This window comes from Pseudorca crassidens, chromosome 7 (genome assembly GCF_039906515.1).
Source record: "Pseudorca crassidens isolate mPseCra1 chromosome 7, mPseCra1.hap1, whole genome shotgun sequence".
NCBI classification, from domain to species: domain Eukaryota; kingdom Metazoa; phylum Chordata; class Mammalia; order Artiodactyla; family Delphinidae; genus Pseudorca; species Pseudorca crassidens.
In genome coordinates, this window is record NC_090302.1 from 243,358 (window position 1) to 662,902 (window position 419,545).

The 419,545-nt window shown below is 52.3% G+C and overlaps 3 protein-coding genes, 1 long non-coding RNA gene and 1 pseudogene across 31 annotated transcripts; 1 reads left to right on the forward strand and 4 right to left on the reverse strand.

Annotated features, from left to right (window-relative positions):
- Window positions 1-32,577: 32,577 nt before the first annotated feature.
- Window positions 32,578-38,274, reverse strand: LOC137228290 (phosphoethanolamine/phosphocholine phosphatase-like; annotated as a pseudogene).
- Window positions 38,275-41,345: 3,071 nt separating this feature from the next.
- On the reverse strand, window positions 41,346-236,056 carry CACNA1B (calcium voltage-gated channel subunit alpha1 B). Of its 11 annotated transcripts, none has more exons than XM_067742473.1 (47): window positions 235,627-236,056; window positions 234,537-234,642; window positions 231,418-231,557; window positions 195,851-195,942; window positions 193,983-194,135; window positions 191,205-191,395; window positions 178,270-178,373; window positions 175,266-175,381; window positions 174,871-174,927; window positions 173,684-173,773; window positions 164,876-165,085; window positions 160,694-160,806; window positions 155,549-155,661; window positions 153,296-153,427; window positions 153,059-153,131; window positions 143,113-143,230; window positions 141,057-141,124; window positions 138,066-138,172; window positions 134,688-134,750; window positions 130,437-131,261; window positions 129,259-129,476; window positions 105,788-105,914; window positions 102,918-103,047; window positions 102,640-102,699; window positions 99,389-99,495; window positions 94,914-95,010; window positions 93,554-93,714; window positions 91,916-92,053; window positions 90,981-91,182; window positions 90,613-90,777; window positions 90,187-90,297; window positions 89,745-89,828; window positions 79,390-79,506; window positions 78,816-78,881; window positions 70,034-70,125; window positions 67,859-68,003; window positions 62,409-62,536; window positions 56,699-56,795; window positions 53,747-53,855; window positions 49,209-49,316; window positions 48,602-48,714; window positions 47,697-47,824; window positions 45,133-45,268; window positions 44,868-44,984; window positions 43,437-43,644; window positions 42,957-43,198; window positions 41,346-42,568 (listed from the first exon to the last, which is right to left on the reverse strand). In XM_067742473.1, exons 1-47 carry the CDS (start codon window positions 235,908-235,910, stop codon window positions 42,032-42,034), a joined length of 7,098 nt encoding a protein of 2,365 aa, XP_067598574.1. In that variant the 5' UTR covers window positions 235,911-236,056; the 3' UTR covers window positions 41,346-42,031. The 11 variants fall into 11 exon arrangements, with proteins under 11 accessions (XP_067598574.1, XP_067598573.1, XP_067598571.1 ...); XM_067742472.1 differs by having other exon boundaries at window positions 130,437-131,258; window positions 173,684-173,776; XM_067742470.1 differs by having other exon boundaries at window positions 173,684-173,776.
- A 22,294-nt stretch (window positions 236,057-258,350) lies between these two features.
- Window positions 258,351-404,967, reverse strand: EHMT1 (euchromatic histone lysine methyltransferase 1). 9 transcript variants are annotated; one of them, XM_067742488.1, is made up of 28 exons: window positions 404,888-404,912; window positions 336,259-336,395; window positions 335,659-335,725; window positions 331,142-331,698; window positions 323,882-324,062; window positions 320,420-320,577; window positions 320,056-320,244; window positions 312,340-312,417; window positions 311,058-311,178; window positions 308,025-308,156; window positions 305,923-306,068; window positions 299,933-300,076; window positions 298,932-299,158; window positions 297,254-297,427; window positions 296,059-296,141; window positions 294,843-294,949; window positions 289,820-289,942; window positions 284,069-284,170; window positions 282,402-282,506; window positions 276,251-276,405; window positions 275,304-275,471; window positions 275,046-275,190; window positions 274,619-274,696; window positions 273,562-273,677; window positions 272,361-272,447; window positions 271,861-271,939; window positions 261,232-261,407; window positions 258,351-261,105 (listed from the first exon to the last, which is right to left on the reverse strand). In XM_067742488.1, the coding sequence occupies exons 4-28, from the start codon at window positions 331,688-331,690 to the stop codon at window positions 260,931-260,933; spliced, it is 3,798 nt and encodes a 1,265-aa protein (XP_067598589.1). In that variant the 5' UTR covers window positions 331,691-331,698; window positions 335,659-335,725; window positions 336,259-336,395; window positions 404,888-404,912; the 3' UTR covers window positions 258,351-260,930. The 9 variants fall into 9 exon arrangements, with proteins under 9 accessions (XP_067598589.1, XP_067598586.1, XP_067598585.1 ...); XM_067742485.1 differs by lacking the exon at window positions 336,259-336,395 and having other exon boundaries at window positions 320,420-320,553; window positions 404,888-404,967; XM_067742484.1 differs by lacking the exon at window positions 336,259-336,395 and having other exon boundaries at window positions 320,420-320,556; window positions 404,888-404,967.
- Window positions 404,968-405,067: 100 nt separating this feature from the next.
- On the forward strand, window positions 405,068-411,889 carry LOC137227164 (uncharacterized). Of its 5 annotated transcripts, none has more exons than XR_010944727.1 (4): window positions 405,068-405,680; window positions 406,535-406,578; window positions 406,695-406,891; window positions 411,333-411,889. It is a non-coding gene; the product is annotated as an uncharacterized lncRNA (long non-coding RNA). The 5 variants fall into 5 exon arrangements; XR_010944730.1 differs by having other exon boundaries at window positions 406,725-406,891; XR_010944729.1 differs by having other exon boundaries at window positions 406,757-406,891.
- Window positions 407,882-415,028, reverse strand: ARRDC1 (arrestin domain containing 1). Of its 6 annotated transcripts, none has more exons than XM_067742496.1 (8): window positions 414,845-415,026; window positions 410,118-410,228; window positions 409,634-409,684; window positions 409,378-409,532; window positions 409,025-409,207; window positions 408,753-408,929; window positions 408,263-408,680; window positions 407,882-408,189 (listed from the first exon to the last, which is right to left on the reverse strand). In XM_067742496.1, the coding sequence occupies exons 1-8, from the start codon at window positions 414,960-414,962 to the stop codon at window positions 408,125-408,127; spliced, it is 1,278 nt and encodes a 425-aa protein (XP_067598597.1). In that variant the 5' UTR covers window positions 414,963-415,026; the 3' UTR covers window positions 407,882-408,124. The 6 variants fall into 6 exon arrangements, with proteins under 6 accessions (XP_067598597.1, XP_067598595.1, XP_067598596.1 ...); XM_067742494.1 differs by lacking the exon at window positions 414,845-415,026 and adding an exon at window positions 412,845-413,759; XM_067742495.1 differs by having other exon boundaries at window positions 407,882-408,680; window positions 414,845-415,028.
- Between the last annotated feature and the right edge of the window lie 4,517 nt (window positions 415,029-419,545).

The following is a 419,545-nucleotide window of genomic DNA, read 5'->3' on the forward strand; positions in this document are numbered from 1 at the left end:
TGACCCTCACCCGTCCCCTAATCCTAACCCGTATGCTAACACTAACCCGCGCCCTCACACGTACGCTCCCCCTAAAGCGTTGTCGTACCCTCACCTGGACCCTAAACCGTCCCCGTCCCCTAAACCTAACCCTAGCCTGAACCCTAACCCTTCCCCGAAGCCTGACCCTCACCCGTCATCTAATCCTAACAGGTACGCTAACACTAACCCGTGCCCTCACACGTACGCTCCCCCTAAAGCGTTGTCGTACCCTCACCTGGACCCTTAACCGTCCCCGTCCCCTAACCCTAACCCTAGCCCGAACCCTAACCATAACCCTTCCCCGAAGCATGACCCTCACCCGTCCCCTAATCCTAACCCGTACGCTAACACTAACCGGCGCCCTCACACGTACGCTCCCCCTAAAGCGTTGTCGTACCCTCACCTGGACCGTAAACCGTCCCCGTCCCCTAACCCTAACCCTAGCCTGAACCCTAACCCTAACCCTTCCCCGAAGCCTGACCCTCACCCATCCCCTAATCCTAACCAGTAGGCTAACGCTAACCCGTGCCCTCACACGTACGCTCTCCCTAAAGCGTTGTCGTACCCTCACCTGGACCCTAAACCGTCCCCGTCCCCTAACCCTAACCCTAGCCCGAACCCTAACCCTAACCCTTCCCCGAAACCTGACCCTCACCCGTCCCCTAATCCTAACCCGTACGCTGACACTAACCCGCGCCCTCACACGTACGCTCCCCCTAAATCATTGTCGTACCCTCACCTGGACCCTAAACCGTCCCCGTCCCCTAACCCTTACCCTAGCCCGAACCCTAACCCTAACCCTTCCCCGAAGCCTGACACTCACCCGTCCCCTAATCCTAACCCATACACTAACACTAACCCGCGCCCTCACACGTACGCTCCCCCTAAAGCGTTGTCGTACCCTCACCTGGACCCTAAACCGTCCCCGTCCCCTAACCCTAACCCTAGCCCGAACCCTAACCCTAACCCTTCCCCGAAGCCTGTCCCTCACCCGTCCCCTAATCCTAACCCGTACGCTAACGCTAACCCACGCCCTCACACGTACGCTCCACCTAAAGCGTTGTCGTACCCTCACCTGGACCCTATACCGTCCCCGTCCCCTAACCCTAGCCCGAACCCTAACCCTAACCCTTCCCCGAAGCCTGACCCTCAACCGTCCCCTAATCCTAACCCGTACGCTAACACTAACCCGCGCCCTCACACGTACGCTCCCCCTAAAGCGTTGTCTTACCCTCACCTGGACCCTAAACCGTCCCCGTCCCCTAACCCTAACCCTAGCCCGAACCCTAACCCTAACCCTTCCCCGAAGCCTGACCCTCACCGGTGCCCTAATTGTAAGCCGTACGCTAACACTAACCCGCGCCCTCACACGTACGCTCCCCCTAAAGCGTTGTCGTACCCTCACCTGGACCCTAAACCGTCCCCGTCCCGTAACCCTAACCCTAGCCCGAACCCTAACCCTAACCCTACCCCGAAGCCTGACTCTCACCCGTCCCGTAATCCTAACCCGTACGCTAACGCTAACCCGCAACCTCACACGTACGCTCCCCCTAAAGCGTTGTCGTACCCTCACCTGGACCCTAAACCGTCCCCGTCCCCTAACCCAAACCCTACCCCGAAACCTAACCCTAACACTTCCCCGAAGCCTGGCCCTCACCCGTCTCCTAATCCTAACCCGTTCGCTAACACTAACCCGCGCCCTCAAACATACGCTCCCTCTAAAGCGTTGTCGTACCCTCACCTGGACCCTAAACCGTCCCCGTCCCCTAACCCTAACCCTAGCCCGAACCCTAACCCTAACCCTTCCCCGAAGCCTGACCCTCACCCGTCCCCTAATCCTAACCCGTACGCTAACGCTAACCCGCGCCCTCACACTTACACTCCCCCTAATGCGTTGTCGTACCCTCACCTGGACCCTAAACCGTCCCCGTCCCCTAAGCCTAACCCTACCCCGAACCCTAACCCTAACCCTTCCCCGAAGCCTGACCCTCACCCGTCCCATAATCCTAACCCGTACGCTAATGCTAACCCGCGCCCTCACACGTACGCTCCCCCTAAAGCGTTGTCGTACACTCACCTGTACCCTAAACCGTCCCCGTCCCCTAACCCTAACCCTAGCCCGAACCCTAACCCTAACCCTTCCCTGAAGCCTGACCCTCACCCGTCCCATAATCCTAACTGTACGCTAACACTAACCCGCGCCCTCACACGTACGCTCCCCCTAAAGCGTTGTCGTACACTCACCTGGAACCTAAACCGTCCCCGTCCCCTAACCCTAACCCTAGCCCGAACCCTAACCCTAACCCTTCCCCGAAGCCTGACACTCACCCGTCCCCTAATCCTAACCCGTACGCTAACGCTAACCCGCGCCCTCACACGTACGCTCCCCCTAAAGCATTGTCGTACCCACACCTGTACCCTAAACCGTACCCGTCCCCTAACCCTAACCCTAGCCCGAACCCTAAACCTAACCCTTCCCCGAAGCCTGACCCTCACCCGTCACCTAATCCTAACTCGTACGCTAACACTAACCCGCGCCCTCACACGTACGGTCCCCCTAAAGCGTTGTAATACCCTCACCTGGACCCTAAACCGTCAGCGTCCCCTAATCCTAACCCTAGACCGAACCCTAACCCTAACCCCTCCCCGAAGCCTGACCCTCACCGGTCCCCTAATCGTAAGCCGTACGCTAACACTAACCCGCGCCCTCACACGTAAGCTCCCCATAAAGCGTTGTCGTACCCTCACCTGGACCCTAAACCGTCCCCTTCCCGTAACCCTAACCCTAGCCCGAACCCTAACCCTAACCCTTCCCCGAAGCCTGACCCTCACCCGTCCCCTAATCCTAACTCGTACGCTAACGCTAACCCACGCCCTGACACGTACGCTCCCCCTAAAGCGTTGTCGTGCACTCACCTGGACCCTAAACCGTCCCCGTCCCCTAACCCTAACCCTAGCCCGAACCCTAACCCTAACCCTTCCCCGAAGCCTGACCCTCACCCGTCCCCTAATCCTAACCCGTACGCTAACGCTAACCCGCGCCCTCACACGTACGCTCCCCCTAAAGCATTGTCGTACCCTCACCTGGACCCTAAACCGTCCCCGTCCCCTAACCCTAAGCCTAGCCCGAACCCCAACCCTAACCCTTCCCCGAAGCCTGACCCTCACCCGTCCCCTAATCCTAACCCGTACGCTAACACTAACCCGCGCCCTGACACGTACGCTCCCCCTAAAGCGTTGTCGTACCCTCACCTGGACCCTAAACCGTCCCCGTCCCCTAACCCTAACCCTAGCCCGAACCCTAACCCTAACCCTTCCCCGAAGCCTGTCCCTCACCCGTCCCCTAATCCTAACCCGTACGCTAACGCTAACCCACGCCCTCACACGTACGCTCCACCTAAAGCGTTGTCGTACCCTCACCTGGACCCTATACCGTCCCCGTCCCCTAACCCTAGCCCGAACCCTAACCCTAACCCTTCCCCGAAGCCTGACCCTCAACCGTCCCCTAATCCTAACCCGTACGCTAACACTAACCCGCGCCCTCACACGTACGCTCCCCCTAAAGCGTTGTCTTACCCTCACCTGGACCCTAAACCGTCCCCGTCCCCTAACCCTAACCCTAGCCCGAACCCTAACCCTAACCCTTCCCCGAAGCCTGACCCTCACCGGTGCCCTAATTGTAAGCCGTACGCTAACACTAACCCGCGCCCTCACACGTACGCTCCCCCTAAAGCGTTGTCGTACCCTCACCTGGACCCTAAACCGTCCCCGTCCCGTAACCCTAACCCTAGCCCGAACCCTAACCCTAACCCTACCCCGAAGCCTGACTCTCACCCGTCCCGTAATCCTAACCCGTACGCTAACGCTAACCCGCAACCTCACACGTACGCTCCCCCTAAAGCGTTGTCGTACCCTCACCTGGACCCTAAACCGTCCCCGTCCCCTAACCCAAACCCTACCCCGAAACCTAACCCTAACACTTCCCCGAAGCCTGGCCCTCACCCGTCTCCTAATCCTAACCCGTTCGCTAACACTAACCCGCGCCCTCAAACGTACGCTCCCTCTAAAGCGTTGTCGTACCCTCACCTGGACCCTAAACCGTCCCCGTCCCCTAACCCTAACCCTAGCCCGAACCCTAACCCTAACCCTTCCCCGAAGCCTGACCCTCACCCGTCCCCTAATCCTAACCCGTACGCTAACGCTAACCCGCGCCCTCACACTTACACTCCCCCTAATGCGTTGTCGTACCCTCACCTGGACCCTAAACCGTCCCCGTCCCCTAAGCCTAACCCTACCCCGAACCCTAACCCTAACCCTTCCCCGAAGCCTGACCCTCACCCGTCCCATAATCCTAACCCGTACGCTAACGCTAACCCGCGCCCTCACACGTACGCTCCCCCTAAAGCGTTGTCGTACACTCACCTGTACCCTAAACCGTCCCCGTCCCCTAACCCTAACCCTAGCCCGAACCCTAACCCTAACCCTTCCCTGAAGCCTGACCCTCACCCGTCCCATAATCCTAACTGTACGCTAACACTAACCCGCGCCCTCACACGTACGCTCCCCCTAAAGCGTTGTCGTACACTCACCTGGAACCTAAACCGTCCCCGTCCCCTAACCCTAACCCTAGCCCGAACCCTAACCCTAACCCTTCCCCGAAGCCTGACACTCACCCGTCCCCTAATCCTAACCCGTACGCTAACGCTAACCCGCGCCCTCACACGTACGCTCCCCCTAAAGCGTTGTCGTACCCACACCTGTACCCTAAACCGTACCCGTCCCCTAACCCTAACCCTAGCCCGAACCCTAAACCTAACCCTTCCCCGAAGCCTGACCCTCACCCGTCACCTAATCCTAACTCGTACGCTAACACTAACCCGCGCCCTCACACGTACGGTCCCCCTAAAGCGTTGTATTACCCTCACCTGGACCCTAAACCGTCAGCGTCCCCTAATCCTAACCCTAGACCGAACCCTAACCCTAACCCCTCCCCGAAGCCTGACCCTCACCGGTCCCCTAATCGTAAGCCGTACGCTAACACTAACCCGCGCCCTCACACGTAAGCTCCCCATAAAGCGTTGTCGTACCCTCACCTGGACCCTAAACCGTCCCCTTCCCGTAACCCTAACCCTAGCCCGAACCCTAACCCTAACCCTTCCCCGAAGCCTGACCCTCACCCGTCCCCTAATCCTAACTCGTACGCTAACGCTAACCCACGCCCTGACACGTACGCTCCCCCTAAAGCGTTGTCGTGCACTCACCTGGACCCTAAACCGTCCCCGTCCCCTAACCCTAACCCTAGCCCGAACCCTAACCCTAACCCTTCCCCGAAGCCTGACCCTCACCCGTCCCCTAATCCTAACCCGTACGCTAACGCTAACCCGCGCCCTCACACGTACGCTCCCCCTAAAGCATTGTCGTACCCTCACCTGGACCCTAAACCGTCCCCGTCCCCTAACCCTAAGCCTAGCCCGAACCCCAACCCTAACCCTTCCCCGAAGCCTGACCCTCACCCGTCCCCTAATCCTAACCCGTACGCTAACACTAACCCGCGCCCTCACACGTACGCTCCCCCTAAAGCGTTGTCGTACCCTCACCTGGACCCTAAACCGTCCCCGTCCCCTAACCCTAACCCTAGCCAGAACCCTAACCCTAACCCTTCCCCGAAGCCTGACCCTCACCGGTGCCCTAATCATAAGCCATACGCTAACACTAACCGGCGCCCTCACACGTACGCTCCCCCTAAAGCGTTGTCGTACCCTCACCTGGACTCTAAACCGTGCCCGTCCCGTAACCCTAACCCTAGCCCGAACCCTAACCCTAACCCTTCCCCGAAGCCTGACCCTCACCCGTCCCCTAATCCTAACCCGTACGCTAACGCTAACCCGCACCCTCACACGTACGCTACCCCTAAAGCGTTGTCGTACACTCACCTGGACCCTAAACCGTCCCCGTCCCCTAACCCTAACCCTAGCCCGAACCCTAACCCTAACCCTTCCCAGAAGCCTGACCCTCACCCGTCCCCAATCCTAACCCGTACGATAACGCTAACCCGCGCCCTCACATGTACGCTCCCCCTAAAGCGTTGTCGTACCCTCACCTGTACCCTAAACCGTCCCCGTCCCCTAACCCTAACCCTAGCCCGAACCCTTACCCTAACCCTTCCCCGAAGCCTGACCCTCACCCGTCCCCTAATCCTAACCCGTACGCTAACACTAACCCTCGCCCTCACACGTACGCTCCCCCTAAAGCGTTGTCGTACCCTCACCTGGACCCTAAACCGTCCCCGTCCCCTAACCCTAACCCTAGCCCGAACCCTAACCCTAACCCTTCCCCGAAGCCTGACCCTCACCGGTCCCCTAATCGTAAACCGTACGTTAACACTAACCCGCGCCCTCACACGTACGCTCCCCCTAAAGCGTTGTCGTACCCTCACCTGGACCCTAAACCGTCCCCGTCCCCTAACCCTAACCCTAGCCCGAACCCTAACCCTAAACCTTCCCCGAAGCCTGACCCTCACCCGTCCCCTAATCCTAACCCGTACGCTAACGCTAACCCGCGCCCTCACAAGTACGCTCCCCCTAAAGCGTTGTCGTACACTCACCTGGACCCTAAACCGTCCCCGTTCCCTAACCGTAACCCTAGCCCGAACCCTAACCGTAACCCTTCCCCGAAGCATGACCCTCACCCGTCCCCTAATCCTAACCCGTACGCTAACGCTAACCCGCGCCCTCACACGTACGCTCCCCCTAAAGCGTTGTCGTACCCTCACCTGTACCCTAAACCGTCCCCGTCCCCTAACCCTAACCCTAGCCCGAACCCTTACCCTAACCCTTCCCCGAAGCCTGACCCTCACCCGTCCCCTAATATTAACCCGTACGCTAACACTAACCCGCGCCCTCACACGTACACTCCCCCTAAAGCGTTGTCGTACCCTCACCTGGACCCTAAACCGTCCCCGTCCCCTAACCCTAACCCTAGCCCGAACCCTAACCCTAACCCTTCCCCGAAGCCTGACCCTCACCGGTCCCCTAATCGTAAACCGTACGTTAACACTAACCCGCGCCCTCACACGTACGCTCCCCCTAAAGCGTTGTCGTACCCTCACCTGGACCCTAAACCGTCCCCGTCCCCTAACCCTAACCCTAGCCCGAACCCTAACCCTAAACCTTCCCCGAAGCCTGACCCTCACCCGTCCCCTAATCCTAACCCGTACGCTAACGCTAACCCGCGCCCTCACACGTACGCTCCCCCTAAAGCGTTGTCGTACACTCACCTGGACCCTAAACTGTCCCCGTTCCCTAACCGTAACCCTAGCCCGAACCCTAACCCTAACCCTTCCCCGAAGCATGACCCTCACCCGTCCCCTAATCCTAACCCGTACGCTAACACTAACCCGCGCCCTCAGACGTACGCTCCCCCTAAAGCATTGTCGTACCCTCACCTGGCCCCTAAACCTTCCCCGTCCCCTAACCCTAACCCTAGCCCGAACCCTAACCCTAACCCTTCCCTGACGCCTGACCCTCACCCGTCCCCTAATATTAACCCGTACGCTAACGCTAACCCGCGCACTCACACGTACGCTCCCCCTAAAGCGTTGTCGTACCCTCACCTGGACCCTAAACCGTCCCCATCCCCTAACCCTATCCCTAGCCTGAACCCTAACCCTAACCCTTCCCAGAAGCCTGACCCTCACCGGTCCCCTTATCGTAAGCCGTACGCTAACACTAACCCGCGCCATCACACGTACGCTCCCCCTAAAGCGTTGTCGTACCCTCACCTGGACCCTAAACCGTCCCCGTCCCCTAACCCTAACCCTAGCCCGAACCCTAACCCTAACCCTTCCCTGAAGCCTGACCCTCACCCGTCCCCTAATCCTAACCCGTACGCTAACGCTAACCCGTGCCCTCACATGTACGCTCCCCCTAAAGCGTTGTCGTACCCTCACTTGTACCCTAAACCGTCCCCGTCCCCTATCCCTAACCCTAGCCCGAACCCTAACCCTAACACTTCCCCGAAGCCTGACCCTCACCCGTCCCCTAATCCTAACCCGTACGCTAACGCTAACCCGCGCCCTCACACGTACGCTCCCCCTAAAGCGTTGTCGTACCCTCACCTGGACCCTAAACCGTCCCCGTCCCCTAACCCTAACCCTAGCCCGAACCTAACCCTAACCCTTCCACGAAGCCTGACCCTCACCCATCCCCTAATCCTAACTCGTACGCTAACGCTAACCCACGCCCTCACACGTACGCTCCCCCTAAAGCGTTGTCGTACCCTCACCTGGACCCTAAACCGTCCCCGTCCCCTAACCCTAACATTAGCCCGAACCCTAACCCTAACCCTTCCCCGAAGGCTGACCCTCACCCGTCCCCTAATCCTAACCCGTACGCTAACACTAACCCGCGCCCTCACACGTACGCTCCCCCTAAAGCGTTGTCGTACCCTCACCTGGACCCTAAACCGTCCCCGTCCCCTAACCCTAACCCTAGCCCGAACCCTAACCCTAACCCTTCCCCGAAGCCTGACACTCACCCGTCCCCTAATCCTAACCCGTACGCTAACACTAACCGGCGCCCTCACACGTACGCTCCCCCTAAAGCGTTGTCGTACCCTCACCTGGACCCTAAACCTTCCCCATCCCCTAACCCTAACCCTAGCCTGAACCCTAACCCTAACACTTCCCTGAAGCCTGACACTCACCCGTCCCATTATCCTAACCCGTACGCTAACACTAACCCGCGCCCTCACACGTAGGCTCCCCCTAAAGCGTTGTCGTACCCTCACCTGGACCCTAAACCGTCCCTGTCCCCTAACCCTAACCCTAGCCCGAACCCTAACCCTAACCCTTCCCCGAAGCCTGACCCTCACCCGTCCCCTAATCCTAACCCGTACGCTAACACTAACCCGCGCCCTCACACGTACGCTCCCCCTAAATCGTTGTCGTACCCTCACCTGGACCCTAAACCGTCCCCGTCCCCTAACCCTAACCCTAGCCCGAACCCTAACCCTAAACCTTCCCCGAAACCTGACCCTCACCCGTCCCCTAATCCTAACCCATACGCTAACACTAACCCGCGCCCTCACACGTACGCTCCCCCTAAAGCGTTGTCGTACCCTCACCTGGACTCTAAACCGTTCCCGTCCCCTAACCCTAACCCTAGCCCGAACCCTAACCCTAACCCTTCCCCGAAGAATGACCCTCACCCGTCCCCTAATCCTAACCCGTACGCTAACACTAACCCACGCCCTCACACGTACGCTCCCCCTAAAGCGTTGTCGTACCCTCACCTGGACCCTAAACCTTCCCCGTCCCCTAACCCTAACCCTAGCCCGAACCCTAACCCTAACCCTTCCCCGACGCCTGACCCTCAACCGTCCCCTAATATTAACCCGTATGCTAACACTAACCCGCGCCCTCACACGTACGCTCCCCCTAAAGCGTTGTCGTACCCTCACCTGGACCCTAAACCGTCCCCGTCCCCTAACCCTAACCCTATACCGAACCCTAACCCTAAACCTTCCCCGAAGCCTGACACTCACCCGTCCCCTAATCCTAACCCGTACGCTAACACTAACCCGCGCCCTCACACGTACGCTCCCCCTAAAGCGTTGTCGTACCCTCACCTGGACCCTAAACCGTCCGCGTCCCCTAACCCTAACCCTAGCCCGAACCTAACCCTAACCCTTCCACGAAGCCTGACCCTCACCCATCCCCTAATCCTAACTCGTACGCTAACGCTAACCCACGCCCTCACACGTACGCTCCCCCTAAAGCGTTGTCGTACCCTCACCTGGACCCTAAACCGTCCCCGTCCCCTAACCCTAACATTAGCCCGAACCCTAACCCTAACCCTTCCCCGAAGGCTGACCCTCACCCGTCCCCTAATCCTAACCCGTACGCTAACACTAACCCGCGCCCTCACACGTACGCTCCCCCTAAAGCGTTGTCGTACCCTCACCTGGACCCTAAACCGTCCCCGTCACCTAACCCTAACCCTAGCCCGAACCCTGACCCTAACCCTTCCCCGAAGCCTGACCCTCACCGGTCCCCTTATCGTAAGCCGTACGCTAACACTAACCCGCGCCCTCACACGTACGCTCCCCCTAAAGCGTTGTCGTACCCTCATCTGTACCCTAAACCGTCCCCGTCCCCTAACCCTAACATTAGCCCGAACCCTAACCCTAACCCTTCCCCGAAGGCTGACCCTCACCCGTCCCCTAATCCTAACTCGAACGCGAACACTAACCCGCGCCGTCACACGTACGCTCCCCCTAAAGCGTTGTCGTACCCTCACCTGGACCCTAAACCGTCCCCGTCCCCTAACCCTAACCCTAGCCCGAACCCTGACACTAACCCTTCCCCGAAGCCTGACCCTCACTGGTCCCCTTATCGTAAGCCGTACGCTAACACTAACCCGCGCCCTCACACGTACGCTCCCCCTAAAGCGTTGTCGTACCCTCACCTGGACCCTAAACCGTCCCCGTCCCGTAACCCTAACCCTAGCCCGAACCCTAAACCTAACCCTTCCCCGAAGCCTGACCATCACCCGTCCCCTAATCCTAACCCGTACGCTAACGCTAACCCGCACCCTCACACGTACACTCCCCCTAAAGCGTTGTCGTACCCTCACCTGGACCCTAAACCGTCCCCATCCCCTAACCCTAACCCTAGCCCGAGCCCTAACCCTAACCCTTCCCCGAAGCCTGACCCTCACCCGTCCCCTAATCCTAACCCGTACGCTAACGCTAACCCGTGCCCTCACACGTATGCTCCCCCTAAATCGTTGTCGTACCCTCACCTGACCCTAAACCGTCCCCGTTCCCTAACCCTAACCCTAGCCCGAACCCTAACCCTAACCCTTCCCCGAAGCCTGACCCTCACCCGTCCCCTAATCCTAACCCGTATGCTAACACTAACCCGCGCCCTCACACGTACGCTCCCCCTAAAGCGTTGTCGTACCCTCACCTGGACCCTAAACCGTCCCCGTCCCCTAACCCTAACCCTAGCCCGAACCCTAACCCTAACCCTTCCCCGAAGCCTGACACTCACCCGTCCCCTAATCCTAACCCGTACGCTAACACTAACCCGCGCCCTCACACGTACGCTCCCCCTAAAGCGTTGTCGTACCCTCACCTGGACCCTAAATCTTCCCCATCCCCTAACCCTAACCCTAGCCTGAACCCTAACCCTAACCCTTCCCTGAAGCCTGACACTCACCCGTCCCATTATCCTAACCCGTACGCTAACACTAACCCGCGCCCTCACACGTAGGCTCCCCCTAAAGCGTTGTCGTACCCTCACCTGGACCCTAAACCGTCCCTGTCCCCTAACCCTAACCCTAGCCCGAACCCTAACCCTAACCCTTCCCCGAAGCCTGACCCTCACCCGTCCCCTAATCCTAACCCGTACGCTAACACTAACCCGCGCCCTCAAACGTACACTCCCCCTAAATCGTTGTCGTACCCTCACCTGGACCCTAAACCATCCCCGTCCCCTAACCCTAACCCTAGCCCGAACCCTAAACCTAAACCTTCCCCGAAACCTGACCCTCACCCGTCCCCTAATCCTAACCCATACGCTAACACTAACCCGCGCCCTCACACGTACGCTCCCCCTAAAGCGTTGTCGTACCCTCACCTGGACTCTAAACCGTTCCTGTCCCCTAACCCTAACCCTAGCCCGAACCCTAACCCTAACCCTTCCCCGAAGAATGACCCTCACCCGTCCCCTAATCCTAACCCGTACGCTAACACTAACCCACGCCCTCACACGTACGCTCCCCCTAAAGCGTTGTCGTACCCTCACCTGGACCCTAAACCTTCCCCGTCCCCTAACCCTAACCCTAGCCCGAACCCTAACCCTAACCCTTCCCCGACGCCTGACCCTCAACCGTCCCCTAATATTAACCCGTATGCTAACACTAACCCGCGCCCTCACACGTACGCTCCCCCTAAAGCGTTCTCGTACCCTCACCTGGACCCTAAACCGTCCCCGTCCCCTAACCCTAACCCTATCCCGAACCCTAACCCTAAACCTTCCCCGAAGCCTGACACTCACCCGTCCCCTAATCCTAACCCGTACGCTAACACTAACCCGCGCCCTCACACGTACGCTCCCCGTAAAGCGTTGTACCCTCACCTGGACCCTAAACCGTCCCCGTCCCCTAACCCTAACCTTAGCCCGAACCCTAAGCCTAACCCTTCCCCGAAGGCTGACCCTCACCCGTCCCCTAATCCTAACCCGTACGCTAAAACTAACCCGCGCCCTCACACGTACGCTCCCCCTAAAGCGTTGTCGTACCCTCACCTGGACCCTAAACCGTCCCCGTCCCCTAACCCTAACCCTAGCCCGAACCCTAACCCTAACCCTTCCCCGAAGCCTGACCCTCACCCGTCCCCTAATCCTAACCCGTACGCTAACACTAACCCGCGCCCTCACACGTACGCTCCCCCTAAAGCGTTGTCGTACCCTCACCTGGACCCTAAACTGTCCCCGTCCCCTAACCCTAACCCTAGCACGAACCCTAACCCTAACCCTTCCCCGAAGCCTGACCCTCACAGGTCCCTTAATCGTAAGTCGTACGCTAACACTGACCCGCTCCCTCACACGTACGCTCCCCCTAAAGCGTTGTCGTACCCTCACCTGGACCCTAAACCGTCCCCGTCCCCTAACCCTAACCCTAGCCCGAACCCTAAACCTAACCCTTCCCCGAAGCCTGACCCTCACCCGTCCCCTAATCGTAACGCGTACGCTAACACTAACCCGCGCCCTCACATGTACGCTCCCCATAAAGCGTTGTCATACGCTCGCCTGGACCCTAAACAGTCCCCGTCCCCTAACTCTAACCCTAGCCCGAACCCTATCCCTAACCCTTCCCCGAAGCCTGACCCTCACCCGTCCCCTAATCCTAACCCGTACGCTAACACTAACCCGCGCCATCACACGTACGCTCCTCCTAAAGCGTTGTCGTACCCTCACCTGGACCCTAAACTGTCCCCGTCCCCTAACCCTAGCCCTTGCCAGAACACTAACCCTAACCTTTCCCCGAAGCCTGACCCTCAACCGTCCCCTAATCCTAACCCGTACGCTAACACTAACCCACGCCCTCACACGTACGCTCCCCCTAAAGCGTTGTCGTACCCTCACCTGGACCCTAAACCGTCCCCGTCCCCTAACGCTAACCCTAGCCCGAACTCTAACCCTAACCCTTCCCTGAAGCCCGACCCTCACCCGTCCCCAATCCTAACACGTACGCTAACACTAAAGAGCGCCCTCACACGTACGCTCTCCCTTAAGCGTGGTCGTTCCCTCACCTGGACCCTAAACCGTCCCCGTCCCCTAACCCTAACCCTAGCCCGAACCCTAACCGTAAAACTTCCCCAAAGCCTGACCCTCACCCGTCCCCTAATCGTAACCCTTACGCTAACACTAACGCGCGCCCTCACACGTACGCTCCCCCTAAAGCGTTGTCGTACCCTCACCTGGACCCTAAACCGTCCCCGTCCCCTAACCCTAACCCTAGCCCAAACCCTAACCCTAACCCTTCTCCGAAGCCTGACCCTCACCGGTCCCTAAATCATAAGCCGTACGCTAACACTAACCAGCGCCCTCACACGTACGCTCCCCCTAAAGCGTTGTCGTACCCTCACCTGGACCCTAAACCGTCCCCGTCCCCTAACCCTAACCCTAGCCTGAACCCTAAACCTAACACTTCCCCGAAGCCTGACCCTCACCCGTCTCCTTATCCTAACGCGTACGCTAACACTAACCCGCGCCCTCACACGTACGCTCCCTCTAAAGCGTTGTCGTACCCTCAACTGGACCCTAAACCGTCCCCGTCCCGTAACCCTAACCCTAGCCCGAACCCTAACCCTAACCCTTCCCCGAAGCCTGACACTCACCCGTCCCCTAATCCTAACCCGTACGCTAACACTAACCTGCGCCCTCACACGTACCGTCCCCATAAAGCGTTGTCGTACCCTCACCTGGACCCTAAACCGTCCCCGTCCCCTATCCCTAACCCTAGCCCGAACCCTAACCTTAAACCTTCCCCGAAGCCTGACTCTCACCCGTCCCCTAATCCTAACCCGTACGCTAACACTAACCCGTGCCCTCACACGTACGCTCCACCTAAAGCGTTGTCGTACCCTCACCTGGACCCTAAACCGTCCCCGTCCCCTAACCCTAAGCCTAGCCAGAACCCTAACCCTAACCCTTCCCCGAAGCCTGACCCTCACCCGTCCCCTAATCCTAACCCGTACGCTAACGCTAACCCGCACCCTCACACGTACGCTACCCCTAAAGCGTTGTCGTACACTCACCTGGACCCTAAACCTTCCCCGTCCCCTAACCCTAACCCTAGCCCGAACCCTAACCCTAACCCTTCCCAGAAGCCTGACCCTCACCCGTCCCCAATCCTAACCCGTACGATAACGCTAACCCGCGCCCTCACATGTACGCTCCCCCTAAAGCGTTGTCGTACCCTCACCTGTACCCTAAACCGTCCCCGTCCCCTAACCCTAACCCTAGCCCGAACCCTTACCCTAACCCTTCCCCGAAGCCTGACCCTCACCCGTCCCCTAATCCTAACCCGTACGCTAACACTAACCCTCGCCCTCACACGTACGCTCCCCCTAAAGCGTTGTCGTACCCTCACCTGGACCCTAAACCGTCCCCGTCCCCTAACCCTAACCCTAGCCCGAACCCTAACCCTAACCCTTCCCCGAAGCCTGACCCTCACCGGTCCCCTAATCGTAAACCGTACGTTAACACTAACCCGCGCCCTCACACGTACGCTCCCCCTAAAGCGTTGTCGTACCCTCACCTGGACCCTAAACCGTCCCCGTCCCCTAACCCTAACCCTAGCCCGAACCCTAACCCTAAACCTTCCCCGAAGCCTGACCCTCACCCGTCCCCTAATCCTAACCCGTACGCTAACGCTAACCCGCGCCCTCACAAGTACGCTCCCCCTAAAGCGTTGTCGTACACTCACCTGGACCCTAAACCGTCCCCGTTCCCTAACCGTAACCCTAGCCCGAACCCTAACCGTAACCCTTCCCCGAAGCATGACCCTCACCCGTCCCCTAATCCTAACCCGTACGCTAACGCTAACCCGCGCCCTCACACGTACGCTCCCCCTAAAGCGTTGTCGTACCCTCACCTGTACCCTAAACCGTCCCCGTCCCCTAACCCTAACCCTAGCCCGAACCCTTACCCTAACCCTTCCCCGAAGCCTGACCCTCACCCGTCCCCTAATATTAACCCGTACGCTAACACTAACCCGCGCCCTCACACGTACACTCCCCCTAAAGCGTTGTCGTACCCTCACCTGGACCCTAAACCGTCCCCGTCCCCTAACCCTAACCCTAGCCCGAACCCTAACCCTAACCCTTCCCCGAAGCCTGACCCTCACCGGTCCCCTAATCGTAAACCGTACGTTAACACTAACCCGCGCCCTCACACGTACGCTCCCCCTAAAGCGTTGTCGTACCCTCACCTGGACCCTAAACCGTCCCCGTCCCCTAACCCTAACCCTAGCCCGAACCCTAACCCTAAACCTTCCCCGAAGCCTGACCCTCACCCGTCCCCTAATCCTAACCCGTACGCTAACGCTAACCCGCGCCCTCACACGTACGCTCCCCCTAAAGCGTTGTCGTACACTCACCTGGACCCTAAACTGTCCCCGTTCCCTAACCGTAACCCTAGCCCGAACCCTAACCCTAACCCTTCCCCGAAGCATGACCCTCACCCGTCCCCTAATCCTAACCCGTACGCTAACACTAACCCGCGCCCTCAGACGTACGCTCCCCCTAAAGCATTGTCGTACCCTCACCTGGCCCCTAAACCTTCCCCGTCCCCTAACCCTAACCCTAGCCCGAACCCTAACCCTAACCCTTCCCGGACGCCTGACCCTCACCCGTCCCCTAATATTAACCCGTACGCTAACGCTAACCCGCGCACTCACACGTACGCTCCCCCTAAAGCGTTGTCGTACCCTCACCTGGACCCTAAACCGTCCCCATCCCCTAACCCTATCCCTAGCCTGAACCCTAACCCTAACCCTTCCCAGAAGCCTGACCCTCACCGGTCCCCTTATCGTAAGCCGTACGCTAACACTAACCCGCGCCATCACACGTACGCTCCCCCTAAAGCGTTGTCGTACCCTCACCTGGACCCTAAACCGTCCCCGTCCCCTAACCCTAACCCTAGCCCGAACCCTAACCCTAACCCTTCCCTGAAGCCTGACCCTCACCCGTCCCCTAATCCTAACCCGTACGCTAACGCTAACCCGTGCCCTCACATGTACGCTCCCCCTAAAGCGTTGTCGTACCCTCACTTGTACCCTAAACCGTCCCCGTCCCCTATCCCTAACCCTAGCCCGAACCCTAACCCTAACACTTCCCCGAAGCCTGACCCTCACCCGTCCCCTAATCCTAACCCGTACGCTAACGCTAACCCGCGCCCTCACACGTACGCTCCCCCTAAAGCGTTGTCGTACCCTCACCTGGACCCTAAACCGTCCCCGTCCCCTAACCCTAACCCTAGCCCGAACCTAACCCTAACCCTTCCACGAAGCCTGACCCTCACCCATCCCCTAATCCTAACTCGTACGCTAACGCTAACCCACGCCCTCACACGTACGCTCCCCCTAAAGCGTTGTCGTACCCTCACCTGGACCCTAAACCGTCCCCGTCCCCTAACCCTAACATTAGCCCGAACCCTAACCCTAACCCTTCCCCGAAGGCTGACCCTCACCCGTCCCCTAATCCTAACCCGTACGCTAACACTAACCCGCGCCCTCACACGTACGCTCCCCCTAAAGCGTTGTCGTACCCTCACCTGGACCCTAAACCGTCCCCGTCCCCTAACCCTAACCCTAGCCCGAACCCTAACCCTAACCCTTCCCCGAAGCCTGACACTCACCCGTCCCCTAATCCTAACCCGTACGCTAACACTAACCGGCGCCCTCACACGTACGCTCCCCCTAAAGCGTTGTCGTACCCTCACCTGGACCCTAAACCTTCCCCATCCCCTAACCCTAACCCTAGCCTGAACCCTAACCCTAACCCTTCCCTGAAGCCTGACACTCACCCGTCCCATTATCCTAACCCGTACGCTAACACTAACCCGCGCCCTCACACGTAGGCTCCCCCTAAAGCGTTGTCGTACCCTCACCTGGACCCTAAACCGTCCCTGTCCCCTAACCCTAACCCTAGCCCGAACCCTAACCCTAACCCTTCCCCGAAGCCTGACCCTCACCCGTCCCCTAATCCTAACCCGTACGCTAACACTAACCCGCGCCCTCACACGTACGCTCCCCCTAAATCGTTGTCGTACCCTCACCTGGACCCTAAACCGTCCCCGTCCCCTAACCCTAACCCTAGCCCGAACCCTAACCCTAAACCTTCCCCGAAACCTGACCCTCACCCGTCCCCTAATCCTAACCCATACGCTAACACTAACCCGCGCCCTCACACGTACGCTCCGCCTAAAGCGTTGTCGTACCCTCACCTGGACTCTAAACCGTTCCCGTCCCCTAACCCTAACCCTAGCCCGAACCCTAACCCTAACCCTTCCCCGAAGAATGACCCTCACCCGTCCCCTAATCCTAAACCGTACGCTAACACTAACCCACGCCCTCACACGTACGCTCCCCCTAAAGCGTTGTCGTACCCTCACCTGGACCCTAAACCTTCCCCGTCCCCTAACCCTAACCCTAGCCCGAACCCTAACCCTAACCCTTCCCCGACGCCTGACCCTCAACCGTCCCCTAATATTAACCCGTATGCTAACACTAACCCGCGCCCTCACACGTACGCTCCCCCTAAAGCGTTGTCGTACCCTCACCTGGACCCTAAACCGTCCCCGTCCCCTAACCCTAACCCTATACCGAACCCTAACCCTAAACCTTCCCCGAAGCCTGACACTCACCCGTCCCCTAATCCTAACCCGTACGCTAACACTAACCCGCGCCCTCACACGTACGCTCCCCCTAAAGCGTTGTCGTACCCTCACCTGGACCCTAAACCGTCCGCGTCCCCTAACCCTAACCCTAGCCCGAACCTAACCCTAACCCTTCCACGAAGCCTGACCCTCACCCATCCCCTAATCCTAACTCGTACGCTAACGCTAACCCACGCCCTCACACGTACGCTCCCCCTAAAGCGTTGTCGTACCCTCACCTGGACCCTAAACCGTCCCCGTCCCCTAACCCTAACATTAGCCCGAACCCTAACCCTAACCCTTCCCCGAAGGCTGACCCTCACCCGTCCCCTAATCCTAACCCGTACGCTAACACTAACCCGCGCCCTCACACGTACGCTCCCCCTAAAGCGTTGTCGTACCCTCACCTGGACCCTAAACCGTCCCCGTCACCTAACCCTAACCCTAGCCCGAACCCTGACCCTAACCCTTCCCCGAAGCCTGACCCTCACCGGTCCCCTTATCGTAAGCCGTACGCTAACACTAACCCGCGCCCTCACACGTACGCTCCCCCTAAAGCGTTGTCGTACCCTCATCTGTACCCTAAACCGTCCCCGTCCCCTAACCCTAACATTAGCCCGAACCCTAACCCTAACCCTTCCCCGAAGGCTGACCCTCACCCGTCCCCTAATCCTAACTCGAACGCGAACACTAACCCGCGCCGTCACACGTACGCTCCCCCTAAAGCGTTGTCGTACCCTCACCTGGACCCTAAACCGTCCCCGTCCCCTAACCCTAACCCTAGCCCGAACCCTGACACTAACCCTTCCCCGAAGCCTGACCCTCACTGGTCCCCTTATCGTAAGCCGTACGCTAACACTAACCCGCGCCCTCACACGTACGCTCCCCCTAAAGCGTTGTCGTACCCTCACCTGGACCCTAAACCGTCCCCGTCCCGTAACCCTAACCCTAGCCCGAACCCTAAACCTAACCCTTCCCCGAAGCCTGACCATCACCCGTCCCCTAATCCTAACCCGTACGCTAACGCTAACCCGCACCCTCACACGTACACTCCCCCTAAAGCGTTGTCGTACCCTCACCTGGACCCTAAACCGTCCCCATCCCCTAACCCTAACCCTAGCCCGAGCCCTAACCCTAACCCTTCCCCGAAGCCTGACCCTCACCCGTCCCCTAATCCTAACCCGTACGCTAACGCTAACCCGTGCCCTCACACGTATGCTCCCCCTAAATCGTTGTCGTACCCTCACCTGACCCTAAACCGTCCCCGTTCCCTAACCCTAACCCTAGCCCGAACCCTAACCCTAACCCTTCCCCGAAGCCTGACCCTCACCCGTCCCCTAATCCTAACCCGTATGCTAACACTAACCCGCGCCCTCACACGTACGCTCCCCCTAAAGCGTTGTCGTACCCTCACCTGGACCCTAAACCGTCCCCGTCCCCTAACCCTAACCCTAGCCCGAACCCTAACCCTAACCCTTCCCCGAAGCCTGACACTCACCCGTCCCCTAATCCTAACCCGTACGCTAACACTAACCCGCGCCCTCACACGTACGCTCCCCCTAAAGCGTTGTCGTACCCTCACCTGGACCCTAAATCTTCCCCATCCCCTAACCCTAACCCTAGCCTGAACCCTAACCCTAACCCTTCCCTGAAGCCTGACACTCACCCGTCCCATTATCCTAACCCGTACGCTAACACTAACCCGCGCCCTCACACGTAGGCTACCCCTAAAGCGTTGTCGTACCCTCACCTGGACCCTAAACCGTCCCTGTCCCCTAACCCTAACCCTAGCCCGAACCCTAACCCTAACCCTTCCCCGAAGCCTGACCCTCACCCGTCCCCTAATCCTAACCCGTACGCTAACACTAACCCGCGCCCTCAAACGTACACTCCCCCTAAATCGTTGTCGTACCCTCACCTGGACCCTAAACCATCCCCGTCCCCTAACCCTAACCCTAGCCCGAACCCTAAACCTAAACCTTCCCCGAAACCTGACCCTCACCCGTCCCCTAATCCTAACCCATACGCTAACACTAACCCGCGCCCTCACACGTACGCTCCCCCTAAAGCGTTGTCGTACCCTCACCTGGACTCTAAACCGTTCCTGTCCCCTAACCCTAACCCTAGCCCGAACCCTAACCCTAACCCTTCCCCGAAGAATGACCCTCACCCGTCCCCTAATCCTAACCCGTACGCTAACACTAACCCACGCCCTCACACGTACGCTCCCCCTAAAGCGTTGTCGTACCCTCACCTGGACCCTAAACCTTCCCCGTCCCCTAACCCTAACCCTAGCCCGAACCCTAACCCTAACCCTTCCCCGACGCCTGACCCTCAACCGTCCCCTAATATTAACCCGTATGCTAACACTAACCCGCGCCCTCACACGTACGCTCCCCCTAAAGCGTTCTCGTACCCTCACCTGGACCCTAAACCGTCCCCGTCCCCTAACCCTAACCCTATCCCGAACCCTAACCCTAAACCTTCCCCGAAGCCTGACACTCACCCGTCCCCTAATCCTAACCCGTACGCTAACACTAACCCGCGCCCTCACACGTACGCTCCCCGTAAAGCGTTGTACCCTCACCTGGACCCTAAACCGTCCCCGTCCCCTAACCCTAACCTTAGCCCGAACCCTAAGCCTAACCCTTCCCCGAAGGCTGACCCTCACCCGTCCCCTAATCCTAACCCGTACGCTAAAACTAACCCGCGCCCTCACACGTACGCTCCCCCTAAAGCGTTGTCGTACCCTCACCTGGACCCTAAACCGTCCCCGTCCCCTAACCCTAACCCTAGCCCGAACCCTAACCCTAACCCTTCCCCGAAGCCTGACCCTCACCCGTCCCCTAATCCTAACCCGTACGCTAACACTAACCCGCGCCCTCACACGTACGCTCCCCCTAAAGCGTTGTCGTACCCTCACCTGGACCCTAAACTGTCCCCGTCCCCTAACCCTAACCCTAGCACGAACCCTAACCCTAACCCTTCCCCGAAGCCTGACCCTCACAGGTCCCTTAATCGTAAGTCGTACGCTAACACTGACCCGCTCCCTCACACGTACGCTCCCCCTAAAGCGTTGTCGTACCCTCACCTGGACCCTAAACCGTCCCCGTCCCCTAACCCTAACCCTAGCCCGAACCCTAAACCTAACCCTTCCCCGAAGCCTGACCCTCACCCGTCCCCTAATCGTAACGCGTACGCTAACACTAACCCGCGCCCTCACATGTACGCTCCCCATAAAGCGTTGTCATACGCTCGCCTGGACCCTAAACAGTCCCCGTCCCCTAACTCTAACCCTAGCCCGAACCCTATCCCTAACCCTTCCCCGAAGCCTGACCCTCACCCGTCCCCTAATCCTAACCCGTACGCTAACACTAACCCGCGCCATCACACGTACGCTCCTCCTAAAGCGTTGTCGTACCCTCACCTGGACCCTAAACTGTCCCCGTCCCCTAACCCTAGCCCTTGCCAGAACACTAACCCTAACCTTTCCCCGAAGCCTGACCCTCAACCGTCCCCTAATCCTAACCCGTACGCTAACACTAACCCACGCCCTCACACGTACGCTCCCCCTAAAGCGTTGTCGTACCCTCACCTGGACCCTAAACCGTCCCCGTCCCCTAACGCTAACCCTAGCCCGAACTCTAACCCTAACCCTTCCCTGAAGCCCGACCCTCACCCGTCCCCAATCCTAACACGTACGCTAACACTAAAGAGCGCCCTCACACGTACGCTCTCCCTTAAGCGTGGTCGTACCCTCACCTGGACCCTAAACCGTCCCCGTCCCCTAACCCTAACCCTAGCCCGAACCCTAACCGTAAAACTTCCCCAAAGCCTGACCCTCACCCGTCCCCTAATCGTAACCCTTACGCTAACACTAACGCGCGCCCTCACACGTACGCTCCCCCTAAAGCGTTGTCGTACCCTCACCTGGACCCTAAACCGTCCCCGTCCCCTAACCCTAACCCTAGCCCAAACCCTAACCCTAACCCTTCTCCGAAGCCTGACCCTCACCGGTCCCTAAATCATAAGCCGTACGCTAACACTAACCAGCGCCCTCACACGTACGCTCCCCTTAAAGCGTTGTCGTACCCTCACCTGGACCCTAAACCGTCCCCGTCCCCTAACCCTAACCCTAGCCTGAACCCTAAACCTAACACTTCCCCGAAGCCTGACCCTCACCCGTCTCCTTATCCTAACGCGTACGCTAACACTAACCCGCGCCCTCACACGTACGCTCCCTCTAAAGCGTTGTCGTACCCTCAACTGGACCCTAAACCGTCCCCGTCCCGTAACCCTAACCCTAGCCCGAACCCTAACCCTAACCCTTCCCCGAAGCCTGACACTCACCCGTCCCCTAATCCTAACCCGTACGCTAACACTAACCTGCGCCCTCACACGTACCGTCCCCATAAAGCGTTGTCGTACCCTCACCTGGACCCTAAACCGTCCCCGTCCCCTATCCCTAACCCTAGCCCGAACCCTAACCTTAAACCTTCCCCGAAGCCTGACTCTCACCCGTCCCCTAATCCTAACCCGTACGCTAACACTAACCCGTGCCCTCACACGTACGCTCCACCTAAAGCGTTGTCGTACCCTCACCTGGACCCTAAACCGTCCCGGTCCCCTAACCCTAACGCTAGCCCGAACCCTAACCCTAACACTTCCCCGAAGCCTGACCCTCACCCGTCCCCTAATCCTAACTCGTACGCTAACGCTAACCCGCGCCCTCACACGTACGCTCCCCCTAAAGCGTTGTCGTACACTCACCTGGACCCTAAACCGTCCCCGTCCCCTAACACTAACCCTATCCCGAACCCTAACCCTAACCCTTCCCCGAAGCCTGACCCTCACCCGTCCCCTAATCCTAACCCGTACGCTAACACTAACCCGCGCCCTCACACTTACGCTCCCCCTAAATCGTTGTCGTACCCTCACCAGTACCCTAAACCGTCCCCGTCCCCTAACCCTAACCCTAGTCTGAACCCTAACCCTAACCCTTCCCCGAAGCCTGACCCTCACCCGTCCCCTAATCCTAATCCGTACGCTAACACTAACTCGCGCCCTCACACGTATGCTCCCCCTAAAGCGTTGTCGTACCCTCACCTTGACCCTAAACCGTCCCAGTCCCCTAACCGTAACCCTAGCCCGAACCCTACACTTAAAACTTCCCCGAAGCCTGACCCTCACCCGTCCCCTAATCCTAACCCGTACGCTAACACTAAGCCGCGCCCTCACATGTACGCTCCCCCTAGAGCGTAGTCGTACCCTCACCTGGACCCTAAACCGTCCCCGTCCCCTAACCCTAACCCTAGCCCGAAACCCTAACCCTAACCCTTCCCCGAAGCCTGACCCTCACCCGTCCCCTAATCCCAACCCATACGCTAACACTAACCCGCGCCCTCACACGTACACCTCTCCTAAAGCGTTGTCGTACCCTCACTTGGACCCTAAACCGTCCCCGTCCCCTAACCCAAACCTAGCCCGTACCCTAACCCTAACCCTTCCCCGAAGCCTGACCCTCACCCGTCCCCTACTCCTAACCCTTACGCTAACACTAACCCACGCCCTCACACGTACGCTCCCTCTAACGCGTTGTCGTACCCTCACCTAGACCCTAAACCGTCCCCGTCACCTAACCCTAACCCTAGCCCGAACCCTAACCCTAATCCTTCCCCGAAGCTTACCCTCACCCGTCCCCTAATCCTAACCCGTACGCTAACACTAACCCGCGCCCTCACACGTACGCTCCCCCTTAAGCGTTGTCGTACCCTCAACTGGACCCTAAACAGTCCCAGTCCCCTAACCCTAACCCTAGCCCGAACCCTAACCCTAACCCTTCCCCGAAGTCTGACCCTCACCCGTCCCCTAATCCTAACCAGTAGGCTAATGCTAACCTGTGCCCTCACACGTACGCTCCCCCTAAAGCGTTGTCGTACCCTCACCTGGACCCTAAACCGTCCCCGTCCCATAACCCTAACCCTAGCCCGAACCCTAACCCTAACCCTTCCCCGAAGCCTGACCCTCACCCGTCCCCAATCCTAAACCGTACGCTAACACTAACCCGCGCCATCACACGTACGCTCCCCCTAAAGCGTTGTCGTACCCTCACCTGGACCCTAAACTGTCCCAGTCCCCTAACCCTAGCCCTAGCCAGAACCCTAACCCTAACCCTTCCCCGAAGCCTGACCCTCAACCGTCCCCTAATCCTAACCCGTACGCTAACACTAACCCGCGCCCTCACACGTACGCTCCCACTAAAGCGTTGTCATACGCTCACCTGGACCCTAAACAGTCCCCGTCCCCTAACCCTAACCCTAGCCTGAACCCTAACCCTAACACTTCCCCAAAGCCTGACCCTCACCCGTCCCCTAATCCTAACCCGTACGCTAACACTAACCCGCGCCCTCACACGTATGCTCCCCCTAAAGCGTTGTCGTACCCTCACCTTGACCCTAAAACTTCCCCGTCCCCTAACCCTAACCCTAGCCCAAACCCTAACCCTAACCCTTCCCCGAAGCTTGACTCTCACCCGTCCCCTAATCCTAACCCTTACGCTAACACTAACCTGCGCCCTCACACGTACGCTCCCCCTAAAGCGTTGTCGTACCCTCACCTGGACCCTAAACCGTCCCCGTCCCCTAACCCTAACCCTAGCCCGAACCCTAACCCTAACCCTTCCCCGAAGCCTGACCCTCACCAGTCCCATAATCCTAACCCGTACGCTAACACTAACCCGCGCCCTCACACGTACGCTCCCCCTAAAGCGTTGTCGTACCCTCACCTGGACCCTAAACCTTCCCCGTCCCCTAACCCTAACCCTAGCCCGAACCCTAACCCTAACCCTTCCCCGAAGCCTGACCCTCACCCGTCCCATAATCCTAACCCGTACGCTAAAACTAACCCACGCCCTCACACGTACGCTCCCCTTAAAGCGTTGTCGTACCCTCACTTGGACCCTAAACCGTCCCCGTCCCCTAACCCTAACCCTAGCCCGCACCCTAACCCTAACCCTTCCCCGAAGCCTGACCCTCACCGGTCCCTTAATCGTAAGCCGTACGCTAACACTAACCCGCGCCCTCAAACGTACGCTCCCCCTAAAGCGTTGTCGTACCCTCACCTGGACCCTAAACCGTCCCCGTCCCCTAACCCTAACCCTAGCCGAAACCCTAAACTTCAACCTTCCCCGAAGCCTGACCCTCACCCGTCCCCTAATCGTAAGCCGTACGGTAACACTAACCCGCGCCCTCACACGTACGCTCCCCCTAAAGCGTTGTCGTACCCTCACCTGGACCCTAAACCGTCCCCGTCCCCTAACCCTAACCCTATCCCGAACCCTAACCCTAACCCTTCCCCGAAGCCTGACCCTCACCCGTCCCCTAATCCTAACCCTTACGCTAACACTAACCCGCGCCCTCACACGTACGCTCCCCCTAAAGCGTTGTCGTACCCTCAACTGGACCCTAAACCGTCCCAGTCCCCTAACCCTAACCCTAGCCCGAACCCTAACCCTAACCCTTCCCCGAAGTCTGACCCTCAACCGTCCCCTAATCCTAACCAGTAGGCTAACGCTAACCCGTGCCCTCACACGTACGCTCCCCCTAAAGCGTTGTCGTACCCTCACCTGGACCCTAAACCGTCCCCGTCCCCTAACCCTAACCCTAGCCCGAACCCTAACCCTAACCCTTCCCCGAAGCCTGACCCTCACACGTCCCCTAATCCTAAACCGTACGCTAACACTAACCCGCGCCATCACACGTACGCTCCTCCTAAAGCGTTGTCGTACCCTCACCTGGACCCTAAACTGTCCCAGTCCCCTAACCCTAGCCCTTGCCAGAACACTAACCCTAACCTTTCCCCGAAGCCTGACCCTCAACCGTCCCCTAATCCTAACCCGTACGCTAACACTAACCCACGCCCTCACACGTACGCTCCCCCTAAAGCGTTGTCGTACCCTCACCTGGACCCTAAACCGTCCCCGTCCCCTAACGCTAACCCTAGCCCGAACTCTAACCCTAACCCTTCCCTGAAGCCTGACCCTCACCCGTCCCCAATCCTAACACGTACGCTAACACTAAAGAGCGCCCTCACACGTACGCTCTCCCTTAAGCGTGGTCGTACCCTCACCTGGACCCTAAACCGTCCCCGTCCCCTAACCCTAACCCTAGCCCGAACACTAACCGTAAAACTTCCCCAAAGCCTGACCCTCACCCGTCCCCTAATCGTAACCCTTACGCTAACACTAACGCGCGCCCTCACACGTACGCTCCCCCTAAAGCGTTGTCGTACCCTCACCTGGACCCTAAACCGTCCCCGTCCCCTAACCCTAACCCTAGCCCAAACCCTAACCCTAACCCTTCTCCGAAGCCTGACCCTCACCGGTCCCTAAATCATAAGCCGTACGCTAACACTAACCAGCGCCCTCACACGTACGCTCCCCCTAAAGCGTTGTCGTACCCTCACCTGGACCCTAAACCGTCCCCGTCCCCTAACCCTAACCCTAGCCTGAACCCTAAACCTAACACTTCCCCGAAGCCTGACCCTCACCCGTCTCCTTATCCTAACGCGTACGCTAACACTAACCCGCGCCCTCACACGTACGCTCCCTCTAAAGCGTTGTCGTACCCTCAACTGGACCCTAAACCGTCCCCGTCCCGTAACCCTAACCCTAGCCCGAACCCTAACCCTAACCCTTCCCCGAAGCCTGACACTCACCCGTCCCCTAATCCTAACCCGTACGCTAACACTAACCTGCGCCCTCACACGTACCGTCCCCATAAAGCGTTGTCGTACCCTCACCTGGACCCTAAACCGTCCCCGTCCCCTATCCCTAACCCTAGCCCGAACCCTAACCTTAAACCTTCCCCGAAGCCTGACCCTCACCCGTCCCCTAATCCTAACCCGTACGCTAACACTAACCCGTGCCCTCACACGTACGCTCCACCTAAAGCGTTGTCGTACCCTCACCTGGACCCTAAACCGTCCCGGTCCCCTAACCCTAACGCTAGCCCGAACCCTAACCCTAACACTTCCCCGAAGCCTGACCCTCACCCGTCCCCTAATCCTAACTCGTACGCTAACGCTAACCCGCGCCCTCACACGTACGCTCCCCCTAAAGCGTTGTCGTACACTCACCTGGACCCTAAACCGTCCCCGTCCCCTAACACTAACCCTATCCCGAACCCTAACCCTAACCCTTCCCCGAAGCCTGACCCTCACCCGTCCCCTAATCCTAACCCGTACGCTAACACTAACCCGCGCCCTCACACTTACGCTCCCCCTAAATCGTTGTCGTACCCTCACCAGGACCCTAAACCGTCCCCGTCCCCTAACCCTAACCCTAGTCTGAACCCTAACCCTAACCCTTCCCCGAAGCCTGACCCTCACCCGTCCCCTAATCCTAACCCGTACGCTAACACTAACTCGCGCCCTCACACGTATGCTCCCCCTAAAGCGTTGTCGTACCCTCACCTTGACCCTAAACCGTCCCAGTCCCCTAACCGTAACCCTAGCCCGAACCCTACACTTAAAACTTCCCCGAAGCCTGACCCTCACCCGTCCCCTAATCCTAACCCGTACGCTAACACTAAGCCGCGCCCTCACATGTACGCTCCCCCTAGAGCGTAGTCGTACCCTCACCTGGACCCTAAACCGTCCCCGTCCCCTAACCCTAACCCTAGCCCGAAACCCTAACCCTAACCCTTCCCCGAAGCCTGACCCTCACCCGTCCCCTAATCCCAACCCATACGCTAACACTAACCCGCGCCCTCACACGTACGCCTCTCCTAAAGCGTTGTCGTACCCTCACCTGGACCCTAAACCGTCCCCGTCCCCTAACCCAAACCTAGCCCGTACCCTAACCCCAACCCTTCCCCGAAGCCTGACCCTCACCCGTCCCCTAATCCTAACCCTTACGCTAACACTAACCCACGCCCTCACACGTACGCTCCCTCTAACGCGTTGTCGTACCCTCACCTAGACCCTAAACCGTCCCCGTCACCTAACCCTAACCCTAGCCCGAACCCTAACCCTAATCCTTCCCCGAAGCTTACCCTCACCCGTCCCCTAATCCTAACCCGTATGCTAACACTAACCCACGCCCTAACATGTACGCTCCCCCTAAAGCGTTGTCGTACCCTCACCTGGACCCTAAACCGTCCCCGTCCACTAACGCTAACCCTAGCCCGAACTCTAACCCTAACCCTTCCCTGAAGCCTGACCCTCACCCGTCCCCAATCCTAAAACCTACGCTAACACTAAAGAGCGCCCTCACACGTACACTCTCCCTTAAGCGTGGTCGTACCCTCACCTGGACCCTAAACCGTCCCCGTCCCCTAACCCTAACCCTAGCCCGAACCCTAACCGTAAAACTTCCCCAAAGCCTGACCCTCACCCGTCCCCTAATCGTAACCCTTACGCTAACACTAACGCGCGCCCTCACACGTACGCTCCCCCTAAAGCGTTGTCGTACCCTCACCTGGACCCTAAACCGTCCCCGTCCCCTAACCCTAACCCTAGCCCAAACCCTAACCCTAACCCTTCCCCGAAGCCTGACCCTCACCGGTCCCTAAATCATAAGCCGTACGCTAACACTAACCAGCGCCCTCACACGTACGCTCCCCCTAAAGCGTTGTCGTACCCTCACCTGTACCCTAAACTGACCCAGTCCCCTAACCCTAACCCTAGCCTGAACCCTAACGCTAACCCTTCCCCGAAGCCTGACCCTCACCCGTCCCCTAATCCTAACCCGTACGCTAACACTAACCCGCGCCCTCACACGTACGCTCCCCCTAAAGCGTTGTTGTACCCTCACCTGGACCCTAAACCGTCCCCGTCCCCTAACCCGAACCCTAGCCCGTACCCTAACGCTAACCCTTCCCCGAAGCCTGACCCTCACCCGTCCCCTAATCCTAACCCGTACGCTAACACTAACCCGCGCCCTCACACGTACGCTCCCCCTAAAGCGTAGTCGTACCCTCACCTGTACCCTAAACCGTCCCCATCCCCTAACCCTAACCCTAACCCTAACCCCAAAAGCGTACCCTAACCCTAACCCGTACCCTAACCCTAACCCGTACCCTAATACTAACCCGTACCCTAACCCGTACCCTAACTCTAACCTGTAGCCATACCCTGAACTGTACCCGAAACCTAACCCTAACCCATACCCTAATCCGTCCGCTAATCCTCCACCGGACCCTAACACTAACCCGTACCCTAACTCGTACCCTAACCCTAACCCTTTGCCGTACCCTAGCCTGTACCCTAAACCGTACCCGTTGCCTAACCCTAACCCTAATCCTCACGCTAACCTGTATCCTAATCCTAACCTGTACACTAACACTAACCTGTACCCTAAAACGTACCCTAACCCTAACCCGTACCCATACCCTAAACTGTACCCTAACCGTAACCTGTACCCTAATCCTAACCAATACCCTAACCCGTACCATAACCCTAACCCGTACCCTAACCCTAACCCTAAACCGTACCCTAACCCGTACCCTAACCCATACCCTAACCCTAAACCGTAGTCATACCCTAAACTGTACCCTAACCTGTACCCTAACCCTAACCCCTATCCTTACCCATACCCTAACCCTAACACGTAGCCATACCCTAACCTGTACCCTAACCCTTACCCTAACCCTAACCCGTACCATAAACCTAAACATAACCTGTACCCTAATTCTAACTCGTACCCTCGCACTAACCTATACCCTAATCCGTATCCTAAGCCTAACCTGTAGCCGTACCCGAACCAGTACCCTAAACTCTACCCTAACCCTAACCCTAACCCTATCATTAACCCGTACCCTAATCCTAACCTGTGCCTAACACTAACACGTACCCTAACCTTAAACCATAACCATACCCTAAACTATACCCTAACCCTAAACCATACCCTAACCCGTACCCTAACACTAACCCATACCCTAACCCTTACCCGTAGCCGTATCCTAACCTGTACCCTAACCCGTACCCTAACCCTAACCCATACCCTAAACCTAACCCTAACCTGTACCCTAATTCTAACCTGTACCCTAACCCTAACCTGTACCCTAACCCATACCCTAAACCCTTATCCTCACCCCTAACTTAATTTTGATTTTTATATTTTAAAATATATTTTTCTGTTGTTAAAACAACTTAGCAGAACAACAAAATAAATCAGAAAGTAACCTGAGTGTCCCTCAAAAATTAAGTCTGAAATACTTGGTACTTCTGTTCTATGGACTGTTATGTAGCCTATAAAATGTGTGAGAGCTAAATCTATTTTTCTACAGTGAGAAACATGATGTTCCACATGTAAGGAACACCTGGATAAAATGAGAAAGCTACACATTATGTTGGTCGTTTCAGGGAGTTGGAAAGGAGGGCAAGTGGTAAAATATTATCTTTCCCTTTAATCTTTTTAAATTTCACTTGTTACAAAGCATTGAATTATAATTGTACTTTTAAAAAGTAACAATGGAAATTTAAAAGAAAAAATATATATTGTTTTTAATTACATTTCATAGAATTATTATCCCTGAATCATTATTCTGTTAGTACACCAGTATAGAGATTATTTCTTAATATTTAGGTGAGAACCATTTCCTTCCGTTTTTGAGAATAATTCTGTAAACTCATTTCCAGGAATGGCACTCTTCCCCAAATCAAAGGTTTAACAAGGGAGATGCAAGCAGAATAATCATGAACACACAAAGCAATACAACAGGAACAAACAATTTCTAACTTCCAATAACAGTTCAATTTAGAAGAGGGTTTATATCTTCAGAACAAAAGCATTCCTCCTTGACTTTCTAACCAGTCAAAATCTGTGTATTCCACAGAAAACTGTGATGTTATTCCCATAAAACTACCCTTTACTGCTTCTGCCTCCATTAAATTTCCTAGGCACTAGTGTTTTAATGTACAGGTTAAAAACAAAATCCTAGTGTGATTTATTTATAATGCGTGTGTTCTTTGTCTTATCCTAGTGTCTAAAGTCTTCTCCATGGCTGGACCCCAAATAATATTCCTTTACGTGCTAAGTGACATCTGGAGAGTGGGAGAGGTTTAATAAATACCTTAACCCTAAAGCATACCCTAACCCGTACCCTAACCCTAATCCTAACCCGTACCCCAACCCATACCCTATCCGGTACCCTAACCCGTACCCTAAACCCTAACCCTAACCCTAACCCCTAACCCCCAACCCTAACCCTAACGCTAAACTCTAACCCTAACCCTTACCCCCTAACCCCAGCCCCGACCCCCGACCCCCGACCCCTGACCCCTGACCCTGACCCTCACCCTCGCCTGTAAAAACAAGGTCATATGACTATAATTCATTCCAGGAACACAACCATATTGAGGGAGAAAGGAAATAGCTACTCTAAGCTCTGGATGATAGACCAAAAACCATATTTAAAGAAAACTATGTCATTGCTGTTTTCTACTCCAACAGACGGGTATAATGAAGCAAGGAATCCCCCTGGCCCTCCAGGATCTGCCTGGGGACCTAATCTGGGAAATTCTTATACATCAAGAGATGGCTCTGAGCTGAATTTCTGCAAAACAAGACTATCCCGTGCAAAGAACAACCCAGTAGAGCTTTGTATCCCATCAGCTACAGGAAGAGAATGGCTGCAGGCTACTGAAAGCCAGCAGCATTTACAACTTAACTCCCATGGCCTCTGCAGTGGTACGTCTGAGTTTTCTGTTTGCTTCCCTTTTCTGACTCTCTTCTCAATAAATGCACATTTCTTAATATAATGTCATAGTGGAAGCAAAACAGACCTTCAATTTTTAGATCTCAATTTATAAAACACTTAGAGTTTCTAGGGGTTTTGCTTTTAAATTCAAGTACCACATAATTTGAAAATTGTACAAGTTCTAATTATTCAGTTCCAATACACCAAACACTGGAGAGGTCCCTCTCAGCAGGAGCGCCACCGATTCCACAATGAAAGGGTAACAAGGCGCCCTCCTCCCTTCTCTTCTGCCAGAGTGACCACTATGTGTTTAAATCCACGCCCCCTGGCAAGTTTCTAAGGTGAAATTCTGACACCCTTCCCTTTCCCATCCCAGCAGGTGGCCAAGGGCCGGCTGGGGCTGGAGAAGTGCAGTAACCAAGGCTGGGCCAGCTGGCCAGAGTGGGGGTTGGCGGGGCGGGGGGGCGGGGGGTCCCAGCACGTGAAATCACCATGCAGGATAAATCCCTTGGGCTTCCCATGGGCCAAGGGTGAGTCTCTCAAGGCACCGGCCCCTCTCAGGTTCTGCTTGCAGAGACATCGCGGGGGAGGGGCACTTGGCTGCTTAGGAAAACCGCGCACGAGTGAGCTTTACACCTGCAGATGTTCTGTAAAACGGGAGTGAGTAGGCTCGGGCTCGTCCTCAAAGCCTTTACTCCAAAGGCGAGCCCTTCCTGCTGCCGCCAGGTTAGGTAGCTCCGCGACTGTACCAAACAGCTCTGGTGTAATTCGTCGTTCCTTCCTCCACCCACCCCACCGAGCCGCTGTCCCCTTACCTGCGGTCCGCGGCCCTCCGCTCCGCGCTCGGATGCCGCTGGGGTGCCAGGGACCCACGGCACGGGTCGTTCCCAGCCGCCGCGCGCTGGCTCCTTAGACCCCCGCCGGCTCGCGCGGCGCCGACGGCGAGGAGCCCCGAGGACGCCCCGCGCCAGGTGCGCTCTGGCCGGGACGCCCGCTTCCGGGAGAGGCGCGCAGACCGCCGCAGCCAATGCCGAACAAAACCCGCCCCGGCAGCGCCGCGTCCGCGCGGCACAGCACGATCTCGGCGCTCTGGGCACGGGCGCCGCGGGCCGAGCGTCTCCTCTCCTGAGAGGCCGCTACGGAGGCCCCGGCGCGTGGGCCCCTGCGGCGCGGAAGACCGCTCCAGGCCGGACTCACCGGCACCAAAACCGCCAGGAGGAGCGCTTGGCGGGACTCGGCAAACAACCCAATGTTTTAAATGGAAAAAGGACTTGAAAAGACCCTTCTCCAAATAAGACATACAAATAGTCAACAAGCACATGAAGAGACGTTAATCATCATGAGCCGTGATGAAATTCAAGTTAACACCACAGCGCCATACACCCCTCCACACACTAGAAGGCCTACAATCAAGAAAGCTAAAAATAACAGATGTTGGCAAAAATTTAGAGAAACTGATACAGAATTTCCCACAGGGAAAATGAATGAGTTCTGGAGGAGGATGCTGAGAATATTTGTACAACAACGTGAATGTAGTTAATGCCATGGACTGTATGCTCAAAACGATTTAAATGGCAAATGTTATGTTATGGGGGGGGGGTGGGTAACATAATTTAGCCCCTGCTTTATACCAGACCCCAGAGTCAAAGCTTCTCATCCATTTTCTCGCTTTTACTTAACCTCCTAGGATCTTCACACTCCCATTTAACAGACGAAGCTGAGCCTGAGAGGTTAAACTAAGTGACTTGCCCAAGGCTCACTCGGCCAAGTCTACACTGTTCAATGTTACTGTATTTACTGAGCACCTACTAGAGCACCTACTGAGCAATACCTCCAGCACCTGCTAGAGACATTGTGGGAGGACCAGGGTGAACGGGGGCTGAAAGCAGATTACAAAACATGGGTAGATCCTGGGGCCCTGGTCTCAGACACTGAAGTTTCTTGGAGTGGAGGGGATGGCCTGTGTCACACTTGTGGAGCCTTTTATTCCACCCCACCGCACCCCCACAGGAGGGAAGCAGCTGGCCTGATACTGAATATTAGCTCAGCTGGGGAGGAGTCCTGGGGCTCTGGAGAAGGCATCTCCTGCCCCACTCCCCGCATTGCCCCCTAGAGTCCAGTACGTGGGCACAAGCATCCCTGTGGCGGGGCAGAAGGCACATCTCATGGCACCCCTCTCCTCCCGCCCTGCAGTGGTGACACTGAACCCATACACGCGCCAGAAGGACAACGAACTCTCCTTTTCTGAGGGCACCATTATCTGCATCACCCACCGCTACTCCAATGGCTGGTGTGAGGGCATCGGCTCAGAGGGGTCTGGATTCCTCCCCGGGAACTATGTGCAGGCCAGCTGCTGACGCCTGGGATCTCTGGGATGCTGACCCAGGCACCGCCTTCAGTGAGCCTCTTGAGTCCCACTCCAAAGCCTGCTCCAGTCAAGACTGGACCAGTCCTGCACGCCTCCTGGGCTGTGAGCTGTGTCTGTTCCTTCCCCCCAGTGCAGTGGGAAGGGGTCCTGGTAAAGACAGAGGAGGCACCCAGAGGCCTGCTGGAGACAGGAAAGAACTGGAAGCCAGGGAGTTTGGTGCCCTTATCCACAGGGGACCCTTACGCCATGAAGACAGGGTCTCCAGCTGCAAGTGCCGACTTTGAATACAATCCTGACGACCTCCTGATGGTTGTCCTGCAGGGCTAGCGGCCGAGGGACTGAAAGGCAGCCCACTTGCACGGCTCCCGCTAATTGAGCCTCCTCTGCCTGCCCTAAGCAGCAGAATCTCCCATGTCCTCGGTGCTCACGGAGCCTCCACACTAGACCCCTGTGCCCCTCTGCTCTCCCATCTCCTCGGTGCTCACGGCGCCCTCCACACTAGACCCCTGTGCCCCTCCGCTCTCCCATCTCCTCGGTGCTCACGGAGCCTCCACACTAGACCCCTGTGCCCCTCCGCTCTCCCATGTCCTCGGTGCTCACGGAGCCTCCACACTAGACCCCTGTGCCCCTCCGCTCTCCCATGTCCTCGGTGCTCACGGAGCCTCCACACTAGACCCCTGTGCCCCTCCGCTCTCCCATGTCCTCGGTGCTCACGGAGCCTCCACACTAGACCCCTGTGCCCCTCCGCTCTCCCATGTCCTCGGTGCTCACGGAGCCTCCACACTAGACCCCTGTGCCCCTCCGCTCTCCCATGTCCTCGGTGCTCACGGAGCCTCCACACTAGACCCCTGTGCCCCTCTGCGGAGGTGGGCTGCACCCTGCTCTTCTGCCTGCTGCCTGCTTTGTTGTGTATTCAGGCTTGGTTCCCCAAGCTGGGCACTCCTCCAAGAGTGGGGACCAGCTCCCTCACTTAAGTGGGGCTCTCTGAGAGCAGAGATCACCTCGCCCTCGTCCCTCAGACTGCAGCGTGAGAGATCTCGCTCACCTCTGCCCCTTCACCTCCTTTACAGCTCTGAAACACCAAAAGAGAGAGGTGGGCCTTGGGTTTCCACTGGCTCTGCTTTAGAGCATCATGGCTTTCTGTTCCATACGGGAGGAGGGGGACTCAGAGGGCCCCGTCAGTGGGGCGACTTTGGTTAAGTCCCTGGTTTCTTGCTGCATAGACGAGGCTGGGGTGCGAGGAGACACTGTCGGGCTCTGTGAGGTCCCTGGCTGGCCAGACCCGAGCCCCGGGACAGTGTGCTACCTCTTTCCACCAGCAGGAGGGGACCGTTCCCTCCAGCTTTTTTTCCTGTGGGGATGTGACAGAGTGGGGGCGGGGAGGGAGGCAAGGAGTGTAGTGTAGGGTCACAGTAGGTAAAGCGAGATCTAGGCCTGGGACCGTCGGCAGGGAGCGCCACCTCTCTCCGCAGGGAGTCCGGTGCGGGGGAGGTCGCGGGGGGGCATTTCGGGGCCTGGGTCCCCTGGACAGAAGACTGGAGGAGGGAGGCCATGCATCCCAAGGCAACAGTTACCCGCGACGCGGCGGGACATGTTCCTTCTCTACCCTGACAGGGAACCCCGTCCTCCCAGCTGGGAGGACAAGGTTTTTGGAAACACTGCTGCCTGCTCAGATATGCGCGCCACCCTGGTGCGGCCAGACTCCGGAATTCGCTTGCAGTGGAACTGGGGGAGGCAGCCGAGCTGGGTTAACTGCACAGATGGGGACAGCTCCCAGCTCCCTCCTCCAGTCCCCAAATGGACCACCCTGGGATTCCAGGAAATCCCGGAGGGATATACAAAAACGAAAGGGAGAGGGAGTAATAAAACTAGCTTTCTCTTTCCCGACCCCCACCGCCCCCCCCCCCCCCCGGCCCGGGTGCCCTCTGCAGGCCACGTCCTCAGCACCTGTTGCAGGTGTAGGCACACTTCGGTGGAGGTTTCCCAGGGCACCACCCTGGCGCGGAAGGAGCTGGACTCGGCCTTCTGCGCCTCCTGCGTAAGGCGGTGCATGCGTAGCGGTGGCGCAGGAAGGCCACGTCGCCGCCTGCCAGCAGCCCCATGGGGCAGAAGTCGTTGGCGCCGCCGCTCACGTAGAAAAGGCGCTCGAAGTGCACGCCGTCGTGGGCCCGCTCGCGCAGGTAGTCGCTGAGCACCTTGTGCTTGCACATGTTGGCGGGGTAGCGAGCGCAGCTGTGCGCGTGGAAGGGCCGCAGCGCCAGCAGCCCCCAAGGGTCGCGTCCCGACGGGTTGCTGAAGATGCGCCGGAACAGGCCGTGGTGGCCGGCGGCGCGCAGCGCACTCTCCACGCCAAAGGTGTTGGCGTCTGAGATGAGAATAGCCTCAAAGCAGGCGCCCTGCTTGGCCACAAACTGCAGCAGCTCGCCCATGCCGGGCGACGGGGGGATGGCCTCGTAGATGGCGCGCAGGTCCCGCGGCCGCACGCCCTACTCGCCCAGGTACTGGAAGACGCGCTGCATGTACTCGTTGTAGAAGCCCTCGCGCTAGGTGGCACGCAGGCTCTCAGGCAGCCGCTGGCCCGCCGCGGCCCGCGCACGACAGACTCGTCGCTGTTTTCGTCCACGATGGTCTCGTCAAAGTCGAAGGTCAGGAGGAAGCGCGGCACGCCCGGCGCAGCCATCCCGCTGTCCTCTACCAGCTTTGTCCTGAGCGAGCGAATCCTTTTGTGGTCACCAAAAAGAGTCCCTCCGAGGAAAGGGGGACAGGACCTCTGAGCTTCACCTTCAGGGTGGGGAGCGGCGGCTGCAGAGGTCTGTCCTGGCTGAGTTTGGAGTGTAAAGAGTGGGGAGAGCGCCTAGCTGAGGTATTTGGGCGCAGGATGGAGCAAGGGGTGCTTACGGGAATTGGAGGGGACGCTGTGTCTTATCCATCCCCGGATTTCTGGGCTCCGGCTCTCACGAGTCCCTCCAGTCCAGAGGGTCCGTGAATGATGTGCATGTGGGCCATTCCCTCCACTTGCCCCCCATCCCCATGTTATGTATTTTTAACCACAATAAAAAAAATGAATGAAGCACTGATAATACATGTTACAACATGGATAAACATTGAAAACATTCTAAGTCAAAGAAGTCATACTGAAAAGGCCACTCATATCACAATCATCTTGTGTGCTTTAAATCCATAGCAGTTTTGAAAATGAGGGGATGGGACTTCCCTGGTGGTCCAGTGGTTAAGACTCTGCGCTCCCAATGTAGGGGGCACAGGTTCGATCCTTGGTCGGGGAACTAAAATCCCGCTTGCACAGCATGGCCAAAAAATAAAATAAAATAAACGTCATTGGCCTGGTTTTGGGTCATAGCGTCGCCCTTGAACCATCAGAGCACCCATAAGGTGTACCGTGGGATTGGCTAGATGTGGATCATACGCCCATCTTCAAGGTGGGTGGAACGTAGCATCAGCCCTCTGGAACTGTTTGGACTGGAAACAGGTAAGAAGTGCCCAGAGGAAAGCTGAGGTTCTGGACTTTGGCATGAGAACAGATGCTGGCTTGGGGAAAGCGGCAGATTCAATTGCCCAGCAGCATGGTCAGCTCAGTAATTGGCCACAGAGGCCTGACGGGGACCAGACTGGCCTGAGCTGGAGGACCACAGATGCCTGCCTGTGTGGTCAGAGGTCAAGGGCTGTCCTGAGACTTGATGTCTGTTGATGCCCACTCAGATGGGACAAAGGATGCCTGCAGTCCCAGGAGGGCCCCACCAGCCCTCAGGAGGCAGCATCTGGGGGCTGGTAGGTCGCTGCACCAAGTTCTGTATAAATTCATAACATGACCATGGAGTGACCTCAGCCAGGCCTGTGCTGGACCGGGGCTGCCCAGGCCAAGTGGGGCCAGCACTACTCTTTCCAGTTCAGATGGTAGGAGGAAACCCTGTGGACTTCTGAGGCCCTAACAACTGTTGACTGAGGTTGAGTTGGATTTGAAACAGTCAGTGACCGGAGCAGACATTTCATTCTTCTGCTATCAGGTTCCAGGACGGGGGGTAGATAACCAGCGGTCCAGGTGAACCCCACACTCATGAGTGACCCAGGGCAAGTCCTGTCCATCCTAGAGGACTCAGAGGTGTGGGGTTAGGGGGGTCGTGGGCCAGTTATGCTTAACACTAACCCACTAACCCTAATGCCCAAATCTCTACTGTTAACTCCCTAACCCTAACCTCCTAGTCTCTAAACCTAAACCCTAATACTCCTAACCCCTAGCCCCTATATACTCGACCTTGCCCTGTAAACTCCTAACCCTTACCCTGACCCTGACTCAGACAATCTAACCTAACCCTCTAACCCTGACCCTCTAGCCTGCATCCTTTAACTCTAATCCCTCCAAACCTCATCCTCTTTTTTTGTTGTTTTTTTGTTGCACCTGGTCTTTAGTTGCAGCAGGCAGGCTCCTTAGTCGTGGCTCGTGGGCTCCTTAGTTACAGCTTGCCAACTCCCTAGTTGTGGCATGCGGTCTCCCTAGTTGTGGCATGCAAACTCTTAGTTGTGGCATGAATGTGGGATCTAGGGCCCTGACCAGGGATTTGACCCAGGCCCCCTGCACTGGAAGCACGGAGTCCTATCCACTGCGCCACCAGGGAAGCCCTTCATCCTCTTAATGTACCCTCTAATTCTGCCCCTGAGCCTCTAACCCTGACCCTGACCCTACATTCTAACCCTGAGCCTGAATTTCTATCCTTACTCCTGACCCTCTAACTCTGAACCTTACTCTACTCCTAACCCTAACCTCTGAGCCTGACCATGATCCTACACCACCCTTAACCCTAATCCGAATATAGGTCCATATTAGAACAGATTGAAAATTTGAACCCTACTCCAATCCCTTTTCCCTGTGTAATCAGAACCATAATTTTCATTTTTGGCTGAAACCTAAGCCTGTTCAATTACGCCTTTTCTAAATGAACTCTAATATACAGTAAACTGAACAAAACCTTAGTTCTTATACCCACGTAACCCTACACTGTTAGTGGTTATATAGACAAACCCTTTGCCTGTAACCTAACCCTAACCTCTAATTCCTAACCCCAACTCTAACTTACATCCCAACCTCAACCCCAAACCTAACTCTAACCTCTAACCGTTAACCCACCCAACACAGCCACCCCAAACCTCAGCCAATGCCTGCTCAACTCCCAAACTGTATTCCTAACCCTAAAACAACCACATCCCCCATGAGTCCTTATCCTGGCTCCTCCAGCCACAAGCCTACCCTGATCCTCACCATGACGCTGGGCCTAATCCACCCTTGCATCCTATCAGCCCCAGAGCAAGTTGAAGAGGTTCTCACCTTCTTCTGAGCCCTGTGCCCTCCGCCCCCGAGCCCTGTACCCACGGAGGTGGCTCATCCGCCTGGCTCCGCACCCCTTGCATATATCACCCAGCGGCATGGTGGTGTTTTGTTTTTTGCTAAGTTTTATTTTAATCCAAGGACTTTGCTTCATACAAAATGTCATTGTAGAAACAATAGCAGAATCCAAAGTTTGGCTGATAAATATTACTCAGGCAGCAAACTAGTCAATCACAGAATTTTTTTAAAGCAAGTCCCAGTTGTGTTGCATGGTTGGGACTTCTCTTTTTGTTTTGTTTTTTTTAAACACTGTTCTTAAATATAAAGTTTTGCAACAAACCCTTGATTTATATCAAATATAATTAAAAATTAACAAATGAATACATTTTATCAAAAAGTACGAAGATGTACATGTCATGCACATACTTGAATATATGTATATATGTATATATTTTACATGCACACAGAACTTATTCAAACTACAGCCACTGCTTGACTGGTTCCAGATGCAGACAACTGGTTGATGCTCTTCAAATTTGGCAACTCACTATGAGATTTGGGGGGAAACGTGACAGCTGAGAAGAGACAGTACAGAAACAAAACGCAGAGTCGGGAAAACAAGACAGTATATCCCCCGCTCTCTGTAATTTTCACCAATTCCAGTGTCTAGAAGAATCCAGACAAGCCAGCATGGCTGGGTGGGTCCGGAAAAGTGGATTCTCTGCCCAACATGGCCTGGGGAAGCAGCTGTGGTTCTGCACAGAATGAATACACTCAAAATAATGTGGGCAGAGGGACCAGAGACAAAACATCTACCAAAATACACAAGCTTCTGCTCTGCAGCAGGAGCCAGGGATGACATGCACAGCCCGAGATTCCGATTTTAATTATATCTTACTTGAGTAAAATACTCTGCTTTTTTAAAGTTTCAGAGTGTTGTGCCTTCAAGTAAGGAAATTCTATAAAATGGTTTGGTCACAATCATGCTCAAACCCTAGAACAGGTGGCGGTCTTGTGTGTTTTATTTCTAATATTAAACGTGTGTCTTTTGTTGCATAGCCCTATGGGTTAACGGCATCCACTCACGGGGACACACAGACACGCACACACACACATCACACTCCAAGTCTCTTTAGGAGAATCATGGGGTAAAAGCCAATGGGAACACTCAAATGGTCCGGCAAAGAGATCATCTCACATTTCAAACTGCGGAGGACACACCCGAATCTACTCATCTAAATGCTCCTTTTGTTCACAAAACAGAGGCTCTCCAGCGCTTTATGCACCACGTCCCAACAGTGGCCTTTTTTGAATGTGGCCCTGAAGCGGGGCTTCGTTTGGCTGCCTGCTTTCCCACCTCTTGTGCCAGAAAGAGTGTGGGCTCAGACGCCCAGCTCAGCAGCTGCAGCAGCTGCTCCTTCCTCCGAGCTCCGGCCTCATTTCCGTTTGGTTCCCAGCTGCCCTCATCCGCTCAGACGCGGGCACTCCTCCTGCCCCCACCCATCCAACCTCCCCCGCTTCCCCCCAGCCTCTCCCCGATGAGTCTCCTGTGAAAAGAAATTTGCACAACTACAGAGGTTGCGCCCTGCCTGTCAGGCACCCCGTCCCTGAGAATCGGGTGTAGAAAGACTGGCCGGCCCGCGCGGGCCATGCTACACGTGCCCTGCAGCCTCTACTGGTTCGAGGAAAAAGGGCAAACGGCCGCTTCATTCCAACTACGACGGACCTACTGCATGTTTTCTGCACGTTCTCCATTACATCCGCTTTCTACTCAGTTGCTGTTTGCAACAGTTTCCACAAAGCCCACTCGCAGTCCACACAGGCCTCCCGTCCCGCCCCCGGGAGCCCGCGCGAGGGGCTAGGAGGTCAGGCACTTGGTCGAGAGCCGCGGGAGCCGGGGTGGTCTGGTCGGCCGCCTGGACTGGACACAGAGCATGTCCTCCAGCAAGCCGAGAACACACATCCTGAGAGGCTGAGGTCCTCCTATAGGTTTCATGTTTTACAGTCATGTTAACATTCCCTTCCCCATTATTCTGGTTTTTTATTTTTATTTTCTGATCAAGTATATAGAGTCAACAAACGAGTGAAGGGTGTCGTGACTAAAAATCAAAACCAACAGCAAGAACGTTGTCCAGATTTGGTCCCTGTCAGGGCTGACTGTGTCTGGGAGAGGACAGAGCATCGGCGTGTGTTTCTAGTGCCTATTTGCCATTTTAGGTACGAAGGGCGCCACCGGACTGTTGGTGTGCGGGGACTGACGAGACCTGCTCGGTTTACCACCGACTCTGTCCTGAGGTCTCGCCCGCCCCTCTGCACCACACGTTTGCATGAAGGATGATCCGCACAAGATTCAGACCTCCTGCAAAACGTTCCCAGCACACACCTCGGATGCTGGGTCCTCCACCCAGTGCCGCTCAGCACACACAGCCGCGTCCTGTGTAGGCTCTGAGCTGTGAGACCCAGGGAGGCAGCGCGGGAGGGGCAGAGGGGGAGCCACATCCCTCTACAAACCGCTCCACCCAGCGCGAGGGAGGAGACGCAGGGGCGAGGCGGTCCTCCCGGGGCTGCGGCCCCCGCCTCAGCGCCCGAGCGCCCCCGGAGCCCAGCGCGGATGATAAAACTCATCACCTGGGACGCGCCCGCCGGTCGCGGTGCGGCTAGCACCAGTGGTCTTGGTCGGGGTGGTGGTAGCTGCGCCGCCCCCGGCCGGCCCCGCCAGAGCTGAGCCCCAGAGTGCAGTGGTAGCCGTTGGGCACCCGGCGGAGGGGGTGCGACTGGGAGGTCAGGGAGGACACGTAGGAAGTCCGGGACGAGCGGCCCGAGTTGGTGGCCACGGCCTCCTCGAAGGTGAGCGTGTCCTCAGGTTGGGTGCGGGCAGCAGCCTCGCTGTCCAGACGCCGCCCCAGGTACGGGTCGGAGCCGATCCGAGAGCTGGCGGCCAGGGGCTGGCTGAGGGGGTCTCTCTGGAGCAGGGCGTTGTGTTCTGAAAGGCCACGGCTAAGCCGGCCGGGGGAGAAGGCAGGGAGGCTGGTCTGAGCCCCAGCAAAGTGGACGGGCGAGGAGTTGGCCGTCTTATAGGCGATGCTGGGACGGGGGGTCAGCGGGGTCTGGGGCAGCTGCCTCCGCCCGCCGCGGCCAGGGGTGCTAGCACCAGATGTTGGCAGCAGGGGGCTCCCGTTCGCTGAAGCACTGCCCTGCAGGAAACGGGAACACAGCAACCCCCAGTCAAAGGACAGGGCGAACAGAGCACAGCGCAGCGGAGAGCCATGGCGGGGGGGCGGGGGCGGGCAGCTGGGATGGACCCGGGGCGGCCCCAGGAGAGTCGGATGGCAGTCTGGGGATGGTGGTGACAGCAAGGGATAGGCACAGGGCCAGGGACCAGGAGACCACAGCCCAGCCCAGCTCAGTCAGAAGGAAAGCAAAGAAGGGACTGGACAGCGGGAGGGCCAGGGCTCCGCCCGGCAGGATGGACGGGCCCGGGAAGCAAGGAGCGCAGGCTTGGGCCTAGGAACCAGGACGGGAAGGGGCTCCCTCCCGGACCCCAGGGAGCGCGGGCGAGGCGGGGTCCTGAGGCCCACGCACCTGTCTCGGGGGTCCTGGCTCCTGCCCAGCGGTTGGCGACGCGGGGTGACTGCTGAGGGAGGGCTGGGGCTGTGGCGGCTCACGGCCCCCAAAGCGGTCGCAGGAGTAGAAGCGCTGCTTCTCGGAGGAGGCGGAGGGCTGCCTTCGCTCCTGGGACCGGCCCCGCTCCTGCCTGCGCTCCCGCCGGCAGCCTGCTGGCCCGTCCCCCGGGGGCGGCCCTGGCCCCGCGGCGCTGTGGGGTGCTGGCGGGGGGAGGGGAGAAGTCAGCACAGCCAAGCCGGCGGCGAGACAGACCCCACCCCGGCCTGGCCCCCCAGGGCCAGCAGAGGGTCCCAGGGCAGAGCTGGGTGGGGGGCTCCTGCCTGGTCTCAGGCTCAGGGCTGGCTGTGGGGTTGTGAGGTGCAGAAAGGAAGAGGGTTCCCATGTGCTCTTGAACCCCCAACTCGAGCCACCGCCCCTCGAGAGACCCCTCGCACGCACCGCCATCTGTGTCTGCGGACGGGCTGGGCCCCTTCTCCAGGGACCTCGGCTTCCTCTCCCGGCGGCGATGGCAGCGGTGGTGATGGTGGGGGGCGGCCTGGCTGGCCGGAGCGCGGTCCAGGGCGGCGTTGCAGAGACGAGCCACGGGGGGGCGCTGGGGCGCCAGAGTGGAGATGGAGCGCTTCATGGGGCTGGCGTCTGGGGCCGGCTGCGGGCGGGGACACGGGTGGGCGCACGGTCTGAGAGTGGGGTCCAGGGAGGCCCAGGGCGGCGGGGAAGCCGCCATGACACGGGGGCTGGGCAGCCCACAGGACACGTCCCATCGGGAGGAATGGGCCTGGGACTCTATCCCTGAAGTTGGGGCATCTCCTCAGACAAGGGAGGCTGTGCCCCAGGGGGCTGGGGGGGGGGAGGGGGGAGCATGGCGCCACGGAGGGCCAGGCCTGCGGTCTGGCAGGGTCCCTGGGGAGGCCCACTGCGGGGCTGGGGGTCAGGGACCACCAAGCCCCGCCCTCTCCCTGGACTGGTCTTGCCCACCCGAGACCCACCGCTTCTTCAGAAGCGCTCTTTGCACAAAATGCTGTTTGTGTGCCTGTCTGTCTCTCCCAGGCCGGGCGGGGCCCAGGAGCCCTCTTGGCCTCAGCGTCCCTACAGGACAGGGAGGTGCAAGGAAGAGGGAGCCTATTGGCCTGGCTGGAAGGATCCCGGGGGCGGGGCAGGCAGAGCTGCCTCAGCGGCCACGGTGAGACCACTGTGCCAGCCCTTCCGTCCATCCAGCACCGTGAGGCTGCTCCCCCAGGGCTGAAAGCACAACCCACGGAAACGGGCTCACCCAGAGCCACTGCTCGGGCTCAAGCAGCAAGGAGGGAGAAGAGGCGCCAGCTTGGCACCGAAGGGACGTGGCCAGGCCAGGAGGGCACCAGGCGCAGTGGGCAGAGACGGGGGAGTGAGGGCTTGGAAGAGGAATGCTCAACCCAGGGGCTGAGCCCGGGAAACAGTGCTGCAGCCCCCTGGCCAGGGGCTTCCTGCCAGGTGGTCAAGCGAGTCCCAGAGAAAGAACGTCCAGTGTCCAGAGAGGGAGCAGGGTCACCCCCAGGGCTCCGAGAGGACATGAGGGAAAGGGGTGGCTTGAGGAGGCCCTGTGTGTGATCTCGGGGGGAGTGAAGAGCTGGAGTGGGAGCGGCGTGTCCCAGAGACAGGGAAGGGCTGGGTCAGTGGCGGGGCAGTGGGGACTCTTGCTGGCCTGGCCACACCTCTCGAGGCCAGCACCGTGTTCTGAGGGTTCCAGACGGGGCCGGTGGTGTCCAGGCTACAGCGCATTCGGGGAGGCTCCACCCCAGCAAAGCCCGCGTGTGGGACACAAGCTCCTCCACGCCAAGTCTCCTCACCCCCAACCCCCTCCCATGACCCCAACCCTCCCAGGCCACCCACCTGAGTCTCTGCTGCCAGGCGGGGCATGGAGGCCGCTCGGCCCTGGCTCTCCAGCCCGGGCTGGGGCTCCCCGTCAGGGCCTCTCAGGGCCATGCTCTGCATCTGGACATCCACAGCCTGGGGGGACAGAAGCCCCCCAGTCACACCCACCCCCATCACACTCTCACCTTCTCCCCCATGCCAGCCTCCCCCCATCCTGCTCTCGCCCTCACCCTCCCACTCTCACCCCACCCCCAACTCGGCCCCCAGCCCTGGGAGCCCTCACCGGTTTTCCTGTCTGCACTACCGGGATCTCCGCGGAGTGGCCACGCTCCAGGGGCGTCGTCACCTCGCAGGGCACCTCCTGGGTCCTCTGAGTGGCCCAGGAGACCGACTCCTTTATGCCACCCTCTTGGGTATGTCTGTGGAGGAGAGAGGATTGTCCTGTGGGCCTGGAGGTCCATGGGCCACAGAACCTGGCTCCCACCCGCCAGAAACCTCCACCCCGACCCTGTTCTGGGCTAGAAGGAGCCCAGAGGAAGGAGGCCCCTTGAGTGTGGCCACTCTCCAGTGGAGGTACAGCAATGGTCGTGCCCTCTCAGAGTTGATGGGCAGAGAGGGGACCCTAGTCTGGGGACATCTGGCCTAGACAGGGGCTCACATGTGCGGTGGGACAAGGCCACAAACGTGCACACAGGTGAGGCATCCAGCCTGTGCGGCTGCTCCGTCAGCCCTGATGGCCCACGGCTACTCACAACTCCCCTGACCCCAGCCACGGAGGCCTTCCTGCCCTGGGTCTAGGCACAAGTGTCACCTTTGGTGAGACCACTTTTGGAGGCCTTCCCCACCACACACAACCTAACCGCCTGCCCTCTCCTTGTCAGCGTCTGTCTTTCTTATCGTGTCTCCCAAGTGGCACCACAACAGCCCAGCATTTGCCTGGGTTTCTGCTCGTTCTTGTGTACAGTGAGGCATCACATACATTCTCCGCCACCCAGGCTGAGGGGCAACAGTCACACTCTGAGCTCAGAGGTGAAGCCGGATGGCCTAAGCTGGCCACGCCGATGACCAGACGCACCATCACTGGGGTTTCTGAGAACATCCTTCATCTTCTCAAGTTGCAAGCATCTCCCCTGCACGGTGCTGTCTGGAGCTGCTCTAGCCTCAGGCAAGGCTGACCTTGAGAGGAACCACGGCCAGGAGGACGGACGCTGGCCCCAGGGTCTGGTCACCTCTGAGGTTACACCATGCCGAGGCCGGGTGGGCACTTACACCAGCCATCAGAAGGCTCAGTAAATGCCCCCACTGCCTGGCCTTGGTAGATTGGGCCCTCTCTCACGTGCAACAAAAAGGGGTGGTAACTGATTTGTGTAGAAATTATAACCATGGAAATCAGCGACGTTCATTTTCCTGAACCGAAAGCCCAGCTCAGATCAGTCCACAAAGACACCTCCCCACCCCATCCCCTCCGACACACACACGGACACTCAGAACCCACTGTTTAACTTTAAATGCACAAATGGGATCGTAATCAGCATGGAGAAAGGAGAGTGCGGGAACACGGGGCCTCCCAGGGGCCGGGAGGCCAGCCCTCAGGGCCTGCATGCACTCAAGAGTGCGGTTTTCGCACGGGAGCGTTACCAGTTGTGCTTAGGTTCTCCCAGTGTCCCGTGGCCTCTCCACCTCTGGACTTGTGCCACCGCAGTGTCAACCCCTGTCCCATGAGCTCGGGCTAGGGAGGTGACTTGCTGTGGCCAATGGGGCACAAGGAGAGGCCTGAACGCCTGCACCCTAACCCTTCCCCTCGGGCTGTTCTCCGGCCTCCCCACACCGATAAGCCCAGACACAGGAGGTGAGAATATGCTGTCCTGGGCCCGCTGGCCCCACAGGAGCGGGCCCGGGCCCAGAGCACTTAGGCCTGGCTTCCTAAGTACAGCAGTTTGTTACTCAGCAAAAGCCACCTGACCCACAGTCCATGACCCAAAATCAGGCTTCAAAAAGAGTGTCCGGAACAGGCACAGGAGAGGAAGAAACCGGGAGCCCTAGCCATGCTTGCTGCCCGGCCTTGTGGTTCTCCAGAACGGCAAGTGGGCGTGAGGCCCACCCTCAGCCCCTGCCGGTGAGACAGAGCGCACGTTCCTGCTTTGGGCTCAACCAATGAGCTGCTTTGGTCAACGGGATGTTAGCAGATGTGGGACACCCGCTCTGACTGGGGGCGGTGGCTGAGAGGGTCCTGCCCCCCAGTGCGGCTCAGCCTGGCACCAGCTACCACCCCTCACAGTGCCACAGGGATGCCTATTCTGGACCACTTGGTTTTTGGGTCGTTACCAAGAGTTACGTGATAGGGAAAGACCTTGCCAACTTGTCTACAAAACAGACATCAATATCAAAATGGAGATCTGAGAGGGAAAGTGTCTTAAAGGAAGATGAGAACATGAACAGGCCATTAACAAAAAGCGGTGAGAAGCTGAGGTGGAAACAGATACCTTCTTAATGGTCTGCAGGCACCGAAGGCCAGCGAGGAAGCAGAGGGGAGTCCTCACCTGAGAAAGAGGTTCCCGCAGTGGGAGGCATGGGCCGGAATAGCAGACTGTCTAAATCAGGTGACCCCGGTGCCGTCAGAGCACCTGTCTACTGTTACAGGAATTAGCCTCAGACGCACCACAGAACCGGCTCCGGCGGCAGACTGGACCAGCTGGACCCACCGCGAAGCATCTGGGTGGAGGTGGGTGTGGCTGGGTGGAGGTGAGACCCAAGGGCTCCCTGTCCTGGGGCACTGCCCACGGGAGCCCCGGGGGGACCCCTGCCCTCCTCCCGCCAAGGCCCCACGCTCTGCCCGGTGGTACTCACACTGCCCCGCCATTGCTGAGGGAGGCCGAGCTCTTCTGCCGAAGGAAAACCCGGGCTCCGCGGAGCACGGCCGGCTGCGTCTGCTCCAGCGTGGCCTTCAGAGGGTGGAACAGGGACACGGGGCCCATCTGCAGAAGGGGTGCCAGGAGGAGGGTCTCTGAGGCCGGGGACGCCCCATGGACCCCAGGCACCAAGGTGCTCGGCCACCTGTCCGGAACCCCCAGGGCAGGATGGGGATCCCTGGGTCTGCCCTTCGCCCATCAGAAGCCCATTCCCAATCTGGCCTGTAAGTGACTTCAGGACAGTCATTTCATTTCTTGGAGCCTCAGTTTCCCTTCCTACACAATTTGGGGACTGGATCTGATTACAAATGGCAAAAAGATTTCATCTCATCATCAACTTGGATCGACTGGTAGAGGCTGCCAGAGTCCCAGGTTGAGCAGAATTCGGAGGAGATTTCAGGGCTGGGGTGTGGGCACCAGACACTTCGCACCCTGGGGGTGAATGTCCTGAGTGCTGGACACAGGACAACTTCATCGATGAGAGTCTACACACAGTCACCAAAGGTTTTGGCTGTGTGGTGAAGTCGTCATCTTTGAACGATGACCTCTGGAAGGAAGTCCTCCAAACTATCCCAGCCAGAGGCATGAGTGGGACACATCATGACCCTGGGCAGTAGGTTTGAACCTCTTTGGGCCCCGCCTGTGTGCACCTCCCACTAACGGAAGCACAGGATATATGGGGTTTCTGACTCTGTGGGCCAGAGAGGCGGCCGCAAGAACCTCTCATCTTCCTTTTTTTCCCGCTGCACTTTCTTCAAGAAGGGGCTGGGTCCCCTCTGCTGCCAAACAGTGGAAGGTGGCAGAGTCTCGGGGTTACTTCCTGGAACTCCTGGAACCTGGTACCTGGGACAGGCCTCCGGGAGCTTGGTGAATCTGGTCTCTGGTGGTTTTGTTCTGTTTGTAGAAGTCGAATATCATCAGAGCTGCGTACACTTTCCCCACTGTCATCTCATCGGCTGCAGAGCACGGCAGGCAAGGGAGGGAATACGAGAGAAGCGGGACATGCGGGGTGGGCTGGGGTGAGGAGCCAGCAGCCACCACGAGGACTCCTGGACCCGCGGGCGGGACCGTGGGGCTTGGCCCACCTGGAGCTGCACTGACTCTTCCCCAGGCCCCACCGGGCTCCACCCAACACAGCACAGCTCAGCTTAACCCCAGACACCTCATCCTTCCGCCAGCTCCAACTGTAGGCGTCTCCCTACCTTTCCTCTGCATTTTCTGAAGGGAATCCCCCACACTAGGAGTGTGGGTGACTCTGCCCAATGGAATATGGCCCAGACATCTCCTCCCACAGCCCCTGGCACCCACCTTGGAGACGAGTGCTCTGGGCTACCAAGGACGTGAACCCTCCTCTCCAAGGTGACTCAACTGCCCTCACCCAGGACTCCCTGCTCTGCCTCTGGGTGCGACAGAAGAGGGGTGGGCAGGGGGAGTTTCTCACCCTACTTACGTTTATGGGGCGGCACCAGTAAATCCAGGGTCTTCTGGGGCAGATTGGCCCACACAGAGGAAATCTCCTTCCTCAGCTCTGCGTCACACTGATGCTGCTTTGTGCCAGCTGGGGCAGGATAAGGGCGGGAAGGGAGGAGAGATGTTAGGAGCCATCCCACAGCCCCCTTGGGGGAACAGGCGGAGCTGGGGTGGGCGGGGAGAGACCCCGTGCTGGAGGAAAGGTGCAGGGGGGAGAAACACTGCCTTGGAGGCTGGTCAAAGCGCTCCCCGCCAGAACCTGTCTAAAGAGGTGTGGGAGCTGAGCCGCCCAGTGGCGAGGGTGAGAGGGCGTGTAGGCGTGGGTGGCGATGGGATTGGGCAGGGACACCGCAGTGTTCCAGCCATTCATCAATCATTCCATAAAAGTTACTGAGCGCCCACCGAACACCAGGTGTTGTTCTAGGTGAGGGAACAAATCCAAAGGAAGCTGCCCTTGTGGAGGTACATGATTTTAGTCTACGATGAAGTAGCAGTAAGTTAAAAATCCAGTCTGTTGGATACAGGAAAAACCAAGAGGGGAGGGACAGGAACTATCAGGAGGGCTGCAGTTTGGACAGAACGGTCAGGAAAGGGCTCACGGGACCCTGAAGGGGGCCAGGGAGCCAGGAGGGCGAGGCTGGAGCAGAGGGAGAGGACGTGCAGGTGGGGGCCGCTGAGACAGGAAGCAGCAGAGGGTCCAAGCAGAGGAATAAAGTACTCTGATCCATCTTTTTGTAAACATCGTGTTTATTAAAGTGTGATTTACGTACATAAACATTCACCCTGTTAGTTCTCCCACTCTGTGAACTTTGGTAAATGCATATGACCGTGGATCCACCATCACAATCCAGGCAGGAGCTCGGCACCCCTGCCCAGCTCCCTCCGTACCCTTTGTGGCCCACCCCTTCGCCCTCTCCCAGGGCTCTGGCATCAGCGATGTGTTTTCTGTCTCAACTGTTTCATCTTCTCAGAATGTCATACAAATGGCTTCACACAACATGCTGTCGAGTCTGACTTTTCACCCAGCACGATGCATCTGAGCCCCACCCACGCACATCGGTAGCCTGTTTCTCTGTTGCTGAGTGAGAACCGTCTCATCGCACAGACACACCACAGTTTGATTATCCGTCACCATGTGGCTGATGGTTGAGTTGTTTACAGTTTGGCACGATTATGAATAAAGCCACAAACTTTAGCGTATAGGTTTTTGTGTGCGTGTATACTTTCATGTCATCTCCCTTAGGAGTGGGATGCCTGGGCCACACGATCAAGAACGGTGAAGCTGTTTTCCAAAGCGGCGGCACCACTGTATCCACACTAGGAACACGAGAACTCGAGTTTTCTGCGTTCTCATCAGTACTTACCGTTGTCATTCTTTAAACGGCTGAAACACTTTATTCTTTTTGCAAAATTGTTTTTGTTCCTCAAGTTTGTGTGCTTTTCTAGGTATATTTTAGAATCAGTTTATAAATTCCAACCCAGAAAGCCTGTTGGGGTTTTGCCTGGCATAACACTGAGCCTACCGATCCATATGAGAACTGTCAATACTGAGTCTCCCAATGAACACGATGCCGTGCTTGGCTTATTTATTAAAGAAGATTCCTTCGGTCAATATTCTGAAATTTGCAGCATACACTCTAGCATATATATTTTTAGAGTTAGCCAGTTATTTGATGTTTTTGGTGCAATTTTAATGGAACTTTTTCAATTTCAGTTGTTAATTGCTAATCTATAGAAATACATTTGCTTTTCATATACTGACCTTGCTATACTCAGGTATTAGTTTCAGTAACTTCTTCTCACAGCTTTAAACAACAGAAATATATTGTCTCAGTTCTGGAGGCCAGAAGCTCAAAATCAAGGTATCGACAAGGCTGTGATCCCTTGGAAGGCTCTAATGAAGAAGCTTCTTGTCTCTTCCTAGCTTCTGGTGGTTCCCAGCAATCCTTGGTATTCCTAGGCTCGTAGATGCTTTGGTTTTATTAACTTTTTATTTGATTCTTTAAGATTCTCTGTATAGATAATCATGTCAGTCATGAATAGAGACAATTTTATTTATTTCTTTCCAATTGGTACACCTCTTATTTCTTTTTCTTGACTTGTTACAATGGCTAGAGCCTCAAGTATGATATTGAACAAAAATGGCGACAGGAGACATCCTTGCCTTGTTACTGATCTTAGGGGGAAAGGAGCCAGGCTTTCTCTGTTAAGCATGTCATCAGCTGTAGGTTTATCATAGATATCCTTGATCAGATTGAGGAAGTTTGCTTTCATTTCTAGTTTATGTAGAATTTATGTATCATAAATGGATGTTGAATTTTGTCAAAGCTTTTTCTGCATCTATTGAGATAATCATATAGTTTTTCCTCCTTGATATATTAAGTTATATTGATTGATTTTTAAACTTGAACCCACCTTGCATTTTTCATTCCTGGGATAAACCCTACTTTAATCAACATGTTCAGTTTGCTAAAGTTGTGTTGAAAATTTTATTGTTCATATTCATGAGGAATGTTGGTCTGTAATTTTTTTGCTTGTAATGTCTCTGTCAGTTTTGGTATCAGAGTAATGCTGGCCTCGTAAAATAAATTGGGAAATACCTTCTCTTTTTCTACTGTCTACAGGACTTTGTATAGAATTATTTCCTCCTTAAACGTCTGGTTGACTTCATCAATGAAACAAATTGGGCCCATGATTTTCTTTGTTGGAAGATTTTTAACTATGAATTTAATTTATTTAATATATACAGCATTACTAAGGTTACCTATTTCCTTTTATTTTTCCAGGTTATCTATTTTTGAATGAGCCTCATAGTTTGTGTCAAGGAATTTTTCCATTTCATTTAAGTTACTGAAGTTATTGACATAAAGTTGTTTACAAAATTTCCCTGTTATCCATTTAATGTCAGCAGGATCTACAGTGATATTCCCTCTTTCGTTCCTTATATTGGTTATTTTTTATCTCTTTTTCGTGATCAGGCTAGCTAGAGGTTTGATAATTTTACTGGTTTGATTTTTAACATGATCATTCTGGCTGTTGTGTTGAAGGTAGACTGAAAGAGGCAAGGGCAGAAGCAGACCAGTTAGAAGGTTACTGCAACAACCCAGTCAAGAAGAACAAGAGTGACTTGGACCAGGAGGTGGCAGTAGGAAAGGTTGGACAAGTGATCATATTCTAAGTGTATTTTGAAGGTGGAGTCAGAAGATACTATACGGGTTCAGATATGGATCAGAAGTAGGGTAAGAAAAGAAAGTAGGACATAAAAACGACTGCAAAAGTTTTGGCTTGAGCAACTCTAACAGCAGTTTCCACTGATGGAGACAGGGAGGAATCTGGGGAGTATCTGGGACTCGAGGGTCAGCACGTGAACGCTGGATGCTCACTGGGCCTCCAAGTACAGACGGTGAATAATTTATCGGGTATATAAGCCTGGGGTGTAGGAGCAGACCTGGACTAAAAATACAAAATTGGAATTCACAACGTTGGAAGCCATGGGAAAAGGTGAGAATGTATGCCTGAGGCACACAGTGACCTTCAGAGGTTGGGAGAAGACAGAAAAAGAGACACAAAGGGGTTTCACACAGAAGGGAGTCACAACTGCGGAAAGGCTGTGGACAGGTCCGTAAGGCAAGGGCTGAGAAGGGGAGGTCCCTGCGGAGCTTGACAAGAGCAGTTCCAACAAAGCTTTGCACTGAAAGATGGACTGCAGACTAGGAAAGGAGAAATCAGAGACAATGCAGACCTGTGTCTCCTGTGGCTAAGAAGGAGAGAAGAAAAAGAGAGAAGTCGATGGAAGGGGAAGAGAAAACCTTTAAAAATAGGAAAAATAACAGCACATTTACATATTGATAGAAATAATCCAGCAGAGAGAGAAAGTTGACCGGGCAAGAAATAGAATACAGAATTTCTGTCATGACATCCTTGGGTAGATGATGAAAACAGGGCAGAGTGTGCGAGCGGGAGGACTGGCCTCTGCTCATCTGCTACACGAGAGAGGGCGGAGCTCAAGGGCACGGGTGCAGGGAGGAAGGCCATGCGGGGGGAGGGCCCCTCTGGTGACTCATGTTCTCTGCGAAGGGGAAGCTGTCATCACATGCGGTGGGGAGGGGAGGTTCATTTCCTCCTTGGTGTGGCTCAGGCTGTGTCGTTCTACCAGTAACTCCGGAGAGGGCCTGATGGGGGAATTGGGCTCACTATGGGGAAGGGGCAGACTATTCACCCCATGAGGGCTACTGGCTCATGTGACGCTGGCTCCAACACTGCAGAACCCTGGGAAATCTGGAGTCATTCCATTTCACTCCACCTCAGCTTCCTCACGTGAAAATGGGATCACTGCAGCACTAACGTGCAGGATGGTTTTGGGGGACAAGATCGGTCTGACAGAGGTACCAGGGGCAGTCGTCCTCCATCCAGTCCAGACAGGCCCCTCCTCCCGCCCCTGCACAGCTGCCTGGGGCGGCTCCCAGGGGCGCTCGCGCAGCCCTGGCTTTGTGCCTCCCTCAAGGCTGGCTTGCTCACCTGGAGCCAGCTTGATCTCCAGTGCGGTCCGGATGAGGGCCATCAGCGTGGACGTGAAGTGGACGGTCATGTCCTCGTTGGAGATGGGCATGTTCATACGAACGAGGCGCTGGGGACAAGGGGGCAGGTCAGGGCCAGGCCTCCCAGGGTGCCCCCGCCACAGGGCTACACAGTGCTCGAGGGCCCTGGAGGCTGGGCTTGGCCTCCCAGAGGTGGTCCCTGCAGGTGCCCAGGACCAAGAGAGGTTGGATGCATGGGAGTTTTGCCAGCATTTACACTACCCCTGGACCCCCACCCTCATCTGAGCTGAGGGTTCCCTTGGCTGCACAAAAGTAGAAGTCCAGGTACATCTTGTACAACGGGGCCAGGCCATAAGTCTGGATCCCTCTGAAAGAACAGGCATGTCTCAGCCAGAGGGGCCCTTGCCCACTGCCCATGACAGAACAAGTGTGTGGCCTAGGCTGAAGAGGGGTGTGGGCCGGCTGCAGAACCCCTGAGGCAGCCCACAGACAGGAGCACTGGACGACGGGTGGGGCAGCCAAGACCACAGGCTCAGAGGTCAGCTCCCAGTGAGGAGACCCACAGCCCCGGGAAGCCTCTGCCTCTCACCACCCAGCTACGGGGCCAGGAAGAGATGCTTGATGCCGCCAGCCCAAGGCAGCAAGGGAAGCCTTAGAGAGCAGCTCCTTCCAGGGGGAAGGACCCAAACAGATGTGACTGAACAGGGCCTCAGGCTCAGCCAGCTGCCTGGGGACCCAGGGCTATCCCACAGGAACACAAGTGCTCGGACCAGACTGGGAGCCCTGCAAGCTTGCTCCCTGTTTCCCCATCAGGTGAACAGCCCCCTTTCCTCTCTTCCATTTTCCAGGACAGAACAGCTGGAGACAGGTGTGCCCCTGAGGCTCTGAGAACTTATGCGATCTCCAGGAGGAAAAGGGTCTCAGGTGTGTCTGGAACGTCCTGAGCATTGGGGGGCCACCTCGCCTGCCAAGTAGAGCCCTCAGGGCACCGTGAGCCCCCTGTCCTCTCCCATCCAGGATGGGAGCTAGAGGTGGGGGCACAGGGCCCCTCCCTGGGGTCTGCCTGCCCTCTGCCAAGCCTGCACCCTGTGACAGGGCAGCCTCTCTGTCCCTTCTCTGGTTAGGGCCACTCTGCCCCCAGGCCTGCCCCCAGCATCCTGGCACCAAATCCAGTCTTCAGCCTGATGGAGGGCAGGTGGCTAGAGACACGAGCCCAGACTCCTTCCCCTAATGCTGGCAAAGCCCCACTTGGCACCTCCAATCATGGTCCTAGGACCTTGCTGGTCACCTGTGTGACACACACGGCTTCCCAGAGCACGGTGTCCCTGGAGACCAGCACCGATGGCAGTGGGAGAGGCAGAGGGGTTCCACGCCAGGGGAGAGTCAGGGAGTCAGGGGCCAGCGGGAAGGAGGGGCAAGCAGGTGTTTTCCAAGAGAGGAGAGCTCCGTCCGGGGCACCTTTACCAGAGCCCCTTCTGCCTGCCCAGGCCCGGGAGAGCCAGGAATCTCAGGGAGCAGCAAAGGGGCGAGACCAGGGCAAACAGACAGGAGTCTCTGCCTGGGCCTAGACCCTCTTGGACATGGCACTCTGTGCATCTCCTGACCCTCCCCAGCTCACCAAGCCCATCCACTTCCACCCACCACGAGGCCTCACCTGGTCTCTTCACTGCCAGAACGTGGAGTTGGCCAGCACACCCGGGGAGGAACTCCAAAGGCTACCCCGTCACGGCCCTGGCTGCCCACCCTGGCCCCAGGTGTCAGTGTGGACACAGCTCTCCTTCTTGGGGACAAAGCTACAGCCTTTCATGCACGGCCTCCAGGCAGGCTCGACTCACATGCCGGGCAGGGGAGGACCAAGGAAGACACTAGAGGCGTCTGCATATGGCCTGGAGGAGCCACTTAGCTCCCAGAGGCTGTGCTGAGCCAGGGGAGAGATGCAAGCCCAGAATCGAGCACAGAGACAGACAGTGTGGACAGAATCAGAAAGATGAAAGCTCTGGTGGGAAGCCTGCTCAGAGAGGGAGACAGCAGTCAGGCCCCAGACACTTGCTGGCTGAGTCTCCGGAGCACTGAGGCTCTTGAGAGGGCGGAGCGCTGGAGGGATGGGAGGTGCTTACTCACCAAGGGGGTGACGGAGGATGCAGGGGCAGGTGGGAGCAGGCTTGGGGATGGGGCCATGTGGCCTGCTCGCCCACCCGGGAGGGAGGCCTGGCGGTGTCCTCAGTTTACCCCCCTCCTTGCAGCTCAGCCGCTGGGCCCTCAGCAGCAGGGTGGGAGGGACATGGGACCGTCCAGGCCCCAGAGGCTGTTCTCACCCCACAGGGCCCTCTGGAGCGCCAGGAATGAAGGCAGGATGCCTCTCTCCAGCACCCTTCCTTCTTAAGGCTCCGTGAACCCACGAAGCCCTAGAGACAACGCTCCCTCCCCAGCCCGGGAAGTTCTGCACATGCGGGGCTGGGGGCGGGCTCCTCAGGTGCACCCTGCAGAGACCTTGCAGGCCGCTGCTCCCCCAGGGTCGGACCCTCAGGGCTAGACAACTCCACCCACATCAGGGGCTTAGGGGACAGAGGAGCAGAGTGTGGTCCTGAGCTCGGAACAAAAACAGGCTCTGTCAAAAAAGCTGGCCTGTCCCCTCCTTTCTAGGGAAGAGAAGGGAAGGAGAAGAGGCAGCTGGTGGGCTCCAGCTCCATGTTCCCGAGCCTCCCCGGGGGCTCTCAGAGGGGCAGCCCTGGGGGACAAGGGGCCAGTGCAGGGACACCTCGTGGTGTCTGCTTCCCTCTGTTTGGGAAGGAAGCAGAGATGTTCGGGGCAGAGAAGAGAAAGAAACAGTGAGACAGCACAGCAGCAGACAAACAGATGGACAAGCCCCAGAAGAGACACGGGAGCCCGGCCGCAGCACAGACAGCCTGCGGGGTGTGGGCGAGGGGTCTACCTTGTATGCAACTCGAGCAGGGCATTTCTTCCCCAGCCCCAGGGGCGGGGACATGTGTTTCAGCATCTCAAACATATCATTGTAACTGATGCGCCCACTGGAGGCCCGGCCCACAGGACAGAGGCAGAGTGGGGTCCACGGGAGGGGCGCAGCAGGAGGGAAGGGGGAGGAAGCAGACAAGAAAACAGAGCCAGTTAACCAGCGTCGGATTAAATGACAAAACAGGTCAAATGAGGGATCTCTCTGCTGGGCTCGATCCCCTCCTTGCCCCAGCCTCACCTCCGCACCCTGGTCCCACGCAGGGAGCGGGCAGGGGGGCATCTGAGCTAATGAACATGGAGGGAATGACAGGCTGCATCGGGGCGGCTTTGGGTTGTCAACTCTGATTTTACACTTTCAGAAGCCACGGGTAATGCCAAACTGGAAAAGAGCTGTTTCACCATGCCAGGGCAGCTGGCAGAGTTAAGTGACCAGCAAGGCCGGCTGGAGATCCACAGCAGAGACATCAGCTTGCCTGATGAGCCAATTCACGCTCAATTCGCTTCCAAGTTAGCCGAGAGGCTTAAGAAGTGGAGAAAAGTCTGAAGCAGGCCAGAAAACGAGAGCGAGAGCCACGCTGTTCTGCAGGGAGCCCCAAGGCTCTAGAGACGAAGTCCACGGGGCCAAGGCCAGCTCCAGGCCCAGAGACACCCGAGGCCGGCCCGGGGCAGGGCTGCTGCTGGGTCACGGCTGGGTGGGAAATGGGAGACTGCAGAGGGGGCGGGGGGGCAGCTGGGGTGAGATGTGGCTTGGTGCCACTCTTGTACCCTCCTGACAGCACGCCAGGAAGGGCTGGGACCAACATAAGCGATAAGGCTCCAGACTCAGGGAGGTGTCCAGGGGTTGTTGACTGTGTCTCGTCCGAGGCAGATGGGCCACCAGTCCTGAAGCCTCACCTCCACCCCTGGGATGGCTGCCTACGGGACCTGCTTGGGCTCCCAGAGACACAGGCGGGTTCAGGCCACCGAAGAGAGAAGGCGGACAGCCTTCTCCTGGCAGGTGGATCCACCCCAGGGTCTGGCCCTCCTCCCAGGGCTCCTGGGCTCAGCTGAGTGGCCCCATCCAGAGGTGAAGCAGGACCTGTCTTTGGCCCCCACTGCCTCCGCCCTCTCCTCCCCCCAGCAAGCAGAAAGCCCTGGGCTGTTGGCCTCTCCTGGCAGAGGGGCAGCTGCTCCTGGTCTACGTGCGCCCACACCCCCTCCTCGGGGGCCCTTGGCCTCTGGACTGTCTGACCTTCAGTCCACCTTCAAGAGCCCGGAGGCAAATCCGGGTGAGACACCTGCTTCTCTGGCACAGGTGGGACCCGGTCCCCATCCTCACGGCCCAGCCAGAAAGCTCTGTGCGCACCGTCTCGTGAGGCTGCCTGTCCCCAGCCAGCTGGAGGGGTCGGGAGTCAGATGGGGAACCGAAGTGTCCAGGAGGTTGGAGTGCAGGCAGGACAGGGCAGGAGGGGCGAGAGGTGAGGTGTCATCATTCCCAAACCAGGCAGGGAGTGTGTGCTGTGTCTGCATTTCGGGCAGGGAAGGGTATGTCAGTTGGAGTAGCACACCTGGCTGGCCAACCTACGAGGGCAGGTCCTCCCTAAGCCAACGGGCGGCGCAAGACAACGCAACAAACGGTACATATCCTTATAATGAATCCGGCAACTGGAAAGGAAACGTCACAGGTCATGGCAACCGAGGCACGAGGAGCCCGTCCCACCCGTCCAGCCTTGCGCAGTCTGGAGGTGGAGCCGGGGCAGGCTGGACAGGCGGCTCCCGGCTGGAGCCTGGGCCAGAGAGCCCCAGGAGGCGCGGCGGCCCGCAGACAGTTTCCAGAGCCCACTGCAGCCGGGAGACGTTCCTTACAGAACAGCCTCGGGCCCTGTGTGTCCACCTGCACACAGCACCCCTGGGCCTCGTTCACGGCTGTCTGGCCGCCCCTCCCCTCACTCCCTGAGTGCCTGAGCCCCCAGGGCCTTCTCTGCACACCTGGCTCTCCTGACCATCCCTGCCTCTCTGAGCACACCGTGTCCTTCCCTGGGGTCTGCGGGTCTGGCTAAGGGTCCCTCTTGTCCCCGGGTGGGCACCCCAGCCCACGCTGACGCTTGCCTTTCCTGCAAGATGGCCCCCTCAGTCTCACCAACTCCAAACTGTGTTGCGCTCACTTCTGGGAAAGAGGGAGTGAAGAGGAAGCCCCATTCCGGCCTCACGCAAGGTGCTTGCTAACCTTGTGGACCCAAGGGACCAGCACAAAGAGGCTGGAAGCCTGGCGGAGGCACAGCCCCTACCGTCACCCCTGTTCCTCGGCCCATCTTCTCTCTTCTGCCATCAAACCCCTCAGCCGCCACCAGAGGAAAAGGGGGGGCCTGATCCTGTCACGCTGGTTCCAAAGCTGTTCTCTCTGTCTATAAAACGAAGTCAAAGCTAGCTGTTTGGCCACCTTGCAGCCCCTCTGCGATGCGCCCTCCCTGCGAGCCAGGCACCCAGCCCCTTCCCATGCCCCCGCCCCCACCCTCCTCTAGAGCGAGCTCCGTCCACCCCACTCCTTCAGTTCAGCTCAGCTGCCACCTCCGCTCACCCACCAGCCAGAGGTAAGCTCTCCCTCCGCAGACACGCCTGGCCTGCAGCTCCTCTGCCCCACGCCCAGCTGGGCCGAGCAGAGCTGAGAGCACACGCCTGCTCCCCCGTGGGCCCCAGGCCCCAGCACATGGCACAGGCTCAGAGACATTTACTGGACAGATGGGTGACCATGAGGGTGAGCAGACAGATCACTCACGGTAGCGGGTAGTGACCCTCCTGCTGAGTCTCCACACTTCACCACAAAGCGCTGAGGCAACAACAAAAGGGAGGGTGGGGGAAGGCGGCGCCGGAAAGCAACAACTCCACGTCTTCCTCATCCCCCCACAGCATGCATGTGGACACACACATGTGCACGTACACGCCCAAGCACACCTGCATTCACACACACACACACACACACACACGCAAAGATGCACTGCAGTCACATGCACGCAATCACACGTGCTGCTGCACATGCAAAAACACGTGCATACACACATATGTGCCTGCCTGCACGTAAACACACTCACATGCACTCGGGTGTACACAGACCTGTGCACAGACAGCACACACATGCACATGCTTGTGCACACTCACGTAATACACACACATACACACAAAAGCTCAGGAAATTTCATAAAGTTTGTTTTTGTTTCAGCCTCCCCAAGAATGAGGAGACGGCAGATGGTCCCTGGGAAATAAAGATGGTCACGGCCCTGCAGCTGTCACAGAGGCTAGTTGAAGGCTCAGGCACGCTCTGCCCTGCCAGTCGTGGGGTACAGACCCAGCCTGCTCAGCTGCCTCAGCCGAGCCTTCCGCTGCCCCAGCCGCTCGTGGGAGAAGCACGTCTGAGTGTCCGTTGCAGGTCATGCCTGTGCTACTTCCGGACTGGGGGTCTCGTGTTATCCTGCTGGTATCTTGCTCTGGGCTGAGGCTTACATTTTGCTATCTACTCTTCCATAAGCACTTCACCATATTCCTGAATGCCTATGCCTTCCAGAGGCCCCAGTTCTAGAACCCTGGATTTGGGAAACAGTCAGCCGTCTCTGTGCACAATCACAAAGCTGCCGTCTGACCCAAGTCCACTTCTTGTATGTCTTAATTCTGCTCCACCTGGGGCTGATTGGGGAGGTGCTGGGTCTACAGTCCATAGAGATCTGGGAGACATGATCCCCCTCTCGCAGGCCTGCACTGACTTGCCTTTGCCTGTTAGTCCAAGTCATGCTCTATACAACATCTGTGGTTTTCTCCTCTAGAAAAACATATGCCCAGAAGCAGCAGCATCTCTTCAGACCACAGTCAGGATGGCCCTCCTGGAATGAGCCTCAATCCTGCCTCGCTGGACTCCCTCCCGCCCTCTGCCTGACAAGGACCAGGCCTTGGGTGTGGTCAGTCTCCCCTCCGGTCTGACTGGGCCTTCCTGACCAGAGAACCCAGGAATACCCGTGAGCCTGTGGACTCAAGCATGTGCTGTGGGCAAATGTGCTGATGCATCAGAAAAATGCTGGGACTCTCCAAGACCACGAAAAGTCACACACAACACGAGCCATAAATAACAGCCAGGCTTGTTCTACGCTGTGTGAAAACTGTCAATTTCTCACTACACTGGAACACACTCAGAGGTGCTCTGGGCCTGGAAGAGCCCCAGGGCCCTGGTGCTGCCCAGACCGGAAAGGGCCTCACATAACGCCTTCTGGATCTTCACTGTGATGGGATGGGGGCTCCAGGGAGACTGCATAAGAAGTGGGTGCGGGAGCGCAGCCAAGCTCCCAGGATTTGGGGGCCTGGAAAGCTCCAGAGTATTCCCCTTGCTGAACGTGGATTCAGAGTCCCAGGTGCTCTGTGGGTAGCAGGATCCTCCCATGAGGACGCTGACCCTCTCCTAAAGGCCTCTGCCACACAAAGGGTGACCAGACACAGAGCTGCGCCACAGGGACGCGGGCAGGCCAGGGAGCCTGAGGGAGAGGAGGCGGGAAGCGGCGGCACCCCCGTTCCAGGGTCTTCTCGTCCCCCTGGAGCCCCCGCCCTGGGGCACAGTTCACTCCCGGGCTCACCGTGAGTGACGCGCTGAGCAGGCCTGAGTCTTACCGACGGCCAGGTCTCCCGGGCCCTCTGCGTCCTGTGTTTTGCTGCAAAGAGTGCACCCTTAGTAACTCCTCAAGCCACGGATCGAGAGGGTGAATGAATGAATGAGCAAGGGAATGAGTGAGCGATGAAGGAACAGACAAATCGGCAGGTGGTGGATCCGTGCTGCCGTGCTGACCCCGAGGACGAAATGTCACAGGTGTGCAAGCATCTCCCACGAAACACAGTCTCCACCGCCTCCTGACCCCAAGCCACTCCCTTCAGGACACCCCTGCTCCGTCTGGAAGCGAATCGCCCCTCACTTACGCAACAGCAGCGCAGTAACCCTTTTTTACCAAGACCAAAGGGCCTCAATCACACTAGACCCTTCCTGGCAGCTCATCTGATTTCAATAAAACTTTACTGAGAACCCTCTATTCGCGGCCTGGGCTGGTGACACAGAGGTGCACTTGGCTCCTGACGTCAAGGAGATGGCAGGGAGGGAGAGCCCCGAGTCCACAGAGGAGAATGTCCTGAGGCCCCACATTATTTCTGCCCACAGAGGTCTCAGAGCTTCACAAGAACGGTGAGGCCCTGAGAGAAGGTCCTTCTCTGTTTCCACACGCTCTCCACGACCCCAGACGTGAGAAGACGGTGAGCTCCCGTTCAATAGGAACCCTGAGTCTCACAACCCCCTGAAAACCTTCCATGACCCCCAGGTAACCTCCGAAGGGCTGGACGGAGGGTCTGAGAAGAGGATTTCTCAGCCCAGGGAGCTGTATACAAGAACACCAAGAGTGGGAATGAGCGCACCCCCTGGGAGGCGGGCTCAGCAGTACCCCACGGGGAGCAGGATGGACCCTAACTTACCCCAGCCAAAATCCACAGGGGGAACACTCACTTGAAACATGTCTGCAGCCACCAGCCCTGTGCTGAGATCCGTGGGTGGCAGGGACCACCCCTGAGGACCACGCAGCATGGGGCTCACTCACCACGCAGCCCTGTGCTGAGATCCGTGGGTGGCAGGGACCACCCCTGAGGACCACACAGCATGGGGGCTCACTCACCACGCAGCCGGGTCGTACTCAGCCCAGACCCGGATGAACTCGTCCAGGTGGTGAGGCCCTAGGATGGAAGAGTCCCGCGTAAGGTACTCAAAATTGTCCATGATCACCGCCACAAAGAGGTTCAACATCTGCAGGACAGGAAGGAAAAGAGGTGACATCCAGAGACCTCAGCCTGCCCCCTCCCCCACCTCTCCACCTGCAGCCAAAGTCTCCGTGTGAGGCGGACAGGGCAGCAGACGTCACTGACTCAGGCAGAGCCTGCCCAACCTGCTCCCTCCACAGCCTTGCAGAGGGCTTCCCAGGCCCCCTTCACACGGCCACCACCACCAGCAGCATCCTTCCCCGGGTTCTAGGTCCCACAGGCTAACCCCAACCCAGTATTTGTCCTCTGAAGGCTTCTGTTCTCTACTTCTCCCACCCCGTCCTCATTCAGGCCCAGCTTCTCCTGTCCATGATCTGTCCTGCCGTCTAGGTTAATCTTCTCCACTGTGTGGTCCCCACCCTCTCCCCTTCTCAGGTAAACCTTCAAGGAAAGTAGCAACTTTGGACTTAATAGTTTGGGCTCTAGAGAACTACAGCTCAGGTATTTTGTTTTGTTTTGTTTTTTTAACTGAGTTGAAATTCACTTAACATACAGTTAAGTCTACAATTCAGTGGCATTTAGTGTACGCACAGTACTGTGCAACCACCACTTCCCTAGTTTCAAAATTTTTTCATCACTCTTAAAGAATACCTTGCACCCCTAAGTAATCACTCCCTATTCCTCCGTCCTCCCATTCCCTAGAAACCACCAATCTCCTTTCTGTACCTGTAGATTTGTCTATTTTGGATATTTCGAATAAAAAATTCCATACAGGGCTTCCCTGGTGGCACAGTGGTTGAGAGTCCGCCTGCCAATGCAGGGGACGCAGGTTCGTGCCCTGGTCCGGGAGGATCCCACATGCCGCGGAGCGGCTGGGCCCGTGAGCCATGGCTGCTGGGCCTGCGCGTCCGGAGCCTGTGCTCCGCGGTGGGAGAGGCCACAGTGGTGAGAGGCCCGCATACCGCAAAAAAAAAAAAAAACTCCATACAATGTATGACCTTTTGTGTCTGGCTTCTTTCACTTAGTGTGATGTTTTCAAAGTTCATCCATGTTGCAGCATTTGGCAGAAGTTCCTTCCTGTTTATGGCTGAATAATATTCCTTTGTAGGTATGTACTACAATTTGTTTATCCATTCATCCACTGATGGACATTTGGGTTGTTTCCACCTCTGGCTGTTAATGGTTAATGCTGCTATAAATATTCATGGACAAATTTCTGTGTAGACATAAAATTTCATTTCTCTCGTGTACATACCTAGGAATGGGATTTCTGGGTCATATGGTAATATTATGATTAAGTTTTTGAGGAACTTCCAAACTGTTTTCCACAGAAGCTACTGTTTTTTACATTTCCATCAGCAATGCACAAAAGTCCCTATTTCTCCATGTCCTCACCAACACCTGGTATCTTCTGTTTAAAAAAAAAAAAAATTATTCTAGCCATCCTCGTGAGTGCAAAATGGTATCTCATTGTGGTTCTTATTTGCATTTCCTTAATGACCAAGGATGTTGAATGTCTTTATGTGCTTGTTGGCTGGCCAGTTGAATATCTTCTTTGGAAAAATGACTATTCTGATTCTTTGTCCCTTTTTATATGGTTGTTTCTCTTTTTGTTGTTGAGTTGTAGGAGTTCTTTATATATTTTGCATATTAACCCCTTATAAAATATTTTCTCCCATTCCTTCTATTGTATTTTCATATTTTTATAATATCCTTTAATGCACAAAAGTATTGCATTTTGATAGTTCAATTTATCTATTTTTTTTCTTTTCTTGCTTGTGATTATGATGTCAAATCTAAGAATTCTTTGCCAAATCTGAGGTCATGAAGATTGGTTCCCTACGTTTTCTTCTAAAAGTTTTACAGTTTTAGTTCTCACACTTAGGTCTCTGATCAATTTTGCGTTAATATTTTTACATGGAGTGAGGTAAGGGTCCAACTTCATTTTTTTGCATGTGGATAACCAGTTAGCTCCTCCCCATTTGTTAGAGAAACTGTTCTTTCCATATTGAATGGTCTTGGCATCCTTGTCAAAAATCAATTGGCCATAGATGTTTGGGTTTACTTCCAGACTCTCAATCCTATTCCATTGCTCTCTATATTTATCCTTATGCCAGCACCACATTGTCCCCCACCCCCAGGCTTTATTAAGGTGGAATTAACAAAATTGTAAGATTCTTAAGGTGTACATTGTGGTGATTTGATATACATATACGTTGTGAAAGGGTTCCCGCCATCTATTAACTAACACATCTATCACCTCACATGTTTATCTTTTAGTGATAGAACATTTAAGTTCTACTCTCTTAGCAAATTTCACTTATATAATACAGTCTTAAAAACTATACTCACCATGTTTTACATCAGATACTCAGACTTTGTTTATATAGCTGAAAGTTTGTACCCTTTTATCAACCTCTCCTTATTTCCCCAATCCCCAGGCCCTGGCAACAACTTTTCTACTCTGTTTCTATGATTCTGACTTCTTTAAAAAAAGATTCCACACATAAGTGATACTATGCACTATTTGTCTTTCTCTATCTGGCTTATTTCATTTAGCATAATGCCCTCAAGGTCCATCCATGTCGTCACAAATTGCAGGATCTCCTTCTCATGGCTGAATACTATTCAATTGTGTGTGTGCGTGTGCGTGTGTGTCACATCCTCTATATTCATTCATCTGTTGATGGACACTTAGGCTGTTTCCTATCTTTGCTACTGTGAATAATGGCTGCAATGAATATGGGAGTGTGGATATTGCTTCAATATCCTGTCTTCATTTCTTTTGGATATATACTCAGAAGTGGAGTTGCTGGATGAATGGAACCAACAGAATAATGTCATGCCTCGGCTCACCCTTGACATGTCCAGGGAGTGTTGGTCCTGTGGATGGTGTGGCATCATGAATGTGGCTTTCTATGGAACCGTATGTCTGCAGCCAGAGCACAGTGAAGCCAACCTGGTGGGCTCAGCCTTGCGCCCATGGATTGGCTGGCTCTTGCAGCACCAGATGTCTTTGAACTTCATAGAGACCACTGTCCCCCCTACCTACAAGACGGGTGACTCTCCAGAAAGCTTTCCTTCCCCACTGCCCACAGTGGGTCTTCTGATGTATCAGGGAATGACCCCAACATGCAAATCCTCTCCTTGGTTCCTGGCAACTAGTGAAAGACTAGTTTCATAGATTTTTCTGTATTTTTCTATCAATATGCAAGCTCATCGGTCTCAAATGCACACCTTTCCCAACTACCCCAACCTTCTACTGTACCTTCCAAAACTCTCAGTTCACCATCAATAGAAATTCTTTTATCTTCATCTTACCCGAACGTTCTTCATTTCCCATTCCTCTAGGTGAAACAGTGGTGTCCCCCTCCATCCTCTTAAGAAAAAAGCCTGCCGTTTAAGGTTTCTGGTCTACCAACCTCCCCCTGCTTCCTGGGAAATGTGCACCTGACTTGCTGTATTTGTCCCCACATCTACTCTTAATTCTTGTTGCTGTTAATATCCACAGAGATGGGTCAACTATTGCCTGGCCTCTCTGATCCCTGACCTCCCCCCAGCCTCCCGCCATCATCTCAGCCCCTTACTCGTATGACTGCAAAACAACTCATTACCAGTGACTAACAATGAACATTACCATTACCACCTCCAAAGTCTTAACCACAGATGTCTCACTCTCTGCCCACAGTTCCTATCCTTCTGGCTCACTTCATCTAATACTTGTGTCCCATGGGGACCTCTGATCCAGTGGTCCTGCCCCTCCCCTCCCTCCTGTCCCCAGGCCTGATCCCACATCCAGCACTAAGATGATACTTTTACACACATCGTTTTCTCCCTCCTTACACTTGTCTGGTAAATCCCAAATCTGAATAATGCACTTTGCTACCCATGGTGCCAAGTAGAGAATATGGCCCGAGAAAAGCACAAACTGTGCTGGCTGGTCCTGCATGAAAGTTATGACTGTAAATCTGAAGTGTCTGCTCAGCACTGCCCACTGTGGAAAGCAGCTGTCCACTCTTGCTATGCTCTTTGCTTCTTATTATCTCTTGAACCTGCTGCAGTAAGGCTTTGATCTTAACACTCCAAAGAAACTGTTCCTGTGAAGGGCACCCATGGTCTCTACCTTTCCACACCCCATGAGCAATTCTCAGTCATCATTTTACTTTACCTCCCAACAATATTTCACATGGTTGATGATTCCCTCCCAGAAGGGACACCTTCTTCCCTTGGTTTTTAGGGGACTGCCCTCTCCTGGCTCTCTCCTGCCTCACTGCTCCGAATCAACTTCTGGATCCCATGCTCCCTTCTGTCTCCTAAATGCCCCCAGGGCTGAGTCTTCAGCCCTCTTCTCCATAGGTCAGTGCTCCTCGAACTTAGCACACAAGGAATCACCCAGGAAGTTCACTAAAACTGATTCCTGGGTCCCTCTCCCAGAGATCCTGATACAGCAAGTCTTGGAAAGGACCCAGGAATCTGCATTTCTAACCAGTGCTCAGGCAATGTTTAAGCCGTGGGTCTCTGGACCACACAGGGACCTAGAGGGTATCACCAAGCCTGATGGATACACCAAATACTAACGACGACGAATCCACGTCTCCAGCCCAGAGGCCCCCACGTGTCTCTAACCACCCCCTCCTTATCCCCACGCCCATGGCTCCCCAACCTTTCCATCTCGGGGCAAGAACCACTCACTCCATCACCCCAGCAAACCCCAGAAGGCAGCGTTTTTCCCTCCTTTACTCTCATGCTCGTGTTCAATCAATTGTGTCAGCTCTACCTTTACAATGCAGCCCAAGTCCACACAACTTCTTTCACACCCACCCTCTCCAACTGTCACCTCTAATTATCTCCTGCTCACCTACAGCCTCTCCTGACCAGAAGCCAGAAGCCAGAGTGAGGTTTAAAGATGTCAAGCAGAGGATGCCACTGCTCACAGTGTCCCAGAGCCTTCTGCTGACTTGTAATAAAATCCACACCCTGCGACCTGGCCCGCTGACACCTCCAACCTGACCCCATGAGTTTCCATAGCTCATGGGTCACAGGCAGGCTGCCTGGAATTCTGCTGCTTCGTATCTTATCACCACGGTGCAAGTCCTTCTAGAAGCTGAGAACTGAGGGACAATTGCCCTACGGAAACTTAAAACCCCTTCCACAGAAGTAAAGGCAGGCCCACAGGAGCTCATTACCCAGTGGGTCCTTTCAGGATTAACGAGGTCCTCATCTCTGGGGGAACGAGGACCATCGATGTGGAATCAGCTTTCATGTGACATGGATCAAAATCAGGGACCAGCAAGAGACTAGGGGGGCCCAAGGCGGTCTGAGACCAGCAGACACAGGCGACGGGATGGGCACAGCGTCCGGGACTCACCAGAAAGGAGCAGAGGAAGATGAAGGAGACAAAGTAGAAGTAGGCGAAGTCGCTCCCACACTCAGCGGCGTTGGTGAGCGCGTCGCAGGCCCGGCTGCCGAGGCAGGACAGCATGATCTCGTGCCAGGCCTCCCCAGTGGCGCTCCTGAGAAAAGGGCAGAGCATGAGGCCCAGGAAGGAAGGCCCAGGACCGGCCCTGGGAGGGAGCCTGGGAATTCAGGAGAGCTGGGTTCCTCTCCACAGGGATCCTGCACATGTGTGAGGTCTGGTTATCAGACGTTGCTTCTTAAAAAGAAGCCTCTGGCATTAGCTTTTCAAGCTGATCATAACTGGGAAAGCACTAGCTACGGGAAAGAATCCACCGCACCAGAAGTCAGCACCATGGCGAGCTCCCCTCTGTGGGCTCCGATCTCCTCCCCGGCAGCCGCCGCCCAGTCTTCCTGGATTCAGGACACAGGGACTCCACCCTTCCCTCTGCTCAGGCCAAACACGCGGGCGTCACCCTCGCCTCCTCTCTCACCGTGTCCTGATCATCAGCTCATCGGCCTTCAAACCAGCCAGACACGTGCTACCCCCCCCACCAGGCTGCTGCAGCAGCTTCTTAACTGGATGCTCACTCCCCACCAGCAGCCCAGGGATAAGATCAATGACCCCTCAGTGGCCCCCTCACTCCCTGCAGAAGGTAAAATCCACATGACTACCCACAGCCTGCCCTTTCCCTGACCTCACCCCACAGCGGCCACCCCAGCTTCTACTGCTTCTCGGACACATCAAGGATACCCCCACCCCGAGCAGCTACCACAGAGGCCCCTCCTGCGTGGACTTTGCTTCTGTGTGTGAGGCCCGCACCAGGGGCCAGATGTGCACCAGACCTGCAGGTGGGCCAGAGGCCTGGGTCCCCCTGTGCCCCTATGTGGTCAGCCCTGGGCCCACTCCCTATGGACAACAGCTGGTTCAGCCCGTGCCAGGCCTGAATGACGAGGGTGCCCACATGTGACACCAAGATGAGGAAGGAAGAGAGATCTTTGAGATCAAAGGCTTAAAACCAAGGCTCACTTCATATATTTTGTGGCACAAGGCAGGCTATTAATAAACAAAGAAATAAAGTTAATGTAATAGCTAAAGTCCAGAGAAACGACACTATTTGGGGAAAGTGTAAAAAGCCTAAGGATGCTTGTTCATCTGCTGCAAAGAACAAGTCGAAAACTCTGTCCAGGCAGCGCAGTGAAGCAGGCCTGATCTGAGCTCACCCTCCATATAAAGGAGAACTCCCACGGTGCCCAAAACGCATCTGCATAGGGCCAGATGTGCTGGGGGTCCCCAAGGGTGGGCCTGGCAGCAGCCCGCCCGATGCATTTACATAAGTGAACACAGATGGTGAAACCTCAGGAAAGGGCCCAACGCAGGGTGTGCTGTCAGGACCCCTCTACCATAAGTCACTACAAAGAGCTCTTTTCTCCCCTCCTAGGGTCACGGGGAAGGAGGGAGACACGTTCCACTCTCTGGCCTCCGCCCACAAGTGCATTCTCAAGCCAGGCGGGTGGACAGCCCCAGCCCACGGGTGTCCACGCCTGACAGCCATGGCGGGGGAGCCGTCCCACACACATCCGCGCAGGGAGGCCTCTGAGCGGACACCAGCCTGTGCTCCTCCAGGCCCCGCCCTGGTGCTCCCCTTGGCCGCACCCCCGAGCCTCAGGAACTGCAGCTCCCATCAGAACGGCACTGCTGGCCGGCTGGATTCCCTGGGCCACCGAGCGGGTGCAAGCTGCTGACAGCAGCGCTCCACTGCCCTGCTTCTCCTGGTAGCACAGATCCCCGAATCACTAAGGTGAGCACACGGGAAGCCTGGCCTGGCACACCAAGAAAAGCCCTTTGGACACCTTCTGTCCTCCCAGACCTCTCGGGCTGCAGCCCCACTGGAGGCCTTGCAGCTGCCGCCGGGGAGCAGAGACAAGGTGGAGGAGGCGGGCCCGGCCTGGCGCTCTCAGGCGGACCTCCTCAGGGCCTCCCCTTCAGGCTGTCTTGAAGCCCAGGAGCCCTTAGGGAAGAACAAGCAGGGAAAGAAGAGAAACTGGAAAGGTCCGCTGCGGAGAAGCCAGTGTGACCAGGGCTGGGGGGTGGTCCCATCCTGAGTGAAGAAGCCAGTGAGCCTGGACCCACCTCCCCACAACGCACCTGAACAGCAGCATCAAGGCTTGTAGAAACGTCCGAAAGTTGTTGTGCCGGTTGATGCTGGTGTCGTCATCCAGGGCGATGTTTCCAAACACCTGAAGTGGAGAAGAAGGCTGCAGACCACTGCTGCTGGGTCTTCAGGAGCTGCAGCCGGGCAGGAGACGGTGTGTGTGCACGTGTGCACCCACATGGGACAGGACGCTGCCCTGAGCCAGATAACCCCGACAGAAGCCGCCACCACTGCTGCCGGGGCTGGTGGCTTCCAGCTCCAGCAGCGTCTGTGCATTTCCAGGGTAGAGAAAACCTCTGGAGAGGCAAACGTATCCCTGTCCCACGGCCCAGCGTGCGCTGGCTCTGGCTCTGAGCCTGTCCAGGGATCTCCCAGAGTGACTAGTAAAAGCGGGGGACCCAGAGCTAAGTCTTGGTGGGCTCTGCCAGACAGAAGAAGGGAAGCGTTTTAAAATTCACTCTCTCATCAATGACTCCAAACCAGTAATTATACTGATATTACGATAGTCACTTGAACCTTTCTCTTTACAATTCTGTGCAAACATCACAATGGGTTTTCTATCCATTTTAATTTCTTTCTTTCAAGGTTAGAAATGCAAATGAGTCCCTAACTCTAAGCAGCTTAAACTCGAATCCAGATGAAAATGTACGAATCATCATCTATCCATCAAAAATACAGACCAGGCTTTGGGACGAGGGGAAGATGGCAGAAGAGTAAGACGTGGAGATCACCTTCCTCCCCACAGATACACCAGAAATACATCTACACGTGGACCAACTCCTACAGAACACCTACTGAACGCTGGCAGAAGACCTCAGCCCTCCCAAAAGGCAAGAAACCCCCCACGTACCTGGGTAGGGCAAAAGAAAAAAGAATAAACCGAGACAAAAGAATAGGGACGGGACCTGCACCAGTGGGAGGGAGCTGTGAACGAGGAAAGGTTTCCACACACTAGAAGCCCCATCGCGGGTGGAGACTGTGGGTGGCGGAGGGGGAAGCTTCGGCGCCGCGGAGGAGAGCGCAGCAACAGGGGTGCGGAGGGCAAAGCGGGGAGATTCCCGTACAGAGGATCGGTGCCGACCGGCACTCACCAGCCCGAGAGGCTTGTCTGCTCCCCCGCCAGGGCGGGCGGGGCTGGGAGCTGAGGCTCGGGCTTCGGTTGGAGCGCAGGGAGAGGACTGGGGTTGGCGGCGTGAACTCAGCCTGAAGGGGTTAGTGCACCACGGCTGGCCGGGAGGGAGTCCGGGGAAAAGTCTGGACCTGCCGAAGAGGCAAGAGACTTTTTCTTCCCTCTTTGTTTCCTGGTGCGCGAGGAGAGGGGATTAAGAGCGCTGCTTAAAGGAGCTCCAGAGACGGCGCGAGCCGCGGCTAACAGCCCGGACCCCAGACATGGGCATGAGATGCTAAGGCTGCTGCTGCCGCCAACAAGAAGCCTGTGTGCGAGCCCAGGTCACTATCCACACCCCCCTTCCGGGGAGCCTGTGCAGCCCGCCACTGCCAGGGTCCCGGGATCCAAGGACAACTTCCCCGGGAGAACGCACCGCGCACCTCAGGCTGGTGCAACGTCATGCCGGCCTCTGCTGCCGCAGGCCCGCCCCGCACTCCGTGCCCCTCCCTCCCCCCCGGCCTGAGTGAGCCAGAGCCCCCGAATCAGCGGCTCCTTTAACCCCGTCCTGTCTGAGCGAAGAACAGACGCCTTCCTGCGACCTACACGCAGAGGCGGGGCCATATCCAAAGCTGAGCCCCGGGAGCTGTGAGAATAAAGAAGAGAAAGGGAAATCTCTCCCAGCAGCCTCAGGAGCAGCGGATTAAAGCTCCACAATCAACTTGATGTACCTGCATCTGTGGAATACATGAATAGACAACGAGTCATCCCAAATTGAGGAGGTGGACTTGAAGAGCAAGATTTATGATTTTTTCCCCTTTTCCGCTTTTTGTGAGTGTGTATGTGTATGCTTCTGTGTGAGATTTTGTCTGTATAGCTTTGCTTCCACCATTTGTCCTAGGGTTCTATCCGTTTCTTTTCTTAAAAAAAATTTTTTTTTCTTAATATTCTTTATTTTAATAACTTTATTTTATTTTATGTTACTTTATTTTATTTTATCTTCTTTCTTTCTTTCTTTCTTTTTCTTTCTTTCTTTCCTCTTTCTTTCTACTTTGTCTCCCTTTTATTCTGAGCCGTGTGGATGAAAGGCTCTTGGTGCAGGAGTCAGTGCTGTGCCTCTGAGGTGGGAGAGCCAACTTCAGGACACTGGTCCACAAGAGACCTCCCAGCTCCACATAATATCAAACGGCGAAAATCTCCCAGAGATCTCCATCTCAACACCAGCACCCAGCTTCACTCAATGACCAGCAAGCTACACTGCTGGACACTCTATGCCAAACAACTAGCAAGACAGGAACACAACCCCACCCATTAGCAGAGAGGCTGCCTAAAATCATAATAAGTCCACAAACACCCCCAAAACACACCACCAGACGTGGACCTGCCCACCAGAAAGACAAGATCCAGCCTCATCCACCAAAACACAGGCACTAGTCCCCTCCACCAGGAAGCCTACACAACCCACTGAACCAACCTTAGCCACTGGGGACAGACACCAAAAACAACGGGAACTATGAACCTGCAGGCTGCAAAAAGGAGACCCCAAACACAGTAAGATAAGCAAAATGAGAAGACAGAAAAACACACAGCAGATGAAGAAGCAAGATAAAAACCCACCAGACCTAACAAATGAAGAGGAAATAGGCAGTCTACCTGAAAAAGAATTCAGAATAATGCTAGTAAAGATGATCCAAAATCTTGGAAATAGAATAGAGAAAATGCAAGAAACATTTAACAAGGACCTAGAAGAACTAAAGATGAAACAAACAATGAAGAACAACACAATAAATGAAATGAAAAGTACTCTAGATGGGATCAATAGCAGAATAACTGAGGCAGAAGAACGGATAAGTGACCTGGAAGATAAAATAGTGGAAATAACTACTGCAGAGCAGAATAAAGAAAACAGAATGAAAAGAACTGAGGACAGTCTCAGAGACTTCTGGGACAACATTAAACACACCAACATTCGAATTATAGGGGGTCCAGAAGAAGAAGAGAAAAAGAAAGGGACTGAGAAAATATTTGAAGAGATTATAGTTGAAAACTTCCCTAATATGGGAAAGGAAATAGTTAATCAAGTCCAGGAAGCACAGAGAGTCCTATACAGGATAAATCCAAGGAGAAATACGCCAAGACACATATTAATCAAACTGTCAAAAGTTAAATACAAAGAAAACATATTAAAAGCAGCAAGGGAAAAACAACAAGTAACACACAAGGGAATCCCCATAAGGTTAACAGCTGATCTCTCAGCAGAAACTCTGCAAGCCAGAAGGGAGTGGCAGGACATATTCAAAGTGATGAAGGAGAAAAACCTGCAACCAAGATTACTCTACCTAGCAAGAATCTCATTCAGATTTGATTAAAACCTTTACAGACAAGCAAAAGCTGAGAGAGTTCAGCACCACCAAACCAGCTTTACAACAAATGCTAAGGGAACTTCTCTAGGCAAGAAACACAAGAGAAGGAAAAGACCTACAATAACGAACCCCAAACAACTAAGAAAATGTGAATAGGAACATACATATCAATAATTACCTTAAATGTAAATGGACTAAATGCTCCCACCAAAAGACACAGATTGGCTGAATGGATACAAAAACAAGACCCATATATATACTGTCTACAAGAGACCCGCTTCAGACCTAGAGACACATACAGATTGAAAGTAAGGGGATGGAAAAAGATATTCCATGCAAATGGAAACCAAAAGAAAGCTGGCGTAGCAATTCTCATATCAGACAAAATAGACTTTAAAATAAAGACTATTACAAGAGACAAAGAAGGACACTACATAATGATCAAAGGATCGATCCAAGAAGAAGATATAACAATTGTAAATATTTATGCACCCAACATAGGAGCACCTCAATACATAAGGGAAATACTAACAGCCATAAAAGGGGATATCGACAGTAACACATTCATAGTAGGGGACTTTAACGCTCCACTTTCACCAATGGACAGATCATCCAAAATGAAAATAAATAAGGAAACACAAACTTTAAATAATACATTAAACAAGATGGACTTAATTGATATTTATAGGACATTCCATCCAAAAACAACAGAATACACATTTTTCTCAAGTGCTCATGGAACATTCTCCAGGATAGATCATATCTTGGGTCACAAATCAAGCCTTGGTAAATTTAAGAAAACTGAAATTGTATCAAGTATCTTTTCTGACCACAATGCTATGAGACTAGATATCAATTACAGGAAAAGATCTGTAAAAAATACAAACACATGGAGGCTAAACAATACACTACTTAATAACGAAGTGATCACTGAAGAAATCAAAGAGGAAATCAAAAAATACCTAGAAACAAATGACAATGGAGACATGACGACCCAAAACCTATGGGATGCAGCAAAAGCAGTTCTAAGAGGGAAGTTTATAGCAATACAATCCTACCTTAAGAAACAGGAAACATCTCGAACAAACAACCTAACCTTGCACCTAAAGCAATTAGAGAAAGAAGAACAGAAAAACCCCAAAGTTAGCAGAAGGAAAGAAATCATAAAAATCAGGTCAGAAATAAATGAAAAAGAAATGAAGGAAACGATAGCAAAGATCAATAAAACTAAAAGCTGGTTCTTTGAGAAGATAAACACAATTGATAAACCATTAGCCAGACTCACCAAGAAAAAAAGGGAGAAGACTCAAATCAATAGAATTAGAAATGAAAAAGGAGAAGTAGCAACTGACACTGCAGAAATACAAAAGATCATGAGAGATTACTACAAGCAACTCCATGCCAATAAAATGGACAACCTGGAAGAAATGGACAAATTCTTAGAAATGCACAACCTGCCAAGACTGAATCAGGAAGAAATAGAAAATATGAACAGACCAATCACAAGCACTGAAATTGAAACTGTGATTAAATATCTTCCAACAAAGAAAAGCCCAGGACCAGATGGCTTTACAGGCGAATTCTATCAAACATTTAGAGAAGAGCTAACAACTATCCTTCTCAAACTCTTCCAAAATATAGCAGAGGGAGGAACACTCCCAAATTCATTCTATGAGGCCACCCTTGATTCTAAAACCAGACAAGGATGTCACAAAGAAAGAAAACTATAGGCCAATATCACTGATGAACATAGATGCAAAAATCCTCAACAAAATACTAGCAAACAGCATCCAACAGCACACTAAAAGGATCATACACCATGATTAAGTTGGGTTTATTCCAGGAATGCAAGGATTCTTCAATATACACAAATCAATCAACGTGATACACCATATTAACAAATTGAAGGAGAAAAACCATATGATCATCTCAATAGATGCAGAGAAAGCTTTGGACAAAATTCAACGCCCATTTATAATAAAAACCCTGCAGAGGGGCTTCCCTGGTGGCGCAGTGGTTAAGAGTCCGCCTGCCGATGCAGTGGACACGGGTTTGTGCCCCGGTCCGGGAAGATACCACATGTCGTGGAGCGGTTGGGCCCGTGAGCCCTGGCTGCTGAGCCTGTGCGTCCGGAGCCTGTGCTCTGCAACGGGGGAGGCCACAACAGTGAGAGGCATGCGTACCACAAAAACCCTGCAGAAAGTAGCCATAGAGGGAACTTTCCTCAACATAATAAAGGCCATATATGACAGACCCACAGCCAACATCGTCCTCAATGGTGAACAACTGAAAGCATTTCCACTAAGATCAGGAACAAGACAAGGTTGCCCACTCTCACCACTCTTATTCAACATAGTTTTGGAAGTTTTAGCCACAGCAATCAGAGAAGAAAAGGAAATAAAAGGAATCCAAATCGGAAAAGAAGAAGTAAAGCTGTCACTGTTTGCAGATGACATGATACTATACATAGAGAATCCTAAAGATGCTACCAGAAAACTACTAGAGCTAATCAATGAATTTGGTAAAGTAGCAGGATACAAAACTAATGCACAGAAATCTCTGGCATTCCTATACACTAATGATGAAAAATCTGAAAGTGAAATCAAGAGAACACTCCCATTTACCATTGCAACAAAAAGAATAAAATATCTAGGAATAAACCTACCTAAGGAGAGAAAAGACCTGCATGCAGAAAATTATAAGACACTGATGAAAGACATTAAAGATGATACAAATATATGGAGAGATATACCATGTTCTTGGATTGGAAGAATCAACATTGTGAAAATGACTCTACTACCCAAAGCAATCTACAGATTCAATGCAATCCCTATCAAACTACCACTGGCATTTTTCACAGAACTAGAACAAAAAATTTCACAATTTGTATGGAAACACAAAAGACCCCGAATTGCCAAAGCAATCTTGAGAACGAAAAACGGAGCTGGAGGAATCAGGCTCCCTGACTTCAGACTATACTACAAAAATACAGTAATCAAGACAGTATGGTACTGGCACAAAAACAGAAAGATAGATCAATGGAACAGGATAGAAAGCCCAGAGATAAACTCATGCACATATGGTCACCTTATCTTTGATAAAGGAGGCAGGAATGTACAGTGGAGAAAGGACAGCCTCTTCAATAAGTGGTGCTGGGAAAACTGGACAGGTACATGTAAAAGTATGAGATTAGATCACTCCCTAACACCATACACAAAAATAAGCTCAAAATGGATTAAAGACCTAAATGTAAGGCCAGAAACTCTCAAACTCTTAGAGGAAAACATAGGTGGAACACTCTATGACATAAATCCCAGCAAAATCCTTTTTGACCCACCTCCTAGAGAAATGGAAATAAAAACAAAAATAAACAAATGGGACCTAATGAAACTTCAAAGCTTTTGCACAGCAAAGGAAACCATAAACAAGACCAAAAGACAACCCTCAGAATGGGAGAAAATATTTGCAAATGAAGCAACCGACAAAGGATTAATCTCCAAAATTTATAAGCAGCTCAATAACAAAAAACCAAACAACCCAATCCAAAAATGGGCAGAAGACCTAAATAGACATTTCTCCAAAGAAGATACACAGAGTGCCAACACACACATGAAAGAATGCTCAACATCATTAATCATTAGAGAAATGCAAATCAAAACTACAAATCAAAACTACAAAACTCACACTGGTCAGAATGGCCATCATCAAAAAAATCTAGAAACAATAAATGCTGGAGAGGGTGTGGAGAAAAGGGAACACTCTTGCACTGCTGGTGGGAATGGGAATTGGTACAGCCACTATGGAGAACAGTATGGAGGTTCCTTAAAAAACTACCAATAGAACTACCATATGACCCAGCAATCCCACTACTGGGCATATACCCTGAGAAAACCATAATTCAAAAAGAGTCATGTACCAAAATGTTCATTGCAGCTCTATTTACAATAGCCCGGAGATGGAAACAACCTCAGTGTCCATCACTGGATGAATGGATAAAGAAGATGTGGCACATATATACAATGGAATATTACGCAGCCATAAAAAGAAACGAAATTGAGCTATTTGTAATGAGGTAGATAGACCTAGAGTCTGTTATACAGAGTGAAGTAAGTCAGAAAGAGAAAGATAAATACCGTATCCTAACACATATATATGGAATTTAAGAAAAAAAAATGTCATGAAGAACCTAGGGGTAAGACAGGAATAAAGACACAAACCTACTAGAGAATGGACTTGAGGATATGGGGAGGGGGAAGGGTAAGCTGTGACAAAGCGAGAGAGAGGCATGGACATATATACACTACCAAACGTAAGGTAGATAGCTAGTGGGAAGCAGCCGCATAGCACAGGGAGATCAGCTCGGTGCTTTGTGACCGCCTGGAGGGGTGGGATAGGGAGGGTGGGAGGGAGGGAGACGCAGGAGGGAAGAGATATGGGAACATGTGTATATGTATAGCTGATTCACTGTGTTACAAAGCAGAAACTAACACACCATTGCAAAGCAATTATACTCTAATAAAGATGTAAAAAAAAAATAAAAAATAAAATAAAATAAAGATCAGTGACATATGTCTTTGTATGCCCACATACCAAAGCAAGAAAAAATATATGTTTGTTTTAAACAGCATCAGATCTCAGCAAATTTTAAGCAAGACAACTTTTCAACCCCTGGAAATTGAGTTTAAAAATCAGTTTTCAGCTAACCTTTAGACACTGTCTCCTTCCACTACAAATTAACATTTGAGTCCATCTCCCATCCTTACTACTGGAAAGTGGCCAGATGCCAAAAGTATCAACTGGGACACTGCTTTGTGTATTTTAAACATTTTCCCAAATAGCTGACAAAGCGTTCTTTGACAAAATAAAGGTAAGTTACGCAAAAGCTAATTTTGACCAGGACAGTGACCTGGTATGATCCTGTTGACTTTTTCCTTCAACAGCATATAATCTCCAGTACAGGATCAGGACGCTTGTCCTTCAGAAGTGCTGCTGGGCCAAAAGAATGACCAGCTGCTGCGCCGCAGGCCACTCGGCATCCTGCAGATGTGCTCAAACACTCCACCGCCGTGGGTGCCCAGCACCCAAGCAATCGTGCCCACCAGCGCCCTAGCACACCCCAGCAGGATTCCACTAGACCGCAGGGCCGGGCATCTGCCCACAAAGGGTGGCACTGCTTGGCCTCAGCCACAGAAGAGTCTTTCTGAGGATTAAGTTCATAAAGTGCTTAGAACGGCAGCTGGCTCATAGAAACGTTGCCGAAGTGCGAGCGTGCCATCGTTATCGTGCGATGGCCCCGCGCACACCCACCTGCATGCCGACAATGGCGTAGATGAAGAACAGCATGGCGATGAGCAGGCACACGTAGGGCAGCGCCTGTAGAGACACGGGAGGGCAGGTCAGCTCCAGGAGGGAGGACAGGTCAGCTCCAGGAGGGAGGGCAGGTCAGCTCCAGGAGGGAGGCCAGGTCAGCTCCAGGAGGGAGGCCTGCCCCCTGGCCTGAGCCTCATCGGCAGAGCGGATGGTGGCTGGGTCTCTGGGGCCACACTGGCCTCAGTTGACTGCAGACCCACCCCACTGACCACCAAGCTACTGTCAACTCCTTCATCTACAAATCAAGCCATAAAAGCCACCTCAGCCCTTGGTGAGCATAAACAAGATACTCTCCGTAAACCTGAAAGCGTCCTTACAAACCATCACGGGACAACGGGCGCCACGGGAGGTGTGAAAGCGTCCTTTCAAACCATCACGGGACAACGGGCGCCACGGGAGGTGTGGGCCCCGCCCCGGCCTTCCCGAGGAGGGCGCTCGGGCGGTGGCGGCAGAAGCCCCCCAGCCTGCACAAGGGAGGGGTCAGGCCGCGCCTGGCCACGCCCAGCCTCACCTTGAAGGACTGGACGAAGGTCCAGAGCAGGATGCGGATGGTGTAGCCTTGGCGGAGCAGCTTGATGAGTCGGGCGGCGCGGAAGAGGCGGAGGAAGCTGAGGTTGATGAAGTTGTTCTGCAGGGAAGAGAGGTTATGCTCTGACCTTCGGGGACCAGCCTCCCACAGGCGCAGGGCGGCCACGCCCCACCCCACCTCCCCAAGTCACTGTGCCCCAAAGAAAAGCGGGTGAAGAGAGAGAACGGAACAAAAAGTCACCGCTTCACAGTCTAAGCAGCAATCAGCCACCAGGAAACCTTCCAAGAGTGAAGCTTGTCTTTGCAAACCGCTTCCCATGCAGCAAATCAGAGAAACGCCCTCCACAGGGAGGGGCAGAGGAAAGTCCCATGAAGCACCCCCCCCGCTGCCACGTGGAAGGGGAGGATGCCTGAAGCCAGGCCTCCAACACTGACGGCCTCTCACAGGGCACGGCCCAGCCGCCCAGGGGCAGGGCTACCACACGGCCAGCAAAGCCCCGGCCTGCCTGGGGCCCAGCCGAGAGGCAGGCCCTTCCTCCGGGCCTGGGCAGGTGCCCGCACGCAGGTCACCGCAGGAGGCGTAGGTGGTGTCGGTCCTGCTGCCCACGCCAGGGAAGACACCTCTGCAGCCCACTATCCGGTGTCTGCCCCAGAGAGCCCAAGCCATCTCGCACGGCCCCCTCATCCAAAGGGTCGAAGTCAGGCACAAACGAACCCAACCGTCTCTGGACTGCACGGATGACCCGGGAGCGAGGCTTCCACCTTGGCCCAGGGGCGCCTGAATTCCTGGCCATCCCTTTCGGGGGCACGGCCCTGCTCGGCGTCCGTGAGTAGGCAGGGGTGCTCGCGGGCCCGGGCGGCTTCCTGCCCTGTCTGCTTGGAGACCAGGTGCCCACGCGCAGCCTGAGGTCAGCTTCCCCACACTTGGCTGCTTTGAAATATGCAAGCAGCTCAGGCTAGACACATTGTGCTGCCAGATACAGTGGTCAAATACAGAGAAAAGAGAGCACAGGTGCAGCGGCAGAGCTCACGCAGGAGGCGGCGGGGCCTGGGCAGAGCCGCGTCCTCCCTCCAGGGCTGCCCATCTGGTCTTGGCTGGGACGAGGCATTGGTGGAGAGACGGGCCTCACTCCGCCCCTCCACTGCCTGTCTCAGGGGCTGGCTTCTTTGCTTCCCACCAGGGACTCTGGACTGTCTCTGCTGGCGAGGGGCTTAACAGCTACCCTGGGGGACGGCTCCCGGGTTTTGGACAGTGCCACAGGGAGAGGGGGCAGTTGGCAGGCACGAGGAGGGCCGGCTGTGGCCCAGATCAGCACGCAGGCAGAAGTGGACCTTGGGGTGTGACCCTGGAGGGTGTACTCGTTTCCCTGCAGCTCCCTCACCGGCTCGCGCTGGGGCAAGAGGACCTCAGGGTGGATGAGACATAGCCACACTCTCTGAGCCCCGTGGGCCTGAGGACTCTCAGGTGAGCCAGTCGCCTCAGGAGGACGGGCACAGGGATGCAAGGGGGGACTGCCTACGGTGCCAGGGTACCCTTTGTACAAGACAGTAAAGCACAGAAAGGGGGGAGCTGCCACCTCAGGGGTGTCTGCTTTCAAACCACCTGCGCAGGTGGGTCTGGAGGGGCCGAGACCAAAGCAATTTGCTCAGACGGTTGGGACAGACAAGACTTCCTGAAAATACTGGAGGGAAATATAAGCTTCTGGGTAAGAAGGAAGAGACGGAGGCCACAGCGGGCAGCGGAAGGCGCTGTTCGTTCCAGTTACTGGATGCGTGAACGCAGCCCCTTCCTACTTTCTGTTGAGGCCCAGGTCCCAACCCTCCTCCCCAGCTTCTCTCTCGGGGCTCCACGGGCACGTAGGAGAAGGTGCACGTGCCAACAGACAGCCAGCCCTAGAGAGCCGTGAGGGCGGAGGTGACAGCGGCCCCAGATGCCGCAACCACAGTGTGACAGGCTGAGTGCACCATGGCTGCACCCGTGCGCGAGCCGCCAGACACCACCATGCAGACTGCATGCAGGACAGCAGGGGCAGCAAGCACACAGCGGCCTCCCCCTGGCTGCGCACCGTCACCCCTGGCCTCAGCCAACCCCCTGGAGGTGGATGCAACATGCCCCGACCCCCCAAGTCCATGGTTTCTGCTGTACCCACGAGCAACCCCACCTACTTCCAAGCCAGGCCCCTCCTTATGGCCCCTGCCTCTGAGCCAGGAAAGGTCAGCTTTACAGCCCTCAACACGGAGCTGATTTACGCGGAGGGGACACTGGTCCCCAGCTCCACTGAGCGCCAGCTTCCACCTCTACACGATGGAGGTGTTAGGACATCATGCCCGGGGGCGAGGAATCCCTGAGAAAAGGAACTTACGGTGCATTGAGCACTGAAACGCCGCCACAGAGGCAAACGGAGCCCAGGCCGAGGCCCACGTCTCCTACATCCAAGCGCATCACTGCCTCTGGTCAGAGTCACAGCACAATGAGGTGCCCCCCCTCACACTGTGCACGTGTCGGGGACCACACACGTGCCAGGGATGAGGTGCAGCAGAGCGTGGGACAAGCTGCTCTCCTACTCAGCTTCGTTCTCAAGGGGACCGATGATGGGAGAGAGAGAGAAAGGAGAGAAAGCCTGTGGAGAAAGCCCACACACGCACAGTACCCTGGACATTGATTGACATGAAGGCAGAGGAGGGCACAGAGCGGGTGGACAGGAAGGGCTGAGCAGAGTCCTGGTGCCACGAGCAGAGCCTGTGCGAAAGATGTGGCCTGGTATTTCGGCAGCATCAAACAGCCTTTTCTCAAAACTCAAGCTTTTCTGCTCCGATTGTGAAACCTTTATCACAAGCATTCACTTTCTATAGCAGGAATCTCAGAATCTGCTACTTTGCACGAACTTGCAGGCATGGCCTCAGCTCACTCTGCTCCCAGCATCTTCTCTCTCCCCTCACCCGGAAGGAGGCTCCGTCCACACCTCCTGCACGGGCTCCACACAAGCTTGCCGACCAGGGCACACAAGAGTCAGCGACGCTGGATGAGGGCCCAGCCCTCTGCTCCCTCCTGGGGCAGTGCCCCTCTTTCTACTCAGGCCAACCCCCCAGCCTGGTGCCCCCAGCCAGGCCCCCACGGAAGATACGCCCAGGAAGGACCCTACAGGAGACCTTGTCAGAGGCCATTGGGCAGAGCCGAGTCCGCTCGGTCTGCCAGTGGAGACAGAGCAGAAGGGACATGACTGTGCAGCAGAAACCATGGACTTTTCGGGGATCAGGTCCAAACTCACATCCTGCAAAACCTCCCCAATTCTGAGCCAGTCTCATCACTTACCTGCCTCTCACTCAGAAGCCCCTACCTCCTCTCTCAGCCCAAGGCCAGTTCCTGTGATCAGGTGGTCCCTGGGGGGCCCTCATAAGCCCCGGCTGGACCCCAGGAGCCAGGACAGTGCGTGAGAGGCCAGAGGGGCGGGTGCAGCTGGGCTCTGAGCACAGGAGGGCAGCGGCGAGGGGTGACAGGAAGCAGAAGGGAGGAGGACCGGAGCAAGCAAAGCGAGGAGTTTTAAGAACTATTTAAAGTCATGAAACCAACCGTTTCCTATATGTGATGTTTTCATGGATGGATATTTGCGTATTATTTACAAATTGGGATGTTTGAGCGGCAGGCGCACAACATACAGACGGAGACATGGTTTTCGCATTGTATGTTGGTTGGGTGACGTGAGTCAGCAGGTAGGTGAGGGTAAATCACGAACAGAAACAAAACAAAAGAGAAACTGAGTCACCAACACAAGCAAAACTCAAACTCTGAACACTTCACTGGAAATTTTTAGGATTTGGGTAAACTTTGCATATTTTGCTTAAAATGTACCGAATCAAAACACATTTTTGAAATCTGTAGGTTATGCAGACAGGGGCATCATTTGCATTTCTGTTTGTAATGCAAATCCAAAGATGACTCACAGACACTTATTTTTTTATTTCCAGGCAAAGAAATCAATGTCAGTTTTATGCTTGCTTAGAGTGCGTTCTCTACGTGACCCTGGTTAAGACTGTTGCTCTATGGTGATTTTTAAGTCGGGGGTGGGAACTGACACTCACATTTTTGCCTAAGGAAAAAAAAGTGCATCCACAAAGTAACACATGAAGTGACTACAATGGAGAAAGAAAACAAGACACCGAAATCCACAAGACGGCTTCCTTTCACCTTTCCTCCTCCAGGCAGGACAGGGTGAAGACCGCCCTCTGAAACCACTAGTGGCCCGGGCAGCTGAGCTTTCAGACCAAGCAGCTTCTCAGCCCTCCTGCCAGCCCTGCTGGGCGTCCAGGATTGGTGGTGGCTACCCTGGAGGTCTTGCTGGGATTAAGTTCTCGAACATCTGCAAGCCGCCCTCCCTTGAGTTTCCAGCAGCTGAGGGGCCTCTCTGTGGGGAGGTGCCCCTGGGAGACAGCGCCTCTGCGACATCAGCCGGGCACCCCTGCCTGCCCCACCTGTGGATGCCCTCCCAGCCGTCACCCCTCTGCCGAGGGGGCACACACACGCCCAAACCCCCAGGGCTGTGTCCTTGCAGTTGGGAGCCCAGTGTCAGGATGCCTTTGTCTGGGGCATAAAGACTCCTGTGCCCAAGGAGGCGGAGCGCCTAGGCAGAAACCACGCTGGGGAACTACTTCTGGGTGAGAAGAGGTGCACAGCGAAGGGGCAGCGCCCGGGCAATGCTGCAAGGCCAGCAGCCGGGGGAACAAATCACCGTGTTTTGTTGTTAAGATGGCAGCTTTCAGCTTTTTGCCTGGATTATTCAGATCACTGACTTTTCAAAACCATGAAACAACTCACATAAACAAAGGAATACGTGCAAGTCTATGTACACACATGTATTTTAAATAAAGGTGATAAAAGATCCATATATTCGTCATCCAGCCTAAAACACGGAACGTCGCCGTTACTTTGGAAGCCCTGCGTGCCTCTCTTCCCCAGATGTAGTGACTATCCTTAATCCTTGTTAATAATTGCTTTTCTGCACTGTTTGACCTCTAACTCTTAAAACACGTTTATACTTGCCTGTTCTTAACTCTGTGACGGGATCAGACTACACGTGGCCCTCTTGGGCTCAGGCAAACCTGTGCTCTCACTCTGAGCAAACACCGCTTTGGGGAAGCATCCTCTCGATAAGGGTGCCATTCACTGTGTCAATAAACCACTTCTGCCGCTGCTGCTGCTGCGAAAAACGCTGCCATGAACATCCGTGTGAAAACGTCTCCAGGTTCCTCCGCCAGGCACCCTGGGCAGGCACACACGCCCGCCCCTCCAGCGAGGCCGAGCTGACCGACACCCAGCAGCAGTGTCCACATCCTCGCCTACAGCCGGCAGCCTCAGGGTTTCTGTTTGACAAACGCTGGGTGTGGAATGGCATCTCAGTGCCGTTTCACTTTGTACTTCTTTGATTACGAGTAAGGTTGAGTATCTTTCTGTGGCCACTTGTGTTTTCTATTTTGGCAGATGCCCCACCGTACCTTCTGCTCCCAGAAGAGCCTTGCACGTTCTGGACGCTAACCTCCACCGCGAGCCTGGAAGGCCTCCGCCCTCCAGCCTTTTGCTCACTACATGCTGGCCTCACGCTCTTTTCCCCCATGGATCTCATCCCATCTCATCTTACAGGCTCACGATTCCTAGCCGTACGTCACTGGCCTGCGTCTCCTCCGGCTGCCCGCTGGACGACTCCTGGGAGGACAGCAGGACTGAACTCTAACATGGACAAGGTGCAGCCGGACCGTCCTCGGCAAACCTGTTCCTCACAATTCCCTCTCTTTTCAGTGAATGACAACCCACTTCTCCAAGCGCACAGACGACAAAGTATGATGCCATCCTTGCCTCATCTTTCACACCCACGTCCGACCCATCTGCAGCTCTACCTGGAAATTACACCCAGAACTTGACGATGTCTGACCACATCCCAGCTCCCAGCTCCTCTCCTGGCTCACAGCAGTAATGCTCGGCCGCACACACATCCTCCAAGGCCCACTACCCAGTTGTCAGCACTTACATCTTTGTTTCTGAGAGCTTTCCCAGGCCAGGACACAATACCCAGGCCCTAACATTAATGAAGGGTGAACTGCTGAAAAAATAATTCTCTGGCCCCCTCCCCCCAGCAGCCTTCAACCCGCAGCAGACAGCGGCTGCTGGGAGAGCCCTGGGGTAGTAACGGTAGCTGACTTGATAGCGCCTTTCCTGGGCTGCCTGCCTCTCTGCTGGCTTCCAGGTGAACGACATGCACCACATTCTTGTCTCAGGGTCTGTTTCTGGGGGAACCCAGCTAAGACAGCCCTGACTGGTCTCACTGCCTCTGCCTGTGCCCTGCACAATATTCTCAACAAAGCTGCCAGGGCTGTGCTCTTAAATGCCAGGTCGTGTCACTCCTCTCCACAAAACCCTCCAAATCCTCCCATCTCACTCAAAAGAAAAGCCAAGGTTTACCGACTGCAAGGTCTTCACTGTGCAGCCACAGCGTCCACCCTTTCTTCACCCCTGGTGGGGTCTCTGCACTCCCTGCCCCCCAGCTGGCACCTGCTCAGGTTCCTTGCGAGTCCAGACTTCCTGACCTGGGGTCGCCGTCTCAGTGGCACACAATCACGGCTCCCCAGTGTCTCACACCCCCTCTGCTTTGCCTTCTCCCTGGTCACTGTCTGACACCATGTGTCTTTCCCATTAGAATAAGCGGGGATTTTCATCTTTTGTCCCAGCACTTAGAATAGTGCTTAGCACATGACAGGCACTGCATAAACATTTTAACGCGTATACATGAAGGAATGTGATGCAAATATCCTTCCCCTGTTCATGGATTGGCCTTTCTCCTTTTGATACACAGAAATTTTATATTATACAATTTTTTTTCCAGTTATGGCTGGTGCTTTATATATATTTTTTGCTTAACAAATCAGTCCTTATCTCAAGGTCTTAAAAATAATCTCTTGTATTTTCTTCTAAGAGCTTTAAAGTTTCTGTCTCTTATATTTAAGTCTTTTCCTCCATTTGCAGTACTTTTGTGAATGGTGCAAGCCAAGACCCAATTCCTCTTTCTCCTGTACTGATCATTAGCTACGCCCACAGACGGTCACACGCAAGTGGGCCTGAGTCCAGGCTCCTGGGCTACCCCACGCGGTCTAAACTGCTACCGCTCTGCAGGAAGCCGCCGCCCTGGCGCGGCCCCAGGGGCACCTTCTTACTATTAGGCATCTTGGCTACTTGGGAGGCTTTGCTCTTCCTTATAAATTTTAGAAGCAGCTTTTGTCAAATTCCAAAACAAAGAGACAAACAAACAAAAAGAAAAACAAAATCATTGGTGTTTTTATTGAAATTGCATTGAATCTACAGATCAGTTGGGAGGAACTGTCATCTCTATGGCACCGACACTACTTACTAATTAACATCATGTATAACTCCATCTATTCAAGTCTCGTTTAGCATCTTCCAATAAAGCTTAGTAATTTTCCACAAAGAGGTCCTGCACGCGTACCTTGTCAGGTCTATTGTCAGGACTGCTGGCGCCGTAATGAAACGCAGCAAACTTACTTGAGCAATCTCACATTTAATCCATTTTAGATTACTCTGGATCTCATCCACAGACGGCTCGTCTTCATGGGCCATGTGCCACCCGCCCAGCAACAGCCCAGTGCACTGTGGAAGTGCTACATCCGGGGCCACACCTGGGCAAGCCTAGAGGGCACCGTCACACGACGGCTGGCCTGGCCCCCACACCGCTCACCTCTGCGGCACCACTGTCTCTTCCTAAGCTCACCCTCCCCAGCACATCATGGGATGATCATTAAATGTCGAGGAAAGCTCCAACCTGGTTATGGAGGGACTGGCTTAATGCACTGGTGCAGGCCTCACCAGAGCCCCAGGCGGCGTCGGCCTGAAAGACGGTGGTGAGGCAGAGCTCTGGCGATGTGCCCCATCCGCCACAGTATGTGTGTGTGCGTGTGTGTGTGTGTGTGCGTGAAGTTGCTGGTGGTAAGGACCACAGGGTCCTAGGCAAAGGCTACAGCTTGGTCAGGCCTCTGGAGGGAACAAAGCTTGTGGCAGAGGCCACCTCTGGACGTGGGAATGGGCACCATGTGCAGGTCTAGGCATCACATGTTAACGTCCACCCCGGACACCTACAGCCGTAGGGACACGAAAACCCCATGCGCCTTAGGCTGTGTGGACAACAGATGTCAGCAAGCCTCTGTCTTCCCAGCCCCCGCTCACACGGCAGACCCACAAAGGCAGTGACTGTGGCGGCTGGGATAAAGGCTGCGCCTGGCAAGGCTGATCCAGCCACGGCCACGACTGAACACCAGCTCGTAGTGAGCAGAGACCACCTTTAGGCCTCTACAGGGAACCACGTCTGGAGCTGTCACTCAGCCACTTGGTGGTAAGTCGCCTACCTGAGAACCTCCACCCGGAAGCAACAGCGATCTGCCCCAGCGAGGATCACTCATATCCTGGGTGCGGGCCTGCCTCTGCTGATGCCCTAGCGTCAGAGAGTTACCAACAGGGGATGCCACATGCCACCAACTCAGAAGCGGAGGGCGGGCAAAGGAGCAGGAGACCCAGGGCCCGCCGGCGTGTCACACTCCACATCACTCAGGAGGTGTCGCTCTGATAAAATGCTGAGATGGCCTCTTACAGGCACAGAAAAGAGCTGGCCTGATGGGGCACCTCAGGGGGTTCAGGGTGCTGCACTTCAAGATGAACTGACGGCCAACAGACATACTGGGTGCCTGACCTGTAAACCGCATGGATCCAGGAAGCAAGGGGCCAAAGCGGAGGTGGCCCCTGTCACCATGACTCCAGCAGCCCGCTGGGACTTTGTGTCACCATCCCCACAAATTCAGGCTAGGCGCATCTCGGGGTCCTGACTCAAAGGGGCTGGAGACCACTTCCACTGTGGGACACAGGAAGGCCGTGGTGGCTCCTGTCGCTCTGGGTTCCCCAGAGTTTCCACGCTGGCCAGGGTGTGAAGGGCAGAGCTGCCCCTGCACAGGGGCAGGGAGAAGTCTGTCTGGAAATCAGGGGCTCCCGGGGCCTTTCTAGAGGTTCCTGGGACCAGTCTGAACTGTGCCTGGACCATCACAGCAGCCAGAGCCACACAGGGAATGGCAAGCAGGGCCCGGGCCGCACAGCACAGAGGGCTGGGTCACCTGGCGAGACCAGCAACCAGAGCAGCAGAGGGCTGGCCAGAGGTGAGGGGACCCCGGCGATGACACGAGTCCCCAGCACAGCAGCAGGTGCCCTGCTCCTCCTATCAACCCTCTCCTCCCAGAAGTCGTGAGCAGCACCACCCTGAAGACAGCAACGGGACCCGACATGAGGCGTGGGCAGAGCCAGGTTGAGCCAGGGCTGCGAGCAGATGCCCCCACCCTGCACGTGGCCCTTCACCCGCAGCAGCGCAGGCGGCCAGAGCTTGCTTCGCCTGCCCTCGGGGCGCTCGGGTGTCTGGGAATCGACACCCCGGGCACGGCCTTTAGCCGAGGACTGGTGGGCACAGAGGTAAGAACTCTGCAGCTCTGAGGTGTGACCCACCCTGTCTCCAGAGCCCCTGGGGGATGACGCAATTCACCGGCACCTCTGGTCCTTCTCTCCCCATCCACCTCCCCAAACCTCTCTCCACGGGTTCTGCCTCAGAACACGTCCTAAGACATAACTTCTATAAGAACCTTCGCCTTGGTGTCTGTTCCTAGAGAATTCAACCTAAGAAAAATAAATGTGGTTTTTGCCATTTAGTTCTAACTTAACATGTGCTGAAAGAATACCGCTTTATGAGTCAGACTCTTTCAAATTTGTTGAGACAAGTTCATGTTCTAGCCCTCAGTCAGTTTTTAGATATAATCCATGTATTTTAGTAAGAATAAGAATCTCCAGCATGTGTACACACACACACACACACACACACCACGTATATGTAAAACAAACTTAACACTTTAAAATATTCTAAATTCTTACTGGTTTTAGTTTGTATCTTTTTGGCACCAGTTGTTAGATGTGCATGTATTAGATAAACACAAATTTAGGAGATCCTTATCTTCCTGGTCACTTGTTACCATGGAGCTCCCTGGTGATTCTCAGGCCACCAGCCTGGAAGACCTCCTGGGAACCAATTTCTTAGCCAAGAAAAAGCATTTGCCGAGAGGACACCCACCCTCCCCCCCCCCCAAACTCATCCCCACACTCGCCTCTGGAGAGGAGCTTCCGTCTCCAGAGCTCGTGGGGAATTCTGCTCCGAGGAGGCGCTAACGCCACCAGGGCCTGGAGGCTCAGTGAGGGAGCGCCTCTGGAAGGAGACCACTTGGGGCCCTGCAGGGGCAGGAGACGCTACTTACCGCAATCTCTGTTACTAAAACATCAGTAATACTTCCCAACACGGTGACGAAGTCAAAGACGTTCCAGGCGTCTCTGAAATAGTTCTGGAGAGAAGCAAGGGCAGTTAGTGTGGAGCCGGTGAGGGCTCTGCCACACAAGGAGCTGCAGGAGGTGGCCTCTCGTCAAGAAGGCGGCGAGTGGACAGACGCACCGCCTCAGGTGGGAGTGCACGAGGCCACGCATCAGAGGGAAGGAGCCCGGCCCCACCCGCTCCCAGGAGCAGGGCGGGGGCAGAGGTGCGGGCAGCCCCCGGCAGCCCCCTCCCTGGGGCCCCTCCAGGGTCACATGTGTTGTGGGGGTTCAGGGAATCCCCAGCTCCAAACGGCGGGCCCCCGAAGGTCCCCTGAAGAGGGGGAGCCAGCATGCAGACACCTAAAGGCCAGGAGGGGCCAAGGCACGTACCAGCACCCCGAAGGCGATGATCTTGAGCGCGCACTCCATGGAGAACATGGACGTGAACACGATGTTCAGACACTTCAACATCAGCTCGTACTCGTAGGGCGCGTCATAGAACTGCCCGGGGAAGGGGCACCGTTGGCCCCAGGCCTGGCTGCCCTGAGACACCCCACGGGGCTCACGATGACCTCCTGTCACACATGCCTGCTGCACGAGGACCCCCTCCCGGTTCCCCTCGTCTCCCAGAACCTTCTCACGATCTCAGCCCACGGACGACTGGGGGCCCAGGGTTGCGCAGGCACCCTGAGCTGACCAGCACTCGGGGCGACGCCCACTCCTGCACATACCCCAGGAGGAAGCCAACCCTCCGCCAGGCTGGAGTCGGGTTCCCGCCCCACAGGCACCGGGACCCACCACGCAGGCCCCACGCACCTTCATCATCAGCACCACAGTGTTCAGGGCTATCATAGCCATGATGAAATACTCGAAGGGTGGCGAGACCACGAACGTCCACGTCTTGTACTGGAACGACTGCTTGTTCTGGGGCATGTACCGCGTCAGGGGCTTGGCGCTGATGGCGAAGTCGATGCAAGCCCTCTGCACAGGAAGGAAGGGGCGGGGGAGCTGGGGCCCTGCGGAGCCCCTGCACACCCCCCGCCCTCATCCAGAAGGCCTCCTCTGGGCAGCCCCCCCTGCCCTGTGCTGGCCAGGGGCTCCCACGCAGAGGGGAGCCCAGGGGCCCTGCCTACACTGCCCAAGGAGAGCCCGCGAGGAGACCAAGTGGGAGGGGGGTCGCCTACCTCATTCTTCTCCAGGCTGCATTCAGACATGACCTTGTCCCCCTGCTCCTGGAAGGTGATGATGATCAAGGCCACAAAGATGTTGACGAAAAAGAAGGGGAAGACCACGAAGTAGACCACGTAGAAGATGGACAGCTCCATGCGGTACCCAGGGCTCGGGCCCTGCTCCTCATAGGTGGCGTCCACTGAGTGTTTCAGCACCCTGGGCCAAGAACCAGTGCCAAGCATCAGGGGAGCCCAGGAGGATACGACCCCGGCAAAGACGAGACCCGTGTCACAGGTGAGGCTTCTGCGGCTGAGCCCAGAGACGGTGCCATGTGCGGGCCAGGCCTGCTCCTCAGGAGGGCCATGGCTCCCGGCGGGGGCCTGTCTCGCCAGTAGGGTTTATACTCAGGGCTACTGGGGGAACCTCCTAGAGGATGCCTCAGTGTGCCTGAGGTCCTATCCCCTGGAGGAGAGGTGGGAGAGGTCCAGCAGTCCTGTGCTGCCCGGCTCTCTCCCACCTCACACCAGGTAACCTGCTCACACCCAGCTTCACCTGTCGCCAGAAAGCCTTGGGCTGAGCAGGGTCACCTGGAAGAGCATCGATCCTGCCTTCTGAAGGGTGGTCTTCTCAGCCCCAAAGGAAGCCCCTGGAACCCACGCATCCCTTGGACTCCCCTTAACTGCGGCCAGAGGCTAGCACAGGGAGACGCCAAGGGGCCCATCTTCCCTCCGGCCCCCAGCCACTAAACAAGGGTTTTCAGGAGGTCACGGTGCTGTGCTCCTGACTAATCTCCTGCTCCCCAGGCTGCCCACCCTCGAAGGGCAGGACCATGTCTCACCCGGTAAGTACAAGAGCCCGGGGGGTGTTTGCTTAGTGACGGACGCAGAGTCTACGCTCCCCACTCTGGCTGCCCCTCTGCTCTAGCCTGACCAGCCAGGGGGGCACTCACATGGGCCACCCTTCCCCCGTGGACACTGTGAACAGGGTCAGCAGGGCCCAGAGCACGTTGTCGTAGTGGAAGTCGTATTTCTTCCACTGCCGCGGCTGAGCCTCCACCTCCTCCTTCTCATAATCCAAGTACTGGCCCCTGGGAGCGGGAACACAGAGGAAGTCAGAGGTTAGAGACGAAGGGTCCAAACAAACCCCTGTGTCTGCGGTCAACTGAACTTTGAAAAGGGTCATCCATTCAGTGGAGAAAGAACCGTCTTTTCAACAGGTGGTGCTGAAAGCACTGGGTATCTACAGGTAAGAAAATGAATGTGGACCCCGCCTCACTCCATGTATACAAACTAGCTCAAAATGGATCAAAGACCTAAATGTAAGAGCTAATACTATAAGACTCTTAGAAGAAAGCACGGGGGGCTCAGAACAGATAAATTGGACTTCATCAAAACTGAAAGCTTTTTTTGTGCTTCAAAGGACATCATCCACACACAGAATGGGACAAAATATTGAAAATCATCTATCTGACAAGGGACTCGTATCAGGGCTATATTAAGAACAATTACAATCGGTTATAAAAAGGACGGGGCTTCCCTGGTGGCGCAGTGGTTGAGAGTCCGCCTGCCGATGCAGGGGACACGTGCTCGTGCCCCGGTCCGGGAGGATCCCACATGCCGCGGAGCGGCCGGGCCCGTGAGCCATGGCCGCTGAGCCTGCGCGCCCGGAGCCTGTGCTCCGCAACGGGAGAGGCCGCAACAGTGAGAGGACCGCGTACCGCAAAAAAAAAAAAAAAAAAAAAAAAGGGTAAAAGATCTGAATAGACATTTTTGCAAAGAAGACCCACAAATGGTCAATATGCACATGAAAAGAGGCTCCATGTCGTGAATCATCAGGGAAACGCAAATCAAACCACAATGAGATACCACTTTATACCCACTAGCACGGCTATAATTATATTTTTAAAAAGGAAAATAACAAGTATTGGCAAGGACGTGGAGAAATCGCAACTCCCAGACACTGCTGGTGGGAACACAAAATCGTTCAGCCACTTTGGAAAACAGTCTGGCAGTTCCTGAAACTGATAAAGAGAATCATCATGTGACCCAGCAATCTCACTTCTGCGTTCATACTCGAGAGAAATGGAAACACCTATCCACAGAAAAAGCTGTACACGTGTTCAAAGCAGCAGTAATCACAACGGCCAAAATGTCCACCAACAGATAACTGGCTCAGTACAATGAGGTGTAACTTAAGAAGGAATAAACATCTGGCCATTAAAGGGGACGAAGTACTGCACAGGCCACAGCACTAGTGGTAGAAGCTGGACACACAAGACCCCAGATCACAGGATTCCATTACGTGATGTGTTCAGGACGGCATCCACACAGCACCACCCTCCCCCTCGCTCCTCCCGGAAGGCGCCTCTCCTGTCTGCTCTGCTGGGGCCCAAGGCCTCAGGGGGGACGGGGAAGTGGCTCCAACCCCGGGGCGGCCCTCTGACCTCAGGGCCCAGCCTGGATCGCGAGGGCCGACGGGACGCCCGGCAGTGGCCACGCGGAGCTCCCTGAGGTGTGCGGGCAGCAAGGGCCCGTCCTGCCGGGGAGGCGCGGCGCTGGGGACAGAGGAGCCGCCCTGCCCGGTTTACCTGCAGTCCCGCTCCAGCTCCTTGGACTCGTCGGTGCAGTAGAAAAACTTCCCCTTGAAGAGCTGCACCGCGATGACGGCAAATATGAACATGAAGAGCATGTAGACAATCAAGATGTTGAGGACGTTCTTCAGGGAGTTCACCACACAGTCAAACACAGCCTGCGGGAGGGCGGAGCCGTGAGGGGCGGGGCCCAGGCCCGGGACCACCGCAAGGGTCTGGACCGGGACCGGCGGCCTTGTGTGAGAAGCTGCCTGTGCCGTCCTCCTCCAGAAGGGTGATCCTGGACTGGACGGGGTGCGCAGGAGGTGCTAGAAAAGGTGCTGCGGGCAGGGGGGCCAGATGCCGAGGGGAACCTGGGGCTGGGGCTGGGGTCAGGCCTCTCTGCCAGGCCACGGGCTGGCGCGGAGGGAAGGGGCAGGGCCGGGCTGAGGACCATGCCTGGCCCCTGCCTATTGGTGGGAAGTGGGATGGGGGAGTGGTGATGCGGAGGCCAGCTCAGGACAGGGACTTGGGGCATGTCCATGAACCAGAGGAGACTCCTGTCCGTTAGCACTGCCCGGGCCGCCTGTCAGGGGCTCTCACTGTTCTCCAGTGAGCCTTTCCCTGCTGCCCTGGCCCCGGTTCCGGCTGGCTGTGCACAAAGGCAGATCCACGACCATCTCCCGAGACCCCATCTGGCACACTCCAGACACAAGCAGCTGCCTTGGCAGCGCAGACCCTGCCCACCCACCCCCCGGAGCCTCCATCACCCCCAGAGCCACTCCTTCACACGCGGCTCTAAGCAAACTGCCTGCCGTAACGCCCCATCGCTTAGGGCCTCCACGGCCCGCCTGTCCAAGCTGCTCCGAACGCTACTGCACACAGTCTTGGAGGACTAAGTGAGTTTAGATACAAGCTCAGCAACTATTAGATTGTAGCACAATTCTAAAGCCACACCCACGCTTCAGGGAACCCCCGCCCTCCCCGCATCTCCCTGTGAGCCCACCTCCCTCTCTCCGCAGCCCCTCCCCCTGCACTACAGCTGCTGATGAAACCCGCTGTCCCATCGGGCACCCCTGGGTTGAGGAAGAGGAGCCTTACAGGACACTGCGGAGAATGAGCCCCTCGGGGAGGGTCACAGAGCCGAGAGCCCGCCCCACGCACGCGACACAGGGCCTCCCCTCAGCCCTGCTCATCTTCACCCCACGCGGGAAGCTGCAGGGGACCAGGCCAGTTACACATGTGCACCCCACAACGCACACCTACATGTACACGTGTGCACATGCACGCACACACGCACAATCTACATGTGCATGTGTGCCCACACGCACACATGAGCGCACACACACACACCCACGGCCCCGCTCCAGACTCGCACCTTGAGCTTGGGCAGCCGCTTGATGGTCTTGAGCGGCCGCAGCACACGCAGGACCCTCAGGGACTTGATGGTGTTGATGTCTTTCCCTTTGGAGCCTCTAGAAGGAGAAGCCACCCATGTAGACAGGCAGGGTGCACACCTGTGCCCAGAGGACCTGGGGACAGGGCAGCCTCGGCCCTGCAGGCACCACAAGCCAGTGCATCTCCCCCTACGGGCTGCCTGCCAAGGTGTCCTCAGAGTGGACAAGGGCCGGGGCCAGGTCAGCAGCACCTGGTGTCCAGGGAGAGCTGAGCTTCTGGATGGGAAGAGCCCCTCCCCGCCGGGCCATGTTGTTCAGCACTCCCACCCACAGTGGGAACACCAGCTTCCTCCAGACACCATGCTGAGACCCCCAGTGGGAATAAAGTGGGGAGGCCACGCCAGGACTGCAGCCCCAGCCGGGGCTGGGCTTTGATGGAAAAGGCGTCACAGGTCAGATCTGATGGCCGTGTCCTTGGTGTGGTTTCCTGGCTTTGAAGGCTTTTGAGAGTTCAGTCTGAGACTCCCTATGGAAATTTGTAACAAAGCAGCCTTAAGAAGAACTCAAATGATCAGTCACTCTTCTTGCTGCACTTATACAAATAATCAGGCCAAGTTTAATACAAACAAATTAGTTTTACTGTGATTATCTTTGGTAAAAAAGTGGGGGTATTGTAGAGAAAAAAAAATATGTTTATCCCTTTAGAGATATTAGATTCTAATCCTAATAATTATATTTAAGGTTTTGCTATGTACCTGTAAACTGGGCTGGATCCTGAATTCTTCCAGTTTCCTCAAGTATCTGGCTATGACTTACCAAACTAACGTTTCCAATCTTCTCCCACCTCTCTGATTTGAAATCAGTCAGAACAAAGATTGCCCTGAAATCTCCTTGGAAGGGACAGCACCAGGTCCTCCTCACTACCCAGACGGCAGTAAACTTCAGGGACTTGCACCTTGGATAAACATTTCACAGCTGAGGAAGCCCCAGCATTCCCTTCTCTGGTCTGATCCCCTACACTGGTCTCTCAAGCCCTGGAGCAGAGAGGGGCAGCGGGCCACAGAGGGCCCCTGGCAGAGCCTCCTGCAGGCCAAGCCCCCGCTGGTTTCAGCAGGCTCCGTGCTGGACAGCTCCCAGGTCCCCCAGCACCGGGAAGCTGGGGCGGCCTCAGTTCTGCTGCCCTGCCCCGGGCTCCGCACGGCCAGGCTGGCTGAGGCGAGGACCAGCTCCCTCCGTGCTGCCCCCCACTCACCTCACCTCACCTGCCACCCACATGTCACAGAGAAAATCCATTTCCGAGCCTCCCTCAGGGATGAGGCCACCTCCCCGCCTGCCCTTCCCCTCCCCCTCCCTCTGTGGGAACCCAGAGCCTCAGCCATCCTTCAAAACAAAACCAAAACACCCCATCTCATCCTGTACAAACGCTGGCGACCTCCGAATCAAACTGAGAGGAAGAAAAGTAGCCGACATGGACACAGACTGCTTCGGCCCAAGACGACAGATCATGATTTACACTTCAATCGTGAAACTCTCCTTTTCCAATGGGGTTGGCCTTTCAGACTGCTGGATTCGCCACCAAGGATTCCGACCTAGCCCGACTATCTAGCTCAGATTTGTCTCCACTCACTAGGAGGCCCCACCAGCAGCACCCATCTCTGCAAGGCATTTAGGAAGGCTCTTTATTTCAGGGGAGGGGATTCTAGTCCCACATACACTAAAAACCTGACTGACCCCTGGCTTAAATGGGTAAACGCAGCAAACGCTGTGAATGAATCCATCACTCGGTTTCAAGTAAGTGCGCACAAGGGGTTAGGTTAGGAGTAAACATGCACAGGACACAATCAGAAGCCTCCCCGTGACTCCTGAGGACACTGCAGATTCCCCTGCAGAAACCCTTAGACCCTCCGGCCAAAGTTGGTCCTAATCATGGGATAGCCCTTGGCTATCTTTAACTGAGCAAGGTGTCTATGCTGTGGCCAACACCACCTACAGTACCGGGACTGGCACTTCCGGGGAGGCTGAAAATCAGTTACGTGAGATCACTGAGCCAGCTACTAGGCTCAAATGTGTGACTGCTTCATGGGGTTTTTCTTTGATTGGTTTGGGTCTTGGGGACCATGGCTCCAAAGTACACTTCAAACATTAGGAATTATCCTGCTTATAATGCCCTTGATGTGTTTGTGTTTGTCATATTCTTTCAAAAACTTTAAATACACGTTTGTAGCTGATAACCACAAAGTAAACGGTCTCCATTCTGACTGGAATGTCAGAAAAGCAGCAAAGGAAATGACCACCATAAGGGTTATGAACCTGGAACTACGATCTGTGAATGTCACAGGGGTTAAGCAAACACATCATGATCTATGGATCCCACATCAAAGATCAAAGCTGCAAAACATTACACAGCAGGAGCTAAGAGTGGTGCCAATGCCTGTGAATAAAAAATATTGCTGCCACATCAGTAAACAAAGGATGTTGCAGCCATCAAGCCACCACATTACAGCCACGGATGGTGAGCCCTGTGGGAGCTCAGGATGGAGGCAGGATGCCCCCCCATCTAGCTGTCAGCCACCCCCCTCCCCACGGGGCACCTCAGGAGACTCAGGATGAGAAGCCCAGGATACTGGCCCAGGTAGCTGAGGTACATATCAAAGGAATGATTCAATGAGCCCAGACTCTTGCATTTCCCATATAAAGAAAAGCACTAAATCCCTTAACTTGAGATGCCTGGTTTTCTTTAGTTAACAGTAATCTTTTGATATTACGACTACCTGGGCTCTGTTGCAAAAACTCCTGTATATCCTGGCTCCCCCCTGCCTCTTTGGAGCCGTCCCTCAGAGTTGTCTGAGATGCTGTGTCCCGGGCTTAAGTCCTCAGTTTTGTCCGCCAAATAAAATGTAACTCTCAACTTCTAGGTTGTGAATGTTTTTTTAGTCAACACACCTAAAATTTTGATCACATCTCTCAGTTGGGCTGACACTTTGACAAGAAGGGGAGAATTGTTAAAAAAAAAAAAAAAAAAAAGAGGAGGGGGAGAGGGAGGGAGAGGAGAAAGAGGAAAAGGAAGAAAAAGGAGAAGAAGGAAAAATGAAAAGAAACAACAGGCCCAAAGTGGAGCCACTTGTCCCCAGGACAGCGAACCAGGACTGAATTGCAGTTTCAGCCTCTCCCAGGAATGGAATTTCTGGACTTTCCTGGTCAGCACCAGTGAGGTAACCTTGCCTGAAACAATCCTTTCTCTTCTTTTGTTAATAACCTTGTCTGGCTCCCTTTCTATAAAGGCCTTCAATTTTGTACAGCCTCCATCGTGTACAGCCTTTCTACTTACTGGATGGGATAATGCCTGTTTCATGAATCACTGAATAAACCCAATTAGACCTTCAGATTTACTCAGCTGAATTTTGTTTTATAACAATAGAGGGTCGGAGATGCTGGGCATTTCAGGGAGGCGTTGTGGAAAGGAAAGAGCAAGAAAGCCCTGTTTCCAGGGGAGACACGTGGGAAAGTGTCTCAGGATAGCCAACATCCTGGCCGCCAAGGTCACACAGCTCCCACCCCGAGCGGGCACTGCCCTCAGGCCCAGGCGCCTCGCCCCCAGCCCTCAGTCAGGGTTCCCTGCTCACCAAAGGGGGGGCCACGCCCAGCTCCAGCCCCCAACCCGGCCCCCAGAGGTGAGGCGGGGACCTGTGGCCCTGGGGACATGGCTCCGGGCAGCATGCAGCCCAGACGGTGGCGGGAAATGAGCGGAGGTGAGGCATGGTGATGAAGCGGCCCACGAGGGGCCGCAGCGTGCTGTGATGTGCGGCAGTGTGAGGGGACAGAGGGAAGGCATTACCCCATGAAGCTCCTAGCGAGAGTCCAGCAACAGGAGACAAAGAGAAGAGAGTCAGTGAGGAGGCCTCCCTGTGGGCTCAGGGATGAGCCCATCCCTCCGTATCTGTGTCCATCGAGGGTCTTACTTATCTCTGGATCTCCCCCCACCACCTCCGCCAGGTCTCCCCCCTGCTCCACCCGAGCACCCAACGCCTGCCTCACGCCCGCCACTGCGTAGGGTCTGAGGGAGCCAATCCAGGCCCGGCCACAACAGGGCTGAGTGTCGCTCACTAGGGAGCCACAGAAAATGGCGGAGCACCCCGACGGCGGAGACCCCCAGCTGCACCCACCCACTGGCTGACCAAGCAGGGCAGCCGCGTCCGGGCACGGAAAGGTTCCTGAAGGACCCAAGAGGCAGACACCATAAGCAGAGGCCTGCCTACCCAACTTCAGAGCCATGGGGTGCGTCAGGCACAGACGAGCCTTGAGGTCCTCCCAGCCCCACAGCCCAGCCCCAGGCACAGAGGGACTGACTAGAGACGGCCATGGAGGCCAATGGACCCCTTCCTCCTTCACCCCCCACACTCATCACGGCTCTGGGGACTGCAGCCCAGCAAGAGTCAGAGCAGACCTGGGTACTTACGAGAAGGCAAATGCCACCAGGGCCCCACTGACCACAACGAAGTCCAGAATATTCCAGAGGTCCCGGAAGTACGCACCAGGGTGCAGCAGCAGTCCCAAATCGATCATCTTTAGGGGAACAACACACTTTAATGAACAGAATATCTCAGAAAAGAAAGGCAGAGCCAGAGCCCAGAGACGTGGTTAGGGGAAGGGTGCCACTTCATGTCACGTACCATCGGGGAGGGGACACAGCCCTGATTATGCCTATCATGAAAGGGGACCCGGCTATGGTGACATCCTGTCAGGGGAAGGGGTCACGGCTCAGGTCATGCCTGTCAGGGAAGGGGTCACATCTCAGGTCAATTCCTGTCAGGGGAGGGGACACAGCTCAGGTCACATCTTGTCAGGGAAGGGGTCACGGGTCAGGTCAGTTCCTGTCAGGGAAGGGGTCAGAGCTCAGGTCAATTCCTGTCAGGGGAAGGGGACACGGCTCAGGTCACGTCCTGTCAGGGGAAGGGGTCACGGCTCAGGTCACACCTGTCAGGGAAGGGGTTACAGCTCAGGTCAATTCCTGTCAGGGAAGGGGTCACGGCTCAGGTCACGCCTGTCAGGGGAGGGGTCACAGCTCAGGTCAATTCCTGTCAGGGGAGGGGACACGGCTCAGGTCACGCCTGTCAGGAAAAGGGGTCACGGCTCAGGTCACATCCTGTCAGGGGAAGGGGTCATGGCTCAGGTCACGCCTGTCAGGGGAGGGGTCACAGCTCAGGTCAATTCCTGTCAGGGGAGGGGACACGGCTCAGGTCACGTCCTGTCAGGGGAAGGGGTCACGGCTCAGGTCACACCTGTCAGGGAAGGGGTTACAGCTCAGGTCAATTCCTGTCAGGGAAGGGGTCACGGCTCAGGTCACGCCTGTCAGGGGAGGGGTCACAGCTCAGGTCAATTCCTGTCAGGGGAGGGGACACGGCTCAGGTCACGCCTGTCAGGAAAAGGGGTCACGGCTCAGGTCACATCCTGTCAGGGGAAGGGGTCATGGCTCAGGTCACGCCTGTCAGGGGAGGGGTCACAGCTCAGGTCAATTCCTGTCAGGGGAGGGGACACGGCTCAGGTCACATCTTGTCAGGGAAGGGGTCACGGCTCAGGTCACACCTGTCAGGGAAGGGGTTACAGCTCAGGTCAATTCCTGTCAGGGAAGGGGTCACGGCTCAGGTCAATTCCTGTCAGGGGAGGGGGTCACGGTTCAGGTCAATTCCTGTCAGGGAAAGGGTCACAGCTCAGGTCAATTCCTGTCAGGGGAAGGGGTCACGGCTCAGGTCACGCCTGTCAGGGGAGGGGTCACAGCTCAGGTCAATTCCTGTCAGGGGAGGGGACACGGCTCAGGTCACGCCTGTCAGGAAAAGGGGTCACGGCTCAGGTCACATCCTGTCAGGGGAAGGGGTCATGGCTCAGGTCACGCCTGTCAGGGAAGGGGTCACATTTCAGGTCAATTCCTGTCAGGGGAGGGGACACGGCTCAGGTCACATCTTGTCAGGGAAGGGGTCACGGCTCAGGTCAATTCCTGTCAGGGAAGGGGTCAGAGCTCAGGTCAATTCCTGTCAGGGGAAGGGGACACGGCTCAGGTCACGTCCTGTCAGGGGAAGGGGTCACGGCTCAGGTCAGTTCCTGTCAGGGAAGGGGTCAGAGCTCAGGTCAATTCCTGTCAGGGGAGGGGACACGGCTCAGGTCACACCTGTCAGCGAAGGGGTTACAGCTCAGGTCAATTCCTGTCAGGGAAGGGGTCACGGCTCAGGTCAATTCCTGTCAGGGGAGGGGTCACGGCTCAGGTCAATTCCTGTCAGGGAAGGGGTCACGGCTCAGGTCAATTCCTGTCAGGGGAGGGGTCACGGCTCAGGTCAATTCCTGTCAGGGGAGGGGTCACGGTTCAGGTCAATTCCTGTCAGGGAAGGGGTCACGGCTCAGGTCAATTCCTGTCAGGGGAAGGGGACACGGCTCAGGTCACGTCCTGTCAGGGGAAGGGGTCACGGCTCAGGTCACACCTGTCAGGGAAGGGGTCACAGCTCAGGTCAATTCCTGTCAGGGAAGGGGTCACGGCTCAGGTCACGCCTGTCAGGGAAGGGGTTACGGCTCAGGTCAATTCCTGTCAGGGAAGGGGTCACGGTTCAGGTCACGCCTGTCAGGGGAGGGGTCACGGCTCAGGTCTATTCCTGTCAGGGAAGGGGTCACGGCTCAGGTCTATTCCTGTCAGGGAAGGGGTCACGGCTCAGGTCTATTCCTGTCAGGGAAGGGGTCACGGCTCAGGTCTATTCCTGTCAGGGAAGGGGTCACGGCTCAGGTCTATTCCTGTCAGGGGAGGGGTCACAGCTCAGGTAATGGCCTCTTAGAGCCTCAACGGGTGTTTGGATCTCCATGCCTTTTACCCAACGGCCCTGCATGGTCATGACTGGCTGAGATCCTCCCTGGGCCCCCCGCTCCTGTGGAGCCTGAGTCTCTCCTCCGTCGCTGGGCTGCAGGCACATGCCGCCCGGAGCACGCCGCCTGCCAGACCCTCGGAGTGTCAGCCCCAGGCGGCAAGAGGAGGAGCTGCTGGATTCTGCCCCTCCTGCAGCGGCACCTTAACGTCTCTGGTCGTAAAATGAAACGACAACGCCTCCCCCAGGAATTTGGGAGAGCATTGAAGCGAGGGCTCGCGTACACAGAAGCCACCCTGAGTCAGCACGTGGGCACCCCCCGCCCCAGCAGCGGCGCCGCCCGCGCACCTGTGTGGAAAGCACAGGCCACTTGGCAACCCCTAGAGGAGGAACGAGGGTCACAACAACAACACGGCCGTTCTCCACCTAGGATCAAACACTAGGGAGTCCTCTACACCCACCTGCCGCGACCTTAGGGCCTTGAGGCCACCGCCCTGTCCCTGCTCTCCTTCCTCCAGCCGAGGCCCCGGCCTCCCACTCTGCTGAGACTGCCCTGCACAGGCTGGGCTCACACCGCACAGTAAGGGAAGCCTGTCCCCCTCAGCGAGAAGGGTCTCCGTTAGCAGGCAGTGGAGACCACGGCCAGCGCCTGCGGGCTCTCCTAAGGCTGACGTGATGCTGTGGCGAGTCCTTAACAAACGTGGCCCTGTGTCTCCACGAGACACAACCTCTACCTGCGGGCTCATGTGCCCTCATGTCACCACACGTGTGTGCACGCCCAGGGCACACTTGCCACGTGCCTCCATCTCAGTCACGAGGGGGACGAGCAGAGCCCCGCGGTCACCAGGGCAACCACACATCTCACCTTTATCACCATCTCAAAGGTGAAGACGCCTGTGAAGATGTAGTCCATGTACTTCAGCACCTGGAACCAAAAGGAAAGGCTTTTCTCAAAGGCGAGGCCGGAAGCTCGAGCGGGGGCAGGAGCCTGAACGACAACGCATCAGCCTGGGGCCTGTGGGCAAGGGTCTGGGGAGGAGAGGGCAGGCCAGCGACCCCTGAAGCGGCAGCCCTCCCTCCCATGCCGGGCACGCCCCGCTCTTCTGTGTCCCAGCCCCGCCGCGGCCCGACGGCAGCACTCACGTTGTTCCTGGGCGAGTCTGTCTGCACAGGGTCCTCAGCGGCCAGGGCGATGCTGCTCAGGGCAATGACCACGAGGATGCTCATCTCGAAGTACCGCATGGTCACGATGTAATGGCAGAAGCGGCGGAGCCTGGAAGGCAAAGCCCGGGTCACCTAAGGCCCACGGAGGGCTGGGCTGGTCCTCTCCGTAGGGAGAACTGAGCTCTGGGAAGTGTCCCTGTGGTCAGGAGATAGCAGCCAGGTGACTGATGGGGACCAGATTCCTGGGAAGGTAGGTGGCGGGAAGGCTGCAAAACCCTGGGCAGGGCCAGCCCACCACGGCTTGCAAGCCAAGTTGGTCCGTTCGCTACATGAAGTTCCACTGGGGCCCAGCCAGGCCTGCTCGTCTACCTGCTGTGGGGCTGCTGTGCCCTGGACGGGCTTCCAGCTCTGCTGTGGGTGGGGGAAGAGGCCGAGTACCAACAGTCCCGTGGAGAGCAGGTGCCTCTCGAGCCCCAGTGCTGGGTGCGGTGCCCCCGTCGGAGCCGCCAGAGCTGCGTGTGTGCACCTGCCCGCCTCCACTCACCACTATTCTGCTCCGTTCAGGCACATTCTGGGCTGGGACACAGTGGCGAACAAGACACCAGTAAACATAAAGCAACAGGAGATGCTCAGGTGTTGACACACACTACGACTCAGCAGGAGACGGTGACCAGGAGGCCAGCAAAGGCCCAGCAGGGGGAGAGTGAAGCCGATCCTGGGGGACGAGCGCACGAGGCAGACGTCGCTCCTGCCACCCCGAGGCACGTGCTCACGGGGGCCCCCCTCCTGCCTCTGCTGGCTCAACCGCTGCCCACCAGCCCGTCCAACCTGCTCCTCTCGCCAACGCGGAGTGTTCCCAAGGGCACCCACGTCTCTCTGTCCCTGGAAGGGACTGGACTTTATGCCTGTCTCCTCCTCACCCCGACCACCGGTGTCCAGCTCCAGCCCACACACTCCCTGGAGCTGCCCTTCCCAGGCCCCCGAGGGACCTGCTGGCACTCCTCCCTCCTAATTGAGACGCTTTTCCTTCCACTTCCCCGACGCTCCCTCTCGGGCCCTCTTCCATCCCAGCCCCCTTCCTTCTCATCAGCAGCTGCCGCTCCATCTTGTGGCTGAGTTTCCACCCTCGCTCAGATCCCCAAGTCCCCCGGCCATGTGCCACCTGCCAGCTGCCCCGGGCTCCACAGGGTCTGTGCTCACCACCCCCAGCTTGGCCGGGCCCCCAGCCGTCAAGCAGAAACCCTGGCTGCCATCCTTCACATCTCCATCCCCTTCCACATCGAATTTGCCATCAAATCCTGCAGATCCTGCCTCCAAAAGTTCTCCCCAAGCATTTCGCTCCCAAACCTCTCCGCTCCGGCTGCCCTCAGCAAATCACCAGCAACTCTTCCTGAAAACCGCGGCCACCTACTAACCGGTCTCCCTGTCTCGTCTCCAGTCCTCCAACCAAAGGGCTCTGCTGAAGTGCAGTCTAACCAAGTCACCACTCACCCCCAACCGTTTACAACCTCTCAAGCTTACCAGGGCTCTCGGTGTCACCTCTGCTTCTCCACAGAACACACAACAGCGCTGTCTGCCTCTGTGCTTTTCCATGCAACTGTCGTTTGCTGTTCTGAGCCTGATATCTTTCACTTCTGGACCACTCTAAGTTCTCTCCGCCCTCCAAGAATACTGGTTCCTCCCTCTTCATCTTAACTCTTCACCCTTCAGGTTTCACCTGAGATCTCTCACCTCCTCCAGGAAGGCTCCCCTGACTCTCCCCACCTGCTCCAAGACACCAGACCTCCCTGCTTTACCGTCCACATTGTACTTATTTGACGGACACCACCCGGTCGGTGCTGGAGGCCGAGGCCTCATCTGTCTCTACCGCCATCTTACTCCAAGCCCCTAGCAGAGCAAGCTCCCCACAGACGTATGCTGAAAGGAGGAACGTGGGGAGGATGGACGACGGGGGCTGGTGGAAAGACTGCTGGATGCCCAGGGCAGAAGGGCTGGCTGGACACGTGGGTAAAGGACAGAGCACGAGCTCCTCAGACCCTGCTGTGCTGCCCCTCTGGGCGGTGTGGTTCCGCCTTTGCTCTGCCTGCATCTCTGCCTGGTGGGCTCTCACGACCCCCCGCCACGTCTCTGTTCCAATCCCACTTCATGTCAGCAGCCCCCACCGTCTGCATCTCCAGTCCCCGCTTTGTGCTTCCTCTTAGCCCTTCCGTCCATGAACCATCTCATGTCCCCTCCCTAACGTCCTGTCTGCTGTCTGCCTCTCCACTCGCTTGTAAGCTTAAGAACAGATGGGGCCCTTGTCCGTTCTGCTCATGACCGTGTATTCCCAGCACCTAGCACGCTGTCTGGCATGTGAACATTGGCTGAGCTAATGAAGGCAGGTGGACTGATGAGTGGATGAGACTCACGGTGTAAACAGAGGGGAGAAACTGTGCACAGACACGAGTGACTGTGACGCACACCTGCGGGCTCTGCTGGAAGGCGGGCGGAGGGCAGCACATATGCACGATGGATGTAAACTGGGTGCGTGTGTGCAGAGGTAAACTAAGGCTGCAGTGGGGGTTAAGAACAAGGCCCTGGGACCAACTGCCTGGGTTCAAATCCCAGCTCCGCCACCGAGACGGACGGGCTGTGTGTCTGGACACCGGCCTTCCCTGTGGCTTCGTGTCCTCATCTGCAAAGTGAGGTGACAGTAGTGTGTGCTTTGTGGGATGCTGTGGTGATCAATCAGGATATTAATACATGTACAGGTGCAGCTCACGCCTAGCACACACTGGTAGGGTGTACACGTGGATCATGGGCCATGGACAAGAGGACGGCACAGGACACAGGCTGCTGACGAGACTCACAGGTTGGTGGGGCTTAAGCAGAACATGGAGCTGTAAGGGACGATGGGTCGGGGGCCGTTCCTCATCACATCATCAGCTTCCACCTCCTTCTTCCCTTCTGCTTGGCTTTCCAGGTCCACGTTACCACCTGCAAGGACACGAGGCCACCAAGTTAGGGGTGTGGCTCATAAACCCACATCACGCAGGTCTCGCCCCGGGGCGATGGACACTCTCCCAGCTCCAACCTCACAGGTCTTCGTGGACCCACCCCAGGGAAGGGCGTGCAGCTAAGAACACAGCTTCACATAAGACCCCTCCGATCACAGTCAGGCCACCACTGAGGCGAACAAAGGCAGGGCCGTGCCAGCGCTGAGGATCTGGGCCGTCTGCTGCAGAGATCCAGAGACCCTTCCTCACCTCTCCCTTCCCCAGGGTCACTGGGGAAGCAGTACCAAGCCTAGCAGGCGTCCCTGGCTGCGGACTCCTCTGCTTCCCTAGGGGCCATAAATCTAGATGTTCTAAGAACACCAAAGCCGCCTTCAGCCCCAGAGACCAGGGCCAGTAGTTTCCCCCACCCCAGTGCAGGGCTCACCGCTCGAGAGAAGGCATCCCGGGCTGCCTGGTGAGAGCTCCCACTGTCGCTGCAGGGGGTTGGGGCAGGGCCAACAGGGCAGCAAGGAGAGGGGCTGGCCTGGCCTGAGCCGCTCTCCTGAACCTGCTGGTCAGGCCTGACCCGCCGCACAGGGCCCGCAGAGGACTCTGACCCAGGGAGGACGCGGGCACTGCCGTCGCCCACACACCCGCTTGGCCCTTCCTCCTCGCTCTTCATCGCCCCCCTTCCCTAAGGCCCATCCTCTGCGCTATCAGCACCCCCTCCTCCACTTGGCACCCACAAATCAAAGCCTCCAGGGTTATTTTGGCTGTGACCACTGTTTTTACGTAGATTTTGCTGTTCTGCATAGTATGTTTCTCACAACAGTGTTTCATTTTTAACTATCCTAATGTATGTTTCCATTCTTGCGGGTAATAGTTCCTGAGACCCAGGGATGCCAGGGAGGACAGTGCAGTGACTTGGAGCCAATGCCCACCTGTCCACCTCACTTTTACTTCTTGGAAGAAGCATAAAGGCAGAAATGAGGGAGGTTCCCTCCAGCATGTGTGAAGACGAAGGCTCTAAGCTTCTTCCCTGGCTGCTGGCCACTCTGAAGTCCTGCAGAGAACCGCCGGGCCAGAGAAAACAGCCTTGACCCGAACGTGAAACCGCGTGCTGTGGCTTAAGCCACAGCAGCTACGATGCTTCCTAGACTTTCAGCTGCCACCACCCGGCACCATTCAACTCCCGGCTGAAGGCATAAACTATAGCATCTTCTAAGAAAGCAACTGGGCAATACTTATTTAAAGTAAAAAATTCTGTCTATTGATTTAATTTGTACAAAATTATCTCCTAAGGACATCAAGCATGCACACAAACACCTGTACTCACAAAGGTGTTTGCTGTAAGTTCTGTTACAGTAACAACAACAATGAAAAGTACAACCACAGGAGATCGACGAAGTGTGCAGCACTTACAGGAAGCATCATACTATGAATATTAAAAATGCATACAAATAGTTTAAATGACTTATCATTAGCTTTAAAGAAGAAGCTTATGATAAGGTAAGTTAAAAAAAAAGACTGCACACTTGTATATCCCAGATGGGCTCAACTACGAAAAATAACACATACAGGGAGAGAAATAACACCAAAATAACAGTAACTGTGGTGATCTCCGAAAGGCTTTCTGATAATAATCTTAATTCTCTTCACTATACTTTTAACACTAACATTTTTTTTTCTGTGATGAGCATGTGTAACTTTTAAATTAAGAAACATTTATTATTTTAAAACCACAGCTTTTCAGACTCTTCCACAATAACAATTAAGCAAACCCAAGGACAAGTAAACTGGGAAAAAGGAACCAATATACACTGAATGAAGTATTTTTCTGCTCAAAAGAAGTGGAACAAAGATGCCAGAGCCTGGATGAAAATGTTTCTCCTGAAATAGATTTACTACTACAACAACAGCAGAAATCATCGATTAAGTCAAAACAGACCAGGAATAAAGGGAGAGGATCAAAACGAGAACTACCACAGACTGAGGAAATATCCTGTTGGAAGCTGTTTTAAAAAAAAACTAGACAGTAACAAAAATTAATTCATTGAAACAGAAGACAACCAAGCCAGATGGCCAGATATGGGGGAGGGGGGCGGATAAAGAAAGGAACAGAACGTTCACTGAAAACAACATGTGCCGGGCTGGTCCAGGTGCTTTATTCTCACAATGGCACTTACTGGCACGTATTATTACCTCCAGTTTGCAGATTAAGAAACTGAGGCTGAACGGAGGAATTACATTGCGGGGCCATGATCGACCAAAGCTGGGGTGAGGCGGGAAAGCTGAGTGAGGCACCACGCTAAACTGCTCCCTCCAGAGGACCGAAGGGAGACCAGGCGGGTGGTGCGCTGGGCTTCCAGGAAAGCACAGGTAAGTCCTCTCTGACGAGAACATCCCTCATCTGGCCCACAGAATCCCCACCGACCAAGGCAATCATTTCCAACTTGAAGAGAACTTAAGCCTAATGTCCCAAGGCATCCAGCATGTACAAAGAATTTCTCTCCTACAGCTATGTACCATCCGTGGGAGAACTGAAAAAGCAACCAAACAATTCTTTTTCTGTAGGGCTTGATTATCAAACAAAGCCCACTTCAGAAAGGGTGGATTACGGCCAGTCATATATGAACCCCAACAAAAATCATCAGCAAACATACAAGGACCAGAAAACAAACATCACCCCCATACGAGGTGCGCGAAAGACAACAGAAACAGGTAATACATATATAACCCCCAATGGACTTCAGCTGTAAGTACCTTTAGATGAGGACTATGAAAGAACTAAACATAAATATGTAAAGAAATAAAAAAAATGAACAAGCAATAGAAGTCTATAAAATTGACCTATGAGAGAGGCTTAAAAAGGACTCATCCTCCTACTAAAAACAACTATAAAAGCTGAAAAAAATACATAACTGTTTAAAGGCACAGGGAACCAGCTGACACGGACAGAACCTGAGAAGCCACAATCCTTGGGAGAAAGGAGGCACGAGGCGACCCCTGTGCACATGGGGCCATTTTCCCATCTTTAGAAGCAGAAAGCAACATGCCTACCGGGAGGAGGAGGAAAGACTGGAGTTTGAGGATGACAAAGTAGCTGGGAATGAGGGGCGAAATCCCAGAGAGGAGAGAAGGGCAGAGAAGTGAGCCCGTCTGTCGGTCCCAATTAATTCCCCTCCAGTCACTGCTGCACAAGAGCGAGACAAGGCTGGTCCCTGCCAGAAGCAAAGGGCCCCGAGGAGGACGCAGGGCTGAAGACGTGGTGGTGCAAATGCAAATGGAGATTTAACTTCGCTACCATTTCGCACTCAGAGCGCTCTTGTTTTCGTTAGGGCTCTGCTTAAAGAGTTGCATATCTTGAATAATTTGCTCTTAACCTAACTTTTTCTACAAGGCCTATTATTTTCAATGCATGGCATTTTCAGAAATGCACACATAATGTTATAGCAGGAAGGTCTGTACTTCAGGAAGACAGAAAATGGTATTAAAGGAAGCCCTGCAATGTAAGAAATTGGTAAATCTATCAATAAATAAACACAGTCGCTATAAAGTTGTTGGGAAGGAAGAAATTTTCCTCTACGTTCCTACGTTCTTCTGACTGGTCTAAGAATTAAACTGGCGTGAGGTTAACAGGAGAAAATCAAATTTAACTTCGTACATACGGGAACCACACATACGTGAGAGGTTCAGACAGAAGGGTAAAATGAGGTATATACACCACCTTAAGCTAAGGAATGGGATAGGAGCCTGGGGCTTCCAAGGACAGGAGGGTCATTCATTGGACAATATAAAAAAGGGCAGGTTTTTGGTAATTAGACGCTTGCCCTGCCATACAGATGGGGCCACTTAGATAACATTTATCTCTGGTAGTAACTCTTCCCTGGGAAAAGTCCCCAATTTAAATTCTTCTAGGTAGTTAAGGGAGGGGCAGTTGCTTCTCTTGAACCCACAGGGACTCGACTGCCCTTAGCTCAAAATAATCCTCATGCAAAAGTGACACATTCTGGGGAGGGTTCATCCTGAATGCCTACAAAGGCAGAACAATATCTGTTTTGTGGGGAGAAAAGGACTGAAACGCTGGATGCTACCAAGGAAGCTGGGGGAAATGTGATCGCAGCTGCTGTTCTAAGGTCTTACTTAATAAAATAACTATAGATTTTGTTATGCATGCATGATAGAATTATAAGATAACCACTTTAAAAAAACAGAAAAATAATTCATAGTTTATAAACTAATATAGAGGGGAAAATGTGACACGAAAGCAAATAAACAACCAATTATTCAATACTAAAAAGCAAGGAAAGGAGGAAAAAACATAGGAAAAATGGAACAAATGTCACAAGTCCAAGTAAACTAATAATCACAATACATAAAAGCCGAAGGAACCTGGTTACTGACTGACACAGATCACCCAGATGGCATTTTTAAAAATGCAGTTATACGTAGTTTCCAAGAGACAAGCCTAAAATCAAGGCCACATAAAGGCTGGAAGTCAAAAGACGGGAAAAGATACACTTGGCAAACGTTCATTAAAAAAACAAAATAAAACAAAACTCAGGTATATATTCACATCAGAAAAATACAATATACGAAAAAAATCATTATTAGAGTTAAAGTGGGTCAGCAGAAGATGACAAAAAGTTCAGCTCCAGTAAGACACAGCAATTTTAAATATACATAAAGTGGCTTAAAATATAGAAAGCAAACATATATTTTAACATAAGCTTTTTTTTTGAAAAAAGGAATAAATAAAAGAGAAAGCCTAACAAAAGAGATTCAGAAACACATAGTTCTATTTTAGAAACATACACAATAGTACTTGGTCGTCTGTTAGCATGTTTCCTATACTGAACTGCAGGTTTCAAACTATTCAAAATAACTGCATTAAATATAGAAACTTAAACACACACACACACACACACACACACACACAGCAAGAGCTGACAGATCTACAGAAAGAGATTTCAATGCACAATGTCTTAATTATCGATGGGTCCGCGTGGCAAAATATCAGTGAATACATAGAATATTTAGCAACACAACTAACACACTTGATTTAGCAGACAAATATAACAAGCCAAGTGTTCCCCAAATTAGAGGAAACATATTCCTCTTAAGCATACATAAAACATTTACAAAAAAAACCATTTACAAAAGTCGGCCATATGCTAAGCCATAAAGTAGTCGTAAATCTCTCGTCTCAAAGAAGACCCTCATGCAGGTCACGTCCTCTAATTACAGTACAATTAAGTTGCAATTTAAGGCAATAATCAGAAACCAAAAGATTGATTAAGATTTAAATTTTACAATTGGAAATTGAAAAACAGATGTTAAATAGTTCATGGGTCAAAACATTTTATATCACAGGCAGTATAAATGTGTCTACATAGAAAACAGCAGAAAAATTATTTAGAATAAGAGAGTCTGTTTGGCAACTCTGGCTGGACACAAAACTGAAGGACAAAAATTGCTTGCATTTCTACATGCTAGGGGCAAAACATTTTAAAATACAATTTTTTTAAACAATACTTTTAAAAAAACAGAATAAGTAAAAAGACAAAAGAAGGAATTTGGGGCAGTGAAACTACTCTGTATGATACTATAATGACACAGGTCATTATACATTTGCCCAAACCTTTAAAAGGTACAGCACCAAGAGTGAGCCCTACTGTAAACCTTGGACTCTGGGTGAGAACAGTGGCTCATGGAGGCCCACTGACCGTAACAAATGGACCACTGGGTGGGGGAGGCCGACGGTGCAGGCGCAGGGAGTGTACAGCAAGTCTCTGTGCTTTCCATTTAATTTTACTTTGAAACTAAAACTGCTCTAAAAAAAAAAAAAGACAAAAATACAAATGTTTCAGGGTAACAGAAAAGAGATACAAATATAAAACTTAAGTAGTTAGGTAAAAATCCTATAATCTTACATTTGAATTACAAATGCCGAAAGAATACATGGTATATTCTTCTTTTTTAAAAAGAAAAAAAAAGTCCTAAAAAGCCTGAAAGCAGTAAAAATCTAGTAGCAATGACCACATTGGTAAATAATACCGTTTCTCACCAAAGGAACCACAGCCTCTCAGATCAGGCTCTACAGAAGCAGACCATGAGATGAGGGTCCATGTGCAAGTGACTGATTAAGGACGGACTCCCAGAAGGAACTGGAAGGGAGAAAGAAGGCAGACCAGGGCAGCGAAGGAGGCCCAAGCAGGGCGCACCTTCAGATAAAGTCCTGCAACAGCGTCAGCTGCTCCTTCGGGGGACCCTGGGGTCTGAACTAAGCCTCAAAGTTGTCAGACCTGAAGCCAGAGGGTCGGGCTTTCACCTCCCGCACTCCTTTGCCTGGTGAGGGCCACCTGGGGGCGTCAACCCTCAGGGACTTCCACCTTCCATCCCCCACGTGTTGGGGAGCACCTCTAGTGGTCAAGGGCAGCTCTCCAAAGAGGAGCTGAGGTGAGGCCACTGGAGGCAAAAGCACCCTGAAGGAAGCGAAGGGAGATCTGGAAAAACAGCAGGTGTCCAGGACACAGGTCTCCTTGGAGAAATGGCCGATTCTAGGTCTGGGCAGGAAAGGTACACAATGATCCTGGAATGTTTTGTCACAGATGAAAGCAGACAGCTGTCGAAGACAACAGGCTGTGAGAAGGTAAAAAGGCCAACTTTAAGGGGCTCCCACTATCCAGAGACAGGACAATTTGAGCATCAGAGCTAACAGTGAGTCCAAAGGACTGAAACACACCAAACACGTTAAAATCCGAAGATTCATGACAATAATTTTGTTAAAGCTCTCGATGACTGGATTTGGAGTTCCTAGTGTACCAACTCGCTCTTTTGAAAACTCATATGTAAAGGGACGGAATTAAGCATGTATCTTGCTAATACAAATACAAACTGTATTTCAGGGTAACCAAAGAGTTGATGAGGGAAGTTCTTCTGTACAGAAAATGTCAGAATAACTAATGCAGAGAACATGATAGAATTATAAATTCACAACTGTGCAATGCCAAATAAAATCACAGATCTGGGCGACCATCATCGGTGCCTACTAGATCATTAGGGGAAAGGCTGGTGGAGAACCTTCCAGTGGGTGGATCGGGCTCTACCCACCGATCCATCTTAACACTGCCCAAAGGAAAACACTAGATGGTATGTGGCTCCGGATGGAACGTGAGACGAAGCACACAGCCAGCCACCCATGAAGCTTCCCCAAAGAGTTTAACCTGATCACAGTCAAGATCTGCAGTCCACAAACAAGGGCGATTTTGCCTCCTAGGGATACCTGGCAATGCCTGGAGACTTTCTCTTTTTTTGGCTGTCACAAGTACAGGGTACTGCTGGCATCCAGAGGGGAAAGGTCAGGGATGCTGCTAAACATCTTAAAACGCACAAGACAGCCACCACCAACAAAATTTCAATAGTGCCAAGGTTCAGACGGCCTGTTTTAGGATCTAAATATCAGTTAGCAGGAGATACTGAGGACAGAGAAATGTGTTAAATGACACCACGATGCAATCAACCCAATCCAGAATGGTTTACAGTTTCTTCAACAAATAAATGGCAGGCAGAAAACAGTCACAGAGTAAAACAGACATAAACAGATGAAGCTAAGTCAAATGAGCAAACCTTGTTTGGATCCTGATTCAAACAGATCAATCGTAAAGTTATTTTTGAGATAACTGGTAAAACTTGAACTTGTGATAGGTATTAGATAACACTAAGAAATTATTATAAACTTTGCTAGGTGCAATAATGCTATTGTAGTTGTTAAATCCTTAATTGTTAGAGATGCTTACAGACACAGTTATACCTAAAGTGATTAAAAGGAAAAAAAAGTGAAACATGATTGGCAAAATGTGGATAATTGTTTTGAGGGTGAGTGGCAGCAAATAGGGGTTCATTATACTTGTGTCTCTATTTAACACTCTTTCGATTTTCCCTAATAAAAAGGTTTTTATGTAAGCAGCCATAGAGAGAAGAGAGAGCCACACAATGGAAGCATTTGGACTAATGATTAGCTTCTCTACAGAAACAACAGGAGGGAGAAGACAGTGGAATAGTCTCAAAACACAGAGAGGAAATAACTAACCAACTAGAATTCCATACAAATTGAAACTACTTTCACAAACAATGGCAAAAAGATTTTTCAGGCAAATTGAGAGAATTTACCACCATCAAACCTCAGTAAAAGAAATTAGAAAAGACGTTCTTCATGCAGAAGGGAAAAAAAGCCAAATGGATGATCTGAAATACAAGGGGTGATAAAATACAAGAAAAAAAAGTGGAATGAACAGGAAAAAAATTTTTAAACCAATAAAGAAACCTTTGCCATTTGGAAATTCAAAATTGTACTTACGAATGACTAATGGATCAAATTAGAAATCATAATGAAACCTGGAAAAGATTTAGAACTAAAAAATATGACATTTCATAACTTGCAACATAAAACTAAAATAATTCTTAGAGTCAAAGTTAAAGCCTTCAACACCCTAGCAAAGTAGAAAGCCTTGTGTCAGAGCTGAGTATTCAACTAATAAATGGAGAAAGAGATTACAATAAGAAAGCAGAAGAAAAGAAACAATAAATAAGAACATGAGGACTTCCCTGGTGTCACAGTGGTTAAGAATCTGCCTGCTAACGCAGGGGACACGGGTTTGATCCCTGGTCTGGGAAGACCCCATATGCCGTGGAGCAACTAAGCCTGTGCGCCACAACTACTGAGCCTGTACTCTAGAGCCCTTGAGCCACAACTACTGTGCCTGCGTGCCACAACTACTGAAGCCCACCTGCCCTAGAGCCCGCACGCCACAACTACTGAACCCACGTGCTGCAACTACTGAGCCAGTGTGCTGCAACTACTGAAGCCCACGCACCCAGGGCCCGTGCTCCGCAACAAGAGAAGCCACTGCAATGGGAAGCCCACGCACCGCAACAAAGAGTAGCCCGCACTTGCCGCAACTAGAGAAAGCCCGTCTGCAGCATCGAAGACCCAACGCAGCCAAAGAAAAAAAGAACTAATGAAACAGAAAACGATATGATAGAGAAGCTCAAGAAGGCCAAAGTTGAGACTTTAGTAGCCTATTAAAATGGACAGAACTTTAGGGGGAAAAAAAGGGTTTATCAAGGGAAGGAAGAAGGGAGCGAGGGAGGAAGGGAAGGACGGAAAGAAGAAAAGAAGGAAGGAAGGAAATTAAAAATGTAATGTGGCCATAACTACAAATCCAGCAGAAACTAAAAAGATGAGAGGCTGGCTCCCATAGACAACAGCAGTCACCCACACTCAGGTTTCTCCCTACGTGCTCCATAACCCATGCGGTCGATAAGGAGAGGTAACAAAATCAACCACAGTCCATGCCCACAGCATCTGGGAGACAAGAAAACTGCACCCTTGAATTACCATGTAAGTGGGAAAACAAACCTCAGACCTGCAGAATCAGGCAGGGATTGTATGCAGAAGGGAGAGTGAGGAGGGTCCTAGCAGTGCTGGAACACAGACAACATCAACTCATTCATCCACAGGAGAGAAGCTCCCAACCCCCCCGCCATCCCCCGCCAAGCAGGGAAACACTGAGAACAGGTTTGAGGCCTGCTAGGTCAGGGCGTTGCTTCTGGGGGCTTGAAAGCAGAGGCTTGGAAAGTACAAGGCACTGGAGATGGCAACTTGGGGAAGACAGTGAGAGACGCGACTTCAGCGGCTCAGTGATGTAGGGAAGGAAGAAACAAGTGTCTGAGGTCCAGGGTCCTCCAGAGATAGGATTTTATCACAGAATTAGAACTAGACAAACACTCCCCACTAGGGACCACTGAAAAAGAAACTGGGTTTCACTGTACTAAATAAGAGGGTGTTCTTGAACTAGAAACCAAGTAAGCTGCCCAAACCCCTCCCCTACTCTTCACAAAATCACATGTAATTTTTGGTCCAGGAGACTGTAACATACCTCCTCATTATCAGAAAAATGAACCCAACAACCATACAAAGCTTCTACATAAGAACACAGAAAGTAAGGATGAAAACCTTTCAGGTAATAAAAATTCTCCACAAAAAAACAACTGCAAAGGAGGAAAGCTGTCACATAACTTTCCAACATGAATTAAATATAATTAAACAAACAGTTGTTGATAAGGAAAAAACACCACAAAATCAGATTCAAAATAAAAATGTAGGGACAACTAGGCGATGTGAGATGAGAGCTGACCAAACTTAGGAGAGAAATTGAAGAAAAAGACAAAAATATCTGAGAAATAAAGTTAAAGAGAAAAAATCATCTTGGAAATCACAAGACAACAGATAAGTCCAAGGGAAAGTAGATATGACTGAAATTATAGCAAGGGAAAAAGAATTTAGGAGTGAAATGAAGAATGAGTTTTCAGAAGGGTAACAGAGAAATCCATACAGAAGATAGGCAAAGGAGATTTAACACGTGTATAACTGGAATGTCTGAAAAACAAAAATTAAACAATGTAATAGAACTAACATTTAAAACTGTAATCCCAGAAATTTTTCCTGAAATGACATAACACCTATCAATTGATTTTTGACAAAAGAACCGAAGTAATTCCATGGAAAAAGACAGCGTTTTCAACAAACAGTAATGGAACAAATGGACATCAATGGTGGTGGGGGAGTGGATAATGAGAACCTCAACCCTTACCTCATGCCATATATAAAAATTAACTCAAGACTTCAGCTTCTGAAAAGATGGAATAGAGGTACTTTCTTCCATTCATCCTTCTAAGCACAACTAAAAACCCTGGACATCATACATAAGGCCAACCTAAGAAGATTCCGAAAGGTGGAGAAAAGAAGGCAGATTTGCTGGTATCTTGGAAACTGAGGAACAACACAACAACAGGTTTTGTTTCTGGGTTTTTTTTTTTTATGCCTCATATATCCTTGGTGCTGGAGAAGCCAGCAACCCAGAATGCCAACAGGAAAGATTTTTAAAGGCCAGCTCTCCCTAGTGACAGGACCAGGAAAGGTAGAGCCTAACCAGATGGGAAATTTATAGCCAATAACCACTCTACTAACACCTCAGAAAAAAACCACAGCCCTACTTCCACTCATATGAGCAGAGGCCAAGTGCAGAGCCTAGACCTCCACCCTCACCAGTCTGTAATGAGGTACCCAAAGCCCCTGCTGAGGTGGTATCAGAGAGAGCCAAGTGAGTGCAGGAACTTTCATACCCACCCTGTGGTAATAACAAGACTCCCAACCCATACAATATCAGAAAAGATTACATGGGTAGCCTGGACTTCGATTCTTACCCAGAGGTAAGGAGGCATCCCCTTCCCTTTACCTGCTAGAGTGAATCTTAGTGGAAAGTCGGGACTTTTACCACCACCCAGAGGTAATGAGGTCAACCCTTACTGCGTCAATGCAGGCATGTAGGGAACAGTAACAAGGATTCCCCTCTCTCCCAGACAAGACGGTATCAGTGGAGGCCCAGCGGGGAGCTAGAATTCCCAGCTCAGCCCAGCAGGGACAAGGAACCCACTCCCACTGGGTGTCAATGGAGGGCAAGTGAGGAACCTGTATTTCACCCCGATTTGTCAATAATGAGGCAGCTCCCCAACCCTCCTCCTGTTGGTGTGTTGTCACAGCAGACCAGCAAAAACAGAAGACTTAAATAAGACTCAGAGGCTCATAACATAATATCAAAATGTTTAGGTTTCAATCAAAAATCACTTGTCATACCAAGAACCAGGAAAAACTCAATTTGAATGAGAAAAGACACCAAGATAATACAGATGTTAGAATTATCTGACAATGATTTTAAAGTGCCCATCATAAAAATGCTTCAACAGATGATTAAAAACACATTTGAAACAAATGAGAAAAAAATAGCAAAGAAAAAGAAGATATAAAGAACCAAACATAAATTTTAGAACTGAAAAATACAATAACTGAAATTAAAAACTTAATAGATGGGCTCAACAGCAGAATGGAGGGCACAGAGGAAAGAATTAGTGAACTGGAAGACAGAACAATAGAAATTACTCGATCTGAACAACAGAGAGAAAATAGACTGAAAAAAGTAAACAGAGCCTCAGGGACCTTCGGGACTATAACGAAAGATCTACCATTCATGTCAACAGAGTCCTGGAAAGAAAAGAGAAAGAGGGCAGAGCTGAAGACGCAGTCAAAGACATAATGGATGAAAATTTTCCAAAATTGGCAAAAAGACATAAACCTACAAATTCAAGAAGCTGAGTGAACCCCAAACAGGATAAACCTAAAGAAACTCATGCCAAAATACATCATAATCAAACTTCTGAAATATAAAGACAAAGAAAAAATCTTGAAAGCAGCGAGAGAGAAACAACATCTTACCTATAGGAAGAAAACAATTCGAATGACAGTGGATTTCTCATCAGAAACCATGGAGGTCAGAAGGATGAGGCACACGTTTTTTCAAGTGCTGAAAAAAAAAGAACTGTCAACCCAGAATTCTATACCCAGTGAAAATATCCTTCAGGAATGAAAGGAAAATCAAGACATTCTCAGATGAAGGAAAACTAAGAGAATTTGTCACCTTCAGACCTACCCTAAAAGAATGGCTAAGGAAGGTCCTCCAAACAGAAAGTTATGGAAGAAGAAATATTAGAATATCAGGAAGGAAGAAACAAAGAACAATAGAAAGAGTAAAAATACAACACACTTTCCTTCTCCTCTTGAGTTTTCTGAATTACATTTTACAGTTGAAGCAAAAATTATAACACACAATGATGTGCTTCTAAATATATGTAGAGGAAACGTTTAATTATTTTATACATGTGGAGGAAAAAGAGAGGTAAAGTTTCTATACTTTACTCCAACTGGTAAAATGACAACCCTAGTAGACTGAGACAAGTTATATATATGTAATACCTAGAGGAGCCATTAAAAAACCAATACAAAGAGATACACTCAAAAATACTATAGATAAATCAAAGTGGAATTCTAAAATATAAACAAGTAACCCACAGGAATGCAGGAAAAAGAAACCAGAAAAATAAAAAATAGAAAGAATAGGGGGACTTCCCTGGCAGTCCAGTGGTTAAGACTCCACGCTTCCAACGCAGGGGGCGTGGGTCTGATCCCTGGCTGGGGAACTAAGATCCCATATGCTGTGCGGTGCAGCCAAAAAATAAAAAATAGAAAAAACAGACAATAGGAAAAATAAAACAGAATATGTAAGCCATAATATATAATTACATTAAACATAAATTGTCTAAATATGCAAAAAATATGCAAAAAAAAAAAAGAACTGACAGAATGGATGAAAAACATGACCCAAAGATATGCTGTCTACAAGAAACTAGCTTAAAATATACCTATATAGCTAGTTTAAAAGTAAAAAGATATACATCTTATAGGCAAATATTAATTTAAAAAATTAAAAAAACAAGGGTGGGTATATTTATATCAGATAAAGTAAACATCAAAGCAAAGAAATTTATCAGGTATAAGGGACACATTACACAATGATAAAAGGGTCAGTCTCTCGAGAAGACAGAATTCTAAATGTGTATGTTCTCAGCAGCAGAGCTGGAAAGCATGGAAAGCGTGTAAAGCAAAGCCAGATGGAACTGAAAGGAACAGGTCTGGATGGGGGTTTAAGGAGCACATTTATGGTTGGACACTGGAACATCTCTCTCCCGACAACTGAAGATCTAGACAGAAAACCAGCATGCACCCAGAACTCCACAGCGTCCAACAGGATCTAACCTATACTTACAGAATACTCCACCCAGCAACAGCAGTATACACGCTCCTTTCAAGCACACCCAGAACACACACCAAGAAATGCCATCTCCTGGGCTAGTAAACAAACCTTAACAAATTTAAAAGAACTGAAATCATACAGAGTGTGTTCACTGACCACAAAATAATCAAACTAGACACCAAACAGAAAGATGACAGGAAAATCTCCAAACACTTGAAAACTAAATAACACATTTCTAAATAACCCATGAGTCAAAGAGCAAGTCTCAAGGGAAATTTTTAAAACAAAACTGAATGAAAATGATAAGATAACATATCAAAATCTGTGGGACACAGCTAAAGCAGTACTAAGAAGAAAATTTATAGCACTAAATGTTTACCTTAGAAAAGAGGAAAAGACTTAATCTAAGCTCCCATCTCGGGAAACTAAAAAAGAGCAAAATAAACCCGAAGCAAACAGAGAGAAGAAAATAATAAAGAGCAGAAATCAAACGCAATTGGAAACAGAAAAACAATAGAGAAAATCAATGAAACAAGAATGCGTTTCTTTGAAAAGATCAACGAGAGTTAACAAATTTCTAGTAAGACTGACAAAAAAGAGACAAGACACAAAGCACCAATATCAAGAATGAGACAGGGGCAGTCACTACAGATCATGAAGACATCAAAAGATAATAAGGGAATACTACAAACAACTATACACACATAAATTTGACAAAGGAAACAGGCCAATTCCTTCAAAAGCACAAACTAATGCAACTCACCCAGTATGATTACATAACATAGCCCTATTAAGGCTAATTTTTAAATTCCAAAAAAGAAATGTTTCATTGGCAAATTCTGTCCAACATTTAAAGAATTAACACCAATTCTACACAGTCTCCTCCAAAAAACATAATAAGAAACACTATCCAATTCATTTTATGAATTTAGTATTATTCTGATACCAAAACCAGACAAAGAGTACAAAAAAGAAAACCGTAGCGCAATATCCCTCATGAATAGAGAGGCAAAACTCTCTAACAAAATATTATCAAACAGAATTCAGGGCTTCCCTGCTGGCGCAGTGGTTGGGAGTCCGCCTGCCGATGCAGGGGACACGTGCTCGTGCCCCGGTCCGGGAGGATCCCACATGCCGCGGAGCGGCTGGGCCCGTGAGCCATGGCCGCTGAGCCTGCGCGTCCGGAGCCTGTGCTCCGCGACGGGAGAGGCCACGACAGTGAGAGGCCCGCATACCGCAACAAACAAACAAACAAACAACAACAACAAAAAACGACAAAAAAAAAAACAGAATTCAGCAATATATAAAGATAATTATACACAATGACCAGCAGAGTTTGTCCCAGGGATGCAAGGCAGGTCAATATTTGAAAATCACTCAATGTGTAAACTACCATGTTACAGAAGAAAAACCACATAATCATATCAATTGAGGCAGAAAATCTGATAAAATTCAACACTCATTTAATATAAAAACTTAGAAAAAAAAAGTGACAGAGGGGAATTTCCTCAACTTGATAAAGAACATCTTAAAAAAAAAAACCAAACAAACCCCAAAACAGCTAACATCATACTTAATGGTGAAAGACTGAGCGCTCCCTTCTCCCACAAGATGGGAACAAGGGAAGAACGTCAGTTCTCACCGCTGCTATCCGACACTGTACTGGAAGTCACGGCACCACAAGGGAAGAAGGGAAATAGAAGGCATACATATCAGAAAGTAAAAAATAAAACTGTTCACTTGCAGAGTACTTGATTCTCTATATACTAAATCCCAAGGAATCTACAAACACTGAGGGAAAATACAAACCAAAATTGCATAATTCCTTTAAAATCTGGTGAAAATGAAAACACCAAATATCAGAATCTATAGGCTACAATTAAATTAGCAATCAGAGGAAAATTCAGAGCCTTAAATAATCGTATAATAAAGACTAAAATAAACTTAAGTCTCCAACTAAAGAAGCTAGAAAAGGAATGACAAAGTAAAACAAAAAAAGGCAGAAGGAGGTACATAAGGAAAATAAAATTGGAAAAAAAATGATTTTTAAAGAAAACCATAGTAGAACTAACAAAGATGCTGGTTCTTTTTATAAAAATCCACAAATTGTATAAACTTCTAACTAATTTAATCAAGAACATAAGGGGGAAACACAAAATATACAGGATAAAAAATAAGAAGGGGGAAGAAAACAGTGAGCAAATTGTTTTAACAACTTAAGCCACTTCTTTGCATAGCTCTTATGTACATAAATTGGAAAACCTAGATCAAATGGATCATTACAGTTTACCAAACTGATCTTAGGAGATAAGAACGTTTAAACAGACCAATATCCATACAGAAACAGATAAATTATCAAAGAACTATCCTAACAACAACAACAAAAACCAAACCCAGATGATTTATTTCACAACGGAACTGTACCAAATCTTTAAAGACCAAGTAATCCTAATGCTACTTAAACTACCCCAGAAAAGGAAAAGAAGCAAACGTCCTAATTCTTTTTATGGATCAATAATAGGTACACCCTACAGAACATCTCCTCAGGTAAAATTTCTCAACAGAGCACCTCCTAGTTTTATAATAAATACTCAACAGAGCACCTCTTAGTTTTATAATACTCACACTTCAGGAGAATACATGTATCTCTCATTACAACGTTGTTGAGGCTTTCTTGACTGTTGTTTATGCAGGAAAAATGTATACATCCCCAAAACTCAAAACACTGAAAACTGTCAGGCAAGATTCCAAAGTCAGTTGGTTAGCTATCAGAATCATGTGTCGATGTTTTTGAAAAGTGCAAGTTTCACTGAAGGAGGTGTCCAAAGCAATTGCTTGTTAACAGCTATTTTAACTGCGGTGATCAGGAAACAATGTATTAAGTGTTTTCTGTGACTAACTGTGCTTTAGTTCTGTTTTAAGAAATTGGTTGGGGATTTTGAGTACAACTAATTATAATACATTATAATTTGTATAGTACATTACAATTTTTCCCATCTAAAATAATGGGAAATGGGACTCCCACTACAACATGTGATTTTCAGAAACGGATTAATGAAGTTAAGCAAGAGGTAACTATATAACATTAACATCTAAACCTTATGACACTTGAACATAATATAAGAAAGCTACAGAACACATCTCAATGCCCTAAAATACATCGCAATCCAAAAATCCTCCATGAAGCACCAATATTATCAACAGAATCCAGCATCACATTCAAAAATAAATATGATAACCTAGTGGGGTTTATTCTAAGATTGCAAAGATAGTTCAAGATCTGAAAACTTATTAGTATAAATCCCCAGATTTCAGGGGAAAATACATGATCTCTATGGATGCCGAAAAGACCTGCAACAAAATTCAGCATCTATTCCAGATAAAAAAATACTTACTGAAAAAGAAATTAATGAACACTATAACATGATCTTATACACACACAGACACACAGACGTAGACACACACAGACACACACCTCTCAAGCCCAAAACCAGAATCTTACTTAGTGTAGGCAGAAGCAAGGTAAGGGTACCTAGTAACTCCAATGTTAGTATATTAGCTGGTGAAATCAGGCAAAAGAAAGAAAGAAAGGAAGAAAGGACGAAAGAAGGAAGGAAGGAGGGAGGGAAGGAAGGAAGGAAGACCTAATATTTGGAAAGGAATAGTTACAACTGTATTTGCAAAATTTTGCATAATGTACTTGGGAAAAAACAAAGAGAATCAATGCTAAAACTAAAGAACAATCTGAAGATACAGAAAAGTAGTAGGATACAAAATTAACATATAAAAGTCAATAGCCTAGATTTCTGCTCCTAGCAGAAGTCATACCAGGGACCAAATTAACCCTCCCACCAGTAACAATCAAAAACACCAGACATTAAGAAAATGAAAAGACAAGCCACCAACTGGGAGAAAATATTTGCAAATCACATATCTGATAAAAGTCTTTATCAAAATTATACAAAGGACTCTAAAAATTCAACAATTAGAAAACAACAACCCAATTGAAAAGTGGGCAAAATGTCTGTTTTCAGACCACAATGAACTAAACTAAGTAACAGAAAGATAAATCTCAAAATATGTAAAGCTCAAACCACACACTTCTAGATAACATACGGGTCAAAGAAGAAACTTCAAGAGAAATTTTTAAATATTTTTAACTAAATGAAAATGAAAACACAACTTATCCAAGTTTGTTGGATGCAGCAAAAGCAACACTTAGAAGGAAATTTATAGCATTGAATGCATAAATTAGAAAAGAAGACAGACCCAAAATCAATACTCTAAGCTTCCACCTTAGGAAGAGAAAAAAGAGCAACTTAAATCCAAAGTAAGCAGAAGAAAAGAAATCGTGAGAATTAAAGCAGAAATCAATGAAACTGAAAAAGCAAATCAACAGAGAAGATCAATGAAACCAAAAGTTGGTTCCTTGAAAAGATTAGTAAAATTGATAAGCCTCTAGCCAGGCTAACTAAGATAAATGAGGGGAAACACAGATTCCTAATATCAGAAATAAAAAAGGAGACATCACTACTGATCCCATGGACATTAAAAGGATAATAAATTAATACTATGAACAACTCTATGCCCACAAATGTGATAAACTACCTGAAATGGACCAATTCCTTGGAAGCACGCAATCTGCTGATATTCAAGAAGAAACAGATAATCTAAATAGGTTTATATCTATTAAAGAGATTGAATCAATAATCGACTACCTTCTAAAACAGAAAACACCAGGCCCAGATGGGTTCACTGGTGAATGCTACCATATATTTAAGAAAGAAATCATACCCATTCTCTACAATCTCTTTCAGAAGATAGAAGCAAAGGGAATACTTTTACCTTTTACCAAATTCCCTTTTACCAAAGGGAATACCATTACCCTGATACTAAAACCAAACAAGCCATCACAAGAAAACTACAGACCAATATCTCCCATGAATATAGATATAAAAATTCTCAACGAAACATTAGCAAATCGAACCCAAAAAAGTATAAAAGAATTATATACCACAACCAAGTGGGATTAATCCCAGACATGTGAGGCTGGTGCAACATTCAAAAATCAATTAACACAGGGCTTCCCTGGTGGTGCAGTGGTTAATAATCTGTCTGCCAATGCAGGGGACACAGGTTCTATCCCTAATCCAGGAAGATCCCACATGCCGCGGAGCAACGAAGCCCGTGCACCACAACTACTGAGCCCGTGCTCTAGAGCCCGTGCACCATGACTACGGAGCCCACATGCCACAACTACTGAAGCCCATGCCCCTAGAGCCCGTGCTGTGCAACAAGAGAAGCCACCACAATAGGAAGCCCGTGCACCGCAACAAAGAGTAGCCCCCCCGCTCGCTGCAACTAGAGAAAGCTCGTGCGCAGCAATGAAGACCCAACACAGACAAATAAATAAATAAATAAAATTATTTTTAAAAATCAATTAATGTAATCCATAATAACATCAACAAACTAAAAAAAGAAAAATCATATGATCATATGAACAGGTGCAGAAAAAGCATTTGACAAATCCAACACCCATTCACCATAAAAACTCTCAGTAAATTGGAATAGAGGGAATATTTCCTCAACTTTATAAAGAATATGTACCAAAAAAAACCTACAGCTAACATCATACTTAATGGTGAGAAACTCAAAGCTTTCCTACTAAGATCACGTACAAGGAAAAGATGCGCCTCTCACCACTCCTTTTCAATACCATAGTGGAAGTCCTTGCTAATGCAATAAGGCAAACAACAACAACAAAAAAACTATACAGATTGGGAAGTAAGACTAAAAAACTGTATTTGTTTGCAGATGACTTGATCACCTATAGAGAATATCTGATAGAATCAACAAAAAAACTCCCGGAACTAATAACTGATTTTATCAAGGTTGGGTTAACACACAAAAAGTCAACTGTTTTCCTATATACTAACAATGAACAAGTGAAATTTAAAATTAAAACACAACACTATTTACATTAGCACCCCACCAAAATGAAATACTTAAGCATAAATCTAACAAAATATGTACAAGATCCCTATGAGGAAAACTACAAACTCTGATGCATGAAATAAAGGAACTAAATAAATGGAGAGATGTTCCACGTTCACGGATGGGAGGACTCAACATTGTCAGTTCTTCCCAACTTGATCTATAGATTCAATGCAGTCTCAATCAAAATCCCAGCAATTTATTTTATGGATATCAGCAAAATGATTCTAAAGTTTACATGGAGATGTAAAAGACTCAGAATAGCCAAAACTTCAATATTAAAGAAGACCGAAGTTAGAGGATTGGCACCACCCAACTTCAAGACTGACTATATAGCTACGGTAATCAAGACAGTGTGGTACTGGGGAAAGAATGAACAAATAGGTCAACAGAACAGAACAGAGAGTCCAGAAACGGGCCCCCACAAATAACAGTCAACTGATCTTCGACATGAGAGCAAAGGCAATACAGTGGAACAAAGATAGTCTCTTCGACAAATGGTGTTGGAACAACTGGACAACCACATGCCAAAAAAATTAATCTGGAGAGACTTTACACCCTTCACAAAAATTAACCCAAAATGGCTCATAGGCCTAAATGTGAAATGTGAAACTATAACACTCCTAGGAGATAATGAACAACTTTTGCTCTGTGAAAGACATCAAGAGAATGAGAACACAAGCAACAAACCGGGAGAAAATGTTTGCAGAAGACACATCTGATAAAAGACTGTTATCCAAAATATACAAAGAACTCTTAAAACTCAAAAATAAAAGCAACAACCTGATTAAAAAATGGGCAAAAGACCTTAACAGACACCTCACCAAAGAAGACATACGGAGGGTAAATAAGCACATGAAGATGTTTCCCAGCAAACGTCATCAGGGAAACGCAAACTGAAACAACCTGACACCATGACACACCTATTAGAATGGCCAAAATCTGAACAGGGACACCACCAAATGCTGGCAAAGATGTGCAGCAACAGCAATTCTCATTTATTGCTGGTGGGAACATAAGGTGGTACAGCCACCTTGGCGGTTTCTTACAAAACTAAACATATTCTTGCCACATGATCCAGCCATCACTCTCTTTAGGATTCAGCCAAAGGAGTTGAAAACTTACGTCCACACAAAAACGTGCACACAAATGTTTACAGCAGCTTTGTTCATAATTGCCAAAATTTGGAGGCAACCAAGATGTTCTCCAGTAGTTGAATGCGTAAATAAACTAAGGTCCATCCAGACAATGGAATATTATTCAGCACTAAAAAGAAATGAGCTACTAAGCCATGAAAAAACATGGAGGAACCTTAAATGCATATTGGTGAGTGAAAGAAGCCAATTTGAAGAGGCTACACACTGTATGATTCCAACTATATGACATTCTGGAAAAGGCAAAAGAACAAAGACAATGAAAAGATCAGTGGTTGCCAGACGTTGATGGGAGGTGAGGAGGGATGAACAGGCAGAGCACAGAGAATTTTTAGGGCAATGAAAATATTGTGTGTCATGTCACAATGATGGATATATGTCATTACACATTTGTCCAAACCCACAGAATGTACAACATCAAGAGTGAACTCTAATGTACCCCGTGCACTTTGGGTGATTATGACGTGTCAATGTAGTTTTATCCTTGGTTTAAAAAAAAAAGAAAAAAAAGCACCATTCTAATGAGAGATGCTGATAATAGGGAAGGCTATGCATGTGTGCAGGCAGACAGTATATGGAAATCTCTCTACCTCCCTCTCAATTTTGTTTTGAACCTTAAACTGCTCTTTAAAACTTTGTCTCTAATTTTTTTTTCAAATAAAAAAATTTAAAAGTGGGCAAAAGATATGAACAGGCACCTCACCAAAGAAGATATACAGATGCCAAATCAGCGTATGAAAGACGCTCAAGATCATATACCATTAAGGAGTTGCAAATTAAAACAATGAGCTATCAATACACACGCATCAGAATGGCGAAAATCCGAGACACTGACAATACCAAATGTTGGAGAGGATGCGAAGCAACAGGAATTCTCATTTACTGCTGGTGGGAATGTAAAAATGATATAGCCAGTTGGTTAGACCAGTTTCTTACAAAGCTAAATGTAGTTTTACCACACAATCCAAAAACCATGCTCTTAGGTATTTACCCAAATGAGTTGGAAATGTATGTCTACACAAAAACCTGAACATGAATGCTTATAATAGCTTTATTCATAACTGACAAAATTTGCAAGCAACAAACGTGTCTTTCAATAGGTGCATGGATAAATAAAGCGTGGTCCATCCGGACAACGGAATATTATTCAGCACTAAAAAGAAATGAGCTACCAAACCACGAAAAGACACGAAGGAACCTTAAATGCACACGGGTAAGTGAAAGAAGACAGTCTAAAGAGGCTACGTACTAGGTGACTCCAACTATAAGACGTTCTGGAAAAGGCAAACTACAGAGACAGTAAAAAGATCAGTGGTTGCCAGGGTTGGGGAGGAGGGGCCACACCTCGACTCCCGTGGACAAAAACCAGGTGGGGACCCTCAAGCTAGTCCAGAAAGAATGAGACCCGGGGGCTGATTTCGGGAGTCTGGGAAGACAGACACACTACTGCCATGGGAGGTGAAACGACAGAATGGACCAGGGAAAGCCTTCTTCCAAGGAAGCAACGAGGAAGGGGGAGGCTCAGCGGGCAGAGCCAGCCACCCCCACTGTTACACCTGGCGCTGTGCACTATCCATCGGCCCCAGGCGAGAGCCCCTGGGTAAGAGGGAGCGCCCGTTCTGTGCGTGGACACGTCTGCAGACAGGCAAGCATGTGGCAGCACCTGGGCCTGCCTGAGGCTGAATCTTCATCTGGAATTCCAAGTCACCTCTGCCCCTGGGAATGTTTTTTTCTATCCTTGGTGTTCACAAAACGCCCGTGCACCTGCGCATAATGTGAAGGGCCTGTCTTTGTCACCTGCAGGTTGGCATTTTATTTACACTGTGCCCTCAGTGCCCGCACACAAGTCAGTTGTGGAGCGGCTGCTCCGTCATGACCTCACACACAGTATGAGGGAGGGAGGGGAAGAAAAAGGGAAGCTCAGGCAAAGGCCTGGGAGGAACTGCAGAGCCAGGACCATAAGTAGGTGGGTGGAGGAACTGCAGAGCCAGGACCATAAGTAAGTGGGTGGAATACCACCACCCTGAGACCCCCCTCCTCTCGCCCGCTAGCTCCCGACCTCAGTCAGGTCTGTGGCCACAGTCCTTAGCAGCGTTTGTGCGACTGTGAAGAGCCGTGACCGCGCTGTGGTCTGTCTTCCCGACGAGACTCTGAGCCCCGCAAGGGCAGCCAGTCCCACTCCCCCCTGCTGTGCCCCCTGCACTCTAACACCATGCCTGGCACTTACCTGGTAACTTGCAAATACCGTTGGAAGGAAGCAGACTAGAGCTTAAGTGACATGTAATAGCAAGAGGGCTCCTCGGGGGCACTGGAAAGCAAAGGGATAGCAAGGCACAAATGCTGACAGCAAAGACTTTCCAGTTGGGGAACAATTCACAGAGGCAAGCTCCGTCCCCGGGTGGCTGTCACGGAGCAGGAGGGAAGGGGGGAGAGCAAACCGAGCCTGCACAAGGTGGGCCCTGCCCTGATGTTATGGGGAGATACTCACTGGAAACGACCGTGGTCTCCCCAGGAAGGCCAGTCAGCATCACTGGGACGTGCACAGTGGTGCTCAGATCCGAGGGTTGACTGCCCATTCGAGTAACGTTCCGCTGATTATCTGCATCCTCGGGCTGTTCTTCCACCTTCTCTAGACAGGTGCTGGGCAGGGCATGCACAGGGCCCACACCCATTACCCCACTGGCCTCCAGATCACAGTGTGGCTCCCTGCAACCAAGAATGCACATCAGAGTCTGATGGAGAGCCAAACTCCTATTCAGTCTGCAAAACCCAGCTTCTTAAACCCCTATACAGATCAAATAAATCCCTGATCACCTCCTCTGTCATGGTTTTTATCACCCTATACATTTCTGTTTTTAGGTCTGAAAGGTAGGGGCAGGGCTGACTCACCTGTTTGTCCCTGGCACAAGGCCAGGCATGGCTGATATCACGTTATGTGTATATAACAGAACTGTGTGCAGAACGAAGAAGCCTGGAAGAGGATGTTACCCTAAGCCACCCCATCTGGGGCCCCACCAGGGCAAAGGCTCAGCACAGAGCTCTGCACACAAAGACCGTGCCCAGGTCGGGCTGATCCTGAGCTGTGGCCTCTGGCTGCACGAGTTCTGGGTGGTCTGTGACTCATTGGCAAGCATGGAGACTGCTGGCCTCAGCCTAACAGCTCCTGTTACCCCTGGGTTCTCACAAAGTCACCGTCAGATCCTGTCCCAGCCAGGGACCGGGCTGGGCTGGCCTGGGATGGGGGTCCTTTCCGTCATGGCCGCATAGCCCAGCCCCCTCCCATTCCACCATTTAGTCCTGTGGCCTCCTCAGGCTTCCCTCAGGCTCTCCTGACTCGCCTTGCTTCACGGGGTTACACATTTTTCTCTTCTCCCCGGGGTACCTTTTCCAAGTCTCAGTGTCCCAAGCCAGTCCCAACACTTTCACCCATAGCCTCCCTTCCTCCCGGGCGCCTTAGAGCTACGCTCCCCACCACGCCGGCCCAACAAGGCAGGACTGTCACCACTGCAGAAAGGGGCTGAGACAGAGGGCTGGGCCGCCCGGCCAGGTCCGCGCACCCCTGATCCGTGTAACCCTACCAGCCTGCCCCTCACGGGCTGGTTGGCACGTCCGGCCCAGTCACCACTGCCCCCAGCCCCCCCGCCCCCCCCCCCCGCGCTGACTCGCCTAGGCTGGTGGTTGCGGAGCTCCTTGTCTTCGTCCCTGTCCCCCACCTCGCCCTCCTTCTCCGCGGCGGCCTCCTTCTCCGCCTCCTCGTGCGCGGACGGCGCCTTGTGCCGCGTGCGGTGCCTCCGCGCCGGCTCCTCTCCGCTCTCCGCCTCCCGGGGGCCGGCCCGGGGGCCGCCGCGGTGCCGCGCTCGCCGCTCGCCCTTAGCCCCGGGCGCCGCGCCCTCCCTGCCCGGCTCGGGCACGTGCCGGTGCGCTCGGTGGCGCCGGGGCTCCCGCTCTGCCGCCTCCTCCGGGGAGCCGCGCCGGTGGTGGCGCCGGCCGCCGTCGGGTCCCGGGCCGCGGCCACGCTCGCTCCGGGCCTCCCGGGGGCCCGCGGCCTCCTTGCTGCGGCTGCGGCGCGGCCGTGCCCGCTCCTCCCGGGCCCCCGGCTCCCCGCCCTCCGCCTTCGGGGCGTCCGCCGTGTCCTGCTCCCCCGCCGGCGCCGGCGCCGGGGCCGCGACCGCGGCCTTGTCCCTGTCTCTGTCTCGGTGCCGGTGATGCCTGCGCGGCGGGTCCGCGCCCTCGGCAGCCTCCGCGCCCTCGGGCCGGGCCTTGCCCCCCGCGGGCCCCCGCGCGCCGTCCCGGCCCGGCTCCACCACGAGCGGCCGGTCCAGGTGCGTCTTCATGTCGGGCCGCAGGTGGCGGGAGGTGGCGAAGCGCAGCCGCTCCTCGGCGTCCATCTCGCTGTACAGCGCCTCGCAGCTGGCTCGTAGGTTCTGCAGCCGCAGTTGGCTGGCCCGCTGCTCCCACACCGAGCGCGCCTTGGCCGAGTTCTGATGCCTGCTGTGGGGAGACCCGCGTAAGCCGCGCCCCCAAGCCGCCCCCCACCTCTCTGCCTCGCAGGGGAAGCCACGGATGGACACACAGCGATGGAGAGATGGCAGAGGGCGCAGTGTGGGGGGGCGGGGGGGCGGCAGGAGCCCTGGCAACCCCAGCAGAGTCGAGGGGCAGAGTTGGCGGCCGATACCCAGGGAAACAGACCTCATCCCTGCGCCCTCCGGGGGGCGCCCACAGATGGTGAGAGCCTCACCTGGGGGTGGGGGCTCAAGGCCGGGGGGCCAGGGGTGCAGAGCAGTGGGAATGACAGGCACCAGCATGAGGTGGCAGACAGGCTTCCCGGGCAGGTGGGCTGCCCGCCAGGAAGGCCAGAATGGGGCGAGGAGGGGGGCAACGTCCAAATGGAGCAGGACTGAGGAGGCAGGAAGCAGGCTGCCCGAGGAGGGGCTTCTCCATCTCCACCTCCAGGAGGGGAGCCACTGGCCAGAGGAAGACGGGGTGTCTGAGAGGGAACCCGAGAAGAGGCGGGTCGTCAGGAGCGGAAGGGACAGTTACCCAGGGAGCGAGGGGCCCCGGGGGCGGCTGGCCCTCGCGGGAGTCAGGCGGGGACTCTCCCTGCGGTGGTCGGCCCCATCTGGGCAGCTGCCACTCAGCTCAGTGACCATTTGCTGAATGCCCAGGAGCCCAGCAGGCAGGTCTGCGGCTGGACACTACGTCCTGTGTTCAGCAGTGCCCTCCTCTCTCCTGGCTCCACTGGGGCTGAGAGCCTTCCGGCGCCAGGAGTGGCCTGTAGTCCAGGCTCAGCCCTCACTAGACAGGCTTCTAAAGGCCTTGACCGCCCCCCAAGCTCACCCACACGGTCACAGGTGGATTCCACAGCCACAGGGTGCGTGGAAGCCCTTTGCATTCTGGGATATTTGCTGAACAAGACCCCAAAGTTGGCGAGCCGGCACCACCTCCTCAGAGGCCAGTCTCGTCCTGCAGCCCCTGGAGGTCTCGGGACCACTGTGGGGGGGCAGCAGTGGCAGCACGAGGACAAGGGTGGCTGTGACATCTGGGCCAGCGGCCACCTCCTCCAGCCCTCACAACCACCTCAGGGACTGGGTGCTGCTCTTGTCCCCATGTCACACTGAGCACGGAGGACGTGACTCACACAGGGTCCACAGCGAGTCACTGACGGAGCCACGATCGGACGCATGCAAGGGCAAGAGGAAACAAGTGTCTAAAGGAGACGCGAGGCCTCCGCCGGACTCCAGCTGCACTGACCGCACAGCCTAGAGCCACAACCTGGGGGCCTTGGGGGCCCAGGTGGGACAGGTCTCCACCCCCCGGCTCTGAGCCCCAGCCACTGAGCACCACGCTGAGTCCTGCCCCCAGGGTGGGGAGCCATTTCCAGGGAAGCACCTTGAAAGTATGAGAGCAGGAGAGCCTGATGCCTGTCCTTGGGGGCCCAGACGGGGGGCAGGCAGGGCAACGTATGGGGGACAGCGGTCAGCCTCTCTGACCACCTGCTGACTGGTGGGCAGCACACCTTCGGCTGCTGCCCCGTTCCCAAGGTCACCTGGCAACAGACCCACCTTCTCTCCTTGGCTTCAACCCAGAGCCACGGGGGACCTACCCATCCCCAGCTGACACCAAAACGAAGGGCCCAACTCTGAACTATGCCGAACCCTGTGAAGTGGACAGCAGCCACCAGGGGCGCTCCCCAATGGTGCAGGAACCCGTGAGGGCTGACGGCCGGACACTGGTCAGGCTTCCCCATCAGCCCAGCAGGCCGAGATGGGCCTGGACTCGGAGCCATTGGGCGGCAGGTGGTGGCCTGCTCAGACCCAGCCATGAGCCCTGGGGACCCGCCTGTCAGAACAGAAACAGGCAGGCAGTAAAGACGATGGGGACGTGGTAGCTGGTAGCTCAGGAGGAACGGGCTCTGCCCTCAGCCTCACCCTCAGACGCAGCTCTGTCTCACCCAGGAACCAGCTCAAGTCCACGGAGAGGCGGGGTGCCTGCTGGACTAGAGGCTGCGTGGGGCTGGCAGGCTCCCCTCATAACTTCCCAGGGGCGGCTCTACCAGCCCCGCTCCTGCTGGGTGGCTGCCTCTCTGGGCCTCACGCCACCCGAGACTGTCTGCGCCTGCCCAGCACGCGGCGGCGCTGCTGGCTGCCTCTCTGGACGTGTCTCTGCCTCTGTGCCTTGCTGGGGGGCGGCAGCCTGCCCCCACCTGCTTGCTGCTCTGTCCCTGCCCTGCCTGGCATGTGGCGCAGCGTGGCCGGCGCTCGCCTCTCACTCTCTGTGTCTCCACCGAGCTCCAAGAATGTGCGGGGGCGGGTCAGGCTCTGACCCACAGTGCAGTGTGGCAGAGGACTCTGACCCAGGCGAAAGCCTCGTCTAGAAGCACTCCCGAAGGGGGCACAGGGAAGGGCCCCCCCCCGCCCCACCGAGTCCAGCCCGGCTTGCAGGCAGAGCCCGGCTCAGCCGCCCTGACCCAGATGTGCCAACAGGATTCAGAAGGAGCCTCTGTGGTGAGGCCCTGCTTTGAGGTCTCCGTGCTGAGAAAGTCAGTCTTCCCTCAGTCACCCCCAGCTGTGACGATGTGGAGCAGCCCAGGTACAGCAGCGCTGGCACCTACGCCCGCATCTCAGGCCACCCGGGAGTCAGTCGTTCAGGATCCAGCCTTCTTACCCTGTGGACGTCGGGGGCCCAACAGCCAGCAGGTCCGCGTGCTCGTGAGAGCACCGAGCCCAGCTCTGTGCTGGCCAAGTAACAGGGGCCAGGGGTTCAGGGACGGCAGGAGTGCCCGTCACCACCAGGACACGGAGAGGGCACCTGGCCATCTCCAGGGACTTTTCACCTGCAGAAAGAAGGCCCTGGGGCAGACTGGTGTCACCCCCAGCAGGGCCACCCTGGGGTTTCTACGGCTCTACCTCAGGCTTTGGCTGGTCTCCGGAAGCCTCACGAGCAGGCAGAAGCTCTGCTCTCGCGAGAACAAGACTTCCTAAGGGTCCCAGAGACACCCCCTCCCCAGCAAGGCAGGGTGGGGCAGGAGGACCCCACGGATGTCCTGAGCCCCTGAGCAATCCTCTACCTCATGGGAGCCACAAGGAGACAGCCCCAGTGGCACCCAGTGGTGGTCACCTCAGGAGAAGTAGATCTGCTCAAGACACCAGAGTGACAGCACAGGGACAGACAGGCAGGAGGACAGAGACCAGGAGGGAGAGGAGGAGGGGCTGAGCCCAGAGAGCCTGATCCCACGAGCAGGACGTGAGGGCGTCAGGAAGTGTGCCCGCCGTCCCCGGCCAGGCTGCAGGATGTGGGCCTGGAGCTGCCCCCTGAAGCGAATGACTTGAAGTGGGAAGCAGAGTTAGGGGCGGACAGAAGGCGTTGGCGTGTAGTTATCACGAAGCCATAGATGGAAATTGCAGCAGAGAGACTCACGGTGAGGTTACGCTGGAGACAGATGAGCTGCGAGATACAGTACCTCGAGTTTGCTTTACAAAACTGCACATGCAAAAAACAAAACAGAACAAAAGTGAGAACACCAGAGAGTTCTACGAGAGGCTAGAACGGTGTGAGCCGCGCCGGGTCAGGGCACAGGCTGCAGTGTGCATCCAGGCAGGAGGCCGGGGATGCTTCTATCAGAGTGAGGCCGGCCGAGACCTCGGGGTAAAAGAGAAGATGAGAGAGAAGGAGCGCCCACGGAGCAGTGACCCCCACGGCCGAGGGCAAGAGCGCCATCTTGGGCCGTCCAGCGCAGCTCTGTGCACACTGCCCTGGAAGGGCAGGGGGGCTGGAAGGAGCGGGTACCACTCGTCCGCCATTGTGATCAGCCCCCTCGCCCCCGCCGGACCTGGCGCCCCACTCCCCGGGCGCCAGGGAGGGCTCACCCCTGTGGTCCCCTGGCCTTCGAGGCGGAGCAGAGCCGGCTGACACAGGGGCCTACCTGCCTCCGGCCTCACCTGGGCCCTGCTTCCTGAACACCGTGCTCAGCCCCCAAGCCGCCCTGGCCCCTCAGCTCCCCAGGCTCTAAGGCACTGCCACCAGGTCACCACCAGCCTCCCCAGGGGCAAACAGGTTCTACCACCAGCCCACCTTCCCTTGAGTGTCCTTCTGGAAGTGTCTTTCTGGAAGCTTTTCCAAAATCAATAGAGAGAAACCATAGGTCTCTTTACAGTCCTTTCCCTCCCAGGGGAGGACCAGGTGGGTCCCCAGCGCTGCCTTCTCAAGGTTGAGTCGACAAGCATTTCTGAGGAGCTCAAAGCAGTTCCCCTGCCTGGCTGCCCTGCGTGCATACAGGCATGTGTGTACAAGAGAGTGAGCAAAGCGGTGTGCATGGCTGAGTGTGTGAGCTTGTGAATGAGCATGTGAGCTGGTGTGAGTGTGACTGAGACTGTGAACATTAGGAGAACAAGGATCAGAGCAAGCGTGTGTGAGTGTGAACCCGCGTGTGGGAGCGGCCGTGGGCACCGGCACTTGTGAGTCCCAGTGACGTCGAGGCCGACACAGCCGAGAGCCAGAAGGACCGCATCAGCCTGAGTGTCCTTCCCTCCCAGGAGGCTGAGGGGACTGTCCCCTGAGGCCAAGGACACTGGACCCCCAGTGGCTCTAGGGGACTCGGGCGCCCCTCTGAGGAGGGTCCGTCACAGAGCCTCCGTCCGCTCGGGCACGGCCCATGGAGCCGCTCAAACACCACGGACACGAAAGGCGCCCTGAGCATCAGAGGCTCACAGCGCACGTCTCGACCAGGCCCCCGTCTCACAGACCACACAGCACCGCTGCGGGAGCAGGTCAGAGCGGGGTCCCTCGGAGCCTCTCCCACCACCTCAGAGGCTCGGGCAGAGAAGTGAACACGGAGAGGCTGCTGCTGCCAGCAGAGCAGGGAACCGTTGGGGCAGACGGGACAGACAGGCGCTGGAGCACAGCTCCTGCCCGCAGATGCCTCAGCTCGACGGAGGAGAGCAAACAAGCACGCACAGTGGTCCTCACGCCCCCACCCTCCGCACCTGGAGTCACGTCAGACCCACTGTGCATGCAGTGGAGATGGGCCGAGGACAAGCCCAAAGCCGCGTCCCGGGGGAGGCCGCGGGACCCACAGCTGGCCCAAGAGGGGGACGCAAGGGCCAGTGCCTGGACATACCCCAGCTTGGCCGTGACAGGGATGGGCCAGCACCGAGCTCGGGGCCTGCTGTGAGGGAGAGCGCCAAGTGTCCCCCAGGCCCCGGGGATGCAGGCCTACAGCCTGCTTCCTGCACAGCGGCGTCCCAAACGGGGACGGGGGCGGAGGGAGAGGAAGGACATCCAGACTTCCCTCTCGGGTGTCCTGACAAGCTCCCCGTGGCTGTGCTGAGGGCCCCTCCCCGCTTAGGTCCCAGCCCAGGTGGGAGTGGACACCCTGCCGCACATCCCCAAGGAATGGGCAGCCCTGGGCAGCAGCAGGGGACACAGGACACCACGCTCCCCTCCGGGACAGCAGGAAGGCAAAAGTTACACAGAAACTCCACAGGGCCCACGTGAATAAATGGGTCAGTCACCAACCACGTCCTCTACACAGACCACCAGCAGCTTATGCAGCTCAGGAAGTAACCGGGTCACAGCAAGCCCAGGACCAAGCAGACCGAGCAGGTCCATTGGCCAGACAACAGAACTCCAGAACAACTGGGCACTGAGCCCCCAGCAGCTGTGGAATGATGGCGGCTGTGTCCTGCCTGGCTCCTTGCAGGCCCCCTGCACCCCTGCCTGGACTCCCAGGGCCTGGGACCTCTCTTTACTTCTTCTCCCCCAAAGGCCAGCACTTTCTGCTCACCTTAGAGACAGGTCCTCCGCAAACATCCTCCTAGAAAACAGGCCATGGCCCTGTGGCGTCCAGGCGAGAATGGGGCTGCTAAGATGCACCCTCACCCGTGCGTGTACACACTCCCACTCCCACAAACGCATCCACGTGCCAGCGCACTCTCGGCACCAGTGCCTGTGTCACCACAGACGGGCCTGAGGTGCTCCGACCACGCAGCACAGTGTGCACGGGAGAGGGAAGCAGGTGCAGAGCGGGGGCCCGTGGAGCAGCGTGGGGAGTGGGAGCCGTGGCGGGGGCTGGCGAGCGGGGCAGAAGGCAGGGGCAGCAGCTCCAGGGTGGGCTCAGCCTGGCCCCGAGCCCCTCTGTGCTCTCTCACGGCCACCCAGTGACCGGGATTGGGCCGGACTTTCCTGCCTCCTTCCCCGGGGGCCAACGCCCCCCAGCCCACCGTGGCTTCTGGCCCTGCGCTGGGGCGTTCTGTCCCAACTCGGAAATCCATAACGCCCCCAGCAGCACTCTCAGCTGGCTCTGGGTGACCAGAGTCCCCGACGGAAGTCTCAGCCCCGCCTGCACCTCTGCTCATCAGAGAGGCCTCCTCTCGACCCCTGTCCCAACACCAGAACTCGATACTATTGGAAACTGCATTAAGTCTCTTGGGCTGCTGAAGTAACCCCTTGAATCTTCCGGCTCACAAAACACACTTCTGAAAGGCGGTGTGTAAGTCAGACACACCAAGTCCCTGGCGCTGCCCAAGACTGTCCAGAGGGCCGCCTTCCGTGGTCACTCCCACCCACGGCGTTGCCACACCGCGCTCTCCCCCCGGCGGGGAGAAGCGGGGAGGCTTTACTTGGTGGTCTCTTTGCTCAAAAGTCCCCGCAGGGGAGGAGTGCCATTCCCCCGCATCTCAGCTCCTGGGAAGGGGCTGTATCCTAACAGCTCCAGCCAAGGCAAGGGCCCCTGAGGAGGCCCCGGGGGAGCTGGACTCTGCTCCCGCCACCGCCCACAACCCACTCCGAGAGCCTTACGCGGCGATGGAGATGTTGGCGGCAGACATGGGGCTGACTTCAGCCACTTCTTTGGCCTTTTGCAGAGCAAGCTTCTGGTTGGCTGCTTCTTCCATCTCCTCCTCGTCCTGTTTGGACAGACAGGGAGTGTGTCCACTCCGATGCCACCAGCTCTTCCGCCTGGGGCCTCTTGAGTCCTTCCTGCCTCCTGAGCCAGTGGGGCCAGGAAGCCAGCTCCTGCCTTAGCACGACCCACCCACGCTCCAGACCGCCCTGCTACGCCCACCTCTGCAGGCAAGAGTCCCCAGGGTTTCTGTGTCAGCACCCCTTCCCAGGGCGCTCACAGCTGACAGCCCCACTCCAGAGCTCCAGCCCCAGGGACCCATTTCCACGTGTTAGTCTTTATTCCATCAAAATGCAAACCCACCCCTCCTTTATTCCCACCTGCTCCCCCGCCACCCAGAGCACTTGTCACACTGGAACGAAGTCACCTCTTCCCCAGGGTGCTGAGCCAGGGCGAGGGGCAGGCGCCCCACCCTGAGCCTGGGTCCCTGCCCTGCACCACCCACACGAACCATCACCAGCAATGTGCCTAGCAGGGCCACCTTGCAGCCTTTGAGCTTTTCCACCTGCACTCATCGGGTCACATCTGTCTACCTGTGACCATGCCTGGCCCTGTGTTCCCTTCCCCACTGAGTTCCTGGAGAGGAGCCCCACGGCTCTCTGCCACCCGGGATAGCATGTGCTCATGTGTGCGCACCTGCGCAGACACCCCGCCCTGCCTCTGCCCTCTCCATGGGAAGGGAGTGGACATCCAGACAGACCCTCCAGCCCTGGCCCCATGTCACTAGGCAAAACCAACATGATCTGCTCCTCAGATCTAGATAAACAGCTCTAGGCTGAGTCTACCAGCCCTGGGAGGGAAACCAGTCTCTGTGCCGTCCAGCTAGATCACTGGGCCCATGCTTATATCCCCCATTACCCCAATCCCGGGCCCACCTGGCTCCCCTGGGAGCTGGCATTCCCAACATGTCCCCAAATGTCCTTGAATCTGCTTTTAGAGGCAGAGCAATGGCAACTAAGCCCCCTATTAGCTGTCTGAAGATTTCCCACCATAGAGAAGAGACATTCAAACTTCAGGCCTCAGAGGGGAGGCAGAGCTAGACCCACCAGAACACCCTAGAGACGTCGTTCCTCCAGCTATGGGCTCCATCCTGGTTTACGGCCCTCAAATCACTCCAACTGGTGTTCTACAAACAAACTCGATGTGAGTTTATTTCCACTTCAAAATAAATGATGCTACCATATATTTGTGGGACTGTAAAGGAGGGAGTGTTCGCCCTTTGGTCTCTTGGCCAGCCCAGGAATGCCCCATAGCCTGACACAGACAGGCGTCCACCTGCCCCAACTCCCAAAGCAAGGAAATTCCTGAATTAGGGCAGTTTGCCCAAAGGGGCCACCACCTATGGTCTGTGCATGGATACAGGGCCCCAAGGACATGGCCTGTCAGTATGTCCTCACCCACTGACAGCCTTGAAGGGGCAGTGAGAGCTTTGAACTCAAGCTCACCCAGCCCAGGACGATGCTGCTGGGCACCCCTAGCTCACGTGGTCCTGTAAATCCTGACCCCAAGAAGTGCTCTGTGCTTGCACGGGTCCCCCCAGCCAGAGCCTTGGGCCATTCTCCAGCCCCTCCTGAATGGCAAGGTTCAGTCTAGGAACTGGCTAACAACAGAAATGGGCACGCCAGTGGGATTCCCAATCCTCAGAAGCCAGCACCCAGAAGAAGGGAGGAGTCCAGACCCACAGGCACTGCCCCAGCCCAGCTAGGGGGTGGGGGGAGGCACACTGCACGGGCCGCCCCCGTGGAGCACTCCTCGCAGGGAGCCGGGTGGGGCAGCAGGGCACCTGTACAGCACGCGCTGTCAGGACCACTGTGGCACACCTGCATCTCTGTCGCCTGCCTTCCTCAGGGAAGGCCCGAGTCAAGCCCCAGAACGGGGACAGTGTTAAGAGTCTTAGGATGTGCTAGACTGGAGTGGGTGCTACACAAGTGGGAGGCTGTCAGGGACGGCGGGCGCGAGCGCACAGACACCCACACACACAGGTGCGCGCACAGGCATAGGCCCGGCGTACAGAGCAAGTATGCGCGTGCCTGCAAGGAGCAGAGCCTGCTCAGAGCCCCTGACCAGCAGGAGTGCCCTCTGCACCGGGAGCCGGGCTTGTCAAAGCGCCAGCCTGAGGCTGAAACAGCGGGCTGCCTGCACTGCCCAGGGCAGAGAGGGTGACGGTAAGCAGGCAGGGGGTTGTGCCATCTGGAGGGAAACCACAGGGGAGACACGTGTAATCACGTCCCCCACCAGGCTCAAGGATGAGACATGACTGTTAGACGACTCCCACTGGGCACAGCCTGGAAAGAAAGCTGTCCTGCCGGGACACGGGCTTGCTGAGAACAGGCACCGACTGCTCCCCCAGCGCCAGCCTGGCCCGACTCAGGACCGCGCTGCCCAGCGCCAGCCTGAGCTCAGCCAGCCACACCGGGAATGACCACAAGGGTCCCTCAGTGCCCTCTGGGGTCTTCAGACTGGATGGCCCCTAGGCCCACCTCCTGATGCGTCTCGCTCCTGAGAGGACACAGCCCACTCCACACAGAGACCAGGGCAGCCCGGCCCCCATCTTCCAGGCCCCTCTCTGGTCTGCGCCATGTCATCCACCACCAGCTCCCACACCTCCTCCTGCCTCTCCGGTCATCCTTCCCAGGTCTCGGCTTCCCAGGAGCTGCCCTCGTGCCCATCTGCCTTCCCAGCATGCTCTTTCTGCCTACCTCCTCGGTGCCGTTCCCCACAGCCCTGCCTGTCCAGGGCCTGGAGGAAACACCCCTGGACAGCAGTCACATGGCCCTTAACCCAGGTCCTGGCCCTCCTCATGGCTCTGCAGCAGCATCCAGAGCGACACGGATTGACCCCCCCACCCCACCCATAGCTAGGCTGCAGGTGGGTCCCTACCTACACACCTTGGTCAGTTCCTGCGCGTTGGCAAGGTTGTCCACGGCGATGGCCAGGAAGACGTTCAGCAGAGTGTCTGGTCGGCTCCAGCTAAGGAAGGGAAGCCCTCCGACGCACAGCCTCTCCCAGGCTCAGACCACGGCTCCCTCTGACAACACAGGGGCCCATCTCCCCAGGGCCTGAGCAGCCTCGGCCTCCTTCCTTGGTGTCCACACGCCCCCACCCCCGGCCCTCCAGCCCTGTCAGCCCGTCAGCCCCAGACACAGCCCAGCCCAGCCGCTGGGTCCTGTGGGCCCCTGGCCTCCACCCGGCCTCCTTCATGCAATGTCACATTGCCCGGCCTCCTCGAAGGCCCACACCACCCCTTCCCCCCGCCCCCTCTTCAGGGCCGACGCTCCAGGCCGGAAGCTCGCGCTGTGTTGGATTGATCTGCCTTTGCCTCCTAGGAGGGCACAAGGGCTGCCCGCTCTGCCCCCACCTCTCCCAACAAGCACCCAGGCTGCATGTGGGCTCTGGCACCTTTGGGTCCCACGAGCAGAGACCGACGGACCAGCTTCCTGGCAAGGCTCACGGACACATGCCTGGCTTCGTTCCCACCTTCCTTTACCAAAGCCGAGTCCTGGGACCCCTCCCTCGAGGTGCCCCTCCTCCAGAGCAGCAGGGGCAACGTGCGGATGGCAGATGCCACGGGAGTGCCCAGCAGGAGGCCGCTGCCTCCAAAGCGTCCTCCCACTGTGCCCCCTGGGAGCCGCGACAAGGCGCTCCTATGGCCCCCAGTCAGAAATGAGGAAACGAAGGCCACAGAGGGCAGGTAACTCCCCAGGGTCCCAGGGTCAGGGGGCCCAACGGCCCTGCCCCGCCCATCTGAACTCTGCAGGCCCAGGCCCTCGCGCTGCCGCTGACCTGAACCTCCTCAGGTTTCCCGTCAACGGAGCCGCCTCTCCCAGCCTCAGCGCCAGGCAGCACTGTCCTCCCTGCGCTGCCCCCGCCCCTGCCCCAGCCCCAGCCCTCGGTGCCTCACCCCTGTGCCGCCCCCGCAGACCCAGGCCCACCCCTGGCCCCCACGGGTGGGTGCCCTCCCGGTCACCTAGTGCCCTGCACACTGACGATGGGCAGGCAGTCCTTTGCCATGGGGTGTCCGCTGCCCGCTTAATGCCAGCTGCCCCTTCCCCTCAGCTGTGACAGCCGAACCGTCTCAGACCCTTCTGGTCCTGGGACAGACGCCCAGGGACAGCCCTGGGCCCCATGTTATCCCAGCGGCTCTGGGCCAGTGCCACGCTCAAGCAGCCGTCGGCTCTGCGTGACCCCTGTGCGTCAGGCCCCCTGTCTGGCAAGGAGGTGCCCTGGGACTCAGGGGGGACCCACATCCCAGGGCAGTGCCTCATAGACAGGCCTGCTCAGGGCCCCAGCGGGGCCCACGGGACAGGACGCCAAGGTCGGCTGCTGCCTCCTGGCACTGCCCACAGCTGTGGGCACCCGCAGAGGCCTCGCTACGCCGAGAGCAGGACGAAGGCCATGCCCCTTGGGGCCCAGCCACAGGGACACACTCCAACCGGGCGGCGCGGTCAGGGGGCCTGAGGCACAGCCTCCCTGGCTGGGCTTGCCCTGACGCCCCAGAGTCCCACAGCCCAGACCCTGAAACACAAGCCTGAGGAGTATCCTCCGCACAAGACCTTCCTTTGCGCTTCTCTGCAGGTGGGCGTTTCCATGGGCGAAGGTTTGTTCAAAAGCCCAGTGCCACAACTTAATTACTGAATTAAATTAAAGTGAAAACAAAACACATGGCTGCCCTCAGGCTCAAAGCCACGTCTTCCCGCCGCTGACCTCGCTACTTGCCTCGGGACACCCCACGCGCTGCTCACGCTTTCCTCGGCCCCGGGGCCGACCTCAGGCTGCATCTGTAACTCAAGCTGCTCCTGGGCAGGGGTGCATCATGGCCCACCCTCCATGGGAAAGCCGCCCACACGTTCATTCGTGCCGACCACCGGCTCCGTCCTCCTGGGGAGGGAGGGGAGAGCAGGCCCAGGAAGCACCGACCCCCTTGCCCAGACGGCAGAAGGATACAGTTTCCAAACAGCGTCAGGACAATGAAGTAAACCGACGAGAACATGCCTTTGCTGACTCCACCTTGCGATTCGATCCCATGATACATCACCGCGTTCCAGTCCTCCCCAGTCAGGATCTGCAGAGGGCGGGAGAGCAGCCGGGGCATGTCCCCACAGCCACCCGCGTTCACACGCACGCCCACACCCACAAGCCCATGGGCACACGAGTGCGCACACACAGGTCCCTGGATGATGGTTAAGGTGGCCCAGGAGCCTCCAGAGAAACTTCCAGAAGGACATGGCTGCTGGGCTGGGTCAAGATGAATATGCTCTGGGTTTCTGCCAAGAATGGAAAGGGAGCTCCCAGCAGGAGAGAAAGGCGAGCAAAGGCAAGGAGACCATGGCAGAGCTTCCCACGTCCCAGAGCTGCCTGGTCACTGCCGCACCAGTGAGGAAACTGAGGCTCGCAGAGGGGCACAAGCCGCTCACGGCCAGACAACAGCTACAGGGCCTCTGACCCTCCAGGTTCCTGCCTCCCCTGGCCCAGGGGGTCCAGGCCACGAGGGCGGCTAAATGCCGTCCCTGCCCCATCGGGAAACACGTGCCTCTTTTTCACTTGTATTTGGGGCAAAGTACAAGGGAATAAGGTAACAGACACTCGTGTGTCTGCCACTCAGAATGGAAATTGCTAACATTTTGTCATATTCGCATCAGGTCCCACTGCCCACGATCACCCTCGACAGGCAACCCCAACCGTGAACCTGGGGGGCCTCCAGTCTGTGTGGTCCTACACCACACAGCACACACACACGCCTATAAATGAAATACACCACGTGTGTTTTAAACATGCACGGGCAGGTGTCAGACTACATCATCATTCCGTTCATTCACTCTTTTATCTTTGAAGTTTCCCCGGGTGGACACGTATAAACCCACTGTTCGTGGAAGGTGCTGCATAGATCCCTTCCATGTACTCACCCATCTTCCCCAACAGGCACTTCCGAGGTTTTTGCCGGTGTGTCCCACTGTGAACATGAAGTTTGTCTAGAACTGGTTCTGCTGGATCGTAGGTTCTGCACGCCTTTGACTTCACTAGACATTTCCAAAGTGTTTATCCCAAATTACAGTCCCACCAGCAACGCAGGCTCTGTCTTCCTCACACCCTCGTCCCAAACTGAGCGCAGTCACACCCTTTGATAGCTCCCGGCCGGAGCGGTGAACGGAAGAGCCAGGCAGGCGGGACGTCTTCTCTTGTATCCAGTGGCTGCTCAGATCTCCTTTCTGTGGCCTTTTCAACACTTTGGCTTGGATTTCTGGTAACTCACCTTTTCTTACTGACTTCCTTAAGTATTCTTGTATATGCTAGCTCTCTATCTGCAATGTCTACTGGAGAAACCTTCTGCTGGTCTCCTTTCTGCCTCTAACTAATTGTTTGTGTTGTAAAGAGGTTGAATGAAGTCAAATGTGTCCGTCTTTTCCTTCATGGTTTCTGCTTTTTGCCCCTTAAGAAATCTCTCTCCGTCCCAAGGTCATAAATAATTTTCCTCTATTTCTTCAAATCATTTTAAAGTTTGGCTTTTAGGTCTCTAACCCAACTAGGGCTTGTGGTTACTGCTCTGTGCACACCTGAGGATGAAGACCTCCTTTCTTCCACACAGAAGGCTCGTTTTTTGACCATCCCATCCCGCTCCCATTGATTTAAAATGCCATCTTTTTCACATGAGCAACTTCCTACATAGGCTTGGGCATGTTTCTGGGCTCTCTAGTCTGTTCGTTGATACTTTGTCTTTATGCCTCACAATCTTCATTACTGTAGCTTTATAATAAGTCTTGATATCTGGAGGGGCACGTCACTCCTTCTTGGACTGTCCTGGCTATCCTTGGCCATTTACTCTGCCACAGAATCAATATGCTGAATTCCAAGAGCAGTTCTGTTGGGACTTGGATCCCAAATTAAATTAGGGAGAACGGATCCCTTTACCACAGTAAGGCGTCCCATTTATAAACATAGGTATTCAGTTCTTTCGGTCTTTTAATAACAATTTATAATTTCACCTGTAAAAGTCTTGCATACTTTTTGTGGATTTATTTCTGGATAACATAGCTTGTGTTACTACTGTAAATGAAGTCTTTCATTTTAATTGAATATTCTAATTGAATGATACTGTTATATAGAAAAGCTTTATTTTTCCTGTGTTGACCTTGTGTTCAGCAACAATGAATTCTCTTATTATTTCTAATTGATTCTCTTGAGTTTTCTATGTAAATAATCGCACCATTTGTAAATAATAACTATTTTGTCTATTCCTTTCCAGTTCTTCTGCCTCTTTCTTTTTCTTATTACATTGACTTCAACTGCCTGAATACTAGATATCCTTAGTTATGCTTTCAATCTGTATTAGTCTGGGTTCTCCAGCGAAACAGAACCAAGGGGAGATGTCTGGGTATATCTTGTGGTCATGGAGAATAAGTCCCAAGACCCACAGCTGACAAGGAGAGACAATGGTGTAAGTTTCAGCCCAACTCTGAGTCCAAAGACAAGAGAAGACGGATGTCCCAGCTCAAAGATGGTCGGGCAGCGAGAGTGGACTCTCCCTTAACTCAGCCCTTTTATTCTACTCAGGCCTTCGGTGGACTGGGTGAGGCTTCCACATCTGCTTTCTCAGTCCACCAATTCAAATGCTCGTCTCATCCAGAAACACCTTCATAGACACACCCAGAAATAATGCTTAATCTAGACACCCCATGGTCCAGTCAAGTTGACATAAAATTAACCACCAACAATCTTTTATCTGTGATGTTTGCAACGGTCTTTGTAAAATAATAGCTTTACTGAGATATAATTAACATACCATATAATTCAGTCACTTAAAGTGTATAATTCAATGGTTTTTAGTATATTCACAAATATGTGCAACCATTACCACAGTCAATTTTAGAACTGAATTCTAAATTCACAATTTAGAATTCTGAATTTAGAATTTTATTTCCATCTCTTCAGAAAAGAAACCTGGGCTTCCCTGGTGGCACAGTGGTTGAGAGTCTGCCTGCCGATGCAGGGGACACGGGTTCGTGCCCCGGTCCGGGAAGATCCCACGTGCCACGGAGCGGCTGGGCCCAGGAGCCATGGCCGCTGAGCCTGTGCTCCGCAACGGGAGAGGCCACAACAGTGAGAGGCCCGCGTACCGCAAAAAAAAGAAAAAAAAAAAAAAAGAAACCCATCCATATTAGCTATCACCCAACTAGCTGTGGGTTTGTTTTCGGTTTTGTTTTTTTTTTTTGAGTCCTCAGTATTTTAAGTTCTTTGTATAACATGTTTTTCATCATCATATCAATATTCTATCTTTCTAAATCTATTGATATGCTTATTTTTCTCTTTTAAACTGTAGAGATCAGGAAATTACATTGACAAATTATTGTATTACTGAGATAAGCACAGTTTAGCCATGAGGTTCTATTTTATACACAATTGGATTTGATTTTTGAGTATTCTATTTCAGACTATTTGCATCTACCTTCGCTGAGCGAACACTTAGAGTGCCTGCCTGCTGTGCGTCAGGCAGTCTTCAGGCACTTGACATCCTCAGTCGACAAAACAAAGCCCCCGCCTCACAGATCTGTGGAAGGAGAGAGCTCTCTGAAGTGGAGCCAGGAGGCCTGGATGGAATCTGGCCTTTGACCACTTCATGTCCTAATGCAGGCCTCCAGAACATCTGTCAGAAACTCAAGACACTTATCAGACACCTACCCTACAATGCCTGGTGACAGGCGTCCTTGAAGGACACGCAGTTCCCTTCTTGCGTCAGAGCGCAGCCTCGTGGCTTTTGTCTTACAAGCCCCCGACTCTTTCTCTTCCCCAGGACACTCTTTTTATTTTAGCCAAATCTGTGTCTCTTGAACTGCAGTCCTTAAGACCCCAAAACACTTCTTATTTGCAGCCTCCTGCAGTTTTTTTGGTTGACAGAGCTCGCGCTCTGTCTGCATTTTGCTTTCCTTACGCTGTCTTTGCCGGGCTGTGGGGTCAAGGTTGTCCTAGCCCCATGAGATGGTTTCTTCCCTTCTCTGGAAGTGTCTGAGTCCATTATCATCTGTTCCTTAAAGGCGTGGCAAAACTCACCTTATAACTCCCCGAGCCCTGCGCAGGAGGCAGGAAGGCAGGAAGAGAGCTTTGACTAGGGATTCCATTTCTCTAATGGTTATAAAATTATCCAGTTCTTTTTTCTTCTTGAGCTGATTTAAGTAACTGATGTTTTCCTATAGAAGTGCACATTTCATCTAAGTTTTCAAACCTATTGGCATAAAGTTGCCATAATATTCTTTTGGGATTTTAAAAATATCTCCCTTTTCTGTAGTTATACCTCCCTTTTAGGCTATACTTTCAAAAAAAATATTTTTTTATTGAAGCATAGTTGATGTACAATATTATGTAAGTTACAGGTGTACAATACAGTGATTCACAATTTTTAAAGGTTATATGCCATTTATAGTTATTATAAAATATGTCTATATTCCCTATATCGTACAATATATCCTTGTAGCTTATTTTATACGTAATAGTTTGTACCTCTTACCCCTATATTGCCCCTCCCCTCTCCCCTTTCCCCACTGGTAACCACTCTTTTATTCTCTTTATCTGTGAGTCTGCTTCTTTTTCATTATATTCACTAGTTTGTTGCATTGGGCTATACTTTTTATTTGTGCTTTTTTTCTTGATCAGTCTTGCTATAAAGTTATCTACTTTATTAGCCTTATTGAGAACGAGCTTTTTAGGATTTTGTTATCTTGGTATTTTAGTTTTATGTTTCATTAATGTCTGCTCTTAGCATCATTTTTTCCTGCTTTCAATTTCTCTTTGGTTTACTCTATTATTCTTTTTTCTAGATTTTTAAGATGAGCACTTAACTTATTTATTTTTAGTCATTCTCTTATCTTGATAATTGCTTTTAAGACTCTAAGTTTTCCTCTAAGTATTGCTTCAGACTCATCCTATGAGCTTTGCTAATTATTGTTCAGTCCTAAATATTCTGTACTGCCCACTGTGCTGTCTTCTTCAACCCAAACCCTCAGCTTTCAAATATGGGGAAGATCTTAAGTGACTGTTTACTAGTGCTTTCTATTTATTTAAGTAATATCAAGAATGTGCTGGACTTCCCTGGTGGTTCAGTGGTTCGGAATCTGCCTGCCAGTGCAGGGGACACGGGTTCGATCCCTGGTCCCAGAAGATCCCACATGCTGCAGAGCAACTAAGCCCGTGTGCCACAATTACTGAGCCTGTGCTCTAGAGCCTGCGAGCCACAACTACTGAAGCCCACGTGCCTAGAGCCTGTGCTCCGCAATGAGAAGCCTGCGCACCTTAACGAAGAGTAGCCCTGCTCGCTGCAACTAGAGAAAGCCCGCGCAAAGCAACAAAGACCCAACGCAGCCAAAGAAAAATAAACAACATAAATAAATTTAAAAAAAAAAGAATGTGCGCTGTAGGACTGTGATTCTTTAATGCTTGTAGAAATTTCCGGAGCGACTTAACAAGTGATCGGTTTCTGTGAATGCTCCTTGTGCCCCAAATAATGGCTATTTTATTCACTATCAATCGGCAAGTTCTGTGCGCACCAGCCGATTTGTGACTGCTGTGCTCGTGAGTTCTTTTACATCCTGTCTAATCCCTGATCAGCTTCATCCTTCAGTCTGATAGAAGTATAAGTCTCTTAAAAGAGGGTGGACTGCTGATTTCTCCCTGTAATTCTGTCGGGTTTTGCTTGGTATGCTTTTTGAGCCGTGCCGTGAGGCTGCATCTTCCTTTTATTGTTGCGTAATGTACTTCCTGATTTTTACAACAGCTTTTTTCTCACCTTCTTTTTCACTTCTATTTTGGCTGATGTTAACATTACACCAGCTTTCTTTTGGTTAAGGTCTACTGAGTTTATCTTTTTGTACCCATTTAATTTTAAATTATGTACCAGTTCAAACATTCAGAAAGGTACAATGAATAATATTTAAAACTCTGTGTACCCATTACCCAGCTTAAGAAATAAAACTTTAAAATGTAGCTGAAGTTCCCTCAATAGAAATCTCCAGTCTCATTCCTCCTCTCCCCAAGCCCACCTCACCCTGAATTTGGTGTTAAACATTCCCATGCAAGCTTTTACACCTGTACCTCCATATATACCATAAACTTGCTATGCAATGTGTTTTGAAACAAGATGTTTCCATCCTTATTAAATATTTAGTATCATATGCTAAACCATAATGGAAAATAATGGAAAAAGAATGTATATACGTATAACTGAATCACTTTGTTGTACAGCAGAAATTAACACAACATTGTAAATCAACTATACTTCAATTTAAAAAATTAGTTAAATAGTATCATATGCCTTGTATTATTTCAAATCTTGCTTTTCTTTTTTTTTTAGCTTAACATTGCTTGTGATCCATGTTAATATAGTTAATTCTAGGTCATTCACGGTCTTGCTGCGCAGACGGAACACACCCTCCTTATCCACTCTCCTGATGATGAAAATCAAGAGGTTTCCAGCGTTTTGCCATCATACATGATGCTGCTGTGATGGTCTCGCAGGTCTCTCTCTGTGCATTAGGCCAGGGACCTTCCAGAGCACATACCCACAACAGCAACTGCTGTTGTGTGAGTTCCGGTGGGCTAGATACTGTGACATTACTTTCCAAAGTGGTTCTACCAACCCCCCAACAGCACAAAGGAATCCTCATTTCTCCACCTCTTCTCTAAACCTTGAGACTGTTAGATTTCTTAATTTCAGCTAAACTGACAGGTGGCTTTACTGTGCATTTCCTGACTATGCGTAAACAGATGACGGTTTTTACAGGTCTACTCATCAGCCCGATTTCCTGTCCTGAGTTCCTTGCTTGTACACTTTGCCCTTTCCTGCTGCATTATTTGTCTTTCCTTTTTGATTTGTGGAAGTCTTCGATTTATTCTGGTTATTGGTTATTTATTCTGGCTGTTGGTTATTAGCTAATGCTGTGGAAACATCTACTCCCAGCCTATGACTTCTTCGTTTGACCTTTTTATGGTGTCTTTTGATGCACAGAAATTTGTATTTCAATAGCCAAATCTGTCAAAGCTTTCCTTTATGATCTGTGCTTTTCTACATCTTCCTTAAGAAGGCTTTCCCTGCTTTCAGTCAGTAACATTACTCTCCTGTATGTTCTAAAATTTCAGAGTCGCTCTTCACATTTACATCTTAATTCATCTGAACTGATATTCAAATCTGCTACAGGGTAGAAATCCAACTCCACGTTTTTGTCTATGGATAACCAAACTGTCCATCTGCAGTGACAACATGAGTGTTCTGTGTGTATAAGTATTTCATCTGTAAATAATGACATTTTTCTTTCTTCCTTGGCAATCCTGAGAAATGTTATTTCATTTTTTTCTTATTCTACTGCACTAAGACCACTGATACTAGCATAATCTGCTAAGGGTTTTTATTTGCAAGGAGTGTTGGGTTTTATCATGGGATTTTCTTTTAGAAAACAAAATTCACGATGGACAGTTTCAAACACACAAAGTGGAGAGTGTAATATATCCCTACGTACTCATCACCCAGCTTCAACCATCAACACAATTTGTCAGTCTTGTTTCATCTGCCTCTCTCTCTGGTGCTTGGCTGTGCTTTTGCTAGAGTTCAAATGTTTTCTCTGATCATATGTGTTTTTTTTCCTTCTTTAATCTGTTAAGATGAATTACATTAATAGACCTTCTAACGTTAAATCATCTTGCGTTTCTAGGATAAATTCAAGTTGATCATAAAGATGATCTTTAAGTACATCCAGTACTTCCCTCAGGACGTTTTGTCTCTCTGTGTGTGACAGTAATCTATATGTTCGTTCTCTTATATTGCCCTTGTCTAGTGTTTTCATATCAAGGTTATTCCAGTCTCATAAAAAGGGTGGGTGTTTCCTCTTTAACTTCCCTGGAGTCGTCTGTATAAAATTGGAGTAACCTTTCTGAAATATGCAGCAGAATTCACTTGTAAATCTGTCAGCGTGTCTCCAGGGCAGGTAGATTTTTCAATTATTCAATTAGTATTCAGAAATTATTCAGTTTCTGAAATAGCCCAGCTTTTCTGCTTCTCCTTGGGTTAATGCACCTTTTCTCCCCATTTATCCTCTTTCCTAGACATATCCATATCCGTGTCTGCAGCGCTTTCAGCAGTTGGCTGTGACTCTCAGAATCTGTGTCTGGGTGTGTCTTTCTTCCACCTCGAATTGCGGCTCTCTGAGTGGGAATTCCAGGCCAACAGGGACCGTCCTCCAATATTTTAAAGTTGCTTTTCCCAGACCTTCTGGCATCATTGCCACGAGAGGCCTGCCATCAGCCTGGCATTCTTTTGCAGGAGCTCTGTCTTTCTAGAACAGATTTCAAGATTTTCTCTGTATCAGGCTGTGTCCAGGTCTCAGCTCTTTCTGGAACATCGCTGGCGCCCTCTCTCTCCACCTCTGAGCCGCAGCTGGCTCAGGTCCTCCGCGTTCTTGAGAGGATCACGTCAGTGTGCGGTTCAGCCTCCACTTTTTATTTAAGCAGCTGTGTCTTTTACTTCCAGGAATGTTACTTAGTTATCTTTCGCATTAACCGGAGATCCTCAGGTCCGAGGTGGCTTTCTTCCGTAATTTTGTGCTGAGTTCTTCCTTCACCCTCTGAGGGTTAACGGCGCCTGCATTAGTGTGCTGCTTCAGTTTCTTAGGAGCGGCTCACCCTCCACCTGTGGGCGTGGTCAGGCAGCTTCACCAGGAGCAGAGTTCAAGCTGTTCTCCCCCTGGTCACATGCCTCCCTGTGCCCTCTCCAACCCCATTCAGAAGCAGGGGCTCCGGCCTGGGTCTCAGGCCCTCGACCCAGCATCATCCTGTGGGCGTCACAGGCCCGGCTGGGCCAACAGTCTGTCCTGGCCGTCCTCTCAGCCTCCTCCAGCCTCGACCACTCTCTCGGCCTCCTTAAAGGGCTGGACGCTTCCCCAGCTCTGAGTCAGTCAAGCCATTGGCGATGCTTCTGATGGAGAAGGTGCGAAGGGTAGTACGCTGACGGGCAACCCAATCCTTAAAGCTCAGAGGACGGCGAAGCCACAGGACCCGAAAGTGGGGTCGGACAGGAAACAGAACGATGACAGCCCGGGGTCTGGAGTCCTGCCAGGCCGGGAGCAGACGAACCTCTGGGAAAAGAGCTGCTCTGCTCCACCCAGGTCGGGAGGGGGGCTTGCGGGTGACATCACGAGACTGAGTCACTCTGTCAGCAAGCGTCTAGTGTGGTTCAAACGGTCGGCTGGAAAGACGCCTTCCTTTGAGAGAGGAGCCCCAAAGGTCCCCTCTCCATACACTCATTGTGGCTCCAGCGCTGGCTGGGGGGCAGCGCCAGCGGCCCCAGAGGCCAGGAGCCAGGCAGGGCCCTGGCCAGAGCACCTGCAGCCTGTGGGCTTCCCTAAGTGCCATTGTGGGCACCCCCGCCGCCCCCGCCTGTCCTGCTTGGCCTCAGGTGTGGCGGAGGGTGCTCATTGGTGAGGCCAGTTGTGGGGCACCCAGGGGCCACAGCTCTGTGAGGGGGACAGCGCTGAACCGGGAGAGTCCTCAAGAGGGAACCAAGGCTCAGCGTCCCCAGGGGCTGCGGGCGGCATGTTTCCAGACACAAAGGGAAACAGGGGCCGCTGGGGCCAAGCCATTGGAGGGAGAAGCCTGGGGAGTGCTTTCCACTCGACTCTCAATGGACGACGGCTGTGATTGGTTCCAGGTCTCGGGGGCAGAGAGGTAAGTGGCGACCTGAAGCCAGGGCCTCCCAAGGTGTCCACCTGTTCCTCGGGCAGCTCCTTCCGACCTGGTCCCAGCGCGGGGGGCGCACGTCAGAGGCGGGAGGGGCTGACGGGGAAGGCAGGCTGTGTGCCCTGCATACCCGGCAGGGGGGCCCCACACGCCAGAAGTGAGCCAGGAGCGGGAGCCTTACCTGGAAGACCGTGAGGATGGCGGCGGGGAAGGTGTCGAAGTTGGTCGTCGGAGTCTCGTCCTGAAAGTTGAACCTGAGAGGAACAAGGGTCTTGGACAGAGGCAGCCCCATCGGGCTGGACGGGCTGCGTCTGGTGCCAGCGGCCCCCCTCAGGACCCTCAGGGAGGGGAGCGGAGGACGCACCCGGGGCGGCACCATCCCCTCTGAGCGCTGCGTCCGGGGCCCGGCCTCACTTACTGTCCCCCGAAGAGCTGCATGCCCAGCAGGGCGAAGACCACGATGAAGAGGAAGAGCAGGAAGAGCAGGCTGATGATCGACTTCATGGAGTTGAGCAGCGACACCACCAGGTTCCGCAGGGAGCTCCAGTACCTGCGGGGAGAGGCCTGGTCCGAGCGCCTGGACGCCCGGACACGGACGCACGTGCCTGTGGCTTCCGGCGCCTGCTGGCCTGAGGGCCCACGCTCGGTGTGTGGAGAGTACTTTCTCAGGGGTCCAGACCACCCGTCTGGGCCGCGCCCGCCCCCTGCCCACCGGGACAGCAGACGCCAAGGGTCCAGCGCTAGGCTCACGGTCGCCTCCTACACCTGCTCCCCAGTCTCCCCACCCCCACGACCACGCTGCCTTCGCCCCTCAACCCCCTCAGGCCAACTCGCGGGAAGCGAGGGCCACGGCCACACAGGAGAAGGGGCTGCACTGGAGCATCCATCAGCATCGCCACCCTCAGCACGCGGGTCCCCGCGCAAAGAGCCTCCACTGAGCAGGCCGGGCACGGGGTGCAGACGCTGACCCCAGCGGCCCTTCCCAGAGGTCCAGGGCCACACAGTGCGGAGCAGCCCTCCAGCCTCGACTCCCCTCCACCCCACCCCTCCAACGCTCCTGGGGGTCCGAGACTCTGTCCCTCTCATTCAGCTGGCCCCCCCTGGCTCACAGGCCCCCTGAGGTCTGCCCACGGTCTAGCTGCTGCTGGCTCGCTGGGTGATGAGTCCCCTCCAGCTGCGACCCCCAGGAGAGCCCAGGCAGACGTACCACATGCCTCTGTGCCTTTGCACTTGCTGTCCTCTGCCCTGGACTAGGGCATCTGCCTGGGGCATCCCTGGGCCCTTGTCCCCAAGGCTGCTTCACAGAGGCCCACCATCCTCCTCAGGCTCTCTGACTAGGTAGGTGAGAGTTAACGGGAGATGGGCTGGAAGACTCCAAACAGCCTTGTCGTGGGATGGGCGGGGTGTAGGTCAGCCCACGTCAGGACAGGGGCCACCCGCTTTTCAGGAGGAAATGGAGCTGCTAAGATGCCAGGCCCACGACCAAGGAGAGGGCAGCACCGGCCGTCACCTCCTGAAGCCCCTTCTCCCGCAGAAGCAGCAGAGCACGGAGGGCAGGCGGCGCAGGGCACCCAGCAGCCTTTGTGGGCCAAGCCGGCCGAACTCCTGTCAAAGCTCCTCCACGGTTAAACTGTCCTGACCTCGAATGGCCTCAGGTTTGGATTTAAAACAGAATAGAAAGACTGGGAGGCTGTGTCGGTCACTGCAGCGGGGGCCTGGAGCCCAAGCCACCTGCGCAGGCTTGGTCTGGACCGTCCCACAGTCGTCGTGACCCGGGCCACCGGGGACACTGCGCGGAGGCCGGTGCCAGGCACGTGCGGGCCACGCGCTCCAGCCGCTCGCGGGGTGGGAGCCTCAGAGCCTCGGGGTGGCTCGGGTACCACTGTGGAGTCCTACGGCCATGGCCGTTGGGGTGAGGGCAGCTCTGCTGCTGCCGAGACAGCTGTGGACAAGGGCGGCCCCCCTTCCCAGCACTGCTGATCTGGCAGAGAGGGGGGAGGTTTGGCCTGCGTCGCATTCTGGCCTGGGCCTCAGCCTCCTTGTGGGCAAAAAGGAGAGACCTGCTTCCAGGCTGTGAAGAGCCAAGTGGGATGAAACTGAATACACGGTCAGGGCCCCGTCCTGCCACCGAGGACAGGCCAGGCAGCGTCGGCCCCGAGTGGAAAAGGCAGGCCTGGGAGTTCAGGTCAGAAGGTCAGAGTCCCGTCGGGCCAGGACGGGAGCAGGCCTGCAGGGTAGGTGAGCAGACTTAGGGGCGGGACGATGGGAAAACATCCATCTGATAACCTCTGTTTTCTCTATCAACTATGGAGCAGAGTCATCCTTTGAGGTTGAAAGGTGGGCTTGCTGATTTCAAGAGAGGAGACAGGGTGAAACCGTGGGGAACGAGCTAACGAAAGAACCAGAAGTGCTGGGGCAGTGCTGAGGCTGGACATGGCGCTGCAGGTAGACAGGCTCCCAGGGCCGACACGAAGTCCTGTGGGCTGTGGCCCTCGCTCGCGTGGGCTGCTTTGTGACTGTCTTCTGTTTTTAACCAGTTAAAACCCACAGAAAGAGATTCCAGGCCGCTGAGGGCAAGACCCACGCCGCCCGTCCCCAGGAGCGGCACCCGTGTTGGCTTGGCTCCCACACTGCCTGCGCCCCCGCCCCCCAAAGCGCACGGATGACATACTTCGTGACTTTGAAGATTCTCAGCAGCCGGAGTGCCCGCAGCACACTGATCCCAAAGGAGGTTCCTGGCTTGATGGCCGCCCAGACCACTTCGAAGATGCTCCCCACGATGACCTGCAACGGAGATGAGTCAGCCTGGGGCGCGCGTGCGGCTGCTTCTCTCCGTAAACATCTGCCCCACCCACCCTGTCTGCAGCTCAAGCCACAGAAGGCGACAGGAGGCACAGGCCTCACACTGAGCCCCCGCCGCCTCCGGGAGCTGCAGACGGTGTCCGCCCTTCCCCCACCCAGACACACCAGGAGGACACAGAACAGGGGCGAGCGGGGCTGCAGCTTTCCCGGCAGATCCTAAAGCCTCCTCGTCTGATGCCTCCCCTGTGCTCCATCACAGCCCGGTGACCCTCTGGGGCCGGCAAACCGCCTGCGACAGCTTTGACTGTTACGCTGCTCTCACACAGACGAGCAGACTCTGCTTCCTTGTAACATCCCCTTTCTGGTCCTGCCACCTCTGAGATGCTCCAGTTCATAACTGCATCTTGTCTTCTTCCGAACAGCGGGAGCCAGCAAGTACCACCAAGGATAGATGGGCGCAAGCCTGCCCCTTGTTTCACCAACAGTCATCCTGGGCGCCGTCCACGTTGGTGGACCGGGACTTGCGGGCAAGAGGCCTGCCCCTCCTTCCAGCCACTCCTCAGCATCAGTGTCTCATGTGAGGGACTCAGAAAGGACAGAGCAGCAGGGCTGAAGCACAGCGGACCCCTCACCCAACGGCAGCCAAACAGAATTCCCTCCCTGGCCACTGCACCTCACAGGGCACACCCGGGCTTGCGGTCAGCGTGAGCGCTCGTGTGCCCTTCGTGCGTGTGGCTAATTCTCACTCCCTCTAAGCTGGCTTCTGCAGCTGGTGGGGAGAACTCCACTGCCGAACGTCGATCTCTTAAATTCCCTTTCGCTTCGCTGGGCTCACACATCACCCAAGGTTTCAGTCGCTTCCACCCACTTCATACCAGCTGCAAACAGGATCAGCTCGACATCAACACCTCACCAAGCCTGACCAACAGCGACTATGCCAGGGCAGCGGTCCCTGCGGGTTAGCGCTGGTCCACGACCCTGCGTGTCTGGTCTGCTGGCTGCGCCAGCTCCGCATCGCCCCAAATGCACAGCCTTCCGCTGCACGTTTCCCCCCTGGACGCAAGCACACCATTCAGGGGAGATCAGACCTGCTCACAGCTGCCGCACCCGCTACGGCCCTAGCAGGGCAGCGAATGGAGCGAGCTTGCCGCGTCTGTCCTTGGTCCCCCGAAAGTCACCACCGGTTCGTCTCAGCGTCACGCAGCACCCAGATCGTGCCCGGGGCCGAGGCCTGCTGTGTTCGGAATCTGCTTTCTTCTCACTGTCACTCTTCCAACATGTCTCCTATTTCCCAGTAAGCCTCAGAATTTGCTCGCATTGGTTCACAATGTAGGTGGCCTCTCAGGACGGCCCCCATGATCCCCACTGCTTCGGGTTCCCCCCTTGTACACCCCCGTCCCCTGGAGGGTGGGCTGGACCTAGTGACCCACTTCCAGCAAACAGAACACAACAAACGTGACGGGCTGGCACCTCTGAGAACAGTTACAAGAAGCCTGAGGCTTTGGCCTTCGTGCTCTCGGCCCTCTCTTGGGCCACGGCTGCCGTGTTGTGAGGACACTGGGGCAGCCTGTGCAGAGGCCCACGTGACCAGGCCCGAGCCTGCCAGCAGCCGCCAGAGTGAGGCCGGAGGATGACTCTCTGAGGTCTGTCAACAGTCACGAGCACAAGCTTGGAAGGGAGCTCTCCAGCCCAGCGGGGGCTGTGAGGACTGAACCTCAGGAGGGACCCGAGAGTCACAGCCTGACTGCTCCCCCACCAGAATGAGAGGACAACATGTGCTGCCTTAAGCCACTAAGCCCTGGAGTAACTTGTTACCCAGAAGGAAAGACCAATGCCGACTTCGGAAGCAGGAGTGCCGTGCTGCTGAACTAAGGTGCCCAGGCGCGGGGCGGCTCTGGAGTCGGGGGGCGGCCCCAAGCAGCACAGCGGCGACGGCCTGAGGCGCCCTGAACACACTCTTCCGAGGACTCTGGACGCTGAAGGTGCCGCCCGTGAGGCCTGCAGGAGAGTGAGGGGGCACAGGAAACTAAGGAGGGGAGCGGGCAGAGAGCCACGCTGCAGCCGCAGGGGCAGCGGAGACGTGCCTCCTGCGCTGGGGCGCTGGTGGAGGCGCCGTCCAAGCAGAGTGCACGCGGCGCTGCTGCCTGGCGTCTCCTGCTGCTCGCGGCCCAAGGCGGGAGGAGGGCGGGAACGGAGGAAGCGCTGCTAAGTGAAGAGAAGCCACAACTCGCTAGTTTGGGAGATGCTCAGCCTCTCCAGAGACCAAATAAGGCCAACGTTAAGAAATGGCATGGTCAAAAAAAAAAAAGAAATGGCACGGTCTAAAAATGAAGCCAAGGGCACAGTGGGGGCTGGTATGGAAGATCCCAAAAGATCAAAGGCGGGGCCTCCGAGCATATTCAGCTGCTTTCCGGCCCTTCCAGGGATGTAGGGTGAGCCTCGCAAATGGGCCTCTCGAAGCAGTAAGTCCTCCAGGACGTGGGAGGGTGTTGACCTTGGTCATCTCAGCAGCAGCTCAGTCCGAGAAGGGCTCGTCTCTAAGAGAGCTGTGGGCACGGCTTCCGTCCAATGGACTGAACTCTGGGAAGGCTCACAACACACCCACAATGCTCTTAAAAGGCTTACATGCACAAAAATGTCACCAGCTTGGGTTGAAATGCAAAAACCAAAATGAGGCCTTTGGATCCCACAATTCTACTAAGCAGGAAGCAGGCCAAGAAGACCTCAGCTGGAAACGTTCCCTACCTTCCACGGAAAGGGGAGGGGACTCGAACGTTCCCTACCTTCCACGGAAAGGGGAGGGGACTCGAACGTTCCCTACCTTCCACGGAAAGGGGAGGGGACTCGAACGTTCCCTACCTTCCACGGAAAGGGGAGGGGACTCGAACGTTCCCTACCTTCCACGGAACGGAAGGGGACTCGAACGTTCCCTACCTTCCACGGAAAGGGGAGGGGACTCGGGTAGAACCAAGAGCCCAAGGGCCCCCAGGCCCCAGAACGGGTCAGGGCTTTCCCAACACGTGCTGGCTGCAGTCCAGCCGGCCCTCCTGTGCATCCCACTGGCCCACTGGTTTTGAACGGGAAGGTCTAAAGCAGCTACCCCTGCCCGTCCCACTGCTGTATGCTGGGTGTGGGCGTGGATAGCTCGTCTCTCTCAGCTCACGGCTCTAAGATCGAAAGAAACTGTAGGAGCCTCAACCAGACCTGGGTCCGATTTGGATGACGAGATTCGGGGCGCTGAGCCGATGCTGTGATGGGATGTGTCTGGGGAACTGGGAGTGGAGGTGAGTGTATCTTACACTTACACCGTATCTTACACTGGATCAGCAGACTGTGGCAGTCAGCCTCCGGGACGGCCCCCAAGGACCCCTGCCTCCTGGTGTTCGCATCCCTGGGTAGCATTCTCCCCATGAAAAGCGGGCGGGCCCGGCGACTCCTTCCTGACGAATGTTAATACAACAGCAAGGCTGACGGCTGTCTCTCCTGAGACTGGTTTCTGTAGCCTCTGTCAGGTACTCGCATCACGGGCTGCCACACGGTGAGGACACGCAAGCAGCCTGTGGAGAGGCCACGGGACCGGGAAGCGGGGCCAGTCACCAACCACGAGCGAGTCCGATCAACAGCCTGTGAGGAGCCTGAACGCAACCCTCCAGTCCTGATCAAGCCTTGGGATGACTGCGTCCCCGGCCTCAGCTGGGCTGTAAACGTGTGAGAGATCCCGGGCCACAGGCACCCTGTAAAGCCACGCCTGGATTCCTGACCCTTAGAAACTGAGATAATAGATGCTTGTTTTAAGCTGCTACGTTTTGGAAAACTTTGTTGGCTTGTGTGCAAATTATTCCCCTGCCCTGGGGCCTAGCTGGTTCCCACACACCGTCACTCTGAAGTCTCCTCCCCTCTTTGGGTCCCCTCTGCCTATGCGCACCACAGCTTTCTTTGTAACCAAGAAGGCAAAGGAGTAGAAGAGTTGGCTTCCCCACAACCATCTATGAAAATCGCAGGTGCCCACGTGTCCCAGAGAGCACCTGGGCAGCCACCGCCTTCCCCCGCCCAGAGCTCAGGCAGCATGGCGGGTGCACGACGCCCACCCCGGGCTCCAGCACTGACTCCCCTGCACACTAGCTGGGCAGTCCTGGGCCCATCACACAACGTCTCCAGTTATTCATGCATGAAGTGAGTCGTCGTGAAAATCTGACAAAGTCGTAGACACTGTCTGTCAGCTGCACTGCAGCGCAGAGAGGAAAAGGTAACGTTAAACTGCATCCCAAGTCGAAGCTTTCCTTCGACCTAGGTCCAGCCTCCTCCCTGGCTTCTGAGAAGTCTGCAGAGGTGCAAGGCCTCCTCGGGCTGTGGCACGGCCGCTTCTCACTCAGAGCCTCCACCAGGTCAGAACTCAGCCTCTGGACAGATGTCAACAGCACCCCATCCCCAGGCTCTGGGCTCAACACAGGGAGGAGCCCAGGGAGGGGGACTCTTCGCTGCCCGGCCCTGTGCTCATCCACAGTGAGCCTCAGAAACACCTGCCTTCCAGGCCTCCCTCACCTGCAGAGGCTGGTGAAGGGACCCAGGCCCACTGCTCCCCTCCGGCCTCCCCAGGAAGCGCTGCTGCATGTGCCCAGGACCAGACCCACAGGAATGAAGGGGGTCAGGACCGCAGCCCCCTTGAGCCTCCACGGGACAGCAGGCATTCAGAAGATCGCACACCAGGTGCAGAGGAGGCCACAGAGCCTTAAGCTGATCTTGAGGCTCTACAGACAGGGCCAGGGAGGGAAGGAGGCTGCCCATGGCCAGCACCCGCACCAGTCAGGGCCTGACCAGGACAGGCCTCCCCTGCCTGCCAGCAGCCCTTCTGACCCACAGGGGATCACAGTCCCCCAGCCCCCGGGCTCTGCCCCACAGGCCCCAGCTCACACTGGGTACGGCATCGTGGGAGGGGTGTGTGCGCTCTCCGGCCAGGACACCGCGGACCCGTCTGGACCCCCAGCAGGCGTCCCTGACGAGGTGGCTCACTCACCCCAAAATCGAAGCAGTTGAAGGAGGACCGGAAGTAGCTCCTGGGCCCCAGGCCGTACATCTTCAGGGACATCTCTGTGAGGAAGAGACCCAGGAAAACAAACTCTGCAAAGTCTAGGAGAAGCCGGAGAAGAGGGGGATTAGCTCGCGTCTCCTCCCACCTGGCTCCAGCCCAGACAGGAGGACACCAGACCTCTGGGCCGACCCAGGGTGGGGCTTCCAGGCCTGGCCGGTGGCCCCTGAGCTCCAACCTCAGCCCAGGACAGAACAGCCCGCGAACAGACAGGGAGTGTCGCAGAGAGGTGCTCCTTCCAGCTTGAAAGCTGAGTGCCCAGTGCCTTGGGACACAGAGGCAGCCTCCCAGGACTGGGCTCAAGAGTGAGTTCTGGGTCAAGGGCCCAAATCTCCCAGGGGAGGACCCAGGCGTCAGGCAGAGGGCGCCCAACCCCCGTGAGTGAGACTTCTGCCGTCAGTCTCATCCCGCGCTCCGTGCACTGACGGCAGCTGGAATCCCTCAGCCACCCGGCCAGAACCCCCGTCCCTCTGCGAGGTCCTCCTGACCCCCCTGGACGCACAGCAGCACCGTGTTGGGTTTTAACCATGTTTGCAGGCTCGCCCCCCTAAAGGCGAGTGTCCCTACCACCTGACACCCCCAGGCCCCCGCAGTACGAGTCTCCCAGGAGGCACCCATGCTTGCTGGGGGCCTTGGGGAGTCATACAGAGACCCCTGTGGGTGGGGTGCCTTGCGCTTCCCGCAGGCTGGGCCGGGCAGGCAGCAGTGGTGAGCAGGGCCTGCCTCAGCCCAGGGATCCCGCCACGGCAGTGCTGACCCGGCTGGCAGGACTGAAGGGAGGCTGCACTGGACCTGCTGCGAATCCAGCGCACACAGACACTACCCCTAACCCAGCCTGAGCATAAGGCAGGGTCAGAGCAAGAGGAAACAGTCCAAAAGCGGCACGAGGCCACAGACCGCAGGAGACGCAGCCGAGCTCGGCCACTCACGGGCTGCCAAACCAGGAATGCCAGACGTCAGAACAAGGCCACTGGCTTTGACCCTCATCCCAAAGCTGGAATCCAGCTATCATTTCAGACAGTGAGCCTCTGACCCCAGGGCACGGGAGCCAGGGAAGCAGCTCAGCACCAAGGGCAGAGCCCACCATGCAGGGCCAGGGACCGAGGGGTCCAGTCACCAGGCAGTTGCCCACCCAGCCTCCCCAGGGCCTCTGGCATCCAGGCTAGTTGGGAGACTGGACCTCAAGCAGCTCATGCTAAAACAGATGGTAGAAGAGGGGGCCACACACTTGCTGCCCTCCCTGCACACCCCGAAATCTACACTCCCCCACAGCTCTCCACCAAGTGCTGCACAGAGGCAGCGGCCTCACTGGGCAGGTCTGCGGCAGCCGAGGCCCTGAACAAGCAGAGACATCAGTTCCACTGCCCACTGGGCACCATGCCTCACAGACACACACGTGATGGTCCATACGGCCCTGGAAGGCCTCGGGCAGGGGACCGGAGTACGTGGACAACCAGCTCCTGCCTGGCCTCTGAAACCAGTCAAAACCACCACCAGGGCACCCGAGCCGAGCACGGGACGAGTAATGAGACGGCAAAGCAGCCCTCCTGGAGGAACCGCAGGAAAGCCGTGCCCGAGTGCAGTGGGAACACAAGCCCCGGGGCCCCTGCCCCCCAGGGCCCCACGAGAGGAGCTCAGGTCCTGGGAGGAGCGACCACGGAGACGGGCACCCCAGCCACACACACGGCAGACCTTGGAGCTGACACTGCCTGGGTGTCCACCTTGCTCCCGAGAGACCAAAGCGGGAGCCCTGTGCATGAACGAGCACAGGAACCGCCGAAGGGGAGGCTTTCAGAGACAGGGGACACCTGGAGCGGAGCCCCCGGCACCCTGCCTGCTCCTTCTCTCTCCCAAGGAGGAGACCCTCAGCTTCACGAGCTCAGCCTCCCCTCAGAGGCCGAGAAAGGGTGCTCACGCATTCATCCCTAAAGCATTCATTCAACTAGCAGGCCCTGGCGCTACGCTGAGCTGGCCCGGGAGACAGCTGACCCCTCTCCCCAGAAGACTACAGGCTAGGGGAGCGGAGCAGGTAAGTTAAACAGTGTCTGCATTATAACAAGAGGACAGCGTGCTGTGGGGGGACAGAGGGGAGGGTGGTCAGGTCCATTCCGCGAGGCCTGGGGGTTCACGGGATGACAGCACCCACTCCCATCCCTCCTTCACCATCCAAGCCTCAGTCTCGGGGTCCTTGGTGCACTGGGAGCGGTGTGCTTGGTGGGCAGACAGTGAGGTGCACAGTGCCCGCGCTCTGCGGGGCGGCCAGCCTCAGGCCAGAGTCCCATGGCGAGCTCTGATGAAGCTGGTCCAGAAGGGGAGTCCCCACCTCTGCGTCTGCCTCCTGCAAGGCCTGCCCTCCCTTGCTGGGTCAGCCTGTCTCAGCTCCAGCCCAGCTGTCAAGGGCACTGAGCAGAGGTGTCCAGAGGCAGCACAGACCCACCCCTCCCTCCAGCCACTTTCCCTGGGGAATATGCTGATGAGCTCAGGGGTCTCCAGAAAACCACAGAGAAGGCGAGGCAGTGAGGGGGCAGATTCCCCGCCAGGGATACCTACGGCCTGGCCCAGCACCTGGACACTTCCAGCCTCGCGCTCCTGCATGTCAGACAAGCGACCAGGCCATGCGGCTCACCCCCAGCCCGCTCAGCTGGTGAATGCCCAGGAAACAAGGAGAAACCACAAGACTGACTGGGCGCCACCGGCTTCTTCCGAGGGAAGAAAAGGCCTGGTTAGGAGGCCCCAGGGAGCAGGCGCACCATTCGCCGAGGTAGGAGGAAGCCCTGTCTCCCCGGGCCCTACCCAGCCCCCAAGGGCGGGGAGACTGCAGCCTGAGGACTCAAGGCAGACACTGAATTCGGTCCCAAACCACGTCCCAAGCCACCAAACCACGGGTCCAGGACACATGATTCAGGGGCCAGGGCACCAGTTCCACATGCACCCTCTGTGCCGTAACCCGCCCTCTCCCGGGGAGCCAGCCTGGCTGCTAGAAGCTCCCTGGGCTCCTCTTGCTTCCGCTTTCTCTTTGCCCTTTCCCATTATACCAGCAAAGATTTCAATCGAAGTTTGGGAAACAGTAGCCTGGAGTCCTACCCCCAACACAGGCCTCCCCACCCACACTTTCAAGCAGCCCGTGGAGCCGTCTGTCCACCGCCCACAAGAACCCTTCAGCAGCTTCCCAGGCTCCCAGTTGGAGCTGCCCAGGCTCAGTGTGGCTGGCCCGTCAGGGGCCAGAACTGGGAGCCAGGACGGTTCTTCTCTGGAGAATGGCTCTCTTGGCCACCTAGGTGACTGCAGGCGCGCAGGGTTCCGAGCAGAGAGGGAGGCGCTTGTGGGGACCCAGAACAGGCTGTCTCCAGATCAGCCGCAGACACGAGCAGGGTGAAGGTGGCTGACCCGGGGAAGGGGAAGGAGGGAGCACTGACCGCAGGACAGAAGTCCTTCGTGCAGTGTCTTCGGAGCTCTTGTGAGGCAAGACAACAAAGCAAGACCTTCAGTTGCACGTGCCCTGCAGGGCCCTTGGGTGTGAAGGGTCAGCCTGGTCCCTGGGGAGGGACCTCAGCTCTTTGCCTCCTTGGAACTGTAGCCAGGGCCGGACAGGTCATGACCCAGAGCCCCTGGCCTGGCCTGAGGCTCATGGACACAGGCTTGCAAGGCATCCCTGGTCACGGACACACCCAGATTCAACCAACCAAGAAGACAAGCAGAAACAAGCAGAAGAGCCCGGGGAGGCCCCTGGGAGCCAGGACTCTCTCTCCTCAGGGGTCCAGGGCAGATGGCTCCCTCGTTCCCTGGGTCTAAAGCCCTTGTGGCGGAGGACACGTGACCCTGGTGCCCCAGACCCCTCACTACCCCGATGGATGGGGGTCTAACCAGATCAGCCAGGCTCCCTGGAAGCAGGGCCCAGGTTGTTGGAGAGCGCTGGGATGGGGAGCCTAGGCCTGGGGCACAGCCAGGCCCCCAGCAGAGGCCCCTGGAGCACTTCAGTCAGCACAGGGGCCCCCTGCCCAGGGCATCCCAAAGCAACAGGTTGTGGGCCGGAAGCGGTTCAGAAGAGGTTGGCGGGGGCGGGGCGGGGGCGGGGCGGGGGCAGGGGCGGGTCCGGGCCCGGCTACGCACACAGCGCCGTGGTGAGCCGCTGGGGCTGGTTGTAGTGCACCACGGCCACGCACAGCGTGTTCAGGGCCACCACGCACAGCACCGCCCAGTAGAAGCTCTGCGCCTTCACCAGACGCCGGATGAAGAACCGGAACATCTTCTCCTTCCTGCGGAAGTACGACGAGCTCTCCGTCTTCCCGCTCTTGAGGCTGGCTCGGGCAAAGGGGGACCCTGCGGGAACAGGGGCTCGCTGAGGACGTGGGGACAGGTGGGCCCCAGGACACGCTCGCCCTCGCCGCTGTGAGCCCCGCAGAAGCGTCCTCGAGGACGTGCGTCCCCCACCCCACAAGGACGCTTGCCCCCAGCCCTGGCCCGGCTCGAGGCCCCAGTTTTCCACAGGCACCAAGGGTGTCAGACCCGTTACCGACATTGTGCTAATGACCCGTGTCCCCTGCAGTGGGTCCTGACCCCACCCCCGCTTCACAAACGAGGGAACCCAGGGCCGCGGCGGTCTCCATGGCTGCTGGGCTCTGGGTGCGAGACCTGGATTGGAACCGGCCTCTCGTCCCCAGCGCCCCCGGCCACCGTCCAGGAGGGCAGCCCCGATGCTCCCAGGCCATTCCCACTCCTCTGTGCGGCCTGGGGAGCCCAGCTGCTTCTGGCCCTCCCTCCCTCTGTAGCTCAGGGGTCAGCAGCCAGTGACCACCTGCTTTTCAAGGAGTTTTACTGGAACGCAGCCAAGCTCCTTTGCACCTGGCCCAGCTGCAGAGCTAAGTGTGGTCCACAGAGTCCCCAAAGCTCAGCCTCCAGAAAGTTTGCCAAGGAAGCCGCTCCTCTGCCCCGACTCACCAGCCAAACCCACTGCCCCCACCGTCACTTCCACGCCTGCGGCACCTCTGCTCTGCCCCACCGAGAAGCGCTGCGCTCACTGGCTTCTTCTCGGCTCCATGTCCCGGCGTCAATACCGCCCTTCTTTAGGCTCCAGCTAACAGGTCTCCAGCCCCCCAACGATCGCACCCTTATACAGCTGCACTCTGTCGGCTTGTCGGCCTGTTTCGTGCCCAACCCCCAGGCCACACTGAGCTCTGGGGGGACAGGGCCACCCTCTGCACCACCCAACCCCTCGCGCCACTTGACAAACGAGCGAGCAGACTTTGTGGGTGCTTGGAAGGTCTGAGTGCCTCCAAGTGCTCAAACCCAGCTGGCTCTGAACCCCTGGCCTGGCCGTCAGTCCCTGGGGAAGGAGCGTGTGGTGTGTGTTCGGTGGTGGAGGGCGCAGTCGCACAGGTTCGTGTGCGTGTCCACACCCAGACTCAACAGCACAGAGAGCGTTATCAGGCTGCTGTTGTTCTCTTGGATTCACTAAGTGAAGACGGGCCGAGGCCTCTGGAGAGACCTGTCTACAAGCTGAGCAGCTGCGTCGGGCAGGGAGACGCTGTGCCCCAGACACAGGAGGGGCGGCCCCGAGGAGCATCCGCCAGTCCGCCCTGTGGCGGGGTGGGGGGGGCGTGCAGGGCCCTAACGGGGAATTCCTGGCTCTAGACGCCACGCCCCACCCACACCCACGGAAGACACTGCTCCGTCACAGCCTCTGGCTACGCCGGGACACAGCCTCCCAATCCACGGCCAGACGCCAGCCAGTGCCGATCACTCGGGGCTGGCTCATTCAATGAAACCTCTTGGCCAGCCTTGCCCAGGGTTGCAAAATGCCAAGGCCACAGCCAGCTCCCTCCTCAAAGGCAGCCCTGGGGCACAGAAGAAAGACAGGCACCCAGTACAGACAAGACGAGGAGAAGCCTCCACACAGGCAGAGCCGTCACGGACCCACCCTGTGAACCCACAGGCTCAGAAACCCCAGACACAGCCATTTAGACAGAGTCGCACACACGTGCTACACAGCATACCCGGACGCTGACCACGCCCCCAAAGACACTCAGATTCACACAGGCACACACCCGTGAACACACACAGGCCCGCTCTGGGGGGGGAGGTCAAGAGAACACTTGACTCAAGCAAACCACCTCGTGCACACCCATGGCCAGTGAGACAAGAAGCACATTCTCCACAGACACTCCCTGCTGGACAAGCCCCGTGAGGCCAGCCAAGCCCGGCCACGAGAAGGGCCTCAGGGCTGCTGCCCTCGCGTAGCTGCCTGGCCACCTCCGCCAGGGCCTTGGGGCCCCAGGGCGTTCCGGGCCTGGGGCCCAGCAAGCAGCTCGTGTGTGCTCACGTCAGCTCTCTTTTACGGTGCTCAAGGCAGTTCACAGTAAAAGTGAACACATGTCACACCCAGAATCGTAGCTTTGGGGGAACAGGAGGCACCGGGACTCCTTTTGGCTTTGTGCAGTTTTCAGGGTTAACTTAATCGGCATATATTCTTTATGACGAAAAGGCTTATTTCAAGAAAAATACGTATCTTCAAGCTCAAGCTAGGGGGCAATCGGGAATGAAATGGACTGTGGACGACAACAGAATTGAGCCCTGGTTAGGACAACGCGGGTGCCCACAAACACCTGGGTGTCTTCGCGCTGGGCCCAGACGGGGGCTCGTTAGTCAATATAACGCCTACGCCCGTCCTGCTTAGTGCCCACCCTTCAAGAACCGCCCTGAGCGGGGCACAGAAACGCAGGGTGGCCGCGACCTGCCCCTGCCCCCACAACCCTGCCAGGTCACAGGTCAGAGATCACAGGTGACAGGCAGGAAGTGCAAGTCCCCTTCCGGCTTAGTGGCTGCCTCTGCGGGCCTGGGGGGGGAGGTGGGCGGAAGTGACATGGGCTGAACACCAGGCATGTGGACGTGAGCCCCGTCTGCCCACCAGGCACGTGGCTGGTACACCCTCGCGGCTAGAGAGTCCCTACTGGAGACAGGTCCAGGGTCACATGCGCCCCACAGGGTCTCGGGGTTAAAGGAAACCATGCAGGCCAGCCCACTGGGCCCCGACCCGCAGCCAGCAGGGGGCGGGGAGCGGGGGGGCACCCCGGAGGTGCCAGGCCCCACATCCAGACCCGTGGGAACCAGCAGGTGCCAAGCCTGAGGGCCCCCGAGTGCAAGGAGACCCCTGGGCTCTGCCGGGGCCACGGGGGAAAGTCTACAGGGTCCCAGGATATGGCACAGCATGAAACCAACGCAAATAAAACTGAGAGAGAAAATAAAATTCCCTCCCAAAATCATTCAGCAGCTGAAAGGAAAGAAGTTCACTCTTAAAACCCCCAAACTAGTAGCCTCAAAAATGCAGCAAAGCAATCTTAAATAAACACAGGCAATGTAAGGAGAAAGAAATCATGAGGAAAAGGACGAGAGACACAAAGGAGCAAAGTAAGATACACATGAAGTAACAGGGACTCCAGGACTAAAAGGAACAAGGAAAGGGGGCTGAGTAACTGAACAACGGGAGAAAACATCCTTCATGTAGGAAGACCTGAGCCTGCAGCTGAGGCCCACTGCGTTCCTGACCCCAGGCAAAGGGAGTTACAGGCGATACCTTGTCTGTGCCAGGAAACGAGAGGACAGGGCAGTGACACCCACAGAACAAGAGACAATGACCACAGCAGCAAAAGCTCCCTCGTCCTGAGAACCATGGAGGACACCTGAGTATGACCGGAAGCAGCCAGTCCCCCACCTACACACCCGTCTAAGGGGGCAATAAGGAATGACAGAGCAGGCCTGAGACAAAGCAAACCGCTGTGTGGTGCGCAGCGACCGCAAGATGAGAACCTCTACGTGACCGTGCGTGTGATGGAAAGGCTAAGTCAGGATTTCTGCACCCAGGGCAAACACAAGGACTAACAACAGCCGAGAACTAAATCCCCCAAACAACTCAAACCAGGAGTGGGGAGCGAGGAGGGCAAATACTGCAAAGGTCACATCTTATGGGTTGTGGGTAAGGGCAGAGAGATGGGAAATAGGGCGATCTCGTTATGGAAATAATGCATCTTGGTGGTAAAGAGGGTAGAGGAATACACTAAAATAGCAAAGAAAATGTTTCTAATTCTGGGAGCAGGGAAGGGAAGGTAACCATTTGTGGAACAGAAATGGGAGGGATCAGAAATGAGCAAAGGAGGAGAGGGTGATAAACGGCAACCTAATCAAAGCAGCAAAGCTGGGGAAAACAGAGACCACAGTATGAAATATCGACACCAGATGTGAAGGAATGAGGAAGGAGAAAGTCACGGATGTCAACCCTTACACTGAACGGAGACGGACTGGATCCCTCCGTCAGGGACAGAGACCGTAAGACTGGGTTAAAAAAAGAAAAAGCAAACCCCAGCTAAATACTGCATGTAAGAAGAACACTTAAAATTCTTAAAATGATGAAGAAGAATTGAAAATGAAAGGGGAAGCAAAGATACCACGCAATGCAAGCTAAAAACCAAAACCAATGGTAGTAACAGAAAGTATGACATTTGCTGTCAGACAGGGAATTGTCCAGTGGAGGGACTAAACGGACAGAGAAGGTATTGTGTGATGATGAAAAGCATAATTTACAAAGAAGATGTAACCGTCATAAACTCCACATCTACCAAAGCATATAGTGGCTAAATACATAAACAAAAGCCGTGAGAAATACAGGAGGAAGCGTCAAGGAAATGCAGATCAAAACCGTAAGGACTTATCACCTCACACTTGTCGGGATGGCGATTTCCAGAAAAGACAAAAGACAAGTGCTGGCGAGGATGTGGAGCAACTGGAACCCTCGTGCACTGTTGGTGGGAATGCAAACTGGTGTAGCCGCTGTGGAGAACAGTATGGAGGGTCCTCAAAAAAGTTGAAAATAAAACTACCTGATGATCCAGCAATCCTACTACTGGAAAGAGAGAGAGGAAGAGAGAGATCTCCAAAATAATTGCAATCAGAATCTTGATGAGATCTGAGCTCTCCATGTTCGCTGTAGCACTATTCAGAATAGATAAGACGTGGAAGCAACCTAAATGTCCACTGACAGATGAATGGGTAGAGAAAATGTGGTCTATACACACCACAGAATACTACTCAGCCTTAAAAAAGGAGACTCTGCAACATGCACCAGCACGGACGGACCTTGAGGATGTCACGCTAAGTGAAGCAAGCCACCTTCAGAAAGACAAATACTTCATGACTGATGACACGCACATGAGGTATCTAAAATAATGAAATTCATAAAACCAAAGACCGCGACGGTGGTGACCAGGGGCTGCTGGGCGGGGATGGCGAGCTGTGATGAACAGGAACAGAGTTTCAGTGAAGCAGGATGAACAAGCCCCGGAGACCTGCTGCCCAGCAGCACAGCACCTGCGATCAACAGTGATCCATTGCACACTTGGAATTGGAGAGGATGGATCTCATGATGTCATGATGTGTTCCTACCACACACACACAGAATTTTAAGGAAAAACAAATACAAGAGAAATTTATTGATAAAAAAATAAAATGAAGTGGGAACGTTCAAAACACATCTTTCAGAACTGAACAGACCTAGTGACAAAACACAAAGACCTAAAGAACTGGAGAACACAGTCAATAAACTTGACTTTAAGAGATACCCATACAACCAGACAACTCTCCAAAACAGAGCATACACTTTCCGTCAGTGAAACTTTTTAAAATCAGTCGTGAACTCAGAGTTTGAAACTTTCTAAACTTAGAGATTTACTGGCCACATTTCCCAATCAGTATCTGATAAAATTAGATATAATAAAAACATACTTATAAATTAAGAAGCACACTCGCAGATAACCTTTGCCTCAAGAGGAAAGTAAATAAATTGTTATCTGGAAACAGTACAGAGGGGGACTTCACAACAAAGCTTTGTGCAGAGGAAAATATACAGCCGTAAGTGCTTTTGCTGTTAAAGAAGAAAAAAGAACAAGTGACACATTTTCAGAAGTTAGAAAAATAATAATAAAATAAATCAAAATAATGTTAAAAGATAAACCTAATAAAGGTTAAAAATAAAAATAATAAAATTGAAAACAAAAAATAGAAGAAAGGAAATCTACAATCTGGTTATTTTAAATGATCATTAATACAGACTAACCTCATATGATCCTAATTCAGAAAATAGAAAGCAAAGGTCAACATACTAACAACTGGAAAAGAGCAAAACCAAACTCAACACACTGTAGTCAGTCTCAGAGCTTTAAATAGGTTCTGCAGTCTGAATGGCAGAGCCCAACATGTAAAGCGCCCACCTGACACCCCACTGCATCTCCAACATGCGTCTCAAACTCAGCATTTCTGAACCGAATTCCGGACATCGTTCCCCAGAACGCACGTGTCCCAGGTCCCGTCCTCCCAGGGAGGGCTACTCTGTGGACACTTCCTGCAGAGCTGTCCTTGATGTCTCTCTCTTTCTCTCACACCCACGTCCGACCGGTCAGCAAATCCTGTGGGCTTGTCCTCAAAATAGATCTAGAATCCAACCACTTACCACCCCCGTGGCTGCCACCAGCCGCGGGGTCTTCATAGCGGCCTCCGACCTGGTCCTGCTCCTGCCCTCTCTGCACGGCAGTCTGTCCCCAGCGCCCCGCAGGAGCCAGAGGCTGCCTCCCCTCTGAAGACCACCCTGGCACCCAGAGTCCCCTGACCCGGTCATTTCCTCTCCTGCTGCCCCACCCCGCCCAGCCCCCTCCACCTGGCCCCAGCCACACTGGCCTCCTGGACTCTCCTGCCTCAGGGTCCTCTCACCTGTCATGGGGATGCTCCGTCTCCAGCTGAGCTGACTTGTTCACTTCCTTCAGCTTTTTACTCAAAGGCGACCTTTCCCGAGGCCATCTGCGGCCACTCTACTTAAAATTCCAACACGCCCCAGACCCTTCAAGCCCCCTCCTTCTCTACTTTTTTTTCTTTTTCACACCTAGCACTGGAATGGAAACTCCAAAAAATGAAAGGCTTCTGCATCTGGCTTAGTGCCGTAGCCCAATGCCGCAGGCACTTCCCAGCGCATCTGGGCACTTAGTAAATATCTGTTGAGTGAACGGACCAGCAAATGACTGAATACAGAAGAGATGAAAAGAATATAAGAGAACTCTACATGCAGCTCTATAGAAACAAGTTAGAAAAGGCAACAAAATGGAAGATTTCCTAACAAAATATAATTTATAAAACTGGTCCAAGTTCTTTTCCTTTTTTAACTAGACGGGTTCACATTTTTATCTCACCTTTAAAGAACAGAAAATCTAGGTGTTATTTAAATTATTCCAAGCTATAGAAAAAGATTTTTTTAACTCTCCAATTCATTTTACAAAATCAGAAGACAAACTCTAGGTAAAACAGGAACGGAGGGAACTCACATGATAAACTTGAAAAAAATTGAACAAAATTCAGATCCACACATACAAGGGTCTCTTATGAACAAACACAAACAACCCAGTAGAAGATGTGCAGAGTATACGAAGAGTCACCAACAGCTAAATTTTAATGGGAAACAAACATTTAAAAAGAGGTTCAAAATCACCAGTAGTGAGTGAAGTGAGAATTAAAGTCCCCGTGAAATACCACTCTGTAATCATTCAATTACCCTCAGACTGGTAACAGTCAAAGTAGCTGCAACATCCAGGCGGGACGAGGGCCGACGTCTTCCTGCCCTGTTGGTGGGTGTGAATTCACAGCCCTTCTGGAGAGCAGTGTGGCGGCAGCCCTGAAGGTGCCAACACACCCCTCACCTCAGCAGCCCAGCTCCTGGGAACCCATCCCGCGAGGGACAGAAAGCACTGGTGAGGAAGGACAGATGTTTATAGGATTTGGGGGGCGGCTGATTACCTGACAGTGAATCCACACCACGGAACACCACACAGCTACTTACAAGAGCGAACTCAAATCAGACCAACTGCTGGGGAGGGGTTTCCAAGAGGCACTGATGAAAAAAAATTTGTATGGAACTATTTCTGTAACATGAAAAGACCCCAAAACTCTACAACATGTATATGTGCCTGTGTGTGCGCGCACGCGCGCGCACACGCGCATGCGCGCGCACACGTGTGAGTGTTATCGAGAAACAAGGAAGGGTAAACCCCAAGCTATTAACATGGGTTTACTGGGGACAAAGAAGGGGAAAGTGTAAACAAACAGATAAACAAATACACAAATGACTTATTAGAGAGGTCTGTATATAAACATAACAATATGATGGGAAGCAGCTCTTCCAACTCGAGTCCACTCAGGATCGCTGGAGAGCAAGGAGGTCTGTGCATGAAAAGCTGTCATTGCCAAGCACTGGCCCCCCTCCCACACTGCCGAAGGTGGAGACCCAGGGCTGAGCCCCCCTTTGCCGCAGAATGCACAATGACAGGGCATTTAGCGCAAAGAGGCCTAGCACTTCTGGTGCCAGACTTCTGGTACCAAGCTGAGAGGAGGTACTAAAACGATAAAAGATAAAAGAACCAGGTTCCCCTTTTACTGTTTGAGAAGCAGGGGATGAAGCCAAGGCCTCAGAGGCAGCAGACCCAAGGAACATGGGAGAGACACAGGGTTTAGAAGAGAGATGGCAAGACACTTTCCATCCCTACAGAGTCAGTGACACACGCAGCCTCCGGCCTTGGGATGTGCCCAAGGGCTCCACGTCCACACAGGACGGCAGAGCCAAGAGCAGGCAGCAGCCAGCAGTGTGCTGAAACGCATGAGCGTGAGGCCGGAGCAAAAAGGGGCTTCCAGGAGCTGTGCACGCAGCCCACCCCAAGGGCTGGCCCCAGGCGGAAATCCCAGTACCAGGGCGCTGTACTTCCTACTGTCGGGTGGACGCACACGGGGCTGGCTTACTTGGGGGTGTGGGCGGTAGGGAAGGAGGGAAGCCGAGGCGACAGGGAGGGAGGGGGCGCGCATTCCGCACGCAGTCACAGGCCCACCGAGACTCACCCACAGCACAGAGGTCTGCAAAACGGTCCTCCCCCTCCTCCGCGTGGATCAGGTCGTTCCGGCTCTTCTTGGTGGCTGCTCTCTTCAACACTGCTTTAAACAAAGGGTGGGAGGGGGCGGCATGAGTCCGGGCCTCCAGATGACCTGCCTCGGGGCTGGGTGGTGCCCTTGTGGGCGGTGCCAGGAACCGGCAGCCTTTCCAGATCTCTCCTGAAGCTGAGGCTAAGGGAAGGCAGGACGACGATGCCTGGCCCCCATGGGCCCCTCTCGGTCTTCAGAGCAAAAGGGACAAAGGGATTTTGAGGTTGGGTCCTGCCTGTCCTTCTCTCCACGATGATGCCCACAGGGAAGGCCTGGCTACCATGGAGACCAGGAAACCTCCATGTGGGACAGGGACAGGGCTGCAGCCGGCTGCCCCAACGGCCCACACTCCAAGGCCAGGTGAGACCAGAGAGGTCAGGTCAAGGCCGCAGAGGGGCCAGCACAGACTGCTCAAGACCCCAGGTGTGGGCCCAGGTGTGGCCCCAGGTGTGGGCCCAGGTGAGACCGCAACATGCGTGGCCATGCTGTCTGGCCCTGTCCTGAGCAGCAGGTGTGAAGAGAGAGCAGCCTTCCTGCCACCGGGGCTGTGCTGGCCCCCGTCCCTGCCCCCGTGGCCCCAGGCTGTGCTAGGGGTCTTTCTACAGCAATCTGGGGGCATCTCCCTGAGCCCTGCGGACAGATACAGCTTGGATTAAACCAGCACTTTTCAAGCTTGTAGAAGCAGCACTGTCCAACAGAACTTTCTATGATGACTTGAAACGGGCCGAGACTGAGGAGCTGGACTTTCACTTTTGTTTCACTGTAACATACGCACCTGCAAGCTCACACTGTCACGTGTCAGCTGTCAGCGGCCACGCTGGAAAACCCAGCTCTCAGCACAGGCTCCCGTGACCCCCAGGCTGAGCCCACTGCCCGCGATGCCCACTCTGGTCCATGGCACGCAGCCCCCCAGGAGCGGGCAGCTGACCCTCCCAGCGCCTGCCTCCAGAAAGGCCCCGCCCAGGACCATGGTAAGCGACCAACGTGCAGGCACCTGGCTGAGCAGAGGGCATCATGCTTCACATGCAAGCGTGCACACGTGTCACTGCCCGCCCAGCCACCAAAGCCCCGTGGCCAGGCAAGGAGTGCGCACAGCAGTCACCTACCATCGAGAGGGGACTTCTCCTCTGCGTTCTTGTCCTCCTCGGCCAGCATAACTTCCTCTGTGAGTGAGACACAGCCTCAGGCCAGAGCCCTCCTGTCCCCACCCCTGACCAGGGCTCGTCCCCCAGGAACACAGCAGGAAGGAGGTGAGACCCTGCCTTCTCGGCCCTCACGCTTCCCGAAGCCGGCAGGGCCCGTGGCTGAGCTTGTCCCACCGACACACACTCCTTGATGGGGCCCACAGACAGCGCCCTGGGAAGAGGGCCTGGCTTGCTCCACCTCACAAGTCGCCCTCCCGAGGGCAGCCCCCGCCCCAGGTGAGCTCGGTCCTGGGAGGGTCCGGGGAGGAGGAGCCAGCAAAGGCCAGGCCAGGAGCACCACGCAGCCCTGTCCTCACCGGCCTTGAAGATCCACTCCAGGTACCCGTTGAGCTCCCGCTCGATCTGCTGCTGCCGGCGGAGCTTCAGAAAGGCCCGGCGGTTCTCCACCCTCTCGCGCTCCTTGGCGAACTCCCTGTGATGGGCGAGGCCGCAGCAGGAAGCAGAGCAGGTGGGTGTGAGCATGCCCCCAGGCTCCGCGTGTGCGGCCAGAGGCACAGGGACTCAGGAGGAGGCCAGGACGGGGGAAGCAGGCCACGGGCCACCCCTCCGGGTACCTCCATCACCCGGCCTTTCCCCGCCTCCCCAGCACTTAACAGGCCCAGGTGAGCCCTCCCTCCTCAGGCTCCTGCAGCTCGTAGGGACAGCGCCTCCGCGCCCAGAGAGGGGCTCCAGAGGGCAGGGACAATTCCACCTCCCCCTGGCCTAGAGCAGGCCTGGGCATGCACCCTCCGAGTGCCGGGCCCTGTCATCTGGACAGACGCGCTACAGAGAGCTTCTGGACAACAATCCCCCAGAGCAGAGCTTCCACTTTGTTTCTTCTGCTGGTTCAGACCCAGAGCCTTTGCTAGAAGGAGGGACGGGCAGGCACTGGATCGGCTCAGGGCAGCCAGAGATGACAGGGAGACATTCTAGAATCACCCAGGTCCTCAGCAAACCACTGAGGCTCTCCTGCCCTCCTGGGCCCCCAGCACCACAGCCCGTCTCCCAGCCAAGCTTAGAAGTCAGGAGGCTCAAAAGGCCGGAAGGAAGCCATTCACACACACGGGCACAAGAGCGCGTGCCCGCGCACAGACCTTAGCCCAGGTCCCCAGAGGGCAGGCAGGCACACCCTCAGGGCAAAACAGCTATGCCTGTTCTCTGCCGGGCGAGCGAGCGGCTGTCTCTCCCGCAGGAGAAGCAGCTTCTGGGCTTGGCAGAGGGGGCGGGCCCGGCAGGCCTGGCTCCTGTCACGCAGCCACGGTGAGAGGGAGAGCTTGGCTCCGACCAGGATGGACCCCAAGCCTGAGACTGGTGTCCACCAGGGCCTGAGCTGCTGCAACCCTGGCAATGAGAGGAGACGGCTCCCACCTGGACCTCTCACCAAGTCCGGAATCTGCAGGAACGCGGCGCCCCTCGCGGTCTCCCCACCAGGCCAGCGCCATCAACCACACCGGAGGGCAGGAGGGCCTGGGGGTGGCAGTGGGGCGTGACCATACTGCCCGGTTGGCCGAGAGCTGCCAGCAGAAACTCGCTGCAGTGACCAAGGCCTGGCCGCCGGGCAGCCACTGCTCAGGAGGTGGCTGGCTGTGGCCCGCCCTCCCCAGGCTTTGGCCCCACTGGGAGGAAGAGCTGCGAGAGGAACCACCGATTCTGCTTCTCTGGGCACTGGGAGGGTGAGAGCCCGGGGCGTGGCAGGGAGCAAGGCTGAACCAGCTCCAGGCTGGCCGGTCGGCAGCCCTCCTCCAGATGGGCACATGTCGTGTGCTGACCACTGGCCTGAGGGGCCGCGCAGTCTCCAGCCTCCCCAAGGCTGGCAGAGAACCCTGGGGCCCCGCTGCTGGAGCTGGAGGCCAGAGGGAGGGCTCAGCTGAGCTCATTAGGAAAATCAGCCCGTATCGGCTGGTCCCCAGAGGCAAGGATGCCCGCAGCTTGGGGCAGGGCTGGGAAACACAAAGTTCGGGGCCCCTCACCCAGTCTCCGCTGCTACCCCTGCTTCTTTCTCACGTTCTCCGGAGTAAGCTTGAGCAGGGCCCACTCGTGTCCCGCCAGCCTCCCCGCCACACGGCCCAGCACGGGGCCCGCCCTCCTCACGAGTCTGGCCCCCGGCCAAGCTCCCACATCTAGCAGCCCCAGCTCTGAGCATCGCAGACACCACACCCTCTGTGCCTCCGCCCCAACAATTCTCTGCCTGGGAGACGCTCCCCTCTCCTTTGCCAAGCTCATTCCTGGTCCCCTCTGGGCCTCAGCTGAGCTGCCCCTTCCCCAGGAGCCTTCTCTGAGCCCCAGGCCTCCCTTGGCTTCCCCATCCCAGCTCGGACCACAGCTCCCCCCGCCGCCCCGACTAGGAGTTCTCATCGGCCCCCTGTGCCGTGGGCCTGCCTGCTCCCGGCGGAGGTGCTTACAAAGACACACTGCTAACAGTCAGAGTCTCACAGGAGGGGCCGAGGCAGGAACACGTGCCAGAGCCAGGGCACAGAGCCCTTAGGCCCAGCCACTGTCCTCTCTGCGGCTGTTCCTTTCCAGACCAATATGATAGCTGCCCCCTGAGTCACGACCTCAGGAGCCTTGGGCCTGAGCAGGAATCTTCAAGGCGGGTGGAATGGAAACTTTCCCCTCCAGCCCTACAGGGAATCTGATGCTCGGGTGGGGGCAGGGAGGCAGGCCAGCCCAATGCCCTCTCCCTCTGTCTACACAGCTTCCTCGGCCCCAGACAAGGGCAGGAGCCCCAAATACGAGCCCTGGTTGTTCCCTGAAGCCAACAGCACTTCCTTGGTCCTCGGCCCGATGCAGGACAGGAGGGCACTATGGGCCACAGGTGTGCTACACCTCACTACCCATGTAGGTAGGAAGCACCTTTCTCCAGGAGGGACCCCAGCGCTGCATTCTCCCTTGTCTTCTGCTGGAGGTCAGCAGGGACAGGTGACCAGAGAGGCGAGGCAAGCCAGGGGTCAGGGCTGGGCTGGAGACCCAAGGCCGCTCCATTCCTTCTCCAGTGTCACACAGAAGGGCTCTCTTGTCCCCAGGGCTGCTCAGAAACCGCACCACGAACCCAGATAAGAGGCAGCAGCAGCCCCTCCCCTGACTCAGAGGCCGGGGTGAAGGCCAAGAGCTAGGGGTAAGGAGGCCAGGGCCAGGGACCACCAAGGGAGAGGTCAGAATGGCAGCACCAAGGACAGGCTGGCTAGAGCTCAGGACGCTGGGAGTGACCGTCCCGGGCCAGGCCGAGCCTCGCCTCCCCCACCACACAGGCCGTGTCCAGTCCCATCCGCCCCTCCCCGGCCTGCGAACACAGAGGTAGCACACAGCCGCATGGCCTCTTACCCCGAGAGCACGCCCAGCACCAGGTTGAGCATGAAGAAGGAGCCGATGATGATGAGGGGCAGGAAGTAGAGCCAGTTCCAGGTGTTGCCAGCCGCATCGTTGGTCTGGAAGCAAGAGGAGATGTGCAGGACGGTGGGCAGGACAGAGCCCTGGCCACAGAAGCTCCCCGGCCCTTCTCACACACCGGCAGAGTCCGAGTGCAGGCGGGTCCAGACAGGTAATCCAGGCAGGACCCACCATCATGCCTGCCTGCCCTTGCCCCACAGAGCCCCCCTCTGGGGCTGGGGCCCCCAAAGGACCCAGGAGCTTCATGCTCCTGGAAAAGGAGCCCAGGAGTAGCCCCAGGGGGCCAAGGGCTGCCCCAGGTATCCCGCCTGGACACCTCCCCTCTGCTTCCCAGGCTGCTGGACACACCAGGCAGCTCCAAAGACATTCCTCCTTTGTGAAGCCCACGGACTCCAAGGTCCAAGTCTGATCTTCTTTTTGTCTCCTGCAGTTTCCACAGCTCAGAGCAGTAAGCCCTGTGCCGCATTCCCCCGTCAACGGCAAGCCCACAGGTCCCCAGGGAAGAGCCGGGCCTAAGACAGAACCCAGCACCAGGGCCTGGTCTAAATAACCAAATGCAAAAGGTCTTCCCAGACCTTTTGATTTTTAGAGCACAGCCCACAGAAGGGTGAGGCCCTCTGAGTCCAATTCATTTCCACTGCTGTTTTGTTCTCAGGGGCCCCCCGTCGACCCAGCTGAGAGGGATGGAGAGCCTCTTTCTCCCCGCGAGTCTGGCGCTAGAAGTGAACCAAGAGGGGTGGGTGTTGTGGGCAGGTGACCACCCGGCCCCTCTGCTCCTCTCTTCAGAGGCGGCTCACAAGCCAAGGGCCAGGGCCCTGAGCAGGAGAGAGGCAGGAAGACGGCCTGGCACTGCCCTGAGGCTGGGGCTGATCTCCAGTGCTGCTGTCGGAATTCCTGCCCTCCAGCGTCTGCTGGCCTAGGCAGATTTGCGGACTCTACCCCTGCAAGTCCTGAGTCCCCTGGACTGCCTGCCACTTGTGGCTTCTGATTCCCGGACACTGATTCCAGGCTGGCCGCTGAGACCCCCGGGCCTTGACCAGAATAGACACTCAGACCCCCAGCTCTACGTCTGCCAGTGTTCCCAGACCACACCTCTGCCAGCCCCACATGCAACTCCGACCAACGGGCTAAGATGGCCACCAAAGCCGCCCATCTCCCCGAAGGGCACCCTCAAAACCTGCCTCCTTCTGGGAAAAAGGAGAGATGTGCTGCCGCGGCCCCAGCTCCCCTCACCTACTCGAGGACTTGGCTCCTGCAGTCTCCCTCTGATGGACCGTTCCCATCAGTAGCCAAAGCAAAAACAAGACAAAACAAACAAGGACTCGCACTTCTGGGAAGATGGAGTGGACATACTCTTCCCTATTTCTCCCATTGAGTACAACTAACAGCCTGGACATTACATCTAGAGCAAATATATATTTCACAGAAGACTCTGAAAAGTGGAGAAAAGAAAGCAGATGAGCTGGGACCTCTGGACCCATGGTGAGTTCCCTGTGTTTTTGTTTTGTTTTTGCCTCATATATCCCAGACCTGGGGCTTTTAAAGCCTACAACCTGGAAATGCCAAGAGACACAGACAAAAAATACACCAAAAGCCAGCACTCTCTCTCTCTAACCAAAGGGCCAGGAAGGGGGGCAAGGCAGACAATAACTGCACTACTCCAGCCAAACAGGGCGGAAAAAAACTGTGGTGAAACTTCCATCCCTGCCAGCAAAGACCCAGGGAGGGAGCCTAGGCGACCACCCTCCCCAGACTGTAATGAGGTAACCAACCTCCCCACACTCCCAAACCACAGAGACGTCAGAGAACGACAAGCAGGGAGGTGGGACGTCCTCCTCGACAGATGGTTGATGAGGCCCCCATCCCACCCCACCTCTGTGGTATCAGTGGAGACACACGGGGACCCGGGACTTCCACCCCCACGTGACAGTAATAAGACACACCACCCCCTCCCCACTAAGGTGCTGCCAGAAAGTCAGACTTTCACCACCACCCAGTGCCGAGGCCACACCCCCACCCACCCACATAGTGGGCAGAGACCACGTGGAGAGCAGAAACGAGGTACACAAAACCTTCCCAACCAGGTAAGTATCCTAGAGGCAAGTGGGGAGCCAGAACTACCACCCCACTCAGCAGTATGGAGAAGACCCCCACAGTGTGTCAACAGGGGCCAGGTGGGGAAACTTTCCAGCCTTCTACTCCCACCTTGCAGTAGCAAGGAAGCAACCCCTGCTTCCAGTGACAGAATGGTCAGAGGAAGCCAGCTGAAACAGAGGGCTTAAGTCAGACCCAGGGTCCCAGGACACAGTGCCAAAAATGTCCAGCTTTCAACTGACATTCACTTGCCATACCAAGAACCAGGAGGAACACAGACTGAACGAAAACAGACAATTGACAGATGCTGCGATGGTTAATTCTACGTGTCAACTTGACTGGGCCATGCGGTGCCCAGACATCTAGCCAAACGTTATTCTGGGTGGTTCTGCAAGTGTGTTTTTGGATGATAAAGTAAAGCAGATTGCCCTCCATAATGTGGTGGACCACGTACAATCAGTTGAAGGCCTGAACAGAACAACAAACTGACCCTCTTCCAAGTAAGAGAAAATTCTCTATAAGAGAATTCAGACTTCATCTGTACCATTGGCACTATTGGGTCTCCAACTACTGGCTTTCAGACTAAAACTGCACCATAGCATCTCCTGGGTCTTGAGCCTGCCAGCCCAAGTTTACTGCAGATTTGCACTTGCCAGCCTCCATAATCACATGAGCCAATTCCTAATAATAAATCTCTTTTTTTTTTTAATCTCTCTCTGTCTCACACACACACACATCACACACACATGCTATTGGTTTTATTTCTCTGGAGAACCCTGCCTGATATAGATTGCCAACACTAAGATGACAGAGATGATAGAAGTATCTGACAAAGATTTTAAAGCAGCCACCATAAAAATGTTTCAGAGGGTAATTGTATACACACTTGAAACACATGAAAAAATAGAAAGTCTCAACAAAGAAATAGTATCATCAAATAAATAAAAGATACAAAGAAGAACAAAATGGAAAATTTAGAACTGAAAAATACAATAATCAAAATTAAAATCTCAATGGAAGGGCACAACAACAGAATAAAGACAACAAAGGAAAGAATCAGTAAGTGGTAAAAGAGAATAATAGAAATTATCCAATCTAAAAGAGAGAGAGAAAATAGACTTAAAAAACAAAAATCAAACAAGTAAGAAAAAACAGAGCAGAGCCTCAAGAACCTAGGGAACTATGAGAGAATATTTGACATTCCTGTTTCAGAGTAGCAGAGTACAGGAGAAAGAAGAGAAGGCTGAACAGTATTCAAAGAAATGATAGCTGAAAAACTCCCAAATTTGGCAAGAGACATAAACCTACAGATTCAAGAAGCTGAGTGACTACCATACAGAATAAACTCAAAGAAATCCACACGACATTTCATTGTCAAACCACAGGAAACTAAAGATAAATTAAAACTCTTGAAAGTGGCAAGAGAAAAAGGGCACCTTACTTACAAAGGGAAACAATTCAAAAGATTTCTCATCATAAAGTATGGAGGTCAGAATGAAGTGGCACAATACTTTTCAGGTTCTGAGAGAAAAAAATACTGTCAACAGACACCTACACCCATCAAAAATATCCTTCAGGGATGAAGGGAACATCAAGACATTCTCATAATAAAAACAGGGAAACTGGGAGAATCTGTCACCCGCAGATCTACCCTAAGAGAATGACTAACGAAAGTCTCTAAGCAGAAAGGAAATGATTAAAAAAGGAATTGTTAACCATTAGGAAGGAAGAAAGAACAATGAAAAGAGTAAAAATAGGGGTAAATAGATTTTATTTGTCCTTTTGAGTTTCCTAAATCATGTTTGACAGTGGAAGCAAAACTTATAACACGCTATGATGTGGTTATAAACATATGTAGAGGAAATGTTTAAGATAATTGTCTTATAAATGGGGGAGGGTAAAGAGATATAAAGAAGGTAGGGTGTATATACCTCACTTGAGCTGGTACAATTATGACACCAGTAGACTGGAATAAGATATAGAGCAACCACTAAAAGACCAAACAGAGATATACTCAAAAACAACTAGATAAATCAAAATGGAATTTTTTCAAAAGTTCAAGTAATACACAAGAAGGTAGGAAAAAGAAAACAAAGAAACAAAAAACAGAACAAACAGTAAACAAAAAATAAATAAATAAAATGGCAGATGTGAGCTCTAACATATCAATAATTACATCACATGTAAATGGTCTGAATACACCAATTAAAAGACAAAGATTGGCTAGTGACTTTAAAAACATGACCCACCTATGTTTTATCTATAAGAAATTCACTTCAAATATAAGAATTTAGGTAGGTTGAAAGTGAAATATGGAAAAAGAAGTATCATATAAACATAAATCAAATTAAAACTGTAGTGGCTATATTAATATCAGAAAATAAATATCAGACAAAGTAGACATCAGAACAAAAAAAATTTCACTAGAGACACAGAGGAACATATACAGGTTTCCCCCACTATTTGAAAGCAGTGCGTTCCTGTGAAACCTTTCCTAAGCCACAAAGGCATAAAGCGAAGAAACAATCACCATAGGACACATCAGCTAACACATACAGAAAATAAGATAAAACACAGATGCTCACAGATACAACAGAGCTATGGCAATATGATGCTGAGATGATGAGTGTAGCTCCCAGGGAAGGAGCTTGGCAGTGCCACTCTTGCTGCTTGGGGTGCACACTGCCTTTAGAATGGCTCACCGTAAAGGAAATGTTGAACACTATTTTCTCTTTTCACCTTTTTCATAAAAGCATAAATCTTCCACGGATTTCTTTTGGTTAGTGGAAACAGGTATTAATGTAGGTCTTCCATAAAAGTGAAGTGGCATTAAGAGAACTTTTGAAAAGTGGGGGATACATTATAACGATAAAAGGGTAAATTCATCAAGAAGACATAGCAATTCTAAATGTGTACACGCCTAACAAATGAGCTATAACATAAGTGAAGCAAAAACTGAGAGAACTGAAAGGAGAAACAGACAAATGCACAATTATAGCTGGAAACTTCAACACCTCTCTCTCAAAAATTGATAAGACAACTAGACAGAAAATCAGCAAGGATATAAAAGAGCTCACCATCATCCAACAGGGTGTATAATTGACATTTATACACATAATACACAACAACACATTATATACACATTCTTTTCAAGTGTCCACAAGACATATATGAAAACAGACCATATCCTGAGCCGTAAAACAAGTCTCAATAAATTTAAAAGAACTGAATTTTTTTCAAATTTAGTGGATCCTCTAACCATAATAGAATCAAACCAGAGACAAATAACAGAAATACAATAGAAAACTCTCCAAACACAAAGTAAACAAACAATTCTAAATAATCCATGGATCAAAGAGGAAGTCTCAAGGGAAATTTAAAAATACATTGAACTGAATGAAAATGAAAATACAAGATATCAAATTTGAAAGACACAGCTAAAGCAGTTCTAAAAAGGAAATTTATAGCACTAAGTACATACATTACAAAAGAGGGAAAGTCTCAAATCACTAATCTAAACTTCCACCACAAGCAAAGGAAGAGCAAAACAAATCAAGTAGAAGAAAGTAAACAGTAAAGATAAAAGCAGAAATCAACAAAGTTGAAAATGCAAACAATAGAAAAAATCAATTTTTGAAAAAGTTTGTTCTTTGAAAAAAGTTAAATTGACATACCTCTGGCAATACTGACTAAGAAAAAAAGAGAAAAGACACAACTTATCAATATCAATAATGAAACAGGGGATTTCACTACAGGACCAACAAACATCAAAAGGATAATGAAGGAATACTGCAAACAACTCTCTATACATTTGACAACATGGATGAAATGGATCAATTTCTCCAAAAACACAAACTACTACAACTCACCCAATACAAAATAGGTAAATAGTCCAATAACTATTGAGGAAAGTGATGTTGTGATTTTAAAACTTCCCCTACAAAAGGACAGACACATTGGTCAATGAAATAGAATTGATGATCTATAAATACACCCTTACATTTATGATGAGTTGATTTTTTTAACAAGGGTGCCAAGCCAATTCAATGGGGAAAGGATAGTCTTTTCAACAAATGGTGCTGGGACAAGTGGATATCCACAGGCCAAAGAATGAAATTGGATCCCTACCTCACGCCATATACAAAAATTAAATCAAAATGGATCATAGACCTAAATATTACCAGCCAAAATGAGAAAACATAGGAGTAAATTTTCATGACTTTGATTAGGTAATGGACTCTTAGATACTACACCAAAAGTACAAAGTGAAAACAAAAACAGAAAAAAATGGACTTCATCAAAATAAAAATCTTTTTTACTTCAAATGATACCATCAAGAAAGTGAAATGATAACACACATAATGTGAGAAAATATTTGCAAATAATCTGAAATATCTGGTAAGAGTCTAGTGTCCATAATATAAAAAGAAACCTTGTAGGTCAATAATAAAATGACAAATAACCCAATTTTTAAATGGGCAAAGGATATGAATACATATTTCTCCAAAGAAGATATATAAATGGTGCCATAAGCGTATAAAAGATGCTCTACATCATAAGTCATTAGGGAAATGCAAATCAAAGGTAAAATTAAATACCACTTCACTCTATGGTTGGTTGGTTAAAATTAAATTGTAATTTTACTAGGATGATTAAAATTAAAAAGATAGACAACAAGTGTTGGTGAGGATGTGGACAATTTGGAACACTTGTGCATTCCTGGTGGGGATGTAAAGTGTTGCAACCACTTTGGAAACCAGTTTGGCAGTTCTTCAAAAGGTTAAATATGGAGTTACCATATGACCCAGAAATTCCACTCCTAGGTGTACACCTAAGAGAAATGAAAACATATTCCACACAAAAATTTGTACACAAATGTTTATAGCAGGATTATTCATAATGTAAAAAAATGGAAACAACCCAAATGTCCACCAACCAATGAAATACAAACAAAAGATGGTATATCCACACAATGGAATCATCTTTGATAATAAAAGCAATGAAATACTGATACTTGCTACAACATGGATGGACCTTAGAAACACAAATCCCACATACTGTATGAGTCCATTTGTATGAAATGTCTGGAATAGGCAAATATAAAGAGACAGAAATATATTAGTGGTTCCAGAGGCTGGGGATGGAGGAATGGGAAGTGACTACTAATGGGTACAGGGTTTCTTTTTTGGTTGATGAAAATCTTCAAAGATGAGTAATGGTAATGGTTGCACAGTCCTGTGCACATACAAAAAGCACTGAGCCATTCACCACTTTGTGGATTTCATGGTAGGTGAATAAAAAAAGTGTGATATGAAAAAATAAAAATAAAAGAAATCTCTAGGCCCAGATTATAGAATTCTACCAAACATTTAAAAAATAATTAACGCCACTTATGCACAGTCTCTTCTAGAAAGACAGAAGAGGAGTAATTACTTCTCAATTCATTTTATAAAGCTTGTGTTACCCTGAAAACAAAACCAGGCAAAGATAGTAAAAAGAAGGAAAGAAAGAAAGAAGGAAAGAAAGAAAGAAAGAAGGAAGGAAGGAAGGAAAGAAGGAAAGAAAGAAAGAAAGGAGAGAGAGGGAGGGAGGAAGGAAGGGAGGAAGCAGGGAGGGGAAGGGGAGGGAGGGAGGGCGGAGAGAGAGCATATGCACCTCAACCTAAACCTCACACTTTATACAAAAATTAACTCAAGATGGATCACAGACTTACATATAAAATAATAAAACTTTTAGAAAAAAATATAGGAGAAAATATTTAAGATTTAGGACTAGGCAAAGAGTTCTTAGATTTGATGCCAAAAGCCCAATCCACAAAAGGAACAATTGATAAACTGGACTTTATTAACATTAAAAACGCTGGTTCTTTCACAGACCAGGTGAGGAGTATGAAAAGACAAGCTACTGACTAGTAGAAAACATTTGCAAACCACACATCTGACAAAGAACTAGAATGTATCTAGAATATATAAAAACTCTACAGTGAAAGAACAATCCAGACCATGAGCAAAAGATATGAAGAGACATTTCACTGAAGAAGACCCACAGACGGCAAATACGTCTGAAAAGATGCTTAACATCATCAGCCATTAGGATGTGCACTGAGATACGTCTCTACACACTGTCAGGATGGCTGAAGTTAAAAACACCAAATACCAGTGAGGATGCAGAAAAACTAGATTATTCATACACTGCTGGTGGGGATGCAAAAGAATACAGGCCTCTGGAAAAGCATTTATTTCTTAAAGAACTAAACACGCAACTACTATACAACCCAGAAATTGCACCCTTGAGCATTTAACCCAGAGAAAACTTACATCTGCACAAAACCTGCCCACAAATGTGCTGAGCAACTTTATTCCTGATAACCCTGAACAGAGACAACACAGATGTCCGTTAACAGGTGAGTATTAAACACTGCAGTCCACCCACACCTGGAGCACCACTCAGCAACAGAAAGGAAGAAACTGCTGGCACACAGAATAATCCGGATGCAGCTCCAGAGTATTATGCGGAGTGGAAAATAGCCAATACCCGAAGGTCACATAGGGAACGGTTTCATCTGCATAACATTCTCGAAACGGCAAAATTATCAACGCGGCACAAAGATCAGTGGCTACCAGGCGCGAAGGCAGGAGAGAAGTGGGCGTGGCTATAAAAGAGCGGCACAGCATCCCTTGTGATGGAACGTCCTGTGCCTTGACTGTAGCAGTGTCGCTGCCCTGGTTCCGGCAGCTCCTAGTTCTGCAGGTTGTTACCGTTACAGGAAAAGGGCAAAGCATACAAGGGCTCTCTCTGCATTATTTCTTACAACTGCATTTGAACCTACAATTCATTAAAAAAAAAAAAAAAAGCCAATTCCCACATCTCCCTGCACTTACCTCCTCTTGCCCTCCTCCACTTCACAGGGAAACCCCCTGAACGAGATGACTATACTTGCCGTCCTCACTTCCATACCTCCTGCCTTTAACCTATACATTCCAAGGTTTTATCCCCACTGCCGAAACGCTCTTGTCTAGTTTACCAACAGCGCCTGCGACCTCTCAGCAACAGCTGATCTGGTCGGTCACTTTCTGGAAACTCTCTTTGCTCTGCTCCCAAGACGCAGCACACTTGCAGTGCTGTCCCTACTCCCCGCAAGTCCCCGCCTCGCTCTCTTTTGCTGGATCCTTCTTTCCTACTTGATTTCTGAATGTTGGAATTCTCCTGACAGCCAAAGGTTCAGACAAGGCTCCGTCTGTAGCCTTCGTTGCTTCTCCATCCACACATCCACACCCAAGCGATCTCATCCTCTCCCATAATTTTAAGCATCATCCATGACTTCAAACCCTCAGCCCTGCTGTCCCCCCGAACCCCCTCTCATATACCCAACTGTACACTCAGCATCTCCACTTGGATGAAACAGTTGTCCAAGGCTCTCCAGGGCCAAAGCAGGCTTCTCAGTTTCCACCATGACTCTCTGCTAAAACAAAAATCCACAGTTACCTTGCTCCCCATTCTCCCCTCCTCAATACAAGGCGCCACCTCTCCCAACGGCTCCAGTCACGCTATCTTTGGCTCCTCTTTCTCTCACATTAAACATCACGCCACCAATGAGCAGGCTGTGTCTGCACTAACTTCAAGACGGGGCCTTTGCACCTGCGCATCTGAGCGCGCCTTCCTCGGGTCTTTACGAAACTAGTGCCACGAACGGATGCAGAACCACACGTATGTAACCATAAGCCCACATTATTTACCTCCTACGGTTCCTCTTGTCAGCTACAAATTGGCGCTCGCCATTGTCACTTGCCAGCTGCCTCTACAAGGCGTAAATCATGTGCTGCTGCGGCTGCTGCCTTGCAACAGCCCCTGAAACGCTGAACAGAGGCGCTCTGGGCTCTGGGTGACACTGGCAGAACAGGTCTTCCGATAGATGGATATTTTCAGGAGACAATTTTATGAGCCCAGTTCTTGTATCTCCTCGTGTCCAGACAAGCACTCAAATCCTTCACGGCGACGTCTGCTCCTCATGACTGGCAGTGACATGCACGAGACGAGCAGAAACCTTCTACAAAAAATAATGCTTGACTGCATGTACTCCCCCTTCACCCAGACCACATCTATACTGACCTTCCTCCCTGCCTCTGTGGAGCCGTTTCTCAGAGCGATCTGGGATGCTGTCTCCCGGGTTGCAGCCCTCATTTTGCCCCAAATAAAACTTAACGCGCAGCTCTCACGTTGTGCATTTTTTTAAGTCGACACTGAACGTAGACATAGCCCGGGATGGAAACGTGGATCGGTCCTGTGACTGTTCTGACAACTCTGGGTAACAGAAAATTCTACAGCCACCTCAAGTATAAAACACAATTAAGGGTCCCGGCCCCGCTGACGTGCTTCACACTGAGAATATCTTCTCTCCTCAGCCGGCCTGCACAGCTGGCTGTTCTCAAAGGGAGAGGATGGTGTGGCCCCTCTCTGCTCCCGACGCCACACACCCTTCCTCCTTCCTGGGTCACTGACCTCAACGCTATCGAAGCCAGGTGGCACTGCTGTGTGCTCAGACCTCTCAGACCAGGCGGCACTGCTGTGTGTTCTTCCAGGACCCCATCTGACCACACTTTTCAAAACCCAGACAGACCACTTCTCCTCCAGGCTGAGGACCCACCCGCCCACTACCGCCAGTGTTTTACCAGTCGGTCTCTGCGTCTCTCTCGAGACGCCCCCTCATTCCCTCCAGCCGGGACTTAAAAGGGCCCTGGCTTCTCCCCAGACTGCAGATGTGCTCACCTGCCCCACCAGCCCCGCTGCGGCAGGCCTATGGCTCCAGCCCTTGAAGGCACGTCGCTCGGGCTCCGTCAAGGAGCATATGTCTGAGGGGACCACGAACGTCCCTCTCACTGGGCGGGGGGAGTGGCAGGCTCGCCCTCCAAAGAATCCTCTTCCAAAGTCCTGTCTGATCTCCTGCAACCAGCCCTGTTATCCCTCAGTGTGGAGGATGGATCCAACAGTTCTTGGCCAGCGGCTCTGGGCACCAGCCTCACGACCCACGCCCGTCACTGCGTTGCCCGTCACTGCGTCCCGGTGCCCCGCCACCAGACTCTGCGGCACCGTGCCATCGCGTCTGCCCGTCTGGCTCCCAGACCCCACCAGGCCTTGCTTTCCCAGCGCCCCCTGACCTGTCGCCCCTGCCCCTCGTCCGCCTTTGTTTTCTTCACAGCAGCTTGCCATTACCAGGCCCTTATGTACTGAAGGCCTCCTGCCACCACTGTGCCTGCAGCATCTGCACCCAGTGGGTCCCCTGGAAATACGTGTCGGGTGAGCCTCTGTGGCCCCTCCTGACCGGCACCTCCTGCCCCGAGGTCTGGCTCCTGCCCACCCCTCCCCTGGGGGCACAGGCCTACCAGGCTGAGTCACCTGGCCAAGCCCCACGGCACGAAGGGCTGTGGAGACCTGCTCACGCGGCGCCCCGCTCGGGCGCCCTGGCAGGGACGCGGCCCACTCCAGCTGTGCTGAGGGCTCGTCTTTGTGGAGGTTGCTCCTGGATCGGCTGTAGGGAGAGAACAGCCAAGCTCCTCGTCACCGCCCTTGTCTCCATTCCTCTTTTCCTCGATCAAACGAGACCGTCACCAGACGCAACTCCCGCTCCAAGGAGGGCTCTGGCTTAGTGGACCTCAGGCTGGCTCCTCCTGAACTCGCCCTCTGCCATCCGCCTGCTCAGTCAGCACTTACCGAGCGCCTGCTGGATTTCCAGCCCTGAGACCCACAGGGGCGGAGAGCAGAGGGCCCCAGGCTGTCCCTTTCCTCCTGCCCACCTTCAAGCCAGAAGCGTGTGGTTGCTCCGGGGGCTGGTGGCCCAAGCCCCACCCTCAGCGCACAAGTGACAGGTTCAAAGTGAAGTACCTCACACTCTAGGACACCCCCTCCACAGCCCCCGAGCACAACACACCCTCTGGCTACCAAAACACAGCAGTCCACCAGCCAGACCTGCCAAACTTCCTGTTTCAAGTGCACCTTCTTTCTCTACTTCCACTAACTTAATTATTTTCACGCCCACAGCTCACAGGACTCTAGGGGGTAGAAGGTAACTCTGTAGGAGTGAGGGGGTCATCATATAAAAAGAAGAGAGAGAGGTCTGCCCAGGAGTCGATGGCAGGTCCCCCAAGAAGAGCCGCAGGTGGAGGGGAGGCGGGAGTGAGATGGGTCACCAGGAAGCCCCCGAGGGCCTTACACCCAACTTCTGTCACAGGCACCAACCCCCAGACTGCCCTACACTGCTGGGACGGGCTGGCTTCCTAACGACAGGGAACACTGGAGGAAAGAGAACCAGGTAGACTTAGTGGGAAGGAAACAAAGGTACACGACACCCGTTCCCACCACCAGGACCCTGGCGCAGTCAGGGAAGCTTCCCTGCGCTCAGCTCTGCTCCTCCCCTGTTCACCAGGCAAGCCACCTGCTGCCTCGGGCCGAGGGCCAGCTGGCTAGCTTCTCCGAGCCTCTCTCCCATCGTCTACGAGCTCACAGGGACAAAGCTCTTCACGCAGTGGGCCATCGTCAGCAGCGGCGGCAGGAGCACCTTCTCTGGAACTTTCTTTTCTGACCTCCACCACCTGGCCCTCAGCTTTACTCTCATAAGAAAAGCTGTCCCGGAGACTCCAGGACCCGGGTCAGTGGCCCCGAGGCGGAGCTGCCTGAAGGAGCCTGTGTTCCATCCTGTGGGGCGAGGAGGGAGCCTGGGGCTGAACAGAAGCTCCGCGTCAGCGGGGCCCCAGCAGCTTTAGGGCCAAGACAGAACTCACGTTGTAGAGGATGTCGGTCCAGCCCTCCATAGTGATGCACTGGAACACCGTCAGGACGGCGAACAGGATGTTGTCAAAGTTGGTGATGCCGAAGTTGGGTCCCGGCCAGTACTCCCGGCACTCAGTGTCACCCTCGCACAGCCGGGCTGGGGCCTCCTTGCCACAGGGGAAGTCGCCCACCGGCTCTGCGTCTGCGAGGAGAAGAAGGGAGCAAAGCTGAGCTCAGAGGCACCGCGTTCTCCACCCCCTGCTGGGACTGTGGGCCCCAGAGACCTCATCACAGTGGGACAGGAATCAGGCACCGAGGGAAACTCTCCCTGCCGCTCCTGCACCTGCGCCGGCTCTGTCCCCGTGCCTACGGTCTGCCCCCTGCCACCCTCAGACCCACCCTCTCAGAAACTGCTGGTCGACCTCTCCTTCCCCACTAGAACTGCCCATCACTATGTAAACATGCTGAGGACTCATTCATCTTAAAACCAAAAACAACAGACTCCTAGCCTCCGACTCTCCCTACCAGCAACACCCTGATTCTCCCTCACAGCCAGACCTCCACCCAGACTCCCTCGACGGCAGATCTGCCTGTCACGCTGGAGCCAGAGCCAAGCAGGACTCAGCACTGAGGTCTCAGTGCTCATCAGGCAGGTCGACCAACACGGGCCCAGAGCGTGGCCGGGCTTCAGGGCCCAGTCCTCACGGCACTGGCCCCAGCAAAGGGGACAAGCTCCTGCTGGCCTGCAGTCTAGCCGGCAGCCAGGGACCGCACAGAGAGACGTTAAAGAAATCGCAGAAAACCAGGGCTAATCTCTGGGATAAGGGGGCAAGCAGCACATGTTAATCCCTCCACTCCCAAAATCCTGACGAAAGGATAGAAAACACTATTTAAAAAAACAAATGTATGACCACACATGGAAAATCCCTCCTATCAACACAGGAGAAATTTTGAGGAATTGCTAGGATGGAAAGCAAATGCTCCCAGGCTTAGAAGGCAAAACTGAGGATCACACAAGTTTATTCCTTTCCCTCCAAATACCTTAACAAATGCTCATAAAGAAGACCAGGAAGCCATTGTCTGTCTAGGTGTAAATAATCACATTCTCTGTAAATTATGACAGTTTTCTTTCCTCCTTTCACATTCTTGACAGGGTGCTTTTTCTTGCCTCACGTTACTGGCCGCGACCACCAAGGCTACGTGGACCAGAAGTGACCATGTGTGTCTTTATCTTGTTCTTGACCTTAAAGGGAAAGCTCACAAAACTTATGACAAAGTATGATGTTTGCAGGGAATTTTAGGGAGTTTAAGAAAATTCCCCTTTATTTCCACTTTGATAAGAGGTTTTTTTTAATTATGAATGATTTAAACTTCAATAAAAACTTTTTCTGCATTTATTGAGATGATCACACAGGTTTTCTCCTTTAACGTGTTTGTAGCTCAAGACACAAACCTTGGACTTCCCTGGTGGCGCAGTGGTGAAGAATCTGCCTGCCAGTTCAGGGGACATGGGTTCGAGCCCTGGTCCAGGAAGATCCCACATGCCGTGGAGCAACTAAGCCCGTGCGCCACAGCTACTGAGCCTGCGCTCTAGAGCCTGTGAGCCACAACTACGGAGCCTGCATGCTGCAACTAATGAAGCCCGCACGCCTAGAGCCCGTGCTCCACAACAAGAGAAGCCACCTCAATGAGAAGCCCGCGCACCGCAACGAAGCGTAGCCCCTGCTCGCTGCAACTAGAGAAAGCCCACGCGCAGCAACAAAGACCCAATGCGGGCAAAAAAAAAAAAAAAAAAGACACAAACCTTAGTGTCACCCTTAACTCTTCCCTTTCTCTTACTCCACGTACAGTTGCCCAGAAAACCCAGTTGGCTCAGCAGGCCTCAATGCAAAATAGACCCAGAACCTGACCCTTTCTAACTGCCAAACAGCCTGGCCCCAGCCACCATCTCTCCTGGACTCAGAGTCCTAGCACGGCCTGAACCCACTGCTTCACCACAGGTAAAGCTGAGCTGTCCAGAGTTCTCAGCTTACGGGATCTCACTTCCTGATCTTACGTTAACTTCTGAAGGTCAGAAACATCATCGCCAAAAAATGTTAAGGGGTTTGTGAAAAATAATCATTTTATTCAATATTATAGTTGTAGAAATGAAGTATATTTTCTTTAAGGAATAAAAAAAAGAAAATGCCACTTAACGTCGTCGGTGCGTCAGTAACAGGCCAGCAGGAAAACATACTGATAAGCTTGTCTCTGATACCAGGAAAGCATTCTAGTCCAAGCTACGTTTTCACTAGATGTTTCTTTTCTGCTGCTTTTCATCCTATCAGAGGACTGGTACAGCCTTTAAGTCTTCGCCAACAGGAGCAGATTCAGTAGCCGCCAATCTCCTCTCGCCCCCTCTGCACCCAGCGCTCCTCACGCCAGCCTTTCACACTTACTGCTCCTCGTAACTGGACCGTCTGGCAGGCGACCGCACAGGCCCCCCCTCACGGCACTCAGATGGCTGTCCAGTTGTCACCTTGGCAGAGAGGCCTCCCCAGGCCACGCTCTGTGAAGCAGGCCCCCAAATGACTCTACTGCAAGTACCTTTCTTGTTTCCCTCCTAGAAGTTACTACAATCTGACATTATTTTATGTGTTTGTGTTTATCTTGTCTGGGTCCACCTCCTTCGTCTGGCATCTGGAGGGCATCCCCACCCCCCGCCCGCCAGGGCCCAGAACACTGCATCTCTCCAGGATGAATGAGTCTGTGGTCCTCATCTGGGTCTGAGGAGCGCTGCTAGGCCTCACCTGTACTGTTGGGGAAACAGGCCTTGTGGAATTTGCCCATGTAGAACTCGAGGCCAATGATGGCAAACATGAGGATGGCGAAGAAGAGAAGCAGCCCGATCTGTAGGAGCGGAACCATGGCCTTCATGATGGACTTGAGCACCACCTGCAGACCTGGGGCCAGAGCAGGCAAAGCAGGCAGGTCAGAGAGCACAGTGGGCAGAGCAGGCAGTGGGCTGGGGGCGTGGACAGAACAGCAAGAGCCTGGGCGGGCAGGGCTGAGCGTCCTGGGCAAGGTGTTGAGCAGTGAGTATCCACGAGGCCAAAGGACAGAGCTGGGCCCTCAAAGCAGGGGACAGAGCAGGGAGTGGTGGGGAAGCAAGAAGTCTTGAGGGAAGGAGGACAGAGCAGCGAGTGCCTGCGTGGGGCAGAGCTGAGAGTCCTTGGGGAGGGGCACAAAGCACAGGGTCTCGGGGCAGGGGGAGTGGACTGAACACTGTCCCAGTTCAAGGGAGGAGCAGCGTGTGGCGGTGTCAGCATGAAGTTCTGGTGAGATCTTGAGTCTATGCAGGTCTCAGGGTGGAGCAACAGCAGAGAGTCCTGAGAGGAAAGATGAGGGAATCCTCGGAGCTGAGAGCAGGGGATCATGGGAGGGAAAAGCAGGGGATCCTGGGAACTAAGAGCAGGGGATGCTGGGAGGGAAGAGCAGGGGATCCTGACAGAGAAAAGCAAGGGATTCTGGGAGAGAAAAGCAAGAGATCCTGGGAACTAAGAGCGGGGGATCAAGGGAGGGAAGAACAGGGAATGCTGGGAACTAAGCAGGGGATGCTGGGAGAGAAGAACAGGAAATCCTGGGAATTAAGACCAGGAGATCCTGAGAGGGAAGAACAGGGGATCCTGGGAGGGAAAAGCAGGGGATCCTGGGAACTAGGAGCAGGGGATACGGGGAGGGAAGAGCAGGGGATACGGGGAGGGAAGAGCAGGGGATCCTGGGAGGGACAAGCAGGGGATCCTGGGAACTAAGAGCAGGGGATCCTGGGAGGGACAAGCAAGGGATCCTGGGAACTAAGAGCAGGGGTTCCTGACAGACCCACCCCTCAGGGAAAGTAAAGCAGGGGGCCTACTCCTAGGGAGTGTTTTACCACTGACTGTGGGGCATGAGTATGTCCAGACCAGAGGAACTGGGCAGAAGAGGCTGAACCCCACTGTCCCCACTTCCAGCTTCACCCCAGCTCCTGGGTACAGGCCTGAGCCTTTGCCTGGCAGAGTCTTAGGGCAGAACATGGAGCCAGCCAGCGGTCTTCCCTGCAGTGGGCTCGGGCGACACAGCCTCAGGGCCCTGCCACCCCGGCTCTGAGGGAAACCCAAACTTCCACTGGCTTGGAGGAACACGGGCACAGGCGGTGCCCGGCTCTCGAGGTAGCCTGGCCACCCCCTGCCCTCGCGTGGCCTCTTGAGCAGCCCAGTCCCGGAGCATGTCTTAACCAGGTCACAGGTCCCAACAGCCCTGCCCAGCCTGAGCCAAGACAGGTGGTCCTTTGCAGCCTCTGCATGTGTTCTCAGGCATCCTGCCCCACCACCTTGGTCGATCTCTCACCTGCCCTTTAACCACAGAAAAAGCAGCAAAGAGCTGGAAGTACAGCAGAGTGTGTGAGGAGGATCACAGCTTCCACGTAGGGAAGCCAAGTTACCCTCTGGGTTTTCACGGAGTTGGGAGAGACTGGAGAAGGGCCGCTCCTCCCTTCTTCGTGCCTGGTTCCCCGGGGTCAAGGGCAGCGAGCTCAGAGTCACCAAAGGGCCCACTGTTAGGGCCTAACTGGCCATGACAGGGGTTGGGAGAGAGGTCAGTGTCCAGGTAGGCTGGGCCTGATTGCTTTTGCCAGACTCACTTGGAATCCCAGACACCAGCTTCAGGGGCCTCAGCACACGCACAGCCCGCAGGGTTCGCAGGTCAAAGTCAGTGCCAGCTGTGGCGAGGATCCTGGCAGGAACAAAGACAAGGGGGAAGTGAGGGCTTCCGCATGGAGTTGAGAAGAGGGCACGCCCCTCCCACCACCCATGTCCTGTCTTCCAAGAGCAGTGACACCTTCGTGCCTGTGTCCCCCGCTGTCCAAGCACGGGGGTGGGGGTCGGGGGCGGCGTACTAGGCAGGGAAGGCCAGGAACTGAATTCAGACGTCCTCGCCAGCAATGTTAGGAATGGCTTTTACCAGCATAACCATCCCTCCAGGCATCACCCCGAGAGGACACTTGGTCTCTGGTCCCTGGCCAGGCCTTGAATCTGTCCTTGAATTGAGTCCAAGCCTGAACCATGTCCCCAAGCAACCCCAACTGCACTCCAAGCTGCCTCATGACAGGTGGTGATAGCAGGAGCGGGAGTAGAATGGAACTTGAGGGACTTCTGAACAGATGCCACATGACCTATTCCTCACTTTACCACAGGAGAACACAGGAACAAACAGTGGGGAAAGTGAATAGAGGGCTCAGAGGACTCCCTTAGCATAAGAACATACCCCAACGTCTCCCATCTTAAAACAAAACAGAAAATTCCATATCTGCCTCCAACCCCAGCACATTTCTCTGCTCCCTTCACTCCAAAGCTCATTGAAAGTGTCAATCCTTGGTCTCCCCACTGCCTTACCTTTCTGCCTCTCTTTAGCTTTGTCCAACCATGTTCTCACCCGCACCATTCCACTGAAATGTTTTGTCAAGGCTTCTCACCAATTGCAATGGTTAAGTCTCCTTCTATAAATGGTTTCTTCTCTTGCCCATTGGTCAATTCTCTCATTTTCCTCTTAACATCCTGGGAGTCTCTTCTAGGTCTTCTTTGCAAGCTTTGCCTCCTCTACCAGACTGAAAAATTAGATGCCTCAAGGCTCACACCATATAGGATCTGCCCAACAGCTTTGAACACCGCGGTATGCTTATTACTCCCGATTTACACCTTTAACTCAAGTCTGGGACTTTGGGTCATATATCCATCCAACTGCCTTTTTTACCATTTCCACTTGGATAGCAAAAAAAGCATATCAAACATTAATAAAACTAAAGAATTCTTTTTACAACTTTAATGTAAATATTAAAACACGTACTTTTTTAAGTTCAGAGTTGTTACACGATGGTGACTAGAGAACTTTTTATTCTTTCTCTCAATCTTGCTCCTTCCCCAGTATTCCCCCCTCTCTGTGAACAGCACTAGTCAAGTGTTTCATAAGCCAAAACCAAGACTTCATACCTGACTCCTCTCTCTCTTACACTCCACATCCAATTCACTAACAATCCTGTTGGCTCTACCTTTAAAATGCACCCTGGATGCTTGGTGAAAAAGGATTGTGGTCCCCCTACTCTAAATACATAGCAGCAAGGAATAAAATTAGAGATGCAGCTGGGGTAAAAAATAAGATAAAATGGTCAGGGGAGAAGAAAAGAAGGGCAACGAGAAAATCTATACAAACCAAAATTCCATAGCATGTGAGAAAATCCAATACTAAGAGTGATATTCAACCACTAAAATCAACTATTGAAAGATTAATTTTGTTCAGATGAAATCAACAAATTATGAAACAAAAATAGGCAGAAACAGGTAGATATTCTAAAAACTAGCTAGAAGTTTTGGAAATAAACAAATAGTTATTAAAATATTATCAATAATAATAATCATACTCTAGGCTGGAGACATAGTTGGAGTGTATTAATGGTTTAGGAAATAGTACTAAGGAATCACTCACAGACATTGGAAAGACAAAGGAAAAAATGAAAGACAAATTAAGCGATATGGAGGTTAGATCATATATCTAACACACATCAAATGTACGTTCCAGAAAAAGAGAATAGAGGGAACGTGGTGAAGAAGCAACATTTGAAAAGATAACAGATGAGAAATTTCCAGAATTAAAGATTTGCTTTCTCAAATTTAAAGTGCATTACAAGGTACCAATCACGTAAATAAAATACATCCAACTAGAAATGGTGTGAGGAACTGCAGAATATCAAGCATAAAAAGAAAGCATTAAAGGCTACGAAAGAGAAAAGATAAAATATCTAGGGGAAAAAAGAATAATTAAAAGGAGAGAAAACTTCACCTCAGCAAAAAAAAAAAAATATGCTAGAAGATAATTAAGTAATACCTCCAAAAAGCAGCAGGAAAATAATTGACATCTTAGAACTTTATATCCAGCTAAACTGTCAATAAAGAGTGAGGGCAAAATAAACATTTTCAGAGATAAAATAAGTCATCACCCCAGATCTTCAGTAAAACATGGGAACTGAACCTAAAGGGAAAGCACAGTATACAAGAGCAATGGTAGGCACAGAAATTTTTTAAATAGTTAAATTTAATTAATCATTGATTTTTAAAACTATGATGTCCAATTTTTCATTATTTTCTACATGCAAAACTAACAACCTAGGCAATAATAAAAATATTTACAGAAGGGGCTGTTCCATGTGTAGTTGCATCAAATTATGTTATAGAGGCTAAATCACTCTTCGTTGTATTAGGTCAGAGGACGGCAAGCATTTTCTGAAAAGGGCCATTAGTAAATATTTAGGCTTTGTGAGTCATAGAATCTCTGTCACAACCACTCAACTCCATCATTGTAGCATAAAAGCAGATACTATGTCAATGAATGGGCAAGGCTGTGTTCCAGCCTTTATAAGCACAGGTTGCCAGACAGATGAGCTATAATTTTCTGTCCTCTGTGTTAGACAAATGTATAGTTATGAATATATATTTAAAATGTTAAGGATATCCAGTAAACGGATAGAAATACAGTCTATTTCAAAACCATCAGAGGTGGGCTTCCCTGGTGGCGCAGTGGTTGAGAGTCCGCCTGCCGATGCAGGGGACGCAGGTTCATGCCCTGGTCCGGGAAGATCCCACATGCTGCGGAGCGGCTGGGCCCGTGAGCCATGGCCACTGAGCCTGCGCGTCTGGAGCCTGTGCTCCGCAACAGGAGAGGCCACAATAGTGAGAGGCCCGCGTACCGCAAAAAAAAAAAAAAAAAAAAAACCATCAGAGGTGAAAAAGGTATGTAGGGAACAGGTAATATAGAATATTTTGTCACACTACAAAAGTCAGGAAAAGACTCCCCCAAAACAAAGAAATAATATAAAGAGGAAAAAAAAAATAAGATATTAGGCGTAAGTCCAAACACACAAGTAATAATAAGAAATATAAATGAATTTTCATTTCCTATTAAATCATACATGATTAGATTGGAGCTTTTGAAAGTCCAACTTTCAAAAAGTTGCCACCTACAAAAGCCATATCTGAAAAAAAATACAGAAATGTTGAAAATAAACAGATTTTTTAAAAGAATATACTAAGTAAATGCTACAGAAAAGGAAGTTGGTATATAACACTAAAGACAAAATATAATTTAAAGCAAAAAAACAATCCTAAGGCTAAAGAGAGATATAATGCATAATACTGAAAGCAAAATTACACCAAGGAATATGATCATCATTAATTTTTATGCACCCAAACCTCATAAATTCAAAACAGATAAAGAAAAAGAATGAGAACTCCTCCAACATAGTGGAAGGTCCTCACAAAGCTCTCATCAGAACCTGAAAGACTAAACACCAAAATTTAGTAAGGCTGAACAAGATCAAGACAGAGTTAGCACCTTGATCCATCTTATTGTTCTAATCTTCTATATCTTTCATATATTACCTTTATCTACCTACCTATCTATCATCTATCTATCTATCATATATAATCTATTTTCCTAACAAAATGTGTTCCTAACAAATAGAAAATATATACTTTTAGGAGTACATGGGAATAGCTTTGAAAATATCCTACATCACAAAAGAAGCCTCAGCAAATTTCAAAAACTTAGTAACATATATTATCGTACTTCTCCAATTAAATAAGAATACTACTATAAAACCACATTTAAAAAAACTTGCATTATAGAAATCTTCAAGATGCACAACTAAATAACTCATTAATTAAAGACATTACCAAATATTTAGAACTCATCAACAACAAAAATACTACATATTATATGTGTGAGGTTCAGTCCAAGTGATGCCTTAGGGGAAATTTATAAACTTAACTGATTTTATTTTTTTAAAGATTAAAAATAAATAAACCAAGTATTGCTGTGTCCCAAGGATCTTAAAAAAGAATAGCAGGGTAAATTTAGAGAAAGTAGAAAAATGGAAATAATAAAGAGTAGACATGGTGAAAATAGAAAATAGAGAAATAATAGAAAGCTGAATCTTTGAAAGTTTAATCAAATGAACAAGCTTCTGGCAAGAATAATCAAGAAAAAGAGAGTGTACAATGCATACAAAAGATACATATACAAATAAACATAGTATATGCATGCATGCACACATGTACACTTACACATTTGTGTGTGCATACATGTGTACACACATGCACAGGAAAGTATAAAAATACAGGGAACACAACTACAGACAGGAGAGATTTTTAGAATCACAAGAGAATATTATTAACAATTTTATGCCAATAGATGCTAAAACTTTGAGGAAATGGATATATCCTCTTGAAAAGCAAGTTACCAAAAGTGACAGAAGTAGAAAACCTGAATAAGCCATGAACAATTGTATTAGTTCTATTCTGTAAAAACCTACCACAAATGTAGTGACTTGAAATCGCACCCGTTTATTAGCTCACTGTTCTGTGGGCACATCGTGGCTAAATTCTCTGCTGCAGGTCTCAGGAACAGCCAGCTGCATCCTCGTCTGGAAGCTAAACTAGGGAAAGTGATGCTTTCCAGCCCCTTCAGGTTGTCTGCAGAGTTCCCTTCCTTGCAGTAGGAATGGAGTCCCTTTGCCTTGCTGTCAGCCAGGGACTTCTCTTAGCCCCTGGAGGCCACTCTCAGATCCTGGCCCCTCAACAGTCCCTCTCACACTTCTAAACTCTCTGACTATAGGAAGAGCCCAGTCCCTTTAAAGGGATCACCTGATGAGATCAGTCCCACCCAAATAATCTCCCTTTTGGTTAACTCAGAGTCAACTGATTCATAACCTAACCACAGGAGTGATATCTCATCATACCCACAGGATCTGCCTGCACTCAAGGGGATATGGCTGTACAGGTGGGCAGGCAGGGGACCAGAATCTTGGACCATTTACAAGAATTAATTTGGATTCAGTTTCCCTCTGCCAGAAGATCAGATCCAGACAATTTTACAAGTATGTTCTTACAAACATTCAGAGAACAGAAAACTCTGTGTTATACAAACTGTTTTAGAGAATAAAAATACAAGAAAAGCTCCCAACTCATTTTATGATGCTGGTATAATCTTGACATCAAGATTGGAACCATCCAATAAAGATGTTTAAAAAAAAAAAGACTGGAACCATAATTCAAAAAGATACATGCACCCCAGTGTTCATAGCAGCATTATTTACGATAGCCAAGACATGAAGGCAACCATGGACAGACGAGTGGATAAAGAAGATGTGGTATATTTATACAATGGAATATTACTCAGCTACAAAAAAAGAATGAAATAATTCCATTTGCAGCAACATGGATGGACCTAGAGATAATCATACTAAGTGAAGTAAACCAGACAGAGAAATACAAATATCATATGATACTGCTTATATGTGGAATCTAAAAAAATGATACAAATGAACTTACATACAAAACAGAAATAGACCCACAGACATAGAAAACAAACCTATGGTTACCAAAGGGGAAAGGTGGGGGAAGGATAAATTAGAAGTTTGAGATTAACATATACGCACTACTATATATAAAACAGATAGCCAACAAAGACCTACGGTTTAGCACAGGGAACTATACTCAGTATTTTGCAATAACCTATAAGGGAAAAGATTCTGATAAAAATAGATATATATGTATGTATAACTGAATCACTTTGCTGTACACCTGAAACTAACACAACATTGTAAATCAACTATACTTCAATTAAAAAAATTTTTTTAAAGACTGGAAAAGGGGGCTTCCCTGGTGGCGCAGTTGAGAGTCCGCCTGCCGATGCGGGGGACGTGGGTTCGTGCCCCGGTCCGGGAGGATCCCACATGCCGCGGAGCCGCTGGGCCCATGAGCCATGGCCGCTGGGCCTGCGCGTCCGGAGCCTGTGCTCCGCAACGGGAGAGGTCACGGCAGTGAGAGGCCCGCGTACCACAAAAAAAAAAAAAAAGAAAAAGAAAAATTTATACACATCTCAATCATGAACACAAATTTTAAATAAAATATTAGAGTAAATCAAATTCAAAGGTACATATGTTAAGAGTTTATAATGGCCAACTGAGTTGTCATAGGAACATAAGAATAATTCAATAGTAGAATAACTATTAATGTAATCCACCACATGGAAAATCAATATAAAAACCATATAATCATGTTAAAATTTTCAGAAAACTTATTGGTTAACATTTCAGTATCATTCATGATAAAGAGAATTAGGAACAGGAAATTCCTTAAAGTGACAATAGGTATCTACTAAAAACCATTAGGAGCATTTCTCTTTAAATTCAGGGATAACACAAATATACCATTTATATCATATGGAGGCCCTAGCCAAGGCAAAAAGACAAGAAAAAGAAAAAAAAAGTTTAGAAAGGAGGAAACAAACTGTCTTATTCACAGATAATGTGATTTCTACATAGAAAATCCAAAAGCATATACAGTACAGCAAAACTAGTAGAATTAGAAAGTTCAGCAAGGTTATGAAATACCAAACACATATACAAAAATAAATTGTTTTCATTTACTATTAGAAAATGCAAATTTTAAAAGCTCTTATTCTAATGGGTGTGGGACTCCTTCCTGGGGTAATGAAAACGTTCTAAAATTAGTGGTGATGGTTGTACAACTGTATGACTACACTGAAAATCACTGAATTGTACACTTTAAAAGTATGAATTTTATAGTATGTGAATTACATCTCGATAAAGCTGACACAAAATATTGTTTATAATAGCAACAAAATCTATAAAGTATCTAGGAATAAGCTCAATAAAATAAGTGCAATATCTTGATAATAAAAGTCATAAAACGTTCACGAAGAGCAAAGAGATAATAGAGATTAACCGTATTAATAGATGAGACAATTCAACATTTTTATATGTCCCTTTCCCCAAATTAGCCCACAAATTCAATGAAATTCCAATAAAAATCTCAACAGATCTTATATGTAGAAAATCCTAAATTTGTAGAAAATCCACCAAAAATTACCAGAACTAATGAATTCAGTAAAGTTTCAGGATATAAAGTCAACACAAAAAAATAGGTTGTATTCTATATACTTACAATGAACAACCAACAAAGGATATTTTTTAAAAATCCATTTATAATAGCATCAAAAAGAATAAGATACTTAAGAATAAAATTAAGGAGGTGACAGACTTGTACCCTGAAAACTACAAAACACTGGTGAAGGAAATTAAAGAACACTAAACAAACAGGAAGGCATCCCATGTTCATGGATTGGAAAACAATACTGTTAAGACGTCAATACCCAAAGCAATCTACAGATTCAATGCAATACCGACCAAAATTCCGAAGAGATTTTTTGCAGAAATAGCAAAACTCATCCTAGAATTCATACGGACTCTCAAGGGACTCTGGATAGTCAAAACTATCCAGATAGAATAATAACCCAGAAACGAAGTCTTACATACACAGTCAATTGATTTTCAACAAGAACGCCAAGACCATTCAAAGAGGAAAAGACAGTCTTTTCACCAAATTGTGCTGGAAAAACTAGATGTTCACATGCAAAAATATTAAGTTGGACCCGTATCTTATGCAATATACAAAAAGCAACTCAAAATGGATCAACGTTCTAAATGTAAGACCTTATACTATAATACTCAAAAGAAAATACAAGAGAAAATCTTCATGACATTGAATTTGGCAATGATTTCTTGGAAGTGACACCAAAAGCCTGAGCAATAAAAGAAAAAATACAAAAATTGGACTTCATCAAAATTTTACAAAACTTTTGTACATCAAAGGACACTATCAAGAGTGTGCAAAGACAAGCTACAGAATATGGGATAAAGTATTCACAAGCCATATATCTAATAAGGGATTCATATCCAGAATATATTAAGAACTCCTACAACTCAACAACAATAAAAACCCAATTTAAAAACAGGCAAAGGACTTGAATGTATATTTCTTCAAAAAAGATACACAAATGGCCATTAAGCACATGAAAAGGTGCTCAACATCACTAATTATTAGGGAAATGCAAATCAAAACTATAATAGGAGGGCTTCCTTGGTGGCGCAGTGGTTGAGAGTCCGCTTGCCGATGCAGGGGACACGTGCTCGTGCCCCGGTCCGGGAAGATCCCACATGCCGCGGAGCGGCTGGGCCCGTGAGCCATGGCCGCTGAGCCTGTGCGTCCGGAGCCTGTGCTCCGCAATGGGAGAGGCCACAATGGTGAGAGGCCCGCGTGCCGCAAAAACAAAGCAACAACAACAACAAAAAACTATAATAAGATACCAATCACACCCATTAGGATGACTATTATTATAAAAAAAAAGGAAAATAACAGTGTTGGCAAGGATGTGAAGAAAGAAAAACCCTTGTGCATTGTTGATGGGAATGTAAAATGGTGCAGCTGCTGTGGAAAACAGTACAGTGATTCCTCAAAAAGTTGAACATAAAATTACCATATGATCCAGCAATTCCACTCTTGGGTATATATCCAGAAGAAATGAAACAAGGTCTCAAAGAGATTTATTTGTTACACCCAGGATCATAACAGCAGTATTCACAACAGCTAAAACATAGAAGGAACACAAGTGTCCATCAGTGGATGAACGAAGGAGCAAATTATGGTATATACAAACAATGGAATATTATTCAGCCTTAAAAAGGAAGGAAATTCTAATACATAATGCAACTTAGATGAACCCTGAAGACAGTACGCTAAATGAAATAGGCCAGTCACAAAAAAAGGCACATACTGTAGGATTCTACTTTTATGAGATACTTAGAGTAGTCAAAATCGTAGAGACAGAAAGCAGAATGGTGGTTCTCAGGGTCTGAGGGGAGGGAGAGATGGGGGTTGTTGTTTAATGAGGACAGAGTTTCATATGTGAAAGATGAAAAGAGCTGTGGAGATGGACGGAGCTGATAGCTACCCAACATTATGAATGTATTTAATACCGCTGAACTGCACACTTAAAAGTGATTAAGATGCTCAATTTTATGTTATGTGTATTTTGCCACAATTTTTAAAGTTGGAAAATAAAAGTAGGCCTCAGTGCAGAAAGCAAACTTCAAAACTTTGGAAAAACAAAACAAAAAGACATGAGAACAGTTCTATGACTATGAGTTAAGGAAGGGTTTCTGAAGAACACATAAAAATGGCAAACCATAAAGTGGTACACTGATAAATCTGACTACAATAAAATTGAAACTATACTACAAAAGCTATAGAGAAAGTGAAAAGAAAATGACACTTGCCATGCAAAAAGCTGACAGAACTGGTTCCCGGAATACATAAAGAATTCCTATACATTCAGATGAAAAGTACACATAACCTGTATGAAAAATAAGCAAATTACAAAAGAGAAAAGATGTTCAAAACCACCGGCAATCAGGGAAATTCAAATTAAACAAAGAGAGACCATTCCACATCCTGTTTAGCAAACAGTGTTACAGCTGGTGATACCGAACAGCAGCTCTGCTGGTGGAAGAGAAAACTGTAGAATCGTTCCGGAGAGCATTTGACCACCTCTAGGAAATGTTTAAATGAACATATGGACTAGACTGGCCTCCCAAACGTTTGCAGAAATGTACACAGGCATGTTAGTTGTGGCACTGTCTTTAATAGTGAAAGACAGGAATCACCTACTGCTCATCGCACAGAGAGAGAAAACATGAATGTGGTCCATGCATACGATGGAACATCACTGCAGTAAAATATGATGAGCACGTGAAATTAAATAAACTACACGTATTAACATGGAAATGCTTAAAGCAATGTGAAGGGGTAAAAAGGCAAGTTGTGAAACAATTATGTGTCTAGGTTTAAATGCATATACACACTCAAACAATTAAAACCATGCAAACAAGACTGCATATTATTTATCAATAGGGACACATTTAGTACAAGTTGGAAGCCCTCCCCGCAACACACACGCACTGGATAATGAACACAAATCAGGATAGTTGTTGCCACCAAAAGGTGAAAGAGAAGGACAGATAAAGAAAGGAGAATTTGGTTGAGGGATTGTAATCAGAAGACTTCAACTGTATCTCATGTTTTATTTCTCTAAGACAAATCTCCAAAGCTAAGAGCCCATTTACAGGGAGGTGTGAGGGAGGGGAACGCACATGTTAAAACAACACACGGGCATGCTGCCCGCAAAAGACAGAAACAATCCGGACGGTGAAGGGCACTGGAGAAGCTCCACGGCCACTCCCAGGAGGAGACAAATCACACAGAAAGAAAAGCCAGCCCTCCCTCCGCCTATGGCTTCCTGTCTCCCAGGCATCATGACATTCACAGGGTTGTCACAACCCTGACATGTCAGTAAAATGACCTGAGAAGTCACGCCATTGGCAGACACGTGCGATACAGAAACTCGTTTTGCCATGGCATTGTTGTCACGGGCCTGTGGGACAGGAGAACAACTTTTTGTTTTTTAATGAAGAATACAAAAGTTTTCAGACCCAGGCAGGAATGTCTACAGTCGTAAGAACCATAAAAACACAAGATTTACCCAACTGATGAAAGCAGCCCCATGGAGTAAATCACAACCTAACTACAGCCACTGGGGCGAGACCCTGTGTGAGAGGTCCTGCCACAGCCTAACTACAGACATCGGGGCTGGAGACCCTGTGAGTGAGGTCCTGCCACAACCTAACTACAGACATCGGGGCTGGAGACCCTGTGAGTGAGGTCCTGCCACAACCTAACTACAGACATCGGGGCTGGAGACCCTGTGAGTGAGGTCCTGCCACAACCTAACTACAGCCACTGGGGCTGGAGACCCTGTGAGTGAGAGGTCCTGCCACGACACCAGTGCTCAGGGAAGGGGCCGTCCTCATTCTGCCTGGGAAAGCTTTCCGAGGAGGCCACCCGGGAGCCACCAGGGAAGGAAATTCAGTTTCATTTGTTCTAAGATGACAGTTTCCTTAGTGGATCAGCAATATTAAACTCCTAGGAAGAATCAGAATTAAATACAGGAATGTTTATGAAAATCAAACCTTCTGTGTTAACAGTACAGTGTTAGGATTAAAAGAATTTATCAGAACACATTAACACGCTAAACAGGGCTGCGTTTAGCATCACATTAGCCCTGTGATTCTAATTTTTAAATGTAATGGAAGAATTGATTTAGACGTGTGATTTTTTTTTTTTTTTTTTTTTTTTTTTGCGCGGTACGCGGGCCTCTCACTGTTGTGGCCTCTCCCGTTGCGGAGCACAGGCTCAGCAGCCATGGCTCCTGGGCCCAGCCGCTCCGCGGCATGTGGGATCTTCCCGGACCGGGGCATGAACCCGTGTCCCCTGCATCAACCACTGCGCCACCAGGGAAGCCCTAGACGTGTGATTTTAAGTTGAAAACTTCGTAAGTTTGTAAACAGTATTGCAACATTTAAGCAAATGTATGAATCACCATGTTTACACTCTAATTAGCTGGATATACAGAACTTAAGTACTTAGGAAAGTCCAGTTACAATAAATTTATAAATGAAATATTAAATGTTTTACATTAAGCTTATGAAATGGAATAAAAACCCTACTTAGAGTCTCCTTTAAAGTGATTGTTAAAAATTGCAAAATGTATAAATATAATTTTTCATAAGCTGAATCTAAAAACAGTTAATATTTTTTCCAGTTTTATTGAGAAACAACTGACATACGTCACTATAAATGTTTACGGCATACAGCATGGTGGTTTGATTTACATATATTGCGAAATCATTACCGCAACAGGCTTAGTTAACATCCATTATCTCATGTAGATACAATGAAAAAAAAGAAAAACCATCTCCTCCTTGTGATGAGAGCTCTTCGGATCTACTGTCTCCGCAGCTTTCCTGTAGATCATATCCAGTGTGAGCCACGGTCACCACGCCGCGTATCACATCCCCAGGGCTTATGTATCTTGTAAATTGTACGTTTGTACCTTCTGACCATTTTCCTCCAGTTCCCCCTCCCCGACCCTCTATCCCCACTCTGGGAACCACAAATCTGACCTCCTTTCCTATGAGTTTGGTGGGTTGTGTTTCTTTTAGATTCCACATATAAGTACAGTATTTGTCTATCTCTGTCTGACTCATTTCACTTAGCATAATGCCTTCAACATCCATCCATGTTGTCACAAACTGAATCTAAAGTTTCTTTAAAGGAATTACATTTTTGGATTTGTCATGTTAATGAACTGAATGATGATTTTTAGAAATTAAAAATTTTCTATGCACAAAATCCACTCTCAAGAGTACCAACAAACCCACATGTATCATGAAGGATTTCCTTTTAAATCATAAATCTCATTTAATCTTCTATCAAGAGTTCTGGCTAACATAACAGAATATGAATAAGACATAAGGGAAGGAATAGATAAAATAAGTATTTCTGGAAGATAATGATAAAACTCCCAGGAACTTGGTCGAGAGCAGAGTTTCTCAAAGCACCATCCCAGGACCAGCAGCGGGTGTGAACTCTGGGCCCCGCCCACCGGCCCTCGGAGGGTGGGCCCGGCACCAGGACTGAGGGAAGCCCTGCAGGTGATTCTGACACCCACTCAAGTTGTGCGGGCCGCTGGTCAGGAACATCACCCTGAACCCCTTCCTGCAGGTTTGCAAGTCTCACCCTCCCCCCCACCCCCGACTTCCACAGAGGACAGAAAGCAGAGAAAAGTACAGCACAAGAGCAATTATAGAAAAACAACAACCTTTAGATATTGTCATGACAGTGCTGAGAAATCGGGGCTGGAAAAAAAACAAAACTTGGCTGCAAGCTCACCATCAATCAGCAAACAGAGACCAGCGCAAGTCCCCTCAGAGTGGCCTGCAGGGGCCAAGCCCGGGAGCACGACGAGAGCGCAAATTCCCCAAAGCCGAAGTGGGACCAAACGTGGCCAGTCGGAAATCTGATGAAACAAAACTGCTCAACCACAATGGCCTCACACACAAACCACTGAGGAATAACTTTAAAATGTGAGTGACCGGGACTTCCCTGGTGGCTCAGTGGTTAAGAATCCACCTGCCAATGCAGGGGACACGGGTTCGAGCCCTGGTCCAGGAAGATCCCACGTGCCGCGGAGCAACTAAGCCCGTGCGCCACAACTACTGAGCCTGCACTCTAGAGCCCGCGAGCCACAACTACTGAGCCTGCATGCCGCAACTACTGAAGCCCGCACGCCTAGAGCCCGTGCTCTGCAACAAGAGAAGCCACCGCAATGAGAAGCCGAGTAGCCCCCGCCCAAAGCCTGCGAACCGCAACGAAGAGTAGCTCCCGCTCGCCGCGCCTAGAGAAAGCCCACAAGCAGCAACAAAGACCCAACGCAGCCAATAAATAAATAAATAAATAAATAACTAATTTAAAAAAAAAAATGTGAGTGACCTACACCAAAAAAACTACAAGACTTTATTTACCTAGAGGGGAGCGTCGAACACATGTTAAGATACATGCTACTCCTGGATGGGCAGAAAAACATGGATTTTGATTCTCCACAAATTGACTTAGAGATTCTCAATAATTGAAACAACCTCCCAAAAGGAATTCTTTGGACTACAGCAACATGATTTCAGAGTCACCTGGAAAACTAAATAGGCAAAAAAATTAAAGAAATATTCAGAAAAGAAGAACAAAGAGAGAAGGTTTTGTTTCATGAGATACTGAAATGCCACTTTGAGCTCAACAGCTAGACCACAGGCCAGATGGGTTCAAATCAAAGCAGAAGCAGCTTTTGTGTCACACACAAAAGCACTTAAATATGTGATAAAGGAAGCATAAGCAAGTGACAGGAGAGTGAAGAACTTTTTAATATGATTTATTGTCGTCCAACTTCTAGGCATCTCTCCCAAGGAAATAATCAGAGGTGTGACACAGGTGTATGTGTGTATTTTGGTCTTTTCTATAAAAGCAAAATTGGAGATAACTTAAATGCTCAACAGTAAGGAGGTGACTGGGGCCAGTCCACACGGCAGAAGAACCGTGTTTCAGCACATGCTCAGTCGTGGAGGATGCTCAGACACCAGGCCCCTGTGTGCAGGGTGCCCGCTGGGGACCCCTCGCATGGCATCGTGGGCAACCCTGCCCAGCTGACGAGGCAGCCTGCTCCTACGCCCCTGGTGTATGATACCAACTGTGTATTTTAAAAACTTACACATAGAAAAGGCTCAGAAGGAAGTAGCTCAAAATATTAATAGTGGTTATCTCAGGACGGTGGGATTGTGGGTCACTGTTTTTACTCTTTCCAATATGAGCATTTTAAAGTGAGAAAATCAATATATTTTATTTATACAGAAAAGGAAAACGTGTACCCTCCATTGACATTTTAAAAATAATAAAATAACTTGGAGGTACTTTAATTAAAGATGTTATATTAACAACAATAACAAAAGGGTAATTATAGCATACATCCTACTACTTCCTAGAGCCTAAGACTTTGGTGACTACTATTCCCAAAGTCTTAGGCTCTAGGAAATCCTGGAAAGCAAGGCAGGAGGTCAGCCTTGCAGGGAGGGCAGGGCTGGCTTAGGGCTGGGGACCTTCCTTCTCAGTCCACACCCAGCAAGGCTCCTGGTAGGAAGTACGTGCTCAATAAATGTTAGTGAAGAAGCCCTGACGTTTCCAAAACTAAACGGCAAAGAATCCACACATATAACTCATAAAAGTAAACACAATTCAGTAACGTGCAAACACATCCAAACCATCAGTCACCGAAACGAAAGATGAAACAGCAACAATTGTAAGTGGACTTTACACCCGATACATTAGCGAGAGCTTTAGAAACGTAACCCCCAGTGGTGGTGAAGTTGATATTGAACTAATGATTTAAATAGAACTAGTGGGAATGTAAACTAATGCGTCCCACTTGTAACACAACTTGGCAAAATAAAATGCCATGAAACGTCTAAACACTTTCAGTCAGTCTGCTCTAGGAATCTGCCCCATCAAAATAATGAAAAATTCAGAAACCAGGGTTACAAAGATAGACATCACACTATTGAGATCAAAACCCCACGTAGAGGGACTTCCCTGGTGCCGCAGTGGTTAAGAATCCGCCTGCCAATGCAGGGGACATGGGTTCGAGCTCTGGTCCAGGAGGATCCCACATGCCGCGGAGCAACTAAGCCCGCGAGCCACAACTACTGAGCCCGCATGCCACAGCTACCGAAGCCCACGCACCTAGAGCTCATGCTCCGCAACAAGAGAAGCCACTGCAATGAGAAGCCCGCGCACTGCAACGGAGCAGCCCCCGCTCGCCGCAACTAGAGAAAGCCTGTGCGCAGCAACGAAGACCCGACACAGCCAAAAATAAATAAATGAATGAATAAATAAATTAACTAATTAATTAAAAAATAATTTTAAAAACTCATGTAGAACCATCTTCGTGTGCAATGACAGTGGAACCCTGGGTGCTCATTACACATAATAACACATCGCATCAGACCTAATGTGTTTGTGAAATAACGTTAAAAGAAACAGATGAACCGATTCATGGATGAACCTTAGAAACACTGTACTAAGTGAAAGGTGCCAGACACAAAGGGCCACACATTGCACGATGGCATCACATTCAGTGTCCAGACAGACTCGTTTACAGGGACAAACAGGAGATGAGTGATTACTGGGGCCGGTGGGGAGGGGCCGCAGGGCGTGACTACGAATGGGGAGATGGAAATGCTCTAAAATTAGGTTGTAGTGATGGTTGCACAACTCTGAGACCATACCGAAAATCACTGAATTGTGCGCTATAAAAGGATGAATATTGTGGTACGTGAATTCTACCTCAATACGCTGGTACATAAAAGAAGGGCAGAAGGCAAGTTTTATGCAAATTATAGTAACAACTACTTAAAACACGCAGGGACTCAGGCCCCAGAGCACACACTCACCCAGCTAGTGACTACTGTAGCCCAACCCCCAGGCCCAGGCCACCCCGGCACATGGAGCAACACGGCGTAAAGACATGGCCAGGACTTGGGGACGCACAGGCGCGTGGCACATGCTCAGACACACAGCCCCACGGGTACCCACGCGCCCAGTGTGGGCAGCAGGAGCCATGGACACACTGCCTGGACCACAGATACCAGGCCCACACAGCGCAGACACATCAGCCAGTCCCTGTGTGGAGTCCCACCCTCACGGGCACCTTGTTTGGGGGTGCTCCCGGCCACGTGGGGTGGGGAGAGGTGGCAACACCCGCTAAAGTGCTGGCCTGGGGCCCTGACCCTGACCCGGGGACCCCCCACCCACCCAGACTCTGGGGTCTCGGCTGGGTCTTTGTAGCCGCATATGGAACATACTGGCTAGAAGGTCACCCTGCCTTTCAACATCTGTTTTACGATGGGGATGGGGGTCGTCCTCTGCCCTTCCCCCGGCCAAGCTGGGAGCTCCCCCTGAGGCTCCCAGTCCATCAAGTCAGCAAAGGAGCGAGACACCCAGGACACCCTCAGTCCGGACTGCGGGCCCCGCACAACTGCTACTGGTGGCCCTCTGACTCTCAAAAACACCTCAGCTTGGGCAACAAATCAGCAAGAAGGGCCTGGGGTGCAGGGGCCACCCGACCCCTTGAGATGCTGTGGGCCCCGCAGTGGTGGCTCTGGCTCCAAGCTGGCTGAGCTGAGCAGGGTCCCGACCCTGCTGGGGCCCCAGGAGGGACGCGTTTCAGGGGTGTCGCTCAGCCCCTTTCAGGGAGCTCGCCCTGCCGAGCAGGGGGCTGGGGTGCCATGTCCTCTCCACCCAGACGTGAGCACCCCGGGCTCCACAGGGCTTGCCTGGGAGGACCTCAGCCCTGGAACACCAGACCCAGGACCCTGGAGCAGGTGGCCGGGGTTTAAGTCCAAGCCTGGGTCTTCCTGGTCACAGGGAAGGCACGGCCTGTCCGGTCCCTCACCTGAGACATGGAAGCGCCAGCGTGAGGGTCCCGTGGCTACGGCGACGCTGCTACGAGATGACGCTCAGGAGATGCGCCCGGCAGCATCGGGACCCACCAGCACTCAGTGGCAGGGACAGCAGCAGCAGCATCCCCGGGGACTGTTACTATCGTCATGGAGGGGGGCCGAGGGGGCGCTCCACGGGAAGCCAGCAGCACCTGCTCGCCCCAGTCCTGGCTCCCGCTGGGCAGGTGCCGAGTCCCCCAGTCAGGCCCAGGGGGACACGGGAGCTGAGGGCAGACTCATGGCAGGGGAAGCACCATCTCCAGGAACTGCTTTGTCACTGACTTTCCAGGTGCTGGCTCTTGCCCAGGAGGCTGCTGGCTGTTGCCATGGCGACAGCCTGTGGGTCTCAGCCAAAGATGCCTCAGCCTCCTCCATCCTCCCCACCCCACCCCCCAGCCTGGGCTGAGCATGAAGCGCAGGCCCCCTGCACGAGAGGCCCTGAGCCTGCTCCAAACCCCAGAGACCCCAGGCAGGGTTGAAGAAGGGCCAGGCCTGGCATGTGCGGGCCGCCATGCCAGAGAACATGACATTCACATCTCATTCAAATAACAACATCATGGGCTGTCTACCACGTGCCGGGGACTCTCGGAGGTCAGCACCATTAGCCCCACCATACAGAGGAAGAAACTGAGGTTCAGACAGCACATCCACGGGTCCAGGCTCACAACCCAAGAGGTGCAGCTGGGACGTGGCCCAGTGCCTCGTGCCCCACGTGGTTACACACAGTGACACACACTGACTCACGCTGAGGTCAGCCTCACACGCAACAGACGTTGTCATAGTCACTGCCCAAAGCACAGGGAAGTCCAGCCACATGTGATCACCCTCCCCAGCCTAAATAGGGCTACAAGACAGGTGGGGACCACACAGAGTGGACAGAAAGGGTTCCAGGCCACCAGCTTCTCTGGGGCACAGTGGGTGACCATCGTAGGGATGCTCTACAGCCCCTCCCTGACCATCGCCACCCCCAATCTGTGCTGGGAAAAGATGTCCCCCAGGTGGATACTGTGCCCTTAGACTGCCTGAAGTGCTCTGTCCAGCTGGAAACAGGCCTACTACTTTGGTCAAGTGCAGCAAAGCTCCGACCAGCGAGGTCACTGTGACCCAGGACACTCACTCGCCGCAGCCATGGAAACCCCAGGAGGAGATGCCTCCAGGTCACTGCCATCAGACCCCTCTTTTTTTTTTTTTTTTTTTTTTGGCAGTACGCGGGCCTCTCACTGTTGTGGCCTCTCCCATTGCAGAGCACAGGCTCTGGACGCGCAGGCTCAGCAGCCATGGCTCACGGGCCCAGCCGCCCCGCGGCATGTGGGATCCTCCCGGACCGGGGCACGAACCCGCGTCCCCTGCATCGGCACGCGGACTCTCAACCACTGCGCCACCAGGGAAGCCCCAGACCCCTCTTTTTAGGGTCAATTTTACTCCCCCTGCATATCCTGAGGGTCAGGGTAGCTAGTGGTTAGGAGCTTGGACTTCGGCTCAGTCTAGCTGGAATGCTTACTGGTTCCTGCAGAACAAATTTCTGAGCTTCCTCAGCCTCCAGTCTGTAAAGTGGGAGTGTTACCCCCTCCCTGCAGTAATGAGGGGTCCTGCCAATGAAGGTCGAGTAGGGAACTGGGACATCCACCCCATGTAGAAGTCACAAGGCAGAAGACCCCTGCCTCTTATGGGTCAGGATCAGAGACTCAGCTAACACAGGGTTAAATAAGATCCAGAGTCTCAGAAAAACATGTGGAAACGTCCAGGTTTCAATCAAAACTCATGCATCAAAAAGCCAGGAAGATCTCAAACTGAACGAAAAAGACAATCAGTAGATTCCAACACTAAGATAACGGAGATATTAAAATTATCTGACAAAGATTCTGCAGCAGTGATAAAATTGCTTCCACAAACAATTGCAAACGTGTTTGAAACAAACCAAAAAAATAGAAAGTATCATGAACGATGTAAAGAATCAAATGAAACTTTTATAACTGAAACTACAATCACCAATATACAAAGCTAAGAGGATGGGCTCGACAGCAGAAGAGAGGGAACAGAGGAAAGAGTCAATGAACTGAATAACAGTACAGTATGAACGTGAACGACAGAGAGAAATTAGGCTGCAAGATGGAGGAGGAGCAGTGGGGGGAGGGGAAGTAGAAGAAGAGAAGGGGGGGAGGAGGGAGCCTCAAGGACCTATTGAGTGACTCCCAAACAAAATAAACTCAAAGATATCCACAAAATACCTCATAGTCAAACTTCTGAAAACTAAAAACAAAATCTTTTTTGTTTGTTTGTTTTTGTTTTTGCGGTACGCGGGCCTCTCTCACTGTTGTGGCCTCTCCCGTCGCGGAGCACAGGCTCCGGACGCGCAGGCTCAGCGGCCATGGCTCACGGGCCCAGCCGCTCCGCGGCGTGTGGGATCCTCCCGGACCGGGGCACGAGCACGTGTCCCCTGCATCGGCAGGCGGACCCTCAACCACTGCGCCACCAGGGAAGCCCAGAAAAAATCTTGATTGTGACAATTAGAAATTTTTAAATGGAATAAATTAGGTGATAATGGAATTATTTTCTTAGGTATGATAATGTTATTATAGCTACATAGGCCAGTACCCTTATTCTTAGAACACTAGGGATGATACTTCATAATACCTACAACTTTTAAATGGCACAGCAAAATATATAATACAGGAAGGAAAAAGATTGCAAAAGTAAAATTTATTGACTTTAGGTGGAACATATACGGTGTTCATTGTCCTACCCAACTATCCTCTGAAAACTTTCGTAATAGAAGTGGATATATATATATATATACTCAGAAGAGCCAGAGAAACACATCCCTATAAGGGAAAATAATTCAAAGGACAGTGAATTTCTCATCATAAATCATGGAGTTCAGAAGGAAGTAGCACAATATTTTCAAATGCTGAAAGACAAGAAGTGTGAACCTAGACACCAGTACCCAGCAAAAATATCTTTCGGGAATGAAGGAGAAATCAGGATATTCTCAGATGAAGAAATACTAAGAGAATTTGTCCCAGCAAACCTATTTTCAAAGAGTGACTTTAAAAAGTTCTCTAAATAAAAAGAATATGATGAAAAAAAGGAATCATTGACCATAAGGAAGGAAGGAGAATGGAAAGAATAAAAATAAGGGTAAATATCAATACGATACAGTTTCCTAAATTATGTTTTCTAAACTATGCTTCTGGGTGAAACAAAAATTATAGCACACTCTGATGCAGTTCTAAATACATGTAGAGGGGCTCCCCTGGTGGCGCAGTGGGTAAGAATCCACCTGCCAATGCAGGGGACACGGGTTCAAGCCCTGGTCCGGGAAGATCCCACATGCTGCAGAGCAACTAAGCCCGTGCGCCACAACTAGTGAGCCTGAGCTCTAGAGCCTGCGAGCCACAACTACTGAGCCTGCGTGCCACAACTACCGAAGCCCGTGTGCCTAGAGCCCGTGCTCCGCAACAAGAGAAGCCACCACAATGAGAAGCCCACACACCGCAACGAAGAGTAGCCCCTGCTCGCCACAACTAGAGAAAGCCCGCGTGCAGCAACAAAAACCCAACGCAGCCAAAATTATAAAATAATAAATTTTAAAAATAAATAAATACATGTAGAGGAAATACTTAAGATAATCACACTATAAATTGGAGAGGATAATGGGACATACGTTGCATAAGATTTCTATACTTCACTCAAACTGGTAAAACTATACCAATAGACTGGGATAAATTATGTATATATAATGCAGTACCCAGAGCAACCACTAAAAATCCTCTGCAAGGATACACTTACAAATACTGTAGATAAATCAAAATGGAGTTCTAAAGTACGTTCAAATAACCCGCAGGAAGGCAGGAAAAAGAAATCAAAGAAATAAGAGACAGAGAGCTCAAACAGAAACAAAAAATAAAATAGTGGACTTAAGCCCCAACAGAGCGACAACTATATTACACGGAAATGGTCTAAATAAACCAAATAAAAGACAGAATTGGCGTAATGGAGGGACATGACCCAACTCTATGCTGTCTATAAGAAGCTCGCTTCTAATATGATGGTGCAGGCGAGTTGAAAGTAAAAAGACAAAAAAAGACACATCATGCACGTATTCATCAAACAAAAGCTGGAGTGACTACAGTAACATCGTAATGGAGGAACATGACCCAACTCTATGCTGTCTATAAGAAGCTCGCTTCTAATATGATGGTGCAGGCGAGTTGAAAGTAAAAAGACAAAAAAAAGACACATCATGCACGTATTCATCAAACAAAAGCTGGAGTGACTACAGTAACATCGATAAAGTAGACTTCGCAGCAAGTAAGAGACACAGAGGAACATGTAATAACAGAGTCTACAGAAGGCGCAGCAACAGCACACACGCACAGGCACACCTGGCATGTACCTTGGGTTTCGCTCCAGACCCCCACCATAAAATGAGCGTCACAGTAAAGGAAGCCACGTGGATATTCTGGCTTCCCAGTGCATACAAAAGTTATGTTTATACTATACTGCAGTCTACTAATTGTGCTACAATAGCATTATGTCTAAAACAATGTACATACATTAATTTTAAAATATTTTACTGCTAAAATATGCTAACCATCATCTGAGCCTTCAACAAGCCATAATCTTTTAGGAGTGTTTGAAATATTCCAAGAATTAACGACATGTGACACAGAGACAAAAAGTGAGCCAATGCTTTTGGAAAAAATGGCGCCAATAGATTTGCTCTATGCAGGGTTGCCACAAGCCTTCAATTTGTGAAAAAACGCATTATCTACAATAAAGTGAAGCTCAATAAATGAGGTGTGCCTGTATGTGCTCAACAACAGAGCCAAAAAATATGTGAAGCAAAAACCAATAGAACTGTAAGGAAGAAGAGACAAATGCACAACTGTAAATGGAGACCTCAGCACCCACCTCGACAACTGACAGAACAACCAGACAGAAAGTCAGCAAGGACTCAGAAGACTTAGTAACACCAACAAGCAGGATCTAAGCCACATTTATAGAACACGCCACACAAAAACAGCAGTGTACATACTCTTGCCAAGTGCCCATGAAACATAAACAAAGATAGACCATATCTTGAGCCTAAAATAAACCTTACCAAATTTAAAATAATCAAAATCATACAGTGTGTTCTCTGACCACATGGAATCAAGCTAGAAATTAATACCAGAAAGATACTGGAACATCTCCAAACATTTGGAAACTAAACAGCACATTTCTAAACAATCTACAGATCAAAGAAAAGTCTACAGGAAAATTTAAGAACACATGGTACCGAATTAAACTGAAAATACAACATATTAAAATGTGTGAGACACAGCTGAAGTGTGCTGAGGCAAATTTAATACGCCACGTGCATACACTAGAAAAGAAGAAACGTCTCAAATGACGCATCTAAGCTCTCGCCACAAGAACTGAGAAAAAAAAGAGTAAAATACACCCAAAGCAAACAGAATGCAGAAAATAATAAAAATAAGGGCAGAAAGAAGTAAAACTGAAAAAAAGAAAGAAAAAAATCATTGAAACTAAGAGCTGGTTCTTTGAAAAGATCAATAAAATTGACTAACTTCTAGTACGACTAACCTAAACCTCCCAAAAGAGATCAAGAGAGAAGACACAAATTACCAGTGTAAGAAATGAGACAAGGGCTATCCCTACAGACCCTGCAGACATCAAAAGGATAATAATGAGTGACTACTGTGAACAACTCTACACACGTAAATTTGACAATTTAGACTAAATGGACTACATCCTCAAAAAACACACACTACCACAACTCACTCAACAGGAAATAGATCATTTGAAGATCCCTATAACTATTAAAGAAATTGAATCCATAAGTTTAAAGCTTCCTAAAAAGAACTCTCCTGGCCCAGCTGGATTCACTGCAGAATTCTACCAAATGTTTAAAGAAGAATTCACAGCATTTTTACACAATGGCTTCCAGAAAATAGAACGGAGAAGGGAACACTTCCAAATCCACTTTTGGAAGCTTGTATTATCCTGATATCAAAACCATACAAAGACAGTACCAAAAAAACAAAAACAAAACAAAACAAAGGGAACAAATGACAGACCAATAGCCCTCATGCATACAGATGCAAAAATCCTTAACAAAATATTAGCAAATACAATTCAGCAATATATAAAAGGAATTATATACCATGACCATGTTTGTTCCAGGAAGTAAGTCTGGTTCAATACTCAAAAATGAATCATTGTAATCCACCACATTAACAGGCAAAGGAAGAAAAAGTCACAAGATCATACCAAAGCAGAAAGGGCACTGGATGAAATCTGATACTAACAAGAAGAAATCTGATTCATGACCAAAAAAACTCAGAAAAAACGGAATAGAGGGGAACTGCCTCAATGTAATAAAAAGCATCTACAAAAACCTACAGCAAACATTATACTTAATGGGGAGAGTCTGAATGTTTTCCTCCTAAAACTGGGAACAAGGCAAAGGTGTCCACTCTCATTCAATTTAGTACTAGAAGTCCTGGTCAGTGTAATAAGACAAGAAAAGGAATGAGAAGGGAGACAGATTGGAAAGAAAGAGATAAAACTGTCCCTATTTGCAAATGACATACTTGTCAACATAGACAATTCCAAAGAATCTTAAAACAAAAAAAAGAAAAATCTCCTGGAACTAACAAGTGCATTCAGCAGGGTTGCAGGATTAGAGATAAATATACAAAAATGTACTGTTTTTCTATATACTAGCAGTGAACATGTGGACACTGAAATTTTAAATATAATACCATTTGTACTCATGCAAAAATAAAAGAAAAACTTAGATGTAAATCTAACAAAACATGCACAGCTCTTGAATCCTGAAAACTACAAAATACTGATGAAAGAAATCACATAAGATACTGTAAAACTCTTAGAGGAAAACATAGGAATGACACTCTTTGACGTAAGTCATAGCAAGATCTTTTTTGACTCACCTCCCAGAGTAATGTAAAGAAAACCAAAAATAAACAAATGGGACCTAATGAAACTTAAAAGCTTTTGCACGGTGAAGGAAACTATAAACAAGACGAAAAGACAACCCTCAGAATGGGAGAAAATATTTGCAAACGAATCAACGGACAAAGGATTAATCTCCAAATATATAAACAGCTCATGCAGCTCAATATTAAAAAAACAAACAACCCAATCAGAAAAGGGGCAGAAGACCTAAACAGACATTTCTCCAAAGAAAACATACATGTGGCCAAGAAGCACATGAAAGGCTGCTCAACATCACTAATCATTAGAGAAATGCAAATCAAAACTACAATGAGGTATCACCTCACACCAGTTAGAATGGGCATCATCAGAAAATCTACAAACAGCAAATGCTGGAGAGCGTGTGGAGAAAAGGGAACCCTCTTGCACTGTTCTAGGAATGTAAATTGATACAGCCACTGTGGAGAACAGTATGGAGGTTCCTTAAAAAACTAAAAATAGAACTACCATACGACCCAGCAATCCCACTACTGGGCATATACCCAGAGAAATCTATAATTCAAAAAGACACATGCACCCCAATGTTCATTACAGCACTATTCACAATAGCCAGGACATGGAAGCAACCTAAATGTCCATCGACAGATGAATGGATAAAGAAGATGTGGTACATATATACAATGGAATATTACTCAGCCATAAAAAGGAACGAAATTGGGTCATTTGTAGAGACGTAGATGGACCTAGAGACTGTCATACAGAGTGAAGTAAGTCAGAAAGAGAAAAACAAATATCATATATTAACGCATAGATGTGGAACCTAGAAAAATGGTACAGATGAACCAGTGTGCAAGGCAGAAATAGAGACACAGATGTAGAGAACAAACGTATGGACACCAAGGGGGGAAAGGAGGGGGGTGGGATGAATTGGGCGATTGGGATTAACATATATACACTGATATGTATAAAATGGATGAGTGATAAGAACCTGCTGTATAAAAAAATAAATAAATAAAATTCAAAGAAAAAAGAAATCAAATAAGGTCTACATAAATGGAGAGACATACCACGTCCACAGATTGGAAGACTCAACATAGTAAAGATAACAATTCTCTGCAAATTAACACACAGGTTTTATACAATTCCTGTGAAGGTTTTGCATATACATTGACAAGATTATTCCCAAATTTATATGGAAGCAAAGAAATTAGAATAGCTAAAAGAGTTTTTTTTAAATTTACTCTTAAACACTTTTTTTTAAAAAAAGAATAAAGTGGGAGGAATGAGTCTGCCCAATTTTGAGACTTAAACAGTTACAGTAATCAATACAGTGTGAAACTGGTGGCGGGATGGACACACGGATCTACAGAACAGCAGCAGACCCACACAGACATGCTCGGCTGACTGCTGGCAGAGACACAGAACGCCTCAGCGGGGGAAATACACCGTACAGGCTTTCCAGCAAGTGCTGGAGCAACCGGGTGGCCACGCACAGGAAGAAAACAAACAAAAGAGAATCTCAACTTCAGCCTCACTCCTGACACAAAACGAACTCAAAATGGATCCCAGACTTACACATAAAATATAGAATGATAAAACTTTCAGAAAAAAAATAGGAGAAAATCATCATGACCTAGGGCTGAAAAGAGTTCTTAGACTCAAAACCACAAGCCCTATCCATAAAAGGAAAAACTGATAAATTGGACCTCATTAGGATTCAAAATTTTGCTCTGCAAAAGTCCCTGTTACGAGGATGAAAAAATAAGCTACAGATTGGGAGAAAACTGACTAGTATCTAACAATCCAAGTAGAACCTGAGCAGAATACATGAACTGACACTTCCCCAAAATGGAGACACAGATGGCAAATAAGTCCATGAAAAGATGTCCAACATCGTTGGCCATTAAGGGAATTCAAATCGAAACCACCATGACGTGTCACCGCACACCTATCAAAACAGCTAAAATAAAAAACAGTGACAACACCAAACTCTTGTGAGGATATGGAGAAACTAGAGCACTCATACATTCCTGGTGGGAATTTTAAAAAATGTAAAATGGTACTGCCACTCTGGGTAACACTTTGGTAATTTGTTAAAAAACTAAATATGCAACTGCAATACGGCCCCATAATTGCACTCCTGGGCGTTCATCCCAGAGGAATGGAAACTTATGTTCACACAAAACCTGTGCATGGATGTGCAGAACAGCCTTGTGGGTGATATTTCAAAAGCTGGAAACAACCCACACGTCCCTCAACAGGTGAATAGTTAAAGAGACAACGGGCAGTAAAGAGAAACAAAGTATAGACACATGCAACAGTGTGATTCAGTCATCCTCAGAGAATCATCCTGAGTGAACGAAGCCAGCCCCAAAAGGCACGATGCCATTTGCATAACGTTCTTAAAATGCCAAAATGATGGGCCTGGAGACTGGATTGCGGTTGTCAGGGATGGAGAAGCAGTGAGACCAGAGTGAAGTGGGGGCAGATACAAAAGGGCAGCAGGGGGGCCCCGGTGGGGGTGGAGTTTCTGCGTCTTGACTGTGCCGTTGTCGGCGTCGCAGCTTCACAGGACACTACCCTCAGAGCCCTCTCTGCGTGTTGTGAGTCTACGGTCAGCTCACGAGAAGATATTCAGCGTTTAAAAGGGGACGCTAATGACAGCATCTAGCCCAGGACGGCTGTAGGATGATTACATTAGCTGACCAGCCCGCACACGGGAGACTTCATGGAAGAGTCAGCGTCTATCTTTCACTCTCCCTTCCATGTCTCAGGAGCTCACGCTGCCCACCTCCCTCTGCCCACCTGCTCTGGTGCTTTCACCAGAGGGCCCTGCACCCCCACTGCCCACCTCCCAGGCTGGGGACCCAGAGAAGCACAAGTAAGTGCACCACCCCAGGGGTCATACCCCCTGGAAAGAGCCCGTCATGGAGACCAAGTCCAGGCCATGCGGGCAGGGACGGGGCTGGAGGGGTCTCGCACGTGCCTCTGCTGTGTCCTTGCATCAGTGTGTGTTGCGGGGCTGGCCGGCCTTAGACTGTACCCCAGTGGAAACACTGGGTCCCAGAATCGATTAGGTGATGGGAAGAAGGAAGCTCTTGCTTCACGCCCATCCCCTCCCCATCGCTGGACCCTCAGAACCCAGGCCCGAGAGGGCAGGTGCAGGGCCCACAGGCAGAGGGGGTGGCAGTGCTGGCGGCTCCCTAGGGATTCCCACCCTCACACCGGAGGCTTCACCATGCCCAGGACACGCCCGGACCTCCCACGGGCTCAGCAGTGCCCCCCGCCCCCTGCCCCAGTCCAGGCTGGAGGGGGTCCTAGGGTGGGCGGGCAGCCCTGCCTGCAGCACGTCCTCAGTGTCTGGTGCTGCTGTGTGTTGTCAGGCCCGGGAGGCTGACAACAGACCTGGAGGAGTGAGAAAGGGCCCACGGTCAGCGGAAGGTGAGGCGGGGAGGAAGACGCTGGCCCTACAGACGTCTCACCCGGGCCCACAACACGGCAGCCACAGCAGAGCCGGGCCTGGAGCCACACGATCGCCCAGGGTCAGTCACGTGGCACCCTGTGCCCATGGGGGCCGGGGCAGGCTCCCTGCTCTCCCAGCTGGATTCCAATCCCACAGTATTTGCTGCACACTGGGAACCGGGGCACCGAGGCAATGGGGCCAACGGACGCTCATCAGAGGAGCCTGGGGTCTGAGCACAGCCTATCATGGACGATACTGCGTCCACCCCCACCCCCCAAATTCCGGTGTGAAGCTCTAACCCTCAGAGGGACTGTATTTGGAGATGGGGCTCTTAGGAGGTAAATGCTTAAACGAGGTCATAAGGATGGGCTTTAATTTAATAGGATGAATCTAACAGAACACGAAGAGAAGCCAGAGACCTCTGCACACACGGAGAAGCAGTCCCGTGAAGACACAGTGGGAACGCCACCGCCTGCAGGCAGGAAGAGGGTCTCGCCTAAAGCAACCCTGTGGGCGCCTTGATCTCGGGCGTCCAGCCTCCAGACGGTGCGACGGGGAACGTCTGCTGTCTCAGCCCCCGACCCCCGTCTGTGGCCTCTGTTACAGCGCCTGAACTAACAGTTCTCGGGGGGAACGTCCATCAGCAGGGATGGGTTGTCACGGAGCCAGCCAGTAGGGAAGCCCCTTGGGGCGAGAAAAGGGCAGAGAGGCCCGCCAGGTGGGGAAGGTGGGGTGAGCTGAGAGAAGACAGACGCACAGCCCATCCCGCAGGAAGCAGGGGCCCAGCTGCGCACACGGGCTCCTTCTCTCCGGGAGGGGCTGTAGTGTCGGCGGCTCTGAGAGTGGCCCCCCTGGGGGGAGGCTGAGACCCAGAGAAAGAGGGGCACAGTGGGGCAGCAGCGAGGCGCTGGCTGCGTGAGCGAGAGGACACCCAGGGGCCTGTGACAGGTGACCAGCGGGACCTGCGAGTTCCAGGTCAGTGTGAGTGCAGATGGGCTGCAGGCGGTGGGGAGGCCCTGGGTGGAGATGAGGCCTGGCCTGCCCATCCCGAGAAGGACCTGCTCTCCCGTCCGCTTCCCCAGGCCAGGGACTGGCTTTGGCTCCAGGCCTAGTAACCCAAGGAGACATTAGCAACCATTCTCACCTCCAGGTGAGTCTGCAGCTCTGGGCTCAGCGGTGTGAAGTGGGGGTGCGGGGAGCCGCCTGGAGCTAAGCAGGAAGACAGCGCCCAGGCAGCTGCAGGTGTACCCACCACCCAGGGGCGAACGCTCCCGCCCTCCCCAGGCATGGACTTGACCTCCTGTGACCTCTGCAGGTGCACCAGGCACAGGATGCGTGGATAGGTGAGCAGTTGCCCCGGGCCGCCTCTCAGAGGCACTCGGGGCTTGGCATCCTGTGGGCACCAGGTGGCGGCAGCCCCAGGGGGCCCAGCACCCGGGACCAGAGCCGGCAGCGCGGCACACCTCAGCTGAGCTCCGGGTCCGAGGCCGGACAGCCTGCGCTCCCTGTCCTGCCAGGATCCCCAGGCCCTTGGAGCTGGGCAGAGGGGCCTCTCCCTCAACACCTGGGGTGGGGTCTGCAGGCAGCGGCCAGGAGGGGCCTGGCTCCGGCTCCCCACACCCCCCAGGAGAGTGACAAGAGCCCTAAATCAGAGGAAGATGGGGGGGACAGGAGGGCAGAGGCACAGGCAGGGGGTAAAAGCGGCGAGCGTGAGGGCGGATCCCACCCGACCCAGCACGGGGCTCCGGGCCTGTCCCCAGGGACTACAGGCCCCGTGGGCGGCCAGTGTCAGGAGGCAGGCGCCTAGGGGCCGGGCACAGGGTGCCCTCACCCAGCTCCGACCCGGCCACACAGCACAGGAGGCCTGCGGAGCCCTGGGGCCAGGCCTGCTCTGAATCATCAGTGATGCCTCGGGGATGCTGCCTGGAGCGTAATAATGGGGACCAGACAGCCTCCTTCTGCTGCTCCGGGGGGCCGCTTGTCAGAACTCAGGCCCCTCCTGTGTCCCAACCGTTCCCAGCCTCAGGTGGGGATGGAAGAGAAAGTCCAGCAAACCCCCGACCTGACCAGGCATCACAGACCCCGCCTGCAGGACTGCAGTCACAGGACGCAGGAGGGGCCCACGTGCGGCGGCCCCAGCCCTGAACGTGAGCTCTGGTGCCCACGCTCGGACATGCACTGGGGTCAGCCCACGTCCAGACCCACTGCCACTGGTCACTCAGACACGGTGTCCCTAGTCACCTCAAACCTGGACACAGCGTCACCCATGGTGAGGCACAGCGTCCCTGGCTGCCACACGTGGACACAGGGTCACTGCGCACCTTGGCCCATACCTGCTGGCCCCTCCTCACTCAGGGCGGTGTCCTCCGTGGCCTGGCCTCCCCAGAGCGCTCTCCTGCGCCCTCTGACCAACTTCGCGTCCACGCCCAGTACAAACTCCTCTCCCTAGGCGGCGCCAGCCTGCTGGCCTTCCACCTTCCGCTTCCCACAGGACGCCCAGGCCAGGGAGGGAGGACCCTGAGCTCTAATTACATGTCCTGGAAAGAAATTCACTCCTGTAATTGGAGTGAAATGAGAGGCTGTGGTTGGAAACGTCCCCTTGGGGAGTCACCTGTCTGAGCTGGGACACGTTTCTCTGCTGTCCCCGAGGAAAGCTCCGGGCTGGGGCTGGGGCTGTGACAGGGGCAGGAACACCCATGGCCTCGGGATTCTGGGGCCCTCTGCCAGCACAGAGAGGCCCCCGGGGTCTGAGGGGACCCTGCTGCTGCCCCTACTCCCAGCTGCCATCAACCTCTCAGGACCGTAGGGTGGGCTGGGGGCTGCTGATGGGACGGGGAGGGCGGAGGTGGTGACGTGGGGACACACCAGCCTCAGACAGGCTGGGGATGCGGGTGCCACACTCGGGGGTGCCGGCGGGTTTCCTGAGGACAGTCAACCAGACCAGTGCTTCCTGCTTCTCCACCCCAGTCCGAGCCCCATGGCCTCCCTGGGGCACTGTTCCCCCCCCAGGACCGGCCCCTGCACCCGGAGCCCCCCAGCAGGCCCCGCGGCCTCCCCACATCCTCACCCTCTGCCCCACCCCCAGCTCAGGACACCTCTGCTCAAGGTCCTTCTTAGGGACCTTCCCTGACCCCCGTGAAGGGGAACTTCACCCCCACCCCGCCCCGGCCTCCTGCTTCACTGCCCTGCATGGCAAGAGCTGTGCATCGCCTGTGTCCCCGGGAGACGCAAGCTCCACGTCCACTGCCGTGTCCCCAGCAACCAGAGCATTTGACAAATACCTTCCACACGAACGAACGAGTGGATGGACGGCCAGCCAGATGGTCAACGGGCGGAGGAGGGAAGGTGACTAGAGACGGGGCCGAGGAGAAGGTGAGAGGCCGAGGCAGGTGAAGGTACTCCGCACTCACTCTCTCCCCCCGTCGCCCCATCTCACTCCACCTGCTTCCCACTCCAGCCTCAGATGACAGCCAGCTTCCGGGTTCAGTGGAAATGCAGAGTCAGGGGACGGCTCCGGCCCCAGCCCTTCCTGCTCATCCGACAGCCCAGCGCGCACACTCAGCTCACCCTCCGGTTTCCCGCTGTTACAGAGAGATGAGCGTGGACTCCGGGACGCTGGACCTTAGCTTCCCTCATCCACCTAGGACATCACTCCAGCGTTCCAGCTGCATCACCGCTAGCCCCCACCTCCCGGACCTGGCCCATCTGCACACAGGCTCCGGCCCCCACCTAATAAAACCCTCTGCCCCTCCCCTCCCTCCTGCCACTGCCCAGTCCTCTGCCGGCTTTGCTGTAAAACTCCCTCAAAGGTGGAAGAGCTGCCCCAGGTGCTCACCACAGACCCTGCCCATTCCCGCAGGGCTTTCCCCTGCAAGCCCTCGGGAGAGCCCATCACCTGCACGGCGCCCACCGCCGCACTCAGCCATCCATCCTCCCCTTGCTCCTGCCCGAGGAGAGCACGCTCCCCCTTCCTCAACACCGTCCCCACCCACCTCACTGGCCAGTCCCAACGTGTCAACTCTGGGGTCCCGGGGCTCAGTCATGGGCAGCTTCTCCTCCAAACTCCCCATTCCCTGGGGATCCTGTCTGGTCTCAGGCACTAAAGGCCACGGATACACCTGTGTCCTGGTGTTGACACCACCAGCCAAGACCTCTCCCCAAGTATCTAGATGGCTCATCCCCTCACATCCGTCAAAAGTCACCTCACTACGGAGTCTTCTCTGACCACCCGACACCGAGCAACAGCCTCCCAGTCCACACTGTGTTCTCCTTAACCCCCTTCCTACATGGGAAGATGAAGCACAGTGCTGTCACAGAAGGAGCGGTCTCCACGGCACACCTGCCCCCAGGCACCGTGACGTGGCCGTGACCTGCCCTTGCCGACCCTCTGCGCACCGAGAGGACACAGAGCGGGGCAGGGAGACTGGGTCCCCCAGAAACACAGCCCACAAGGGCAGGGGCCTGGGGGTCCTGTTCACTGCTGCCTCCTCAGCACCGGGCAAAGGCTCACTGAATCTGAATAAATGAGTGATCAAGGGCTGGTGAGTGGGCGGGGCAGTGCCAGGCGAGGGCAGCTCGAGGAGCTGGAAACGCGTGGACAGGACGGAGGGCAGAGGGCGGCAGGCAGGACAGCCCCTCACCTGGCTCCGTGGCCAGGACTAGACGCTGTGCCCCCTGCAACGCCAAGAGTGCACCCAGGCACAGTCTACAGGTGAGTATATGAGGTTAAGAGGCTTCCCTGATGCAGGGAGGGGCCCTCGTTCCATCGGGGCCCTCCCACAACCTGCGTGCCAGCCTCAGAAGTAGAAGGGAGCCCAGCTGGCCTCTGGGGACAAGTCAGCACCAGGGCCTCCCCGGCCAGAGCCCTTCCCCTCCCCACCATGGGTCTCCGGCCCTCTGAGCACCAATTAAGTCAACCCTAATTAAAAACAACAAAGCAGGGAACTTCCCTGGTGGCGCAGTGGCTAAGAATCCACCTGCCAATGCAGGGGACCCTGGTTCGAGCCCTGGTCCGGGAAGATTCCCACATGCCGCGGAGCAACCAAGCCCGTGCACCACAACTACTGAGCCCGGGTGCCACAACTACTGAAGTCCTCGTGCCTAGAGCCCGTGCTCCGCAACAAGAGAAGCCACTGCAATGAGAAGCCCGCGCAGTGCAAGGACGAGTAGCCCCCGCTCGCCGCAACTAGAGAAAGCCCGCGTGCAGCAACGAAGACCCAACGCAGCCAAAAATAAACAAATAAATTAATTAATTTTTTAAAAAGGGACCAAGAAATAATGTCCCCACCCCCCGCCATGGCTACCCACAGGGACCTCAGCTCAGGAGGGCTTAGAGTTAGGCATTCTTCCCCGGGTTCCCTGGGGCAAGTACTCACCCCAAAATGGAGGAGGGCCTCCCTCCATCACGCACCACACACACATACACGTGCACGCGTGCACATACATACAGGTGCACACACATGCACAGACGCACATGCGCACGCATACACGAGTACACACACAGGTCACGAGTCCCTGGGTGCTGCAACCAGGAGCAACAGAGCAGCTCCCGCACGTGACTCTGGGACATAGATCACCCCCCCATCTGGGGGCTCCCCTCCCAACCCAGCGCCACCCCTGGGGACAAGGTGCAGAGAGAGGGAGCCTGGAAACCATTGGTGCCAACTTCCAGCAAGAGCGGAGACTCCAGGACCCGGATGAGAGACACAGAACAGGCAGAAAGAGAAATAGACAGAGGAAGAATGGGAGCGAAAAAGCAAAAAGACACAGAGATACAGAGACGTCGAGAGGCAAAGAAATACCGAGATGGCAAAGAAGAGATAAAGGGTCAGTGAGGCAGAGAAGATCAGAAACAGGCAGACAAAGGCCAAGAGAACAAGACAAGGGGACAGGGAGGGAGGGAAAGAGAGACAGAAACAGGTTGGCGGGGTAGGAGAGGGGCCCACGTGAAGAAAAGGCAGAAGCGAGGAGAGGTAGGAAAGACGAGGTGGAGAAACAGACGGACTGAGGTCAGGATCTCCAAGTCCGGGCTGGGGGCAGAGTTAAGGTCTCGGGACCCTTGGGATCCCCCTGCTGGGGCTCCCAGGAAAGTGAGCCCATCCTATTCTCTCTTGTGCCCCGGAGAGTGTGGTCAATGGCAAGAGAGAGCAGCCAGCCTTGGAGGTCTCTCCTAGCCCTCACAGGAGGACGGGGCTCCCTGGACCTGGAATCAGGACACGCTTGTTGGAAGACCCAGGGGTCCTGCCTCCCCGGCTTGCTCCCAGCAGTCCAAACACTCAGCACCACGGACAGCACCCCCAGAGGCAGGGTCCCACCGTCCCGCCCAGCTCCCAGCTGGCCCAAGCACAGAGCACCCTAGCTTCAATAGCCCATTAATTCAGCAGATGCTCCCTGACCCTCCTGGGGGCCCTCCCAGAGCTAGGCTCTGGGGACACCCTGAAAAATAAGACGCTGTTCGTATCCTCAGGGACTCACATCTAGAGGGAGAGAGATGTAAACAGCCAGCGACTCTCATCGACAGCCCACGCAGCGCCCACCGGGCTGTGGGAGCACCCTGCCCTCCGAGGGGCCACACCCACCACCAGATCCCCACCAGCAACATCGGCTTTCTGTAAAAGCCCCTGCTGCCACCGCCACCGAGGGCAGCAGGCGGGTGTGGACGGCGCACACCGTACCACAGAACCGCACGGCTCCCAGCAGAAGGCTGCCCACTCCCTTCCCTACTCGGTCAGTAGGAAAAATGAAAGGAAAACAGCAAGTTTCCCAGAAAGCTTATTATATCCGATTTCAGCGGCACCCATCCCGTCAGAGCCGGTGACAGGCTGGTGCAAAGACAGAAAGGGAGGCTGAGGCACAAGGCCCACCGGCCCCTCCGTCACCTCCAGGGAGAGACCCTCCGAAGGCGAGGCCACCTCGACTCTGGCCCATGTCGGGCATGCTGCAGGCACCTCTGGGGCCAGGCCACCGGCAGCTCGAGCAGACGGCGGGGCAGGCCCCCCAGGACGGGGCGGGTGAGGGGGCCTCTTGCGGGAGCCCAGAGGCCATTTAGCCAAGTCTGTGTGTCCTCACATGCAGCACAGGACAGAGACCCGGCCACAGCCTCCTGTCCCTTGGAAGGAGTGTTCTGGGCCACAGTGGGGCTCCGAGCCTCCCTGGGACCACAAGGTCCCAGAAAGCGCGGCTGCAGTCCGCCGGGGCGGGGCCTCTGGGACCTGGGCTGTGCAAACAGGTCCTGTGGAGCGAACACCCAGGCGCTCAGCCCCAACCCCAGCCCAGAGCCGGGGCAACAGCAGCTCAGCCCCAGCCTCAGCCTCTACTGGCCAGAGGAGCAGCGCAGAGGCCTGAATACCCATCAGGCCAACGGAAACACCCTGGCCCGAAGGCTGGGGCCTCCACGACGAGGAGCAGGGCATTCCGCCCGCTCTCAAAGCAGCCCAGCCCACGGCGACTTTCTGGATCTCCTGGGTTGTTTGGAAACCACAAGCTGGCACTTGTCAGGGTCCGTCTGAGAAGGAAAGTGGGCGGCAGGACACACTGATTAAGCTCCTTCGTGGAACCAGACACCGTGACAACACACCGGCGCGGCCACACCCAAGCACAGCTCCAGGAAGCCGCGTCCGAGAACCCGTCAGGCAGGAGCCCCCCAGATCACGGGGCGACAGAGGCAAGGCTGGAGCCCAGGATTTACAGAATAAGGCCCAGAGCCCTCCCCTGCCCTGGTGACCTGCCCACGGCACCAGCAGCTCTGTAAGCAAGCTTCGCCCGAGGACAGAGCACCGTCGACGGCCCCTCAGCCACGATCACAGCCCAGGTGCCTCCTGGGGAGAAACAATGCCCGTCCCACCAGCACCCACCCCGTGAGGACCAGCACGAAGCCGGGGCCTCCAGCGTGCCCAAGCCCGCTCCTCGCAGAGGGCAGCCCGGGCCCAGCACCCACCCCGTGAGGACCACCACGAAGTCCATGACGTTCCAGCCATTCCGCAGGTAGGAGCCCTTGTGCAGGACGAAGCCCAGCGCAACGATCTTCATCCCGGCCTCGAGGCAGAAGATGCCGATGAAGTACGGCTCCGTGTCGTCCTGAGGAGAAGCGCAGAGCAAGGTCACCCCCGCCGGGGGTGTGGCAGGCGAGGAAACCCCCCACCACCCACAGACTCGGCTCTTCCATCACGGGCCTGTTTGCCCTCTGCCGAGCTTCCCTACCAGGGCAGGTGGCCCTGTCCCCATGGCCAGTGACACCCGATCACAATAGCAAGGGGGGGGGCTCCCACCCCCGGAAGCCCTGCAGCAGGGGAAGCAATAAGAAAATTGGGGGGTTTTTCCCACAATCACTAGGACAATCCTCGTTATAACACCCCACATGCATTAAGCACTATTATCATCCCCATCCTAGAGGAAACTGAGGCACAGAGAGGTCAGGAACTGGGCCGGAGACTCACAGCTTGCTAGAGGCAGAGACAAATCCTAACCCAGAGGCGACTTGGGTCTGACCCTGAGCTCGAACCGCTATGGGGACAACGGCCCAACTCCCTAGAGGACAGCCCAGGACCCACACGCATTCCTTCAACACACACCTTCTGGATAATCAAAACATACACATCTTGGTGGAAGCGAGCATGGCCGCGCCTCAGGGAGCCTCTGGAGGGCGAGGCATCCAGCTGGGCGAAAAGGAAAGGAATTCCAGGCGGAGGGAACAGTGTGAGAAAAGAATGGGGATGGGAGAGGGCAGGGCCGACACGGGCCCGGCCCTGGTGGCGAGCACAGTGGGGATGAGCTGCGTGGACTCAGGGAGAAGACACACAGGCGGCGTGGAGAGTGACCAGGGGCACCACACACTTGGGAAGGGTGGCAGACAGAGCCTCTGTGCAGGTGACCCCACAAGCTGGACAACGGGGACACGGGGAGGGTCAGCATGGGAAACAGCCTGAGTGCAGACCACAGACACAGGAGTGGACAAAGGGGCAGCGGGGAGGTCCTGCCCCCAGGACTGTGGGAGCCACTGGAGGACTTGTCCTCCGAAGGCTGCTCCGCCAGGGAGGGGTCGAGCCTCCGGGGCCAGGGACCAGGGGAGGGGAGGGGAGGGCCAGACTGGCTCCCTGTGGGTGTTGCCAGCTCCCACTCAGGACCAGCGGCCTGAGCCTTCCTCCCCAGAGAAGCCTGGCCCCCCAGGGCTCTCCCATCTGACCTGGGGCACCCTCAGCCTGGCGTCCACGGTGGCCCAGTTCTCCTGTCCTACCACCCTGATGCTGACTCACGAAGGATCGTTCCCCGGAGGCTTCTCGTCTGGTTTAGTTGGAGGGTCCCCTCTCCCCGAGAGAAGAGGCTGCGGACCACCTGCCCTGGGTTAACAGCTGGGCCCCAGCAAACAGATGTTCACAGAAGAAGAGTAAGCCAGCGCCAGGAGACGGGGCGGGGCCCCTCCCCAGACCCCTCCCCAGACCTTCCCTCACAGCTCTTCCCCCAGCCCCATCCTTGATCACACTTGGCTCAGGGCTGGCTCAGGGCAGGGCTCCGGCTGAAGGCCACTCAGGAAGTTGATGGGTGTGTGGGAAGCGGAGCCCCCAGAGACAGGGAGCTGTGGAGGCCCCACCCCAGGCCAGGCCGCCCCTGTGCCACACGGCCCCCTCCCAGCCTCTGGCAGCAGCAGCCTCCAGACCTAAGCCCTGGGGCGCAGGGCGCCTGCTCTCCAGGCCCGCTGTGTCCGGCCTCCCATCCATCTCAGCAGCCTCCGGGGGGCACACTCTGCTTGCTCTCCCAACAGCTCAGCCCCCAACTCCGACAAGTGTACCGAACCCCATCACCACAAAGCAAACCCTCCCTCACCTGTGAGGCAGGAGCTCAGACGTGGCTGGACACACGGCTGGCCCACTCAGGCCTGCTGCCGGAGCCTGGCCTCCCTGCCCCCCCCACACCCACCCCTCCCCCGGCCTGCTTCCCTCTGGCCCCACCCCTGCTGGACTCCCTTAGGGATGTGACCACGCCTTGCCTGGAGTTCAAGGCCTACGCAGAGCGCTGAACAGGCCCTATTTCATCAACGCTTTTCTCCACTGAAGTTAGGGAAGGAGCTTGGACAGAAGTGGTCACTTGCCAGGGTGTGGAGAAGAGGCATCGGCCTCTGGCCGCCTGCGCCCCCAGAAGTGTCTCCTCCTCGGGACCTCAGGACCTCCGGCGGCTCTCCAGCCAGGCCCCAGCCTCCCTCTCCAATCCCCACAGCTACTCTTCCTTCTCTCTGCTCTGAAGCTCAGTCTCTCAGGCCCCTGGGAGCCCACACCGAGCCCAGGCAAAGGGGCCAGGGCAGCTGGGGTGGCTGGGGCTAGGGGACATAACCTCACCCTTGAAATGGGGCTCACCTCCTCAAGCAGCACCTCCAGACACCCTGACCTGGCATCCTGGCTCCTGTGGCTTCTGTACTCCAAAAGGGGAAACCACAGGGGTCTGGGGAGCTCCGGGCAAGAGTGGGTGGAAGCGATATTCGGGACGTTTGGGAAGAAAGGCTGGGAAGGAGTGCTTCCCACGGGAAGTGGCGGGACCACAGGGAAGGGATTCCAAGCAGAGCCAGGGAAGACAGCTCTGAAGGAGAGGCTGACGGTCCCGAGACCAAGGGCTGCACCCCGGGGGCCGAAGACTATCACAGCCCTGCAGGGAAGGGTGGGCAGCTAGCCCCCACCCCACTCACGGAGCCTGACCCTCCTTAACCTGGGCCATTATGAACGCCCTTCCCACACCCCAGCTTTAGCTCTTAGTTTCTTAGTCCGTGTGGACTGGACAGGTGCAGGGGTGGCGGTGGCACGCTGGGCAGAGCAGCTGCGGGCTAAAATGGCCCCTCTCAAGCCACCCTTCCCCAGCAGGGGCTGAGCTGGCTATCCCGCTCTCCCGGCCCTTCAGGCAAGCGCCAGCTGCCCGGGTTCTATCCTTTTCCTACCCTGAAAGAGGGGGAGCTGCCCAGACTACCCTGCCCGAGGAAGCTGCGCCCAGTCACGGATCCTTAGAGGGTCGTGGAATCAGACAAGCTGCCGCCACCCCACGCCCCGCCCTCAGGCCGGCCGCCACCGCACTCACCAGCCGCTCAGACATGGGCGTCTTGTCTCCGTCGGGGAGGTGCTGCTCCAGTGCCAGCACGATACAGTTGGCGATGATGGTGGCCAGAATCATGTACTCAAACGGAGTGCGTGGGTTAAGGACTGGCCGGGAGGCGCCGAAGAGGAGAGGCGAGGAGGCCAAGGCCGACAGCGCGCAGTGCAGCAGCCGGGGCCAGGCCGCCTCCGGAGGGGCTGAGAATGACCGGGTCCGGAGTCCACCCCGCCCTTCCCGCCCTCATCCTCGGGGCCGCCGCGAGGGACGCCTCCGCAGTCGCGGCCACCAGCCCCTCAGCACGTCCCCGCGGCCGTCAGCACCGCGGACAGCGTCTCCGCCGCGGCTCCGCCCGGCTCCCGCGCCCCGAGGGAGGGGGCTGTGGGCCCCCAGCGCGCGGCTGGAGGAAGGACCCCGCGCAGGCGCACACTCCCCCCTAAAGACACACGCAGCCACATGTACCTACACAGGCACGTGAGCATACATGTACCGAGAGTCCCGAACGCACGCACGCGCAGCACCAGGTTCATGCTATGCCCGCACACACACAGGCACCTGCAGCCAGGCGCGCGCACCGGCTCGCGTCCCCCGGGTGCTCACACCTACACAGACACCGATTCGCCCTCGGGTGCCCTCCAGGCTGGCCGCGCGCTCTGCGCCCGGACCGTGGAAGCGAAGGGACGAGCCCAGGGGCAGGGGGCTCCGCCCAGCGTCCACCCCGCTCCCGCGGCCGCTGCCACCACGACCACACACACACACACACACACACACACACACACACACACAGAAACACACAAACACGCACGCACACGCTGCGCGCGGAGAGGGCCCGGAATCCGCCCCGCCCCCTCCTCGCCGAGCCGACCCGATGCACCTCTCCCCAGGGCGCACCCTCCTCCAGCCCCGGGAAAGATGGCCACTGGGCGCCGCACGCGACCGGCCCCCGCCCCGGGGCCCCGCGCCCAGGCCGCCCCTCCCTGACCCGGCGAGGCGCGGACGCCCGACGCCGCACCCGTGGCCGTCCCCGCGACCTCGGGCGGCCCCCGGTCCCCGCCCGGCCCGGCCCCCGGCAGGATATGGCCACTCGGTGATGCGCTTGGCGTATTTGCGGACGACGTTGTCCTCGCTGAAAACGAAGAGCGAGCGGTTGACGGTGAAGCAGTTCTGCTTGACCGGGATGGGGTTGTATAGCGCCATGGTCCGCGCGCGCTGGGCGATCGACTGCTTGTAGAGGACCCGCTGGCCCGGCTGCAGACCCCCAGGGCCCGGGCCGCCCGCCCCGCCGGCCCCGCCGCCCCGGGCCCGCTCCCCGCCGCCGGCGCCCCCATAGCGGCCGCCCAGCTCGTCCCCGAAACGGACCATGGCTCCCGGGCGCTGCGCGCATCCCCCAGCCCGGCGGCCCCGCGGAGATGGGAGGGCGCGGGGCGCGCCTGGCGCTCGTAGTGGAGCAGCCGCGGAGCCGCCGGACCCACAAGGGACCTCGCCCGGCCGACCGCCGCCGCACCCGACACTGCCGCCCGCACCACGCCCTATAAGGGGCCGGTCACGTGGCAGCGCCCGACCAATCCGCGCCCGCCCCGCCCCCAGCTGGCCGCCCCCGCCCTGTCCCCCTGCCGGGTCCGGCAGCCGGCCCTGGGGGCTGCGCCTCGGCCCTCAGGTCCTCCTGGGCTGCGCCCGGGCTGGGCGGCAGCGGTGCGCGTGCGCCCTCCCGCCTCACGCCCGGCCGGCCGCTGGCCAGATGCTGAACTGGGAGGCTCAGGCCAGGAGCTGGGCGGGGCTGGGAGTCCTCGACGGCTTGCTGAGCGGCACAAACGAACCCTTCCTTCCCCCCAGGAGGCATCACCAGCTGCGAGACGCTGTAGCCCAAAGGGGGGAGGGGGAGGCCTCTAGTTCCCCACGTTTCTTTCCACACCTCGCTCCTCCCAGCGGCCACATCGCCTACTCCCCTCCCCCTCGCTGCGGACACCGGCCTCTTCCAAGAAGATGTTGGCTCCTGGCCCTCTCCTGCCATCCTTTCGGGGTCTTCGACATCAGTATAGAGGATGCTTTCAACTCCCTGGTCTTGGGTTTTCAGGATGCACAGCTCTGTCCTGGGGCCCCTCCGCCCTCAATCGTATCCTGGACTTTGCCATCACCACACACCGAATCAGCTCCAAAACCTCAATTCAGAGATTCCTGCGTTCCACCATTCCTTCAATAAAAATTTAAAGAGAGCCTGTTGTATGCTATTCATCCAGCCAGCCAACCAGCCCCTCCACTAAGCCCCTATTAGGTGCCAGGCGCTAGGCTCCCAGCTCTGCCTTCACGGAGAAGACATCCTCATACAAGGAACGGCAATGTTCACACTGGGCTTCCTTTGCGCCAGACACTGTTCCGCTCGATTCACACATGATTTGCTCATCTGGTCCTCACAACGTTCAAACAAGAAGTCTTTCCTGAGTCAGTGGCAGAGGAGGTAAGGCGAGTGTCCCTTCCACCAGCACGCGGACAGCAAATCAATACTGCCGGCACCACCAGGTAGCAGCGCTGTGAAAACAGAACAAGGAGATAAGGATGCGGGGGGTGGGGGAGGAGCGGCTTTTCTACCACCCAGTCAGGGAAGACAACTTTCAGGAAATGATCCTTGAGTGGACCTGAATGTTGTAGAGTGAGACAGGACACTGAGTGCAGAGACCCTGGGGTGGCCATGCAGGCCAAGATCTGGGCTCCAGCTTCTGTCTTCAGTGTGATGGGAAGTCAGAGCAGAGTTCTGAGCAGACAGGTGGTCATCTGACTCCTGTTCCAAAAGGATCCCTCTGGCTGCTGGGGAACAGATTGCAGGAGTACAGTGTGTGCATCACCTAGGATGTATTCAGAGGTAAGCAACCCAATTCCCACGTGTCGGTGACTATACAATAGTTTTAACCTCACTTACTAAGTCATAAAGTATGCTATTTCAGGAACACAGACTCTTCCTATCCCTCTTCCCTCCTGTGGTCACCACCTGCACGTTTTGTCCTCATGCTTGTCGCCTCACGGCCCAAGGTGGCTGCCACAGCATGAGACATCATGTCTTTACACCACCATCTCAGATAGGAAGGAACAGGCAGGTGTAAAAAGGACATCTATTTTTTAAATTTTATTTTATTGAAGTATAGTTGATTTACAATGTTGTATTGGTTTCTGCTATAGAGAAAAGTGGCTCATTTCTACATATATATATATATATATAAAAAATAGTTTGCAGCACCTGCTAATCCCAAACTCCTAGTCCATCCTTCCCCCAACCCCCTCCCCCTTGGCAACCACAAGTCTATTCTCTTTGTCTGTGAGTTTGTTTCTGTTTCATAGGTAAGTTCATTTGTGTCATATCTTAGATTCCAATATAAGTGATATTATATGATATTTGTCTTTCTCTGTCTGACTTACTTCACTTAGTATGATAATCTCTAGGTCCATCCATGTTGCTGCAAGCGGCACTATTTTATTCTTTTTTATGACAGAGTAGTATTCCATTGTATATATGTACCACATCTTCTTTATCCATTCATCTGTGGATGGACATCTAGGTTGTGTCCATGTCTTGGCTATTGTAAATAATGCTGCTATGAACATAGGGGTGCATGTCTCTTTTCTAATTATGGTTTTCTCTGGATATATGCCCGGGAGTGGGACTGCTGGCAGTCCCACTGCTGAATGGCAACTCTATTCTCAGTTTTTTGAGGAAGCTCCATACTGTTTTCCATAGTGGCTGCACCAATCTGCATTCCCACCAACAGTGTAGAAGGGTTCCCTTTTCTCCACACCCTCTCCAGCATTTGTTATTTGTGGACTTTTTAATCATGGCCATTCTGACCGGTGTGAGGTGGTATCTCATTGTAGTTTTGATTTGTATTTCTCTAATAATTAGCAATGCTGAGCATCTCTTCATGTGCCTATTGGCCATCTGTAAGGACATCCATTAAAAAAAAATAAACATACAACATCATTTTATAACAAAGGAAAGGTTTCTCAGAGGCTCCCCAGCAAATTTCTCTTTAAACTCCACTGGGCAGACCTGGGCCATGTACCACTCCTGGCTTCACGAGGATGGGGAAGCGAATGTATGGCAAAGAGGAGTAGGACTGCCGTCGTCCACGGAGGTGGGCAAACAGTAGCTCCAAACAAAATCAGGGCTCCCTCAGCTGGGAGTGGAAGGGCAGGCTGCAGGGGAGGCTGCCGACAGGCCTGTCACAGAGAGAAACGGGGAGGCCAGTTAGGAGATTTTAACAGAAGCCCAAGAGAGAGGTGGTGCGGTTTGGACCAGGGGCACGATGCACAGGGGCCCTATTGTAGAGCTGACCGAAGTGCTGATGTGTCCGCTGTGAGATGTGAAAGAGGAAATGGAGGCTTTTAGTTTTCTACCTAAGCAACTGTGGACTGATGCTCCTTACTGAGACAGGAGATGAGGGAAGAGCTTGCTGGTCACAGGATTCTGCATTTAACATAGAAGTGGAGATGTTGAGTAGGCAGTTGGATATCACAACGGAAGCTCAGAGGAGAGGTCACAGCTGAAGATGTGAATCTGGAAGCTGTGTGAATACTTCCTGTCTGACCGTCCCACCCTCTCCACCCTGCCCACCTTGTGCCGTGTGCGGACCGTACGAACCAAACTTGGGTCTGCCTGGCTGCACGCAGTAAAGTCAATCTATCGACACTGGGTTGTGGTGAAGGAAAGTGCAGCATTTATTCCAAGGCATCCAACATGGGGCCAAGCAAGGAGAGTGGGCAGCTTATGCTCAGAAGGCCCAAACTCCCCAAAGGCTTTCTGGGAAGGGGTTTTAAACGCAAGGCAAAGGGAGAGGGTGGCGGGTGCCTGATCAGCTTGTCCTTCTGATGGCTTGGTGGTGAGGTAACCAGATGGTATTTTGAGAATCAGCACCATAACCCTTCTGGTTCCGGCGGATCTGGGGTCTTTGTGCTGGTGCGCAGCATGCAGTTAGCCTCTCCCACCTGGTGGGGGTTTTAGTAGCTGCAAAACAGCCCAAGGGTATGGCTCAGGATGCTATCTATAGCCCTTGAGGAGAAACTAAGGTCCTGGACTTTGTTCTATGATTAAGCTATTATTGTCTGTTTTCCTTTGTTTCTGCATTTTCTCACTTCTCTGATTACATTTGCTCTTTGGATATGGGAAAGGCCTAGGAGGCTAAAGCTTTTCTACAAACAAGAGGTGGGAGACACAGGGTGGTCTGTCCCTGGGAAAGCCCGCAGGGTCCTGCCCAGTTACATGTAGACCACACAGCTCATTCCCTCGACCTCTGGCTCCCGCTTCTGCTGGGCCAACGGTGAGCACGTGGAGGGAGGAAAGACTGAAGTCGGGGTCTTCATCCCCCAGCCCCTCCCACTGACCACCTGGGGTGGGCTGCAAGCCCTAAATGAAGGTCCCAGCTCCTGTCAGGCGCCCTCTCCACCCTCCTTTTTCTCCTTCCAGGTCCAGGGTTCTGTCCCCTCCCCCTTGTTTCTGCAACGTCCTCTCCCTCGAGGTTTCACTGCGCCCTGCACAATTTATGGTAGATAGTCCCTTCAAACGTGCCAGACCCCCGCCTGAAGCAGCAGTCATCATCACTGAGGGAGTAAGTGTAGACAGAGAGAAGAGGCCCCTGGGGTGCTCGGCAAGGCCGAGTAGATGACTGAGACAGAGGAGCGGCCTGAGCCCTCAGAGGGGAGGACAGCAGAGTCCAGTGCTCCAGGGCCACGGGAGGGGCGTGTGTCCAGAGAGAAATCAGTCATCTGCCAAACGCTGTGGAGAGATCCAGAGAGATAAGGACCGACATTCAATCACTGGCATGAAAGACAGACGTGCCTGTTCCCTTGAGAAAAGCAGTTTCCATAGAGGAGTGGGAAACAGGCTGAGGGGAGTGGATTAAAGAGAATGGCTCATGAGGAAGTACATACAGCAGGTGGACAGAGCTGTTGGGTGAGTTTTCCTGCAAAGAAGCAGAGACGTGGAACAATAGCTGGAGACACAGGCCATGAAGGGAGTTTTGTGGGTTATTTAAGGAAGTGGATGTTACTGGACCTTGTGTGCCGATTGGAACGACTCAATAGAAAGACAGGTTCCAGATGCAAGAGAAAGGATGTGCTGCCCCGTCTGGGTCAGAGGCCATCGGACATGAGACAGCCTGTTCGCTGACAGGAAGGGCAGTCGGAGGACATGACCGCAGACACAGGCAGGCTGGCGGGTTAACGGGGGGGAGGAGGACCACCTCTGGACTGTGACTCTCACTGAAATCAGAGGCAAGATCAGAGCTGAGAGTGAGCGGGGCGTTGAGGCTGGCAGAAGGCGGAGCAGGTGTGAAGGCTCATCCAGGGGAGCAAGGAGCTGCGGGGGATGCAGGGCACGGACCCGGGCTGAGCTGGTAGCCCCAGTGACAATTCTCTTCCTCCCTGGCCTCCAGCGGGCTTGCTCCCCACCCATGACCTCAGCACCTCCTGCGCCCCCCCACCCCTCCTGGCAGGGGTCTGTGGTCCCTCCCCCTCTGTCCTACTCACCTCGAACCCCCAGGGACGCCCCCACGAGGCTCCAGCCACCGCAGAAGTTCACGAACCAGGCAGACGGCTATCACCCACTGTGCCCCCAGAAGTCCTCAGGGGGCCTGAGTTGGTCCTGTTGCGTGCTGGCAATGGCATTGCAACCAGGCTCCACTATCCTAGAAGCTCGGCCCCTGGCCCGTTCCCAGAGGGTGGGAGGCCCCTTGCCCACCTTCCCCTCCAGCACCTCTTCAGCTCCTCCCCCTTTTTCCCCAGCTTTACTGAGATGCAGTTGACATACAACATTGTGTGAGCTGAAAGTGCACAATGTGATGATCTGATACGTGTACACATTGTGAAAAGAAGACTCAGTAAGGTCATCCAACACACCCATCATCCATCACCTCGCAGAGTTTACCTTTTGTTTTGTTTTTTTTTTTTTGGGGAGAAGGCTTAAGATCTACTGTCTTAACTTTCAAGTACATGATACAGTATTACTAACTATAGTCACCCCACACAGTACATAAGATCCTCAGAACCTATAACTGCAAGTTAGTACCCTTTGACCAGCATCTCCTCAGTTCCCCCACCCCCAGCCCCTGACAACCGCCATTCTGCTCTGTTTCTGAGTTCAGCTTTCTTTTAGGTTTGACATATAGGTGAGATCATAGAGCGTTTGTTTTTCTCTGTCTTATTTCACTTAGCACGATGCCCTCAAGGTTCATCCATGTTGTCACGAATGGCAGGATTGCCTTCTTTTTTTTTTTGCGATACGCGGGCCTCTCACTGCTGTGGCCTCTCCCGTTGCGGAGCACAGGCTCCGGACGCGCAGGCTCAGCGGCCATGGCTCACGGGCCCAGCCGCTCCACGGCATGTGGGATCCTCCCGGACCGGGGCACGAACCCGCGTCCCCTGCATCGGCAGGCGGACTCTCAACCACTGCACCACCAGGGAAGCCCTGCCTTCTTTTTTTATGGCTGAACGTACTTCGCATATTTCAGTGTATACATATCTCACTTCTTCTTTGTCTGTTTATCCGTCAGTGGACACTTAGGTTCTTTGACGGTAGCTATTCTAGCAGATACTGCACGGTGGTTTTGATGTGCATTTCTCTGATGATTAGAGATGCTGAGCATCTTTTGATGTACTAGTTGGCTATTTGTATATCATCTCTGGAAAAATGTCTGCCAGGTCTTTTGCCCATTTTTTAATTAGATTACTTGGGGTTTTTTTTTTTTTTTTTGGCTACCAAGTTGTGAGTCCCTTATATATTTTAGATATTAACCCCTAATTAGATATGTGGTTTGCAAATATTTTCTGCCACTCTATAGACTGTCTTTTCATTTTGTTGATGGTTTCCCTTGCTGTACAGAAGCTTTTTAGTTTGATGTAATCCCACTTGTTGATTTTTGCCTTTGTTGCTTGTGCTTTTGGTGTCATGTCCAAAAAATCTTTGCCAAGACCAGTGTCAATGAACTTTTCCCCTATGTTTTCTTCTAGGAGTTTTATGGTTTCAGGTCTTACATTTAAATCTTTAATTCATTTCAAGTTAACATTTGTGAGTGGTATAAAATAGGGACCCACTTTCATTCTTTTGCATGTGAATATCCAGTTTTTCCAGCACCATTTATTGAAGAGACTAACCTTTCCCCATTGAGTACTCAAGTATCCTTTCCCCTTGTCAAATATTAGCTGACCATATACGCATGGGTTTATTTCTGGGTTCTTGATTTGGTTCCATTGGTCTTTGTGTCTGCTTGTATGCCAGTGTCATACTGTTTTGATTATTGTAGCTTTGTAGTATAGCTTGAAATCAGGAAGTGTGATGCCTCCAGCTTTATTCTTCCTCAAGGCTGCTTTAGCTATTTAAGGTCTTTTGTGGCTCCATGTGAATTTTAGGACTGTTTTTTCCATTTCTACCAAAAATACCACTGGAATTTTTTATAGGGATTACACTGAATTTATAGATGGCTTTGGGTAGTTGACATTTTGACAATATTAACTCTTCCAGTCCATGAACAGGAGGTCGGTGGGGGGTGTGGGGGGTGCAGTGTCTTTCCATTTATTTACGTCTTCTTCAATTTCTTTCATTAATGTCATAGTTTTCAGGGTACAGTTCTTTCACCTGGGTTGAATTTATTCCTAAATGTTTTATTGTTTTTGATGCTATTGTAAATGGGATATACCTCCCTTTCTAAGTCCCACCTCTGCCACTAGGTGTTGGGTTCCCACATGGAGAATTGGGGAGGGAAAACTTGGAGTAATTTTTCATTTTCATATAGAATTGACACTTAATTTTTAAAACAATAAGGGTAAGTAGTACATGAGGCCAGGAATGGCTCCATGAAGGAGAGAGACCCCTGTACTTCCAACTTATCTGCATCCCCACAGCGTTCAAACACCGGGCAGCCCCTCCCTTCTGAATTAGGGCCCCACACACCTCTCCAGCCTGCCACCTGTTTCTGACACCCTACCTAATGGCCCCCACCTCTGTATTTACTTTTTAAAATTAAACAATAAGTACATGCATATTATAAAATGTGTATAAGGCTTAAGGAATAACAATACCACAAACTCCTGTGCACCCACCAACCAGCCCAGGAAACAGACCCAGGAGATCCTGCAAAGCCCCCGTGTGCCCCTCCCAGATCCCCACTTGCCACAGAGGCCTCCCCAGTCCTGAATCCTGTACTTAGGATCCTCTCTCTATTGTACCCCTGCACAATATCTATACAGTTTTACACACTTTTGCCTTCACATACACAGAAAGAACCGAGTTGTAGATATTCTTCTGCAACTTGCTTTTCCTTAACAGTGTGCCCATCATTGCACATACATGAATCATTTGTTGTCACTACACATATTAGTCTCTGGTGTGACAATTAATTTGTCCATTCTTCTTTGATGGAAGTTTGTGCTGCTTTACATTTTCTGCTATTTCAAACAGTCCTGCGGTGAACATCTAATTTAGTTCTCCTAGTATCTGGGCCACAGGTGAGACTGATGCTGCCCCATCAGTGCCAGTGGGCCGATCACACTCCCCAACAGCTCACAGGTCCCAGTGGCTTCACTCCCCCAACACTCTGGTGTGATCGGTACTTTTGTCAACCTGGTGGATACTTAAAGCGTCTCACTGTGGCTTTTAATCTGCATTCCCCTGCTCACTAAGGAAGCTGAGCAACTTCTCATGTATTTATTACTTATCTAATCTTCCTCTTGGTCAAAGTGCCTGTTCAAATCTTGTGTCCACTTTCCAACTGGATCATGTTTTTCTTACTCACTTGTGCCAGTTCTCATATGTTCTGGCGTGAACCTTTGTCAGATATGTGTTGCAAAACCTTCTTTGATGTGCAGAAGTTCTTAATTCTAATGTATCCGAGTATATTCAAAGTCTCCTTTATGTTCTGTGCTTTTCGAATCATAGAAAATTCTTCCTTCATTATCATTATGAAGATATCCTTTTGTATACTGTTGGGATGTTGAGAATATAGTCTCCTATCTTCTCTTCTAAAATTTGCAGTTTTGGCTTTTTGCACTTTAAACCAGATGCAACTAATTTTTCTGTATGAAGTGAGGCAGGCAGGAGTCCACTTTGTTTTTTTATGTAATTAAATTGTCAGAACATCATTTTTGAAAGGTATCCTTTCCCCAATGCGAAGTCAGCCCTGTCACATATCAAAACTCTGTAAACATATGGGTCTGCTTCTGGGCTCTCAGTTCTGCTCAGGTGATCTATTTGTCTGTCTCTGTGCCGATACTACACTGTGTTAATTACTAAAGCTTTACAATAAGGTAATATTCCTACCTGGTTTTCTTCTTGAGAATTTTTGCTATTCTTTACCTTTGGTCTGTATAGTTTTTATTTATTTATTTGTTTGTTTGGCCCCGCTGTGTGGCTTGCCTGATCTTAGTTCCCTGACCAAGGGATCAAACCTGGGCCAAGGCAGTGAAAGTACCAAGTCCTAACCACTGGACTGCCAGGGAATCCCGTCTGCATAATTTTTACAATCAACTTGTCGCATTATACAAACACATACAGTGGGCTTTCGACAAGAGTTGCATGGAATCAAAAGGTCAATTTGGGGCAAATTACACCTTTGTGATACTGAGACTTCCAGCCCATGAGCAAAATATATATCTTCATTTAGTTTATTTCAGTAAAGTTTTATAATTTTCTCCACAAAGGTCCTGCACATTTATATGAGATTTATTCCTAGGGGTTTCATGTTTTCACACTATAACGAAGGGGTCCACCTGGGTACATTTTCTGTTGCCCGCATTCTGTGCAGTTCCCTGCACATAGCAATACTGCTACATTTTCTGGTTAATAATTCACTGTTAGATTTCTTTGTTTTCTATGTAGATAACATTGAAAAATGCTTCATTTCTTCTTTTTCAATTCTTAGATGTTTTGTTTCTTTTTCGTGTATTCCTGTGCTAGCTGGTACAATGAGGTCCAGAAATGGGACAGTGGGCACCCTGTCCTGTTCCTCGTCTTAAATAAAATACTTCCAACCTTTCACCATTATGAGGTTTGCTATGTTCTTTTAAAAAAAATAGATACCCCCTAACCAGGTTAAGAAACCCTCCTCTAGTCTTAACGTCTAGGATTTTATCATGAATAGGTGAAGAATTCTATCAAATCATTTTTCTGCACTGGAGATGATCATATTTTTCTCCTTTATGTTAGGGTAGTGGCTTATGCTAATTGATTTCCTAAAGTTAAACCAACCTCTCATCCCTGTGGTAAATCAAATGTGGTCATGACTGATTATTGTCGTTATACACTATTGAAACCTGGTTGACTAGTAATCTGTCGAGTTGTTGCGGGTTGGTCTCTGAATGACATCGCCCTGTGGTTTTCCTCTGTTGCATTATTTTTATCAGATTTTGGCATCAAGTTATGGTGGCCTTGGGGAGCATTTCTATAGAGAATCTGTATTGTGAAAGTTCAGCTGAACTCACTAACTGGGCCTGATGTTTTCTTTGTGATTTTAATTGCTGGCTATTTAAGAGTCATAAGACTATTCAGGTTTTCTATTTCCTCTTGGGTCAGTGTTTGTTCCGTTATACTTTTTTTTTCTTTCCATTATACTTTTCTAGAAATGTATTGGCCTAAAGTTGTTCATGCTATCTTTTTAATCTATGTTGTACTGTGGCTGTATGCCCTTTGTATTCTCCCTCTCTCTCTTCCCTTCCCTCTCTCTCTCTCTCTCTCTCCCCCCCACCACCTTCCTCCCTCTCTCCCCCTCCCCCTCTCTCAATCTTGCCGAGGTTTGCCATTTTGTTAATCTTCTCAAAGAACCAATTTTTTGCTTCACTGATTGTCTCTATCATATGTTTGTTTTCTTTTTTTTAAATAAATTTATTTATTTTTGGTTGCATTAGGTCTTTCTTGCTGCACGGGCTTTCTCTAGTTGCGGTGAATGGGGGCTACTCTTTGCTGTGGTGTGCGGGCTTCTCATTGCAGTGGCTTCTCTTGTTGTGGAGCACAGGCTCTAGGTGCATGGCCTTTGGTTATGGCTCGCGGGCTCAGTAGTTGTGGCTCGCGGGCTCTAGAGCGCAGGCTCAGCAGTTGTAGTACACGGACTTAGTTGCTCCGCGGCACGTGGGATCTTACTGGACCAGGGCTTGAACCCGTGTCCCCTGCACTGGCAGGCGGATTCTTATCCACTGCGCCACCAGGGAAGTCCCCATATGTTTTCTATTCATTAGTATCTGCTCTTTATATTCCCTCTCTTCTCCTTTGTTTTAGGTTTATTTGCCCTCTCAGTTGGATGATTAATTAATTTTCAGCCTTTCTTTAAAAACACACACGCGCACACGCGTGCGCGCGACACTGTTGTTATTTTAGACAGTTGTGGTTGCTGTGAAAGTGTGCCCCGCAGCACGACTGGCAAAGGGCCTGTTGCTGTGCTGAGCCCACCGCTGCTCCTGTGCTGAGGGTCCTGGACTCTGCAGCGGCTTCACCAAGTCAGAGCAGATGCTCAGCGATCAGGGTGTTCCCACCGGCCTTCTGTCCCTTCTCGTCACTAGAAGTTAGAGCTGCATCATAGTCTGACAGCTCTGCCAGCCTCTCCTCACTCCTTCCCAATTTATTTCTAATAATAATAATGTATATTCATCGTCATGTAATAAAATCTAAGAAAATCCTGGTACATTTAATCCCATCTGTATCTTGGATGAACCATGAAAACATCATGCTAAGTAAAAGAAGCCAGACGTAGAAGGCCACCTAATACATGATTCTGCTTCATGAAATGTTTCCAGAATAGGGAAATCCAAAGACAAGAGGAGATTCGTGGTGCCAGTGGAGGAGGTGAGAGTGGGGAGTGACTGGTAATAGGTACAGGGTTTCTTTTTGGGGTGAAGATTTTCTGAAATTAGATAGTGGTGGTGGTTGAACAACACTGTGAGTGTATTAAAAGCCACTGAAGGGCTTCCCTGGTGGCGCAGTGGTTGAGAGTCCACCTGCCGATGCAGGGGACACGGGTTCGTGCCCCGGTCCGGGAAGATCCCACGTGCCGTGGAGCGGCTGGGCCTGTGAGCCATGGCCGCTGAGCCTGTGCATCCGGAGCCTGTGCTCCGCAACAGGAGAGGCCACGACAGTGAGAGGCCCGCGTACCACACACACACACACACACAAAGCCACTGAATTGTACATTTTTAAATGACTAAAATGGTAGATTTTATGTTATGTGAATTTTACCTCAATAAAACAACTTAAATAAAAAGTGTAAATAATTTTTAAAAATAAAGATATTTGGGCCCCTCTAACTCCCCATCACCGCGGTCACCTTCCAAGTCGTTCAGCCAGTGGTGGCGGCCACCTTGTGAACACAGGGCCTTGTCCCACTCCCACAACTGTCCTCCTCTGCAGCCCTGACCACATCACAGTCCACCTGGGGCCCTTCGTGGTTTTCTCACGGCTGCCGAACCTGCCTGCCGCTCTGGCCTCATTGCTCACTCAGCGCCAGCCAGCCCCGCTGGCCCACAGGTCCCTCAAAGGTGCCACCTGCTGTCCCTGTGCTGTCCCTGTGCCCGGACAACTGGGTCCACCCCTCAGATGTCAGCCAGACGCCGCCTCACTGGTGACTCCCTGCCGGCCAGGATGCTGCCACTGCCCTGACCCTTCAGGGCAACCTTGTCCCTCCCCGTTTCAATTATTTCTCCATCCCAGGGTTGGAGACAGGGCATTCCTCTTGGGGTGCTGCCCTGTGCACTGTGGGCTGTGCAGCATCCCTGCTGGACACCTCTGACTTCAATATCATCCTCAGCTGTGACACCAAATCTGTCCCCAGATCTTGCAAGTGTCCCCTGGGGGCAGAGTCATCCCCAGGTGAGGGCCCTGCTCTATACTGGTAGTTCCCAAATCTTTATCTCCAGTACAGATTTCTCTCCTGAGCTTCAGACCTGGGGATCCATCTGTTCCTAGACATTTTCCCCGGGAGAACTGGGATTTTTAAAAAGATGAGTGGAAGGAAATTGACAAATTTCTAACAAAAGCTAATCTGGAAGTACGAACAAATAAAACGATGAGGACAAATAGAGAAGAATAAAAGAACAGTCCCAACAACATAAAAATGGACAAAAATCAAATTGTGTAGTCTATACAACCCTGAAAAGAATAGACATACTGATGGGAATACAAAGTCAAATTACAGGACAGCAAACAGGGTTTTTAATCTTAAAGTGTAGGGACAGCAAGGCCAGAAGCTCCGTGCGGCTGACAGTGAAGTCACCTGGGCCGCCGTGCCGACACCACCGCACGGCCACAAGCTGAAAACGACCAGCTTAACGGAAAAGGCTGCCGAAGTGGATTACAGAAGAATCTGAAATTCTCGAAAGGCAGAAGTAAAACAGAACCCAGAAGCTGATATATATTTTTAATAACCCATCATAAACAAAGTAAATAAACACATTTAGACAATACTGTCAATGCATAAGGCAAGGGATGAATTTTCTTTATTTCCAAAGAGCCCTTTCTGATCAATAATAAAAAGATTAACATTTCCACTGAAACTAAGCAAAGGACATGTAAAGTTGCCTCACAGAGAAAGACACAGATAATCATGAACGAACTTGCAATAAGACAGGATTTTAGGTGGGCAAACAAAGGCTTAGAAGCTTTATGGACCCAATGGGATTATTTATGAGAATGAGGAAACAGCACTGGGGGGTATGGACTCTGAATCGCGCTGCCTGGGGTCCCAACCATGGCTCTGCCACTCGGAGCTGTGTGACCTTGGGCAAGGTCCTTAGTGTCCTTTTTCTCACCCACTAAGGTGGGGAAAGCCCCCACCATATAGAATTTTCATGAGAATTAAATGATCATGTACGTGAAGCCCTTTAGAACAGCACCTGGACGTGGTAAGCACCATGTTTGTTAAAAAACAGGAAGAGCTTTAAAAATATTACGTATTATTCTTTTATCGATATATATTTTTACATAAAATGTTTGTGAGAATATTCATGAAACAGTGATTAATCTAAGGAAGACACTGAAAGTGAGTGGAGTTTTAACTTTTTTCCTTTCTGTATTGTATTTACAATTGACTTTTTAAATTTAAAAACATAAAATCATAAGGAAATAGAATACATAGAGGAACAGAATAAAGCAATAGAATAGTATAACAGAATAAAACAGAGTGTGTGTGTATACCTAAATGTAGTGGATGAGATTTAAGATTTGTGGGAAAGGAAAGATTTGTCAATAAATGGTATTAGAATAATTGGCTTTCAAGTTGGAAGAAAATAAAGTTCTATTATTCTTTTGCTTCTGGCCACAATGAAGTAGCAGGTACTAGATAACCATCCCGTCATAAAAAGTGTAAAACTGGGCAAATATATATATGAAACCATTTTCAGACATTAGACAACGGGAAGTGCAGGAAAAAGATTCCTGGAAAAAGAAAAACACAAAGCACACTAGTTCACACTCACCCTGGCCTGTCCGAAGGGGACAATGTTCCAATCGTAGCACAAAGGTGAGGGCGCCAAGCAGAGCAAAGTCCTCCTGTCGAGATTACAAGACAGAGGCCAGAGTTCAGGGAAGCAAAGGTGGTGGAATTTGAGGGGCAGACACCAGAGATGAAGCACCGAACAGAGAAAGAGCTCCAGAAATCCACACAGGAGTGCCCTGGAGTCTCTGGCTGAACAGGACCCGTGCGTGTGCACAGTGAGAGCCACAAAATGGGGGTGGGAGGGGTGCCGAGCTGCTGCGACCTGAACAAATGCCACACTCACGCAGGACAAGGGGTCACCCGAGTCCTAACAAGTAGAGCAGAACACCTTGCTGAACACTCTGGCAACTCAGCAGAGGCCCAGAAAGGCCACACCGTGAGACGGTGTAGAGCCAAACTTGTCCTAGAATAAAGGCTACTTTACACCTTCCCCCCAAAAAGCTTCAAAAGACAAGACTTGAGATGATCAGCTTGACCTAAAAGTAAAGTAATTATTTGCCAGAACAAAACCCAATACTCTCCAGAGACAGAAAACAAAATCCAGACACTTAACGCAAGATTCATACTGTCCAGCATCCAATTAAAACTGATCAGACATGAAAAGAAGTGTAGAAAGGTGACATAACTAGGAGGAAGGTCAGTCAACAGAAACAAAACCAGCTATGACAGAATCAACATACAGAGATTAAAAGCAGCCAGTATAAGTGTGTTCAAAGAGCTAAGGGAAAACATGAATATAATGAGATAAGAGATAGTGAATCTCAAAAGAGATACTGAAGCTATAAAAGAACCAAATGGCACGTCTACAACGGAAAATCATGATATCTAAAATGAAAATTTCACTGGATGGGCTTAATAGAAGATGTGACACTGCAGAACCACCACTGATTTTTCATCAGAAAGAAAGCAGTCCAGAAGACAATGGGATTGCATCTTGAAAGTGCTGAAACGAAGGTGAAAGGTGAAACGAAGATACTTTTGAACAGAAGATGAGACAATTCTTTGCTAGAAAGATCTGTGCTTAAAATGTTTATTTAAGTTCTTTCAGGCCAAAGAAAATGACAGTAGTTGGAAACTTCGATGTACAAACAGGAACGAAGAGCACCAGAAACTGTAAATGTACACAAATGTAAAATACCTTTGCTCTCATTCTCTAACTTCTGTAAAAGACAACTGAACTTCTCGATTTTACAGCATAAAAACGAATCTAGATGCGTGCCGATAAAAAAGTCCCTTATGAGGCCAGAAGGCCCCAGGAAGGAGCGCAGACAGTGACAAGGTCATCTATTACAATGTAGGAGACAACCTCACTGAAGGGGTGGGGGAGGGGCTAACCTAAGTAACCTTGGCAATGAGTGGGTCCATAAGAGTAAAGCAAATGGAGCTGCACATGAACACTGTCTCTGGTCAATAAGGTTGTTTCCCATAGGGAACTGGTTACTGGCTACTCTGATGCAGCTATGCACGTATCCTGGAACTGAACAACTACGTAAACAGACGGCGGAGAGAGCTGGGTTTCTCACGGCTGGAGCAAAAGCTTACAGATAAGCAAGGACAGGAGGCTATGATGATCCACGTTGTGAGGAATTACATTTGGAGACATCAGTGTGAGCTTAACATTTATCCTAATGTAGACACAGATAGGTACATACAGAAACATTTGTAGATTTGTGTGTATGTACACACATATATTTCTTTCCCCTGTCAACTGAGAGGGGCTTTCAGAAAAGACACCCCAGGGCTTCCCTGGTGGCACAGTGATGGAGAGTCCGCCTGCCGATGCAGGGGACGCGGGTTCGTGCCCTCGTCCGGGAAGATCCCACATGCCACGGAGCGGCCGGGCCCGTGAGCCATGGCCGCTGGGCCTGCGCTCTGCAACGGGAGAGGCCGCAACACTGAGAGGCCCGCGTACCGCCAAAAAAAAAAGAAAGAAAAAAGAAAAGACACCCCAGTAGCAACAAGCACCCCAGCACCCAGATCTTGGTTTCTAACACCATCTCCCAATGAAAGAAATCAGGGCTCCATGGAGAAGTGGCTAAGTCTAGGACTCAGGCAGAAAATAAACAAAATGAGCCTGACGCATCTCACAGTGCCACAAAGTAAGGAAGTGCTTGGAGGCACACACAGACACAACCCACACTGATGAGGGTGTCAGTGGTAAACAGGAGCCACACGAAGGGCTCCTAACGGCCAAAGCTGCAACAATTTGAGCAGATACTACGTAAATAAACACCCACCCGTGAGCCCGTACTGATAAAAATGACTGAAACAAATTCATAGATGAGCCAGAAGAGACAAATCTCAAGTGCAGAGGAATTGCAAATAATTCATGTAGATACTCTATCCCAAAGGAGAGGGGACCTAACCCCAGACCTCAGGCGTGGCAGGGCCTCGAGCCCTCCTTCTAGGAAGCAGGATGGAAAGGGAGGAAAGAGCGCCAGAAATCTGACAAGCACACCTCACTGAGGTGATCAAGGCCCACATCGAGTCATAAATCATGTTGATAGGATTATTTTTATGTGACAGGACAAAAATGGCTCCTTATCTCTGTGGTCTTCCTCCCATAGCCCATAACGTCAGTCCTATCATAAGAAAAACATTAGACAGATTCCAATAGTGGGACATCCTAAGAAACACTTGACCGGTACTCCTCTAGACTGTCAAGATCATCAGGAATAAGTAAAACTGCCACAACCAAGAGGAGCCTAAGGAGACCTGACAGCTAAACACAATGAGATATCATGGAAGGAATCCTGGAAATAGAAAAGACCTTAGGTAAAATTTAAGGAAATCTGAATAAGCTATGGACGTTAGTCAATAACAATGTATCAATATTAAATAATTAATTAATTATAACAAATATACCATATGCTAATAAGATGTATTTGGAAATCTGCACTATCTTCTCGATTTTTCTGTAAATCTAAAAATATTCTTTAAAAAGTCTATTTTTTAAAAGATAATTGGCCAGATTAAACACAATCCCTGTCAGAATCACAGTTGGCTTCTTTGTAGAAACTGATAAACTGGTCCTAAAGTTCATATGGACACTCAAAGGACCTAGAATAGCCAAAAAAATCTTTCAGAAGAAGAAAAAAACTGGAGTACTCACACTTCTCCATTTCAAAGCTCACTACAAAACTACACTCATTAAACCAGTATGATATTGGCACAAGAAAAGACATATAGATCAATGGGATAGAATTTAGAGTCCAGGAATTAACCCAATATCTACGGCCAACTGATCCTTGACAAGGGTGCCAAGACCATTCCACGGGGGAAGAACAGCTTCTTTAACAAACGGTGCTGGGGGCTTCCCTGGTGGCACAGTGGTTAAGAATCTGCCTGCCAATGCAGGGGACACGGGTTCGAGCCCTGATGTGGGAAGATCCCACATGCCGCGGAGCAACTAAGCCCATGCGCCCCAACTACTGAGCCTGCGCTCTAGAGCCCGTGGGCCACAACTACTAAAGCCAGCGCGCCAGCCCGTGCTCTGCAACAGGAGAAGCCACCACAATGAGACGCCCGTGCACCACAACAAAGAGTAGCCCCCGCCTGCCACAACTAGAGAAAGCCCGAGCCAAGCAACGAAGACCCAACGCAGCCAAAAATAAATATGTAAATAAATTTATTTTTAAAAAAGCAAAAACAAACAATGCTGGAAAAACTGAATGTCCACCTGCAAAACGATGAGGTGGGACCCCTACCTCACACCTATACAAAAATTAACTCAAAATGTGTCGAAGACTAAATAGTAGCTAAGACATAAATAGTAAGAGCTAAAACCATGAGACTCTTAGCAGGGGCCAAGGCATAAATCTTTGTGACCTTGGATTAGGCGACAGTTTCTTAAATATGGCACCAAAAGAACAAGCAACAAAAGAAAAAAATGGGCAAACTGCACATCAAAATTAAAATCTTTCGTGCTTCAAAAGACACCATCAAAAAGTGGAAAGACAACCTACTGAATGGGAGAAAATATTTGCAAATCACATATCTGACAAGTAATCGCTATCTGGGATATATTTAAAAAAAAAGAACTCTTCCCACTCGATAATAAAAAGAGAACTCTACTTAAAACTGGGCAAAGGATATGAATACGTGTTTCTCCAAAGAAGACACACAAATGATCAATGATAAGAACATTGAAAAATGCTTGACATCACTAGTCATCAGGGAAATGCAAACCAAAACCACAGTGAGGTACCACTTCACACCCACTGGGACGGTTCAAGTAAAAACTACAGATAACAAGTGTTGATGAGGATGTGGAAAAATCAAAACCTTCATACACTACTGGTGAGGACTGTAAGACGGTTTTGGATACAGCTTGGCAGTTCTTTTAAAGGTTAAATGAGAGTTTCCACACGACCCAGCATTTGCAATCCTAGGTATATATCCAAAAGACATCTACACAAAAACAAATACGTGAATGCGTATAGCAGCTTTACTCATAAGAGCCAGAGTGGAAACAACCCACATGAACTGACAACCCATCCACAGAACAGAATATTTATCATTTGGCCAGAAAAAGGAAGGGCCGGCACGTGGCACAACACGGATGAACCTCAAAGACATGATGCTCAGTGGAAAAAGCCACAGAAGACCGCAGTATTATATGAAATGTCCAGAATAGGCAAATCTGCATAGACAGAAAGTAGATTAGAGGTTGTCTGGGGCTGGGGGGAGGGGGGACTAGGGGAGAAACAGCTGCTAATGGGCCCAGGTTTCTTCCTGGGGTCGCAACAACGTTAAATTTGATTGTGATGATGGTTGCATGTAATTGTGAACATGCTAAGAAACCACCGAATGGTAAGCTGTGAAAGGATATGGGATCGTACGGTATGTGCTTATATTTCAATAAAGCTGTTACTGAATACAGAAAAAGAAACAAGTGAGAAAATGAGTAGACAAGGTACAAATTACGATTAATAACAGTAATTGGCTAAATAAAGCAAAAACAATAACGACGACTTGGGGTATAAACTATAGGGACTAAAATGGATGACAATTGGGGAAACGGGATTGTTCTGCTGTGCAGTTCTTACATCAGCTGTAATATGGTTAGCACCTCGGGAGAGCAGACTGGCCAGCTGAAGATGCAGAATGTGTAAGTCCTACAGCAGTTACTAAAAAACGAAAACAAAAAGGGTAGAGCTAATAAGCCAACGCAGTAGGAACGATGGATTATACAAACACACTCAATACAAAAGACGGCAGAAGAAGGGGGAAAAGGAACAAAGAACAAACAAGATAGGCAGAAAATAGCAAAATGGTGGATTTAGATTTTAGAAAACGCAGCTGTTCCAGGACGGGGGCAGGCAAGGTACCAACAAGCCCGGGACGCCTTGTGCCACAAAGTAAGACGGGCTCAGTGAGCAAACGAGGCGATCTCAAGAAGCTGCCACCAGTCCAACCTTTGACATCTTTAGCACCTGAATAATGAGAGTAACAGACTATAACCCGCTGGATGAAGTAGAAAGTCATGAGTCCGTACTCCCACAAGTAACCGGAAAGTATGAAAAGGATGGGATCTGTTTCCTGCCATGAGAAAAACAAAGCTGGTGGGAAAGGTGGCTGAATCTCAATCAAATGATTCAAGTTTGCATTATCAATAAACGGACCAAACCCAACTTGTGGGCCACCTGGTAGGACGCAGGAGGACACAGCACCGCCTCTGCGACGCTCCTGCCGAAGATGCAGCCCTGGACCTGATCCTGAGGAAACAAACTGAGAACGTTCTACACGAAAACCGACCGTCATCTTCACGCGCCGAGGCCATGAAAACCAGGCAGACAGGCTTGTTCCGGACAGAAATAACGAAACACACGATAACCACACAGAACAGCAGGCTGAACCGGGCCCGCCTGCTCCGAGGGCGGGAGCTGCCTGGGACTTGATGGGTCAGTGCCCGGTCAGAGCAACGTCGTCCCGGAGCTGGTGGTGCGTCCAGTCACGCAGCAGAACAGCCTCGTTTGCAGGGATGAAGGAGCATCAAGGCGGCAATTTGTTCCCCAGTGATTTAAAGAGAAAAGTTGCCTGTACTGTGCTTGCAGTTTTCTGTAAATTTGAGATTGTTTCAAAATTTAAAACCTTTATGTTAAGCCAAAGAAGCCAGATACAATGGAGTATGCTGTGTGATTCCAATTATAGAAAATTCTAGAACAGGAGATGTTCATCTACAGCGTCAAGGGTAGATAAGTATCTCCCGGGGCAGGCAGGGTGGACCACAAAGGGGCACCAGAGGATTCTGGGGTAATGAAGACGGTCATTATGTCTTGATTGTGGCAGTGACTACACGAGTATAGACATTTGCCAAAACACATGAAACAAAATGGGTGCATCTTACGATACGTAAATGTTATCTCGATAAAGATGATTTTTAAAGCTTAAAAAACCCCATCAGTCTTTTTTGTAGGAATTGATATGTCGATTCTAAATTCTTCCCCCCCCCCCCGTACGCGGGCCTCTCACTACCGTGGCCCCTCCCGTTGCAGAGGACAGGCTCCGGATGCGCAGGCCCAGCCGCTCCGCGGCATGTGGGATCCTCCCGGACCGTGGCATGAACCCGTGTCCCCTGCATCGGCAGGCGGACTCTCAACTACTGCGCCACCAGGGAAGCCTGATTCTAAAATTTATATAAAAATAGAAAGAGCCAAAAGAGTGAAATACAGTCAGCCCTCGTGCACGCGGGTTCCACATCCGTAGATATGAGGGCCGTGAGGGACCTGAGCGTCTGTGGATTTTTGGTATCCACAGGGGGTCCTGCAACCAGGGCCCCAAGGACACTGAGGGACAACTGTCACCATCTTCAGGAATAAGAACAAAGTCGGAGGCCTTACACTACACGTGACTCTAATACTTAAAATGAAGCGACAGTAATAAAGACAGTATGATGCTGGCATAAAGACAGGCAACCAGATCTATGGAAAAGAAGAGCCCGGAAATAACGATGCACACGGCAGGTGATGGTCTACAAAGGAGCCAACACAACTCAACGGGAGAAGGCAATGTTCTCAGAAAATTACAGCCGAAGCTGAAACAACTAGATACCCACGTCAGAAAAAAAAAAAAAGTGTATCTCTATCTACCTCAGTCTACTGATGAAAATTAGTTTAAGATGGATCATATGCCAAAATATTAAACCTAAAACTATCATGCTTTAGAAGAAAGCAAGAGGATACCTTCTCAGCGTTGGGGCAGCAAAGACACTGACAGACAAAATACTAACCAAGGAGGAAAAAAGGTAAATTGGACGTGCTCAAAATTTTCAACTGTTCCTAAGATAATGAACGAAAGGTTACAGATGAGAGAAAATATTTAACTACTTCTATGTGACAAAGGACGTACGTGCACTAGAACATGTAAAGAACTCCTACACTCAGTAATGGAAAGATAGGCCAATTAAAAAATGCACAAAAGACTTAACAGGCACTGGGCAAAAGAAGACACACAGGTGGACAACAAGTTTCTAAAAGGTGCCCAGCACGAGTCACCAAGGGATGCAAATCAAAACCACAGTGAGATGCTACCAGGACAGGCAGATTAAAAAGACCAACACTCAGCCTGACCCAGCAAGTCCATTTCTAGGAATTTACCTGAGACAAACAGACTGGTACAAGGATGCTCGCGGCAGCTTTGTTAATAATAGCCCCAAACTGGAAACAACACAGATGTGCACGCCCAGGAGAATGGATAAACAAATTTGGTACATTCCTACTGTGGAATGCTCCTCAGCAATAGAAAGGATGCATGAACCAGTGCTTTATGAAATGTGAACCAAAACACAGCTAAGCAAGAGATGCTGGACAGAAAGAGTAACCTACATGTCCCGCATACATGAGGTATAGAACACGGAATGAATGCGTCTCGGAGGCAGGGACCAGCTCGGAAGGAGGGGAAGAGATTTCCCGGGGGATGGGAAGAGTCTGTGTCTCGATAAGGAATGGGTTACACAGGCAAAGGCATTGGTCAAGACTTACTGAGTTGTACGCAAAAGAGCCATGCATCTCACGGTATATAAATTATTCCTCAATTTAAAAATCTTATATTTATTATTTTAAACTATATACCAAATAAATTCCACCTGGATTCAAGAGCTAAACTTGCAAATAAAATACTAGGAAATTGTACTGGAGAATATTTTTACAATTTGGAGGTGGAGGTCTTTCTAAATACAGTACAAAATCAGAAATCACAAGACAGATTTTACCACATAAAAATTTAGGTTCAGCATGGGTAAAAGGCTACAATATATAAAGAGCCCATACAAATCAATAAGAGAAATATAAACAACACAGTAAAATTTTACAAGGCAATTCACACAGGAGGAAAGCCCCACCTGTAATAAATAAGACAGACATTCGCGTTTATCAGTAACCAAACAAGTGTGAAGTAGCACACTGATCATTTTTCCTCTAGACATTAGAAAAAGAAGTCCGACAGTGCTCAGTGCTGGACGTGGGGAAATTCACCCTCTTCGAGGAGGCAGAAATCAGCGCACGTCTTAGGAATGGGGTTTTGGCGACAGATTCCAAAAGGTGACTCTGCAGTGCCCTTTGGTCTCTTCTCTAAGAGGGTAATTGCACAAGTAGAAAAAGATGACGCTCAGAATTCTTTCCGGCCCCGTGGAAACGGATGCAGCTGTCAGGAAGAGTGGGTGGGAGTGGCCCACTGTCCAAAGTTGGCAGGGCGGGGGACACCCCCAGGCAGGCGGGAGGCGGTGACAGGTTTGCCTTTGAGGAGTAAGTACAGCCGGGTGAGACCCTCACGCTCCAGCCACGTGTGCTCCGCCACCGTGGGAGTCCCCTGGCCTGCCTCCCACCCACCGGCCAGCCCTTCAGAGCCTCATACCTGCAGTCAGCGTCCCATGGAACAGAGACCCAGGCCCATCCCCCAGGCCTGCCAGCAGGATTGGTGGGGGAGCACCACACAGCCCCCAGGACAGGCTGACAAAGGAAGCAGCCCAGCACCCACTGCCGAGACGGCACCTCGTGGGGGCCCTCACCCCACAGACCTCCCCAGCACCCTAAAGGTTTGCAACTAGACTGTCTTGATTCAACAGACAGTTGTTTGGACACCAGCACTGGCCCAGCACATAACAGGTGGACCGCCAACACACAGGGACCTTCGTCCGCTGCAGTCCCCTGGGCTTGGAGCCCTAGGGCTGGGCTGGGGGAAGGCACACAGGGCTGGCGGGTCTCAGGGCCTGAAAACCAGCTGCAGGTGGGCCCTCCCCGCCAGCACAGCCCCTCCTGTGGTCCTGTTGCCCTCAGAAGAGAAAGGCAGTGAGCCCTGAGGACCCAGCCCAAGTCCTCCGGGCAGAAAGGGCTCTTCGGGCGGACCAGTCACAGCTCAGGCTCCTGGCTCCGCACATCGGGCCTTATCCACGTCCACAGGGAAGGCACCCTGTTTGCGCTGCTTGCAAAATGCAGGTTCTGGATAAATGTCTGAAAATGTCTAACTGAATGACGTCTGTGTATAAAAAATAGAGCGTTCAAGCTGCTTCTTGTGTTCGGAGGCTCCCGACGAGTTTTGGGACTGGAGGTTCCGGCAGGAGGAGAGGGCCCAGCCTTACCACGTCCAGACACAGATCTGGTTCCAGGCCTCCGTCAGCCTCCAGAGCGCTTGGCACACACAGACGTGCCCCCCACGCACACGCACAGGCACACGCACGCACAGGCTGCCTGGGGAGGGGCGGGCCGCGTCCTCTCCGCAGGGATGAGTGGGGGTGTCAGGTCCACCTTCTCAGACTCGGCACAGGGCTGGGCCTGCCCACTGGTCCCCGGGGCCGTGTGGGACCCCACGGGCACCGCACCCCAAGGGAGACACGGGTATTTTGCAGGAACCAGTTGAAACATGATACCATGATGAGGCCTCACTTAAAGTACTTCTTTTTTTTTATTGATTTCATTGAAAACAGAACAAGAAATGGTCTGAGCCAAAAGACTGCTCTTAGAACTTGTCAAAAACATTTCAACAGAAAAAATAAACATGACTGCATTATGAATGTTTTAGAAGAGTCGCACAAAAAAACCCACTGTTACTGCACTAATTACAGTATTTAAAAAAGTATATGCCAAAAAAAAGTATATGACCTGGCGGGCCATCACACAAAAGGTGATGGCAAATTTATTCACACTACAAGACTAACATATTAAAAAAAGTTTTCTCCTGCATTTTATTCTAAAATCACTTTGTTCTCTTTATACAGTTGATAGTTTATTTTCACATGGTGAGTAGAAACCACACCAGAATCAGCACCGTTGTCTGTGTTTTCTGTTTTTTATTTTTTGTTTGTCCTAATGTCCAATAATGGTAGAAAATAAATCAGTTTATTCATCATCAGAGCGTGTGGCTTAGAAATCAACAGAAGGTACCGGCCTCACGGCACTCGCAGGACAGGTGTGGGTCCTCCGTGGGCCGTGGCCCTCCTGCACCCCCAGACCGCTTCCTCGAAAAGAAACACGTTAGAGGTCTGGTATATAGGACTAGATATAGGATTTCTTTAAAAAGCAAACCCACGTTTTCTCCAAGGTCAGTGGCAGCTCGGCCCTGACCTCTCAGGAGAGGTGGGGACAGGGTCTGCGCGGCCCCAGGAGCCGGCACCAGCCCCTCGGGCTGCGGGTGGGTGACGGTGGCTTTGGCGGGGCCACACGGAGGGGTCTGGGTCGACAGGACACTGCCCACAAGCCCAGCGGTGGGACAGGAACGACGGAGAGCAGAGGGGAAACGAGAAACGTGGAAACGACAAAATCACCATCAGAAACTCACGGGCGACACCAGTGCAGAGTCCCAGAGCGCCCACCGCGCAGCCCAGCCCCGCCAGCACCAGGCTGGGACCTCAGACGTCGTCGTGTGCGCTTCTCCTTTTCTCCCCGAACCGCAGCGTGAACGGCATCCGCTTGGGCGCCCAGGCCATGGCTCTCTCTCATAGCGGGTCGGCGGGGGAGGAGCTGGTGTCGGGCAGCCCGTCCTCCTGGGCGGCCTGGGCGCCGGCCTGCCGCTGGGCCAGGGCGGCGCTGGAGTGCCGGCACTTGGGGGAGCCACAGCGGCAGCTGAACAGCTTGCCTTTGATGTCCCAGAAGCGCTCCCCGTAGTCAAACCTGGGGGGAGAACAGAGCTGGGTGGGGGTCCGGGCCCACCAGCACCTCCCGGGAGCCGGGCCCACCGAGCCCCGCCCGAGCCGTCCAGTCTGGGGCAGGTAGCGCGTGCGCCTGGCGGGCACCTACCCCAGCTGCTCCCCGGCCTCGATCAGGCGGGTGCTGAAGAAGGCGATCCTGGGGAAGCGCAGGTCCTGGTGGGACATGAAGACGCGCACAGGCACCAGGTTGGGCTCGCAGTGGTGGTTGATGAAGCGGCTGACGTTGCCATAGAAACGCGCATCGATGCAGTACAGCTCTCCATCCTGGGGGAGACACGCACTGAGCGTCCCAGGAGGGCAGGCGTGGGCACCGCCACTGCCACGCAGCGGACGCCACCCTCTCCTCCCCCTCCCTCCTGGGGCTTCAACTCCAGGGGTGAAAACGAGCACAAACATGGATAATCTATGTGGCTGGCACCGTCCCATCCGACGCTCTGATGCTGTCAGCACCAGGACAGAGGAGGACAGCATTATGGGAACCACGTGGGGTGGCTAAGGGGCCACATGGTCCTGTAAGGACCACTGGGCAGCACAACTCCCCAGGGACCTGGTGATGGAGAAGCAGGGATACAACTTAGCAGGAGTGGGAGATGCAGGGGGCACTGGGCAGGAGGACAGACGGGAAAGGGGAACAGAGGGACGGGGGGCAGAGGGGCAGAGGGACACGGGGACGGGAGGCAGAGGGACAGGGGGGCGGAGAGACAGAGGGACGGAGGGCAGAGGGACAGGGGGGCGGAGAGACAGAGGGACGGAGGGCAGAGGGACAGGGGAGCAGAGGAGCAGAGGGACAGGAGACAGAGGGACGGGAGGCAGAGTGACAGAGGGGCAGAGGGGCAGAGGAGTAGAGGGACAGAGGAGTAGAGGGGTAGAGGGACAGAGGAGCAGAGGTGTAGAGGGACAGAGGGGCAGAGGGACAGGGGGGCAGAGAGGCAGGGGGCAAAGGGGCAGAGGGGCAGCGGGGCAGAGTTGCTTGGGAGCTGAGGGGCTGAGGGGCAGTGGGACAGCGGGAGGGAAGCTGCCAGGTCGCTCACGAGGGGACTCAGAAAACCACAGACCCTTCAGGACAGAGAGGAGCCCCGGGACCGGGGTCCCAACCATGCCTCTGGCATTGCTGCCGCGGTAACAACACAGGGCAGAAGGGGCTGAGCTGACCGTGAGAAAGGGGCCTGGTCTAACCATCCGAGCCGTGGGAAAGAGTTTTCTCTGGAAGGATCCAGAGCACAAGATCGACCCAAAGTCAGAGGGGCCACACGGCGAGGACACCCACCCAGAACCGAACCCCTGAGCGAGCAGCAAGCAGACCCCCCGGAGCACCACCATGCCGTCGGCCACTGCGGTCTGACCCTCACGCCAGCGGCCAGGGGGCCAGGGGCCAGGGAAGAGCCTCAACTATACTGATTTTCTCCCCCTTTCTGTGTCTTTATCCATAAAGACAAGAGTAAGAAATCCTTGGAGGAAGTGAAACATGTTTTCACTTTTTCTCTTTTCTTTTTTCCTAAGCTGAACAAGAGACTAAAGGAGCAGCAGAAAGGGGTGGGTGAGAAGCAGGTGCCCGTGTGACGAAGGAAGGAGGCCCGGGGCTGGACCCCAAGCAGCGAAGGGCCCTGCGGACACCGCCTCTACCACCCAGGGGCGCGAGGCGGCCCAGACACCCCCTCCCCCCTGGGTCCCTAAGGGGAGTCCCTGTAAGGGTCCTGCATGGAGACCCCGCCCAGAGCCTGCAGGACCCACAGGTGGCCCCCCAGGGACACCAAGGCTTCCTGGGGGACAAGAGGGGGTTCTGCCCACTGGCCCCTGGCCTTGGGCCCCCGCCATGCTGCCCACACTTCCCAGGAGTTACGTCCTGAGCCCTTGGTCACCGGCCTGCACCAAGCGGGGGCCACCCATCCTGAAGACCTGACCATTCCCCTCTATGAGGACCCTGCGTCCCTCCTGCGACAAGCAGCCTTTCTCGGTCTTTAAGATGCGTCCTTTCAGATGTATGTGCTGCCTTTTTAAAGCTTCTCTGATCCAGAAACCACCCACACCTGGTTCTGAGGCAAAAATACTGTGGGGAGGGAGCCCCACGCCCACACGAGCCACCCACATCGTGACTCTGAGAGGCTGAGGGCGTGAGGGCACCCGGGTTAACCAGGGGACTCGAGAAGAGGCTTGAAGCGGGAGGAGATGGGGACAGAGCAGGTGTTTGGAAGGTTTCAGAACAGCAAGGAGAGGGACAGACTCAGCAGCATGAGGACAGGTGATCAGACCCAGGAAATACCTGGAAGGCAGAACCGGAAAGTTTCCTGATGCCTCAAATGGTGGGTGGGGGAGCGAGGCACGGGCAGATGGCCCAGTGGGTATGGGCACTCTGACATGCCAACACTCGGGGACACACAGGCCTGAGCTGGAACGGCCGGGGGACGTGCTGCATCCGTGGCTTTTTACGTGCCCAGAACGAAAGACCCATGGGGTAAGACTGAAGAGGGCTACCTGCTCGGGCCCAGGAGGAGTGGACCAGAGCAAGCAGGAGACCCACACAGCTGGGGGCCGGGGCTGAGGGCCCAGAGTCAGCGGCACTCGGGTTGCCAGGACCCTCCCAGGGGCACAGCCCGGTGTGCGGGGCTGAAGAGACGGAAAGGCCAGGGGTCAAAGGCAGCGGTCGCAGCAACGGGAGGAGAGACGGTGGCCATTGGAGAGATGTCCCTATGGGGGCCAGGGGCTGGCAGGGGTCCAGGAGCTGCTCAGGGGAGGAGCTGAGAAACAAGCACAGCAATCAGACAGGGTAACTCCACGTCTTAGAATCTGATAATTAAGAAATGGGCTTGGAATCTGCAGTGTTTTTACAGAAGCACCAGCCAGAGCAGTCTGGAGACAGAAAGCTCCTCCCAGACAGGTAAGCGGGGAACATGGAGAGGCCTGTGTGGGGCCCCCAGGAACGCCCCCTCCGCCCCTCCCTGGACAGCGTCCGCACATGCCCCATCTGTCAAAGGATGTTGGTGAGAATCAGAGCGCCGACCTGTGGTCAGGCAAGCTGCCTGGTCTGCGGAGACTCGAGACAGCCTGACAGAACATTTCAGAAAAAGCAACAAAGAAAACGCCTCATGAAGGAGCGGACGCTCCGGGAAGGCTCCTCCACGGGGGTCGAGCTCAGCGGCTGGCGTTCCTAGCTGTGCTGCACAGCGGGCATGAGGCCGGGGGGCTAGGGCCCTGCGAACCTTCCTTGCTACAGGTGGGACCCTGAGGGCTGCACCCCAGGGCGAGGGTCACTGCAGGGGAGGCTGGGCTAGATTCGGAGAGGCTGGCGGCTGCAGCTCAGCCCCGAACCACCCTCGTTCCCACAAATGGACCGAGTGATTCCAGATGAGGGCTCTGAAGCCTCAATGCATTTCTTCAGGCAGGTTTGCAAATACAGAGTTTGGAACCCAAACAAAAACTCATCAGGAACAAGGGGCAATGGGCAAACAGAATGAAAATAAGCAGGAAACCCCCAGACACTAGACACAGACCCACAGGCACAGATGCTAGCGGTGCCAGATGGTCGGGGGCAGGCTCTGGGGACACATGCAGGCCAGCCTATGGGCCAGTGCAGGCCGACCACCGGCAGCACAACGCCCCGTGCTGAAGCAGGCGTGAGATTACAAACCAGTAATGATGGCCCAACAATGGCCCATAAAATCAGATTATCCACCATGTTACTACAGTAAGTACAAGAGAGATTGTAGGGGCATTTCAGCAGATGCAGAAAAACACTGAACACAGCCTAACGTCAATCCAGGTCACTCTTGGTGGACTAGGGACAGAGCTCTGAGCACCAGCGCCCGTGGGAGCCTGGGTTCTGGAAGCTTTTCTCCACCAAGGCAGGCACAGCGGCCCGGCCGGGAGGGGACCGTGTGCTGATGACACGATCGTGTCCACTGAGAAGAGAACTCACAAATAAATGCTACATCTAGTCAGTGAGTTTAACAGGTCACAGAGTTAAAAGTTAGTTGGGGGCTTCTCTGGTGGTGCAGTGGTTGAGAGTCCGCCTGCCGATGCAGGGGACACAGGTTCGTGCCCCGGTCCGGGAAGATCCCACATGCTGCGGAGTGGCTGGGCCCGTGAGCCATGGCCGCTGAGCCTGCGCGTCCGGAGCCTGTGCTCCGCAATGGGAGAGGCCACAACAGTGAGAGGCCCGCGTACAGCAAAAAAAAAAAAAAAAATTAGTTGGAAAAAAGTAACTATTTCTATGTGTCAAGCAACTAAATCAGGGGAAAAAATGCCATTTACAAGAGCACTGAAATGGTCCAACACCAGGACCCTGCTCCCCACCACAAAGGAGCAGCCAGCACTGGACCTGCCCTCCTGCCAGGACTCTCCAGATGCTTGGGACACGTGTGCCAGGGACATGGCCGAGCCTCCCATGAAGCTGCCAGTCACCACCACGCGGCCCCAGGGGATGAGGACACATCCACCCAAAGCCTGACATGAATGCTCTCAAAAGCTGCGCTAACCGCCAACACCTGGAAACAGCCCAAGTGCGTCTGCGGTGGATGGAGGAGCAGCCTGAGGGGTATCCACACGACGGAGCAGTGATGACCCAACCAACACAAACACGTGACACCGCAGACGAGCCCCCAGAGGTTCCCTCCACCAGGGAGAGGGCCAGACCCAGAGGCCATGTGCCGTGGGAATCCACCCGTACGACATTCTGGAAACGGCAAACGGCAGGGACAGAGGGGCCGGGTGTCCCCGAGAGCTGGTCTGCAAATCTCGGTGCAGTGGTGCTCACCCCAGCCTCGCTCGCTCACAGAACCCCACCCCCTGGGCAACCTGTGACTCGCTTCTCACGAAAGCCACTCCCGCGATCACATCACACCGTGCATGGTTCTCCTGCTGGCCTTCAAGAAGGGGGCTGTGTGCTTGGGGCCCCTGGGAGCAGACAGAGCCCCGGCTGGACCTCAGTCCTGCAGCCAAGAACTTGCGTTCTGACAACCAGCATGTGAGCCCGAGGACTCCGAGGTCCAAGGTCCAGAAAAGACGCAGCCGGACCACGCCTGGACGGCCTGGGTGACCCTGAGCAGAGGACCCTGAGATCACTGATGGGGCAGGAACAAGGAGACGCCTGTCAAAACCAACAGAGCTGGACACATAAATGGGTGAATTTCCTGCATATAAATTAGGCCTCAGTAAACAAGTCAGCACCAGAACACTTCTACGAGGGCATCTACAAAAAGCTCACAGCTCACATCACACTTAGTGTTCAAAGAATGAATGCTTTTCCCTTGACAGAGACAGGCAAGGCTGTCCCCTCCCACTGCTGAGACCCCAGCCAGGCTCTCAGCACAGACTCAGAAGGGCAAGGAAGAAGTAGAGCTGTCTTTACTCACACATGACACAGTTATGCATACAGAAAATCCTAGAGAATCGTCAAAAAAGCTACTGGAATTAACAAGTGGATTTAGCAAGGTCGATATACAAAAAACCAAGTATTTCCATATCCTAGCAACAATCAGACAACGAAGTGAACAGCAACACTGTTTACGAAAGCATAAGAGCATGGAATACTTGGGAATAAACTTAAGGGAACACGGGTAAGATCTACACCCTGAGAGCCCGCAAGCTCTGCGGACACCTGGACGCAACACCAGGGACCAGGAGACCTAACGCTGTGCAGACGCCGACGCCCTAAACTCAGCAACAAACGGGAGGCAACCCCAGCAGGGCTCCGGCCGCGGCTTCCTGGACTGATGCCCTGATTCCAGAATCTACAGGGAAATGCAAAGGACACAGAAAAGGTGAAACGGCTTTTGGAGGAAACAGGGTCTGAGCACAACGCGACCTGGTTTCAGGGTTTAGTCTCACAGCCGTACCGGCGCACCCTGGTTTGCTGAACTTTGCAGACACCGCATCCAGTGCGTCTGCGGGCTCCATTCTTCCAACAGTATCTGCTTACTTCCTGTCTCCGTCACATTCTGGTAATTCTCGTAGTATTTTAAACGTTTTCAGTACTACTGTATTTGTTACGGTATCTGTGGTCAGTGAGCTTTGATGTTACTACTATGACCCGCTGAAGGCTCAGATGATGGTTAGCATTTTTTAGCAATAAAGCATCTTTTGATTAAGGTATATACATTATTTTTATAAGATAATGCTATTGTACACTTAATAGCCTATAGTATAAACATGACTTTTAGATGCACTGGGACCAAAAAAAAAAAAAAAAAGTGTGTACTGTAATACGCTCTACTGTAATATTCACTGTGTTGCTGGTCTGGAACTGAACCCGCAGCATCTCCGAGGTGTGCCTGTGATCGGGACAGAGTGATGTAGGTTACGGATTGGCAAATAAATCAAAGGAAAAAAACATAGTCCAGACAGACCTACTTTCAATAGTGCAAGTAGAGACTTTACATTCACATGGACAAAAGGGAACCTCAACCCCTATCTTACACCAAAAACAAAAATCAATGCAAAACGTGAGACCTGAAACCGTGAGACTTCTAGAAGAAAACAGAGGTGGGAAGCCCTTTGATATTGGTCTTGAATGATTTTTTGGATTTGACACCAAAAGCAAAGACAACAAAAGCAAAAGTAAACAAGTGGACTACACTGAACTAAAAAGCTTCTGCACAGCAAAGGAAACCATCAACAAAATGAAAAAGCAGGTACCAGGTGTTCCCTGGTGGTCCACGGGTTAGGACTCAGCGCTTTCACTGCCATAGGCCCAGGTTCACTCCCTGGTCGGGGAACTAAGATCCTGTAAGCCGAGACGTGCGGCAAAAAAGAAAGAAAAAGGCAGCTACCGAATGGGAGAAAATATTTGCAAACCATGTGTCTGATAAGGGGTTATTATCCAAAATATATAAAGAACTCACACAACTCAGTAGCAAAAAAAAAAAAAGCCAATTTAAAAAATGGGCAGAGGAACTGAATAATCATCTTTCCAAAGAAGACACACAGATGGCCAACAGGTACATGAAAAGATGCTCCACATCACTAATCATCAGAGAAATGCACATCAAAACCACAATGATTAATCACCTCACACCTGTCAGAATGACGTCATCAAAAAGACAAGAAGCACTGGCGAGGGTGTGGAGAAAAGGGAGCCCTCGGTGCACTGCGGGGGGGAGGTAAATCGGTGCGGCCACTGTGGACAACAGTGTGGATGAAGCTTCCTCAAGAAGGTGAAAACAGAACTACCGTGTGATCCAGCGATCCCACTCCAGGACATTTACGAAGGAAACAAAACCACAACCTTGAAGAGATATCTGCTCCCCCATGTCCACTGCAGCATTATTCACAGCAGCCAAGATACGGAAATAACCAAGTGTCCATTAATGGATAAGAAAATGTGGCACACACATACAGTGGAATACTATTCAGCCTTAAAAAAAAAAAAGGCAATCCTGCCATTTGGGACAATATGGATGAACCTCAAGGGCATCATCTGAGATAAGCCAGCAAATAACAAAGACGGCATGGTGTCACTTTATGTGGCCTCTTACTATTTTTTTTTAAGGCAAACTTTCATGGAAACCGAGTAGAATAGGGGTTGCCAGGGGGTGAGGAGTGGGGGAAACAGGGAGACAGTAAATTTATAAAATGAAAAAGGTCTGAGGATCAAATGTATAACATGGTGACTACAGTTGATGACACTGTTTTGTACAGCCGAAATTTGCTAAGAGAATAGAACTTAAGTGATCTCACCAAAAAAAATATGTTAAGCGAAAAAAATAAACCATATACAAAAGTTCTTGAAACAGATCATAGATCTAAATGTAATTCTGCTAAAATACAAAAATTCTAGAGAAAAGAGAAAATCTTCACAACCTTGCAGCAAAGATTTCTTAGGACACATAAAGCACTAAACCATTAAAAACGTTTTCTGTTCTGTGAAGAGGAAGGAAAGGCAGGAGGGAAATACTCACAACACACGTTGGACAAAGGGTACCATTCAGGGCTTGTGAAGAGCTCTTACGACAAGCGGCCCGACGGAACAACCCACAATACATTTTTAAAACTTCTCCACGAACGAAGATGTAAGGAAGCCACTAAGCTGTGAAAAGACACTGCCATATAATGAAGATGTGGTGCATACAGTGGAATATTACTCAGCCATAAAAAGGAACGAAATAGTGTCATTTGCAGAGATGTGGGTGGACCCAAAGACTCACACAGAGTGAAGTAAGTCAGAAAAACATATCATATAATACTGCTTATATGTGGAATCTAGAAAAATGGTACAGATGAACTTATTTGCAAAGCAGAAATAGACACACAGACGTAGAGAACAAACATATGGACCCCAAGGGGGGGAAGGGAGGGTGGGATGAACTGGGAGATTGGCACTGACATACACACACTACTGTGTATAAGATAGGTGACTAATGAGAACCTGCTGTATAGCACAGGGAGCTCTACTCAGTGCTCTGTGGTGACCTAAATGGGAAGGAAATCCAAAAAAAAGGCGATATATGTATATGTATAGCTGATTCACTTTGCTGTACAGCAGAAACACAACATGGTAAAGCAACTATACTCCAATAAAAATTATTTAAAAAAAAAGATGCTGCCATCACGGGGCATCAAAATTAGTGTCTGAGCTGCCCTTTCCTGCTGGCGAGTGTGGGGGGAACAAGCCCTCCGGAAACTGTTTGCCGTTTCTTCTAAAGTCAGTAAGTGAACACTCACCAGACGGCAGTAATTCCACCCCCAAGAATTTACCGAGAGAAACAAAGACTCACATCCACAGAAGTCAAGTCTGAAAATCCACCGCAGGTGCACTCCTGGCCATAAAACCCAGAACCAGCGGGTCCACCCGCAGGCCAGCACACAGCCCCGCACGGCTATCTGGGTCACCACTCCCAACGGGAAGGAGCAGATGGCCCAGCGAACCATCACAGGTCAACGCTATGACCCTAACCGGATTCACAGGTCAGTGCTCTGAGCCTAACTGGTTCACAGGTCAATGGTGTGACCCTAACTGGATTCACAGGTTCAAAGCTCTGCCCCTATCCTGGTTTACAGGTCAGTGCTCTGACCCTAACTGGTTCACAGGTCAATGCTCTGACCCTAACTGGGTTCACAGGTCAGTGCTCTGACCCTATCCTTATCCTTATTCATGGGTCAATGCTCTGACCCTAACCTGGTTCACAGGTCATTGCTCTGATCCTAACCTGGTTCACGGGTCAATACTATGATCCCTAATGAGGTTTACAGGTTCGATGCCATGATCTAATCTGGCTCACAGGTTCAATGCTATGCAATCAAATCCCTACAGGAGTTTTGTGGAACTTGTCAAGCTGATTTTAAAACTTATACGGAAACTTTGAGAGACCAAGAAGAGCAGACACTCCCAAGAACCCCAAGGTAAGGGGAGGTAAACTAGGATAACTAATACGGTACAGGCTGCCCAAGGCAGTCGGCAGACAGAGGCCAATCCAAGGTCTCGCAGACACCTGATATATGACAAAATCTGCACTGCTGAGGGGTGGGGAAAGGACAATCTTTCCAACAAATGGTGCTCAGTCACACAGATGTCAATACAGGGAAAAAAATAAAGCTTGACCCCCTTCAGCACCTTCTGGGAAACAATATAAATGTGTATCTTTGTGAGCTGGGTTTTGGAAAGACTTGTCTTGGACGTTATAGAAACCCACCTGTATACAGAAAAAGACTGCAAAGTTGGAGGAGAGTAAAAATAAGAACTTCTGTTCATTAAAAGACATCGTCAGGAAGTAAACAAGCCACAGAGGGAAGATATCTGCAAGTCAAATGTCAGGAAAGAGCACTGATCCAGAACATGGAAAGAACTGCTGCAAACCAGTAAGAGGCAAACTGCTCAGCAGACACAGGTGGGCAGGAAACCCGGCCCGGCTGCAGTGCCCCCCCGCCACACACACACGCGCACGCGCGCACAGGCCGGGCAGATGGCCGCGGTGCCATGGGGAAGGCCTGGCCCCACGGCCCTGGGCTAGAGCCGCGCCCCAGGCTGCAACCTCCAGGAACACAGGCTCCTCTTCCAGACACTTGTCTCACAAATGCTGACCCCTTAGGGTGTGGCTGCAGGGGCAGCGCGGGGTCAGGCGATGAGCAGGGCGCTCTGAAGACACAGCCAAGAGTGGCAGGCACGGGAAGGGGAGCGCCTGGCTTCACCCGACCTACAGGTGGCTGTTCAGGGGTCTCGCAGCTGCTGCGGGGAACAGAGTACTTGTTTCCCCGCCTCCACCTGAACTCCCTCCCACTGGCAGCGATGGCGAGTTCTTAGAAGGTCTGAAGTCAGCAATTTTTGAATTAAGGAGCAACCCTGGGAGCCAGGACAAGGCAGGACAGGGCAGCCTGCGATGGCTCAGAAACTGCCCTGGGAACCAGGGCCCGGAGCGGATGAAGCCAGGGTCCAGCTCTTCTACCCACACCTGGGAGGGCACCGGGGTCACAGAGAGACGCACCCACCCTGTTCACAAGTGTGACCCTCACTCCACTCGAAGGCTCGACCCCCGTGCACATGGCCCCCGAGCCTCTTGGCGGTCCTCACCCTTGCTGAGAAGGAAGGTGGGGCTCAGAGGCTGGAGGGACATGTCCGAGGTCCCACACTCTCACGCGAGGCTCGCTGGGCAAGCTCAGGACCTCTGGGATCAGGGACCCAGCGCCAGTCTGGCGGGCGAGCCTCCTTACCAGCCCGGGCCCCGCCAGCAGGCCCCTCCACGTGGCACAGTCCCATCAGCTCTACGCCCAACCCCTCAGGACGCGTTACCTTGTTGTCAAGGTCAAAGAGGTAAGAATCTTCCTCACGCACGTCAGCTTCCGAGTCAGAGATGAGCTCCCCGACATACCTGCGGAGGCGGAGGCAGACGAAAACGTGACAGGCGCATGTCCCCCAGGACCCAGACGCAGGGCACAGGGGCCCTGACAGAGCCCACATGACTGAGAATTCTGCCTGTGACTGAACAGGGACTTCATCCGGGTCCCAGAAAATGATGACACAGAAACCCTCTATCTGACCAGGGGTCCAAAATGATCATCCCCTACACGTCATGAAGTGCTGATGGATCTTCTGAAATAAGTTATGAGCTGGTGAGAAAGTGCAGGCAGAAACGCAGAGGTGGGCGGGGGCTGCCCGCAGCGTGAGCACACAGCCAGGCCCAGGCAGCCCCTCCCCGGTGAGCGTGGGGCCCCCCACTGGCCAGTGTGCACTCCTAGTCGCACCCTCCCCCGTGACAGCAGCAGCCCTGGGCTGACCGGGCCCTCACTTACTCGCAAACAAAGGTGCCCAGTGGGATGTCCTGCAGGGACCGCACGCCCCAGCCCATGTTCTGCGTCCGATAGAGCTGCAGCCTCGTCCTGGAAAACAGGATCAGCCACTCACGGCCACGTTCCACCACACTCAGCTCACACTCATGTTACCACACAAGTGACAGGAGTAAAAAACACAGAAAATACAACTTTCACGTCTGGAGATGCGTTAGAACTTCGCATGCAATGCAGCAGTGACACCTAGAGTTACCCCACCCCAACCGCGCCCCTGCACCAAGGCGCCACTCACAGCGTCCTTCACACCCTCAGGAGGCAGGGGAACCTCAGACACCAGCCTGAGGTCAGCGCGTGGAACACGGCCCCCGGCCCTCCCTGAGCCTCAGTGCCCTCATCGCCAACGTGTGACGAGGACCAAAGGGGTTATTAGCAGGCCCGCTGGTCCCAGGCTGCAACGCAGGCGAGCTCGGGCAGCGTGCCAACCACAGGGCTGAGCTGGCCCCTGGGGGCAGCTGCGGGGCCCCTCCCAGGCCCCGAGAGCTAGGGCATCCCGCCAGCCATTTGTGTGTCCAGTGGCGTGTCTGTCCTCACACCCAAGGCCTTTCTGCCACACGCCAGGACACAGAAGTATGGGCTGGTCACAAGTGCTGTAAGGTTACACTGATATTAATAGACCCCAAGATACCGTATAAACTTACATAGGATACAAATCCTCCCTCGTGACCTTTGATTTTCCAACTCTCGAGCATGTTCACGGAGGGAAGTTTCATGACCAGAACCCCAGGGTCTGGCTCTGGGTGGTCAGTGAACCAAGTGCCCGAGTACCAAGTGGCAACATGTTTTACATGAGACTCAGTACGTGGGTATGAGGGAAGCACATGAGTGTTCACACCAGATCAGGACCTCGTGAGCTTGGACCACACAGCTCTTGGCAAGCCTGCCTCTTGCCTTCGGGCCGTCTGACCTGAACCCAAGTCTGAGCGGGTAGGAAACATGGAAGGCTTCCACTCTTTACGTCAACCTCTATAACATCAGCAGAGGCCGAGGGCTCCGAGAAAGCCACCTCCACGTGCAAACACACACACGCTAAACACACGCTGCTCCCGTTTGTGGACACACACGTGAAACTAGAGAGCTGCCCAAGGGACTTGACTGCTTTCAAACTTTACCACGGAGACCCTGGCGCCAGCCCGCGGCACCTCACCTGAGGCCGTTTTGCACGACGCGGTTCCGGCAGGTCCTCCAGCAGGAGCAGGCGTGGTTGCACTCGAAGAGCAGGGGCGGCTCCGCCATGTTGAACTCGGGCAGGAGCCGGCCATCCTGCGGACAGACGCGTAGCGAGGGCTAAGTAACTGACACCAACATGCCTCCTCAAATCAAAACACCGCCCCAGAAAGCATGGTTTCTGGCCAAACTCCACACCTGGGAGGACAGGGTAAGGCCACACGCTCAGGCTTTGTCCAAGGCCACGCAAAGTCTCTGGCCAGGAATCTACATGGCTTTTGGAAACCTCTGGGACAGCTCTCCCTGGTCCCTGACTGTGGCCAGCCTCTCTGCCCCAGTCGACCTCCCCCCATCCCCGTCATCCTCTCTCAGCCTCCCTGAGGCCATCAGCTCGTGGGCCCCTGGACTCCTGCTCTGCAGCCTCCAGCCTGGACCCCCTGCCAGCACCACCTGCCACTCTGCAAACCCCCAGCTCCCGAGGGACCTGTCACCGCTTTTCTGTCCGACACCCGAGACGCAGCAGAGACGCTGGGCTGAGCCCAGGCTGTGCAGCCGCGTCCGAGGCCCTGCCAGCTCCAGTGGCTGCTCTGAACAGTGAAGAGCTTGCCCCCTCTCAGCACGGCCAGGCTTCGCAGGAAACACCAGGAGACCTGAGCCCCGCCAGTCCTGCCCACGACACCTGAGCCTCTTGTTTGGACGACACTCTTGACGCCCCCTTTGCTGTAATGTTGACTCTGTGCCAGTGGCCTCCATGCCGGGCCTGTGTGCCCTCTCCATTCCAGGACACCCTGAACTCCCCAAACCAAAGCCAGGGAGGGCTCTCGTCTCAGAAACCGGCCTTGGGAGCCCTTCTCTCCTCGGCTCCCTCCAGGCCAGGCTCAGGGATGGCCACCTCTGCCGCCCAGTCAGTTCCCTCTGGCCACCCCCAGGGCCCACAGAGAATGCTGGCTCCATCCCCAGTACCCGGCCTCGGTCCTGCCCCTATCCCCTGGTGGCCTCTGTCGCTCCTCCCCAGCCAGGCCCCCACGCAGGCTCACCTTGTCGTACCAGCAGCGCATGCTCAGCTGGCCGCACATGCAGTTGCTGGAGGAGCAGTCGTCGATGCACACGCAGTACTGGAGGGAGGGGCGTGTCAGACGGAGCCCCGCCCCGCCCCCCAGTGCTGTTCACAACTCCAGTGACAATCCTCAAAATTCTGACTCTTGAGGACACGGGGGGCGTGCAGCCCCTCAGGAAGGAGGGTGTGGAGAGAACGCTCAGGCACGAGGCCTCGGGGGCTCGCAGGAGGGGCTGGGGAGGGACCCAAAGGAGGAAAGGAGGCTCAGACACTGGGTGGGCACAGCCCCAGGAGGGGAAAGACCAGGGCAGAGCCACTGCGGCCCTGAGGGCACCCCTCCCCGCTGCCCAGGCTGCTCTGGGGGCCGCAGAGGCAACATCCCACAGCAGGGCCCCCCCACCGCTGACCTGCAGGTGGGTAATGTTCCTGTCGATGTTCATGGGGGACGTCACACAGTTCTGAGACACGTACTTATAGTTGCTGGGGCACGGCTCGCTGTCCACACCGTTGACACACGGTATGGGGATTCGCTCATAGCCCCGAGCGATGTCTCTGCCGCAGGAAGGGGCCGTCAGCTTTCCCGGTGAGCCCTGGCCCAGCCCAGAGAGGCTTCCGCTCCGACCCTCAACCCCGCCCGGAGGCAGGCCCTGCCTCGTGCTCCTCACCTGCTCACCGTCTTCTCCACCAGGGCAGGCCTGTCAGGGGCTGCATCGCGCAGCGCCTGGCTCATCTGCAGGGCGCTCCACACCTGCGAGTTGAGACTGGCGCACTGCAGGGGCGTCTCCCCCTCCTTATTCTTCAGTGTGACGTCGGAGTCCCGGGACAGGAAGAGGCTGGAGGGAAACGCAGGTACACAGAACATTCAGATCTTAAGTCAAAAGATACAAGGATGAGCTTCGCACGATGACAACGATCAGTAAAAATAAGGAGGAAACGGCATCCGCTTTCAGATGAACCAGCTCACCGGCCGGTGCTTCTGCTCACCACGGACAGGTATCATTACTCTTCTCCCCCGTTTACTGTCAAAAGTTCTCCTTTTCCTCGAAGGGAAGAGCATGTAAATAACTAGGGATGGTAGTTGATTTTTCTTGGCTTTTCCGTTCAAAGGCACCCTCAGGATGAAAAGGGCAGCAATGCCTAGCCGGCCACGTACTCAGTTAACGCCCAGTAGGCAATCCGAGGCCTGACCCAGTCAGGGCCAGATGGTGCGCCAGAGCCCTGTGCCCCCAAGGTCCCTATCTGAGAGGCCGAGGGCCCCACCACAGGGGCATCCCCTAGTCCCAGGCCCCCATGAGATGAGAAGTGGGGGCCACTCCTCCCTGAGCTACCGCCAGGAGCAGAGCAAAGGCTCTGGACCTGACGGCAACGGGCAAAAGTGATGCAGGAGGGGCTTCCGGTGGTGGTGGTGGGCTCCCAGCTGGCCCTCCAGCCCTCCCGTGGGTGCCGCTCCTCTGGCCCCGAGCAGAGGTGTTAGGACGGGGCTCCGCTCCACGTGTGACCTGCGTATTTGGGGATTTTCACCACGATCCTCCCGAAGCCACGCTGACTGCAGGCGTGAACAGAAGAGCCTCGTCCGCCACAGAAAGTCCCCAGAGCACCCGGAGCCACTCACACGACACAGGCGTAGCGGTCCTCCCTGGCGGCGATGTGCAGGGGCGAGTCTCCATGGATGTTCACGGCGTGGAGGTCGCACCTGGCGGCCAGCAGGATCTCAGCGATGTCCACGCAGCCCGAGAAGGCCGCCCAGTGCAGGCAGATGTTCTCCTCCTGCACGGAAGACACAAGCACGTGAGGCCGAGGGGGCGGCGCGGCCCACCCGACAGAGGCTTCCTTTCCATTTTGTCTTGTTTTCGTTATAAAAGTACATTATCGGGCTTCCCTGGTGGCACAGTGGTTGAGAGTCCGCCTGCCGATGCCGGGGACACGGGTTTGTGCCCCGGTCCGGGAGGATCCCACGTGCCGCGGAGCGGCTGGGCCCGTGAGCCATGGCCGCTGAGCCTGCGCGTCCGGAGCCTGTGCTCCGCAGCAGGAGAGGCCACAGCAGTGGGAGGCCCGCATACAAAAAAAAAAAAAAAAAAGTACATTATCACAGTACAGAATATGTTAAAAATAGGAGAAAACATCAACCTCAATTAGACCACCCTAAACACGACACGTTAAGTAATATAACATCTAGGGATAGTTTATTTTTTAAATTATATTGACTCTGGAACACAGTTATGATTGCAGGATAGAGTAATACTTGTACAAGATTTGAAAAAGAGCCTCGGGAACCGTCGGCCTTGCAGGCCGGGCAGCAGCGCCTGCGGGCCTGTCGCCAGGCTCTTTGAGAGTGTTGGGGGGAGTAAAAAAAAAGATTTGAAAAAGACAAATTTGATTAATTAAAAATTTTATTTCATGACAAACTAAAAACTTTAAATGACGCAAAGAAAACTTCGCAAAATATTTGTGCCATATGTGAAATATATGGTTTCCCAGGTGTAGATTACATACGTGATGACAAAACTTTCACATTAAGTTTATCAGAGGACTACAATGTTTCTTCTTAGTAAGACTACAATTTTGAACAAATACATGTGGAAAGAGAAGGAAAATAAAAAACAACTTACATAAGATAACAGTGAAGAATAACCCTAAAAACAAGAAAACGTCTAAACAAGAACCACCGTACATTCGACCTGCCACACTGGGGACACAGCGCGAGGAGAGCCACGCCCGCCCACACGGCCGGCTGGACAGCCCAGGAGCCCAGCCGCCCAAGGAGCAGCACCCAACCCCCCACCCCCGCTCCCTTGCTCACCAGCCCCCCCCCCCCCCCCCCGTCTCCCTTCCTCCCTCAGGGACGTAACCAGTGACGCTGTAGCAGTTCTCTTTCTCTGAGTTAGCCTCAGAGATGGGGCCGCTGCTGCCTGTTCTTTCTGCTCTGCGGGCAGGGAGTGTGCTTGGCTCACACAGCCGACCCCTTGGGAACCACCGGGACCAAAGCGCAGCCTGGGCCCTGGGGCGCCGCCCACACCACCAAGGGGCGCAGCACTTCCGGGCGACCGGGCCACCCCCTGCACTGCCCAGCGCCCCATCCCAACACCCGCGTACATCCCACGCCTCCAGCTTAACCAACTTCAGGAAAGACAGAAGCGAAGCAGGAGCTAAGTGGTCTGTGTCTGTCACCCTCGACATCATCGGTCTGTTTCCAACGGAGAAAACTAAGGGCTGGCCCTGCCGTCAGCCCCGGGGTGTCCTGAAAAGCTGGGGCTTGTCTGGCCTCCCCTCCTGGGCATTACTCTCAGAAGCTCTCTACCCTCCGGCTTCCACCTTCTGCACATCTGCAAGCTCCTAGGTGAAACTGCAGTCTCCTGAGGGGCCTCTTTTCCCTTTCCTTCATCAGAACGATTTGTGACTTTATCACCAGAATTAGGTTCTGAGAACTTCCCAGGCCCCTAAGCCCTCCTGCCGGGGGGACTGTGCCATCTCCCAGCCTCTCTGAGGTCCACCAGCTACGTTACGACAGGCCTACACATCTGATGGGGCTTCCAGCAAAGACGGGGCAAGAGGGACCACACTGGGTTTACCCCCCTCCACACCTGAAAGAACCAGAGTAAGACAGAACAGTCAAAACGTGTGCAATAACAGTTTTCAAGAACTGGACACCAGGCAGTGAAAGGCTGCCCCCCCGAGAGGAGCAAGGGAAGAACTGGACACCAGGCAGTGAAAGGCTGCGCCCCCGAGAGGAGCAAGGGAAGAACTGGACACCAGGCAGTGAAAGGCTGCCCCCCCGAGAGGAGCAAGGGAAGAACTGGACGCCAGGCAGTGAAAGGCTGAGCCCCCGAGAGGAGCAAGGGAAGAACTGGACACCAGGCAGTGAAAGGCTGCCCCCCCGAGAGGAGCAAGGGAAGAACTGGACACCAGGCAGTGAAAGGCTGCCCCCCCGAGAGGAGCAAAAGGGGGCCTGTGGCCACCTGCTCACTGTTCCTCTCGGGCTCCAGGCCAGGGCAGCCAGGGCTGCAGAGCAGGCTGTGGGGCTGGGAAAGAGGCCTCTGGAGGGCTGTACGCTCCAAACCTGGACCTCCAGGAGGACACACCCCTGAGGCCAGGTGTAGAGGGCTCAGCACTGGCCCCACACAGGGGGGATGAGCAGCCTCGGGCCGAGACCTGCTCAGACCACCTAACAAACCTAGAAAGTGAAACCCAAAATGACCAGACCATTCCTAGGTCACTTTGCTGCACCCAGAGTAAGGCTCACAACAGTTCCAGGAACACAGAAATTCCCAGCAAGGTAAATTCGCAACGTCTCGTGTCCAGCGCAAGGTTACCAGGAGTGCAAAGACGCAGGAAACGTGACCCACAATGGGGAGCAAAACCAACGAATCAAACCCAGAACTGACACAGACCAGCAAACGAGGGCATCAAAGCAGCTGGAATAACTGTGTGTTCAGGAGAGACACATTTCAGAAAATACCAAGAAGACCCAAGCAGAATGTTCAGAACTGAAAACCATGATGACTGACGTGAAAGCACGCTGGATGGAATTAACAGCTTAACAGACGCTGTGGAGGAAAAGGCTAGTGAGCTTGAACACAGAGCAATAAAACCAGCTGAGCAGAAATCCAGAGTGTAAAAATAATTTCAGAAAATGAAAAGCGCTTCAGTGAGCCGTGGAACAACTTCAAGCCCCCTGGCACACGCGGACCTGGGGCCTCGAGAAGTGGAATAGGGGCAGAAGCAGCACTGGAAAAAATGACTAGGAAATTTCCAGCTTGATAAAACCCCACACCCACAGACCCAAGGGGCTCCACGAAGCCTAAGCGCACTTGTGCACACACATAGCACCAGCCACCTCATAATCAAACTGCTGAACTCCAGTGATAAAGAGACGATCTTAAAAGCACCTGAAAGAAAAAAGACGTGGTACATACAGAGAAATGAAGACAAGGATGCCACCAAGACTTTCTCACTAGAAATGCATCGAGTGAGAACTCAGGAAAGCAGAATGTTTCAGGTACTGAAATTAAAAACTCTCAAGTTACAATTCTATATCCAGCAAAATACCTTTCAAAAGTGAAGGAAAAGGGCTTCCTTGGTGGCGAAGTGGTTGGGAATCCACCTGCCAATGCAGGGGACACAGGTTTGAGCCCTGGTCCAGGAAGAACCCACACGCCATGGAGCAACTAAGCCCGTGCGCCACAACTACTGAGCCTGCGCTCTAGAGTCCGTGAGCCACAACTACTGAGCTCACATGACACAGCTACTGAAGCCCATGCGCCTAGAGCCTGTGCTCCGCAACAAGACAAGCACCATAATGAGAAGCCCGCGCACCACAACAAAGAGTAGCCCCCCCTTCTCCACAACTAGAGGAAGCCCGCGCGCAGCAACAAAGACCCAACGCAGCCAAAAATAATTAAAAAAAAAAAAAAAGTGAAGGAAAGTAAGGACTTCGCAGGCATTAAAAAGCTGAAAGAATCCATCACAAGCCGCCCAGCACAGCAGGAAATGCTAACGGACATGAGACGCACAGAAGCAAACAGCAGTGGATGGACGGACCTGAGGAAGAGGTGACCACGGGAGCTGACACGCCAGGATTATTATAGCTTTTTCCAAAGGTCACCGTTGTTTAAATAAACAACACTACTGTGGTGTTTATTTAGTAAAATGCACGAGAGGAACAGCATAAAGCTGGGAAGGGAGAAATGGAAGCTAATACTGGAAGGTTCTCCTTACAGGTCCTGAAGCTGCATTCAACAAGAGAGCACGACCCCAGCACTAAGACAGACCCCAGGTCAAGACCCAGAGGACTGAGTCCGGCCACAGGGCAAAGCCAATCTAGGGAGAAAGGCTGCTTTCTAAACACACTGCTGGAGTAGCTAGAGGTCCACACACCAGAAGAAAGAGCCTGGTCCCTACCTCACACCACGTATGGACATTAACACCTAAACCTAAGGGACTGCGATCGAAACACAGACAGTCTCTAGGGTCATGGGTTTGGCAGTGAATTCACATGATTCATACAAAAAGTAACTGATAAACTGGACTTCACCAAAATTAGAAACATGTGCTCCTCCAAAGACAATGGCTAGGATTTATGAGACACATTATCTGGTAAAAGACTTGTATCCAGAATACACAAAAACTCTCCAAACTAGAGAATAAGAAGCCAAACAATCCAGTAATAAACGAGCAAAAGACCTGAACAGACCCTTCACCAAAGAAGGTAAGGCCGACTACATTAAGTGCTGGGGACACCGGAAAGGAACCAGACCCTCCTACCCTGGAAACGGCTGCACCCACAGGAGTGGCAGCGCCTGAGCAGGAAGGCCACAGCCCCACCAGGGAGCCCGGCCATGATCCACAGGCGCAGGACAAGCAAGCGGACGGCCTCTCGCAGCAACAGAAAGGGAGGGGGGCCCACGCTCAGATGGGACTACGAGAAGCGAGGCCGCGACAGGAAGCAGGTGGGCTGGTCACGTCTGGTTAAGGGGGGCTGGTTAGGAGGCACAGGAGGAAACCGAGGGGTAAGTGACATCCACTGTCCTGGTTGTGTGATGGTGGCTGGGGTTAGAATTTATCTAATTGTACACTTTAATAGCACAGTCTGCCAGCCATACTTCAATGAAGCTATTGAAATAAAACAATGACGCTGTTTCATCATATAAATAACAAACACACGACTCAATCAGTTCTTCCAATCCCTCAGAACAACCAGAGCCTACACTGCTGGATGCTGCGAGGCCGTGCGCTGCCCATGGGCCCAGACGGTCCAGTCCCGCCCAAGCACCCAGGGCCGAGGCTGCTCCAAACCACGACCCCATCCCTCGAGGAACAAGGCAGAGCGTGACTGCCGTGTGCTGTAGCTTCCCCGGACCTTGTCGCCTCCCTCCGCGCCACCCTCACCTGAAGCCCCCAGGGCTTCCCGGCCCTCAGCTGCTCTCGTCCCAGGGCCCAGCTCTGTGGAGTCGGCAAAGACGTCCCCAACCAGCTGTGCCTGGCCCTCGGCTGGGAGCTGCTGCTCCTGTTTCCTGGGTGTGGGAGGGTCCTCACACGGAGCAGCCAGGAGGACCGACCAGCCACTGCTCCCATCCTTTCTTCAAACAGTCCACTAAGGGCTCCGAACTGAGGGGTGGGCATGCCTTCCTGCCTTATTCCAGTATCAGTTTAACGAGCGTGTGGCTAGACTTCCTACTTATGGCTTGGGTAACGCTGTAAAGGTGGACACAGCTCCACAGGCCACACCCTGTCTGTGTCCCAGGAGCCCTGTCCCTCCGCCTGGGAAGCAGCACAAGGGCTCGTGCCAGAGCAGCCCCCCAACTCTGCCAGCCCTACCACCGCCCCGGTGCTGTGGGTCCCTGAAGCCCGCCCGAGAAATTCCCCTTTGAGTTCATCAGATGCGCCTGGTGCTGCCTGTGACCAAACAGCTCCACTGATACACAGCAGGGGGCTGTACCCAGAGGGACTGGCGAGTCCCCCGACCTTGGCCCAGGAGTGGGGTGAGCCCTGGGGCCTCGGACGTCACCACAGACATGGGAGTCAGTGTCTCTAAAGACCTCTAAAAATGCAGCTCTGCCCGAGGGGCAGGTCTCAGGGAACTGTGCCCCTCGGTTCACATCCAGCAGCTGGCTGACACACAAGATAACCACTGGAAACCGCACTGGGTCAACACATGGCTGGCGACTCAAGGGGAAGAGGTCAGAGCCACAGGCAGGTGCTAGGACGCTGCCACCCAACACACCCGTCCCCAGTCCTCCAGGGTCCACCTCCCGGGGGAGACTCACGTTGTCCCGGATGTTGATGTCAGACCCCTTGGACAGCAGCAGTTTCACAAGGTCCACGTGCTTATACTCAGTGGCCCAAATCATGGGCGTCCAGCCGCCATCATCCTGATTTCAAAAGAAAGAAACAAACATCCATCACAGCTCCTCGAGACACAAGACGTGAGGCACCTCATCACACGGGACCTGCAAGGAGGCCCCAGGGGGCGGGAGCCAGCCTGAGTCCCCATTTTGTTGGAGGAAACTGAGGCTCAGAGCGCTGCCTGGGGATCCCAGCGAGCACGCAGGGCCCACCGGGCAACTCGACACACCTGTGCACACATGACAGCGTCACCTAAGAAAAAGGCCTGAAGGCCACGGAGCAGACCCAGCTGCAGAGTCCGTGCCCGGCTGGCAGGAAGCACTGACCGGGACGCACCTGCCCACCCTTCTGGTCCCAGGACAGACTCCATGCACGAAGCAGGAGCAACAGCCAAGAACTACAGACAGACAGACGGATGGACATCAGGCCCAGAGATGAATGGAGGCCATGAAAAGTCCCAGCCTCTTCTTTAAGGGCCGGAGCAGAAGCTCACCAGGGCTGAACCCCCTGCAGGCTGGACCATGGCTGTGATGAGCTGGCTGTGTGCCGCTCTACCCCAGAGGCGACTCTTAGGAAACGAGTATTACGGTGCCAGTTCCTACTCTGCAAACACTCTAGCACAACATTCTCCACTTTCCAGTCGCCACATTTTCCTGGTGGATGCACACGGCCTCCATGACTAAAGAGAGATGGTCCCTGCAGGCCTACCATGGGCACTGGGGACACGGCAGGGGCAACACAGCCCAGTCTGGGGGAAGAAACTCACAAAACCCGACCGAGTGGGAGATAAAAAACCAAAACAGGGGAAGGGGGCCCGTGGACCCCACTAGAACAGAGGTTGGAAAAACCACACTGCAGGGAGCTGCATTTCTGGTCCGTCTGGGAGGGTCCCACAGCCAGGGTGGTGGGCACGTGAGCTGGGTTAGCAGCAATGGCTGGGCCAGAAGATGAGGGGGCGGGCTGTGATGGGAGATGGTCATCCCAGAGCTTCAAGTCATGGGCGGGCGGGGTCCTAGGGAGCGGAAGCGGGTCTCGGAGGACAGGAGGGGCCCCTGGTGAGTTAGAAGGCCCCACCCTCATTGGCTATCCCCAGCCACGCACTCGCTCAGCAGACACGCACGGGACCTGCTCTGTAACCAGGCACTGCAGGTTACACAAACGCCACGCCGGGGTCCTGACAGCAGGGGGACAAGAAGCAAACACACAGGGAAGGAGGTGGAAGGTCCAACAGTGGCCAGTGCTGGGAGGGACGATGAGCTGCCACGGAGGTGGCACGGCACACAGGAGGCCAGAGACCCTGCTCAAGTAGCAGCATCTGAACACAGGCCACATGGAGACCAGGGCAGCCCAGGCGGACACCTCAGGACAAGCCTGCAGCTGGGCAGCGGCACAGAGCTTGGTGAGCGGCCAGTGGGCAGGCCAGGAGGGAGGTGGACGGGGGCGGAGGATGAGGCCAGGCCTTCCAGGACCTGGCAGGGGTGGGGGGTGGGGTGCCTCGGAGGGTGGAAGGGGCCAGGATCACCACGAAGGAGGACCACACCTCTGGCCAGCCCGTCAGGTGCCGTCACGAGTGGAGGAGGTGGTTTACCTGACAGTTGACGTCCATCTGCCCATTGGACAGCAGGTACTGAACCACATCATAGTGACCTTTCTTGGCAGCCAGGTGCAAACAGGTGGAGCCCTCTGCGTCCTGCAACACAAATGCATTTAGGTCCCGAGAAATCACAGCGTGATGGGGCAAGCTCGCCGTGCAGCCTGACACTTGTCACGGCGGCTGACCACCTCCAGGTTGCGTCCGCTGGCCGCCGGGCACACCTCCTAGATGGTTTTTAGCTCCATCTTCTCAAGGACACTAAGGGTGCCACGTTAACTGAACCATCTCAACAAAAAGGCTCCTTCCAGATCGCCAGTCTGAATGCAACGGCTATTATGCTGACACCGCTCGATACTTTTGCTACGTGTGTGTATCCACAAATGACGGTTTTATGTTTTTAAATTGTCTATAAATAACATATCATATACCTGTCTGCAATTCATATTTAGTTCAACATTATGGTTTGGAGATTTCACTTTGTAGAGAACACATAGCACTAGTTCACTTATGTCAACCGACGTAAAACTAGCCCAGTTTGTGCATTTGGTCGAGGAAGACTCGTTTTTCACCAATATTCACCAAACATTGCAATACATTTCCCAGATTCCTCGTGCAAGAGTTGCCCACGGGGTCCCCCAACACCGAGACCCCCCCCAACCATGACACGCATGTGCTGCTCCCCCAGGTGGGCTCAGCTGTGGGCTTCACGGGATTCTACGGCCAGGGAATGGGGTGTCTTGGGGGCTTGAAAGGCAGGCGCCTTCCCGGCATATCCCGGTCACACATCTCTCCAGGGAACTGCCTGGTCACCTTCCTCACCCATTGCTTCCGGTTACTTTCTTTCATCTGTAGGAGGCCCTGATGCCCTCTGGCTGCAAAACCCTCTCCCGGTTGTAGCTGCCCGTCATGTACCTTGTGACATCTTTTGTTGACCAGAAATTCTGAATTCTAATGCATTTGACTTTATCAATCATTTTTGTACTTTTGTCTTGTTGAAGAAATCTTTCCCGACGCTGGAATCACAAAGCTAATCTTCCCTCTTAACCTCCAAAAGTTCTGTAATTTTGCCTTTTGTGTTTGATTCTTCTGTTTGCCACGTGCCTGACGTGTGCCCTGACCCTGCTCACTCAAGCCTGGTCCGCGTGTTAGCGTGTGTTCTCCAGGGAAGCAGAGCTGGTTCTCGCCTGCTCACTGGCTCAGACAAACGTCTGCCCTTGGCTGGAGGGCTTCATCCTCTGACACTGGATGTAATTACGACACGGTTTTAGGGTTAGATGACCACCCTCCTATTTGTCCTACCTGTTTCTAGTCCTCTTTTCCTGCTTTTTAGTTACACAAGTATTTTTTAACATTCCGTTTTACTTCTTCTACTAGCTTTTTAAAAAGTTTTCCTGAAAGCTATACTTCTTTGAAATTATTGCCTTAATGTTCTGTAGGGATCACAAGCTTCAACTTTCCCATCCACTTAGGTCAGTACTTATTCCCTCCCAGGAAAGAACTAAAACCCGAGGACCCTGCTCACATCCACCACTGGCTCCCCCTGTGCTCCCGCTGCCCTGTCTCACTTCCAAGTTTGTGTAAACTCCATCTTACAATATTCTTCTTGCTTTAAGCAGCCTTTGTCTTTTAAGAAACTTAAAGAAAACAAGTATTTACCATTTCTAGTATTTTCATTCCCCAAGAACGGGATTTTCCTCCCACAAGCTTTAGTGTAAACCTGCTGGTAAGTCCTATCAGCTTTTGTGTACCTGAAAATGTTTTATTTCACAAGTGCTTTCTGAAGGACGCTTTTACTGGCTGTAGCATTCTGGGCTGACAATTTTTTTGAGGTTTTTTTCTTCCCTTTTAGCACAATAAGAATATCACTCCATTGTCTCCTGGCCTCCGTCGTTTCAAATGCAAAGTTGGCAAATTTTCGTAATGTTCGCTTACACGTATTGTGTGTTTTTTCTGGGGCTGTGTTAAGGTTTTCGACAGTTTAACATGATGTATTTAGGTGTGGCAGCCTTAGTATTTATCCAGCTTGGGGTCTGCTGAGTTTCTTGAATCTGTAGGTTATTTTTCACCAAATTTGGGAAATTTATGACCATTTTTCCTTCAATAAATTTTTTTCCACTGGGTTTTCTCTCCTTTCTGGGACTCCAATTACACATCAGACAGCTCAATGTTGTCCTACAGTCTGCTTTTCAGACAGAATGGTTTCTCTGATTGGTCTTGGATTTCAAGGACCCTTTCTTCTACAGCACCCAGAGTGCTGCTAACAAGCTCATCGGTGAACTGTCTACTCCAGACCTCCTCCAATCACTTGTCCTGCAGGCTCCAGCTGCTTCTGTAAAGCCCTGAACACTGACCTCTTGCCTCTTCAGTGGTGCTTTGCTTGGGCGCTGGCTCCTGTGACGAGGCTGGGAAATCGTCCCCTGGCCGAGAACTGGGCAGAACTCACCCACCCATCCTAACGGAGAGGATTAATAACAGTTATCTATAGATAGTCATAGAAAAGCTAAAGGTTTCCAGATCTCAAAAACCACCAAAAGCAAAGGACTAAATACCCGCTTGAAAAAATATCCACAACAAATGTAAATAACTACATACAAAAAAAGTTAACTTTGAGAGAAGCAAATTAAAATAGTAAAAAAAAAAAAAAAATCATTTTTGCATATCAAATTGTTAATTTTTTTTTTAACTGTAATGATCGGCACTTGTAAGAGTACAGGGAAACGAGTGCTCAGACACTCCCAGATGCAATTCAGAGAGAGGGATCAAAAGCCTTAGAAATGATTATATATTTTGATCTAGCAATTCCACACACACACCCAGAAATCTGTCTTAAAGAAATCAAACGTGCAAAGACTTAGCTATGAAATGTCTGTTGAAGCATTCTGTACAATAAAAACGGAAAATAACATAAATATTAAACAGTCAGCAAATCTAAAAAATGACACCAATTGTATCATGAAATACAACACAGCCACTTGAAATAATGTTATAGAATATTTAATGACATAGAAAAACGAGTGAGAAGTTAATTTGACGGGAACAGGAGCTGATAAATTAGTGTGAACAGACCATCATTTTTTTGTTGGAAAAAACGTGTATTACTTTGAAGGGCTGTGGGATTTAGCATTTTCACCGTTATTGCGTGTGTGTGTATGTGACATAAAACTTGCCCTTTTAACCATTTTAGAGGGATTCAGTGGCAACATGAATTGCCTTCACAGAGCTGTACCATCACCACACTCTATTCTCAAAGCCTGTCCATCAGCCCAGGCAGAAGCTCGGTCACCACTCAGCAACAGTATCCCCCCCCTCACCCCGGGTAACCTCCAATCTACTTTCAGTCCCTAAATCTGCCTGTCCCAGGTTCCGCACGTAAGTGGGGTCATACAGTATTCGTCCTTCTGTGTCTGGCTTCTTTCACTCAGCATAACGTTCTCAAGTTCACCTGTGTTGCAGCCTTTGTCAGAATTTCCTTCCTTTTTGAAGTGAGGCTGAATAGCACTCCATCATATGGATGGACCACATCTGGCTTATTCATCGCCCGTCAATGGACACTGGGTTGCTTCCACCTTTTAGTTACCGTAAGCAATGCTGTGAACAAGGTGTGTACATACCTGTCCGTGTCCGCGCTTCCTGTTTCTTTGGGCACATACCCTGGACTGGAATTGCTGGATCATATAGTAATTCTATGTTTAACTGTTTGAGGAGCCACCAAACTGCTTTCCACAGTTAACTGCATCATGTTACATTTCCACCAGCAATATATGAGAATTCCAATTTCTCCACATCTTTGCTAGCACTTATTTTCTGATTTTTAGATAATAGGTGTCCTAAGGGTCTCACCATGGTTTTGACTGCATTTCCCTAATGACTAATGATGTTGAACATCTTTTCACGTGCTAACTGGCCATTCAAATATCTTCTCTGGAGAAATGTCTACTCACACTCTGCCCATTTTTGAGCTGGGCTAGAGTTTGTTATTGAGTGGTAGGACTTGTCAATATATTCTGGATAGTAAAGCCCTATCAGATACAGAATTTATGAATATCTTCCCCTTCTGTGGGTTGCCTCTTCACTCTCTTGAAGAGTGTCCTTTGATGGACAAAAGTTTATAAATTTTGATGAAGTTTAAGTTATCTAGTTTTTCCTTTTATTGTCTGTGCTTTTGGTGTCATACCCAAGAAATGATTGCCAAATCCAACGTCATACAGATTTTCCTGTTTTCTTCCAAGAGTTTTACGATTTTAGCTCTAAGTTTAGGTCTTTGATCCCCTTTGAGACAATTTCTGAATACACTGTAACCTCATCCTTCTGCATGTGGAAGTCCAGTTTTCCCAGCACTTGTGAAAAGACGCCCTCTCCTGCCATTGGATGCTCTGGGCCCCCTTAACATTAATCACTTGATCGTATCTGCGAGGGTTTATTTCTGGGCACTCTATTCACTGTTCTATACGTCTGTCTCTAGGCTGGTACCACATGGTTTTGATTACTGCAGCTCTGTCATAAGTTTGTTTTGTTTTGTTTTGTGGTACGGGGGCCTCTCACTGTTGTGGCCTCTCCCGTTGTGGAGCACAGGCTCCGGACGCGCAGGCTCAGCGGCCATGGCTCCCCGGCCCAGCCGCTCCGCGGCATGTGGGATCTTCCCAGACCAGGGCACGAACCCACGTCCCCTGCATCGGCAGGCGGACTCTCAACCACTGCGCCACCAGGGAAGCCCCTGTCATAAGTTTTGAAGTCAGGAAGTGTGAGGCCTCCAGCTTTGTTCTTTTGCAGGATTGTTTTGGTTGTTCAGGGTCCCTTAAGGTTCCCTATGAATTTTAGGATGGGTTTTTCTATAAGCTGTAAAAAAAGGCATTGGGATTCTGATAGGGATTGCACTGAATCTGAAGATCGTTCTCGGTAGCAATGACATTTTAACAATACACTCGGCACTCAGTATCCACGGATGCAGAACCCACGGATATGGAGGGCTGACTGTACCATTAAGGGACTCGAGCATCGGCGGGTTGCTATCTGCAGTGGTCCTGGAATCAATCCCCCGCAGATACTGAGGGAGGAAGGCACTGTCTTCTTCCAATCCATGAACACCAGATAATTTCCATTTATCTGTGTCTTCTTTAATTTCTTTCAGCATTTTTTAGTGTACAAATCTTTCGCTTCCTCCGTTAAGTTTATTCCTAAGTATTTTATTCTTCTCAATGCTATTGTAAGTGGAATTGTTTTATTTCCTTTTCGGATAGTTCATCACAAGTGTATAGAAATACAACTGACGTTTCTGTACGGATTTGGTATCTTACAACTTTCCTGAATGTATTTATTAGTACTAACAATATTTTGTGTGGATTCTTTATGATTTTTTTACATATAAGATCATGTCATCTGTGAACAGAGATCATTTTTCTTCCCCCTTTCCAATCTGGATGCCTTCTATTTCTTTCTTGCCTAACTGCTCCAAACTGAAGACAGAAGAGAGAAGATGTGCCTATCCAAAGAAGGAAGCTGAACACCTCTGCACACAAACTCCCTATCAGATGCTTGACTATCGTCAGGCATAGCGGATCCAGTGCTCACTAGTATTTTCCACAAATAAACCGGTAACCAAGTAAGGTGAACTACCTACTTCCAGACAACCCGGTGGATGCTTGGTGGCTACCGATTTCTGAAGACGTTCCAGCAAGGAACCGGCCCTGTTCCTCTTCACGAGGAGCTTCTACATGAAACAGGGGTGTGCTTCTGAGCAGTGAGTACCTTCGGATCCACGAGGGCCCCGGCCTTGATGAGGTACTTCACCGCGTCTAAGTGGTTGTTTTCTGCCGCCTCCATCAGCGGGGTCCTCTGGTCCTCTGAGCAGGTGTCGATGTTGGCGCCCGCCTGGTGAAAAGAGGGACAGCTCAGGTGTGAGAGCTGCCACCGCAGCCACACCCAGCGAGGAAATATTTCCCAGGCTCAGCACTTGGAAACAGAGGGATCTCAGGGGCTACATTAAGTCTTTCTATCGACTAAGCCTGAATCTTCCAAAGCAGAATTCAGAGACATGGTTATTCTGTAACTATCAAAACTTTAGTTCAAGAAGAGCATTTCATTTCTAAGCTAATTGGGTAGAAATGCTTACAGTAACGTTAGTGACAGCACTTTTAGAAATAAGAAAGAAGGTTGGACCCCAGAACAGACAAAGAAGGGGTGCTGAAGGGGACTCAGCAAGGCAGGGCCAGGAGGCAGGCGGTGGCCCAGCCTGCAGGGACCGTGGGGCCCCAGCTCAGGGGCCTCAGAGACCTCTGTCTCCGGCTGTTCTAAACACCTGCCAAAACAAACTGAAGAAAAACTCATTCCCAGGATGCATTTTCCAATGGAGTGTGTACTTGGAAACCAACGAGCCAGGAGGTATGCTTGGGTAAATCGTCTGTGTGAAACTGAAACGCCCAACCTTAAAGTGGGTTTTCCACTAACAGCAAAGCAAGTGTTTGGCAGCTGAACAATTTAAAAGAGCTAATACTTATAAGGCTGAAAATAGTATCGTTTTTACTACTAGCAATTAAAAAACAAAAGTAACCCAGTTTAGTAAGAAATTTAAAAATAGACCTAGAATGGTACACATGGAAAGCCAGGGGAACTGAGGTGGTCAGGGATGGTGAAGGAGACTCGGCTGTTCCCACGGAGCAGAGCTAACGTCAGAGAGCAGGGGCATCCAGGTAGGAGACGAGTGGGGGACACAGGTCAGATGGCCCAACCTGAGCGCGAGGCAGAGCCAGGATTCCACAGCAGCTGACTTTAACAACGAAACTTGGAAAACCACACGAGATAAAGGTGCGGGGTGGGGGTCTGCGTAGCGCTGACGAGGCCAGCGTGGGGTCGGCCATGCTCTGCCAGGCTGCACAGGCCAAGATGTGCCCTCTGCCGGTGAAAGGCCAGGCGCCGCCTGTGACTGGGTGCACACACTTGGCAAGACCCCCCCCCCACCCCCAAACCACCCTGAACACCCAGGGGTGCGAGAGCCCGGGCCGCAAGCCTGCCCGGGGGACGGCCCGGAAGGGAGGGGCCCACAGGCCAGGCAGCCCCCGACAGGGCCCATATCTGAGAGGCCCAGACGGGCAGATGACCAAGAGCAGAGCCATGGGCCGCACGGTGCAGAGGGTCGGGCTCGGAGGGCCAGGCCCTCCCACCCGACACCCAGGTAGAGTGTGAGGACTGAGGACGGCTGCTCGGTGTGCTTGTCTGAAACCTGCGCCGGCCAGTGACGGCCCCACCCACCAGCACGGAGGCCCCGCACAGGGACATGTGGGCAACCCAGGACCACACCTGGGAAGTCAGCCCAAAGGCTAGTGATCGTCACCAGGAAGAGGCAGGGGTGGTCAGGAGACAACGCGGAGAGATCTGAGACACGGAGGGAGGTGGAAGGAGGGCCTCCACCCAGAGGGAACAGAGGGCCCGGGAGGTGCGGGGCGAGCACAGCCCACGGCACATCCTGGGCTCCCAGGGGGCAGGGCAGCGGTTGTCGCTCTGTCCCTCCCCTCTGGGCCCATGACTGCTAGAAAACGCACCTTTTCCTATTAGTAGATGCCTCCTGGGCTCACGGCCTGCAGAGCAGGCAAAAGCAAAGCAGGCGAGATGGACCCCAGATGCAAGCAAACACTAACACGGAGCGACAGGATGGCGACAGAGCCGGCGAGCAGATGGAGACCCAGGTAGGAGAAGCCAAAGCAGTGACCACAAGTGGGGACACACCAAGGCCCAGGCCCGGAGAGCCGCGCGGCAGGTCACTCTGACCACGGGCGTGCCTGGTGCCGGCCAAAGGTTGGGGCTGGCCAAGGGTACCGGAGGGTGTCAGTGGCGGCGACCAGCACAGCTGCCCCTGACCTCGTGCCCCCGCACACCGGACATGCACCCGAGCGCCCCAGAATGCGTCCTGCTGGGGTTTCGTTTAATGTTGTTATTTACATTAAGTGTCCACCTGTGGCAGGGCCACCGTGCCGCAGTTGCCTGGATGGAGCTGTTTCCAGCGAGACCTCGGCATGAAAATTAAACAGACCGGGAAATACCCAAACCACTCCTCACAGGTGCTCCTCCACTGACCCCAAGCGTGAGCGAGGGTGCCTGCTGCCTGGGACCAAGGGCCAGAGCCCCTCTGGGGGCACGTGAGGTGGGCACCCACCAAAGCTGCGCCTCACCCTCGGATTCGGGGCAAAGCAAAGGAAATCCGTCCCACGTCGGATGGGTTCTGGGGAGAAAAGGACACAAGAGCACAGTCCCCAAGTCGGGGAGTCTGCAGCCTGGGCCACCAAATTAACCACCAGGCTGACAATCTAATCTGAAGTGATGTCAGGCGGTCACGCCTCCAGGCTCCGGGCAGACAGTACAGAGTCATAAAGATTGCTGATGTATAAAACGTTGGTTTTTTCCAAAATACATGTTTTATTCTGCAATAGCTTACAACTCACAAGAGGCTGCAAAACAGAACACAGAGCTCCTGTGTTCTTTGCCCCGGACAGTCTTCCACTGTCACGGCCAGTGGGGAGAAGCAGGAAACGGGGCAGCAGTTCAGTGAATGACTCTTAGGCTTTTGCTCTTTGAATGAAAGAGGCAGACAAAGAATTCACACTGTGTGAGGTTTACAAGTGGACAGAGCTGAGCCATGGGGTTGAGGACCTCTGTGGGGCTGTGAGCGCGCAGAAACACACACACCTGATCGTCACAACACAGGCTAGGAGAGCTGCCACGGGGGAGGGACACATGGTGCTTCTGGGGGGCAAGCAGATCAGGCCATGTCCCTTTAGAACCACTCATTAACCAAGACGTTTACGTTTCAATGATTTTTCTGTATGTAGCTCACACACGTTTTTATGTTAAAAAAAAAAAAAAGTTGGGGTGTGGGGGGAATAGATTCTTTCAAAGGAGTGTGAAACTACCTTTTCCAAAGGAAGAATCATGTCAGAAGACCATCAATTGTTCCCCCTCCCCCTCTGCCCCTCCTCTTCTTCCCTCTCCTCCTCCCCCTCCCCCTCTGCCCCCTCCTCCTCTCCTTCCTCCTCCTTCCCCCTCCCCCTCTTCCCCCTCCTTCCTCATCCTTCCCCTCCCCTCCCCCTCTGCCCCCTCCTCCTCTCCTTCCTCCCCCTCCCCCTCTTCCCCCTCCCCCTTCCCCCTCCTCCTCTTCTTCCCCCTCCTCCTCTTCTTCCCCCTCCTTCCTCGTCCTTCCTCCCCCTCCTCCTCCTCCCTCTGTCTCAAGACTGAGCAAGTAACAGCCACTTGTTAGAATCACAGAGTGACCTCTGGAGGCAAGAAAGCAAAGACTATAACTTCCAAGCAAATAAAGAGAAAGGAAATGAGACAAAACAAAAGTCAATCCAACAGAAGGCAGCAAAGGAGAGGGAAAAAAAAAAAAGAAATATTTGTTTTAAGAGGTTGAGAATCAAATCTACAATATAAGAAATCAGAAATAAATTTTAAATGTCAAAAGTTACAGTAAGCATAAGTAGATTGAAGATTCCTATTAAAATACCAAGGCTGTCAGACAGAGCTTTTTAGAAGCTGGCTACATGCTACTTAAAGAGATCTGTCCAAACGGAGCCTCTGGCGTGAGCCAAACTTGGGAGGGTTCTGACAAATGGGTCTCGGGTGTTAGAAATCTACACCAACAGGTAACCCCACTGTACAACAGCAATGCAAAAGCAGGCTCCACACTTCATACAAGCACATCTTAGTCTGTGCACACAGCACAGGTGAGAAGAGGATGAAGCAGACACTCCAGGCCGACAGTGACGCAGAGCAGCTGTGACTAGACAAGAGACCTGGGGGAGGGGGGTGTCCGTCCAGGGCCCCAACAGAGATGCCCACAGGACGGCCCTCTCCAGACACAGAGCCATCCCGAAGCCCACCCGACACGAAAACCTCCAGCTGACGGGCCCCAGCCCAGAGCCCACCACCGGCATTTCAGTCCTTTCCTTTACAAACAAACAGCATCCACCAGGCATTTGAGGGAAACCTGAAATAAGAAAGACCAGAATGAACAGACCAGCATAAAGCTTCCAAACACTGTGGGAAGACCCAGAGGCTACAGAAAAACGTGGCAGCACAGACGAGACCCCGAGAGGAGCCGCGGGTCACGCCGAGAGCGCCGCCCAGAAAAGCGGGACGGAGCGTGAGTCCAGAAGCTGCAGCAGGTAAACGTAGGCGCTTGCGGAGGGACCTGGAGCCCAGACAGAAAATCTCCCAGACCTGAACCTGGGCTGTGGGGAAACTCCAGACCCGTGGGTGAAAGGAAATTTCCTGAAGGCTCCAGAGATAAACATGTGGCTTAAGGGTGGCCTCCGGGAAACAGGGGCCCCAACACGGGCCAGGGGAGGGATGTCCCAGAGAGCAGCAGCACCAAGAGTGGACGATGTGCTTCCCAGATGACACAGGGCCAGTCTGCCTGCTCGGGGTGGATTGGGGGGCGGGGGAGGGGGGTGTCCAGGACACATTTACATGACCACGGAACGCAAGCTCTCAGTGCAGGGCGGGGGGTAGGAGGAGGCATGTGCGCATGCCTGGGCTAAACCCTCCCACGCCAGAAGTCGGTGACACTAAAAACCCAAACGAACTAAAGTCAAACACCGAATGGCAGTGCGTCATCTCCAGAGGCGGCGTAACTGGCAGGAGAGGCAGAGGAGGGGCTGAGGGCACTGGGCAGAGCCAGGGCGGGTGGGCCTGGGAGCCTCTGGCACTACTGGGCGGCCCGGCTCTCGGGACCCAGGCCAGGCTGTCTTGCTTTGGTGGCCCCAAGAAGACCGCATCTGACCTGAATCAGCATGTGACAGATGTCCACATGGCCGGCCTCCGCCGCAGCATGCAGGGGCGAGCGCTTGCTCTGGTGCTCCATCTTGAAGTTGGGGTCGATCCCGTCAACTGCAAACCAACAGGAGGTGCCAGTTACCGCAGGTGCAGCCCCCAGAGCCCGGGATGGCGCAAGGGCTGGCAAGGCTCCAGGTGGAACCGACAGGCAGGCCTGTGGTCAGATACCCCCAGCACCTGCGCTCCTCCTAGACACCCTCATCTAACTCTGGGTTCCCCCGTCTCTCCCGTCCCCAGGCCTGGGCCCGAGCGTGAGGTTGGCGGGGCCCCAGGATGGATGCTCCACAGGGAGCAGGACCCCCAGGACAGGCCCAAAGGGAAGGCGGTTGCTGAGCACAGCTCCCAGCCTGGAATGGAGACGGGCTACAAGGCCAACCACGGACCGGCAAGGCGAACTCAGCATCGCACAAGGTCCACGAGGAAAATGATTAAAATCGCCATTTCAGTCAACATAAAATAAAACCTTTTTTTTTTTCAGAGCAAATTGTTAAGCTTCTTTCTTGACTTACTGTCAAGTTAAACGATTCTTAATCAGCCTTTTCAAGCCAGAGAAATCAAGCCTACGCTCTGAGCTCAGAATCAAAGCGCTGTCCCTTGCTCCGCAGGAGACGGAGCTGGGAAGGACCCGACCAGTACATTTTCAGGTGTTAAAAACCCATAAAGGCAGATACACACTGAAAACACAAGTGCCAGGTGGGCTGCACCCTGCACACGAGGGCACCAACTCCATCCACACGGCACAACAGCCCAGCTGGCTAACTCTGCTTTCATGGAGTCGACATCTCTTCTTAACCTAATAATCACATACTTAATTCCTGTTTAAAAATGGGGAATTCCTGGGACTTCCTTGGTGGTTCAGTGGTTAAGACTCTGCACTCCCAGTGCAAGGGCCCCAGGTTCAATCCCTGGTCAGGGAACTAAATCCCGCATGCCGCAACTAAGAGCCCACATGCAACAAAGATCCCACGTGCCACAAGTAAGACCCGTACAAAAAAAAAAAAAAACGAGGAATTCCTGGAGAATACTTCCACTGCCGTGACTGAGCATGAACACTGTGAACGGGCTGAACACCAGGGGAGCCCGTGTGCACCAACCAGAGAAACCGGACAGAGCGGGACACGGTGGACAGTCACCGAGAGGCGTTGGCAGATATGGCCGCCTACCCAGCATGAGCAGCACCTTCTGCAGCTCCCCTTGCCGGGCCGAGAAGTACAGCTGCTTCGGGTGGAAGCGGAGCTTCTTGGGTCTGCGGAGAAAGCACAAGACAGCAGTGAGCACAGGCTACACGCGCGCGCGCACACACACACACACACACACACACACACACGCATGCAGGCACACGCGCGCGCGGCACCTGCAGGCTGGGAAGGCCTGGGTTGGGCCCACCTGCCCAGCCTCAAGGTCAAGGATGCCACACCCACCAGGCATCTCACAGTAAAAATAACCAAAATTAGTGAGCATCTCCTTCACCCACAGCACGAGAATGGTTCCTGAGGTTCTGCATTCTGTGCAGGGCACAGAGTGAGCTGCTTCTTCTCTATAGCATGAGGTCAAGGGACCCCCGAGGTGGTGGAGGCAGCATGTCACACCCAGCTACACCCACCCTCTTCACAGTACAGAGTCTGGACCCGGTGAGAGGGGCAGGGGACTGGACAGTCACCATAAGACCAGGGCTAGAGACCAGGCTGGAGGCGGACAGAGAAAAAGCTGTGGGGACTCAGGAACGTGTCCCAACACTACAACTTCCCGAGAAGCAAGACAGGAAGGTGAAGCTCTGAGGGAGGGAGCCGCGCGGCCTGGCCAGAGCCCTGATCGTGGAACCCCATGACCAGTGGACACCTGTGGGGTCATGGGTCGGTGCACCGGGCCCTCCTGCAGAGCCACAGGTGGGCTGCAGTAATGGGAGCCGCAGGGACAACCGATGGGCCACCTGCTCCAAACTCTCCTTTCAGAGACGAGGAGCCACAGAGTGACACTGGCCCTAACATCCTGAGGTCAGAGCCACGGTCAACGTGTCCAGGGAAACATGTGCCAGAGCCTCCCAGGACTGTCCTCACTATGCCTTCAGAGGATCACTTTGCTCTTAGTGGAACGGACGATAACCTGCAATCGTTTCCCAAAGTAACGGAAGAGAAGGTGCACGGTCCTGATGACCAATGCTAACAGGAGACCTAAGGAAGGCCTCAGCGACCTCCTGGGAATGCCGTGGCCCTGGGGGCGCAGACAGCGGGGACGTGTGGCCCTGGCCAGCACCAGACGCCGCAGGAGGACAAGGACGCGTGCGGAAGTGCCGGCGGCTGACTCATGCAGGAGGACACGGAGGGGAGGAGTCTGCAGGAAGGGAGCGCCAGGCCTTACTTCTCCGAGTCCAGGGCGATGAGCGCGCTCTCCAGGGTTTCCTTCCCAGGTCCCTGGGAGAGGCCGGGCGCTGGCTTCCCCAGCCCGGCCGGCCCCATGGGGTCGAAGGCCTCGGGCACCTGGGGGGCTGTGCTCTGCGGCTTGTCATCCTCTGAGAGCGGGGGTCCAGCAGTGCTTCGGGGAGGAAGAAATAAGTGGAATTCTGAGTTTTAGAGACGTGGAACTCTCCCTTCTTGTGGAAACCAATGAAAACACAAAACATGATTCACTCGGACCCTCCAACGGCACTGCTCTTCTGAGAGTGAAAATGGTCTCAGGTTCACTGACCATCTGTCTGCTCAGCCCCTGGAGGGAAGAGCCCAGACTCAGAATCAAATCCCAGAGGAAAATGGCATTCAGAAGTGAGGGCGGCTTTCCCAGGACTTTTTGCCCAATGTTCAAATATGCTTTAGCGAATGAACTTCAGGTTGAATCTAAAGTCCACTGCCCTCCCAACGCAAGGGACACCTTGGAATTTTGACTCAAAAAACATTAAATTTAGGGCTTCCCTGGTGGCACAGTGGTTGAGAGTCCGCCTGCCGATGCAGGGGACACGGGTTTGTGCCCCAGTCCGGGAAGATCCCACATGCCGCAGAGCGGCTGGGCCCGTGAGCCATGGCCGCTGAGCCTGCGCGTCCGGAGCCTGTGCTCCGCAACGGGAGAGGCCACAACAGCGAGAGGCCCACGTACCGCAAAAAAAAAAAAAAAAAAAATCATTAAATTTATAGATTAATACGATTAATACAGAATAATATGAAGGAGTCGACACCATTCCAATATTCAGTTTTGAATGTCTACAATTCGAGTCTCTTAAATGACCTTCAGTGAAGTTTTATAGTTTCCTTTTTTATCAGTGTAGTATCGCTTGCTTTTTCCTAGGTAGGTTACGGGTTTCGTTGCTGTTTTGAAAGGCTCTCTCTCCATCACCCTGGCTTCTAGCTGGACACACTAGTGGGGACGAGGCTTCTGACACCTTTTCTTACCTGATCCTCTGGCTGACTGACTCCATTTAGCTTTATGAGTTCTTCAGCTATTTGTACTGAATACTTCTGAGAAGAAAATTATGTTTCCAATATCAACCCTTCTCTTTTAAAGACTGTTTCTTCTGTGTTCAGCTAGGGCCTCCAAAACATGACGCAGTAAGAGCAGACTACAGCAGCTGACACTAATGTTTCATATCATACACTACACACAGGTACAGATGTTTAGGGACAGGTACACACAGGTACAGATGGGTAGGGACAGGCACGCACAGGTACAGACGTGTAGGGACAGGCACGCACAGGTACACGTGGGTAGGGACAAGTACACACAGGGACCGATGTTTCAGGTGTATACTAACAGCTACCTATGGGAGTACTGTGCTTCGACCGAAAATACTGTGATACCACATCAATTAGGATGGTGTGATACTGGTTCAAAATCAGGCAAAGAAATGTACAAAACTACACTGAGTGCAGAAAAGACATGTGCACAGTGGCAGCGAGCAAACGAAAGTCAGCATGCCTCACAGCCTCACGTGTCAGAAATCACAGCGAGTGTGAACCAGCTGGGAGACGTCTGGCAAGTCGGAAGACATCAGCAACAATTAAAGACGGGCATCGTCAGGTGAACTCTGAGGGCTCAGGGGACGCCGTACCTGCCTGTGGTGGTGTCGGCCCTGCCCTCCACTGTGGAGCCCTTCTCCTGCCCAGGGGCCAGCGTCACGGTGGAGGTCGTGTCTGCTTTTGCGATGGTCACCTCTCTGGCCTTGGAGGTCTCCTCCCCACAGTGGGGACAGTAACTGGCGTTATCGACTCGAGAGGCGCAGGCTTTGTGGAAACGGTGAGAGATGCTGCTCTCGGGCTGACATTCCATAAAATTACCCTAAAAACAGGGAGGCCAGAAATCTTCTTTTAATTGGGGCTAATACGCAGAAGAGCAAGCAAAGCCCAGAACTGAGCTCTGTGTGGGGGCAGTAAGCCAGAGCCCGGGGGGCTCCCAGCCCCTCTCCGGGTGAGAAGAAATGATGCCCTGCGTCCACGGGGCCCCTCCCAAGGCACGTCCACACACGTGCTATTTGAAGGAGAGAAAATCCCCATCCCCGCGCCCCAAGGAGGCCGAGGCTCACTCTCCAGCTGCTCTGACCAGGGGACGTGCCGCATGTAAGTCCAAAGACAGACCCACGGAAGACACACCCGGGAAGACACTCCCAGAAGCAAAAGCCCGAGGAGGGAGGTGCCGCCAACAGCCCTTGGCAAAGAGCGCCTGACACCATGCCCTCCGGGCGACCCGGCCTCAGGCCAGGGCTCTGGGCCGAGGAGCAGCGCTCTCCCTGGGAACCCCTTTTCAGCAGAAGCAGAAAAGCATGATGAGGATGGCGAGGGCACACAGGCGTGACGTCTGGAGAAGCCCCTGGGGGAGAGGCTCTGGGCCCAGGAGCACAAAGGGCCGCACGGAGACCAAGTGAGGGCCATGTGAGCCACATGAGCATCTGTGGATGAAGTCACTGATGGAGAAGGTCCCGGAGGCACTGGCGAGCAGGACGCAGTGGAGGGCCAGGCGGCCCTGCCTAGGTAGACACGTGAGCGGCAGGAAGGGAGCCGGGGGCCCAGGTGCCCCCAGAGGCCAAGGGCAGGACAGAGGGGGCCGGGCACTCACGGCGGTGCAGAAGTAGCCGCAGCCGGGACAGCACTGGTGCTTCACCATCCGGCCCCGGTGGTCTTCACACAGCACCAGGAGCGGCGCCTTGCTGGACGGGCGCATCAGCTCATGCTTGACCACGCTGTTCGTGCACCTGCCCAGCTGCAATCAGACGAGACCGAGTCAGCTGCTGCCATGTCACAGGGCGGGGGAGGGGGATGTCAGGAAATCAAAGCAGGAAGGCGGCCGGGTCCTCCACAACGTGATGAAGGGCTGTGCCGCCGGTTCACGGACCAGGGGGTCACGGTGGCCACATGAGGAGAACAGCCTGGGCTAGGGGCTGGGGCATCAAAGGGAACAGGACACATGCCAGGAAGCACGACCAGTAGCGGGGAGCACAGAGAATCCACAGGACCCACCAGCACTCGGGCGGCCCACCTGCGCCCGCTGTCGCCCTGGCGCCTTCCAACAAGGACCCTGGCCTCCTGGCAGCTGGTGCGGGTGACGCACCCCCAGCCCCAGCTTCCTCCTCGCCTGTTCCTCAAGGGAGCCCGTTCTCAGAGACTCCATGGAGCCCAGAGATCGGGGGGGCAGATGGGGCCAATGCCCCCAGGAAAGAGGCCCAGGCGGCTCTGAGGCTGGAACAGGAGGCCACGAGGGAGGGCACAAAATCAAGCTCTCAGCACCAGAAATAGGAGAGAGAAGTGAAATTTCCATGGAAGCGCTGGGAGACGGAGGGAATTTTCTAAAGTAAAGCAAAAAGTCAAAAATGTGGAAAATGGAGAAGAGGTGAGAAGGCTGGAGGCTCTGCAGAGAGGACCCAGAGCGGGGGCCGGGGCTCCTGAGACACGGACAGCCCGAAGCAGACGGCAACGTGACCAGGAGGTGAGAGGAAACTGCGCCCGTGAAGCTGTGGCGACAGGAGAGGATCGGCCCAGACCTTCCCCCCAGGAACCTCCCTCAAGGAGCTGCTGAGGCAACGTGCCCCCCACTGAGAGGGACCGATGTGTCCGAAAACCCTACAAAGTGAGCAAGTCCATCAGTTTGGGGTGGAATCGGTAACAGGCACAAAGGAAACAATGAGAAACGAGGCCATTACTAACTCTGGGAAAAAGGAAAGGTTGCTCAGGAGAGGAAACCACTGGCCCAGCTGTGGACGCTTCCACAAAAACAGCAAAGAGGCTCCCTCGATCGACGGAGGGAGGGACAGACAGATGCAGACCGCGGTGCGGGGGCCGGGGGGGGCACCCTTCCCACAGTAAGAACCCTCAGACAACACCTCAAAGGAGAGGTCAGGAAAAGAGGGTAGAAAGCAGGTATTTGAGAACATGGAGAAAATCCCAGGACGAAAAGTAAAAGGGGCCAAGGGTTGCTTGGGGGGAGGGACCCTGAGACCCACCCACGTCGTGGACATTCAGGATCTCCAGCAGCGGGTGGGGGGCAACAAACAGCCACCAGGACGCCCCCTACCACCACCAGGACCCGTGAGGCCATCAGGAGACACAGGTGGAGGCCTCTGACTGGCTCAAGTACACTCAGCGAGGAGGAAGTTCAACAGAAACCGTCGGACCCCAAAATGGGAAGAGAACGCAAGTGCGGAGCCTCCATCAGCTGTAAGACGACATCCCACGAGCCCGCGTCGAGTGGCTGGTTTCGGAAAGAGAAAAAATAAAGACACTGGGCAGGAACTGATTTTCTAGGAAAACAGAGACACCGGGTACAAGTCCAAGAAGCTCAGAGAAACCTAAAAAGGACAAACACCAAGAGAGAGCAGCACAACCCCACACCTCAGCCTCAGAGGTCAGCGCGGAGGACTACAGCAACAAAGGCCGCGGCCGCTCCTCGGGACCTTCGGACGGCAACACCAACCGATGTCCCGAAGTGCCCAGAATTCTGTACCCATCAAAGTGTCTCTCAAAACTGGAAGCAAAACAAAGACTTTTTCAAACAAACAAAAGAGAATTCATTATGAGCAGACTTGTACTATGGGGGGAAGGGTCCTCAGGCACAGGGACTGTGGTATCAGAGAGAAATGAGATCGGAACAGAGGAAGAAGGCTCTGGATGCAGTTTAAATAAAGGGAAACAAGAGATGATTACGGTTACTCAGTCTAAAAGATGAGTATGTACAAAAATAATAGCATATATGAAACTCAAACATATGACAAAAGATGGGAGACAGGATTTGGGCCCACGCATGTAAGAGTCTTACATGTTAAGTGGTACGATATCAATTCAAGCAAGACCGTGATAAACTAAGGATGTATGTTACAAACTCCAAAGCAACTGCTGAAAACGTGAGGAAAATACATAAAAAATAAAGCCAACAGTGGAATAAATTGGAATCATAAAAAATTTCAACCTGGGACTTCCCCGGTGGTCCAGTGCTTAAGAATCTGCCTGCCAATGCAGGGAACACGAGTTTGATCCCTGTATCCCTGTCTGGGGAACTAAGATCCCACATGCCTCGGGGCAACTAAGCCCACGCGCTCTGGAGCCTGTGAGCCCCAACTAGAGAGCGCCGGCCCACGCCGCAACAAAAGATCCCACATGCCACAACAAAGACCCAGCGCAGCGGGGGGGGGACTCAATCCAAGAGGCAGAAAATGAAGAAAAAGGAAGAACAGATGGCATAATTCTTAGCACTATTAAGATATCAGACTAACCCAACTACCTTGATAAGTGCAATGGGGATGATCCAAGCAAACCACTGGGAAGAGAGAGACTATCGGGCCCTGTGCAGGACACGCTGTCTAAAGAGATCTCCAAACATACAGGCAGCACAGGTCTGGCAGCGGCGGGGCGGGGGGGTGTCCTGTGTCAGCACCAGACATCCCGAATCCCCAAGGACACAGTGGACCCCCCCAAGACGACAGGAGTCATGTAAAACCGGCCCGAGCTGAAGAGTCGACACCCCTCCCTCGCACAGAAATCAGAGGAGCGTGTTGGTCGCACGATTGTGTGCACCTGTCACACGTGTCACTCGTGTGATCTGAGTCACTCATGTCACTCATGTGACTCAGAGACACACAAGCAGAAAGGTGACCTCAAGTGTGTGAATTATGCCTCAATAAAGCTGATGGGAAGGAGACACAGAACGAAGGAGCTATTAGCTCTGAGGGGCCGCTGCCAGCTAAGGCCAAGGCAACCTGAGCATCGAAAGAGAAAAATATTTTGGGGAACATAGCAGCAGCTTAAGAATTTCCTGGAATCCCACAGAAAAAGAGAGCAACTAGACAGCAAAACCAAAACCCAGAGACGATATTTAAACCAAAACCAAAGGCCACAGGATGCAAATGGGTAAGGGTGGGCCTGCTAGACGCTGGTGCCCGGGCAGGAGGAGGGGAGAGGATGGGGGAAGAGGGACACAGCGAAGCAGTGTCTCGTGGACCCAAGGACAGGGGGGAACCAAGATACCAAAAGGTCCTCCCTGGGGCTGAGAAGAGCAGGCAACCTGGGAGAAACCCTGCCCAATCCCAGCAAGTCTGGGGCTGCCTAAGACCTGGGGCCATTGCGGGCCAGCCGCCAGGAACCCTCAAACCCAACGCGCCTGGACCCCCTTCTAGTTCGGGGCACGAGGACACCAGGACAAAGCTGAGCTGAAAGTAAGCAGGACAGGGACAAGAGAAATGAAGAAAAGAGAAGATCGACAACAATGGTTCTCAAAATCTCCGGGTTCAGTGCTCTTTTATACTCCTAAAAATCACCAAAGGTCCCAAAGAGCTTGTGTCCAAATGGGGTACGTCTATTAACATTTACCGTGTTAGAAATTAAGAGAGAAAATTTTTAAATATTAATTTATTTAAAAATAGCAATAAACCTATCACGTAAAGAACGTATTTTAATTAAAAAATTACTTTTAAAAAAGTTAATGAGAAATGTCATTGTTTTATGTTGTTCACAAAACTCTTTAATATCTGGTTTAATAAGACAGATGAACCTCGTATCTGCTTCTGCATTCAGAGCAGGCAAAGGTGGACGTTCTTCTCTGACACCACAGCAAAACTCTGCAAGGGGTAGTTTCTCAAAAGATTTGCTGCAATGTAAAAATCTCAACCCACTGTCCACAAGTTTAGTACCGTTACGCTAAAATCCATCCGCGTGTCTTGCACTGTGAATGATTTTGTAACGCCATGAGAATCACTCATTCCCTGAGTTATACAGGTCTTGCAAACGTACAAAATGCCACTGTACACCCTGTGAAAGAGTAAGTGAAAAGGCACTTAACTTTTCAGTATTGTTATAAAAATACTTTTGACCGTGCATATCCCCTACAGGAGTCCAATATGAAGAGGGTCCTGCAGGCCAAGGGGTGGAGGGGGGTGAAGCTTCAATAATAATAATAATAACAACAACAACAACGATTAGAACCCGTCAAATCTGTTTAAACACATGAGTCCATAATGATATTTTAAAAGTAAGAACTGGCCAACCGCAGAAGATGACAGAGAACAAATTCATTACCTGAACGACTGGGAAATAAAGAGGAAGGCTCAAGCACCAGTGCGGCCCTTCCTCTGAGATGTTCTGCTGGCTAACAAGAGAGCAGACGAGATGACAAGGCTCTTCATGAAACCGTCCAGCTAATAAATGAGCGGTAGGCGACACAACATCACCGTTTTGGAACCTCTGATGAATTAATAAACACAGGCGTGAAGACTCAACAGCTGCCCACAGCAGAAAAAGAGAGGCAACCAGATATCACGAGCCTTTATCTTGGACTAAACTCCCCTCAGCTGAGCCGGGTCCACTTCTGTATAAACTGCAGACAGGGGCGCTGGAGGCCCCGTGAGCACGGGAGCCACTGCTCAGACCACGGGGTCAAATGGCCCGGCTGCTCCACACATAAAGGGAAAGGAAGAGAAAGGACAAGTGGGCAACAGCGTCTAGGGACACCTGTATGGCTGGTGAAACCACTTAGAAAACAGAAGCCGGGTGGTAGCTATTTGTGGACAATCCCATTTCCTGACCCTGGGAAATGGTTACCAGAGGGCCCACCCTAGACAGACTCATTAGGCCGAACATTTGTCTTGTATTGTTTTCTGGATTTATATTTCATTTTACAACAAAAAATTTATATGTAACAGACTGAAAAGAGAAAAGACTGTGAGTTCCTAAGATGAACTTTGGGGATCGGGTGGGAGGGGCACCGGAAGGCGTCAAGGCACCAACTCATTACTCGGAAGAGCTGCAAAAGAGACCACGAAGTCACTAGTTGTGCTGCGAACGCAGGATGAAGCATGTTTCAGGGGCACAAACAGCCCCAGAAGGTGAGGAAGTTCTGTTCCAGAGACACCGGAGAGTCACTGCAGGAGGAACAAGAGAACTGTGGAGCCGCCACTCCGCAACCTCTCACCGGACGATGGACCGAGGGCAGGAACTCGACCTCACAGTGCCCCTGCCAAGGCCGGCCGGAATGCAGTGACAATCTCAGCACCTGGACGAGCTCCGACCTCCAGTCCTAAGATTCGGGAACTAAAGGGAATGACCAGCCCCGGGCCAGTGGCGGGGCCGCAGGAGGGTGGGCGGAACCCACCCGGATTCAGCCAGAGCGGAGAACACAGACGTCTGACCACCAGCTAGGCATCACATGATAATGGGAATTACTGTTACTTCTGTTACAGGAGACAAGTGCTAAACGCTGGCTCAAAGCCAAGCGAGCAGAGCGGGACAGACCCAAGTGCTGGCGGCTCGGACGCCGAGCAGCAGGTTCAGAAGGTCAACTGTAACGCTTTCATCACAGACAGTCCTTCTAAAGAAGGTGACGGGGCCTGTGGAGAGGCTGCGAGCAACCTCAGGTGCAGCTCTGCCTCTCACCCATCCACGTCCGAGTTCACAGCAAAGTAGAAAAGCCTTTGGGAAAGCGTGACCTCAGCGGAGCAGCGCCCGCAGCCGTGTTGGCTCCCAGCCACCGCGCCTGCCCGGCCACGCACACAGCACCATCCTCCTGAGCAGAGCCGGTGCTGCCGGGCGGGGGCCCCCCTCGCACAGGAACGCAAACCTGCTCACCTGATGGTCCACGCTCTCCGTGGCCATGCACTGGTTGTTGGCCAGGGTGGTGATCTCTCGGCTTTTCGGGGTCTCCATCCGGCAGCTGCAGAGGGGCACCTCCTGAAGGCCGTCCGTCTCGCCTACGTCGGGACCGTTGGCCAGCCCTGCGGTCACACACAGTGCGTGTCAACACCACGGCCCAGAGAGCTTTGCTACACTCGGCCCCGCCCACTCCACCTCCGCAGGGCAAGAAAGTGGGGACACAGTCCCTGCAGACACGCCCGCGGGCAGCCGCCCAGGAGCCGAGGTCCAGGAGCCAGACCGCCTGGGACTTCGCTTCCCACATGCTTCCCAGCCAGGAAGCACTTGTCTTCGTCACTTGATTTTAGAATTGCAGCCACGAAGCGAACGTTCGGTTCAACCTGAAAGGGTTTGGAGGCAGCTTGTCTCCTGATCATCTAGAGCGCTCCTCACCCACTACAAGAGCACAAAGCGCCTGCTTATTAGGCGGAAGGAGGAAAGAATTGGGGAACACAAAGAAGAAAACTAGGATCACGAAGAAAGTGTCCGGCGCAGCACATCACCGCCTGACCCAACTTACGGGCAGGGCAAGGCGGGCAGCACCGGGAGGAAGGCCGCCCGCGGCTAGGCCGGCTTGCAGTGGGGACAGAGGCCGGTGGCCAGAAAGACCCCTCGACCCAGCCACGGCTTCCAAAGGAAGGCGCGTTTCACGTTCCGAAGTAGAGGTGTAGGGTTAGCGGGAATCCCCACAGGCATGGCAGGCCGGCTCGCCTGGACTCCCACAAACCAGGACCCGTCCCCACCCTCCGCACCCAGCCAGGTCACATGGACCTTCTCCAAGGAGCCCCAGGCCCCCTGCCCTCCTGTCCAGCCTCAGGCCCCACAGCTGCCCCCCTAGAGGGTCTGGAACCCTAGCACTAAATGCACACAAAACTGGGGGACCTGACTCGTCCTTCCAAAGTGCTGACACCCCAGGCCCTGCATGACCGGACATATCCACGGGTCCCTCCAACGGTGGCTGTCAATCCAGGGAACACCCTCAGGGAAGCACCTTACATGGCACCCCGCAGCCTCTCCTCCTCCTCCAAGGGGCTCCCGCCAGCGTGGCCCTTACTTTTACCAGAAGCTGCACATACACATTAAAGGCAGAGGCCACCTCCCTCACCCTCCGGGGCTCAGCTCATATAGGGGCAGCAGACGCCCCTGCTGTGCTGCCCTCTCACCTCTGACCCCAGGCAGTGTGGTAAAACGAGCACTACTTCCTGCTGGCGTCCAAGTCAGCACCTTCCTGAGACAAAGCTAAGAGCAGGTTTAGAAACAGTAAACACAGACGTCACTTCATCGGGAAGGAAGGCATGAGGTCATGACCGGAGAGGGGTTTCTGCTCTGTGTGCAGCAAGAAGAGCGGCTAACCTCTCTGACAGACAAGCCTACAATTTTCTTCTTAAGCTAAAGATGTGATTTCCTAAACTAAACAAGTAAACCCAAAGTCCTCTAGTGTTCAAAACGCTAAAAGCTGGTTATTTGTCCTTTAAAGAATGATTGGTTTATACCCCGACAGCAGCAAAATCCATGGGGTGTAAGTAACAGGAATTTTACATTTTCCCCACGTTTCATTTCAAAGAAATTTTTCAAAAGAGCCAAACAGCTATTAACTAATTTCCACCGGTAAAGACTTTCAGACAGCGAGAAGTGTGTGGCCCCAGCCCCAGAGCCAAGGACCCCCCGAGGTGCAGTGCCAGGGACTTCAAGGCCAGGCTCCAGGTATGCCACCGTGGGGCACCACCAGCTCAACACCGACGAGAAGACACATTTCCACCAACATTGCTGGGATCAGGGATCATAAAAAGGCCACGCTGTGCAGAACGACGCCACCTGCATGCAGCCAGGGCACAGGGTCACCTCCCACTGGGAGCCCCATATAAACACGCATGGCTCGCAGGACTCCTGACCTTGGTGGGCAACTGCACCCGACCCCTGGGGCCGCCTCACTAGAGCGCCACAGGGACACAGCACACTGGCCCCGCGTCCTGCCCACTCGGCACCAAACGCACCCTCCCCCACCCCCGCCAGCTGGCCCTGGCCACGCACACGCTCACCTTCTGCGTCAGAGGCCAGCGTGCCCTTGACTCGGAGATCCAGGGAGTCCAGCGAAACCTCCATGTACCCCGTGCCGTCGCTGGGTGCCATCTGCTCTGCGCTTCCCGAAGACGATGCATACGCTTCGGAACCTGCGTTCAAAGGCACACACGTCAAACACGGTGCGCCGGGGCCTCGCGACCCAGGGGAGGCGCCATGGGATGCTCGCGAGCCACTCAGACAACAAACACACATAGCATCCGGGCCCCCATCCCGCACTTCTGCTGGTTCCCATTTCCGCACGACCTCCCTGGGGAGAGGGCAGCCGTGTCGAGGAAAGCAAAGGTGTGGGCATGTGGAAACACCTTTCTCTACAAACACACCAGCTAGATAAAAGCTGATCAAATAATCAAGGACACATAAAAACGTCGTGCACATACGTTCTGTGAATATTACTTTAAAAATATAAGAGTAAAATCTGAATGGCAGCTTTGAAAGACCAGCTGCTGTACAGCAGCTAAAGAAGCCCCAGACGTGCAGCGTTGCTGTGGAACCAGCCCAGCCTCAGACACCTGGGCTGCAGGATCCACAAGGAAAGGCTGCAGGGCCGCAGGGAGCGTCCTCCTGCGAGAAGGGGTTTACGAAGCACATCACCCACCGAAGGGCAACACAATCTGAACACGCCAAGGAGAGGAATGTGTGTAAGTGAGGAGCCCGTCAAGGGAGGGGGCGCCTGTCCACAAGTCCCAGGAGGCCCACCCAGGTAACTGCCATTCTAAGGGCATTTCAATGAGGAAGCCTGTGAAAACATGCATTTACACAGGATAATACCACCACCAGCAAAGGGCAAACACCCACAGTTCAGAGCCAAGTTTTAAATACTCGTCATCGACATTTCTTCAACGATGGGAAATGAACGAGCCATAACACAGAGAGGTTTGGTGCCCAAAGACTCTGAATTCAGGCCACAGTCTGAACCTAGATCTGACAGGAAGGAGCCAGCCACCAGCGAGAAATCATCAGCAATCTGAGGAACTGAGCAGCCTTTGTGCGATTTTAAACGCTTTACAGGAGGAAATAAAATTCAAACTCCCGTTTAAATAACTGTTTAGCCAGGCATTCTACACGTTACACACGTGATGGTGAAGCTGAAGCCTCTGCCCGAAACAACTTCTAGTCTTGGATCTACAACGGCTTTTGTCAGCCGACAGCAAAAACCACCCGGGGCATTCTGATCCTGGCTGATGATTCCTGGTTGAGAGACAAGGGAACGTGAGTGAAGGAGAGGAGGTTCACGGGACACGCCCATGTGCCTGGTGGGTCAACAAACCCCACCAGCCACCTGACTCCAGTCTGAAACTGACTGCCACACACGGGCCTCCAGCAGCCCTCTGCATTTCAGGGGCAGCTCTGTAAACCTGCTTCTCTCTCAGGGGAATCTAGAAGAACGCTAAAATAACTGTGCAAGACAGAAAGAAGTCCTGCAGCTTTGCGGTGCTGGTATAGAGAAAAATCAATCAATAAAACAGACTAGAAAGTCTAGAAACAGCCACACGGTGACTGTCAACAAAGTTTCAAAAGGTTAAGTGAAGAAAGAAAAGTCAATGCAACCAATGGTGCTGGAACAGCTGGAAATGCACAGGCGAAAAAGTGAGCTGCCCGACAACACACACACACACACATTCACACACACAAAGTGGATCAGAGACCCACATGCACGGGCTAACTATAAAACTTCAAGAAGAAAACATGGGACAAAATCTTTGCATCGTGGGTTGGTTAAGTCGAAGATTTCTGAGATCATGAAAAGCATGAATTTTAAAAGAAAACAATCCATAAATTAGACCTCAACAAACAGTTTTTAAAACTTTTAGTAGGTGCACATACTTGCAAAACATCTGTCTCGCGAAAGACTTGTATCCAGAACACTGAAAGAAGTCACAACTCAGTGAGAAGACATACGCTCGGATTTTAAAGTCAGCAAAAGGTATAAACGCATTACGAGAAGATAAACCCTAAGATGTGCAACCTCGTTCTTTGGTAGGTAACCGCAATGCGACAGCACCACACACCAACCAGCAGCGCTGGAATCAGAGACTGACCGCGCAAGCGCTGCGGGGGCCCATGCGGGGCTGGACCGCTCCCGTGCTGCTGACGGAACGCAGAGCAGGACGAGCGCTTCGGGAAACAGCTGGCAGCACTAAGAACTGAGACACACAGCATGACCCAGCCACTCTCCACTCCTAGACGTTTACCCCAGATAAACGGAGCATTTGCTCTAGAAACACGTGTACACAAACTCCGCAGCAGTTTATCTGTAAGGGCCAAAAACTGGAAAGAGACCAAATGTCCAAAAGGTGAGGGATAAACAAACCACAGACAGCTGCGCGTGGAACACCTCCCGCCAACACCACCACGGACGACCCTCAGTTACTCTCGGAGAAGCCATAGAGAAGGATCCGCCCGTAAACGTTCTCCACAGCGCTAACCCATCTGCGGAGACGACGTGGAGCAGAGGTGCCCGGGCCGGGGGAGGGCTGGCTGCGGAGGGAAGGTCTCTGTCGCGCAGCGAGGGTGGCAGGGGTCTCCTGTCACATGCACGTGGTGAGGCCCACCAACCGAACACCTCAGCAACACACACTTCAGGCTACGCCAAGTCCTCCACGGCAAAGCTGCAAAGACGGGGCCCCTGGGCCACTAACTTTGACATCATGCCCTTCCCAGCTGTCCCTTTAACAAGGCTACCTCCAGATCAAGGGAATCTGAGCAAAGGGCTGAGAGCCACTGTGTGGACCAGGACCCGGCCTGCACAGGACACTGAGGGCGGGACACAGGGAAGGTGGGGGCGGTCAGCGTACAGCCATACCACGGGGGCCTGCTGGAAGGAGACCCCCCTGGCATCACCTGAGGGTCTCCAATAAAGCTGTTTCTGATGCTTTTAGTTTTTTAAACAGTGGAGTCTTCTGTTCAAATGAAGTCCTACACAGAACCCCAGCCCCAAGCCCCCCACGGCCTGCTTCCGCCCGGGGTCCTGTGTGTGGCTCTGTGTTTACCTAGCACGGAGCAGGGCTTCTTTTTACTTCTCCGCCTCCTCTTCCTCGCTGGCTTGATCCAGGGGCTGTCAGGCTTCCCTTTCCTCTTGAGAAACTTCTTCTTGATGCTGGATTCAGAACTCTGAGAACCAAGGGAAAGGAACAGAAAGAGCAAAGCATGGGCGCTCTGAAAGCAAAAGTTCTGTTTTCTTGCCATATCGTGATAATGCAACTAGAAAATTAATTTCACTTTTAGACATTTTTCTAGGTCACATTCTCAAAGACACTCATGCTTTTCCCTAAATATCACTGTAAGCTCAGTTACTTGAGTTTGGCACAAAAAAGAGTAAGTGAAAAAGTTCTACCAGTAACTAAATAAGTAAGTTCAGTAAGAGAATCCCCTTTTAATTACATGCACCCATTCATCTCGCTCATGAGAAGAGGAACAAACAAAGCCTCAACGTGCATCAAATCTATGTCCAAATTAGCCATTACACGGAGAACAAGGAAAGAAATGATCATTAATTTACAACATTTCGAGATTCCTGTGAGTACATGTGTCTCAAATCTAGACACAGAAAGGGCATCTAACTGCCACGAGTTACAGCAGATGCAGAGCATGAACCACTAGCCTTTCTAACGACTCCACCACCAGGATCTCACAACCCCTGTTAACTATGGATAGAAAAAGAAATTTTAAAATGTGTGTTCATGAGATAAAAGGATACACTAAGGGTGGCTCACTGGCCTTTCCAACAGTTGCCCTGGAGCCCGAGCCCTCGTGCTGGGCCCCCTGAGATGCCCAGGTGCCCTGTGCTCCCTCCAGCACCTTGTTCCTGCGCCCCCTTCACAGCAAAGCTCCGGGAAGAAAGTCTGCCAAGAGCAGCACCACAGCTCCCTGCGCTTCAGTCTACGACCCCAAAGGAACACGTTTATCGCCAGACACAACAGCCCTCCCAGTGCTCGTCTCCGCCACCCACGTGGCCACTTTCTCCTTCTCGAGGCACAGACTCCCTTCCCAGCCCTGCCCGATGGCCTGGGCGGCCCGCAGGCTCCCCAGGCTCCGCCCTCCCACCACAGCCCCGCCCTCTGACCCTGTCCCCGTGAGGTCGCATCGCTTGCAGCCCTCAGCTCTGAGCCACATCCAGCCCGCAGAGGGCCTGAGGTTCCACCTCGGAAGCCTCGATCTTCCCTCGCCCGGTCCGCCCGGCGGCCCCTCCCTGGCTCTCTGCTCAGCCGCTTTCTCTGCGGCTCCCACATGGCTCCTCTGCCAGGAGCCCCGCGTCACCCGCGCACAGGTTACCAGATCAGACTCGTCTCCGTCCTCCTCCTCCTCCCCGGTGCCGGCCGACTCCTGCTCCTCTTCAGATTCGCCCTCCATCTGAGCAGCCCCGCCAGGAGCCAAAAAGAAAACAAACCAATGAGAGCCGCTGGTGGCAGGCGATCTGACCCGACACACCTTGGAGGTGCCCCCGCTCCCCAAGAGCCCGGCCCGGAAGGGCTGCCCCCATGCCAGGCTCCAGGCTGACCTGGACCACCGATCCGACGTGACTCGAACGTATGCAGATCAGTGCGCATGAGAGACTGCACTCACCGCAAAAAGGTTTTCAGAGGCCACAGACTAATATAAAACGCAAAACCTACCCCCCCGACCCACGAGCCCGCCCAGCCCCAGGGCCTCGACCTGCTGCCAGTGCTGGGCACCTGCAGGCGAGCACGGGAGTGTCTGCCTGCAGGGGCAGAGCACCCAGCACGCTTCTGCGTCTTACTCTCTTCTAATGAAAAGTACGCTGTGGGATCTTTCCGTAACAGAACAGCAGAAGCACCTGGGTTCACCTTCTCTACCTACACAGGAGCCGCGCGCCCCCTCCACCCCTCCCCGCGCACCCGGCTGTGGCTCCTCGAGGGGCCACGCAGTGACCGCACCCTCACAATCTCACAGGAAGGGTAAGACCCTCCGGACAAACAGCAGACACGTGCTCCCACCCGTGCAGGACGCTCCGGGTGTGGGGCGCCCACAGGGCACCCCCAGGCCCTCTGAGGGGCCGCACCACCCCCCGAGTGTCTCCCACGCGTGCTCCTCCACTTCTCCCATGCGTATTGTGTGACCACAGCCCCAGCCTGTACTTCCACTGGGTCCTTGCTTTCTTAGTAACTGTGGAAGCTACACACACACACCGTCTGTTAAATATGTTATAAACATTCTCCTATCAAGCTCTATAGGCTCTGCTTCTGCTATTTCTTTTTAAAGTAAAACTTCTGGGCTTCCCTGGTGGCGCAGTAGTAGAGAGTCTGCCTGCCGATGCAGGGGACACGGGTTCGTGCCCCGGTCCGGGAAGATCCTACATGCCGCGGGGCGGCTGGGCCCGTGAGCCATGGCCACTGAGCCTGCGCGTCCAGAGCCTGTGCTCCGCAACGGGAGAGGCCACAACAGTGAGAGGCCCGCGTACCGCAAAAAAAAAAAAAAAAAAAAAAAACTTCTGGGGTTTTAATCTGGACAAGTTGAACCTCTCAGTCTCTCCCTTCGTGGCTTCTAGGTTTGTGTCTTAAAACAGAAGGCCTTCATTTGAGATTAGGAAAACGGTCTCCAACCTTTTTCCCACGCTTAAATATTTTGTGTTGACACTTTAAATCTTCTGGAATTTGCTTTTTTAAATAGCAGCCTTACGGATTTATAATTCACCTCCCCTGAAATTCGCCCTTTTAAAGCACACAATCCAGCGGTCTTGAGTGGACTCAGAGTTGTGCAGCCATCACCCCACCTATGCCAGAATGGAGGGTACATTTGTTGTGCACCTTGATCTAAGGGTCGGCCTTCACTTGGCCCCCAATTTTCCCAACAACATTTATTGAAAAGTTCATGATCCCTTGCGAACAAACTGAAAACCCAACCCTTACAACAAACTGTATCTCTGCAGACAGACAGGTGCACCGTGGCCACCCTGCTCCGCGCTCTCATGGCTCTGCCGTGCCTGCACGAATCCCCGCTTGAACCCCCTCCGTATCTGTTCTGCTAACCTCTCCCCCACCCCCCAGCCCGTTCTCACTGTGAACGACTCCCATGTCAGCTGGTCCCACAGAAAGTCCTGTGGGAATTTTGATGAGAACAGTTCTGAATTCATGGATAACATGGGGAAAGGGAGATGAAAGAATGGATCTTCTCATTCAGACAAATAATGGGTCATTCCATGAGCTTATTCTTTTTTTTAACCTCTTTCAGTAAAGTTTTACTATTTTCTCCTTATAGATAACACACATTTCTTGTTAAATGTATTGCTAAGCACTGTGGTGATATTAAAGACTTACAGCTAATTTTTAGGTGTGATATTGTGGTTTTGTTGTTCAAAGAATCCTTACCTTCTAAGGACCCACACTGATATACCGGCCTCAAGACCGTCCAGGTGGAGCAGGGACTCTGGCAAGCACCAGTGGCTGTACATATGCACAGCCTGACGTGTTCCGTTCAGGAGGTTAACAAGTATTGTCGGGTGTTTACTGATATTATTGACAAGCTGTCCTTATATTTTCCAACTGGCAGGACCACACAAGCTCAGCTCACTGGCTACAGCAGCCGCTCAACTGGTTTCCTTGGATTTCCTTAGATGGGTGATTATATTCCCAGCAAACTCCCTTGTCCTTTAAAAGATTAATGTTTCCTTCCGGTTTTCACCTTACAGCATCACAGCAAGAATGACCAATGTGGCGTGCTCGAGTGAGGGGAGGAAGTGGCAACCCGCACTTTTCTTTTCTTTTCTTTTTTTTTTTTTTTGGCTGCATCGGGTCTTACTTGCAGCACGTGGGACCCTTCGATGTGGCATGCGAGCTTCTCTCTAGTTGTGGCATGTGGGTTTTCGCTCTCTAGTTGTGGTACGTGGGCTCTGTAGTTGTGGCATGTGGGCGCTCTCGTCGAGTCGTGTGGGCTCAGTAGTTCTGGTGCACGGGCTTAGTTGCCCCGTGGTATGTGGGATCTTAGTTCCCTGACCAGGGATCGAACCCGCATCCCGTGCATTAGAAGGTGGATTCTTTACCACTGGACCACCAGGGAAGTCCCAACCTACACTCTTTTTATCACTGGTATTAGCAATGGTTTAAAACTTTCGCCATTAAATATAACCTTTTTTGTAGGATTCTGATATCTTTATAATAAGCTTTATTTAAACGTTATCTTTAAATTTCATTGGGTAGTTTCTTATTTTAAAAATACTGAGCAGTGAAACTACCCATCAAAGTGGGCAGATTAACAACTTCCAAAACTCCTGTGACTGTAAAGGGAGGAATAAGGAATAACTCCTTATAAGGAATAAGTACTTGAAAACTGCACACACAGCAGCTACAGAAACAGACGTGAGGCGCTTGGGGTGAGAAGGGAGGGGAACACCACAGCTGGCACCTGACTGGACAGACGGTGTAGGACTAAGCCAGGCAGAGGCCACACAGGGCGGGGGACCCGAGCCAGCAGGCCCCGTGAGCGCCCGAGACAACCCGCACCCACCTGCCCCATCCACACCAGTGCGGAGACAAGGACACCGGTCATCGGTGAGGAGTCAGCCCCCTACATGGAGAAGGAGGCACCGTGCTGGCCACATACACACAGGGCCTCACTTGCTACAAATCGACTTTTTAGAAGGACAAATAACTACACAGATAAACAGCTGGGTCCCAAACAGGCACTACACAAGAGAAGGCATCCAAACAGCAAATAAACATACAACAAAGTACCCAGGGCTTCCCTGGTGGCGCAGTGGCTGAGGGTCCGCCTGCCAATGCAGGGGACACGGGTTCGTGCCCCGGTCTGGGAAGATCCCACATGCCGCGGAGCGGCTGGGCCCGTGAGCCATGGCCGCTGAGCCTGCGCGTCCAGGGCCTGTGCTCTGCAACAGGAGAGGCCACAACAGTGAGAGGCCCGCGTACCGCAAAAAAAAAAAAAAAAAGTACCCAAGCTTCTCGGAAACCAGGGAAACGCAAATCAGAACTGCAGTGTGAGAGCGCTCAGCCGCGCCAGGAGGGCAGCCCACCAAGTTTACAAGCCCGTGATGCACACACAGGACGTGCAGCTCCCCTCGCGGATGTGCCAGACGTGGGCAACAGCCCCGCTGGAGCCCCGCACACACCCGTCCAGAGGGGTGCGGCCCCACTTGGCTCCCAACGCTCTGGCCTCAGAAACTACCGAGAACAGCCAAGGGCTGTGGGGGCCCGTGAGTCCGTGAACACGCGCCGCTGCAGACACTTACACCTGCGGCGTGGCTCCCTCAAAGGAGAGTGAGAAAGGCAGGTAACATCCCAGGACTATTATAACCCTGGAGGGTCTCAGAGACCCTGGGCCACCTTAAAAACCACCATCACACAACAGTGAAAATGAACTAACAGCATAAATAAATCGCACAAACACAACACAGAGTAAAACGAGCCACACTCAGAAAAACGAGTGCCTCCTGCGTGATTGCACCGAAGCCCAGAACAAGAGCAGAGGCAACCCTGCCACGGGGACCGGAGCGGGGCGCCACCCGCGTGCTCCTGCCCTGGGCACCACTGACCTGTGCCCCGTCCCCAAGTCCACGCGGCAGGGAGCTGGACCCTGTGACATGCCTTCCAGTCTCTCTCCTTTGCTCCGCTACCTCAGCAGGTCCTGTGAAGAGCTTTCCTGGAGGCCGCAGCCTCCCCTGCCCTTGTCCCCTGATACATGGTTGTGTCTGGCTGACTTTAAGGCAGGTTTAGCCTCAGGACCGGCTGGCATATCTCCCATCTTTCTCGTCTCCGGAACAGGTCACATAACAAATCCATGACTCTCTGTTACTATCACTGATCTGTTTAGATCTGCTCCTGCCATCTTACTTTGTTTTCCACATTTTCTTCTTGATTCTGCTTTTATTTATTCCCTGATTCTTTTGTTAGCTTGATACCCATTTAATTTTCTTCCTTTGTATCAGTATCTAGACTAACTCAGTGTTATTCAGTGTCTAGATTCTTTCCGGAAGATGAGGACCTCCATCAAAATAGAGAATCCAGAGATAGACTCACATTCAAATGCCGCGTGGTATGTGACAGAGGTGGCATTTTAAATCAGCAAGGAAGCAAATGTCAGTCACTAAACAGTGCTGGCACACACGGCTCACCATGTGAGGGAGGCCACACAACCCTGGCCTCACGTTTTGTTCAAAAAGCTTTACTGAGGTATAATTTACATACCATAAAATTCACCCACTTTGACTGTCTCTACCTCACGTTTCATCAAAAATTCTCTGAATCAAATGTTTATATATAAAGAATGAAGCCCATGAAGAGTTAGAAGATAGCTTACATCAATATATTCTAAATCGCCACAGGGAAACGTCTGTGTATTGTAATTAGAACCCCGAACCCAGAAATCATACAGAAACAGACTAGTATCCATGAGCTCTGACATCGCAGCCAAGGCTGGACAGCACACACCTTCGAGCAACAGGTCAGCTCTGCGCTCACATAAGGCTGCCAGACCACATGACCCAGCGGAAACGGGGTCGCTAGACAACAAATCCTGACAGCCAGTTGTGTGCGAAGCTGCTCGGCACATTCAGACCTGCAGCAAAACACTGAGATACAGGGACATGCAGATGAAAACCTGTCCCTCCCAACTCACTGCGGCAGAGACCTGGAGATGCCCACATTCTACCTCTCAACAAAGTGCATACTACGAGCCCCGAGTGTCGCCTCTAACAACAGGAAATGGCTTTACGGGGGGGGGGGGGGGGGCGCACACCCACTGAGGGGCCCAGCCAAGAGCAGCTCGTGGAGCCACAGGCAAAGCTCCTTAAGGAGACTGGACGTCCAGAGTCAAGTCCCCACTGCAGGCGGCAGGGAGTACAGGTCTGTAAAAATCACCGTTCAAAATACCACCACAAGAATTAGGAGACTGCTTCCTTCCTACACGAAAGGGAAAAAATAATAAAAGATGGAAGAGAAAAAAAAAATAAATGATATCTTAAATCATTTTAAAATTTCCTTTAAATCTCTAATGTCAGCATTTTCTACCAATTTATTTTTGAAAAATTATACCTTAATAGCTGGGCCAACATTTAAAATTTTGCCCCAAAACCTGCTAAAAAATAGAACTGGCATAAATGGCTAATATGAATCTGAAATTTAAGCAACACTAAGAAAAAACATGGCCAAACTCCAGAAGCTGAAAGAAAATGCTTTACACACGTCAAAGGCTGTACCCACAGGGCTGATGCAAAGTGCAAAAAGCTAATCAACAAAATCATACACTTCAAACAAGTCACTGTTGCAACAAACTCACTGGAACGTCTCTGCCCATCCTTAGTTTCAGAATTACTCGTAAGGTGTAATGGTCCATCTTAAAGATGCTCCAAAGTTTTCTCAGACAAGTCTGAGGCATGGACAGTAAATCCACGGCTCCACACGTCTGCCTGGCTCTCAGCCACAGTTTCGCCTTCGTGTCTAACTCACCCCTCCCCCAATCAGAAGGGCCCCAACAGCAACAGCCACTCTGCTCAAGTCTGCGCCCGGCACCCCTGGGCCCCCTGAATCACTGAAACCGTACAAGCCCCGTGGTCCCTGTCATGTTGCGGCAAAGACAGAAATGAGGGTCTTTTCTTTTCTGACAAACAAGGAAAATAAAGGAGCCATGGGCAGGCTATGGAAACAACATAAACTGGCCTGAAAGAGTTAATCAATCCTAGCTTTTCTTTTTTTTTTTTTTTTTTCCCTTGGCTGCACTGGGTCTATCGTTGCTGCAGGCGGGCTTTCTCTAGATGTGGCGAGCGGGGGCTACTCTTTGTTGCAGTGCACGGGCTTCTCACTGCAGTGGCTCCTCTTGTTGTGGAGCACGGGCTCTAGGGCATGCGGGCTTCAGTAGCTGTGGTTCGTGGGCTTCAGTAGTTGTGGCTCGCGGGCTCTAGAGCACAGGCTCAGTAGTTGTGGCGCACGGGCTTAGTTGCTCCGCAGCACATGGGATCTTCCCGGACCAGGGCTCGAACCCATGTCCCCTACACTGGCAGGCGGATTCTTAAGCACTGCGCCACCAGGGAAATCCCAACCCTAGTTTTATTTTAACTGTTACTAATCTGTAGTGTCTGTAACTAGACTTATCCTTCACAAAGCTAACCTCTAACACTCTCTGACATTATGTGAATTACATCCTGCACTCCCCTGTAGGAAATCACCCCTTGTAGCGTTCTGCATTTTAGAAATGCAGCCGATAACCCAGCCGATAACAAACGGACCCAATTACCAGGCTGCCTGTCACCCGTTTTGAAATAATGCAAGAAGAAGAAAAATTCAAGACCTTCATTACTTTGATCCTTATCACCTATCCGCAGACTGCAAGCTCCACCTCTAAGACCTCTCCTGATTCCCCGGGGAGGGGGGGGCACAGTTCTTGAGGCACTAGCCTGCTGTGTTCCCTTTTTGCCTGGCAAAGAATAAAGCTATTATTTCGTTTCCTTCAAAACTCTGTCTCCACATTTCTGTTCGGCACCGGTGCACAGAGAGCCAAGACAAGGCATCACCACCCCCAGCCGGTGCCACGCCTTCAGGGCCACCAAACCGCCAACTCCGAGCTCGTCCTGGGTGGACACGGATGAAGCGTCCATAACAAGGACACGCCAGCACACGTACCACCCCACAGGCCTGTCAGCAGCCCTGGGCACTCACTCCACTGGGAGGACAGAGGCCTCACCTGCGGAAGGACCACACCTGTGCCGGGTGCCTGGGACACCGTGCCAAGGCCAAGGGCAAGCCGTACTGGCACTCGGTCAGCCACGGTTAGCAGTTTGGGTTATTAATGGTATTATTCCTGTCACTCCCAAGCCTAAAAATGCTCAGGCCGTTTACTTCCATGAACGCTGCACGGGAAGACAAACACTTCTCTGATGAAAATAAACTACCTAAAAATTCAAGAGAAATAAAATACAAGAATCCCAGCCAGAAGTAAACAGGGGGCTTTATTAAGGCCCAGAAGCGCCCAGCCGCCACCCCTACCCCCGCCAGGACCGAGGTCTGCGGTGTGCGTCCCGCCCACCTTCTGGCTGCGGTCAGGCTCCAGCGCACTGTCCTTGGAGGCCCTGCTGCCCTCGGCAGGGAACGCGGTGGCCGGCTGGGCGCCCTGGTCCTCATCCTCCTCCAGCTCCTCCGAGTCGTCCTCCTCAGAGTCCATGTCTAGGCTCTCCCCGTTCACGTGGAGGGAGCCGTCACCCAGGTCCTTCTCGCCCTGGAACACGCCAGAAGCCCACGTCAGGACCCCACCAACTCCTCGGGGCAAGGCCCACGGGGCGGGGCAGGGGAGGGGGTGGCGACTGTGCCGGAAGACGAGAGCTTGGGGCGGGCGGGGGCCACCCTGGAGCAGAGATGGAGGGCAGCCCCCGCAGCCTGGCCCGCACCCTTACCTTGGAGCCCACCGTGGAATGAGTTATGCTCTTAAACATCTCAATCACCGTCCTCTGTTTTAACACTTTGGTCTTTTTCTTAGGAACCAGGCTATAGGTTCCCATTCTTCGTTTTTTCTTCCGAGATACTGCAGCTGCTAAAACAAAAGGCAAGCAAGCTAAAAAAAAAAAAAAGTCAAAAGGGGATGAGAGAAGAAAAGAAATGCCATTCAAATGTTTTTAGAGGTAGGTGACAGTTCACAAACTCTCATCACCAAAATTATCAGCACTCAACAGTGTCTTAAGTTGCACAGAGAAAGCTGAAAACCCGTCACAGATACAGGATTTGTCCACAAGGAGACACCGAGCTGTACGGAGGGCAAACGTGAGCACCCCCTCCCGAGCAGGCAGCACAACACCAGGAGACCCTCAAGCTGGCAGGAACGGGCCCGGTGCACCTGGGACAGCCTCTGAGCAGGGCTCTCCGAGGGGCTGAGAAGGAAGGGCCTCCTCCAGACGCCCTCCTGCTCGTGTGTCCAGAGGGTCCACCGCTGACGTGCAGCCACTGAAGAGTGGACTTACACCACTATCACCTGGACCCTCCATCCTCGCTCAGCACTTCACGGACCACGGGGAAGGATACTGGAAACAAGGGCCCAGCGAGCTATCCCTGCACACAAGGGCCAGGGAGGGAGAGGCCTGGGAGCAAGGTCTCCTGACAAGCGCAGCAGTGGAGGGGGTACCGAGCAGGGGCTTGGGGACTCGTGGCCCCTGACGCCATTCTGGGCAAAGCAGCCCCAGGTTTACTGCTTTGACAGAATGAGGGTCTCTGTGATGTTTTATTTTTGTAAAAAGTTCCAGGGTATAAAAAAAAAAATCTGAAAACCACTGCTTTAAACACGGAGGAGCTCCACGAAAGGGCTGAAAGAAATACCTTACGTTTTATTTCTACGAAATGCAGAGAAGGGATACGGGGAGAAAGGATGCACGTCGGCCATGGGCGCCGGGGGTCAGAATGACAGCCCCTCGCAGGTGCGTGGCGAAGCCAGGACACTGAGGACAATCGCCACGTGGGCCACACGTGTTTACGTGGAAACGCCGACCGTCCACGCGCTGAACGGAGCACAGGTGAGCTGGCGGAGGTGCCCCCCCCAGGAGGAGGCGGGTGGGTTGTGAGCTCCGTGCAAACTTGCCATCTCGTCTCCGCTCGCGCCGCAGCACGACGGCAAGAGCAGGCCCTCCGGGGCGGGGCTGTCACCACAGTGACAAGAAGAGATGGCCCGAAAGCGTGCACTTCCTGTGACAGCGTAATGCACCGGCCAGGGGAAGTGGGGAGGAGGAAGGTTTGAAGAACGAGGCAGGCAGTTCCAGGTCTGCAGCGACGCCGTCACACAGGGCCACGTCCCCACGGGCCCCTGCTCCCCCCCCCCCCACCCCGGGGTGAGGACGCTGCAGGCACAGCAAGAGGGGCCTGCCACCTCCCTGGGGAGGGAGCCGGGCAGCTGCTGCAGGAGCGCCAGGCACCAGGCTGTTCACACTGTCCTGAGCCCGCAGGCCCCGTCTCCGCCTCCGGCCCTCAGGTAAGGAAACAGAGGCAGAGAAGGACCCATGTGGGAAACTGCTAAACACACTCAGCATTTCTGTTTAGAAAACTTGGATTGAACAGATAAGGAAATAATAAAGCTAAAATAGGAACAATCTTAATTTTTATTAAGATAAAAGATCCTTGTGGCTTGCAGGATCTTAGTTCCCTGACAAGGGACTGAACCCACACCCATGGAGTCCTAACCACTGGACTGCGAGGGAATTCCCCAATCTTAACTTTTTAACAGAAGTACCGACTCCTGACATTCCTCGCCAAGCCCTACACACATGGGTTTAATTCCACAGAGACATGCAACTCTGTCCAGCTTTAACTCTTTGAAACAAATAATACTGAGTTGAAATAGACCAAAAGTTGGAGGTGGTGGGGAGACAGACTGACCCTGTTTTCTAACCAACCACAGCGCTCCAACAAACAGAACAAGGACTCCCTGGAGACACAGCTAGTCCCAGGACTGGGGAAGGACAAGACGGGCTGGGTCCACCTGGTGTAGCCAGGAAGTCCTCACAAAGTGATGGGGTCACATCGGAGGACTCAGGAGCCAGCCTGAAGGGCAAACCTGGGGCAATTTGAACATGACGGTGACGGACTGGAGCCCAGAGACTCACAAAAGGATCCGTGAGTTGAGACAGAGGCAAGGCTGGAAAGGGGAGGCCCTTCATTCCAGCAGAAGCTCCACTAGGAAGTAAGGACAGGGCAATGGAATTGGAAGCCATCCTGGGACGATCAGTCTGGGAGTGGGTCCCTAGATGCTCAAGCTGCCAGGTGGGACCATGCAACCCTCTAAGTCCCGTCTCCAAAGACACAAAGGACAACAACCCAAGGGCCTGTAGACCCAGCCCTGCCGCAGCAGGACCAACACCCACACCCCACTCCCAGGGGACGCAGCAAGGACACACGCCCCTCGGGGACGGCAGTGACCCAAGCCTGACCCGGGAAGACAGCAGCGACCCCAGGGGGACGCTCCAGATGTCCAGACGCACACTAAGGGACTGCAGGAAGCCGGCCAGAAATGCCTCCTGGGACAACTGACTGGCAAAGGCGAGCGGGGCCTGAGGCCTGGACGACGTGTCACACGGGGGGCCCTTTCAGGCTCTGACACTACAGCGACTGCCCGAGAGGGCGCCACGCACAACAGGGACGCGCCCAGGGCCCCATGTCTGCAACTTCCACGCACGTTCAGAAGTAAACGTTACACGCTGGGCGGGAGAAGGATGCGCAACTGTGCACGGGGTGGAATGGAGGGAGGGGGACGGGGGAGGCCACAGGCATCCTCTGCAGAACCTCTGGTCTGAAATTACTGATAAGCAACAAGTGTCCTGAAAGTCCTAAGGAAGACAGGCCCCAACCAGCACATGACCACCCCAGGGCAGCCCCTCGGGGGGCCGCCTCCCCCTCGTCTGTGAGTCCTCAGCGATGTGAGCCGGGCCTGGCAGAGAGGCCTGTCTGCACTGGAGGGGTCTGCAGAGGAAGCAGGCTCTACGGGCACGCCTGCCACGGCAGCCTCCCTGGGGGCCGCTCACCAGCGCCCCCCTCCTGCGAAAGGCCCCACAAGGCACCCGATGCTCCTCCACGCCCCCAGGTGAGCGTGAGGAGAGGTGGCTCGGGGTGGGAGGGGGCCGCCCCACGGCCACCCGCACCTGAACCACGGCGCCCCTGCAGTACTGAATCCATGAGCTGGGAGACTCCTCAAATCCAGAGCCCTCCACCCAATCAGACCAAGGCCGCAGACTGTCAGAATGAAAACGATCTTCACCTGGAAGCTGAAAACAAGCGGAGGACGCGACACAGCACCGGGTGAGGGTGGAGCGGGGCCCACGTCCTCTGTGGTGCAGGCTCGGGACACGCCCGAGAGAGAGGCGGCGGCAGGTTCCCTTTACCTGTCTGTGCCTTCGTGGTGGCCACGTAGCACTGGTTTTGAGGTAGCGACTGGTGAAGGGGCGGGAAGGGGGGTAAAAGCTGCTGTCGTCCAAAATCCGAGGCATTTCTGCTCAACTCCTCTTTCGGCTCCTCAGGGTCACGGGCGTCCCGGCCTTCCCTGGGGTCCTTACTGGCCGCGTGCTTCAAAACAAAGACAACGCGACAATGACGCACAGGCAGGCAGCGATGAAACAGCGTGCCTCTCCCACCAAACCACTCCCCCGAGAGATGTGCGCTGAGGAGAGAGGGGAGAGCGCAGAAACCCGCTGCCACCAGAGCGCCTGTGACAGGCGCGGGTCGGCGTCACAGGCCAAGAACAGAGTCTGCGTTTCTGCAGGGAAGTAGCAGCGGCTGTGACACATGCGGCACCCAGAACCGGGACCGTCTCCCACCTGGGCCTTTACAGAAAGCCAGCCAGCCTGTGATTTAGGTAATAAACTATGACTACGTTTGCAAATACCCAGATGGGGCACATTCCAGGTGATCACGGCTACACAGTGCACATCCCCCAAGTGGTTTTCACGCCACGACAGATCATCATGTTACACCTTAAAGACGCTTTTGCTCAGTTTTACCCATTTCCTCAGTGTCTCGGCCTTAGCCTTCTGAGACCACAACAGCCTGTGATGTGGACGTCAACCCCCTGGCACCGACCAACAGCCCTGCCTTTGCTCCGGACACCACTCAGCACCCCACCACCACTTGCTTCCCCAGAGTCACCTACAGCCTTGAGACAGTCTGATCTCAAACCCGATTCCACTGAACCACATTTCGTTGTGCACAAAGCAGGTGTGATCCTTCAATGTATGGGGCAGGGAAACTGGACAGTCACCTGCAAAAAGATGGAGGTGGACCTTCACCTTATACCACTGACAGAGATTAACTCTGAACAGATCAAAGACCTAAAACTGTAAGACTCCTAGAAGAAAACGGGGGAAGCTTCATGACATTGGATTTGGCAATGAATCCTTGGATATTACAACAAAAGCACAGGCAACAAAAGAAAAAAGATAAATTAGACTTTATTAAAATTAAAAATTTCTTATAGGGACTTCCCTGGTGGTGCAGTGGTTAAGAATCCACCTGCCAATGCAGGGGACACAGGTTCAAGCCCTGGTCCGGGAAGATCCCACATGCCGCAGAGCAACTAAGCCCATGCACCACAACTACTGAGCCTGCGTTCCAGAGCCTGCGAGCTACAACTACTGAAGCCCGCGCGCCTAGAGCCTGTGCCCCCCAACAAGAGAAGCCACCGCAGTGAGAAGCCCGCGCACAGCAACAAAGAGTAGCCCCAGCTCACTGCAACTAGAGAAAGCCCGTGCGCAACAACGAAGACTCAACGCAGCCAAAAATAAAAAAATAAAATAAAAAATTTCTTATAAATCAAAACCACAATGAGACATCACCTCACGCCTGTAAGAATGGCTATCATCAAAAAGACCACAAATAACAAACGTTGGAGAGGGTGTGGAGAAAATAGAACCCTAGTGCACTGCTGGTGGGAATGCAAACTAGTGCAGCCACTATGGAGGTTCCTCAAAAAGTTAAAAATAGAACTACTATATGATCCAGCAATTCCACTCCTGGGTATTTATCCAAAGAATACAAAAACAATAGTTCAAAAAGATAAATGCACCCCTGTGTTCACTGCAGCACTATTTATGATAGCCAAGATGTGGAAGCAACCTAAATGCCCGTCAACAGACAAATGGATAAAGAAGATGTGGTGTATTTATACACACACACAATGGAATACTACTCAGCCATAAAAAAGAATGGAACCTTGCTGTTTGTGACAATACGGATGGATCCAGAGGCACTACACTAAATGAAATAAGTCAGAGAAAAAGACGAATACCATGATTTCACTTATATGTGGAATCTAAAAAGCAAAACAAATGAACAAACATAACAAAACAGAAACACTCATAAATACAGAGAATAAATAGCGGGTAGAGAGGTGGGGGAGGACAGACAAAACAGGTGAAGGGGATTAAAAAGTACAAACCAACAGTTATATAATAAGTAAGTCATGGGGATGTAACACACAGCATGGAGAATACAGTCAACAATACTGTAATAACTTTGAATGGTGACAGATGGTAACTAGACTATTCCTGGTGATTCTTTTGTAATATATAAAGATATTGAATCACTATGCTGTAAGCCTGAAACTAATATATTGTAAGTCAATTACACGTCCATTAAAATTTTTTTTAATTTCTATGCATCAAAGGACAAAATCAATAGAAAGAAATGGCAACCTATAGAATGGGAGACAATATTTGCAAATTATATATCCGATAAAGGAATCATGCATAGAATATATAAAGAACTCTACAGCTCAACAACAACAAAAAAACCCAATTTAAAAATGGGTAAAGCATCTGAATAGATATTTCTCCAAAGAAGACATACAAATGGCCAAAAAGCACATGAAAAGATGCTTAATTTAACATCACTGATCATCAGGAAAATGCAACTCAAAACCGCAATGAGACCACCTCACACTCCTGGGATGGCTACTATCAAACAAACAGAAAACAAGTGTTGGTGAAGGTACGGAGACACTGGGGCCTCGGTGCGCTGCTGGGGGGAAGGTAAAATGGCGCAGATGCTGTGGACAACAGCGTGGGGCTTCCTCAAGAAGTAGATGGAATTATCCTATGATCCTGCCAATTCCACTTCTGGGTGCACACTCTGAAGAATCAAAAGCAGGGACTCGAAGAGCTCTTTGTACAACTGTGTTCACAGCAGCATCGTTCACGACAGACAAGGGGTGCAGGCAACCCAAGTGCCCACTGATGGATGATGGATAAACTAAATGTACATGTGTGTATACGTACACGCATGCAATGGAATATTATCCGGCCTTAAAAAGGAAGGAAGTTTTGACAGAGGCTACATTGTCTCGAGGACATTGTGCTGAGTGAAACAGGCCAGGCACAAAAGGACAAATCCTCATATGAGGGACCAAGCGTAGTCAATCCGAGACAGAAAGTAGACGTCAGGGCCCAGGGCTGGGGGTGAGGAAGGGGAGTGAGTGTTTAATGGGGACAGAGCGTCAGTCTGTGGAGACGAGGAAGTGCTGGGGAGAACGGTGGCGACGGCCGCACGACCATGTGCATGTGCTTAATGCCCCTGGCTGGATACTCAAAATGGTCAGAATGGCAAATTCTGTGTTATGCGTATTTTAATACATGTCCACATCTCTGGGAGTCGACATCGGGGAGATGCCAACAGGCCTGCCAGGGGCGGCCCTGGACTCGGCTTCTCCCAGCGGGACCCACGCTCAGCCCTCTGGCTCCTCTGCCAGGCTCCCCGCCTGGGCCCGCACGCAGCTCCTCCTCACACAGCACAGGCCGAGGCCTCCTCCGTGGCCTCCACCGCTAACGTGCCCTGGCACAGACAGCCCTGGTAAAGGTAACCTGTTAGCTGGGTCAATTCTCCAGTCCTCCTCAAATATGTGGGCTTTGTCTCAAGGTCACTGCTTTGACACGATCGCTCCCTCACTCCTCCCACGAACGACCTCAGAGACCACGCAGCTACCACCTCCACCAGTGCTTGCAAGACAGACGTGACACAGGAGCTTAAAGGATAAATGGATGAAGGCAGAAGCTAAATCTGAGAAGGCAACAGCCACGTGAGGCTCGTTCTCACTCAGGCACAAAATCCATTCTTTGATTCAAGGTATTATTTTTGAAAATCTAAAAAACAAAATTAAAAACTGCTGAACTTGAGTGAAGACCCTAAACTCTGTTAGGGCCCCATCATCTGACAAAGCAAACCCACCGAGGCGGAGCGGCTGGCGCCTGACCTCCCGGCGGGGCACCGCAGAGCCCCAGCCAGTCCCCCACGTGGAGAGAGGACCCACGCCAACACCTACCTGCCACGCGCCCGGGTCACAGTGTGTGACCCAGACGCCCGAGGGCAACCGCGCCTGGCCCCCGCTGGCCTCCCCACCTCAGTGCTCACTCTGCTCAGCGGCTCTCCCTTCCTCACCCCAGCCACTGTTGGGCCTGGCCCAACTGGGGCGAGTCCTCACACCCACCTGGTGCCCCCACTTCCGGGTGCAGCAAACACCCACCTGCACCCCAGCTGCAGGAGGACCCGCCCCACCCGTACCGAGAGTACCCAGCCAGGCCCGCATCTTCTCTCCAGAACCCAGGGACTACTGGGGGGCTGTGTGGAAGGAGCCAGGGAGAGCGCAGGGACACAGCCACCCAAGGAGAAGCCAGAGGTCCCCGTGTGGCACCTCCAGGAATGAGCACAATTCAGTTAGGGAGACGGGTCTACACTGGCGTGCCAATGCGGGATAAAAGGGTCTCCTTCCAGAAGTTCTCACTTCCTTTGCGTGAACGGTGGCTGAGTCTAACCCTGTGTCGGCACCTTCTGATGGCACAGGCACTGGGTCCGAGAGGCAAACTGGCTCTGCCCTGCCTGGGGATGCGAGGCCACCAGGCTGTGAAAACCCCTGCATTTTTAAACTCTTAAAGTACAATGGATTTCTTGCCATAAGCATGTAACACTCTTTCTATCATGGGGATGACTGTTTTCAAAACGCAATTTTCAATAAAACATGCTTTCCTAAGAAAAGCAAACAAGACTAAACTGGGTCTGGGGAGAAGAGAAGCCAGAGGGCAGGAGAGGCCAGGTCTGGACCTGGGCCGGGAGCCAGGAGGGCACCCCATCTCCACGTCTCCAATCCCCTCTTCCGGCAGGGGTCCCAGGAGCAGATGAAGTTTCCAGGGTGTGGAGCGGATGGGCTTGGTCTTCAGGAAATCAGGTTCCAAAGCCTCAAAATCCTTCCCTTTTCTTTCACTACAAGTGACCAGCCCGAGAGTGCTCAGTAATTTCCAACAAAGTATGTGTTGCAATTGACTGCAAGCTGCTACTAATCACAATAACTCCAACCAGAACAAAGCTAACCCTCAGATAAACCTTATGGTCAGAGATATTTCGTGAAATTAAATTGCAGATTGCTTTTTTTTTTAAACCCCTAGAGGGATATAAAAAGATGTTTGAGAATAAAAATACATTAGAATAAAATTCTAAAGTGGGGATGGAATAAGAGTACGATTTCGAGGAGATAAATAAACAATGTTGTCTGACATGCATTTTAAACTCGATAATGCTGGGCCAAAACATGGTAGGTGAATAAATAAATAAACTTCACCCTAAGCCTCAAATCTAACACAAAAATTAATTCACAACAGGCCATATATTTAAAGTTCACATAAAACTAAAAAACTATGAAAATTAGAGAAAATCTTCAGGATCTAGGGCTGGGTGAAGAGTTCTTAGGCATGACAGCAAAAGCACAGCCTTAAAAGAAAAAAACTGTGTAAGCTGGACTACATCAAAATGAAGAACTTCTGCTTTAAGAAAAACCATGGGGTCTTCAGTAGCGAAAGGATGAAGACCAGCTACAGACCAAGTGAAAATATCTGCAAACCAACACTTGGCAATGGTCCATATCCCAAACTCTCAAAGCTCCCAAAATATTTAATTGTAAAGTGGGCAAAAGATATGAAAGACATTTCACCAAAAAGGACATACAGATGGCAAATAAGCACATGAAGAGTTGTTCAACGCCATCAGTCATTAGGGAGGTTCAAACTAAAACCATGACGAGGAATCACAGCTACGACAGAGAAGAGGCAACACCAAACACCCCTCTGGAGGACGCAGGGACATAGAATGTAGTAGCCTGTGCAGTGCAGCGTGGCGGTTACTTATAAAACTAAATATCCAATTACCACATAGCCTTGCAACTGAGCTCCTGGATATTTTACCCAGAGAAGCGAAAACTTTCATCCAAACAAAAATGTGTACGTCAATGTCCAGAGCAGCTTTAATGGAGCACCCCAAGGCTGAGAACCCCCAAATGTCCCTCGATGGGCGAGCGGTTACACACGCAATACTTGTCGACACGCAAAGGAGGGCCCTGCAGACATAGCCTGGGTGGGGGGTCAGGGGTGCGGAGTGAGGGAAGAAAGCCCCCGAACTCTGCCATCCCGCGTTTCAGAACACCTGAAACAACATGCCTCCAGAGATGGGGGACGGGGTCAGGGACGGCCGGGGTGACCACAGAGGGAGGCTCGCAGTGCTGGGTGGGCACGTAAACCCACACTGTGGTACCCTGGGAGAAACCGGCTGGAGGGGACATGGGCTCTCTCTGTACTATCTGTGCAGCCTCCTGTGAACAATTATTAAAAAGTTTAACTTTCGGCACGTACATAAAAATACTACGAAAGGCAGAAGTCAGGCCAGGGCTGGTCAGGCTGGGGGCGTCAGGGGCCCCACGCTGTGTGGGCAGTGGGCCGCGGCCCAGCTTCCAGCACCCCCCCGGCTCCACAGTCACAGCAGGCAGGCGACAGCCAGGCAACAGGGAAGCACAGAAACAAAGATGTGCACGCTTCTGGAGGAAAGTCATTTCAGGGGAAAAATCACCCGAACAAGAGGTGCCAAGGCCAGACAGAAGCCCCACGTGAGGAGACAGGAGTTGTAACCAAGACCATGCAAGGGTTATAACTGTCTTTTGAAGGATAAGACAAAGATGTAACTAACAATGCAGGTATTCTTAAAAAACTAATCCAAGACACTGGATATGAAAAATATAACTGTCAAACTGAAAACATCAACATGTGGAATGACCAGCAAGACCAAAGTGCTGGGTCTTGAGGGACAAATGATGGAGCTGGAGAAGAGGGGAGGTCCAGGGAGGGAAGCCGTGCAGAACCTTCTAGAGCTGGAGAAACACACGGGTCAGGCCGCGGGGCCCCTGGGGAAGGGTCCGACCCGCACCAGCAGCACCAGCACAAGCAATGCCAGGCGTCTGACTGCACACCCGGACTTCGTGCAGGAAGCAGGGAGCAAACCACGCCCTGTGTCTGTAGCGCGTCACTCCCGGGCCCCAGCCGCCCTCCTGCCTACTCACTCCCCAGAGAGACAGGCGGGTGCTGAGTCTCCCAAGCCAGTAACTCCCCAACGCGGACGAGGAGCTCCCGGTGAGCCCAGGCACCTACGAGGAGAAGCCCAGAAAGCAGGCTGACGGGTCACACTCAGGAACCCTACAAGGCCCGCAGGCAACCGTGGCTGACGACCCCACCACTTCCCGGCCTCTCCCCTCCACGCACAGAAGTCCACTTGCCATCCGCACACGAAACAAAAGAGGAGACAGACAGGAGAGCGGCCCCACCCCAACAGGGACGCGTTACCAGGCCCGGGATGGACTTCGGCATGGTCTTCCGAGCCCTGTGGACCTTGACGTCAGCGCCCGGGGCCGGGGCCTTCTTGTCCTCTGTGTCCTTGCTGCCTTCCCCGGGCTTGGCTGGCATGGCGGCCGGCGGCTGGGGAAAAGCGCCAGGAGTCCTCCCTTTGCCAGCCCCGCCAGGGAGGGTCTTCGCGGCGTGACCGGGCAGGGAGGAGGCCAGGGCGCCAGCCACCCGCAGCGGTGGCTCAGACAGGGGGGCCTTGCCGAGGAAGTAGCCGTTGCTCCCGACGACGGGAGTCTGAGTGAAGCCGTCGGCTCGGATGTGGTTCTGCTTCCCCACCTCAGTGTCTCTGTCCAAAATCCCATTTTCTGCTATCCGGGCCACCGGACCGGCTCCTTCCTGCGGGCTGACTCTCGTGCTTTCCTGAGTGTGCTTCACAGCGGCCGGGTGGCCGTTGGCATCGCTCTTGTCGCAGGACCCGTTGGTTTCCCCGTCTGCAGCCACATGGGCCTCCCCTCCCTGCTGCTCTGCCGAGCCTTCATCAGCAGCCATAGGTGACCCTACGGAAGGAGGAGAAGAGTCAGTGGCTGCCCCGCCTGCGACCCCAACACGAGAGCCCCCACTGCCCTGCTTACACAAAACTGTCTGAAGAAAAACCACTTTATTTCATAGACAAACATTTGAGTTCAGACGGATTAAATATAAAGTATGTCACAGACACTGTCTCGACAGTGAGTCAGTTAAGGGGGGAATGACCCCATCCCCAGAAGGGCGGTCTGCGCCCCGCCCCTAGTGAGGTGTGGGTGGGGTGTGGTCCTTGAAACAAACACCCCACTCCTCCAGTGAATTCTTAAAAGACTTCCAACACATTATGCAGGATTTACATATCCTCCAGGAACAAATTCACCACTGGAAAACAAAACTGGGTAGGATTCAGAGACAGGAAACAAGGCCTCGGGAGCAGCTTCCCAAAAACAGACCTAAAGAAAACAGGGTGAGTTTTCAGTCTGTCAGCCAGAAGCCTCGTTACAAACCCCTGGTCTCTGAAGCGCGTCTCCTCAACTTGATAAACAAGAAACACACTTCCCACCAGCAGATCGCCACATGCGGAGCCTCACTACAGACCCCAGCAGAAAGCTCACAGTTACAGCACTGGGTGCAGAGGGGCTGTGGTCACGTCCAAGACCCCACCACCCATCACCCCTGTATCCCTGTTTACAGCACATCACCTGCCACGACTCCATCACGACTGTACTGGCCCCTGCAAGGAGAGGTCCACGTTCACTACTGTACCCTGAGCACAGAAACACAAGTGCAGTAAGTACTGTCTGAATGAATAAACAGCTATTAATTTTTTTTAAAACCTTTGGCAAAACTGAATAGGTGAAAACCTACTCAACTTGGAGAAGGCCGCATGCCAACCTACAGCAAAGATACACTTATTCAGAAATGTTGCATGAATTCCATGTAGGATCAGAAACAACATCAGGACATCCATTAACACCACAAAGGTTCACACAAGAGTGGGGTCCCAGATGACCCCACGGGAGAGAGAAACGAGGAGCAAGGCCTGGCGACAAGGGTTAGGCTCTCCTGCACAGCTGGTCCGTCAGCAAGTCAAACACGAGTGCAGCAAGGCTGCCAAACCTGAAATCAAGCACAAAAACCAAAGGCATTTTTCTGCGCTGGCCTTAACTTTCGAGAAAACATAAGGAAAAAAAAGACAGTATTCATAAAAAAGCAGGAAAAACTATAAAGGATATAAAACTTTAACCAAGATCATGCAAAGTCTCTGCAGAGAAAAAAAATTTTAATGGAAGTATCTCACGACCTTGAACGTGACGGCAAAAATACAAAGATGCATGTCGCCTCAAACTGACTCTCTAAGTTCAATGATACCCTAATCAAAATTCCAATCAGTGTATTGAGGAACTCCATAACCTTATTCTGAAATGTGCAGGGAAAACAAATTTTCACAAACAGCAAAGTAAATCGTGGAAAAGCACAGCAAAGGAAGGGGAAATGGGCCTCTCCCAACACAAAGGAGGACGGGGATGCGGACAGTCACGGGGCGTCGAGCACAGCCACCCAGGGGCCAGACGCTGACAGGTGCTCAGAAAGGCAAGCTCCTAGGACAAATGCATCTCAACTTGCAAAAGAATAAAGTTGGACCCTTACCTCACACCATATACAAAAATTAACTGAAAACGTTTCCAAGATCTGTAACTATAAAAAGAAAACACAGGCATAAATCTTTATGATCTTCTATGAAGCAATGGTTTCTTAGATGCTATAACAAAACCACAAGCAACCAAAGAAAAACAGGTAAGTTGGACTTTATTTTGTGCTTCAAAGGATACCATCAAGAAGGTGAAAAGACAACCCATAGATTGGAAAAGAGTATTTGCAAATCACACATCTGATAAGGAACTTGTACCTAAAATATATTTTTAAAAACCTCTGACAATGCATTAATAAAAATCAATAACCAATTTTAAAAACGGGCAAAGGATCTGAATTGACATTTCTCCAAAGAAGATACACAAATGGCTAATAAGCACATGAAAAAAATGCTCAGCATCGCCAGCCAGCAAGGAAATACACATCAAAACCACGACGAGATACCACTTTGCACCCACTAGGACAGATGGAACCAAAAAGAAGGTGCCGACGAGTGTTGTCGGGAGCCGTCCTCGCTGCTGGGGGGCATGGACGTGGTGCAGCTGCTGCAGGAATCAGTCTGGAGGTTCCTCGAAAGGAGGGCCCAGGCCTGGGCGCAGGGGCCGTGTGCAGAGGAGACTGGCACCTGGCATCACTCATCCACAACTTCTTTTAGAAAAGGGCCCAGGAGGGCAGACAGAGTGGGAGCCCAAGGAAGGGAACATTTCAAGGAACAGGGAGGAAGACAGCGCCAGAAGGAAAACGCTGAGGCAGGTCTTCAGAGGTCCCACCACTGTGAGCAAAGGGACAGGCAGGACAGTGTGCAGGGCAGCTCCGGGAGGGAAGCGCCCCAGGGCCAGCCGGGGTGCAGCAGAGAGGGGCCGGTGGGCCGGATGAGGCACCCTGAGGTGCAGGGCGAGGGCAGAAAGCAGGGCAGGGCCATGGCCTTCCGTCCAAGCTGGGCTGTCTGGAGAAGATGCCCCAGGGAGAGAGGGGGTGAGGCTGGAAACAGCCCTGGGAAGCCAGGCAGGCAGTTGCCCAACCCCCACCCCACTCAGCTCCCTGAGTCCCAACAGCTCTACTAGAACCTGAAGCATTTTGGTCACATGCTAAGCGACACACTCACAGGTAAGACGGTCCTGCCCTGTGGCCTGGGCTGCTGGGTCCCTTCTCTCAAGCAAGGCTGCCCTGCCATCAGCCCCAAGCTGGGGGCCCATACTCTGCCTTCACCCACTGTCACCCTCGGGTGTGCACGGGGTGGTCACAAAAGCAGAGGACCCCGTGGATGTGAAAAGGTGTCAGAGCAGCATGTGGGCCCACCAGGGAGGGGCAGGCCCGCAGCAGTTCCCATCGTGGGGGCCGCACCACAGCTCGGGAAAGACAAAAAGCGGCTGCCGGCCTAGGGCACAAGGTGGTCCCTGCCACCAGGCCACTCGAGGTCTCGTCCTGGGAGGCTCAGGGCCGCCCGCACCGAGCTCACAGGTCTACACGGAACACTGGGAAACAGGCCTCCGTCTCCCTGCAGTGCCTGGAAAGGCAGGGCCCTCGCCTCCCACTGCTGCACACACGGCAACCTCTCCAGACTGGCCTCTGCCACCCACGGGCCACTGTGTGTCTTCAGAGGATGCAGGGCCGGATGGGCGTCTGACAGCCCGGGTAAGCTCGCCTGACCTTGGCCCCGAGCCAGCCTCTTCCCCACCCAGCTGAGAGGCGGGTGGACATCGTCCAGGGACCAGGCGGGGGCGGTGGCGCGGGTGTGCAGCCGGGACCAGGCAGCAATCTCTGTCACAAGGGACAGGAGCGCGGTGCGGGCGCGTTTCCTCCCACGTCAGTGGGGACAGCGCCACATCACCAGCCAGCAGGACGACACTGAGACACGCTTCTCGTCCGCATGGCCCTGCTGTTCGCACAGGAGGGCCTGTGCCGACACGGCCAGGCGGACACCAGCATCTGAGGCTCCCAGGCGCCGGCCTCATGGTATCCAGCCAGGACGCTGCTCTCCAAAGGGGTCTGGCTGGCACCCCCAGGCAGCTTGGGTGGGACAGTGGGGTTTACCTGTCACGGTCTGTCCCAGAGCCAGCACCTCCCAGCCTGACTCCGGGCCTGTCCCTCCAAAAGCTCCCCTATATACCAGCCCCTCGCCAGCCTCCCTCTACCTCCTGGCACCTCCGCAGCAGCTTCCATGCCCCAAGACCTGGTGCGGCCGCCCCCCTGCTGGCCTCACGGCGCCCTGAGGACCAGGATGCACAGGGCCTCCACCCTCCTAGAGGACCATGAGCCCCGGGACCCCACAGGAGGAGGCCGTACGGCAGGCCTGGCTGAGGAGGGGTGGCCAGGCAAGGGGCCCCGGGCGCCCTTACCTTCACTCGGCAGCTCGGCTCCCAGGCCGCAGTCCTGCTTGGTCTCCCCCTTCGCCGGAACCGCCTGCTAAAGAGAAATAAATGTCAGCCGGGCTCCGCCAGCAGGACTCCTGTCCGTGGGCATCGCATCCAAACCAAAACTAAACCACCAAGGACAGGACGGACAGGGAACCTCGAGCCAGTGGAAAATGCTCTTGACACCGTCTCTTCGGGAGGAGGACCAGCAGTCAACCACAGCCGCGGGAAACCTCTACTTCAACTGTATTGGGGGGACAGTCTTTTAATAATAAGAATGCATGGCTTACGTAACTAAAATTGCAAATGTTTTCTCTATCATAGGAATGCTACAATTTATTTCAAAGTGCATTCTGCTGCTGACAACAATTCATCTAAGTATTTCAAATGTCCAACAACCTACAGAAAAGTTAGAGAAATGGATAAATCAAGAAAATTCAATGAAAACCTGAATCACTAAATATTTGAGTCTACCATACAGAGACCTGAATTACACGATGCCTCTTGCAATGGTTTTAAGACAAACTTCTTGCCTTCAGGAATGTGAGAGTCTGGTTAGAGAACGAACAGAAACACACAACACACCCTTAAGCGGGGTCTCTGCAGGTGTCCGGTCCACAGGGGGAGCAGCTGACGCAGACCCTCTAGGCATCTCTCTTAGCGACATCCAGAGTCTAGGGGCATAGCTCCCATAACGCTTGCGTAACGTTCTGGAATGTTTTCTTCAAGAGACACCACAACATATGCTCGCAACACTCCTCCTGAGCCTGGCTCCCACTGCTAATTTCACTGGGGTCAGGCGGCTCCCTGGAGCAGTGCCCACCCCCACCCGGACCCCCACCCCCACGGCGCCCTCCTTCCTTGGCACCTCCAGAAGTCCCCACCCGCTGACTCTACCACCCCAGGCCTGCGGGCCAAGAAGGGGCACAAGCACGGCAAGCTCCCTCCGGCCACTTGCAGGCTCCACTCTCCTACCTTTCCAGGGCTCCACGTCTGGCCTGACCAGTGGTTTGAAACCCAGTGGTTTTCAAAGTGTAAGCTGAGGATCCCTGGGGCCCCTGAGAACTCCTCAGGGGACCTAAGAGGACTTGTTTTTCGAGGCATGTGTGCATGCACACACACACAGGGGTAGGGTCTCACTGGCACTACCCGGTCCTGGCCACCAGACCACAGCCAATGGCGCCTGGGTGGACATCCACTCCTAGCTGGTCACACAGGGTCCCTTGTTCTAGGAGCTGAGGAGCTCAGTCGTGTACGTGGCCACATGGATGAAGGCCAGCCACCGTTCCTGAGCATCTGTTGTGTGCCAGGCACCTGCCAGCCCAAGGGGAGGCCTCAGTGGACAGCAGGGTCCAGGCCACAGGGCCAGCTGACAGTGGTTTTTACATCACCAGAGACCTATGAACAATAACGACAAGATGTGACAGAAACCTCTGTGGTCAAAGCCACGAGTGGTCCTTTTCATAAAAGTCCTCAGAGCCCTGTTCCAGTCGGGGGATAAGAAACAAACACATTAACTTCACCTAGAGTGTGGGGTGCTGTGACGTTATAAAACAGGGGTTGCAAGGCTGCAGCGGTGAGGGGTAGCCAGCTGGGGGCTCTTCTCCAGCCCCTCCCAGTGGCCTTGTGCTCATACCATCTACAGGCCTGGATTAAACAGTCCTGGTCTGTTGGCACTGGCCAACTCCCTGCTGCCCCTTCTGCAGTTAGGAAGCTGGAATTTGGTGCCAGGCACTAAGGGAAACTCTTGAGGCCTCACAGCCTTCCTCCCAGAAGAAGGGGAGTACTTTCTTACGGAGTCAGACCTGACACATCCCTCCTCGTCAAGGAGAAACAAGCCTTCATCGTGGATGGCAAAGCCCAGCCTCTGCTCCCCTCGGCACCCCCTCCCACACCCTGATGCCAGCCTCTGGCCCTTGGACCCCGCCACCCCTCAGCAGGCCAAGCTCCACCTTCTCAGACAGCCTCACCTGGACCTCTCCTTGTGGCCCTGCTGGTCCCACCACCACCAGGCACACCACCAGCCTGTCTGCCATGCCAACATGAGCACTCAGGGTCCAAAGGGGGGAACCTGTCCTGTCCCCAACCTGTCGGCAGTGCCGGGCGGGAGGAAGAAGCTGAGAAAGCATGTGGCAGAGAAAAACAGGGTCTTCCTAGGGGACTGGGTGTGGCGCAAGCCTGAGGGGCGCTCTGGGACAGCCCAGACGCACAGTCCACACGTGTTGCGGCCACCCTGCTCCTTGTGGGCACTGCCAGTGCCACATCTGGAAGTCCAAAGGCCCAGAGACTGAGGCTGCGGGTGAGCTCGGCCCACGACCAGGGCAAGAAAGACAGAAATCTCCTGAACCCAGATGCTCTGTGAGTTGAACCTATATGTACCTAGCAAGAGGGAACATGGAGGCTTCCCTGGTGGCGCAGTGGTTGAGAGTCCGCCTGCCGATGCAGGGGACACGGGTTCGTGCCCCGGTCCGGGAAGATCCCACATGCCGCGGAGCAGCTGGGCCCATAAGCCATGGACGCTGAGCCTGTGTGTCCGGAGCCTGTGCTCCGCAACGGGAGAGGCCACAGCAGTGAGAGGCCCGCGTACGGCAAAAAAAAAAAAAAAAAAAAATAGAGGGAACATGGTTTTCGTTGCCTTTTCCAAAGGGCCAGCAACCTACAAAATCGACATCAACCAGGAAAGGATTACAGGTGGAACACGTAGCCCAAACCACTAACAAAACCAGAACCAAACAGAACTGCTGGCAGACACTTGAAACCCCTGCCAGCTCTCCCACAGGCAGGGGCTGTGACAATCCCGACAGTAAAAGGTGGATGGGTGACCTCAGTCTCTGCTTTGCAAGAAGAGCCTCAACTAACCCCAGAGTGAGCTTGGGATACGGGGCCACAACAGGAGGAGGAAAACCTCCAGAGAAGACGCGAGCCAACGGCAGTGCGCACAGCAGAAGCTCTGAGCAGTGCGAGGGCCCCTGGGCAGCAGCAGCACAGAATCTCGACTCCCACGTGCCACCGCCACGGAGAGACTGAGGCTCCTGGCAGAGAGGACCAACTCCAGGCAAGGCAGGGGCACAAGAGGAGCTTAGAACCTCGGGCTGTGCCTGAAAACGAAGCACTCAAACTGGCAGGGGGCGTCCAAGAACCAGGACAGACCCAAGGGATGCCCACTCCGGAGTTTACGACACTTGGAGCATCAAAATGAATAATGACAGGAACAGGAATTGTAAACCAGTGAATAAACACCAGCATTAAATAAATGAATGGATAACAAACAAATCCAACAGGGAAAGCTGCTTATCCTAGATGCCAACAACTGAAGGCAGAGAGAGGGCTGGGAGCTGAAGCCACCATTACAACTCGTGGAGGAAGTTTCGTAAGAAACGGGATCTTACAGAATCTCAAAGTATCTCGCCGCAACATTGTCCTCAAGTAAGAGGGAATTCCCTCAAGTAAAGGGAAGAGCAGTGACCTTCCGTGGAGAAACCTGTAGCCTCACCCATGGGACGGTCACGGACAAAGCGGCAGGTCTCCTGATGGGATGCACCCTAACCCTAACCCTTCCTGCCACCAGGGTTTCCAGAAAGCAACGTGATGTGCCCTTGGAAAAGGAAGACCGAGGAGCTGGAGTCCCCTCAACTCCCCGTCCAGAGCGGGAAAGCGCTGTGAAGGGACTACTGTGACGACTGCACGCACAGCGACCGGGCACCGTGTTCACGTGTGATTACCGTGACACCTGTATGCACTGCAGACCAGACGGTTGTGTCAACATCGGGTATCTTGATGGTTATTCAGAGAAATGTCCTTGTTTGTAGTAAATAAGAGCCTGGACTTACCTTTGTGCGGGACAGAGGAGACAAGATGCATGTGTGTGGTGTGTGTGCACACATGTGCATGTGTGAAGGACATAACAAGTGGAGTCTGGGTGAAGGGTAGATGGGAGCCACTGTACTAATCTTGCAACTTTTCTGTATGTTTGAAATTATTTCAAATTAAAGTGTTTTAAAAAGGAAAAGTTAGGAAAGTCTTCAGACTGGAAGCACGCTGTGTGGCCACAGGGCAGACAGGGTAGAACTGAAATGACGACAGCGCGTCTTGCAGGGAACAGAGAGGCAGCAGCAAGGACTTCCCAGAGGGGAACTGGTCCACGGCAGAGGCGCAGAAGCACAGGCTTGGGACCTGAGGACCCAGGCCCTATCCGGCTCCTCTGTCCCCCTGCACTTTGCCGAGGTCACCTGGCTTCTGCAGCTGCAAGGCAGGGACCGCTTGTTCCAGGAGCTGCTGTGAGGACGACAGACCTGGTGCCTGACGCGGAGCCAGCAGACCCGCAGCCCAGGATGCGTGAGGACACAGAACACGCGTGCACTGGGGGCTCCACAAACTGCTGCGCCTGCACCCCGTGTCACCGGGGGCCCAGGACCACGGGCAAACGCAAGGGTTCCAGCACTGGCTGTGGGACTCAGGTCTGGAGAGAGCAGGAGAACAGAGACATAAAGACAACTAGTGGCGGGGTGGGGGAAACCCCCAAAGGAGTAGCAGGCTCGGGAGTCAGACAGCACAGCTGTTTCCACCTTCAATGAACTATCAACATTTAAAAAGTAGGAGAGTTTACAAGAAATCTGGGTTTCCAGACTCTGAAACAGTGAAGAGCTGTGGCGACCCTGGCGGGGTGCCTGGACAGGCTCCTGGGGGGTTCCCCACAGAGTTGGCCTCTTGACACCCGGGACCAGCACCAAGTCAGATTCCACTTACTCCTGCATGTAGGTACTGATCCTCAGGGTCTAGACCGGAGAAAATGCCGTCCTGCCCAGGCCTGCTTCACGCATCTTAACTCATCCGCCTGCCCCCTGACCTCACTGGCAGCACCTGACTTGAGGCGTCACCTCCCAGGACCTGTCCTGGCCACATCTCAGTAATGATGCCATGACCTGTCCCCACCGGGTTGGGCCGTGGGGCCAGGATGTCTGATCCCAGGCCCCTGATTTCCCACTGTCCATCCAGGGCCAGGCAAGGCTGTACCTCATCTTTACCCTCAGCCCCACGTGGCCGGGCCTCACTGCCTCTCCCAGCCCATCACAGCTGCATCCCAACTGCCAACCTCCTACACCCTTCAACCCGCTCAAACAGGAGTTCTCTGGGGTCCCCAAGACCCTTCCAGAGATCAAGACTGTTTTCATAACACCAGCAGGATCCCACTCACCCGTTTCGCAGTACTGACATCTGCACAGATGGTGCAAGGGCAATGCTGTCGGCACCTTAGCAGGAATCAGGAGGGTGGCACCAAACGACACGCTTAGTGACTGAATTCATCCTCACTCTGGGGCCACTGCCCCACAGCAAGGACACCGGGCCCGCCAACAACACCTCTGGGCCCCGGGCCCTGACTGGTGACAACGGGTGTCTGGAAACAAGCTGGGCGGGCACAGCCCCCGGGACCCCATGAACACAGCAGGTGTCTGGAGACAAGCCGGGGTGGGCACAGCCCCCAGGACCCTATGAACACAGTGGCAAACCAGCTGCCTCCTGTCACAGCACCAGCCAGCCACACGTTCACCCACAAAATTATGGTTCATGACCTTTCCCCAAAAAAAGTCTGTTTTAAGAATATTATGGGGTTTCCCTGGTGGCACAGTGGTTGAGGGTCCGCCTGCCAATGCAGGGGACGCGGGTTCGTGCCCCGGTCTGGGGGGATCCCGCGTGCCGCAGAGCGGCTGGGCCCATGAGCCATGGTCGCTGGGCCTGCGCGTCCGGAGCCTGTGCTCCACAGCGGGAGGGGCCGCAGCAGTGAGAGGCCCGCGTACCGCAAAAAAAAAAAAAAAAAAAAAAGAATATTATGTAACACACTCAAATAATGCCAGACTGGGCCGCTATTTTGCTCTGTGTCTACCCGAGTGCATTCAGGAACCCGCTGACGTGCTCACAACACACCAGGCCCTGGGTGAGCATGAGACCTGGAAACAGCACCGCCATCTCTGCCTCACTTCTGTCTCCTACTTAAAACCCAAGCACCTCCTCGCTCGTTTCTCTGAGTGACTGTTGCCGGTGGCACAGGGTGGAAGAGGACCAGGGGGAGGGGGTGGCATGGGGAAGGAGGGAGGGCAGAGGACAGGCAGGGGTGGGCAAGGAGGGGCACACCCAAGCGGCTGACACCTGTAGGGCAAGGGACAGTGTGCTGGAGTCTGGGATGCTATGAAGTCTCCAAACGAAGGACACATTAGCTTATCAGATGAATATGAAAAACAAATATCAAAGAAAAGGAATACTCTCTCGGTCTGAAACTTCTGTACAAGCCTCTACCTGACAAAACCTGCCCTAGGGCTCTGCTCTAACATTTGCTGTGCCTTATTTAAGACACAGGCCCCGCCAGTGGCCAATTTCTCTTGCATAAAAAGGAAGAGAAAAAAAAAGAAAAATAGGGCTCCCCTGGTGGCGCAGTGGTTGAGAGTCCGCCTGCCGATGCAGGGGACACGGGTTCGTGCCCCGGTCCGGAAGGATCCCACATGCCGTGCAGCGGCTAGGCCCGTGAGCCATGGCCGCTGAGCCTGCGCGTCCGGAGCCTGTGCTCCTCAACGGGAGAGGCCACAACAGTGAGAGGCCCGCATATCACCAAAAAAAAAAAAAAAAGGAAGAGCAGCACATATTCGTAAAGCTCACAATAAAGAAATGTTACTGCTTACCTCAACCCTGTCTAGCCTAGCAGGTTATTCTTTCTCCCTGATCGAAGCAAAACAAAACAATGGGTTAAAACAAAGTTTTGAGGTAATTATTCGACTTCAAATCAAGACCTTTCCATTTACAACCATCTACCTAGTTGTATGGGAGTGAAACACATTAATGTGCATGAACAACCAGCCAGCAATTCAAGTTCTTAATTAAGTCAACATGGCCGCAGAGGCACAGAACCCAAAGGCCAGTCTCTCACTCATACACAGACAACAGAATCAACACTGGTGAAGGTCCACCAGTGGCTAACTCGTTTCCCAAAAGCCTGGTCTCTTTCCTGGAAGAACTTCCAATAAAATCATCTAAACTCTCCCCCAGGCCACATCACTGATCAAGGTCACTGGTCAGGGCGGAGGCCTCCCCAACCTGGCTTCTCTAAAGGCACAGCCCCTGACCCAGTGCTGGCAGCTCACCCTGGCGGCCCTGCCCATAGCCCAGAGATCCATGGCCCCCGTGGCCTGAGACCCCAACACCCCACCCTCAGGAAGCCAGGAGGTGAAGGAATGGGCGCCCCCCGCAGACGACCTGCCCCACTTTCCATCCCTCCTTCAGCACGGGCCGAACCTGCTCACCCTGCTCAAGTACCACGGCCACCGCCTAAATCACGAGGGCTTCAACCGCAAGGCTGGGCCCCATCTCCACCCCAAGACCCATGTGTCCCAATAAGGAAGGACCTGCACCTCCTTGGAAGACAGACAACCCCAGAGTCAGACCCCACCCGCAAAAGCACCGGGAATCCGGACCGGCAACCTCATCCGTAAGCATCAGGCCTTCCGTTTTTCAGATGCCACAAACTTGGGCACGACTAAGAATCCACAGCTTGCAGCGGGAACCAGCGGGGACCATGTGTGCTCACCAGGGGTACACAAGGCACACACGCCGTACAACTCTCGTCCACTGCACCACCGAGACACGACAATTCCAGAAAAACAGCTCCTTCCAGGGCTTTTTGTCCTCTTTATCCTCAGCACATCTGCCCGAACTCCAAAACATTTCAGGAGCAGACTTCATATCACACTCCCAAACCCAGACTGAAAAAGGGAATCCTCTCAGAGCCTGGGATTTGCAGATTCTGGGGCTTCTTTCAGTCAAAGAGCCCTTTGCATACAAACTTCTAAACAAAAAGACATTTACAGGGTGAAAGCAGTGAGGAAAGGCTGAAGGGAGGTGCGGGGTCCTGAGGGGTGGGGTTATACCCAAGGACACCCCTCTCTTCACAGAATCAGGAATCTTTACAGTCCTAAACTCAACATTGCATGTGGGTTTTAGTTCCCGGACCAGAGGTCTAACCCAAGCCCCCTGCAGTAGAACCAAGGACTCTTAACCACTGGACTGCCAAGGAAGTCAGACTCAACTCTTCTTAAATATGCAAAAACAAAGCGCTCCTGCCTCGAGTGTCCACATTCCTTAAACAGAAGAGAAACCAGAAGAAAACCCTCAGACTCTGCACCATGTGGCTAAGGTCCATCTGTCCACTGGAGAACAGGCCGGTCCCCCTCCAGCCTTGTCCTCCATTCAGCCCTGCCAGCTGGTCCTAACCCTCCTCGCATCCTCACATTCGGTGACCTGCCGTTTGTGACAGTAAAACTGGAGCTGGGACCCCACGATGCCAGAACTGCTCACAGTAAGAGTCCCTCCACCAGCCTATCCAGACCCTCATTCGACTTCTTCACTGCCTCTGATTAAAATCCCAGTTAGATCCACCTGAAAGGCACCGGGGCGGGGGTACAAAGTCTGCCCAGGAGGTGGCCAGAATGGCCAGTGAGCGGCAGCGGCAGCACGCCCTTTGGGGAGTGCGACAGCCACATGCTCACTGCGAGCTGGGTCTGACCGCCCCTCCCAGAAGAACAAACTCTACCCTTTGGAGCATCAGTTTTCACATCCTAAAGAGCTGATGTGGCTGGAGAAAAAAGAAAGAAAACTTTCCAGTTTGTGAAGTTTTTTCCTTAAATGCAAATTGGCAGATTTCGATATACACAAACCCTAAGGGAAAAAACACACCCCAAGAGGTGAGGTAGAATCTGACCCCGTGCTGGATGTGTAAGGCCAACACAGGGCAGTGGGTGCAACAAGCTGCCCAAGACATGGATGTCCAGCGACATCTTAAGTTCAGATAAATGACAAGCCGTGTTTTAGCATGTTTATCTGAACTTTAAATGTAACTGGGCATCCGGTATTCTTTTTTTTTTTTTTAATTTTCTTCACCACTTTAATATGCATCAGGCTCTGGTTTTCTTTTCTTTTTTAAAAAAATATTTATTTATTTATTTGGCTGCATCGGATCTTAGCTGCAGCGCATGGGCTCTGGAGCAGCGGACTTAGCCGCCCCACGGCATGTAGGATCTTAGTTCCCCAGCCAGGGATCGAACCCGTGTCCCCTGCATTGGAAGGCGGATTCTTAACCACTGAGCCACCAGGGAAGTCCCGCATCTGGTATTCTTACTTGCTGAACTTGGCAGCCCTACACTGAGTCTGTGAGGATCAGCAAAGGACAGAAGGACCCTAGGTTTCTGTAATTCTGAAATGGCAATGCTTACATTTCAAAAGGCAATATTCTCTGCCCTGTGAAATCATACTCCTAGAAAGAAAAAGAATTATTAATCAAACAATTTCTTCATAAGAGAATAGAACACAGAAGAAAATAAAATGCAGAGGAAAAAAACCAAAGGAATTATGAAGTCCTGCTCTCACACCATCTCTTATGCCTTGGCATGGGAGGCCTTCCCTAACTTGGCTCCCTTTTACCACTTGGGAGACTGTCTGCCCCACTGGGGTGTTTGGCCTGACCCATCTCTGGGGGAAGAGGTCCCACCTGGACCACAGGGAGGTCGCTTGTTACCCATACCATATGCATTTCAATAAAAACATCTCAAGGTGGTGAAAAAAAAAAAAAAGTCTTGCTAGGGTCTTCAGGTATCCTTATGTAAAAGAAAGAACGCGGGCTTCCCTGGTGGCGCAGTGGCTGGGAGTCCGCCTGCTGATGCAGGGGACACGCGTTCGTGCCCCGGTCCGGGAGGATCCCACGTGCTGCGGAGCAGCTGGGCCCATGAGCCATGGCCGCTGGGCCTGCGCGTCCAGAGCCTGTGCTCCACGACGGAAGAGGTCACAACAGTGAGAGGCCTGTGTACAGCAAAAAAAAAAAAAAAAAGGAAAGAACACACCCACCACCCGTTCTACAAGGGTTAAGTCTGAGCCACTGCAGTGCTGACAGAGAGCGCACCCTGAGAGGCTCTCTGTGCTTTGGAAAAATAGGCCCCTTAGAGAGTAGATATCTCAGAAGAATTTTAATGAACCCAAATTCCTGCCTCTTTCCATACACAGAAAAAAAGGGCTAAAATCATTAATGGAAATACCCCTTCCCCGTGACTAGCAGTTACCTTCTACCGAGATGTGTGCTTGGCTGCACACACCCCCTGGCCCAGACCACACAGATCCTGGCCGCTCCCCCACCTCTTCAGAGCAGCCCCTCAGAGCTACTGAGAAGCTGTCTCCCAGGCTACAGTCCTCGGTAAGATCCGGAAGAAAACTCAGCTCACGGCTCCTACATTGCGTATTTTTCCTGTTTCAGTCAACGCTCCTCGAGTTAACTTCCAATCACACAGCCCTCAGTATGGTTGTGGCCGCTCAGACACCAGAGTCCCGCCACCCCGCAGCTGCCCCGCCAAGAACCCACCCTGCCTCGCCTTGCTCTGGACCCTGCCTGCTCCCCACGCGCGGGACAACAGGGCACCCTTCCACACAGGGCAGCGGCCAGGACCTGTGCCAGCGACACAGACCGGTTTCAGATCCCACACAGCACATCTGTGCAGCAAAGACCCCCCCAACTCCATGGAAGATGAGAAGCAGCTGAAGTACACTCAGGCACCCAATTCTGGCTGCATGATATTACAAAGAGTATCTCCCAAGAAAAAGTGTACAGTCGTTTGTTTTTAACAAAAAAGTGGGGGAGGGGGGAAATACCCAGATGCAAAGACCAGAGAAGTCATATTCTAAAGTCATCTTTAGGTGACACTGGCGGGTGGCTGTGTTCATTGTAGTGATGTCACAGGACAGGAGATAGCGACCGCGTTTCTATCACGAGGACGAAGACTCCCATCTACTAAGTCTCACTCAGATTTTCTTTGTGAGTAAAACAAATATCTTGTACCAGTTCTCACAGCAGCACCACTTATTTGGTGTCCCTCCCACTAAGTGTAGCCACAGAACAAGCACGTAAGAACCACCTGCCGCTCCAACAGCGCTATCTGTAGGTGACGTCAAGGTAGCCTGCGTTCCCTCCTCAAGGCCCAGGGCCTCCATCCGCCCCCACTGGACATCACTGGACATGAGAAGAATGAGCACCAAGTGCAATCTGTCATGATGCAGTTAGCCTCAGTTTACAACATTTGCTTCTACATGCTTTTTAAAAAGACAGTTTTTGTTACACACACAGTTGGCCCCCTGTGTCGAGGGTTCCACCCCCGCAGACTCAACCAATTGCAGATCAAGTATATTCGGAAAAAAACCCCAGAAAGTGCGAAAGAACAAAACTTGAATTTGCCAGTTTGCGAGGCGCCGGCAGCTGTTTACACAACATTTACATCGTACTCAGAACTGTTTACACAGCATTTACACTGTATCCGGTATTACAAGTAATAATCAGAAGGTGATTTAAAGTATACAGAAGATGTGCTTAGATTACATGCAAACAATAGCACTGTTATTTCACATAAGAGACTTGAGCATCCACGATGCTGGTATCTGCAGGGGGTCCTGGAAACAATCCCCAACAGATACGAAGGGACAACGGACAGATACCAATGGACAACGGTACAGCACAGATCATTAAGGTTAGGATTCTATGAGGAGTCTCCACGAACTCTCCAGGAAAATTACAAGGAATCCTTTGTACTTAACTGTCAGACCCGTGAGCCTCCTCATTGGCACCTGCACCTGCTCACCTGAGAGGCGAGGGGCCTTCCCACCCAGGTGACAGCCTTGGGCAGACCCAGACTCTCACTCCCTGCGCAAGAGGGTCCCACCGCTCTGCCTCCCAGGTGCCCACCCATCAATTTCTACCACACTGCTGACTTTTTTGTTGTTGTTAAATAAACAACGGATGGTGGGAGAATGATCATAGAAATTCTGACATTACCCCTTAGAAGATTCCTAAAATTCAAAGGTAAGTAAGGGCTAGATATATTTTGGATAATGTGTATTAAAAGGACAAGCCTATAGACAAATTATAGATTTCAATAACTTTCTCAATTTGCATGTTGAAGACAGGGACTTCCCTAGTGGTCCAGTGGTTACGACTCCATGCTCCCAGTGCAGGGGGCCCAGGTTCAATCCCTGGTCAGGGAACTAGATCCTGCATGCCGCAACGAAGATCCCCTGTGCCGCAACTAGACCCGGCGCAGCCAAATAAATAAATATATATATAAAAAAAAAAGAAAGAAAGAAAAAGACGATGTGGTCACGTCCACAAACCAGTAACAACCACCATGACAACGACCATCACCAGGGAGCTCGGTTTCTACCTCCCTTTGTGCCTGCTGCCCTGCCCGGGAGCTGAGAGTAAGACCCCCCCGCTCAGCGGGGAGGGGTGAGGCCTCTGAGGGGAGGGAGCACAGGGCCCCGGCCTCTCCAGGCTCCCACAGCGGGGCCGCTCGAAGCCCAACCACAAGCTACCTTAGAAGCGGGCCCCTTCCCACACACTCTCCCTGTGCAGAAGTGCTAACCTCAACAATAAGGTTATAGTCACAAAAGTACCAGAAAGTTAAAACTGCCTCTAAATACTTCATCTTCAAAATGGTGTGCTGGGGACCCTGGACCACCCCCAGGGCCAGGCCAACCCCGAGGATGGGGCAGGAGAGCCAGCTCCAGAAAAACACAAAAGCTGACACAGCGGCTCGCAGACCTTGCACTCGCCGTGGGGCCAGCTCTGCGGCCGGGCCTCAGGCCTGAAAGCTGCAGGACTGGAGCCCCCGCCTCCAGCCAGAGCTGACTGTTTCCTCGGCCTCCGCAGGCCCAGGCCACTTGGCATCCACGCATGTCACATCACTCCTGCATTTGCACAGAACTCCTGTCTCAAACACAAAGGTTGAGAAGGTTCATCTTTAAGTGTTACACGCACATTTTAAGTTTAAAAGCAGCAAAAGCCATTTCGGAAAGAATCTGAGACGAACTCGACTAGAACCATGTAAAACAGCTCCATGTGCTGGGGAGGCGGGAAAGGATGCAGTCAGTGCCCCCAGGGAACTGCTGCCCTCCCAACTGGCCACCAGCATTTCTATCCTGGCTCCAGAGGGCTGTGCGGCGCGTGTGCTGGATTGGGAGAGGGGATGTCAGCTTTCAGGCCTTATCTACCTGAGCTATAAAGAGACCCAACAACAGTACGATATTAAGAGAAAGGAGGAGAAACCCTCTCAACAATCATCTTCGTGGCAGGCGTGGCTCGCTCAGCTCACCCGATGACTACTGAAAGGAAAGCCCCTTCTCCACACTGGCCACCAGGCTTGCCTCGGCCTGCGCCCTGGAGACCACTGCACAGCACCCAGCACGGGGCACACAAAAGGGACCTTCTCTCCCATGAGGAGGGAGGTTTTGGTTCTAGCCATAACAGGAGATGCCAAACCCGACCTGCCATCTGCCCCTCTCTGCCCAAGGCCTGGACCAGCGGTGGCATCCCCTCCCTGAGAACCACAGGGATGCCAACGCCGGGCTGTAAGCAACAAACAGGTTCTCAAAGATGGGACGCATCTGCAGTCCAAGAAACTTCTGAGATGTAGAGCGCTACCCGCCCACCCCCTAATTTTAAACTATTTTCCACATACCAATTTCACTAGCTAATTATCAAAAGGGGTGGGGAGAAAAAGAATGAATCCTTTCAATGTCTCACAGATTTCCTTGTCCCTCTTTTGTCTTTTTGTTTTTCCCCTTGGCAGAAAAAGGAGAGTTAGTTCCTAAATTTGGAAAACACAATTAATTCCAAAGTGGCCCCATACATTACGTCTAAGGGATTTTGAAATATCAGAACAGACTCCCTTTCCATCTGTTACTTAACCATTAACTGGCCTCTCTGCAAAGAAGAAAACCAAAGGCGCTACCTCCTCGCTGTTCCCTTGACCTAGAACTCTCTCAGCTACTATATTTTTCCAAAGATGGCCAGACCAACATGTCTCCCATCCTCCACGCCCTGCTACTGGATGGTGCTCACACTTCCCCCCAAAAGGTGGGCTCTGTGTGCCCTGGCCACTCACTGGGCCTGGACCCTGAGATGCAGCTGAAGTGATTTCCCCCCTGATATCTAAAGTCAGGTCACGCAGGAGCCCGGACCACAGGAGAAGCTGAGTGCCAATATGCATGTGAGTGAAGAGCCTTCAGATGCACCCACTCCCAGTGCTGAGTCTTCCAGCTGAGACCCCAGACTCCTGGGCCAGAAAAGAGCCATCCTCTAAGCTCCACCGGAACCGCTGGCCCCCGAGAGGGACAAGGATCGCTGCTGTCTTGGGCACTGAGTTCCGGGGCACTGTGTCCGTTGGCAGCAGGCAACTCAGGTGGCGCGCTCCTCCTTCCGCTCTCCCAGCCACCGGGAGGCCCCCCACCGGGGTCAGGGCAAGCCCAGCCTGGGCCCAACAGCCGAGGTCTCCCCACAGGACCCCGATCCACGGGGAAGACTTGGCAAACCAAGAGATGCGCCAGGTGCTGTGGAAGCCCCCCCGCCCCCCAGAGAGCACGGGCCTCGCCACTCAGCACCCCACGCCCCAAGCTTCTACGGACTGAACCCCGCTAACTGGACCTGACTGTGGAGGAAAATGAGAACGAGCCACAAGCTCCCGAGGTGGCCGGCAAGCACTGGGCTGGAGCAGGCATCTGTCCCAAAGGCACAAACCAGGGAGTGGGGTACACAGCACTCACCCTCAGTATAACTTCCCTCGCAGCAGACAGTCACACCACAAACACGCTGACGTCCTAGTTCACACGTCTGTCTCTAATGAATCTGGATAGTCCCGTTGCCACAATGTGGTTTGCTGACAAAATCAGGTTTTCGGACCCTTCCACGGGGAGCACCACACTGCCGCTCCCACTGTACATGACATTGCCCCAGGGCCACGTGGCCAGGTGGCGGGCATGGGTGCCCACAGGCACACAACCCAACAGGATGCGGTGGAGATTCAGGACCCTCCCCCAGGGCTTAAGGCTGGGCAACTCCCAGCTCCTGTACTCCACGGAGCCTGGGCTACATCAAGGTGAAAACCCTGGACGCCGTGAGAAGTCAGAACGCCTGGCTGGCAGAGGGCACAGTCAGCTGCGTGCCTCACTCAGGTCCCACTTGCACCACAAGGACTCAGCACACTGAGCGCCACCCTAAAAACCAGGGTCAGTCAGTCCACTCCAAACTCCAGGTTCTTACTGACTCAGTTTCAACCAAAGTTTCGGCAACATAAAACTATCACAGGGGAAATCACTCAGTATCACGTCATCTATCACACTTAGATTATCAATATAAAAAGCAAAGTGGGCAGCATGGCTCATCAATACACTGGCCCTAAAAAAATCATTAACAGAATTCCAGAAAGCGGGACATTCTGCAAGACCACTGACATAGTTTCCTCACCAAGCCGATGGTAGAAAGCTACAGCCGAGGAACTTAAACAGAACAACCATGCAAAGTGCAGGCTATGCTGGGCCCTGATTTGAACTAATCAACTGTAAAGTGACACTCTGACATAACTGGAGGGAAATCTTAAAATGGCTGGATGGGGCCTCCCCGGTGGCGCAGTGGTTGAGAGTCCGCCTGCTAATGCAGGGGACACGGGTTCGTGCCCTGGTCCGGGAGGATCCCACATGCCGCGGAGCAGCTGGGCCCGTGAGCCATGGCCGCTGAGCCTGCGCGTCCGGAGCCTGTGCTCCGCAACGGGAGAGGCCACAACAGTGAGAGGCCCACGCACCGCAAAAAAAAAAAAAAAAAAAAAAGGCTGGATGATACTGAATGACTGTGGATTTTGTTAGAAATCAAAATGATATGTAGTTATGTCAAAAATGTCTATATTTGAAAAAACAATACACAGAGTGTAGAGGTGGAAATTTCATGACACGTATGATGCGCTTTGAGAGACCAATCAGCGCACAGGCCCAAGCTGTCTACTTTTGTATGTGATGGAAACAAATTCTTCAGAAAATTCCAGTGGAAAACTAGATCTAAGATACAGAAGATACCTGTATCGAAAGAGAACAGTACACGCCCCACCCCTTCGCGGGTGCCAGTGCCAGGCACCAGCGAACCTGAGCCCTGCCACCTGCCATGTCATCGCGTGATCCCGTCCCAGCTCCTCCTTTCTCCACCCGTGTGGTCAGGTCACATAAACCTCCCGCTGCCTCGCTGCTTTCTCACCTGAGGACAGTGCAGAATGCTTGAAGCCATTGGTGACACATCAGTGCCCAACAGACATCAGCTAGCCTTACTGTTCAATACACGTAGCAAGTGTATCACGAAGACATCTGTACCGTCTGCCACATGCCGAACTCCTTCTTGACAGTCACCCCCAAATCCAAACGTCCAAAGGCAAGTCCAGCCTGGAGCCTGGCCCGAGCCGCAGCCAGCCCACGCACACCATCTCCCCACATGAACAGCCACCACTAGACCTCTGCCACTGACCTCTTCCTTCAACCTCCCTTCAACCTCTGCTGGCCCCATTCCCAAAGGCACGGACAGGCTGAAGGAGGGCAGAGCCGCAGCCTGGCCCTACTCCACCCCGCCAAGCCCACGCAACTCTCAAACTTGAGACTGTTCTGGAGTCTACACATCCCACGACCCCTTTTGAAAGCCACCCTGGCCCTGTCCACACACATCTGTTCCCTCTGAGGCCAGCTCCTCCCCAAGTGCCCACAGCCTCACGTATGGGGCCTGAGAGCATCACTAGCTGTTTCTATTTCTTTCTTTCTTTTTTTTTTTAATAAATGTATTTATTTACTTATGGCTGCATTGGGTCTTCACTGCTGCGTGCGGGCTTCTCTAGTTGTGGCGAGTGGGGGCTAATCTTCGGCAGCTTCTCATTGCAATGGCTTCTCATTGCAATGGCTTCTCTTGTTGCGGACCATGGGCTCTAGGCACACGGGCTTCAGTAATTGTGGCACATGGGCTCAGTAGTTGTGGCTCGTGGGCTTAGTTGCTCCGCGGCATGTGGGATCTTCCTGGACCAGGGCTCGAACCCGTGTCCCTTGCATTGGCAGGCGGATTCTTAACCACTGCGCCACCAGGGAAGTCCACTAGCCGTTTCTAACACACACGGAGTGGGTACAGTCCAGGTGAATGTACAAGGTCATCTGATTCTTTCCTAGACGCAACAGACACATCTAAAAGAATGTTTTCTCATTTTTTATTGTTGTAAGAACTCCTTTCTAAAGTAAAAACATTTTTAAGTTGATTAGAAAAAAAAATATAGTGATGAAAGGCTATTAGAAATATCCAAAGGTAACACAGGATAAGTACACTTCATAAATGCCAATAGAGGGCCCTCCCCTGACAATATTTTGGCACCTTGAGCAAGATTGGCCTGGTGTTTTTTACAGTTCTCATTTCGTGTCATTTCCAAATTCTCCCAGAGTCCAGCCAGTCAAGCTTCTCATTAGTTCTGCCTATTTTGCACTTCAACAGAATCACCAATTTCCTGTGAAATTTTAGTAAACTGTGCTTCATTTATATTTCAGGGAAAGAAACAATTTTAAGAGCTCCCACATTGAAGAAGTCAGGGCACAAACACCTGGAGTCCGGGAGGCAGAGGGACATGGTCCTAACTGGAGAGGGCAGGGCGGCTGGTGGTCCCACAACCGCTATTCCCACGACGGGAGCCATGGGCACCCGCCTGGGGGCTTTCATGAAGAAGAGGGGCCAGAACACATGTTGGTGAGCACGTGGAGAAACTGAAACACGGCTGGCCGGATGCAAAATGATGCAGCTATTGTGGAAAAGAGTTGGTGCCACCCCCAAACTCTAAACACAGAATTCCCAGATGGCCTGACAATTCCACTCCTGGTACACACCCAAGGAATGCCTGAGACTCCTGTCCAAATATGCTCAGCAGCGCTATTCAAAATGGTCAAAAGCTGGAGAAAACCAAGGTGTGCATCAACAGATGAACACAAAATATCATTCAGCCAGAAAAAAGAATGAAGTTCTGACAAATGCTACAACATGGGTGAACCTTGAAAACATGGTGCTAAGTGAAGTAAGCCAGACACAGAATGACAAATATTATATAGTTCTACTGATACGGAACATCTAGTTTAGGTAAATTCATAAAGATAGAAAAGGAAAAAGGGAAATTTTTGCTTAATGGGTACAGTTTCTTCTTGGGGTGATGAAAATATTTTAGAAACAGTGATGACGGTTGCACAACATTGTGAATGTACTTAATGCCAACAAAAAGCACACTTAAAATGGTTAAAATTTATGTTTAAGTATATTTTACCATTAAAAAAGAGAGAAAAAAAGAGTGAGGTGTGCAAACCTACCCTTATAGATGCAATCATGAACTTCTTTAAAAAAACCAATCCAATTACTAGAAAAGACCCCTTTAAAGGAGAGATGTAATGTATTTACAAGAACAAAAATCAGAAAATACTACTTTGTGTAGTAAAAAAAGAAAAAATAGGGTGTAGCCTAATAGTGCTAAATGCATACCATCATACAAATACATGTTGGGACATATATTATTACCTTCCTGACGCTGATGGCAGAGGAATATCTGTAGGAAACACACGCCACCACACCTAGGAACCGCGGGGCATCTACGAAGCAAGTTGATCTCAAAAGGCTCATGAAAAAAATCTCTTGTATTATACTTGCAGCTTTTCTACTACGTGTGAAAGTATTTTACAAGAAAAAGAAAAACAGCTTTATAGTCCAAAAAAAAAGGAAACATACAGAACAATACTGTATTGTGGGTGGGTTCAAACACCTCTCTGTAAAACACAGGGAAAGATCTGGAAGGACCCACATCTAACTCATCATGACAGAAGATGTGGGCTGGAGTGTGAGGGGCAAACAGGGGAGATCCTGCCTGAACAGGATTTGACTTTCAAAAGAAAAATTCATGTATCATTGTATAATTTTATTCTTTAAGTAAAGGAAATTAATTGGCAAAAATTAAACAGTGAAAACTACCCATAAGCCAACAACTTTAACACTGGTTTATGACCTCCCAAACATTTTTCTGTGCAAATATGCTCATAAAGCTGTAACTGACACAGATTATATAAATGGGATTCTACAAATACTGTTAGGGAACCACTTCTCCCTTAACCAATGTGAACAAAAGGATCTACCGGGGCTTCCCTGGTGGTGCAGTGGTTGGGGGTCCGCCTGCCGATGCAGGGGACGCGGGTTCGTGCCCCGGTCCGGGAGGATCCCACATGCCGCGGAGCGGCTGGACCCATGGGCCATGGCCGCTGGGCCTGCGCGTCTGGAGCCTGTACTCTGCGGCGGCAGAGGCCGCAGCAGTGAGAGGCCCGCGTACCGCAAAAAAAAAAAAAAAAAAAAAAAGAGAATCTACCGCATTGTCACTGGGGGGACGCACAGGGTTGGTGAGAGACCACCCACTAGGACCCACTGAGGGACTCGCAGGGGATTTGCAATAGCACCATCTCCACGTAATACACTCCTCTGTATGTAGCTTTTTGTAAACTCCTCTAAGAAAGAGCCATAAAGATAAAGGACAGAGGGACTTCCCTGGTGGCGCAGTGCTTGAGAATCTGCCTGCCAACGCAGGGAACACAGGTTTGAGCCCTGGTCCGGGAAGATCCCACATGCCACGCAGCAACTAAGCCTGTGCGTCACAACTACTGACCTTGCAATCTAGAGCCCGCGAGCCACAACTACTGAGCCCACGTGCCACAACTACCAAAGCCCATGTGCCTAGAGCCCGTGCTCCGCAACGAAGAGTAGCCCCCACTCACTGCAACCCGTGCCCAGCAACGAAAACCGAACGCAACCCCAAAATAAATAAATTTATATTTAAAAAAAAAGATAAAGGACAGAGCTGGAGATTAAAGGTCTTCATTTCCTTACACAAATGACGTGCCCTGTGGCTCAGCAAGGGTCCTAAACAGACAGGTTTTCTCCTTCTAAGACTGAAATGCTTTAAAAAGATTTTTGAAGAATAACCCCAGGTCCTTTTCATTTTAATCTGTGTAAGAGAAAGGAAGCTCTCCCTGACCCAGGCCCCCGTTACCTGGGGCAGGACCCCCAGGATAAGCAAGCTCGGGAGGCCAAGCTGCAACGCTCAACAGCCTTTGGGGACCATGTGTCCTACACACCAGGGAACAGGCCCACAGACTGAGGCCACACACCTAAGAGCTGACGCACAACTAACTTCACACAGTCACTGCATGTTACCAGTCCTTAGACTAAATAATTAAATAGCTACTACTGAGTTGATTCTTACTATCACAAGGTAAATGATTAAAAAAATAAAAAAAAAAAACCATGAAAGCACATGAACCTTCACTGTTGCTCGAGGTGATGGCGCCAACACAACACAACTCTCCTCCATACAGACAACATCTGATTTCTGAAGTCAGAACTCCGGCCAAGGAGGTCACATTACCAAAAAGACATCCATGTGACACACCATTAGCCACAGCATCGCTCCTCCTCCTGAGGACAGCAGCACCTGCTACAACCGGAGTCCTGGAGCTCCTCGGAGGGGCTGCAAAGAACACGGACAGCAGTTCTTTCTACAGAGATGGCCCCTCATCTAGAAACACCCCATTCAAACTGGTGGAACAGGGTCCGTATCCCAGCTTGTAACCCACAGTAACAGCTTGACTGCTCTGATTTTAATAAAGTCTACTCAGGCTTCCCTGGTGGTCCAGTGGTTAAGAATCTGCCTGCTAATGCAGGGGACACGGGTTCGATCCCTGGTCTGGGAAGATCCCACATGCCATGGGGCAACTAAGCCCGTGTGCCACAACTACTGAGCCCGTGAGCCGCAACTACTGAGCCCATGTGCTACAACTACTGAAGCCTGCGTGCCTAGAGCCCTGCCTGGCAACAAGAGAAGCCACCACAATGAGAAGCCCACGCACCACAAGGAAGAGTAGCCCCCACTCGCCCCAACTAGAGAAAGTCCACACGCAGCAACAAAGACCCAGCGCAGCCAAAAATAAAATTAGTTAATTAATTAAAAATAAAAAATAAAGTCTACTCAACGAGAAGCCTGCCAAACGACAAGCTCCCTAATCCACAAAAAGTAAACCTATGTGACATAAACATGATTTGGGCTTGTATGCTTATTCATGTAACTGTGTGGAGTTTCTATGCAGAACTGGAATGTGGACATAAACGGCCTGAGAAGCACCAAGAATCCACGCAGTCGTGAGGCAGGGGCACGTGCAGCGTGGGGGGCCACCATGCTCAGGGGCCCCGCTGCCCTGAGCTGCCCAGAAACCACCCCTCTCTTGAGCCCAGGGGCCTGAGGGTCTGCATGGGTGCCTCGGCCTCCAGGCATTCCCCCAGGGTGGCTCCAGGCTGAGGGAAGGAGGCCAGGCCAGGGGAGGTCCTAACCCCTAAGCTCCTGGCAAGCAGCGGCCGGGCCCAGGACACAGTGGAAGCAGCGATGGGAACCGTGGCCACCAGATGGAACTGCACAGACACAAGAATACTCAAAGTAGGCTACTCAACAGAGAACAATACCATGACGGCTAGGACATCCTAAACTTTCTACCAAAAACAATAATAAACCATTATTTCCTCACAAAACACAAAAAGGTTAATATTAAGGAAAAAAAGTTCACTTGCAATTTTTAACTGTTTAAAATTTTTATTATTATATATTTAATAAATCCCAAACCCGTGACTCTTTTAAAGAAAAAAGGCTTTTACATCTCGACAGCTTTCTACAGCATAGAAACTAATGTCAACTCAACCCTGGGGTCATTCTTCAGTCCCAGACGTGGAATGTGAACTTTCCGGGGGGGCTGAATGGCATTGCGCGTCCCTATCCACTCCCCCTGGGGGCACAGGGAGGTGCCAAGGTCAGACACGGTCGGTCAAAACCGCATAGGGAAGAGCAGGGTGAGGGCCCCCCACATGGAGGTCACCCTCGCCCCGAGGCTGAGACTGAGGACAGGAGGGGCACGGTGGGCACTGAGGCTCCAGGGAATGAGGGTCAAGAAAGGACCGGAACAAACCAACAGCTGGAAGAGGAGGGAAGTGAGGAAACGACAGGGTAGAGGCTGGTCCTGAGTTCCTGGAGAGAAAGCTGACCTTTCCTACTACCACAGATAACGAAGGAATTTAAGTAGGAGCAATTCTGTACCGATTTTATATCCATAATACATTAAATCAAATTACAGTTTCTCAGGAAGACCAATTGATTTGTAGGACAAAAGAATTTGCAGGACGTGCAATGCAGATACTACAAAATTTTAGCAAAATCCTGCTGCAGCTTCAGGCTGAATACAGTTCTCAGGATTCCAATCTGATTCCTGCACAATGAGGTGCTGATTATACATATGCAGCAAAAACAACAAAAACATGGCATGTTTCTGACTGAAAAGACATAGTTTCACGTGTCCCTCACACTGGCAGCACCTGCCTCCCACCACCTGCCTCGGCTGCTCAGAAACCTGTGAAGGATAATCTCACGATGGCAAAACTCCTAGTTACGAACACCGGTGGTGCCTCATGGAGAAGAGGAACAACGCAATCTCTACCTTTCCCACCCAATGGCCTCCTCCTTCAGTCCGTCCACTTGTGCCACTGGTGATCAGCCTGATGTTTTTAATAGTCTAAGCAACAAAACCCCACAAGTTAGACCATTAAACATCCAGGAGGATACATGATAATTACATTGATCAGTCATGACATGATTCTGTGAAAGAAAACCTACTATTGCCTATGAAAAACTCTTATATTTTTCATTAAGAACATTTAAGAGAGACTAGAAAAAGACATGTAAAAATAAGAATATAGTACATAACGAAGAGCCATTTCAAATCAGTAGAAAGAAAATAATTAATAAAATGGTCACTGAGACAACGGCTAACCATGGGTGAAAGGTTACCATAAATATAAATCAATGAATGAAACAAATATAAATTAATAAAACCATAAAAGCACTAGGAGAAAATACCTGATACCCCTGAAATGAGGAACTCCTGATTCTAAACATAACACTAAGACCAGCAGTCAAAAAATAAAAACTACAGAGTTAACTACCAAAATATTTTAAACATTTATGTGGCTAAATAAATAAACTTTAAAAGGCAGAAAAACTGGGACTTCCCTGGTGGCACAATGGTTAAGAATCCGCCTGCCAATGCAGGGGACACAGGTTCAAACCCTGGTCCAGAAAGATCCCACATGCCACGGGGCAACAAAGCCTGTGTGCCACAACTACTGAGCCTGTGCTCTAGAGCCCACAAGCCACAACTACTGAGCCCACGTGCCTAGAGCCCGTGCTCTGCAACAAGAGAAGCCACCGCAATGAGAAGCCCGCGCACCGCAACGAAGAGTAGCCCCCACTCACAATTAGAGAAAGCCCACGTGCAGCAACGAAGACCCAACGCAGCCAATAAATAAGTAAATAAATAAATATTCCTTAAAAAAAAAAAACAGAAAAATTATATGCAATGTATGTGGCTAAGTATAACACCCTTGATATTATTCTTAACTCTAGAAGGAAGAAATAAATAATAACTACAAACTAAATTTTTAGAAAAGACAACCACTGAGAAAATGGGCAGAAGAATTAAACAGGCATGCCTAAATGGCCAACAGACATACAGGAGACGTTCAGCCCCTTAGTAACCACGGATCAGTGAGAACCTGTTCCACAAGAAGAGTCTTACACAGAAGACAAAGTGAGTCAAAGACACTGTACGAAAACTACAGCTCAGTCCTCTCAGACACAGACTCAAAGATCATTAACTGAATATTAGCAAATGAATCCAGCTACATGTAAAAGGAATCACACATCCATGACCAAGTAGGATTCATCCCAAGAATGCAAGGTTGGTTTAACATCTGACAATCAATTGATGTAACAAATATCAATAGAATCCAGGACAAAACTCATGATGACCATCTCAATAGATGCGGAAAAGACGTGACAAAATTCTTTCATGACAATAACTCTTAATCTGATAAGGACATCGATGAAAGACTCATGGTTGACACCACACTTAACAGTGAATGGCCAATGCTTCCACCAAAGATCGGGGACAAGCCACAAAGGTCCACTCCCACCGTTTCGCCTCAACACTGCAACAGAGCACCGGGGCTCTGGCCAGCGCAGTGGGGGTGGGAGGACAATACAAGTAAGAAAAAAACTGCCCATAACCCTACCAGCAATAGTAAACATCTTAGTATACCCAGTACAGGTATCTTACATTCATGGATGATATAATATACTGGTTTCAATCTATTTTTTTCACTCAACCTGGTATCTGTAACATTATTTTTAAGATGTGCAGTAGTGCTGTGTCATGTGGTTACGACCGACTCCTTTTAGCTGCTGTAAACCCCACTGCAGCCATCTCTTTGCAAACCCTTATTAAGAACGTCAGTCACACTTCACCCTTGGTGCATCATCACCAAGCTCAACGCCTCCTCCACCCGTCCAGACTCTGCTGCTACCTTCTTATTTTAAGCCACATCACCCCTGAAGTCACTAGTAGTAGGAACAGTCTATCAACTCATTTTCTCACTCCAGTCTCTCCCCTCTTCAGTCTAACATCTATTCTACAGTTAAAATCACCTCCTAAAACTGTGATCTTCCCATTATCTTCTCAAAACATCCAGTGCTCCCCCTGTCCACAAGCTCACATTCACACCTAACAACACAAAAGGTCACAAACTGGCCAATGGCCAGATCTAGCCCAAGCCCACTTGTGTGCTTCCCACCAGCTAAGAATGGTTTTTGTACATTTAAGTTAAAAAAATAAAAAAGAATATGCATCAGAGACTGTGTGCAGCATACACAGCTGTCCCTTTACAGAAAAAGTCTGCTGACTCTTAACCCAGCCCAACAATTTTCGGGTCCAAATTAGCCTGTCAAACACCCTTAGGTGCCAGCCTACAGCATCAAGCTACTCAGAGTTCCTGGGCCGGGACCCTTGGTCTTGGGCCACCGCATGTGTTTTCCTCCCAGCTTTCACCCCTGAAGGTCCAGCTCTGCACTGAGCCCTGCAAGGTCCCACAGCCCTACCAGCTTCTGTGTGCTCTCGGGATGCGGAGTCCCCAGGAAACTGACTTAGACTTACTCATCCAAGCAAACCCCAGCACCCAGCCTAACAACTGCCCCACGACACACATTCCATAACTGTCTGAAGAGCACATTTAAAGGGATGACTGAGGGCTTCCCTGGTGGCGCAGTGGTTGAGAGTCCACCTGCTGATGCAGGGGACGCGGGTTCGTGCCCCGGTCCGGGAAGATCCCACATGCCACGGAGCGGCTGGGCCCGTGAGCCATGGCCGCTGAGCCTGCACGCCCGGAGCCTGTGCTCCGCAGCAGGAGAGGCCACAACAGTGAGGGGCCCACGTACCGCAAAAAAATAATAATAATAAAAAATAAAGGGATGACTGACTATAAAGTGCAGGCCTGTAACATCGAGAGATAAGTCACGGAGTCACAGAAACACTGTACAAAGGAGAGCCCCACAGCGCCACACTGATCTGCACTTGCTCTTTAAGACTAGACAGAAAAACAAAGGCAACAAAAGGAAAAGCTCTAGAGCCGGGAGCCAGGGAGCATCCTAGGCTCTCTGCCAGTATGAAAGTGAGTCCGGCTGCACTGAGGGGACTGGGAAGGAGAGAGAGCTTGGAGGGTTACCACCGTCACGTTCTTAGATACACGCCAGTCAAGACTGTAATCCTGCTTAGCTTCTTCTGGCTCCTAGAATTTGCTTCGTAAATACGGCTCCGTGAAGAGACTGGCGCCCAGGAGGCCCTGGGGTTTACACAGGTTACAGATGCAGCGTGGTCGTCCCGGCTTCTGCCACCATCCTGTGGACAAAGCCACGGCCGTCAGGCCCCACATCTCTGCGCTCCAGGACAGGGACCCACATCTTCCGAAGAAAGGACTGGGTGTTTCAGAAACTCTCCCACCAGGCGCCCCACCTCTGTCACCATTTCTCCTAGCTGTATGGCAGAGTGGGAATGGGGTGGCTCTGGCCTGTCATCCCCGCCCCCAGGGCTGGTCAGACTGCGAGCTCGATCCCAGACCAAGGGTGGTCCTGCTCCAACCGCACGTACAGCAAACATGGAGTCACCTCCAGGGCCCGCTCGGTACGGGCCAGGGGCTGGGTGAGCAGTACCACCACGTTCACGAGCTGCTCCTTCACGCAGGCAGTGTGACCAGAGTCATGGAATTGTGTCATTTCCTATCCTCTCATTGGTACATACTTTTCACAATGACTAACGTGAGAGGAAGGGCCTTGAAGTGTTTTTTTGTTTTTTGGTGTGTTTTTTTTGCGGTACGCGGGCCTCTCACTGCTGTGGCCTCTCCCGTCGCGGAGCACAGGCTCCAGACGCGCAGGCTCAGCAGCCATGGCTCACGGGCCCAGCCGCTCCACGGCACGCAGGATCCTCCCGTACCAGGGCACGAACCCGCGTCCCCTGCATCGGCAGGTGGACTCTCAACCACTGAGCCACCAGGGAAGCCCTTGAAGTGTTTTTGATGAGAAGAAAGCTTTCAATCCGCTGAAACACGGTAGATGTGATACAGGCTCCCTGAGGGCAGCACGCGTGTCTCTTCCTGGCTGAAGCGCAGCCGGTTTAACTGTGGGCTGAGCCCCGGGCACAGTCCTGGCCATCGGTCGGGGGACCCCAGCAACTGACCATGTCCCCAGGCCGGAGTCCCCGTGGCCCTGCGTGGGAGGGAAAGCGAGGCTAGACGGAATTTATACACCAAGAAAAAGGAGAAACCTGTTCCCCTCTTCAGATCTGAAGAGCAGGACCCCTCTCCAAAGCATCACAAATAAGAAACAGCGGCGGGGGTGGGGGGGTGGGGGGATGTCAACCCCCGAGGGCACGTGGCCGCCTGCCAGGCACCGCAGAACCACCAGGCTCCAGCACGAAGACGATAGACGGCTCGAGCATCTGCTGGGCAGGAGAGCCCCGAGGCTTCCTGCGACGTCGTCCTACAGCCACAGTCCTGAGAGGAGGACCAGCCCTTACTGAGCAGGGACTTAACGGGATCGGCTTCACTGGTAAAAAGGCAGCCCCCGGCTCATCGGGACGGGGCGCCATCTGGTGGTGAAAAGCGTAAGTGCAGGCTACGTGCAGAAAACCAGAGAAATTCATTAAAAAGTTTTCCTTCTAATCAGAAAGGTTCTTGGGAGAAGACCATATTCCTAATATTATCTGAGGGTTTTTTTTAAAATCTTTCCATAATACTGCTCTCTAATAGGACTGAAATACCACGGGAAAAACAAGCACAGTCATAGCTGAATTTCATTCAAAACCCCCATTTTGACAAAAAGACTAAGCACGGTAACAATAGTAAACCAAAGGAGGTGAATATTTTGAAGCATGTACCACAAAATTTGGGATCTGTTCCCCATCAGAATGAAAGCTCTGTGAGCAACAGGAATTCTGTGGGGTTCTGATTCATCGTTGTCCTACCACGCCCTCCAGCAGCTCTGAGAACAGCTTAGCCCCAGAACCAGGTTGCACCCCAAAGAGCACAGAGCAGCCCAGAGGTTTTGCTCCCCTGGGTTACAGCTGTTACCTACCATGTTAGAAATCAAAACTGAGACAGTCTATCACTTTCTTTCAAAATAACAATAAACACATTACATGTTAACATATAATATATTTACGAAAAATAACCATGTTTCAAAACAAAACAGTAGAGACAAGAGTGGCATTGCTTTACTCGTTCACAAGTGTCTTTCTTGGCTTAACAGAGCAACGCTCATACCCTACACGCGGCCCAGGGCCTATCATGTCCCAAGCTGCTCTAGAAACCTGCGCCCTACGCTTAGGACTGGACGAGAGGGGAAAAGGCAGATAGCAGTCTGACCTGACAGCCCTGGAAGGGCCTTGGGGCCCCTCTGCTGTGGTGTCCACTACACAGTAGGTGCTGACGGCGCTCTCCTGAGTGGAGGGACAGAGACTGAGCAGGGGCTGGTGCTGAGGAGCCGGGAAGAGAAGGGCAAGGGTGGGGAAGGATGAGGTGCAGCCCGGTGGGGTTGGGGGGAGTGTGAGGCCTGGGCCCTCGTGCTGCAGGGGGAACTCTCATTTTGTATCTGATTACAAGTACAGGATGCAATTCTTTGGGGCAGCTTTGTTTTGATAGAGCATTTCAATTCAGGGTCATCTTCTCTTCAGGATTTTAATGCTCTTTTTTTTTTTTTTTTTTTGCAGTACGCGGGCCTCTCACTGTTGTGGCCTCTCCCGTTGCGGAGCACAGACTCCGGACGCGCAGGCTCAGCGGCCGTGGCTCACGGGCCCAGCCGCTCCGCGGCATGTGGGATCTTCCCGGACCAGGGCATGAACCCGTGTCCCCTGCATCGGCAGGCAGACTCTCAACCACTGCGCCACCAGGGAAGCCCCACTCTTACTTTTTAAAAATACAGTAATCATGAATCAAAGTGCATACAAATGAGGGTTTGTATTAATTTGTTTTTACTGTAAAACTAATACATGCTCATTATTTTTAAAAAACTTATATTCCACAAAATATTTTAAAAATCACTGTCAATCTCTTGGACTTCCCTGATGGTCCAGTAGTAAAGAATCAGCCTTACAACAGAAAGGAAGCAGGTTCAATCCCTGGTCAGGGAACTAAGATCCCACATGCCGCGGGGCAACTAAGCTGCGTGCCACAACTACTGAGCTCTCGCACCTGAACTAGAGCCTGCGTGCTGCAAACTACAGAGCCCACGCACCCTGGCGCCTGCAGGCCACAACTAGAAAGAAGCCTGCGGACCATAACGAGAGATCCCTCATGCTTCAGTGAAGATCCTGCATGCTGGTACTAAAACCCAACGCAATCAAAAAAAAAAAAAAAAAAACCTCACTGTCAATCTCAATCCCATAATTCATGATATCCAAGTTAACTACTGGTATATTTCCCTCTGGTTTTTTTTTTTCCCAAACTTAGTAAGACACTTAAATTTAAACTCATCTGTAGTATATACAATTACTAACAGAATAATAATAACTACAAAGAGGAAACCCTCACTAACCCATCATTTAAATTCTACAAGGGATCCAGGGCCTGCAGCAAACACGGGGTGGGCCTCCCAGGGGCTGCCCCCACGCACTCGGCCACATGCACCAGTGCCAGGTCTGCAGCCCTCACAAATAGTCGTGAAAGACATAGCTGGAGAGGAGCTGCCAGCCAGCTACAGCCCTGTCGCTGTCCAGCCCTGCCATCGCCAAGAATGTACCCCAAGAAAGATGCCCTTGGAAGGAAGAGAGCAGCAAACACAAGAATGGAAGGACAGCCCTCCCCTCCCTGGGCCCTGAGACCAGGGTAACAGGCAGGGGAAGAGCCGGGCCAGCTGCCCCAGGACAGCACCTGCCCTGCCAGCACACCAGAGATGATCAGGACACCAGTCGAGGGGCAGGAGCATTTGGACGGTGGGAGAGGCTTCAGGGGGTGGGGGTGGGGCAGGCAGAGGTCTGTGGGGCAGCGCAGAGGGCAGCTGGGGAGGCTCCTCTCTGCCCCAGGTTCTCCGTGGAGCCAGAAGATTCCAGTGGACCATGAGCACGGGGAGGCAGCAAGGACAGTGTGACGGAGAAGACAAGGTGATACCAGCTCCAGTCACCTTCACCCCTGCTCTGATCCTGCTGGTCTCCCTGGGTCAGCTGAGTGAAGCCTGGAGGCCTGATACTCTCCAAGAGCTGACTCCTTCCAGCACCCAAGACTCCTCCACAGCCAGGCAGGCTCCCACCTCAGGGCCTTCCTTTGCATTGCATTCCTCTCTCCAGGACCCACACCCTCACCTCCTTTAAGTCTTTGATCAAATATCACTTTCAAAGGGACTTCCCTGGGTTCAAGCCCTGGTCCGGGAAGCTCCCACATGCCATGGAGCAACTAAGCCCGTGCGCCACAACTACTGAGCCTGCGCTCTAGAGCCCATGAGCCACAACTACTGAGTCCACATGCCACAACTACTGAGCCCACAAGCCACAAGTACTGAGCCCGCGAGCCACAGCTACTGAGCCCGCGTGCCTAGAGCCTGAGCTCTGCAACAAGAGAAGCCACCACAATGAGAAGCCCGACACCACAACGAAGAGTAGCCCCCACTCGCTGCAACTAGAGAAAGCCCACGAGCAGCAACAAAGACCCAATGCAGCCAAAAATAAATAAATAAGTTAATTAATTCATTTAAGAAAAAAAAGGCTGCTGCTATTTAAAAAACAAAAATCACTTTCACATAGGGAACAACAAAAAGACTAGATAAACTGGACTTTTACCAGAAATAAAAACTTTTGTGCTTCAAAGGACATTCACAAGAAGGTGGAAAGTCAACACACAAAATGAGAAAAAATATCTTTTCACATTAATATCATAATGCCAATATTATTTTTTGGCATTATTCATAATAGCCAAAAAATGGAAATAATCCAAATGTCCATCCACTGATGAATGAAAAAAGTGTGGTCTATCCACACCATGAACTACGGTTCGACTATAAAAAAAGAAATGAGATACTGATACACAAGAGGACAGGATGGTCCTTGAAAACAGTAAGATAAGTGAAAGAAGCCAGTCACAAAAGATCACATACTGTATGACTCTGTTTATGTGAAATGTCCAGAATATGCAAATCTACTGAGACACAAGGTAGACTAGTGGTTGCCAGGGCCGAGGGAGGAGGAAATAGAGAGTGACAGCTGATGGGAAGAGACTTCTTTGAGGGATGATGGAAATGGTCTGTGTTTTTTGTGCTCCACTGATTGACATACCCAAGCTTCTGGACTAGTAATTCTGGTTTATAATAGGTAAAAAGTATGTGACAAATGGAGGGGTGAGGGGAGGGGGGGAGGGAGGGAGGGGAAAAGGGAGAAAAAGAATGGATGGAGGGAGGGAAGGATACCCCTCCTCTGGAGGGAGCCTGGAAGTCCCTAGAGGTGGACAAGGGGGCACCCAAGGCCACCTCCCCTGCCGGCACCTCTTCCTTCTTTGGGCTTCCTTCTGCGTGGCTGCATCTCAATCGGCCTTACCTCTTCTCCAAGGCAGAAAACAAGAAGTGAGGTCTTTGAAAGTCCATAAAGTAGAAATGAGCTCTCTCCTGTTCTTAGCACTCTATCACTTTTCTTTTTAGAAGCAAGTCTGTGAGGGACTTTCCTTGGAGGTCCAGTGGTTAGGGCTCCATGCTTCCACTGCAGGGGGCACGGGTTCGATCCCTGGTCAAGGAACTAAGATGGCGCGTGCCACGTGGCCAAAAAATAAATACAAAAAACTTTTTTTAATTAAAAAAAAAAAGTGGGCTTCCCTGGTGGCGCAGTGGTTGAGAGTCCGCCTGCCGATGCAGGGGACACGGGTTTGTGCCCCGGTCCAGGAAGATCCCACATCCCACATGCCGCGGAGCGGCTGGGCCCATGAGCCATGGCCGCTGAGCCTGCGCGTCCGAAGCCTGTGCTCTGCAACGGGAGAGGCCACAACAGTTAGAGGCCCACGTACCGCAAAAAAACAAACAAAAAAAAAAAACTTCTTTAAAACAAAGTTTGTGAACTGGAAATGTGTTGTAGGAAACGGGCCTCCAGGAGGTCCCACGTGCCATCTGCCACAATTCTCAAAAGTGGTTTATCTTTGGGGCTTCCCTGGTGGCGCAGTGGTTGAGAGTCTGCCTGCCGATGCAGGGGACATGGGTTCGTGCCCCGGTCCGGGAAGATCCCACGTGCCCCGGAGCGGCTGGGCCCGTGAGCCATGGCCGCTGGGCCTGTGCGTCCAGAGCACGGGAGAGGCCACAACGGTGAGAGGCCCACATACCGCAAAAAAAAAAAAAAAGTGGTTTATCTTGAAGGTGAGGACAGTTTGGACGGGCTCTTTTCTGGATCCTATGAAACCCACCAAGCATCACTCACTCTACATAAAACAAATTCCTATGAGATGTCAGATGCCAAAAAGGCTGGACCATTGTGATAAGCAGCATAACAGTATACCTTTCAACCCTCAGTTCTCTAAAGAGAAGATAAAATGCTTAAAGGAATGTATTTTTAATTTTAAAAACCCACCAGAACTTTTATTTCACTTAAATAAACTTTTCCACTTTGGTTATATTGTTCTTATTCCCTTAATGCCATGATCCAAAGACGATTCATACTGCTTTAACCAGAAGATAAAAATCTTATATACCCTTTAAAAAAAAAAAAAAAGCCCATCTCTAAATTTCTCTTAAAATGAAAAGCAAAAAAAAAAAAATAAAAGCAAAAGTCTACCCAAGCAAAGACCTCCCCGCCCCTGCCCAGCCCCCACCTCAGGGCTGCAGTCTGCACCTGCCAATGAATGGTCTCCCTTGGTCCACCCTCCCCACAAAGGGAGCTTTCTTCCCAGGAGGAGGTGGGGATAGAGGGGGAGGGGGAGGAGGGGGAGGGGATGCAGAACCTGCCCTGTGGGCAGGACCTCACAGCTTGGGAACTATCTCCTCTAAAAGCACATTTCTGACTCAGAAAAGACGAAAATATCTCCTTTAAGGGCTGAGCGGCTAACCTTCACCAGCAATGAAATTTACAAAGGCACCCAGGTAGAAGCCTCCTCTCAGAACCCCCCCCCCACACACACACACACCCCACCACCACCACCACCACCACCAACCTGGGCAGCTCAGATGAGCCGCCCCTCTTGTCCCCTCTTCCTCATCTGAGGACTGAGCTGGGGTTTCCTCAGATCCAGGAGAGTGGCCTACCCTCCCCCACTCTTTTGTTCTAAGAACAAGTTCTAGAACAGGCTGCCTATGAACCAATCTGCTCCAATCCTACTATTTCTGGTATATTTACGATAAATAAAACCTTGGCCCCTCACTAGGTCGCCCCCCAAGGTGAATCTAACCTTCTTAACCACTTATACACCATCTTGCTTTCCTAGGGAATCAATCACCTAGAAAACCCAGGCCGAAGCTCTGCGGCCTCGGGTCTCTGCCTCTCTCCCCGGACTCCTTGCCTCCTGGCTGTCAGGCCAAGGGAAATGGAGTCTCGCAGGCACCGAGGCAGACAGGGCGCCCCTGTCAAGGGTCAGTGCCCGTCTCACGCCCACCTGGCTCCCACAGGCATCTCAGAGCCGCAGGAGCTCGGCCAGCCTCGCCCCAGTCACCCCGGAGGCTCCCAGGCGGCAGGGAAGGAGAACACTAGAAAACATCAGCAAGAAAACTCCAGTGATCTATTTATAAATGTTCGAGCAAGAGAAAAACTACTGAGTTATCGTCGGACTGCGAAGTCACAAGCTCCTCATTGCCTTACCTGGTTTTCAACACCTGCAGCTTTGGGAGGACCTCCAACCCCACTCCCAAGACATCAAAACAGGATTATTTTGCAGGGCTGGGGGCAGGGCTGGGGGTGGTTAGGTTAGGGACCGGGGCGGGAGGTGGTCCCACCAGTACAACAGACAACCCAAGCTCCTAGGCCCTGACCAGGTAGCCTACCCGGGCTTCAAGCCCGCGCGGCACAACCCTCACCGAACAAACATCTGTAAACAATCAGTTTTCTTGGAAGGAAACTGACTGACTGTACATTTGTTGTCTTCACCCTAAAAATGGTGAAGGTCCTTCTACAGAAACCATCAATACAGTTCATTCCCCTCCGCCAAAAAAAAAAAAAAACATCGCTCCTAGGAGGGTCTCGCAGGATCAGCTTCACTTAAAAAACCTAACAAAAACCTAGGAAAGGACTCTAAGGTCCACAAGAGCGGCTTGACCAGCCCCACCTTAGAGATTCACCTCTAGAGCCAAGAGCCCATGTGACTAAACCTCAGAGAAGCAAGGCTACAGCTCACCCACCTCACCTCACCACAGGGCTTCAGTCCTCCTCCCAAAAGCCTGCGGAGGGGCAGGGTCTCAGCGCCCCAAACTCACCACGGCCACCTGCACAGCCAGCCCCCACCCTCAAACATCTCCACCCATCCCCCACTCGCAAACTCCCTCTCACAGAGACCCTTTTACAGCTGTGCCAGCCCTCCAACCAAGTCCAAGTTGTAGCTCTTAACACAAGACAATAAATATTTGAAGTCCTTTTTTTTTAAAGGAGGCAATAACTCAATAATAGTCTATTCAGGTTTCATGCAAACTGCAACATAAAAACACAAATAGGGACTTCCCTGGTAGCACAGTGGTTAAGAATCCACCTGCCAATGCAGGGGACACGGGTTCGATCTCTGGTCTGGGTAGATCCCACATGCCGCAGAGCAACTAAGCCCGTGCGCCACAACTACTGAAACCCGCGAGCCTGGAGCCCGTGCTCCACAACAAGAGAAGCCACCGCAACGAGAAGCCCGTGCACCACAATGAAGAGTAGCCCCCGTTCACCGCAACTAGAGAAAGCCCGCGCACAGCAACAAAGACCCAATGCAACCATAAATAAATAAATACATAAAAATAAAAACACAAATATAATTTCCTATTGTTTAGGTCATATGAAAGTAAATACTACCAACCTTTCATATAAATGCTCTTCTTTAAACCCCCCACCCACTTTCAGTCTTTTTGGTTGGATGCTGGTGTTGAACCTGGGCCTCCAGGCTGTCACCGGGATCACGTCAAAAAAATGAATAACAAGTCGTTCCCTCTTAAGTGCCCGGATTCCACTCAGCCAAGAGCAAACCAGGTGCCGGACTTGAACTTCAGATGCAAAAAACAGCGTTGACAGACCCAGGTCATTTACAAACTTGTTCAGCTAACGTAGAGCACAGAACCATCCCACCCCATCTCAGATAGAAAAGGCATGCACGTGCTAATAGAAATAAATGTAACTGTTCACTCATTATTAAGAAAATGCATTTAAAGCAACAAAAGTATCATTTTCCACCTATCAGACTGGCAAAATATTCTGAAGTTTGATATCTGAGAGTATGGATAAACAGGCAATTCTCATTACTGCTAGTGCAATAAGATTAATGAAACGTCTGTGGGGCAACTTGGCAATATTTGTAAAATTTAAAAGCACACATAACCCTTGGCAAAGCATTTCTACTCTTTAGTTTACTCTCAGATACACTTGGAAAAGCTCTCCAAATCACAGTAACAAGGAAATTCACTCGGCCTTCTTTCTTCATTAGACAATCTAAATATCCAACTAGTTACACAAATTGCTACATCCCTACAAGGCAATAATACTAAAGGCTCCTGAAAAGTCGAAGAATAAGCCATGTCCTACTGTGAGAAAATCATGGTGACTAGCCAAAGGTCAGGTAAAGAATGGGGCGTCTGCGAGATCCCCGTAAGAGTAGATGCCAGCATGTGAATAAAAATCTTTTTGGAAGGAATTATAAGAAAGTATTAATAGCGTGACCTTTGTAAGTAAGATTAAAGCAGAAAGGGAGATGGAAGGTTACTTTGCAATATGCACCGTTTTTTACTAGTTAACTTTTTTTGTTCTTGTTTCTTCTTTTGGACCTAAATGTACTAGGAATTCTGATCAATCCAACTCCATAGATGACGCACTGTCACCACCAGACCATGCTTTTCTTCACTCGTTCAATTATTTTTAATTATGTAGTAAGGACCCATTAGCCCACCAACCACAACAAAACTAGGACCCTGACAATAATCTGTCTAACCAGCCACATGGTCTCCTCACCCCATTACCCCTGCCTCCTCACACCCAAAGAAACTACCAAAACAGAGCCTGTGGACTGCAGCTTCATGAAAAAAGAAGTCCCCAAATTAATGCGCTAATGACAAATTCACCTAAAGAAGGTACAAAAGAACAATAAAATAAATCCAAGAAATGAGAAGGAAGAAAATCATAAAATGAGTGGAAATTTCTATTATAAATACAGATGAAAGCTTCTATACCAAGTATGATTTTTTTTTCAAGTATGATTTTTAAAACTCAATATATCAGGAATAGAAGAGAATCTTCCTTACCCTGATAAAGAATATTAAAAACTAATAGAGTAGGCCTTCCCTAGTGGCGCAGTGGCCTGCCGATGCAGGGGGCACGGGTTCGTGCCCCGGTCCGGGAGGATCCCATAAGCCGCTGGGCCTGCGCGTCCGGGGCCTGTGCTCCACAACGGAGAGGCCACAGCAGTGAGAGGCCCGCGTACCGCAAAAAACAAACAAACAAACGAACAAAAAACTAATAGAGTAAACATCATCCTAAATGAGGAAATACTGGAAACATTCCCTTCAAAATCAAGAATGATCATAAAGGGGGATTCCCAGGCAGTCCAGTGGTTAGGACCCCACGCTTCCACTGCAGGGGGCATGTTGAATTATGTTGGACACGAGATGTCCAACATAATTCGTGATCAAGGAAATACCAATGAAGACAATAAGAAGATGCCATTCACACACATTCAAGTGACTGAAAGCAAAAGGCCTGGTAGGGCCACCGGCCTCCCCACCCTTCCTGTCTGCTCTCCCTCGAGCGGGTGCCCTGCTGAGATACAGGTGTCTGTCCATCCAGTTCACTGCTATGCACCAAGGGCGATAGGGTACAGGCAGGCTCCAGGCAGGCACTTGCTGACTGAGCAGAGGAAGGCGGAGGACGAGCAACCAGAGGTCCAGTGGGACCCCTTCCACAGCCCTGCTTCGGGGTGTGATCCCAGCCCCCACTCTGGGCCAAGCCTGGGGCCAAGGCGGTCAAGGAAAACAAAGCCAGTTTGAGCTCCTTCCTACAGATTAGTACGAGCCGATGTTTTTGTTTATTAGGAAGGTAACAGTAAAGGGAAATTTTGAAACAACCATCACCACATTAACTCAAAATTTCTCATTTCCTTCCAGTTTCTCCTCACAAGTACACAATTCACATGACTGATCCGTACCAGTGATTTTCCCTTAAACATGCATGACATCTCCAGTCACCACATTAACAGTCGTAGAACATTTCATCAAGCTTCTCTATCGTTGACCATCTGTGATTTTTCAATTCATCATTACTTTAAAAAACACTTTAATGTCTCCGTAAGTGATAATAACCGTGAACTCATCCATTCATTATTCAACAATACTGAGTGAGCACTAATACATGCAAAGCATCGTCCTCTCTTTAGGTAAAGCCCTATCAGTGAGACTCCTGGATCCATGGGTAACAATAATTGTTGGTCTTTTTGACCAGCATCCACCGGCAAGGCTGCCAGCTGGAAACAACTGACATGTTCCTTCCTACTGACTTCACCTCACACCGAGGGTCCCTGACACCTGCCTCTGCCCCCCACCTCACACTGGCTTGTATGAACCATCATCGGCAGCACCCACCACCCCGCCCGGACTCTGACCACCCTGGAGGCTCAGTCCCACGTGCTTGTTCCCTACACTTAGCAACTACAAAGACACCTCCCAGGGTCTGTCTACCCAATAACACACCTTGGCCTTTACACCAGTCTTCAGGTCTGTGTGCCTCCCTCTCTATATTCCCCAGTCTGGCCCATCCCATTGGGACCCAATCCCCATTATGTCTGTTGGTCTGCGACTCCATTTGGATATCACCAAACATTTGCTTGTGTCTCCTGACATTAGTTATATATACATGACTCCACTCAAGGGTAATTACATTTAAGAGAAAACCCAGCACAATCCCTATCAGGATCTCAGATGGCTTCTTTGTAAAAATTGACAGGTTGACCCTAAAATTCACATGGAAACTTAAGAGACACAGAATACCCGAAACAATCTTGAAAAAGAAAAACGAAGTTGGAGGATTCACATTTCCCCATTTCAAAACTTCCTACAAAGCTACAGTAATCAAGATGGTGTGATACCTGCATAAAGACAGGCATTTGATCAACAGAATAGAGAGTCCAGGAATAAACCCATACATCTACGGTCAACTGATTTCCAACAGATACCAAGACCATTCAATGGTGAAGGAACAGTCTTTTCAACAAATGGTGCTGGGATAGCCACATGCAAAAGAATAAAGTTGGACCCCTACCTGATACCATGTACAAAAATTAACTTTAAATGGATCAAAGATCTAAATGTAAGAGCTAAAACTGTAAAACTCTAAGAAGAAAACATAGGCACAAATCTTCATGACCTAGGATTTAGCAACTGCTTCTGAGATATGACACCAAAAGCACAAACAACAGCAGAAAAACAGAGAAACTGGACTTCATCAAAATTAAAAATGTCTGTGCTTCAAAGGACACCATCAAGGAAGTGAAAACACAACCCACAGAATGGGAAAAAATATTTGCAAGTCATGTATCTGATAAGGAACCTGCATCTGTAATATACGTATAAAGAACATATGCAACTCAATAATAAAAAGACAACCCAATTTTATAATGAGAAAAGGATCTGAACAGAAATTTCTCCAACAAATACAAATGACCAATAACCACATGAAAAGATCCTGAACATTATTAGTCATTAGAGAAACGCAAATCAAAACCACAATATACAGTCTCACACCCACTAAGATGATGATAATGAAAAGATGCACCATAACAAGAGTTGGTGATGACATAAAGAAATTGGACCCTCGGACACTGCTGATGGGAATGTAAAATGAGACAGTTGCTGTGGAAACTGTAAACAATCCCTTACTGAGATAACTGTAGATTTACATGAAGTGTAAGAAATAACACATAGACCTCCTTGTACATTCTGCCCAGTGTATTAGTTTCCCAGGGCTGCCGTAACAAAGTGCCACAAACTGGGTGGCTTAAAACAAATCTGTTTTTATCCTTTCACAGTTCTAGGGTCAGAGGTCCAAAATCAAGGTGTTGGGGACTTCCCTGGTGGTGCAGTGGTTAAGAATCCGCCTGCCAATGCAGGGGAAACGGGTTCGATCCCTGGTCCAGGAAGATCCCACATGCCATGGAGCAACTAAGCCCATGCGCCACAACTACTGAGCCTGCGCTCTAGAGCCCGCGAGCCACAACTACTGAGCCTGCGTGCTGCAACTACTGAAGCCCATGAGCCTAGAGCCCGTGCTCTGCAACAAGAAGCCACTGCAATGAGAAGCCCACGCACCGCAACGAAGAGTAGCCCCCACTGGCCACAACTAGAGAAAGCCCACGCGCAGCAACAAAGACCCAACGTGGCCAAAAATTTAAAACAATACAAAGCCAAGGTGTTGGTCGGGCCACACTCCCTCTGAAGTCTCCAGTAGCTTCTGGTGGCTGTGGCAACCCTCGGCATTGCTCGGTTTACAGAGGCATCACTCCAATCTCTGCCTGTGTTGTCACGTGGCCGTCTTCCCTGTGCCTGTGTCACTGGAGTTAAGAACACCACCCTAAGTCCAGGATGATTTCACCTCCAGATTCTTAATAAATTACATTGGCAAAGATCCTATGTCCAAATAAGGGCACATCCTGGGATTCCAGATGAACATGAATTTAGGAAGACACCATTCAACCCACTAATGTCCAGTTTCCCTAAAGGTACCATTTTGCAAAACTACAGCATAATATCATAACCAGGCAACCCACCAACCTTATTCAGATTTCCTCACTTTTACTTGTATTCACACGTGAGTGTGTGTGTGTGTGAGTGAGGTTCTACACAGTTTTCTCACCTGGTTAGCTGGCCGATCTACTATCACAGTGAAGATATTGAGCAGTTCCAACGTAATGTATGAAGGATCTGTCTGACTTTGGGGCAAAGAATGGATGGGATAGATACAGCATGGGAAGCAGAAAAACTCAGAAGACCAGTTAAGGGGTGACCACTACAATCCAAGAAAGGTACCATGGCAAACTGGACCCAAGCAGTGATGCAGTGAGAGACAGTGGTGAGAGCAAAAGTTGTTCTGAGGGCACAGCCAGCGGGATTTTCCGATGAGCTGACGCGAGATGCGAGGAAAGGGTAGAGCCGTCAATGATTCCTTGTCAGTATTTCCACAAGGACAAAGGCACACCTGTGTAGTAATTTCGGAGAATTAACACTTTCATGATGTCCAAGAACAAGAACTGTCTCTCCAGGGCTCAGGTCTCTCGTTGTGGGAGTGCTTTACACTATTCCTCATATAAATTCGGCACATTATTAAACTCATTTCATTTACTTTATCTTTTGTGTTGTTATAAAAGGGTTACTGTTTTGTACATATGAAGGCTGTTGACTTTGATATGTCAATTTTATACCCAGTTCCTTTAGAGAATGATTTCACGGTCTGCATTTTAGCACTGACTCTCTTAGGTTGTCCAGGTACAGTTATCTCACTTACAAACAGTTCTACCACTTACTTCCTAATTTTTCATCTCCAATAGCTCTCTTAACTGATTACATGGCTTAATCCCAACAACAAAATGTTAAAGATTCGTGGAGATGATAAGCAGCCTAACTTTGTTACTGACCTCGGTGGGAATGTCTCCAGGGTTTCCCACTAAGAGAGAGGGAGAGGGAGAGAGAGATAGACAGACAGACAGATAGGGAGGGAAGGATGGATGGGTAGGTTTAAGATAGACAAAGAGCAAGCTTGGAAGCAGATCCCAGCCTAGTTGAACTCAGACAGCTCTTCCTGTTTGCAGCCTGTTTAGGAGACCCTGACTCAGAGGGCCCAGCCTGGGGTCCTGACCACAGAAGTGTGAGATGACAAATGTGTGTTGTTCTAAGCTGCTAAGCCTGAGGAACTTTGTTACACAGCAATGAATAATTGACATGCTATCTTTACTAGAGTAAATTTTGGTAAATTATATTTTCCTAGGACAGTCTCCATTTCATCTAGGTTTTCATATTTATCTGCCAACAATTGTACAAAATAGTCTCTAATAATTTTGTTATCCCACAAAGTAAGAAGGTGCTCAAAGACTAATTGGAATCATGTTTAAAAGACAAAGAATCTTGGGACTTTCCTGGCGGTCCAGTGGTTAAGACTCTGTGCTCCCGGAACTTCCCTGGTGGCACAGTGGTTGAGAGTCCGCCTGCCAATGCAGGGGATGCGGGTTCGTGCCCCGGTCCCGGAAGATCCCACGTGCCGCAGAGCGGCTGCGCCCATGAGCCATGGCCGCTGGGCCTTGTGCGTCCGGAGCCTGTTGCTCCACAAGGGGAGAGGTCACAACAGTGAGAGGCCCACATACCGCAAAAAAAAAAAAAAAAAAAAAAAAAAAAGAATCCGCCTGCCAATGCAGGGGACACGAGTTCGAGCCCTGGTCTGGGAGGAACCCACATCCACGGAGCAAACTAAGCCCGTGCACCACAACTACTGAGCCCACGCTCTAGAGCCCTTGAGTCACAACTACTGAGCCCGCGTGCCACAACTACTGAAGCCTGCGTGCCTAGAGCCCGTGCTCCACAACAAGAGAAGCCACCGCAATGAGAAGCCCGCGCACCACAACGGAGAGTAGACCCCACGCGCCACAACAAGAGAAAGCCCACTCTTAGCAATGAAGACCCAATGCAGCCAATAAAATTAATTAAATAACTAAATTAATTTAAAAAAAATACTCTGAGCTCCCAACGCAGAGGGTCCAGGTTCAAACCCTCATCAGGGAACTAGATCCCACATGCTGCAACTAAAGATCCCGCATGCCGCAACAAAGATTCTGCACACAGCAATGGAGATCCCACATGCCACAACTACTACCCGGTGCGGCCAAATAATTTTAAAAAAAAAGACACAGAGTCTTGCTTGAAGGGCTCAATTGGCCAAATCTGGGATAATTTCAACATGAAAAAGAAAAATGATAATTAGAACATGTTTAATAAATACTCTGTAGCAATACCAAAAAAGTGCGGCACAAAGAGGGACAGAAAGTTCTCCTTAAAGAAGACCGTCAGCCGATAAATGTGAGCGAATGAGAGGACTGGTTTACTGATGAATCATGAAGAAGAAAAGGGGCAGCAACACCCTCTTCCCCAACCAAGGAAACTGCGGGATCAACAGGATCAGGACAAACTGACCTGTGACCCCCGATGTAACAAAAAGTCCACAAGGTCACCTGCGTAGCATTCTAGCCAAAACTATTTCACCTGAATCTAACACCTGATGGTTAACAGTACTGACTAACCATCTGTTAAATTTCCTGAATTTAATCATTGTGCTGTGGCTATATGAGAAGTTCCCTGTTCTCAGGAGATACACACTGAAAAACAGGGGTGAAGGGTCATGACATCTGCAACTTAACTCTCTGATGGTTCATTAAAAACAACAACAGGGGGCTTCCCCGGTGGTGCAGTGGTTGAGAATCTGCCTGCCAATGCAAGGGACATGGGTTCGAGCCCTGGTCTGGGAAGATTCCACATGCCGCGGAACAACTAGGCCCATGAGCCACAACTACTGAGCCTGCGCGTCTAGAGCCTGCGCTCCGCAACAAGAGAGGCAGCGACAGTGAGAGGCCTGCGCGCCGCGATGAAGAGTGGCCCCCGCTCGCCGCAACTAGAGAAAGCCCTCGCACAGAAACGAAGACCCAACACAGCCAAAAATAAATAAATAAAATACTGAATACATAACTACTTTAAAAACAAACAAACAAACAACAACAACAGGGCTTCCCTGGTGGCGCAGTGGTTGGGAGTCCGCCTGCCGATGCAGGGTACACGGGTTCGTGCCCCGGTCCGGGAGGATCCCACAGGTTGCAGAGCGGCTGGGCCCGTGAGCCATGGCTGCTGAGCCTGTGCTTCGCAACGGGAGAGGCCACAACAGTGAGAGGCCCGCGTACAGCAAAAAAACAAAACAACAACAGCATGTCCCAGAGGGAGAGACTCGTGATGGAGTAAATGATGAATCCAGGTGAAGGGCACATGAGTGCTCACTGAACATTCTTTGACATTCCATAAAGGTCTGAAGCTTTTCAGAATAAAAAGTTGAGAAAAAACCTTTAGCGTTACTACTCTGATGTACAATTTAATTTTTAGCTTTTTAATTACCCAAGTTTACATTCAAAACTATAAGTAACATTCTTGTTAGAAGAGCTTGGGTTAAGAATGAAAGACTTCACTGTGGGAAAAGATTACCTTTGTTTTTAATCAACAGATTCAGCAGGTCAGGTCATAAAGGTTTAAAGGCTGACAACAAACAAAAAAACAGGTCAAGTCCTATTATAAAAACTCCTACCAAAAAAAACCAAAAACACTCCTACAACTAAAGTGTCAGCATGCAAATTTCTCATTAGAGTCACATTTCTGCCAACAACCTTCAGAGACAGCCTCTAACCAACAAGCAGAAACAGTCAAGGATTCTAACTGAAGACTCTCAGGGCCAAGGTAGCGGCTGCAAGTGCCGCCTCAGAGCTTCCCAAGCACCCAGCTGGTCTAGGTTGCCACAACTCGCCAGGCCCGGAGACCCGGTTTCCCAGCACACAGCAACTACATGGGGTGAGAGCGCAGTCAGGCAAAGGAAGCAGGAGACGCTGGAGCAGGCAGGGCAGGGCCAGGAGGCCGCCGGGCCTGGAGTGCAGACAGTCAGGGTAAGAGGCAGGAGAGATGGCATGCGGCCTAGGGCCAGATGCCACACAAGGCCTTGTCAGCCCTGGTGAAGAGCATGGAAGCCACAGGAAGGCTGCCCACAGAGCAGAAACACGATGAGGACGCCCAGGCCTCTGAGCAGAGCCCAGGCCATTGGAAAGCAGGGAGAAGAGGTGGGCTGAGACCCCAGTGGCAGCCCCCATGAGGGCAGAGGATGTGCTAAAGGTGGACCCACTGTGTCCCTGAGGAACAGGTGGCACCGGCCACAGTGGGACAAGCAGAGCTCAGAGGTCAGGGAGTGCTGGCGTTTCACACTGGGCTGCAGGTGCCCACCCGCCCTCCAAGCTCTCAGTCAGCACGTCCCCAACTTGGGGGCAGGCAAAGGTGCGGCTTGGGGTCAGAGACGGCTCGGCGTGAGGACACGGAACCAGGGCACCAGGACAGATCCCCAGGGCCCTTCAGTATCTACAGGTCAGGCTCAGGGCATGGGTCCTGCAAACAAGACCAAAAAGAAAGGTTCAACTGGTAGGAAAAACCAGCAGAGTGAGGTGATCTGGAGGCCAAATGAAGATAACTAATCAGTCCCTCCTTCTTGAATTTGAATGTCAAATGCTGCCATGAGGGCCAATAAAAAGGAGAGCTAACCAATGGATTTGGCGACACCTAGGCCCACGGTGCCCTGCTCGGGACCGCCTCAAAGGGCAGGCCTGGGAGGTCCTGGAGACAGCAAAGACGGAATGAAGTCTGAGTAACTGGGATTTAATTTACAGAAAGGCCAAGAAGCGCGCGCGCACAAATACCCGCATTTGAGAATGCGGGTGTCCAAGGGCGACAGGATGTTCAAGTTGAAAAGCAGTTGAGACGTCTACTGTTCCAACCCCTCAGTGCTCAAGGCCAGGGGCAATACAGGACCAAAAGCCCCCACTCCCATCACACACACCTGGCAGGGCTGCAGACACAGACAAGAGAGCGGCATGGCACACCGGCCCCACATCGCTCTGTTCCAGCCGCTCTGACCCACACTTGAGCCCTGACCCAGGCTAGGCGGCCGCCACCAGCCCACATCCTAACTGCCGGCTTCTGCCCAAGCCAGGGCTCCCCTCACCCCAACGGGTGCGTTCCTCCCGCCTTCCACTCAGAACCCTTACTCTTTAGCCCTCTTCCTGGAGAATTAACCTGTCATTCTCCCCCTAGACTGCAGGATTCTTGTCCTAGATGGGCCAAAGTCAAGACAAACTCGAAAAGTCTTCAGCCCAGGGCAACACTATCCAACGGTAACACAGTATGAGCCACAAGTATAATTCTACATTTTCCAGCAGCCATGTTAAAAAGCAGAAATAGGAGTAATTAATTTTGATATATTTTATTTAACCCAGTACACATCCAAAATGTTACCAGTTCAACATGTAACCAATTAAAAAAAAACACAAGAAACAAAAAAAAAACAGTACCCCCGAAAAGCACAAAACATCTCAAAAGCCTCTGAAATCCAGTGTGCACGTCACACTTACAGCACATCTCAGTTTGGTGTGGACAAATGTCAAATGTTCACAAACCACACAGGGCCATGGCCAGCTTGTTGGAGGTAGGTGGCAGCCACCTCTCCACTCCAGTCTGAACACGTGCAGGAGCCAACCCTTCGCCAAGATTCCATCTGGATTCCTGAGCCAGAGAGCCATGGTCTCAGCCTGAGGCAGGAATGAGCACACGGGAGCCCTCCCTAAGCACCCCAACAGGAAGGCATTTCCCCTATGCTGCTCCTACACCTTCTCTCTCTTGAGAGCAATTTTAATAGCAATTGCTCTCTTTTAATAGCAATTATCAAACTGTGTAACTGTGTGTCTTTCTCAAAACTAGAACACAAGGACCTCCATAGAGACAAGGCACCACGTTTATTCTCATCTGACTCCCAATTCAAAAGCCGACACGCAGAAGGCATTAAATTGTTTGTTATAGGGCTTCCCTGGTGGCGCAGTGGTTGAGAGTCCGCCTGCCGATGCAGGGGACACGGGTTCGTGCCCCGGTCCGGGAAGATCCCACATGCCATGGAGCAGCTGGACCCGTGAGCCATGGCCGCTGAGCCTGCGCGTCCGGAGCCTGTGCTCCGCAACGGGAGAGACCACTACAGTGAGAGGCCCGCATACAGCAAAAAAAAAACCAAAAAACTGACAACTGAAAAGAAAAGAAAATTCAACAACAGTTGGCAATTCCAACACCCTACTGTCAGTAACTGATGCAGTAACTAAAAAAAAAAAAAAAAAAGGAGGAAGGATAAGAAGACTCAATACTATGGGCCATCTCACCTGACACACCTGGACTTCAGAGTCCACATTCTGATCAAGTGTTCATCAAACATTCCCCAGGACAGAATATAATATAGCCGTTTAAAAAAAATCTAGCAAATCTAAACAAACTAAAATTAAAGTATGTCCTCTGACCATAGTGGAATTATATTAGAAATCAACAAAACAGGGAAATCCAGGAAATACCTAAACATTCAGAAATTAAACAACACAATTCTAAATAACCCATGGGTCAAAGAAATCACATGGGAAAACAGAACATATTTCGAAAAGAAAAAAAAAATGAAAACACAACATATCAAAATTTATAGGAAGCATCTTGTTTTGTTTTTTGTTTCTGTTTCTTTTTTTTTTTTGGCTGCATTGGGTCTTCACTGCTGTGCGTGGGCTTTCTCCAGTTGCAGCGGGCGGGGGCTACTTTTCATTGCGGTGTGCATGCTTCTCATTGCAGTGGCTTCTCTTGCTGCGGAGCACGGGCTCTAGGCTCACGGGCTTCAGCAGCTGTGGTGTGCGGGCTAAGGAGTTGTGGCTTGTGGGCTCTAGAGTGCAGGCTCAGTAGTTGTGGCACATGGGCTTAGTTGCTCCGTGGCATGTGAAATAGGATCTTCCCAGATCAGGGCTCGAACCTGTGTCCCCTGCACTGGCAGGTGGATTCTTAATCACTACACCACCAGGGAAGTCCAGTATCTTGTTTTGGTTTTCTAGGGCCGCCATAACAGAATACCATAAACTGGGTGGATTAAAACATCAGAAATTCGGGCTTCCCCGGTGGCGCAGTGGTTAAGAATCTGCCTGCCAATGCAGGGGACACGGGTTCGAGCCCTGGTCTGGGAAGATCCCACATGCCGTGGAGCAACTAAGCCCGTGAGCCACAACTGCTGAGCCTGCGCGTCTGGAGCCTGTGCTCCACAACGGGAGAGGCCGTGACAGTGAGAGGCCTGCGCACCGCGATGAAGAGTGGTCCCCACTCGCCGCAACTGGAGAAAGCCCTCGCACAGAAGCGAAGACCCAACACAGCCAAAAATAAATAAATAAATTTAAAAAAAAAAAAAAAAAAAAAAAAAAAAACATCAGAAATTCATTGTCTCATAGTTCTGGAGGCCAGAAGTCCAAAGTCAAGGTGCCAGCTGGGCCATGCCCTCTCTGATGGCTCTAGGGGAGTGATCCTCCTTGCCTCTCCAGCCTTTGTGTTCACCAGCAATCCTTGGCATTCCTTGCCTTGTAGACACTCACTCCAATCAGATGGCCACCTTCCTCCTGGGTATCTTCACATCGTCTTCTCTCTGTGCAGGTCTATGCTCACAAGGCATTCTCTCTGATGCTGACACCAATCATACTGAATCAGGGACCCACCCTACAATCTCATCTGAACTCATTGCAATGACCCTATTTCCAAATAAGGTCACGTTCTGAGATACTGGGAAGTTAGGACTTCAATGTACCTTTCTGGGGAACATAATTCAACCTACTACACAGGAAAGAAACACTTTGAGGGAAACAGTATAGATTTAAATTCCTGTATCAGAAAAGAACTCATGCCAAGATCCTAAGCTTCCACCTTAAGAAACCAGAAAAAAGAAAACAAAACCCAAAGCAGGCAAAAGGAAGGAAAAAAAGATTAGAGTGGAAATAAATAAAATAGAGAACAGAAAAACAATAAGGAATCAACAAAATCAGAAGTTACTTCTTTGCGGGGAATACCCTGGTGGTCCAGTGGCTAAGACTCCACGCTCCCAATGCAGGGGGCCCAGGTTCAATCCCTGGTCAGGGAACTAGATCCCACATGCCACAACTAAGAGCCTGCATGCTGCCACAAAGATCCCACATGCCACAACTAAGACCTGGTGCAGCCAAATAAATAGAAGTTACTTCTTTGCAACTTCAACATAACTCAAACCTTTGACTAGACTGACCAAGAAAGAGAGAAGACTCAAATTATTAAAGTCAGGAGGGAATGTTACTACCAACCCTCTAAAAAATAAAAAGGAAATACTACAGGAACTACTATAAGCAACTGTATGCCAAAAAAATAGATACCGTAGGAGAAATGAACAAATACCTAGAAGGATACAAAACACCAAAAATGACTCAAGAGTAATTAGAAAACCTGAACACTTATAAAAAGTGAAGAGATTAAATAATCAAAAAACTTCCAACAGGGAGTTCCCTGGTGGCCTAGTGGTTAGGATTCGGGCTTTCACTACCATGGCCCAGGTTCAATCCCTGGTCAGGGAACTGAGATCCCACAAGCCGTGAGGCACAGCCAAAAAAGAAAAACATTTCCAACAAAGAAAAGCCCAGAGGACTTCCCTGGTGGAGCAGTGGTTAAGAATCTATCTGCCAAGACTGGGGACATGGGTTCAAGCCCTGGGCCGGGAAGATCCCACATGCTGCGGAGCAACTAAGCCCGAGAGCCACAACTACTGAGCCCGCGTGCCACAACTACTGAAGCCCACAGGCCTAGAGCCCATGCTCCGCAACGAGAAGCCACAGTAATGAGGAGCCCGCACACCACAACAAAGAGTAGCTCCTGCTCACCGCAACTAGAGGAAACCTGTGCGCAGCAATGAAGACCCAACGCAGCCAAAAATAATTAATTTTTTTTTAAAAAAGAAAGTCTAAAAAAGAAAAGCCCGGAACCAAATGGCTTCACAGGTGAATTATACCAATTATCTAAAGAACAAACCCTTCACAAATGCAAAAAACAGAAGAGAAGAATACACTTCCCAACTCATTCTACGAAGCCAGTATTACTGACACCAAACACACGAAGACATCACACAAAAAAGAAAACTATGGGCCAATATAATACCCCTTATGAATACAGATGCAAAAATCCTCAACAAAATACTAGTAAACCAAATGCCACAAGATGTAAAAAGGATTCACAACCATGACAAAGTGAATTTACTGCAGAAACACAGAGTTGGTGCAACATATGAAATCATGTACTATATACCATATTAAGAAAATAAAAGAAAAAAATCGTATGATCATCTCAAAAGATGCAGAAAAAGCATTTAACAAAATCTAATACCCCTTTCTGATAAAAACACTCAACAACTTAGGAATAGAGGGAACTACCTCAAACTGATAAAGGGCATCTATGAAAACCCAAGGCTAATATCATACTTTAATAGTGAAAGACTAAATGTTTTCCCCTAAAAATAGGAATAAGACAGGGATGACTACTTTCACCACTTCTACTCAACATTTTACTAGAGGTTCTAGTTACAGTAATTAGGCAAGAAAAAGAAATAACAGGAATCCAGATTTGAAAGGAAGAAGTAAAACTAATTTGATTCCCAGACAACATGATCTAGTATACAGAAAATCCAAAAGTACCCACAAAAAAACTATTAGACCTAATGAACAACCTCAGCAAGGTTGCATGATACAAGATCGATACATAAAAATCAATCAGATTTCTATACACTAGCAATGAACAACCTAAAAATGAAATTAAGAAAACAATTTTGTTACAGAAACATCAAAAAGGGACTTCCCTGGTGGTCCACTGGGTAAGACTCCGCATTCCCAATGCAGGGGGCCTGGATTCGATCTCTGGTCAGGGAACTAGATCAGGCGTGCTGCAACTAAGAGTTCGCATGCTGCAACTAAGACCCGGTGCAACCAAAATAATAAATAAATATTTTTTTAAAAAAAGAAAATTAAAGACTTAAGCAAATGGAAATACATCCTGTATTCATGGATTGGAAGACTTAAGATGGAAATACCCCAAACTGATCTACATATTCAACACAATCCCTATCAAAATCCCAGAAGGCTCTTTTGCAGATATCAACCTGTTCCTAAAATTCATAAGGAAGTACGAGAGTCCCAGATGAGCCTAAAGAGATCTTGAAAAAGAAGAACTAAGCTGGAGGACTCACACTTGCCCATTTATTTTACTTATTACATAACTACAAAAATCAAGACAAGGTGGTACCGGCAGAAGGACAGACATATAGCTCAATGGAATAGATCTGAGAATCAAGAAATAAACTCTCACATTTATGGTCAACTGATTTTCAACAAGGATGCCAAAACAATTCAATGGGGAAAGAACAGTCTTCAACAAATGGCGGTGGACCAACTGGAGAGCCACACACAAAAGAATGAAGTTGTGCTCTTACCTCATATCATACACAAAAAGCAACTCAAAACAGAGTAAAGACCTAAATACTATAAAACCCTTACAAGAAAACCAATTTCATGACATACATTAGGCAATTATATGGCACCAAAAGTATGAGCAACCAAAGGAAAAATTTTTTTAAATTGGACTTATCAAAATTAAAAACTTGTGCTTACACTCCAATAAAGATGTAAAAAAACCCCAAAAAACAAAAAAACTTGTACTTCCAAGGACACCATCAAAGAAAAATTAGAAAGTGAAAGACAACCACAGAATGGAAAAAAAAATTTTTTGCAAATCATATACCTAATAAGAGACTTGTGTCCAGAATACATAAAATCTCTTACAACTCAATAATAAAAAGACAACCAAATTAAAAGTGGACAAAGGATCTGAATAGACATTCCTCCAAAGAAGATACATGAATGATTAATAAGCTCATAAGAAGATACTCAACATCACTAATCATCATCAATGCAAAATAAAACCACAATGAGATACCACATCACACTCACTAGGATGGCTACTACCAAAAAGACAGACAATAAAAAGTGTGGGCAAGGATGAGGAAAAGCTGGAACTCTCACACACTGCTGGTGGGTGTATAATAGTCACCTGCAGAACAGTCTGACAATTACTCAATCAATAGTTACCATATGACCCAGCAATCCCAACCCTAGGTATACAGCCAAGAGAAGTGAGCAGAGGTCCACCAGACAAAAACCTGCACTCAAATATTCACAGCAGCATTATTCATAATACCCAAAAAGCAGAATCAACCCAGAAGTCCATCTACCGAAAAAGAGAAACAAAATGTGCTATATCCACACAACGGAATGTTATTTGGCCATAAAAAGGAATATGCTGACACATCCTGCAACATGGATGCCCCTTGAAAACATGATGTTACATGAAAGAAGATGATCACAAAAGGCATTTACTGTATGATTCCATTTATATGAAACATCCAAAATAGGCAAATCCATAAAGACAGAAAGTAAATCAGTGATTGCCAAGGGCTGGGAGAGGGAAGAATAGGTAATGACTGCTTACAGGTATGGCGTTTCTTTTCAGGGTGATAGAGATGTTCTGGAATTAGACAGTGGTGATGGCTGCAAAACTCAGGAAAAAATACTAAATAGTACACTTTAAAAATGTGAAGTTTACGATATATGAATTACATTTGAAGTTTAAAAAAAATCATATACTCCTAGACTGATACTGGCATTTGGCAATACTTATCAGTGTGAAGACATTTTCAGAGATACAGAAAACTGTGTCAAAGATCAGCATCGGGGCTTCCCTGGTGGCGCAGTGGTTGAGAGTCCACCTGCCGATGCAGGGGACACGTGCTCGTGCCCCGGTCCGGGAGGATCCCACATGCCACGGAGCGGCTGGGCCCGTGAGCCATGGCCACTGGGCCTGCACGTCTGGAGCCTGTGCTCCGCAACGGGAGAGGCCACAACAGTGAGAGGCCCGCGTACCGCCAAAAAAAAAAAAAAAAAAAGATCAGCATCAACAGATGAACATTTCCAATAGATTTTGATGACAGGGAACCAACTCTAAACCCAAATTTAAGTAAAATATCCTTCCAAAACTTCCATTCTTCTGATTAGTAGATCTCTATTACCAAGAAGGGGGAGAAAAGCAGTCAATTATTATTATATTTTTACTTTTGTCAATAAAAAATTATGAAATTATCCTTAATTTTGCTTCTTGGTGCACAAAGCCTAAAATATTTACTATCTGACCTTTGCCACCTCTGGAACAAACGACACCTGGAGCTGACCTGAGCACGTCTGTGCCTGTTTCAACGAATGGAACCACCATCCACTCTGTTGTTCAAGTGGAACCCAGCATCTGGCCCAGGCCTGGTCGCCAGGAACCATCCTCACCCCTCGTGCCTCATCTGCCACATCAAACTGGCCACCACAGGGAAGGAGCATCACCCATCTCCTCGAGGACTGCTTCCTCCACTGCTGTTGCTCTACAATCCATTCCTTACACAGCAGCCAGAAAGACCTTCCTAACATGCACACCTGACCACGCCACTCCCATCCCTAATGCTCTCCCACTGCCCTTAGGATAAGGACGAGAATCCCAAGCTTGGCTTCTAACCGCTGGACCAGCTACCTCAGCTGGCTCCTTGCCCCACGTTGCACTACACCCTAGGAGGATGATAAAAGAAACATCCACAAAGCACTTAAACAAGTGGTCTCAAAACATTAATACTCATAACTGTTCACACTTCATAAGGCTTATTCACACACACCATCTCGTCTGACTCTCAAAATCACCAAGCAGGGCAGGTTAACCTTCCCTGTCGGGGCTGGGGTTGCGGTCAGCAGGACTCTCCTCCCCACCAGCAGTGGCTCTATGCTCTGCACCCCATCACAGAAACTCAGGCTTCGTCCTGGTGACCCAACTTCTCTGCATTTTCCAGAATTAGGGTGGAGGGTTGATTCTTCGCACTGACATCTATGATGTACCCTCTGTGATTTCTTCGTGACCTTAGAACGCCCCTCCACAGCACTTTCCCATGTGTGCCCGGGCAGAAGTGGCTCTAACACTCGTCAGCCATGAGGTAAAGTCACCGAACATCTAGAGAGCATGACAATGCCTGCCACATACAGGCGATGCTGAAGTTAGGTCACATACGGAAGACAGCGGTTTCCTAGGGCCCCCAGTAAGCCACACACCGTCACACGCAAGAATCAGCTGTGAGTGTCCATACACCTGCTCTCAGCAATGGCAGACAGACTGGCCACCTGTGTTCTCGCACCACTTCCTCCACGTTCTCCGCTGTTTCGGTCTCCTTCGCTGGCTTCCCCTGGGGCCCCGTAGCGTGATCTTGGGGGCCTGGGCTCCACAGCCCTCTTCAGCACCAGGTGCAGGCCCGGCCTCTCTTCTGGATTTTGTGGACCCACCTTCTCCCTGTTCGACGATCACCTCTGAAAGTCTACCATCTCAAGAAATGACAACTGCATTCTCGAGGGTGCTCACTTCTTTCACACCCCTCCCCTTTTGCTCTTCCTTCAAACACACACTGACAGTCTGACCTATTCTTAGCACCTCAGCTGTTCCCACCCTCGTCCAAGCTCCACCGCTCACCAGCATACTTCAATGCCTTCTGGCCGTGCCCCTCCGCCCCTCCACCCAAGTCCCTCCAGAGACTGCCCACCCACCTGAAGTACAAGGCCTCACTGGGCCCGCCCTCCTCGCTCCGTCTCTCCGTCCTCCATGTCTCCCCTCGGCCACGGTGCCCCAGCCTCCTCCAAAGAACAGGTGACTCGTCTCCAGCCTGAGCCTCACCTGTAAGGCTGACTGAAGGCCTGCGTGATGGTAAACAAATGAACCAGGCACAGTGCTCACAGTCTACCCGCCACAGGCAAGGGGAGCGCTCTGCAAGTGGAAGTGCCCTGCTGCCCTGAGAGTGCCAAGCTACCCATTCATCGTCTCCATTGGAACTAACAGACGGCAGTGTTCTTGCAAAGTGGTAATAATCCTGGATATGGTACAAGAGCATAGAAGAAAGAGCAAACACAAAAGCAATATTCCAGGAAAGAATACATGTGACAACCCACAAGGGCAATTTGTTGATTCCCTCAACACGTTCTGAAACAGTTCACACATGTTCCAGAATATCAGGATCTAAAAGTTCTGATCCCCATCTTAAAACCATGCCTAAGGGCTTCCCTGGTGGCACCATGGTTGAGAGTCCGCCTGCTGATGCAGGGGATGCAGGTTCCTGCCCCGGTCCGGGAAGATCCCACGTGCCGCAGAGCGGCTGGGCCCGTGAGCCGTGGCCGCTGAGCCTGCGCGTCCGAAGCCTGTGCTCCGCAACGGGAGAGGCCACAACAGTGAGAGGCCCGCGTACCGCAAAAAAAAAAAAAAAAAATGCCTAAAAGTTCTGGGTCTTCCCTGGTGGTCCAGTGGTTAAGACTCCGTGCTCCCAATGCAGGGGGCCCGGGTTCGATCCCAAGGAACTAGATCCCGCATGCATGCATGCCGCAACTAAGACCCAACACAGCCAAATAAATAAATAAATATTAAAAAAAAAAAAGTTATACTTCCATTATAGCACCCAAAAGAGTTTGCACTCATTGACTAATTGCTCGTAAATTAAAACAAATCAAAATAAGGCAACCCTTAAAATCAACTGAAGCAGTCAAGGCCCACCAAGTGAAGTTTCTGTCCCTTTTGAACAGTCTTATCACAATACTGCCACAGAGCATTTTATTTTCACACACCAGACAGGTAATAGTCCATGGCTATCAATTCCATCCTAAGACACAAGGCCAGGTAGATGGACTGGGTCCCAATGCCCAGTCAGCCTACATCCATCCTCACTTCAGCTGACCAGCCCTTGAAGCGTTGGTGGTGAACAGAGTAGGCCCTGCCTTCCTCTGGGCAGTGGGAGAGAGCAGGTAAGCTCCTCCCTCACTCCCGTGTCCCGCTAGGTCCCCAGCACCAGAGCACAGGGACTGCCTGGGTGGGCCCACCAGCATCCACCACACTCCCAGGGAAGGGGAGCCCCTCGCACCACTGACTGGAGGCAGCCTCAGTCCTGGCCCTCAAGGACCTCAGAGACCCTGGTTCTCTGCCCAGCAAACGTATGAATTCTTTCAGGTCCTGCCCAAACGGGACCTCCCAGCAAAGTCCTCGTTCACCCCAGCATCCAGCCCCTCTGGACAGCAGGATGATGCACAGGATCCCTGCTGCTGACCCTTCTGGAACACCCGCCGGGCTGCTCCACCCTGGGGTGCTGGTGCGCACAGGTAGTGCCCCAGAGATCTGAACCAGGAAGGGGAGGCTGCCCCAAATCTCAGTTCAACATGCTGAGTGTTGACTGACAAAACCCAAAGCAAGGACCGCACACCTGCAGGAGAGAAGTCTGAACCTGAGACCAGGGAGGAGTCGGTCTATACGGCGGCACAAACAGAACAGGAGGGCAGAGTGGCCACGAGGGTGGCATCATCCTCACAAAGGACTTTCCGACCAGGTCTCTGCACACACCCCGGGGGCACTGCCATCCTAGGTCCCCACACACGGAGAGTGAAGGCCGAGCACCCGAGGCAGTGCGACGGTGTCTCTACAGTCACAGCGGTGTCCATCGCCAGGCTGGGGTCCTTGAGAGCGAGACCCGGGCCATCTTCCTACAGCAGGCGCTCAGCAGAAGCTTCTCTGTTCCAGAAGGGAGGAGGGAGAGGGGACAGAGGCAGGAAGGAGCCTGGAGCCCACCCATTTCCTTCACACATACAAATTTTATAGAGCAAAATTATATGACCTGAAACAACAGAAACTAGAAACATAAAGGGTAAGGATGAAGGATAAACCTGTATCTTGAACACAAGAAGTACCAGGCACTGCTTTGCACAATGATCAAATAGTTCACAGCAGACAGGCCAAAACACGGAGACAGAAACTCGACGAGAGAAAAGACAAAGAAGGAGTAGGGGTTACACGCTTCCCGCAGAGCTGCCTCAAATGTCCCAGGACCACACTATGCAAGGGAAACCCAGCGAAGCCCAGCACCTGCGGGCGACCTGCCTGTCCCACACGCTGGGTGGCACGCATGCACACACAGGATGGACCGTGCCTCCCCGTTTCGTCCCGGTTTGCAGCTAAGACAGTTTATGGGTAGGAAACCTGAATTTACATGCTTCTCTGACCTTCAGAGGTTTTACTGTTTTGCTATCCTTTGGTCTGAACTTCACACTGCCTGGCTAAAAGCACAGGCAGAACACCACATCGCCTCCTTTTCCTCCTCTGTGAAATGGAGAAAGTGGGACGGTAACCCTATCTGATAGGGTGGTTGTTGGGATTAAGTGAAAAACCCCACATAAGCCACTTAGTACTTACCTCGTAATACACACTAGAAAAAAATCACTAGACATTATCATGATTATTGACCTGCTGGGTCCCAGCAAGAGCCTTTTTAAAAAGGTAAAAGTGCATCCACGTGAATAAATGGACCCTTGCAGGGGCCAATGGCAGGGTCCACCCGACCAGACAGGACTCATTTCCAGAAAACAGCAACTCCATTCACTGACGGCACTTGAGACGGGCTCCCAAGCTGCCCCCCGTTCAGTGTGTCCCCCAAGCAAAAGTCCACTACTGAAAATTCCCACACCCCAGCCCCACACTTTAAACTGTCTCACAACAAAGCACCCCGGCTGCAAGAGCAGGGGTTCCGCCAGTGCTGCACACTCTGCCTCCTCACCCCAGCCCTACCTGCCCCGCCAGCCCCCCTCCTGGAGGCACCCCAATGCCTGGTGTGCTTCTCCCATGGCTCTCTCTCTGCCAGTGCATCCTTCAACCCGAACACTGTGCCATGCACATCGCAGGATACCAAACAACGTGTGTGAAAGAAAAGACTGGAGGAGGAGTAGGAGGGCACGATCATCTAAATACCTGCTCTGAGCCAGGCACCTGGCGTGTGTTGTCACCACAAGCCCACGCGACAGCGAGAGGACTACAGGGAGCTGCAAGATGTGCCAAAGGTCAAGGTGAGGCTGGCAGGTGAATGCTGACTGTCTGGCAAACAGTCCACAGTCTCAACACGACACCTGGTCTCACGTCTACAGCAAACAACCATGACGACGTCCAGGTGTGGGCTGTGAGACACACCATCCACCTTCCCCTTCCCCACTGTATCCCATTACATGTGCAGGGAAAACAGCCTGCACAGGGGGACTGAACACACAGCTTCAACCCTAAAGAAAACGCCACCTGACTTCAACTATTTAGTGACCTTCTACCTGTTATCAAGGCTGACAGCAGGGACTTCCCTGGTGGTCCAGTGGGTAAGACTCCGCCTACTAATGCAGGGAGCACAGGTTCGATCCCTGCTTCGGGAACTAGATCCTGCATGCCACAACTATGAGTCTGCATGCCGCAACTAGGGAGTCCATATGCTGCAACTAAGGTGCAACGCAGCCTAAATAGATAAATAAGAACATTCCTTGTTTAAAGAAAAATGCTGACAACAGAAGATAGTAAGGATTTACTACAGAAAAAGTCTATTCTAGAGCCTCACATCTGTGGCTTTTTCTCATTTATGGCAAAAGCAACACTGAAGTACAGTGGAAGAAGGATGGTCTTTTTAACAGATGATGCTGGTTCAAGCGCACATCCATATGAAAGAAGATGAATCCTGACCCCTACACCTCATGTTTTACACACAAAAACCGATCCCAGAAATGGCAAACTATACCCAAAGGAAACAGAAGAAATAATAAAGATTAGAGTGGAAATTTAAAACTAGAGAATAGAAAAACAGAGACTGGGAATTCCCTGGCGGTCCAGTGGTTAGGACTCTGCGCTTCCACTACATGGGGCACAGGTTCAGTCCCTGGTCGGGGAACTAAGATCCCGTATGCTGTGCAGCACGGCAGCTCCCCACCACAACCTAAAAAAAGAAAGAATAAAGACAAACAGAAACTGTCAACAAAACCAAAAGTTGATTCTTTGAAGAGATAACAAAATTGACAAAACTCTAGCTAAACTGACTACCGAAAAAAAAAAAAAGACATTGAAAGAAGGTAAAGCAGACCTAAACAGACGAAAACACACCCTCTGTTCAAGGACTGTTGGACTAAGTATAATTATGAGGATATTGCTCCCCAAAGCGAATCACAAAATCAAGGCAATCCCTATCAAAACCCTCAAAGGCTTTCTGCAGCTATGGACAAGCTAATCCTAAAATTCACATGGAACTGCAAGGGACCCAGAAGAGCAAGAACAAAGCTGGTAAACCCACTTCCCAAGCTACAGTATTCAAGATCGCATGCGACGGACACAAGGACAGACATATAAACCAATGTACCAGAACTGAGAGTCCAGAAACGAGTCCTGACATTTATGGTCAATTGATTTACAACACAGGTGTCCAGACAAGCCAGTGGCGGAAAGAACAGCCTTTCAACCAGTGGTTCTAGGACAACTAGATCTCCACTTGCAAAGAATAAAGTTGGACCCCCTACCTCAGACCATACACAAATTTAAGTCAAAATGGATCACAGCCCAAAATATAAGAGTTAAAACTATAAAACTCAGGGCTTCCCTGGTGATGCAGTGGTTGAAAGTCCGCCTGCCGATGCAGGGGACGCGGGTTCTGTGCCCCAGTCCCGGAAGATCCCACATGCCGCGGAGCGGCTGGGCCCGTGAGCCATGGCCGCTGAGCCTGCGCGTCCAGAGCCTGTGCTCCGCAATGGGAGAGGCCACAACAGTGAGAGGTCCGCGTACCGCAAAAAAAAAAAAAAAAAAAAAAAACTATAAAACTCAGAGGAAAACACAGTGGTAACTTCATAACAATGGATTTGGCAAGGGAGTGTTAGATATGACACCAAAAACACAAAGAAGAAAACAGATAAACTGTACTTCATCAAAATTAAAAACATTTGGCGCTTCAAAGAACAATATCAAGAAAGTGAAAGGACAACCTACAGAATGGGAAAAAATATTTCCTAATCATATATCGATAAAGAATTTGTATCTACAATCTTCAATATACAAAAAATGTTTACAACTTACCACGGAAACAATCCAACTGAAATGGGCAAAGGATTTCTATAGACATTTCTGTAAAGAAGATACACAAATGGCCAATAAGCACATAAAAAATGCTCAACATCATTAGTCATTAGGGGAAATCCATATCAAAAGCACAATGAGATATCACACCACATCCAACAGAATGGCTATAATCTAAAAGACAGTTAATAACAAGTGTTGGCAAGAATGTGGAGAAACTGGAATCCTCATACACTGCTGACAGGAATGTAAAATGCTAAAGCTGCTAAGGAAAACAGCTTGGCAGTTCTTTACCACAGAGTTAACACATGCCCAGCAAAGCTACTCCTAGGTACACACCCAAGAGAAATGAAAACGTATGTCTATACAAACACTGTTCATGAATGTTCATAGCAGTATTAGTCATCATAGCCAAAAAAAGGAAGCAACTGATAAATGTATAAATAAAACACAGTACATTCATACAAGGGAATATCATTCACCCACATAAAGGAATAAAATACCCCCCCCCAGCAGGGAAAGAAAAAAAACAAGTTTATGTAGGCACACCCCAAAAGTGTCTAAACAAAATAATCAAAAAGCATACTGGTGGGCTTCCCTGGTGGCGCGGTGGTTGAGAGTCCGCCTGCCGATGCAGGGGACACGGGTTCGTGCCCTGGTCCGGGAGGATCCCACGTGCCGCGGAGCGGCTGGGCCCGTGAGCCATGACCGCTGAGCCTGCGCGTCCGGAGCCTGTGCTCCGCAACGGGAGAGGCCACACAGTGAGAAGCCTGCGTACCGCAAAAAAAAAAAAAAAAAAAAAAAAAAAAAGCATACTGGTGCTTAACATCAACAGTCATCAGGAAAATGCAAATTAAACCACAATAAGACACACCTACCAGAATGGCTAAAAAGAAAAAGACAAACAATATCAAGTGTTAGCAAGGATTCAGAGCAACTGGCGCTTCCTTACACTTGTACTTTAGTACAACCACCTTGGATACGTATGCACATTCCATGACTCAACACCCCCACTCCTAGGCACATACCCACAGAAACATGCACCTATGTTCACCAAAAGACACATATAAGAATGTTCACATCACCTTATCTGAATACCCCAAAACTTGAAACAACTCAAACGTCCATGCATAGTACAATGAATAATGAAACTGTGCTATATCCAGACAATGGAATATTATACAGTAATGAGAATGAACAAACTACCACAGTACACAGCAACGCAGATGAATCCTAGAGACAAAATGTTGATCAAAAGAAGGCAAACGTAGTACGCACTGCATGATGTCCTTTATACAAAGTTCAGAATCAGGCAAAATGAATCAAGGTAACAGAAGTCAGGATAGCAGTGACCTTTGGGCAAGTACACGGCAGACTGCAAGGGGCCCAGGGGGGGCTTCTGTGGTTCTGGTAATGTTCCCTGTTTGATCTAGGGTCTAGAGACATATAGGAAACTAGACACATAATGTGTGCATGTTTCTGTATGTATGTCATATATTAATACAATTTCCAAAAAAAGTCTTCATGCTTTGGTTACATGTCTTATTGCTATTGAATCTGGTAAAGATATGGTGACAGATACTACAGAACCATAATGACAGATTCGAGCAGACCATTTCTACAAGAGAAGGCAACAGAAGGGCAGACTGAGCCAGAGGTGGGGGAACTCCTGACCATTCACTGGCCCATATGACAACTGGCATTTTGTTTCACCCTAGTGTTCAAGGAGTTCACAGAACACAGGCAAACAGCAAGGACGAGGAAGTAACCAAGACTCTCTAAGCCTAAATGCCAGCCTTGGAATCTGATGGAGAGGAAAGGACCTAGACTCCAAGGAGAGAAATCATCTTAACAACCAGCTTAGCAAACAATTTTCGAACTACACAGGACAGAGAGCTCTCTGGCCTTTCTTAGGCTAGCATTTATTAGGAGGCTACTGGGTGTCAGTCCCTCTATCAATAGTATCAAGAATCTATACGTCCTGCCCATATGAGTTGTACTTCATGTCACTAAACAGTTTTTCTTTGTATAAGTATTCCAGCTAACGAATAAAGACTTCCATTTTGCAACCCCTAATGAGTTAACGATTCTGAGCAATGAATATCGATGCCTGTTAATATCACAAAGCAAGATTTACTGTGCCTGATAAAAAACTTAATACCAGTTACGACATATTCTTGCTAAAATGTTTTAAAAGACAAATCTATTATACATCTGATGGAGCCCCCAGCCCAGAGCTGTCTAACAGAAAGATAATGTGAGCCACGTATGTAATTTTTAATTTTCTAGTAACCACATTTAAAACAGGAATTAGACAGACTTTCCTGGTGGTCCAGTGGTTAAGACTCCACCTTCTAATGCAGGGGGCACGCGTGTGATCCCTACTTGGGAAATTATGATCCCACATGCCATGCCGTGTTGCCAAAAAAAAAGAAAAATTAGAAACACAAATTACTTGTAATAAATGTTATTTAACCTAATACATCTAAAATATATATTTCAACATGCAAACAATATTTTTTAAAGTATTAACATGATATTCCATTCTCTCTTTCACACTAAGTCTTGCAAATTCTGCATGTATTCTGCACTTACAGCACATCTCAATTCACACTAACCACATCTGGACTGCTTTAGAGCCACATGTAGCGAGTGGACATCACAGTGGAAAGCAGCAGCTCTAGATCTTAAATATCAATGGCAGGAAGTAGAGGACAAAGGAACATGTTAAACAACATGGTAAGAATGTCATCAGCGAAATGAAGGTTATGGGAAACTTTGGGACACATAAACCATTATCTTCAAAACTTAATTACGGGCTGGGCTTCCCTGGTGGCGCAGTGGTTGAGAGTCCGCCTGCCGATGCAGGGGACACGGGTTCATGCCCCGGTCCGGGAAGATCCCACATGCCGCGGAGCGGCTGGGCCCGTGAGCCATGGCCGCTGAGCCTGCTTGTCCGGAGCCTGTGCTCCGCAACGGGAGAGGCCACAACAGTGAGAGACCCGCGTACCGCAAAAAAAAAACTTAATTACGGGGACTTCCCTAGTGGCACAGTGGTTAAAAATCCACCTGCCAATGCAGGGGACACAGGTTCGAGCCCTGGCCCGAGAAAATCCCACATGCCGCGGAGCAACCAAGCCCTCGCACAACTGCTGAGCCTGCGCTCTAGAGCCTGCGAGCCACAACTACTGAAGCCCGCGCACCTAGAGCCCGTGCTCTGCAACAAGAGAAGCCACAGCAATGAGAAGCCCGTGCACTGCAACGAAGAGTAGCGCCCGCTCACCGCAACTACAGAAAGCCTGCGGGCAGCAACGAAGATCAAACACAGCCAAAAAAATTAATTAATTAATTTAAAAAACTTAATTGCAGGACTTCCCTGGTGGTCCAGTGCATAAGACTCACCACTCCCAATGCAGGGGGCCCAGGTTCGATCCCTGGTCAGGGAACTAGATCCTGCATGCCTCAACTAAAAAGTCCACATGCCACAACGAAGATCCCTCATGCCACAATTAAGACCTGGTGCAGCCGAATAAATAAATATTTTTTTTAAAAAAACTTAATTGCAAGAGAAAAATAAAGACGTGGAAATCAATATACTGAGAATTAAGAGATACCTATGAAGGGCAATGAATAGACCATATTTTGAAATGAAATGAAAAATCTGAACAGTGACTGAATATTTATTGACTGAAATATCCACATTAACTGAAATACAGATGAAATATATCTAAGAACTGCTTCAAAATATTTGAGGATGGATTGGGGAGTGGCCATGAGGAGACAAACTGTTGACGTCGGGGGACAGGAACATGGGGCTCATTATACCACCACATGTACTTCTGAGTAGTTATGAAAAAGTTCCGCAGTAAAAATTCTGAAATGTCTACATATGCATTTGTCTGTATACGCTCAATAATTATAATACCGGTAGCCTGCCAAAAGAAGAATTGAGTGGTTAGAGGACAAAGAGGCAGATGTTTCCCTTTATAATTTTATACTTTTTGAATTCTGAACCATGTAACTAACTCATCTACTCAAGATAAATTTAAACACATATGCCTTGACTCAATCCACCACAGGGCCCAAGCCTACTCAGTGGTCTCCCTGCTTCCATCATCTTTTTAAAATGTGAATCCCTAAAATAATCCCTTGCTGACTGTCTATACTGCTCGGGAGACCATCAACTTGTTACCACAGCAACAAGGCCCTCAATGACCCAACCCCACCTGTCCAGCTTCAGCTCGTGTCCCTTCTGACCCATAATTCCACCGTGTACCAAAGGCTTCAGTGTCACAACCCATAACCGAGGAAGCTGGGGCATCTATAAAACAAACACCACGTGGCTACCGAAAATGTTAAAAGACACAGAAGCACGTGAGATGATCCATGAAAGAAGAGTGCAGACAGCACGCACTCACTGATTACAGCCGATTTTAAGTACGAACGTGCACACTCAGATCAGACACAAACAGATGACAAATATTTGGCATTCTTAGCTTTCTAGGTTTCAATTTTCTAAATTTTCTAAAATGCCTGATTTCTTTTTGAAAGGTACAACTGTACCCTGCACTTCCATTTCACGTCTTATCTCCTTTAGGACCTGGACTAACTTATTTTCCTCAAGCGGCCTTTCCCAACACAAGTCTGCCTGCAGCAATTAGCGCAACAGCACGGGCCTTTTCTTGTTTACTTTGAACTGATTCCATCTCAGTTCCTGCTTGGTAATATTTGCTCTATCACACTCTTTAAATTTTGTGAAATCAGAGACCAATCTCATAAACTTGCATATCCTCTTACACAGTATCTAGAATAGCACCTCATAAAGAGAAGGGGCTCAACAGCGCTTATAGACCGATTGGAAAGAGCATTTTAAATATACTCTGATCAGAACTTACAAACCTATTAAAAGTGGGATGCAGAAAGCAGTCCAAAAACTTTTCCAAAGTAAAATATCAACTGACAGTGACGTTACGGGGAAAGTGACTTCTGACTTCTTATCTGGGAAGACACCACTTCAAAGGAAATGCCACCTTTGAAGAGTTAAAGGAACCACTTCAGGGACTTCCCTGGTGGTCCACTGGTTAAGACTCCACGCTCCTGATGCAGGGGGCCCGGGTTCAATCCCTAGTCGGGGAACTAGATCCCGTATGCCGCAACTAAAAGAGCCCACATGCTGCAACGAAGATCCCACGTGCTACAACTGAGACCCGGCGCGGCCAAATAAATAAATAAATACTTTTTTTAAAAAAAAGAACCACTTCATCTTTTGTGTTTTAAAATCCAAAACCACTGAAGACGTTTTTGTTTTGTTTTAATAAATGAAAATACTAGAAGTTAAATAAAAGTGGGACAGCAAGTGGGAGAACTTCTCAACTCTGGAACTCACGCCCTTTGTACCACCCTGCGGTAGGCCAAAATAACTGGTCTCCAATCACCATTCCCTGTGTGATTTGCTGAGCAAGCAATGTAAACTGAAACCAAACTGCCCACCTACCGTAAGATAACGGCATCCGTCAAACATGCTAAGTCCCATGAAATAGCAAATAACATAAAGTTCCTAAAGGGAAGAGCCCAAAATATGGTTCCCATAAGCTAAATTATCTTCAAAGACAAACTCAGTAAAATGTGGTCAAACATACAAAACCGTTTTGTGATATGGCAGTACGCGGGGGCTCTAGTCCCCATTGCGGCACGGACCACGTGTGGGATCTCCAACAACTAAGCTACCCACAGATGTCCTTTTGGGCATCAGGGCTGAGGTACGTTTACTGCCCTTGCTAACCTCTGTTATGACTCCAGAACCTTCCCTGGTTATGATCCAGAACCACATACTACATAGTAAGATCTGAGATGGGCAGCCCTTTCCACAGGATAGCTGTGCTTTTAGTGTGGGTGAAAATCTGCTTCTCAAGATTTATAGCAAATGCTTCTGATTTCTGGATGCAGAAAAGACTTTCCACTCCCCTCTCTTATCAAAAGATCAACAAAAGACAAGAACAGGAAAGAGAAACAGGCACTCCACCTAGGAAACATTTCAAACCCCTACACAAAACATGAATAGGAAGACGGAGGCTGGAGGAAACCTCGATCACTCCACAGAGCAGAGGAAGGGGAAACCTAACAAGGTAGTCACTGCTGAGGACCAGGCTGACTGGCCCCACAGAACCATGGAAAGTCTCTAAAGCCAGAGGTGATGCCTGAAGCTGAAAAGGGATGTGGTGTAAAACTCCAAGTAAGGAATGTTGGACCCTCAGGTCCCCGGGCCCCTCCTGCACACTCAGACAAGCACTATTCTATAGCCACAAGCCACCAGAATATACCACACCTGGGGAGAGCAGCACAAAGAAAGACGGGAGTAGGCACCTCACTGAAAGCAAGGGAATTAGGCAAAGGCTACCCAGTGAACCCTGGGAAGACCCTCTCCTTCCCCCTGCCCTTTAACCTAGCTCCAACATCCATCCCACAAGGCAGAGACTGAAGGCTCCCTTTCCAAGGAAACCGAACCAGAGGACAGTAACATTTGGAGGGGAGCCACTAAAAAAAAAAAAAAAAAATTAGTCATGACCCTCCAGTGAAAGCAACAACAAGTCCCCCAATACACTCAGCTTCCCATTTTTAGTACTTTATTCATAAAGATGAATAAACAGCCAAGGATCACCAGACATTGGAAGAAGGGTTTCCAGCACGAATGAAAGAGACCAAAAGATACAACAGCAAAGAGGAATGCATAGGGAACAGAAAAAGTGAGGGAAACAAAATTTAATTTTAATTTTTTAATTTTTTAAAAATTTAACTGTAATTTTAAAATTTTAACTGAAATTAAGAGATAAGCAAAGATACTGTATACATAAAACAAGAAAAGGAGGCATTAAAAAAGGAACAACAACAAAAAAAAAGGAACAAAGAGGGCTTCCCTGGTGGCGCAGTGGTTGAGAGTCCGCCTGCCGTTGCAGGAGACGCGGGTTCGTGCCCCGGTCCGGGAAGATCCCACATGCCGCGGAGCGGCTGGGCCCGTGAGACATGGCCGCTGAGCCTGCGCGTCCGGAGCCTGTGCTCCGCAAGAGGAGAGGCCACAACAGTGAGAGGCCCGCGTACCGCAGGAAAAAAAAAAAAAAAAGGAACAAAGAACAGTAAAGAACATGAAAATATGAAAGAAGTTAAAAATTCAGTAACAAATTGGAAAATTGTCAAACACACTCCCAAAAAGTAGAACAAAAAGATCAAGCCATGACGAGGAGGAAAGATTTTTAAAAATTAGAATATTCAGTACAGGAAGTCCAACATTCAAATAAAGGAATTGGGGGGCTTCCCTGGTGGCTCAGTGGTTAAGAATCCGCCTGCCAATGCAGGGGACACGGGTTCAAGTCCTGGTCCAGGAAGATCCCACATGCCACAGAGCAACTAAGTCCGTGCACCACAACTACTGAGCCTGCACTCTACAGCCCGCAAGCCACAACTACTGAAGCCCGTGCGCCTAGAGCCTGTGCTCTGCAACAAGAGAAGCCACCCCAATGAGAAGCCCACGCACCGCAATGAAGAGTAGCCCCCGCTCACCTCAATTAGAGAAAGCCCGCGCACAGCAATGAAGACCCAACACAGCCAAAAAATAAATAAATAAAATAAGTTTATTCAAAACAAAAAACAAATGAAGGAATTGGAAAAAAAGAACACAGAGAAAATAACAAAGAACAAACTATCTCAAATACATAATACAAAACCTCCCTATAAATAAAATGACATCAATCCCCAGATTTCAGGGCTACTTAGTACCCTGTATGATAAATGAAAAAAGGCTACAGCTAAGGCCTATCATGAAAATTAGGAAAATCAAGGATGCAAAGATCCTAAAAGTGTGATGTGGGAATAATGCTTACGAAGGATTAAGAATCCAACTGGGGAATTCCCTGGCGGTCCAGTGGTTAGGACTCCGCACTCTCACTGCCGAGGGCCCAGGTTCAATTCCTGATTGGGGAACTAAAATCCCACAGGCCACGCGGTGTGGCCCAAAAAAAAAAAAAAAAAAATCAAACTGGACTTCAATAGCAACAACAAATACTAGAAGATACTGGATCAATAACTTCCAAATTACTTGCAACCTGGAATGCCAAGCCCAGCCAAACTTATGCTTTAAGTGCGGTGGCAAAATAAAAACATTTTCAGACATGCAAGTTCTAGAAGTCTGCCTCCCAACAAACTACTGGGAAGCTACTGGAGACGGAGTTCCACCACCATGAGTGAATGAACACACAGAGGGGAGCGTTAGAGGCAGAGAAGGGGCCAGAATCTCCAGGATGGGGACGTGCACAGGCCCAGAAAACAAGCATCCCGCCTGGGCTGGGGTGCCTGAGGAGCACTGTGGAACCGGCTGGTGAGCTGACAGGGCTGAGTGGTAAAAACTTAAATTGAGAAACATTTTACAGAATGAAAGGTGCGGGAACATTATTCCGAGGTTCAAGGGGAATCAGGCCAATGAAAAATAAAGCAATTACTAACTCAAGGGAAGTAAAAAAGTCTGCCCAAGAAAAGAAATCCAATTGTGGTTTACCATCCAGCTCAGCACGGCACAAAAATGACCTGAACAGACTGACAAAGATTCTGATATAGATTTAGCCACAACTGTGAGTTACCTAAATGAGAGACAGAGTATGAGAGAACTGAAATCGTCATCTACCATTAGTGGAAGCCAACAGATAACGCCTCAAATTGGTGAATGAAGGCATGACAACACAAGCGTGTTATTTAAAACGTGAGGCAAAGGCTAAGAGTGGATGCTCCCTCTCTTGAAAAGCAGGAGAGGATGGCAGCCTCTTTACTGCCTTTTAGCACTATTTGACTTTCTAAACTCTGTGCATGTGCATGCATTATTTTAAGAAACACAAAACAAGGTTAAAGAAAGAGACACGTAGTAGCCACCCTGCTAGAAAAGCACAGAATTTGCCTGGGAAGGCCCTCCTGCTGAAAGGTAACGTCTTGCTGGGTCAAAAGCCTTAGGTGACCCTGAACATACATTAAACCCCAGGAGCCCCCACTTACTAATCCACAAAACAGGGGATGCATTTCATCACCTCAGCAGTTCTTTTCAGTGTGAAAAAGTGGTGACCTCTTTCTAGGTCAAGGAAAAGAAGAAAAAGTAAATATACAGTCAGATAAATTTCAAGTGTCCACTTTCTGGTTTAATCATCTGGCAACTGGGAAACCCTGACCCAGGAACCATTTCGCCGATTTAGTGGCAACAGATGACCTCATGCCTACCCACTGTCCAGGAGGCCCCTCACCTAACGTGCACCTCCATAATAAACACTTAGGATCACGAATCTAAGCCCAGAGTTTTCATTAGCTTAAAGTGACAGCCACAGACACAGCTCAACAGTCTCTGGAGGCAGACCACCTGCATCCATCTTCTCCACCACAAGCTCCGTAACCTGGGGCCACACTGTGCCTGTTTTCCTCCAGTGCAAATGGGGATATAACAGTACCCACCTCAAAAGATCGCTGTCAGGCTTTAATGAGTGACTTCACGCAGCTAAGGCAGGGCTGGACACAGGTAAGGGCTTAGTAAACAGAAGCTGTCATTGCTGTTGTCTCAGTCAAGCCCTCTATTCAAGGCTGCCCGTGGAATCAGAGACATCTGGGACGATTTGTTCATCAATTATTAATTAAAAGCCTACTATGTGCCAGACACCAAACAACTGCTAATCCTGTAACTGGCTAGGCCAAGTCATTCAATCGCTTCCAAGCCTTGTTTCCCGCATCTGCTAAATAGAAAATAACAGTACCTGCTGCACAGAACAGAGAAAGCTAAAGGAGAGGGCTTACCTAAAGGGCTTGCAGTGCCCGGGACCCGGAAGTTGCTCAATAAACGATATCACAATCACTACACATCTTCTCTCCTACAAGTGACTTGGGGTTATCTAATTCACCTTTTCTGTTTTTCTGAACCTAATACACTCCTTGAGTGTTGAAGGTGCTAATAAACAGTCCTTGCGTTGAATTCAGGAACTTCCCTGCACCTCCCCAGTTTACTTACATCCACACCCCCCAAAACTGCAAGAGAAAATTAAAGAAATGTTAAAAGATTGTGCATTACCTGGATAAAAATATACTACGTCTACACACCAGGTTATTGCAAAAGGGCCTTATCACACACCTTAGCTTTCTGATCTTCAGAAGTCCCCGCAGTTACTACACATGGAGCAATTTCACAGAGAAACTGCTAGATCATCACTTTTTTCCAAACTGGTCCCTCGTGTCAGCCCGGAGAGCGCACTGTTTCTGCACTTCCCCGGGCACACCGCCTCCCGCCTGCTTTTCCCTTCTGCGGGAAGCTAGTGGCCCATCTCGCAAGAGTTTGCTTTCTCTGCTGCTACAAGCAAGGGAAAAACTATCCTTGAGGACGAGCAAAGGGGAGGCTAGGAACATTAACAAAAGCATGGGAACTTTTTACATGCAAAGCCCGCGTGAGCGGTTTGCCTGGAAATCAACCGAAGTCGTGCATTCCTGCTCCTGACAGCCACCGGGGCCGGCAGCATTGTCCGGGGAGAAGCGCGCCGGCCCGGCCAACTTTTCCTTCAAGACCGAGCCATCCTCTTCGGAACAAAGTGAAAGGTCAGCGGGCGCAAGAGCGGCGCCGGGAGCGCACAGCCTCGCCTCGCTCGCGCCGCCAACTTGGCCGGCTCGCCCCACTTTCCCTTTTGTCCTCCGCCCCTTCCGCGGGGCTCCCGGCCGCGGCCTGGGGGCGGGGGGCGGGGGGCGCCGGCGGGGCGGGCGTGCGGGCGGGGCGGGCGGCGGCTCTCCTCGCCCGCGCCCCCGCCTCGCCCGCGCCTCGCCGGCGCCCTCACCTCGCCCGCCAGCCCGCACAAAGCGCGCCCCGCGCAGCGCGGCCCGGACGCCCGGCCACCTCGGCCCGGCCTCGGCCTGAGGCGCGGCGGCGGCGGCGAGGAGGCGCCGGCCAGCCCGCACCCCGCCCGCTCGCGCCCCCGCCCGCGCGCCCGCCCCGCCCGGCCCGCCCGGCCCGCGCCCGCCCCCGCCCCCACGCCCGCGCCCGTGCCCGCGCCCGCCGCCGGCCCGCTCCTCACCTCAGCATCGGCGGCGGCCATGGCCCGGGCCCGCAGCGTGGCCCCGCCCCTCCCGCGCGCCATCGCCCCGCCCGCGCCTCGCGGCCCAGGGCGGGGCGGGGCCGGTCGCGCGCGTCTGCGCCTGCGCCCGCCCCCGCGCCTGCGCGCTGCAGCCCGAGAGCGGCGTCCGCGGCGCGGGCCTGCCCCGGCCGGAACCGGAGCGCGATGGCCGGCCGCGGGGGTGGAGCCCGGCGCAGCGGGCTTCCGGGGTCGGCGCGGCGCCGGACGTCGTCCTCCCGTAGTCCTCCAGTTTGCACTATATTCTCTCATTCTGCGTAGGCACTGTAGCGGGCCGGCCGGGGTGGGGAAGGACCCCTGACCTCTAACCCCGGACACACATCGATTCCGTCTGCCTTCACAGAAGGCGGACTTGGACTTGCGTCCTAGGGCGGTGCCCGGGTGGGGCTTGTGCCCGGTTGGGAGGGGTGCCCCGGTTGGGGCTGCATCCGGTTAGAGAGAATGGCCCAGCTCGGGGGTGGGGGTGCTTCGGTTATGAGGTGTGCCTGGCGGGGGGCGATGTCTTGACTGAGAAAGCTGCCCTGAGGCGGGAGGGGGGATGTCCCTTTGGGGAGGATTGCCTGCGTTGGCGATGCTCCAGTTGGGGGAGGTGCCCCAGTTAGAGGGACTGCCCCAACGCTGGGGTGCTCGGCTGGGAGCATGTCCGGACTGTCGGGGAGGATGCCCTGATTAGGGAAGGTGCCCCGCTAGGAGGCTGTGCCCTGGCTGGGGACAGTGTCCTGGTTGGGAAGTGTGGGTAGGGTGGGGAATGTCCAAGGCGGAGGATTGTCCCTGTTGGTGGCGGGGGGGGGGGGGGGGCGCTCTGGTTAGGGAAGATGCCAGGCTTGCCGGGGGTGGTGTGCTCCAGTTAGGAGGTGGCCCCAGTTGGGCAGCCTCTCGGGTCACCCCAGCCTTCTGCAAGCCCCCCAGTTATGCACAGGGCGAGACCTTTCCTGCATATCAAGCAGCCTTCACTGAACAGCCCACGTAGACTGGTTTAGGCCACCCACTCCCCGTAGTCAGACGTGTTTCTGCCATCCCCTGGGAGTTGAGAAAAGCAGCATAGACTGAAATTGGGGTTCTCTGGCCAGTCTTCACAACAGGAACTGGGGAGGCCCTGAGTCAAAGGGTAATCTGGGCCTCACTCCTGTGAGGGTTCAATCTCGTGGAACATGAGACTCCAGGAAAATTCCACTAAGTGCACTGACGGTGCACTCAGCTGCAGAGGAGGCAGTGGACGATCCTAAGTACCAAGGAAGACTTCCCAGGTTTGGGGGGACAGCCTGAGTCAGCTCCTGACAGGCCAGGAACCCCAAGCTCTGTCTGGAGCCTCAGGACGGGAGGCTCAGGAGCGGTCTTGCTTAACAGCCTGCACAGCTCCACCAGCTTTCACCCGCACCTACTTCTCTGGCACCAGCCTTTCTCTCTCCACTCTTGCCTTGGGCCCTAGTTTGCCCCTACTCTGAAACACTTATATCTCAGGTATCTGTGTGGCTCACTTCTTGACAATCCTTGGGTCTTAAATACCACCTCTTCAGGGAAATGTCCGCTTGCCCCTATTTAAAAACAATACTGCACCCCAAAACTTCCTTGCTTTCTTTTACTCCATAGCATTCCGTTGCCATATTGCCTGTCAGCCCCACTAAGTCCAAAAGGTAAGGGATTTTTGTTTTGTGTGCCCTAGTACCTGGAACAATGTTTGGTATGCAGGAGACAAAATATTTGTTGAAGGAATAGATGAGTTAAGATGTGAAAAAAAGTCCTTCATTAGGCAAAGACCGACTGTAAATGAATGTGTCAGAAGTAGGTGATGTTCCCATTCTGCACCATCAGCCCGACCCACCCTATGCTGGTATTGTCGCCGACCAATGATGTTAGGTGCTCTTCTCGGCACATGATGTGTTACGTGTTGACTCAGTGACCGTCAGGTCAGTCCTGGGAGGTGGACGTCGTTTTCATCCACATTCTGTAAGTAAGCAAACCAAAGCAGGGGTGTGCCTTCAAGGCCACACACTGTCGGGAGGCAGAGATGGGATTTGAAACAGGCAGAGTCTCAACTATGAGGCTACAGCTTCTAGTAGGTGTTTCACAGGTTATCCTTCTTGTGGCATGCTTTGTGTTTTTGTCCAATATTCATCCTCTCCTTGTCCCACAAATAGTAAAGTTTTAGGGTACATGGCTGCCTGTACAGTTCCAACTGTAAAGGGTGGCCAGTGGGATGTGTGCAAAAGTGATACTATTTACTTCTCAGCGTGAGAAGCAGCATCCCTCAGAGCCAGACGTGGCAGTGGTGACGGCAGGGGCAGGAGACTTGAGGCCAAGGGTAAAGGAACTGGGGAAGCCTGCTCCCTCCCCCCGACCGGATTTCGTCTGGCACACGAAGTCTAAACTGCGTAGCCTGGAGTGGTGGGTGCCAGACGGCTAGCCCAAGATGTATGCTAACAAAATGGAACAGCGGTGGTCTTCTCCCCCTGTCACAAGGCCACTTAAGTTGATGCTGAGGCTCCACACACGCAAGCCCGCCTCCGAGGGCAAATCCTGAAGCCGAACCGGGAGGCCAAGCGCCTGGCCCGGGCCTGGTTAACCGCCACGGACGATTCCCAAAGCTGGTTCTGCTCCCTGCCCGGATCGCTCCCCCGCCCCCCCCCCACCTTCCGGTCCAAGACGCCCGGAAGGAGGAGGAACCCAGAGCGGAAGGGGGTGGGGTGGGTGGCGGGAAAACGACGGCAAGGGGCGGGGCCGGAGAGGGGCGTGCCCCGCAGGGAAAGGCGGGGCTGAAAGGGGCGTGCCCCGAAGAGGGCGTGTCGTGCATGGATGGGCTAGGCTGAGGGGCGTGCCCTATAGGGAGGGGAGGGGCTGAGAAGCCCGGGGGCTTGGGCACACCCACAACAGCCACTACCCGAACACGCACACACACCCGGCAGAGGAGGGCGTCCCACAGGCCACTGTGCCCAGCTCTACAAATGAAGCTTTTTATTTACACCAAGTCTCTCTAGGCCCCAACCCCCGGGGAGAGGCCGACTACAGGGGGGCTGCGGAGGCTGGTCGGGGCAGAAGCTGGTCCGGAGGCAGAGGCCGCAGGGAACGGCGGGCAGCGGCGGGTCCTGAGTGGGCCGGGCCAGGCCGGGGAGCGAAGGCACGAGGCCCTGGGAGCCTAGTCCCAGGGCGTAGGTCCGCCCGTCCGGAGAAGGCGACATGGGGTCAGCTCCCTGGGGTTAGGCCAGGGTCCACACCGCCACAGCTCTGCTCATAGGATGGCGGGGCCTCTGCAGGGAGAGAGCCAGGTCTGCATGGGGCCCGTGGCTCCCCCTCCCTGCCAGGCCCCAGGCCCCCACTCACCATAGGGGTAGCCCCACGAGCTATACTCAGGCGGGAGGATCAAGGTACTGGTCGTGGGCACCGGCCCTCCAGAACCCTCTGCAAAGTAGGGCACGGTGGCACCTGTGGAGATGCACAAGGGAGGGGGCAACGGGTGGGGGGCAGGGCTACCATCCTGAGGATGGGGTTCAGGGGCGCCAGGCACAGAGCCGAGGGCTGCAGGCGGCTGCTGCTGCTGTGAGTGGCTCTTGGTAGAGAGGGAGACAGGGTCCGAGAAGAAGTGGGGGCCACCAGCCACAGCCTCCGCCTCCTCCTGGGGTGGCGCTGAGGGCACCACCAGGCCTTGGCCTGGCCGGGGGCTCAGTGGGACGTGGTTCACAGCGATGTTGCCGATGAAGACCGGGAGGGTCACGATGGCTTCCGGCGTCTTCAGGGAGACCTGGGGAGGTTATGCGAGTGAGGAGCCAGGCCACCGGCCCCTCCTCCCACCCCACCCCTGTATCCCTACCACCTGCAGGTAGTAGTCCACATGGATGAGGCTGCAGCCCGGCAGGGCGGACTGGGGCAGGGCAGGCACCAGGATCTGCTCTTGCCACTGAGCCCGCCTCCAGGCCTTGACGCCGGCGCCCTCCACCTCGGCGATGGTCCGCACGTCATAAATCCAGCGCTTGGCCTTGTAGGACACTTTCTGGGGAAGGGCCAGCCTGTGAGCCTGGGCAGGCCAGCCACCTACCCCTCCTCTGCCCCGTGGGGACAGGGCCCAGCAGGCGAGGGGACTCTGACCTGCAGCAGACTGGCCACCACAGGGCTGGTGTCCTTGCCTGACTGGTTCTCAATGTCAGCCTGCAGCCGCAGCACCTGCCCCACCACGTAGCCTCGGAGGTCGGTGCTGGCAGTGAGGACTACGCTGCCTGTCTTCACCAGCTTGTAGGAGAACTTCTTGGTGGTGGAGGCCACATTGGGTTGCTTGGGAGGAGAACAGAGAGGGAGTTTGGCAAGTGTGGGTAGGCGGGATCCTCGGGCCAGCTCAGGACAGAGAGGCCGCTGCTCTTCCAGACCCTGGCCGCCTCACCTGTGCTGGGGACAGGGTGTCAGGCAAGGGTGGGCCCACCCAGGAGGCCACTGCCCAGGCTCACCTCGATGTCTGGGATGCTATTCAGGTTCAGGGGGCTCAAGATGTAGAACACGCGGCTGCACTGGTGATCCTTGGAAAAACGTGGTGTGTCGATGGTGGCCCGTACCTGGTGCACAATCTTCCCAAAAGGGCCCTCAAAGGACGTGGGAGCTGTGGCTGAAGAGAGAGCAGGGACTGGTACCCGACTGCTCCCCACCCCACCTCCCACCCACCCTCGCCAACTGCTACCACCTGGCCTGGCCAGGCTGGGCTCTCACCAGGAAGCAGGAACTGGAAGGGGAAGCTGTGCTCTCCAGCAGGCAGGCTCCCTGCAGAGACAGAAGGGAGGTAGGGGAGAGGAGACAAGGTGACCTCACAGGGTCCAGGACAGAAGCAGGCCCTGCAGCCAACCAGCTCACACTGCATCTGGCTGCTGGGCTCCTAGCCTCTGTCTCCAGCACCTCAGCAGCACAGGGCTGTGGCCTGGGCAAAGGATGGGGGTGAGAGCTTGGCTTGAACAGGAGAGGGGGCAGGGCTGTTCCGGGGGCCGTAGCCCATCCAAATCCAGGAGAAGGTGGCCCTCTTCAGCCACCCAGCCCCCATCAGGCAATGCCCTGTGCCTGCCAGGGAGGGAAATCCAGCAAGGTGCACAGTCCTGGGAGAGGGTGGGCTAGCACGGGGATGCCAGAGGCGGATGGGGAAGTCAGGTGGACAGACCCCACTCTCAGTGGGATGAGGTGAGGGAAGGGTTCCCAGACTCACCCTTGTCGGCCAGGGACAGAGCGCTGTTGAAGTAGCCCTCCTCCACCACCCACGCTGTGTCATTGGCCTTGCTGGAGACCTTGCAGGACCCCGTGCAGGTCACCCGGATAGCTGCAAGGGGGGGACAGCATGAGCCCCAACCAGACTGGCCTGGGCCCCTCCCTAGCCCCAGCACAGGGATTCAGGCAGGACGGGCAGCACCCAGGACCACCCAGCTAGGCCCTGGGAAGGCCAGCACATGGCCTGCTACCCTCCAGAGGACACTTCCTGTCCGTGCCACATCTTCAGGTGCTCTCAGCGAGCCAGGGTGGCGAGGCACAGAGTTCTACCTGTCGTGCCATCCAGAACATGAAGGCCCTGACGGTCACCCAGATGACCCCTGGGCAAAGCCCCACCCCCAGCCCCCGCCCAACCAGACCTGTGAAAACCCAGCTCCCTACAGGGGTGCTTGGGAAACCCTAGGTGAACAGAGGCAGCTGTTTGGGGCAGCTGACGTTCTGACCCCACCTTCCTGCTGCCTCTCAGGCAAGTCAGTTAGGCTGGGAGGCACCCCTTCAGGCTCCAGGAAGCTACCTATTAGCCCTCATGCTGCAGGAATGTGGTCAGACCCGCCTGAGCAGATAAGGAACCCAACAGTCTGGCACACCAGAGGGTGGGGACACCTTGGCTTCCTGGGCCAGTACTGCCCAGGAGCGCTGATTTCTGCATCGAGATGGCTTGGTCCTCCCCCACACTCCCCAGGGGAAGCACACACACCAGGAACCAGGCAGCAGGGTTGCTGCCGCCTTCCGCCCTGTGATCAGGAACACAAATTCCTCCGTCCAGAGCCCACTACAGTCAGAAGGCCATGGCGGGACCAGGCCCAGCCGAGGCCGGTCACCAGAGGGGACACCATGGCTGGAGACCCAAACAGGGCAGGGGGTGGGAGCTCAGTGACAGGTAGCCCTGTGGCTCCCTCCATTTCTTCCTCTCCCTGCGGGGCTGAGTCAAGGCCAAAGGCTTTAGCCTGCCTGCCCAGCTGCCCGTCCTCCCCTGACCTGATGGACTGGTGAAGGGAAGGTAACTCGGAATCTGACACCCTCCTGACAAAGCCATCAGGCAGGAAGAATGCAGTGTCTCAAGTGCCCAGGGCCAGGGGCAGCCACACCAGGTCTGTCTGTGGTCTCCCCAGGCAGGCCCCACCTTGCTGATGCAGGCCTCCTGTTGGTCCCACAGTGCACTGGGCTGCCCTCCACGAACCCGTGACTCGGCCTCCGCCCCATCAGCACTGCCAGTGACCAGCCCTCAGCCTCCGTGCCAGCCCAGGCTCACCACCCGGATCTCGGCCCTAATTTCTAATCCACGCTCCACCCGTCATCCCCTCCTAGGGCCAGACCTGGAACTGTTCCCACCCTGGAGGTCCGGGACATCAGCAGTGCTCCTACAGACCAACACATCCCAAGAGAGGCACGGCGTGGAACGAGCAGAGAAGGGGAAGCCTGACTGTAAAGTAACTAGAAGACGTCCTGGTGGATTGCAGGCGTCACACTTCTGGAAACATTCCTCCTGGAGAGGGTGCGTCCCCCCTTGAATCCGGCTGCCCTGGGAATGCTGGGAACAATGGAGTGTGCTGGAAGGGGTGCGATGGTCCCCAGACTGGCCCAGTGACAGCTGAGCACTGTGAAGTGACCCCAGTGGATGGGACACGGAGCTGAAGAATCACCCTGCCGAGCTCTGCCCAAAATCCTAACCCACAACAGCACAAGTTATAATAAAATGGTTGCTTTAAACAACTTAGTTTAGGCGTGATTTGTTTGCTTAGAGGTGACTTTCACACAGCAGCAGATAAAGGAATAGCTGTCTAACCTCACTAGAATTCACGGAAACTCATGTGACTTACCATTTAACACATCAGATTGGCAAATATTAAACATTCTGATACGTGTCATAGAGAAGGTAGAAAAACAGACACTTGCTTATAGCAATCAACCTGTCGGCTGATACGACGGAGGCCCTGGAGAAGAAGCAGGCAGATCTGCTGTAATTTTACACACGCGTTCCAGGGATCCAGCAGATCCCCTTAGAATCTCACCCTGTTCACCCTGTTCAACACTGCTCCTAATAGCAAACAACCTAGGCATAGCCTACGCGTCCAAAAGCAGGGTGGCTGAAACAGGCACACACTCAGCCAGGACCCGGCCACACAATTAAGGTGAACAAGTCAGGGTGGCACCTGGCCCCAGAAAAACAAACCGGCCCTCGAACTCTGTGAACTTCCCAACGACTGTGCCAGGGCCCCCTCTGCACATAAGCTGTGAGGCCCCTTCGGGGACCCTGCCTGGATGAACAGCCTCCAATCACCGACTGGAAACAAACTCCCATCCCTGTCCAATCTCTCCTCCGCAGGGGAATAATGGAGGCGCAGGGGGAACTGGAGGTTTGGGGCTGCTCCAGTTCTCTAAGGAGAATCATCATGTGGATCCTGTGCCAGAGTGGCTTCTGGAACTTTCCTCTTGAGCCAGCACTCTCACCTGTCCAGCAGCCCTCCTCCTATGTACCACCTGCAGCTTGCTCCCCGTCTGCTTGCTCCCCCTCTGGTCCCCAAGGTCTGTCCCAGCCTCCATCAGCTCCCTCAAACCTGGGGCAGCCCAGCCTCTGCCACATCCTTTCACTGCAGCTCTAGCCTGCAAGCCACTTCCCTCTGTCCTGTTTCCAAATCTGTAAGGCGAGAGGAATGGCAACACCCACCTCCCAGGGTTGCTATGCAGACTGATGGATTGGTCCTTGGGAAGTGGGAATGGCATCTGGCCCACGGTGAGAGCCCGGGGAGCCGGCAGAGCTGGCAGCTGGCTGCTACTGTTGTCCGGGCATCACCCTCCCTCGTCGCCCACCTCGAGAGCAGAGCACAGGGCAGCCCCGCCTGACCCCAGCCTCCAGCTGGGCTGGACCCAGTCTCCAGCTCCATCTCCAGCCTTCTTCCACATCAGCTCCCAAGGCAGCCGGCGTCCCCAAGGCTGAATGCAGACCATCACTGACACTCCTCAGTCAAGTGTTCAGAGGCCTGCTGCCCCCCACCCTCCATGTCCTCCTGGGGGCCCCCCTATTGCATCAATGCCTGGTAACAAGTGTCTTTTGAGGGAAAGGAAAAATAAGAACCATGGTCTTTCCTCTCTCACACCCCGGCAGGGCCGGAGGCCTACAGAGGCCCCAGCACCAGCATCCCCCCTACCCCTGGGGGGCAAACTGAAAATAATACCCTCTCTGGCGCGAGGCCAGTCGTCGCTGGACTCTCCAGCCTGTGACCTGACCTGCTTCTCCCTGCCTCAGGGCTCTTACAGTCAGGGACTCCCTCAGCCTCCTGGGGCCCAGCTGTCCATTTACCCACATCCTACCCATCACGTGGAGGCTGCGGGGCTCTAACCAGCCCAGGTTAGTCACGCACAGCTCAGGCCACCCCTTCACTGTGGTCAACAACAGCCTGTTCGCCCTGGGCCCCAGCTACAGGGGGTGACAGGGCAGCAGGCCAGGAGGAGAGCTCTGCGTGGGGTCTCTGTGGTGTCCGTCTGTCCTCCAGCCACGGCCCACCCCTCCTTCCTGTGCCCTGCCAGCCGCACTCACCTCTCAGTGGTGCCCCAGAGCAGAGCTGCACTGTCCCCCCGGTGCCCCTGCCACAAGCACACCTACCCCCACCCAACCCCAAACTCCAACTGGGGAGACAGGAAAGAGGCGACACGTTACGGAGGTGGGCGGTGTCACCGGTCCGGGACGGAGGAGGCAGCTGCCCAGAGAGGACGGTGGCTCTGCATCCTCAGCGGGCACCCCAAGCGCTGAACGGTCAACCACACGGGGGCCTGGAAGGTCAAGGCCCAGAGGGAAGCCCGGCAGCTGTGGTTCTGGCCAAGCACCCCAAGGTAGAGAAGCGCCCCAGGACGGACACACCACGCAACCTCACACTCAGAGCCGGGGTCAGGAGAGAGACCCCGCCCGGGCTGCGGTTCGCCCACGGCCCAGAGGGACCAGGTGTGATGTCCCCCGCAGGGCCCGATTCACACCTCAGGCAGCAGACAGACGAGGCCAGCGCCGGCAGGGAGCCCTAGCTAGGGGCGCCGCAGCAACCGGATCCCCGGTCTCAAAGTCCCAGATATCTGCGCCAGCAGAGGGACCGGCCAGGAGGGCTCAGGTTCGGCTCCCAGATGCCCGCTACGGCGGCCTACGGCACGCAGGGATTATCAAGATCCTCCCAGCCCTTAGGGACTAGCCTCGGGCTGGGTGTAAGCAGTGCCCTGCAGCCCGCCCCCGGGGACCCGCACACTCGGCGGGGCTGCCTGGGTGTATGGGAGAGAAAGCCCAGCGCGGGCCGGGCTCCAGGTGAGGGCCCAGCAGCTGCAGGGCGCGGCGGACCGGAGACCCGACAGAGAAGGTCAGAAGCGTCGCGGGTCCAGGTCAGAGTGGCCTTCGGCGAAGTAGACAGGCTCGAAGCCCGCGCCCCGAGTCTGGACGGCCCTTGGCGGAGAGGACAGGAAAGGCAGATGCGGAAGGACTGAGCCACCCGGGCCTCCCTGCTCCGCCCCGACCGCCGCCGGCCTCCCACCCCCGCGGTCCGCCGCCCGGCCGGCCGCCCCGCGGCGCTCCCCCGCAGCCGGACGCGCGCCCCCGGCCTCGCGTGTCCCGGGCCCAGCGGCCGCGCGCCGCTTCGGAGCCATGCCCGGCCCGCCGCAGGTGCGGCCCTTCCCGGACCCCGCGCCCACCTCGGAAGAGCAGCGGCGCCGCCAGACGCACGCGCACGGCCCCCGCCAGCGGCTCCCCCGGGCTGTAGACGACGCGGCCGTGGCTCAGGCGGACCTCGAAGAGCTGCACCCGTCCCATGACGCGGCCCTGCGGGGCGGCCGCGCGCTGCCGCCCCCGCCGCTGCCGCTGCCGCGGTCGCCGCGCGCCCAGCCCCGCCCCCGCTGCCCCGCCCCGGCCTCCCGCCCGCCCCCGCCCCGCCCCCGCTCCCGCCTCGCCCGGCCCTCTGCTCCCCCCGCCCCCATCCCTCTCCACTCTTGTCCCCACCCCTCCCCGCCCCCCTCGGCCCCCCAGCTCCCCACGCTGGCTCCTGCCCGCCCCCCAGCCCCGCCTCGGTCCGTCCCCCCAACCTGCCCTTCCCCGCCCCGCCCCGGCCAGCAGGGTGGAGCTCGGGCGCAGCCCGCGGGAACCCGGCGCACCTGCGCCCCCTGCTGCCTCACCTGTGGAGGGGGCGGGCCGGGCCGACGCCCCCTCTCAGGCTCCGCCCCGGGGTCTCCACCGTGCAGCGTCTCTACACTGAGGGAAGTCTCCAGGCTGGGCTTGTGTCGGGGCGGGGAGCGCTTGGCCTGCAGCAGCGGCAGGGAGAGGTGAGGGGTGGGGCTCGATACCCAGGGGCGGATTCGAGGGCAAATCCGGGAGTCTAGGCGAGAGAAGGCCGTGCTTGGCTTAGAGAAGGTGCTGGGCGCCTACTGGCAGGTTAAATATGGGGTTGCTTGAAGGAGGGCGTCAAGGTGAGGCCAAGTTTTTGTCCAGAACAGCTGGGCGAATGGGGTGGCATTTTTTTGATGGAGACAACCGGCCTAGATACAAGTTGTTTGGGGGGTGGGGAAGGGGAGAAATCGTGACCGGCAGAGTCAGAGGTGCCTGTTAGGCACCCAAGTGAACTGGCACTCCTAGGCATGAGTCTGCGGGAGACAGAGGACGAACGATTTGTTAGACCCTTGTTTGTAGATGGTAACTCTATTCAGGACACTGATGACATCAGAAGTGGGGGTGAAGCCAGAGAAAGCTAATCTAGCCCTCCAGCAAAAGGAGAGGGGCCTCACAGGCTGAAGGGTCCACTGGGCCAGGCTGAGGAAAGGCAGCAGCCAGGGAGGCCCTGAGGGCCAGGGGTCTGCAGCAGGCGCCAGGTCCACCTGGTTTACCCGGGATTCTGATGCTTCAGGAGGGAGGGTCTGACTGGCCAGCTTGACACTCTCCTGTCAGGACTGTGCAAACTCCCTGAACAAGGAGTTTGGGGTGCCCATGGGATAGGGAGGATGGCGGGCAGCCCCAAAAAACAAGTGTCCATGGCAGAAATCAAAAAGGAAGTGTTTGAGGAGGCAGAGAGAGACGCTGTGTTGGCTGCTGCTGAGATGGAGGAGATGGGGGCAGAAAATGGGTGACCTTACCCCAGGTCACACCTGTTTCCTACAATCGCACCCTATAGGGCTCTGCACGTCCTTTCCTCTGACCCCCTCTCCCCTCTAGAAGCTCTGCTGGTGTGCCCTCATGTCCACCATCATCACCACCCTAACTTTTGCTTTTCTCTAAACGTTCCTTTCCTCATGCTCTCATGGAGCCCGGGCTTCCCCTGGAGGCTCTAAAGTGTAAATGTTTATTTTCGTACAACCCCTGTACCTCTGGGCCTGCAGGTAGGGTGGATGCTCTCCTGACTCCTTATGACCACTTCCAGACCATTTTCCCCTTTGCCCTAATAGCTGCCAGCCTTAACTCTCATTTTCTCAGAAGAATAATTCATTCCCCCCTCCACTCTTGCTGTTACCTCCAAAGCCAAGGCCTGCCCCCCTTATTCTTTGGGGATTTCAGCTCCTGACTCACTCACTGTCATTCTCTCCAGCACCACTTGTGCAGGAATTCTGACTTCCGAATCCACATAGGTTTCCTTCCAACCTCAACCTCCTGGCCTCTGTCTTAACATGAACCCAGGATTTGTTTTAATCAGCTATGGTAAGGTGACAGACACAAAGCCAACTGCCTTGAAAGAAGAGTTTAGAACTTACAGCTCCCAAGTGGGGCACGCCACACTATGCAGGGCCACATGGGGAAGCGCCAGTGCCATCAGGAACAGCAGGGAGAGGAGAGCTCGGCCAGAGCCTTTACCGTGTTTTCAGTGGGAAGGAGGCAGGGTATGCAAGTTTGAGCAAGTTTAGGATTGGATAGTTTGAATAATTTCAGCGGTCTCTAGTGGTCCAGTACCTGGCCCTGGGTGATTTAGGCAGGGAAATACTGGCTGGTGTACTGGTGACAGGAGGTGGTTGGGGTGTGGGCTCTGGATCGGTTGGTTTGCAAGTGAAAGGTGTGTTGGTGGGTGAGTTGTTTGCTGTCTCTAGGAATTAGCCAGCCTGGGAAGGGCAGTCTCTCCCCAGCCAGCAAGGCCCTCAAGATGTCAAAGCATCAAAAATCTAGAAAATAAAAAACATGATCAAGGCAGTGCTCATTCCCTTGACTCCTGTCCTCTGAGAACCTCCCCCAGCTGGCTTCAGCAGCCCCTCTTGTGGCTTTACGTTTGTCTGAACGTCACCCAACAACTTCTCTCACCCCTTTCCACTCACGCCGTTACTCCCATCAGCAGGTGGGTTCCACCCCTCCCACTGAATGGGGCTGGCCCCTTGACTTGCTTGAACTGCCAGAGAGAGAGATGCCATGCCAGTTTCAGGCTCTATGAAGGGCTGGCAGCTTTTGTTCTCATTCCCTGACAGTCCTGAGCTGCCATGTGACAATACCTGGCTAATCCTCTGGAGAGATCACCTAGAGAGAGAGGGAAAGCCTGGACGTTAAGAGTCTCAGACTTCTCGCCTCACTCACACATCCTGACTGTGGCTCCGTGAGGGACGCTGGCTGTTTCGGCTGTCTATTGTTGCATGAAAAACCACCCAAATTTATTACTTACTCTGAAAACTAGGTTGCATTCAGCTGGGAGGCTCTTCTACTCTGTGTGGTATCTGCCTGGGTTAGAATGGCCAAGATGTCTGGCACCTTGACTCGGGTGGCTGGGACAGCTGGGGGCTGCTCAAGTGTCCCTTCCCTGAGGCCTCTGCACGTGGTTTGCCTGGGGTTCTGCACAGCATGAGGGTCTCCAGGTAGTAAGACTGATTACCTGTGAGCAGGCCCCCAAGAGGGAGGAAGGTAAAGCTGCCAGTCCTCTGGCCTGGGCTTGGAAGTCCCAGAACTTTCTACCAGATTAAGTGCATCAAAACAGTCACAGGGGCTTTTCTGGTGGCGCAGTGGTTAAGAATTCGCCCGCCAATGTAGGGGACACGGGCTCGAGCCCTGGTCCGGGAAGATCCCACATGCTGCGGAGCAGCTAAGCCCGTGCGCCACAACTACTGAGCCTGCACTCTAGAGCCTGTGAGCTACAACTGTCGAGACTGCGTGCCACAACTACTGAAGCCCGCACGTCTAGAGCCCGTGCTCCACAACAAGAAGCCACTGCAATGAGAAGCCCGCGCACTGCAATGAAGAGTAGCCCCCACTCGCCGCAAGTAGAGAAAGCCTGCGCACAGCAACGAAGACCCAACGCAGCCAAAAATAAATTAAATAAATAAAATTTAAAAAAAAAACAGTCACAGGAGGGAGATTCCTGGCAGTCCAGTGGTTAGGACTCAGTGCTTTCACTGCTGTGGGCCAGGTTCAACCACTGGTCAGGGAATAAGATCCCACAAGCTGCAAAGTGTGGCCAAAACACACCCCCAGAACAGTCACAGGACCAGTGAGGACGGAGCATCACACCTAACAGGGAGGGAAGGAATTGATGGTGAGAATTTGAGACAAATTACCCACCAGCCAATAGCAGAAAAGTCAACCAGCTGAGCCCAATCTCATCACGGAATAATTAGAAAATCAACAGTTGTTTTAAGCAATTATTATGCAGCCGCACATACCTGGAACAGACACTGACACTTAAAAGTGAGATGCTGCCTCAGAAAATCTACAAACAACAAATGCTGGAGAGGGTGTGGAGAAAAGGGAACCCTCTTGCACTGTTGGTGGGAATGTAAATTGATACAGCCACTATGGAGAACAGTATGGAAGTTCCTTTAAAAACTAAAAATAGAATTACCATATGACCCAGCAATCCCACTACTGGGCATATACCCAGCGAAAACCATAATTCAAAAAGACACATGCACCCCAGTGTTCATTGCAGCACTATTTACAATAGCCAGGTCATGGAAGCAACCTAAATGTCCGACGACAGACGAATGGATAAAGAAGATGTGGTACATATATATGATGGAATATTACCTCAGCCATAAAAAGGAACGAAATTGGGTCATTTGTAGAGGCGTGGATGGATCTAGAGACTGTCATACAGAGTGAAGTAAGTTAGAAAAACAAATATCGTATATTAACGCATAGATGCGGAACCTAGAAAAATGGTACAGATGAACTGGTTTGCAGGGCAGAAATAGAGACACAGATGTAGAGAACAAACGTATGGACACCAAGGGGGCAAAGTGGCGGGGGGTGGTGGTGGTGATGGGATGAATTGGGAGATTGGAATTGACATATATACGCTAATATGTATAAAATAGATAACTAATAAGAACTTGCTGTATAAAAAATAAAATTCAAAAACAAAAAGAAAGTGAGACGTTGCCATCACAGAATTCTGAAATGTGGCCCTGACTTTGGAACCAGGCAGCAGGAGGACCTGGCAG

What these genes read in the sequence shown, in the direction of transcription:
- CACNA1B (XM_067742470.1), bottom strand. Translation starts at nt 235,910, where the DNA reads ATGGTCCGTTTCGGGGACGAGCTGGGCGGCCGCTATGGGGGCGCCGGC. An exon ending in AAGCGCATCACCGAGTGGCC is followed by an intron (nt 234,643 to 235,626) that starts ATATCCTGCCGG and finishes TAACCCACGCAC; the next exon opens with TCCGTTTGAGTACATGATTC. An exon ending in ACGCCATTGTCGGCATGCAG is followed by an intron (nt 70,126 to 78,815) that starts GTGGGTGTGCGC and finishes TCTCCACTTCAG; the next exon opens with GTGTTTGGAAACATCGCCCT.
- EHMT1 (XM_067742482.1), bottom strand. Translation starts at nt 404,950, where the DNA reads ATGGCGCGCGGGAGGGGCGGGGCCACGCTGCGGGCCCGGGCCATGGCC. An exon ending in GCCGACACCACCACAGGCAG is followed by an intron (nt 297,428 to 298,931) that starts GTACGGCGTCCC and finishes TCCTCCCCGAAG; the next exon opens with CACTGCTGGACCCCCGCTCT. An exon ending in ACATCAACATCCGGGACAAC is followed by an intron (nt 276,406 to 282,401) that starts GTGAGTCTCCCC and finishes TCTTCCGTGCAG; the next exon opens with GAGGAGAACATCTGCCTGCA.
- ARRDC1 (XM_067742492.1), bottom strand. Translation starts at nt 413,061, where the DNA reads ATGGAGCTGGAGACTGGGTCCAGCCCAGCTGGAGGCTGGGGTCAGGCG. An exon ending in CTGCATAGCAACCCTGGGAG is followed by an intron (nt 410,229 to 412,844) that starts GTGGGTGTTGCC and finishes CCCCCCTTGCAG; the next exon opens with CTATCCGGGTGACCTGCACG. An exon ending in ATGTGGACTACTACCTGCAG is followed by an intron (nt 408,681 to 408,752) that starts GTGGTAGGGATA and finishes TAACCTCCCCAG; the next exon opens with GTCTCCCTGAAGACGCCGGA.